General features: G+C 37.0%; 3 protein-coding genes, 1 long non-coding RNA gene and 1 other non-coding gene across 24 annotated transcripts; 4 read left to right on the top strand and 1 right to left on the bottom strand.

Annotated features, from left to right (window-relative positions):
- Positions 1–10,289: 10,289 nt before the first annotated feature.
- Positions 10,290–37,332, bottom strand: TSPAN19 (tetraspanin 19). 11 transcript variants are annotated; one of them, XM_086403712.1, is made up of 9 exons: positions 37,236–37,332; positions 28,323–28,414; positions 28,163–28,235; positions 25,690–25,814; positions 19,747–19,821; positions 16,473–16,583; positions 14,093–14,236; positions 12,727–12,810; positions 10,290–10,499 (listed from the first exon to the last, which is right to left on the bottom strand). In XM_086403712.1, exons 2-9 carry the CDS (start codon positions 28,386–28,388, stop codon positions 10,431–10,433), a joined length of 747 nt encoding a protein of 248 aa, XP_086259838.1. In that variant the 5' UTR covers positions 28,389–28,414; positions 37,236–37,332; the 3' UTR covers positions 10,290–10,430. The 11 variants fall into 11 exon arrangements, with proteins under 11 accessions (XP_086259838.1, XP_086259837.1, XP_086259846.1 ...); XM_086403711.1 differs by having other exon boundaries at positions 37,211–37,332; XM_086403720.1 differs by lacking the exon at positions 37,236–37,332 and adding an exon at positions 29,734–29,870.
- On the top strand, positions 37,276–273,316 carry LRRIQ1 (leucine rich repeats and IQ motif containing 1). 4 transcript variants are annotated; one of them, XM_086403705.1, is made up of 27 exons: positions 37,276–37,403; positions 40,258–40,402; positions 43,496–43,607; positions 48,082–48,173; positions 49,365–49,482; positions 50,227–50,450; positions 58,852–58,926; positions 63,710–65,341; positions 73,268–73,420; positions 77,725–77,875; positions 113,917–114,110; positions 114,896–115,023; positions 119,971–120,044; positions 126,268–126,361; positions 140,804–140,983; positions 143,567–144,016; positions 147,588–147,798; positions 157,559–157,678; positions 172,984–173,073; positions 173,720–173,841; positions 174,364–174,459; positions 174,714–174,796; positions 184,716–184,817; positions 234,770–234,902; positions 244,083–244,143; positions 251,453–251,573; positions 271,556–273,316. In XM_086403705.1, the coding sequence occupies exons 2-27, from the start codon at positions 40,259–40,261 to the stop codon at positions 271,696–271,698; spliced, it is 5,103 nt and encodes a 1,700-aa protein (XP_086259831.1). In that variant the 5' UTR covers positions 37,276–37,403; position 40,258; the 3' UTR covers positions 271,699–273,316. The 4 variants fall into 4 exon arrangements, with proteins under 4 accessions (XP_086259831.1, XP_086259835.1, XP_086259834.1 ...); XM_086403708.1 differs by having other exon boundaries at positions 37,333–38,134; XM_086403707.1 differs by having other exon boundaries at positions 37,345–37,639.
- On the top strand, positions 135,800–135,906 carry LOC147371345 (U6 spliceosomal RNA). The gene has a single exon (XR_015165005.1). It is a non-coding gene; the product is annotated as a U6 spliceosomal RNA (small nuclear RNA).
- Positions 273,317–291,000: 17,684 nt separating the features above from the next.
- ALX1 (ALX homeobox 1) lies at positions 291,001–313,439 on the top strand. Of its 5 annotated transcripts, XM_086403723.1 has the most exons (6): positions 291,001–291,240; positions 291,368–291,475; positions 291,876–292,028; positions 295,089–295,393; positions 298,426–298,554; positions 312,806–313,439. In XM_086403723.1, the coding sequence occupies exons 3-6, from the start codon at positions 291,896–291,898 to the stop codon at positions 313,124–313,126; spliced, it is 888 nt and encodes a 295-aa protein (XP_086259849.1). In that variant the 5' UTR covers positions 291,001–291,240; positions 291,368–291,475; positions 291,876–291,895; the 3' UTR covers positions 313,127–313,439. The 5 variants fall into 5 exon arrangements, with proteins under 5 accessions (XP_086259849.1, XP_086259848.1, XP_086259850.1 ...); XM_086403722.1 differs by lacking the exon at positions 291,001–291,240 and having other exon boundaries at positions 291,274–291,475; XM_086403724.1 differs by lacking the exons at positions 291,001–291,240; positions 312,806–313,439 and adding an exon at positions 299,006–299,432 and having other exon boundaries at positions 291,274–291,475.
- A 65,875-nt stretch (positions 313,440–379,314) lies between these two features.
- On the top strand, positions 379,315–415,568 carry LOC147371347 (uncharacterized). Of its 3 annotated transcripts, XR_015164771.1 has the most exons (5): positions 379,315–379,451; positions 382,755–382,938; positions 387,820–387,962; positions 392,553–392,615; positions 395,315–397,240. It is a non-coding gene; the product is annotated as an uncharacterized LOC147371347 (long non-coding RNA). The 3 variants fall into 3 exon arrangements; XR_015164772.1 differs by lacking the exons at positions 392,553–392,615; positions 395,315–397,240 and adding an exon at positions 414,462–415,568; XR_015164770.1 differs by lacking the exons at positions 392,553–392,615; positions 395,315–397,240 and adding an exon at positions 388,982–389,357.
- Positions 415,569–576,716: the final 161,148 nt, after the last annotated feature.

A 576,716-nucleotide genomic window follows, 5' to 3' on the forward strand; every position in this document is an offset into this window, starting at 1 on the left:
TCCTGGTTTTGTAATAGGGAGAGAGTGTTTTCCAGATATTTTGCTTGCTGTCACAATCAGCTGAGGTAAGTGACAGGAAGGAGCTTCTGAGGCTCATGGGATTATGTGGCTCCAGAGTCTGTACGAAATGGATCCAGAGTTTATCTTCAGGTTATTTAATTCCCACTTCTTATTTTTTGTGCCATGGTATACTGGTCTAACATGAGCTTTTGCTAAATCTATAAACAGGGAACATTTATTTACATATTCATTATTTATGATCATTTTTATGGTGCCTGAAAGAGTACTTCCTCATTTCTCCTCCAGTCTATAATATTTTGCAAACAATCTTAGTCCCCATGAGAAAAGGACTTTACCAGAAAACCAATAGCACTGCCAGGAAGTAGAGAGTGCTGAATCAATGTCAGTGATTGTGATGCATAGTGTCCTGCACAGTCGTAATGTTTTCTCCAGCAAACTTCAGGCACACTAGAGCCAGCACAGATTTGGATGCTGAGAGTGAGTGAGAGATAAGTGTGGCTGTAAAGAAGTACTTAGGAATCATGAATCTAATTAAGTTTTAAAAAGGAGAAGAAAGATGGTAGGTGTGAATAGCGAGGCTGTGGAGGGGTCCATGGACAGAAGGACTACAAGAGTAAAAGAGATGTTTTTATGGGGCACTTATAAGGGCAAAGTGGCAGGAAGTGTGGGAGATGCCAAGATATTGTTCTGGTCTCATCTTAAGTCTTCTGAATCCCAAAGGCCTAGAAGCTCAGCCAGCTTAGTTGGTTGGATTTAGAAGAAAAGATTTCTAACTCAAACACTGGTAGACTCAGAAGTAAACACTAAAACTCAGTATATTTTAAAATCCTACAGACTGAAATGTAAACTATTTACCACTGTGACCATTTTGTTCACAATTTATTTTGAAGTTATTGGTAATGTTAGACAAATTTTCATGTAACAATATATGCTGTATGCTCAGTCATGTCAGACTCTTTGCAACCCCATAGATTTCAGCCTGCAGGGCTCCTTGGTCCATGGAATTTTCCAGACAAGAATACTGGAGTGGGTTGCCATTTTCTCCTCCAGATGATATTCCAGACCCAGGGACTGAACCTGTGTCTACTGAGTCTCCTAACATTGGCACATGGATTCTTTACCACTGAGCTACCTGGAAAGCCCATGTAACCATATACTAGACCTTTTAAAACAGTACTCCCCAAGGCATTCCGGAAATCAGGCACAGAACAACTTACCCCATTCTACCTGTTGTTCCAGGAGATTGGAGGTCAGTTTAGTCACTTAGCAAGACATGCAAACCCTTTCCTCTCTCACTGTGTTCTGTCACCCCCACTTGATGGTCTCAGCCAAGGGCACACCATGTACTTTCCAAAAAGCAAATAGGAAGCCAGTATAGTATATTCTTTAGATCTATTATGAAGCCAGTGTAATTTGTTTTATAAATCTGTGAATGATATTATTTTACAATGTGCTACATACAGTTTTAAATATTGAATCATGTAATTCTAAATTAGTAGTACCTACTCTGTGGGTTCACTTTTCATTACATGCATTTTTCAAGTAAATTGATCTATAGAATTTACTATAGAACTGAGCCTTGCTCAAGGTTATAGCTAGTAAGGGGCATGATTTAAGCCCAGACCATCTGGCTCCAAAACCATACACTAACCCTTTCCTGTCTCTCAGTGGCCCTTAAAAAAATTAGACTTCTGCCAGTGGGAGAGTTGGAAGAGGTACTCAAGGAAATGAGAACAGAATGGGCAAACATTTGGAGAGGAATAGATATTATTTGAAAATTTCAGTGTGTTCAGGTTTATTTGATGATGGAATGGAATAAGTAGAAATTGAAAATAGTTATGAGTAATGATATAAATTACTCTAATAACATGCAAAACAAATATTTTGGGTGAAGGTGAGAAATTTCTGTGTATTGACAGCATCCTTCCTGAAACTCAAGCCCTTGGCTAGAAATGAAATTCCCCTTTCCAGGGAGTGTGTTGAGGGTCTCCAAGACCAGTCCAAGTTCAGCGATTCACTAGGACTCCCATGACTCATCATGTAATTTTACTCCGGGCTAATATTTTTTACGGTGAAAGGATAAAAAGCAAAATCAGAAAGGGAAAATATACAAAATGTAGGGGAAACCAAGAACCGAGTTTGGAGAATCTTTTGCCCATGGAGCCACACAATACTCACCTTATCCAGCAGAGGTTCAGTGTCCAAGAGTCTTACTAAGGACTGGTTATATAGGAACTCTGTCTAGCATTTCCAAATTCTAGAATCCTCAAAGGAGAGTAGGGTTTCAGCATGAACCACATTGTTTGTACAAACTGTTCGGTTACAATGAGACACTCTTGTCACTTAAGGAAGTTTCACATCATTGTTGGGAACTGTTTATCAGCCAAGTTCCCAGGTGCAAGCTAGAGTCAACCTTGCAAGCAGGATTTTCTGTAACTAGACAGTCTCAGGCCTACTACACTCTTTCCTACACAGAAGGTCTCCAGAGAATTTACAAGGTAAATGATATTGCCTTTTATTCCAAGTATGGAATCCCAGGTGAAAGATGCATCCATGTTCTCATCAATAAGTTAATTTATTTGATAGATACTTGTGATATGATGGAGACACTAAATCATAGTACTCAAAGTGATCTATCTGTAGACAATTGTTGAGGCCTCAGGCTGAGAATAAATAGCTGCAAAACACCCTCACATTCAAAAGTATAAAGTAAGCCATTTTGCATGTCTTGCCAAGAGGGTAGTGCAAGTAAACTGGGCAAACCTTAGCCTACACCATACTTTAAGAGTTTACGGGGTGGTGATGGTAGAGGGCTTAAGGAAACCCAGATACTCAGAAAAATGAGAGGACTCTTGCTTTCATCCTCATGGTAACACATGAATTTCCATATAGAAACCTAGGGAAAGAGAAGGCCCACTAGCTATGGTTGTAATGCTGGGGCTTGTAGATTTTAATTTAGAGAAAATGAAGATAGGTAATATTTCTGAAAGAGTTGAATTTTCTGATGAAAAGTTCACTTCTGACACAGTGTCTATAGATTAAATGGAAAAATCAGAAATGGTATAGAAAAAAGGATTGATTGGCTTTAAAACAGACCAAAACTGAAAGATGGAAAAATGATATGGAGAATATTTTAATGAATATGGATGGATATGTGATATGATAAATATCATATAATAATATGTGTAATAAATCAGTATGATGAGATGCAAGGTTATCTGTTTCTTTTGTTTAGTAAGTATTACTAATGCACAGTTATATCCAGGAATAATCCAGGCAGGTTGGATTTGAAAGAAAATGTCTCTACACCAGAAACTCAAACGTCAATAGACATAAAAGTATACACTAAAACTCAGTATCTTTATATCATAGAGACTTGAAAATAACACTCTCAATGTTTGGACTATTTTGTCTGTAACTCATTTTGAGGTTGTTGGTAATGTTTACCAAATTTTCTTGTATAAGTACTCCAGACCTTTCAAAACATGTATTTTTTAACACAGAAGATATTATTATAATCTCAATAGATTTAAATTTGTGGCCCCCTGACATGCTGGCCACTTTTAATTCAGTGGTATTTACACACATTAGATAGTAATATGGGCGTCCCTGGTGACTCAATGGTAGAGAATCCACCTGCAAATTCAGGAGACGTGAGTGTGATCCCTGGGTTGGGAAGATCCCCTGGAGAAGGAAATGGCAACCCACTTTAGTATTTTTGCCTGGGAAATCCCATGGACAGAGGATCCTGGTGGGCTACAGTCCATGAGTTGAAAAAGAGCTGGACATGACTTAGCAACTAAACAACAACAACAAGATAGTGATATGCTGTGTGCTTAATGCTCAGTCGAGTCCGACTCTTTGTGACCTCATTGGCTGTAGCCCACCAGGCTCCTCCGCCCCTGGGGATTCTCCAAGCAAGAATACTGGAGTAGGTAGCCATTTCCTCCTCCAGGGATCTTCCCAACCCAGGGATCAAACCCAGGTCTCCCTCACTGCAGGCGGATTCTTTACCATCTGAGCTACCAGGGAAGCCCGGTGAGATACTTCGTACAATGTGAAAGTTGCTGATTTGGTTGTTAAATTTGATTTTGTTGTTTAACTCTTTCACAATACTTTGTGTTTTCTGATTTTTCAATAATAATGAAATACATTTCAAAATGAAAAAAATAGCATATCCTCTGGAGTGAAATAAAATAAATGAATTAATAATAAACAACTTACATTAGAATATCAGTTATAAAATCTGATTTACCCACACATAGTGTGGGTAAATTTTCTATACCATAGAATATTATCATGAAATGACTGATTTTTTTCATATAGTATCTTCTTTCTAATTCTACTGCATATAATAATTTAAATGCTATTTATTCACATACATTTACAGACATAGTAAACCAATTTTCTAATTAAAAAAACTATAGAGATTCATACAAACATATTCTCTGATCTAGTATCTTTCATACTTTTTCTCTGAAATACAATGTGAAACTTTATTAATGAAAGAATTCATCAGCAGATAAATGGATAAGAAAGCTGTGGTACATATTCACAATGGAGTATTACTCAGCCATTAAAAAGAATACATTTGAATCAGTTCTAATGAGATGGATGAAACTGGAGCCTATTATACAGAGTGAAGTAAGCTAGAAAGAAAAACACCAATACAGTATACTAATGCATATATATGGAATTTAGAAAGATGGTAACGACAACCCTGTGTGCGAGACAGCAAAAGAGACACAGATGTATAGAACAGTCTTTTGGACTCTGTGGGAGAGGGAACAGGGGGATGATTTGGGAGAATGGCATTAAAACATGTATAATATCATATGAGAAACGAATCGCCAGTCCAGGTTAGATGCAGGATACAGGAAGCTTGGGGCTGGTGCACCGGGATGACCCAGAGGGATGGTATAGGGAGGGAGGTGGGAGGGGGGTTCAGGATGGGGAACATGTGTACACCCGTGGTGGATGCATGTTGATGTATGGCAAAACCAAGACAAAATTGTAAACTAAAAAAATAAATAAATTAAAAAAAAAAATTTAGCAGTTCTGAATGTTCAATTTCATAAACCTTTTCAGACATTCAGGAGAATGTCTGCTGTACTTGAATGCAATTAGTTAATAAGCTTTAATAATTTTCTATAATGATTATTACACACTTGTGTTTTCAAACTACAAATGCTCTTGTAAAAAATGTTTCCTTTTATTTTGCTCCAAATATTCAGAATACTAGCAAAAGCTTCATCTTAATTTGATTTGTCAAGGAATAATTTCTGCTGCTTCTGGTTTTATCATTTATATGGTACTAAAGCCCATTTTCATTCGATGAATATTAATAGATTTATTGGAAATATGTCATTATCCTCTTTCATTTAATGGGTGACTTCAAAAGAAAAAAGAACAGACAAGAAAAATAAATAAAGGAGGTAAAACAATGAAATATAACAGGTAGTGTAAAGATTTAAAGTTTTTTTTTTTTTTTCTTTTGTAGTCTTATATCATGTCAGTGAAAATGTTACACTTTTGTGCTTTCTTCTTGTCCCGGGCTCTCATGTCCCTGAAGAATTACTCCCTTAAAATCAGAGAGAGAAAATAAAGACATATACGCCTTAAACAAATATTGCGAACATTAAGTAAACAGAACTGTCTGTGTTCTTTAAAATTTCCCTTCAGTGGAATCCTGTTAAAGCAGTTTTTGTTCTGCCAACATTTCTCATTCAGGTGCCTTGGAGATAGGAGGTGTGGGTGGCAGTGACTAACCAAATGAACAACTATTATTTACCAAACAAATTTGGACAGATTATACTTGTGATCGCCTCCTGGAAGGAATCAAAACCACTGACTACAGTCAGACAATCTAAGAGGGCAGTAGGGTTTTTTTGTTTGTTTGTTTGGTTGGTTTATTGTTTTTAGCCACACCATGCAACCTGCAGGATCTTAGTTCCCCACACCAGGGATGGAACCCATGACCCTGCGATGGAAGTGTGGAGTACTAACCTCTGGACCGCCAGGGAATTCCTGGAAGTGGGGTTTTAACTGGTGGCATACTAAGTAATCTGACCCATTAAAGATCATTAACCTTTGTTGGCCATCTACACTGTGAAGTAATGAGCAAGGTTTTGGAGTTGCAAAGACTCCAAATATCCCTAGCCTTGAGTTTCTTGCAGACTAGTGTGGACTGCAGACATAACATATCACTTTAGTAGGATTTTCAAGTGTTAAGTGTTAAACTTGCTTCTACCACAGTCTTTCCCATTTCTATATATGATTGCTCCATTCTCCCAGTTAAGTCATCTTTGACTCCTCTTTTTTCTCATATCTCTGCATTGAAGCTGCAGGCAAATTCTGATGACTCTACCACAAAACATGTGCAGAATCTGATCACCTCTCACCAACTCCACTTTCTGGCCAAACCCACTATCATCTCTTATTTGGATTATTAAATCCAATCTGTCCTCCCTGCTTCCATTTTTGGGCCTTGTAAGTGTATTTTCAACATGGCAACAAGATTGCTCCAATTAAAATATGTCTGATGGTTTAACTTGTACAAAACCTGCCAGTTGCTTCCCATTTCACTCAATACACTTCCCATTTCACTCCCTGCTTTCCTCCCAGACTTCAAGTCTCCTCACTCACTCCACTCCCCATACTGGCTTCCTTGCCCTTCCTTGAACTCAACATGCTCACTTTCACCTCAGGTCCTCTCTCCCTTCTTATTTTGTTTCCTCTTGCTCATAGTGTTCTTTCCCCTTATCTTCTCATCTCCTTTGTCATTTTCTCCATGAGGCCACTTTAGCACAGTTCAGTTCAGTTCAGTCGCTCAGTCATGTCTGACTCTCTGTGACCCCATGAATCGCAGCATGCCAGGCCTCCCTGTCCATCACCCTCTCCTGGAGTTCACTCAAACTCACGTCCATCGAGTCGGTGATGCCATCCAGCCATCTCATCCTCTGTTGTCCCCTCTTCCTCCTGCCCCCAATCCCTCCCAGCATCAGTCTTTTCCAATGAGTCAACCCTTCGCATGAGGTGGCCAAAGTATTGGAGTTTCAGCTTTAGCATCAGTCTTTCCAAAGAACACCCAGGACTGATGTCCTTTAGAATGGACTGGTTGGATCTCCTTGCAGTCCAAGGGACTCTCAAGAGTCTTCTCCAACACCACAGTTCAAAAGCATCAATTCTTCGGCACTCAGCTTTCTTCACAGTCCAACTCTCACATCCATACATGACCACTGGAAAAACCAGCCTATCTCAATTTACAATCATCCTAATTCCCCACCACTCCTTATTCTACTTCCTGACATTTTTTCTCTATAGCATTTCCCACTATCTGACATCATAATTTTGTTTATGGGTTATTTGGGTCTACTGAACTGAATGTAACTTTCATGACTTTTTTTGTTTTGTTTTACTTGATCCTCTTTCTCTAGCACTTAGAAGACTGCCCAACAGAAAGCAGTTGCTCAATAAGTAACTGTTGAATGAGTGACTCTCTGTTTTGAAGTGCTGTCTGATTTTCTAAAGCAAACTTAGGCATTTTCTTTCTGGGTGGTCATAATAATTATAACAAACATGCAATTTATTTGTTCACATGTCAGGATGTATGACTGACTCTGAGTTTAACTACAGAGGCAGAGCTGGCTCCCTAATTTAGAGAGCCCAGGGTAAAATGTAAATATAATTCCCTTGTTCAGAAATTAAGAATTTGAAGATGGAAATTGCCAAGTATTAAGCCAAGTGTGGGCCTCTTCTAAAGATAGGTTATATGCCCCTGAAGCCAGCACTGAAGAGGAACCATACATGTTTCCATTCATCTTCATATCTCAAAACAGAGAGAGCAATGCCCCTAGCACATAGTAGGGTCTCTATAAATGCTTGTTGACTGAATGCATGTATTTTTATCTGAAAGAAGAAAAGAAGATAAAAGGAATTTAAAAGTAGTTCACTTATATAGTACCATCACAAAATAGTTTTGGAAACATAATTAAAATGGGGAGCCTGAAGTAAGCTAAATATGTTTTGCAAGTGACAGGACAACCTCAAGGGGAAATCAAGATTGTGTGTTACCCTTAATTTGAATTCAGTGTTTCACTTTCTGATCCAGATTAATTTTCAGAACTTTCTAAGTTTTCTATTTCAGAAAAAAAAAAAAAAAACAATAAGACAGAGATATGATCCTGATCTACTCTGTCTTTCCAAATAAATCTTTATTTTATTCAGCATGTAAAGCAACATCCTTTAAGAAAATACTTCCTAAAATCATAAAGGTGATAGATTTGATCAGTGGTCCATATATCTTGTGATTTAACTGTAGTAACTGAAAATAGGCAATCTAGTATCTAGACATCTTTTTCATTTGCTTGATACAAATTATATATATCAGAATATATTTCTATAATATTTATTTGATTACAAATAAGTTGGTGCTCAACTCCCAAGTAGGAGAGAGATTTTTTTTTTATATCAGTGTGGTGCTGTGACATATTTTAGAGAAAACAGGAATTTGAAAAGGAGCTTTAAATCCCAAGAGAATTTCCCTTAAATTTAGAAGCCATGTCTATTTACAGATCACTTTAGAGAAAATATTTACTCTATTTTCTTTTTCACTTACTGAAAAAAAAAAAAAAAGAAGAGCCTGTAGGTTTGTGAAATCTGCAATGAACTGAATAGACATGAAAATAGATATGATTGAATTAATAAATATAAAAAAGAGTGAGCCTTCTATAGCAGTAGGAGCAATGCAGGATCTTCAGTTAATCTATTCTTTCTTCATTTCCTCAAATCAATGCAGCCTTTTCTCATAAAGAACAACAATGATATGATAACACCTCGTGTCTGTACAGCAGCTTTTATTTTTTCAAAGAAGTTTTTTTTTTTTTCTGTTCTCACAGTATCATTGTTAGGAAAATAGAACAGGTAGGTTATTTTTATATCCTTCAGAAAATTGTGTCTGCATTCACTGAGCATAACTTACAAAAAAGGGAAAAATGAGAAGGTAAATGAGTATGAGACTTCGGTTAGTATTTAGACTAGATTATTTTTTCTGTATTTAAAAATTCATGTTTTTTAAAATATTTTCTTATTGCCACTTAAGTATATCCAAACTTGTAAAATTGTAAATTTATTATCTACTTCTAAGCATTGTAAGAAGAGAGAAATAAAAGCCTGGAGCCTATTATACAGAGTGAAGTAAGCCAGAAGGAAAAACACCAATACAGTATACTAACGCATATATATGGAATTTAGAAAGATGGTAACGATAACCCTGTATACGAGACAGCAAAAGAGACACTGATATATAGAACAGGCTTATGGACTCTGTGGGAGAGGGAGAGGGTGGGAAGATTTGGGAGAATGGTATTGAAACATGTGAAATGTCATGTATGAAACGAGATGCCAGTCCAGGTTCAATGCACGATGCTGGATGCTTGGGGCTGGTGCACTGGGACGACCCAGAGGGATGGTATGGGGAGGGAGGAGGGAGGAGGGTTCAGGATGGGGAACACATGAGAAATAAAGGAATAAATTTTTTTTTAATAAAAAAAAATAAATAAATAAAAATTCATGTTTTTTAAAATATTTTCTTATTGCCACTTAAGTATATCCAAACTTGTAAAATTGTAAATTTATTATCTACTTCTAAGCATTGTAAGAAGAGAGAAATAAAAGATTAATTCAGTGTAGAGATCAGTGTCATGGAGATTTTCATTCTTTCTTTGAAATCTATAAATCAGTGTTATTCACCTAAAATTTGTAAATGTAAAGTATGTTATAATTGCTTACACAGTATTTTCTGAACATCATATAGGTATCTTTTTATACACCTGACACTCAAAACATACGTGATAATTTACCATATATTTACATTAGTATATTCAATGATATCCTCTGAGTTCAGAAAATGACAATGTACCGAACTGTAGAATTTGATATTAATAAAGGGATTTCTTTGGAAGGAATGATGCTAAAGCTGAAACTCCAGTACTTTGGCCACCTCATGTGAAGAGTTGACTCATTGGAAAAGACTCTGATGCTGGGAGGGATTGGGGGCAGGAGGAGAAGGGGACGACAGAGGATGAGATGGCTGGATGGCATCACTGACTCGATGGACGTGAGTCTGAGTGAACTCCGGGAGTTGGTGATGGACAGGGAGGCCTGGCGTGCTGTGATTCATGGGGTTGCAAAGAGTCAGACACGACTGAGCGACTGAACTGAACTGAACTGAACTGAAAAATTTCATGGAACGATATTATATTCAATAATTCTGTGTCATATATAACCACTGACTTTATTAAATCTTAAACAATGAATGTAATTTAAAACTTTTCTTTTGGACTAGAAGAATTCAATATGATTATTTTACGAGTTAACTGGTTTCTTCCAGACAAATTAAAATCCAGTGATCACTTTTCTGCATATATTCTATTCTTGATGTTTCTGAAGAAAGAAACAGTTAATGAGAATTGCAAAACCTGGAAAAAAGGGAAACAATAAGAGATTAAAATGTAATCAATAAGAATAATTTGTAAAGTTAACACCATATAATCACCAAAATGTATTCGGCAAAGAGAAAAGGGAGGAAGGAGGGTGAGACTATTTCCAAGTAAGATACATATCATTGTGAATAAGAAGTCAGCAGAGTAAGTCTTGTAGGGTAGCCCAGATGTCACCAAGTTCATTTACAGAGAGGGTGAAGGAATGGACTACTCAATTTTAATTACATGGGCTATCACTGGGCTAGATGCTATGATAAACTGCTGATGTTTTGTGTTCATCATTTTTCTAACGTCATCACTTCCAAAAAAACTGCCTCTTTTTGTTATAGGATCATGAAAGATGGTCTGGAAAGGGTAGATGATAAACTGGAACACAATAATATCCCCCATTCAGTCTTATCTTAATTGCCTCAGGATGAATACAATAGAGAATAAACATTTAAAAAGAGTATCAATGCTTATAAGACTGTCTTGTTTACCACCATCCTGAGACTAAACACTCTTACCAGGTGAAAACCATTTATGGAACTTTAGATGAGGGCCTTGCTTGTTGTTCGGTTGCTAAGTTGTGTCCTGGTCTTTACATGCCAGGTTTCCCTGCCCTTCACCATCTCCCAGAGTTTGCTCAAACTCATGTCCATTGACTTGGTGATACCATCCAGCCATCTCATCCTCTGTCCCCCTCTTCTCCACCTGCCCTCAATCTTTTTCAGCATCAGGGTCTTTTCCAATAAGTTGGCTCTTCACATCATATGGCCAAAGTATTGGAGCTTCAGAATCAGTCCTTCCCGTGAATATTCAGGACTTATTTTCTTTAGAATTGAGTGGTTTAATCTCTTTGTCCAAGGGACTCTGAAGAGTCTTCTCCAGCATCACAATTCAAAAGCATCAATTCTTCAGTATTCAGCCTTCTTTATGGTCCAATTCTCACATTTGTACATGACTGCTGGAAAAGCCATACCTTTGACTATACAAAACTTTGTTGGCTAAGTGATGTCTCTGCTTTTTAATACTCTGTCTAGATTTGTGATAGCTTTCCTTCCAGGGAGCAAGCATTTTTTTTTTAATTTCATGACTACAGTCACTGTCTGCAGTGACTTTGAAACTGCCTTAAAACACACACACACAAAAAACAAGAAGAGAAAATATGTCACTGCTTCCACTTTTTCCCCATCTGTTTGCCATGAAGTGATGGGACTGGCCACCATGGTCTTAGTTTTTTGAATGTTGAGTTTTAAGCCAGCTTTTTCACTCTCTTCTTTCACCCTCTTCAAGAGGCTCTTTATTTCCTCATTGCATTCTGCCATTAGAGTGGTATCATCTGCATATCTGAGGTTGTTGATACTTCTTTGTGGATCAACATAAATTAAATTTGCTATCCTATTTTGGCCAAATCACATGTTATATATTTATTCCGTTATACTCTACACAATAGTAATCTATACAGTCTTACAATTTCTTTGAACACATACCCTTCACTAGCTTTTATTGGTTTGCACTGGGACTGGAGAATTAAGTACTATTTCTAAACCTCGATTTTGCAGTTGGCACCCTGGAAGTCAAGGAATATGTAGATTTTGCTTCCTATTGTATCTCTAGCATCTACTACAGGACCTGACACATAGTAGATGTTCTTCCCCCTTCCAAATTTATTGAATGAATGAATGAAGCAATGAATGAAAGAATGTATGATTGAATACATTTACTAATGTCAAACATCTGCCTAGATTTAAGAAATTTGCCAGTGTACACACTGCCAATCATGGTCAACTCACTGCCAAGACTGAAGTATTTTTTTTTTAATCACTAAGAAATGAAATCACTACCCTCCAGGAGAACAACTTATTTTTTTATAAAGCCATTAAAAAAATCTGTTTATATTTTTTTGAACATGCCATGCAGCCTGTGGGATTTTAGTTCCCCAACCAGGAATCAAACCCAAGCCCCCTGCATTGGAAGTGGGGTGTCTTAACCAACTGGGCTGCCATGAAAGTCCTGGATGATAATGATTTCCAGGTTCCACCCAGGCTGATCTAAGGATATTGCCCTCAGTTGGGACCTCCTGTGTGTGAACAGTTTCAGGGTCCTGGCTCCTATTGGACTAGTTAGTCTGATTAGGTCTCCATCTGGTTGTTCTACAGTCTATCCCATATACTTTATACTTAATTTTTTTTAATCTTTAAATATACAAATAAAAACTTACCTCTGAAGCCAAAAGTCCAAAATTAATTCCAATTAATGTCAAAGCATTAGCATGATACCATGTGCTGATTTTATTTTCACAACCCTAAGGAAAAGAACTTACTTAGATTGACTTGGAGATATAAATGGTTTTATACATAATTCCATTAAAGAGAAGAGACACAGAGATTAGTAATGTATGAAAGTCTAAAAAACAAGTCAACATCTAACTGGAGACTGGACTTTTAGCCCATAGAGCTTCCTACAATAGCAAGATGCCTCAGCTGCTACTTTTTAAGCTGCTAAGATGTTGTCAGGTAGTTGAAATCAGAAATTTATTAAGTTTTGAGAGGGATTTGATTTTCTGAACACTACTGAAATTCAGCAGGGCATATACTATTGCCTAACATAATATTTCCCAAAGAGAACCTTTCTTGGAGAATCCTCCAAATGGAGATTCCTTAAATGGAAATTCCTTAAGTGGAGATTAAATGGAATCTTTAAATGGAGAATCCTCCATTTCTCTATGAATGAATGATGTTATTGAAAGACATATTAAAATTAGAATAACATCAATATATAAACTACACAAAGTATTAGAAGTTATTGGATGGAAATCACTAGTTTATCATGTCCTATATCTGTAGACAGAAGTTGCTACAGATGAACCTCTTCTCTGGTTTCTGCCGCCTTTATGTGAACACCACCCTTGACACATCTGGGATTTCCTCCCTTAGTTTTTGCCAAACCTCATGCCTCTTTATTTCTACTGTTGCAGTTCCTTTACCAGTCCTATACAACGGAGATTCGCCAAAAGGATCTTCTCTGTCAAAAGATGGTTGCTGCTGCTGCTAAGTAACTTCAGTCGTATCCGACTCTGTGCGACCCCATAGACGGCAGCCCACCAGGCTCCTGTCCCTGGGATTCTCCAGGCAAGAACACTGGAGTGGGTTGCCATTTCCTTCTCCAATGCATGAAAGTGAAAAGTGAAAGTGAAGTCACTCAGTCATGTCCAACTCTCTGCGACTCCATGGACTGCAGCCCACCAGGCTCCTCTGCCCATGGGATTTTCCAGGCGAGAGTACTGGAGTGGGGTGCCATTGCCTTCTCCAAAAGATGGTTGAGGAGAGAGTTAATGGAATCCCAAGTTCTAGGCACACTTAGATCACATAACCCAGAAAGTTTAATGACTTTGTTATGTAACTGATATAATCCACTTCACTGTGGTTTTATTAGCAAGGTGCTTAAGAACCTAATAACCATGAATGGCATTGTTTTTAATACAACAATTTGCTCAGGATTCTAAAATGACTTGCAAAAAATAAAAGCAAAAACAAAAAAAAAACAGGGTACTGTAAACACTTGGAGAAGCCTTGGCTTATATTTACCTGTAGGTATGTTGCATTCAGTGGCTCATCACAAAACCACTTTCTTAATGTAGAATTTGTGCAAGAACATGGCACCTGTTCTGAATTTTCTTTATTCTTATTCTTGGTCCAATCTGTGTAATTTTTTCGGCCACAACACTGAAACTAGAAAAATGATTCTATAAGTTTTACTATAGAATATTCAAAATGCAGTCAATTATATGACTCCTATGCTTCTCAAAGTGGTTTTATGATAAATTTATTAATTTATTCTGCATTGAAATATAACAGATTAAACAAATATATTTTTGTTTGTTTAAACAAATATATTTTTGTTTGTTTAAACAAAAATATTTTTTTGTTGCTGTTGTTGCTATGGTTGATATTAATCAGAATTAAAGATCTCTACTCATATAAGTGAGCTGTTTGAATGAAATTGTTATATCTGAATTTACCTTATAAAGTTCAGGATGAAAGATATACTTGACTTACTAAATCACGTTTAGAGCCAGAACATGGGAGGGAGAACCCCTTGAGCCATACCTTCTCCTAACTATAACAGTTTTCTTTACGATTTATTCAAAATATTCTGCCATATGTGCTTAATATACATAGAGACTCAGGGTTGTTTCTAAATTCTTAGGGTTAATGTAAGATGTTAACCTTATATTTTGTATTGTGTGCAAAGCTGCCACAAAAAAAAAAAAAAAAACCAAAAAGGTAATAAGGAAAAGAGTCAGAAGTGATCAAGCATCTATGAAATGTCTCATTTCCAATCCTATCAAGTTGAGTTGAAAGGATGTGAAAGAATCAGTCTATATATTTGTCACCTAGAAAATAAGAGAAAGTTAAAGTGAGTAGATCATTATTTTCTAAACTTGTTATTGTAAATTATAGCATCAGTACCACCTATGTTGCAATATGTGCCAACAATCTTGGCACAGTCTTGGAAACATCAAATGACTAACATAGTACTTTAGAGACTGGGTACTGAAAGTCAGTTAAACAATCAAATCTACATATACTATCTCAATGCTCAATGATATTCATGGCTAGGAAACATAAGTTGGATTCTCATTAATGACAGTGATGTCATACATATAAACATGTTTTCCTGCTGCTGCTGCTAAGTCGCTTCAGTCATGTCCGACTCTGTGCGACCCCCATAGACGGCAGCCCACTAGGCTCCCCCGTCCCTGGGATTCTCCAGGCAAGAACACTGGAGTGGGTTGCCATTGCCTTCTCCAATGCATGAAAGTGAAAAGTGAAAGTGAAGTCACTCAGTCGTTTTCCTGATTTATCAGTTAATGACCATAGGAAGGTTTGATACACTGCTATCAGTCATAATGCTATCTGAAAATGCAATACCTTTTCAGATCACATACACCAAAGAAAAAATAAGGTGATAAAATCATTTATAATAAATTTAAATTCTCCTAATAAGCATTTCTGTTATTAAATACACTAAAAATAGTAACTGTTTATGTGAAACTCTGGAATAGCACTTGAGCACAAAATCTAGTGTAGATTGTCAGGGACTGAATTTTGGCTGTGCCATCTATTAGCCATGTGGCACTGGCTAAGTTATGAATTTCTCTACCTTCATCTACAAAATGAAGATAATAGTTCTTATCTCATTGGATTGAGAGGACTAAATGAGTTAATATATGCAAAGCACCTAAAAAAGGACCTGGGGCTATGTAAATGTTTGCTATTTTTTTTCTTAATCAAGCACTTACTATGTTCCTGTGTCGATCTATTCTTATAACCATTTGGCTGAGTACACACATTCCCTTACCTTGCCAAGAAACATGTGAACAGTGAAATGATAATCCTAACAACATCAGCTAACAAGTGTTAGGTTGATACTGTGTCCCAGATCCAAGGCTTTCTATGTATTATGTATATATTACTTCCTTTATTCTTGACAACCAGAGGTAGGGGTTATTCTGCCTATTTTGTTAATATGGTACCTGAAGTTAAGAAGATTTCTTATCCAGGATCATAAAGTTACCACATGGCAAACCTGATGTTTAGGCTCAAATGGGAACCATCAGGATACTCTGCTGCCCAGCAGGGACTGGGCTTAGAATTTATCTCCCCCTGGATGCCACAGAGTAGATTATTGTTACACTTGGCAGAAGACTCCCAACACTTTTACAGCTGAATCCAGGTTAAAATGACCACCCATCAACTGACCCAGAAAAGCAGATACACCTTACAAAAGAAGGGTAAAACTCAAGATCTGTAAGTTTAGACAATCCTATGCCACCTCATTTGTTTAGAAGAAATACAAGAACCTCTCATTCCTGTGCCCGTCGCCTGTCCTTCCTTGTCTTCCCACCTCTCAGCTGTCACCTTTGGCGTCTCATTTTTTACTTTCATGATAATTTCATCTTACCATTTTTTGCACAGCATTCAGAATCATCCACTTGGGTGTGTCTTGAGGAAAATCCTCAGATCCATACTCAGAAATGATGGAATCAATTTTATCATGCCATGCTTGGTGAACCTGTTGAAAATTTCATTAAAAATGAAAATTTGATAGAAGCTTCCCTTATGCTTCCTCATAAAAAGTATTCAAACTCAGTTTGTTGTTTTCAACTTATTTCTAGGTGTTTTATTTTTCTTCCTATCATTATTTTTAGCAATGAGCAAGTGTGAATACCTTTGGTATTTTACACTATGATCTATAGGAAGACTACATTAGACTTTTATGATTAGGAAGAAAGTTATGTGCTGCTCTCCTCAATGTTGAAAGGTTCTAACATTTTTTCTCATAATCTCAGGAAAAATTGTGAAAGACTTATAAATGGAAAAGATGACTGAGGATCTTTTCAATGAAAACTAGGTTTTCTCTAGTATACCTTCAGGGTTCTCTGATTCTCTGAGTCTGTACTTTTCACAGTTTTTAATTTATTTTACAACTTTGTAAGTTGTATATTTGTTGGTCTCAGTCTCCCAATTCAAATGATTCTTTGTTGGAGAGAATTGCAGATGAACTTTTCCTGGTGGGGATGAAACTGATCCCTTTCCTTTCAAAGTCAGTTTTTATGTCAGTTTTTGTATCTATATAAATGTTTTCTCTTTGTACTCTTCTTCTAATTGGTTTTTATATCTAAACTAGTTCCCACATTAATCAAGATGTTAAATAAAATTATTGATCTGAATCTACTGTATATTTTACAAGAATTACATTTTTCAATTTAAAAATTATCTTTTCATAATGCTAAAGCAAAAATCATATCTGAAAGTTTGGGGGGAAATTGCTATTTTGAAATCTAGATATTGCATGGGTAATTTTTAATAGGAACTTATATAAGCATTTAAAAGTTTATATGGCTTTCATAACTAAGTCCTAATTTGGTCCTAAAAATAGTAAAAGGTAGAAATTCAGACAGCATTTTCATTTTATGAACCATGATATAGATACTCAGAGAATATGATCATTTCCTTTGTTTACATGAATGAAGAAGAGGTGTGACTTCTAAACCTAATTCATTTGAAATCTAGTCTAATACTTTCTCATTGTCATATGCTATCTTTGAATAATGAAAACTAAATAACTGGTTGGAATAATACAATAATTAAGACATCTGTACATGTTAAACTCTTACACACTTACATCTAAGAAGATTAGAATGATATAATGTGTTATTCATATAATCTATTTCACATATTCTCTGAGTTAATTTTTATTCAAAATAGAAAATGATGTTTTTCTACTTTATACTCTTGTGATGACAGAGAGACATATCCTCATTAACCTTTTAAAGCTTAACTTAGGAGATTGAGAGTGCCTATGAATCAAACTTTAGTATATGAGTAAAAATGATTTTCATATATAATCTAGGTTACTACTATATAAATAAAATACATGTAAATACATTTACATGTATTTCTCTGTTCAAAACCTCAGTTTCTGTTCTAGAAAGCAGGACTTACAATGCATCTCTAGGATTTGTTACGAGATCAATAATATAGTGCCAATAAAGTGCCTATCACATTCTTTGGCACATGGTGGTTATTATTAAATGATAGATTTTTATTATTCTTAAGATAGGTGGAGAGGAGTATCTGAATAATACTTAAGTAAATATGGGTGACATTGATTAACTATATCCATGTGTTAAAGGCCCTTAAGTCTGATATTCAGGTTCTATCACCAGGTCCAAAAGTTAGAGGATGATGTGTTGGGATCAAGACAGCTTTACAGGACTCACTTGATTGTGTGTGCTGTGCACACACACATTTTTTTCATGTGGAGAGAAGAAATTTTATATATAAATGCCAAGTCATTAACAATAGGCCCTAGGTAATTAGATACCCAGGACAGATGCCAAGCACAAGAGAGCAAATGAGGTTGGAAAGCAATGGTGCTATACAGAAAAGATTTTGTTGAGGTTTGGCCATTAATTAAGAGTTTATATATATATATATAATTTGCTTTAATTATATATATATATATATAGAGAGAGAGAGAGAGAAGGCAAGTGCAAGTGAGAGAGAGAAAGAGTTTGAAGGCTAGGAACCATAGGAATTGCTCAGGGTCTCCTTCAAAATTAAATAAGGGAAGGACTTCCCTGGTGGCCCAGGGGTTAAGAATCCACCTGCCAGTGCGGGGCACATGGGTTCAATCCCTGGTCTGGGAAAACCCCACATGCTTCGGGGAAACTAAGCCTGTGCTCTGTGACTACTGAAGCCTGCATGCCTACAGCACGTGCTCTGCAACAACAGAAGCCATCTCAATAAGAAACCTGTGCAACACAGTGAAGAGTTGCCTGTGCTCACCGCAACTAGAGGAAGCCTGCAGGCAGCAACAAAGACCCAGCACACCCAAAAAGTAAATAAATAAAAATTATTTTTTAAAAGTCAAATAAGGGAAGGTAGAGAGCTCTCAAATAGCTACCCTGTTACAGGGACTTTACAACTGTCAGTTAATGATAACTCTATAAGGTAGTAGATGAAGACATAGGTTTAAGGACTGACTTCAAGTCTATGCTCTTAGTGCTATAAGACAGTCTCCCAGGATACAAAAACAGACCTTGACTGCACTGAAATACTGAAGGTTCTTAAAGAATTAAAAGTAACTATAGGTTGTAAAGAGGTAAGTTGTGTTACCGAAAAGTTTTCAGGAAATTTATTATATGCTTTTTTGAACTTAAAAAAATATAAATCATCCATTAATTTAATTGTCACTTATGGCCATAACTATACAAATTTATGAATTATTCAGTACATCTTATTTAAATGAAATTGTTAAATTTAAAATTAGTACTAATTAGTATCTTTAGAAAGTCTAAAGCTATTTCTTTACAAAAACAGAATATAGTACAGTGATGTGGTTACTAGTGATAGCCAGGGTTGGCTGAGGGGGCCAGTTTTGGATCCCCCACTCTAAGTATTATCTCCTTTTCCCCCACATTTTTTGTCATTTACAACAACATTCTGCGTCTCCTGCAGACAGAGTTAAGACATGAACTCTGTCCTCCATTCCAATCTGACCCTTGTCTCCTTTCCATTACACGATTCTAGTACTTCTATTTCATCCCTTTTCCCCTAAAGACATTTACTTACCTTTAGCTTTTACTATAGGTTTAATATAGGTTCAGGTCTCAATAATCTACAACATCTGATTTTCCTATTTTTCAAATAGAAAGATGATGTTTCCATACCTCTTCTTTCTTTGCAAAGATGAGTGTTGAAAGTACAACCTGAACACCAACAGCCCACATCAACAGTGCTGCATACTACGAGAAAAGAGACACAGAGATGAGAACTATGCTCCTAATATATTTTTTAGATACTACAGTGATGGAAAATGCACATCATATGAAATATGCAGTCTTAAAATATACAGAAAACAAAGATCATGGCATCCGATCCCATCACTTCACAGGAAATAGATGGGGAAACAGTGGAAACAGTGTCAGACTTTATTTTTCTGGGCTCCAAAATCACTACACATGGTGACTGCAGCCATGAAATTAAAAGACGCTTACTCCTTGGAAGGAAAGTTATGACCAACCTAGATAGCATATTGAAAAACAGAGACATTACTTTGCCAACAAAGGTTCATCTAGTCAAGGCTATGGTTTTTCCTGTGGTCATGTATGGATGTGAGAGTTGGACTGTGAAGAAGGCTGAGCGCTGAAGAATTGATGCTTTTGAACTGTGGTGTTGGAGAAGACTCTTGATAGTCCCTTGGACTGCAAGGAGATCCAACCAGTCCATTCTGAAGGAGATCAGCCCTGGGATTTCTTTGGAAGGAATGATGCTAAAGCTGAAACTCCAGTACTTTGGCCACCTCATGCAAAGAGTTGACTCATTGGAAAAGACTCTGATGCTGGGAGGGATTGGGGGCAAGAGGAGAAGAGGACGACAGAGGATGAGATGGCTGGATGGCATCACTGACTCGATGGACATGAGTCTCAGTGAAGTCCGGGAGTTGGTGATGGACAGGGAGGCCTGGCGTGCTGCGATTCATGGGGTCGCAAAGAGTCGGACACGACTGAGCGACTGATCTAATCTGATCTGAAAATATACATGGGTATTACTGAAGTTTCCTGTTCTCATACACATGAGTGAAATCCTTACATCAAAAGGCAAAAAAATCAATGAACATTTGGATAAGAGTAAGATAGAAAGAAGTGATAATATTTCATGAGAACTCTAACAGACTACTTGGTCCTATGGAGTTGATGACGATACCTTCTTCATTCAGATCTAAAACTCATAGAGGGGAATTTAAATATCTTGACTTCCACTTAACACCATTCTGCTAACACTAGAGAACTCACTAAATTGTAACCAGACATAAACTATTCCATCATGCACAAAGCAAGGACAGCATTAACGACAACAGCAACAAAATAATGAGAAAGTAACAAAGGCAATGGCAATAGTAGAGTCTATATGCATATTCGGACTATTGCTTTGAGAACTAAAACTACTTCAAGGCCAAAGAAAATGATTTTTGCACTATTTGACTATTTTCTTGTTTCAAAACTTATGGCCACTGCCGTCTTCTTCACTATAGCAGCACAGTGTTACATATTATCTAGAATTCAAAATAACTTCTAAAGTAACTTGTCTGAATATTTTACTAAATAAAATACAAGAATGATTTAGTATTATTAGTTTAAATATTTTAAACATTTAATACTTTAAAACAGTCCATTAACATTGCTTACTTGACATACATTGTATTTCCTATTTTCAGGGACAAAAATAGGTTTTTGTCTTTAGTACTGTTTAGAAGTTTAGGTTTTTAAGACTTCTAAACACGATACCTCACTTAATCTTCATTATCAAGAAATAGTGGTGAAGACAGGTAGAGACAGAGAAAATGTGCAAAACAATTTTTTTTTTAAGTTACTGGATTTCTTTTCAATGGCAAGCTGGCTGAGGTCTACTGGACTCTCCTGGGTTTCTGATTCAATGGCAGTATGAAATGTTACATTTGCCTAAGCTATTATTCAACTCTGTAGAGAGTTAATTTACAGAACTCTGATAGTATCAATAATACAAAATTCCCATCATAATGCAAATGATTACTATTCATAAAAATACAAATGAATACAGTTTATAGAGAATATAAATCTCCACAAGTCTAATTCTCATTTAAACCAGTTGTTACTTCTTACTGGTGGTTCCCCTATTAATTAATTAATTATTTAAATAAAGTCTCTGACATATGTTCATTGTCATACAGGTTATTCATGATTTTATCCTTGAAAATTATTATCTTTTAACCTCAGTTAGATGTCTATAGAAATAAGATTAAAACTTTCCACAAGCTATTTCCATCCCAGTTGCCATATTCAAAATCAGAAGTCCCATGAGAAAACTATGCTAAAGGCCCTAGAATAAAAGAAAGATAAAATTTGAGAGTTGAAGGTATGCCTTTGAGGAGAATAAGAAGAGAGAGTGAGGTCTTTTTTTCCAGGTATTGCCAGGATAAGGTGGCAAGACCCCAGAGGGAAGTGAAGGTGTGGTTCCAAATCTGCCTAAAATGCTTCTGCCGTGGGTAATATTCAAATAACAACACGTAGCAATTACTAACAATAGGCAGCAACTAATTCCTCTGCAAAAATCACTGCAGATGGTGACTGCAGCCATGAAATCAAAAGACGCTTACTCCTTGGAAGGAAAGTTATGTCCAACCTAGATAGCATATTCAAAAGCAGAGACATCACTTTGCCAACAAAGGTCCGTCTAGTCAAGGCTATGGTTTTTCCAGTGGTCATGTATGGATGTGAGAGTTTGACTGTGAAGAAGGCTGAGTGCCAAAGAATTGATGCCTTTGAACTGTGGTGTTGCAGAAGACTCTTGAGAGTCCCTTGGACTGCAAGGAGATCCAACCAGTCCATTCTGAAAGAGATCAGCCCTGGGATTTCTTTGGAAGGAATGATGCTAAAGCTGAAACTCCAGTACTTTGGCCACCTCATGCGAAGAGTTGACTCATTAGAAAAGACTCTGATGCTGGGAGGGATTGGGGGCAGGAGGAGAAGGGGACGACAGAGGATGAGATGGCTGGATGGCATCACTGACTCGATGGACGTGAGTCTGAGTGAACTCTGGGAGTTGGTGATTGACAGGGAGGCCTGGTGTGCTGCGATTCATGGGGTCACAAAGAGTTGGACATGACTGAGGGACTGAACTGAACTGAATTCCTCTGCCAGGCATGACTCCTTTAATTGCTGTGTCATTGACAGGGTTGAATGTCTTGGGTCTCAGGGGGGGTAAACTGCAGGAAAGGAACTGAGGTAACTGTTCCTTACCAGTCCTTCACAAAAAAATTTCACCAATATGCCTGTACTGGTATATACTGGATGAAGAGCAACCCTGGTTTGCTGCTCTAGGCCATTCAAACAGCAAATGCATAGTCCTGAAGGAACCACATCAGCTGGGAAAGGGAGTGCTTTCATGGTAACTGGTGTAGACTGATAACAAAATCCAGAATGATTACCAGGACTTGCCATGCTACATGAGAGTTAGGTATTCTTGGCAAGAGGCACAGTTGGCTACATTTGAATTTCCTATCTGCATCACAGGAAAGTGCCTGTGAATTAAAACTGATTTGAGGACTTCCTGGTGGTCCAGTGGCTAAGACTCTGAGTTCCCAATGCAGGGGTCCTGGGTTCGATCCCTGGTCAAGGAACTAGATCCCACATGAAACAACTGAAGAGCCCACAGGCTGCAACTGAGACCTGATGCAGTCAAATAGTTGCAAGTCACACCTGACTCTTTTGCGACCCCATGGGCTGTAGCCCACCAGGCTCCTCTGTCCATAGGATTTCCCAGGGCAAGAATACTGCAGTGGGTTGCCATTTCCTTCTCCAATTTGATTTAAAGAAAATGTTAAAAGCTATATTTCATCTGAAGATATTAAGAAGAGGTGAAAAGAACATACAGAAGAACTATACAAAAAAGATCTTAATGTCCCAGATGACCACAATGGTTTGATCATTCACATAAAGCCAGACATCTTGGAGTATGTAGTCAAGTGGGCCTTAGGAAGCATCACTATGAACAAAGCTAGTGGAGGTGATGGAATTCCAGCTGAGCTATTTCAAATCCTAAAAGATGATGCTGTTAAAAGTGCTGCACTCAACATGCCAGCAAATATAGAAAACTCAGCAGTGGCCACACGACTGGAATTGGTCAGTTTTCATTCCAATCCCAAAAAAGGCAATGCCAAAGGATGTTCAAACTACTGCACAGTAGCACTCATTTCACACGCTAGCAAAGTAATGCTCAAAATCTCCAAACCAGGCTTCAAGAGTACGTGAATCGAAAACTTCCAGATGTTCAAGATGGATTTAGAAAAGACAGAGGAAACAGAGATCAAATTGCCAACATCCTGTGCATCATAGAAAAAAAACAAGAAAATTTAGGAAAAACATCTACTTCTGCTTCATTGATTACTCTAAAGTCCTTGACTGTGTGGATCACAAAAAACTCTGGAAAATTCTGAAAGAGATGGGAATACCAGACCACCTTACCTGCCTCCTGAGAAATCAGTATGCAGGTCAGGAAGCAACAGTTAGAACTGGACATGGAACAGACTGGTTCCAAATTGGGAAAGGAGCACATTAAGGCTGTATATTGTCACCCTGTTTATTTAACTTCTATGCAGAGTGCATCATGCAAAATGCTAGACTGGATGAAGCACAAGCTGGAATCAAGATTGTGGGGAGAAATATCAATCACCTCAGATATGTAGATGGCACCACCCTTATGGCAGAAAGCGAAGTGTAACTGAAGAGCTCCTTGATGAAGGTGAAAGAAAAGAGTGAAAAGGCTGGTTTAAAACTCAACACTCAGAAAACTAAGATCATGGCATCTGGTCCCATCACTTCATGTCAAATAGATGGGGAAACAATGGAAACAGTGACAGACTATTTTGGGGGGCTCCAGAATCACTGAACGTGGTGACTACAGCCATGAAATTAAAAGACGCTTGCCCCTTGGAAGAAAAGTTATGACTAACCTAGACAGCATATTAAAAAGCAGAGACATTACTTTGCCAACAAAGGTCCATCTAGTCAAAGCTATGATTTTTCCAGTAGTCATGTATGAATGTGGAAATTGGACTATAATGAAGGCTGAGTGCCAAAGAATTGATGCTTTTGAGCTGTGGTGTTGTAGAAGACTCTTGAGAGTCCCTTGGATTGCAAGATCAAACCAGTTAATCAAATCGGTCTTGAATATTCATTGGAAGGGATGATGCTGAAGCTGAAAGTCCAATACTTTAGTCACCCGATGAGAAGAGAGCCTACTCATTAGAAAAGACCCAGATACTGGGAAAGATTGAGGGCAGGAGGAGAAGGGGACGACAGAGGATGAGATGTTTGAATGGCATCACTGACTCAATGGACGTGAGTTTGAGCAGGCTCTGGGAGCTGGTGAAGGACAGGGAAGCCTGGTGTGCTGCAGTGCCTGGGGTCGAGAAGAGTTGGACACGACCGAGTGACTGAACAACAACATAGTTCGCCTGAATCTGTGGATTGGCATGTGATCCACACCATTCTCCTGAATGGTAAATGGCTCAACTTCAGATTTGTCTTCCTTATTTTGAGTTATCTTTTCATGTATATGCCTGGGGAGAGAGTGTGTGCTAACCAGGTACCAGAGTCTGGCCCCCTCAGCAGTTATGTTTCTCTTTGTTAAATTATATATTGTGATCTCAACTATAAGTTAGCATCCCACATGGTACACCCACAGGGAGAAAATGTGCCAACTACAGGCCATTGTTTCCTTTTTCCTCCTAAGCTTCAATGTTCATTGACTTTAACACATTCTATTCTGATTTTAGTCTTCATGTTTAAGTTTAGTTAGCTGTAGTTCGCCTTAGGCAATGGATACATATTGACCCTGTGTTGAAAATTAATATCAATGTGTTAAGTGTTGAGGTCCGGATTTGGTCCACTGAAAACTCAGCAAGAAAATTCTGTCTAAGCAAAGATTCTTGGGAGGGAGCACTTCATTGCCTTGCTCCCAAGATCCCATTGTACTGCAGTGTTCCAGCGACATAAATCATTTTTGCTCACTTGTGTAATTTGAACACTGAAAATCAAAGCTACAAATTCAGACTACTGAAATGAAATACGTACCAGAATTAGGAGCCACCTGATCTCATTGTGAATTCCCAAATAACCCAAGAGACAAAGAAGAAGAATAGCAGATCCAGTTCCAATCAAAATTCGAAAAATATACACTGTCAAGTGATTATTTTCATCTGTGGAAACCACGAAATAGCTATTATTAAGTGATATGTGTTTTCTATTTAATAATAAATGCAGCAACCCAAGATTTCCCTAAGAAGCTGTTGCCAAATCACTAGGATTCTCTTTCTCTCTCTCTTTTTAATCTCATTCTAGCACCTCTTACTTATTCTTAAGGACTTTTCTTCCTCTAATGACATGATAGAGAATTTCTTCAATCTCGGAAGATCTCTTTAAGTTAACCTTGTCTTTAATGTCTTCTATGAAAGAAGACAACTTTTTCTTGAGTGAATTCTTCTATGTATAACATACATCCAAACATTTATGTATTCATTCATTCGTTCATCAAAAATAGTACCTAACATATGTGGGCTTCCTTAGTGGCGCAGCGATAAAGAATCTGCCTGCCAATGCAGGAGATGTGGGTTCGATCCCTCGATCGGGAATATCCCCTGGAGAAGAAAATGACAACCCACCTGAGTATTCTTGACTGGGAAATCCTATGGACAGAAAGAGGCTGGTGGGCTACAGTCCATGGGGTCACAAAAAAGTCGGATATGACTTAGCAACTAACCAACACCCTAACATGTGGGTTAAGTTTCCCTTGTATGAGACCCTGAGTTTATTGCTAATATGGCCCGATTAAAAGTATATTTTATTCTCTCCCCATCTAGACTGAGCTCTCTGAGCTAGAGACTATATATATATATATTTATATAGTCAACAGACTAATTGTTAAATGCCTAGTGCTATGGCACAGATGTGAAAGAAAAGTGAAAGTGAAGTCGCTCAGTCGTGTCCGACTCTTTGCGACCCCATGGACTGTAGCCCTCCAGGCTCCTCTGTCCATGAGATTCTCCAGGTAAGAATACTGGAGTGGGTAGTGCCTAACAAATACTTTTTAAAAGGGAGAATGAATACATTACATATGCCCTAGGTTTTATGAGAGAAGAGTAGAGACAGTGGGCAGTGGTGTGCTGGAAAAAGATTGTTCTGGCACATAAAGCCAAGGCTTAAATTCTCACAAAATCTGTAAGCTAACTCAGTCCACATTGACACCTTAAAACTGGCCATCCTGGGATTGTTTACACCACAGAAATCAGCACATAAAAAACAAACAAACAAACAATACTCCATCGCAGAATACTTACTGGCACAGCACTGAGTAGAAAAGCAGCTAATCCAGTAGGAGGAGGAGGTGAAGGTAGGCAAGATTACTGGAGAAGGTAACACTTGAGTTTAGGCTCTGAATTATAATTGGAAATCTCTACATTGGAATGGTGGAAGCATTCTGAGGCACAGAACGGTGCAATGTGTATAGGAAACTTAGCCTTGCTGGCAGTTAACTGTTCCAGGCAGGTGAGACTGGGAAGGTTTGCAGGAGTGAAATTATGTGTTGTTTTCGAGTCTTCCTCATGGAATTAAGCTCCATGAGGACATGCCCTTTATCTTTCTTGTACACTACTGTATCCTTAGCTCATGGGATAGTGCCTAATGATATATACATATATCCATTCTGTATGTATGTATATATACATATCCTTCTTTATCCATTCATGCATTCATGTTCAGTTGTTTCCACATAGGGAATATTATATTTCTAACCATGTGATGGTGATAGGATACGGTAACTGAGTCGTTTTTTTTTTTTTTTTTTGGCTGTGTTGGGTCTTTGCCACTCTGCTCAAGCTTTCTCTAGCTGTGGAGAGCGGGGACCACTCCCTGCTTCAGCTTGCGGGCCTCTCGCTGTGATGACTTCCCTTGTTGCATAGCACAGGCTTGAGGCGTGGGCTTCAGCAGTTGCAACTCCCTGACTCTAGGAGCCTTGGGCTCGGTAGCTGTGGTTCCGAGGTCTAGAGTGGAGGCTCAGTAGTTGTGGTGAATGCGATGAGTTCCCCTGCAGTATGTGGGATCTTCCCGGATCAGGGATCAAACCCCGGTCTCCTGCATTGGCAGGCAGATTCGTATCCACTGCGCCACAAGGGAAGTTCGGTTACTGAGTTTTAAAAGGGATTATTTAACTTGGGTAGTGAAACTATATTGATCTCCGTTATCTTTTAACATTTATAAATCTGTAAAAGTCTAGAGTTAGCAGAACTGCAATCCTCTATTTCTCTCATCTCTCTTGCCCAAAGTTTCTAGCTTTTTCTCTCAAAATTCTCTCTCCTTTATGATCTTGGATTTAAGACTTATTATTTAATAAGGCGTTTATAGAACCAACTGACAAAGACCTTCTGAGGAAAAATTGAATAGTACTTTATGAACGTTAGGGAAACACTGCCACCTGCTGACTAAGTCACGTACTCGGTTGCTTAACATTGAATGCCTTATTTGATTTAGAGAAAGCAAAATAGATACATACCCAAAGCTGTGAAAAAATTATTTCCATCTAATAAAAGCCATGTACCAAATCCCATGAGTAAAAGTCCCAGAACCTACAAAAAATAGCCAATACTTATTTTTTAACTAACTGCTAATAAAAATGTATATCTTCTTTACTAAGTAATTATGAAGAAACTTACCAAGAAAGCTCCATTAACGAGATTAAGACAGTATTTAAAAATCAACTTTTTGTTTTTCCTTAACATTTTTTTCTCCACATGTACTGATGATTCTGAAAAGATAAGCACAACTTTTACTATAAACACCACAGTAATAACTTGAAATAATTCTGCTTACTCATATCTTTTATTTGCATGTTTTTTCCTCACACCAGCAGTCAGTATAACATTCCTCTTTGTTCTCCCGAATATAACAAAATATTGAAGAGTGTCTTGAAACTGTGTCTGTCTTTATCTGCATTTTTTGTCCAGGCAGTTGAGATCAAAGGGCATTTGTATAGCATGTCAAGAGTTGCCATACTGAATTTCCTGCAGTTTTCAGAAAGTAAATATTTTTGTTTCCAGTCATAACACACCTTGTTCTCCTTGCCAGAAATCTTTCCTTTCCATCTGACTGCATTCCTCTTTCCCAGAATAATGTTATCTCAGAAGCCTTTCCCTAATCTCAGTTTGTTGCCTATTTTCATCTTTGTCTGCCTTCCCATGTAGACTTAAGGGCCTTTACTCAGAGAGAATAGATCTTGTATATAATAAACCCAAGTCTAACATATAGTGGGAACCATGTGTTACAAACACAGATGTGTTGAATCAGTCAATCAACAGGTGAATTATATTATTTAACTAGTTTACAATTTACTTTGTTATATAGTACAGTGAAAAGAACTAAAGGTGGTTTAAAAAAACTGTTTTCCAGATACCCTATTTTCCTAAAATATTTGTGGAAAAGTCAACACTTATCCTACTGATTTTGAGTGCTTGGTTTATTAGATACATAGGTTTTACCTTTTCTTGGGTATATTCCTGGGTTTTCTTTTTTCTTTCACTTTTTCAATTCTAGGTAACTCATATTTTAAAAAGTACTGTGGTTTACAATGTTTCAATACATGCAGTGGATAACTGACACAGTGACACTGTGAAAGTGAAACAGCAATATAAGCCCCTGTGCCCCTTGGAAGGAAAAGGCTTTTGCTTTAGTCTCCCAGGCCTGCACTGAGTCTCAAAAGGCTGACTCAAGAGGTAATGATTAGGAAATGTGACGATGTAGAAACAAAGAATAGCTGTTGCGCTGGGAACTGGTAACAATTTAGACTAGAAATCTGCCACACAGCAGAACCACTGAACTCATAGTTCCCTGAAAGATACAGATAAAGGCCTGACACATTCCTAAATTATTTTTATAAGAAACAGACCCCTACCAGATGAAAACTGCTGACCATAAGAACACAGACCCTAGAGTGGTTGAAACCCAAGGACTGATGATGCTTAAGACTTCACCTTGATGCCAACCAATCCAAGAATTGTGTATGAGCTGATCACATACCCCCGAAACCGCCTCCCTCACACTGCCTTTAACCCCTTCCCCGAAAGCCACCTGGGAGCTTGGATCTTTCGAGCGTGCGCAGCCTGTTCTCCTTGCTTGATGCCCTGCAATAAACATTGCGCTTTCCTCTAGCACAACCCAGTGTCAGTGGATTGGCTTTACTGCATGTGAGCAAGTGGACCCAAGTTTGATTCAGTAACAAAAGCAGGTTTAGTAAGACTAATTTGAAGCTGTCTGTCCCTAGTTAGGAAGAAACCAATCCATTTGTTAAACTGAAAGATGCCTCAGAAAGCGGAAAGTAAGAGACGTGTAGGACAGCACCCACCCACTTTCCTCTTTATTTCATTCTAAGGCCATATTCCTCCTAAAAACCCCCAAGGTATTTCTCCCAGCTTCAGGAGTGTCTCCAGGCTTTATCTTCCACCCTCTGCCTCGACCTCTTCTGCTGCTGTTTGGTTTCTCCACTTTCTGTCCTCGAGTCTTATTCGTGGATTCCTCCAGTGCCTGGACTTTCTGGATGGGACACTCAGTGGGAAAGACTGCCTGAATTTTTTTGTTTGTTTGTTTATTTCCAAGATGCTTTAGATCTACATTTTAGCTTCAGTTTTACTTACATGAGAAAGCTGTGATCCTTTTCTGAACAAGAAAGTGAAAAAGTTGCTGTCGCGTCTGATTCTTTGCGACCCCATCGACTTAGTCCATGGAATTCTCCAAGCCGGACTACTGGAGTGGGTAGCCTTTCCCTTCTCCAGGGGATCTTCCCAACCCAGGGATCAAAACCCAGGTCTCCCACATTGCAGGTGGATTCTTTACCAGCTGAGCCACAAGGGAAGCACAAGAATACTGGAGTGGGTAGCCTATCCCTTCCCCAGTGGATCTTCCAGACTCAGGAATCGAACTGGAGTCTCCTGCATTGCAGGTGGATTCTTTACCAACTGAGCTATGAGAGAAGCTACTTAAGCCCTAATTCCTGGCTTCTGTTTCTCTATAAACCAGAAAGAGAAAGAAAACTAATAAGTGAGAACTCTCTACAGGGACTCTGGTGTGGAATGTTGAACAAGAGGCTTGCCTGTTGATTTGATAGTAGTTAGCAGGTTAGAGTCAAGGTTAAAATGTTTTATGAAAGGATCCAAATACAAAAAATAAACTGAAGTATATTCTCTCTCAGTTCAAGATATGTAATTGGTTCTCTACTGGGAAATCATCCTAGAAATGTGGGGTTTTGCTCCAGCCTGTTAAAATATATGGCTCCCAGTGGAAACAGTGGTTGACTTTATTTTTCTGGGCTTCAAAATCACTGTAGGTGGCGATTGCAGTAATGAAATTAAAAGACGCTTACTCCTTGGAAGGAAAGTTATGACCAACCTAGACAGCATATTAAAAAGTAGAGACATTACTTTGCTAACAAAGGTCTGTCTAGTCAAGGCTATGGTTTTTCCAGTGGTCATGTATGGATGTGAGAGTTGGACTATAAAGAAAGCTGAGTGCCAAAGAATTGATGCTTTTGAACTGTGGTGCTGGAGAAGACTCTTGAGAGTCCCTTGGACTGCAAGGAGATCCAACCAGTCCATCCTAAAGGAGATCAGTCTTGGGTGTTCATTGGAAGGAGTGGTGTTGAGGCTGAAACTCCAACACTTTGGCCACCTGATGCAAAGAGCTGACTCATTGGGAAAGACCCTGATGCTGAGAAAGATTGAGGGCAGGAGGAAAAGGGGAAGACAGAGGATGAGATGGTTGGATGACATCATCGACTCGATGGACATGGGTTTGGGTGGACTCCGGGAGTTGGTGATGGACAGGGAGGCCTGGCATGCTGCGGTTCATGGGGTCGCAAAGAGTCAGACACGACTAAGTGACTGAACTGAACTGAACTGAACTGAAATCTACTCAAGGTGCAATCCTCTACAGTCAGCAGGAAGAGGATGAGTAAACTTAGGTGAGCATCTTTTAAACATGTAAGGTGGAAGTTGCATACTTCTCTTCTGCTTCTCTTCTTTGACACACAGCAGTTAGTCACATGGCAATTCTCAACTAGAAGTGGAGGTACCTATATGCCCACAATGAAGAAAAGAAGTGAATTAGGGTGGGAAAAGCCAAACAAAATGCTCAACAGGAAACTGTGATATGAAAGATAATCAGAGAGAGAAAAATACGGCTTTGACATATTTCAGTGTGCTTTACTATGAATAAAAAAAGAATCAAAGATGATCAGAAAGATTTTTTACAATGGGAAAATAAAAGAATAATGATAATCACTGGAATTGTTTGAAAAAGATTCATAAATTCTATTAATTTAATATTTAAAAATTCAGGTTGAATTGATAAACGAAAACCTTGTGGTTAAGCACTGGAAATTTAGGGCAGGCATGTGGAGAGCATAGACAATATAGAATTGGGGGTCGTCCATAGAGAGCTGATATCTTGAGAATAAATGAAGGAGATGAGGGACCAACTATAGATTACAATAAGCAGAGGTTTGATTACAGAAAATGACATAATTAGGAATTTGGATTTTATAGTCAAGGCTATGGTTTTTCCTGTGGTCATGTATGTATGTGAGAGTTGGACTGTGAAGAAGGCTGAGCGCTGAAGAATTGATGCTTTTGAACTGTGGTGTTGGAGAAGACGCTTGAGAGTCCCTTGGACTGCAAGGAGATCCAACCAGTCCATTCTGAAGGAGATCAGCCCTGGGATTTCTTTGGAAGGAATGATGCTAAAGCTGGAACTCCAGTACTTTGGCCACCTCATGTGAAGAGTTGACTCATTGGAAAAGACTCTGATGCTGGGAGGGATTGGGGGCAAGAGGAGAAGGGGACGACAGAGGATGAGATGGCTGGATGGCATCACTGACTCAATGGACGTGAGTCTGAGTGAACTCTGGGAGTTGGTGATGGACAGGGAGGCCTGGCGTGCTGCGATTCATGGGGTCAAAAAGAGTTGGACACGACTGAGCAACTGATCTGATCTGATCTGATTTTTATGTATGTATGTATTTACTTATTTAATTTTATTTTTTGGTCACGCCTGTATAGCATGTGGGATCTTATTTCCCCAACCAGGGATCAAACCCATGCTCCATACATTGGAAGTATACAGTTTCAACCACTGGACAGCCAAGGAAATCCCTAGATTTTTAAAAAATCAGACTTTATGAAATGAGAAAACAATCATTTCCAAAATAGCGTTACATGAGACAGATGTCAAAGAGGGAGAGAATTCTGAACTCTCAAAGTCAGCTGACTTGGTTAAGCAGGATGGTCACGGTAACTTCAAAACAGTAGAGCTTTAGTCCATTTAGACCATTTTCTATTAATTGTTTATGTTTCACCACCTATGTCAGTCAAACTATTTTTTTTTTCCCCTTCCCTTATGCTGAAGTAAAAAGCTTGTTGAATAACTGGACTCTGAAAGTTTTCTCTCTCTTTAAAGAGAATAGTTAGAAAAGAATGTGGTTGGGAGTGATGGTAAATCACAAATTGGATCAGAAATTTTTAAAAATTCCCCCTTTTTAGACAGTGAGTCAATCCGATCAGTTGCAGAGTTATACTATTGACTGATGAAGGTTTGAAAGTTCTCTTTGCAGAAGAATTTTTTTTTGTTCAATTCTACATTAGAAAAATAAAATATTGGTTTGGGGATGTGATAAAAATTTAGATATTTTTTCTTTTGGTAGTTCTTTCTCAATAATAAATGAACCACTTCTAAAAGTAATCACAAAGTTTGGAAAGCTTTTGTTCACAGAGGTTTAATAGTATAGAGAGGAAGATGATTAATTACTCAGACCAGCGTGTTCTTTGTTTTCTTCATTTTAGGGAAAAAAAATTATGTAGATACCACATGAAGATACAGAAACAATTGTGGTAAGATCGTGAATCCTGTTGATATTTGAAAAGTGAGAAAAGAGATTATGGCACTTGATAGTTATTTTTTTCTTTGTTTCCAGAATGGACAAAAGCCCATGATCACACTAAGTTATCATTTAGATTTGTTTGCTTTTACAGTTGAGACTAAGCCCCACCCCCTGCCTGTCCCATCCATCACTTGAGACTTCACTTCCATTGTGTGCACGTTTGTTAGAGAGCAGGGTGTTAGGCTACAGTATTTGTTTAACCTCCCTAAGAACTGTTCAAGGTATCTCTCCTGAAAGCTGCTAATTTATGGTCTAGCAGACTTATATTATATGCAGATAGTAATTAACTGTGAATAAAAGAATGAGAAGTGTGAGGCGAAGTAGCAAACTGAATGCTTCACCAATAGCAACCCAGAACTGTCTCCTGACCCTGCACCTTGTAGGGAGGCAGGCAGTTTTTCGCTCTTGTGTTTTAAAAGCTGGAACTGAATCGTGCCGTATTTCCCATTGCTGCTGAAACCACCCATAGACGACACGCTGCCTATGTGCAGTGTCATGTATCTTAATGCCAGTCCTTTGCTTTACATGACATAAATAAGTTGGTGGTTTTGTTTCAGTGTCGTAGAGATTTTTTTCTTGTTTTTCAGTTTTGCTTTTACAGATGGTAAAGAGTCTGCTTGCAGTGTGTGAGGCTCGAGTTTGATCCCTAGGTCTGGAAGATCCCCTGCAGAGGGAAATGGCAACCCACTCCAGTATTCTTGCCTGAGAAAACCCCATGGACAGAGGAGCCTGGCAGGCTACAGTCAATGGGGTCGCTAAGAGTAGGACACAACTGAGTGACTTCACTTTACTTTACTCCAGTTGGGCTGCTATAACAAAATACCAAAAACTAAGTAGTCAATAGAAATTTATTTCTCATAACTGTGGAAGCTGGAAGTCTGAGATAAAGGTGCAAAGTTTCAGACTTCTTTTATCCTCATATGGCATAGGGAGCTCTGTGGGATCTCTTCCAAAAGATCACTAATCCCATTCACGAGTGCCCCACCCTCATAAACTAATCACCTCCTCTTAAAGGTCCCATCTTCCAACACCACCACATTGGGTGTAAGGATTTCAACATGTGAGTTTTGAGGAGGCACAAACATTCAGACCACAGCAAACAGTTCAAGTTAAAGAGAACACATCAAACCAGGTGTCTTAGCAACAAGCAAGGAAGCCCTAAGCCATGTTTGCACAGAAGGGTAAGAGATGGTTATGTGCTGATCTTTTCAGTTATAAGCCTCACATACTAAAAAGGTTGTCAGTGAAAATGATTTGCTTACACAAAGGTACACAAGTTAGTGCAGTTCCTATGTAAATATTTGTGATGTGGTAGACATTTTATTTTGCTATAGACAAAGAATTTGTTTTTAACTTAAATAAAGTCCTGGTATGGTATTTCTTTGGTTTATTTCCTGATTCGTTAATAAATGGTCCAACAGCAGAGATTTTTTTTAATAGTACAAATGCTATGGGTAAAGACAATTTACAGTAACTCACCTATTCATAAGTGTCATTTTTCATTAGTTAAATAATACTCTAATAACTGTTTTTTAAGTTCCTTCTAAATGCCAGAAGATGGGAACACACACACACAAATGAATAAATAAGACAAACCATTAGGGAACCAAATCTGTGGACAACTTTGAATTGTGTGTTGGGGGTTCAGAGTCTGGGAATAAATGGAACTGGGAAGTTTCAGAAAGGAGGTGAATTTGAGGTAATCCTTGAAGAATAATTAAGAGGGCTCCAGTCAGACAAAAGGGGCTTCCCCAGTGGCTCAGTGGGAAAGAATATGGTTGCAGTATAAGAGACATATAAGATGCAGGCTCAATCCCTGGGTCAGGAAGGTCCCCTGGAAAAGGGAATGGCAACCCACTCCAGTATTCTTCTTCCCTGGAGAATCCCAGGGACAGAGGAGCCTGGCAGGCTCAGTCCATGGGATTGCAATAGAGTTGGACAAGACTTACTGACTAAACAACAACTTCTTAACTAACTACATATCACTTATTGCTGGGAAAATCCCAAGGACAGAGGAACTTGGCAGGCTACAGTCCATAGAGTCACAAAGAGTCATACACCACTGAGCACAAAGACACATAGATAAAAACAGGTTAGAAGAGGAAGTTTTCAATACAGATGGAACACTGTTCCAGGCTTTGGAGTGAAGTGCATGAGGGCTTGAGTAGAGTGGCAAGAGATGACAGATGAGGCTGGAGAAGTAGACCCAGTAAAGATTGTGAGGGATCATGAGTGCTTTGCTAACAATTTGCAAACCGTCATAGACTATAAATCAATTCAACTTGAAACTACTGTTTAACTATGCAGCATTTAGCAAAAATCTATTTAATTGTACTCTTCCTAGAAATTATACCCTAAGTGGATTATGTTATTTTTTTTTCATAACCCTTTAACCTGAGTAGGTTTGTGTGTGTGTGTGTGGTTTGTTTGTTTTTAATAAGTAACTTGAAAGTATGAGTTGTAGAAACATGCGCCACAAATTAATCTTCAGCAGAACTTCCAGGATTCTTCTTTTTTGCTATGAATTTGTTTGACAAGGTAAGCATTAATAAGGAAAGAAATTCAAACATCTTCAAATTAGTTGTTTAAAGTCAGTTTTAGAAATTAATTGATTACTAATGGATTTTATATTCTTTAGGAAAAGCATGAATAGTTTCATAATTACAAATAAAATTTTAAGTTTAATGTGAATTGCAACAAAATATGTTAGTTCAAACATGTTAAATAAAGAGTTTGAAAATTTGTAAATCAGCAACAAAACTAAACTAAAAAAAGGAAAATTGTTACTTGAGTATGGTCTTTAATAATAAAAATATCCAAAATTCAATTCTAAAACCAGGAGTAGTTTATTTTGAAAATCATTTTCTTTCTTGAATGAAGAGATAATGTGTTTTTTTAATATCAAAAGTCTACTGATTTCTCACTCTGTATTATTAATTCTTAAGTTGACACAATGCATTTTATTATTCAATTGTTACCAGGAAACATGGTCTATTTTCTTTCAAAGGCTCAATGATATTGTTTGCGTTTAGCTTAATGTATATCAGATAGCTTCTACAATTACGCTTAACTACTTCCTCTTGGAATTTTATGCTTCATTTTTAAACTTAAAAAAAAATGAAAATCAGTTGTATACATTTTCTTCACCAGTAATAGGAACTTTATGAATTTTTAAGTTAAAATTAAATGTTATGATATAAACTTAAATTCAAATTTCATATTAAAACAATGTGTGTCACGCTCAATGTTTTACAGTAAAACATATTCCAGAATATAATTTCTTAATTTCTCACCCCACACATCCATTCACTTAAAAAATTTTGATAGTCATTGCTGATTGATTTTTTTCTATTTTAAAAGAAACTTGGTGTCATGCGAGGCAAACAATTTATTGGCTTTTCTTCTATACTTCCAGGCCTCACAAATCACTATTCAGGAGTAAGTTTTTGTGGAGTGCACAATTTATACACGAGCAACTCAACATTCACTAGAGTCACATAATAAAAACAGATAGGTAAGAGACAATTTAAAAGTCAGGCTACCCTTAATTGGGTAGCTGTAACAAAGTGTCGTTTCTTTATTATTACTTTCCAAAATTAATTAAATATTAAAATCTACCTGGAATAAAATGTAAGTTCCTCACCGAGCTCCTGAGATGAAGCGTTCGTTCTAGTTTGGAATAGAGATAGTTTGTCCTGCTGGGGCACCTGTAAAGCCCTTCTTCCTTGGGATTGGCGGTTGCCGTGGTTACTCTTTGTTTGGAGGGCGGGCACTGTTTTCCAACCTTGCTGGAGGATTCAGCCGCTGCTGGGTGAGCGAGCACCCCTCCAGACCCGGGTTGATGAAGCGGGAGGTGCCGCAAAACTGCGGGAGCGCAAGTGGAGCCGGGCCCCTCTCCGCCAAGGCCAGGCTTGAGTGCGAAGCGGGGCCCCGCGCCCAGGGAGTGCTGAGCCAGTCTGTAGAGCGAGAGGCTCTGTAGAGCGAGAGGCTTTCCGTTTTGAAAAATTTTGGTAGTTCACACACAACTTGAAGAACTAAAATTGAAGGGTGGGGTTCCTTAAAATTTCTCATTTTTTGGCAGCTTTATGTGCGTGCTCAGTCGTGTCCGGCTCTCTGCGACCCCATGGACTCTAACCCTCCAGGCTCCTCTGTCCTCCTCTGCCTGGGATTTCCCAGGCAAGAATACTGGAGTGGGTTGCCATTTCCTCCTCTAGGGGATCTTCCTGACCAGAGATCGAACCCGCATCTCTTGTCTCCTGCATTGGCAGGCGGGTTCTTTACCAGCTGAGCCACGAAGATTCCCCACTTAAGCCACTAAGACACCCCACTAAGCTCGCTTGGCACCTTTAGCCACCTCCAATTGATTATTATCAACTTGAAGTAGTTTACCTAGCCTCTTTGCAGTGGGATCGATCCAAGGCCGCTGTATCCAGTTCTGTAACCACTGGCTAGAGGTGACCATTGAGAGCTTAAATGCAGCAAGTCTGAATTGAAATGTGCTGTAAACATAAAATACACGTAAGATTTTGAAGAATTATTAAGGTACAAAACAAAGTGTAAACTTTTTAGCTGGCTATATAATGAATGCTTTTCTGTTGACTATGTTGAAATAATATTTTGGATAATGGATTGAATTAATATATATTATTAAAAAATTCAACTATTTCTTTTTATATTTAAAAAAAATTGCCACTAGCAAATTTAAATCAAATATGTTGCTCAAATATGTAATTGGGCAGGACTGATCTAAAGAGCCAGTAGATGAGCTGAGATGGACATATGGAAATGTCTCTTTCCTTTACCCTATTTTTCTGCCTTTCTTTCTACATAAAGTTTTGTGTATCTCTGAATTCTGCTTTATAGCCATTTTTAAAATCTAATTTTCCACCTGGCGAAGGTTTTTCTCCCTATATTCATTCAAAGCTTTTGAATTGAATTTTAAGTAAGTTAGATTGTGGGGTAGCATTTTGCACTGGTTCTGGCTTTGTTTTGGAGGGAGGTGGTTATGAGTAAAATTGGAAAATAAAAGCTGATTAGTATAGGATTGTTCAAACTTTTTTTTTTACTTAGACCCACATTAAAACAAAAATTTGCATTGCATTTCATGTGGATTCTTTACCACCCAGCCAAGGGAAAGTGAAAGTGAAAGTCACTCAGTCCTGTTAGACTCTTTGTGACCCCATGGACTATACAGTCCATGAAATTCTCCAGGCCAGAGAACTGGAGTGGGTAGCCATTCCCTTCTCCAGGGGATACATGTACATGCATACATGTACCTGTACTTATAATTGAAGCAGAGTTTTTTAAACAATTTTTACTTTTAGTATATATAGTACACTTATAGTTTCTTTTCTGACCTACCCTAACTTTTCCTATGCTGTCCCATCATTTGATCTAGATGGCCAAAAACTGCTAAATTAATTTCTTAATCCATGAATGGATTACCATCTGCAATTTGAAGTCTACTGGTTGTTCGGAAAAATTGCTGGGCAGATAATGAGCTTGCCTAAGTTTGGATACCTTTGGATTGTGGGAAAAGCACTGACTTTGGATTCAAAATCTCTGAATTAGGATCCTACTCCCATTACTTTTTAGCATGATGCTATGGGGAATTAACTAACCTCTTCCAACCTTAGGTTTCTCATCTATACAATGACTGTAATGACCTTTAATCTGTGAAGTTACTCCAGAGATTATCAGTCACATAAGTGTCTACTAGTGCCTGGCTTGTCACAGGTACTTAATATACATGGAAGCTAATGACGGTACTTAACAGTGATGATATGAAGATATTCTGCAATGTACTGCTTGACCTTTATCCATTACAAGCCTACAGATTTAAATGAAATGAGTGTTGAACTTATACATCATATATTGTTCATTATTTCATTGTTGTGGCTATCTGGTAGAATTGACAACTCTGACTTAATGAGTGCAAACTAGCCAGATGTGTCCCCATATATAGACTTAGGATGTTCTCTTATAAGTATTTTAATTTCTGAATACTCAAGCTGTTCACAGTTATTTTGCCATTAATTATTACCATGAAAATGAATTTTAATATGAAGTTTCTTGATTCAGGAAGGTAAGCCAAACCCATTCCACATAACTTTTCCTTTAGCAAATTTAAAGAGTATTATTAAATTTGATCATTTTGTAGTCAAACACTAAAGAAATAATGGATGAAAATAGGGAGAAAGCAATTTTCTTTAATATATGCTGCTTCTGCTGCTGCTAAGTCACTTCAGTCTTGTCCAACTCTGTGTGACCCCATAGATGGCAGCCCACCAGGCTCCATAGTCCCTGGGATTCTCCAGGCAAGAACACTGGAGTGGGTTGCCATTTCCTTTTCCAATGCGTGAAAGTGAAAAGCAGAAGTGAAGTCACTCAGTCATGTCCAACTCTTCTTGACCCCATGGATTGTAGCCCACCAGGCTCCTCTGTCCATGGGATTCTCCAGGCAAGAGCACCGGAGTGGGTTGCCATTTCTTTCTCCATCTTTAATATATAGTATAGGCATAATAAGGTGTGAAAAAACTTTGTTAAACTAAAGCATTTTTACATAGAAAATGTTGGATTGGTGTGGCACATTAAAGAACCTATAGTTTTTACTAGTATTTAGCCTCTTCAGTTTTCTCTAAATGGTTCTGTGTTTTATTATGAAGGATGATGGAAGGCAACGATGATGATGATATAAAGCTCAGCGAAGAAATAGAGGCTGAATTGGATAAAATCAGCATTTCTTCCTTGGAAAAATATGGTTTTGATAGTGATTCAAAATCAGAAACCCAGAGTGATAATAGTGACACAGTAAGTTTTGTGTTGTACTTTTGAGATTTTTAACTGAAGTAAGCTTTTTTAGGAGAAATACTACTTTTCTCAGTGTGTTTTTTATACTCCACTCATTTTTTCCCCCTTAGGGTGACCTTTAAACAATGCATATTAGTAGATATTTAAATATAAAAAGTATATTGATAAATTACCTATAATTTCACATGTATACATGTGCATTTTTTCACAAAATTGAGATTTTACTATTCATATAATTATGCATAGGTGTGTGTGTGTGTGTGTGTGTGTATATATATATATGTTGTTGTTTAGCTCTAAGTCATGTCCAGCTATTTTGTGACGCCATGGACTGCAGAGTTCTGTCCATGGGATTTCCCATGCAAGAATACTGGATTGGATGGCCATTTCCCTCTCCAGGGGATCATCCCAACCCAGGGATGGAACCCATGTCTCCTACATTGGCAGGTGGATTCTTTACCACCCAGCCCAGGGAAAGTGAAAGTGAAAGTCACTCAGTCCTGTTACACTCTTTGTGACCCCATGGACTATCAGACCAGATCAGTCGTGTCCAACTCTTTGCAACCCCATGAATTGCAGCACACCAGGCCATGAAATTCGCCAGGCCAGAGAAGTGGAGTGGGTAGCCATTCCCTTCTCCAGGCAATCTTTGCAACCCAGGCATCAAACCCAGGTCTTCTGCATTGCAGGCAGATTCTCTACCAACTGATCCTGGGAAGACACAGGATATTGGTATCCTGCATTTTTACTTAATCATGAGTATATTGTTATGTGATTCAGTTCAGGTCAGTTCAGTTCAGTCAGTCGTGTCCGACTCTTTGCGACCCCGTGAACTGCAGCACACCAGACCTCCCTGTCCATCACCAACTCCCGGAGTTCACCCAAACTCATGTCCATCGAGTCGGTGATGCCATCCAGCCATCTCATCCTCTGTCATCCCCTTCTCCTCCTGCCCTCAATCCCTTCCAGCATCAGAGTCTTTTCCAATGAGTCAACTCTTCGCATGAGGTGGCCAAAGTACTGGAGTTTCAGCTTTAGCATCATTCCTTCCAAAGAACACCCAGGACTGATCTCCTTTAGAATGGACTGGTTGGATCTCCTTGCAGTCCAAGGGACTCTCAAGAGACTTCTCCACCACCACAGTTCAAAAGCATCAATTCTTCGGCATTCAGCTTTCTTCACAGTCCAACTCTCACATCCATGCATGACCACAGGACAAACCATAGCCTTGACTAGATGGACCTTTGTTGGCAAAGTAATGTCTCTGCTTTTGAATATGCTATCTAGGTTGGTTATAACTTTCCTTCCAAGGAGTAAGCATCTTTTAATTTCATGGCTGCAATCACCATCTGCAGTGATTTTGGAGCCCCCCAAAATAAAGTCTGACACTGTTTCCACTGTTTCCCCATCCAATTCCCATGAAGTGATGGGACCAGATCCATGATCTTCATTTTCTGAATGTTGAGCTTTAAGCCAACTTTTTCAGTCTCCTCTTTCACTTTCATCAAGAGGCTTTTTAGTTCCTCTTCACTTTCTGCCATAAGGGTGGTGTCATCTGCATATCTGAGGTTATTGATATTTCTCCAATCTTGATTCCAGCTTGTTTCTTCCAGAGTAGCGTTTCTCATGATGTACTCTGCATATAAGTTAAATAAGCAGGGTGACAATATACAGCCTTGACGTACTCCTTTTTCTATTTGAAACCAGTTTGTTGTTCCATGTCCGGTTCTAACTGTTGCTTCCTGACCTGCATACAGGTTTCTCAAGAGGCAGGTCAAGTGGTCTGGTATTCCCATCTCTTTCAAAATTTTCCACAGTTTGTTGTGATCCACATAATCAAAGGCTTTGGCATAGTCAATAAATCAGAAATAGATGTTTTTCTGGAACTCCCTTCCTTTTTCCGTGATCCAGCAGATGTTAGCAATTTGATCTCTGGTTCCTCTGTCTTTTCTAAAACCAGCTTGATTAGACATGCATAAAAATCAAAATGTATGTGAAATCTTTAGATCAAAGAAATAGTCACATGTTTTTGAAATCAAATATATATTCATTTGTGTATTTCCTCCAGTGTTTCAGTTCAGTTCAGTCGCTGAGTCGTGTCTGACTCTTTTCAACCCCATGAATCACAGCATGCCAGGCCTCCCTGTCCTCCTCCTTTAGGATAGACTGGTTGGATCTCCTTGCAATCCAAGGGACTCTCAAGAGTCTTCTCCAACACTACAGTTCAAAAGCATCAATTCTTCGGTGCTTAGCTTTCTTTATAGTCCAATGCTCATATCCATACATGACTACTGGAAAAACCATAGCCTTGACTAGACGAACCTTTGTTGGCAAAGTAATGTCTCTGCCTCCAGTGTTTATATACCTAGAAAACTTATTCATGGATTCATTCTTTTATATAAAAATTCTTAATCCAATGGAAACTTATTTTTAGCTATATTATAAAAAGAAAATCTAATTAAAATTTCCCTGCAATATTTATCAAATATCCCTGGTGTCACTTGTGGAATAATCCACCTTTTTCCAATTGACTTTTCATATCTGCTGTATATACTTAGTTGTTATATTCATGTAATCTATCCAGGGTTATCTATTCTTCTCCATTATTCTGTTAATTTTTGCCCTGTTCTGGTTTTATATTTTTAAGTATAAAATGGGCCAAATTCCTTCAGTAGCTTTGCTGCATCAACTGTTTTCAACTAAGCTTTTTTTCCCAAGAAAACAACATTTGTCAAGTTTCTTGAAATAATTATACTTTGATTTTTAATTAGGATTGCAATAACCTACATAATACTTTAGGAAAAAAATAATATTTTAGTATGTCTTTTTATCCATAGCTAACTTAAATAAGACAGAAGTTCTGAAATTATTCATTTGGGGATGAGTTCCAACAGAATCATGGGTGCAATTTATAGCCATCTGAAAATTAAAAGCAAACTTTAACCAAACGTGTTTCTTTGGACTATGCTTTTAATATGAGGCTCTTTTACCTCATTCGCACATTTTGGTCAAAATTTTGGCATTTCAAAACAGATTTTGAAGCATAGTTTTAGCAAATAATTTTACAGTTCCTTTTATTCTTCACATTTTTAGGATTCGGATGAGCTACCTGAGTCGGTTCTTCACTATATTAACATCATAAAGAATAAGAGTAAAACTGCTGAAGAGCTCATTCTTCAGGACTTGGAGGATACTGATGTTTTAAGTAAGTACAGTTTTCATCTGCTTGGTAGATAAGTTTTCTGTAAGTATGAATAGTTTATAATTTAGAAAATTAAGCTGCTTGAAGTTATTTCTTCTCATATACAGGTGTGTGCATTTATCTCTAATAAAATCTCTATAGTATATTGGTCTGTTCAATTTAGTTCACACATCTGTTTTAATTACTACCTTCCTTATATCTCCAATAAATACTAGTCTCTAATAATTTGTTTTACTAGTCCTAATTAAATCCAGACATTCTGTTACTTTATGTCAAAGGAACTCAAGTGTGGGACTGTTGTAGAATTATCAGTTTATATGTATTTTTGGAGAAAATACAATTTATATAAAATCCTCACAACCTTTATTTGCCTCAACTGAGCAAATTTATATCTTTCAGTTATTGTAAGAATAATAGAATGAACAAAGATTTAACTAGAAGTAATCCTAGCTTAGTTTATAATGAAAAATGGCAACAATTTAAATGTTCAACAGGTGTGTCTTGTTGTGTGTGTCTTGGTGTGTCTAACAATATATATACTCTTTAAAAAAAAACAAAGACAATTTTAATAACATAAGTTTTATGGTATACTATAATAGTTATTATAAAATTCAATGTAATTTATGCTTATATTGGTATAAATTATGTGGATATTCACAGTTGTTTATACCAAAAATATTAGTGTGTGAAAGGACCTGTTGTAGCCACTGAGAATACAGCAGAGAACAAAACAGGCCAAGATCTTGCTCTGTTCTTCTAGTGTTCCCATGTTGGGAGACAGATAATAAGTAAACACATGATATTTCAACAATGATAATTCTCTGAAGGGAGGATTTCAAGATAAGGGGATAGAGATTGAATTTTGCTATTTTAGATATGTGAAGTCAGGGGAGGCATCTCTGAGGAAGTGATATTTAAGTAGTGTCTGAAATGAGATAGTAAGCCACGTGGGATATGCTGGTGAAGAAGTGAGTCACATAGCTATCTAGAGAGCTGGTGTTCCAGAAAGAGGGACTTGTAAAGGCCAAGGCACACTCAGTGGGCTTAATGTGTCCAGAGAACAGTCAGCCTTTGTGGTTATATTCAAGCAAAGAAAGGGTCAGATATACAAGACTCTTATAAATCCAAAGTGTGGACTTTGGATTCTGCTCTGAGTATATGAAGGTTTTTCAGAAAGGAGTGACAGAGTATGATGTATTTTGAGGCAGTCATTCTGGAAACTGTGTAGTGAAGATGCCTTGAGGTAGCAAGAGTCTACAAGACTATTACAGCAGGATGGTTAGAGATGATAGCAAATGGTGAAAATGGTCATATTCTAGAAAACATTTTTAAGTAGAAAGAACCAAAAATATTTATTGATGGATTGATATGAAAGGAAAAGAGGAAATTGGCTCCAAGATTTTTGTTCTGAGTACCTGTGTGAAAGAATTTGTAAAGACTTCTTAAATGCAGACCCTTTTAGATTTTAGCAGTGATTATTGTCAAGTTATGGTAGATTTTAGTAATTTGCTTATTTATATTTACTAAGGTTTATAAAATGAAAATTTATTTTAAATATATTGGCAAGTATAGAACCTGATTATGTAAAAATCAAAGGAAATATAGAAAAATTAGTTACATGAAAGATTATAGGAACTAAAGTCATAGCAGTGGTTTAGAAAGTTATAAGATCTCATGTGTATAGCTCTAACAAGTAGGTTTGATAGTCTCAATGAATAGACTAATTTTCCAAGAAAATTCAAATTATCAAAATTGCTTGAAAAATCAGAAAACATGCTGAAATCAGTAATTTGGCAAGAAGGTAGAAAGAGGTTTCTTCTCAAATGTCAGTAGTAACTAGGATAATTTTGTAATTGAACTGTTCCAGTTCATCAAGGAGTAGAAAATCTGCAGATTATATTTCATTCATCAAAAACTGCACATTTTAGATACAAAACTGTGTAAGCATAGCATACACATACATAAGAGAAACTAGAGGCTAATATTATTTGTAAATATGGATGTATTGATGAAAGCTGTCAGTTGTATACAAAAACTATTTTAGCTACTTTAAGTAGTAAGGTTTAGGGGTATTTGTGTAAAACAAGCTTCAGTTCAGTTCAGTCGCTCAGTCGTATCAGACTCTTTGCGACCCCATGAATCACAGCACGCCAGGCCTCCCTGTCCATCACCAGCTCCTTGAATTCACTCAGACTCACGTCCATCGAGTCAGTGATGCCATCCAGCCATCTCATCCTCTTCGTCCCCTTCTCCTCTTGCCCCCAATCCCTCCCAGCATCAGAGTCTTTTCCAATGAGTCAACTCTTCGCATGAGGTGGCCAAAGTACTGGAGTTTCAGCTTTAGCATCATTCCTTCCAAAGAAATCCCAGGGCTGATCTTCTTCAGAATGGACTGGTTGGATCTCCTTGCAGTCCAAGGGACTCTCAAGAGTCTTCTCCAACACCACAGTTCAAAAGCATCAATTCTTCGGCACTCAGCTTTCTTCACAGTCCAACTCTCACATCCATACATGACCACTGGAAAAACCATAGCCTTGACTAGACGGACCTTTGTTGGCAAAGTAATGTCTCTGCTTTTCAATATGCTGTCTAGGTTGGTCATAACTTTCCTTCCAAGGAGTAAGCGTCTTTTAATTTCATGGCTGCAGTCACCATCTGTAGTGATTTTGGAGCCCAAAAACATAAAGTCTGACATTGTTTCCACTGTTTCCCCATCTATTTTCCATGAAGTGATGAGACCAGATGCCATGATCTTCGTTTTCTGAATGTTGAGCTTTAAGCCAACTTTTTCACTCTCCTCTTTCACTTTCATCAAGAGGCTCTTTAGCTCCTCTTCACTTTCTGTCATAAGGTTGGTGTCATCTGCATATCTAAGGTTACTGATATTTCTCCCATCAATGTTGATTCCAGCTTGTGTTTCTTCCAGCCCAGCGTTTCTCATGATGTACTCTGCATATAACTTAGAGTTTTAAAATAACAGTTTGTTGTTATCTTTGTATAGTTCTGCAGGTTCACTGGGCTTAGCCATGTAGTTCTTGCTTGGATTTCTTACACATTGACCGTCAGGTGTTGTTTGGGGTCACAGTCATCTGAAGTCTTTCCTGGAATGGAATTCTAAGATGGCTTACTGACATGGCTTGCAGTTGATGGAATTTGTTGGCTGCGAATTCATTTGAGGCTGTCAGCTGGAGGAGGCACCTACATGTGGTCTCTCTCTGCAGCTTGCATGGCACCTGGATTTTGAGAAAGAGTATCGCATGAATAAATTATTAAGAGACTAAGGTGGTACCTTGTAAAGCTTCAGATGACATTCTCCAAAGTCATGCAACATCTTTACTACATCCTGATGGTTACACAGGGTCAGCACAGATTCTGTGCGGGAGGGGAATACACAGGGTATGCATACCAGGAAGTGTAGGACTAACATCTTTGGAGGCTATTAATAGTAACTCTAATAAATAACAGAATTGTTAATAGAACTGGAAAAATCAGATTCTATGTTGAATATCTAAAGTGTAGGAAAAAATACATGCATGCACACTGAAACTGTGCTGTAGGAGGAGCTGCTGATAAAATGAAGAAATTCAGAGATATTAATCCTCTTCTATACACTCCTATCTCCAACCCAAAGCTCCCTCTATCATAGTCTGAGCCAGAAAAATGAAAGTATCTCTCTCTGCCTTTCTTCACACATAATATTTTTATGAAAATAAAGAATTGCACAAATATGTCAATTGGCAGAATCTAAATCAACCTCAGAAACATACCTTCAAAGGAATCTGGAGAATGTTTTGGTTTTTTTTTTTGCTTTTCAGCTTCTCACATAGGAAAACATGCCAGAGAGATTGTGAATGGGTGTTGAAAAAGAAAATCTATAATACTGGTCAAAACACTTGTGAATGGTCAGTTAATTGGCAGAATGGTCATCTGTAAAAAATACTTTACAACCAAGGAATAAAACAAGCTAATTGAACAAGAAAAAGAAACATAACTACCTCTTACAGATGATAAAAAGACACTAAAATTCAACAAAACCTCACAAAATTGGGAATGAAAGTTTCTTTCATGAACATGTTAGTCATTATAATGTTTTAAATGAAGACTTTTATTAAAGCATTTTCAGTATCTTGTGCAAGATTGTGTTGTTTGTGGCAGACAGACTTGAACCTTTGTCGATTTCTAGTCAAGGCGTTATTGTGATATTAAACACAGCATTATTCTGTATACCTGGAAAGTGAACTTCAGCTCTAGAATATGAAAGGTGATAAGAGTGGTGTAAAAATCTGTTGCTTTTATTTTTGAATAAAGATTACAGATTTCCTCTGTTCTTGGTTCTTCAGCATTTTTCTATTGCTTTGATCAAGATTATCCTATGATAAAGAATTTAAGATTAAAGGATGATAAAATAGTTTGGGATTTTAACATGTTGTATCTCGCTTTAGTATTTAAAAATGTTATAACTTCTTTCTCTTTATAGGCTGTGGTTATGGAGGAGTTTCTAATAATCATATGCATTTAAGGATAGAATTACCAACTGAGTGTAAAGAAGATCCAGAACAATTAGTAAAGGTATATGTTGTTTGACTGAAAGTGCTCAATATTTTATAGTTAGAAATTTTCCTTTTCATCTCACATAGGATTTAAAGTTCACGGTCTTAAAAATTAGATTATTTTAAGCAAAGAATTGTTGGTTTTATTTTCTCTTCTGGCATAGAATATAAAACAATGAAAATTACAGTCTTTAAAATATTAGAAATGGTGATTTAAGCCAGCAATACTTGGAAATTTAATGTAAATAAGACCAGCATAACTATATTGAATAGTAGTTTTTACCTAAAAAATCCAAGGAAAACCATGAAATATACTCTAATATTGTTACCTTGCCTAAGAATGGAGTATGATTCAGTGGAGTCTTAAAATACCCTGTAGAAACTTTAAATGTAGAATGTCGTCTTCTTTTTTTTTAAGGTAAAATAAAAACATCTGTAAAGAAATGAGAGTAAAGAAAAGCCTAGGATTTGGGGGTAAAACTCCTGGAAACGTATTTCAGAGAAAGTCTCTTCCACACGCTCAGCATCTTGTTCATTTTTATTACTCATTTTACATAACTCTAATTTTACCTAACTGTATTCTTGCTCTTTTTGAGGTGAGCAGAATTTGAAAATTACTTATATGTATGTTTCTTACTCTATTTTTTGGTAACACTCAGTCCTGATATATTAATTTTGAATTATATTGCTACTTCATTGGAATAGATATCCTGTACCTTTTAAGCTGGAGTATGGTGGAAGTCTAATTATGGAAAAGTATGAATCAAAATTATAACTTGTATATATTTCAAGGTAAATTAGAAAAAATTGTTTTTAAAACATATTGAATATGTTAGCAATTTGTGTATATGTGCAATTGCTGCAGAAAAGAAATATAAAAAGGTGTTAGGAGGAAAACACATATTAATAGAAACATTTGGACATGAGTGTCAAGCAGGTTAATTTCAAATATTGCAAGTAAATATTAGAAAGCAATTAGAATTCTGAAATACATAAGGAGGGTAAAATACAATTTGCTTCCCTGGGAAAAGCATTTTTCTCCACCATAAAAGAATAATTATCAATGTGCTATAGAATTGTATTTGAGAGCAATTTGAAGTAAATAATTTTCTAGATATGTGTGTGTAAATACTTAATACATTATTGAAATGATAACTTTACTCTCTGTTTTGTTTTCCTTTAATCATTGGGACTTTCTTTAACCTCTTAGATGTTATCTGAAATAGAAAAAGAAGAATTTCTAAGAAGTAGAACTCACTGTGGCAGTCCTGATTTGGTTCTGGAGTCTGAGCTTTGTGATTTGCTGGTGGACGAACGTGATTTGCCAGGTAGACTAACTTGCCTGATGATATTTTTGATTGTTTTAATGTGATTCACTTTAATTATCTAAAAACCTTGAACAGTTTTCTTCTGCCATTTAGAAGAAAACAGTCATGGTATTTGAAAAATACTGTACACTTATTATGGTTATTTAATTATGTTTCATAGTTTTTTCAAATGACTCCTAAATTAACTTCATTGTGGCTCAGCTGGTAAAGAATCCATCTGCAATGCGAGAGACCTGGGTTTGATCCCTGGGTTTGGAAGATCTGCTGGAGAAGGGAAAGGTACCCACTCCAGTATTCTGGCCTAGAGAATTCCATGGACTATACAGTCCACGGGGTCACAAAGAGTTGGACACGACTGAACGACCTTCACTTTAAATTTAACTTTATATAAGTATATTTGAAAATTTTCCACATATAGAGCTGACTGCAATAGATGTACCCAGACCTGCATTTTTTAAGTGTCTAACTATGTTCCATATGTATCTCTTAACTACACACATGAATGCATGCATGTGCACACACACACAGATACACACACATCGTTTTCTGGAATAGTTCGACAAGTTATATGATTTCTTTATTGACTGCAATGGAGTTTACATGTATTTTGCACATTAGCACATTGTCGCTTTCACTTTGGTGATATATTGACATTATTTCTTTATTTTGAAATTACTTTTAAATTTTATATTGGATGAGCTTTGACTGGTTTGATTTAAATTTTTTTTCTCTTCATGAATACAGATGATGCTGATATAAATTTTGGATACCGTGAAGTGGAAGAAAGATGTCGGCAGTCCTTTGAGGCTTGGCAAGACAAACAGAAAGAATTAGAAGACCAAGAGAAAGAAACTCTCAAAGTTCAGAGGGACAAAGAAGAAAAGCAGTTTCAAGAAGAAGAAGAAAAAAGACATTGTTGGATGAAACAATTTGAAGTTGAAAAGAAGAAATTAGAGAATATTCAGAAGGTAAGTTTTCTTATTTTTATTTTTCATTCATTTTTTTTTTTTTTTTTTGAATCAGTAACTCCTGAACAGTACTGAGGTTTTGGATTATGGTGTAGCTCGAGCTCCATTCTATGGGTTTTAATTAGTCCTAATAATCAAAGCAGCTCACTGGGAATTAACAATATTAACATGGACCCCTTGCTTATTTTCCATGAAATTCGTTGTAATTTAAAGTACTGCTTTGGATTTTGAGGTCCCCCAGAGTCTATAAAGTTTCAAAGACTGTCCTAAAAAAGCTGACATTTACAACATAAATTGTTGCTTTTCTATACCCTTCTAATCATAGAAAAAGGCAACAGAATTTTCTCCATCACAAAATGTCCTTACTCTGTAGTCTGATATCTAGCAATTATGTAAAACGTATTTGGTTAAAGTGGTTCAGGCATGTAGGTAATAGTTGTGCTGCATTCCCATAAATGAGCTAATTTCTGGGACTAGAACATTTTTGGAATAAGGGAGTTCTGTGTTGTTTTCCTTTGTGTTTTCTCCCAGCTGCTCCTCAGGTGGTCCACATCCTGAGGCCACGGTAGTGGCATCTTGAGAAACTGGTGGATTTGGGGGACTCACTTGTGGACCACCAGGATCCTTAGACTGTGTAGATAACAGGCAGGACTTACATCTGCTTTGCATTACTAATGTAGCTTATGAATTACTCCCAACTTACTAGTTTTGAGTCTTCCATGTACAGAACGTTAGCGTGTCGTCACATAGGCAGTTCAGGGTATCCTGGCCTCCCATGTTGAGTACATTGCATTTCTGAATTAGGTGGAAAGTGAATACATTAAAAACAATGATAATATTGCAGAACCAGCTTGTCCATGGCTTTTACTAATAGTAAGCTACAAATCTTTAGCTTCCTTTTAGTTCATATTTTCCTTTCCACAGACCAGATTAATTATTTTCAAAAGTCAGAAGCTATTTTTTTCCCGTTCCAGAATAGAAGTTAATACAATGTAGATTATTGGAGTAGTGTTTCCTGGCTTGTGGCAAAATGTATCACTGCTATTGATTGTTAGTGATATTTTCTAAAAAACAGCTAATTTTTTTTTCCATAGAAAAATAAGTACAATTCGTCTACAAATATATGGAAAAAATAATGCAAATTAAAATAAAAAGATAACATTATCCACTCAAATACATACAAATAGCATATTGATTATATTTATGATTCAAAAAATGTATGGGAACATAATCACATTTCCTTTTTTTTTTTTTTTTATATTTCACAGTTCTTTCCCTAATAGTTAAGGAATTGTAGAATTTTTTCCCAAGATACAAAACAGGACAATGCCAAAATAGAATTCTTGACATGACATCTTTCCTGATTGAGGCTATAAGGTCACATGATCAAAATAAGTCTTTTAAACTTTCTTCTTTCTTTCATCTGTTTCTCTTTTTTAATATATGTCTTTCTGAGATATCATATACTATTAATGAAAAATATATTATAGTTTTAATTTTTTTATATTGACTCCATGGAGGTTTGCTTTGCTTTAGAAAAAGTATCATAATTAATTTCTGCTTATATGTGAAGTGGCTACTACAACCTGTAAATTTCATTCATGTGAGCACAGTGTTATCATACTCTTAATTTCTGAAAGCCACAGAAATAGTTGGACCTTGTATACATGTAAACAAAGGTTTAAATTATGTACCAATAAGATGCTAAATCAGCTATGTATATTCAAATGGAAGTTGGCCTGGCTGCATATACTAAAGGCACTCAGTACTCTGCAAGAGTTATTGGAATCCATATCTTAAGAAGAATAAATGGAGAAGAGGGTGGTGGCACTATTTATTTCATATCTAATTTCACATCATGGTAGCTAACATTATTTGGATGAAACTCTCTGGTACATATTATAATGATGAGTGATGAGCTGAGTTGTACAAACTCTCTAACTACCCTTCATGATGAAAAAAGGCAATAGACCCCAAGAAGGACTTCATTAAGTGTGTTTCTGGTCCAATAATCAGTTTCAGGACATACTGCTTCATCACCATCATCGAAGAGAAACTCTGACTGACCTCACAGATTCTAATCATGCTGAGTCACTTCAGTCATATCTGACTCTTTGTTTTTTTTTTTTTTTTTCCTTGTTAATTTTCTGTTTAGTTGATCTATCCATAGGTGTGAGTGGGGTATTAAAGTCTCCCACTATTATTGTGTTATTGTTAATTTCTCCTTTCATACTTGTTAGCATTTGTCTTACATACTGCGGTGCTCCCATGTTGGGTGGATATATATTTATAATTGTTATATCTTCTTCTTGGATTGATCCTTTGATCATTATGTAGTGACCTTCTTTGTCTCTTTTCACAGCCTTTGTTTTAAAGTCTAATTTATCTGATACGAGTATTGTGACTCCTGCTTTCTTTTGGTCCCTATTTGCATGGAAAATCTTTTTCCAGCCCTTCACTTTCAGTCTGTATGTGTCCCCTGTTTTGAGGTGGGTCTCTTGTAGACAACATATGTAGGGGTCTTGTTTTTGTATCCATTCAGCCAGTCTTTGTCTTTTGGTTGGGGCATTCAACCCATTTACGTTTAAGGTAATTACTGATAAGTATGATCCCGTTGCCATTTACTTTATTGTTTTGGGTTCGAGTTTATACACCATTTTTGTGTTTCCTGTCTAGAGAATATCCTTTAGTATTTGTTGGAGAGCTGGTTTGGTGGTGCAAAATTCTCTCAGCTTTTGCTTGTCTGAAAAGCTTTTGATTTCTCCTTCATACTTGAATGAGATCCTTGCTGGGTACAATAATCTGGGCTGTAGGTTATTTTCTTTCATCATTTTAAGTATGTCTTGCCATTCCCTCCTGGCTTGAAGAGTTTCTATTGAAAGATCAGCTGTTATCCTTATGGGAATTCCCTTGTGTGTTATTTGTTGTTTTTCCCTTGCTGCTTTTAATATTTGTTCTTTGTGTTTGATCTTTGTTAATTTGATTAATATGTGTCTTGGGGTGTTTCTCCTTGGGTTTATCCTGTTTGGGACTCTCTGGGTTTCTTGGACTTGGGTGATTATTTCCTTCCCCATTTTAGGGAAGTTTTCAACTATTATCTCCTCAAGTATTTTCTCATGGTCTTTCTTTTTGTCTTCTTCTTCTGGAACCCCTATGATTCGAATGTTGTAGCGTTTAATATTGTCCTGGAGGTCTCTGAAATTGTCCTCATTTCTTTTAATTCGTTTTTCTTTTATCCTCTCTGATTCATTTATTTCTACCATTCTATCTTCTAATTCACTAATCCTATCTTCTGCCTCTGTTATTCTACTATTTGTTGCCTCCAGAGTGTTTTTAATTTCATTTATTGCATTATTCATTATATATTGACTCTCTTTTATTTCTTCTAGGTCCTTGTTAAACCTTTCTTGCATCTTCTCAATCCTTGTCTCTAGGCTATTTATCTGTGATTCCATTTTAATTTCAAGATTTTGGATCAATTTCACTATCATTATTTGGAATTCTGTATCAGGTAGATTCCCTATCTCTTCCTCTTTTGTTTGGTTTGGTTGGGCATTTATCCTGTTCCTTTATCTGCTGAGTATTCCTCTGTCTCTTCATCTTGTTTAAATTGCTGAGTTTGGGAGTCCTTTCTGTATTCTGGCAGTTTGTGGAGTTCTCTTTATTGTGGCGTTTCCTCGCTGTGTGTGGGTATGTAGAGGTGGCTTGTCAAGGTTTCCTGGTTAGGGAAGCTTGTGTTGGTGTTCTGGTGGGTGGAGCTGTATTTCTTCTCTTTGTTCAGTCGCGCTGTGGGGAGGGAGGGAGGGATGCTGCAAACAAATGACACTGGCGTGCGCTCACAGTGCCTCAGCCACACTGGGTCTGCCCCCGCTCACGGCGCGTGTAGCCTCCCTGCCCACACTGCTCAGGCTGTAGGTTGTTCCGCCGGGAACAATCCGAGGCTGGCCCTGGGTTGCATGCACCTCCCAGGTCCAAGCCGCTCAGGTTCAGGCACTCAGGTAGTCCTCAGAGGCGGAGACTCAGTTGGGCCTGCGTTTTGTGCTCTTCCCAGGTCCGAGCAGCTCAGGTGATGAGGTGTTTGGCGAGCGCCAATGCTGCGACTTATCGCCTCCCCGCCACTCGGTTATCTGGGTGTAAAAACCGGTGCACCTTCTCAGGCAGATGTTGACCGTCCAGACCCCCAATAAGTTTTAGTTAGCAAAGAAGCCAGTTTTATAGATAATGTCTCTCTGGGGCTGCGATTGCCCCCCTCCGGCTCTGGCTGCCTGTCACCGGAGGGGGAAGGTCTGTAGCCGGCTATCTCTGTTTAGTCCTTTGTTCCGTGCGCGGGCTGGCGGTGTCTTAGGTTAGGGCTGGCTTTTCGCGTGGTAGATATCCCACAGTCTGGTTTGCTAGCCCAAATTATTTCGCTCAGATAGTGCTCAGGGTATTCAGGCCAGATTCTTACTCTCAGCGATGCAGCCCGCGCCGTGCCTCCCTGCCCAGCCCCCGCTTGCTAATGGCGGATGCAGGCGTCTGCGCTGCTTCTCCGCTGGGGGAGTTACCGTAGGGCTCGCAGTCTTCGAGTTTTAATTGTTTATTTATTTTTTCTCCCTGTTATGTTGCCCTCTGTGCTTCCAAAGCTCGGCACGGATTCGGCAGTGAGAAGGTTTCCTGGTGTTTGGAAACTTCTCTCTTTTTAAGACTCCCTCCTCGGGACGGAACTCTGTCTCTCCCTCTTTTGTCTCTTTTATTGTCTTTAATATTTTTTCCTACCTCCTTTCAAGGAGTTGGGTTGCTTTTCTGGGTGCCTGATGTCCTCTGCTGGCATTCAGAAGTTGTTTTGTGGAATTTACTCGACGTTTAAATGCTCTTTTGATGAATTTGTGGGGGAGAAAGTGTTTTCCGCGTCCTACTCCTCCGCCATCTTGGCGCCTTCCCTCAAAAACAGCTAATTTTTAAATTCTGTTTTCATTGCCATTTTTAGTTTGTTTTGTAACAAAAATTTACTGACTACTTCAAGGGCAAAACTTTCAGCTACAGGCTTGATGTTACAAAAGAAATTTAACGCCAGGGCCTTACCCTTAAAGAATTATAACTTAGTTTTTGAACGCAATTTGTACTTTATCATAAATTTATGATTTAAAAATACATATGACATTAGTAGATTAATGAGTTTCCAAATGTGTGCTTTGTTTTACCTTGGAGCTTCAAAGTTTTCCACGGGGATCATTCCATAATTTTATAGTGATGGCTTCTAAATAGATAATTTACATACTCAGTAATTCTCACCTGTGTCTTTGTTAGCTTCTTCCATTTTCTAAAACTGCTATTATAAATTTCTTTCCTTAAGAGTTCTACCCAACTCCTTTTTCCTTGTTATTAGTAACCGATCACATTTTTGCATCAATTACTAACTTCTTTTTCTTTCTAATCCCACATCTGCTAACTGCTGAGTTGCTTCAGTCGTGTCCAACTCTGTGCGACCCCATAGACGGCAGCCCATCAGGCTCCTCCATCCCTGGGATTCTCCAGGCAAGAATACTGGAGCGGGTTGCCATTTCCTTCCCCAATCCCACATCTGGTTAACGTTAATTTTTGTGGTCACCTTTTTAGCTTTATTTTTTGCCTTTGCTCTTATCTCCGTAAGAGAGGCTTCTTCTACCAAAGGCCAACTTTTCATGCTTTGCTCTATATTCTATCATTTTCCAGGTTACTTTTACTTTTTCCTATGTGTTAAAATACTCTGACAACTTCCTCCTTTCTTACTGCTTATACTCATGTTCAATTTTCACCTGTCCTAGAAATAAAACAAAACAGAAAACTCAGATCACTGTTGTTTAAATATCTTTCTTTAGCTGCTCTTTAGCTTTACTTATCATAGACAGGCTTCTTAAGGAGTAGTTATTTGTACTCAATCCATTTCCTCATCTTTCATTCAAATCTAAACCTTGTAGCTGCCTTCCACCTCCATCCCAGTGAATTAAATTGCTTTTGACAAAAACAAAACAAAACAAAACGTCATCTTCTAAGCTGACTTTGAGAAAAATACAATCACTTCTAGAACCATACTCACAGGTCCTAGTGAAGTTACTCAGTAGTGTCCAGCTTTTTGCAACCACATGGACTGTAGCCTATCAGGGCTCCTCTATCCATGAGGTTTTCCAGGCAAGAGTACTGGAGTGGGTTGCCATTTCCTTCTCTAAAGGATCTTCTCAACCCAGGGATCCAACCTGGGTCTCCCGCATTGCAGGAAGATGCTCTACCATCTGAGCCACCAGTCAGTATTTATTTTTGCCTCTTTTCCTTTTTATGCCAGTAAAAATCTGTTGACCATTTCATTTTCCCTTTACTTCTGTGGGACCACACTACCTTGATTGTCTTCTTACATACTTGGGCATTTTTCCTTGGTATCTGTTTTTAGGTTAATTTTTTTCTCCTTCTCCCTGAATGTGTCCTACCCCGGATTCCATCTTTTGCTCTTTCTTTTCTTACTCCATGTATTTTCTCTTGTGATAGTCTCAAACACAGCAATGGCTGTTCAGAACCAAATCCATAGTTATAAAATAAAGTGAACTACACAACTGTTATACTCAGAACTTAGTGGATCTAAAACTGAATACATTGTCTTTCTGAGTCGTGCTCTTCCTCTGTTGGTCGTTAGTCATTATTTTGATGAGCTATCCTCTCATCATCGGAGAAGGCAATGGCACCCCACTCCAGTACTTTTACCTAGAAAATCCCACGGACAGAGGAGCCTGGTAGGCTGCAGTCCATGGGGTCGCTAGAGTTGGACATGACTGAGCGACTTCACTTTCACTTTTCACTTTCATGCATTGGAGAAGGAAATGGCAACCCACTCCAGTGTTCTCGCCTGGAGAATCCCAGGGACGGCGGGGCCTGGTGGGCTGCTGTCTATGGGGTCACATAGAGTCGGACATGACTGAAGTGACTTAGCAGCATGCTCTCATCATAGACTAAGCTAAAAAGTTGAGTACCATTTCTGACTCTTCTCTCTCTTTTATGGTCCTATCCTTCTAATAGTTCATTATCCACTGTCTCATCCATATGTCTACTGCTGCCCCATAGTTCAGGATGTCCTAATGTCTAGCTTGGAATATTTGCTATACTCTCTAATTGACCTACTTTTGGTCTTGTATTCTGGAAACTCATGCACAGTAGTGCAGTCAGAAGGATAATTATTTTCCAAAAAAAATGTTATTTCCATGCTTAAATGCCATTAAAATTTCCCACAGCTCATATGAGATAATTTCCAAAGAACTTTTCCCACTTCCTTTGATTCAGTCAGTTGGCAGTTGGTGGCAGTTTCATATTTGCATTGTGTTTGCATCTCTTCTGACTCCTGTGACCTCATCTGTAGAAGGCCCTCACTGATTCTCTCATGGACTTCTGTAATACCTACTTCACTGATCCCCTTAGTGTTTCCTTGCCTTACTTATTAAATGTGTTGGTTTAGTTGTTAAGTCATGTCCAACTCTTGTGACCCCGTAGACTGTAGCCTGCCAGGCTCCTCTGTCCATGGGATTATCCAGGCAAGAATACTGGAGTGGGTTGCCATTTCCTTCTCCAGGGGATCTTCCCATCCAGGGTTCGAGCCCAGGTCTCCTGAATTGCCGGCATATTCTTTACTGACTGCTATCAAATGTAACCTTATAATTTTCCTAAAACTGAGTTGTAATCATTTTCCTAGTTCAAAAACTTTTTAATAAATGCCTCAAATGTTTAATCTCTTAAAAGCCGAATCATTTCAAAAGCAATCTTTTGTATGAACCTTTCATAATCCTCTAATTATTATATCTCTTCCTACTGTAATCCTTATAGTTCTTATCTTGTGATTAACTTATTCTGCTAAATTTGGGGTAGTGTGTAAACATATGATAACATATTAGAATTACTAAAGGTAAAGTTTTTGAGGAAGGGGATTATATTTTACTGACCTTTGTTTATTTTTCAGAGCCTTAACAAAATAGATGCTAATAATGAGTTAATGAAAGAAAACAGTTACCCTCTGAGATGATTTATTATGTGAATTAAATAGTTTGGAGAGAAAAAAAATCTATAATGCAAAACCCATCTTAACATACATTATCATTTGTAATTTTTGCATTATCCAGGAGTATTTCTAGCTAGTGCATTTTATTATGTGAATAAATATACTCAAATTAATAAAACAGCTTCCCAAGATTACAGATACCTTCATGTGCTAATAGGAAACCTAGATATCATTTTATGATATTTTAAGTTGGGATTAAAATTGTTATTCCAGTACTAATAACTGGGGGCCATTGGGTGAGTTATTATCTTTAACCATTGTTTACTAATATATGTTGTAAGACTCATACAGATAAACATAATATTTTTTATATTTGAATATCATATTTCAATATTATCATATGTTCAGCAAGAACAGGACAAGATGAATGATGAACTTCATAAAGAGGAGAAAATATGGAAGGAGAGATTTAAACAGCATGCGGTATGTATTTATTGTTTGTAAGCAGCACAATAATCATTCTCCATTTGAAATAAATTGCTATGCTTGGAGTGAATATTTTAAAATAATATTGTCCGTTGGTATAGGATTTAATTTACTCAAGTTTTAAAAATACTTAGTCACTAGAAACTCTCCTTGAAATGAAATATCCTGACACGGAAGGTAAACTGGTTCAATTATTGAATGTGTCTATGTAAAACTGTAAATGTAAAATTTCTTCTAAAGTTTGAGGAAGCATACTGTTATGTTTGAGGAAACATTATGTATGAGGAAACATACTGTTATTTCATTATGATTTAGGATTGTTATGAAAGGTTACTGCATTTCTTTAATGCAACTAATTGAATGTGTTAAGTATCCCTTTAAGTTTAAGATGACACATTTATTATTTTTAACTAATTTACACTGCAGTTTTTATATAAGATTATTTTAAGTAATTGCAAATAAAAAGTAGATAAAATTTCCCATAATTCTGTAATGTAGTTAAAAATATTACCTTTCTTTGTATTTTTCCAAGTCTTTTTAAAGTTTATATAAACACATTCCTGAAAAAGTAGGCATATCCTATCCATCTCTAAATAAAACGGTTGGTTAGGCATGTGAGGACGGAGATTCAATATGAATGACAAGAAAAAAATGACAACAGTGACTCACAGGTAATCCAAACGTTGGCGTTAGGAGAGCCATGAAATTCCCGTAATTATTATATAGCAGCAAAATAAACAGGAGATACAAAAAGAAAATTAGAATCTTTAATGTAACACCAAGTATATATTCTTCCCCTGGAGGAGGGCTTGGCAGCTCTCTCCAGTATTCTCTGGAGAATTCCATGGACCAAGGAGCCTGGTGGGCTATAGTCTATAGGGTCACAAAGAGTTGGACACAACTGAAGCAACTTAGCACAACACAGCAGCACAAAGTATATATTCTAGACTTGAATAGTTCAGTGTAAAAAAGTAAAATTTCAGTGGATAAATTTAACATTAGATTTGACAAAACAGATGAGAACATTACTGAAGCTAAAGGGAAGTCAATAGAAAATGTCCGAATGTAAGCACAGAGAGGACAAAAATGGGAAAAACAGAAAAGAGAATAAGAAATATGTGATACACAATGAAAATATTAAAAATGTGTATAATAGTAATTTGGAAGGAAAGGAGAGAATGGGGCAGAACCTTTGGGTAAAGAGATAATAGTTGAATGGTTTCAAATTGTTTTAGAAAATTCAACTTGAACATTTAAAGATGAGTAAAGATCCCCAAGTTGAATCAATACAAAGAAAATCACACCTGGGGATTGAATAGTGTAACTATTAAAATTCAAGATAAGGAGGGAAGATCTTAAAATCAGCCAAGGAAAAGGCTCATTACCTAAAAAGGAGCAACAGTAAACTGGCAGCTGATGTTCATCCTTACATGAAATGATGGAAAGACGACGACAGAGTAAAAAACCTAAGTGCTAAGTGTTAAGGGTTTCTTTGATCATTGTTGTTCCATCAGTCGCTTAGCCGTGTCCAACTCTTTGCGACCCCCTGGACTGCAGCGCGCAAGGCTTCCCTGTCCTTTACTATCTCTTTGAGTTTGCTCAAACTAATGTCCATCGAGTCGATGATGCCATCCGACCATCTCATCCTCAGTTGCTCCCTTCTCCTGCCCTCAATCTTTCCCAGCATCAGGGTCTTGTCCAATGAGTTGACTCTTCATGTCAGGTGGCCAAAGTATTGGAGCTTCGTCCTCATCATCAGTCCTTATTTAGGGTTGATTTCCTTTAGGATGGACTGGCTTGATCTCCTTGCTCTCTCTGATTAGTGTTCTTTGAATCCTCAGTCTTCCTCTGCTTTCTGGACTCAGTTTTCCTTTCTTGGAGTATACAGCTAAACACTTGTCAAAAGTATACTTTTGGACAGGAAATTTTCTCAATGTTTGCACAATTGAAAATGTTTTTATTTTGCTTTTAAAACTGAATGATTAGTTTTCTTGGATGCAGAATGGAGGTTTATTACAATTTAGTTTTAGCAATTTAAAGATATAACTCCATTACATGTTTATTTTTGTACATGCCATCTCTGGGCTTCCCCTGTGGCTCAGCTGGTAAAGAATCCACCTGCAACATGGGAGACCTGGGTTCAATCTTGGGTTGGGCAGATCCCCTGGAGGAGGCCTTGGCAACCCACTCCAGTATTCTTACCTGGAGAATCCCCAAGCACAGAGGAACCTGGTGGGCTACAGTCCATAGTGTCTCAAAAGAGTCAGACATGATTGAGCGACTAAGCAAACACAAAGCACGTGCCGTCTTTGATCGCAAATCTGATGCTCGTTTACTAAGTTCTTTTGAAGCTTTAAGATTTTTCACTTTTTGCATTCATCCACACATATTTGCTGGTTTTCTACTGTGTGCCAGGTAGGTACCTCTCTATGAGTACTCAGGATACAGCAGTGAATAAAACAGAAATAATCCCTGCCTTCATAGAGCTTATATTCCTTAGTGTTCTGAAATATTGTTAGTGTTTACTATATGAGCCATCATTGTGTGTGTGTGAGTGTGAGTGTGAGTGTGTGTGTGTGTGTGTGTGTGAAATGGACTCATCTGAAGGCCTTTGTTTTTGGTTTAGAAAACATTTTTCTATGATTCTCTTCTCTTCAGTTTTTCTCAGTTTTTTTATTTTGGAACTCCAGTTAGTCACATGTTGAAGTTTCTGTGTTGATTGCCTTTACACCTGAATGTCGTATATTTCATAACTTTGTGTTTTGTATATTGTTTTGGGAAACATCTAATTTTGAAGTTTTGTTTAGGTATTTAGCTATTCAACAATTTTATCATGATTTTTGTTTGTTTGAGTGAGTCATATATTTTTATTTGGGCACTTGCATTTCATTTTTTATATGAGATTCTTATTTAAACATTTTTTCTTAAACATATCTTTAGCTTTTACTTAAATAGTTTTCTCAGAAATTGGACCTTCCTTTTGCTTATTGAAGCATTTTTGTCACTTCACATCATTTGTGTTAGTTTTTCTAAATATTTGTGCTGGGGTCCAGCCCCGTGGATCCAGGGAATTCGAAGGGGAGATGGCTACGGTGATCAGGAAACAACAGCTTATTCAAATGTTAATTAAAGATATAAAGAGTGGTTAAATAAGGATAGCTCAGTGAGGAAATTGAGTGGAGAAATGAGGCTGAAATAAGGATAGCTCAGTGAGGAAATTCAGTGGAGAAAAGAGGCTGAATAATTCAGCCAGAAGGTGAGAGAAAGAACGACATGGGGAGACCAAGTTTCGGTGAACAAGGCCCGCACTTTATTTTCCAAAGTAGTTTTATACCTTAAGTTATGCATAGAGGATAATGGGGGAAGGGGTAGAGTCATGCAGTAAGCCAGGCTTTCTTCCTGCAATCTTATCATATGCAAAAGCTTAGGTGATTTGCATCATCTTCTGGCCCGGAGGCCTGTTAACATTTTAAGACCCTTTCTTCAGAAAACTTATTTTTCTCTAAAGGTGATTAGTCAGGCACCACCCTCCAAAAGCATTAGATAAAGTTGCATTCCTACAGAGCAAAGGTGTGGTGGGCTATAACAAGAAAAAGAATTAACTCAAGGGTCCCAGGTTACAAACATTAAAGCTACTACTTACACCAATTATATTAATCAATACACTGCCAGGGACACAGCAGGTAAGGGATATGGAGACTTAGCAGCAAACATTGGCCCAACAAGTGAAAAACCCTTCACCAATACAATTTCTAATCAATCTTTTAACTGCTCAAAGGAATCTGTATTTAGACAGTTTAGAACATCTCATGCCTCTCACAGTTGGGAGGCTCTGAACAATCACAATTGGCCGGAAAAACCTATTCAGGCAGGCTAGAGGACTTCCAAAGGAGTTTGTAGGTTGAAACACTGTCACACCCAGGAATTATTAACTGGAGCTGTAAGTTAACTCTTTTTTCAGAGAGAGGTAGTGGGGGACAGCCACCCGTAAAGTCAGAGGTGTAGGTGAAAGCACAAAGCAGAAAGTAGGCAGACTCTGGTTTTGGGGATAGATGCTCGAGAATTTCCAGGGGGACTCCTGAGGCTCGATCTTGCCTTTGCGTATGCCGAGACTCCTTCCTCGTGACCTTTGCCACGGGCAGAGCTCCTCAGCCGGCTCCCGGCATATTTGCCCAATTTTGTTGATCTGTTTACTTCTGTTTTAGGAGTTTAGTGACAATGATATTCTCACCCAACTCTGGATTACTTCACTTAGTGCTTTATGGGCTTATCAGCTCTCCTAATAGACAGGATAAGATATATGACTAGACTAATGTGTATCTACTACCTCACCTTCCTTATACTATAACTTAAAAATCATTCCGTTTCTGCAGTCCCTGTGCTGCTCACTCTAGGGGTCTGTTTTATCAGAACACCCGTCTTATAAAGTTTGAAGTCCTTTTCTCCTACACAAATTTTAGATTTTGGCTTTTCTTGCCTTTTCTCTATGTCCTTCTGACTGCATATGCTTTCTATCGTCAAAGAATTCCTCAATTCCCCAATTTCAAGTACAGTCTTAATATTAGAGTATCAGCTTACTAAATTGATAGAAGCTCCTAAATATTTTAAAAAATCAATATGCCCTTTTAAATAAATTACTTTAGTTCCTCTAAGTAAATTTTCTATTGATTTTATTATGATTTCAGTTTCAGTATTTGTTTTAATCTATATTACATATGATACTTTAGTAATATTTCACATTTAGCATATGCTAACTACTATATATCTTACTTTATTTTAGGAATTTATTAGAAACTTACATTTACAAGTGGAAGAAGAAAGAACAAAATTCAAAGACCTACAGGAAAAAGAAAAAATGCGTTTGTCAAAACTGCAGCATAATGCAGCTGTAAAAATTCAAGCTAAATATAAAGCATTTGTGGCCTACCAAAAATATGGCCCAATCATAAAGGAACAAATAGAAAGTAAGAAAAAGAAAGCACAAGAGTGGAAGGAAAAGGAAGCAAAAATACGACAGATAGAAGAAGAAAAACGGAAAAGATTAGAGGAGAAACAAAGAATAGAAGAAGAGATAGAAAAGCAGATGCAAGAGGGAAGGAAAAGGAGAGAAAAGGAATATATGGGAAAAAAGAACATCCTGAGACAAGAAAGGGAGCAACTATTAAAGATGGAAAAATTGATATTGAGAGAAGCTACAAGAAAACAGCTAATAATAAGTAGAGCATTAAAGAAGGGAGAATATCATGCCAAACATTTATCTATTGAGGATACATCAAAGAATAAGGATGTTGGAGCCAAAAGGCTAGGGGATGGAAAGTTAAAAATGTGGGAAGATGCTTCCCCTTGGTTAGCTGAAGAGTCAGATAAGAGAAAAAATGTAGATAGAGAGCTTGTATTGAAAGAATCAGTCCAAGTGCAATTAAAAGAATCTATGTCAAGCCAAGCAATTTTGGCAGTATTTAAAGTGGAAGAAAAAAAAGAGAACCTAGCAGTACAATGTTCAGAAGAATTCGTCAAGCAAAAAAGGAATTATGAAAACAGAGATCAAAAAAACCAACTGGAAAACCTGCATCTAAAAGAAGATGTCAGAGAACAGTTCCAGTCGCAAGAATTACAGTCTCAAGTACACAACGAGGAAGTCTTGAAACCTTCCATAAATGAGACTATGAGACAAGAAACCCAAATAATACTAGGAAACAATCAAGAAATTGATGAAGTAAAAGACAATGAATCACAGAAAATAGTTGATGATAACCAACAGAATAAGATGCAAAAAGTAGAAAAAGAAATATCAGGACAGTTAGGAACATTATATGAAGAAAATAATATAAAGGAAATTTCAGTGATTTCAATGAAACAAAAACCAGTACCATTGAAATTAGAAAAATCTGAAGATATAGGGGGAAATACATTATTACTACAAGAAGAAGAAATTGACTTAAAATCTAAAGAAGCAGAGGAGAACCCAAAAGGCAGTGCTTTGAATAGTGACTTGGTTTTTAACACTAATGATGCTATGATAAATGTAGAAGGCAAAATAAACAAGCAAAACTATATTGTAGATGCTCCTTGTGAAGATTTGGGTGGCTATAATGCAAAGAACTGTTTGGTTTTTAAAGAAGTAAACTCTCTTAAGTCTCAGATTCAAGAAATTCCAGAAGAATGTCATGAAAATACAGCTGAATGTGAAAATATAGTGGCCCGCTCTATAGAGCCAACACTTCTGTCTTCTATTGAAGAAAAGAGGCTAGCTTGGATAACATCATTTAAACCCTGGTTTGAAATTTTCAAGCAAAATCAACAGAAGAAAATTGTTAAAAGAAAGAGAATTATAAAATGCCCAGTCAACACGATGCCCCCTTTGAATCCACTAGAAATTCTTCAGTGTGGTCCTTGGGATACTTTACAGCAGGTATTTTATAATACTTTTAACATACTGAATTTTAATTGGTTCTCTAAAATGTAACTTCAAAAATCTTTATATAAGGCAGATTTTATTTTTAATCGAAGTATGCTGCTGCTGCCAAGTTGCTTCAGTCGTGTCCAACTCTATGCGACCCCACAGACAGCAGCCCACCAGTTGATGTACAAAAGGTTACAGGTGTACAATATAGTAACTCATAATTTTTAAAGGTTATACTCCATTTATGGTTATTATAATATATTGGTTATATTCCCTGTATTGTACAACATATCCTTGTAGCTTACTTACTTACTTACTCCCCCCTTTCCTCTCCCTACTGGTAATCACTAATATGTTCTTTGTTTCTCAGAGTCTTCTTTTTTTTGTATCCAAGAATTTTCTCAGTCAATGAAGTTACTAATGAAATACTTATCCTATTTGAGAAGAGTTGTACTTAAACGATCTCCTCAATTAAAACTATTCAGTGCATCGTCTTCAGTGAGGCACTCTGAAGAGCTTTGATTTATATCTTGAAACCTATTTTCGAGGCGCCTATAGCATTATTAGGCTTCTAAGAATGGAGTCATCTGGGAAAGTAGAGTTGAATTAGAGTAGAAAATTTGTAGATTGATACTCAGCTTGGAGCTAGTTTGTTTTAGTCCTGGAACACAGCACCACCTAGTGGCTCCTTTTGTAATTTAGTCACGCGCTATATAAACATGGTACATGGCTCCTCCGTCCATGGGATTCTCTAGGCAAGAATACTGGAATGGGTTGCCATTGCCTTCTCCAGGGGATCTTCCTGACCCAGGGATCGAACCCAGGTCTCCCGCATTGCAGGCAGACGCTTTAACCTCTGAACCACCAGGGAAACCAGAAATTTAAAGTAGCTCTAACCAAATGCTACTAATTTACTACACTTGTTAAAACATAGCTTCAATCAAAAATAAGATAGAAACAAATATATGTGTAGAAAAACAGGAAAGAAATATCAATAACCTCAGATATGCAGATGACACCACCCTTATGACAGAAAGTGAAGAGAAAAAGCCTCTTGATGAAAGTGAAAAAGGAGAGTGAAAAAGCTGGCTTAAAGCTCAACATTCAGAAAATGAAGATCATGGCATCTGGTCCCATCGCTTCATGGGAAATAGATGGGGAAACGGTGGAAACAGTGTCAGGCTTTATTTTGGGGGGCTCCAAAATCACTGCAGATGGTGACTGCAGCCATGAAATTAAAAGACACTTATTCCTTGAAAGAAAAGTTATGACCAACCTAGACAGCATATTAAAAAGTAGAGACTACTTTGCCAACAAAGGTCCATCTAGTCAAGGCTATGGTTTTTCCAGTGGTCGTGTATGGATGTGAGAGTTGGACTGTGAAGAAAGCTGAGCGCCAAAGAATTGATGCTTTTGAACTGTGGTGTTGGAGAAGACTCTTGAGAGTTCCTTGTACTGCAAGGAGATCCAACCAGCCTATTCTAAAGGAGATCAGCCCTGGGTGTTCCTTGGAAGGAATGATGCTGAAGCTGAAACTCCAGTACTTTGGCCACTTCATGCGAAGAGTTGACTCATTGGAAAAGACTCTGATGCTGGGAGGGATTGGGAGCAGGAGGAGAAGGGGACAACAGAGGATGAGATGGCTGGATGGCATCACCGACTCGATGGACGTGAATTTGAGTGAACTCCGGGAGTTGGTGATGGACAGGGAGGCCTGGCGGGCTGCGATTCATGGAGTCACAAAGAGTCCGACATGACTGAGTGACTGAACTGAACTGAATTGAACTGAGAAGGGATTTAAGATTAAAGATTTAAGATTAAAATACACATAGTTAGGCCTTAAGCTCAAAATATAAAATTTATTTGATTTCTTGATATAGGCAAGATACCTAGAAAGGGAAACATTAATGTTAATATGTATACATTGTTTTATTCATTCACTCAGCAAATATTCATCTATCCCATATGATCAAGTCCATATTTATTGTTAGATTAAAGGGACAGAAACAAACTTGTCTTTGCCCTCATGCTTCTGACTTTGGTAGGCAAAAAGGCATTAAACAAATAAATACGTTACTGTGGATTTTTATTTCTAATGTATCAAATGAGATCAGGGTTCATATTTTCTTTCTGCCATTTACTGGCTGTGTCACCTTGCTCTTTCTGTAAACTGGGAAGAGAAGTACCTACTCTATAGGATTGTTGAGTTTTCAAATACTGTATGTGAAGAATTTGGTCTTGGGCTTGTAACGTATATAATAGTCATTGTCAAATGTGGGTCTCAAATATCTGAAGAGAATGGCAGTGGACTTATGATTACCTATTTCATCAAATAAGTCAGAACGTGGAAAATGCTGAATCATCTACTATATGGAATAGTACTCCAGAAGGATATGACTGAAGAGCAGTGATTATTGACAACTAACATTTTTTTTTTCCCCTAGCAGAATGCTTTAACTAATTCATTTTTGTTTTGAGTATTTTGCTACTAATGGTAACTAGCCTTAAATAACCACTGAAAAAAGGAGTATAGCTTAAGGATTGTTTTCTGTGGCTTTACAATACGGCATGGATAACGATAACATTTTAGGGGCTGATTAACTTTTAGGTCAGAATGTCTCACTTCATTCAAGGAAGACTGTAATTAAGTGGTGGTGTGATGATGCATGACTTAGTTGAAGTTATAGTCTCGTTCATTTAAGCCACTAATCATAGCTCAGATTCAGTCTCTTTGCAGCTGATTTTTTAAACAATATAATTTCTCCAGGTTGAATATATTTGAGATTGTGGCACAATCACAAATTTGTTAACACAAAGCATAACCCTCATTGCTTCTGTTACTTTGATAATTACAGTTTACCGTAGATGCGTGACACTGCTTGGGTTGAATTGCTCAAGTGCAATTGAGAGTGAACTCTATAAAAAATACGTGGCTCTTTTAGGTCATTTTATTTATCAAAACTGTCAAGGATTTAGGGGAAATATAGATGATTAAGTGGAAAACTAATTTGTGATATTTTATCAAGATGTAATGAATGAGTCTTAGGTTGCTCGGTTGGTAAAGAATTCGCCTGCAATCCGGGAGACCCCGGTTCAGTTCCTGGGTTGGGAAGATCCTCTGGAGAAGGGCAAGTCTACCCACTCCAGTATTCTGGCTTGGAGAATTCCATGGACTGTTTTGGGCTTCCCTTGTAGCTCAGCTGGTAAAGAATCTGCCCGCAATGCCCGAGACTTGGGTTCGATCTCTGGGTTGGAAAGATCCCCTGGAGAAGGGAAGGGCTACCCACTCCAGTATTCTGGCCTGCAGAATTCCATGGACTGTATAGTCCTTGGGGTCTCAAAGAGTCGGACACGACTGAGTGACTTTCACTAGGTTATATGAGACAGTTCATTTTTAAGTCATGAAATGAAGTGAAACCTACCAGGCTCCTCCATCCATGGAATTTTCCAGGCAAGAGAACTGGAGTGGGTTGCCATTTCCTTCTCCAGGGGATCTTCCCAACCCAGGGATAGAACCCAGATCTTCTGCATTGCAGGTAGACACTTTACTGTCTGATCTACCTCATAAGAGACAGAAAATATTAGTTTTCCAAATATTTGTATATTACCCTTCGGTAATATAGGAACACAACTATGAATGTTATAAATATTTTAGTTTTGCCACAGGGCTAAGATAATGCATTTGTTCAGTTATTTGAGAAGCATTTAGTGACCATTTACTATGCCCCAGTTGCTCTTTTATCAGGCTGATCATACACTGATGAATACCTATGGGCATTAATTCTATATTGACCTTAATTTTTAGAGCATAAAGCAATTTTATTTGTGTGATTATTTTCATGCATGTATCAAAATGATTGAACTTCCCTGGTGGCTCAGTGGTAAAGAATCTGCCTGCCAATGCAGGAGATGTGGTTTCAATCCCTGGGTCAGGAAGATCCCCAGAAGGAGGAAATGGCAACCCACTTCAGTTTTAATTTTCTTGCCTGGGAAATCCCTTGGACAGAAGAGCCTGGGAGACTACAGTCCATGGGGGTCACAAAAGAGTTGGCCATGACTTAGCAACTAAATTAACAACAATCAAAATTATTAGTGTAAAAGTTTATTTGATCTCATATGTTTGGGAAAATCTAGAGTACAACAGAATATACATTGCTGTATCATGAGGAAATTTTTTTAATTTAACTTAACTTATTTTTGACACTGGGTCTTCGTTGCTGCACACGGGCTTTTCTCTGGTTGCAGCGAGAAGGGGCTGCTCTGTAGTTGTGGGGCACAGGCTTCTCGTTGCTGTGGCTTCTCTTGTTTTGGAGCTTGGTCTCTAGGTGCACATGGTTAAGTAGTTGTGATGTGGGGGCTCAGTAGTTGCCACTTTGGGGGCTTAGTTGCCCCATGGCATGTGGGATCTTCCTGGACCGGGGATTAAACCAGTATCCCCTGCATTGCAGGGTGGATTCTGAACCACTGGACCACCAGGGAAGTCCCAGAAAATGTTTAAATGTTCAGTACAAGGGAGGAGGAAATACCAAGAAATACTGCATATTCAAAAGTAGACACCATCGGCAAGTACACTGAAGCAGCTATCACTCCTATACTGCAATTAGAGAGCTTGCCACATTATAACTAGAACTTAATTGTGTTTATGTGCTTGTAAAGTAGTGTTCAAAATCCTTCAAGCTAGGCTTCAACAGTACATGAACCAAGAACTTCCACATTTTCAAGCTGGGTTTAGAAAAGGCAGAGGGACCAGAGATCAAATTGCCTAAATCTGTTGGATCATAGAAAAAGCAAGAGAACTCCAGGAAAACATCTACTTCTGCTTCAATGACTATGCTAAAGCCTTTGACTGTGTGGACCACAACAAACTGAAAAATTCTTCAAAAGATGGGAACACCAGGCCCCCTTACCTGCCTGCTGAGAAACCTGTATGCAGGTGAAGAAGCAGCAGTTAGAACTGGACATGGAACAACAGACTAGTTTAAAAGGGGAAATGAATATGTCAAGGCTGTATATTTCACCCTGCTTATTTAACTTCTATGCAGAGTACATCATGCAAAATACCAAGCTGGATGAAGCACAAGCTGGAATCAAATTGCTGGGAGGAATACCAATAACCTCAGATATACAGATGACACCACCCTTATGGCATAAAATGAAGAGGAACTAAAGAGCCTCTTCGGAGAAGGCAGTGGCAACCCACTCCAGTACTCTTGCCTGGAAAATCCCATGGATGGAGGAGCCTGGTAGGCTGTAGTCGATGGGGTCACGAAGAGTCGGACACTTACTGAGCAACTTCACTTTCACTTTTCACTTTCATGCATTGGAGAAGGAAATGGCAACCCACTCCAGTGTTCTTGCCTGGAGAATCCCAGGGACGGCAGAGCCTGGTGGGCTGCCGTCTGTGGGGTTGCACAGAGTCAGACACGATTGAAGCAACTTAGCAGCAGCAGCAGCAGCAGCAGCAAAGAGCCTTTTGATGAAGGTGGAAGAGGAGAGTGAAAAAGCTAGCTTAAAACTCAACATTCAGAAAACTAAGATAATGCCATCTGGTCCCATCACTTCATGGCAAATAGATGGGGAAACAATGGAAACAGTGACAGACTTTATTTTCCTGGGCTCCAAAATCACTGCTGAAGGTGACTGCAGTCATGAGATTAAAAGACTCTTGCTCCTTGGAAGAAAAGCTATGACAAATCTAGACAGTGTACTAAAAAGAAGACTCATCACTCTGCTAACAAAGGTCCATCTAGTAAAAGCTATGGTTTTTCCAGTAGTCGTGTATGGATGTGAGAGTTGGACCATAAAGAAAGCTGAGCACCGAAGAATTGATGCTTTTGAACTGTGGTGTTGGAGAAGACTCTTGAACTGCAAGGACATCAAACCAGTCCATCCTAAAGGAAATCGGTCCTGATCATTGGAGGACTGATGCTGAAGCTGAAGCTCCAATACTTTGGCCACATGATGTAAAGAGCCAACTCATTGGAAAAGACCCTGATGCTGGGAAAGATTGAGGGCAGGAGGAGAAGGGGATGACAGAGGATGAGATGGTTGGATGGCATCACTGACTCAATGGAGATGAGTTTGAGCAAACTCTGGGAGATGCTGAAGGACAGGGCAGCCTGGTGTGCTAGTCCATGGGCTTGCAAAGAGTTGGACACAACCGAGCAACTGAGCAACACCAACAACAAAACAGTATATTATTAAATTGGGCAGGAGAATATAAATGGTAGAATAGCATTTGTTACTATAAAGCTGCAGCTGTAGGGTTTTCAGTTTTTAAGTGTTCGATTCTAGTGTGTTTAGTTTTTTAATGTAGAATCAGTTTTCTAATTATAGAATTTATGGTATCTCCTTTGGACAAATTATAGGGACATTACACAGCAGTTATCCTGACACAGGTAGGTAAGTATGTTTCTTTCTGAAAAGTTATAAAAAAGAAATTTGTTTCAAAAGTTGTTTTAGATTATTGGTAATTGAGAAATTCCTAAAGTCATTTTGAAACTAGAAAATTCATTCACCAAATGTTTAACAAATACCAGATATTGCTTTTGCTACTTAAAGAAAGGGGTAGACAAATCCCTTCTTTCTGTTTCCATGAATGTATGATCTTCCCATTCACTTACACAAATATGTAAATGTAAAACTTTATTGCACAGGAAATTTCCACATGAAGAGGAGTTGCACACTTAAGAATTTTATGCTTTCCCCAGCTTTTTTTGAAGTAATAATGCTTTCAATTTCAATGAAACACTTAAAATTTCTTTTGCACGTGTTATACCCTAGTATATATGCTAGTATACACTATAAAGCTAGTAATTTTTAAATTGTTGTTTGGTACATAGGAAATCTGCCCTTAGGACACCCAATGTGGCAATATGAAAGTATTCTTACTATAAAGCAATTTAGTTTATATATTTATTTCAGTGCATAGACTCAATTATAGTGAAGAAGCAACACATCATTACATTATTACTGTGCCAAGTTTACTTAGGTGAGAGATCCTGAGTTTAATACATGGAATGCTTTTCAGTAATCTCAAAATATTTATATCTGATATGTTCTCATAGAACTATAAGTGTAGTCCTTAATATACCTACCATAAAGTTCAATACATTCTTTGATGTTGAATTTTCTTTAGTTGAAAAGACTTAAAAAGAGAAAAGTTTCTTAGGAAAAAAGCTTCATGAAGTAGTGAGTGCACGGTAATATCTCAATAATAGGAAATGTTATAAATGTATGATAATAAGTATTCATGATTTGTTATACTGCAGATTCTATATGATCTGGGTATATTACATTATTCAATAGTAAAGGATGGTTCATACTTTTATAATACAGAAGCATAATAGAATGTTGTTTTTATTGCATAGTTCAGTTACTTTTGCATGTTTCTACTTATTACAAGTTCTGTAATATCTCTTCTCAGTTAAACTTGCTTCATTTTTAGAAGAGAGTTGAGCTATTCTAGTTGAAATATGGCAGGTTGGTTTTAAAATCTGTTCCTGGTCTGTTATGGCTTCTGATACTATCCAGGTATCCCAAAGATACTGTCAAACACAGATCTTAAATGGTTATATAGTGCAGTCCTGAAAATAATGCCAAGAGACATGAAGAACAGGAAAATGGATTTGATGAAAAGTCAAGGAGTAAACTAATGAATGATTATATTATTATTGCTTCTATGTTTATTACCTTTGAACTTGAGTTGGTCATGAATGATTACATATATTTATAGATTACATTCTATGAGGGGAAGAAATGTGGTAAAATGGCCAGATAGCTTAAATGAAATTGAGTTGTTAATAAAAGTGGGTTTCAATATATAGCATTACTTTTTTTTAGACGAAAAATTTAAAACAATTTTTCAAGGTTAATATAGTTTGTCTTCATTATATTTAAATAATGATATGCTCTGATTTTTTTTTAATTCTCTAGGTTGCAACAATAACATTTCAAGATTTGCCAGGCTGTAGTCTCTCTACACTGGCAGAGTGTCCAAATCTTCAGTTTCTGTCTCTTCGACGCTGTGGATTAACTTCCTTGCACAGTCTGAGTAACTGCAAAAGATTGAAGTACATTGATGCACAGGTGTGTCCTATGTTATCATTATTTATTTTATAATAAAATGTAAAACAGATTCAGGTGTACATTTAAGAAGTGACAATTTTGAAGAAACATTTAATAAAATAGCCTGTAACTCAGGGTCTAGAGAGATCAAGGGCCAACATTTGTGAGAGCCATATAGGAAAGATGCTTAGGTGGTATGACCTGGGGAATTATCTTCATTCGTAGGTGACAGAGTTATTGTTTTGTTACTTTTTGTTGCATAACAAATGACCACATTATTTAATAAGTTAAAAACAAAAAAAGCAGCCATTTTATTTTACTCTACTTCTGTGGGCCATGAATTGAGGCAAGACTTATTCTGGGCATTCTATCTGTCTCACACTGTGTTGCCTAGATGTCTGATGTACTTTGCAGTTGGGGCTGGAATGTCCAAATACATTCTTTGATATGTCTGGCACTGGAAGGTTGAAATTTCCCTCCCTCTGTATGTCTCTCTCTGTCCCCTCCCACCACCTTGGGCATCTTTACAGGGTGAGCTTTCCAAAAAGCCAGTCTTCAATATTAGGGCTTAGCAAGCATCTGCCTGCATCATACTAGCTTATGTTCTATTCACTAAACTTTCATTTCAAGTAGGAGCGGACTGTGAGTATGTGTGAATATTGGGTTGTGAAGTTTATAGGAAACTGCTTACAAAATAATAATCTACTGCAATCTGCTTTCTGGTTCCTAATGAGTCATATCTTTCCCACATGCAAAAGGACTCATGTCCCAAAGACCCCTGAGTCTTATAAACTTATGACATCAGACTTGGAATTGAAGCACAGAATCTTCTTATCTGAATCAAATCCAAGTGGAGATGATCTGCTCAGAGAGAGTTCTTTCAACTCAGAGATCTATAAAGTTAAGGGAAAGGTAGTCTTCTTTCACTCCCCCACACCCATGCATGGTGGTGAGACAGCCAGTTCAGTTCAGTTCAGTTGCTCAGTCGTGTCCGACTTTTTGCGACCCCATGAATCATAGCACGCCAAGCCTCCCTGTCCATCATCAACTCCCAGAGTTCACCCAGACTCATGTCCATTGAGTCAGTGATGCCATCCAGCCATCTGATCCTCTATCGTCCCCTTCTTCTCCTGCCCCCAATCCCTTCCAGCATCAGAGTCTTTTCCAGTGAGTCAACTCTTCGCATGAGACAGCCAAGACTTAGTTAATTACAAGAGTCCTTATCCTTAAGTATGGGAGAGAACAAGAAGCTCATGGCAGTCCTTAGTCCATAGCTAAGAATGTAGCATTCGTTCTTAGTAAGGTCTTGGTTCTGCTCCACGGGAATAATTCTCTATGACTCTTGGTTCTGCCCAATAGTCTTTTAAGTCCATTCTCAAGGCATACCTTCTTTTGCATTGCAGCTGAGAATTTTTTTCAATCTCTTTCTTTCTTATAGAAGATTGGGGGCAGGATGCTAGAGTTACATTTTATTTTTGATTCTTTTCAGTTCAGACTGACACTGCTTCCACCAATATGATTTTCTTTTCAAACATTTTGTTTCCTATGCTTATTAAGTTTACTCCAGTTAACAAAGACTATACTCATAGATATTTTTGAGAGAGTGTTGTGAGACTATACCATTAAGATTCTTAAAAGCCCATTTATCTTTTTGAGAGCTTCCTTTGTGGCTCAACTGGTAAAGAATCCACCTGCAACGCGGGAGACCTAGATTCAATTCCTGGGTTGGAAAGATCTCCTGGACAAGGGAAAGGCTACCCACTCCAGTATTCTGGTCTGCAGAATTCCATGAACTGTATAGTCCATGGGGTCACAAAGAGTCTGACACGACTGAGCAACTTTCACTTTCAAACATTCACTTTATTTTTCTGAAGTCTTAAAAAAGAGAATGCTGTTGTATCCCTGACATATGATCTTGACCTTGAGACCAATATTCTGTATTGCAGAGATATGTATATTTAGTAAAAGTATAAATCTGCGTATAAGATACATACCTAATTCATGGTATTGACGTAGCAAAAGGAACTGAGGAAGGGAAATGGGTAGATTTCAAATTTTTCAATGTTTGATTTCTTTAAAGTAAGTTTGTTAGCAACTGTGACCAAATCGTTCAGTCTTGTTCAGATAGTCTGAAATGTTTTGTTATTGGTCCTCAATATTTTCTCTATTTTAAAAGATTATTAATAAGTTTAAATCAGTTAATTATTTGATTGCCTAATATTTTCATTCAGATAGTATAACATTCTACATCAGATCAGATCAGATCAGTCGCTCAGTCATGTCCAACTCTTTGCGACCCCATGAATCGCAGCACGCCAGGCCTCCCTGTCCATCACCAACTCCCGGAGTTCACTCAGACTCACGTCCATCGAGTCAGTGATGCCATCCAGCCATCTCATCCTCTGTCATCCCCTTCTCCTCCTGCCCCCAATCCCTCCCAGCATCAGAGTCTTTTCCAATGAGTCAACTCTTCGCATGAGGTGGCCAAAGTACTGGAGTTTCAGCTTCAGCATCATTCCTTCCAAAGAAATCCCAGGGCTGATCTCCTTCAGAATGGACTGGTTGGATCTCCTTGCAGTCCAAGGGACTCTCAAGAGTCTTGTCCAACACCACAGTTCAAAAGCATCAATTCTTCGGCGCTCAGCCTTCTTTACAGTCCAACTCTCACATCCTTACATGACCACAGGAAAAACCATAGCCTTGACTAGACGAACCTTTGTTGGCAAAGTAATGTCTCTGCTTTTGAATATGTTATCTAGGTTGGTCATAACTTTCCTTCCAAGGAGTAAGCGTCTTTTAATTTCATGGCTGCAGTCACCATGTGCAGTGATTTTGGAGCCCAGAAAAATAAAGCCTGACACTGTTTCGACTGTTTCCCCATCTATTTCCCATGAAGGGATGGGACCAGATGCCATGATCTTCGTTTTCTGAATGTTGAGGTTTAAGCCTCAACATTTAAGCCAACTTTTCCACTCTCCACTTTTACTTTCATCAAGAGGCTTTTTAGTTCCTCTTCACTTTCTGCCATAAGGGTGGTGTCATCTGCATATCTGAGGTTATTGATATTTCTCCTGGCAATCTTGATTCCAGCTTGTGTTTCTTCTAGTCCAGCGTTTCTCATGATGTACTCTGCATGTAAGTTAAATAAACAGGGTGACAATATACAGCCTTGTCGAATGCCTTTTCCTATTTGGAACCAGTCTGTTGTTCCATGTCCAGTTCTAACTGTTGCTTCCTGACCTGCATACAAATTTCTCAAGAGGCAGATCAGGTGGTCTGGTATTTCCATCTCTTTCAGAATTTTCCACAGTTTATTGTGATCCACACAGTCAAAGGCTTTGGCATAGTTAATAAAGCAGAAATAGATGTTTTTCTGGAACTCTCTTGCTTTTTCCATGATCCAGCGGATGTTGGCAATTTGATCTCTGGTTCCTCTGCCTTTTCTAAAACCAGATTGAACATCAGGAAGTTCACAGTTCGTATATTGCTAAAGCCTGGCTTGGAGAATTTTGAGCATTACTTTACTAGCGTGTGAGATGAGTGCAATTGTGTGGTAGTTTGAGCATTCTTTGGCATTGCCTTTCTTTGGGATTGGAATGAAAACTGACCTTTTCCAGTCCTGTGGCCACTGCTGAGTTTTCCAAATTTGCTGGCATATTGAGTGCAGCACTTTCACAGCATCATCTTTCAGGATTTGGAATAGCCCAACTGGAATTCCATCACCTCCACTAGCTTTGTTCGTAGTGATGCTTTCTAAGGCCCACTTGACTTCACATTCCAGGATGTCTGGCTCTAGGTCAGTGATCACACCATCGTGATTATCTGGGTTGTGAAGATCTTTTTTGTACAGTTCTTCTGTGTATTCTTGCCATCTCTTCTTAATATCTTCTGCTTCTGTTAGGTCCATACCATTTCTGTCCTTTATCGAGCTCATCTTTGCATGAAATGTTCCTTTGGTATCTCTGATTTTCTTGAAGAGATCCCTAGTCTTTCCCATTCTGTTGTTTTCCTCTATTTCTTTGCACTAATCGCTGAAGAAGGCTTTCTTATCTCTTCTTGCTATTCTTTGGAACTCTGCATTCAGATGTTTATATCTTTCCTTTGCTCCTTTGCTTTTCGCTTCTCTTCTTTTCACAACTATTTGTAAGACCTCCCCAGACAGCCATTTTGCTTTTTTGCATTTCTTTACATAGTTGTCTTAAAAGTTAGGGATTCAGATAATGATTTAAATTCAAGTATATCATCTGTTTTCTTTTCTACAAGCTTTAAATGTTTCATTAGTAAGCCATTGAGATAAAACTAATTAAATTTGTTCTTTGTTTTAGGAAAACCATATTGAGACTATCAACTGTGAAAATTTGGAAAATCTCTGCATTGTTCTTCTTAATAAAAATCAGTTGACTTCTCTTCATGGTTTGGATGGCTGCACTAATATCCAAAGTCTTGAACTTTCACATAATAAAATCACTCGAATTGGTGAGAACAATGGAATTTGAATATATCAACATTTATTTTTCATGATTATATATTGTTTCATTTATTCTTCTTTAAGAAAAGGACACAATCTCTAATTTACTAATTTTATCCAAGCCATACTTATTTAATCTTTTACCCAGAAGGAAACAAAACTATTTTTAATATATATAAAAGGAATATGCTCCTACCACTGGCAAATGGGTAGTCATTAGCAGCTCCTTAAATTAGTATATTTACCTCCCTGTCCCTTTTCTTATAACTAATAGTGATTTGAACTCTACTGGGGAATATATTGATATATATTATTATATATATAACATACCCTTGTTTGTTGCCATCATAGTTTTATAGGCCCTATGCTTACTATTGGCTTCCCAGCTGGTGCTAGTGGTAAAGAATCTGCCTGCCAAAGCAGGAGATGCAAGAGATGCAAGTTTGATCCCTGGGTCAGGAAGATCCCCTGGAGGAGGGTACCACAACCCACTCCAGTCTTATTGCCTGGGGAATTCTATGGACAGAGGAGCCTGGTAGGCTGCAGAGTTGGGCACCAGTGAAATAACTTAGCACATACATGCTTACTATCTTCTCAGGAGCTGTCATTACTGTTTCTTGATAGGACATTTCTCTCTTTACCTACATACATCACTTGTACTAACCTCTCCTTCTTTGTGCATGCACGCTGAGTTGCTAAATCATGTCTGACCCTTGGCAACTCCTTGGACAGCAGCCTGCCAGGCTCCTGTGTCCATGGGATTTCTCAGGCAAGAATACTGGAGTCGGTTGCCTTTTCCTTCTTCAGGGGATCTTCCCAAGCATGTCTCCTGCATGAACTCCTGTCTCCTGCATGAACTCCTGTGTCCTGCAATAGCAGGCAGATTATTTACCATTGAGCCACCTAGAAGCCCCTTCCTTCTTTAAATAAGGCTACTACCACATAAAAAGAAAGAACTTGTCTCTTTGAATCTCCCTCATTGTCTTTGTCCCTCCATCTGTCATTATGAGACATTACTTTGCCAACAAAGGTCTGTATAGTCAAAGCTATGCATTTTTCCAGTATCTATATAGCTCTGTATCAATAGCAGTTTCCACCCTTATTCTTTGTAATCCATAAAATTCTGTGATGAAAATTCTTTTATTTTTAGGTGTTTTTCTTGTTTTGGGATCTATGTAGGATAACTTTTATAAAGTTTAAAATTAAAATTTTTTTTTAAATTTTGCATTGGGGTATTTTGCCAATTAACAAACAATGTTGTGAACAGAGAAGGGACCCAGCCATACACATACACATGTATCCATTCTCCCCCCAAACTCCCCTCCCATCCAGGGCACTGCACAACACTGAGCAGAGTTCCATGTGCTATCCAGTAGGTTCTTGCTCGCTATCTGGACATGCTTTTTCTTATTTAAGATCAGCCCTCCTGTTTTCCATAAGTGTCCCTGTCATTCTCCTCTGGTATATTCCTCCATCATTTATCGCCTTCCTCATGTCAGATTTTTCCTGTTGCCATTCATTTCTGCCACTGCCTCAACTCTCTTTCCCATTGTTGTTAAGTCTTGTGAAAGACTGTTCTGTTCTTGCTCTCACTTCTCATGTCTTACTACTCAACCTCTCTTTTCTGCCACCTGAAATTCAGCTTCTACTCACTTCTATACATTTTCAGTGGGGTAAGTCTAAAATAAAACTCTAATGTTTTTCACTTATGTTTGGCTTAAAATTCTCTGGGTTTTTGTTGTTATTGTGTTTTATTTTTATTTTCTATTGTAGCTTTGAGATTCTCAAGGGACTTGATAAGGGCTTGTTGTCCAGTCACTCAGTCATATCTGACTCTTTGCAACACCATGGACTACAGTCTGCCTGGCTTCCCTGTCCTTCACTATCTCCTGCAGTTTGCTCAAACTCATGTCCATTGAGTCGGTGATGCCATCTAACCATCTCGTCCTCTGTTGCCTCCTTCTCTTCCTGCTCTCAGTCTTTCCCAGCATTAGGGTCTTTTCCAATGAGTTGGCTCTTCACATCAGTGACCAGAGTATTGGAGCTTCAGCTTCAGCTTCAGTCCTTCCAGTGAATATTCAGGGTTGATTTCCTTTAGGATTGACTGGTTTGATCTCCTTGCAGTCCAAGGGACTCTCAAGAGTCTTCTCCAGTGCCTCAGTTGGAAAGCATTGATTCTTTGGCATTCAGCTTTCTTTTTGGTCCAGTTCTCACATCTGTACATGACTACTGGAAAAACACATAGCTTTGGCCATATGGATCTTTTTGTTGACAGAGTAATGTCTCTGCTTTTTAAAACACTGTCTAGATTTGTCATAGCTTTTCTTCCAAGGAGCCAGCGTTGTTTAATTTCATGGCTGCAGTCACTATCCGCAGTGATTTTGGAGCCCAAGAAAATAATGTCTGTTACTGTTTCTATTGTTTCCCCATCTATTTGCCATAAAGTGATGGGACCGGATGGCATTATCTTAGTTTTTTGAACGTTAAGTTTCAAGTCAGCTTTTTCACTCTCCCTTTTCACCTTCATCAAGAGATTCTTTAGTTCCTCTTCATTTTCTGCCATAAGGGTAGTGTCATCTGCATATCTTAGATTATTGATATTTTTCCCATCAATGTTGATTACAGCTTGTGCTTCATTCAGCCTGGCATTTCATATGATGTACTCTGCATATAGGCTTCCCTGGTAGCTCAGTTGGTAAAGAATCTGCCTGCAATACAGGAGACCCTGGTTTGATACCTGGGTTGGGAAGATCCGCTGGAGAAGGGATAGGCTACCTACTCCAGTTTTGTTGGGTTTCCCTTGTGGCTTAGCTCAGAATCTGCCTGCAGTGAGGGAGACCTGGGTTCGACACCTGGGTTGGGAAGATCTCCTGGTGAAGGGAAAGGCTACCCACTCCAGTTTTGTTAGGTTTCCCTTGGCTCAGCTTAGAATCCGCCTGCAGTGAGGGATACCTGGGTTGCGAAGATCCCCTGGAGAAGGGAAAGGCTACCCACTCCAGTATTCTGGCCTGGAGAATTGCATGAAGTGTGTATAGTCCATGGGGTCACAAAGAATCGGACTCGACTGAGCGACTTTCACTTTCACTTTGCATACAAGTTAAATAAGCAGGTTGACAATATACCACCTTGACATACTCCTTTCCCAATTTGGAACCAGTCCATTTTTCCATGTCCAGTTCTAACTATTAATTCTTGACTTGTGTACAGGTTTCACAGGAAGGTAAGGTAATCTGGTATTCCCATCTCTTTAAGAATTTTCCACAGTTTGTTGTGACCCACACAGTCAAAGTCTTTACTATGGTCAAGCAGAAGCAGGTGTTTTTCTGGAACAATATTGCTTTTTCTATGATCCAGTGGATGTTGGCAGTTTGATTTCTGGTTCCTCTGCCTTTTCTAAATACAGCTTGTAAATCTGGAAGTTCTTGGTTCACACACTGTTGAAGCCTAGCTTGAAGAATTTTGAACATTACTTTGCTAGCATGTGAAATGAGTGCAGTTGTGTCTGAATGAATGTTCTTTGGCATTGCCCTTCTTTGAGATTGGAATGAAAACTGACCTTTTCCAGACTTGTTGCCACTGCTGAGCTTTCCAAATTTGTTGGCATATTGAGTAATATAATGGTTAAATATAATCTAGCCTTAAATAATGGTTAATCAATAATTTTCAAAAAATTCTGAATTAGATAAAAATATTACTTTGGTATACTACTAATGGCTTAAAATACTGTACCCCTAAAAGGTACATTCTTTCTACCTTCTCTAACCTACATTTGTTAGGAAATGTGATATGGACTGAATTATCAGGGAATGGGATTGGAGCAAATGAAGGAGCAGTAAGCCTACTCTCTGTGTTTAGGACTGATTCTACTTAGGCCTTCTAAATACTAATTTTATTTGTTTGCTTATATTTTTTTTCTTTCTTTTTTTTCTTGTTGAAAATTTCAAACATTTACAAAATAAATACATGGAGATTCCATGTACCATATTCAACATTTGGTACATCATTACTATTTGTTTTTCTTCTTCTTCTTTTTTAAAACAAATCCCCAAATCAGAGAGCTTCATCCTTTCATACCTTAGGAGATTTTTAAAAATAATACAGTCCCTCCTTAACTACAATGCATTGTGTCACCTAATAAAATTAATAATGATTCCTCTTTCAAGTAATAATCCATGATGCAAGTTTCTTTATTTTCTTAATATTATCAGGGTTTGTTTGACTCATAACCCAATGACCACATATAACATTCACATGGGTGACTGGAAGTTCTCTTTAATCTCTTGCAGTCCTTCCACTTTTCTTTGTCCATACTGTTGATTTTTTGCAAACCTTTATTAATTGCCCTATACAGTCTGGGCAATTTCCATAAACCTTTATTAATATGACCTATTTTGGGTTTATCCATTTACTTCTTTTTAGTGTATTAAAATTGTTTCACTATGCATGTAAATGTTTCATTTCCTGTTATTGAAAGCTAGTTAACAGGCTTGATTTAATTAAAATTTAGTCATTTTTTGGCAGGAATTTTTCATTTGTGCTTCATAATGCCTTACATCGGAAGTCATACAGCGTTTATTCGCTTTTAATGATGCTACAATTACATATTGGGCATGCTAGTAATAGGCTGAATGCTCCATTATAAGGTTCCCCACCCAACAAGCTTGTATCTAATGCTCTCACTTATTGATTATTATGGCCTGAATCAATTATTAATGCAACGGGGAATACAAAAGTGAGTTTTCTAATTTGAGCTTTCCTTCCACATTTTTAAAGCTGGAATAATTTAACTATTTGGTTACCTTGGAATCATTTGTAGATGAAAGATAGGGCTATGCCTATCTTTATATTAACAAACTATACAATAAGGTCTTATTAGTCCTTGTTACTTTCAGTGCTCCCAAGTGATTTTTGTTTGTTTGTTTTATTTTTTTGCATTGTTTTGGCACTTGTTTTCTCTCTCTCCCTGCTTTCTCTCTTTCTGAGTATTCTTATGAACTTATATAAATTTATAGTACAGAATATTTCAGTTTCTGTTCTTATTATACTGTTTGACGCTCAAACTGTCCTGTCCTGTGAATTTGAGTAAAGACAGAAAATATTGATATCTCCAATTCAAATTTACTTTTTGAACTTTATAGTTGTGTTCCTTTTCTGTTCCACTATAGTCCTTGGTTGATACCAACACTAACATAACTATTTGCTATATATTATAATATATATATAATAGCTTTGAAACAATAGTGCCAACATTAGAAACATTCAGAAGAATTTAAAGGAAAGCTACTACATTAATTTTGAGATTTTTTTTGCACTTCTTTTGGCCCTTGTACTTTGTTACCCAAATGGTATGCTTACTTGGAGTATTTTATCCTTGTGATTATGTTATGAATTTGAAATATAATTGCTTCACTTTTCCCATTTAATTCAATTTTACTTTTGAGATGTAAAGCAGCTATATGTTTCTAGAGTCAAACTACATTTAAAAACTCAAAGAGGTTGTGCTTTCATGCTTGTTCTTTTCACTCTGTTCTCCCATCTGCTTTTTTGTATATAGATATATATGTATAATAATACATGTGTATCACATATATAATATGTGTTTATAAATATACATACATAGATATATATATAAGAAAATATGTGCATATGATAATCCTTTCTTTCACAAAATATAGAATACTTTAAATACTATTCTTTATCTTGCTCTTTTTCATTTAATAACATACAGACAATTAATTCATAGTGTTCTTTTTCCATGGGTTGATAGTATTCGATTGTGTGCATTGACCAGAGTCTATTCCACTCATTTCTGGTTGACGGACAATGCATGGTTTACAATCTTGCACACTGCTACAATGATTAACCTGATACCTATGTCATTTCATACTTTATCAGATATATCTTGAGGTTAATTTCCTGATGTATATACTTTTGGGGACAAAGGACATCTTTAATCTAGGAACACAGTGCCAGATACACTTTATATGGGTTATAGGTTGTATCATTTTGCCCTCCTGCTAATTCATGTTAATACTGGGGGTTTGGTGGGGGTTTTTTTGTTTGTTTGTTTTTCTTCTGTTTATTATGTTTTTCTTTTCAATTTTTAAGTTAAATATACAATTCAATTATTCTTTTTCATTTTTTACTCTTGTTGACATAAGTACTTAAGTCTATAAATTTTCCTCAGAGCAGTATTTATTCTGCAATTCCTGATATATGGATATTTTCATTTGTTCTATAATTTAATGAAGTGTTTTATCTTTTACCTAAAAATTTAAATTTCCATATGGAAAGGCCATTTTTGTTGTCATTTTTTTTTCTAGTTTTATTGCATTATAGTCGGAGAATTATTTTTGTTCTTATATCTGCTTTTTGAAACTTGTGTTTTTCTAATATGTGGTTAATTTTCAGGAATGTTTCATGTGTACTTGAAGGGTTTTTTGTTGTTGGAATATAGAGTATATATTTTCGTCTTTTAGCTCTACATTAGTGCTCTTCTATTTTTGGTTTTCTATGTCTACTTGATTCACCTTACTGAAGGAGTTGAGCTAGTTTAAATGTATCTTAAAAAAATTTTTTTTAATTAATTTATTTTTGTCTGTGCTGGGCCATCCTTGCTGTGCGTGGGCTTTCTCTAGATGCAACGAGCAGGAGCTGCTCCTTAGTGCGGGTGTGCGGGTTCTGTAGCTGCGGCTCCTCGGCTCTGGCGCTCAGGCTCGGTAGTTGTGGTACGTGGGCTTAGTTGCTCCGTGACATATGGGAACTTCCAGGTGGATCAGGGGTGGAACCCATACCTCCTTCATTGTCAGGCGGGTTCTGTCACTGAGCCCTCAGGGAAGCCCTAAACGTATTCTTAATGAGCCTACTTCTTTATTTACATCCTTTGGTTTCTGCTTGATGAACATTGCTCCATGCAGTTACACAGACACTCTTATCTGTGTTATATTTATTGTGGATTTTAGCCTTGAAAAGTATAAGTTCCCTTCTTTCTCTCTCTAATACTTTGGTGACTGAATTCTACCTTATCTGATAGGTTTCATTTTGTTTGTATTTGCCTAATCTAAAAAAAAAAAAAAAGTTTTAAACCTTTCTGAGTCACTTTGTTTTAGGTATGTACTTGTATTCAGCATGGATTGGGATTTTATTTACTGATCTGAGCTTAAATGTTTCTCTCTTATACACTGTGGCTGTTTGGACTTATTAATTTAATTCATATGCTTTGTTTTGGTACTGAGCCCACTCAGGATGAATCTCTGTCTTTCTCAAGGGAGGCTTTGCTGGTAGTAAATGGGTTCTTCCACCCCAGGACACCTTTATTTCTTACTTATCCTTTCAGTTTCTGTAGGATTTCCTTTCTTTTATATATATATATATATATTTTTTTTTTTTTACTTAAATTTATTTATTTTAATTGGAGGCAAATTACTTCACAATATTGTATTGGTTTTGCCATACAAAGATATGAATCCACCACAAGTGTACACGTGTTCCCCATCCTGAACCCCCCTCATACTTCCCTCCCCGTACCATCCCTCTGGGTTGTCCCAGTGCACCAGCCTCAAGCATCCAATATCCTGCATCAAACCTGGACTGGTGATTCGTTTCTTATATGATATTATACATGTTTCAGTGCCATGCTCCCAAATCATCCCACCCTCTCCCTCTTCCACAGAGTCCAAAAGACTGTTCTATACATCTGTGTCTCTTTTGTTGTCTCACATACAGGGTTATCGTTACCATCTTTCTAAATTCCATATATATGCGTTAGTATACTGTATTGGAGTTTTTCTCTCTGGCTTACTTCACTCTGTATAATCGGCTCCAGTTTCATCCACCTCATTAGAACTGATTCAAATGTGTTCTTTTTAATGGCTGAGTAATACTCCATTGTGTATATGTACCACAGCTTTCTTATCCATTCGTCTGCTGATGGACATCTAGGTTGCTTCCGTGTCCTGGCTATTATAAACAGTGCTGTGATGAGCATTGGGGTACACGTGTCTCTTTCAATTCTGGTTTCCTTGGTCTGTATGCCCAGCAGTGGGATTGGTGGGTCATAAGGCAGTTCTATTTCCATTTTTTTAAGGAATCTCCACACTGTTCTCCATAGTGGCTGTACTAGTTTGCATTTCCACCAACAGTGTAAGAGGGTTCCCTTTTCTCCACACCCTCTCCAGCATTTATTGCTTATAGACTTTTGGATCGCAGCCATTCTGACTGGCATGAAATGGTACCTAATTGTGGATTTGATTTGCATTTCTCTGATAATGAGTGATGTTGAGCATCTTTTCATGTGTTTGTTAGCCATCTGTATGTCTTCTTTGGAGAAATGTCTATTTAGTTCTTTGGCCCATTTTTTGATTGGGTCGTTTATTTTTCTGGAATTGAGCTGCAGGAGTTGCTTGTATATTTTTGAGATTAGTTGTTTGTCAGTTGCTTCATTTGCTATTATTTTCTCCCATTCTAAAGGCTGTCTTTTCACCTTGTTTATAGTTTCCTTTGTTGTGCAGAAGCTTTTAATTTTAATTAGGTCCCATTTGTTTATTTTTGCTTTTATTTCCAATATTCTGGATGGTGGGGCATAGAGGATCCTGCTGTGATTTATGTCAGAGAGTGTTTTGCCTATGTTCTCCTCTAGGAGTTTTATAGTTTCTGATCTTATGTTTAGATCTTTAATCCATTTTGAGTTTATTTTTGTGTATGGTGTTAGAAAGTGTTCTAGTTTCATTCTTTTACAAGTGATTGACCAGTTTTCCCAGCACCACTTGTTAAAGAGATTGTCTTTAATCCATTGTATATTCTTGCTTCCTTTGTCCAAATAAGGTGTCCATAGGTGCATGGATTTATTTCTGGGCTTTCTATTTTGTTCCATTGATCTATATTTCTGTCTTTGTGCCAGTACCATACTGTCTTGATGACTGTGGCTTTGTAGTAGAGCCTGAAGTCAGGCAGGTTGATTCCTCCAGTTCCATTCTTCTTTCTCAAGATTTGGTTTGGCTATTCGAGGTTTTTTGTATTTCCATACAAATTGTGAAATTATTTGTTCTAGCTCTGTGAAAAATACCTTTGGTAGCTTGATAGGGATTGCATTGAATCTGTAGATTGCTTTGGGTAGTATACTCATTTTGACTACATTGATTCTTCCAATCCATGAACATGGTATATTTCTCCATCTATTAGTGTCCTCTTTGATTTCTTTCACCAGTGTTTTATACTTTTCTATATATAGGTCTTTAGTTTCTTTAGGTAGATATATTCCTAAGTATTTTATTCTTTTCGTTGCAATAGTGAATGGAATTGTTACCTTAATTTCTCTTTCTATTTTCTCATTGTTAGTGTATAGGAATGCAAGGGATTTCTGTGTGTTGATTTATACCCTGCAACTTTAGTATATTCATTGATTAGCTCTAGTAATTTTCTGGTAGAGTCTTCAGGGTTTTCTATGTAGAGGATCATGTCATCTGCAAACAGTGAGAGTTTTACTTCTTCTTTTCCAATTTGGATTCCTTTTATTTCTTTTTCTGCTCTGATTGCTGTGGCCACAACTCCCAAAACTATGTTGAATAGTAGTGGTTAAAGTGGGCACCCTTGTCTTGTTCCTGACTTTAGGGGAAATGCTTTCAATTTTTCACCATTGAGGATAATGTTTGCTGTGGGTTTGTCATATATAGCTTTTATCATGTTGAGGTATGTTCCTTCCATTCCTGCTTTCTGGAGAGTTTTTATCATAAATGGATGTTGAATTTTGTCAAAGGCTTTCTCTGCATCTATTGAGATAATCATATGGCTTTTATTTTTCAATTTGTTAACGTGGTGTATTACATTGATTGATTTGCAGATATGGAAGAATCCTTGCATCCCTGGGATAAAGCCCACTTGGTCATGGTGTATGATCTTTTTAATGTGCTGTTGGATTCTGATTGCTAGAATTTTGTTAAGGATTTTTGCATCTATGTTCATCAGTGATTTTGGCCTGTAGTTTTCTTTTTTTGTGGCATCTTTGTCAGGCTTTGGTATTAGGGTGATGCAGTAAGATTAGATCTCAATTACAGGAGAAAAACTATTGAATATTCCAACATATGGAGGCTGAACAACACGCTGCTGAATAACCAACAAATCATAGAAGAAATCAAAAAAGAAATCAAAATATGCATAGAAACGAATGAAAATGAAAACACAACAACCCAAAACCTGTGGGACACTGTAAAAGCAGTGCTAAGGGGAAAGTTCATAGCAGTACAGGCATACCTCAAGAAACAAGAAAAAAAGTCAAATAAATAACCTAACTCTATACCTAAAGCAACTAGAAAAGGAAGAAATGAAGAACCCCAGGGTTAGTATAAGGAAAGAAATCTTAAAAATTTCCAATGAGTTTGGAAGTTTACCTTCCTCTGCAATTTTCTTGAAGAGTTTGAGTAGGATAGGTGTTAGCTCTTCTCTAAATTTTTTGTAGAATTCAACTGTGAAGCCGTCTGGACCTGGGCTTTTGTTTGCTGGAAGATTCCTGATTACAGTTTCAATTTCCATGCTTGTGATGGGTCTGTTAAGATTTTCTATTTCTTCCTGGTTCAGCTTTGGAAAGTTGTACTTTTCTAAGAATTTGTCCATTTTTTTCAAGTTGTCCATTTTATTGGCATATAATTGCTGATAGTAGTCTCTTATGATCCTTTGTATTTCTGTGTTGTCTGTTGTGATCTCTCCATTTTCATTTCTAATTTTATTGATTTGATTTTTCTCCCTTTGTTTCTTGATGAATCTGGCTAATGGTTTGTCCATTTTATTTATCCTTTCAAAGAACCAGCTTTTGGCTTTGTTGATTTTTGCTATGGTCTCTTTTGTTTCTTTTGCATTTATTTCTGCCCTAATTTTTAAGATTTCTTTCCTTCTACTAACCCTGGGGTTCTTCATTTCTTCCTTTTCTAGTTGCTTTAGGTGTAGAGTTAGGTTATTTATTTGACTTTTTTCTTGTTTCTTAAGGTATGCCTGTATTGCTATGAACTTTCCCCTTAGCACTGCTTTTACAGTGTCCCACAGGTTTTGGTTTGTTGTGTTTTCATTTTCATTCGTTTCTATGCATATTTTGATTTCTTTTTTGATTTCTTCTATGATTTGTTGGTTATTCAGCAGCATGTTGTTCAGCCTCCATATGTTGGAATATTTAATAGTTTTTCTCCTGTAATTGCGGAGAAGGCAATGGCACCCCACTCCAGTACTCTTGCCTGGAAAATCCCATGGATGGAGGAGCCTGGTAGGCTGCAGTCCGTGGGGTCACTAAGAATCAGACACGACTGAGCGACTTCACTTTCACTGCTCACTTTCATGCATTGGAGAAGGAAATGGCAACCCACTCCAGTGTTCTTGCCTAGAGAATCCCAGGGACGGGGGAGCCTGGTGGGCTGCCGTCTATGGGGTCGCACAGAGTCGGACACGACTGAAGCGACGTAGCAGCAGCAGCAGCAGCTCCTGTAATTGAGATCTAATCTTAACTGCATTGTGGTCAAAAAAGATGCTTGGAATGATTTCAGTTTTTTTGAATTTACCAAGGCTAGATTTATGGCCCAGGATGTGGTCTATACTGGAGAAGGTTCTGTGTGCACTTGAGAAAAAAGGTGAAATTCATTGTTGGGGGTGAAATGTCCTATAGATATCAATTAGGTCTAACTGGTCTATTGTATCATTTAAAGTTTGTGTTTCCTTGTTAATTTTCTGTTTAGTTGATCTATCCATAGGTGTGAGTGGGGTATTAAAGTCTCCCACAATATTGTGTTATTGTTAATTTCCCTTTTCATACTTGTTAGCATTTGTCTTACATATTGTGGTGCTCCTATGTTGGGAGCATATATATTTATAATTGTTATATCTTCTTCTTGGATTGATCCTTTGATTATTATGTAGTGTCTTTCTTTGTCTCTTTTCACAGCCTTTGTTTTAAAGTCTATTTTATCTGATATGAGTATTGCTATTCCTGCTTTCTTTTGGTCTCTATTTGCATGGAAAATCTTTTTCCAGCCCTTCACTTTCAGTCTGTATGTGTCCCTTGTTTTGAGGTAGGTATCTTGTAGACAACATAGATCAGATCAGATCAGATCAGATCAGTTGCTCAGTCATGTCCGACTCTTTGCGACCCCATGAATCACAGCATGCCAGGCCTCCCTGTCCATCACCAACTCCTGGAGTTCACTGAGACTCACATCCATCAAGTCAGTGATGCTATCTAGCCATCTCATCCTCTGTCATCCCCTTCTCCTCCTGCCCGCAATCCCTCCCAGCATCAGAGTCTTTTCCAATGAGTCAACTCTTCGCATGAGGTGGCCAAAGTACTGGAGTTTCAGCTTCAGCATCATTCCTTCCAAAGAAATCCCAGGGCTGATCTCCTTCAGAATGGACTGGTTGGATCTCCTTGCAATCCAAGGGACTCTCAAGAGTCTTGTCCAACACCACAGTTCAAAAGCATCAATTCTTCAGCGCTCAGCCTTCTTCACAGTCCAACTCTCACATCCATACATGACCACTGGAAAAACCATAGCCTTGACTAGACGAACCTTTGTTGGCAAAGTAATGTCATATAGGGGTTTTGTTTTTGTATCCATTCAGCCAGTCTTTGTCTTTTGGTTGGGGCATTCAACCCATTTACGTTTAAGGTAATTATTGATAAGTATGATCCCTTTGCTATTTATTTTATTGTTTTGGGTTCGAGTTTATACACCCTTTTTGTGTTTCCTGTCTAAAGAATCTCCTTTAGCATTTGTTGGAGAGCTGGTTTTGTGGTGCTGAATTCTCTCAGCTTTTGCTTGTCTGTAAAGCTTTTGATTTCTCCTTCATACTTGAATGAGATCCTTGCTGGGTACAGTAATCTGGGCTGTAGATTATTTTCTTTCATCACTTTAAGTATGTCTTGCCATTCCCTCCTGGCCTGAAGAGTTTCTATTGAAAGATCAGCTGTTATCCTTATGGGAATCCCCTTGTGTGTTATTTGTTGTTTTTCCCTTGCTGCTTTTAATATGTGTTCTTTGTGTTTGATCTTTGTTAATTTGATTAATATGTGTCTTGGGGTGTTTTGCCTTGGGTTTATCCTGTTTGGGACTCTCTGGGTTTCTTGGACTTGGGTGATTATTTCCTTCCCCATTTTAGGGAAATTTTCAACTATTATCTCCTCAAGTATTTTCTCATGGTCTTTCTTTTTGTCTTCTTCTTCTGGGACTCCTATGATTCGAATGTTGTAGCGTTTAATATTGTCCTGGAGGTATCTGAGATTGTCCTTATTTCTTTTAATTCGTTTTTCTTTTTTCCTCTCTGATTCGTTTATTTCTACCATTCTATCTTCTACTTCACTAATCCTATCTTCTGCCTCTGTTATTCTACTCTTTGTTGCCTCCAGAGTGCTTTTGATCTCATATATTGCGTTATTCATTATATGTTGACTCTTTTTTATTTCTTCTAGGTCCTTGTTAAACCTTTTTTGCATCTTCTCAATCCTTGTCTCCAGGCCATTTATCTGTGATTCCATTTTTATTTCAAGATTTTGGATCATTTTCACTATCATTATTTGGAATTCTTTATCAGGTAGATTCCCTATTTCTTCCTCTTTTGTTTGGTTTGGTGGGCATTTATCCTGTTCCTTTACCTGCTGGGTATTCCTCTGTCTCTTCATCTTGTTTATATTGCTGCATTTGGGGTGGCCTTTCTGTATTCTGGCAGTTTGTGGAGTTCTCTTTGTTGTGGAGTTTCCTCGCTTTGGGTGGGGTTGTATCAGTGGCTGTCAAGGTTTCTTGGTTAGGGAAGCTTGTGTCGGTGTTCTGGTGGAGCTATATTTCTTCTCTTTGGAGTGCAATGAAGTGTCCAGTAATGAGTTATGAGATGTCAATGGTTTTGGAGTAACTTGGGCAGCCTGTATATTGAAGCTCAGGCCTGTGTTCCTGTGTTGCTGGAGAATTTGCGTGGTATGTCTTGCTCTGGGACTTGTTGGCCCTTGGGTGGTGCTTGGTTTCAGTGTAGGTATGGAGGTGTTTGATGAGCTCCTATCAATTAATGTTCCCTGGAGTCAGGAGTTCTCTGATGTTCTCAGGATTTGGACTTAAGCCTCCTGCTTCTGGTTTTCAGTCTTATTTTTACAGTAGTCTCAAGACTTCTCCTTCTATATAGCACAGTTGATAAAACATCTAGGTTAAAGATGAAAAGTTTCTCCACAGCGAGGGACACCCAGAGAGGTTCACAGAGTTACATGGAAAAGAGAAGAGGGAGGAGGGAGTTAGAGGTGACCCAAATGAAATGAGGTGGAATCAAAAGAGGAGAGAGCAAGCTAGCCAGTAATCACTTCCTTATGTGCGCTCCACAGTCTGGACCACTCAAAGATGCTCACAGAGTTATACAGAGAAGAGAAGAGGGAGGAAGGAGACAAAAGTGTCCAGGAGGATAAAAGGGGGGAATGAAAAGGAGACAGATCCAGCCAGTAATCAGTTCCCTAAGTGTTCTCCACCGTCTGAAACACACAGAGATTCATAGAGTTGGGTAGAGAAGAGAAGGGGAAGGGAGGATACAGAGGTGACCTGGTGGAGAAAAAGGAGAATCCAAAGGAGGAGAGAGCAGTCAAGCCAGTAATCTCACTCCCAAGTAAAAATGGGTACTGAAGATTGGGTTCTTAAAGGTACAAAATTGATAACAAATACCAAAAAGCAAAGATTAAAAATCTAGAGTAGAGGTTGGATTTTCAAAAATACAACATTAAAGAAAAGAAGAAGAAGAAAAAAGTCACAAAAATTATTTAAAAAAAAAAAAATATATATGAAGTTTGCTTTAAAAAATAGGGTCTTTTTTTGAAAAGTAATAGTAGGTTATAAAAATGAAAATTACGGAGTAATAGAGAACTTAAAAATTTAAAAAAGTTCAAAAAAAAAAAAGAATGATCATAAAAATAGTAAAAATATATATAGGACTTCCTCTGGTGTTGTTGTGGGCAAGGTGGGTTCAGTTCATTTTCGGATAGTTCCGAATATGATTTTGATAGTTCTGGATAGGTCTGGCTTATATTTCTCAAGGTCTATAGGCCCCTTCCTATATAGTTGGTACTAATGACAGGGTTTTAATCTATTGCACCTGTCACTTCCAAGGTGGTTCCCTCTGTTTTAGCTTCTTCTATTTGCTGGTCTCTTCTGTGTCTGATTTCCGCCCTGACACAAGGGGGGCGGTGGTAGACACTTTTTTTAGGCTCACTTGTTTATTCGCACTGTGGGAGGGAGGGTCACTGCAAACAAATAACACTGGCATGTGCTCGCAGTGTCCCAGCCACACTGGGCCTGCCCCTGCTCACGGCGCGCATGCCCTCCCTGCCCAGACTGCTCAGGCTCTAGGTTGCTCCACTGGGAACCATCTGAGGCCAGCCCTGGGCTGCATGCACCTCCCAGGTCTAAGCCGCTCAGGTTCAGGCACTCGGGTAGTCTTCAGAGACGCAGACTCGGTTGGGCCTGCGTTTTGTGCCTTTCCCAAGTCCGAGCAGCTCAGGTGGAGGTGTTTGGTGAGCGCGGTCACTGCGACTTACCTCCTCTCTTGTCCCTGCTGCTCGGTTTTCTGGGTGTACAACCGGCGCACCTTCTCAGGCGGATGATGACTGTCCAGAACCCCAAGAAGTCTTAGTTAGCAAAGAAGCCTGCTTGCATTTTGGTAGATAATGTCTCTCTGGGGCTGCAATTGCCCCCTTCCGGCTCTGGCTGCCTGTCACCGGAGGGGGATGGTCTGCAGCCGGCTAGTTCTGTTCAGTCCATTGTTCTGTGCGCAGGTCTGGCGGTGTCTTAGGTTAGGGCTTTTCACCTGGTAGCTATCCCACAGTCTGGTTTGCTAGCCCAAGTTAGTTCCCTCAGATTGCCCTCGGGGCATTCAGGCCCTGTCCTTACTCTAAGCAATGCAGCCCGGGCCTCCGTGCCCAGCCCCCGCTTGCTAGTGGCGGGTACAGGCATCTGCGCTGCTTCTCCACTGGGGGAGTTACCGTTGGGCATGTAATCTGTGGGTTTTAATTATTTATTTATTTTTCCTCCCAGTTATGTTGCCCTCTGTGGTTCCAAGGCTCGCCACAGACTCCGCAGTGAGAGTTGTTTCCTGGTGTTTGGAAACAACTCTTTTTAAGACTCCCTTCCTGGGACAGAGCTCTGTCCCTACCTCTTTTGTCTCTTTTTTTGTCTTTTATATTTTTTTCCTACCTCCTTTTGAAGACACTGGGCTACTTTTCTGGGTGCCTGATGTCATCTGCCGGCATTCAGAAGTTGTTTTGAGGCATTTACTCAGCGTTTAAATGTTCTTTTGATGAATTTGTGGGGGAGAAAGTGGTCTCCCTATCCTATTCTTCTGCCATCTTAGGACCACCTCCCAGGATTTCCTTTGTAAAAGTGTGAATTCAGCCTGGATTGTGTTGATCCCAGATACTTATTATCCTACTTAGAAAAAAATTTAACTTGTGATTTCTTTGTCTCCCACTTGCAATGAAAGGATAGGTTGTGAGTATTTTGATTTCTTTGCTGCACTTTATGAGTTTCTGGCAGAGATTTAGGGAGAATTGAATCTAATCAGTTACCATCAACTCCCCCTTTTGTTGTTTAATAAGGGAAACATATAGTTGTTTTCACAAGGCAAGCTTTTGTTTTGCAAACATTTCAAGACACAATTTTTAAAATGTAGTGTATATTGCTTTTTAATATGTTTATTTGCCTATGTGTCCATGCTGCCTACTTTGGGACCATTCATGACTTCTCCCATATGGAAATACTGATACTTTGGATACAACTTTTATATTAAAATTTTAATTTAAAATGCATACAGAAATAATTTTGTTGTTGTTGGAATGAAAGCAAGTGCACTGATAATGTATGTTACTTTATTGGCAAGCACTAAAGCAAGTTTGAGAGAAAGAAAAAGGTTGTTTGTAAGAAGAAATGCTTGAACTTCCATTCACTTCATTTTCATTGCCAGCAGTTCTGTATGGGATTTTTTGTAGTCAGTGAATTTCCTGGGATAGGATATCTGCAAGATTTATGTGAAAACTGCCATAGTATTAATTGATGTACCTGAGGTATCTCTGTGTAGTACACTTGAGCAAACAAGGTAAAAGACATCTTTGCTGTCTGTTGGGTACCATGAAATGCTGTATTTATGGAGTGTGAGAAGAGTATACAGGAGAAAGTAGATTTTCTGAACCAGTTGGAGTCTGTTTTTCATCTTTAGGAACTGCTTATGGAGATTCTGGTTGAGCTAAGTGAAAAGCATAGATTTTGTCTTTCAATGATATATTGATGCCAAGAACTCTTATGAAGGGGCACAAAGATAGATTTGTGTTTATAAGTTAATAAGTCACCATTCCATACTATAATATTTCTTAAGGAGGTGAAATAAAATTGGAAGCAATACCGCATATTCTACACTTGTATTTTCGAGTTTAATTTGTTCCTAATTCTAACTAAGCTATAATTATTACACTAGTTAATATGTGATATAAGTTCTAATTAATCTTTTTATTAGAAAATATTGTACAGTTTTATTTGACTTTATTTGCATTTAGTGAATCAAAATAGTAACTCTGTTATTCTCTTTAAGGCAGTTCATTTGAAATCATTTGTTGGTAAATATTTTCCATTCTAGTTGAAGTAGTTAATTGTAGAAATAGAAACATAATGTGAACTATACTTTTTCAAAGTAAAAGTTTAAAATTTACTTCTATAAATAGTAATGAAGTTAACACTTTGTTTAAGTATGTTATTGCTGTGATCATGGAAATGAAAGTTTCTAATTGTTAATCATATCTGAAATATTAGTCTCAAATATAATTCAAAATTATATCCTTAAGATATGTTACATATTGAGGTACAGATTGTTTTCTGGTCAAATGTAGCAAAAAATAAACTACTATGTTGGGTATACATGGTCATATAAATTTCATAGTAGTTTAATGATTACTTTTTTGATCTGGATTATTTTGCACACCTTGAATGCGCAAAATAATTGCTTTAAGCTCTTTAAATTAACTTTAGATTGATTATTTTAAAGACAGATTTATTTTAATGGGAAAAGAGATTTTATTATACTTTTTAATTCTGAATAAAGTTTTATGTTTTTTCCTTAAAGTTACATGAATCTTTATCTTTTATAATTCACTTTAATTTAGGTGGACTTCAGTGTAAATTTTTTTTTAATTTTATTCTATTTTTAAACTTTACAAATTGTATTAGTTTTGCCAAATATCAAAATGAATCCGCCACAGGTATACATGTGTTCCCCATCCTGAACCCTCCTCTCTCCTCCCTCCCCATACCATCCCTCTGGGTTTTAAGGCTTGTTACCATCATTGTATTTCATGCTTTCTTTTACCTGAAATTTCCCATTAAGAAAATTTCAGCAAAATTGGCAAGATTTTGTTTCTATAAGTAATGTTGAGAAAAAAATGAAAGAAACTTTTCTTAAATAAATGTTGCCACAGTGATCATTAAAGCTGATAAAACTCATCTGTGGGGAATCTTTCATGTTTTGAGTTATTTTTTTTTAAATGAAGAGCCAACACAAATGAAAAATAGGTGATTTGTAAATTATAATTTGTTTTCTTTTATCCTCCAAAAATATGTTGTATTTTATTGACTTTCTAGCAGAAACATTTTAAAACTAAATTAATTTTAAAAATTCATGCTTCATGACCAAGATGTTTTATAGAACTTAGTATAATAAATATAGTAATAGATAACTTTTTTTTTTACTACGAACCAGACATTTATTTTATGTACTTTATACATATTAACTCATTTGATTTTCACATAAGTGGTATGAGTTGGGTACTGTTTAATCTTTTTTTTTTTTACAGATAAGAAAACTGAAATACAAAGTTTAAGTAAGTTGTCTAAAATCACACCATTATTTAGTGATAGAGCCAGGATTTGAAAATCACTTGTCTATGCTGATACCTGATTTTTTAATTGTTTCATTCTATTTCCTCTCTCATAAATATGCATTTAGTATAATTTAAGGTTATTACTGTTTTACTATACCATATTATAAACTCTTATGCTGAAACATATAATTTTAAGATTTATTCACTAATAAGTTTATTAATGAGCAAATATATTGAGCACTGACTATGTGTAAATGTTTTTCCAGGCATTAGAACAGAAAGAAAGAAAATAGGTGTAAATCAATGTATTTTCTTTGTTGACTATTGGGTAAAAATGAAAATAAGTGTGTTGTTAATGTGTAAAAGCATATAATTGTTTTTGTTTCCTTATTCATGAAGCTTCTGTCTCTGGTATTTTAGTAAAACTTTAATCTGGAAAAATGGTTCCTTTGAGGCCAATAATTTATAAATCATTAATTTATAAATTTCAGGTAACACATTTGTAGAAAATATTATTGTAAGTAGATAGATACCAGGAGTTTTTTGTTGTTGTTGTTTTTTCTTGCTGCTTTATTTTCAGTTAATACTGCCTTTGAAAAAAATGAAACTAGTATTCTAAGTTTGAAAGATACTGAACTAATTCAGCATTTTCACCCAGGTTTGATTACTGTATTATGGCTCATGGAGAAATGTGCCTGAGTTAATTCTTGCTGCCAAATGTTGTCATTGGAACATTAGGAAAAAATAATGAAGTAAAATAAGAGAAAGCTGTAGATATTTTGCTTGTAGGAATGTTTCTCATTATACACTTAGTGATCTCCTTGGATTCCACTAGATGGCGCTAGCTTACTAAATACTACACAATGCCTAGTACAAAGCTGAAAGGGATTTTGCAGATCTGCCAGTCCAGGCTTCTTGGTTTACAGATGGAAAAACAGACCTACATAGTTTTTATCTAACTTCTGGCATAGGTGGGACTAGAATCCTCATTTCCTGATTCCTGTTTCAGTATTCTTTTTTTTTTTTTTTTCCTGTACAACCTGTATGATCCTGAAGGACTTCTGATGGGAAATTGAAAATCTCATGTGTAACTTAGCACGTTTGTACATAGCTGTCAAACATAGCAGTCGTGGAGCAACTCAAGGAGGTAGACCTTACCAAACACTTATTTAGTGAAAATCTTCCGCCTGATTCAACATCTTTATTTTTGCTGTTCCTTAAAGGAAAGTTGTTGTTGTTGTTGTTTTTTTCCCTCCTGTGGCAGGAATGTTTTATTAGACCATTGGCTCATGTCTGTGGAAGGAATTCTTTGAAATAGATATTTATAACAAGTATAGCAAAATGCTAATTTTGCCACAGGCAATGGCTTTTTGAGGGATAAATGTACTTGACTTCAGTTTTATTTTGTGGGACCTAGGAAACTTTTAAAGGGCTACTAAGGAATATATTGAAGCTGTAGACTCAAGAAGATTTAAGCAATTCTGTATTATATGAAAGTCCTTTAAAAGAGACTGTTGAATTTTGGGGGAGTTTATTTGTTTTGTTTTGGATGGGTTGTAGAAGAAATGTCAGAAATTTTGACTGGGAGAGAATAATTTTCTTAGAGATGTTAAGGAAATAATGATACTCTAACATAAGTCTTGCTATAGGTCTATTTTGCTCAATTCTCATCCTTTATTTGACAACAAAGAATTTCTAAGATTAAAAGAGGAAGGGGGTCAATTTATTCTAACTTCCTTCCCATCTAGATTCTGCCTTTTGATCCAGTGCATTGACTGGGTCAAATTACTGTTTAATCAGTTGTGTATAGACATTTCTGAGTGTGTATTAATATCCTATTCCTTCTTCAAGTTTTAGCTCAAACATATCTCTTTGAAGCCTTATTTGGTCACTGCAGTTACAGTTTTCTAACTCCTTTTTTTTATGAGGATGATTGCTAGTAAACAATAACTATTACTTTTAGTACGAACATGTGAAAGTGTTATACATACTACTGAAAATATTTTTCTTAATCCTCCCAATAGTATGAAATCATTCCCATTCCACAAAAAAAGGAACAAAGGATTAGAGAAGTTAAATAACTTGTTTATATATATAGCTATTTTCAAATAGGCATGTGTTTTTAAAATTCAGGACTGCCTGCCTCAGGGCCTGTTCATTAGTGATATACCCTGAAGTGAAGTGAAATTCCCTCAGTAGTGTCAACTCTTTGTGACCCCATGGACTGTAGAGTCCGTGAAATTCTCCAGGCCAGAATACTGGAGTAAGGAGCCTTTCCCTTCTCCAGGGGATCTTCCCAACCCAGGTCTCCCACATTGCACGTGGATTCTTTACCAGCTGAGCCACAGGAAAGTCCAAGAATACTGGAGTGGGGTAGCCTATCCCTTCTCCAGCGGATCTTCCCAACCCAGGAATCGAACCAGAGTCTCCTGCATTGCAGGTGGATTCTTTACCAACTGAGCTATCAGGGAAGCCTTAGTGATATATACCGTACTGCTTGTTGAATGGGGCACTGGTCCTGTTAGCATAGTCCCAGAGGAAACATGATTTACGTGACTCCTGTGATGATTGTAGATTGCAGATCTTTATTGTCATAGGTTTTTTTTTTTTTTTTAAATATTTTTACTGTAACACTGGAAAAACACAAATGAATTTTTTTGGACGATCCATTTTTGAGGCCATGTTATCTGGTGCACACAAATTTATAACTGTTATCAGTTAAGTTCAGTCACTCAGTCGTGTCCAACTCTTTGGGACCCCGTGAATCACAGCACACCAGGCCTCCCTGTCCATCACCAATTCCCGCAGTTCACTCAAACTCACATCCATCGAGTCGGTGTTGCCATCCAGCTATCTCATCCTCTGTCGTCCCCTTTTCCTCCTTCCCCCAACCCCTCCCAGCATCAGGGTCTTTTCCAATGAGTCAACTGTTCACATGAGGTGGCCAAAGTACTGGAGTTTCAGCTTGAGCATCATTCCTTCTAAAGAAATCCCAGGGCTGATCTCCTTCAGAATGGACTGGTTGGATCTCCTTGCAGTCCAAGGGACTCTCAAGAGTCTTCTCCAACACCACAGTTCAAAAGCATCAATTCTTTGGCACTCAGCTTTCTTCACAGTCCAACTCTCACATCCATACATCACCACTGGAAAAACCACAGCCTTGACTAGACGAACCTTTGTTGGCAAAGTAATGTCTCTGCTTTTGAATATGCTATCTAGGTTGGTCATAACTTTCCTTCCAAGGAGTAAAGCGTCTTTTAATTTCATGGCTGCAGTCACCATGTGCAGTGATTTTGGAGCCCAGAAAAATAAAGTCTGACCCTGTTTCCACTGTTTCCCCATCTATTTGCCATGAAGTGATGGGACCAGATGCCATGATCTTCGTTTTCTGAATGTTGAGCTTTAAGCCAACTTTTTCACTCTCCTCTTTCACTTAACTGTTATAGGTTTCTGTTAAATTGACCCACTTTATCATTTTTTAATGTCCCTTTTCAACTGTATCAGAGCTTTCATATTTGGTCTTGTGTGTCTGACAAAGTCAAACCAGCTTTCTTTTGAACTCAGGACTTTTCTGACATTCTTAAAAATTATTGGGAACCCAGTTAGCTTGCATTTATATGGGTCATATATATCAATATTTACTGTATTAGAAAAAACTGAGATGTGTGTTTTTATTTGTTAATTCATTCAAAGTTTAATAAAGTCTTTGCATTTGTAACAGTTTTAGAATAATGTATTTTTAAACAAAAAAAATACAGTGAGAAGAGGGTCATTGTACACATATTTGCAAATCTCTTTAATGTCTAACTTAACACAAGACAGCTGGATTTCCGTGTGTCCTTCTGCATTCAATTTGCTACAATATCACACCTCATGTAGCCTCTGGAAAGCTCCACTATACACTCTTGAGCAAATGCGAGTAGAAAAGACAAATGGCCTCTTAGAATTATTATGAAAACAGGTTTAACTCCATGAAATCTTTAAAAAGTATCTCTGGGTAGGGACACTGTACCACACTTTGAGAACTGCTGTTTTAGTGTTTACATAATACATCTTTCTCTAACCTTTCACTTACAGTATTTCTACAAGTTCTCTTCTTGGAATTTTTGTACTATAACAGAAAAATGTGTTGTTTTGTTATTGTTTTATCTAAAATGCCTGACAAATTCAGTTTGATTTGTAGCCTTTAAGTCCCTGATAGTGTAATCAATAATTAAGTACAGTTATTGAGATATTTGAGATTCAATTAATCTATTACTATTTGATTCTATTTGTTCTTCCTTTTCTGCTTTTTTCCCCTCTTTTCTTGCCTTCTTTTGCTTTTGCTGAGGATTTAAATTATTCTATTTTTCTTTTATATTTTCAGTTTTATCTTATTTTAGTATTCTTTTGGCTTACCATAGATGTTATATCATTCCTTCTTTCTTTACCAAATCTAAGTTTATTTACCACCTTCCTCTTTATTCCAAGGCAATTCTAGGATCTTAGAAAATTTAATTTGTTCTCTCCCAACTTAATGTACTATCAGTAAGTTATTAACTCTGCGTGCATATATATGTGACTATATGTGTGTTTTGAATGCCTTAAGACAACATTATTTTATAATGTCAATATCATTTGGGTTTTCCAAATTTGCTGACATGTTGAGTGCAGCACTTTAATAGCATCATCATTTAGGATTTTAAATAGCTCTGCTGGAATTCTCTCACCTCCATTAGCCTTATTGGCAACAGTGCTTCCTAAGGCCCACTTGACTTTGCACTCCACCATGTCTGGCTCTGAGGAGAGACTACACCATCATAGTTATCCGCGTCATAAAGATCTTTTTTTTGTACAACTCTTCTGTGTGTTCTTTCCATGTCTTCTTGCTGTCTTCTGCTTCTGTTAGGTCTTTACCATTTCTGTACTTTATTGTGGCCATCTTTGAATGAAATGTTCCTTTGACATTTCCAGTTTTCTTGAAGAGATCTCTAGTCTTTCCCTTTCCGTTGTTTTCCTCTATTTCTTTGCATTGTTCATTGTTCGTACTAGTAAGGTTATGCTCAAAATTTTCCAAGCTAGGCTTCAGAATTACATGAACCAAGAACTTCCAGATGATCAAGCTGGGTTTAGAAAAGGCAGAGGAACCAGAAATCAAATTGTCAACATTTGCTGGATCATAGAGAAAGCAAGGGAATTCCAGGAAAAACATCTACCTCTGTTTCATTGACTAAAGTCTTTCACTGTGTGGATCATAACAAACTGTGGAAAACTCTTAAAGAGATGGGAGTACCAGTATCCTGCATCCTGAGAAGCCTGTATGTGGGTCAAGAAGCAACAGTTAGAATCCAGTATGGAACAACTGACTAGTTCAGGGTTGAGAAAGGAGTATGACAAGGCTGTGTGTCACCCTGTTTGTTTAACTTATATGCAGAGCACATCATGCAAAATGCCAGGCTGTATGATTTACAAGCTGGAATCAAGACTGCTGGGAGAAATATCAGATAAGCAGATGATACCACTCTAATGGCAATAAGTGAAGAGGAACTAAAGAGCCTCTTGATGAGGGTGAAGAAAGAAAGTGAAAAAGCTGGCTTAAAACTCAATATTAAAAAAAAAAAAAAAGTAAGATCATGACATCTGGTCCCATCATTTCATGGCAAATAGAAGGGGACAGGGTGGAGCAGTGACATATTTCCTCTTCTTGGGCTCTAAAATCGCTGTAGATGGTGACTGCAGCCATGAAATTAGATGCTCCTTGGCAGGAAAGCTATGACAAATCTAGACAGTGTTAAAAAGCAAAGACATGATTTTGCCAACAAAGGTCCGTATAGTCAATGCTATGTGTGGTCTTTCCAGTAGTCATGTATGGATGTGAAAGCTGCACAATAAAGGCAGAGCACTGAAGAATTGATGCCTTTGAACTCTGGTGCTGGAGAAGACTCTTGAAAGTCCCCTGGACTGCAAGGAGATCAAACCAGTAGATTTAGGAAATCAACCTTGAATACTGTTTGGAAGGACTGATAATGATGCTGAAGCTCCAATACTTTGGCCACCTGATATGAACAGCTAACTCATTGGAAAAGACCCTGATGCTGGGGAAGATTGAAGGCAGGAGAAGAGGGCAACAGACGACAAGATGGTTGGATGGTATCAATGGGCATGAACATGCGCAGACTCCAGGAGACGGTGAGAGACAGGGAAGCCTGGCATGCTGTAGTCCATGGTGTCACGAAAAATTGGACATGACTTGGCAACTGAAAAACAACAATGAAAGTCATTTTTTAAACCTTTCCATTGATCTTTATTCTATCTTTTGTCTGTGATATCCCTTTCTCTTGAAGAATATGTGTGTGCACACACACACATCTGTGTATGTATTTTGAGATACCTACTTATTATTTGATATGCCTTTGCTGCATTGTGATTGTATCCTATTTTATTATGGTTTCCTTGCCTAGGTTGATGTGCAACAACCTAATTGTTGATCCTTGGAAGAAAAAATTATTTCCCCTTTAAAGATTGTTTTTTTTTTGGCCATTGTTTTCATCAGTTTACTCTGATATTCCTCCTGTAGTGACTTTTGTATTCACCCTGCTTGAATCCACTGTACCTCTGGCATCTTTATTCAGTCTTGAAAATTTCTGAGCTATCATCTCTTTATATAAATGAATAGATGTAGATATATATTCCCTCTGTATTCTATAACCCCCTTTATGTTTTATAATTCTCTGACATTTCCCTTGCATCTCTACATGTCATTCTGGATGTTTCCTTGTGACTCAAATTATAGTTCACTAATTCTCTCTTTAGCTGTGTCTAATATAATGTGCGATCCATTCATAAAGGCTTGTTTGCAGTTATATAGGTTTTCAAGTTTAAAACTTATTTGCTTCTTTGGTTTAGAATTCAATTCACACCTTGTAGTACCTCATACATAAGTTTTAGATTTTAATTTTCTTTAATAGGCTCAGCAGAGTTTTGATAATTTCTGTGTCTGGTAACTCTATTATCTGGACACCTGGAGGATAGTTTCGATTATATGTTGTTTTCTGGTTCTGTCGTCACATGATGTTATCCCAGTGTTTAGTTTTTTTTTGTTAATTTACAGTCAGAGAATACTAAGAAAAACAAAACTACAGAATCAATTTGAGGTGATGATTTTATTTTATTTTTTCTCCAGCGTTCTTTGCTGTTTAAAGCTACAAGCATTAGCAATTTCTGTTCAGCTAATCCATATTTTGGTATTGATATTATTTAATCTGGTCTTCAGTACCTTGGGAACTATTCTATATTTGTATTAATGTGTAGCACATGGAGGTCCTAACCATACGTGTAGTAGGGATTCTTGTTCCTCTTTTGCTGAGAAGAGATGTGGGGTCAATTTTGATCCCCTGGTGCTACAAGGGATCAGATTTTCCTTTTTCAGATTAATCAATATCCTGAATGATACCCATGTGTTCACCTCATCTCTTCTGGAACTTAATCCTCTCATTCTACATAATATCATTTATTCCTATGTGCCTTCAGCTACGTTTATATTTTTTCTCATTACCTAGCCCATTGTTACTGTAAACAGAATGTCTTTGCTACATTTTCTGTTTTCCCCCTTCTCCTCTGAGGTCTTCTTTTGACTTACTTGGTATTTCCCACCTCATCTCCTCCTTTTTTCCCTCAATTGTTTTATAGTTATATACTTTATTAATTTAGTGGTAACCAAAGAAATTATAAAATACACTCAGTTTATCTCAAGTTCATTGATTTTTCAGAATTTTAAGTGTATTTTTATTGAACCCTTCAAGCTACACAATTATGGTTATTTTATACAGTCAGTGTTTGCACATATTTGCCTATGTTTATTGCTTTTAAGCCCTTTATTCTTTTTTTCATTTAAGATCTTGAATCACCTTCATTCTTCATGATACAGGTACTTTAAAAATTTTTCTCTAAGAAGAGAACCAGTTTGTGGAAGATTCAGTTTTTCTGTAAATATATTTACTTAATGTTTATTGTTGAATTATAATTTAACTGGGCGTATTTTTCTAAATTGAACTTCATTTTCTTTCAATAATCTATAAATATTATTTTATTACTTTTTAACTTTCAATGTTGCTTTAAGAAATCAGTTCTTAAATTTCTGAAACTTTGAGGATATTTCCCATGTCTTTTCAAGTATTTTTTCTTGTTATTCCTATTATGAATTTTTATTCGGATGTGTCTAGACATCGGTTTCTTTTTAATTCATCCTGTTGGGGTCTGATGAAATTATTGAACTTGTGATTTTCACTTTTAAATTTTATCTGTTAGTCATTATCTCTCTTCAAAAGTTATCTTCCTCATTTTGTTGAAGTACTTTATATACAGTAGATCTTCTGACTCTTGTCTCCACATTTCCTATATTCTATCTTTCTTTACTTCCTCTAGTTAATTTCTATATGTTCCGATTAATAATTTCTAATTTACTGTTAATCCTAGTCGTTGAGTTTTTATTTTGAGTTAATTCTGATTCTCGTGTGGGTCTAGGTTTGCTGGAATTTGTTATTTCTGATAACTCTTATGGCATCTTATTTCTTTGTGTATTTCATGTACTTTTTGTTACCTGTTTCTTTCTTACACTTTGTGATTTTTCCTAGTTATGAGATTAAAGTTTGTTCTTTAGAGACTTTTTCGGATTTCAAAGGACAGAAGCAATATAGAATCATTTGTGCTACATCTTTGGTGGAAGTTTTCTGCTCACCATTATCGTGAATTTGAATTGCAAACCTATGGGAGAGTCAGCTTGTGTTTATTATTTTAAAGAAAGGACTGTTTCCCTTTTTCACTGAATTTTGAGGTTTTGAGATAGGTAGTTTAATTTCCTGTCTTCTGGTTGGGTATAGCTGATTGGGGTTCCAGTTTACTTGGGGTTGTCTGTCATACTTGCTTACTGTTGGTGAATTTTAAGTTTTGTTTCCTCAAATTGTGAGGCTATAGAAATTGATCTTCATATTCATTGGATTTAACAAGTTTCCTCACTCTGAAAACTGGCTTTGCCGTTTTGCTTACTTCTCTTTGCCTCCCATATCTATTCAGATTTTGGGCTGAGAATTCTTCCTTAACAGCTCGTTTGGAAACACTTTTAAAAAATGTAGTCACTGTTTTTAGTTATTTTCAAGATCTCAAGATTTCAAAGATCTCACTATTTCAAGGGTAAAGAAATTTCTGGAAATTGAATTTTGTATCTTTTTCTAACTTTTAATCTACATAATCTTATTTTCTATAAATTATAATGTAAAATGATAAAATAACAATCCATATTCCCACCATCCAGATATAGCCAGTATTGATGAACTTTCTAGATTGTTTTTAATCCATTTTAAAAATCACTACTGTAATATTGTTTTGAAATTAACTTTATTCACTTAACAATAAATTGTGAATAATTGTCCATGTCATATTTTTTTTAAATTCTAGTTGAATTTATCAAGTAAATGATACTTGAGCAGATATTCTGTCTATATACATTTTCTATTTCCATGAGGACACAACAGAGTCTTAGGACTGTACAAGAAGTTATGAGTTTTATATTACAAGTAAAGCTATTTTTATAAAAACAGATTTTCATATTTCTAATAGGAATGTGAAAACTGTAAATAATTTATATATGTTAACAGAAAAGATATTTCATGCCTATTATTTTAGGAAATTAGAAAAAAATTATCACATATAAGTAATAAGAAAATAAAAACTGTAATAAGCATAGCTAATACCTGAATAGAGATTCAAAACTCTTTGAGGAATAGCAAATGTAAAATGGTAAACAAAATGACCTGCTTTATGAAGAAGATATGTTATACAAAAAAATGTGATCAAAATACGAAATCACTTAAATGAACACTATCTGTAACAATTCAGGCCATGATGCCTACTTTTTCTATGTCAATGAATCTACTTAGGATAAAGATTAAAGAAGGTTTAGATAATTAAGTGAAGTTTAATTAAATATTAAAAAAATGTTTAATAAAACCTGTGATTATTAAAGTATATGTAAAGAGGCATATATTTTTTATCCTAATAGTGAAGTAACAGTTTATTGTTTTTGTTTAGTCCCTAAGTTGTGTCCGACTCTTTTACAAGCCCATGGATTGTAGTCCACCAGGCTCCTCTGTCCATGGGATTTCCCAGGCAAGAATCCTGAAGTGGGTTGCTATTTCCTTCTCCAGGGGAACTTCCCGACCCAGGGATCCATCTGTGTCTCCTGCACTGGCAGGTGGATACTTTACCACTGAACGACCTGAGAAACCCTCATGGACATTGCTCCATTGCATTTTTATATGTTGGTTTCTGCATTTAAACTAGAGGCTAACTTGATTTTACTCCTTCGTAACTGGTTTCTGCTCAACTACCTGAATAATATATCCTTTGTCCTTGATTAATAAATTCAGCAAGACATCTTATTGTCAGTAAACTCACATAAGTTTTTCTTAGAATATAATGTTTTTAAACTATAGATTTTTCTTCCTTAATTTCTGGAAAATTTTTTTTATATAAATTTGAAAGCTTTTTTGGCTTAGTTCTATTTCTCAATCATAGATGATCTACATTTTGGTTGACTTTGTCATGTCTGTTTTTATCTAATTAATGTAATCTATGCCATTTAATCTCTGCTTCTAAACATTTTATTCTCAGTGTGGCTATCTCTTCTTTGTGAGCCATCCAATCTTTAGCTCTCTGTCCCGTACACTGGTTTTTCCAAATGATTTATCACTTCTGTTATGGTGCTATTTTGCTCCATTTGTTTACCTACTTCTGTTATTTTAGTGTATTTGAATTCTCATTACATTAAATTTCTTTAAATGTTCTTTCCTAGCCCAAAACATTTTCAACATATTTTCTTCTTTCTCATGTGTTCTTCAGAGTAGGATCCTTACTGTATTAGTTAAATATTTTTCTGAAGCGAAGTATCCCCAAATTTAGCAGCTTAAAACCACAGACATTTATTACCTCCTGTTTTCTGTGGATTGGGTATCTGGAACTGGCTTGGTCGGGTGGCTCTGGCTCAGGTTTCTCTTGAGGTTGCAGCGCAGCAGTGTCACCGGGCTGCCATCACCTCAAGGCTCAGTGAGGCTGAAAGGCCTACTTTCCATCTCATGTTCACATGGTTGTTGGCAGACCTCAGTACATATTTTTTAGATGATTTCCTTCTCTTTTCTTCATTAGGCATACACACGCACGCACAAATGCACATCTTCCCCATCCTCCCGCATTGTTAATAGTTAGGCCAGTGTGGTACACATCCTGCCAAATCTCTTTTGCCATTTCACTAAATTTCCTCTAAAATTTTGATCTTGAAATCTAACAGATATGCCCTCCTGTCTATGAACAGTGTTCCCACAATTTGTCTGTATAGCAAACCCTTCTCATGATTGATAGCATCAGTTTGTTTTCATTTTTGTTCAGTCCAACCACCATTTGGTGATAGTGGTAGTCAGAATTAAATATAGAATAACAATTCTATTCAGTACTTGCTCTGATTTTTTAAAAAATATATTGTTTTTAAAATTATTATAGAATAAGTACACTCTCATTTAAGAGGAGAAGGAAATGGCAACCCACTCCAGTATTATTGCTTGGAGCATCCCATGGACAGAGGAGCCTGGTGGATTACAGTCCATGGGGTCACACAGAGTCAGGCATGGCTGAGTGACTAACACTTTCACATTTAAGAATTAAAACCTAGAGAAGTATACAGTGTATACAGTTTAACTTCTCTCTGCTTCTTCCATTCTCTTTCTTATTTTGAGGAGTAACCACCATTTACAGTTGCTTACAAATCAATCTAGGCCTTGTTCAATGTAGTACAGTCATAGAGGTGTATATTTAATATAAGGTATACTCAATAGCTAAAATCCTATGTATGCAACTTGGATTTTACATGCAAAAATACATCATGGAATTCTTCTATGTTAGACTAGTTCATATTGAAGATTATACATATTCATTTTATAGATGCTCCATGATTTATTTGGGCTTCCCTTGTGGCTCAGCTGGTAAAGAATCCACCTGGGTTTGATCCCTGGGTTAGGAAAATCCCCTGGAGAAGAGAAAGGCTATCCACTCCAGTTCTGGCCTGGAGAATTCCATGGACTATATAGTCCATGGTGTCACAAAGAGTTGGACATGACTGAGTGACTTTCACATCATAATTTATTTTACTATTCCCTTACTGATAGACATGTAACTTTTATCCATTTCTTTGCTTTTTAAATAATATGGCAAGGAATCTCTCTCTATGTTACTTCATAGTTGTGTGTGTGTTACTATATAATTGATTCCTAGAAGTAGACATGCTCAAACATTCCTTAGTATCTGAGGCTTGAAATCATGGTAATTTCACCAGATTAGATTCTCTGATGGAATCTCTACGGACAACTGTACCTTCTCTGTATATTTATAGAGATTCATGACGTCTTAATATCTGAAATTGGCTGATTTGTTGTTGTTTGGTCACTCAGTTGTGTCCAACTCTCTACAACCCCATGGACTGCAGCACACAGGCTTTCCAGTCCTTCACCATCTGCCAGAGTTTGTTCAAACTCATGTCCATTGAGTCCGTGATGCCAACCATGAGATCCAACAATCTCATCGTCTGTCATCCCCTTCTCTTCCTGCCTTTAGTCTTTCTCAGCATCAGGACCTTTTCCAGTGAGTCAGCTCTTCCCGTCAGGTGGCCAAAGTATTGGAGCTTCAGTTTCAGCATCAGTCTAATTAGCTGATGAGTTTTAATTCTTCCTTAGCCTAACATGTCACACCCTGATTGTTGTTTCTCACATATTCAGGCAGTGCTGAGTGGTATGTTCAAGGAACAGCCAGGAGGTCAGCTTGTTAGAATGAACCAAGAGAAAGGGATAGTAGTAGAGGATTAGTTCAGAGATGGGATATTATGGGCCATTTTAAGGACTTTGAAGGGTCTTCTCACCATTATCAAATATCTAAAAAGTAGTCGACACTCACTGTCTCCCTCCCACTGCACTGTGGCTTCCCTTCTATTACTCCATGGGGACCTCTAGCAAAATTCTTCTGCTGCATCATTACTTGCTAAGGCAGTGGCCTTTTCTCCTCATTTGCCCACTCTGGCTCACACTGTCGACTGCATATAATTTAGTGTAAATAGAAATACCTTCGATAATTGTAAAATGTATATTTATTCATCACTGCCATCAGCACAGAATCTAATTTGCCTTTTCTTTTCCCGATTATTCTCCTGCTTTATGTGCTGTTTCCTTTTACTTTTAGCTTTTGTGCCAGATTATTTGCCTTTCTTCAGTGTGTAACCTAAAGTTTCATGCTTGGTTCTCCTCTTAGGTGACTCTTGAAAAGTTTCACAAGTGCATTCCCTGCTCTAAATGAGCTAATAGAAAATCCTGTTCTTGATTAGCTCTAAGAAACTTAAGAGCAATGTGCATGGCTTTAAAAAATATTAAGCTTATGGAAGTAGATTGCTTAAGGCATTTAAATATTTGATAAAGGACATTTTATACAACTACAAATTAATATTAATTAGCATTTCCTTTTGATTGAAATTACTTATTTGCTTGAGCAGGTTAATTGATGTTCAGTTCAGTAGCTCACTCGTGTCTTACTCTTTGCGACCCCATGAACCACAGCACACCAGGCTTCCCTGTCCATCACCAGCTCCCGGAGCTTACCCAAACTCATGTCCATTGAGTCGATGATGCCATCCAACCATCTCATCCCCTGTCATCCACTTCTCCTCCTGCCCTCAATCTTTCCCAGCATCAGGGTCTTTTCAAATGAGTCAGTTCTTCACATCAGGTGGCCAAAGTATTAGAGTTTCAGCTTCAACATCAGTGCTTCCAGTGAACACCCAATGAACACAATGATTTCCTTTAGGATGGACTGGTTGGATCTCCTTGAAGTCCAAGGGACTCTCAAAAGTCTTCTCCAACACCACAGTTCAAAACCATCAGTTCTTTGGTGCTCAGCTTTCTTCACAGTCCAACTCTCACATCCATACATGACTACTGGAAAAAGCATAGCTTTGACTAGAAAGACCTTTGTTGGCAAAGTAATGTCTCTGCTTTTTAGTATGCTATCTAGGTTGGTCATAACTTTCCTTCCAAGGAGTAAGCATCTTTTAATTTCATGGCTGAAGTCACCATTTGCAGTGATTTTGGAGCCCCAAAAAATAAAGTCAGCCACTGTTTCCATTGTTTCCCCATTTATTTGCCATGAAGTGACGGGACTGAATACCATGAAATTACTTTTCTGAATGTTGAGCTTTAAGCCAACTTTTTCACTCTCCTCTTTCACTTTCATCAAGAGGGTCTTTAGTTCTTCACTTTCTTCTGTAAGGGTGGTGTCATCTGCATATCTGAGGTTATTAATATTTCTTCTGGCAATCTTGATTCTAGCTTGTGCTTCTTCCAGCGTTTCTCATGATGTACTCTGCATAGAAGTTAAATAAGCAGGGTGACAATATACAGCCTTGGCATACTCCTTTTCCTATTTGGAACCAGTCTGTTGTTCCAGTTTATTTTGATCCACACAGTCAAAGGCTTTGGCATAGTCAATAAAGCAGAAATAGATGTTTTTCTGGAACTCTCTTGCTTTTTCCATGATCCAGCAGATGTTGGCCATTTGATCTCTGGTTCCTCTACCTTTTCTAAAACCAGCTTGAACATCAGGAAGTTCACAGTTCACGTATTGCTGAAGCCTGGCTTGGAGAATTTTGAGCATTACTTTACTAGCGTGTGAGATGCGTCCAATTGTGTGGTAGTTTGAGCATTCTTTGGCATTGCCTTTCTTTGGGATTGGAATGAAAATTGACCTTTTCCAGTCCTGTGACCACTGCTGAGTTTTCCAAATTTGCTGGCATATTGAGTGCAACACTTTCACAGTGTCATCTTTCAGGATTTGAAATAGCTCAACTGGAATTCCATCACTTCCAGTAGCTTTGTTCATAGTGATGCTTCCTAAGGCCTACTTGACTTCACCTTCCAGGATGTCTGGTTCTAGTTGAGTGATCACTTCATCGTGATTATCTGGGTTGTGAAGATCTTTTTTGTACAGGTCTTCTGTGTATTCTTGCCACCTCTTCTTAATGTTTTCTGCTTCTGTTAGTAGATATGATTACAAAGAATTCTAAACTGAAGTATTTTCTGTTTTGGCAGATTTTAAATTTGCTCAGTCGTGTCCGACTCTTTACGACCCCATGAACTTGTATAGTCCATGGAATTCTCCAGGCCAGAATAGTGGAGTGGCTGCTGGAGCAGCTGTTCCCTTCTCCAGGGGATCTTCCCAACCCAGAGATTGAACCCAGGTCTCCCGCATTGCAGGCAGATTCTTTACCAGCTGAGCCACAAGGGAAGCCCAAGAATACTGGAGTGGGTAGCCTGTCCCTTCTCCAGTGACTCTTCCCAACCCAGGAATTGAACCAGTGTCTCCTGAATTGCAGGCATATTCTTTACTAACTGAGCTATGAGGAAGCCCATATTGAAGCTAATATATATTTATTATTGTATGTTATATATTATTTCTAATACTTTGGAGTTGATAGCATATGTTGGCTCATTTTAGTCAAATATAGGGCAGAATAATTCACTCCTTGATAACATCAGATAATAATTTTCTCTTGGTCATAATTGCTATTTTATATTACAGGAAAATACCAATACATTAATTCTAAATAAGAATTTTAAAAAATGCAATTATTGTCTGGATCAAAATTTGAGTCTTTCTTTTGTTCATTTGGGTCTTCTATGCCTTTTCCTGATTCTCTTAGGTATTGCAAAATTTTTCATTATGTGAAAATTTACATTTTAGCATAAAATTTTTCATGAGAAATAATCATCCATAACATTAAGTTGCTTTATTTTACTCCATCTATTAGATATACTGTAATTAAAATTTTTTTTCTTAATATGTATCTTTTTGAAGTATTTTTATAATATACTCAGAATTCTAGTTATTACAGTATCTGAATTTGTAAAAGATAATACAAAGAATTAAGTTTTCTTGTGAAATCTTGGTAATATTACTTGATTCTTCCTTTTATTTATCCATTGTAGATATAAACAAACCATCTGCCCTTTCTGTAAATCACAGTATATAATAAAAAGATAAATCTTGGATTAAATGCTTTAAATTCCTTCAGGAACAATTAATTACATTTATTCCCAATTTTAATTTGTATTCATAATTATGTTTCTTTTAAGATCATCTTTTAATTTATTATCATATAACATTTTTGGAAGAAAAACTATTTCATCATTTAATTGAAAAAGATACTTTGTGCAGACTTGACAAAAAATCAGAATGAGGTTCAGTTCTCTAATGTCTAGTTCAATGACTCCCATCTGCATGATACTCACAGAAGACATTCTGCTTGCTACTAACCTTGCTACTAACCTGCTTACTCTAAACCTTAAGTTATATTTCAGTTTCTGGAAATGCTTATTTCACATAACAGAGTAGTAACTACGGAGAACTTATATAGTAGAATGTTCACTCTAAATAAAATTTTTTATATTTTTAATATATTCCATGAAATTTTTACAGACTTCCTTAGCATCTCTTTCCAGTGATCACTTATTTAAACAACCTTCTCAATTTTTTCTTTATAGTCACTGAGCTGTAGTCTAAGGCTCCTCTGATATTTTTTAGATGGAAATCATTGATTTTTTGTTTATTTGTGTAAAAAGAAGGCCACTGTCACAATATTATAATACCAGAAAAATATACTAATATTTTATTGATATTAATAAGTTATACCTATTTCATTAGTGAATCTAAGGTAGATATTTCAATGGTATGAAAATTACATTCTATTAATATATAACCAACTTAACCAAACATTCAAAAGTCAAAGACTCTGAAACTGAATTTAATACTGTTATTTTTTCAATGATTACACCCCCTTCCTTGTTATATTTTCATTTGAAATACAACATTCAATGCCCAATATATGACTTCTAGTATTTTGTTCAATTTTGAAGTGGTATATAATTGTCATTCAAAAATATGTCTCTTCAGTATAAGTTCAAATAATAATGCATTTTACTCTTACACATATTTTTTCCTCAGAAAATGGAGCTAAGTATTGTAATTAAGAATATTCAGAAATAAAAAGATGCAGTCATTTAGCAGAAAATTGAAACTCTAGAGTTTGGAAGAATGTATGATAAAGTGCCTGGAAAATTTTTCTTCCAGGTGGCTTAGAATCATTGAAAAATCTTCAGCAACTGATCGTGGACCATAATCAGTTAATTAGTACGACAGGTCTTTGTGATACACCTACCCTTATGTACCTGGATTGTTCACACAATCATCTTACTGAAGTTGAGGGCATTGAAAAATGTGGATTGCTCCAAATACTGAAGTTACAGGGAAATTATCTAAGTGAGGTAATTGATTTGGATTAATTTGATTAACACAACATTTTTCTTTTGCTGCAAATATCAACCACACATTTTAAAGGCAGTTTAATTTTTATTCTTTTTGCTTATCAACTGAATTTGATTACCAGTTTAAACTATTATGTACTTTTCACTATTTTTTTAAATTTCATTTTATTTTTAAACTTTACAATATTGTATTGGTTTTGCCAAATATCGAAATGAATCCGCCACAGATATACATGTGTTCCCCATCCTGATCCCTCTTCCCTCCTCCCTCCCCATACCATCCCTCTGGATCGTCCCAGTGCACCAGCCCCAAGCATCCAGTATCGTGCATCAAACCTGGACTGGCGACTCGTTTCATACATGATATTATACATGTTTCAATGCCATTCTCCCAAATCTTCCCACCCTCTCTCTACTTTTCACTATTTAAAAACTGTTCAACATTATTACAATATCTTATAAACAAATGAATTCAACAGTAGTTTTTAATAATACTAAAATATAGATCATAACTTTTCAGTTATGATTCAGTGTATAAGTGGGACCAAATTTATCTGCAATTGTAATTAAGATTTGTCATGAAGGCTTTTAATTAAAAATATGCTAATTATGAAAATTACTGGAATTTTATTTATAATAACACTGTCAAATATTATACTTTGATTTATGATATGCTGTTTATCAGAATATATCTGTTAGTTTTGGTAGGGTTTATATGTTTAAATTTGTTTAAATGATAAAAATATTTTGCTTAATATAAGCTAATAACTCAACTTTAAATATAGCTTCCATTCTTGGGGAATCACGTTCTTCTCAGAGAATTGCACTTGGATGATAACAGCATTTCAACTGTGGAAACATTTTCTTCATACTGGCTGCCTTTACTGCAAATCCTGACTATCTCTCAAAACAGGTACAAGTATAATTTGCTTTATTAAGCTTAAAGGCAGTGAATGATTAATGTAAATGTATGAGCTTCATAACAAGTAGAAAAGCTGTTAGGTTTTTCCAGTAATTCAAGGAATGTACATTACAATAACTTGGTGCATAAATTATAAATCTATCTTCATGTATTGACATATCCTCAAATTTTAGTAGGATTTTAATTGTCACTGATCTTACTCATTTTGTTCCTTCTCACTCAAAAATGTACTTATGGAAATTTCTCAGGGCCGATTTGTTTGTATTTGTAAAGATACCCTCCTTGGAAAATACAGGAGGTAGTTAATTTAATTCAGAAGGATGTCTCATTCTCTCAAATGGTACTTATTAAGTCCTGGAAGAACGATTTTTAATCTGCTCTCAACTTGCATGTCTTTTTGAAACTGTTAAGACAGATTTAAATTTGATTTCCCTAAGGATATAAAGTAACACTTAAAAAAATACCTTAATATTAAATCGAGATGGGTACCTGCCACAGAAGATGCATTTGAAACCACCAAACATCTGGATCTTTGCAGAGAATAGCTGTCTAAAACTGAAACTGAAACAGGAGTACAAGATGTATATGCCTCCCTCTGTTTAATATTTCATTGAGGCCTATTAACTCTAATATGATTAATTTGGTCATCAAAGGCACAAGAAATAAGGGAAAGGAGCTATCTTTTACAAGAAGTTGTTTCTGCGAGTGGTATAATTCTTGCAAAACAAGTGAACAAAGACAACTCATTGTTTTATATATATATGTATATCCCCTCCCAAACATAATTTTCTTTCAATTTCTGTCACAATAGTGCTCATTCTTTGAGTCCTAAATGATTTGACTTCTACCCATTAAACTATTCCACAATTTGACATATCAAAAACTGAATTTGTGTTTTAAAATTCCTTCTAGTTGTTCTAATCATATCTGAAATATGAAAGTTGATTTGCCTTTAAAAAGATGTTTATTCCTGAACAGCACTGTCAGATAATACTATTTAAGTAATTTAGACCATCACAAACTTATCGGATCTTTTCACAGTATTTTTCAGGTTAGAAATACAATTTCTGTAGAAATACTCAGTTTATGCTTTGGACAGACGGAGTAAAGCACTCAGTTACTGACATATCTAACATTTTATGGAACTAGATTTCATGCCACATTGATGAGCATAATAGTCTTAAAGAATTTAGAAAATATTTAAGACATCAACATTTTTGAGAAATAATTCCATTATTTCTGTGGACAATTTAAATCGTCAAAGGAATATTCTGCTTTTAAAAATTAAAGTTAACACTAGCTAATAGACTTTTGCACTATCAATATGATGTGCCTTTCTCACATCAATTATAGATGACCAGGAATTTTATAAAATGAACTATTTAAAAAATTTTAGATTTGATAACAATAACTGGGATACTTAAACCAAATAATCCTTATTTATAATTTTGTTTGCAGCAATTAGCTTCTTAACACTTGGATATTCAGGTGGTGTTTGCTATATTGGGTGATACGAAACTAAGTAACATATGTCCTTACCCTCAAAATCTCTTAGAAATAAAAGAACAATCTGGTGCACTTAGCTATATAAAAAAGTGGTAAAATTATATAATATATATTATTTTGCATTTTTAAACAATATCACTTATATTTGAAGGTTTTTTTGTGTGTGAGTTTCTGAAAGCTTTTAACTAAATAACCTACCATTTTGAGAATTAAGTGAATAAGTCCTGAGGGCACCAGGGAAATGTGATTGATAGAAATAAACATGTAAATTAGTGAAATTATCTCCTAAAATCAGTGAAAAAATAATCTTCATACTAGGTATTTTTCACAAGAAGCTAACACCATTAACTGTAGAAATTACCCATATTATGTTAAGCTTTTACCATGTGAGTTGACTTTTTCAGAACTACTTTAGGTTTGGTAAAACTCAGGATCAATAGATCTGGCTGGGTTTGAATTCTGAATTAACGACTTACCTGTCAGTTGACACTGAGCAAATCTTTTCTCACTACCTGATCCTCAGTTTTTTCACATATAAAAGGTGTGGTAATACCTACCTTACCTATTTTACAGGATTTTGTGATTATTCAAAACAATACTGTATGTCAGTACATGTTGCAAACCTGAGGAGAATTTTATAAATGTGATATTTGGATTTGTGGTTGGCATATCTTTTAAAATGTACCTATTTTCCTTTTAATTTTTGATAAATATTTTCATCACAAGGAAGAAATTATGTATCCATATGCTTTTTTCCAACAAATCAAATACATATAAAGAATGATGCTTACTGCTTATTGTTTGAAATACTTGTTTCATCCTGACTTCTGTTTTGAATTTTCATTAGGACATGTGACTGTTTTAAGTTTTTCTCAGTGGAGTTCTAACTGGAAGACTCTCCAGCTTCATAAGTCTTTCCTCTTCCAGTGAGACTCTAAGTAGGAGCAGAAAGTGGAAACTATTTCCCATTGGCTGCTCATTGTACAAATCTTTTGCTTTTTGTCGTCTTTGAAATTTATATCTTTTTTATGCCCAGGGCTAATGTGACAAGGTCAAATGGTATTAGGTTTTCACTAATGTCCTTTGTCTTTCTGGTTTGAATTTTCTTGGAAAAAAATATACACAGAATGTCAGTAAAAGGAAAGTTATAGAGGTTAAAAAAAATGATTCTACTATTAGGTTTCTGCCATCCTAATGAATAGTCATAAAGGTGAATGAATAGCCAGTTTTCTTGATTAAAATTTCAAAAAAAAAAAGAATGTGATTCTAAAAGCATGGTTCTCTGAAAAGATAAAATTCTGATATTATAAAAAATATGTAGTTAAACCAAATATTTCTTTACCTCAAGAAATACTTTATTTTTGCAAAGAGAATTTTATTTTCAATTTTAAAACTTGATTGGTTATTTTTAGTTGATGTCTCTTATAACCTATATATTACCAAATGTTGCCACATATAACTTATTGGTTAAAAACATGAGATATTCTGACAAAAGAGAAAAACTCAGTATCTATTAATCTTTCAAAATCCTTTTAGCATAAGGGCAAATATTTAGTATTAGAAATATACTAAAGGTAAAAAAAGTAAGAATTTGCTTTTAATAAATGTATTTATTAGAACTGTATTTTCACTTGAAGAACTTAACTTTCTTACTTGTAATAATGATCTAGAATGCCTGAGTAGGAAATGTCATAAAATTAGAACTCAAAGCCATTGATTATGTATTGAAAAAGTTTTATATTTCTTTCTTTCTTTTTTAGAATACATGTGATGTTTCAGTAAATTTTGCTATTAAGGAATGTATATGCAGATAGTGAACCATATATACAAATGTAATGACCAATATTTGATCACTTTTTCTTTTATTACCTTGGATATTTTCCCCTGGAATTAGTGTTGCTCAGGTAGTGTTAATAGTAGTATTGTACTTAGGATTGAATATAATCAGAGAGATCTTCCAGTCTCCTTATTTAGTCTATTTTAGCCTCAGTAGCATCTTCTGTTTCTCTTCTAATGTAGAACAGGATAATACAGGAGTTAAGCTCAGCACAAGGGTTGGCTTTGTGACATGATGCTTCCAGTCACAATATTATCCTGTAAACTTCTGATCTTAGAATAATAGTACTTTTTTTTTTTTTTTTTTTTTTTGCTGTTGTTGTTTTTACCGTGGCAAGATGTTGGTAGGAATAAAGATGTAAAAATCTCTGCCAGGACAACTAGAGGGACATTATAAACACCAAGAAAGTAAAAGTAGAAGTTAACTTCTTTTTTGTTTTGTACCAGAGATACTCCTTTAGTAAAAGCTTATTCTGAACATGTATGAATCTTCAGCATTTATAGAGGGTATTAATTCAGAAGACTTTTTTATTTGTGATGAGAATATATTTTATACAAAGAAATTTTCATCTTTTTTAAAGATTTAGATGAACTAGCTTAATTTTTATTGCCAAGTAGCTAGGGTAATGTGATGCTATGTAACAAAGAAAGTGTAATCTTGTCTTAGTTTGAAATGCAAATCAAACTAAAATTAATTTTCCCTTCATAGCTTTTTGTTACTAATTGTGAATATTTTCAATATTACTTATATTCCTTATTTAAATGTGGGGTATTAATGATAGTTGTATCTTAAAAAATGATAGAAACTTTTAAAAGCCAGAGAAAAGTTTACTGTTATTAGAATTTGAACGTGCTTATATTAATGAATATGAGTTTTAAATATTAGTATATGTTTGATAAATTTAAGTATTTTATCAATAGAAAACATTTTCTATTATTATGTTCCTTAAATGCATATTTCCAATTTAAAAACAACCCCAGTGTAACTTTTATACTTACAAGACTTATAATACTTTGAATCTAGTAAGGGAAACTTTTTCAAATTAAAAACAAAGTTATTGACTCTAATTAAAGTTATATTATTAATATGTAAAAATAAATAATCTTATGTTTTTTTTTTTTACTTTTAATGGTTTGTTATATGTTTGAGCCAGAGAAAATACGTATAAATTATGAATTCTTTATAAATTTATTCATATACAAAGACTAAACAAAACAACAGAAAGCCCATTTATTCTTATTTTAATACCAAGTACACATTAAGCTTCCTGATATTTATTATTGAGATTAGCAATTCCATGATCATTTCTCTTTAGAAATAAATATGAATATTTATATATTTGTATATATTATTATAAATATATTATAGAATAAATATTTAGCATCTTATAACTACTGTATTTTTTAAAAGTACTTTTAGTTAATGTTACATTATTGTATTTTATTGTGAAAATGCAGCTGTTATGTATTTCTTCCAGAGTTATAATTTATAACATTATATTATTGCGTTAAATAAATATATTATTGTATAATTACATCAATAATATTAAGAACACTCCAATTTAAATTTTCTTTAAATTCCATTTTGGTTTTCAGCTTGACAAAAATCGCACCACTTTTTCATTTTGTTTCTTTGGAAAAACTGGATGTCAGCAACAATTGTCTTTCTGGTAAGTTTATAATAATACATAGTTGTTTCTCAAATAATAGGCTTTTGGGTTTCTGTTCTAAATATGATAAGGAAATCTTCTGGGTAGATGTATATAACATATCTATACCAAATGGTGTAGAGGAGGAAATTTTTCTCTTTTCTCAAACTGGGCCTGAGAATTAAACTGATGTAAATCAGATAAATAGAAGAAAAAAAATACAAGTTTTAATTTTTCTTTTTTTTTTTTTACTTGTACATGAGAGTCCTCACAAGAAAATTAAGACCCCAAGAAACAATTAAGGTTGAACTTACATAGTGAGTTGGACGAAGAGTAGTAAATTGTGAAAATGAGAGGAAGCCGAGGGGCTTGGGCACTAAGGTAGTTAATTGGATTGAAAAGTGCCTAGGAAATAAAGGCTAGTTTAACAAGCTTGTTTGCATACATATCTCTTGGCCTTAGCTTCCCATCCTTAAGACAAGAATGTCTCTTTGCTTCTGTTATAGGAAAATATCTTTCACATGGGAATTTAATTTCTTGCTTTTAAGAAAAAGAAGGAAGATTAGAGTGCTCTTAAATTTGCTCCTTTTTTTAAAGTGCATTTTAAACCATAGTCAAGGCTATGGTTTTTCCTGTGGTCATGTATGGATGTGAGAGTTGGACTGTGAAGAAAGCTAAGCACCGAAGAATTGATGCTTTTGAACTGTGGTGTTGGAGAAGACTTTTGAGAGTCCTTTGGACTGCAAGGAGATCCAACCAGTCCATCCTAAAGGAGATCGGTCCTGGGTGTTCTTTGGAAGGAATGATGCTAAAGCTGAAACTCCAGTACTTTGGCCACCTCATGCGAAGTGTTGACTCATTGGAAAAGACTGTGATACTGGGAGGGATTGGGGGCAGGAGGAGAAGGGGATGACAGAGGATGAGATGGCTGGATGGCATCACCAACTCGATGGATGTGAGTCTGAGTGAACTCCAGGAGTTGGTGATGGACAAGGAGGCCTGGTGTGCTGCAATTCATGGGGTCTTAAAGAGTTGGACACAACTGAGCAACTGAACTGAACTGAACTGAACTTAAAATAGTCAAAATGCCAGAATGGCTTATTAGGGTGCCATGTATTATAAACTCCTTTGAATGTGTGGTGAAATAATTTAATTAAAATTTTCTTTATACTTTTAAACTCATATTACTTCCATATCTTTCTGGTAAACCTTGGAAAATGTGAGAATTATATTCTTATTTAAAATTCATATATCCTATACCTATAAAAAATTAGTCTAATGAAGATAAGTAAACACATTTGTCTAACTTGTTGACACCTAACCATTACAGAGGAGACATCCATCAAAAGTTTATTAAAGAATGATGTATTGATTTGGTTAAACAATCCCTTACCCTCAAACTTCACCATCCCCAATTTTAGTCAGTCCCCTTGTAGAGATAATCACAGTTCTAAATCTGTCACCATAGGTTAAATCTGACTTTCCTACATCTTTATATTAAAGGAGTCAAATAGTATGTTCTTTGTTGACTCTAGATTTTGGTTGGCATTCTTGGGATATTCCACCACATCAGTTGTTCAGTTGTTTGTATCAGCAATATGTTTTTTTTTTTTTTCCTGATGTGTGGTCCATTGCATGAATACATCACAGTTTGTCCATTTTCCTGTTGATTAATATTTTGTTTGCTGTTTGGGGTCAGTTCAGCTCAGTTGCTTAGTGGTGTTCGACTCTGCAACCCCATGGACCGCAGCACTCCAGACTTCCCTGTCCCTCACCAACTCCTGAGGTTTGCTCAAACTCATGAACATCCAGTCAGTGATGCCTTCCAACCATCTCATCTTCTATTGTCCCCTTTTCCTCCTATCTTCACTCTTTCCCAGCACTGGACTTTTCTAAAGAGTCACATCTTCACATCAGGTGGCCAAAGTACTGGAACTTCAACTTCAGCATTAGTCCTTCCAATGAATACTCAGGACTGATTTCTGTTAGGATGGACTGGTTGGATCGCCTTGCAGTCCAAGGGACTCTCAAGAGTCCTGTCCAACATCACAGTTCAAAAGCATCAATTCTTTGGCACTCAGGTTTCTTTATAGTTCAATTGCCACATCTATACTTGACCACTGGAAAAACCATATCCTTGACTAGACGGACCTTTGATGGCAAAGTAATGACTCTGCTTTTTAATATGCTGTCTAGGTTGGTCATAGTTTTTCTTCCAAGGAGAAAGTGTCTTTTAATTTCATGGCTGCAGTCACCATCTGCAGTGATTTTAGAACCCAAGAAAATAAGGTCTGTCACTGTTTTCCCATCTGTTTGCCATGAAGTGATGGGACTGGATGCCATGATTTTTGTTTTTTTGAATGTTGATTTTTAAGCCAGCCTTTTCACTCTCCTCTTTCACTTTCATTAAGAGGCTCTTTAGTTCCTCTTTGCTTTCTGCAGGTGGTGTCATCTGCATATCTGAGGTTAATGCTATTTCTTCCAGTAATCTTGATTCCAGCTTGTGCTTCATCCAGCCCTATATTTCATATAATGTACTCTACATGATGTACTCCTTTCCCAATTTGGAACCAGTCTGTTGTTCCATGTCCAGTTCTAACTGTTGCTTCTTGACCTGCATACGGTTTCCTCAGGAGGCAGGTAAGGTGGTCTGGTATTCCTATCCCTTTAATAATTTTCCATAGTTTGTTGTGATCCACACAGTCAAAGGCTTTGACATAGTCAATAAAGCGGAAGTAGATGTTTTCTGGAACTCTCTTGCTTTTTTGATGATTCAGTGGATGTTGGCAATTTGATCTCTGGTTCCTCTGCCTTTTCTAGATCCAGCTTAAACATCTGGAAGTTCTTGGTTCATGTACTATTGAAGCCTAACTTGGAGAATTTTGAGTGTGTGAGATGAGTGCAACTGTGAAGTAGTTTGAGGATTTCCTTTTGTTGGGATTGGAATGAAAACTGACCTTTTCCAGTCCTGTGGCCACTGCTGAGTTTTCCAAATGTGCTGGCATATTGAGTGCAGCACTTTCATATCATCATCTTTTAGGATTTGAAATAGCTTAGCTGGAATTCCATCAACTCCACTAGCTTTGTTCATGGTGATGCTTCCTAAGGTCCACTTGACTTCATATTCCAGGATGTCTGGTTCTAGGTGGATGATCACACACCATCTGGTTATCTCAGTCATTAAGACTTTTTTCTGTATAGTTTTTCAGTGTATTTTTGCTACCTCTTCCTAGTCTCTTCCGCTTCTGTTAGGTCCATACCATTTCTTTCTTTTATTGTGCCCATTTTTCTTGAAATGTTCCCTTGGTATCTCTAATTTCCTTGAAGAGATCTCTAGTCTTCTCCATTCTATTGTTTTCCTGTTTCTTTGCATTGATCACTGAGGAAGGCTTTCTTATCTGTCCTTGCTATTTTTTGGAACTCTGTATTCAGATGGATATATCTTTCCTTTGCTCCTTTATCTTTAGCTTCTCTTCTTTTCTTACCTATTTGTAAGGCCTCCTCAGTATACCATTTTGCCTTTTTGCTTTTCTTTTTCTTGGGGATGGTTTTGATCACTGACTCCTGTGCAATGTCACAAACTTCTGTCCAGGGTTCTTCAGTCACTCTATCATATATAATCCCTGAGTCTATTGTATAGTAGTAAGGGATTTTATTTAGGTCATACCTGAATGGTCTAGTAGTTTTCCCTACTTTCTTCACTTAAGTCTTAAGTTTGCAATAAGGAGTTCATGATCTGAGCCACGTCAGTTCCTGGTCTTGTTTTTGCTTATATAGAACTTCTCTATCTTTAGCTGCAAGGAATAAAATCAATCTGATTTCAGTATTGACCATCTGTTTGGGGCACTCTGATTATAAAGTTCCTATGGAAATTCATGTACAAATACTTTTGTAACCTAAGTTTTCAGTTTTCTTGGATATATGTTTAAGGATGTAATTACTGGATAATAGAGTAGATACATGAAAGTCAAAGTGAAAAGTATTAGTCACTCAGTCATGTCCAACTCTGTGGCCCCATGGACGGTAGCCCTCCAGGCTCCTCTGTCCATGGAATTCTCCAGGCAAGAATACTAGAAGTGAAGTGAAGTCGCTCAGTCGTGTCCGACGCTTTTTGACCCTGTGGACTCTAGCCCATCAGGCTCCTACATGCATGGAATTTTCCAGGCAAGTCTTGGAGTGGGTTCCCATTCACTTCTCCAGGGGATCTTCCCAAGCCAGGGATTGAACCTGGGTCTGCTGCATTGCAGGCAGTTTCTTTACCATCTGAACCACCAGGGAAGCCCCTGTTAGTGTATACTTAACTTTATAAGAAACTAATAAAACTGTTTTCCCAAATAGTTGTAACATTTTACTTCCCCACATTAGAGTTCCAATCACTCCGTTCTATAGGGTTTTGGTATATCATTATATTATCTCGTTAGGGTTTTAGTTTGCACTTCCCTGATGGATAATGATATGGAACATCTTTGCATACCTTTATTGATAGTTTCTGTATATTGTTTTGTGTATTTTCAAGTATCTTACCATTTAAAAAATTTGGCTATTTTTTATTGGTTTGAATAAATTATTTATGTATTCTGGATGAAATTATTTGCCAGACATATGTTTTGTGGGTGTTCTGTCCCAGTCTCTCTTTTACCTATTAATTTTGTTAAGTGTATCTTTAGATAAGCAGAAATTTAAATTTTGGTTTAATTTTTTATTTTTAATAATTTTTGCTCTCTGTGTCCTTTGTAATATTTTTCTACATCCAGAATGAGATGGTTTTCTATACTTTTTAACTTTCTTATAAAGGTCTTGTACTTTAAGTTTTTACTTTTAGGTCTATGACCTACCTGAAATTAATTTTTACAAATGGTGTGGAGTCAAAGATGAGTTGTTGAACAACTAAACAACATTTAGTTTTTCCAGAAACACTTCTTGAACAAAATGTTTTCATCATTGGTTGACTTTGGTGTCTTTGTCAAAAAATTGATTTCCATTTGGTCCACCTTTTAACTGGTTTTCTCGTAATGATAGATGATATTTTCCTGTTTCTTTTTAATGTCCAATACTTTGTAACTGTATGCTGAGCATTGTTCATACTACAAGTGTACTGAGTCCAGCTATTGTTATCTTTCTTTTAAAGTGTAGTAAATGTAATTCTAGCAGGCAGTTAAGGTATTGATGGATAATTGTGTTTCTGTCAACCTTAATTTCATTCTCTCCTATGGCAAATCATTTCAATTTTCAACTCTCAATGCATTCCTCTACCTCTGGGCATTGTCTTCACTCCTAATACATGGTCCTTCTGGATTTTGGCTGAATCTCTGAGATGCTGTGTTTGGTTAAGTCTTATCTGACTGGGCTAAAACTCCAGTGTCTTTCCCTGCTGCGTGAACTATAATGTCATCACTCAGCTCTTAGCCTAGTAGCAGGTTAACTTTGCTAGGTGTTTCAGAATGTTGCCCTGTCTAGCACTCGACCAAGGAGCGGTGGTAAACCCTTACATAGACTTTTTCCCAATTCTCTTCCTACCAACATATATACACTCAGCTTCTTCACAGTACTTTTCACCATAAATTCCAGTCTCATGTCTAAACTTTGCCTCATCACTCAGCAAAACAGCCTCTTTGCTTGATTTCCACTTTCTTGCTCTAAAGTGGCTAAATAATTTTAGGCAAAAAAAAAAAAAATTGTAATTGTCAGCTCACCATGTGTGTTTGCTGTTTTCTCCCAAGTCAGGCTTAAAAACAGGTGCTTCCTGTTTATTGTCCAGTTTTATGATTGTTTTCTGTGGGAGAGCAATTCCAGTATAAATTACTCTTAATGTACCCTGGATTGCTGGATTGACCTACTGTTTTTACTTTTGAAAGTATACATGTAATTCTGTTTAGGCAAATGTTCAATTTTTACCACTCTCTGATTACTTTTGACTTTACTTTTTTATATGTTGTGTTAACGATCTGGCAAAGCTTGCTCTAAGCTGTTTACATGCTCATTTAATTCTCACCCTATGAGATAGACATAAACCTGAATTACCAAGCAATTGTATGATTTGCATAAATTCACACAGCTACTAAATGGTAGAAATATATATTATGATAGCAGAGTCTCTTAATATTGTCTTTTAAAAACATATTATGTAGAATAAATAATTTTTGTGCTTTTCTTTAATAGTCAAACATAAAATGGTCATTTATGTATAACTATTTTTCTTTATCTGTAATGCCTCATAATAATTTTCATTGTTTGTTTTCTATAGATCTTACAAGTGCCATAAAGTGGTTTGATGCGTGCTTTTCTCTCCATGAATTGTCTCTCACTGGAAACCCACTTCTTCAAGAAATAAACTGGAGGTAAATAAATATTGTTGCACCCTATGTATGTACTTTATTATAATTGCAGAGAACACAATTTGATGAAAATTGTTCTGTGTATATTATTAATAATTGCATGGGAAAAGTGAATAAAGAACAATTCAGAAGTTATTCTAAATAGAACAATTTTATAAAAGTAGTTTAAAAAATACCTTCTGCCTAAAATAATTTTTTGTACATGTAAGAACTAATATAAATTTGAAATGATAATTCTGATCCATACTACTGATTATATGACAATTTTAGTATGATGTTGACTTAGGTTTGTGTTTATAGAAAAGACATTTTTGTGGAATTACTTTTTGAGTCATCTACATCCCATAGTTTGCCATTTAAAATTATTTCCTTTCTGGTAATAATTTGATTTTGTTTTTATTTTCTGAAAAGAGAAAGTTGGTGTCTGTTAAAGTATGTATTATAAGTATGTGTGAATTTAGCCTCTATTTGGAATACTGCAGTAAGTACCTAGATGTAAATGAAAAAATATACTTCGTGATTTTTTAAATGAATTTTCTTTTTAAAAAAGTTCTCTAATCTGAAATTCTCAAATTATGCTAACAGCATTTTCCCTAAGATAGCCAACATTGTAATCAGTTTTTTTGAAGTAATTTACATATAATAAAATTTATCAGTTTATTTATGAATATGACTATTGTATAGAAATCATCAAATCATTTTTATCACTTTGAAAGTGAAACTGAAAGTGAAGTTGCTCAGTCGTGTCCAACTCTTTGCGACCCCGTGGACTGTAGCCTATTCAGGCTCCTCCGTCCATGAGATTTTCCAGGCAAGAATTGCTGGAGTGGATTCTCCAGGGGATCTTCCCGATCCAGGAATCAAACCCTGGTCTCCCACATTGCAGGCAGACGCTTTACCGTCTGAGCCACCAGGGAAGCTTTTTAATCACCTTGAAAAATTAACTTATTCCTCTTGGTGGTTAGTCCCCTCTTCAAGTATTTTATAACCCTCTTCCAATACTTTAAAAATGTCTCTCTCTAATTTACTGGTCTTTTAAGAGCTCTTCCCATAAATTGGGATGCTGTATCATGATGCTGAGTATCAGTAGCCTGAGATGATAGTGCTTTTGTCTTCTTTTTGACTTGTGCAGGGCCTCCACCTCTTTTGGATCCAGGCATCTTTTCTGGATCTTGGCTTCCTTAGATATCTGCTTTCCTTTGCCTCCAAATCACCAGAGATGGTGCGTTGAGCCTAGCACCTGTACTTAAAACCTGCCTAGCACTCTGAGGAAAGCTTGCTGATTATCTTCCTGCTCCACCCACCCCAAAAGCAGAAAACAACAAAATCAATAATGTGCTAATTTGTTACTATAAGCATTGGTGATGATTTAGTCGCTAAGTCATGTCCTACTCTTGCGACCCCATGGACTGTAGACTGCCAGGCTCCTCTGTCCATAGGATTTTCCAGGCAAGAGTACTGGAGTGGACTGACATTTCCTTCTTCAATTACAAGGATTGCTGCTGCTAAGTCGCTTCAGTTGTGTCCAACTCTGTGCGACCCCATAGACGGCAGCCCACCAGGCTCCCCCGTCCCTGGGATTCTCCAGGCAAGAACACTGGAGTGGGTTGCCATTTCCTTCTCCAATACATGAAAGTGAAAAAATAAAGTGAAGTTGCTCAGTCGTGTCTGACTCCTAGCGACCCCGTGGACTGCAGCCCACCAGGCCCCTCCTTCCATGGGATTTTCCAGGCAAGAGTACTGGAGTGGGGTGCCATCGCCTTCTCCAAAAGGATTAGTTGTACATAAATCGATTTGTAATGAGAATAAGTAGGTTATTCAAAAGCATGTATAATCATTGTAGGACTGATTTAAGAACTACAAAATACCCAAAGTAGAATTTCTATAATATCTAGTGGGGTTTGGGTTTTGTTTTGTTTTTAATGACTGTTTGCAAGCTATCACTATTAAATTCACACACATCAGATTAATCTGAAAAACCATGTTATTCTTGGTTACGGTAGGACTTCTGTTATGGTTTGCAACAAGTGATGTAATCTCTGCCTGGGTTTTAGTTTGTAAAATAAATACTAATATTAACCTACCTCAAAACTTGTTGAGGATCTGTGAAATACTGAGTAAATGCCCCAAATAAAATATTATCTTTTTATTAAAAAAAAAAAAAAAAAGTCTCTCCACTGTCTTATGGCTTTCACTGTTTCTAAGGAGAAGTCTGTGGACATTCTTGTCTTCATTTCTCTGTCTCTGGGTACTTTTAAGATTTTATCAGTGGTTTTCAGCAATTTGATTATAACGTGCTTTGATGTGGTTTTAGATAGATTTACTCTCCTTAGGATTTTTTCCTTGTTTATTTGCTTAGCGTTTTTCTAATTGCTGTAGATTTGTCTTACCATGTTGTGTTAGTTTCACATGCACAGCAACATGATTCAATTATTCGTGTGGGTGTATTCTTTTCAGAATTTTTCTATTATGGGTTATTATAAGATATTGAATATAGTTCCCTATGTTATGCAGTAGGTCCTTATTGTTTAGTTGATATATAGTAGTATATATCTGTTAATTTTGTTGTTGTTATTCAGTCACTAAGTCATGTATGAATGTTTTGCAACCTCATGAACTACAGCCTGCCAGGCTCCTCTGTCCATGGGATTTCCCAGGCAAGAATACTGGAGTAGGTTGCCATTTCCTTCTCCAGGGGATCTTCCCGACCCAAGGATCAAACCTGTGTCTCTTATGTCTCCTGCATTGGTGGGCAGATTCTTTACCACTGAGCCACCAGGGAAGCCAGCTCCCAGTGTATCCCTCTTCCCTGCCTTTATTCTTTGGTAACCATAAGTTTATCTTCTAAGTCTGTGAGTCTATTTCTGTACTGTAAATAAGTTCATTTGTATCACTTTTTTGATTCCACATATAGGTGATATAGTATGATATTTGTCTTTGTCTGACATACCTCACTTAATATGATAATTTTTAGTCCATCCATGTTGCAATTCTGCTTAGAATTTACTGAACCTCTTGGATATTGTGGATTTATAGTTTCCATAAAATGGTGAAAAATTTTGGCCATTGTTTTTAAGTATTTTTTTCTGCTTCCTTCTATCTTCTCCTACGAGAACTCCAACTTCACCAATATTAGACCACTTGATGCATCCTTGAAGTCATTATTGTTTTGTTCTTATATTTATTGTTTTTGTTTTCTGCCTATATTTCAGTCTTACTAGTTATTGCTGTGGCTTCAAATCCCCTGATGTTTTCTTCATGTGTAACTGCTCTGCAGTTAATCCTATCTAAACTGTTTTTCAGTTCAGATGAGATGTTATGATTTTCATTTCTACAAGTTTTCTTTATTTTTTTTTTAACATTTACAGTTTCTCTCTTAATCATGTTCGTATATTCCTGAATCATCTTCAACATATGGATAATATTTATAATAGCTGTTTTAACATCTTTTCCAATGAGTCAACTCTTCTCATGAGGTGGCCAAAGTACTGGAGTCTCAGCTTTAGCATCATTCCTTCCAAGGAACACCCAGGACTGATCTCCTTTAGAATGGACTGGTTGGAACTCCTTGCAGTCCAAGGGACTCTCAAGAGTCTTCAACACCACAGTTCAAAAGCATCAGTTCTTCGGCGCTCAGCTTTCTTCACAGTCCAACTCTCACATCCATACATGACCACTGGAAAAACCATAGCCTTGACTAGATGGACCTTTGTTGGCAAAGTAATGTCTCTTCTTTTCAATATGCTATCTAGGTTGGTCAGAACTTTCCTTCCAAGGAGTAAGTGTCTTTTAATTTCATGGCTGCAATTACCATCTACAGTGATTTTGGAGCCCCAAAATAAAGTCTGACACTCTTTCCACTGTTTCCCCATTTATTTCCCATGAAGTGATGGGAACAGATGCCATGATCTTAGTTTTCTGAATGTTGAGCTTTAAGCCAACTTTTTCATTCTCCACTTTCACTTTCATCCAGAGGCTTTTTAGTTCCTCTTCACTTTTTTCCATAACGGTGGTGTCATCTGCATATCTGAGATTACTGATATTTCTCCCGGTAATCTTGATTCCAGCTTATGCTTTTCCAGCCTAGCTTTTCTCATGATGTACTCTGCATATAAGTTGAAAAAGCAGGGTGATAATATACAGCCTTGATATACTCCTTTTCCTATTTGGAACCAGTCTGTTGTTCCATATCCAGTTCTAACTGTTGCTTCCTGACCTGCATATAGGTTTCTCAAGAGGCAGGTCAGGTGGTCTGATATTCCCGTCTCTTTCAGAATTTTCCACAGTTTATTGTGATCCACACAGTCAAAGGCTTTGGCATAGTCAGTAAAGCAGAAATAGATGTTTTTGTGGAACTCTCTTACTTTTTCCATTATCCAGCGGATGTCGGCAATTTGATCTCTAGTTCCTCTGCCTTTTCTAAAACCAGCTTGAATATCTGGAAGTTCACGGTTCACGTATTGCTGAAGCCTGGCTTGGAGAATTTTGAGCATTACTTTACTAGCATGTGAGATGAGTGCAATTGTGCGATAGTTTGAGCATTCCTTGGCATTGCCTTTCTTTGGGATTGAAATGAAAACTGACCTTTTCCAGTCCTGTGGCCACTGCTGAGTTTTCCAAATTTGCTGGCATATTGAGTGCAACACTTTCACAGCATCATCTTTCAGGATTTGAAATAGCTCAACTGGAATTCCATCAGCTCCACTAGCTTTGTTCGTAGTGATGCTTTCTAAGGCCCACTTGATTTCACATTCCAGGATGTTTGGCTCTAGGTGAGTGATCACACCATTGTGATTATCTTGATCAAATCAGACAGTGATCAGAAATTACAAGTATTTAAAGAATGTGTGTAGATGTGAAAAGGCCACCTGATTATGTTTCTAGACATAATAGAAACATTTTGCCAGCTTGGTGAAGGACTTCATCTTCTGGAATAGAAACAGTCAAGGTCCCCATACAGGTGCACTAACTTGCAATCTAGGACTGCTTCTCTTTCATTGAGATTTAGAGCACTGATCCCCAAGTTTGGGTCCTCACTTCTCGAAACCCATATAATGAGTGAAGTTATGTCTGAAGGACTGTTTGACAGGTGATATTATTTATTATAAAGATGTCTAATGGGTTGTTTCTAGAGAGATATTTTTATTTTCCCAAGTAACTATAGAGAATAAGTTATAGAATTGGCATACAATGACAAATCAGAATGGCAGTTGTGTACATTATTCAGAGCAAGGAGATAATGGTTTTACTATTAGGTGTTGGGCAAATAGGGCATGAATTCTGTAGCTGATCTGGTATTAGTTACCATCTGAACAGCTGCCATGTTGCAAGTTGTAGAGGTTTAAAGCAAACCTATGTCCTGAATAATCTTTTATTATTTTTTGTTATTTTGTTTGTAGAAAGCATCAACACTTATTTAATTGAATAAAATATGCTTGTTGTAAAACCTACTGATATAACCTATTGTAAGACATATATAAAGATAATAATATTCACATTTTACTGGACTTAATATATATACTTTATAGTTTTAAAGAAATTACTTAATTAGAAATAATACTGAGAGAAAATAGAATAGTATTTATATGTACAATTATTTAGCTATTATATTGTCTATGTTTAAATTCGTCTTTGTGAACTAGAACAATACCAACTTGTAAATTTTACCTATCAAATTTCATATAGATCCAGTTGCCCTAACACAGCTTTCATAATTTTAAGAAGAGATTCACTTATCTAAATAGTTTAAAATCTAGTGACCTATAAAATATGGATTTGTTAATGAAACGATCAACTCAAACTTTTACTAGTGTGTTCTGCTGAACTTTACATAACCCCTTGATACCAACAAAGGGATTAGTTATAGATTTTCCCAATTGGCTTCTTACTTTCATGTCCAGCCAGTGATAACACGAACAAAACTGATGTACTAAAAATTCTCTTTTTAAAACTTAATCCACAGACTCAGTTTGGAATTTCCTTTGGGAATGTGTTTCGTTCATGAATGATTAATAGAGCTTCTTAAGTGACAGAATATTCACCAGGAAGTTTTCACTGAATGAAATATTGATTCAGCCCTTGACTAGGAGGAGCCCAGCTGGAAAAACTAAGGCTGAGATCTCACAGTGTCCTTATACTTCATTTCAAACATGAATCAACTTGTTACAGCACTTTCTAATATATTTATCATAGAGTCTTTATAAGGCTGCATTTGATTTTAAAGCCAGTCCCTGCACTACTAATTTATACAAATCTGACTACTGTTCCTTAAAAAAAGATTCAAGAAAAAAAATTGTTGAAATAAACCATTAGCTCCAATCTGGATATTTATTATGTGATTCACAGATTTCAAGACACTGTCACACTTTTCAAGATCCCACCAAACTACATGTTTACACCCAAAGATTCAAAACATCTAACTAAAATAACCTGGGAACTATTTTATGTAAAGATGATGAGTGTAACATCAGAATATTCCAAACATAAAAATTCAAGGTCTGTTGTCCCCCATTCTCTAGAATTATTACGTGTAGCTAAAATATTGTACTTAATGAGTCTATATCAGTAACTATTAATATGTCCGAAATATAGCATTTGATGATAAAGCTGTCACTTTTCCCCGTACTAACCTGGTGTCAATTAACATCTCAATAGTCTCCACATGATGACAGTTGCACCACCTAGAAACAACTCTACCGTCCTGTGTTAACTCTGAATGTACCTTTCATTACTTTGGTTGTCTGGAACATAAACATTTATTTTATTAAATAAGATATTTGTGGTAAAATAGTAATATGATCCTTAATCAGATAAAACAAATTCTAATTTTTTTGCCCCTTGGATGGTATTGGTTTATTTGGTTAAAATGGCTCTCCATTCCAACCATCAATTATTTCTGAATAGAAATAATTGCTCAGAAATATTCAGACACATTTCTGAATTGTTTCTTTATGTATTTGGTATGTGCTGTTGAATTTTAGAATTACAGGGATAGTTTTCTAAAAACACCTTCATACCATTTATATAAAACTAATGGCAATGTTAACCAGTGACATATCATTGGAATGTTACTGCCCAGAGACCACAGTGTCTCTTATTTTAGCAAACTCTTCTGATATCATTGATATATAGACTATAAGTTTCCTTAAGAAAAATGCAAGCTGTTTTTTAAATTTAAGATAATTTATAAATGATTTGAGTTTCAGTTATTTTTTTACTTCAAACTTGACCATATCTGATTTTAGCATAACATGCTGTAGTCTATTTTTTTCCCAATGTATTGATTTTATTCTTTAAAGTGCACAAGAAAGACTGAATTTAAATATATATATATATATATATATATATATACATATATATATACACATTTCCCCGAACTTGTCAATAGAGGTCTATGTATAGCGGAGGACTCTTCATTTCAAAAAACATCCCAAGCACGGCTGAAGAAGTATTTCAAGGACAAGCTTATCAGAAACACTACCCTGGGGATTGGAGACCCACAAAAAAATCTTCCTTGAATTCTCATCTCAATTAATTTAGAGAGTCACTAAGGCAAAGACTTAGACTTCCCTGGTGGCTCAGACGGTAAAGCGTCTGCCTACAATGAGGGAGACCTGGGTTCGATCCCTGGGTCGGGAAGATCCCCTGGAGAAGGAAATGACAACCCACTCTAGTGTTCTTGCCTGGAAAATCCCATGGATGGAAGAACCTACAGTCCATGGGGTCGCAAAGAGTCAGACACAACTGAGCAGCTTCACTTTACTTTAAGGCAAAGATAGGTGTGTTAGACCCTGAGGCTCTCATGTGAGCAGCATGAGCATTGCCTTCTTTTTACTGACTCCTCATTTAGCCATATTGAGACCTGAAAGATGACTTCTCACGAGTGTCTCACAAGTATTACTGCATCTGCACTGTCACCATGGGTCCACCATCCTGGTGAGAAGTTTTGTGTATACAACCACTTACTGAAATGATTATACCCTCAAGGAAAAGATAGTTAGCTTTACCTAACCCCTAAGAATGCAACTTACAATAATAAGATAATATGCTTTATTAATTTCCCTTCCAAGGTATGCATATGTGTGCAGTTGCTTCAGTCATGTCCAACTCTTTGAGACCCCAGGGGCCGTGGCCTGCCTGGCTCCTCTGTCCAGGCTTCTCTGTCCAAGGATAGTCATTCCCTTCTTCATGGGATCTTCCTGACCCAGGGATCAAGCCCATGTCTCTTAAGTCTCCTGCAGTGGTAGGCGGGTTCTTTACCACTAGCGCCTCCTGGGAACCTATTTCAAAGACTGGAGCCTGTCACTGGCATAACTCATTTCACCAGCTGATCAGGTTCATTCTGGAAATCAAGGTATCAGATTGATATTTGCTTGGTACCCAAAGAATTAGAAATGTTGCTATTCTCAAGAACTATTTCCACCAAGTTATTAAAAGCCTTTTATTTGCTCTTCTATAATTTACGAGATTTAATTTTTTTTAAATTTACCAGTAATAGAGCATTTTTAAAGCATTATGAACACCAGTATAGTCTTAACTTTCAATACTCTCTATTATCACCTCTCAAAAATCATTTTTTCACACTTGACATTTTATAATTATTATTAAATAAGTTATTTTGACATCACAGTCATATCTTAAAGAAATCTGACTGGGTATTTTTATGAATAGTTAGAATACAATGTTGCTTTCTTAGTACTGTAATAAATTATTTGGTAGGATTGAATATTTCCTTGCTTTGATGAAAAAGTGAAATTGAAAGTCACTCAGTTGTGTTCGCTCCAGTACTCTTGCCTGGAAAATCCCATGGGCAGAGGAGCCTGGTAGGCTGCGACCCTTAGGGGTCGCTAAGAGTCGGGCACGACTGAGCGACTTCCCTTTCACTTTTCACTTTCATACACTGGAGAAGGAAATGGCAGCCCACTCCAATGTTCTTGCCTGGAGAATCCCAGGGACGGGGGAGCCTGGTGGGCTGCCGTCTACGGGGTTGCACAGAGTCAGACACGACTGAAGCGATGCAGCAGCAGCAGCAGTAGCAGTTGTGTCTGACTCTTTGTGACCCCCTTGGAGTTTCTCCAGACCAGAATACTGGAGTGGGTAGCCTTTGCCTTTTCCATGTGATCTTCCCAACCCAGGGATCGAAGCCAGGTCTCCCACGTTGCAGGCAGATGCTTTACCCACTGAGCCACAGGAAAGCCTTAGAAAAAGATTTCCTGTTATATTTAATATTGTATCTCTGAGGTGAATGCCTCTGCTTACCTTATCACCTGTGATGAATAGCTATTATCTTAAGGTAATGTTCTGCTTTTGAATCATATCTTCAATGACTCTAAGCAGAAACACAATATATGCCAGATATGTAACCCTTTGTGGTAAGCATTATAGGTAGTTTTTGAATTGATAAGCATTCTAACTTCAAGCCACCTCAAAAAGTTCAAAACAATGCTAGCTGCAGAAGCACATATACTAAAATTGGAATGATACAGAGAAGATTAGCATGGCCCCTGTGCAAGGACGACACATTAATTCATGAGCCAATCTATATTTTGTAGCATATGTAAAATAGCCAGGGAGGATTTGCTGTAGGACTCAGGGAACTCAAAACTGGGGCTCTGTGACAACCTAGAGGGGTGCGATGGGTTGGGAGATGAGTGAGAGACTCAAGAGGGAGAGGACGTAGGTATAGCTATGGCTGATCCATGTTGATATATGGAAAAAACTAACAGAATATTGTAATTATCCTTTAATTAAAAATAAATAACTTTTTAAAAGCTCAAAATATATGGGCTCAAATTTTTAACAGCTTAAACTCTTTATTATTAGCAAAGCTTTTATCTGCTTCTTAACATTGTAAAACATTTGATAATTACCCTGAAAAACCAAATCTAAATCTAATTTTTTTCCTCTTATTTGTTATCTGTATGGGGAAAATAAGGCAGTATTTCTGGAGTGCTTGGAGGAGTTTGGGAGCTAGTCAACTGTGTCCCCAGGAAATGGAAAACTGTGGTATTCTTCTATTTTGTTTCATTGAAAAAGATGTATTTGTACCTCTCTTATGATGACTTTTATTTAATACCAAGGCTACCAAGATCATAAACTATACACAGGATGCATTATGACTTTGGTTAGCCTTATGCATTTTTGCCTTAATGAACCACTTCCTCCATTAAAAAATAATTAAAATTATATTTTACAACTGTGTTTGCACAAATAGCTATATCAATCCTGACTATACAACCTAGATAGAAGGAAAAACGGTTATTAGGCTTTGCCTTCTTAACTCTTAGCATTTTAGTACTCTTACCCTGCCATCCTTCATTTAGTGTTTAAGAACTGTTTGTTTCATTTTGTAATTACCAAAATTTATTTTTAGAGCACTTTTAGGTTAACAGCAAAGCTGAGCAGAAAGTAGAGAAAGCACACACACCCCCAGTCCCCACACATGTACAATTTCCCTCACTGTAAATATCCCACACCAAAGCAGTATACTTTTATTTTTTGGCCATGGTGCACGGCATGTAGAATCTTCATTCCCTGACCAGAGATCAAACCTGTGTTCCCTGCATTGGAATCATGGAATTGTACCCACCGGACTTCCAGGGAAGTCCCAAAGCAGTATACTTTTTACAGTCAATGAACCTACAGTGACACATATTTATCACCCAAACTCCATAGATTTATACTAGAGTTCACTCTTGGTGTTTTATATTCTATGGGTTTTGAATGTGTTATGACATGTATCCACCATGTGGTAATGCGTAGAATCATTTTACAGCCTTAACAATTCTCTGTGCTTTGCCCTTTCATCCCTCCCTCTACTTTAATCATTTGTTGTTGTTCATTTGCTCAGTCATGTCCAGCTCTTTGCAACTCTTTGGACTGCAGCACACCAGGCCTCCCTGTCCATCACCATGCCCTGGAGCTTGCTCAAACTCATGTCCATTGAGTCAGGGATGCCATCCAACCATCTCGTCCTCTATCATCCCCTTCTCCTCCTGCCTTCAATCTTTTCAGCATCAGAGTCTTTTTTTTTTTTTTTTATTTGGTACTCAGTTTATTTTTTTAATACGAAACTGCCTAGTTGCCCAGCCTAATATAAAGCTGCTACGGAGTAATAGCCCCTTGCTCTTTGTTGCTCCCAGACCACTTCTTCTCCCTCTAAAGGTGGCTATGACCCAGCCTCCAATTATTGGGTGTCCCCCCCTTCTGTCTTAGAGCCCCTAGTTCTAATGAGTCGGCTCTTCACATCAGATGGCCAAAATATTGGAGTTTCAGCTTCAGCATCAGTCCTTCCAACGAATATTCAGGATTGATTTCCTTTAGGATAGACTGGTTTGATCTCTTTGCAGTCCAAGGGACTCTCAAGAGTCTTCTCCAGCATCACAGTTCAAAAAAATCAATTCTTTGGCACTCAGCCTTCAGGGTCCAACTCGCACATCCATACATGACTACTGGAAAAACCATAGTTTGACTAGATGGACCTTTGTTGGCAAAGTGATGTCTCTGCTTTTTAACATGCTGTCTAGCTTAGTCATATCTTTGCTTCCAAGGAGCAAGCATCTTTTAATTTCATGGCTGCAGTCAACATCTGCAGTGATTTTGAAGCCCAAGAAAATAAAATCTGTCACTGTTTCCATTGTTTCCCCATCTATTTGCCATGAAATGATGGGATCAGATGCTATGATCTTCATTTTTTGAATGTTGAGTTTTAAGCCAGCTATTTCACTCTTCTACCTCCATCTAGAGGTTCTTTAGTTCCTCTTTGCTTTCTGCCATAAACATGTTGTCATCAGGATACCTGAGGTTACTGATTTTTCTCCTGGCAATCTTGATTCCAGCTTGTGCTTCATCCAGGCTGGCATTTTGCATGATGTCCTCTACATTTAAATTTAATAAGCAGGGTGACTATATATTGCCATGATGCACTCCTTTCCCAACCAGTCCATTGTTGCTTCTCGACCTGCATACAGGTTGTTCAGGAGGCAGGTTAGGTGGTCTGGTATTTCCATCTCTTTAAGAATGTTCCACAGTTTGTTGTGGTCTACACAGTCAAAGGCTTTAGCTTAGTCGATGAAGCAGAATTCTGTTTTTCTGGAATTCTCTTGCTTTTTCTGTGATCCAGTGGATGTTGTCAATTTGATATCTGGTTCCTCTGCCTTTTCTAAACCCAGCTTGAATATCTGGAAGTTCATGTACTGTTAAAGCCTAGCTTGGAGAATTTTGAGCATTTCTTTGCTTGCTTTAACCTCTTAAAGCAACCATTAATCTTGTTGTCTACATAGTTTTGCTTTTTTTCCAGAATGTAGAACAATTGGAATTATACAATATATGCCTTTTTCAGATCGGGTTTTTTCACTCAGTAATATGCATTTGCATTTCCTCTATGTTTGTTCATGGATGGATAGCTCATTTTTTTTAATGCTAAATAATTTTATACTGTATGAATATATCACAGTTTATCTTTCAGTTCACCTACTGAAGGACATCTTGGTTGTTTCCAATTTTTGGCTGAAACAAATAAAACTGCTATAAACATATATGGGCAGGTTTTTGTATGGACATGCATTTTCAGTTCATCTGGATAAATACCAAGGAGACTGATTGCTAGATCAAAAATAAAGATGTTTAATTTGGTAAGAAACCACCAAACTATCTTCCAAAATGTCTCTCCCATTTTTCATTAGCACCAGCACTTAATTAGAATTCCTGTTTCTCCACATCCTCACCAGCATTTGGTGTTATCAGTATTTTGGATTGTGGACATTATACTAGGTAGGTAGTAGTATTTCATTGTTGTTATAATTTGCAATCCATTAATTAATGCTTGTTTGTCATATTTATATATTTTGGTAAGATGTCTTTAATATGTTTGGCTCACTTTTAAACCAAGACATTCATTTTCTTATCATTGAGTTTTAAGCTTTTCTTTTTTGTATATTTTGGATAACAGTAATTTATCAGATGTGTCTTTTGCAAATATTTTCTCCCAGTGTATGACTTGTCATCGAATTGACAGTGTCCCTAGGTGTGGGAATTTTTAATTTTAATGAAGTTCAACTCATCAACAAATTTTTCATAGATATGCCTTTGGTGTTGTATCTAAAAAGTCATCACCATACCCAAGGTCATCTGGATTTTATTAGATTTTTTTTTCTTATAGGAGTTTTAGGGTTTTGCACTTTGCTTTAAAGTCTGCGGTCCATTTTGAGTTAATTTCTGTGAAGCTTAAGAGGTCTGCATCTGGACGTTTAGATTCTTTAATTGTTTTGCACGGGGGGTGCTCAGTTACTCTAGCACCAGTCGTCGGAAAGTGTTATCTTTTCTCCATTATACTGACTATGTTGGTCTATTTCTGCATTCTCTATTCTCTTCCATCAATCTATTTGATTATTCTTTTGCCATTACTAAATTATCTTGATTACTGTAGCTTCATAGATTATTTTGAAGTCAGGTAGTGTTAGTCTTCCAAATTTTCTTCAAAATTAAGTTGGCTATCTGCCTCTTTTGCCTGCTTATATAACTTTCAAATCAATTTGTTGATATCCACAAAATATCTTGCTGATATTTTAATTAGATATGTTATATCTCTAGATCAAGTTGGGAAAAACTGACTTTTGACAATATTGAATCTTCTTATCCACAGATTTATTTTCCCATGGGACATCTTTCCATTTATGTAGGCTTCTTTGATATCTGTTGTCAGTGACTTATAATTTTCCTCAAAGGAACCGTTAGTGTTTTAATAAGAAGTTTTACTCACTCAATAAGTTTAGTTTGCCCCTGTGACCATAAACAGCCTTGTGAAAAGAAGCCTACATGCTTTCTTGCATAAAGCTTGGGAAGTACTTCGAAGTGGCTGGGTTTGGTAGACCGCTTTTGCTTTCTGACCTGTTTTTTTCATAGCATTAATCTTTTAAATTGATAAAGGCTTTTGCTCATATTTTGGAGATTATTTATTATAATCCTTACCAAGATTCAAGGATAAATATAATTTTGGAATTTCCAGATCATGAAATATTGAGTAATCACCACCCTTTTTGTTTAACCCTATTTTCAGTATGTTTCATTGAGAAATGATCAGAATTCACACCTACTTCTGAAACAGACAGTAACTTTCAGTTACATTATCTTATTTTAGAAAGAGTGTACCTGATACTCTCTTTCTCATAATGCAGATTTTTATTTACTACTCCCAGCCCAAGTTTCCAGCTGCTTGAATTTACCATTTGTGGTTTAGAAGAAAATGATTAAATGTGTATCAAGAACTCTGAAACTTACTTGATACATGGCATGATATCATAATTTAAAAAAATAGAATTTTCTCTATAAAATCAATAACTTCAGAGATATATTCTCTGCTTATATTATTTAAATAATAGGCACATAAATTATTTTAGTTATAAACTCTCCTTTTCAAGATTATTAATTTTTTCCTATTTTTAATAGGCATTCTCTACTTAAGATATTACCTGCTCTAAGGATCCTCAATGGTGAAATGCTAACCTCTCGTACAGAACATCACACTGAAGGACGCCATCAACTAGAATTAGAGTATTTCCTGGAACATTGTCAGTCCCAAATTAGAGAATTTAACTTACTAAGTGAAAAATATATTACTGGTGACAGGTAAGACTGTTATCATCTTGTTGTAATTAAAAGATATAATGCAATTTATACATAGCATTTAAAATTTTTCTGATCAATACAGTACTACCTTTTTGGACTTTTACAGTGTGTTTTAGGAATATTTTCCTCTTTAAAAAATACATCTATGAGTATCATCTTTTATTATTTGAAATGTATTAATCTGTATTTTGAGCATATATTAAAGGCTAAAATTAGATCAAAATAAATGAAAGCATGAAGATAGCTTCACACCAATATACACTCATTCATTTGTTCATTCAATTATTCAGTCATACATTTAGTCATCAATTATTGATGGACAAGACACATAAGAAGTTAAGTATTACATTTTGGCCTGAAAGAATTCATGATTTCATTAAGAGAAAATTAGCTAAATAAGTCATTACAATGCAACAAGTCAAGTTTTATAAAACATATAATATTTATTATATATCTATTATATAAAGAATAATATTACACATATTTTTATGTATTACGTTATGGGTGCATAGTGGAGAAAAGCAGTCAAGACATGCACATATTCAGAGGACAGAGGCTGAGAACAGAGTCCTAAAAATATATCAAAGAAAAAGAACTTCCTATCCCCCACCCTGAATTCTGAATTCAGTTCAGTTCAGTCACTCAGTTGCGTCTGACTCTTTGTGACCCCATGGACTGCAGCATGCCAGGCTTCTCTGTCCATTACCAACTTCTGGAGCTTACTCAGACTCATGTGAATCAAGTCGGTGATGCCATCAACCATCTCATCCTCTGTCATCCCCTTCTCCTCCTGCCTTCAATCTTTCCCAGCATCAGGGTCTTTTCCAGTGAGTCAGTTCTTTGCATCAGGTGGCCAAAGTATTGGAGTTTCAGCTTCAGCATCAGTCTTTCCAATGAATATTCAGGACTGATTTCCTTTAGGATGGACTAGTTTGATCTCCTTGCAGTCCAAGGGACTGTCAAGAGTCATCTCCAACACCGTAGTTCAAAAGCATCAATTCTTCGGCGCTCAGCTTTCTTTATAGTCCAACTCTGACAATCATACGTGACTCCTGGAAAAACCATAGCTTTGCCTAAACATACCCTTGTTGGCAAAGTAATGTCTCTTCTTTTTAATATGCTGCCTAGGTTGGTCATAACTTTTCTTCCAAGGATGAGGCATCGTTTAATTTTATGGCTGCAGTCACCATCTGCAGTGATTTTGGAGCCCCTCAAAGTCTGCCACTGTTTCCATTGTTTCCCCATCTATTTGCCATGAAGGGATGAGACCAAATTCATGATACATGAATCCTGAATGTATTACTATAAATGAATTACAATTTATATATTAAAACTTTATTTTATAATTTATACTACTCCAAAAAACACAAATGAAAAAGAAAAATTATTTTATATTTTCATATGATGTCTGCATTATAAATGGAACAATGATATGTGCTTCCAAATGTCTAAACTTAATTACTAAATTACATATTAAATTTTTGCTATTTATACTGTCGTACTGCTCATCCTATGTAAGAGTTGGTTTTTTCTATTTAAATGGTTTTTTAAAATATAGTCTAATCAGATTATAAACATATCTTACAGCTTTAAAAATAATTCCAATTGTTATGGATAGTTTACTTTGAATAAATAGCTTATTTTACATTTGTATTTTTGTAAACCTAAATTGATATCTCCTTGTGTATTTATGGTAACCTACGATTTTTATGTAAAAATGACTCTTAACCCTCGTGTTGAAATTTAGATTTACAGTTATTTTTAAGAATTTATTGCTATTGCAATTAAGTGTCACTTTAGAATTGGAAATTGACCATTTTTATGTTAAATCATAAATGGTGGTGAATTCAGCACTTAGCCATAAACAGTTGACATCCAATATTGAAGTGAACTTTTTCTGCATTATTCACCAACAAAAAGGATATATTATTAACATATATTAGAGGAATCTATGCTAATGTCTCCATTTGTAAACATAGAAAGTGTCTATCTCTACATTTTAGGAAATATAACTTTCATTTCATTTGGAATACTTAAATCCAACAATTATTCAGGAGAATCATAGGCATTTATGTCTTAAAGTATTTGAATTATCTTTGCAACAGATATTTTTTCCAGAGAAAAATGGAAATAAAAACTTTCCCATAATGTAAGTTATTTGTTTAATTGTCCAATACAAATATTTTGCATGGCAAAAGTCAGTGTACAAAGTACTTTTAATCTTGTTTCATAAATAACATCTCCAAATTTAGGCAGCCATGATTTCTCATGTTTATGGCAGTAAAAGCATGGATTTTTCTCATTCACTTGTACCAAAAATACCTAGGATAAAAGTGATTCTAAAACTTCCAGATGTTTTGTCTGGATTAATGGATTGAGATTAACTACAGAAATATTTTCACTTTTTGTGTGTAATGAGATCAGTTTTTACAAAAACAATTAGAAATCAAGTTTTAATGAATTTTGTAGTAAAATTTAATATTCATGTCAGGCCACATAGGGATATTTTCAAAATCTGTACAGGTGTAACCATTTGCTGATATAATTCTTTTTATTAAATGTCCTCATTATTTATTTGCTCAGAAATATATTCACCTTGGATGTTGCACAAAATCTCTGCTATTATTTTAAGAAATTGATGACACTTAGTAATGAATGTCGATGTGTGCATGAACATGGGGATGTAAGTATGACCAGGAGAGGTGAATCAGAAGCCCAGCAGAATCATTTGCCTCCTACACACAGTGATAGCAAACAGCAAAATAGAGTTCTTTACTCTTCTGCAAATGAATATAAACTGAACTCACCAGATATTTCTGAGAAATGGATGGACTCTGGCTCTAGTCATTCCTCATCAACCAACCCCTCCTTATGTGAAGATACAAAAGAAAGAAATCAGGAAGAAATAGTAGACCAGAAAAGAGAAGACAGCAAGACAAGTAGTTTCCCCAGCAAAAGAATACCATTCATTGAAACGGTAAGGACAAGGTTTCTACTGGAGAACTGCCAGAATACTGAACATCACGAAAAAATGTAAGTTTTATAGATCATTTTTCTTTTACCATTATGTTTTATTGTTTTTATGGATAATGATAATTTGGTAAAGGATTTAAATCCTATCATATTTCATGTTCATTTCCTTATGTTTTATGATATGCACAGATTATTAAATACAGTACAGATTAATTTGGTTGAATTTTGGCAGGTTCTTATTTAATCAACTAGTATTATTTAATTTAAGATGAGTAACTGTGAAATTATTTTTTCTGCCTTCTAATCTCTAAATAATTAAAAAGAACTTTTAATAAGAAATAAAGCAATCTCATTATTCTTAAAATACTGTAAAGACCTCTCATATGAGGGTCTTAGGATATACTTCCAGGGAAGGTCAGAAAATCCTTCCTGCACAGGCCTTTTCTCAAATCCCTTGAGCTTAAAATAGTCCCTGGTAGCTCAGTTGGTAAAGAATCCACATACAGTGCAGGAGATCCCAGTTCAATTCCTGGGTCAGGAAGATCCACTGGAGAAGGGATAGGCTACCCACTCCAGTATTCTTGGGCTTCCTTGTGGCTCAGCTGGTAAAGAATCCACCTGCTCTGCAGGAGACCTGGATTTGATCCCTGGACTGGGAAGATTCCCTGGAGAAGGGAAAGGCTACCCACTCCAGTATTCTGGCCTGGAGAATGCTATGGACTGTATAGTCCATGGGGTCACAAAGGGTCGGAAAATGACTGAGCGACTTTCACTTTCACTAAAATATTCAGCATGCCAAATATATTGGTATGTTTTGGGGTAGTTTTAGCCAGGGTACCCTAGACATTACTTGTTTGAATCCTGTTAGCTCTAAACACTCCAGACATTGTCTATTAAAATTTCAGATAAACAACATTGAGCTGTTTATTCATGGTAAATAAAATTGCCAAATAATAATAAGAAAGGATGAGGAACTGAAAATATAGACAAACCAAAGACCAAAGAATAAAGGGAAAAGAAAATGTATGCCCACTTGCTGAACCTTGCCATTCAGTGTTTCAAGGAGATTCATCATCAGTTGTGCTGTTGTTTCCTAAGCATAATTTTCATATGTTCCTGTGCTTAGGGCATTGTTAGCATCATTGTTTTTACTAAAAAAAAAATATGACGCTGATGATAGTAATAATATGAGCTGCTTTTCCCAACATGGAGACCACCTAATAACATTCAGGAAGCCCTAAGTCAGCTTCTTTACCTTTTCCTGCTTTCTGTGTGGTGAAAAGCAGTCCCAGTGTTAGTGTTCGGAGAAGGCAATGGCACCCCACTCCAGTACTCTTGCCTGGAAAATCCCATGGACGGAGGAGCCTGGTGGGCTGCAGTCCATGGGGTCGCTGAGGGTCGGACACGACTGAGCGACTTCACTTTCACTTTTCACTTTCATGCATTGGAGAAGGAAATGGCAACCCACTCCAGTGTTCTTGCCTGGAGAATCCCAGGGACGGGGGAGCCTGGTGGGCTGCCGTCTATGGGGTCACACAGAGTCGGACACGACTGAAGTGACTTAGCATAGCATAGTGTTAGTGTTACTGAGGAAAATATTCCTCACATACCTTTTTATTTTCTTCCTTGGGAAATTTTAAAGATAGTGGGCTGAGGAATTCAAGCGCTAAATGACTGGTTAGCTTTATAAGAAACTCAGGATTATGGTCTGTGAAACTTGCATGTATCTGTAGAGAAATATAAGGCACTGTCTCAGGTTAAATGTATTTTCTTACTAATCTTTCAACCTTTTGTTTTAAACAACTTTTCATTCTTTACCAGTTATACATTGCAAATATGTTTTCAGATATTTTTTTCTTTATCACCTCAATATGGATTATTATTATTGTGCCTTAAAAGTCCTGAACTCATTTTTTAATCTTTTTTAAAATTGTTTTATGTTGGAGCATATTTAATAAACAGTGTTGTGTTAGTTCAGGTGTATAGCAAAGTGATTCAGTTATACACATACATATCTCTACTCTTTTTCAAATTTGTTAGCTCACTTTTGTCCAAAAGATGAAGGAATGAATTAATGGCTGAATGATCAAATGTGAATTAATTCCATAGCAAAATTTACTAAGTTCTATTTACCCTGGTATTTTTGCCTGGAAAACTCCACGGACAGCGGAGGCTGGCAGGCTATCATCCATGGGATCACGAAGAGTCAGACTGAGTACGCAAGAGCACCATTTACCCTAGTAGGAGGAAATGTTTTGTTGAAACATGGTTTTTCTTTGTATAATGAGTATGAGTAATTTATCTTAAGGCAGAAAGTTTTATCCACTAATTTAAATTCATAGAAAAATAGATTGAAGACTTCCACAGGCTTTACATAAAATGGTGGTGATGCTGATAACAATATTCATAACAACAGAAAATGATTACCTCGTTCCATATTTCATGTATGCTGAGTTGCTTCATTTGTGCCCGACTCTTTATGACCCTATGGACCGTAGCCCACCAGGCTCCTCTGTCCATGGGGATTCTTCAGGTAAGAGTAATGGAGTGAGTTGCCATGTCCTCCTCCAGTGCATCTTCCTGACCCAGGGATCAAATCCACATTTCTTAAGTTTCCTGCATCGGCAGGTGGATTCTTTACCACAAGCATCACCTCAGAAGCCATCATTTCTGGCAGTTTATTGCTTAATTCCACTTTGCCTTAAACTGACTTTGTTTGAAATGAAAAAATTTCTTTGGGCTCTGCAATTATAAAATTATTGAAAACTGTTCCAAGGCAGCCTGAGAAAGTGAATGTGCATCAGTCACTTCTCCTTTATATGTCTTTTAAAACTGAACTCAAGGGTCTGAAAAGCAATTAAGATAATAGTTAGCACTTTGACTATACCATGTACCATGATAATATTTCTGCAGTAATCTGTGTGGGAAAAAGCATATCCAATGATGAAACATTAAATGATTAAGCAAACTGAGAACCCAATTACAGTCAACCTACATTGCTATTAAATTTTTGCTATTGTTGCTGGGCAGCTTATGGGGATATGGGGAAAACACAGTGTTGATTGATGGAATGCCAGATAATAGCCAATAGATGTAGACTGGAAAAATGTTAGAATTTACTACTGGGCTTGTAAGAGAATGATTTATGTATCTGTCCACGGGCAGGGAGGAAAATGAAGCTCACAAAGACCTGATGAGTCCTTTCTCTGAAAATGAAGGAGGGTCCTACTTCCTCTCAAAACCTAATTTCCCCTCTGTGAACAAGATCCCATCCTCTCTTGCCAACTCAACACTAACTCCTACCTTTGTTCCCCTCTTTGCATCATCACATTTTCCCCCTTACTACTGGCTCAAATCCCCACTATCATACAAAGTCTCGGTAATATCATCTCCTTAAAAGAAACAAAAATCCCTAGGACTCATATCACTAAGTTACTGGCCCATTTCTCTCCAGATTTGAAGGTGTCCATATTATTTTTACTTCTATGACTACAGTTAAATAAAAGAGCAGGTCTTATTTTAAAATAATACTTTATATAGTCTAATTTACAAATAAATATAGCTTATGAGGATCTCTTATCTGCAGCTGTATATTATGGATACTAAAAATAATTTTTTCTTCTCTTAATAGTATGGCAGCTATGGTAATCCAGGCATACTGGCGTGGTTATATTGTGCGCAGGCAGATTCATTTCTCTGCAGAGCTACACCCTGCTACAATAGGACCCCTGACATCCAAGCCAAATTCTTGCATTGAAAACCAAACTATTTTAAAGAAAGAAAAAGTTAAAAATACCGTGAATATCCAAGAACAGAAGGAGAAGGCTGCTATTCTTATTCAGGTTAGTTTTAGTCTTTGGGTGAAACAGTTAATCTTGAGAGATGTGTTAGTTTTCTTTCACTGGGTTATTCTGTATAACAGGCAATCCCTGAATCATAGCACTTTACAAATACCTTGATTTATTTCTTACTCGTGTGACATGTACACTGCAGGTGCCTTCAGGTTGACTGTACTTCTACTTGGTATCTAGGCTGAAGGAGTAAGTCTGTAAATTCTTATGGTCAAGCTGAACCACACAATCGTATTAAAACTTATGTTCCGATCTGGCATTTGTCACATATGCTAACATTTGATTAGTTGAAGCAGTCTCTCTTGGCCTCATCTAGAGCTATTTCTAGAAGCATGTTTCAGTTCAGTTCGTTTGCTCAATCCTGCCTGACTCTTTGCGACCCCATGGACTGCAGCACGCCAGGCCTCCCTGTCCATCACCAACTCCTGGAGTTTACCCAAACTCATGTCCATTGAGTCAGTGATGCCATCCAGCCATCTCATCCTCTGTTGTCCCCTTTTCCTCCTGCCTTCAATCTTTCTCAGCATCAGAGTCTTTTCCAGTGAGTCAGCTCTTCACATCAGGTGGCCAAAGTATTGGAGTTTCAGCTTCAATATTAATCTTTCCAATGAATATTAAGGACTGATTTCCTTTAGGATGGACTGGTTGGATCTCCTTGCAGTCCAGGGGATCTCAGGAGTCTTCTCCAACAGCACAGTTCAAAACATCAATTCGTCACTGCTCAGGTTTCTTTATAGTCCAACTCTCACATCCATACATGACTACTGGAGAAACCATAGCCTTGACTAGATGGAGCTTTGTTGGCAAAGTAATGTCTCTGCTTTTTAATATGCTGTCTAGTTTGGTCATAACTTTTCTTCCAAGGAGTAAGTATCTCTTTATTTCATGGCTGCAGTCACCATCTGCAGTGATTTTGGAGCACCGCCCCCCCCCCCCCCATAAAAAACAGTCTGTCATTGTTTCCGCTGTTTCCCCATCTATTTTCCATAGAGTGATGGGACTGGATGCTATGGTCTTTGTTTTCTGAACATTGAGCTTTAGGCCACCTTTTTCACTCTCCTCTTTCACTTTCATCAAAAGGCTCTTTAGTTCTTCTTCACTTTCTGCCATAAGGGTGGTGTCATCTGCGTATCCGAGGTTATTGATATTTCTCCCAGCAATCTTGATTCCAGCTTGTGCTTCATCCAGCCCAGCATTTCTCATGATATACTCTGCATATAAGTTAAATAAGCACAGTGATAGTATACAGCCCTGATGTACTCCTTTTCCTATTTGGAACCAGTTTGTTGTTCCATGTCCAGTTGGATGCAGTCTCAAAAACGACAGAATGATCTCTGTTCATCTCCAAGCAAACCATTCAATATCACAGTAATCCAAGTCTATGCCCCAACCAATAATGCTGAAGAAGCTGAAATTGAACATTTCTATGAAGACCTACAAGACCTTCTAGAATTAACACCCAAAAAAGATGTCCTTTTCATTATAGGAGCCTAGAATGCAAAAGTAGGCAGTCAAGAAACATTTGGAGTTACAGGCAAATTTGGCTTTGGAGTACAGAATGAAGCAGGGCAAAGGCCAATAGAGTTCTGCCAAGAGAATGTACTGATCATAGCAAACACCCTCTTCCAACAACACATGAAAAGACTGTACACATAGACATCACCAGATGGTCAACACTGAAATCAGATTAATTATATTCTTTGCAGTCAAAGATGGAGAAGCTCTTACAGTTAGCAAAAACAAGACTGGGAGCTGACTGTGGCTCAGATCAGGAACTCCATATTGCCAAATTCAGACTTAAATTGAAGAAAGTAGGGAAAACCACTAGACCATTCAGGTATGACCTAAATCAAATCTCTTATGATTATACAGTGGAGTTGAGAAATAGATATAAGGGACTAGATCTTATAGATAGAGTGCCTGAGGAACTATGGACGGAGGCTCATGACACTGACAGGAGACAGGGAGCAAGACCATCCCCAAGAAAAAGAAATGGAAAAAATGAAAATGTCTGTCTGATGAGGCCTTACAAATAGTTGTGAAAAGAAGAGAAGTGAAAAGCAAAGGAGAAAAAGAAAGGTATACCCATTTGAATGCAGAGTTCCAAAGAATAATAAGGAGAGATAAGAAAACCTTCCTCAGCGATCAGTGCAAAGAAATAGAGGAAAACAATAGAATGGGAAAGTCTAGAGATCTCTTCAAGAAACTTAGAGTACCAAGAGAACATTCCATGCAGAGATGAGCTCAATAAAGGACAGAAATGGTATGGCCCTAACAGAAGCAGAAAATATTAAGAAGAGGTGGCCTGAATACACACAAGATCTGTATAAAAAAGATCATCATGATCCAGGTAATCACAATGGTGTGATCACTCACCTAGAGCCAGACATCCTGGAATGTGAAGTCAAGTGGGCCTTAGGAAGCATCACTACGAACAAAGTTAGTGGATTTGATAGAATTCCAGTTGAGCTATTTCTCTTTTTTTTTTTTTAAATTTATTTATTTTAATTGGAGGCTAATTACTTTACAGTATTGTATTGGTTTTGCCATACATCAACATGAATCCGCCACAGGTATACACGTGTTCCCCATCCTGAACCCCCCTCCCTCCTCCCTCCCCATACCATCCCTCTGGGTCATCCCAGTGCACCAGCCCCGAGCATCCTGTATCCTGCATCGAACCTGGACTGGCTATTCATTTCTTGTATGATATTATACATGTTTCAATGACATTTTCCCAAATCATCCCACCCTCTCCCTTTCCTACAGAGTCCAAAAGACTGTTCTATACATCTGTGTTTCTTTTGCTGTCTTGCATACAGGGTTATTGTTACATCTTTCTAAATTCCATATATATGCATTAGTATATTGTATTGGTGTTTTTCTTCTGGCTTACTTCACTTTGTATAATAGGCTCCAGTTTCATCCACCTCATTAGAACTGATTCAAATGTATTCTTTTTAATGGCTGGGTAATACTCCGTTGTATATATGTACCACAGCTTTCTTATCCATTCATCTGCTGATGGACATCTAGGTAACTGCCTTATGACCCAGCAATCCTACTGCTGGGCATACACACCGAGGAAACCAGAATTGAATGAGACATGTGTACTCCAATGTTCATTGCAGCACTGTTTGTAATAGCCAGGACATGGAAGCAACCAGTTGAGCTATTTCAAATCCTAAAAGATGATGCTGTTACAGTGCTGCAGTCAATATGCTAGAAAATTTGGAAAACTCAGCAGTGGCCACAGGACTGGAAAGGTCAGTTTTCATTCCAATCCCAAAGAAAGGCAATGCCAAAGAATGCTCAAACTACCGCACAATTGCACTCATCTTACATGCTAGTAAAATAATGTTCAAAATTCTCCAAGCCAGGCTTCAGCAACACGTGAACCATAAACTACCAAATGTTGTTCAAGCTGGTTTTATAAAAGGCAAAGGAACCTGAGATCAAATTGCCAGCATCCATTGGATCATCAAAAAAGCATGAGCGTTCCAGAAAAACATCTATTTCTGCTTTATTGACTATGCCAAAGCCTTTGACTGTGTGGATCACATTAAACTGTGGACAACTCTGAAAGAGATGGGAATACCAGGCCGCCTGACGTGCCTCTTGATAAATCTGTGTGCAGGTCAGGAAGCAACAGTTAGAACTGGACAAGGAACAACAGAAGCATGTAACAATCTACTAAAATAATTGCTGTGTGTGTGCTCAGTCACTAAGTCGTGTCTGACTCTTTGCGACCCCATAGACTGTAGTCTGCCAGGCTCCTCTGTCCATGGGATTCGCCAAGCAAAAATACTGGACTGGGATGCCATTTCCTCCTCCAGGGGATCTTCCTGACCCAGGGATGGAATCTGCATCTCTGGCGTCTCTTGCATTGGTAGGTGGATTCTGTACCACTGAGCCACCTGGGAGGCCCATCTTAATTGGGAAAATCTTTTAAACACTCATTTAACTTAAAAATTCAGAACCTCACCAAGACCAGATTTCAAAATGAAGTTCAATCTGATCACATTCATCCTTTATGTATTCACTCATCAAATAGATTTTAGAACATCCTGTTGTCAAGCATTGTTTTAGGTTTAAGAAATACAACTAGGGTATGAAACGAGTCACCAGTCCAGGTTCGATGCACGATACTGGATGCTTGGGGCTGGTGCACTGGGACGACCCAGAGGGAGGGTATGAGGAGGGAGGAGGGAGGAGGGTTCAGGATGGGGAACACAGGTATACCTGTGGCGGATTCATTTCGATATTTGGCAAAACTAATACAATATTGTAAAGTTTAAAAATAAAATAAAATTTAAAAAAAAATACAACTAGGAACAAAGCATACAAGATCTCTTCCCTCTTAGAGTTTGTGTCCTGGTGGAAAAGAACAACAAATTAAATATATAAAATAAAGTCTGGAAATTTATGGTGCTGCACCTCAATTGAATGCTAATAACTAAAAAATGTAATGGTTCCCTTTATTCACTCATTTAGTTAAATATTACTTGGCACAAAAATTTTACTAGCTTATATCCTGCTGTGATGTGCAGATAAGTAAGATAAGTGTATTAGACAGTGATAAGTACTAAGGGGAAAATAAATCAGGGAAGCAGGATAGGAGTTTCTAAGGAAAATTAATCATTTTAGACAGAATAGATGTGGAAGGCCAGAAAAGGTGACAGTGCAGCAAGAGATAAACCATTAGGTACGTAGGGGAAGAATATTTCAGGCAGAGAAACATCAGATGCCAAGACATTGTTCTGGGAGCATACTCACAGTGTTCATAGAGCAGGAGGAAGCACTGTGATGGCAGAGGGATGAAGGGAGAAGAGTAGGACTCATGAATCGTAAATCATTGTAAAGACTTTGGCTTTTACTCTGAATGACATGGGAAGATATTAAAGGAATCTGACCAGAGGACTCACGTGACCTGTTACTTAGGTTGTGATAATACTCTAGGAAGGCTATAGTGGAAGCAGCAAAATCAGGCAGCTGTTGCAGTAATCCAAATAGTAGATAATGGTGGCATGGACCAGAGCAGTGCAGAAGTGGTGAGAAAGTCGCATTCCAGAATATATGTTGATTTATATTGAGGTGCAAAGTATATATATACTTTGAAGGTAGACCTAGCGATATTAATATATGGGGATGTGATTTTGAAAGACAGGGAGGAGTTAGAGATGCCTACAAGGTATTGGCATAAGCAACTGAAAAAAAAATAGCCTTATAACTAAGTTGCTGGTTTTCATTATTAAAGGCATAGTTTTTGAATTGTCTTTGCTATAGTACTAATGAATACATTTAGTATTTTAGTTGACTTAATTTTTCTGGGCTGCATTCCTCATGGCAATGTATAGACAAAGCTGTTGCTGATGCCTGAATGGCTTGGGAGGGGAGGAAGTGCAATGGATTCGAGGAAACTCTGAGGGAAAGAAATGAACCTCAGTTATGGTCTCAGAATACTGTTCTGTTGCATGAGGAATGAAAATGTCATGCAGTTCAAACTTCCTCCTCTCATCAGTGGATGAGCAATACATTTTTCAACATTGATGGTGAATGTTTGCTTCATTCTATTCAATAAAGTAAAGTTCATTATTTGATGAAACAGTCTAGCTCAGTGACTACGTCTGCTGAATGTCCTTCTGTTAAGTTTGTGTCTGTAACAGAAGTAAGTATAATTCAGTCTTTCTTTGCAACTTAGAATACGTCTCTCCTGATTTACATCATGGTACTTAAAATCGCTGAAGTCAACTCAACTTCATTTTATTTCCTCCTCAGTACAATCATCTAGTTTCTTAAACTCTTCATCTTAAAAATATGAATTTGCAGAATGTGATATAGTAGAAAGAGCCTGGGCTTTAGAAGGTGCAAAATGAAGATTCATGAAGGATGTGGTGGAGACTGCTCACTGCTCACAAGAACCCAAGTCCTCCTCTTCTTCCTAGCATACAGACAGCCTAGGTATTCTAGCTTCCCTTGCACTTTTTAGTATGGTCCCTTTTCTCTGTAGCTCAGACTGTAAAGAGTCTGCCTGCAATGAAGGAGACCCGGGTTAGATCCCTGGGTCAAAAAGATCCCCAGGAGAAGGGAATGGCTACCCACTCCAGTATTCTTGCCTAGAGAATCTCTTGGACAGAGAAGTCTGGTGGGCTCCATGGGGTCTCAAAGAGTTGGACACGACTGAGCAACTGTCACTCATAGAGAAGAAAAAGATGTCAGGTGTATCTAATATAGATAGGACTATGGCCAGGGAATTGATTTGAATGTGTGAGAAAGAAAGATTATGAATGACTATGGGAAAAAAGTGGAAAGCTTGACATGAATAAGTTAGAAGAAGAATCTGAACACTGATTACACATTTATATTACCTTTATTTCCCATGGCTGGGACTTGGATTTCTGACCCTCCACTGATGCAGGAGGGCAGTATTTGTATGTGTCACACCAGAAAAATACAGTTTAGAGCTCTGCAGAAGTCCTATCCCTGAGAAGTTAGGCTGGATCCACTGTGAGACATGATGAATCAGTCCTTCCACTCTTGTCATTGAAGGTCTGTATTAAATACTTCCCCTTATACTCTTTTTTCCCTAGAACTGCACCTAATCTTGGTATCTTAATGGTATAAGGGAAAAGGGGATGTTGAGGAGAGATAACTGAAGAAAAGATGATGTAACCAAAAAAAAAAAAAGAGAGAGAGAGAGAGAGAATCCAGGGAAAGAAAACATGTTTCCCTAATGCTCTTTACTTTGTTAGCACAAGATCAGGGAAGAAGGGATATGAAGAGTACCTCCCTACTGGGATACCTCCCTAACAGGAAGAAATCAAAGGCCCATTTGCCATGTTGAGGCAAAGCATTTTGAAAGGTAGCTAGCAACCAAGAGAGTGTAAATGCCAGATAAAAGAATCATAAAAGAGGAGTTTTTTAAAAATCCCCAAATGAAGGGTTCTGTTGACTGAATATTTATATTCTCCACGATATTCCTAAGTTGAAACTTTATCTCCATTGTGTTGATATTTGGAGATGGGGTCTTTTGGAGGTGAATATGTTGTGATGGTGGAGCTGCCATGAGTGGGATTAGTGCCCTTATAGAAGAGAGCCCAGAGAGCTCTCTAGTACCTACTAACATGTGAGGACACAGTGAGAATAGAGCCATCTGTGAACTAAGAAACTTGGTCTCACCAGACGATAAATTTGTCAGTGCCTTAGGCTCCTAGCCTCCTCTAGAATTAGAAGAAATAAACATTTGTTGTGTAAGTCACCAAGGCTATGGTACTTTGCTTACTGCAGCCCAAACAGACTTAAACAAGTGGGAGAAAAGAAAAATAGTTTGTTTTCCCCTAAGGTAACTAGATTCCCTATGTCAATCACCCACGGTACATGACATACCCTGGTCTGTAATAACAACCCAGCTGCATGAGACTAAAAACGAGGGCAGAGAGCTGATGGTACTCTCCATATGGGTAAACTAAAACGAGGAAATCCACTTTCTTAGGCAATACTTTTAAGCATGCTCCTCATCACACAAAGATATCCTCTCTTCTGTTTCTACCATTCAATACTGTTCAAGTTCCTGATTCATATTGAGATCTTTCCCACACACAAGAGTTTTGAACTCTCTTGAGAGGGCAATGGCACCCCACTCCAGTACTCTTGCTTGGAATATCCCATGGACGGAGGAGCCTGGTAGGCTGCAGTCCACGGGGTCGCGAAGAGTAGGACACGACTGAGCGACTTCACTTTCACTTTTCACTTTCCTGCATTGAAGAAGGAAATGGCAACCCACTCCAGTGTTCTTGCCTAGAGAATCCCAGGGATGGGGGAGCCTGGTGGGCTGCCGTCTATGGGGTCGCACAGAGTCAGACACGACTGAAGTGACTTAGCCACAGCAGCAGCAGAGAGATTATAATTTATTGATAGCAAGTTAAAAAGTATTGAAATATTATTTCTATTCCAAAATTCATGTTTAGAGGCAAAATAATAAAAATTTAGTTAATTATACATTTTAAACTTTATGTGATGTTTAATATCACACTTTTCTTATTTGATAAACTAAGTAAATAGAATTTTTATAAACAAGGGGACAAAGAAATTGGGAAAATAATATTTAACAAGAGTCTAGTATGTGACAATCACGTATTCATCACTGTGTATAAATGTATATACATTTATCCCACACCCTTCCTTACCTTTGAGTCTTTGCCAGAGACAACTAATGATGGCTGACTCCCTTGCCATAGTCTGATTTTTCTCATTTATGCAGTCCTTGTTTCTACATGTAAGTGCATGTGTGTATACAAACACACAAATATACGCGCACACATGCATACACCATTGGCCAACTAGAAATGGGGCATCTTATATGATTGGTTGGGGAAGTATGTTTGACTATCTCTTATTGGTCCACTTGGTCCTGAGATAGAAATAGGAACAAAAATAGAGAAGCGGGCAGTCATTGACCAAGTCTTAACCATTCTTGGCTAACTGTTGCGGAGATTTGGCCTACTAGGCTGGTTGCCACAGAGATTGCGTGTTATTTCTATTGTCATAAATGTTCTGGCAATTATCTGTTTGTATATTCTTCTTCTCAATGTATATATTTTGCAGAATAACAATACCAGTATTATTGCTAACAATACGATTACTAAAATATATTTAAGGTAACTTTTGTAATTAAATTTACCTTTTGATTGCATTTCACTAAGAGCATAGCTAAATAAATCTATTTCAGAGTCACTTTAAATAACTTCTGTGTGGTTATGCCCATAGCATAAAATCTCTTTATATGTTTTTTCAGGAGTTTCTTTTATTTAATATTTATTTGTTACAATTTTCTTAAGCATGTGCTCAATTCCAAATTCAAATCTAAGCAAAGTGTATGTTCAGAGACATCTGGCTTCTATTGCTATATCTTCCCCTCTGTTTTCTATGTCTATAGGTAATAAATTTTGAAATTAATTTTATACTTTATGCTTTCACTTTGTAGATATTAGCAATGACATATATTTAAATATAAAAATTTATATATGTGTTTACTATATATTTATATTGGTTTTCAGAGATAAATGAAGGTATGCAATACACACTTATTTCTACCTATGTTTTACATTTACTATATATCCTGGAGCTTACCCCTAGCAGTGTATAAAGATATTAATTTTTTAAAAGCTCTAGTGTTCTTGGAGTTAAATTTAGGAAAGCTCCAAGATTCCTCCATGATTATGGAGGAATCTTAATGTTTTAAATTCTATCTAACATTCTTAATGTTTTATCATGTGCTTGATTTATTTAAAGATGAAATTAGTTAATTGCTATGGGCCAGGATACTAAGTCTCTAATAGGGCCATTTATAAATGTTGAAGTTTTCTTTAATGTGTGTTAGTTTATTTTATACATAATCATTTGAAAATTAACGGAATTGGTTTTCCTCTGTATCTCTTTCTTCTTAATTTAGAATGGGTCCTGGAGGGATTGTCAGATAATTGATTGGTTGACCTACATGTGCAGTTGAGGGAGTTTTAAAGATTCTTTTCTGCTTACTATGAGGAAAGTCCCCTGAGATTCAGAACTTTAGACACAAGCAGTCATTTAATTTATCTTGCAGTTTTAAATGTCACATAAAGTTCAAAAAACAGATTATCGAGCCATTAAACTAAGGTCTAAGATGTTTTATCTTCCTAATGGGATAACACAGAGAATCTGGTTTGGAGTTTGATCTATAACCCTGTATAACATGCTTTAAATTTTTGTTTAGGCAGTTTGGAAGGGCTTTCTTTTGCGAAAGAAACTGACAACAGCTCTAGAGGCTATTAAGAATGAAGAATCTGAAGAAGAATATGAAGAAATAGATTTAGAAGATTTTACATTTGATGAAGTAAGTGCTAACTACAACATAAGGATATTGGTCTTAAAATATTGGTCTTTTGGAGCTAAACCAGTTTCTAAGGTTTTCATCCTATTAACACTCTGTTATGGATTTTTTTTTTAATAGCACTTGAAAAATTATGCTTCTAATATTTTAACATCTTCATTTAGGATACAAGCTTGTATAGTGTGTAAATGTGATCATAGACTATTTACAAGAGTTCTTGTATATTCTTCAACCTGATTTATGCAATGGTTTATCAATTATTCTTCATTAAATATAACTGAGCTTATTTATGCCCTGTTCAACAACTAATAGTTCTTTATTGCCTAGCAAAATGAGAACAACCTCCTTAAATTGTTTTTCAAGGGTTCAATAATCAGGCAGCAAACTCTGCAGACATATTTACCACTTCCCATCCAAGGTGTCCACATACTCTAATCACATTGAGCTCCCTCTTACCATACAGAGCACTTACCTTTTACATCCTTAGTCTTACTCATTCTGTTTCCTCTATTTCTAGAGAGTCAAACTCATGTATTTATCACTCAGATTAAGGTAGAGAATGTATGGCTATACCCAGAAGACTTCCTTGTGCTTCTATAGTATTCATACCCCTGTCATCATAGATGAGTTTTGCCTATTTCTGGGCTTCCAATAAGTAGAATCATCCAGTATTTACTCTTTTTTCACATATTATGTCTGTGAAATTCACCTATGTGGGTGAGTATAGTTGCATATATATCTTCTTTTGAATATAGAATATACTACTTTTAATCTATTATTGAATATACCAATTTTTAAAAGTCTGTATACTGTTGATGGATTATTTGTTATGCGTTATCTTAGTGTTGCCTATTATGACTAAAGACACTACGAACATTCTTGTACATACTTTTTGATGTGCATATTCACCTTTCTTTTGAGAACTGAATTTCTGAGTCATATCATTAACCTATGTTTAGTGGCTAGTGTCTAACAGCATCTTAAGGTGATTGTATCAATTTACAGTCCTATCAGCAGAATATGAGAATTTCAGAGGAGCTTTATCCTCACCAAAACTTGGTATTTTTATGTCATTTTCTACCAATCCAGTAGGTTTATAGTGGTATCTAGTTCTTCTGCCTTTTCATACTGTTCATGGACTGGAAGAAACACAAGCTGGAATCAAGATTGCCGGGAGAAATATCAATAACCTCAGATATGCAGATGACACCACCCTTATGGCAGAAAGTGAAGAGGAACTAAAAAGCTTCTTGATGAAAGTGAAAGTGGAGAGTGAAAAAGTTGGCTTAAAGCTCAACATTCAGAAAACGAAGATCACAGCATCCGGTCCCATCACTTCATGGAAAATAGATGCGGAAACAGTGGAAACAGTGTCAGACTTTATTTTTCTGGGCTCCAAAATCACTACAGATGGTGACTGCAGCCATGAAATTAAAAGACGCTTTCTCCTTGGAAGGAAAGTTATGACCAACCTAGATAGCATATTGAAAAGCAGAGACATTACTTTGCCAACAAAGGTACATCTAGTCAAGGCTATGGTTTTTCCTGTGGTCATGTATGGATGTGAGAGTTGGACTGTGAAGAAGGCTGAGCACCAAAGAATTGATGCTTTGGAACTGTGGTGTTGGAGAAGACTCTTGAGAGTCCCTTGGACTGCAAGGAGATCCAACCAGGACATTCTGAAGGAGATCAACCCTGGGATTTCTTTGGAAGGAATGATGCTAAAGCTGAAACTCCAGTACTTTGGCCACCTCATGCTAAGAGTTGACTCATTGGAAAAGAATCTGATGCTGGGAGGGATTGGGGGCAAGAGGAGAAGGGGACAACAGAGGATGAGATGGCTGGATGGCATCACTGACTCGATGTACGTGAGTCTGGGTGAACTCCAGGAGTTGGTGATGGACAGGGAGGCCTGGCGTGCTGCGATTCATGGGGTCACAAAGAGTCAGACATGACTGAGCGACTGATCTGATCTGATCTAGTTCTTTTAATTTGCGTTTATCTCGTAACTAATAATGTTAAATACCATTTCATTTGCTTTTTGGCCATTTGGATATGTACTTTTGTGATATGATCAAGTGTTGGTGTGCGTTTTTAAGTTCGGTTGTACATCTTTTTTCTTATTGACTTGTGGGAGTGCTTTTTATAATCTGAATACTATTCTGTTTTCTCTTGAAAAAACATTCTCTAAATTCTGAGATTTCCCTTTTTTTCTCTCTTTGTGGTTTATTTTGATGAACAGAATGTTTCTATTTTAAATTAAAAACAAAAGATTTTTGTTTTCATGACGTATAAGAAATCTTTGCTTATCAGCTCATTAAGATATTCTAGAAACTTTATTATCTTAACTTTCAGCATTTAAATCCGTGGTGCATCTTGAATTAAATTTTGCCTGCAATGTGAGTAGGGGGTCAAATTCTCCTCCAAAGATACACGTTTGGTTGTCTCATTGACCCACAGCTATCTGTTGTATAGACCATACTTTTCACAAGAGATTACAGTGGAAGCATTATTTACATTCAGGAAGCTGTGCATGGGTTCTCCTAATTTTCCTTGGCTTTCTGTTACAGTTTATCCTTATATCACTACTCTAATTACTACATAATTTATGGTAAATTTCATTATCTAGTCTTAAAAGTGCTCCGACTTTGTTGTTCTTCTTCAAGAAAGATCTACTCTGCTACTTTTTATCCATTTCATTTATGTACAGATTTTAGTACTAGCCTATCAATTTGCACAATAAATGTTCAAATTTTCTCTGAGATTGTAATAAATCTATAAGTCAATTTGGAAGAACTGATTTTTTTTTAGAATATTGCATTTTTACATTCATGAACATAGAATAACAACCCTATTTAACTTAAAATCTCTGTCCACTATACTCTGTATTTTCTTCATAGTGTTCTTGTACATTTTTTATTAGGTTTACTTCTAGCTATTTGACATTTTCTGATATTATTTTGTTTTTGTATACCAACCTTATATCCAGTCACTTTCTGAAATCACTTACTTATCTCTCAAGTCTTTTGAATATTCTGTACCCACAATCATATCACCTGAGCATAATAAGTTTTCTTCTTCTTTTTTTTTTTTCCTAATTCGTATGCCTTTTGTTTATTTTTCTTGCTCTATTGTCCTAACTAGTACCTTCAGTACAATGTTAAATAGTGGTGATTTTAGAAGTCATCTTTTGCTAGTTCCTGGTCTCAGGGTAAAAGCTTCCACTACAAAGTCAGACGTGTAATATAGGTTTCTTTCACAAACTCTATATTTGATTGGGTTAACCTCCTTAGCATCTCCTTACCTTTCCAAGAAGTTAATATATGATGATGATGTTGATGATTCTATACATGATTTGGCTTTTATCACTTTGCAGGCTTATGACATTGATTTACAAGCATTAAACCATGTATTCCTAGAACAAATTGACTTAGCTATAAAGTATTATTATTTTATATACCACTAAATTTGTTCTGCTAATATATTTTTTTTAGGATTTTTGCCTTTGTATTCAAGAAGATGCTATGCCTATAAATCTTTCTAGTAAAATTCTTTTCAGATTTTGATGTCAACATTGTGCCTATTTGATTAGGAAATGTTTCCTATGTTTCTCTTTTCTGAAAGAGTTTGATGTAAGATTGATGTTATTTGTCTTAGCACATCATCTTTTGGGGATAATGTTCCACGAGCACTTGAAGGTGCATTTTTTCAGGTGTTATGGCTACTAAAACCTCAATTCCTCCGTTTGATAGTTGTATTTTTAAAAATCTTTATTTTTAGTGATTTGGAGAGTTTTCTATAAGTTATTGACAGAAGAATGCTAAATCTCTTATTATAATTGTTTGTGTGTGTTTCCTGCTCAGTCATAGCCTACTCTTGGCTACCCCATGGACTGTTGCCTGCTAGATTCCGCTTTCTATGAGACTTACCAGGCAGGAATACTGGAGTGATTTGCCATTTCCTATTCCAGGGGGTCTTCCCAACCTAGGGATCGAACATGGGTGGGTTTCTCTAAGTTAAGTTTTTAGTTCTGTCAAACTTGACCTCATAGTTTGAGGATATGTATTAGGGCATACACATTTAGAACAGTTAAATCATTGTATAATTAACCCTTTTAAAATAATAAAATTTCACTCTTTAACTCTAGTTTCCCTCTTTACATATTGAAAATGGTTATAAAATTTTTTCTAAGAAAAATTAAGAGAGCATGGAATCTGATTTTACGATCAGAGAAGGCCTGCATAAGGTGAAATATTGATAAAGATGTGAAAATAAAGTGAAGGGATAACCATCAGATAATACTATACATGGCTAAGTGGTATGGAAATGAAAAAAGGGATTTTTTTTAGTATACTAAAGGAACCCAAAATGCACAAGAAGTAGAACTGATGAGTGGGCTTCCTTGGTAGCTCAGCTGGTTAAGAATCCACCTGCAGTGCAGAAAACCCCTGTTCAATTCTTGGGTCAGGAAGATCCCCTGGAGAAGGGATAGGCTACCCACTCCAGTATTCATGGGCTTCCCTGGTGGCTCAGCTGGTAAAGAATCTGCTTGTAATGTGGGAGACCTGGGTTTGATCCCTGGGTTTGTAAGATCCCCGGAGGAGGGCATGGCAATCCACTCCTGTACTCTTGCTTGGAGAATCCCCATGGACAGAGGAGCCTGGCAGGCTACTCTCATGGGATTGCAGAGTTGGACACGACTGAGCGACTAAGCACAATACGGCACAGTACTGATTAGTGGTGGAGAATAACCTGAGATCAGGAAGAAACATGAAAATGATCAGGCAACAGTCCACATAAAGCCCATGATATGATTTCAAGAACTTTGAATTTTATTCAAATGTGATAGAAAATTATTACTTGGTTTTGAGCAAAGGAGTTAAATGTATTATTGTTTTAAATGGATAAATTTGTTTCTAATACAGAGATTATAGTTTAGGGGAGCTAAGAATTAAAGCTAAATACCAATTAGGAAGGTATTGTTACTTTTCTTTCCTTTGATAATTTTTACTGTTTTTTTTTTTATTGCCATCACTTAATTTTCAAATAATCTTAACAACTTCAGATGACATAATCAAATTATCAAAGTGTAACTGCTTTTTTTGTGTTGTTCTTTCTTTCTTTTACTTTCCTATATACAAATGCAAGACTTATCTAACCAGTCTTATCTAACCAGTCTTATCTAACCAGACTTATCTAACTTCCTTTTCATCTTATTTAGGTCATAACAGTAGTTCCTTTGGATTAAGTCTAAACTCTTCTTTAAGATATCCCAAAAGAGTTGTAGTCATCTATTCAAACTGATTTTTCACTCCCAGCCAACAAATACTGAATGCTTACATATGGTGGGCACCATGCTTGGTATCAGCATATGTACATAGACAGATATGACACGGTCCCTAGTCTAGAAGATATCGGAAATATATTTGAATTTTACGGTGAATTACAATTGCTATAAAAGAAGTGAATATAAAACTGTCTTAATAAATTTGCCTCAAACAAAAAGCCTGGATAAGTCTGCCATGAAGTTTTTATATTGGTTTGTTGCCTGTCTGAAATATTTGCATTTAACAAATGGTTAACCAAGGGTACACCGATAACCAAAATCAATTTATTTGGGTTTTTATTAAGCATGTGTGTGTGAATGCTCAGTCATGTCCGACTCTTTGCGACCCCATGGACTGAAGCCTGCTAGGCTCCTCTGTGCATGGAATTTTCCAGGCAGGAATACTGGAATGGGTTACAATTTCCTACTCCAGGGGATCTTCCTGACCCAGGGATTGAACCCACATCTCCTACATTGGCAGGAGGGTCCTTTACCACTAGCGCCACCTGGGAAGCCCATCAATTCACTTCAATTCAGTCACTCGGTCATGTCTGACTCTTTGCAACCCCATAGACTGCAGCATGCCAGACTTCCCTGTCTGTCACCACCTCGAGGAGCTTGCTCAAGATGCCATCCAGCCACCTCATCCTCTGTTATCGCCTTCTCCTCCTGCCTTCAGTCTTTCCAGGCATCAGGATCTTTTCTAATGAGTCAGGTGGCCAAATTATTGGAGCTTCAGTGTCAGCATTAGTAATGCCAATGAATATTCAGGATTGATTTCCTTTAGGATTGACTAGTTGGGTCTCTTTACATAAAGCCCATGCTGCTGCTGCTGCTAAGTCGCTTCAGTCGTGACTGAAGCAACCCCATAGAGGGCAGCCCACCAGGCTCCCCCATCCCTGGGATTCTCCAGGCAAGAACACTGGAGTGGGTTGCCATTTCCTTCTCCGATGAATGAAAGTGAAAAGTGAAAGTGAAGTCGCTCAGTCGTGTCTGACTCTTAGCAACCCCATGGACGCAGCCTACCAGGCTCCTCCGTCCATGGGATTTTCCAGGCAAGAGTTTTGGAGTGGGTGCCATTGCCTTCTCCAACATAAAGCCCATAGTTTGCCTTAAATTTTTAAATGCTGAGAAGTGAGGGATCTGAAATTTTTATCCTGCATGCAATCTAACAAGGTAGGCTGCCACACTTTCAAGGAGGCTGACAGAAGAAATGAGACATGTATTACTTGTCAGGCAGCAGAAATGTCATGCTGATATTTATTCCCCTTTGCCCTCAAGTTCCATAGAGAAGAATTCCCCCTTGGGAATTGGGAGGCCTACGAAACCCTACATTTTATAAGGACTGCAAAAATCTGCTTGTTTTATGCTCTAGAGGAAGTCATTATTTTCTTACACCAGAACGCAAACAAATTTTGCCTCTGCACCACAAGAAGACACTCAGAAACTATATTTTCCAAGTCTGTTAGCTATAATATATTAACATCTTTGGAAAGATAGTCCAGAACAAAAGATGTCATAAATCACACAGAAGTGTTAAGAGACGTAAAGAAAGCTATCTCCCAACAATATGTACCCCTAGTATGTATGTGGCAGATTTTCTCACATATAGCCACTCCAATGGCTACTGTGAATAATCTGACAGGGGCTAGGACAAAATTCATTAGGCTATCCTCATGATACATTTGATGATGGTTACCAGACTTCATTAAAGGTTACCCAGTTGTAACCTTTATGATGGAAGTAAACTCCAATGCTATGAAGAGCAATATTGGATAGAAACCTGGAATGTTAGGTCCATGAATCAAGGCAAACTGGAACTGGTCAAACAGGAGATGGCAAGAGTGAACACTGACATTTTAGGAAACAGTGAACTAAAATGGACTGAAATGGGTGAAATTTAACACAGATGACCATTATATCTACTACTGTGGGCAAGAATCCCTTAGACTAAACAGAGTAGCCATCATAGTCAACAAAAGAGTCCAAAATGCAATACTTTGATGCAATTTGAAAAACAACAGAATGATCTCTGTTCATTTCCAAGGCAAACCATTCAATATCACAGTAATCCAAGTCTATGCCCTGACCAGTAATGCTGAAGAAGCTGAAATTGAACGGTTCTATGAAGACCTACAAGACCTTCTAGAACTAACACCCACAAAAGATGTCCTTTTCATTATAGGGGACTGGAATGCAAAAGTAGGAAGTCAAGAAACACCTGGAGTAACAGGCAAATTTGCCTTGGAGTACAGAATGAAGCAGGGTAAAGGTTAATAGAGTTTTGGCAAGAGAATGCACTGGTCATAGCAAACACCCTCTTCCAACAACACAAGAAAAGACTCTACACATGGATATCACCAGATGTTCAATACCGAAATCAGACAGATTATATTCTTTGCAGCCAAAGAATAGAGAAGCTCTATAAAATCAGCAAAAACAAGACCAGAAGCTGACTGTGGCTCAGACCATGAACTCCTTATTGCCAAATCCAGACTTAAATTGAAGAAAGTAGGGGAAACCACTAGACCATTCAGGTATGACCTAAATCAAATCCCTTATGATCATACAGTGGAAGTGACAAATATATTCAAGGGATTAGATCTGTTAGACAGAGTGCCTGAAGAACTATGGATGGAGGTTCGTGACGTTCTCCAGGGGACAGGGATCAATACCATCCTGAAGAAAAATAAATGTAAAAAGGCAAAATGATTGTCTGATGAGGCCTTACAAATATCTGGAAATAGTAGAGAAGTGAAAAGCAAAGAATAAAAAGAAAGATATACTCATTTGAATGCAGAGTTCTAAAGAATAGCAAGGAAAGATAAGAAAGCCTTCCTCAGTGATCAGTGCAAAGAAATAGAGGAACATAATAGAATGGGAAAGTCTAGAGATGTCTTCAAGAAAATTAGAGATACCAAGGGAACTTTTCATTCTAAGATGGGCATAATAAAGGACAGAAATTGTTTGGCCCTAACAGAAGCAGAAAATATTAAGAAGAGGTGGCAAGAATACACAGAAAAACTATGCAAAAAAGGTCTTCGTGACCCAAATAATCACGATGGTGTGATCACTCACCTAGAGCCAGACATCCTGGAATGCGAAGTCAAGTGGGCCTTAGAAAGCATCACTATGAACAAAGCTAGTGGAGGTGATGGCATTCCAGTTGAGCTATTTCAAATCCTAAAAGATGATGCTGTTACAGTGCTGCACTCAATATACCAGCACATTTGGAAAACTCAGCAGTGGCCACAGGACTGGAAAAGATCAGTTTTCATTCCAATCCCAAAGAAAGGCAATGCCAAAGAATGCTCAAACTACTGCACAATTGTACTCATCTCACACGCTAGCAAAGTAATGCTCAAAATTCTCCAAGCCAGGCTTCAACAGTACATGAACCGTGAACTTCCAGATCTTTAAGCTCGATTTAGAAAATGCAGGGGAACCAGAGATCAAATTGCCCACATCTGTTGGATCATTGAAAAAGAAAGAGTTCCAAAAAAAAATATCTACTTCTGCTTTATTGACTATGCCAAATCTCTTGACTGTGTGGATCACAACGAACTGCAGAAAATTCTTAAAGTGATAGGAATACCAGACACCCTGACCTGCCTCCTGAGAAATCTGTATGCAGGTCAAGCTGCAACAGTTAGAACTGGACATGGAACAACTAACTGGTTGTACATCAACACTATATATTGTCACCCTGCTTATTTAACTAATATGCAGAATGCATCATGAGAAAAGCTGGACTGAATGAATCACAAGCTGGAATCAAGATTGCCAGGAGAAATATCAGTAACCTCCGATATGCAGATGACACCACCTTTATGGCAGAAAGTAAAGAACTAAAAAGCTTCTTGATGAAATTGAAAGAGGAGAGTTAAAAAGCTGTCTTAAAACTCAACATTTAAAAAACAAGGATCATGGCATCTGGTCCCATCACTTCATGGCAAATAGATAGGGAAACAATGCAAACAGTGACAGACTTTATTTTTTGGGCTCCAAAATCACTACAGATGGTGACTGCAGCCATGAAATTAAAAGACACTTGCTCCTTAGAAGAAAAGCTATGACCAACCTAGACAGTATTTTAAACACAGAGACACTACTTTGCCAACAAAGGCCTGTCTAGTCAAAGCTATGGTTTTTCCAGTAGTCATGTATGGATGTGAGAGTTGCACCATAAAGAAAGCTGAGTGCTTAAAAATTGATGCTTTTGAACTGTGGTTCAAAAGAAGACTCTTCAAGAGAAGACTCTTGAGAGTCCTTTGGACTACAAGGGGATCCAACCAGTCAATCCTAAAGGAAGTCAGTCCTGAATATTCATTGGAAGGACTGATGCTGAAGCTGAAACTCTAATACTTTAGCCACCTGATGGGAAGAGCTGTATCACTGGGAAAGACTCTGATGCTGGGAAAGATTGAAGGCAGGAGGAGAAGGGGACGATAGAGGGTGAGATGACTAGATGGCATCACTGACTTGATGGACATGAGTTCAAGCAAGCTCCGAAAGTTGGTGATGGACAGGGAGGCCTGGCGTGCTGCAGTCCATGGGGTCGCAAAGAGTCGGACACGACTGAACGACTGAAGTGAACTGAACCAGGCATTTCCTCTTTAAGCTTCTGCATTGAACTTCCTCTTGGACTTCAGCTTTATTCTAGATACAGCTGGAAGTCTTAGCTATTACACAGACTCTTTCTTGACCCTCAAAGAAGAATTCTAAGGCAATTCTGCCATGTAAAACAACCCTGGCCAGTGAACTGAGACTTACCTGAATGCTTTCAAGGCCATAGTGGTGTTTTCTTAAACATTTGCAGGTGAAATATGACAAGGACACCTTCCAGGTGGCATTTGTCCACACCATAGGAAGACTGATAATCCAGAGGTATTTTATGAGGGGGTGGAAGCAGGGACTGGTGCAAGATATGGGACCATCACCCAATATCATGATAGACTTAGGAAAATGACTGTCACAGTGTAGTCACAGACTCCTGGAAGGGGGTGGCAGGCCCAGCTCTGAGTTAAATTTAAGGTGTTTGCACAAGCTTGGGAGGGCCCCCAAAGGACATTTTTCTTATGGTGGGAGGTTTCAAGAGTAGTTCTGAAGGACAGAAGATCATTAATGTCCTTCCCTTCCCTATACCTCTCAGAATCTGAGGTTTTCTTTTCAAAGATATGAGCAGTTCTCCTAGTTTAAGAAGTGATTCTAACTGCATTGTGTGTCCCGCTTCAGTAGTTATAACTTCACATTATTAATGTGATTAAAATGATTCTCTATTCACACCTAGACCTTTTGTCTGGAAGGGTTCAGAAGAGGAACAAGTGCATTTTTATAAAACTTAACCAGAATTAACTTTGTATACCCTAAGCCTCTTTTTGTCAGGCTTCATCCTAAGAATGTGTCAGTCAAGCTGGCCTGGAACTTCCTATTAGGGAAAGAAATATATTCTATGCCTAGGAATGATCAAGAGAAAATCCTGAGCTGTCAATATATGTCTGTGTCATCCTCCATGTATTTTTGCATAATTATTACATAGGAAGTAGCTGCAAGGGTATGGCCCCTTTCTGAGGACAGCCACATAACTGATTAAATTGCCTTATCTAGGCATGTGGACAGAAGGAAGTGAGAGTAGTGAACTCAGTCTATCAGATCATTGTTGAGTTAGCTTTTGTGATAAAAACCACATAACTGTCAGGCTCTAATGGTTCAGAAAACAGAAAAATTATACAGATGAATTCCAAGGGCCATAGCTATATGGCTGAAGTTAGTTAATAGATAACTGAAAAGGTATCAACATTGATATTGGAAGGGAGAGTTTAGAAAGTGTGTTTTGATATTCGTAATGGGCCAAGTTTCCAAGAATTGTAAGGATTCTGAGGTGCAACGAAAGTTATCAAGAAGTGTTAGGATTATTTTGAAAATGGCATGAGTCAACTTGGGTAGAAGAGGAGGAAACTGCTGGGGCTAAGAGTCAGGGATTATAGAAGGAAAAAAAGATCAAGACATGGCTTTAGAATCTGTAGGACTTGTTCAACTCTAAGTAACCTGTGGCTTAGAGCAAGTCTGATTCTAGTTTCATATGTTAAATGAAAGGATTGTACTAGTTGGCATGAAAAAATTTAGATATACATACGCAAATAAGCAATGCAGGAGACCCCAGTTCAGTTCCTGGGTTGGGAAGATCCGCTGGAGAAGGGGTAGGCTACCTACTTCAGTCTTCTTGGGCTTCCCTTGTGGCTCAGCTGGTAAAGAATCTGCCTGCAATGTGGGAGACCTGGGTTTGATCCCTGGGTTGGGAAGATCCCCTGGAGAAGGGAAAGGCTACCCACTTCAGTATTCTGGCCTGAAGAATTCCATGGACTGTATAGAGTGGGACACAACTGAGTGAGTTTCACTTTCATTTTCATGCAAATAAGCATGAAGGTAACTCCCAGCTCTTCTGATAGCCTTATTTCATAGTCTTTCAAAGTTGGATTATAGGGTAAAAATTTCTTCTTTGATAAAAAGTCCAATGTATGTATATTCAAATGTTGTGAATGCATGATTGCAAATTTATCTGAATTCAACTTTATGTTTTTCTGTTTCCCTGGTTTTATTTGTCCTCACATGTGTGTTTAATTCTATCCAGTTTTATCATGATATTATCACGTGTAGACTCATGTATCCACCACCACAATCAGGATACAAAATAGTTCCATCATTATAAGAATCCATCATGTTGCCCCTCTAGCCTCAGCCACCTCCCCAGTCCAGTATCTTGCCATTGGCAACCATTCATCTGTCCTCCATTTCTATAATGTTGTCATGTCAAGAATGTTATATAAATGAGTCATGCAATTTGTAACATTTGCGGATTGTTTTTTTCACTCATCTTAATTCCCTTGAAAGTCTTCCAAGTTGTGTGTGTCCATGCTGTGCTCTGCTTAGTGGGTCAGTCGTGTCCTACCCTTTGTGATGCCATGGACAGTGGCCTGCCAGGCTCCTCTGTCCATGGGATTCTTCAGGCAAGAATACTGGAGTGGGTAACCATTCCCTTCTTCCAGGGGATCTTCCCAAACCAGGGATCGAACCTGGGTCTCCTGCACTGCAGACAGATTCTTTACTGTCTGATCTACCATATTACACTTATTTTTTTAAGTAGATAAATTTAGATTTTTAGTTGGAATTTCAATATCAAACTCTCAAAAATTAATAGAACAAATAGGCAGAAAAGTAGAAGGATATATTAGACCTGAAAATCACTGTGAAGTGATTCAACTTAATTCAGATTATACAATGTTCACACAACAGCAAAATACAAATTCTATTAAAGTTCCCATAAACCAGGAGACATGAACAATTTTATTTTTAATATGTAAATAAATTTTGATTTAGTCTTCTAATAAACAGAAAGCTTTCCAAATTCTCAGTTGTAAATTAAGGAATATCTGAGCAGAAGGTTTTCTTAAGCAATAAATGAAATTTGTATATGCCCAGCAGTAAGAAAGACATATTAATATACATTTTTAAACAGTAGAATATTTATAAGTATGACCAATTCCTCCTGATGTTTTGAGTTTTTTTTCCTCAACATACTAGATACTATCATGTATATTTGATATTAATAAGCTTGAACTGGTATAAATCAGTAGTCTTGCTAACATTTTTGTTTGAGATTATATAATTACCAAGTATCTTTAGCATTTTATATTGCACCTTCTATTTATGTCTCTAAAATTTTTAAAAGACTAAAGTTAAAGAATTATTCTAGAATCTTAAAAATGTCTGTCACCTTATATTAAACAAAATAATAAAAGCTATTTTCAAATTTTTCTACACTTTTAGGTATTAATAGAACTAAAAATTTCCCCAAACTTTATGTAGCTTTTCCAAGGAAGAAACGTCTCTATGGTATCATCTATATGATATAGCCACTCACCTCTTTGTACCTCTGTGATCAGAAGCAACAAAGGTCAATCACATATCTCCAATATTTGGAAGACAGCATCCTCATTGTCTGCCCTGACCACTGCAAGCTATATGCAACATACTCCTAAAACACATGAATGACTGCCTGCCTCGGGGCTGGGGAATGGAAATGGGTAGCTGTTACTATGCTAAGAATTGATAATGACCAAAATTAACCATTTTCCCCAGGGCATTACAAGCCCTCAGTAGACTCTAGACTTCTAAAATGGTTATACTGGACAGATTCTGTGGGTTCAGTTGTTGTGTAGGTTGGGAGACAGTTTCCTGGTGCTACCTAATCCACCATGATCCCAGAATCCTCTGGCATTTTGCCTTTTGTAGTATTGTCTCCACATCTCTTCATTTTAGCAGTTTTACAGAATAAGAATATTAATTTAACGATAAGTGATATGTCTCGGACCTTGATCTTTCCTGGGATAGACCTAAATTTTCCTTGAATTGTCATACAGAATAAATATTTAAAAAACCTCAGCCACGCATACTGCTTGCAATTTTGCATTTAGTAGCCCCTCTTATGGAGAAGGCAATGGCACCCCACTCCAGTACTCTTGCCTGGAAAATCCCATGGATGGAGGAGCCTGGAAGGCTGCAATCCATGGGGTTGCTAAGAGTCGGACACAACTGAGCGACTTCAGTTTCACTTTTCACTTTCATGCACTGGAGAAGGAAATGGCAACCTGCTCCAGTGTTCTTGCCTGGAGAATCCCAGGGACGGGGAAGCCTGGTGGGCTGCCGTCTATGGGGTCACACAGAGTCGGACACGACTGAAGTGACTTAGCAGTAGCAGCAGCAGCCCCTCTTAAGTCAGATATATATTCTTAAACCAGGTATAACAAGCATATAACTGTGACATATGTGTTAATAATCTCTTCCCAGGTGGAACTGAACAATGTACTGGTGCACATGTGTGTTCTTTTTACATAGATATTCAGATAACATAAATTTGATTAGATTACCTAAGACTGAATGCTGTAAGCAATGGTCTGCCATTGCACTGCTGGTCTGTAGTCCGGATGTCTTAGTCTTGCCTTTCCAATGGTCTTTCAAGAGACAGTCAAGAAACACTGAAGCTATATAAATGGAAAATTGAATTTAAGTCTTAGTTTATAGTCATTCCAGTTTTTAAAACATAAATATGTTTGATCATTTTAGAAACTTTTAAAAATCAAGTTCATTGGTATTATGACCATCCTTTTTCCTTAAAGATTTTTTAAAAATTATAGAACCAAAGAATATTATTTAAGCCATATTAGATAAGCCAAGCAAATAAAATTTAGATAATGATATCCTAATTTTTTTATGATATCCTAAATTATACAATACTAGTGTAACTAGCACAGTTCCATTGTAGAAAGATAAAAAGTTTGAAAATTACCTAAATGGAATAAAAATCTTATAAGATGAAGAGTGAAGTGACAAAATCATTTCAAATTTTATATTTTTATCATTCAAACCTTTGAATTAGAGAATATAATATCAGGAACCACGTTCCATATATTGCCACAAAATTCTTTTTTTTCCATATATCCAGAAAATTTGTGAAATTTTGAACTAAAATTAAGTAAAAGCTAACTTACAGATAGTATTTTCAGAAAAAGTGATACTAATATGTTAAAATAATATACATTTTAAATAGTGAGGATTGCTGGAAAATATTATAATTTGCATAATAAAAAGTTAAACGATTATGTCCTTCAGTTACTTCTAGAGTTGGCTCAGAGTCCTAGTTCTCAAACAGTTTAATACACTGAACAATCTGTACTTCTCATTTTTTAGAACATGTGAGTACTCAAGGTTTTACTTTATTCTACTTGGGGATGAAAAATTTTATCCCATTTTTTTAGAATGTTTGCATTAAACAGATTCATAACGAGAGCAAGTAGCAAATTTTCCTCTAAGTAGAAATGCTGATATACTTTCTTAACATTGGTAGTGTGTAAGACAGTTTAAAAGAATCTTTATAAAAGTTATGCAAACTAAATTATGTACATTAATGTTATTATTTGTTCAGGCTGCCTTAGAGAAGGAATGGCTTGCTTTAGATTCCGCCCGCTTCCCTTCACAAACACTGCTTCTTCCAAACCAGCTGCACTGGCCAAAGGTAACATGTCATGGAAATCTCTTAGTGCTCGATCTTTGCTCATTTCTTAAGGTTGTGCTATGCTGCAGTGATTAATAATACAATTTATTGACTTGAAAAACACAATTACTTTTAGAAGCCTCTGACTTCCTCCTCATCCCCAGATGTAATTTTTCATGTAGCTTTTCTTTCATTTGCTCCTAATTTTTTTTCTTTATTTTGGATTTCTTTCAACACTTTATTTCACAGTAGCAAAAAAAAAAAAAAATATATGATATGCTTCAGCTGCATAAAATCACTAGTTGACAGCACTTTAAAAATACAAAAATATGCATTAAAAGGGCAACAGCTGAAGATTCTCAGTCAGAGGTCAATGAACTGTAATATCTGTTATTTATTTGATAATCTTTGAAGTTTTTGTTTTCTGAATTTTTTAATGATCTTTTCAATTAATCATTTTGTATATGCAAACTATACAAAAAGTATACCTCTCACCACAACAAGAAAGGACATTTGTATGTCTAGTCTATAAATTTCATTTTATTACAATTTTTAATTTTTATATGTTTTTCTTAAACTACTCAGTAATATGTATGTAAAGTAATACAATATAAATGTTAGATTTTTTCAATTTATTTTATATGTATGTACATTTTTTTCTGGCAAGTTCTCTGGAATCTTAAAATATGATGATACTTCACTTAATTTACCAAGTCATCCAGCTCAAGCATGGCTATGTAATGAGAAAGAAAATGTGCTTTCATCAGAACACACACAATTTAATAGCAGGTAAGCTAAATTGCTCTTTTAGAGGATCAACCTTTAATGAATGACAAGGATATTATACTCCTTAAAAAAATTGTAAGATTATGAAAATATGTATGAATTTGCTTGTTTAGAACATGGCAGAGCATTTGTATTAAAAATTTAATGATTTTATGGAGTTTTCAGTGTAAGAAAAATGTGTGATATATATTCATTAAAGCAAATCCAAAGTATCAGTGAAATAATATTATTAACTATTGTATACAAATGGACTTTTAAATACTGCTATATAGGTAGAGATAAGAATTAGAATAAAAATTCCAATGTTGTTTCTTTCGACAATAGGATTGAAATATGCTTCAAGTAATTGAAATGTAAACATTTTAAATTAATGGCTGACTTTTATTACTTTTCAAGATAAAGTTTTTTCTGTAACTTAAATATATTTTATTTCCAAGTGTGAGACAACATAAACAGCTTGTAGTTTTAAAAAGTGCTGATATACTTGTGTTGATTCAGTCAAGTGTGGTTTTGTCCTATTGCTAGATCAGAAAATAGAACTTTATCCAGACTACCTGAAGCAAAGACCAGCAGAAAGAGTCTGCTAAAGTCTGAAAAAGAAGAAAAAATTTCAGAAGAATGGTATGTAGTTCATTTAACCCTAACATATTAAGAAATTTAGATACTTTAAATATCCAAAACAGGTATTTTTCAAGATTTCAAGAATATCTTTATTAGTTTTTAAGAAACTATACCTCTGTTAAATTTAGATTCTTAAATGGGAATTCAAATTTGTTTTGGTATGATATAATTCAGATACGTATGTTTATATGTATATGCATAATATAAATATAGTCTGAGGATTTTTGCCTTTATTAAATTTGATCTTTTAATAGGGGTTTTAAGGATATTTCTACTGCTCAGCAGATGCTGAAGAGAGCACAGAAAATGAAATCAAAGAAATTAAGGAAAAAATTAGGTGGGTAATCAATGCTCAATAACTGTGTATCTGACATTGAAAATATAATCATTTAAACTATTTTTAGCAAATTGTATTTAATAAGCATAGAAATAAAATGCACAGATATGAGACTGTCTAAGGTAATACTCCATAAAAATCATAAGAAAAATGTAGAGAAATTTATGATATTGCATTTAATGATTTATTATACTCTTAAATGCTATTTTTACTTTCCCCTGTTTCTTACCTACTTTGCTATTGATTATTCTATCTATTGTACACTGAGAATTATGCTGTAATTGCTTTCTAAGCTGGTTCGTCACAGCAAATGGTGATTCTAAAGAGCATCTGCTTCACGTGCTTATTCCTTTGTGTGTTTTTAAATTGCTTGATTATTCTATAAACTATTTCCATACATTTATCAGTTCCATGAATATCAGCTTTGACACTTTGGGAAACGAGCACAGTGAATATCTTTTGTGGTTATGCTGAACTTGCAAAATGTTCAAAGGCATCTTTCTTCTGTCCCACTTGCCAGGCTTTTCAAGTCATTTGTCTTTATTTGGACACCTCTAGTTGTTTTATTAAAATTACTTAATATGTGGAGTAATTTATAGATATTAGAGCAAGAAATAGGTGGTTAATGAATTTATAGCTATAATTAAGACAATTTATTTGTATATTTCATATAACTTTGTGTTTACTCATGGACTCATAGGCTCAGTATAAGTAACATGACATTCTTTTCTATCTGCTTCTCTCATTCATCAATTTCCTTTATAAAAATCTTAATGTCAGTGAAATGTTTCCATAAAAGTAAGATTACTCCTGAGACAAGCAAGGAGTCTATATTTATCCTATACTTCTAGCTTATACCAGTATACAAAGAAACACTCAGATTAATTTTTACCTTTATTAATTTTCTATTTATTATTTTGATCAATTCAATTATAGAATTCTAAGAAATATGTGTGTGTATAGGTATATATATAATTTTTAGAAACAAAATAACTAAGATACTGTTGGTTTCTGAGGAATAACTGATATTTGTTAACACAGCAGTTACTAGCCATTGATAAATTACTGATGACTCATTTTTATATTCATAAATGTTCAACTTTCCTTTTTTGCCCTTATATAGTGATATCTTAATTTTATCTTTTATCTTTTTAAGATAAGTGTGATTTTTTGTGTGTACTCAAAGATTTTTAGGTTTAAAGAATTAAAATGTCAAGGCTTTTTAGAGAAAATGTCAATATTTGCTTTGTTGTCAGATTGTTTAGTGCATCCTGTACTCTTATGTTGTAAACTCCTACCAAGTCCATCCGGGCTCTGTGAACTGTGGTTACCCAGGGAAATATAACCCCAAACTCTTAAAAATAGTGAGACTCTCCTTCAATTCTAAGGAAGTGGAATTCAGTGCAGTAATTCAGGGTAGTTTGATAATGTTGTATTGCTTTGATGGATATTTCTACTCACTTTCAACAGTATCAAAAGCAACATTTAAATAAATGTTTTGAGATTAATAAAAGTTACTGAAACTCCTGGAGCAAGTTCAAATACCAAAAGTAGCTTAAGAACTGATTCAGCCAGTGTTCAACACATATTTATTATTTATGTTCAAGATCTAATTTTTAAAATTATTTACAGTATTTGCAATAGTCTGTGCTAGTGAAGCTAAGGAAAATTTTGTCTTGTTAGACTCTGTCTCTGGAAATATATAAGTCTTTCTTGCTATTTCTAATAACTGAGTTTTTTTTTTTAGGTTGAGTACATTTTTAATAAATCAGCATAGTAGGTAATATTTTTAGAAAAATTTTATTAAGGAATATATGCTCAACATAAAAATAAAAATAAAAATCATTGCTTCAGTGGCCAAAAATTAGACATAATATTATGAAGCAAAAGTTAAACTTCTTTTTATCTGTCACAAGGGGGCATGATAGGGTAACAAAAGAAAAAGGAAAACCAGATATTCAAGCTAACAGGTATATCTTAAATTTAGTATTTTGCCAGTGGTCATTAAGTATGACCTGTTAGGTAAAGACCCAAAATGGCAGTCATATAATTTTTATAGAGATATTTATTCTAGTTACATGATTGTAAGCCAAATCACATTCTTATTACTGTGTGAGGTTTTGCGTCTTTCTATTCAGCTTTTGTTTTGTTTCTCAAAATAGTATTTTATCAAAATACTATCAGATTGATGAAATGAAACCAATTTTCAAAAATTTGCATTCTGAAGTGTGAAACAAAATGACGACCTTTAAATCCTTCTTACTCTTTTTCTCTACTCCCCCTTCACCACATATACCCAGAATAGATATAGTCAAGGTAAAATTAAAGAAGAAAAAGAAAATTAGTGGGATCCTGTACAATTATATTTTAATCTTTAGTAGGTAGATGATGTAGCATTTATCTCTTTTTGCATATGTGAGCAAATAATTTAAGACTCTGTAACTCAGTCTTTCTTCTTATAGAATAAAATTTTTTCTAGTGTTAATGCAATCAATTAATATATGCAATTAATTAATGAGTTGTGATATGCTATTAACTAATTTGGGCTTCCCTTATAGCCAGTTGGTAAAGAATCCACCTGCAATGTAAGAGACCCCAGTTCGATTCCTGGGTCGGGAAGATCCACTGGAGAAAGGATAGGCTACCCACTCCAGTATTCTTGGGCTTCCCCTGTGGCTCAGCTGGTTAAGAATCTGCCTGCAATGTGGGAGACCTAAGTTTGATCCCTGGGTTGTTAAGATCCCCTGGAGAAGGGAAAGGCTACCCACCTCAGTTTCCAGGCCTGGAGAACTCCATGGACTGTATAGTAAAGAGTTGGACATGACTGAGCGACTTTCACTTTCTTTGACATTTACTTTCTTTCACTTTCACTTTCAATTTGCCTCTAATGGCCATAATTTTAAACTTTTATTACTTAATACATTTAAATTATATTTTAAACATTTTAATTCTGTTAAATACTTCAACATTTATTAGTAATTTTCAAATATACAGTTTTATATGTCTATCTCTTACATGTCCAACTTGCCAGCTTGAAAATTTCAGGCCACAAGAGGGCAACATTGTTCATAAAACTGCGGGAGACTAACCAGCTCTGTGGGTGTAGTCACTCAGCTCTGTCTGACTCATGATCCCATGGACTGTAGCCTACCAGGCTCCTCCGTCCATGGAATTCTCCAGGCAAGGGGACTGGAGTGGGTTGCCGTTTCCTTCTTCAGGGGATATTCCTGACTCAGGGATTGAACCCAGGTCTCCTGCGTTGCAGGCAGATTCTTTACTGTTTAAGCCACCAGGGAAGTCCTGTGTGTGTGTGGGTATGTGGTTTTTTTTTTTTTTTTTTTCCCCATTTACTTGTTTAGTTTCCATCTGACACTTACTAACATTAATTTATAATCAAATCTATTTTTTCCGGCCTCCTCTGTCCATGGAATTCTCCAGGCAGGAATACTGGAGTGGGTAGCCATTTTCTTCTCCAGGGGATATTCCTGACCCAGGGATTGAACCCTGGTCTCCTGGGTGTAGGGAGAGTGTCAGATGGGACATTCAGAGAAGAGAAAATTAAATGGAATCCCTTCAGTCTAACAAAGCAGTGGGGCATAAATATAGAAGTATGGAAGCATTAATCCAAATTTCACCTTATAGCAAGTTGCTCAGTTGTTGGTGCTCTTAATAATATATCCTGTTTGTATCTTGTACATATATTTATTTAACCAAGGATTATGTCAATAATATTTGATTAAGATGAGAGTGAAAATAGGGCAAAAGGTAGGGGGTTAGTTATTTGAAGAAAGTTGCAGATAGGAGCAAGGCAATGGCAGCCCACTCCAGTACTCTTGCCTGGGAAATCCCATGGATGGAGGAGCCTGGTAGGCTGCAGTCCATGAGGTCGTGAAGAGTCAGACATGACTGAATGACTTCACTTTCACTTTTTACTTTACTGCATTGGAGAAGGAAATGGCAACCCACTCCAGTGTTCTTGCTTGGAGAATCCCAGGGACAGGGGAGCCTGGTGGGCTGCCATCTATGGGGTCGCACAGAGTCGAACACGACTGAAGTGACTTAGCAGCAGCAGCAGATAGGAGAGGAATACCAGTCAGGTTACTGATTAATGGAGAAACAAGGGGCTGAGAAAGCAAACAGTGTGGGAAGCCTTCAGAGGACTTTCAATATTGGGGACTTCCATTAGGATAAATAAGGTCATCTGCTTTAAGCAGAAGAGAGAGGATGGGGAGAAGGGTGAGGAGGAATTATTTGAAAGCCACAGGATGGAATCTAAAATTGTGAGGAGTTACCATGATTACTCAGTTTGGTATTGGGTTCTAATTGTTATCTGTAGTAAGCCATTGCTCTTTGCCTCATGATGGACCTAGGTGTGAACCAGTGATGACTGATCTTGTGTTTGTTGGGTCTTTGTTTTCTTGTCTTTTTGTTTTTACTGTCGTGTCATGGACAAAAGTGACTTCAGAATTTGGTGATCTGGGTAGGAATTTAGCAGATACCCAGTGAAGTCTGGAGGTTAGTGCTGCAGTGAAGAACATCATGTGTGAAGTGAGAGTTGCTGGTTTATTGAAAATCTAAGGGTCAATATCCTAAAGATATCATAATTGGTAGCAAAACTGAGATGAGCCAGATGGAGAAAGAGAGTGAGTGAGTGGTTTTAATGTGGAGCTCTCTTCAAAGAGTAGAGGTCTGTGTATAGGGATTTTAGTGGAGAACGAATGGTAAGTTTAAGGGCTAAGAATGTAAGGATGAAAACATAATGTGGCTTTCCAACATTTATCATATTTATGCATATCAAATTTCAGAGTTAGAAGAAAGATAAACCGGATGAAGAAAAGAAGGTAATTTCATTATAAAGATAGAACTCCCATTAGGGATATTGGGCTTTCCAGATGGCTCAGTGGTAAAGAATCTGCCTGCAATGCAGACGACCTGGGTTCAATCCCTGAGTCAGGAAGATCCCCTGGAGATGGCTACCCACTCCAGTATTCTTTGCTGGGAAATACTAAGGACAGAGGAGCCTTGTGGGGTAGCAAAGAGTCAGACACAACTGAGCACACACACATGTGCACACACACATTACTAGGGATAAGAATCATCTTGCAGCTGTTGATAATGCCTAGCAAAGTGTCAAGTACATGGAAAGCATTCAATAAATATGTGCTGATCCCATGTGAATGAAGAAAAAAGCTTGCAACTGTGTTGGTAACATTTAGTTATAGCCAAGAATTAAGCCATATAGAAAATAATAAAAGCTAACTTTTTAGTATGAATTAAGCCATTTATGAGCTATAGCAAAGAGATCAGGTTGCAAAATGATAAGACAATTAAGACATGTTAAGGAGGAAGGATCAAAAGGAAACAGCTTAGACAAAACTGACAAAGTGAAGTGTATTGCTGATTTATTTTGTTCACCTCAGTGATTCCCAAAAGGAACTTAAAAGAATTTTGATTAAATGTTACTTCATTGTGCTCTAAATAAAACAATAATAAAACTTATTTGAACACTAAAATCATGGAGGACTCAGTCTCCACTTGTTCCCCACCAAATTCCCTGAACCTAATACCGTAGTGGAGGTTTAGTCGCTAAGTCGTGTCCGACTATTGCAACCCCGTGGACTGTAGCCTGCAGGCTCCTCTGCCGATGGGATTCCCCAGGTAAGAATACTGGAGTGGGTTGCCGTTTCCTTCTCAGAGGATCTTCCCAACCCAGGAATCGAGTCCAGGTCTCCAGTATTGCAGGTAGATTCTTTACCAACTGAGCTAAGAAGGAAGCCCTATTTTATAGTCATTTAGTATTTTAGCGTTATTTTATAGTCATTTAAATACTATAGTAGATGTTCAATAAATAGCTGTTAAGCAGATCAGCAGTAAGTTAGGTAAACATCACTAAAGACATATAACTCCATGTATGTGTATGACTGTGTGTGTAATTTATAGTTATTTAAAGTATATGTTTATGTTTGAGAAAAAGTGAAAGTCTTAGTCACTCAGTTGTGTTCACCTCTGCAAACCCATAGACTAGCCTGCTAGGCTCTTGTCCATGGAATTCTCCAGGCAAGAATACTAGAGTGGTTAGCCATTCCTTTCTCCAGGGGATATTCCTTACCCAGGGGTTGAGCCCAGGTCTCCTGCATTGCATGCAGATTCTTTACCATCTGAACCACCAGGGAAGCCTATATTTGAGAAAGAAAGAAAAGAAAGTGAAGTCACTCAGTTGTGTCCAACTCTTTGCAACCCCATAGAATGTAGCCTGCCAGGCTCCTTTGTCTATGGAATTTTCCAGGCAAGGATATTGGAGTGAGTTGCCATTTCCTTCTCCAGGGGATCTTCCCAACCCAGGGATCAAACCCGGGTCTCCTGCACTGCAGGCAGCATCTTTACCATGAGAAAGCAAATTTAAATTAGTAAATAATACTTGTAATTAAATAATGAACTATAGTCATTCAACATTAGCATAAAACTTATTTTATAGTATTGCTCTGAATGGCACATGCATAAAATGGAAAATAACCAGATTTTCAGATTTTCATGTATGTCATTAGTAAGATAAACCAGTGAGCTAAGTTTAGGATTAAAGAAACTGTAAAGAGATTGCTCAGGATCTTTACAGATTGAAATAAAATTATTTTATTTCATAAAATCTGTAAAGGGATTGAAATAATTTTAAGGATATTATAATGCCTAAAGAAAATTGTTACTTAAATGAAGTAATGGATATAAAGTGTCAAGCACAGAACCACATACATAATGGAAACTCAGCTTACTTATTGTTGTTGTTTAATTGCTAAGTCCTATCTGACTCTTTATGATCCCATGAACTGCAGTTTACTAATGGGTTTCTCTAAATAAATGACAAAGATGTATTTAAAATCTGTTTCTCAAATACTGGGCAAGTCATACTGGGAGATACAAAAATTAAAAAAAACAGCAACATAGACCTGCTGTTGATGATTGCTGCTGCTGCTAAGTCACTTCAGTGGTGTCTGACTCTGTGTGACCCCATAGACAGCAGCCCACCAGGCTCCCCCATCCCTGGGATTCTCCAGGCAAGCACACCCTTCTCCAGTGCATGAAAGTGAAAAGTGAAAGTGAAGTTGCTCAGTCGTGTCTGATTCTTCGCGACCCCATGGACTTCAGCCCACCAGGCTCCTCTGTCCATGGGATTATCCAGGCAAGAGTACTGAGGGGTAGATTTAAATGACTTTGGAATGGTCTTTACAATGTCCTTATCTACTGGCTTTCTTACTAGTGTATTTTTTGAAGGTAGCAATGTTATCATTCATGGTGGTCTTTCCAGGGACCATTAGAATCAGGTGATTTTTTTCCCATCTAGAATTACTATATTTTTGGTCTCTAATCATTATTCATTATTATTATTCCTTTGCAACTTGAATTATTTTAAACCCATTTAAGGTGATGTAATCAGAATGCTATTATTTATGTGCTCTTGATGAATAAAATGATCTTATTAAGTAAATTAGGGCTTCCCTGGTGGCTCACACAGTAAAGAATCTGCCTGGAGTGCAGAAGACCCAAGTTTGATCCCTGGGTTGGGAAGATCCTCTGAAGAAGGGAATGGCTACCCACTCCATTATTCTTGCCTGGAGAATATAGAACTAGACAACTCTTCTAAATATTTTATATGTTGAATTATTTAATCATGATAGTAGTGTGAAGAAAGTACTATCATTATCCATGGTTTACAAATTAAGAAATAGTCATGGAGAGCTTATTATTTGCCCAAAGGAGTACAAAAGAACTTAGAGAAGATCCATTGCTTTTATTTCATGTGCTGTATTGAATTAAATGAAGTCAACTATGGATCGAACAGTCTGTTCCTTTATATCCTACCTTATTATAGTAATGATTTAAGATCTTTCTCAGGAAATGTTATTGTTTTTATGTTGTAATTATCTGTTTAGTACCTGCCCTTTATTGAGTACCTACCTACACTTATGTCTTGATGCTTTGCATACAATTAATTCACACAGTAATATTTCAAAGTTAATATTATTGGACAAAAAGGAAGCAGACTGTGGGACCAATTTGACCAGAATCATACAACTAGTAAAAATTGGAGCTTGGATCTAACCCAGTTTTGTTCAATTGCAATATTTCTTGTCAGGAAATACAAACAGATCAAATGAAAAGGCAAGAAAGGAGAATGTGTAGAAAAATTAAAGGTTATAATAAGGTATCATAGAATATGTAAACCCATAGTAATCTGCCTTCCCTGACTGACTAATGCTCTTTCATTAAAACATTTATTTGTTTTTGGCTGTGTGGGGTCTTCTAGTTGCGGTGCTCGGCCTTCTCACTGCAGTGGTCTGTCTTGTTGGGAGCAAGGGCTCTAAGCGCACAGGCTTCCGTGGATGTAGCTTGGGGGCTCTAGGGCAAAGCTCGGTAGTTGTGGCACATGGACTTAGCTGCTCTGTGGCATGCGGGATCTTCCCGGATTAGGGATCGGTCCCATGTCTCCTGCATTGCTAGGTGGATTCTTTACCACTGAGCCACCAGGGACGTCCACTAATGCTCTTTTTAACATACCAGTATTTGTTTACTGATTTAAGTGATATATAGTACTTGTTCAGTTGAATATATAGTTATTATTATTATTATTGATAATTCATATTGAATTCATATAGAAGCACCCAACTCTTACCATACCTTGGTTGCTTACAATTATGAGATGTGTTGACTGATATTTTCCCTAATCTGAAAAACAAAATCTCTCTGAAACGTGTGAATCATGCTTAGTAAGGGCAAATTATAACTGGAAGACTAATGGAAATCTTCAGTATACTCATACTTGAGAATAACTGCAAATACTCTTCTGCTTTTCTAATTCACATTTTTAAAAACATGCTATCTTAACATTTAATTAAAATAAGTAATTTGGGTTTTATGATATTTTAAATCTCATTTTTCATTTGACATATTCACTTCTATTATACTAGATATTAATAGAAAATTATTAAAGTCTTTTTGCAAGATGATATAAAGGTATCAATAAAATGTACTGTGCTGAATTGTGGTTTTATGTTAGCCTACTTCATTAATTTTTTTATTGAGGTATCTCTGACATACAACGTTGTATCAATCAGATACAACCTATCTTTTTAAAGTATATTAACCTACTTTAAATGCAGAACTTTCTACTCTTTATTACAGTTCTTCAACAAGCACAAACCTTTTGTCTTAATTAAACCACACCAAATCTCCAATTTCACATGCCTTAGAACCATTTATTATCAATAAAAAGTTATAGGGCCCTACTTCTACATTTATTTTGTAAAATTAATAGGTTCAGAATTCTCTTGGCTATAAAAATTACTTAGAATTTATACATCTTCATTATGTAAAATATCATAGATCAACACAAACCAGAAATCATTCATTTATCTATAAAACCAATGAAAATTATATTTTATGTTTCTTATCTCATTTGTCTTGCTTCCATCTTCTATATCTTACCTTCTTATAGTTCAGAGAAGGAAAAAAGTAGGGTATATGGTTTTTCCTATGACAATAGCTTTTATCTATTTATATTTATGACAAAATGTATTCAAACAAAAATATCAGGAATTTACCAAAGGAGTTAAGACAATGGACAGTAAAACAACTCCATAAATAAAAAGTTGATGGCATAACTGGAAAATTTAAATGCAATTTTTTCTCATTATTAGTGTTTATTCCCTGTGTAGTAAGTATTGGCTAGTTCTTAATCCAATAACCAAGAGTATATAGATGTTGGGTATTTTATTATATTATGAAGATATTTTTTAAAAATCATAGTCAATTTCACAGAATTTTATAGAATGGCTATTATTTTTAATTTTAATGTAGAAAATTGTTAGCAATTTCAGAGAAGGAAAGAACCAGAGCTGAACTTTTGTCTTAATCTCTTTTTATCTAGATCCCACTGTGCGCCTAGCATTATTCAGAAACAATGAAAATAAAGTTTCTGTTACAAAACCACCAGAGAAAGCACAACCCCAAAGAGATGGTTTCTTTGAAGGTATGATTTAATGACAGACATACAGAAAAATTAAAAAAATGGAAAATTGTCTTTAAAGAAAAATTTTAAAAATCTTCATTAGTCCTAAAGTACATATATAAAAACTTATGATAAAACATAACTAAGTAAAAGTCAAAATATGGTTCTTGGAGCTAAAATACTAACTTGGTATCTTGATTCATTAGCATGGTCGTTTAGTATTTGTATTGTGGCATACATAAATTAAAATTCTTTGTATTTATGTGTCAAAATTATAATGCTATATCATCAATGTTACTAACTTTATTTAAATTTTACACTGACAGAATATGTTACCTTGTATCAATTGAAGTGAATACATGTTGAAATGATATTCTAATATACTTACTGCCAATATGTGCAAATTGCATTTAAGCGTTATGAATTAAACTCTGGAATTTTAAATATTTTACTATATTTGAAGCTTGTCCAACTCACTTCTAGGACAAAAAATCTGCATATATAAGTGCAGTGGCAGATTGTATTCCCTGTTTCTACATTCAGAATAATTATGGACTTATTAAACAGGAATATTTAAACGTAATAGAACAGCAAATATGACTGAAAACAAGTTTTCTGTTGCTTTTTCTTTAATATTAAAATGGTAATAATTTTCACCTATAGTTTGGATTGTAATTTCTAATAGGAAAGAATAGAGTCAAAATATTTTGCATAGAAGTGAACTACTCAAAAATCTTAATACTTTATCTTCTGTATGTTTTACCAATAGCACCATCTGGGAAGCCCTGTCTTCCGTATGTTTTAAATAAATCCTAAAAATTATGCATCATCATAGCATGATTGAAAATAGATACACTTTAATTTATGTCTCTTTTCTGTAATGTCTCAACTAAAGAAAAATGTGATAGCTACTAATTTTATATTTATTCAGAGATACCTTGCTAAGTGGATGTAGAAGACATAGGGTCTAGAATTTCCTTTAAGCATATGGTAATAAAAATATACCTAGAAAGATAGATAAACCAAGTGTTGCAAATCATGGAAATTGTTAGATCAGTAGATGATGGTATAAGGAAATTTGTTTTAACATCCAATTTTTTAAATAATTGAAATTCCTATAGCAAAACATTAAAAAGGGATAACCATTGAATGTTTAAAAATCAATATTATTTCAAAAATGTTTATGGATTAGTGTTTTAATATAACTAAAATATACTTTCAATATAAAACAAGACCAGTCTTAATCAGGGTTCATTTCTTTGTACAGTCTCAGCTTCGCTGTTTTTGAAAGGAAGAGTAGAAATTCCGCTAAAATAAATAACAACGCCATAGATCTTACCTGTTAAGTAGTAGCATCATTACTTTAGGAAGGATATGCCTAGGAGGAAAGATAATCAGGGCATTTTTGCCCTTTAAATTAACATGTACTTCAGAATCAGACAGAAGGAATCTATCTCAACCTGTTCTGTGACATATGAAAGGTAAAGATATGTTACTATCAAGAATGGCGTATAAGCATACACTGTATTTATTGACTTTTGTACTATAGTAGTGATAGAAATAAAATGGAACATTACCAAATATGCTTTCTGATATGATGTGCATTTTTGTGTTCTTTCCTCAGTATAAAATGTGTTTAGTTTACTTGGTTCTTTTTAAACCTCAAGTGCATTTGGGAGCATGTCATTAATTTCAGTGAATGGTCTTTATGTATGCAGCTTATATTCTAGTGACTAATAGTTACTTTAAGGCTTTTTTTTTTTTTTAAGAAATAAATTTTTAAAAAAGTAAAAAAAAAAAAAAAGCATGGGCTTGGAAAAAATGTAAGTAGCAGAAAATTATCTTCCCTAATGTTTATTTCTGCCTCTTTTTTTAATGGGAAAAGAGTGAGGCAAAGATTATTTAATCATTTCTGGCCAGGTTGAACACCATGTTATCTTTAACTGCTGCGCTGGCCTCATCCACCTCCTAGTCTCACATTCTGTATTTTCTGGCTGGTTAGAAGCCAGCTGCCTTCCAAGTTAGCTACCTCACTAACCACCGCTTCCCACTGGAGGGCGCATTTTTAACCAGGTGTCCCTAGATACAATTCACAGAGTGTAAGATGCACCCTTTTTGAATATGGTTTATAAATGTCAATATATTTACAGTTACCCAACAGAAATATAATTTTAATCTAATAAGTATCACCACAATCTAATTTTAAAACTGCTTTCCCTTAAAAAAATTCAAATAAAATTAATTGGATATCTTACCCCCCAAAAGTTAGGGAGATCAGAATTAAATTTTACTGTAGATTTAGATTGAATGATTCTATGTGGAACAGTTTCTCAATAGTGGAATAGTTGCATGCTGGCACTGTAATAATTTCATTGGAATTAGATGATAGTATTATTTGAATTTTTTCTATAATATAAAATATTTTATAAAACATCTGATTTTGTAAAAAAAAAAATGTAAAAATATGTATCTACTTTTCAATATCACCTATGTGGGGTTTTCGTGATTCATGTTATAAATTTTACTAAAATGCTTTGATTATTTTTGTTGCCTTTATCTAGAGGTCACTAGCAAGACAGAGTGGATGGTAGTTATATCCTATTGGCCTGGGATTTAAAATATGCTTAAATTTAGGGAATATTTAACATGAAATGTCATTATATTAAATGACATAAGGTAAATAATTATACCCTATTAACAGACCATGTTTTATGAAATGTCCTTATATTATGCTTTGTTCATGAGTCGTTGGCAATTTTTGTCTAGCTGCCAGATTTAGACCCTTAACTCAGACCTAAAGGTTGAAGCATATTTAACCACACCTGTTCTGAGGATAACTATGTGTCAGATACCAGTTAGTTTTTCCTATGATATGAAACTAAGAGCCTGAGCATTTTATAGATTCAACATTGATTTGCTTGATTTATTTCCTTATTTTTATTTATATTAATATCATGTCCGGTACCTGTCTTGGTTAATTCTATATCACCTATGATTTCACTTAGGTTTCAATATCTGATCTTGCCTTAAAATTTGAAACACTTTCTTAATTATTGCCTTAAATATTTCCCACCAAGTTTCCTTTTTTGTTTGTTTCAAATGTTCAATTTGGAGCCTGATGGCACTCTCATGTAAAAAGAGGCATAGCTTGAAAGTGGCTCAGATGGTAAAAAACCCACCTGCCAATGCAGAAAATACAGGAGACCCAGGTTCGATCCCTGGGTTGGGAAGATCCCCTGGAGGAGGGCATGGCAACCCACTCCAGTATTCTTGCCTCGAGAATCCCATGGACAGAGAAGCCTGGTGGGCTACAGTCCATGGGATCACACAGTGTTGAACATGACTGAACGATTAACACTTTCACCCTTTCACTTTCACAGGTGTAGATTCTATAGTTAGTCAAACACAGTTTGAATCATGAGTCCTCCTTTTATTGACTGTGTGCCTGGGGACGTTATTTAACTTCCCTGTGTAGCATTATTTTTCATTTGTAAAATTAAATACTAACAGTTTTTAGTTGTTGAGGATTACAGGAGATTCAACTTGGGAAACAAAGTACACATTATAGACACATAGTGGGTGCTCAAAACTTGTAATCTTTGGCAACAGTTACTTTTAAAGTATAAGTGTGGGGCTTCTTTTGTTTTGTTTTATTTCCAATTAGTAATATTTATTGCATTTCTTACTAGGTACTGTGCTAAGAGTTCTACTTAAATTCTCTGATTCAGTCTTCCCAGAAGCTCTTATATATTATGACTATCAATATTTTACAGAGGAAACTGGTTTTGAGAGTTTGATAAGTAACTTGCCCAAGATCACACAAAGAGTATATGCCTAAAGGGAAATGGACATAATTTCTTTATCATAACAAAGCTAGCAAAAATCAAACAAAATGAAGACATTAAGGAATACAGGTTCTTGGGTTAGCCTGTAAAGTATGCAAGTTTAGAATCAAAATATTTAAGAAAAAATTTAAAGACTGACCATTATATTAGCCAAAACTCTGGGAAAAAATATTTTTTTTTATTCATTTCTAAGGGAACGGCTACCCACTCCCGTATTCTGGCCTGGAGAATTCTGTGGACTGTATAGTCTGTGGGGTTGCAAATAGCTGGACACGGTGGGGTAACTCACTTTCACTATAGCTTGCATTAATATAAATTAAGAAACAGTTTAGTGTCCAAATGGTGATTAATATGTTTTTTGACCTGTAATTACCTGCTATCTCATCTAGTTTCATTATGATTACCTAACATTATTAAGTAACAAAATTTTAGATTCTAGGAGTGATTGTATTTTCAAGAACCTATTCTAATTTTCATATAGATGAGAACCTCTCCATACAGACCAAAAGTAAACACTATATTTTTGTTTTATTTATTCCTCTTTTTCCATTCATAACTGACATTTTAATTTTATTTTAATCATATTGAATACATTAAATTACTTTACTGCTCTAATCTGCTAAAACTTAAATTTGCTACTCCTGAAGCCAATGCCAAATTTGGACTTCTGGTTTTGGCCAAGAAAGGAAGCTAGTCAAGCTAGGGAGAAAAAAAAAAAATTGGATCTGGCCCAACAGCCTTCAAAAGGAAGCAGGTTCAGTCTTAGTTCCTCCAATCCCTAGGACAATTTCACTTCACTCTAAAGTCAGACTTTCATAATTCCCAGTTTGGTGCTGTCATCACTAACATGCTTTCTATTTTTCTTTAAAACTGAAGATTCACACATACCATATGTCTTTATATATCATAGAAGTTCAAATATTTTTGTATTAAATTTTTGGGTATTGAAGTCATTAAAGGACTTTAGTGTCTATAATTTTTACTCCAGAGCATTTCTAATCAAACCATGTTCTCTTACGGTATTTTTACTGTATGATTACAAGCATTTTCTTCTCAAGCTTTCCTCCTTTTAATACCAGTTTAGAGCACAAAGTCACATTATATATATTGTTTATTTGTAGGTCTTGTATTAACATAGCTGTATAGAGTACTTGCTAACAGTGCCAACACAATTAGGTATTAAGAGCTGGTAAATTAATGCCACAAAATTAATGCAGGTAACCAAAGACTACCTGGAATGTATGCTCCTAAGAAGAGACTTGCTTATAATTAAAACTCCCTAAATATAATTTAGGCACTATCATACTATTTTGTAGTATAAGGTTTGGAATCACTTCAACTTTCTACAGGAAAAAAAAATGTGATTAGAGATTTCAGTCTAGTGAAGCATAAAACAAACTGCAATTTAAAAAAATATTTGTCTGTAGATAAGTGGGATTTTTGGGAATGGCAATCCATGACCAGAGATAAGCTGATTAAACCTTCCTAGGATTTCCTGGTGGCTCAGACAGTAAAGAATCTGCCTACAATGCAGAAGACTCAGGTTTAATCTCTGGGTTGAGATCTCCTGGAGAAGGGAATGGCTACCCACTCCAGTAATCTGGCCTGGAGACTTCCATGAACAGAAGAGCCTGGTAACCTATAGTCCATGGGGTTGTAAACAGTTGGACATGACTGAGGGACTAACACTTTTTTTCACTTTCACTAATATATCTAAGTAATTCATTCATTACTTACATATATCATATATAAGTATATAATATACATATATAATTGACGTATAGGCTATATATATATTTCACATATATGATGTGTATATGGATAAAAATGGAAAGGGATTTCAGAATTTTTAGAGTTCTTTGAAAGGAACCCTGATATATAGGCTGTTGGATATTATTAGTTTATTTTCTTACTTAAAAATACAAGAGGGTTTCCACTTCTGGTAATAGAGGACTATTTAATTCAAACCACCTCTCCTTCTGAGAACAACTTTAAAAGCTGGAAAATGTAGTTTCAAAAAAAACTAGTTGAAGTCATTCAAGAACTAACAAGTAAGTTAAGACTGATAAGTCAAGAAGGACATCTCAAGAACTAAGAAACTGAGCAAAACTTTTGATGTCACTACTCTTGGTGAACTGGGAGTTTTCTGCTAACCTGTTGCCAGAAATAAATATAAACCATGTCCCAAAACGGATAACATCATCTCAAGCTTCGAATTATCTCTACATTTTTTCCTGTATAATTTTTGGCACAAGCCAAAGAAAAAAATAAAGGCATGGAAGGAGAATGAAACATCACTGAACACCGTGAGAAACAAACAGAAATTGAGCTAAGGAGATTTCAGATAATAAAGGCTTTAAAATGAATACACATAATAATTTTGGGGTATAGAATAAAAAATTGAGAATTTCAGTATACATATTAAACCTATAAAGATACCTGAATGGAAAGTTGATAACTTAAAAGTAACATAACTGAAATAAAGAACTCAGTGTATGGGTTTAACCACAGATTAATCAAAACTGAAGAGAGAATTACTGGAAGGACAATAGCTATGAAAAAAATATTAAAGTTGAAGCACAAAATAAAAAAGAATGGAAAATACAGAAAAAAGAGACGTGAGATGCAGCAAAAATATCTAACACGCATGTAATTACAGTTCAAGAAAAAGGTGAGAGAGAATGAAATAGAAATAATATCTGAAGAGTTAGTATTTGAGGATTTACTAAGGTGAGGTAAAACCTCAATTTATGGATTCAAGAAATTCCATAAACTACAAACAAAACATATACAAGGAAAACCACACTGTAGCAGACTACAGTAAAAGCACTAAAAACCCAAAGACAAAGAGAAAAAAAAATTCAGATCCATAAAAAAAAAGTTTAGTACACATGAAAAGATGCTCAACATCACTCATTATCAGAGAAATGCAAATCAAAACCGCAATAAGGTACCATCTCACGCTGGTCAGAAAGGCTGCTATCCAAAAATCTACAAACAATAAACACTGGAGAGGGTGCGGAGAAAAGGGAACCCTCTTACACTGTTGGTGGGAATGCAAACCAGTACAGCCACTATGGAGAACAGTGTGGAGATTCCTTAAAAGACTGAGAATAGAAGTGCCGTATGACCCAGCAATCCCACTGCTGGGCATACACACCAAGGAAACCAGAACTGAAAGAGACACATGTACCCCAATGATAATCACAGCACTGTTTACAATAGCCAGGACATGGAAGCAACCTAGATGCCCATTGGCAGATGAATGGATAAGAAAGCTGTGGTGCGTATACACAATGGAATATTACTCAGCTATTAAAAAGAATACATTTGAAACAGTTCTAATGAGGTGGATGAAACTGGAGCCTATTATACAGAGTGAAGTAAGTCAGAAAGAAAAACACAAATACAGTATACCAATGCATATATATGGAATTTAGAAAGATGGTAATGATGACCCTATATATGAGACAGCAAAAGAGACACAGATGTAAAGAACAGACTTTTGGACTCTGTGGGAGAAGGCGAGGGTGGGATGATTTGAGAGAATAGCATTGAAACGTGTATATTACCATATGTGAAATAGATCGCCGGTCTACATTTGATGCATGAGACAAGGTGCTCAGGGCTGGTGCACTGGGATGACCCTGAGGGATGGGATGGGGAGGGAGGTGGGAAGGGGGGTTCAGGATGGGGAACACATGTACACCCATGGCTGATTCATATCAATGTATGGCAAAAACCACTACAATATTGTAAAGTAATTAGCCTCCAATTAAAATAAATGTTATTTTTTTAATTTTAAAAAAGGAAAAGAAAGTTTATTATCCTCCAAGTAGCAATAATAATGAAGCTGGTTTATTAATAGAAGTTAGGAAAGTCAGAAGACAATTGTTAAATATCATATGCTCCCCAAAGTCATGGGTAGAAGCTCTAAATCTCAATCTGACTTTGGAGAAAAGGCCTTTTAAGGAGTTAATTAAGATTTAATGAAGTCAGATGAGTGGGGCCCTAATCCAATAGAACTGATAATTTTATTAGAAGAGGAAAAGACACAAGGAGTGTATACATACTCACAGAGGAAGGGTCATGTGTGGACACAGCAAGAAGGTGGCCATCTGCAAGCCAAGGAGAGAGGCCTCTGAAAGACTCAAGTTGCCAACAGCCTTGATCTGGGACTTCTAGGCTCCAAAACTGTGAGAACATATATCTCTGTTTAAGTACTCAGTCTGAGGTGTGGCAGCCCAAGCTGACTAATATACAATGTAATGATATCGTCAGAGTGCTAAAAGAAAGTAAGTTTCACCATGAAAGTCTATACCCAACAAAACTTAAAGCAGAAGCAAGAGACACAGATATAGAGAACAAGTATTGGAATACTGAGGGCGAAAGAAGGCGGGTGGTAGGAATTGGGAGATTGGGATTGACACATATATACTATGTATAAAATAAATAACTAATGCTTTCAAACTGTGCCGCGGTTTCAAACTGTGCCGCGGTGCTGGAGAAGACTCTTGAAAGTCCCTTGGACAGCAAGGAGATCAAACAAGTCACTCCTAAAGGAAATCAACCCTGAATATTCCTCAGAAGGACTGATGCTGAACCTGAAGCTCCAATACTTTGTCCACATGATGTGAGGAGCTGACTCACTGGAAAAGACCCTGATGCTGGAAGAGATTGAAGGCAAGAGGAGAAGGGGACAACAGAGGATGAGATGGTTGGATGGCATCACCAACTCATTGGACATGAGTTTGAACAAGCTCTGAGAGTTGGTGATGGACAGGGAAGCCTGGCATGCTGCAGTCCATGGGATCGTAAAGAGCTGGACACAACTGAGTGACTGAACTGAATTGAAAAACTAACACATCATTGTAAAGCAACCATATTCCAATAAAAATTAATTTAAAATAAATAAATGAAAAAAGAAAGAAAGCAGGGCACTCATGCCACCCAGCCCTCTACCTGCTGCTTTGTGTAGTCATAAGGAAAATAAGGATGATGTCTGGCTTCCTGAGCCAAAACTTTAGAGACAAAATGTGGGAGGAGAGTGACTCTGGGAGAAGCTCATGGCACCCTTTATCTGTGTTGTCCCTTGTTCCCTGAAAGAATCCTCTCTGTCCACGTGTCAGCTGCCTATTTACTTGCTACCCTGGACACTTCCTGTATTTCTGGGATAGCTAATAATCCTATCAAGGTGTTGGATTAATTGTTACAGTATCTTAGAAAGTTCATCATTGAGGACTGCAGGTTTTTATCTAAAGAAGGCTACATGAGATAATGAAGTAGCAATGGATTTGGACTGAGAAGACTCCAGTATGAATCTTGCATAAATACTCACTGGCTGTATACTCCATGTCTTTGTTTTCTTCTGTAAAGATTGGAAGCACCAATCATTACTTCTCATGATGTTTTGAAAATTAAATGATAATCCGAGGTCTTCCAGCTAAAGATGATGGATCCGAAAACCCTCACCAATATATGATTCACGTAGGTGACCATGAAATGATTGACCTCACACACTTGTTTTATCCTCCTAATAAGGTAATTTACAGTTTATCAGTTTTATAGGTGCCCTCTAGATGTAAGCACACAAATGAAGATTTTTAAACATCTGAACTTTTGAACTGTGGTGTTGGAGAAGACTCTTGAGAGTCCATTGGACTGCAAGGAGATCTAACCAGTCCATCCTAAAGAAAATCAGTCCTGAATATTCATTGGAAGAACTGATGCTGAAGCTGAAACTCCAATACTTTGGCCACCTGGTGCGAAGAACTGACTCATTAGAAAAGACCCTGATTCTGGGAAAGATTGAAGGTGGGAGGAGAAGGGGACGACAGAGGATGAGATGGTTGGATGTCATCACCGACTCAATGGACATGAATTTGAGTAAACTCTGGGAGTTGGTGATGGACAGGGAGGCTTGGCATGCAGCAGTCTATGGGGTCACAAAGAGTCGGACATGACTGAGCGACTGATCTAAACTAAACTGAAACATCTGAAAGAAACTTTTAAGAAAAAGTAACAAACACAGTCAACTTCAGGTGAAAAAAATCTTCAAAAATACCATGAATATTTTTAGAGACAATAAAATATTGCATCCATGAAATAAGAATGAGATGCTATGATAAGAAAGAGGGAGTTCAGAGAACTGTAAAATCTGTTTGAAAATAAAAATATGGTACCAGAAATGAAATCTTGACAAAAGATAAAGTTAGAAGATAGTGTTAAAGAAACTTCCCAGAAACTGGAGCAAAAATACAAAGTGAGAAGAAAGATGAGAGAGAACATAAAGAAAAGAGACTTAGTCCAGGAGGTCCAGCCTTAGTAACTGATAGACGTTCCAGAAAGAACACAAGGACAAAGAGATTGAAGGAAGCTGTCAGAGAAATCATTCCCCCCAATTCCCCAAACTAAGGGAATTTCCAGTTTCCTGATCATGTTAGGAAAATGAATAAAATTAAAATCACCTTTGTAGCACATCTTAGAAGATGTCATAAAACCAGGGACAAAGGAAAGACTTTAAAAGTCCTCCAGAAAGAGAAACAGATCTTCTGCAACGGATCAGTTATCTAAAAGGCATTGGACTTCCCCACATTAATCTTGAACCCTAAAGGATGATGGAACAGTATATTCAACATCCTTGGGCAAAGTTATTTTTAACCCAGAAATTGATAAGTGAAAAAAACCAGTGAGAGTATTAGCTGCTAAGTCATGTCAGACGCTTTGTAACCCCATGGACTGTAGAGCACTAGGCTCCTCCGTCCATGGAATTCTCCAGGCAAGAATACTGGAGTGGGTAGCTATTCCCTTCTCCAGGGGATCTCCCTAACCTGGCTCTCCCTCACTGCAGGCAGATTCTTTACCGTCTGAGCCACTAGGGAAGTCCATACTTCTGTAAACAGGTGAATTATTAATAAAATTTAAAAATATAAAAGCATATCAAGTCTCAAATGTATCTCCCTTGCAGCCTTGATCTGTAAGCTACTGGAGGAACCACTCCACAAAGATGGAGAGGTAAGCCATGAAAAAGAACACATGAGATCTAGTGAGAGAAACAAAGGGATGGCGAAGAGTGATCCCAAGATGAGAGCACACACAGGGTTCAAGAGTAGATACTCTAGGCTGACAGACAACATCTCTGAGGAGCAAAAATTTTTTCCATTGTCTTGTCATGAACATGCTCCAACATATCAATAGGAGATACAGTCCTCAGGAAAAGAGTTTGGGAATGACCTATAGATATGTGTGTGGAGGCTTCCCCGGTAGCTCAGCGGTAAAGAATCTGCCTGCCAATGCAGCAGACACTGGAACCTCAGGTTCGATCTCTGGGTCAGAAATATCCCCCTGGAACAGGAAATAGCAGCACACTCTGATATTCTTGCCTGGACAATCCCATGGATAGCAGAGCCTTGTGGGCTACTGTCAGTGGGGTCGCAAAGAGTTGACATGAGTGACTGAGCATGTACATGTGGATATGTGTGTAGAATGCTAATTCATGAATCTGCGGTAGACGTACCCTTCTAAAAGAGAATTTGAACACTGATGACAGTACAAAGAAAACTAACTAGATGTAAAGAATTGGTTAACTAAATGTGAAGAAAATCAGTTACACAAGGAAGGAAATGTAATCCGTAACAGTTATGCTATTTTTTTTTTCTATAAGAAGCTGTGTGTTTTGAATTCATATCAAAACTTAAATGAATGAAATGTAATAGGCTTCACACAACACTAAATTTACCTAACTTTAAGGGAAGACAAAAGAGAAGAGACCTCAAAACCTGTTGAGTATAACAAGGACACTGTGACATACATCTAGGCACAACCTGTGGTGTCCTAATCATTCCATTTGGCTCTTAGGATATGTGTGGGCATGAGAGTCGAGTCAAGTCTGTGAATGTGTAGATAAACTGAGTCAAAGCCGTCCATCATCTCTGATGATCCCAGCAGATTTTACTGTTCATTGGTCATATCGTCTTCTCAGGTGTATGATCAGCTAGTAATCCAGTGCACTGGCGGGTATATAGCTAGAGTTCAGTTGCATTTTATCCACATTGGTTACTTATAGCTCAGTAAACAATCTCAATAATGAGGGCTTGGTCTGGTACAGCTAAATTCTCATTTGTTGAATTCAGTAGAGATTAAATTCTAACAATTACTTTACTGGGGGATTAAATCCTCATGCTTCCTTGCAACTATAGGAAAACCATAGAACTAGCTATTGTGCCCTTCCTGGGCTTCCCCGGTGGCTCAATTCTTAACCCTGATGGGTTAAGAATCCATAATCCGCCTACAGTGCTGAAGACACAGGAGACACAGATTCAGTCCCTGGGTTGGGAAGATCCCCTGGAGGAGGAAAATGCAACCCACTCCAGGATTGTTGCCTGAAAAATCCCACTGATAGAGGAGCTTGGTGGGCTACAAAGGGTCACAGAGTCAGACATGACTGAGAAACTAACACATACAGCACCCATGGCTCATATTTAAGGCTCGGGTATAAATGATATTTACATTGTCATAAATAGTTAAATTCTAAATTGTGATCTAGCCAAAAAATTATTATTTGTCTAAGAAATGGGAAAAGAAGTATATATGTTAATGGTAGATGTGTTATAAAAGGACTAAATCTTTATCTTTTCTCTTGTGAGGCCAAAAGGTAATATACAGAAATTTCAAAAATGAAAACATCAAGATATATGCAGGCCAGCAGTGGAATAAAAGACCAATGTGATTGAACATAATTGCCTTTAAAGTATAAATTGAGAATGGAACTCAGACTTATTTCCTTGTCTTTCCTATTTAACCTAGCAACACATCTTTATTGAATATCTATCACGTGCTTGGCATTGTGTAAGGAGGTGAGGATACAGTGGTGAATGAAATAAACGAAGACCATAAGTAATGGGGTTCACCGTCTGACAGAAGCAGGGAAGACGGTGACTGCCATTTATTAACATTCACATAAGTGTATAAGTGCCAACAAACGTCCTTCTAGTCAAAGCCATGGTTTTTCCAGTGGGCATGTATGGATGTGAGAGTTGGACTATAAAGAAAGATGAGCGCTGAACAATTACTGCTTTTGAACTGTGGTGTTGGAGAAGACTCTTGAGACTCCCTTGGGCTACAGGGAGATCCAACCAGTCCATTCTAAAGGAAATCAGTCCTGAATATTCATTGGAAAGACTGATGCTGAAGCTGAAACTCCAATACTTTGGCCACCTGATGTGATGAACTGACTCATTGGAAAAGACCCTGATTCTGGGAAAGATTGAGGGTGGGAGAAAAAGGGGATGACAGAGGATGAGATGGTTGGATGGCATCACCAACTCAATGGACATGATTTTGAGCAAACTCTGGGAGTTGGTGATGGACAGGAAGGCCTGGTGTGCTGCAGTCCATGGGGTTGCGAAGAGTCAGACACGACTGAGTGACTGAACTGAACTGAAGTGTATAATGACACATCAGAATAAAGTTCTATTGAGGAAAAGTAAGGGAAACTCATTATGAATTTAGGGAAGAAATGACACTAGAACTGAATTTGAAGACTGGGTAGGAGTAACTAGACAAAGAGAGAAGTTGTGGATAAAGAGTGTTCCAGGCCAAAGTGTGGGCCTAATGAAAGACTTTGAAGATAGGCTAGCCTTGGCCATTAAAGGAATTGAAAGAAGGCTGGTTTGACCAGAGAACAAGAAGTCAGATGAAGCTGGAGAAGTTGGCAGAGGACAGAGCAATTTTATGTCTTAATTTTTTGGAGAGGAGGTATTAATCTTTTTATTGGAATAGCACCACTGACTCAATGGGCATGAATCTGAGCCAACTCTGGGAGATAGTGAAGGATAGGGAAGCCTGTACAGTCCATGTGGTCACAAAGAGTCGGACCCAACTTGATGACTGAACAACTTCTGTACAGTAAAGTGAGTCAGATATGTGTATTCCTATATCCCCTCCCTCCTGAACCTCCCTTTCACACCTACCCACAGCCCACCCATCTAGGTCACCACAGAGCACTGAACTGAGTTCTCTGTGCTAAACAGCAGGTTCCCACTAGCTATTTTATCCCTGGTAGTGTAAATGTCAGTGTAAATCAAAACTCCAATGAGGTACACCCTCACACTGATGAGTATGGTCATCATCAAAACATCTACAAACAATAAATTCTGGAGAGGGGGCAGAGAAAAGAGAACCCTCTAGCACTGTCGGTGGGAGTGAGGACAGAGAAGTTTTCATTTGTCCTTGTTAGTCCATGTCAGGGATTTGGCTTTCTGTATTCCAAGAACAATAGTCATTATAAGCAGACGATGCAATGATCAGATGTGTTCTTCAAGTAATGACTATGAAACATGTGGTATGGAGAGCAGGTAGAAAGGAAACAGCAGTGAACATGATGAGAAAAGTTGGGAGGTCAGAGCAGTAGTCTAGCATGGAGATGGTAGCCTGGAGCAGGCTGAACACGGTAGACATGAAGATGTAAGGGGAAAGTAGAGAAACAGCAATCACAAGGTATGAGTGTGTTTTAAGTCGTGTGCTCAGTCGTGTCTGACTCTTGGCAGCCCCATGGACTACAGCCTGCTGACTCCTCTGCCCATGGAATTTTCCAGGTAAGAATACTGGAGTGGATTGCCATTTCCTACTTCAGGCGATCTTTCCTACCCAGGGACCAAACCCACGTCTCTTGCATCTCCTGTGCTGGCAGGCAGTGGCGCCACCTGGGAAGCCTGTGTTTAAGTTACTTCTCTCCTACTGAATGAAAAGAATAATACTCACCCCATAGAGCAGTTGTGAGGAGCCAAACCGTTGCTTAGCCCAGTGTTCAGTATGTGGCAGCAATCATTTTTATTCCCACTGACATTCCAAACTTCACTATAACTCTCTCCTTAAATAAAGTGGTCTCGCTTTCTTTCCAAGGCTAAACTTTTCATCCTTGCTGTGGATGTTATTCGGCAGATCCCGTGATGTTCTCATGTTTAGTTGTCTTCTGCCTTGTTTCTTACATTTCTGCCTGTATTATATCTATTGCTTAAAGTCAGCCTATGAATAAGTTGCATCTTTATTATTGAAAATGTGATGCTACCTCCTTTTCGAGCCACTACCCAATCCATCCATCTCTCTTTTTTATCAACCTTCTTAGGCAGTCTAATTAGTATCTTCATTTCTCACCTTCTGTTTATTGAGCATTTTTTATTCTCTAAAAAAAAAAACATTTTTAAGCTTCTGCTTTCTTTTATTGTACTTGAGGCTGGAAGCAGAAGTAAAAATCAGTTCTTGATTTAGAAACTCAGCCTAACAAGAGACAAACTAATAAACTGAAATTTATAATCTCACATACAGTCTTTTCATAAAGCTACGCAGCGTGTACATTCTGGTCACATTCTCATCATTGTACTCAAACTACCTTCATTACAGAAATCAGTGTTAACCTCTTAATTGCTGAACTCAGGAACGTCTTTTCTGCCCTCTTTCTACTTGCCATTTCTTTGGGATTTCTCTCTCTAGAATTTTTCTCCCATTACACCCTCATTCCAGTTCTCTCCTGGTTCTCCTCATTATCTTACTACTCCTATTTGTCTTTATTTGTCTTCTCTGCCTATTTCTGTTCCTAAAAGAGAAGTATCCCATAGAGTTTTGTGTGTGTGTGATGTTATTCTATACTCAATCCACATATTTATTTACAAATACAACAGATATTTGCTTGGCCAGACATTATAGTAGGTGAGGGAATACAAAGATGAGTAAGACATAATTTTGCCTTTAAAAAACTACCGTCGAGTCCAGTTGATGAGACATATAAACAGGCAAAAGAAAACATCATGGAGGTACAAATCAGACCTATTCCCAAGGTGTGATGAAAAGATCAAGAATATAACACCTAATTCTCTCGTATAGCTTATGTTTACAGGCAGTAACAACTAAATATCCACCTCCATCCTTCACCCTTTGATTTTTTCCTGGGCACGTGAAACCCAGTATGTCTGATATGATGTGTATATGTACATTCCACTCCACCCACCTGTTTGATCCTTTTTGCTGTCTCTGTTAGGAGCATCAGCTGTCATCCACTCGCTTAACACAGATAAATGAGAATCATTCTTAATTCTGTTCCCTTTTGCATTAGCTAAGTGTAGGCCCTACCCCCGCATCAGCCATGGTCTGCAGTGTCTCTTGCCCTGAAACATTGTCACGGTCACCTTTATAATATTCACACATCTCTTAATGTTATCAATGCTGTCTTCTATACTTGCACAGCAATGCCTTTCTAAACTCTATTATTCACACAGCACACCCCTGTTTAAAATTCACAGTGTCTTTCTGTTTCCCCTAGTACAAATTCCAAGGTCTTAAACATACAATACCCTTTACATACTGTTCCCAGCATACCTTTCCACCTTATATCATTTCTCCCCCAAATACTCTGTAACCATATTGAACTACTTCAGTATATCCCCAACTATAATAGAGTGCTTGTTCTTTCCAAAAAATGCCCTGCTCTTCATATTTTCATGGCACTTTCTTTATCTTTAATGCTTTTCCTCACCTTTCTAGTTTTAGACGTTTACTTATCCTTCATGACTCAGATAAATAAATGTCATTTCATCTGTAAGGCATTCCTAGTAACACCAAGCTTCCCACAGGCCTCTGTCATGTCTGCTTAATACTCTCCTATGACTATATGTTTTTGTCTATTTCCTGCACTGACTATAAATCTTTTTAAAGCCAGGGATCAAGTTTTAGTCATATTTCTGTTTCCTCCCATCTCCAGAACCTAGCAACATTATTAGATTCATCTATACTAGGCATTCAGTAAGTATTTGTTGAATTAATAAGCAGTTCTGACTCTAAAAAAGAAATATCTTTGGAGTCTCAGAAACACTCTTCCTGCCAATTGCTATTACTCAAAGTCAGATACTGGCCTATTCCCAAGTTAAACTTACAACTCATTTAGTGTTCACATCCAGGCTTTAGGTCCCACTGTCTCAGCCACCCCTTAGATCTACTTAGCACACTTTGGAATTCATTTAATCATTTCCTACTTAAGCTCCACCAGCTGTGAATTTTGGATTTTGAAAATTTCCTCGTTATAAATAGCATCCTTTCATTTTATGGTTTCATAGTTTTTGAAACATTTTCTAGAAGAGATGGGTAATAAAGTCACTATTTGTTTTTGTGTTTAAAGAAAACTAAATGATTTCTATATTCCATTGATATTTTATAACAACTTAATAAAACTGTAGGATCCCATGTGTTTTCCCCAAAGCTTCATTATCTTCCATAAGACTTTTTCAAATCATTATTTTAGTTTAAAAACAATACTCAACCTAATGGTTAACAGAATGAGCTATGGAGCAGACTATCTGGGTTTAAATTCCAACTCTGCCCCTTGCTACAGGTATGACTCTATCACACCCTCAATCTTTCAGTGTCTGTTTCCTCATTTATGAAATTGGTATAATAAGGTAAATAATGCAGAGTTCACAGAGTTGAGTAAATAAATCAGTACATATAAAATGCTGGGAATAGTATCTAATGCATAGTAAGCTCAATACACGTTAGCTATTTCTATTAACAGGAGCAGTAGTTATTTACAATGAAATCTGTACAAATTAGAATTTGGTTATAGTAACTCCATATACTTTGAAACATTGGTGTATGTGTATTGGGGAAATTTATTATTCTACTTAGCTGATCATTTTTCCATGGAAAGGGATTTTTCAGGTGAAGGTAAATGCATATACCTGAATAGACAAGACACAGATTCTGGTCAGTAATCCATTCTACTCTAAATTTTAGCTGGACAAATTTGATAGGCAGCTTTAATCCAGATTTTTTAAAGTCATGTCAGTCAATCAATCAGTCACACTTCTGGCATTAACCTACCACCCCCAATGTATATGCTATCCCTTGTCATTTCTTTTCTTCATTCTGTAGAAGGTCTTGAACTTGGGTAGCCCATTGAAGCATGAATTAAAGAAGAAACTGATATCTTTAAACATTCCAGTAATAATCTAATTAGAAAAATTAACTTAGCTTTATCCTCCACTTAGAGAGAAAATATTCTCAGATATTGATATATATTTTGTAAAGATAAAGTTTATTTTGCAACTTTATTTAAGAAGAGTAAAAAGACTAATATGGAGCATGAATTAATTTCCTATAATTCTTGTGATTCTAAGATTTGTCATTTTGACAATTTTGCAGTGTTTTGTCCATGTGAGATGGAAGTAAAATTATCCCTTGAAGTTTTCTAAAATGTGTCCTATGGTTCTTTGCACCAGTAACCTTAAACTATATAAGAGATTTTCCTAAAGAGAAAAGATTATATCAATTACTATTTGTAGATTAGTTTTCTGAATTACTATCGGAAGTAATATTTGGATTTAATCCTGAGAAATTAAAACTTGTTTACCATAGAGTCAACATTTTGTCATCAGCCAGATGCTAAACTCAAAGTTTTGATAAAACTCAAAGTTAGCTCCCAGAATTGCTGCTTATAAATGACACGCTTATGTTGAAATGGAATTATCTGTGTTTGTGGTGCTGTAATACTTGGAAGCTGCTTTCCAATCTCATGCTGTGCTCGTGTCCATTCTCATGTAGTCGCACGTATACCTCTATACAAATTTCTATCTCATGAAATGAGTTCTTATTCTTGGCATGAGATGTTACATTCAAATTTATACATTTTTTTCCTTAAACTGCTGGTCTTATCAGACAGTATATTGAAACTAAGGCTTTACATTTTAAATGTCCCCTAAATTTAACTTTATGTCTTTTTCCTTTGATACATTTCTATTAATTTTAGAAGAATAAATGTTCAGATATGTTATTTAGTAAATATTTCTATTCCTATGCTTAATTTATATATTTGAGTGTCTTAATATTTAAAGTTTTTCTTTAATATGTTTAAAGTAACTCAAATGTTCATAACGAAAATCCTGTTTCATTTGGAACCTTACATCATCCTAACAGAAAAAAAAAAATTTATTAAAAAACTATGAAAATTTGACCTTTTTGCACTGTTTCTTCAAAGAAGAAAAAAATGTCTTTAAAAAAAAAGTATTAATAGTCATCTCTAAAGAAGTCATCCAATCACCTCTTAGTTTAAAATATTTTACTTAGAGAAATATATAAAAACACCTGGATTATTTTCCTACAGCTCATCTCACCCGTGATAAGAAGAAAATGCCATCGATATAGAAACAAGGGCAGGGATTGGCATATAAGAAGGAGAATAGACTCTTCTATATATTTTTATTTGACTGTTAACTAAACTGTGTATGCCAAGATTTAGGTTAGTTGAAACCCCCTACAAACTGGGCTTATGGAAACAGTAACTGATCCTTCTAACATTGTGTTTTTTAATACACCACAAGAATGCATTTCCCCAAAAGTAGAAGATCCCTATCTTGAGATGTGTTGAAATGCTTTAAAAAATTCTATACTAGAGGAGAAACATCTTTCTTAAAATTTTAAATCATACAGTTAATATGAACTTACACAATAGAGCCCAGCACACTGACATATTTTCTCATTTTTTAAGGGAATTAATGGCTCTCCACCAGTACTTTAACATGTAAAATGAGTAAGTTACTTGTGTCCAGTACATCCAAAAAAGAGCCAGGATAAAATAAACATAAGGGGTTGGATATCTTGGAAAAAATCTGTCATGGGTTTGGGTTAATCATCTCCAGAAGAAATTCAACTTGATGCCTGAAATGTTAGACTTCTTGGAGAAAGCAGAAAGGCCTGAGGCAGTGTTGATCTGAAGGAGTGCTCTCCATGGGTCAGAGCTGCTCTGCTGGCAGAGTGCAAACCCAGTTCACAACCCAGGCCTCTGAAAAGTTGTAAAAGACTGCAGGGGCCTTCCAGTGCACGCACTCCAGCTTTGGTTACATAGTTTTAATGGCCCAGTTTCTTATTATAAAATAAAACTTAAAAATAAAATCTGTGCCTAATTTTCCAACTTTCTGTCCATCAGTGATAGGATTGCTTCCTTTAACATTTCTGGAATAAAACATCTATTTCTTAAAGTTTTAGTGATCATATGGAAAAGTTATGTAAATATGGAATACCTTAATTTGGTACAGTTTTCATAATGTCCTTTTCTTATTCTTTCAAACATTAGAAAATGAGTTATGCAGGCAATAGTTCGGCTTAATTCTCTTCCATCACCTTTCATACATTAAACTTCTTTTCTTCCAGCCACAAACTTCTCTTTACATAAAATCCCTGACATTGCTTGCCTTGGAAACTGTGCAAAATGATCATTTTGATTTCTAATAATAATCCTGAACTCTAGAGAAACTGATCCAGTGCTAAATGATATATCAAGTATATACTCATTTTGCCCCAACTTCTATTTTGCCTGTTTCTGTCATTGGAGATAGAGTGTATTCACTTGAAGTAACATCAGGTGAATATAAAAGTAGGCTTAGGTTAATCATTATAATACAGGAATAATTATATGATTTTATCCTGTATGATAGTAAAGTGTGCTGCTAAACAGTATGGCATGTTATTAGTCTATTCTAGAAGAAAAACAGCATAGAGAGATAACATTTATGTTCCCTTTGCTTTTATCCCATTTTGTTGCACTCAAATGCCAAGGAACTTATATTAGCCTTGGACTCAGATATATTGTTAATTAAAATATCTGTGCATATCCTAAAGACTGGTCCTTTTTTGTAAATGTATAAGGCTGTTCATTTATACTCTTATGTATGTTTGTACCCTGTAGATTTTTCTTAAAATTGCTGTGATCACATAGGCATAATCTGACTAGTTCCAGTAAAGAAACTTCAACCTTTAAACAACATAGAAGTCAATCATTTCGATGAGTGGAGGCCTAAGTGCTGAAGCATTTCAAATCCTTTTCGTTTGACCACTCAGTGACCTGATAACTATTTCCTGTCCCTAAATAAGGTTGTGACCCAGGTCCTAGAGTGCGAAACTCAGATAATTTTAGAAACAAGTCAAATGCCATAGGATTTAAAAAAGTAGAAGACGGTTTAACTAAAGTTTTTCCCTTTTAAAGTGAAATCATGTATCTTAAATATGAACGAATCAAAATGAAATGTGCTATCTTATTGTTCATCATGTTTAAAGCAATCAAAATTATTGATTTTATTGTCTATTAGGATGAAAAATCACCAGGTGTCTCTAAAAAAAGATGAACTGTAGTACAGTTCCTCAGTTCTACCCTTTTAAGGTGATTCAGATTATAAAATAAATAAGTAAATAAGTCAAAACTAATAGTGTTTCAGTGACTCACCAGAATAGTTTGAGAACAGGGATGTTAAAATTAATTCCAATTACATACGCACGTGTGTGTGTATAAGTGCGAGTAATCTTCTTTTTCTAGTAGTATTTATAGCTATAGAAAGGGGAAATCATAAAAAATAGCAACAACGACAAAGCCCTGTATATTTCAGAAATCATGGCAGAAATGTTTCTAACCACCTATTTGAGCTGCTAAAGTGCCTTTGGCAATTGGATTAGGAGAAGAAAGACCCTTACAAGTGCATCTTACTGATCTGAAAATGTAATTGACTGTAGTTTGTTTTGATAATTTTTTTTTGCTTTTTCATAACTTGGATGTGAAATATAATGTTATGAAACGTTAATTATTTTAATGAGGTCAAGAAGTGTTTCCTTAAAATAACAGTTTTAATGTTTAACATATGTTTGATACTTCTTCTCCTTGTACAGTTAATAAACTTATGTATTAAAAATATATTAGAGCTAAACTTAAAATATACTTTTAAAAGAGTAAATATGGAAAGAAATCTCTGAAACTGACACTTAATCTGAGCTGTTTAAACTAAGCTAAGATTTACACTTCTCACAGGGATATGCAGTTTATCAAACTACACATTCTCAGTTTTGATCTCACACATTCTTAAGAATCATTATAAAATAAGCAACTAAAAGCTATAGAATTAATTAAACAGTGAGAATAGTATGATTTTAGAAGCTAGTTTAGAATGTGATATGTCCTATTACTCATAGGACCATAGTTTTCTATTGAAAATATGCTAATTATGCAGCTGGAAAAAATAGACTTTCAGTCTTATGCACTTGAATATTGAACTATTGCCAGTTTTAATCTTATAGCCTTATATTTAGTTTATTGAGTATTTCACTTGGAACTATACTGTGAGGTTGTGTGGTGTGTATGTATATTTGTGTACAATTTAAACATTAAATATAAGCATTTTCACATTGAAATATAACATAAGGTAAAACCAGGAATCAAACTCTTGATTTTCTTACATCTTAGAATTTATATGAACAAAAGAGAGCTCTAGAATATACAGTTTTCCAAGTGTGATTTGTGAAAAATATACAAAGCAGTAAAATTTTATAGTTAAAATAATAAACTCTCAAGAATTTTTATTTAAATTAAGCCATAACTAAAAGAGTAGAGCAACTAAAGATGTTTTAAATATTTGTCATAAAATTAAAAATACAGACCAAAATTAAATATTGATGTGTGATTTCAGTATAATTCATAAATTCCAAATTACATTGAGGAAAATGTGAACTAATATTGCACATCATATATCTCATAAAAATCTAAATGCAACCCTATTCATATATATTTTATTTTCCCTATTTGATTTAAATACATGATTCATCTACTTATTTGTAAATATATCTTTTGTTACATTTTAATGACTATTTGTAAATTTCACACCTTTTATATAAAATTGCTATTTGGAATTTAGTTGCTTTTATATAAATGATACATGCAATGATACATAAATAGTATTAAAATTTGAGATTCATAAATTTGAGTATAAGATTATTATTATTTTAATTATACCCTATATACAGTAAAATATGAAGTTTAAATTGTGATTGTTGTCATATAGTCAGAATTTTAAAATTACATTTGGCAGCAAATAATAAAATGGAATTAAGTGACAAATGAATGCATTTAAATCACAGTTTGCTCTTGTTAAGATCAGAAAACAAAAATAAACTTATTAAGCATTTACTTGATCAAAAGAAAATTACAGTTGTAAGTTTAAAAATTATACGAGATTAAGACTAGAAAGTAAGTTCTAAGTACTAGGAAAAAGAACTGAGATTTAACCTACAGATGACCTGGACTTGTTTGTTCAGATGACAATTCTAAAAGTGTGCAGGGAATATTCCTGTTTAATACAATTATTAGCCGCAAGCCTTGACCTCAGTGACTGTCAGGGACCAGATCTGAATTGGCCCATTCTCTGATATGGTGACATTGCTTCTGTTGCCTCGATTGTGACCTCTGATTGCATGGTACCCTTGAGAGTTCTGTGTAACAAGCGTAACTCCTGGTTCTTAGCCAGGAAGGTTAGTCTGCCTACATAGATTTGTCAGCCCTCTTAGTCTCAGCTACATATGCTATCTGTCCTGTCATGGTAAAAAAAAAAAAACTATGCTACTTCTGTGTATATGCATCTCTCTGAGTACTTTAATAGTAGCATTTCACAACTAGTGACATATGCAAATTTTTTTCAAATAAGACGTTTGTGTGATCTATTAACTTCTAGAACAAATGCTCATTTGTTTTCAAGCAGGTTTATTGTTTTAGTGCATTTTTAAAGTGATACGTGTAACTATTTCTTTCATACATCCCTTTGCCTACCTCAGAGAAGCACATAGCTTCCCATGCCCATCTTTCTAATGTAACTATATCTAGGTTATAGAAAGTTGATGTAGAGAGGTGGCATGACTGAAGATAAGTACTAGAGAATACTACTGACTTTAAATCAAGCTTCACCACTGTCACCATGATAAATTACTTAATTCTTTGAACCTCCTCACTTTAAAGATAGGGAGCATCCCTCAGGGTTTTTATAAGAATTAAATAAAAATTAATGTAATGTGAAGGGCATGTCAAAACTCCTAGCACATATTGTCATCCTTATTATTATGGTGATATGCTTTTTTTATATACCTTATAAAGAAGGAAGACCAAGAATATTCTGACGCATAATAGATACAGGAGAGTTCCAGAATTCTTGAAATCACAGCATGCGATGAAGGCTGTTCCAGGCACAGCAGCCCAGCTAGAATGATTTGCATAGCTTTCTTCACAGTTTAACTGAAAGCTAAAATCAGAATCACTTGGAATCATTTGTTTGTCAGTCGTGTGTTTAGACGTGGTTTGGGTTATTTGAAGTCAAATTATAAATGGGCAGTAGAGTTGGAAATTTAATTTAAACATTTTCATGCTGAAATTCATGCTTTGTCCACCAGATCAGTGGTTTTCAAACTTTGTTTTAGCAGAAAACCTCTTTCTTCAAGTGAAATATTACCCCAAATGCAATATAGTGTGTAAAATAGCTGAGTACATCTGCTCTGGTTTAGGAAGTGGGTCTGATCTCTTGGCTACTTCCGATAGCAGCCACTGAGATGCATTTGCAAAGCCTCCTAGGCCTCCTCAAAGCACAACATAAAAATAGTGTACCTAATAGTAGTCTGATTAGACTTTACCAAAGAATAATTCCCATCTTATATATTCCCACTGAACCCAAGACAGACTTACTTGCCTTTAGTACTTATCATATGCAGAGGTGTATGTTTCATAGCTATAACTAAAATGTCTTTATTCTGTATGCTGCTGAAATTCAGTATTCTATCAGTTCACGACTAGATCCCCACCAATTAGAATAATACCTGGCTATAGTCAGCACTCAATAAAAAAAAAATGAGGCAATCTGTGCAAAATATATCAAATTTATATTAGAGTAACAATCAAATATCATGTAGTGTTCTTGTTCTGGGTAGGCTAGTTTAATGATCCAAGATTTACCATTAGGGATAATTGCATTTCATATTGTAGAATACAGTGAGCTAATAAAAATAGTAATAATTTGTTCACCTTATTTTATTGATGCCAAGATATGCATTTTTTTTTTTTTACATTTTATCCTCTCTGAACTCAGAATGCTTTTGGTAATAGATAGAAGCTTAGAAGATAGCCTTCCCAGGTGGCTCTAGTGGTAAGTAACCCACCTGCCAGTGCAGGAAATGTAAAAGACCCAAGTCCGATCCCTGGGTCAGGAAGACCCCCAGGAGGACACATGGCAAGCCACTCCAGTATTCTTGCCCAGAGAATGCCACATTCAGAGGAATCTGGGAGGCTAGAGTCCATAGAGTCGCACAGTCTGACAAGACTGAAGCAACTTAGCACACAGAGCCCTCACTCAGGTGGTAGTCGACCTAGTATGTGAAAACCTCCAATGGTCATTTTCCAGCAAGATCAAGATCAAAGCATCATAGATGCTATGAAATAGCATAATGCTCTAAACTTCGGAAAGCACTTAAATAGAGCTGATACAAGACTGGCATATTCAAAATGACTGGAACAGCTAAAGTGCTGAAATACATCCTTATCTTAAATAGCTACTCCTGGAGTGTCTTCTCACTACTGCCATACCAGGCACTGTGGCAGCTTTAGCTGCTCCCCTGGAAATCGCCTTCCAAGTTGCTGATATTCAGTCACTAAAAGATTCCTAAACAGTCGAGGCCCTCCAGAACTCTGTCCCAGTTCAAAGCCAGGTCCCTCTGATTGATGAACACTCACGTCATAAAGCTTAAAAAGGTTCTTCTATTACCACTAGTATACAACCATTTTTTTAATGTGATTTAACTCAGAGAGTAAGGCAAAAGAATTGTTGTGATCCCTTCATTTTACAGGTGAAGAAATAAGGCTCAGCAAGGCAACATTACCTTTCCATTTCTGCAAACCTCATCCTGAACTGATGCTTTAATTAGTAAAGACAGAACAAGGTGGAGAATCTCAAATCCCAAGCAAGGACAGGCCCAAAATTTGTGGGTTTGAAATATCAAGCGAAAATTAGCAAAATCCAAGTAAAAGATAAACATAACTATTTCAAAGACATTCCCTCAGCCAGGGTAAGCTTTCTGTTTAGTGAAGTAGCTCATGTCCAAAATGGCAAGCGTGGAGCCTGCAGATGGAGGAACAAATGGCTAGATTCCATACAGAGAAGACATTGAGTATCAGCACTCTCTCACCAGCCCTGCCGTTACTCAATGAGTGGCATGATCCCTCCAAGAGCTGCCTTTATAGACTGGTTTTCATCTTCTTTTACTGTTGTTGAAAATGTTGTCTGTATTCTTGCCATAATATGAGCACTGAGAAAAAAATGGAAGGGCAAGTGTAACTGATGTAGGGAAAAACAGATAAGTAAAGTCAAAATATCAAGTAATTGAATAAGAGACATATTGAAAAGCAGAGCAACAAAAGTATATGGGTATTGATATCAAATTAAGAAATGTAGAAGTGTGCGCACCCAACACTATCTAGCTTCAGAAAGACACCATGAAATGTAGGGAAAAAATATATCTATAGTGACTATATCAAAAATTAGTTTTTGATAGAAATTTAAAATACTTCCTGACTCCCACATTCTACATATGAAGGTAGACAAAATTGAGACCTGGACTTTCTTTCCCTGGTGGGGATGTAAAAACTTTATGATTGTATTAGTTAAAAAATATTCTGGTAGGAGCTTCAGATTAATTTAAATTTCCTAGCTGTACCACTTACTGTGTATTGTTATATGTAACCTCTCTGGGCTGAAACATTCTTATCTTTAAGATGGCAATAATGCTGGAGACTTCTGGGGTAATGTGAGATATGTGTGTGTTATGGTGTTAGTCACTCAGTTGTGTCCAACTCTTTGCAACCCCATGGACTGTAGCCTGCCAGACTCCTCTGTCCATGGAATTCTCTAGGCAAGAATACTGAAGCAGGCTTCCATTCCCTTCCTCAGGGGATTTTCCCCACCCAGGAATCGAACCTGGGTCTCCCGTGTTGCAGGCAGATTCTTTACCATCTGAGCCACCAGGGAAGCCCCAGTGTGAGATAATGTACTGGAAGTGTGTGACCTCTGCTGAGCATGTTAAGTCCTCGGTAGAAAACTATAACTGTTTCTACTGCTAAAATCTTATCTCTACCTCCAAATATCCCTCCAGCTATATCAGAAATGTACTTTATCACTACAGTTTATCATCTATTAGTCTTGGGCTGTTGAGCTTCTGCTTCCATGGTAATTGTTAAGAGATTTCTATTTCAGGCAGTGTGGTGAACTAAAACCTTTATATACAGCTCACCTAAGATGGGACTTCCCAGGTGGCTCAGTGGTAAATAATCCACCTGCCAAAGCAGGAGATGCAGAAGACATGGATATGATCCCTAGTTTGGGAAGATCCCCTGGAGTAGGAGTTGGCAACCCCTTCCATTATTCTTGCCTGGAAAATTCCACGAACAGAGAAGTCTGGTGGGCCATAGGGTTGCAAAGAGTTGGACATGACTGAACACACAGGCAACTAAGATACTAATTTTAAAACGTTTTAAGTATTTTAAATAAATATTTTAAAGTAGTTTATGGCAAATTTATGGCAAAATTGAGCAGAAAGTACAGAAGATTCCCATACACCTCACACACACACGGCCTCCCCCACTATAAATGTCCTCCACCAGAGTGGTATGTTTATGATAATCAGTGGCCACATTGACACATCATCACCCAAAGTCCATAGTTGGCCAGGGTTCATTCTTGGTGCTGTACATTATATAGGTTTGGGAGAATGTTTAATGGCACATAAACATCATTATGGTATTATGCAGAATAGTTTCACTGCTCTAAAAATCCTTTGTTCTCCACATCCTCATCCCTCCCTTTGCTTTAAGCCCTAGCAAACACTGATTTTTTTTTAACTGTATCAATAATTTTGTCTTTTCCAAAAAGTCACATAGTTGGAATCATGTAGTAGGTAATCTGATCAGATTAGCTGCTTTCACTTAGTAACATGCATTGAAAATTCCTTCATACCTTTTTATGGCTTGATAGCTGATCTCTTTTTTTGTTATTTTTCCATTTGTTTTCACCAAATAATATTCTGTTGTCTGGATGTGCCACAATTTATCCATTCACCTACTGAAGAATATCTTGGTTGCTTTCAAAATTTTGCATTTATAAATAATGCTGCTATAAACTTCCTGTATAAGTTTTTGTGTGGACATGAATTTGCAACGCATTTGGGTAAATACCAAAGCATATGATTGGATTATTTGGTAAGACTCTAGTTCATTTTGTAAGAAACTGAACTCTCTTCCAGAGTGACTATACCATTTTGCACTTCCACAAACAATGAGAGTTTTGTTGTCTTGCATCCTCATCAGCATCTCACGTTGACAGTTCTGGACCTTGGGCATTCTGATAGCTGTGTAGTGGTATTTCTCTGTTGTTATAATTTGCATTTCCTTGATGACATAGGATGTGAAGCATCTTTTGATATGCTTATGTGCCATCTGTATATTTTCTTTGGTGAAGTATGTGTTACGGTCTTTGGCTCATTTTTTAATCAGGTTATTTTCTTCCTATTGAGATTTAAGAGTCCTCTGTATGTTTTGAATAGCAGTCCTTTGTCGGATAAGTGTTTTACAAATATTTTCTCCCGGTCTATTTTCTGTTGACATGATCTTTAGCAGAACAGAAACTTTTAATTTTATTGAATTCCAACTTATCAATTATTTCTTTCATACATTCTGCCTCTAGTGTTGGATCTAAAAAGTCTTAGCCATATCCTAGGTCATACAGGTTTTCTTCTGTGTTATCATCTAGGAGTTTTCGAGTTTTGCGTTCTACTTTTAGGTTTGTAATCCATTTTGAGTTAATGTTTGTGGATGGTGTAGTGTCTGTGTCTAGATTAATGTTTTGTGTGTGGATGTGCACTTGTTGTGTCACCATTTGTAGAAAAACCTGTCTTCGCTCCATTGTATGTTGCCTTTTCTCCTGTGTCAAAATCAGTTGACCGTATTTTTGCGGGTCTATTTCCAGACTGCTTACTCTGTTTCACTGATCTCTTTGTCTATTCGTTTGCCACCACCACACTGTCTTTGTTTATAGATTACAGCAACTCTAGAAGTAGTATCAGTCAGCTTTGTTCTTCTCCAGTATCGTGTTGTCTATTCTACATCTTTTGCCTCTCCGCGTAAGCGTTAGAGTCAGTTTGCCAACATCCACCAAATCACTTGCTGGGATTTTGTTGAATCTATAGATCAAGTGAGGAAAAACTGAAATCTTGCCAGTGTTGAATCTTCAAATCCCTGAATATGGAATATTTATCCATTTATTTAGTTCTTTATTTCATAAGAGTTCTATAGTTTTTCCTCATCTAGATCTTGTATATATCTTGTTAAATTTATCCCTAAAACCTTTAATTTTGAGGATATCAACATAAGCAGTACTGGTTTTCAACTTCAAATTCTACTTATTTGTTGCTGGTGTATGGGAAAGTGATTGACTTCTATATATTACCTTAGATCCTGCAAACTTGCTAGCTTCTAAATGAAGCTAAAGTGATTATATTAATCTAAAAATATTATATTAATATATAAAATATATATTATATATATAAAAATATTATATTAATCTAAAACTCATTTTAGATTTTCTATATAGATGATGATTCAGTCTGTATTGATTAATTTTTTTCATATAGAAATAGGCCTATTCAGACGGTTTATTTATTCTTATGTGAGCTATATGGTAATTTGTGTCTTTCAGAAATGGGTCCATTTCTTCCAGGCTATCAAACTTGTGGAATAGAGTTGTTCATGGCATATTTTTATTATTCTTTTAATGTCCATGGGATTTGTAGTGATGTCCACTCTTTTATTTCTGACATTGGTAATTTGTGTTCTTTGTTTCTTTGTTTTCTTAAATTTCCTATTATTGATTTTATTGACTTTTTCAAAGGACTAGCTTTTGGTTTCAGTGCTATTCTCCATTAATTCCTTGTTTTCAACTTTGACTTCTTCTCTAATTCTTACTATTTCTTTTCTTCTGTTTACTTTGAATTTAATTTTCTCATTTTTTCTCATTTCCTAAAGTAGAAACTTAAATTACTGATTTTAGATCTTTCTTCTTTCCTAATATCTGGAGAAGGGCACGGCAACCCACTCCAGTATTCTTGCCTGGAGAATCCCATGGACAGAGGAGCCTGGCAGGCTACAGTCTGTAGGGTTGAAAAGAGTCAAACACGACTGAAGTAACTTAGCATGCTTTCCTAATAAATGCATTCATTACTGTGAATTTCCCTATAAGTACTGCTTTTCCTGCATTTTAAAAATTTGATAAGTTTTCATTTTATTTTCATTTAGTTCAGGGATTCATTTAGCTCAAAGTATTTTTTAATTTCTCTTGAGATTATTTCTTTGACCTATGTATGATTAGCAGTGTTGTTTAATCTCCATGTATTTGGGGACTTTCCAGTTATCTTTCCAGTATTGATTTCTAATATATTTCCATTGTGGTCTGAGAAGACACTGTATATTATTTTTGAGGTTATATTATACTCTTAAAACTAAAAGTATTTTATCTTCTTGATCAAATGAACTTTTTATCATTTTGAAACCACACTAATGTTTAATGATGTTTAAGAGTCGGACACAACTGAGCACCTGAGCACAGCAAATATTTAGCAAATTTAGGGGTTTTTTGTTTGTTTGTTTTTGCCCGAAAGTCTATTTTGTCTATGTTACTATAACAACACCAGCTTTCTTTTGGTTAGTTTTTTTTTTGTGATATCCTTTCACTTTCACTTATATTGCACCTTTGTAATATAAGTTTGGCTCTTGGATTTTGTTTTGTTTTAATTGAGAAACAATTGTTATATGCTAACTGAGTTATTTAAATATTTATGTGTAATGTAATTACTGATACATTTGAAGGAGTATTTTATCTTCTGCTTTCTATTAGCCTGAATACCCTGTATTTGTTTTCTTTACTTTCTTTGTTTCATTTTGGATTAAGTCCTTCTTTTATTTCTATTGTCTTATTTTTCCTAATGTGGAAATAATATTATCTGTATATATTCCTCTTAGTTTTTACTCTGGAAATCTTAACACATGAAGTTAACATCATCTTTTTGTCTTTCTAGGGAATATAAAAATCATAGGACATTTTAACTTACCTCAGCTCAATTCTAAATTTTATATTAATATTTCTCTATTTTACTTGTGACATAATTTTAAAGATGTTATTGTGCTATTATTTATACTGTCAATTTATGTTTGATTTTACCAACATACTTCATATTTATGAATTTTTTCTTCTTGCAACATGCATCTTTCATTTGAAATTTTCTTGTAAAAATATAGAACTCAATAGCTCTTTTTTTACCCAGAAGTATTTCTGTACTTTGTTTCACCAATTTTACCTTTTCTTTTCCGTCTAGGTACTCACTATAAGCATCTTTCCTAGAGTCAAGGGATCGTATACAAATGAAAGATTTTCAATATGTGGAAAAGAAATAGTAACCAGAGTTGGCTTTCAATGTATTTTACTATATTGGAAAATACATTGCTAAAACATTGCCTATCATTTCTGAATGATACAAATTTAGTATAGCTTAGTGTGGTAAGGCAAGAATTGAATTAAAAAGCAGAAAATTTGGTCATTACCTCTTTAAAATCTCAGTTTTATCAGTTATAAAATGGGAATGATGCATTTCTTGCCAATCTGTGAAGCTAAATTATGAAATCCTTTGAGTACTGTAAATAAAAACAATTACTACCATTTCTTGTTTCTGATGGATACAAACCTTTGAAATGGCAATTTTGATATTTGAGCCAAGGTCTCCATGATTTCAAGACTTTTTTTGTTTCTCTCTCTGCTTTAGAAAATGTTTCTTGGCATAAGGTTTGTTTGTGCTAATTCACATAACAGTTGTCTTAAAATCATAGCCACAGCCAGGCAAACTTGACACATTATTAGTTCTAGAATATTGTAAGTTAAGTATTCCTTAAAACTCCCGTAAAGCTAAAAAGCAATAATTGTACACTGGTGATTACTAACTGCATTCCCACTAAAAGAGTCAATCAAAAGAATAGGATAAAAGTACACACAAGCTTAAGCAACGTTTCATAAAGCCGCAATGATTCATTATATAGTTATATATACCCATTATTGGTAATTCCTTTTTGGTTGTGAAATTAAAATTTCTCTATGTCAGCAACTCTGAGAGTTTGAGGTTTGATCCTACTTTCAAGCAGAAAGTTAGCCTGACATCATTTTGTGAATGCTGGCAGAAGATAAAAGATTCCTAGGTCAGGGACAAAGGACTTTATTATTCACAACATGCAGCCTGAGCACTAGCCTATTTGTGTTGGTTCCCTTTGCCCCTAAATTTCCATGGGACTAAAATGAAGGAGTCCAGGTGGATACTGAGCTTAAGGTAGGTTTAGGTCACAACTGAGAAACTCAGTTTAGGTTTAGGTCACAGCTGAGAAAGTTTAGGAAGTTCAAATACTTTAAAATGATTTGCAAATTAACTTTCCTTTTGTACCGATGAGAAGACATTGTCTTATACTGGACACCCAGAAAACCTACCCTTTGCTTCAAAGGAGACACTGCACTATCTTCTAAGGCTGTTGGGTATACAAATGTTTTTGAAAAAATATTGTTGTGGATGTTCTGTCGCTAAGTCATGTCTGAGTCTGTGATCTCACAGACTGCAGCAAGCCAGGTTTCTCTGCCCTCCACTATCTCCCAAATTCATGCCCTTTGAGTCAGTGATGCTATCTAACCATATCATCCTCTGCCACCCTGTTCTGCTCTTGCCCTCAATCTTTTCCAGCTCAGAGTCTTTTTCAATAAGTTGGCTCTTCACATCAGGTGACCAAAGCATTGGAACTTCAGCTTCAAATAGTCAGGAACAAAAGGCTAGTTAGTTAGTGCCACACTTCAGGGATGTTCAGAAGTGGAGAACTGTCTCACAACAGTACCACCTGGTCAGTTTTAAATGTGAAACCAATGCTTTACTTCTCCTTTCCTTCTACTAGAATTCAGACTAAAGCCGCCCTAGAGATGTGGTCAATCTAACCAAATATTATGTCCTGTTACTATGATTTTGTGTGTTCAACTTGTAAAAGTTTTCTCTTTACCAAATGGTTTTATTAATTGAAAAACAAATTCAAACACTAAGCTAAACTATTCACATTTAAGTTTAAAAGGAGAAGACAAAAAAAGGAGTCATCAGTAAGTTCTAGTACCTTTAGGTCAAAATATGTTATTTTATAATTCTCTTGTAGCACAGAAACACATGAAGCTAAAAATTAGTTTTTCAGAGAGCATAGACGAAAACTATGCTTTAGATAGTCACAAATTTATTTATTCTTCAAGTGTGTGAAAAAACTATTCTTCATAAAGCATTTACGATAGGAAAAGTAGAGCATTATAGATTACTGTGTTTTTTGGCCAACTCATTTCCTATGGCTAGAATGTCCATTGTTCTTTTTTATCCCCATAATTTAACATTTGAATAGGTTTAGAAGAAATTGACAAATTCCTCAGAGACAAAATATGGAAAATTTTATTTCAAAATTATTCCTTATTTTCCAAAAGCTATCCACAAGAGAAAAAGAAATTCTGTGTTATTTATTACAGCTGGTATATTAAGACCATTTTAAATGTCACTTATTTCCATATTCAGAAATCTGACATTAAGGGAAATTTCATGGGAAAATATGGCTTCTTGATGAAGTGGAAACACTGCGGGCTTTGGAGTCAGCCAAATGTAGGTTTAAATTTATATGACTCTTACATAAGCTCAAAACTTTAGTTTTATTCTCCAGGAAAAGTGAGGGGGGTAGATAATTATAGTTTTCTTCCCAGGATATTGTGAAGACACAATGAGATACAGGAAGTCCTTAGGGAGTACTCTGGTTGCCCAACAAATTACATTCTGTCCTCTTTTCTCCTTAGGCAGCTACTGCATAATATTAAGAATAGATCTTAGATATAGATTTCTTAGTACAGAGATTTACTAGAACTCTTTATCGTATTTTTTACTAGCCTAAGGATAGGGAATTAGTCTTTATGATTTTACTCTAACTACATTGAGATAAATTCACAAATGAAAATGCATTTCATAACAAAAAGGAAACACACATCATTTTTTAAGGAAGAAAACTGAAATTCAGAAAAGTGATTTTCTGAGGATGCAACAGCTAGTTAATGACAATCAAGACCCTTCTGCCAAGTCGATTCTTGTGCCCTATCCACTATATTGCTAAGGCAACTGATGGGTTTAGAGTTGTCTGAGACCACAGTTGAGTGCTTTCCATGTTCATAGTGGTTAAGAATGCCCACTAATATATTATTTTGAGTTATAGAGCCAGAAGACAAAAGAATTTCTTAAGTCTCTACAGAAAATGCCAGTACTTTGGATCATGTGAATTCTGAGTAAATCTCAGATTTATCACACTAGGTAACAATCAAAAATACTGTGTGTTGGCTTTGGAATTTAATAGCTAATTTTATAAATAATGCTTAATGACAGTAAACCAGGTTCACTAACTTTTCTTCAGTCAATCTAATTTTATGTTAACTCCATCTGTGAAGTTTGTGATGTCAATTATAGTTATGATTTTATCAATCATATTTCATTTCTAGAATTGCTACCAGGTTTTTCAGAGCTTCCTATTTTTACTCACCTCTTATTGCTTTAATGCCTTTTCTGAACTATTTTATGTATATGGACACATAATATTTTGTGTATTTTATCAAATTGAAGATTTTTTTTTATCCTATATCTGATAACCTACTGCCTTCATGATGCAATGGACTGATTCTATGGTTTGTTTTTTCTGATTCTCACTATTTCCAAGATGTTTAATGACTTTTGTTATAATTAGTTTGTGTTCTTTAGATCCAAATTAATGGGAAATTTTTAGAGGTATGAGTTTAACCCGTCCAACTCAGGAAGATTTTTGACTGCTTCAGCCAGTTACTAAAGCATTCTTTCCCCCTTTACCATGGAGAGATAACTCCTACGCAGTCACTTGCTACACTTACAAATTTTCTTTTTGTATTTTTTCTAATTTTTTAGCATTTAATTTTAATTTCATTTTAATAAAAATTATATATATATATATATATATATATATATTTAAGGGGCTTCCCATGTGGTGCTAGTGGTAAAGAACCCGCCTGCCAATGCAGGAGACATAAGAGACACAAGTTCGATCCCCTGAAGGGGGGCACAGCAACCCACTCATTTATTCTTGCCTGGAGAATCCCATGGACAGAGGAGCCTAGTCGGCTACATTCCACGGGGTAACAAAGAGTCAGACATGACTGAAGTGACTTAGCACATGTCCTCACATGGATATATAAAGTATACAATCTGTTGATTTGGTATACATTTATAGAGACAAATGTGTACAAAATCAAGATAACTATTGTATCCTCATATAGTTACTATTTTGTATGTGTGTAGTGAGGGCACCTGAGAAATTTACTTCTTTAGAAAGTTTTCAGTATTCAGTGCAATATTTTTAACTATAGTTTATTATGTTGTGCAGCAGACCTCTAGACTCATTCATTCTTATATTTGTGTTTTGTCATCATTTCTCACTTCTGAGGATTTCTCTACCTTTTTTTTTTTTTTAGCAGCTCAGACTTTGATTTTAAAATACTTTTTGAAGCATTGATGTTACCTAACTTCAAGACTTATTATAAAGTCACATTAACAATGACAGTGTGGTATTGGCAAAAGAATATACAAATAGATCAATGAAACAGAAAACACAAGTAAAAAATAGACACAGACAAATATAGTGAACTGGTCTTTGATAAAGAAACAAAGAATACAATGGAGAAAAAAGTCTGTGCCAACTGTTGGTGACAGAACAACTAAACTTCCACATGCAAAAAATAAAAGAAAAAATATAAAGAGTAGGAATCTAAACACAGACCTTAAACTTTCACAGAAATTAACTCAAAATGGATCATAGACATAAATGCAAAACTAGAATCTCCTAGGAGATAACATATTAGAAAATCTAGGTGACCTTGAATTTGGTGGCAAACATATAGATATAACATCGAATGCATGATCCAGGAAATAAATAATGAAAAACTTCTGCTCTATAGAAGACACTATCAAAAGTATGAGAAGGCAAGTCACAGACTGGGAGAAAGTATTTGCAAAAGATATCTGACAGTAATCCAAAATATACCAAAAACTTTTAAAACTCAACAATAAGAAACCAACCAACCTGATTTTAAAAACGGAGAAGAAAAAATTAAAACAACACTGGGATAAGACTACACACCTACTAGAATGGCCTAGATCCAGAGCACCGAAAGCACCAAGGAAGATACACAAACTTATGAAGCTCCACAGATCGCTAAGTGTATAAATGGTTTAAAGCTAAAAGTTAATTTTATAGGGAAGACCTGTAATCTCTATCTTGACTTCAATCTCCACTATGCCAGGAGTACATCAGCAAAGCTTTTCATGAATGGAGGCCGTGATTCATTTACAAATGCAATTCTACTACATAAAATAAGTTCTGTCTTTCTAGGATAATATAATAAAAGAACAATAAATCTTTCATTAATGAGTATCCATTTAGAAAATTCTTAAATCTTCAGCAGGCAATGGGATACTTGCTTAAGTTATTACTAATGGAAAACAGTAAGTCTGAGTCCAGGTTTATTAATCTTTTATATGTTGTCAATCAAATTGGGAAAGACAGTTATTTTTACTTATAGTTTTTTTTATAATGCAAGCAATACTTTTTAATACATATTCAGTATTTCATATGATGTTATCGCTACCTCTAACAGAAGCATATCTTTATTCTTAAGTTTGGCAAATACTGAAATCATCAGATGCATAAAATGATTAAATAATCAATGAAAAACATATAGGAATGTATTACTGTTGTTCAGTCACTAAGCTGTGTCTGACAATTTGCCACCCCATGAACTGCAGCACACCAGGCTTCTCTGTTCATCACTATCTCCCGGAGTTTGCTCAAACTCATGTCCATTGAGTCAGTGATGCCATGCAACCATCTCATCCTCTGTTGCCACCCTTTCCTTCTGCCCTCAATTTTTCCCACCAAGAGAGTCTTTTCCAGTGAGTCAGCTCTTCACATCAGCTGGCCAAACTATTTGAGCTTCAGCTTTAGCATCAGTCCTTCCAATGAATATTCAGGACTGATTTCCTTTAGGATTGACTGGTTTGATTTTGCAGTCCAAGGGACTCTCAAGAGTCTTCTCCAACACCACAGTTTGAAGGCATCCATTCTTTGGTGCTCAGCTTTCTTTATGGTCCAACTCTTAATCCGTACATGACTACTGTAAAAACCGTAGCTCTAACTATATGGACCACTGTTGGCAAAGGGATTTCTCTGCTTTTTAACACACTGTCTAGGTTTGTCATGGCTTTCTTCCAAGGAGCAAGCGTGTGTTAATTTCACAGCTACAGTCACCATCTGCAGTGATTTTGGAGCCCAAGAAAATAAACTCTGTCACTGTTTCCATTGTTTTCCAATCTATTTGCCAGGAATTGATAGGACCAGATGTCATGATATTCGTTTTTTCAAATGTTGAGTTTTAAGTCAGCTTTTTCACTCTCCTCTTTCACCTTCATGAAAAGACTCTTTAGTTCTTCTTCACTTTCTGCTGTTAAAGTGGTATCCTCTGCATATCTGAGGTTGTTGATATTTCTCCTGGCGGTCTTGATTCCAGCTTATGATTCATCCAGCCCTGCATTTCTCATGATGTGCTCTCTATATATAAGTTAAATATGCAGAGTGACAATATACAGCCTTGACATACTCCTTTCCCAATTTTGAACCAGTTCATTATTCCATGTCTGGTTCTAACTGTTGCTTGTCCTGCATACAGGTTTCTCAGGAGGCAGGTAAGGTGGTCTGGTATTCCCATCTCTTTAAGAATTTTCCACAGTTTGTTGTAAGAGGCTTTAGCATAGTCAATAAAGCAGAGGTAGATGTTCTTTGGAATTCCCTTGCTTTTTCTATAATCCAGCGAATGTTGGCAATTTGATCTCTGGTTTCTGTCTTTTCTAAATCCAGCTTGTACATCTGGAAGTTTTCAGCTCACCTACTGTGGAAGCTGATGTTGAAGGATTTTGAGCATAATCTTGCTGGCATGTGAAATGAGTGCAGTTGTACAGTAATTTGAACATTCCTTGGTATTGCCTTTCTTTGAGATTGAAATGAAAAATGACATTTTCCAGTCCTGTGGCAACTGCTGAGTTTTCCAAATTTGCTGGTATAATGAGTGCAGCACTTTCACAGCATCATCTTTTAAAATTTGAAATAGCTCAGCTGGAATTCCATCACCTCTACTAGCTTTGTTAATAGTAATGCTTTCTAAGGCCTACTTGACTTCACACTCCAGGATGTCTGGCTCTAGATGAATGATCGCATCATCGTGGTTAATTGGGTCATTAAGAGCTTTTTTGTTCAGTTACTATGTGTATTCTTACCACCTTTTCTTAATCTCTTCTGCTTCTGTTAGGTCTGCCATTTTTGACCTTTATTGTGCCTAACTTTGTATGAAATGTTCCGTTGGTATCTCTAATTTTCTTAAAGAGATTTCTAGTCTTTCCCATTCTATTATTTTCCTCTGTTTCTTTGCATTGGTCACTTAAGAAGGCTTTCTTTTCTCTCCTTGCTATTCTCTGGAAGTCTACATTCTTATCTTTGCCTTTCTCTTTTGCCTTTCACTTCTCTTCTTTTTTCAGCTATTTGTAAGTCCTCCTCAGTCAACCACTTCACCTTCTTGCATTTTTTTTTCTTGGCGATGGTTTTGGTCATCACCTCCTATACAATGTTATGAACTTATGTCAATAGTTCTTCAGGCACTCTGTCTACCAGATCTAGTCCCTTGAATCTATTCATCACCTCCAATGTATCATAAGGGATTTGATTTAGATCATACTTGAATGCCCTAGTGGTTTTCCCTACTTTCTTCAATTTGAGCCTAAATTTTGCAATAAGGAGCTAGCGATCTGATCCACAGTCTGCTCCAGGTCTTGCTTTTGCTCACTGCATACAGCTCCTCCATCTTTGCCTGCAAAGAATATAATCAATCTGATTTCAGTACTGACTATCTGGTGATGTCCATGTGTAGAGTCACCTCTTGTGTTGTTGGAAGAGGGTGTTTGCTATGACCAGTGTGCTCTCTTGGCAAAACTCCGTTGGCCTGTGCCTTGCTTCATTTTGTTCTCCAAGGCCAAATTTGCCTGTTATTCCAGTTATCTCTTGACTTCCTACTTTTGTATTCCAGTCCCCTATGATGGAAAGGACATATGCATTAGAGCACTTCTGTTTTATAGCTATTCAAAAACAATGATTACAAAGAAAATTAACCATCTACTTGGCCCTCAATTAATCAATATACATAAATTAGAGACGTCTTTTTACCAAAGAGTAGGAACTTTTAGATATAGCAGGGAACTGAAGTCTAAACTATATCAAAAAAAAATAACAACAAAAAAAGGAGGCAGTAATATTTATGTAGCCATTATAACCATGTTATTTTGAAAGCCAACCTACTTACATCATCAGTTTCATCATTATTCTATTGGGTGGGCCCTGGTTTGGATGACCTACTATATTAACACTCCCTGAGGGAGTCTAGGTTGAATAGAGGGATATTTTCCAAGGATAATTAAATTGAGAGAGTGAAACAGGAGAGAATCATGTCAATGGAACCTCCTTCATGGTTATTACTGAGCAATTGCTGAAGTTATTTGAAATAACTTCAAATCAATTAGGACAGTGTACCCTTCTTTATCTTTTGGAAATTAATTCTTCTGCATTAAAGACACACTAAGATCCTCATTTATTATGACATAAAATACATTTTAAAAATACTTGTTGCAGGCTTAGAGTTATGGAAAGAGGGACTTCCTGGACTGTCCCAGAAAATTGTTCAGTCTAGTTCTGTGATTAATCCTGGAATCTTCCCCTCTGACAGCCATCCCCTGGAACCTTGATCTTAGCATGGATTTAGAAACTTGTATGGATAGTCCCACCTGCAGGGTAGGTAAGTCTTAGCTTGTGACAGTTGAGAGAACATCAAAGCTATGCATAACAGAGCTGATTTCATTTAAAGAAAAATGGCTAAAGTTATTAAATCCATACTAAATGTGTGACCTTATATATATTTTCTTATTTTATATTGTTATTATATCCATTTTAAGAGGAGAACACTGAGGCAGAGACAGCATAAATAATTTGCCCAACATGACACACAGTAAGTGAAAGGTCAGCTGACTATGTGCAAATCAGTTGCTAGGTAGATGGAAAGATGGGTAATATGTAGCTTTGCTTTATGAACTGGATTACTTTGTAATTATTTTCTTATATATGTTAGACCCAGGGCCTCGTCTAGTGGAAAAATCAGTGGTGTGCCTGATTCATAAGAAACAGTAGAAAGCAATCTTAGACAATGGCTGTGGGGTAGGTCTAAAAACAATATCCTGTTGACACTTTTATTAGTATTACTTAGAAATGGGTACATCTGCCAATACTGTGGCAGAGAAGGATCAGCACTACTGATTTACCCTTTCACCTCAGACTCCAATAGAGCTTGGCACAGCACTGTTAACAGATTCTGGCATTTAAAATTGTTATATTTTGCTCATCATGGGTTTTTGTGCTAATTTTGCTTTTAAAATATTATTTATCTTGATTACTGATTTTTCGGCACTCCCTTAGATTTTGTACCTAAGGCAAGTGTCTCATTTGCCTCACTTGCCTTATCCTAGCCTCAGCTCTGGTTAACAGCGAACATGGAGACACATTATATGTTAACAAACCTGCTCTTTTCCTGAGTTATGTGGCTCTCACAGAAGAAACCAAAGAACCACTCTTCATGTAATTAGGGACTCTACTATAAAGACATTAATGAGAAGGTACAGCTCAATTGAACAATACAAATAGGAAAACATATCCTATAAATTGAGTACAGAACGCATAACTGTTTAATAAGCACAACTATATCCACTTTGTAGAAGAGTGGTTCTGTTATTCTAGAGGGATTTACTTAATGCTAGCAGTTCCATAGTATTAAAATTATATCTTGCAAAATCCATGTATTTTAAACTGTATAATTTAGTAACTCTGATTTTTCTTTGCTTTTATAAATTCAACACCCCCAAACAGATGAATTTTGAAAAGTAATTCAAATGTCAGAAACTAGCAAGTATTTTTTATCCTGGTACGTTTTTGCCTTCTCTGCCGTAAAATATAGTGAAATATATAAAGCAGTGATTAGTGCTGCAATTAGCCTTTGACCCTTACTATGGTTTGGCTCTGTTCCCAAGATTTCTGTTTTTAAGCTCTCGGACTAACAGTCCTCCTCTTTGTTCATACAGTCATTTTTCCTTAGTGATCAATTACATATATATTTAAATATATTTTTAAAGAATAGAAATGTTGCTTGTCATCACAAATGGCTCTTAGAGAGTTATTGGTTTCCTGCCAGTGCTGTCAACTTTCCAACAACAGATTGGATTGGTTAAGGAAGAAGCCATAAACAGCCTATCAACAAGTATTTATACAGATGTTAATGAATTTAAAATTCTGTTTATGCCAAACTCCAATTTTATTTGTCCTTTATTTGTGAGGTATGATGCAATAATTGCTCTTAACAAACACATGCAGACCACTTATACTTTATAATGTAAATCATATTTTTTACTATTCCTAGCATAAGATACATAGAATAAACCATTTATCAAAGTTACCAAAAATATTTCTTTCATATGAAACATTTTGCTCAGCATGCCACCAAGTCCTCCAAAAGCTTTTGGTAAAGAGATGAACTCATCTCCATCCATGAAACCAATAGTATTTTATTATTATATTACTGAGAAAGGCTATTAAAAGAAAAGAAAATAGTCATGGGAAAGTTGCCATAGGTATTAAAAATATAAATCATTAGCTTCTTTTTGTGTGCCCCAAATGATAATTGAATCCTAATTTTCCTCTGTATAGGATACTATGCTATGTTGAAAATTTAGGAAACTGATTAATTTGAGGCATATGAGTTTAATGAACACTTGTCTTGCTTTTCATGAAGAAAAAAATATTTTCATTAATTTAAAAATGACTAATTTCTTTTGGAGAACTTTTTTAAGCTGAACTGCTTTTCTCTAGGATTGTATACATTGTCAACATTTTATAAAGTAGCCATTTATATATATATATATATATATATATATATATACACACACACACACACACACACATTGTTTTTAATTTGCTACCTTTGATTTTCAGTTTTATCCCAATCTAATTCCAACTTTCAGAGCTAAAGTTTCTATTATAATAATAAAGTTACTCACATTTAGATATGTGTTATTCTCCAGAATACACAGGTTTGTCTGCATGCTAAAAATCTAAATTTCATTTCTCAGAGAACATTAATCAACTATGACAATCATTCCTTAATCTTACCAATATTTACTGAACATCATCCTACTATGTATCACTTATAAAATGTATATTCTAGTACATAAAACTGACACATGAATAGAAGACTAAATTGTGATGTAATAAATGCTATCCTAAGGTCTCTATATTATCCATGGAGAACATCTCTAACCTAGTTTGAATAAGGAATGACGTGTTTAGAAGATCAGGAGCTTACTCTGAAGAATGTAAATTCCAAAGTAAGACCTGAAGTAAGAACACCATTGGTGAAGTATATAATCCCAAACACAATGTCTATAGGCCAACGAGATCATTTTGAGTAATTATAATACATCTGGGTGGTTGAGGGAGGAACTTAATAGATGTGTCTGAAGGGATAAGGAAAGGCTGTATGCCATGCAAAATGTTTTGAACATTGCCCAGACACAGTAGAGAACCCAGAATTCAACCTATGAAAGTGCAAATTAAATGGGTTCTTTAGAAAGACCGTTTGCAGTTGGAGATATATAAGTGGGAACAAAGTCAAAAGCAAAAAGACCAGTGAGAACGCTGTTACAGTAACTGAGAAGAGATGATAGTGGGCCAAATTAAAATGGTGACAATGCAAACACCAGAGATTTGACAGAATGAAAAGAATTTAGGAGGTAAAATCTGCAGTTAAAGTGTGAGGAAGAATACTGGTTCAGTACAGCACTCAGGTTTCTGAGTTTTACACTGATGATGATGGTAGAATTATAGGAACTTGGAAAAGGTGGGATAAAGCTTGAGTTTAGCTTTTTATGTAGTCTGTTTAAATTGTCTGTAGGATACCCAGTAGAGAGGCTTTGGATAAATACATTTCAGAAAGCGATAGAAGAAGGACTATCTTCTGACAGGAAGCTTATAACCAAAGAATAAGATGGGGCTAGGACATTACGCCAGAGAAGAATCCCGAGATTGGAAGAGATGCCAAAGGAAGAGGAACCCTTGAAGGAAACTGAGGTTTAGACAGTAGGGCAGAGAAAAATAGGACAAGTGTAACTAAGCATGAGTCAGAGGAAATAAGCCTTTTGAGAAGGAAGAAGTGGACGATGTATAATATTAGAGGAGTCAGTAAGAACTTCAAAAAGTCCCAAAGATCTAGCAGTGTTAATGATCTCGGTGTGAACAGTTTTAGTGAAACGGTACAGGGAGGAAGCCATATTGCAGTTAGCTGAAGCACACATGTCAGTCAACAGAGACTCTCACTCCTGTTCAAAATGGAGCAATGGAGATGAGAAGAAGGGGCCAGGTATCATTGAGATAACTGGTAGGGAGACTAGACCTAATTCTGGATTAGATGTCATTACATAAGGAGTGAACAGCCAAGGACAACTCCAGAATATCTGGTCTGAATGACTTGGGGAGTCAGGAGAAAAAGCAGACTTACTAGGAGGATGATGACAACACACTGTGATTCTGAAGTTCAGCTGGATCTGAGAGCAGGAACAAAGTAGATGTTGGTGATATCCAGTCCTCTAAGCTGCCACCCCCATGAGGCAATAAACACTCTGTATCTAGTTATCTGGCTTCCCTTGTAGCTCAGTTAATGAAGAATCTGCCTCCAATGCAGGAGACCTGGGTTCGATCCTTGGGTCAGGAATATCCTCTGGAGAAGGAAATGGCAACCCACTCCAGTATTCTTGCCTGGAGAATATCATGGACAGAGGAGCTTGGCAGGCTACAGTCCATGGGGTCACAAGAGTCGGACACGACTGAGCAACTAAACCGCCACCATACCATCTAGTTATCCAGTTGACTGTCATCAAAGGCCAGCACAACGTTAGGCGTGGAATGAGGTGGTGAGCGTAGGGTGCTCCTAAACTCTATAGACTGACAAGCATCAGCATCTGAAGGAGTGTATGTAAAGGAGCCAGAAAGGAAGCACTTGAACTCTGATGTTTCAAAGTCTCACAGAGAAGAGAGTTTTAAGACAAAGAAAATGTTCTGTGTAATTGAATTCAGCAGAGAGGCCAATGAAGATAAGGAATAAATGTGCTTGGTAGATAAGGTGGTTTAAGGTCCTCATTGTAAGGATAATTTCAATTTGACAGAATTGGATTGCAGTAAATTAAGGAGGGAATGAAAAGGGAAGACAAAGTAGACTGAGAGAGAGTTCTCTTAATGGAATTTTGTTAACCAATATATTTTAGTGTAAAAGACAAAATATTAGAAGAGTGTAGAATTTGTCCCTGAAATCTTAGGTATCATATTTAACAAATTGGAAGATATAACCTATAAATTATGAGAAGAAAAAGGTTTATAGTTTAGAAGATATTTAGCAAATAGATAAATTTGTATGCCTAGAGAAAAATTTGCCCCTTTTGAAAATAGAGTAGAAATTAAAATCAAACAATGGGCAGGAGAAAATATTTGCACCAGTGGTAACAGATAAAGAATTTTGAATGGTCAGTTGAAAGCAAAAATGGAAATACTAGAATCCAGCAGATAATTGGGAAGAATAAGAAAGATACTTTACACTTTATATATTATTGATAAGAAATCATATGGAACCACTTTAAATTTTGCTAGCAGTAGAAATATATAAATTAAGACTGTATTAGACAATATTTTTCTCAAAGTATCAACAGTTTTAAAATACTTAATATCCCAATGCTGACTAGGGACTTAGTGAAATGATTAACCTCATATAACTTGTGGTAAATTGGTAAAGGTTTTGTAAACTATTTGACGATATAGATTATACCATGTTCCTCAAAATATTCAGAAATTCAGACATGTTACCTAATTCCACCCTAAAATGGATTAAATAGAATAATTAAAAACCTTCATGTAACAAGTTGGTACATCATAGGGTATAACCCCTAAAAGCATTTTCAGGTTTAGATTTCCATTACATAGAATTCATTTGTCATAGTACTAATGGAAAAATGCGATAAAACAAATCTATGGGAAAAAGAACTACAAAGAAATGCCTTAGAAGTGTTATTCAGTGGTTATCTTTGAATAGTGGGCTTTTTGTAGATTATCATTTCTTTGACTTTTTACTTTTCAGTATTTTTAAGGTTAACTATTGTGAAAATGTGTTATTTATATAGTAAAAGAGTTTAACAATTTATTTAAATAAAATTAATAGAATGTGTGTCCTGGAGTAAAAACAGCATATATAGACTGTAGTAACTAGGGGAGAGCATGGATCAAAAAGAGAACTTTTGTCTTAGGATGATGGTACAAGAAATTAATGAAGACCTAGAAAAGTAGGAAAGAACAGTAGGTAGGTAGTAGATTGCATTTTGCAGGCATAAAGGTGTTTCTCCTAAAATCAAAAGGATTTATTGGGAAGTCTAACTAGAAAAATTCCAGAAAAAATCTACTTCTGCTTTACTGACTATGCAAACAAAGTCATAGTTTGTTATGGATCACAGCAAACTGTGGAAAATTCTTAAAGAGATGGAATACCAGACCACCTGACCTACCTCCTGAGAAACCTGTATGCAGGACAAGAAGCAACAGTTAGAACAGGATATGGAGCAACAGACTGGTTCCAAATCAGAAAAGAAATACATCAAGGCTGTATATTGTCACCCTGCTTATTTAACTTATATACAGAGTACGTCATGAGAAATGCCGGGCTGGATGAAGCACAAGCTGGAATCAAGATTGTCTGGAGAAATATTAATAACCTGAGATATGCAGATGACACCACCCTTATGGCAGAAAGCAAAGAACTAAAGAGCCTCTTGATGAAAGTGAAAGAGGAGAGTGAAAAAGTTGGCTTAAAACTCAACATTCAGAAAACTAAGATCATGGCATCCGGTCCCATCACTTCATGGGAAATAGATGGGGAAACAGTGGAAAAAGTGACACTTTATTTTGAGGGGGCTCCAAAATCACTGCAGATGGTGACTGCAGCCATGAAATTAAAAGACACTTGCTCCTTGGAAGAAAAGCTATGGCCAACCTAGACAGCATATTAAAAAGCAGAGACATTACTTTGCCAACAAAGGTCCATCCAGTCAAAGCTATGGTTTTTCCAGTAGTCATGTATGGATGTGAGAGTTGGACTATAAAGGAAGCTGAGTGCCGAAGAACTGATGCTTTTGAACTGAGGGGTTGGAGAAAATTCTCTTGAGAGTCCCTTGGACTGCAAAGAGATCCAACCAGTCCATCCTAGAGGAAATCAGTCCTAAATACTCATTGAAAGGGACTGATGCTGAAGCTGAAACTTCAATACTTCAACTCAAAGTGACTCATTTGAAAAGACACTGATGCTCGGAAATATTGAAGGCTGGAGGAGAAGGGGACGACAGAGGATGAGGGTTGGGTGGCATCACTGACTTGATGGACACAAGTTTGAGCAAGCTCCGGGAGTTGATGATGGACAGGAAAGCCTGGCATGCTGCAGTCCATGGGGTCGTAAAGAGTCAGACACGACTGAGCAACTGAACTGAACTAGAAAATGACAAAGGTCTGTAAGTAAACCTGGCACCATTATTCTTCCTAAACAAAATGCTAAAAGCAAGCTTCAATAAGTAAATCCTACTTTCTCCTCAGTGGCAGGGGTAATCCTGAAATGCTATTGCAAAAGTCATTTGCCAGAATCATTTCCTGCAGCCTTGGAATGGCAGTATGCTTGGATCTATCTAGCCAATGTCACCACTATGCTAGTTCTCTTTTTACACTGAATTCATGCCAATCTACCAATCCATGCCTTCAGGTTAAAAGAATTAATATGAGTTGGACTCTTACAGTGAAATCTCTAATCTTTATTCGGGGATGATTATTGAGAAACTGGACTGAGTCTAATGTAAAACCACTTATGGTTTATGGAGTGTTACTGTAGAATTGAGGAAAACTTTTCAGAATAAGCACTTTAAAAGGGGGCTATTGCAAGTATATGTCTCTATTTTCGAAAGCAGAAAGACACAAAGATTATTTTTAGCTAAAAGTACACTTGCTACATATCAAGAGTAGGTAAAGTTCCAATTGTAGGTTCAGTTAATTATCAGGGTCACTGATTCCTCTCTGTCATTCCCTTCTGTCATTGCACTCATGGGTTCACCATTTGGTCTGATCAACCAAGAAAGGCAGATAAAACCCTGGGACTCTGCTGGAAAAGAAACTTAGTGCTTAATGCAGTAACTGGGGTGGCAAGCCCAAATCTTCCCTTTGTTTGAGTCTCTTTTTTAGTTTCTATATAAAGAAAGCCATTTATTAAAATGCTCTCTGCTCATGAATTCAGTGGTCAGCCCTTGAATGCAGAGTAATTATTCCTTCAGTACAGCAACTATGGAGAAAGTGAAAATGAAAGTCACACAGTCGTGTCAGACTCTTTGTGACCCCATGGACTGTATAGTCAATGGAATTCTCTAGGCCAGAATACTGGAGTGGGTAGCCGTTCCCTTCTCCAGGGGATCTTCCCAAGCCAGGGATCAATCCCAGGTCTCCACGTTGTAGATGGATTCTTTATCAGCTGAGCCACAAGGGAAGCCCAAGAATACTGGAGTGGGTAGCCTTCCCTTCTCCAGTAAATCTTCCTGGCCAAGGAATTGAACCAGGGCCTCCTGCCTTGTAGGAGGATTCTTTACCAACTGAGCTGTCAGGGAAACCCTGCAACTATGGAGGGTTTGGCTTAAATTCAGGCAGACCAGGTGGTGCTAGTGGTAAACAATCTGCCAACAGATACATGGGTTTGATCCCTGGGTCGGTAAGATCCCCTGGAGAAGGAAATGGCAATCCACTCCAGTATGCTCGCCTGGGTTAGACCATGGACAAAGGAGCCTGGCTGTAGTCCATAAGGTCACAAAGAGTCAGACACGACTGAAGGAACTTAGCATGCACGCAGGAAACAAGGGATATGACCATTTTAGAAATGTAAGATGTCATGAGAAGTTAACAGGAAGTTAAGTAATGTAATTTAGAGAAATAAACATCTTGACTTGTAGCTTTTCTGAGAACTGGACCTAGTATCTCTTTGGACTGAAAATTAGTCATTTCACTAGTACCACAGCAAATTTTAAGGGAAAAAAAAAAAGACATGATGAATGTATCATCTTAACATAATCAAAACAATAGATGCTGAGTGTGTATCCATGTGTGAATGTGTCTCTGCCCATGCACCTAGCATTCAAAATAAGCTTCACAGCATGTCTCATTTGTCCTCCAAACAACCTGCAAATAAAAGATTACTTTCTATGTTTGAAGATCTACAGTGAAAGAATTGTTCATCTGCTAAGACGTGCCTGACTCTTTGCAACCCCGTGGACTGCTGCACACCAGGCTTCCCTGTCCATGGCTATCTCTCAAAGTTTAGTCAGACTCATGTTCACTGAGTCAGTGTACCATCCAACCATCTCATCCTCTCTCATCCCCTTGCCCTCCTGCCCTCAATCTCTCCCAGAATCAGGAGTCTTTTCCAATGAGTTGGCTCTTCGTATCAGATGGCCAAAGTATTGGAGCTTCACCATCAGTCCTTCCAATGAATATTCAGGGTTGATTTCCTTTAGGATTGATTCATTTGATCTCCTTGCTATCAAGGGACTCTCAAGAGTCTTCTCCAGCACCACAATTTGAAAGCATCAATTTTTTGGTGCTCAGCCTTCTTTATGGTCCAGTGTTCACATCCATACATGACTACTGGAAAAAACATAGTTTTAAATACAGACCTTTGTCAGCAAAGTGATGTCTCTGCTTTTTAATATGCTGTCTAGCTTTGTCATAGCTTTCCTTTCAAGGAGTCAGCATCCTTTAATTTTATGGCTGCAGTCACCATCTGCAGTGCTTTTGGAGCCCAAGAAAATAAAATCTGTCACTGTTTCCACTTTTTCCCCCTCTATTTGCCATGAAGTGATGGGACTGGATGCCATGATCTTAGTTTTCTGAATGTTGAGTTTTAAGCTAGGTGAAGCCAGTTGAAAGAATAGTTCAAATTAAAAACTGATGTTTTAAATAAAAATTGTAGATTTCTTGTGAGTTTAATTACCATGAGTTAGTTTCAGTAGGTACCCCCTCTCTGGTGTACTGTCAGTGAACCCTACAAAGCTAAAATGTCCCTAAACATGGTGATGGCACCAAAAAAGAAGCCATCTAAAAAATCAAGTCCATGGAGAAGTGTTCTAGAACAACAGGTCTTCATTGTAACTCAAGTGTGTGGCATTCATGTGGCAGCAATGTCTGCAGATTTTTTTTTTGAATAATATAAATGCATATACTATATTTAGGTGTAGCTATAAGGGTTGGATTTTTCTTTTTCTTTTTTTAAACTATTTTATTTTCCTTTATATTTGTTACCTTGTATTCTCACCTGGAGTAATTTCTCCTTTTGCATAGTTTCCATACTCATCTTCTTTGTTACCCTTTCCCCTCTCCATCTTTGAAATCATTGCTATGGCATTAGCACAGGTTTCCTAAACCTAATATAAATGATTTTCCTAACTTACATATTGTACTAGCTTATATAAACCAAGTTTTGTTTTATACAAAATTACAAGTCTATTTTGAGTATCCTCAATATAAATTATAAATTCTTCATATGGATAAGATTGTATGAGAACAATTAGATTTTAAATTCTGTCTACCAAAAATAATTATTTCTATTTTCTAACTAAAACACTAAAAAACAAGCCCTATAGGATGTTGGTTTCATTAAAACAACTCTGCTTTTCAAAATAAGTGGGTTTGAAACTCAAACAGGAAAAGTACTTAGTCTATAAGTGACTGACAGTATTTTTCTTACAGATGATTTAGCTCCCCTGACCTGTCTTGTTTTTCTCTTCCTTGTGATAAAATTGTTAGCCTAGACTAAGCTGCTTGGCCAAAATTTTATTTCTTTAAAAAACAAATAATATTTTCATATTTTTCCCTAGATAAGGAAGAAGAATTTATGTATAAGGATACCACTGCAAATGAAAAATTAGAAAGGAGTAAAGAATATACGTACCAATGGCTTCATACACAGGTTGGGGTTCTTGAAACGACTGGTTCCAGAAATATGAAATGGTGAGGTCTTCTCCCTTAAATCAGATTTTTGTATTGCAAACATATATTGAAAAGTGAAACCTATGTTAATTATGCTAAAACAAACATGACTTTATATAGCCGAAGGCCAATATACGACATTACCAGACTATAAATGGTCTCTTATATAGAATAGATTTGATCACTATGTTTTTTCACTGTAAAATATTCAAGAGCTTAGTTTCTGCAATGCTTAAAAATCAGCACAATTGATTGATGGTGATGATGAACCCACAAATGGTTCTACTTTATAAAGTAAAATGCATGGTATCTATTAACTGTTTATAAATATCATCTGTATTGGTGATTGCAGTATTTTATTTTTTGTTATTTTTATTATCATTTATGTTTAGCAGTTAAAATTAAACTCAACCCCAATCCTGCCACTTTACCAGTCATGTAACTGATTCTTAGTGATGTCTCAATATTTTAGTTTCCTCCTCTTTATAGTGAGATATCTCTCTTTCTCACAAGATAGAGGTGAGTTCTCAAATTGAGGTTATCAAATGTTGATATCCCTTAGCAGCAAAAAAAGGTGCCTTGAACTTAATAAGTAATCAATTAATTTTTGTTATATTAATGTATGTATTAGTTTTCTAGGGCTACCATAACAAAATACTAGATTGCATGGCTTAAAGCGCAGAGATCTATTTTCTCACAGTGTTGGAAGCTGAAAGTCCAAGATCAAGGAGTCAGCAAGTTTGGTTTCTTTGGAGGTCTGTCTCCTTGGCTTGCAGATGCTCCGTCTCACTGGCTCCTCGCGTGACCATCCTTCCACCTGCGTTACCTGTGTTCTAATCTCCTCTTTGAACAAGGACACCGTTATATTGGATTAGGGCCCACCTCTTTGAACTCGTTTTACTTTGTCTCTTTCAAGGCCTTGTCTTCATATAGTAACTTTCTGAGGTATTAAAGATTAGGATTTGAATGTATAAATTTTGAGAAAACAAGATTTGAACATATAAATTTTGAGGGAACAAGATTCAGTCCAAACAATACATAACATAAAACATTTATGTACATAACTACTAAACCAAAATTTAAAAAAAAATAAAAGTCTGGAGATAATATTTTTGAATATTTTTTGTTTAATTACAGTACAGTTGATTTACAATGCCATGTTAGCTTCAGGAGTAGAACACATATATATTCTTTTTCACATTCTTTTCACTTATGTGCTCAATAGCTTCAGTCATGTCTGGCTCTTTTGTAACCCCATGGACCATAGCCTGCCAGGCTTCTCTGTCCATGGGATTCTCCAGGCAAGAATACTGGAGTGGTTTGCCATGCCTTCACCCAGGGCATCTTCCCAACCCAGGGATCAAACCCAGGTCTCTTGAGTCTCCTGCATTGAAGGCAGATTCTTTACCTACTGAACCACCTGGGAAACCCTTTTCCTTTATAGGTTATTACAGAATACTATTTAGTTTCTCATATTATACAGTTGTATAAATTTTTACGACTTTCACTGTAGCTATGCATATCCGCAAAACAGTTTTTAAAAGTGCTACTTAAGCATTTTCAAATATATAAACCAATATGAATCTAAATATAGATGACACTTTGGAAACATTTCCAGGGGTTGTGGGTATTAATTATTTAAATGAGTAACAAAGAAAACAGTTATGAGGTCTAACACTTAATATAGCAGAATGTTATAATGTATAAAAATTAAACCTTTTTTATAATATATACAAGTGAAAAAACCTTCATATGTAGTCAATTCTATCCATATAATATCTTTAATAATACGGAAAAAGGTGAAATTACAACACTTCAAAACCTGGGTTGTTATATCCTATTTCATTGTGAGCAAAGAAAGTAGGAATAAAACAATCAACATTTGAGGCTTTTTTTATTTTGCTGAGTGTTCCTATTGATGCAAGTACAGTTTATTTATGCTGGTATTAATTGATTTAGCATAATTCATAACAAGATATTTTCAGGACTATAACCAAATGTAGCATAACTCATAGCTTACCATCTATATTAACCAGATGAAAGAGATCTTCTTTAGAGATTTAAAAGCATCTGTACAGATAATGTGAAAAATACAAACAAAACATTTCAGGATGTATTTTTAAGATATTTAAACATTTAATAACATCAGTTACTCCTTAATTAGTTATATTTCAGCATATAATGCAACAGACAATTATCGGTGGATTTTGTCCTTTGAAAATATAATATATAAAGGAATATTTAAGTATTAATATTTTAAGAAAAATTTTTTTCTAAAACAGAAGTTCTTGAAAAGCCAAATATGAATGCTCTAGCCTTAAACAGAAGTTAATTGTGAGCATTAGTATAATGCACTAAACATACCAGACCTATTTTAAATAAGAAGCTTTGCCTTTCTTATAAGTAAGATAGATAAGTAGATGTGGTACAATATTTACCCGTACTATAATTTATTAGCTAAGGTTATTGGTACTTGCAGATTATTTTTATCTGTGTATGCATTTATGTTTGGCAAATTTAAAATTTATGTCAAATTGAATTTTAAAGTAATTATGAAAAGACATAAATTTGTATATATATTTGTATTCACCTAATTTATTTATTTATTTATTTTTTTTTTGCATGTTGCCACTTTTTATTTTTATTTATTTATTTTTTTTTTAATTTTATTTTTTAAAAAAAAATCACATGCTCCCCATCCTGAACCCTCCTCCCTCCCAACCTCCCCATACCATCCCCCTGGGCCTTCCCAGCGCACCAGCCCCAAGCATCCAGCATCGTGCACTGAACCTGGACTGGCATCTCGTTTCATACATGACATTTCACATGTTTCAATGACATTCTCCCAAATCTTCCCACCCTCTCCCACAGAGTCCATAAGACTGTTCTATACATCAGTGTCTCTTTTGCTGTCTCGTACACAGGGTTATCGTTACCATCTTTCTAAATTCCATATACATGCGTTAGTATACTGTATTTATGTTTTTCCTTCTGGCTTACTTCACTCTGTATAATAGTCTCCAGTTTCATCCACCTCATTAGAACTGATTCAAATGTATTCTTTTTAATGGCTGAGTAATACTCCATTGTGTATATGTACCACAGCTTTCTTATCCATTCATCTGCTGATGGACATCTAGGTTGCTTCCATGTCCTGGCTATTATAAACAGTGCTGCGATGAACATTGGGGTACACGTGTCTCTTTCCCTTCTGGTTTCCTCAGTGTGTATGCCCAGCAGTGGGATTGCTGGATCATAAGGCAGTTCTATTTCCAGTTTTTTAAGGAATCTCCACACTGTTCTCCATAGTGGCTGTACTAATTTGCATTCCCACCAACAGTGTAAGAGGGTTCCCTTTTCTCCACACCCTCTCCAGCATTTATTATTTGTAGACTTTTGGATTGCAGCCATTCTGACTGGTGTGAAATGGTACCTCATAGTGGTTTTGATTTGCATTTCTCTGATATAGAGTGATGTTGAACATCTTTTCAAGTGTTTGTTAGCCATCTGTATGTCTTCTTTGGAGAAATGTCTATTTAGATCTTTGGCCCATTTTTTGATTGGGTCATTTATTTTTCTGGAGTTGAGCTGTAGGAGTTGCTTGTATATTTTTGAGATTAGTTGTTTGTCGGTTGCTTCATTTGCTATTATTTTCTCCCATTCTGAAGGCTGTCTTTTCACCTTGCTAATAGTTTCCTTTGATGTGCAGAAGCTTTTAAGTTTAATTAGGTCCCATTTGTTTATTTTTGCTTTTATTTCCAATATTCTGGGAGGTGGGTCATAGAGGATCCTGCTGTGATGTATGTCAGAGAGTGTTTTGCCTATGTTCTCCTCTAGGAGTTTTATAGTTTCTGGTCTTACATTGAGATCTTTAATCCATTTTGAGTTTATTTTTGTATATGGTGTTAGAAAGTGTTCTAGTTTCATTCTTTTACAAGTGGTTGACCAGATTTCCCAGCACCACTTGTTAAAGAGATTGTCTTTAATCCACTGTATATTCTTGCCTCCTTTGTCAAAGATAAGGTGTCCATATGTGCGTGGATTTATCTCTGGGCTTTCTATTTTGTTCCATTGATCTATATTTCTGTCTTTGTGCCAGTACCATACTGTCTTGATAACTGTGGCTTTGTAGTAGAGCCTGAAGTCAGGTAGGTTGATTCCTCCAGTTCCATTTTTCTTTCTCAAGATCGCTTTGGCTATTCGAGGTTTTTTGTATTTCCATACAAATTGTGAAATTATTTGTTCTAGCTCTGTGAAGAATACTGTTGGTAGCTTGATAGGGATTGCATTGAATCTATAAATTGCTTTGGGTAGTATACTCATTTTCACTATATTGATTCTTCCAATCCATGAACATGGTATATTTCTCCATCTATTAGTGTCCTCTTTGATTTCTTTCACCAGTGTTTTATAGTTTTCTATATATAGGTCTTTAGTTTCTTTAGGTAGATATATTCCTAAGTATTTTATTCTCTTCGTTGCAATGGTGAATGGAATTGTTTCCTTAATTTCTCTTTCTGTTTTCTCATTATTAGTGTATAGGAATGCAAGGGATTTCTGTGTGTTGATTTTATATCCTGCAACTTTACTATAATCATTAATTAGTTCTAGTAATTTTCTGGTGGAGTCTTTAGGGTTTTCTATGTAGAGGATCATGTCATCTGCAAATAGTGAGAGTTTTACTTCTTCTTTTCCAATTTGGATTCCTTTTATTTCTTTTTCTGCTCTGATTGCTGTAGCCAAAACTTCCAAAACTATGTTGAATAGTAATGGTGAAAGTGGGCACCCTTGTTTTGTTCCTGACTTTAGAGGAAATGCTTTCAATTTTTCACCATTGAGGATAATGTTTGCTGTGGGTTTGTCATATATAGCTTTTATTATGTTGAGGTATGTTCCTTCTATTCCTGCTTTCTGGAGAGTTTTTATCATAAATGGGTGTTGAATTTTGTCAAAGGCTTTCTCTGCATCTATTGAGATAATCATATGGTTTTTGTTTTTCAATTTGTTAATGTGGTGTATTACATTGATTGATTTGCGGATATTGAAGAATCCTTGCATCCCTGGGATAAAGCCCACTTGGTCATGGTGTATGATCTTTTTAATGTGTTGTTGGATTCTGATTGCTAGAATTTTGTTTAGGATTTTTGCATCTATGTTCATCAGTGATATTGGCCTATAGTTTTCTTTTTTTGTGGCATCTTTGTCAGGTTTTGGTATTAGGGTGATGGTGGCCTCATAGGATGAGTTTGGAAGTTTACCTTCCTCTGCAATTTTCTGGAAGAGTTTGAGCAGGATAGGTGTTAGCTCTTCTCTAAATTTTTGGTAGAATTCAGCTGTGAAGCCGTCTGGACCTGGGCTTTTGTTTGCTGGAAGATTTTTGATTACAGTTTCAATTTCCATGCTTGTGATGGGTCTGTTAAGGTTTTCTATTTCTTCCTGGTCGAGTTTTGGAAAGTTGTACTTTTCTAAGAATTTGTCCATTTCTTCCTCGTTGTCCATTTTATTGGCATATAATTGTTGATAATAGTCTCTTATGATCCTTTGTATTTCTATATTGTCTGTTGTGATCTCTCCACTGTCATTTCTAATTTTATTGATTTGATTTTTCTCCCTTTGTTTCTTGATGAGTCTGGCTAATGGTTTGTCAATTTTATTTATCCTTTCAAAGAACCAGCTTTTGGCTTTGTTGATTTTTGCTATGGTCTCTTTTGTTTCTTTTGCATTTATTTCTGCTCTAATTTTTAAGATTTCTTTCCTTCTACTAACCCTGGGGTTCTTCATTTCTTCCTTTTCTAGTTGTTTGAGGTGTAGAGTTAGGTTATTTATTTGACTTTTTTCTTGTTTCTTGAGGTGTGCCTGTATTGCTATGAACTTTCCCCTTAGGACTGCTTTTACTGTGTCCCACAGGTTTTGGGTTGTTGTGTTTTCATTTTCATTCGTTTCTATGCAAATTTTGATTTCTTTTTTGATTTCTTCTGTGATTTCTTGGTTATTCAGCAGCGTGTTGTTCAGCCTCCATACGTTGGAATTTTTAATAGTTTTTCTCCTGTAATTGAGATCTAATCTTACTGCATTGTGGTCAGAAAAGATGCTTGGAATGATTTCTATTTTTTTGAATTTACCAAGGCTAGCTTTATGGCCCAGGATGTGATCTATCCTGGAGAAGGTTCCATGTGCGCTTGAGAAAAAGGTGAAATTCATTGTTTTGGGATGAAATGTCCTATAGATATCAATTAGGTCTAACTGGTCTATTGTATCGTTTAAAGTTTGTGTTTCCTTATTAATTTTCTGTTTAGTTGATCTATCCATAGGTGTGAGTGGGGTATTAAAGTCTCCCACTATTATTGTGTTATTGTTAATTTCTCCTTTCATACTTGTTAGCATTTGTCTTACATACTGCGATGCTCCCGTGTTGGGTGCATATATATTTATAATTGTTATATCTTCTTCTTGGATTGATCCTTTGATCATTATGTAGTGACCTTCTTTGTCTCTTTTCACAGCCTTTGTTTTAAAGTCTATTTTATCTGATATGAGTATTGCTACTCCTGCTTTCTTTTGGTCCCTATTTGCATGGAAAATCTTTTTCCAGCCCTTCACTTTCAGTCTGTATGTGTCCCCTGTTTTGAGGTGGGTCTCCTGTAGACAACATATGTAGGGGTCTTGTTTTTGTATCCATTCAGCCAGTCTTTGTCTTTTGGTTGGGGCATTCAACCCATTTACGTTTAAGGTAATTACTGATAAGTATGATCCCGTTGCCATTTACTTTATTGTTTGGGGTTCGAATTTATACACCATTTTTGTGTTTCCTGTCTAGAGAATATCCTTTAGTATTTGTTGTAGAGCTGGTTTGGTGGTGCAGAATTCTCTCAGCTTTTGCTTATCTGAGAAGCTTTTGATTTCTCCTTCATACTTGAATGAAGTCCTTGCTGGGTACAATAATCTGGGCTGTAGGTTATTTTCTTTCATCATTTTAAGTATGTCTTGCCATTCCCTCCTGGCTTGAAGAGTTTCTATTGAAAGATCAGCTGTTATCCTTATGGGAATTCCCTTGTGTGTTATTTGTTGTTTTTCCCTTGCTGCTTTTAATATTTGTTCTTTGTGTTTGATCTTTGTTAATTTGAGTAATATGTGTCTTGGGGTGTTTCGCCTTGGGTTTATCCTGTTTGGGATTCTCTGGGTTTCTTGGACTTGGGTGATTATTTCCTTCCCCAGTTTAGGGAAGTTTTCAACTATTATCTCCTCAAGTATTTTCTCATGGTCTTTCTTTTTGTCTTCTTCTTCTGGAACCCCTATGATTCGAATGTTGTAGCGTTTAATATTGTCCTGGAGGTCTCTGAGATTGTCCTCATTTCTTTTAATTCGTTTTTCTTTTATTCTCTCTGATTCATTTATTTCTACCATTCTATCTTCTAATTCACTAATCCTATCTTCTGCCTCTGTTATTCTACTATTTGTTGCCTCCAGAGTGTTTTTAATTTCATTTATTGCATTATTCATTGTATATTGACTCTTTTTTATTTCTTCTAGGTCCTTGTTAAACCTTTCTTGCATCTTCTCAATCCTTGTCTCCAAGCTATTTATCTGTGATTCCATTTTAATTTCTAGATTTTGGATCAATTTCACTATCATTATTCGGAATTCTTTATCAGGTAGATTCCCTATCTCTTCCTCTTTTGTTTGGTTTGGTGGGCATTTATCCTGTTCCTTTATCTGCTGGCTATTCCTCTGTCTCTTCATCTTGTTTAAATTGCTGAGTATGGGGTGTCCTTTCTGTATTCTGGCAGTTTGTGGAGTTCTCTTTATTGTGGCTATTCCTCACTGTGTGTGGATTTGTACAGGTGGCTTGTCAAGGTTTCCTGGTTAGGGAAGCTTGTGTCAGTGTTCTGATGGGTGGAACTGTATTTCTTCTCTTTGTTCAGTCGCGCTGTGGGGAGGGAGGGAGGGATGCTGCAAGCAAATAACACTAGCGTGCGCTCGCAGTGCCTCAGGCACACTGGGTCTGCCCCCGCTCACTGCGCGTGTAGCCTCCCTGCCCACACTGCTCGGGCTCTAGGTTGTTCCGCCGGGAACAATCCGAGGCTGGCCCTGGGTTGCATGTACCTCCCAGGTCCAAGCCGCTCAGGTTCAGGCACTCGGATAGTCCTCAGAGGCGCAGACTCAGTTGGGCCTGAGTATTGTGCTCTTCCCAGGTCCGAGCAGCTCAAGTGATGAGGTGTTTGGCGAGCGCCAATGCTGCGACTTATCGCCTCCCCGCCACTCGGTTATCTGGGCGCAAAACCGGCGCACCTTCTTAGGCAGATGTTAACCGTCCAGACCCCCAAGAAGTTTTAGTTAGCAAAGAAGCCTGCTTACAGTTTTATAGATAATGTCTCTCTGGGGCTGCGATTGCCCCCTTCCGGCTCTGGCTGCCTATCACCGGAGGGGGAAGGTCTGCAGCCGGCTATCTCTGTTCAATTCTTTGTTCCATGCGCGGGCCTGGCGGTCTTAGGTTGGGGCTGGCTTTTCGCGTAGTAGATATCCCACAGTCTGGTTTGTTAGCCCAAATTATTTCGCTCAGATAGTGCTCAGGGTATTCAGGCCAGATTCTTACTCTAAGCGATGCAGCCCGCGCTGCGCCTCCCTGCCCAGCCCCCGCTTGTTAATGGCGCCTGCAGGCGTCTGCGCTGCTTCTCCACTGGGGGAGTTACCGTAGGACTCGCAATCTTCGAGTTTTAATTGTTTATTTATTTTTTCTTCCTGTTATGTTGCCCTCTGTGCTTCCAAAGCTCGGCACAGATTCGGCAGTGAGAAGGTTTCCTGGTGTTTGGAAACTTCTCTCTTTTTAAGACTCCCTTCCCGGGACGGAGCTCCGTCCCTCCCTCTTTTGTTTCTTTTTTTGTCTTTTATATTTTTTCCTACCTCCTTTCGAAGAGTTGGATTGCTTTTCTGGGTGCCTGATGTCCTCTGCCGGCATTCAGAAGTTGTTTTGTGGAATTTACTCGACGTTTAAATGCTCTTTTGATGAATTTGTGGGGGAGAAAGTGTTCTCTCTGTCCTACTCCTCCGCCATCTTCTGAAGCTCTCTCACCTAATTTAAGAAAACAATTATTTCCATTTTGTATATTATTGATTTTTCTCAAACTTTTCATTGGGCATGTTTTTCATAGTCTTCCTCTACATTGATATAGTAATATGATTTCTCTTTTTGTCATTATGCAGCAAGCACTTCTTGCCTGAGTTAGATCCAGACGTACGTAATGGCGGAAGAGTTCGGCTTGTGGTAAGAAATGTGTTTAAAGTTCAGAAAAAGTGTGTGGACAACAGTACTCAACAGATGGCACTTTAAGATGTGTCAATAAGTAGTGTAAATTATGAAAATACCACAACTGTATCTTTTGGGGATAATCTCAAAATATTAAATATTAAAATAGTACCATGTTTTCTTGGCTTATAATATGACTTTAAAATATGATGTCATCTTAAAATAGTTTACCTGGTAGATTTTAAAATAACAAGATGCTACTATATTTTAAAAGATACTCTGGGCAAGAAATTATAAAACAATATTATTGTCTAGACTATTTTAAAAGGAGGATACTTGAGGGAAACAGCGAAGCACGCTCATGACTCAAAATATCAAACCAGGTAAAAATTAAAAAGTAGTTGTGTGTACAACTTTTGTAAGTAATAAAGTGTAAATGGTTGGAGTGTTAGGAGCAACCAAGTTCTAACATGGCGACCAGAGTGTATACTCTAGACAATATAACTCATGTGCATTTCAAAAGTCAGCTGAAATATATGCTATCAGAAGGAAGCCTATGTTAACAGAAGAGTGGCCAATATGGAGTCTGGAGAAACAGAGTCCCCAAACAAGAAATGTTAGTGTTTCCAGAAATTTCCAGAAAAGAGGGTACCCTGACCAATGACAGAAGTGTGTGACCTCCTTGGCATGTGAAAATGAAGGGCATCAAATAATCCTAACTTTATGTCACCTTCCATTTATATCAACCAATGAATATTCCTTGCTCAAACTCTACATTCACCAAGAAAACTGATTATAAGTTAACTTACCATGTAGAATTTTGTATAAAAAAATAATGTATTCTCTAATGGGAAATAATATTATCATATCCAGAGCAGTTATATTCATTATTGTTATGGATTACTCATTCAAGGAGTTTTCCTGAAAGAGGAGAAAAATTAGGACAATGTTAAAATTAATGTGCTTATGGAAATATTTATAGAAGAATGCACATATTTGAAATAATCACTAAACAGATATTTTCTTGCATTTTAATAGAGATCCCTCTGGCAGAGTCACATGAAGATTACCCTAGGAAAAGTGGTACCTCAGGCTATTAACACCCTACATATTATTGACTAACACTCTCAAACAGATTTTTGAGTAGCCACTTTGGAGCAAAAATCAGAAATATAAAGTGCCAAGAAATGCCACAATAAAGGAAGGGATATTACATTTGATTATTATACTTCTAAAATGAATGAAAACAGATTGGGTAGATTACTAATCACAATGGTTCTATGAGATTAACCCTTTGACATTAATCTCCTTCCTCCATATCCCATTATATCACACTACCCACGAATGTATGACAAATACATAGCAATGATAAATACTTTTTAAAAAATATATTGAAGAACAGCTGAATACCAAACAAGGTAAGTGGTAGTAGTAGAACAGACTTTTTTTTTTTTTTGAGTCAAGACAGAGGAATGGATCAAGGATTTACACTAAAAGGATACTGGGCTAATTGAAGGCCAGGTTGGGTGGAAATCTTGCAGAGTGTTGGGGAATTAAAACACCCTACTTGTAGGAAACTTGTGCAGATAATTGTACAACTGGGACCAGGCCATAACTAAGGAAAATCTTGAAATGTTAAAAAGCCGCGACAGCTGCTACCATAAGATCCTCAAAGACATAAAAATACCACCCATAATAAAAGGGCAGAAAATAATCGAACAAAAAATGATCAAATTTTAATTAGAGGGAGATGGATATACAAATAAGGCCATTATAAATTCTGAAAATAAAAAATAATATCTTTGAAATGAACCCTGGATTAGACAGCATAAAAAATTTGTGAAAGTTTATCTACAAAGGAACGATAGATTGACAGTTGACATCATATCAGAACAAGGCATACCAAAAGACGGTGGAGTTATTTCTTAATATAGGGATAAATATAAATATCATCTAGAATATTTTGTCACTGAGCTTCAAAAGTGAGGACAGAATTAGACATAATCAAACATTCAAATGATAGGTTTTGAGGAAGCTAATAAATAATATCTCTGTCTTCCAAACAAGATTAAAGTTATTGTATGACAAACAAGAATGAGAAAAATGCAAACAAGATATTATTTTACTTCCAAATATATATCAGAAGTCATGTCATAGATCTAGACAATTGCATTGCTTATTAAACTTATCCTCCCAAAATGCTAGCATTTTCCTGCAGAAGACACTCATAGTTTAATTTCTCCAGAAAATATACTCAGATTCTGATATTTGAATGTAGGATGTTTACTGGGGAAGGCTCTCAGGAACAACTCCTTTGAAGGAAGAAAAAAAACAGGATTATGCCAGTCCAGGTTCGATGCACGATACTGGATGCTTGGGGCTAGTGCACTGGGACGACCCAGAGGGATGGTATGGGGAGGGAGGAGGGAGGAGGGTTCAGGATGGGGAACACATGTATAACTGTGGCGGATTCATTTTGATATTTGGCAAAACTAATACAATTATGTAAAGTTTAAAAATAAAATAAAATTAAAAAAAAAAAAACAGAAGGAGGTGTACTGCGGTAGAGTTAAATCACAAATGTTAACATTAACATGTGCAAGGCCCTTACAATTATAACCTATCAAACATTGCTTATAAAAAACCAAAGACATATACCATATGCATGAATTGTTGTTGTTTTTTAGTCAATAAGTTGTGTCCAGCTCTTTGTGATCCCATGGACTGTAGTCCACCAGGCTTCTCTGTCCATGGAATTCTGCAGGCAAGATACTGGAGCAGGTTGCCACTTCCTACTCCAGGGCATCTTCCCAACCCAGAGATTGAACCCGCATAGCCTGCGTTGACGGGCAGATTCTTTACCACTGAGCCACAGAGAAGTCCCTATGAAGAAGGGTACAGCCACTGTAAAAAAAAAATAAAATAGTGTCAATTTCTCATAAAGTTAAATATATACTTATTTGACTCAGCAGTTTTGCTCCTGAGCACTTTTTCTAGAGAGATGAACTTATGTTCAATCAAAAACTTATACATAAATGTTCATAGTAGTTTTATTTGTGATAGCTGAAAATATTGGAAATGATCCAAATCTCATTCACTGGGTAAATGGTAAACAAATGGTGATACATACGTACAACAGATACACAAAAAGGAACAAAAAGCAACAAACAAGAATAAACTCATGGTATACACAAAGACGTTCATGGATCTCAAGAGCGTTTTGCTAAGTGAAAGAAGACAATTTCAAAATGTTCTTTACTGTATGATTTCATTTACATAACATTCTCAAAACTACATACTTATAGTGATGGGGAATATATTAGTGGTTGCCGGTTATTAGATTAGGGGGAAGGTATTAATTTAAAGGGAAAACAAAGAGCTTGTTTGGAGAAATGGAATAATTGTCTATTCTGATTGTGGTGGTAGTTATGCGAATTTATACATGTGATAAAATGTCATAGAAGCATAAACAAACCAAAAAAAAAAAATAGTGCGTGTGAAAACTGGTGAATAAGGTCTATGGTTTAGTAATAGTATGGCACCAATGTCAATTTCCTGTTTTTATTAATTGAACTTGAATTATCAAGATATCATTTGGACAAGCTGTGTGGAGGATATAAAAGTAACTCTTAGTACCAATTTTTGCAGCTTCTGTGGGAGTTGTAAATCAAAAAGAAAATTTTTGAAAATGATTGAACTTCATATTTAAGTTCTGTGCATTTTATTACTTGTAAATTATAGTTCTATAAAACATTTACAGTGCCTTCCATGCCCACATATGTTACATAACAAGGCCTCTGTCTTATTATATAAGAGAAGGGGTTTGCACAATGATGACAATGTATTATGAATGGAGGGGTATGCATACCTCAGCTTTCTGCAATCAAAGAGAAAAATATTTTTAAAACACTGGTATTATGTCTAGAAATAGTACAAACAATGATGTGGTATGTTCATAGCATCTACAGTAATTTAGCAATAATTTGCATATTATTCAAACAGTTAAATGAACTAGATCTGTATTTCACAGGTGTAATGTACAGTGAAAGAAGCAAAATGCAAAAATAAGTTAGGTTAATTTTGAAATAATATTCTAAAAACTTTTGAATACGTTTATTCAAAACATATGTAGAAAAACTGAAAAGCTTACAAGTGAATTTCACTTTATAATATTTTATTTCTTTTTTAAAAATATCTGCATAATAAGTAAATAGGTATTTATTTTGTGTGCTGTTTGTCTTCTAAAAATACAAACTTTTAAAATAAATATTTAATAAAATCTTGTTTGTGAAAAATCAGAAGAAAGAACTGACTGTTCTTTATTAAATGGAAGAGATTCTCTCTTTTAAATTAAGTAGCTCGGTTTGGAGGTGAAACAGGATCCACTTGCTTAGAAGTCATGTTCCAGAATTCATACCACTCATTTCATTGTGAAAATATGGGAAAAAAGAATATTACAGACTTTGTAGATGAGGCTACAGACATGATCTAATCAGAAGACAAAGACCAACGAGAGTTTTGCAAAATCACTATTTAAATATTTGCTATTGTATTGCACATAAGAAAATTCTGATCTGATACAAACTGTTTATCATGTTATAACTGTGAAGAATGTTTAATATTACAATGTTTTGGGATTAAACATACAGTTTTGTAGAACAAGTATTAAAAGCAAGGTCAATTTTATTCTATTTTGCATGTATAGTATATCCATTTTGCATGACATAGAAGAAAAGATATATTTTCTTTATGATTTCTCTACTCCTTAACAGTAAGAGGAAGGATGATGTTCAATTTGAAACCAGTGTTTTCACAGGTAGAATTTGAATATAAATACATATGTGGCTGAGTTAAATATGCTGCTAGACATGTAACTAGCCTCTATGAAATTTCTAGGTTTGCATTTAAGCTGCGAGGTGGCACCATTGTGAAAGTGTGTGTTATTGTTAAATTTCACTTCTAAATTTGATTCTGTTATAATCTGGCTTAGTTAATAACCGATACTGTTTGCTGTTTTGGAATAAACAATCTTTTGATGTTAATGGCTTAGATGATAACAAGATTTTTGGAAGACATGTTCACAAATACTTTCTTGACATGTAGGTATCATCTTGTCTGGAGGAGGGTGAGATTTCTGCTTTTTAAATAGGTGCAGTGAAATTATGTCATTAAATTGAAGCAAATAAAACCTGATTTTAAAATCCTGAGGCTTATAGTTAATGCCTCTTTAGTCAGCAGGAGGGTCTCTTATGTGGTTAGCATGTCTTTCCTTATTTTGTAACTGATGTCACCAAAATCTTGGTATTGCTTTGATCAGTCAGTTAGTTCAGTTCAGTCGCTCAGTCGTGTCCGACTCTTTGTGACCCCATGAATCACAGCACGCCAGGCCACTCTGTCCATCACCAACTCCCGGAGTTCACTCAAACTTACATCCATCGAGTCGGTGATGCCATCCAGCCATCTCATCCTCTGTTGTCCCCTTCTCCTCCTGCCCCCAATCCCTCCTAGCATCAGAGTCTTTTCCAATGAGTCAACTCTTTGCATGAAGTGACCAAAGTACTGGAGTTTCAGCTTTAGCATCATTCCTTCCAAAGAACACCCAGGACTGATCTCCTTTAGAATGGACTGGTTGAATCTCCTTGCAGTCCAAGGGACTCTCAAGAGTCTTCTCCAACACCACAGTTCAAAAGCATCAATTCTTCAACACTCAGCTTTCTTCACAGTCCAACCCTCACATCCATACATGACCACTGGAAAAACCATAGCCTTGACTAGACGGACCTTTGTTGGCAAAGTAATGTCTCTGCTTTTGAATATGCTATCTAGGTTGGTCATAACTTTCCTTCCAAGGAGTAAGCATCTTTTAATTTAATGGCTGCAATCACCATCTGCAGTGATTTTGGAGCCCCCCAAAATAAAGTCTGACATAGTTTCCACTGTTTCTCCATCTATTTCCCATGAAGTGATGGGACCAGATGCCATGATCTTCGTTTTCTGAATGTTGAGCTTTAAGCCAGCTTTTTCACTCCCCCTTATTCCTGATTGGTTTTTGTGATGTCTCAGTATTGATGGAGCTATAGTAATGGGACCATTAAATACATAAGCTTGTGCACTAATGAAATAAAATCCAGAAAGAATGTATAACATTTTTCATCCTAAACATCACAAGTGTAAATTGTGAGCCAGTCATCATTTCACTTGAAATAGTTCTCTACGGAGGTTTTTTTGATGAAACAATGGTATCACTTACCCAGGTACATTTTAAAAAGTGACTAATGCCCTAGAAGGGCTTCTCCTCTGAGTTCACCAATACCAAACTTGCTGATTTAACAATGAGAGAAGGTGGGAGGGGGTATGCAGACATCTGAATTTGAAGGAAGATGATCTTTGGGTTCTGGTTTCATGAGTTTTTGTAGCACGTCATATAGGGATAGCTATGTAACCACAGTGATGTTTTATGGTTTTATTTTACTCTAAATTTTTCTCACATCAAATATTAAGGACAATGCTTTCTCACAGGATTTCAAGCATCCTGTGGTTTGGATGAAGTTCCAGGTACTTTGAGGCTGCTTTACTTTCTATCATGGCATTTTTCTCCCATTGAGGGGCCAAATCCCAATAAATCCTTACTTAATGATATTAGACATTATGTAAAACAATATTTATAGCCAAGAGGTGATTCTTTCAACTCTTCAGTTCAATCCAAAATAGTAATGAAAGCTCAGAGAGTAATTTTAGATGAAATAAATTATCTAATACATATGTCCTTAAAATATCTTGAAATTTCTATATGTCTACCCTTATTCCCAAATTAGACTTAACATATAGTATTTTACATTAATAATGACTGTAGTGAGAAAGTAGAGATCTTTCATGGCTTTGTAGTATAAAAATATGGGATGAAAGGCATTTCAGGGAATTTTATAAGTGGTAAAACATGAATATTGCAGAAAATAATCCAATGTGACATTTATAACATTCAATTAAGAATTAAATAATATCCTTGGTAAATAAGTGATGTTAAGCTATTTAAAGTTTCATCAGTTGCCTTTAAGATTGATTTTCATCAAAATTACTGTACTGAAATGTTTTCTTTTGTTGTACAGACTCAAATAGCAAACCTCAATTTTAAAATCGGCTCTTATTTGCAAAAAATGCTTTGACATAGTGCATTTGTTCTGCCTGGGCAGCAATAAAGGATTGTGGTATCATTTTGAAGAAGGTTGTTTGACAGAGCCTGTTTGTTTATTTGGGGTAATGTGAGCTGCATTCAGAAAATGCCATATTTTGTTTCATGATTGTATACATTCTCTCCCATTGCTCCCAGGCAAGACTTGTAAGCAGAGAAGACACGGATTTAGACCTTTTTTCCATGACCAGTGGAAGTGCTTTGTCTGTGAAGACAGAAAAAAAAACTCTGGCACACAGACACTCAGCGGGATCTTCAAGTAAGTTGTGGTTTCCTTCAGAATTAATTTCAAAATCACAAATGAATTGATGGAAACTAATGCCAGCAAGCATTCTTTTACAGATAAGGGTTAGGATGCCAGCAACCAGAACTGCCCAAAACTATCCATTTGAATTTTTTCCTTCTTTGAATGTCTTCTTTTGATACAAACGGAATTAAATTATTTCTAAAATTAGAGCATCAGTTTTTATTTTAATTCTATTCTGTGACTCAGTGATTTACTCCTCTACCCCTCCATGGATCATATTGAATTCTTTGATCATTTAGTTCTAAAAGAGTTTGTTTAGGTTAATTGTAAAATGTTGGATTTATATATCAAAGTAATGTGTTTTGGCCTTTTGTCATTATTTAATATATATTGTAAGTAAAGTTTGTTTTGAAGGAATTTTTTTTTTAAATAGCAGACTTCTAAACATTATAGTGTCAAAATCATGCTCTTAAAAACTATTTCCACTGAATAGATGACAGTTTGTATTTACTAGTGATGACTTTTTATATTTGAAAACTTGTCACACGTTTATTAATTTGGTACTATAACTATATATATATATATATATATATCATGGTTTCAACAAGAATTACAAAGCAATTCTTAACTCTGAAAAGAATGTAAACATTTAAAAACTATCTGTATCTCAAGGTATTTGAGAGTAAGAAAGCCTAACTTTTTCAAACTCTTCATTTAACTTACACTGTAAAGATATCAAAACATTTTCTAGAGTGTTATGGTATATTAATACAAAAGATGGTTTATTTAATATAATATTTTGTTAATATTGCCAACATATAGTAAACCTCAGAAATCCACATATTAATTTACACTTCATTTTAAGTAATAGTTACTCTATAAAAAGATTTATTACTCATTGATTGTATGATTATATACACACAAAGTCAATATTTATTTGAATATGAACAATTCAACAATCCAGATAGTGCTCTTCAGATAAATGAAAACATCGAAATGATTCTCTGACTTTTCCTCCAGATGCTTGGCATTATTAGATTCCAGTCATTTAAATCCATTTATATGTAAATTTATTTTAATGAATTTTAATTTCATTTTAAAATAATTTTAATATATCTAACGTACAAATATTTCCCAGAATCTGGTCATGAAAGGTTGCTCTGGTCAATATGGTTAAGAAATATTTTAGGTTAATTCACCTATGTAAAATTATTCTTTTAATACAAATTTTCTACAGCAACAAAATGTGGTAATATCAGAAGTTATATATATATATTTTATATATATTATATATATGTATAAAACATTTCAGAAAGAATCAACCTATGCCACACATCATAGTGAATAATGCCATACCCATTTTAAGCATTGCATATTACAAACTCATATGATGTTGTTTTGAAGTAGTGTGGGTAAAAATAAACAAACCTAATAAAATTTTTACACAAATTGCCTTTTCACTTTACAGAATATCAAAGCTTCTGTTTGAAATGTACTATCTGAATGTTAAAACAAAAATAACTCAGTCAGTCAGCAACTATCCTGAAATGCACAAGCTTCATCTTTCACTTACATAAAACTGAGTTATAGATTTTAGAGTATATAAGATCTTTATAGAGAGTTCATTTCTTAACACTTTCTCTAAGAAACTGTAATAAGGCCATTCACACTGTAGTTTCCATTAGTTGTCAATAAATGACATTATTGCAAACACTACTAATGACTAACTGTCCATTAGGTGACAATTTAAGACAAGCCACTTTAGGAAATATTTTTTCTTAAAGAACAGAATGAATATGAATAAATACTATTTGCCAAATTCTTTGTCAAACTATTGTCATACTAGTTTACTGTAACATACATGTAATATAATGGTTAAGGATATGAGCTCTGACACCACTTTGCCTAGATTTGTATCATAACTTAATTTTCTCATCCTTAAAATAGGAAAGATACATACCTTGCAGAATTGTTTTAGGATCAAATATAATGCATTCACTTCCAGTAGTCATGTATGGATGTGAGAGTTGGACTATAAAGAAAGCTGAGTGCCAAAGAATTGATGCTTTTGAAATTTGGTGTTAGAGAAGACTCTTGAGAGTCCCTTGGATTGCAAGGAGATCTAACCAGTCCATTCTAAAGGAGATCAGTCCTGGGTGTTCTTTGGAAGGCATGATGCTAAAGCTGAAACTCCAGTACTTTGGCCACCTCATGCGAAGAGTTGACTCATTGGAAAAGACTCTGATGCTCGGAGAGATTGGGGGCAGGAGGAGAAGAGGACTACAAAGGATGAGATGGCTGGATGGCATCACCAACTCGATGGACGTGAGTTTGAGTGAACTCCGGGAGTTGGTGATGGACAGGGAGGCCTGTCGAAAAGAGTTGGACACGACTGAGCAACTGAACTGAACTGAACTGATAGCACGTTCAGAATGGTATCTGTCTCAAAATAAGTGCTTAGTAAATGTTCTTTGTAGTTGTTGTAAAAAAGAAAAATCAGTTGAGGTAAGATATTGAAGTCTGTAGTATCTGGTCATATGGCTAACTAGCTCAGCTTAAAAGAAATGTCCTCTTAATAGTTCTTTAACTGAAAAAAAAATGGCATAGCATTATATAGAGAAATCTTTTAACTGTCAGAGTCTTTGTGTCCTAGGCCCCCATGGCCCTGGGCCAACCACTTAAAGTCTCAGTATTTTGAAAGCTCTTTTCCTCCAGCTTTCTCTCAAAATCTTGTCACCTTATTAAAGCTAAAATATTTCTTTCAGCTTCGCAAGCCAAATCTAGAGAGTAGTTTATGGGTTACAGCTATAAAACTTTTTCAGCCTTTGAACTTTTCTAGTTATTTCTCTTTCAATGTTACTATATTATTTGGAACACATATTCTTTAAAAATAGATACATTCAGGTTTAAAATCCCTACTCAACTATCACGGATAAGTTATGTGACCTTGGGTAAATTATTTAATCTCTAAGAATGAGTTTACTCTCTGTAAAATGGAAGTATAATGTCTATCTCATGGAATTTTAGTGAGGAATAAATCAGTAAAAATATACGTAAAGTATGGTGATGCATTGCCTAGTAGTAAGTAAAAAAAGTATTGTTCTTGTTGTTTATATTGTTCGTTATTGTATGTGTTGTTACTGTTGTATTATTTTTAAACAATTTCAAAGTAGAGTTGTCTTCTTTTTCTGTGTATCAAATAATAGCAGGACCATGCCATCCATATAAAGTAACAATGTATTTTCTTAGAGAATTTCCTAAGGTTTCTGTTTTTATCCTTTTAGGTCTTACTAAGAAGGCAATGGCACCCCACTCCTGTACTCTTGCCTGGAAAATCCCATGGACTGAGGAGCCTGGTGTGCTGCAGTCCATGGGGTCGCAAACAGTTGGACACGACTGAGCGGCTTCACTTTCACTTTTCACTTTCATGCATTGGAGAAGGAAATGGCAACCCACTCCAGTGTTCTTGCCTGGGGAATCCCAGGGACGGGGGAGCCTGGTGGGCTGCCGTCTGTGGGGTCGCACAGAGTCGGACACGACTGAAATGACTTAGCAGCAGCAGCAGCAGCCCTCTTACACAAGGCCAAGGAAATCTACTACCAAATTTTCTAATCTATATTATGATTTGAAAATAGATGAAGTAGGTCACATTCATATTTTAAAATGTGCCATTGTGAAATGACTAGGCAAAAAAATTCCTGATTTAAACAATATTTATTTTAAAATATTTGATATCCTTAAGTGATTTTGGTTTTCTCAATTCATTTCCCTCTTAATACTTAAAGGATGCATTACAATAACAATAACTCTATTGCTCTAGCAATTTAGAGTTTAGCCAATTTCTTTTAATTGTCTTTTCTGACTTATATGATTATTTTTCTTTGATAGATAATATAAATGAGACTTAAAGTATTTATTTGAACGTTCTCACAAAAAAACTTAGCAAAGGAAAGCAACAACTTGAATCCATCTTTTCTCATTCCAAACTCAGTGCTATACTGTCTTCTGTTCCTTGGGCTAAAACATGTAGCTTAGTAAGAATATAGTTCCTCTTATCCATTCATTCTTTCTGGAGACATTTATTGATGAAATATTGCTCACTATATACCTAGTTTTGGTTTCCAGTTGCCTTCTTCATATTATCTCTGTGTTTTCCCAGACATAGTCCATTTTCAAAGTTAGCCAGAGACTGAAAATCCAAAATTCCTCTGTAATAGTGTATGAGTTCAGTTCAGTTGCTCAGTCGCGTCCAACTGTTTGCGACCCCATGAACCGCAGCACGCCAGACCTCCCTGTCCACCAACTCCCAGAGTCCACCCAAACCCATGTCCGTTGTGTCAGTGATGCCATCCAACCATCTCATCCTCTGTCGTCCCCTTCTCCTCCTGCCCTCAATCTTTCCCAGCATCAGGGTCTTTTCCAGTGAGTCAGCTCTTCACATCAGGTGGCCAAGTATTGGAGTTTCAGCTTCAACATCAGTCCTTCCAATGAACGCTCAGGACTGATCTCCTTTAGGATGAACTGGTTGGATCTCCTTGTAGTCCAAGGGACTTTCAAGAGTCTTCTCCAACACCACAGTTCAAAAGCATCAATTTCTCAGCGCTCAGCTTTCTTTGTAGTCCAACTCTCACATCCATACATGACCACTGGAAAAAACATAGCTTTGACTAGACGAACCTTTGTTGGCAAAGTAATGTCTCTGCTTTTTAATATGCTGTCTAGGTTGGTCTTAACTTTCCTTGCAAGGAGTAAGCGTCTTTTATTTAATTTCATAGTTACAGTCACCATCTGCAGTGATTTTGAAGCCCAGAGAAATAAAGTCTCTCACTGTTTCCACTGTTTCCCCATCCATTTGCCATGAAGTGATGGGACCAGATGCCATGATCTCAGTTTTCTGAATGTTGAGCTTTAAGCCAACGTTTTCACTCTCCTTTTTCACTTTCATCTAGAGGCTCTTTAGTTCTTCTTCACTTTCTGCCATAACAGTGTATGAAAGTGAAAAGTGAAAGTGAAGTCGCTCAGTCGTGTCCGACTCTTTGCAACCCCGTGGACTGTAGCCTACCAGGCTCCTCTGTCCATGAGATTCTCCAGGCAAGAATACTGGAGTGGGTTGCCAGTTTCCTTCTCCAGGGGATCTTCCGCATTGGAGGCAGACAAACGCTTTAACCTCTGAGCCACCAGGGAAGCCAACCCCAAATTGGCTTCTTCTCTGAACATGTCCTAACTGTCATGAAATGTAAGCCCTTATAATATGGTACTGAATTTACTGAATGTGGAAAAAACTATTTTTCAAAAGTAAAGTTGCTAATGCTGTTGAAATGAAGAAGGCTTCTTGGAGGCAGTATACTTGATCTATACCTAGACTGACAATTGGGATTTAAGTAAGAGGGGAAAAGTGGAAATAAACCCATCTAAACAAGGGCAAAAGGTAAAATATGAATATATATTTGTAAAACACTGAGAAACCTGTCTGGACCAGAGGTTCCACATACTGAAGCGATGTAAAATAAAGTTGCATTAAAAATGAAGCCTTGTTTCAAAATAACTTTGAAAATATAATGGAGTAGTTGGGCTTTTCTACGCAGCTGCTGCTGCTGCTAAGTCGCTTCAGTCGTGTCTGACTCTGTCTGACCTCATAGACGGCAGCCCACCAGGCTCCCCCATCCCTGGGATTCCCCAGGCAAGAACACTGGAGTGGGTTGCCATTTCATTCTCCAATGCATAAAAGTGAAAAGTGAAAGTGAAGTCACTCAATCATGTCCGACTCTTAGCGACCCCATGGACTGAAGCCTACCAGGCTCCTCCATCCATGGGATTTTCCAGGCAAGAGTACTGGAGTGGGATGCCATTGCCTTCTCCTTTCTACTTCAAATGAGAAACTAACAAATATTTCTGAAAATACCTTATTGTTTTAGAAAGCCTAAAATCAGTTGAAGAAAGACATTCTGAGTCAATCCTAACATTTTACAATGCCTCCAGTATATTGACAAAATAATTTTAAAGCTCTAATCAAAACAGATTAATCTGACTATCAAAAGTACTAAGTGAAATACATGGTTTACTAGATGCCAGTTCAGTTCAGTTCAGTCACTCAGTTGTGTCCGACTCTTTGCGACCCCATGAATCGCAACACGCCAGGCCTCCCTGACCATCACCAATTCCCGGAGTTCACTCAGACTCACGTCCATCGAGTCAGTGATGCCATCCAGCCATCTCATCCTCTGTTGTCCCCTTCTCCTCCTGCCCCCAATCCCTCCCAGCATCAGAGTCTTTTCCAATGAATCAACTCTTTGCATGAAGTGACCAAAGTACTGGAGTTTCAGCTTTAGCATCATTCCTTCCAAAGAACACCCAGGGCTGATCTCCTTTAGAATGGACTGGTTGGATCTCCTTGCAGTCCAAGGGACTCTCAAGAGTCTTCTCCAACACCACAGTTCAAAAGCATCAATTCTTCGGTGCTCTGCTTTCTTCACAGTCCAACTCTCACATCCATACATGACCACTGGAGAAACCATAGCCTTGACTAGACAGACCTTTGTTGGCAAAGTAATGTCTCTGCTTTTAAATATGCTATCTAGGTTGGTCATAACTTTAAATGAAAAAAAGTCAACCTGAAAAGACTACATACTATATGATTTCAACTATGTAACATTCTTAAAAAGGTAAAATTATGGAAATGGTAAAAACATCAAAGGTAGTAGGGGGTTGGATGGAAGATGAATAGGTTGAGCATAGAGGATTTTTAGGGCAGTGGAAATAATCTCTATGATACCATATGCATACTGCCATTCATTATACATTTTTCCAGGCCTATAGAATGTACAAAACCGAAACCTGAGAGTGAACTATAATGTAAGCTATGTACTTTGGGTGGTTATATTTTGACAATTTAATTTCATAATTTGTAACAGGTACCTTACTGGTGGGGTTGTTGATAATGAAGGAGACTATGAGACTTCACTTTCATTTTTCACTTTCATGCATTGGAGAAGGAAATGGCAACCCACTCCAGTGTTCTTGCCTGGAGAATCCCAGGGATGAGGGAGGCTGATGGGCTTCGGTCTATGGGGTCGCACAGAGTCAGATATGACTGAAGCTACTTAGCAGCAGCAGCAGCAGCATGCGTATGTGGGACAGAAGATATATAGGAAATCTGTGTGCCCTCCTCTGTGAATGGAAAATACTCTTAAAAAAATTGTCTTAATAAAAAGTGAATGGGAAAAAAGAAAAGGAAAACAAATGAGAAGCTCAGAAGGCTGTTCCTCACCACCTATTGCCTGAGATTTACTTCAAAACAAGTAGGATTTAGCTTTTAATTTTATAAATAAATTGCCCAGAGCTAAGGAGGCTAAACATTGTAGAGCTAAGACTCAAATCTGGGTCTTATGATTCCTAGTGTAAGGATATCAATTGCTTCCCATCCAGCTTCTCGGCATCATAAATGTTTTGCTTCTATCTATCTCAATGTACAGATGGAACATAAAAGACAATATCATAAATTATAATGTATTTTTTGAAAAATACAAAGATGAAGTGCATATGATTAGCACATAGAAAACACTTCAGAGAACAAATGAACTTATCAACCATTGTTGCTTTTCTCCTCTTATCATATATTCATATAACCTTTAAATGGATATTGTCTTCTCCAGAACAAGGGAAACCATTTCCATTAACATTTTATGGCCTTCTCTGTAAGTTGTTTGTATGAGATTTAATCTAGTTGTTGCTGTTCTTTAGTTGCTCAGTCATGTCCAGCTCTTTGAACCCTATGGACTATAGCACACCAGGCTTCCCTGTCCTTTACTATCTCCCAGAGTTTGTTCAAATTCATGTACATTGAGTTGATGATGTTATCCAACCACCTCATCCTCAGTCATCCCCTTCTCCTCCTGCTTTCAATCTTTCTCAGCACGAAGGTCTTTTCCAATGAGTCGGCACTTCACATCAGGTGGCCAGAGTATTGGAGCTTTAGCTTCAGCATCAGTCCTTCCACTGAATATTCAAGGTTGATTTTCTTTAGTATTGACTGATTTGATCTACTTGCTGTCCAAGGGACTCTCTCAAGAGTTTTCTCCAGAACCACAGTTTGAAAGCATCAATTCTTCGGTGCTCAGCCTTCTTTATGGTCCAACTTCCACATCTCTGCATGACTACTGGAAAAAACCATAGCTTTGACTATAAAGACCTTTGTCAACAAAGTGATGTCACTGCTTTTTAAAATACTTTCTAAATTTGTCAAAGGTTTCCTTCCAAGAAGCAAGTGTCTTTTAATTTCATGACTGCAGTCACCATCTGCAGTGATTTTTGGAGCTCAGGACAATAAAATCTGTCACTGCTTCCATCGTTTTTCCATCTATTTGCCAGGAATTGATAAGACCAGATACCATGATCTTAGCTTTTGAATGTTGAGTTTCAAGGCCAGCTTTTCACACTCTTTCACCCTCATCAAGAGGCTTTTTAGTTCCTTTTTACTTTCAGCTTTTAGAGTGGTATCATCTACATATCTATGGCTGTTAATATTTCTCTCAGCAATCTTGACTCCAGCTTGGGATTCATCCAGTTCAGCATTTTGTGTGATGGATTCTATGTATAAGTTAAATTAGCAGGGTGACAATATACAGCCTTGACATACTTCTTTCCCAGTTTGGAACCAGTCCATTGTTGAATGTCCAGTTCTAACTGTTACTTAGAAATCACTGAAGATGATGACTGTGGCCAACATATTAAAAGATGCTGATTCCTTGGAAGAAAAGCTATGACCAACCTAGACAGCATATTCAAAAGCAGACACATTACTTTGCCAACAGAAGTCCATCTAATCAAAGCTATGCTTTTTCCAGTAGTCATGTATGGATGTGAGAGTTGGACTATAAAGAAAGCTGAGCGCTGAGAAATTGATGCTTTTGAACTGTGGTGTTGGAGAAGACTCCTGAGAGTCCCTTGGACTGCAAGGAGATCAAACCAGTCCATCCTAAAGGAAATCAGTCCTGAATATTCATTGGAAGGACTGATGCTGAAGCTGAAACTCCAATACTTTGGCCACCTGATGTGACGAACTGACTCACTGGAAAAGACCCTGATGCTGGGAAAGAATGAAGGCAGGAGGAGAAGGGGATGACAGAGGATGAGAGGATTGGATGGCATCACCGACTCGATGGACATGAGATTGAACAAGCTCCGGGAGTTGGTGATGTACAGGGAGGCCTGCTGTGCTGCAGTCCATGAGGTTGCAAAGAGTCGGATACGACTGAGCGACTGAACTGTTGCTTCTTGACCTGCATACAGGTTTCTCAGGAGACAGGTAAGGTGATCTAATATTCCCATCTCTTTAAGAATTTTCCACAGTTTGTTGTGATCCACACAGTCAAAGGTTTTAGCAAAGTCAACAAAGAAGAAGTAGTGTTTTTCTGGAATTCTCTTGCTTTTCCTTTTTCTATGATCCAGCAGATATTGGCAATTTGATCTCTGATTCCTCTGCCTTTTCTAAATCCAGCTTGAAAGTCTGGAAGTTCTTGGTTCACGTGCTGCTGAAGCCTAACTTGAAGGATTTTGAGCATTACCGTGCTAGCATATGAAATAAGTGCAGTTGTCTGGTAGTTTGAACATTTTTGGCATTGCCCTTCTTTGAGACTGGAATGAAAACTGACCTTTTCCTGTCCTGTGGCCACTGCTGAGTTTTCCAAATTTGCTGGCATATTGAGTGCAACACTTTAACATCATAATCTTTTATGATATGAAATAACTCAGCTGGAATTCCATCACCTCCACTAACTTTGGTTGTAGTGATGCTTCCTAAGGCCCACTTGACTTCACACTCCAAGATGTCTGGCTCTAGGTGAATGACCACACCATCGTTTTCCAGGTCCTTAAGATCTTTTTTGTACAGTTCTGTGTATTCTTGCCACCTCTTCTTAACCTCTTCTGCTTCTATTAGATCTTTACCATATTTTTCATTTTCTCCCTTGCCTTTTGCTTCTCTTCTCTCAATTCTTTGTAAAGTCTCCTTAGACAACTGCTTCACCTTCTTGCATTTCTTTTTCTTTGGGATGATTTTGGTCACCACCTCCTGTATAGTGTCATGGACCTCCATCCATATTTTTCAGGCACTCTGTCTAGCAGATCTAATCCCTTGAATCTATTCATCACCTCCACTGTATAATTAATCATAAGGGATTTTATTTAGTTCATACCTGAATGGCCTAGTAATTTTCCCCATTTTCTTCAATTTAAGTCTGAATCTTTCAATAAGTAGTTCTAGATGAGCCACAGTCAGCTCCAGGTTTTATTTTTGCTGACTGTACAGAGCTTCTCCATTTTTTACATATATATGTATATAAACATATATACAAATTTGTGTTATATATTAGGCATGAGTCTATAATAGAGATGATATCCAATTCAATTAAATATCAAAATTCTAAACTTTTTAGAAGTTAACTTCTGTACCTTATAATTATATATAATACAGAAAATATTACAAATATTTTTAAAAGTGCAGCTTAAATTTATTTTCAAAAATCAAAAATTAAAAGTTTTATTATTTTGGTATTTTAAAAACATGAACAATATATCTCATGTGAAGGAGCTTTGGTTTTTCTCTCTGAAAGTATTAATAATGAATTCTATCCAACGCAAAGATTTGCTAATGAATTGCAGTGTTAATTTTTAATGTGGCTGACCCACATCAGCCATCTCTCTCCACTTCCACAGTAAGGGAACTTGATTGGGTGAATATAGTTGTAAATATAAATGACTTTATTTTATGAATATAATATGGTCACTAGTGCTTCACTGGTGAATTCACCTCCCCATTTTGTCATCTTGCTGCTCTCCAACCCTTCTGCCACCCTACTCCTAACCTGTATCTGCTTTGAAATTGCCCTTTTCAAGGATCCACGATCTCTAACTAGCATTTTGACCCTTTTGGCATCTCTGCTACTTCCAACTGATTCCCTGGATTCCATAACTTAAATTTACAAATCAATTATTTCCTCATTGGAAGCTTAGAAATGTTTTACCTTTAACTTAATTTTCTGTTGCTAGAATGGTCAAAAGATGAGTGAAAGTTATGTTTAATTATGTCCCTGTGCTTGCTGCGTTGCTTCAGTCATGTCCGACTCTGTGTGATCCCATGGACTGTAGCCCACCAGGCGCCTCTGTCCATGGGGATTCTCCAGGCAAGAATCTGGAGTAGGTTGCCATGCCCTCCTTTAAGGGATCTTCCCAACCTATAGATCGAACCCATGCCTCTTACGTCTCCTGCATTGGCAGACGGGTTCTTTACCACTAGCGCCACCTGGGAAGCCCCATTTATGTCCCTACTTGCATATTTTTCAGTATAGACTGAAATATATATATATAATAAATAAATTGAGTTTTGGTTCAACTGTCCGCTAAATCGTATATTGATTTTACTTGTATCTAGCCTTTCTTGCCTGGAGAATCCCAGGGACGGGGGAGCCTGGTGGGCTGCCGTCTATGGGGTCTCACAGAGTCAGACACGACTGAAGCGACTTAGCAAGCATGCAGGCAAGCCTTTATAAAAACTCTAGTTATGTAATTCTAGTGCATTTTCCTCAGATATTTTATTTATTTATTTATTGGTTGCACTCGGTCTTTGATGCTTTGTTGCTTCCTGGGCTTTCTCCGCTTGGGGTAAGCAGGGACTACTCTTCATTGCAATGTGCAGATTTCTCATTGCGGTGGCTTATCTTATTCCAGAACACAAGCTCTATGTGTGCAGGCTCAGTAGCTGTGGTCCACGGGGCTTTAGTTGCTCCTTGGCATGCGGAATCTTCCTGGACCAGGAATCGAACCCGTGTTCCCCAGATTGGCAGGCAGATTCCATTAACTGTACAACTAGGGAAGTCCTCCTTCAGATATTTTCTTAAAGGAAAAAATATGTAGTCTCCGGTATCCCATTAATGTTTTATTACTATATGTGCTCATGTAATTCAGTCAAAACCATTGAAATATGGGAGTATTCTTTGAACAGCTTCAGAAATTCTGGTAGTACCTAGAAGATCTTGATGGGTAAACAGAAAGGCAATGACATAACTGAAAAATAAAATTGCCTGAAAAAAAACATTTTGATAAAGTAATTCTTAAATTAAAAAATCATGTTAAGGGTTATCATATCATATATAGATACAGGTATATAGATGGGCTTCCCAGGCAAATCAGCCTGTAAACAATCTGCCGGGAGACCCTGGTTTGATTCCTGGGTCAGGAAGATCCCTGGAGAAGGGATAGCTACTCACTCCAGTATACATGGGCTTCCCTGGTGGCTCAGATGGTAAAGCATCCACTTGTAATGCAGGAGTCCTAGGTTCAGTCCCTGGGTGGGGAAGATCTCCTGGAGGAGGGCATGGCAACCCACTCCAGGATTCTTGCCTGGAGAATCCCCATGGACAGAGGAGCCTGGTGGGCTATAGTTCACGGGGTCTCAGAGTCGGACGTGACTGAGCAACTAAGCACTGCACCGCACAAAATATACATATGGATACGGATTAAGAAATATCTTTCTCTTGTGTTTCCTCAACTTAGAGAAATTAAGGATGACATTGTTTTATAATGGACAGTTTTTTCCATTGGAAGCAATGCAAAAAAAGATATTCATCTCACATTTGCTGCCTAATGATTTTCTTTATGGTACCATTATTTCTTAAAATTAAAAATGATACTATCTTCTTTTTAATAAACTTAGTCATATAAAGTCAAGTTTCAAATATGTTACTGTCACTTACTTTTGGGCAAAAATTTTAACTTCATTGCCTCAGTTTCCTTATCTTTAAAACGAGGGTAATAATGTATTGTGCACAGCTATATTGTGGACTGAATGAGATGGTGACTGTAAAGTGCCATGCCAGGGCCTGGAACATAAGGAACTCCTAGATCCCTGCTACTCCTTCAAGATATGACATTTTCAGGTCATGAGTAAGCTAATATTGGCAGAATTGAAGATAAATGTGTGATGAGAAAATGCGGACAATGGCACATACCAGTCTTTTAATAGACTTGATAGTAAAAAGTTGAGTAATTTTGTACAGTGCAAACTTTTATTGATGCTAAATGCACAATAAAGAAATTGTTTAAAATGTGCACTCTAGTAATACTTCTAATTAACTGGCATAGTTGTAAATGATAGCATTCAGTCTACAAATTCTAATAAAATAATTCCACAATACCATTGTCTATGCCAACTGTTGTAAAATTCATTGTAGAGGTAAAAACTAACTCTCAAACTTCTTAATTAAAATATTCAAACTTTAATCCTGACATTAATGTTATATTTATTCCACAGATAAAAATAAGGTAAATAAGATTTTTATAGACAACTGTGGCCAAGTTAAACTTTTTTCTTTTATGTATAATAAAATCTGGCTTTGTTTATCCTCTTGTTCTTATCCGAAATGTTTGATTTAAAGAAACATGTCAATAAAGAATCTTAGAGCTATATCATAGAATTATTATTTTTAAAAAAGTTTGTTCAGCAAGAGCTGGTCTCTAACAATATAAAAATTTTATTTTAAGGCTTTTATTTTATTATTGCTTAAACCATTAACTCTGATTTTTCTGGATCTCAAATTTTTTTGGCAGGACCTTTACGAACACAGATTTGTTAGGTCTTAATATTGTGTCCCTGAATAAACAAACACGTTAACATTAACACTTCAATCCTAAAAATATTCCTGTAACCAGATCTGGATAGTCAAAATTAATTACTATTATACCACGCTCATGTTTACATGGTTGCTGGAAACATCTAATAGACATATATTAAAAGTCTAGCACAGAGTAGGCACATAATAAATAGCTATTGATTTAATGTCCTTTAACAGCCCGATACAGCCTGTTTCCAGAATCTGAGACAGTCTAATGAAACAGTCAACAATGATTCCAGACATAGTTAAATATAACAGTTATTAGTAACCACAGAATAATATTTACAGATCTAAAACAGTGGTTCACCAGCAGTTGATATTATCCAGAGGAAGACAAATTTCAACTGTACTTTTGTGAAAGAGCTAGTTATACATATGTCAACTACATTTATTCTTTGTAATAAAAAAACAACTTACACACATTTTAACATTTTTGAGGACAGGATCTATGTATGCTCTATTGATAATATATTAAAGCATCATGTTTCCAACTGTAGTATTTTAGTTTTTACCCTTTCCCTCATAAATAAACTGACTTTTTTTTTCGTTATTGTTGTCACTTTCAAACCGATTTCTTACACTAGCTTAATGTGCAAAAATAAATGGGTATGGTCAAATGTGAAATGCATTTGTCAAATGAATGAAACTAAGTGCAATAATATAATAAATCCTCAGGCGAGTCATGTTTATTGTTGCCAAATGTCTCCCTGCTAAGAACTAATGAGCATGAAAAGGGATAATGAAAGTTTCCATGAAAGTTTTTGGGAAACCTATCCACAAGTCTTCACTATCTGGGAATGTGGAAATACATATTTGTTTTATACAAGTTCCATATGAGGATTGTAAAGATGAAATTATGAGAATAGAGTGAAATGGAAAGCAACTGTGGAATGATGGTTACTAATATTACTTGGCACATGGAAGTATATTGACAGAGGAGCTTCATTGAAAGGCAGAGGAGAACAGTGCCTGCTACATAATAGGCACTAAATAAATACATATTGAATGAATGTGAAAATAAAAGGAAGAGTTTGAGCTCAAGCTTTCAAAGATTCCAAGTGATCTTGAAAATCTAATTTAGGTTTTAAATATTTAAATGCCAAAGGATAACTGTGCAGTGATAAAACATTTGAGAACATGTTGGGAAAAATATGTTGGATAAAACATTTGGGAAACATTGACTTAAAATGCATATTTTTTTTGCTAAATGTTTACTTTCGGCAAAATTAATTAACATGGGAAAAGAGGGCTAAGACAAAGAACTGGGTTGTTTTCAAAAGAATATGCATATCACTTAAGTGTAAAAAATACTCTCAATTATTAGCATAATTCATGCCATTACTCTTTAAATACAAACACTTATGGACACTTAGTTATAAGTATGATAGAGTAGTGCAGAGAATATTTTTAGAATGATTAGAGAATCTAGGAACAGACTTTTTCTGAATTGACAAGAATAATGGACCTATGACCTGATTTTTAGAACCAACTGTATATAGAAGGAAACAGATGCCTAGATAGTTTATAGATTGTTAAATTTCATTCTTAATTCCTTATTGAGTTATACTTTCTATTAGTCAATTTATTAGTAGGAGTCAAATACTCAATAACCATCTAGTAGTTTGGTGGGAAGCCAGAAACACCAGGAAAGAAGAATTATTTAATGGTCACATGACAGAAAGCTAATCTAATTATGAAAAAAATCATAAAACCTGTTTAGATTTTATAACCAAAAATCACTAAATCATTAAAATAAAAATTCCCCATGGAAAAAAAATGAGAACAACATTAAACAATATAAGTACAAGAAACAGAATTTAAAGAAACTAGATAGTATTTTTAGCACCATATTCTAGCCATCCTCTTCTATGCAAACACATCTCTAAGAAGAAATCAACACAGCAGTGTGTTAAAAATAATAAAACCCAGAAACAGTGCACACTATAGGGAGGCCTCAAAGATTCTAGATCAGATATGAATGGTAGCTATTATAAAAGATCAAGAAATGCGCAAAATACAAAAGTAAAAATCTATGCTATATATCAGGATACCCCACCCTCTATGATATGTATTAGATTTTATGCACATTAGGAATTGCCTTTTCAAAATAAATGTACATAGACAAAGCAAATTATATGTGTCATGTTGATTTAAAAAGAAACATCAGGCATCATGATTTTTAGCAACAATAACAAATACCGTGGTAGTCTGTGGCTATCAATGTACCAAACATAACTGGTTTTCTTTTTTATATGTCTCTTAAATATTGGGTAAGAAGGATAACTGTAAATGTCATTGTCCAGTTGGGATTTCAAGAAACAGGAAAATGCTATTAGTATTTTTATGTCATAGAGAAAACTTTTATTCACTGAAAAACCTTGAAAACAATTTCAAAACAAGCAAAATCACCATGTTATATGGAGTCAATCTAAATATGATATAAACAACCCCTTTATTTGTTTTATTTTCATTCTTAGTGTTAGACTTTAAACTATCTGTAAATGATCATTAGAACTCAAGGTTGGACATAACAATGGCCCTTAAAAGCAACTGTTACTTGAACACTGTAATATCTACCTCAACCTCAAACTTACCCAGTGTAACTCACTCACAGCACTTAAATTGATGTAAATGCTTTGCTGCTAAGAATTTGTTCTGGTCACTTTCATTAAAATGCTGAATTTTTTTTTCCTTCATGCTTTACTTCTGCTGTTTCTGCTGTTAAGCAGTACAATATGAGAAGGACTTTGAAATGATTTTTATGTCCACACACATAGTGTTTCAACGAAAATCCAATGACGTATTACTATACATCATGAAATTTCTACTTTAACCTGTTTAAGGAAGTTTTTCTTATACATACCAGGAGCGTCATTCAAAGCATTTAACATATTAAATTACTTATCAAAACACAGCGTATATAGACCTTGACATTTGTTAAAGAACCAAGGATTTAACCCAAAAAAATTTTAAAGGACCAGAACAAATCTTTAGCAGAACACAGATTATGTGGCAAAGAAGCGACTTACTGGAAGATAGATCGTACTTATCAAGACATACTTTCAGCATATATGTAAGAGACTGGTTGGTTGATTTGTATAGTCACCTGCAAATATCCAGCAGACTGTTGTCAAAAAAAAGGTAAAATTTGTAACAATAATGTGCAGAAAAGAGAAAAACTGGCAAAGACCCTTTAGTTATAATTTTTTTATTCCAGGAACCCATCAGTAGTCTAGTTCTAATATCCATTTTTTTGCGGTAAAATCTCTCACTGTTGTATTTGCATGTGAGTATGTGATTTCAGAATGATTATACATTGACTTATTAAATTGCTTCTTTATTTTCTTTTTTCATTTCTAGAGTAATCATAGGACAAAGTAATAGCTTTACAATGAATGCCAGTATGTGGTTCCTTCGTAGACGTCTTGCTTTACTCCTCAATTTATTTCTGCATTTCTGGTGGTTCAAGAATTTATATGATAACAAAGGCTCTCACTAAATGCAATGAGAGAATAAGCTATATTGATTACTGCTCAAATTGCTTATTTACACATAGCAAAATAATGAAATGCAAGCGTAATCACATCTAAAATATTAAATATATATATATTCACTTAAGTGTTTATGTAATTTTAAAGACTAATTTCCTATAGAATTTTCATTCCATTCCGTTTGAAGAAAATGTACTTCAAAATTGTTATAAATCTATTTTGTAATATCACACAACATGTTTTTAAATTATAATTATTGCTGAAGGAATTATACTAAATAATGAAAAATTACAAGCTGCCTTTTAAATATAGGGTTACACTGTAGACAAGTACAAAAGGCTTGAAGATTCATCAACAGCTTCAAAGTACTGAAGACAACAGAACACTATTAGGAAAAACAATGTACCATACATAAATTTGTAGTCAATAGAAAAATTTTTTAGAATTCAGAAACACTGTTCAGAATCAGGATTTGGTCTACAGAAAGCTATATTGTAATGCAATTCATTTTGTTTAATTTTGAAATAGTTATTTTATAAATACATGAAATTATTTTTAAATATTTCAATACTTCATAAAGAAAGTGCCACCATTCTTACACGTTATCTGCCATATTTGATGAAAAGCTTATGTTAAGAATAAAGGTTTAAATAATACATATATATACTATTAAGATATTTTCATCAAAAATATTTAACCAATAATGAACTATGTTACCAAATTGTATTTTTAAATATATATTTATTTCTACTTATTAGCTTAAATAATGCTGGCAAGGAACTTTATTTAGCTTTCTCTATTGGAACAAAACATTTGTGTTAAGCTGTTTGTGGAAATAGGCTTACCCTTTTATCAAGCTTGATTTTTTTATCTTAAATAAATATACCCGAATTCTAAATATGTCCCATTTCTCAATCCTGCATGCTACACCTTCCATGAGGCCCAAGCGTTCTCCCTTACTGATGTGCTCTTATAAATAGATACTTGTTATCCAACAAATAGTTTATTCATCAAAGAATTTTTACTACCAGGGGAAGTCATTTGCTGTTACTATTATTGCTGCTGTTTTAAACAAACCAAAGTGGACGTTCCATTTAAAATATATATACATATATTTCCAACTTGGAGCTAGTAAATAGAGGACAAGCTTTGAGGATGCTTTCTTAATTTTTTAGGTCACTATTTTATCATTAGGAAATTCTTGCTTTTGTGCAGCAGTAACATCCTGTTGCTTGAAAGAGTTCTTGCAGCTTCACAAAGGATACTGTCTAACTTACCAGGGGTAGTTTAACGCAGGCTAAATCTGGCCAGCACATAGAAGCCAACTTCACTTGGCATTTCTCCTTTGTCTCTGCTGAGATTGTCTTCACAAGTGGCAGCTGTGAAGGCCTCTTAAACTGCACTCCATTCTAACTCCATCACAGACTTCTGCCTATAGGCATAAGCGTCAGCCTTTCCATTTCTAGAATAACGTTTCCTAAGACAATAGCTTTTCACTTTTTTTCCCTTGCCTTTTAGTAAGATTTTCTTTGTGGACTAATAAAATTTGCTCCTTTTACAGAGGCTCTTTAACACTTTTGAATTTATTTTACTAGTCATAATTCTAAGATTAAAAATAAAAAAGCAATACTCTGTTTTTAAAAAGCTCTTAAGTATAAGGTGGACTCTTACAATCAATTTTACCCCTCACGTTGTAGCAAATCTGAAATCACAGGCCAAATTCCACAAATGGTCTAATATTTTCAAATTTTTCTGTTTGAACATATACTTTAAAATATTTTAAGTTGGAGAAGTATTAATATTGAAATAAAATCGATATATTTCCCTCTAAACTTATTTAAAGACAAAAGCATCGTCATGAAGAAGAATCATGTGGTTTGAACCTTTGCCTCAAACCAGGACTGAGGGAGCTCTGGAATGCCTCATTCTGCTGCGTCTCAGGCCATTTTCCCCAGAGACAGCCCTGTGCACTTGTTTAATCCTCAGGAGATGTGAAGCAGACGACCATAATTCTTTACTAGTAGTCTTGATAGGGTATCTCGGGTTCTTGCTGAGTAACATATTTCTAAAATGCTGTCCCATTCTTATAACCACTATGTCCTTTGCACCTCTCACATTTGTTGTTACTTTTCTCTGGGTAAGTTCTAACTTGTTGAGTGTAAATTGTCATTTCTTCCACTTTTATAGCACCTGTTTACAAAGCATTCCCCCAGGTCTAACCACCTTTGCAGTACACTCAGGAAGTCCATCTTCACAGCAGCCCTGTAATGCATAATCATTCCCTCATTTATAAACCAAGACTCAGAAAGGCTGCGACCTGTCCCGTCATAAAGCTGTGTTTTATGCAGCCAGAACAGAACCCATGAATATCTTTAAAGTCTACATCTAATATACTTTCCCCCCAAATTTCCCAAGCATTATTTTTTTCTGAAAAAGTTCTTAATAGGACCACTTCTAAAACTAATTTTTAATGTACTCATTATTTATAAAATATAAACAGTTATAAAAATTTAAATTATGAAAACATAAGCAAATATACTAGAAACTTAGACATATCCATTAGTGTTGAAATACCAGGGATATTTGGATTGTAGATAGAAGGAATTGTTATATCTATTTAACTTTTAAAATCATTTTCTTTCATTTAACCTAAATATAATTTATACTAAATTTTGATTATATTATATTGCAAACAAAAAGGAAACATACTTTCTTTTAAACTCAAAGATCACGTAGTTCTAAAATGAATGTGACTGGCAAATATATTTCTTAGTTTTAAATATAATTTTACTTGGATCAAGTTAAGTGAATGTGTGCATTTAATATCACTGTCTAGGTTGTTCAATTCAGGGAATACTTGCACCAATGATAACAAACACAAGATCTTCTAAGAAAGAACGTATATCATTCCGTGACAATCCTGTACAACTCAGTGGTGGATGGGGAAGTGGCAAAAAGAAGATGAAAACTTCAAACTAATCCTTCAAGCTTCAGCATTCAAAACATATGGCACATGGCTTCAGGAGATCTGTGGCTATCTGGTCATGTTACCAACTGGATACAATGTTTTAGAGTACTGTATTTAATTTGTATTAATATATTTATTTCACAATTCTGTTTCCTGATGGACTTCTCTTATTTTCCATCTTATTTTCCACAGTTTTGCTATTGTTCCTGTGTTCATGTGGGATGACTTCCAGAAGTTAATTCTTGAAATATTGTAATGGAATTTGCATATCCAATTTCTTTTTTATTTAAAATGTTTATAACACATGTACTAAAGATGATTTTTGTTACCAACAATAAATTGTAATACCATAAATATATCATAAGAAAATATAGCTATATTTTATTGGAACATTTATAGTATTAATGGGTTATTAATATATTAATAAATTTTATTTGACTGTATTATTATAATTATATATTTCAAATATAAATTTTATATAAAATAATTCAGAATCGAAAATGAAAATAGCTTTTTTGTTTGTCATCTTAAATAGATTAGAGTTATGGTAAAAATATATATGTTCCATTTAAATTTAGATGACAGATTTAAATATCAATTTAATGAATTGTATATTTTATCTGTAATGTTTCATTCTAATCATTTATTAAAGGTAAATGCTCATTCAAGTTCATTAATAATATTCTTCTGATTCAAAAATACTCTAATTTTTTTAAGTGGCTTAAAATAATTATTGTTAAAAAAATCTTTCCAATTTTTTAAACCCTGGTCTTCTAATTTTATAAGGTTAATATATTTTCTAAAACTGCAGATGAGTTTTATTAAACTGTTACTATTGTGTGGTTAATATTCTGTGATATCTTAGCAAGTACAATATGCAAAATGCTGCATTTACCTTTCATACCCCTTAGGCTCTTTACTGAGTTTGGGGCTTTTTTCACCAAGCTAAATTCTCCAGTGACTTTTCAGTCTGTTGCTCTGTAATAGGATCCAGTGAACTTCTGGTTTGTTTTGCTGCTTTCCTTATTCTTTATTGAAATACTTCATTTTGAAATGATTAGCAGATTTAGAGATGCATTCATTTAGTTTGCATCCCTCATCTACTTTTGGAGCTCTATTGCATCTCAAGCCTGTAAATGTCTTTTAACTTGATTGAGATGGAAATGTTAATGAGCCTTGAGCTGTCAGTTGATAAAGAAAACATAAATTCATATGTTGTGGCCTAGAAATTGAGGCTTTGGAAGTAAGCTCCATGCGTAGTTGTTTTGTGAACGATATTATGTCATATTTTTACTAATAGCATCCACAAACCAACATAATGTAATGATGGAAAATATTTTATCTCAGCTTAATGTGAGCCCTACAAGAGAAAACCACATTAAAGCTGATATTGATGGGGTTTTATGGTTCATATGTGCAATCAATAAAGTGGAAAGGCTGGTATGAGAAGTGAGATGCTTATGATTAAACTGCTTTAGAGCCTAAAATAATTTAATCTCTAGTTTCCTTATTCTGTGATCTGTGTAATTGTTTCATAATATTAATTTTGAGGAAGATGATGGGTGTTGATGCTCCTTAAATTTGTAGGTTATGGCTGATTTATTTGTCAATAAAATAGTTTCCTAATTATGGAGTTATATTGGAAGTTCTTTGCAGCATCATTTATTGTGTCCAGCCCTAAAATGGTCATTGAAAAAAATATTTCAAAGTTAAAAATTATCTTTTTAACACTACTTCATTTGTGCTTATGATAATAGAAAAGGTAAATTTTAAAAGAGAATAAATTTTGATTAAAATTTTTCTAATTTTAAAAATTTAATAAAACCTCAAAAGAAATTAAAAGAAGAGATACGCTTTCTCCTGTTTTCTTGAAGAGATATTAAGACAAATATTTGTCTTTAAGATTTGGGAAGGTAGAAACATAAGCTTACCTTGTCACTTAGTGACTGAATTTTGAATTGACAGTAATGGACTTAGGAAATGCTACTATTCAAATGAACGTCTCAGAATGGCATTGTGTATGTTGCTGCAGCCTATGCTTTTTGCCCAGCCCCCCTTCTCAATTCTCACCTTCCTACCTGGCTGCCTCCCTCAGTGCTATCACAATCATCACCAATCACTTCTAATAACAAAGCAAATCTCTGATCACAAAAAGGCTGCTAGGATGTTTGGAGATTCCAGCATGCCTTAACAGGTGAGTTAATGATATTGCTTTACGGATCTAACTAGGTGCTGTGGGAAGCAATCCAAATCCTAATTTCTTACTGTGCTCATGCGTTAGTGTTACAGCACTCACATATTTCCTACCAAGTGCAGTTTCCATCATCTTTAGAGGCAAGAAAAATTTTCACCATCAAGATTTATGATTCTCATGACTATACTGTGGGCAAGTGAGTTATCTACCACGTATGCTTTAATTTAGGGGAAGAAGATCCTTAAACTTTCTACAGAATATTGTCTGTCAAAGCTAAGTTTTAACTAACCACTAATAGGAGATGTAATCTTACTGTTCTAGTATAGGATGAAATCCATTACCTACCATGATATTTTTGCCTACCTAGATGGAGCTGTTTTTACATTAATTTGTGAGATTCAGAGAAAGCCTCTTTCCAGCAGATAAAGAACTATAATTGAAATCTATGCTGTCCAAAATGTTAGCCATTAAGCCACAGGTAGCTACAGAGTCCTCTTAATATGGTTAGTCTGCTGCTAAGTCACTTCAGTCGTGTCCAACTCTGTGTGACCCCATAGACGGAAGCCCACCAGGCTCCTCTGTCCCTGGGATTCTCCAGGCAAGAACACTGGAGTGGGTTGCCATTTCCTTCTCCAATGCATGAAAGTGAAAAGTGAAAGTGAAGTCGCTTAGTCGTGTCTGACTCTTTAGTGACCCCACGGTCTGCAGCCCACCAGGCTCCTCCATCCATGGGATTTTCCAGGCAAGAGTACTAGAGTGGGGTGCCATTGCCTTCTCAGTGGTTAGTCTAAGTTGAGATATAAAATACATGGCAGATTTCAAACAGTATGAAAAAAGAATGCACAGTTGCCCCATAATTTTGTATTGACTATGGTAAAACAATAGTATTTTGGATTAAATATGTATTATTAAAATAATATAATTTGGTTTAAAAAATTGTTAATGGGAGTACTAAAAATGTTAAGTTACATGTATATTTAACATTGCATTTTTATAAGTTACCACTGACCTAGATGCTATCCTGTGAGGTAGGCGAGTTGCTCAGTCGTGTTGGACTCTTTGCAACTCCATTGACTGTAGACCACCAGGTTCTTCTGTCCATGGAATTCTCCAGGCAAAAATACTGGAGTGGGTAACCATTCCCTTCTCCAAGGGATCTTCCTGACTCAGGGATCAAACTAGAGTCTCCTGCAACGCAGGCAGATTCTTTACCGTATGAGCCACCAGGGAATCCCTCTGTGAGATAACTTAGGTACAATGTATTGTTGCAGAAAATAATAGATAATAGATAAAAGACAGTATCTACAGGACACTGTAGTTAAAAAAAAAATCCCAGTTTATAAGAAAATGAAACTTTGATTCTGCTAAACATAGTGAATATTATTAAATAAAAAAGAAGAGCCCTCCATTGCAGTTCTAGACTTTAAGATGGCATCATTGCATTTAACTCTGCTTTATTTAATTTAACTCTCATTTGGTTATGTGTGTATACTTGTTTATTTTAATTTGATTTTAATAAGGGATGATCTTATAAAGTCAGGTTGAAGTTACTGGTGGTAAGAAATAGAATTTGCATCCACATTGTAGTCTGTGTTGTATCAGTCTTTCCATATGTATTCAGTTCAGTTCAGTTCAGTCGCTCAGTCATGTCCGACTCTTTGCAACCCCAGGAACCGGAGCACGCCAGGCCTCCTTGTCCATCACCAACTGCCAGAGTTTACCCAAACTCATGTCCATTGAGTCGATGATGCCATCCAACAATCTCATCCTCTGTCGTACACTTCTCCTCCTGCCCTCAATCTTTCCCAGGGTCTTTTCAAATGGGTCAGCTCTTCACATCAGGTGCCCAAAGTATTGGAGTTTCAGCTTCAACATCAGTCCTTCCAGTGAACACCCAGGACTGTATAGCTGTTAATTTTTCAAATGGTATGATTTGAAATGTGACAGAGATGGGATCTCTTAATGGGAGCATATTATATTTGGCATCATATTATATTATAAATCCAGTTTTAAGACCTAAAACATAAAGGTTGTATAAATGAATAGAATGGATTTGAAAATAACAATTGTAATGTGTTTATAATGCATGCTTTATGCAGTACAGTCTGACCACCAATCTTCTTTCACTCCAAATATCATGCAATTCATGTACTGTTTCTAGGATCCAGAATTTTACCAAAGTCAAAAATTTAGTGAGGTGAAAGGTTTCATGTGACTTTTCATTTATAACTTGTATCCCTGCCAGCACTTAAGGGCCAGAGTCCTCTGCAGTGGATCTGGAAGGGCTACCAGTAGGAAGGGGCCACGAGGACCCTTTCAGGCTCCATGAGGAAGGGTGCAGGAAGCGGCAGGTAGGAATGCCACAGTTGGCTGCATCTGCTTTAGCCCTGAGAGCTCAGAGTGAGGGCTTCTCTAGTGTTTGTCATCCTTGCTTTTGGATAATAGCTAAGCAAGGCACTGCAGAGAGACAAATCCTTTCTATGAAGTTTTAGAGAAAAGTAAACCAATTGAATTAACATTACAAAAGTTTGTTTTCACTATGAGTGTAACTTGCATAGCATCCCTACCGTTTAGGATGTCTTGTTATAACCACTTTTATATCACAAGAGCAACGGTGAGAAACCACTTCAAGTCCATGCTTCCCTTATAAAGGCCTGAATACACCTACCAGTGGTAATAATTTAATAATAATAATTTTTAAATAATATTAAAAATTTTAATAAAACATTTTTAATTCCAAAAATATTGGGCGGGAATTTCTAAAAAGTTATTTTCTCCTAAAAAGGCCATACTAGAAACTTTCAAACTTGTTTTACAATTTTCATAGAATTGGTCTAAATCAGCATTGTACAATACAAATATAATGTGAGCCACTTATGTAATTTTAATGTTTCTAGTAGCCACATTACAAATGTAAACAGAAATTGATAAAATTAATATATTTTATTTAACTCATATGCAATACAGTTTTTAAATTAAATGGAACTATAAAAACATTATCTTACAAGAGAAAACTTCAACTCTACCAGTCTCTAAAAGTTCTTATCTTGGAGAAAAAATTTTAAAAGTATTAAAAACAAGATGATTCCTTATATCTATAACAATTAGTAATATTCATCTATACACATTCCAAGTCAAATAAATAAGTGTTAACTTTACTGTTTCGTTTGTTGACATGGATTTGAGATTTTCTCCCACAATTATTCAAGATTTCTCTACCAAAATTCATGTATCAACAGAGAATTACAAGAAGGCAGAAAGGGTGGTTCTGTTTTTCATCTCTCTGCATCATTCAGATTTGGTCTAACCATAGAGGTTCTATTAACTTCAAAATGAAACCATCATTTAGAATAAGTTAGTATAATATATAGTGCAAAGTAGGAAATCAGCACATCAATTTTATTCTGCTCAGTACATATTTTGATATGACATATATGGAAGAAAGTGGGAACACGTTTTTTGGGTAATCCAACTGTCATGTACTCTAACCCACACTCTGATACATGACCTTGGACAAGCAGCAGACTCTTGAGTTTGTCTGCTTACCAGTAAATTAAAACTACAATTCATGGGGTGCAGTGAGATCAAGTGACAAAGTAGATGCAAAGCCCCTGGCTCAATCCCTTGGGTATCACAAGCACTCAATAAATGGTGACTTGACACAGAAAAGCTTTCCAAACCAATCTTCCAAAGTTGTAAACCCCAAATTGGATCAATTCTGCATACTTTACTTAGGAAGTATTTCCATGAAATGACAAAATATTTTTAAAAGATCTTGAAAACCAACTTTTCAATATTTGCCTTGAAATAGAAGTGGAATTTCCGTATTCTTGCCTTGAGAACCCCATGAACAGTATGAAAAGGCAAAATGGTAGGATACTGAAAGAGGAACTCCCCAGGTCAGTAGAAAACTGAAGATCATGGCATCTGGTCCCATCACTTCATGGGAAATAGATGGGGAAACAGTGGAAACAGTGTCAGACTTTATTTTTTGGGGGCTCCAAAATCACTGCAGATGGTGACTGCAGCCATGAAATTAAAAGACGCTTACTCCTTGGAAGGAAAGTTATGACCAACCTAGACAGCATATTCAAAAGCAGAGACATTACTTTGCCAACAAAGGTTCGTCTAGTCAAGGCTATGGTTTTTCCTGTGGTCTTGTATGGATGTCAGAGTTGGACTGTGAAGAAGGCTGAGTGCCGAAGAATTGATGCTTTTGAACTGTGGTGTTGGAGAAGACTCTTGAGAGTCCCTTGGACTGCAAGGAGATCCAACCAGTCCATTCTGAAGGAGATCAGCCCTGGGATTTCTTTGGAAGGAATGATGCTAAAGCTGAAACTCCAGTACCTTGGCTGCTTCATGGGAAGAGTTGACTCATTGGAAAAGACTCTGATGCTGGGAGGGATTGGGGGCAGGAGAAGGGGACAACAGAGGATGAGATGGCTGGATGGTATCACTGACTCAATGGACATGAGTCTGAGTGAACTCCGGGAGTTGGTGATGGACAGGGAGGCCTGGTGTGCTGTGATTCATGGGGTCGCAAAGAGTCGGATATGACTGAGCGACTGAACTGAACTAAACAGAAGTGGAATTTAGTGCTCCTCCATAGAAAGTGTGCAGAACACTGGAAATGTAAAAGGCATACTTTGCTAATAGCATGTTCACTTGTTTATTCACATGGACAAATGAAAAATATATTTCTAGAAAACAGATGGAAACATCAGCATACAACTCTGTAGGTAACTCTCTACACTCCAAAATAGACCCAGAAAATATTTCCACTTCCAGGTCCCAAAAGGAATGCCATGTAATTGGCTAGATTGGCTCACAGTTTCCTGTCCTTCCAATTCTCTACTTCCTATGCCTTCTCTTCAAAGGAAAATATTGGCTCATTATCTCTTTAGGGAGATAAAAAAAAAAGATATCCGTCTCTTGATTTTATTTCTTTCAATTATTTATTCAACTTTTAAAATTGAGAACAAAAACATATCTTTTATTGTCTTCACAAATATAATTTTAAAAAGATGAGTACACCAATAAACAACTCTACAAGAAACTTTCATTTTTGTATCCTAAAGGGGATTAAAAAAATATTTGGGGCATGGAATTCCCAAGTGAGAATGGACAGGGAAAGGGTGTTTACTTAACTGACCTTGAAAGATTAATTGATCTTGAGGAAAGCATTTTAGGATACAGTCCGAATAAATACCAGGAGACAGTAGCAACATGTACAGGGAATGGAGAGTAGAGCAATTCAGGGACTGGACAGAACTGAAAGAGCCTGCTGAGGGATGGAATTAGTGGGGAAAGGGATTGGAAAGTAGCTCTGGACAAAGTGCCTTGAGACCTCTCCAGTCTAGAGATTTTAGGTTACATGTGTAGTCTCTAGGTGGAAAATTGCTATGTGATAGTTTTCAAAAATAGGAAGGTGTTAGTATTTTCAGACGGAGAAGGCAATGGCACCCCACTCCAGTACTCTTGCCTGGAAAATCCCATGGACGGAGGAGCCTGGTAGGCTGTAGTCCGTGGGGGTCGCTAAGAGTCAGACACGACTGAGAGACTTCACTTTCACTTTTCACTTTCATGCACTGGAGAAGGAAATGGCAACCCACTCCAGTATTCTTGCCTGGAGAATCCCAGGGACGGTGGAGCCTATGGAGTGGCACAGAGTTGGACATGACTGAACCGACTCAGCAGCAACAGCAGTATTTTCAGATAATATTATTACCAACAATTACTGGCTAATTTCAAAATAATAATAAACATGATTAGGCAAATCTTTCCCAGGTAGAGTGAGTAGTAAAGAACCCACCTGCCAACTCAGGATATGTAAGAGACACAGGTTTGATCACTGGGTCAGGAAGATCCCTGGAGAAGGAAATGGCAACCCACTCCAGTATCCTTGCTGGAGAATGCCATGGACAGAGGACCCTGAGGGCTACAGTCCATAGGGTTGCAAAGGGTCAGACATGACTGAGCAGAGGCAAAATACTAATTTTATTCAAATACAAAATGATAAAGAGTATGGTTGCCTATCACAAACTCTCTGATTTATGGGTACACTGATTTTTTTTCATTTTTTAAAAAAATTCATGTTAAGTGGAAGAAAACTAAATGACTAGGAGGCAGAAAATGAAGAGGAACTAAAAAGCCTCTTGATGAAAGTGAAAGTGGAGAGTGAAAAAGTTGGCTTAAAGCTCCACATTCAGAAAACGAAGATCATGGCATCCAGTCCCACCACTTCATGGGAAATAGATGGGGAAACAGTGGAAATAGTGTCAGACTTTATTTTTGGGGGGCTCCAAAATCACTGCAGATGGTAACTGCAGCCATGAAATTAAAAGACGCTTACTCCTTGGAAGGAAAGTTATGACCAACCTAGATAGCATATTCAAAAGCAGAGACATTACTTTGCCAACAAAGGTTCGTCTAGTCAAGGCTATGGTTTTTCCTGTGGTCATGTATGGATGTGAGAGTCATGTATGGACTGTGAAGAAGGCTGAGCGCCGAAGAATTGATGCTTTTGAACTGTGGTGTTGGAGAAGACTCTTGAGAGTCCCTTGGACTGCAAGGAGATCCAACCAGTCCATTCTAAAGGAGATCAGCCCTGGGATTTCTTTGGAAGGAATGATGCTAAAGCTGAAACTCCAGTATTTTGGCCACCTCATGCGAAGAGTTGACTCACTGGAAAAGATGCTGGGAGGGATTGGGGGCAGGAGGAGAAGGGGACGACAGAGGATGAGATGGCTGGATGGCATCACTGACTCGATGGATGTGAGTCTGAGTGAACTCCGGGAGTTGGTGATGGACAGGGAGGCCTGGCGTGCTGCGATTCATGGGGTCACAAAGAGTTGGACACGACTGAGCGACTGAACTGAACTGAAGAGGGATTAGTCTTTCGGAGTCAGTTGAGATTTGGTTTCACATATTCTGATACTTCTTAAATCTGAGTGAAGCTGCTTCCAAGTTTAGACACTGGCAGAACTCTTTGTAAATACTTTCCTCACAAGGATATTGCTGCACACAGTGACATCCTGAACAAGCTGCTCTACCCCAGGGAATGAGTCCATGAGGCTCAGGAAAGCGACATTCTGAGTCCTCTAATCCCAGCAATGGTTGGAAAAAAGCTAGAATTTCTAATATTTATGTGTAGTATATTAGAATCAAAGAATTGGAAGACCTCTGTCCCAGTCTGCTTGAATTGTTCTAACAGAATACCATAGACTGACTGGGTGGCTTAAACAACAAATATTTCTCACAGTTCTGAAATCTTGAATTCAGAGATCAGTTCTTGGGGAGGGCCCTCTTCCTGGCTTACACTAGGGCATCTTCTTACCATGATCTCACATGGCAGGAGAGAGACCCATAGCTATTCATCCCTTCAAAAGAGCATTAATCTCATCATGAGGGCTTCACTCTCATAACCAAATATAACACTATCTGCAAAAGGCCCCACCTCCAAAGGCATCATATTGGGGATTAATGTCTCAACATTATGAATATGGGGAGGACACAAAGGTTCAGACCATAGCAGCCTCCTAGAGACCAGATAGTTTAATTGATAAGAATTATATTAATAACTTCAATATAGTCTCTTTTTTTTCAAAACATGATTTACAATGGGAATATCTTAACAAGACAAGCTGAGACCTTAACAGGTAATTCTGTTTGTTTTACGTTATACAAATTGATGGTTAATAACAGAGCAGGGAGGAGGATCCAAGTCTTCCGAGTCACAAAAATCTTGGAAAATTTGTTAGAGGCAATACCTGTGCTTACAGCCTAAATGAGTAGTCGTCTTGGGCAAGCACATTTACCTTGCACTAGTACGAACACCTTAGGACATAGAAACTTCATGGGGATTTGTTTCTGATATGTGACCCTTTCTCCTCTTTCTAGTTCTTAAATAGCCATAATTATATATTTCATTTTCTTAATTTAAATAATTGAATTTCCTGTTTTTAAAATCACATTTTACTACTTAGCAACATTAATTTACTTTTACTATCTCCATAAGATTTATTTGGTGTCCCTGGTGGCTCAGTGGTAAAGAACCTGTCTACCAGTGCAGGAGACACAGGCTTGATCCCTGGGTCAGGAAGATCCCCTGGAGAAGGAAATGGAAACCCACTACAGTATTCTTCCCTGAAGAATCCCACGGGTAGAGGAGCCTGGCAGGCTACAGTTCATAGGGTCGCAAAGAGTCAGACACAACTGAGCAGCTAAACAACAACAAATTTTTATTAAAAATGCTTAAAAATAAAAAATAAAAATTTTGTAAACATTAAAAAATATTAAAAGGCTTCCCCATTCTGAATTTTAAAAATCATAATAATAGTAAACATTCAGTGCCTATAATATGGCCAGGCATTGTCTCTAAATACTTTATATACATGAACTCCTTCTGTATTTACCCCCCTCCTCTGATGCAGGTACTATTCCCAGTTACATGCTACAGAAGATGACACTGAATCTTTAATGGGTACATACCTTTCTCAGGATCACACTGTTAGCAGGTGTTGGACAGAGCTGGACCCAAATCATGGGTGAGTCTAGTTTGTAGTTTGCAGTATTTTTGATGTTATAAATAGAAATGTCTATATATACATTATGCTAGAAGTTGATAAAGTTATGTAGATAAGAAAAATACAAGTAGACCAAAAGAATACTATGGTTGTTTGACAGAAAACACCTGCTTTCTAAGTGTAGTCTTTAATTTTAGCTCATAATTAAAGTAAAATATGATACAAAGTCAGTTTTTCTTACAGAAAAGAGTAATCCTAATTTGGAAATTGGTAGTACAGGAATGTGTCGTGAAGTGATGCTAGTGTAGGCATTAACAGCATGATTTGGAAACTTTGATTTGGGAGATACTTAGATAAGACAGATTTCTGTAACATCTCTTGTCCAGCAGCATGCAGCTTTGATCATCAGCCTGCTTTAGTCACAGAGAACTATCACTGTTTAAGAAAAAAGTTTGGTTCTTACATTAAAAAAAAAAACAAAACAAAAAACTGTTTTCTAACTGACCTTGATCCACTTAGTTCCACACTGGGGCTAAACTGAATAAACTTAACTACTCTTTTGTAGGTCTTAGCTAAAAAATCACTAACTCCTTTAGCAATTTTTTCCATAATATGGTTTCCAAATTCTCTTTGACTCACCCCCTGTGCACTAGCAAAGCTCAAAATTGTTATTTTCTCTCAGTAAAAACAGTCTCCAGAGCAAGGCTGTTCTCTAGGTTTCCGCATAATACAGTGTGTAGTGAGGACCTGATCTTTCTTCATATGTGACTGTTTCACTTTTATTAATGCAAATAAGCTAAATTTGTGGCTGCTACCTTAGCAACTAAGTCACACTGTTGTCTCAAAGTGTCTTTAGATCTTTAATCTATGGGCCCCTTATAATAAAGCTTTGCTGCCCTTCTCCTGTATATATATATATTTTAAATCTTAATTTGGAACATTATATTGATCTTCACTGGTTTAGTTTCACTATTCTACCTTCTCCAAACATATTTGCCTCCCACTTTTTCTTATAGTCTAAGACTTTAACTAGCCCTCCTAAGAAATTATACTTCATAAAATTTTGTAAATGAAATAAATATATGTGTTGATGAAAACACTGAATAGAATTAGTGCCCACCTTGAATAGATCATACTTGAAGGCAGTTTTAAAAAATGCTTTACAAGATTATTCAGTGTTCACTTCTAGAGCCAAAAAGTTGCATGAGTTACTTTAGAGAGGCTCTTACATCCTACATGGTTTGCCTCCACTGTGATCCAGCATTTAAAGATGTCTTGAGAAGCTCATGTAATTCAAATAAAACACTGCCCACAGATCTATTTTATTTCATGAAAAATAAAAATTACATTAATAAAGTCTTTTTCCTTTATTTTGCCAAAGTTCATACTTCTTTTTAAACTCTAAGACAACTTCCAGAGTTGTATTAACATGAACAAGGATACAAGATTAAAGGGCATTCTTACTAAACACAGAATAATCAGTTACTTAGATTTTCTTTAATTCAATTGAATTATTGAGCAATTCTTACTGTAGCAAAGGAATGACTGCATCTCCCTCTCCCCAAAAGCAGGACATGTGAATCAAATACAGAGTAAAACAAACAATTTCATTAATATTAACCTGAAATGAATTTATTGGAAATATGGGGGTTCCCTATAAGTTACTGCATTAAAGAGATTTCCCCTTACATTTTAGTTCTTTCTAAAACTAAAAGTCCTCCAGAACTCAGCTTATATACATATACATATATATGTATGTGTATATATATATATATATATATATATGTACACACACATATATTTGGTATTGCACAAGTGGTTGAAGTCTGACAAAGAATCTAATATAAATGAATTATTTAGAGCCATTTTTTTCCCCTTTTGGGGAACTTGAAAAAGAGTCACCGAAGGATTTGGTAGAACAGCAGTAAATACTTTAATTGCTTCTTATATTTGAACGTCATTAATAAATTGTGCGTTCATGACATTTTGTAAGAGCAAACTGTGAACCTACAAAAGCATTTAACTCATCTGACTTTACAGCAAACGTCCTTGGGGGCGTCTGCCATGGGGAGCTAAGAAATGACGTAATCCGCTAAGGTTCAGGGGATTCCTTCTTAGTAGACATCTTCCCAGGCGGCGGGCGCCACCCTGCTAGAGGTAGTGCGTCATTGTAACAAAAAGGACATTTTTTTTTTTTAATCCAGTAAAGGTTAAGAAATGTTTACTGCAAAGCAAGATCTTAAGAGAAGACCGGACCATTGCCTGGCATTGAACCCACCCGCTAGGAACCTCTTGCCATCAGGACGAAACCTGGCTTTCCCCCATTGCAGAGGAGCTCATTCCCCGTGGAAGGCAGGGAGAAGACTGAGTGTGCGCGCCACTTCACACACTCACGAGCATACGTACTGTTAAAGAGAATGACACGTCTTCTGCTTCATCCCCCAAATCAGCAGCAGTTTGTGATATAGATTAATGCCGACTGCCAACTTGTGAAACAAAAAGTACCCTGTCCTGACCAGGGGACGGTTGGATGATCTATTTGCCAATATCAATATTTGGATGGAAAGCTTAAAATATGTCGTTTTCCCAAGAGTTAGCCATTAAAGGAGGGAGAGCACCACTGATGAAATAGTAGCAGCAAATCGGTTAACCACTAACTTCTTTCTGTAGTCGTGGAGGCTCTTTTTAAGTTTTCAGGAGAAGCGAAACTTCATTCTCTTTGCTCAGAATAGAGATTCCTCCACGTATGCTCTCTTAACCACAGCGTCGTTCTCGCCGGTGGGTGACTTCGCCTACCGCTTTGAGGTCAGCTCAGGCGGCGTTTGAAGACTCAACCCTCACCCCAGAGGCGCGCTCGGGCGGTCCCTGCGGCTCCCCCGGCCGGTAGCCGGCAGGGTGGTCCTACCCCCCCCCCCCCCCCCCCCGCCATCCCACCTAAGGTGCGCACCAGGTGGCGACCCACGGAGACCAGGGATCGCGGCGGCCAGCCTTCGGAAGTTTGCTCGGCTCGCAGCCTTCTCCTGTTCCCGACTGGAGAGCGCCGGCGTGGGGTCGATCGCGGCTGCGGGGGAACCGGCGTGCCGGCTCTGGGATGCGGGTTCGCGCCGCCGGGCGCCGCTCGCAGCCGCGTGTCCAGCCTGCGTCCGGGTGAGGGGTGTCCCAGCAGCTCGGCTCTCTGAACGCGAGCCACAGAGACATTTTCATTCCGCATCTCTGCTTAGGGCACTTTACAAGTTAAAGCTCCCTTATAAAAATTCACAGCAGAATTGTTGAGGGTGGGCAGGAGAGGTTGCAAAGAAGTGAATATTAACCTTGAGTTTTCTCTAAAGTTCTTTAATGGTTTTTCGAATGAAGGAGTTGGCGCTCTCTCCCATACCTCCTCCCTACTCTGCGGCTAATCCTTGTTGTAATAAACGCGTTTTTCTTCTTTCTGTCGAATTTATAAAGCACCGCGGCAAAGAGATTAAACTAGATTACGAATGGCTTTCAGCTACTTATGATGAGGTGCGTTCTAACCGCACCTCCTCTGAACCCACACCGTTTTCTTGACTCTAGGCAAAAGGTTTTCGAGGGCGAGGGAGGGGCACAGTAGCTGGAGGGGTCTAACGGGAGGAGAATCTGCTTCTCTCAGTTTGGATCTACCTTGATTATGTCTTTTGGCCCTACCCTGGCCAGATGTGTTTAATGGCCATGGACTTAGGTGTAATTCCAGTCCAAAGGAGAAACATTCGTCCTGCCATTTTGCTTCTACCTATATTGCAGTGTTAAGTCTCTCCCAGAGACTGGAAAACTAAACGTGTAAAAGTGCACAGCATCTTCTTGAAAATAAGTTCTGTCTTTAAGACATATCTAACAAATCAACAGGAAAAAATGTATTGAAAACACATTGGATAGAAGTTTAAATAATTCACATCTCAAAATGGTGGAAGACATTATAGGTAAGCGATTAATAATATGCTAGTGATATCTGGATTTAGGAATTGAATACAGCTTAATTATACACTATACGAAAGTGTATGTGTCATAGAGATTTAAGTTTAACTTTCTTTTTATTTTACTATATTCACAACTTCCTGGAGCAATGACGAGAGTCATAATGAGAAATAAAGGTAGATTATCGCAGTTCAATGATGATTTTTTAATATTTGTAATAAAATACATTTCTATAGTAAATGATGACATGTTAGATAAGTCAAATATTTGCAAGTGGGGAAAATAGTCATCTTAGACTTTCACATTTAAATTAGATCCTTTAGGAGAGCAGAAATTAAGTCCATTTCTCTCTTTAAGAAAAGGGCAACTTTGTAAGTAACTATTACTGAAACAAGTTGAAATTCAAAAACAAGCATAGGTCTTTGAAAAAGCCTATGGATTTCTAAAATGCCAAAATATTTACTATGATTGAAATCACAGGTAAATTTAACCTATTTGAGAGCTTCATTAAGAGCACACTTGAAAGACTGTGATGGGAATCATTAAAATTCAGGCCACTGTTATTTTTTTTAATTAAAATACAGAAGCTTCAAAAATATGACAAAGTTATACATTAATCTGTAGGAGTGCTTTCCAGAGTAGCTGATGCTGGATTGGGACATATATTTTAAAGAAAAACTTAAATGTTTCTTTGGGTTTGTATATATACATGATTTTGATGAAAACTGCTTGAGCTGCTTCAATGCAAAATACATTTCTGTATCTGTTATGTCTGTAGAGCTGTGGGAAGGATGAAGATGAAGCCAGGGAAGGAAAACAGCAGCAGAGCACACACAAAACATGAGGCCAGCTGGCTTCTTGCCATCATACATGACATTCAATTATTTTAGTACTTTTTCATGAGAGTTTCCCTCTACCCAGCTTCCCCTCCCCTCTCCAGACTTTTGCTTTTCTACATTTGTCATAGTTCATCTAATTCAGCACGCATTTTTTCTAGCTTTACTTACCAATATGCCTCAAACTCTTTCCGAAAAAAGAAAGGGCTAAGATGAGAATTCTTGCAACCCTATCTTGACATTCCCACTATTACTATATAAGTGTGATATTTCTCTCAATAAGTTGAGAAAGGAACCATAGTGGTATACACAAAAACTGTTGCTTTGATGCATGTACTCAAAATATTTTTCATTTCCCAAAATATATTCTCATGGGGGAGGGGAGCATCAAAAGCAGCTTTCAGACCGTGAGAATTTTTTTAAATGTAATAAGTCAAACTGGCAGCCAATCCTTTATCTGAACTTGACTTAGCTGAATTACCTTTGTGTGTGGGGCAATGGGGGTTGGGGTCAGTCATTTCAACAGACTTTTTAACTAGTTTGAGTTTACTCAGATACTTTAATTCTAGGCTCTAAAGGGCGCTAAATAAAGAAGACTTTAAACACACCCCAAATCACTGTGTTTGGGGAGCTGGCACCTAACAACAGCAGCAGCAACCACAAACTGGTTGCAAGAATGTTAAATGTAACTTCAAATCGGAACATCAGAGTCACTTCACAAAATAGCCGTCCCACTGTGTTAGCATCCTTGGTGCCAGAGGAATAAGAAAACAGTGCTGCAAAGAGGCTGAGACTGGAACCTGCAGTAGGTCATGTTAACCTTCATCCTTTTCCTTTCCGGACTCTGCACATTCCTTCCTGACTCACTGTGCCCCAGTCTTACCAAGGAGATGTGAAGAAGAAGCATCAGTAGCTATATCCAGGGATCTGAAAGCCCTGGCATCCTAGAATGTCATAAATTTTGTTAGGATTTAAAAGAAATGGATGTCTCCCCATCTCTGTCTCCTACTCCTACATCCCCTCTCCTACTCCACTTTTACCCCATTCCCACCACCTCCTGCAAGTGCTTTCAGCCAGGTAGATTTCTTGACTAATATGAAAGATGGGGAGCTGAATCCTGGGTTTGGAACCCAGGTTCCAAGTATGGAAAGTGATGAACAGTTCTTTCCAATGCAAAATAGAAAGGTGGAGGAAATAAGGGAATGGTAGCCTGAGAATGATGACTGAGTGTGTGGAGATAAAATCGCAGTGAGAATGGTTTAATAAACTGAGTCTCTCTTGCCAGCCATGATTCCTTAAGTACTGGCCCCTGGAGCCCTAGCCATGCTAACTGGTTGGAACTGGGGAGGGCTGGGATAAGGAATGTGGATTAGAAGCAGCTTTTAAAGCCTGTTGAAGAGGAAAGCTCAATGTCCGCTCTGAATAGAGAAGTTCCAAGTATTTATCAAAGTGCTATGGTCAATTTCTAAGAAGGTTATCTTCAAAGCACCGGGCAGAAAATGTCCAGGGAGATCTAAGGGGGGGATGAGACAGATTCCAACCCAATCAGCCTCCAGTTTCTTCTCCCTTCTTATGACTTCCAGAAATCATTTAATTATTGCTGTTTTAATTAGTATTATTTTATTATTTAATTCTCCAATGGTTAGAGCTGTGACGTGACCATAACCTGCATCTCAACCTCTCAGAATCCATTTAACCCAGCTCTTGGCAACCAGAGACCTAGCTTCTTGCCAAAAACTGCAGATTAAGCATTCGTTATGGGAGTTTGTCATTAGCTGTTCCCTCTGTTTTGGGCACATGTGGTTACATGTCCCCAAACATACAGGATTCTGTGTAATAGGCTTGCATTTCCAAGAGGCTTCAGGGATATTAAGTGGGGTTGGTGACACCTTGCACCCATCCTATCAACCACTACCATCAAAAGTGGGGTTGAGGTGTCGGGTGGAAACAGCTTTCCTATGCAGCTGTCGACCCTGGCTCTCCTGTAGTTTCCTCTGCGAGCCGGACCTTTATTGGTTCACAAGTACTCTAGAGCTTGCATCATATGTCTTTCATTTAAAAGACACCGAATGTTTTTCAGGGAATTTAGGACTCTTAAGACGCATATTTATAAACAAGCTGACAGAGCTCTACGATGTAACTAAGTTTATAGCTAGGAGTTGTTTGTATATTTCCTCAAATCAGCAAGGCGTTGTTCTTGCTGCTGTGAATTTCTGAAAAGCCTATTAAACGACCATTTATCTTACCCTCCCCGTGTCTATTAGAGAAAGTACTTTCAGAACATGTGAAGGTAAGGTACAGAAGGGGCTAGGAGAGAATAAAAAATCATCAATCCGCATAAGACTGAGTAGATAACATCCAACGTTCCTACAGGGGCGGTCCAGGATCCGTTAGCAGGAGCTCAGGAAGTGCACAGCCTGCTTCTCCGCCTTAAGCATGGACAGGATGTTCCAGGGTACCTTCTCGCCAGCTTTTCCTTGGCATTGCCCTCCGGCCCACCCCCGCCACATTCGCCCCCTCCTCCCATCCCTGGATGCCAGGCTAGGAGTTCGTGCGCCTTGGTGCAATCTGGAATTCTCCCTCACCGCAGTCCCTGAAAGCTTTTCTTTGACTGCGCCCCTTGGAGATTTAACAATTAGTGGTTGGTGCCGGCTGCCTGGCTTTGGAGATAGTAATAATAATACAGGAAAAGTTACATCATTCAGGAATAGTGTCAACTCGCAGGAACCGGAGTGCGCGCTCAAGACCAGGCCGGGAGCGGCGCCACGTGAACTAACCGATCTCGTGCCGCTGCTCCGGAGAAGCGTCCCGAGAGAGCGAGGCTGCGGCTCCGGGCCGCCTGTTCAGGTTCCACTCGGCCCGATCTGGGTTGAAGACCCGCCGCGCTTCTAGAGCAGTGTTGAGGCGCAAGTCTGAGATGCGGAGCGCTCCATCATTGTTCTTGCCCGGCTGGGTGGCACATTGTGGCCTCGAAGAGGGTCTCCAGTGAGTCCTAGGTCAGCCAAGACCCTGAAGAATATGGAGATTCCCGACCCTTCCGGAGGCTCTCCAGAATTGGGCTTGGCGTCACCATGCCAGGATCAGGGGTGCCCGGCGTGCCCAAGGCTGCGGGTTGCTGCCCCGCTGGCCCGGGGAGACGCCATCGGCGCGGCTAGGGCCTGTACGAGAAAGGCTGTCGGGCGGAGGCCTCTCGTGGAGGGCGCAACCCTTAATGCCCAACTTGTGGGAGTTTTCCACAAATTTGCCAGTTTAAGAGGCCTGTTGCTAATGGCGGCCTTTTCTTGCCCAAGGCACTGAACGCTTTTCCCTCCGACGCGTCGGGATCCTCCGAAACCAAAGGCAGTTCTAAAGCCTCACAGAGGGGCTTTCCACCCCGTAGCGCTGCTCTGCCCTCAGCGAGGGCCAGCTCCCCAACCTCCTCCCATCCCCTCGGGCGGGAGCCGAAGCCCCGGCCCACCCAGCGCCGGGACGCCGCTTCGCCAGTGCGCCCGGCTCCGCGCGCGCCCGTCGCTCCCCGTACGCGCTTTTCCAAACTCCACCGCGACTCTTTAAAAGTAAAATAATCATCTTTTAAAAACCACGATGAAGGCCTTCCTCTTTCATAAACTCCTTTGTGTAACCCCTCTGGCCTATAGTAAGGACCCTTAGGAGGCACTTTTCCTATCGGGGTTTGTTAAAATAATCTGGATCTAATGATAAAATCGTGGACCAAGGGGAGGGCGGGAGAGGGTGGAGAAATGAGGTTGATATTGGTATAATGGTTTCAATGCATTGCTCGGCCTCCCTCTCCCATTGCCACCACATCCACACGCCGCCGCATTCCAGAAAGAAAGGAAAGGCCACGGGTTCGTAAGCGCCGAGAGCGCCGGGACGCCGAACTCCTCGGGATTGGAAGAAGCAGCGGCCCCTCGACCACGGCCAGCCCAGTTAATAGCTGCCCACGTATCCGGCTTCTTGGGCTTCGGATTAATGTGGATCTTCCACATAAACGATTTACGGATGAAATAAAAGCCCCTTAGAGCATTACTTCCTTTCAAGTTCTTAAGACGCCTCTAAATCTTTCTGGTAGTGAGTGGCCGGCGTGGGGGCGGGGTGGGGACCCGGTGCCGGCGGGTGGCCCGGGAGGGCGCAGAGCGCGGGGAGTGGAAGGTTAACTGCCTTGCGATCTCACCAAGCTCTTCCGAAATGCCAGTCCACTGTCGCGGCGACAATGTTTCTGAGTGTCGTGGCCTCGTCCCTGCTGGCATTTGTCTGAAATGGAGCTGTCTGTCTAACCTAGGCCTGGACGCGCCCTGCCCGGGTAAGTGGGGGGGAAGATGGGGGTAGGGTGGGGGGCGTAGGGGGGGGCCCGGGGTGGAGTTTAGTCGCCTGCCTATTTTCATATTCATTAGATCTGGGAGGTTGCCCGAGGAGCCCAGCTGAGTTTCAAGATATAAAAGCAACTTCGGGTGCCCCCTTTCCAGCCGGGACATCTTAAAGGGCTCGGAGCCGGGCAGCTACAGGCGCCGCAGCGCTCGCTTCCCCTTCCCTCCTCTCCGGCCCTCCCTCCTCCCGCCCACTCGCACCCTCCCCCAGCGCGCTCCAGCCCCCGGAGCTCCCGGGAGCTCAGCGACAGCCTTCTAGGATTATGGAGTTTCTGAGCGAGAAGTTTGCCCTCAAGAGCCCACCGAGTAAAAACAGTGATTTTTACATGGGCGCAGGAGGCGCGTTGGAGCACGTTATGGAGACGCTGGACAATGAGTCCTTTTACAGCAAAGCGTCGGCAGGCAAATGCGTGCAGGCCTTCGGGCCCCTGCCCCGCGCCGAGCATCACGTGCGCCTGGAGAGGACCTCGCCCTGTCAGGACACCAGCGGTGAGTCCCCCTGCTCCAGGGGGGTCGCGGAAGCCCACCCGCAAATCCGAGGGCGGGGACCGGTCGGGACCGGGAGGGAGGGAAGGACGGAGGGAAGGAAGGAAAACAGGAAGGAAAGAAGGAAGGAAAGGAAGGGGGAGCGGGAGAAGCTGGAGGGCGGAGGAGGGCGGTGGAACAGTGCTGGTTTTAGGAAGCGGAGTTTGGGCTGCTGCAGACTTTGGGTGGGGGGAGCCAAGGAAGGAGCCTGCGCCCCTGGGGTGCATCCTCGTGGTTCTTTTGCTGCCGAGTCGCGTTCCTCACGGGCCCTGGCGTCCCGCTACCCAGGACCCGGGCGTAAACTGATAGGGCGCTAAATAGAGTGTAATTGAGTCGAGACAGCGCGCTTCCTCTGCGAGCCCGCCGCGCTGCCCCGGGCCGGGGGAGCTGAAATCCATCACAGCTCGTTAGAGGACGTCACTGCCGTCACGAAGAAGAAAACTTAGGTGAAAAACCTTTTTTTTTTTTTTTTTTTTAACTTTTCAAGACGTAACGATATCTTTCTTTGTGAAGTTAGAGGCTTACTAGATGAGTTTCTGTGGATTTGTGATTTCTGCTACTTTGGGTTTGCTCTACAACAGCATAAATGTTTGTTAAACGCCAAATCACTTTACATAGCTTCGGGCAAAGAATCCCCAATATATAATCACTCACTCGCGAATTCCGCATTGTCTGATTTTCCTGACTCCACGGTAGAAGTCGCCTAAGAAGCCTTTCGGAATGCTTCTGGGTGAAATCTTCAACTTTGGATGGCCAAGTATCTCAAAGTCAAAATGTTATCAAAACAAACCATCTATCTTTTCTATCTTGTAACCCAGTACAAACCTATTTTTTTTCAGATCGCGACAGCTAAAGCAAGTTTACAATTCCAAGAGGACTTTTCCTTATCATTGTATATATTCCACAGTTAAGCTGTAAGGAGCGGGTTGCTTTAAAATAACAAACGAATTAAGTGTGAAATATTTACAACAAGCCTCCCGCCCCTTGTTTTAATGGAGGTTCACAATCTGGCTAGTCACTGGCTCATAGTAGCTTCTCTTCTAAATACTTAGTACGCAATAAGCTTAAAAAAAAAAGGCCTCGTATATTTTACTTATTTTGTTCAACGTTGCAAGTTACTTTTGACTTGCAAGGTTAAATAAAAAAGGAACAAACAATAGAGAAAAATCCGTTAAGTCTCATTTATTTAGAAAGACGCGAAAAAATAATTTTATTTTAATATACTAAAGTTTTGACTGTATTTCAGATTGCAGTATTTATATTTTGGAATTTTAAAGTGTATCCATAAAGTTATTTCCATGGACAGGATTTGTTTTTAAATGGTTCTGAAATGTCCTCTGTTGACTGCTGGATAAGAATCATAATATTTTATTTAAATTGTCGGGATTCCAAAAATAAGAGAAATAGGTGATTTTTTATATTTTATAAAGTTTTAAAAGAACATCACACTGTTAGGATGGATTTTAATAGGAAAGTTTTAAGTAAGGTGAATGTGGGCAACAAGGAGTCCGCTAAATTTAGGAAAGTTCCTGCCTTTTCCCTGAGATGCCCTTACCCTCACGCCTGTTTCCCCTCCCCCATCGCTAATTACCGCAGTTCCCCATTAACTCTACCCACGGAGACAAAACTGTATTGTTTGTTAATCAGTCAAGGCTCTCTTTTATATTTAGTTTTACATCACATATTTTTTTGCCTAAAGGCAATTGGGTATTTGATTTACCTAGGTACTAGAGTTCAATACATTTGTATAATGACTAAAGTAAAGCTAAAATACATTGTAAAAAAAGCTAAATATGCATTGTAAGAGAGAATTTAAAAATAGACAAAAACGAAAAAAGTATAGCAGTTCATTGGAAATCATTGTTATGGTTGAGCCGACTTAAAAAAATGTTTCCTATTTCGTTATGTGTATCCATTACATTTGTGTGTGGGGCACAATGGAATCTGGAGGAAATCACTGAAATTAAAACACCCCTAAACAGAATGCCAGATGATATCCTTTGTAATCTTCTAATAGATGTTTTAATTTCTGTGCTTTACTGAAAGGAAGAGTAAAGCTTTCTATCTTAAGACAATTTCATGTTTTAAAAGAGTTAAGCATAAATTTGACATGTTTAGATAACTGCAAGTGAGTTTTTAAGCTAAAGAAGTCTACTTAAATCTTATCCTTTTCTGTAAAAACACTTTTAGAAACTGACGAAAAATTCTTTTTTTGACTTAGTAGGTCACTTTTTAAAATTAAAATGTTAAATGTGGACATGATATGCAGTTGAAATATTGGAAATATAGTAGAAACAATGCCATTTCTTAAATTTGTAGTCCATAGGTTTTATGTGGAGGAGAAACATAACTTTGAGAAGAGTATGGATTTTGGTTTACAGACAGTATTTAAAATTGAAATGTCCTTTTTGAGCCCTGTTAGTAGCTTACTTTTGTCTGCTGTGAATAAATAAGACATAAGAAATTCGGCTCACTTTTCAAAAATTATGGTCATTTAGTTTTTGTTTTTTTTTTTTAACCAGAGCATCTTTTAATTTGACTACTTTGATTATAAATTATCGGGATAAATATTACATTAAGCCTGAAAAACAGAACTACATGTGATGCTGGCAAATTAATATAAAGTTCCATGTACACATATTTAGATGATTCTAAACTTGCCCAAAGTGAATTAGTAATAATAGATAAAGTGAAAGTCACTCAGTTGTGTCTGACTCTTTTCGACCCCATGGACTATGCAGTCTGTGGAATTCTCCAGGCAAGAATACTGGAGTAGGTAGTCGTTCTCCTCTCCAGGGGATCTTCCCAACCCGGGGATCGAACCCAGGTCTCCCACATTGCCGGCGGATTCTTTACTAGCTGAGCCACCAGGGAAGCCCAGTAGTAGATAATATGATGATCAAATCAATACTGGCAGGATAAATCGTAAGACTACCTGCCTGATGGTCTGTATCACTTCAACTTAATTCTTTCATCAAGGTGTTTTGCAATGCTGAGAACTGTTTTTCCCCCCTCTGGGTGCAGTGAACTATGGGATCACTAAAGTAGAAGGACAGCCTCTTCACACCGAACTAAATAGAGCTATGGACAACTGTAACAGTCTCCGACTGTCCCCCGTGAAAGGGATTCCAGAGAAGGGAGAACTGGATGAACTTGGGGATAAATGTGACAGCAACGTATCCAGCAGTAAGAAGCGGAGACACCGAACCACCTTTACCAGCCTGCAGCTGGAGGAGCTGGAAAAGGTCTTTCAAAAAACCCATTACCCGGATGTGTATGTCAGAGAACAGCTTGCTCTGAGGACAGAGCTGACTGAGGCCAGGGTCCAGGTAGGAGCCAATGAAGGCTGGAGGCTGTGTGTGTTTGGAGCGGGGAGGTGGTTGGGGGGTAGTGTTAGAATGATTCCATAGTTGCCACAGAGTTTTACCACAAAGTTTATTCCAAAGTTTTACCACAAAGGCAGAAACTGATTCTCCTGCTGAAGATAGAGAACAGTGTAGCAGAGGCATGTAAGTCTACTAAAATTACTTTTTACTTGCAAACGATTTAACAGCTCACACACAAGCCTAAGAGAAAAGAACTTGACTTATTACTTAGGCATAAAAGCTTATGATTATTTTAAAAGAACAGAATATGATAACAAATCTCTGATTTCAAAAAGTGATCCTTAAAGGACAAAAACGCAGAACCATAGCTGTCCAATTTAGTAATTCATGTATTTTATTTTTCTATCAGCTGTCAAAGCTCTTTTTGGGTTATATACCTTAGATTTGTAAGTTATTTGTATAATGGCCCATAAGCACCTATAATTTTACCAAGGTTGGAGTTATAATAAAACAAAGAAAAAAAAACAGTCTCACAAACTCTCAGCTGTTAGGTATACTGTAAACTATTTTCACGATATATAATTAAAAGTTGTATAAGCACATATACAATTTTCTAGTCCCAGCAATTGTCAATACATGCCTTCCATTGTAATTTTTAAAATCTGGATAACTTGCATGATTTTTTCAGAAGCAGTAGGAATAATAATCTTAAAAGTAACTTTTAAATGTATAAATTTAATTGTTATATCTATAAATTGTGTTCAAATTATCAAATTAGATGATTCAGTATACTAAATTTTTTAATAATTTGAAAAAACAAAATTAAAAATACTGGGTAAAATTCTACCTCTTAAGTGTATTTTATTTTTCCTAGCCTTGATATTTTTAAACAATTTTCTTAGTTTGCAAGTAAGAGTAATTCAGGAGAATGACCTTTTTCTTTTTGTGTGTTTTTACGACTCTAAAAAAAAATAATACTGAATTTTGCAATTTCCATAAACCACTAGAATAAAGAAATAAATTTTTGTTCTGAGTGGAGTAATAGTATTCCTTCTGAAGACTGAGCCATTGTAAGTCTCTTATACATTGTTAAAGACAACATCTGGTGGTGCAGGAGTAACAAGCAGCAGATTTTTGCTTTAGTTTATAGAGACAAATGGTTATTTTATCTTAGTTTAGGAAGTAAATATGGAGAAAGTCAGTACTAAGAAAGAATTTGAGAATTGTCAAGCATTAATACAAACCCCACCTGTGTGTTTTTTGGTCTTGTGTTCGTATATTTAAATTAGTTATACTCATAACCATAGAAAAATATGTTTACACATAGATGATCAGCTGTGCACAAAGTGTGTTTGCCCCTTAACATTTCACCAAGTGCTGGTTAATTTTGGTCTAAGAATAGGCACAGAGAGCCAGCCTGAACCTAATTTACTCAGGTAGTTTCCTTGCTTTTTGCATAAGAGTGGTGGTAATGGGCACCTATTTTAAGGTGATTGTCAAGGTTTTCTTCTAAAGGAAAAAGCCCTCATTACTAAATTCCCTTAGTATGCTCTTGGTGCCTGTCTATGGAGAAAACAAAAAAGTGTTTTGCTTTGTTTTGTTGTTAATGTTGTCTTAAGCCCTGAATATAGTGGGTAATACACACTTGCCAGCAGTGTTCTAAGAAAACATCTGAACAGGTAGCTCTCTTTGCCTTCTGAGAACTGTTCAAACTGCCATTTTAAATTTGCAATACTTGCTTACACTCCAGACTGAATATTAACATGTCTCCATAAGTGTGAAGGAAAAGATATAAAAGAGTAGAATTGAATACAAAATAGAATAAAAAATTCAAATAAATTTTAGTGAAATGCTTTTTTACAATGTGCATTTTTATAATTCATTTTCAGCTTTTTTCCTAAATATTTTGTATTCTGAAGAGAGTTCTCTGAAGACTAAACAGCTTTCAGAAAGCTGCTCATGTAAATTATATATCAAATTATACATGTTTAATTTAATTTTCTATATAACCTTTTAACACCTAAAATATTAAAATGAAGATTCTGGAGATCTTACAAGTGTGAACTGGTTAATATTTAACCTTCTGAGGAAGACAGATGATACTAGATGTTTCTACTATATAATTAGGTAGAGAAATTTGGAAAATAGTTTAGGAACTGTGTGGAGGCCATACTAATACACAGGCTTTCTTGACACTTGATTATATCTGTCCTATTTATTTTAAAATTTATATTATCCATAAGGATTTTAAATTGGAGAAATTATCTTTAAGATTTTGTGAGCATTTTCTATAAGAGAAAATAAATCTTATACGTGAGACAATTTATGTTATAAACAATTTGTATATTTTAAAACCATAGCTCAGCTTCAGGTGATACCATTTTACCCATAATCTTTACCATACTCAATATAACATGTAATTCTACTAGTTTGCTTCTAAATAATCATTGTATTTCTGCTGGTGCCATATGTTTTAGATGTAATGTGTTTGTTTACATTTTTCTAAGTTTTTGTAAGTCTGGGTACAGCCCAGAAGACCCTCCACTTTGTGACATGTTTTAAAGATAATTGTTTTGACAGACTTAGATATTAATTTGGTTATAGATTGGCTGAGTTCATGTTATATACATAACCCCAAATTAAAAATTTATGAGTGTCTTTTAGACTTGCATTCTCTGAGAGAGGATTATTATCTATGATAATTTGGAGATATAAGGAATCTTCAAGGTCATATAAACTAATTCTTTTTTATTTTCCGTAAGTAAAAAAAAATAGAGGCTCAGACATATTAAATAAAATTTTGAAAACACCTTGTCTCATTCTGTTAAACTGTATTGCCTAGTAGGCATGGCACTTATCATATCGGGGTAAAATAAAATAGAAAGTAAACCTTGTGGATCCCTTTCTAATATAAAAACATTTCTGCTTTTGTAATTTTCTTGACCTGGTTTACCTTTCTGATTTAACGTCTTTGACCATCATATTTGCATTACCAGCAGTTCCTTAGCTGAAATTCTACTTTTTAAACAAATTAGGTTTGGTTTCAAAATCGAAGGGCCAAGTGGAGAAAAAGAGAACGTTATGGCCAGATCCAGCAAGCTAAGAGCCATTTTGCTGCCACCTATGACATATCGGTTTTGCCAAGAACTGACAGCTATCCACAGGTATGGTAAATTGCACAGAACACTGAGATACACAAGTGTGGTTTGTATATTCTTAAAAGGGCTAGTGTAAGCTTTATCATGTCTAATATAATAGTTAAGAATGAAAATTTTAATCTCCAAAAATTGTTTCCATGTTTGTTGGATTTTTATTTTGCTAAAATATTTATTTTTATTTATTTTTCCAGAGCCATTCATTTTAAAATATTTCAAGGTCTCTTCTTTGGTATACATTGCAACAACTTAAGTAGCATCATTCAATAATATGTCTCTTAATTACTTTGCATTTTAATAATTCAGACTCACTCCCTTTGTTAACTTTTAAAATACATAAAACATTGCTAGGCTCGGTGGCTCTTTTTTTATGAACTGTACCATAACCTACTGTTAAATGTGGCCGATGAAACCTTCAGTTCCACTTAAAACTATTTTTTCTCCTATGTTGTCTTTTCAGCTTTGAAACTGCTTACTGTTTCAAGGAAGCATTTTATCCCTTTGTGACTTAAAACATGTATAGAATTAGTTCTGGACCTAATTTTTAAATTGTATCACATTAAGTGTATTTAGAAATTTTTTTCCTCTAATTTTTTCTTTTAATTTAGAGAGGGTTGTTTTTTCATACTTTGTAATGCACATAAATATATTTTGTCTTTGTAATTGGATATTAATTTTTCCTGCTACTGAATTATAATATTCAAAATTGTATTTGCTACATAAATACATGTGTATTTATATGTGTATTATAAGGCAAGCCATCTGTTATTTAATTCCTTATTGTATAATGATATGTGTTGTAAGAGACTACTTTGAAAATGAATATGTAACACATATACTGATGGAATATTTTGATAGTTCAGTAAACAAATCATCATAGCTCCAAACGTAAGGATATTCATTTTCTTCAACTGTAAATTCATACCTTGTGAGCATGAAGTCAGTCCTTTCATTTCATGCTGGCTTTGTGTTCTTGTACCTTTCATGATTTTTTAAAAACCTATCTTGAGACTTTCACTCCTCCAGGTAAATTCATGAAATTTATTAATGTAATATTATATGTGAATAAGAACCTTAGAAATCACCTAGTTCCTTCATTTTAAAAGTCAGGAAACCAGACCCAGATGAATTAAGAACGAGAATTGGTCCATGATCACACGAGTGGTTCCTTACAGGGCGGTTCATAAAGGGCTGCTACAGCTAAGCCTTGCCACTGCAGTTTCCTTAAAGACCAGTGATATGGGTACCTTTTGAATAAAGGCCCATACCTTAAGAGGAATCTTATTTCCCTTACTTCAGAAAGTTTACTTTAAAGTAGTTCCTTTATATTTTCTCCTATTTTAAAAATATGTGTATCCCCCTGGTTACTTAGCATCAGCACATGTTTTGAGTATCCTAGTTGAGTTCTGAGCAAAATGCTGCAAGGATGTTTCTCCTCTAGGCGGTAAGTTCCAAGGGAGCAGAAACTGCAGTTTTCTTAGTTGTTAACAAGACTGTAGCCCTCTCTGTCAGTCACTGTTCTAAGCAGTGTACATTTATTAACTCATTTAATCCTTGCAGTAACCTTATGCAGTAGGTGATATTAATTATTCCCATTTTTTATATGTGGAAACTGAGGCATAGAGGGGCGAGGTATTTCTTGCCGCTAATAAAAGTGAGATATTTACTCACTTTTATTAGTGTAGGAAAGCTCAGATTTAAGCAGAGGTACTGTGGCTCTTAAGGGTAAGTAACATGATTAAATGATTAATAGCAAAAGAGCATAAGACTTAAGTCCCATTATTCAGATCTGCAGTTCAGTTCAAGGGAGCAGAAAATGTTCACTGCCAACCAGTGAAACAACAATAGAAAATATCAGAGATGGCATATACTTTACATAGTTTTAAACTACTTGTGATGACTTTAGAAATAATAAAGTCACAAATTATGAACTCTTTTCAAGTAGACTTTAAGCAGTCTTACTGCTAAGTCTATCTCACAACACTTGACTGCAGCGTACCTTTTTTTCACCTTATTATTTCAGTCTTCATTCCTTTCACTGTTCCTATTTCTGTTTTCCACTTTTCTGCTCCTTGCTCTTAGTTGCCTTGGTGCTAACCCCCCTTTCTTCTTTAGAATATCGTAAAATGTGTAGAATAGGGCCTTGCACCAATTAAGCTCTATATAAAAACTTAATATAACCATACACTCTAGTCACCCTTAATTTTAGTCACCCCCTAAAATTATCTTGCCATGATGTTATTATTGTGCTTCATAGCTTTCGATATTAGCCATTAACAGAATGAGGTCACCTAGGAGCTCAAGCAGGAAAGGAGATGGTGTGGTCAAATTATACATTTGATGGTCTTTTTCATGCCAACAAAGGATTAGTTAAAAAAATTCCCCTCAGAGATAATAGAATTTTGCACTAATTTCTCTTTGTGGGTTCTCCATAATTTTTATGTATATTTGGTTATACCACCTCATAATTTAAATATGGGAACACAGACATCATATGTTGAAGTTATTTTGACAGTGCAGTTCATCAACAATGATAAAAATCAATACTGTCAAATCCACAGGACTTTTCTGTATTGCTAAGTCATTTAATGTTTGGTTACCAAAAATTCTGAAATCAAGTGTCTCCCACTCCCCACTCTAGGTATTGAAGAAAGTCAGGGGAAAATTCTGTTTCAGTTAAAAATATGTGGTTGACTTTATTTTAGTTTGTTTGAAAAAATAACTATGCCAAAGTCATGTCTCAAGACTCAGCCTAAGGAAACTGCTTTTTAAAAAGAAAAAAAAAAAATTGTGGCTTGAAAATAGTTTATAGTGGGAAAAATAGGAATTGAAAGAGTCTAACCAACTCAGTGCAATAAGACATTGAATGTGGTTACTGTTATTAATTACAGAAAAAAAAATTATTAATTACAAAAAAGTTGGAACTAGAAAAAGTTGGCGGCAGGACAGAAATAAAGAATTAGCAATTTGGCAGGGAAGCAAAAGCATACGCAGAAATACATCAAAACCAGAAATGGTTTAGAAAATGATCTCCTTCAGCCCACTCATAATAGTAAGCCTTTGTATCATAATCTTACCTAGCATAAAGTATCTATATATAACATAGAATGTTTATTTATGAATAGTAATTAATACTTTCTAAAATGTTATAAATACTTTGTTTTCACTGCTCTTCATTACACTGTAGTAACAACAGCTGTAACAGTAAAAATAGTAACTACCAGTTGAGAGCTTGTTAAGCCAGGCTTCTTCCTAATAACCCTTAACTCATTGAATTTGAGCCCAAGTGTTTTGAGTTCAGGAGTCCCGGCCTCCTTATGCAACATTTTCTCCTTAAACCAACACTGAGTCTTGAAATAGTTCAATTTTGACCCTGAAACATCGCCTTACTTTGGAAAGGAAAAATGCCTAAATAATAAAACATTTAAAAAATGTAGATACTTCTTAGACTAAGATACTCTTTTTTTAAAACTTGCTCATGTTTGAAAGCAAATAAAAAAGTGAGTACTGTGATGTCAGTAGTAATTAAAGGTAGTATATTTTGATGTAGTGAAAATAGTAGTGTTTTTTATTAAAGCTCTATTTTGGGTCACAATATCAGTTGCCATTTGTCAATACAGTATAGCTAAATTAAATTATTCAGTGTTCTCCATTACATGATATTTTAGAAGAGTCTCATTGCTTGTGCTAAATCTGTTTCCCTCTATCTTGAATTCCCTTTCCCTCACCTAAACCAGGAAGCCTCCTCTCAATTTTCCCTCAGTCAGAGCGTCACTTTCTCACTGACCTTGTGGTGGATTGTGTAAAAATGTCTGCCACACCATTTAGGATGTAAAGTGTTTAAAAGACGATTCCATTCTTACTCACATTGTATCATCACAGTGTTAAGCAAATTATATATACACCGAATAGATGTGAAAAAAGTTTTGGTTCACTTCAGTTTTCAGGAGTATATTATAAAACAAAATTAGTCTATTTTTAATAAAACAGATGGTTTCCAAATCTCTGCTCTCAACCAGCTCTGTGGTCTTAAGCAGTTAACTTTTCCTCTTTGAAAAGAATAGACTAGAAAGATTTTGCAGACCCCTTTCAGCTTAATTCATTTTCTTCCAGAGTTTTATCATTTTATAGTTTTGCATTTTATCAAACAGGTACATGCTCGGTCTTGTTTTAGGCACAGAGGTTATACAGATGATCCAGAAAAAAATCTCGTGCTTTCTAGACAGATTGCAAATTAGATATTACAAATTCTGCAAAAATTTCTTGATGCAGACTATATCTAGCATACCAAAAGAGACTTACATAATTTTGTCCTTGAGTTTAAGAACTAAGCAAGTATCTATCAACATTAGATTCTAATGTGTTTCTAATTTATTAAAACCAAAGCATCTTTAAAATAATTATTTTTGGTGAATAAAATATTTTTGTTAAGTTATACATATTTTCTAGAAAGATTATGGACTTCTCCTGTGACTCAGCTGGTAAAGAATCCGCCTTCAATGCTGGAGACTTGGGTTCGATCCCAGGGTTGGGAAGATCCCCTTAAGAAGGGAAAGGCTACCCACTCCACTATTCTGGCCTGGAGAATTCCATGGACTGTATAGTCCATGGGGTTGCAAGGAGTTGGACACAATGGATCGAAAGATTGTAGCCAGCCTTCATACTTAGGAGAAGTGTACATTTTGTGCCATTAGGGTTAGGTCAGATTAAGCTTACATTAACTTGATCATTTACTAGCTAGGTGACTTTGAAAAAGTCTCTGGACTTCCTTGGTACTAGAGTTGGTGGTCTTAGTGTAGATGAAGATGTTGATGATACTTTTTCTCTTATGGAGAGGATTAAAATGATTTCTAAATAGTCTGTAGAACTAAATCCTGGGATTTGGGGTGGGCCATGGATTAACGTATGACTCCTGGCTTCACAATCAGGTAGCTGTGGGTTCAAATCCTGACTGTGCCACTTAATAGATTTTTAGACCTTTGGCAAATAAATTAACTGCTGGGAACATTTCTCTTCATTTATAAAATGGTGATAGAAGTTCATATGTTATTTGTGAGAATTAAAATAGTTTATGCAAAGTATTTCCTAGTACATAATGAGGGCTCAATAAATAGTCCTGATTCTCTAATAGCTATTAGTCATTATTAATTTTTTTTCTGCAATAGAGAAGTAGCTAAGTGGTTTGAATGCCCTTTTTTGTTGCAGTATTTAAATCAATACATTGTGAGTAAATTTACTATTTGGGGATCCCAGGGAAAGAACAAGTTCAGTTAAATACACTTTCTTCTTTAAATTAGGATGACCAAATAAATATGGTAGCTTTAGGAAAATTTGAATATATTCTTAATCTATCAGAATTATTTTCTCGCTTAGAAAATATTTTTTCATCAAAAATTGCAAAAGAAAGGTTGAAAGTTTTCCTGCCAAGATTTTCAGTAAGGTTTTACTTAGTAAATAGTGGAATCATAATTATATCTATTTTCCAAATGTACAAAAGGACCCATGTAGTATTTTTGCTTTCTGTTGTTTAATTGATGCCTTTAGAAATATGTGCCACTTGGAGTTTGAACCTAGCAAACGTTGGATTCACGTTACAGATAATTTGTAGTCACTAAAATAATTTTAAAAACAGATGAAAAGCTGTAAAGTATTTTTAACTTAACATATACTATTTAAAACATTGCTATACAGTTTTTAAAAGGAAATTTTAAAGTTTCTGTAAAATAGTGATTATGAAGATATTGTTTACCTTACCTTCTTCTACCAACAAATTTCTCTCCTAATCTTGAAGTTTGCCTTTACTTTAAGCTAAATAAAGAATATGAAGCTTGTTTCCTTTAACCACTGTGGTTTAGTGATTTAAAGGCACCTGGTGCAGTTTTTAACCTTTAGAAAAAGTATCATTTTTATCACTGTTACTTCTGTTTTTTCCCCAAGTATTTGAAGTAAACAAAGACCCCAAGATCTTTTAAAAATGTTAATAATGTAGCTATACATGATGCATTGTGTAATGAGTAGTTCCACACCTTTCAAACAACCAATGAGATGGTCGTATATTGTAGTACAGTGACACTTCCTTTATGAATGGAGGGACAAAGTATTAACAGCACTAGGTCAACAAGTGATACAATTTATCACTGATTGTAAGCACAAATACTTACAGTTATAGAAGGATATCATTTATTCAAATCAATATAGTTTTTACAATGATACCGTTCCGAATTTAATTAAATATATATATTTATATAAAAACATATAAAGTCTATTTCACATATATGTATATGTTAAAACTAAGTTAGGTGTAACAGGAGGTAGATTTTGTTAGTATTGATTAAGTAAAGGAACAGCTAGACACAGAGAATAATTCTTCTATTTGGTGAAAGTAATCCTAGATACTTTAAAGAAGGAAAGAATATCCTCTAGAAGAAGTAAAGTGCTTTCACATTGTTGATTATGAAAATAGACTTATTTTTGAAATGTAATATTCACATTTAATGTGATTTAAAGACTTTACATAGTAGTAATAACTTAGCTGTTTTCTTTTTTTATTTGTTTTGCTTTTAGTTAAGTGAACACTGTTAAGTGTTGTATTTAACTGATTTGGTTGTACATAGTTTGTATTTTAAGAGGAAAGAGTAAATCAGTAAATTAAGTAGATTATCAAAATAATAAAAAGTAAAAAGTAAAAATATAAAAATAGTTCATACATATTAAAACTACCTTATGGAAGAAGGAAGGGGGAAATTAAGCATCAAAGTCTGAGAAGTCTATGAGAACGTCTGGATTAAAACCTGCAGTTTAAACCATTATTGTTAGTGTGAACCTCAGGATATACTTTAATCCAGAATTGTATGTGCACCACGTTTATTAAACTACATGCATCTGTGAGTTTTCATTCTTATTCTAAATTATGGAGCATTAAATAGACTTTTAAGTGCAAATGCACAGTTGATTTTAAAATAACAAAAATAAAATTCCAAATTAGAGTTAAATATAAGATGAATATAATTGATGACTCAGGATTTTAAGAATAAATTGCAAGCTTGTATATGACACCTTGTGAAACACTCTAAGATTAAAAATATACTGTATAAATATTTTGTGTTTGCATACTTGATTTACATTTTAGGTTAATAATTTACAAAGAAAACATAATTTTTGTTTCTTATAATTCTGAACTTTTTAAATAGTTGAATTCTCATTAAAAATGAATTAGGCACTCATGATTCAACAGTAGTTAGCATGCATGCATTAAAATAGGTGAGAATTAAGGTGACAAATAATTGGAAAATACTTCAAATGATAATTGCTGCTGGATAAATATTTTTAAAAAATAGCAAATGCCAAGTGCTATGATTTCATTTTAAGGTATGTAGGGTGAGATTTCCTATGAAAATTTTTTGTAATGATCACAATTTAAAATTTAAGAACACATTCGACAGTAAGGGTAAAGAAAGATGTTCTTAATGTTTCCTATATCTTTTATGTGGAGCATATTTCGAATATTATTTGAATAATGCAAAATTTAGACAACATTTATATGATATCATTCTGAAAATTTACAGACATTAACATTGCTTATGAGACTAATTGAGATAGTCTTTACGTTTTACACTAACAAGAGATACACACTTTTATTTTTCTGTATAGCAAATTTCTTTCCAGTTTGTTAGTCTCACGTGACTATGACATCTGATAGTGTTGTTTTTTTTTTAACAGAAAAGGCATTCCTCCTGTTTGAAATCCATATATACATTTCTAAGATGAAATTTCATTTAAGAACTCAAAGTAGCAATGAACAATTAACGTGTGATCCTTTTCTGATGAATAAATACTTTCTGACCACTTCAACTTAGTAATACTATGCATTTAAAACACATTTAAAAAAATTTTTAAATTAATTCCTCCAAAATCTTAGTATTTATATATATATATATTTAGTTAAAATTACATCTAATAAGAGGGCACTGATGAAAACGTACCCTCATTTCTATTTCAAGTAGTACCTAAATGTGCCCAGATTTATCTTTTCACTGTGTGATTAATTCAACTTGGGATTTTTTTTCCCCAGGTACACAAAGTCTCAGTGTATGTTATTGATTCACTGGTAGCAAATTCACTGTTTAGAAAAACACCTATACCCTTTCTCTCTGCCAGAAGCCTACTGATGTAGTTACTAGAAAATTTAATGGGACCCTAAGGTCCCAACAGCTAAAAATATCTGCAAGTTAATAAGCATACGATTCTTATTAATACTTTATCCCTCTGAATTTTAAAGGAGGGGATATGCTAATAAAGAATATAATGGTCTCTTAAAAAGTCAAGCTACTTTTGTAAAAAGTGATGTTTGCCTTTTTAAAAGAGGCCATATAAAAATCTGGTAAATTAAATTCTATAGTGATAATGTGGTAATAAATCTTTATAGTAAGTATTGAATAATACTCAGAGTAGGCAATAAAAGTAAGCATTCTGTCAAACAGGAAAAGCCAAAATCAAATTTTTTATTTTAATGGAAAGAAACTATTGCTATAACATCATCACAGATACCTCTTTGTGAATCCCTGCTGTCTGTTTTTTCACAGCAGCCTTTGAACTCCCACGGGGAACTGTTGGGGCTATGATGTGAAGGTCGTATGAGTATAGGATAATACGTGTATCCTGGTGTGTGTGTGTGTCTCGTGTACATATAAATGTTGGTGGCAGAAAGAAACAGTCTATATGTAGAGGAGTAAGATTAAGTAAACTTATTTTAGTAGGAAAAAAATTATTTAGTTGGCTTTAGAGATGCTTTAAAAGATGCTTTTTAAGAATGCTCTAAAATTACTCCTATATTCTCACATTTTTTCAGTATTTCTATTAAATCCAAATTAATTCTGTAGGCTAATATCTCCATAAATAACAAAACATTGAGATATAGAGTATATAAATCAGGAAACTATTTGATATTTTTTTTACATATCATACTACTTTACAACTAAGGGAAAGAATAATAAACTGAGATTAAGAGGTTTTTTAGAAGTATGAAAAACTCCCCACTACAGTAAAATCAGAAAATACATTAGAAATATATACCACATTTAGCATACTAAAATTTTCTTTCTAGCTTTGGTTATGTAAAGAATATATCTATATCAAGTTTCTAAGGTGAAGGTAAATGAGATTTATGATTTCCTATCCATGATTTACTCTGTTCCATCAATTCATGACATACATAGATCCACAGTGAAGAACTCTTAATATATGTATGTATACTTACATATTAACCCTCTCCTTCTAGCTTTTATTGCTTTTAATTCCTTGGAAGGAAGGTGAACATTAAAGGATTTCAGTTTGGAAAGAATCAGACAAAAAAAATTTTTTTTCCTCCAAAATTCAAAGCTGTGGAATAATTAAATATATAAAGTTTTCACTTGATTAGAAAAACATTAAGGGGCAAACATTCAAAGTGGAGAGTAGTAAGTCAGCTAAACTTTCTTTCATGCTAATGGGAGGCAGTTGGCTAAATTCTGTGGACAATGCTTTGAACATACCCCCAGAACTTTAAAAAATGCTGTGAACCACATTAAAACATGGAATATTTTTAGATTATCCACTCCTTTTAAACACAACAAAGAAGAAAAAATGTAAAGACAGACAATCTTTCTTTTTCCGTTTTTCTTTTCTTTTTTTTAAAGCACATATAAAAAGAATGTGGGCATTCAATAATATTGCTCCTGGTTGTAAATCTCTTGCATATTATATACTTAGAAGCTTACAAAAATTTATTTAGTGTTAGTGTCTGACGGAGAAGGCAATGGCACCCCACTCCAGTACTCTTGCCTGGAAAATCCCTTGGACAGAGGAGCCTGGTGGGCTGCAGTCCATGGGGTTGCTAAGAGTCAGACACGACTGAGTGACTTCACTTTCACTTTTCACTTTTATGCATTGGAGAATGAAATGGCAACCCACTCCAGTGTTCTTGCCTGGAGAATCCCAGGGACGGTGGAGCCTGGTGGGCTGCCGTCTATGGGGTCGCACAGAGTCGGACACGACTGAAGCGACTTAGCAGCAGCAGCAGCAGTGTCTATGAACTAGTATAAAAAATATTAGAAAGATAAGTAGTGATCTTAGAAAAAAATCAAATGTAGTATTTCTTTTAATAAGTCAGAGAGTAAGATTTTTGTATGACTTCTCTGTTGTTAAATATGTAGTTTTAGACAATATGACTTATAGATTCTAGCACGTCGTTTTAAAATGACCACTTAGAAGAATGGAATGAAGGAGAAATAGAAGGAGCCCACCTGAACAGTGGTAGATTTATTAAACTACAAGCTCAAACAACTTTGTTGTTTAACCACATTACTTCTTCAGACACTAATAGAAGTAGATGATCTAGAACAAAGATGATACCTGCTGGATCATCCCCACAGTGATCAGACAACATCTAGAATATTATATTCTGTTGTCAGTGCTGGATGTTTATAAGCGTGGAAGGGCAATGACAACCTCCAACACATCCAAAGGAATGTGACTAGAATGATACTGTCTGGAAATCAGTATGAAGAATCCTTAGAGAAGAGAGACTTATGATTGTATAATAATCTCATGATATTTGAAGATTTTCTCATGTAAGAAGGATGCTGCTTATTCTGTATAAGGAACAGAAATAGAAGAAACAGGAAAATTACACCTTTTTACAGAGCTCCCCAGAGGGGAATGGAATATTTTTTTAAAACAGGGTGAGCTTCTTATCACAGAAATTGAACATAATTGAAAATGTATGAGAATTTTTTGTATTTGGAAGGAAGTTAGGCTTCAATAGTGTTTCTTCATCCTAAGTGATGTTCTGAATTGCTTTTGTGTCTTACCATCTTTAGGGGTTGAACCCACATCTCATGTGTCTCCTGTATGGGCAGGTGGGTTCTTTACCACTGTGCCACCTGGGAAGCCCCATTATCATCTTTGCCATTATTTTAGTACAGATCCCCTCAGCTATACTACCTGCTTAATGAATCAGAATCTCCAGAAGATAAGATAATACATGTTTAACAAGAAAAAAGATTACCTTCCTAAAGATATAGGGTCAACAGGGTCTCTAGCTGTGTAATTTTCATTTCTGTTAAGATTGTGTAGTATGGTGATTCTGGCATTCAAAGCATGAGAAAAAAATTTAGATATGTTAGCATAATTTTCCACAAAATTTTGATTATATCTTCAAGATGAATCAGTCCAAATTTCATATTCTCAGAGATTTTCCAGTATTTAATAAATGTGTACTAAGGATTTATCATGTGCTGTGTTCAAGCCTGGGGATGAGAAACAGTTGTGAGTGATCATTGGGAATTTTGCTTTCAGAAAGTGGAATTTATAAATACACACAAATTTAGGATTGTGAATAAGTAAATAATTTCAACTCATAAGACTAGTTTTTATGTCATTGTAGCATTTCATAAGATTTCCGGGTTCAGATTTGACCTCCTCCCCTGGGAGTTATCCAATTTTGGTGAGATTCTTAAACTCTGTTTTATAGTTTTACCTTTTACGAAATGGGGATAGTAAAAGCACATACCTTTTTGTGTATTGGGACGATTCAGAAGTCATCATGCTTTTAATCAAAATGCTTGACACGTGGCCATTAATTGATAACTGTTAGATATCATGAGCATGGTCTTGATTGTCCTCATCAGATGTTTGACACCTCCAGAGGAAATGCTTCCAAGGAAGCAAGACCTCTGTACACTGGGGATATTATTTTTTTATGATTTACATCCAAGTATAATATAGAAACCATCTAGATCCCCAAAGTCAAAACATGCCAGAAATTTGAAAATCAAAGAAAGACAGGAACGAGATGGGAGACAGAGATCATGGAAACCGGGCATATCAGTAAAAGTGTGTGACAGCTTCACTGGTCGTGAAAACTAAAGTATTGCTGTTAGGAACTTGCTTTATTAATCTGTTCTGTTCAGATCTTTCTGCATGTTCTGTTTCATGAAAAATAATGCATTTAACTTGCTTGATCATGTTGGGGTAAGAAGTTTTGATCAAAATAACAATATTTGCTTATGTCATAGAAAATGGAGAGATTTCCTAAATTCATTTAAGGTGAAAATACTTCTTTAAATTCATAGATCACCTTCCTTGCTTTTACTCCCCTTATTTTTTTTTTTACCTAGTTGTTAAGTATATTTCTGTGCATTTGGAATACAAGTAGATGAGTTCAATAATAATTTCTAGCAACACGCTTTGTAAGCTGAGGAATCCTTTAATAAATGTAAAGCCTAAATAATCTTTCTCCACCACTATCTTGCATTTATTTTTTCAAAAGTAAGCAAGCAAGTTCACTTTCATTTCCTGAAAGCCCTTTTGTCAGACATGTGACTGTGGTTTTTCAGTGTAGCACAATGTTTGATTGAATGTCAGAGGAAAATCACCCGGATCAAGTTAGAAGAACTAGTTTGACAGAATAATGACATTAACAGCCCCTCCTGTTGGTTTGAGATACATAGCTCAGCAATCACTGACACCAATCATCATATTTTGGGTAAAGTGGGATACGTATAGTAGGATGAGCCAAAATTTAAACAGCATAGCCCATGACAATTTAAAGATTGATAAAGTATGCAAATCATGATGGACAGCTGGCTAGATAGCTAGATAGAGGTCTATAGATGTCTCTCACAGATTTGGCATATTTAAAGCAGCTTAGAAAATAGTTATATAAAGAACTGTTTTAAGAACAACACTAAAATGGGCATCTCGCCAGTCATTGAAGCCCCACATGAAGGATGATATTTGTTCAGTCCTGAAAATGGTTAAGTGGCCCTTTCAGAGTGACAGAGTAACATCTCTACAATGTAATCTAGAAGATTCATTAACATATTTTGGATATTAATTGAAAATAAGTTATATTTAAAAGTATGGCTTAAGCTTGAGTTTTGTAAGAGTATTGCCAGAGCCTACAGTAGTAGACTGAAATTTCTATGTAAAAAGAAATACAATAAAATTATTCTTCTATATGTGTTAAGTAATTGATTATTGTGTTCTAATTATGATTTTAAAAAAGAAAAGAAAGCCAGATTGGATAAACATATATACTGCTGTTATGTTTTAGTATAAATCTAAATCTAGTGTAATAATATTGTAAAAGGCATAAATTTTCAAATTTCATATTTCAAGGCTGTGTCTCCGCTGTGCTATACCAAGCAGCATTTTTCTTGCTTTTTTCCAGCTCCTGCCATTTGTCACGATTTTCTCTCTGCTTCTGAGTAGTACGTGTGATCACTTTCCTTGCTTTTGTTTAAATAGCTGGTCTAAGATGCCTCCTATTTAAAATTCGTAGTATACAAATTTGACTTAGTGTTTCTTTTGTGTGCTAGTAACTTTAAAGAAATTTGTGTTTGCTGATAATACTGCACAATATAGATAGAAATGTTTCCTATAGGGATTTAATATGATGATTGTGAATTTCTTGGGCACAAGTGATAACTCAGTTTTCAATCTTATGTAAGTTGTTACCCCATACTTAATTTTCATTCAGATAGTATTTTTGCTAATACTTGAGTATTTTTTCTCAGTTATGCTTCCGTTATTGGGTATTGGTCAAATTTTAGAATTCTAAATCTGCTTTACAGGTTATAATTCTGCTGCAACCTCATTATATATAAATCATAGAATAAATATTTAAAATATGTATATAATTGTCCTATTCACAGAGATATTTAAGACTAGACGGAATGAAAAACAATGAAACAGTAAACATTTTCCAAAATGAATTTTGATTAAAAATATCTCTAAAGAACAACCAGCCTTGTATCAGCATTGGTTTCCAGCAAAAAATACCACACCGAGTCAGCTATGGAACTTAAAAAAAATGCAATTCTGTAATTTTCTTTAGAAAGATGAAAACTATATTTAAACTTAATCATATTTTAATCACTTTTCTAAACACATGAATTGATAAAAAATAATGATTAAACCAGATTTCATTTTAAAAATCATGACTGTAAAAAGAATCCTCAAGAGATTGACATGTTGTATTGAGAGTATTTTATGTGGTCAGATACGTGGGTTTTGGTGATCCATTCCAGTATAACAAACTAGAAGAATCTCAAATAATTATTTTTCAGTAATTGCTTGATGTACTCAGAATGAAATTATAGACCACCCAATAGGAGCAGACAAAGAACAGCTAGCAGAACTTTGTAAATTCAGTTTCCCAAAAGTAAGGAACAAAAGTGAGAACGCATAAATGTAATACTTGTTGTTTTATATATTCCAGATTCAGAACAATTTGTGGGCAGGAAATGCAAGTGGTGGTTCTGTGGTTACTTCATGCATGTTACCACGTGACACTTCCTCGTGTATGACACCTTACTCTCACTCGCCTCGGACAGATTCCAGTTACACAGGGTTTTCAAACCACCAGAACCAGTTCAGCCACGTGCCCCTCAACAATTTTTTCACTGACTCTCTTCTTACCGGGGCTACCAATGGACATGCATTTGAAACAAAGCCAGAGTTTGAAAGGAGGTCCTCCAGTATCGCTGTTCTTCGAATGAAAGCCAAGGAGCACGCTGCCAATATTTCATGGGCCATGTAACATACAGTACTCTTTTTCTTTTTCTCTTAATGGCAAAGTAAAACATTCTTATTTCTCCTATTTAATGGATACCACAATAAGCTGCTGTGTGTGGAATTGCTAAAGGTCAAGATATACAGTGAGACCAGCTTAAATGAATAGTTGTTATTATTTAACATTAAAATCTAAGAATGAACCTCTGAAAAGACTAAATAGGTTTACCATGCGCCCATCTCCACAAACTCTGTTTTAGTAGTAAGATTTTTCTTTCTATTGTATGAGTCAATGAAATATGATCATGCAACTTCTTAAAAGAATAAATGTATTAAACAAATTCCTCTGTTATAGATTGATTTATGTTAGTTCTGTATAACAAGAAATCCCTTGTAAAATAATATCTGAAAAAGGAGGAAATGCACTGGGGAAAATGTCAAGATACTGAAGCTGTCAGGTAAATATTGAAGCAGGGTATTTTGGGGAGTTAACTGCCATTTTTCCATCTCTGGCTCCAAGGCATAATGGGCATATCCTCTGTTGCTGAGAATTTATCTATGGGCTTCGAAGATTTTTTACTTCTAGATGTTTTAGTGAATTTCCATGCAATGAAAAAAGAGCTCTTCAGAAATGACCAGCATTTGCATGAAATATTTGGGCATCGTTTCCTGAAACCATGTGGCTAAAGGTGATAACTGAAATATCCTGATATGATTAAAAGTACAGTTATGAGAACAGTTTCTATAAATAGTATCTTTTCTAATGAACAAGCCAGCATGGCCTCAGTGATTAGTTATCACACACAAGAGAAAAAGAAAGTTGCAAAATCTGCTGTTGCATTTAAACTAGAATGGTGCCGGTGAAACTACACACAAACATCTAATAAATACACTCAAAGAAATATTCACTTAGAGGAACAGCAAATTGGAATGTTTGTAGCATGAGTATGTCCAAGTGCACGTGCGTGTGTTTGTTTTTTTGACATAGAAGCTGTACACATTTTTTTGCTACTGTGGTTTTGCACGGAATTAAAATGTCAGAAGCCTCTCAAATTTCTGGTGGAAAAGAAGAGAAGAAAAATACATTGCATCTGGAAAACTGCTAAGCCCTTTGATTTACTTCTCCTCCCTTTCCCCTGTCACATTCCAGGCTTTTTCAGATGAGTGAAATGTCAGCCTCCTTGAAAGACTCTTAAGTTCATAAAGGCAAAGTAAATTAATTGAAATGAAGATGACTTCCATGGCTTGGATCAGAGCACCATCTGCTCTTTGTACTCAGAATCTTCCTTGTGGTTCCTACAGCCTTTAGGGATATGAATGGAAGCCCTAAAGACTAAAGGACAAGATTAACTGATTTTTAAAAATTAAATTCAGAAAAAGTACTTAAATTCGGTAAGTGTCTCTAGTGGGAAAATATTTACAGCACTTAGACATCTTCTGTAATAAAATTTTAAATGAGGCAGATGATAGAGATGAGTGATGTCCTAAACAAACATTCCTTGACTTCATAATCACTCTGTTCTTTATGACTTTTGTGTTCTCTCTTTTTAGTTTTGTTCCCAAGACAAACTTGTGCAACTTTAGCCCTGAGAATTATGCTTACATGCAGGAGCTTTTGTTCAAGGATTGTTTAGGCAGCTGTTAAATATCCTTCATGTTTTAGAAGAGAATGACTTCTAATAGACACATGTATGTTGTCAGTAGAAATTTGTGAACTAAAACTTAGACCTAAAATGTAAGATTTTCTTTCCAGAAATTTCCCCACTCAGTGGTGTCCATGTTCATTTTTTTCGGCTTTTTTTTGCAATTGAAAATTAGGGTCCCTTGCCTAATTAAAGTGACAGATAAAACTCTTTTAAATCAGGTTTGAATTTCACTTCATGTCTTATTTTTTCCTTCTCTAAGTTTTTATCCTCATTATATTCTAATAGTTGGAGCTTCTGTAGCTCAATTCTTTTCACTTTAATAATATGTTTTTAGTTGAAGTTCTACATCAGTTCTTGTATAAATTTAATTCAATCAGCATGGGTTTTTTTTGACACCTGCAGTGTGTGAAGTACTATTTGGGATAATAAAATAAGTAAGGGATCCATAGTTCTTGTTCTTGATGAGTTTGTAGTCTTTGTGGACAGACACGTGCCTAAAGTTTGTACCCTCAATCATGCTTCACATTTTATGAAGGCAGTAAGAATTGCATGAGTTTTTTTGAGTTAACATTCCAAACTTTGTTATTATTGGCTGAAAATTTTATTATGTATTTAAGTTGCTAAAATATAATAAAAAATTAACAAATATAATTACTTCTGATGTAATAAGACAAAGCTAAAATAAAGAGTGCATAGATGCACTTCCTGAATTTTCTCTTGCTCTTTCTGAACTTAGGTTAAAATTTTTATATATACTAGAATTCATGACACAAAAACGTTGAATGTACATATTTAAAAAAGGAAAAACTTAGGAGCATTTCAGTTTTATTTGGGCTCAACAGTATTGAAATTGGATGTCTTTGTTCATCATATAGTTGATCCACTTGGACATTTGTCCCTGTAACAGTCTCATCCTCTATTTGTCCCTTCCACACTTTTCTTGAACAGATGGTTTAATAGATGATTCCTATACTTTTTTTTTTCTGAGTGAGTTGGTTAAGGTTTGAACTTAAGAAGCAAATTTAATGGAATATTAGCTAAAGTTTGCTGATTCTTTGAAAAACATTAAATTTCAGAAAATGGTTTGTGGAATTTTGAAAATATATATTATAGATAGTAACTACTAATTATTTTCTTCTTATGTAACTTTTTATGAAAGCAGAGAAAGAAAGCCATTGTGATCCTGGCCTTCAGTCCTGACAACATATCTTAATAACAGTTTCCTTAACTGGAATAACCTTAAGGAAATTCATGAAGTTGTGTGTATAAATTTACTGGAGTGTATTAGTTTCATCATTTCAGTTGGCCGTTGATTTTTTTTTTTTACCTCCAAGGAAGGGGTAAGGGACAGACCAATGCACTTAGCGCAGTTTTCACAAAGATGATATGCCACTGTTTTCTTTTAGTATCTACGTTTTCAGTTCAAGGACTGGGTCCTTATTTGACTTCCATAGTACCATTCGTTCCTCACCTCCCTGTGTGTTATGTAATGCTGTCTTACATGTAATGCTATAGTTTTAGTTTATCAGAAACAATTCCTTGGCTAAAAATAAGAAGTGAAAAGATCAACAACAGTGTTTGTATAAGCCTTTTGAAATTTTCAAAGAATTTTCTAAACTTACCAATGACCCTGACTTTTGTCTTTCAGCATTTAAGTCAAATAGTATTGTAAATGATGAGTGATTATGTTAGATATATATTTATTAAAAATAATGACCACTTTCACTGCCAAGTATTTTAGGAAAAATATGGAAATCATCTTATTATCAAGCAGAGAAGGCAATGGCAACCCACTCCAGTGTTCTTGCCTGGAGAATCCCAGGGACGGGGGAGCCTGGTGGGCTACTGTCTATGGGGTCACACAGAGTTGGACATGACTGAAGTGACTTAGCAGCAGCAGCAGCTTATTATTAAGATCCAACTTGGGTTGACTTATCTTTTTCCTGATTAGACTATAAAGATATATGGTTGTGTGCGTGCGTGCCCAGTCGCTTCAGTCGTGTCTAACTCTGCAACTCTATGGACTGTAGCCCACCAACCTCCTCTGTCCATGTGATTCTTCAGGCAAGTATACTGGAGTGGGTTGCCATTTCCTCCTCCAGGGGATCTTTGTGACTCAGTGATTGAACCAGTGTATCTTTCCTGCATTGGCAGTCAGAGGTTCTGTACTACTAGCGATAATTGGTTAACGTCAAGCCATTTCTACTTACAGAAATTAGGCATCTAAAATTCCAACAGACATCTTACAGCTATTCATATTCTGCATTAAGGTAAGTATGACTTTTGTGAGGGAATTTAATAAAATGTTATATATTAAGTTACACGTTTGTTTTTATCAAATACTGTGTGTGTTTTATACAAGCCAGGCAGTAATGTCATTAATGATGCAAATGAAAACAAAATCAGAAGTAAAATGCCTAGCAGTAGTAGAGTCGGCAATTATGGCCCAGAATCTCAAAAACAAATGTGATACTGGTTTCACAGTGTATAGTAAATGCTAGAATGAGATGTTGTTCTATTTGAGTAACTAGTTTTTAAATAAACATACTGCCATCGTGTATCTTGGAAATATATTGCAAACATGGTGAGCAAGACTCCAAGGCAAGGTCTAGCTATTTCTTCAATTTTACTGCATAAAACAGTAGAGAATCGACAGAAGTTTTTCTTTTCTTAGAGTTGTATACCACTTTGCATTTTTCCAAGTTCAAGGGACAGATAAATGACTTGAGCATTTCATCATGACACTATTTTATAGCAAGTCTGACTTTAGGAAGGAGACACTACATGCTGAAGGTTTTCATGCATCTTCATATATACTATACTTGCAATATTTTCTTATCTATTTAATTTGACATACACTTTAAGACAATAATTCAGAACAATTACCAGCATTGTCAAAACATAAGTTTTTGGTGAAAAGCAAAAGGAGCCCTTTATAGGTTACTTATAAAAACAGTTCCCAGTGGCTCTGCTAGTAAAGAATCTGCCTACAATGTGGGAGACCTGGGTTTGATCCCTGGGTTGGGAAGATAACCTGGAGAAGGAAAAGGCTACGCACTCCAGTATTCTGGCCTGAATAATTCCATGGACTGTAGAGTCCATGGGGTCACAAAGAGTCGGACATGACTGAGTGACTTTCACTTTCACAGGTTACTTATACAATCCAGTTAGAGGATATGAAAATATTCAAATGCTCAAACTCTCCATATTGCTACAGCAGAATTCATAATGTAGGGAGAGTGGATTTAAGAGGGTGTATCTCTGGATAGAACTCAGAGGATTCATAAACTGTGATAGAGAAATAAGAGGTCTTTGTTTCGAATAACACCTAGAATGGAACATAGAATTTTATTTATAAATATGGACAACAAATCTGAGTAGCTTTAGCAGTACCTGTGCTTTGTCACCAATAGAACAGATATTTGCATAGAGTATTAATGATATCTTGAAATAATGGTCGATCAAGTTTATCATGATTAGAACAGTTTTCAAACTATTTCAAAATTAGGGTAATTTTGATCTCTTTTGCTGAATCTTGTTATGTATCAACAAAGATGCACAGATATTACTACATCCGAAAATTAGTTTTATAAGTATTTAGACACCTGTATTTCGATATAATTGCTTTCCCTCTTAAGCCTATGCATTTTATTTATTTAAAACATCTGTAAAGGAGTTTACACGATCACTAAACTACCAGAGGGAGTCCATAGCACAAAACCTACCCTCAAAATACCCTTTTGATGAACCAGGGTCATTTCTCCAGATTAAGTAATTTTTACCCTAGAGGATGGTCCTGTGTTATGGATAGAGTATAAAAGAGTGCATAAAAACCTAATCAGATTATCTGAATGGAGGATTGAAAGAGAACAGGACTTTTTAAAGCAGGCAGTTGCAGTTGAATGAATGAATGAGACATTCTAGTGAGGGTCACCCAGGAACCGGGACACAGCAGATGGGTGCTAAGCATCTGCTCTTCATTGTTCAGTCGCTTAGATGTGTCTGACTCTTTTGCGACCCCACGGGCCGTAGACTGCCAAGGCTCTTCTGTCCGTGGGATTTCCTGGGCAAGAATGCTGGAGTGGGTTGCTGTTTCCTTCTCTAGGCATTTGCCGGGCATTTGGGAAGAGGCAAATGGTTTGGGCAAAACAGTGGAAGGAGTTTGGCCTTACAGATCCTTGTTCCCCTACATTTTAGCTTTAAAGTCTTAAAGTTATTCAGTTCCTCTGAGCCTTAGTTTTCTGAAAGAGTAATATAAAACTTTGAATTAACAACACACTTTCATATTTGTTTTCCCCAACTTTCATCTTTTTGTGACAAGTGGGTATTATCACCTAAATTTATGGTCAGTAGAAGGAGCTTCTAAGTCCAACAACTCTCCTGTCTTCTTATTCTACATGCTTTCCCTAAAGCTATGAAAAAAAATAATTCAAATATGCATTTGAAAACATTTTGTCATAGTCTGTGAAATATGTAATTGAAATATGGTTTTTCACAGACTAATTTTTCCTCCTATTGTCAATGTTAATTTTTCTCTGAATTTATTTTTAATATTTAAATTCAGTTTTACTCAAGCTAAATTTATCATTTATTGAGAACTCCCTTTGTGCCAAGACCTTATAGAAACTACTTGCTTGTGGAGATGAAAGAGTACAATAAATAATTAAAATATGGCTTGGAAGAGGTGCAAGCAAAATACTATTGAAAAACATATAACAAAGCAATTAATTCAACCTTTATAGTCATAGAAAGCTGTAGAGAAGAAGTGACATTGGAGCCAGACATTGAAGGATGAATATAAACTTACAGGAATACAGCATTTTATCTATTTCTCTGAAAGAAAATCCGAGTGTGTCTTGGAAAGCCACGTCCATACTAAATAAAGTATTTTCAAACTTCTTTTAATGTACATCATACCACAACTTTTCTCTAATTTTAGATGTTTCTTTTCCTTATTATTTTATTAACTAGATTGAAGTTCTCAGGTTCAGCAGAGACATTGTTTTATTCAATAATATTTTTCAAGTTTTTTACTCTCAAATAATTTAGTGAATATGTGCTGAGCTCATAATATTACAGTGTGCTATGCTAGCCATGGAGGTTTTGAATACATGCAATCATAACTTTTGTCTTCAAATAATAGTCTGTTTAGTTGGATAGATGACGTTTACTGTAACTTACCTAATAAGAAAATACAGCAAACTTATTTCAGTAAGATTTTATATAAATGTATAATAGAAAAAAAGGCAAATTTGTAAGTGCAACCTCAAAATACACGCTCAGAAAGTTGATAGAAAAATTTGATAAGAAAGTTTCACCCTGGTTGTACCTCTTGATCTCTGACCAAGAAAAAGACAGAAGATTCTGAGGTCATTACAGGAAAAATACTCCCTACTCCATGAGAGGAAAAAGAAAAAGACGTGCAGCTGGGCCTTGCTTTTGTGTCTTTAATTTAACTCTTTGACTGCCTCAACGTGGTCAAAGCTTGTCTCATTTTATGCAAAACTCTTGCCTAAATTTTATAAACAGGTTTAATGGAAGAATTGCTCTCTATCATCTAGATCTCTCCATTCTCAGCTGTGAAACTGATTGATGTTTTTAAAGCCCTAAGAAACCTCCCCCTTGTAGATATGTTTTCTGGTTCAAAGGAAAGGGGAGAAAAAAGGCAGGAGAAATTATTCAGGGAAATATCTTAGGAAAAAAAAAATAATGACCTAGGAAGAGAGCTATATAGCTAGAGGTAGTGAAGAGGAAAAACTCTGAAATTAGTCAATGTATTAAGAGTAAAAATACATGGCAAGAGAGAACTTCCTAGGCTCATATAGCTATATGACTCACATTAACATTTGTAGCTGTGTGAACATTTTCTAAACTTCTTCATGTAATATTTCCATTGGCTTTAGCTGGGATCACTAACTGTTTGGCAGAACAGAATCAAGATGCCGATCCCAGATGTGTCACTGATGGTCAGTGCCACCTCACCTCTCAGTTCTCAGAGTTCAGTTCAATTCAACAAATATTTATTGAGTGCTTATTGTTGCTGACTTTCCTAAGTCAGAGAAAAATAATGAGATGTTAGTAAAATGTGACATGTCTCAGGCGAGACCAGGTTGCATATAGAAAGTCGTTATCATCGTTGGCATTTTAAACCAGAAGTTTGATTTGATTGCGTCAGTAACACCAATAGTGTACCTTGCTTTGGGCGACAATAATTTGCACACTGGATTCTGATTTTTATCTGCACGAGTCACTGGATACAAACCACAGTCCCCAAGGATTGACTTAGAAGTAAAATAACACCATCCCTGGTCTAGCGTTCATTATACATGTCCCTAATAGCTCAGCTGAGGGACAGCATTAGCCATTATGTAAACTAATTGGGTTAATTCTGCTCTGGAATTTAGGCAAATAATGTAACTGAGATAAACAGAGGGTCACTTATGCGTCTACTTGTACACATTTATCTACACTTCTTATTTATACTACTAAATGCTTAAAACAACACTGGGCTATAAATTTGCCTTTTCTTTCTGATTCTCTTGGCAGAGTTTCTTACATGCTTAACTTTTAAAGAGTGGAGTTCGGTCTCCTCTCAAATAAATAAGAGAGCGCTGGGAGGAAAAAACTGCAGCTACAAAGTAGTTCTAACCCATTAAACGCAGATGGCTCACAGGGGGTTTAATCATCGGGAGCGAACACACATCATGCTGAAATATAGAGCTGTTTTCTATCACTTGTTACCATTTGAATGTCCGTCTCAGGAAAGTGAATTCCATATATCTTTCTGGCCATCCGTTGCCCTTTGAATACTCCTCTCTCTGATGTAGTTAGATTTCTCTTCAGAACTTACTGAGATGAATGAGCTCTTGCCACACATAGAAGTGAAAGAAAACATTTCTTTCTCTGCCAGAACAGATGAGATTCATCATTAGGAAAATGGATTTGACCTTGTAAAGTGGACTAAAGCAATTTACAAACAAACCCCTTTGGGGAAGATTGCCTTTATCTTGGTCCACAAACAGAAGCTTTTTTTTTTTTTTTTTCTTTTTGGGTATGCTCTTAGCTTTGCTGTGAAGACTGCTGAATCTGATCACCTGAAAAGAATCTAAAACATAGGATAAATAACCTCTCATTTAAGCCTTCCCGTGCAAAGATAATTTCATGGACACTTAAAAAAAATCATATGGATTTATCCTTGGCTGTCATAAGTCAATCACAATCATTAATTAGTCAAATTGATCAGAAATCATTAAAGAAATCCATGAAAGCCGTTTGATAGCAGCATGTTCAACAAAACTATAGAGTTTAGCATTTAGAGTCAATTATAAAAATGGTGAAGATCTCAATTTGAGTACCTAAGAAAAAAGATTGATTGTACTCTCTCTCTCTCCAGCTCACTGTATGAGCTTGTTTAATCTACTTATCTCTTAATTTGTGTTCTTTCTTCTATAGTTTCTTTCCCCGACTCCTTATCTATCCCCTCTTCTTTTATCTATTCTCTCTTTTCCTGGAGCCCATACCTAGCCAAAACCCATTCTTCAAGTCTGATGCCTTAGGTGACATTTGAGGAAAGAGCAGTTCCCAGTCCCTGGGAGAACACAGCAACTGTAAGAAAGAACTTTCTTATTTTGCCTAAAGTGCATGTTTGGCTGGTGCTATTAAGGTGAATGACATAATCTTGAGTAAACCCAGCTGATAAACCACATGGATGCTGCATACCTACCATGGACCTGCAACGCTTTGGTCTTGCTCTTCACTTGTCTTCCTGAATCAGTGTATAACCATTCAGCAATTAGACACTTAGTTACAAATAATTTATTGTTTTATCCCACAAATAATATAATCAGTTTAGGACATTTGTGGGCTTCCCTGATAGCCAAGTTGGTAAAGAATCCACCAGCAATGCAGGAGACCCTCGTTTGATTCTTGGGTTGGAAAGATCCGCTGGAGAAAGGATAGGTTACCCACTCCAGTATTCTTGGGCGTTCCTTGTGACTCAACTGGTAAAAAATCTTCCTGCAATGTGGGACACCTGAGTTTGATCCCTGGGTTGAGAAGATCCCCTGGAGAAGGGAAAGGCTACCCACTCCATTATTCTGGCCTGGAGAAGTCCATGGACTGTATAGTCCATGGGGTCACAGAGAGTCAGACATGACTGAGCAACTTTCACTTTCTTTTATTTCAGAATATTTGTAGAGAGCCATTCCTTCTAAAACTTTTCTGCATTTGTTGTATTTATCTTATTTTTCATTGGGCAAGCTCTACTTTTTGAAAAACAAAAAAGTCAATTGGGGAATGATATGCAGTCGGCAAAAGATCAGAGATCTCTTTGTATTTTTAAAAGTTCAGAAACTTGAAAAAATTTTATTGAGGAAAATAGTAAATCCACCTATTATTATTTTTTACCAGTAGATGGCACTGCACAGGTGTAAGAGATGTCTACAAGAGAGGCTCATCAACCGCATGACTGGTGTGAAAGGCCCACCACTAGAATTCTGTCTCAGTGTTAAAGTATTACATCCGGGAATCCCAACAAGTTTATGTGAGGGAAGAGCATAAATTCATTAACACTCATTTTATTTACCAAACACTTAAACAGTGCTTATTATATGACAGATGAGCAAGTCCTTCGATTTCCTCTTTTTGATAAGAAAACTGAAGCACAGAGAGGTTAAGGTTCTTTGATGTCACACAGCTACGTAAGTGGTAGGACTAGGAATTGGCCCAGGCATTTGATCTAGTGTATGTCTTCTTTGCTTTGCTCCCGTTCAATACACTGACATGAATCATTCACTGATCTAATCAACAGTTTTAAAGAGCTGACTTGAAAATCTAAGGTATTAAAACTGACAGATTCCAGTTAGAGAACCGGAGACGTTTTAGGAGCACAGAGGTAATGTTGGAGAAAGCAACGAGGTCTTCAAAGGGGGAGGGAATGTATAGGTCTGTTATGGGGGAAAATAGGGCAAAGGAACAGTAATAAGAAGCACAAAGAAAGAGAAAAGGATGCTAATGAATAAAATTCACCAATTTGCAACTTTGTTTAGAGACAGGATGCTGCATAAATTTTTAAGGTAAATATATGTTTAATATTGTTCAACTATATTTTACATTCTGGCTGATGTAGAAAATACTTTAAAAAACTTTAGTAAGCAGATTATAGCTTGTTCAGTGTGTTGCAACATCAACTCCAGTAATTGTTGCCTCCCCTTTCCTTTAGGCATCTCTGTCCCTAGTGACAGCTCAGAGCTTCAGATTACCCAAAATTGTGCTATTCTTGGAAATCTGAGATCCCACCTTCCCATTCTTGGGCAGGGCCCTATGCCATTCACAAATTTTAGCTTTCTTCAATATGCCTGTCATTTGACCCCATCAAATCCTCCCGTCCCTTGGCCTCAGCATGTTTTCTCTGATGCTCCCTTCCATATCTACATTTTTCCTCTCCAACTTACACATCACAGCCTATTCTTTCACTACTCCTTGGCCAATCCCTTCAAATGGCTGCTGTTTTCCTTTTATCACACCTGCTTCCACCTGGGCTGATCACTTTAAAAGAAAATCAGAAATATAAGCAAATTATCTCCACTAAAAGAATGTATATTAATTCCACTAAAAATGAGGGCCTTTGGTCCCAAAGGGACCCTCCATATGCCTGAGCCAGTCACTCCTTCTTCCCATTTTCAAACATAAACCTTTCCAAGCTTGTCCACTCTTTAATTCCTTTACCTGAACGCTCCTTGCTGCATCTTCTTCATGAGACAAAAAAGAAAAATCCCCTGGGAACTCTGTCAATTTCCTGCCGCTGCATCTACAAACATACCTAAATCCGTAAGTATTTTTCTTCTGGTTTATTTTAGAGGAAGAGATACTCTGTTTCTAATTCTAATCCTTGTTCTGTATTGCATCCCTTTCCATCTTGTCAGAGTTTTTACAGTATGTCCTGTCTGTTTCAACTTCTCCTTTCTGCCATTCACCTAATCTCATTGGTTACAAATAATAAGTAATAATAATCATGGGGAAAAAAATCTTCATGGCCCTTCATTAGTGAAGATTTGCCCCAAAACTTTCTGTGAAGTTGCCTCTGCCCTCAATATCTTTTTCACTTAGCATTTACTATTCAATTCTCCATAACTAGGTTTTGATTTCTACCAATCCATGGAAAATACTGTGGGATTTTTTCCGCATCTTCCAGTTCTTTTAAATACATTTACATTCTATACACATACTTTTTAAAACAGGTTTATACCCTATTTAATTTCTCGTAACTTTCTTTCTTCACTTAGCACCTATGTCTCTTTGACAACAGGATTTTTAAGGGCTGCTAAGTATTCTACTGTATTGATACAATATGCTTAAGTGATCTTTAACTTGTTAATATTTTTTTTATAATGTAATCTTTTTAGCTAAATGTTTTTGGACAACCTTAATTCTTTTTTTTTTAATTGAAGTATAGTTGTTTTACAATATTGTGTTCATTTCAGATGTATGGAATAGTGTGGAAAGTACATTTTCAGATCACCAACCTAAATATAGTGGTCACTTTGTTGATCAGTTCTGTACTGGGCTGAATTGTGTCCCCCAAAAGGCCTAACCCTCAGTGCCTGTGAATGTGACCTTGTTTAGAAATAAGGTCTTTATAGCTGTGATCCAGTTAAGATAAGGTCATACTGGTTGAAGATGGATCCTAATCCAATGACTGCTGAGCTCATAAGAAGAGAGAAATAATGTTCATTCCCTGTCTTACAGACAGGAAGATAATATCGTGTGATGATGAAGGCAGAGACTGGAGGGGCATGTCTACGAGCCAAGCAAGGAACACTAAAGATTGCTGACAGTCAGCAAGTGCTGGGAGACTGGGGGCAGGTTTTCCCTCGGGGTCTCTAGAACTGCAGTGCCTAATACTTTTATTTCAGGTCAGTCGATCCCAGTGGTTTTAAGATACCCATTTTGCAGCACTTTGTTACAGTAGCCTGCAAAAACTCATGAGTTCTCAGAGCCATTTGGCACATCTCATTCTGACTGTCCTTCCACCTCAAAGGCACTCTTCTGTGTTGGCTTCCACGGCATCCCAGTCCCCTAGTCGTCCTCTTCCTCTCCCTGTTCTCCCCAGGCCACGCTTCCTCTGTGTCTAAATGGTGACGATTCTGGGTGCTCGACTTTGTCCTCTTCTTTTCTCACTCTCAATATTTTTTGCAGGTGTTTCTGCTGCAATAACTATATCCTTCACCAAAACACCAGATCTCTCTTCTGAGGAGAGGTGTGTGTCTATGTGTGGACCTTAATATATACATATATACTCATAGATATGAGTTTATTTTTTGAGGGAAGTTTTAGGTTCACAGGAAAATTGAAAAGAAAGTACAGAGAGTTCCTGTATAACCCTCGTCTAGTATTAGCATCGTGCAAGTATTAGCATCTTGCATTAGTGTGGTACATGTGTTACAACTGATGAGCCCATTTAGACATACTTTTATTAACTAAAATTCATAGTTTACTTGGGCTTCACTCTTTGTGACGTATATTCTATGAGTTTCGACAAATGTATCCATCATTACAGTAGTATATAGAATAGTGTTGATGCCCTAAAAATCTTTTATCCTCTGCCTCCTTGTGCCTCCCTCCACCTTAACCCCTGGCAATCACTGATCTTGTTACTTTTTCCATAGTCTTGCCTTTCCAGAATATCGTACAGGAAGCCATGGAACCTTTTCATATTGGTTTCTATCACTTAGCAAAGTGCATCGGAGTTTCCTTATGTCTTTTAGTGGTTTGACAGCTCATTTGTTTTTGTCACTGAATAATATCCTATTGTATGGATAAATGTACCACAGTTTGTTTATCCATTAACCTAGTAGAGTGTATTTTGATTACTTCTAAGTTTTGGCAATTATGAATAAAATTGTTGTAAGCATTCATATGTGGAGATTTCTGTGTGGTCATAAGTATTCACTTTGGGTAAATATTAAGGAGCATAATTGGTGGATTGTATAGTAAGAGTATGTTTAGTTTTGTAAGAAATTGCTAAACTGTCTTCTAAAATGACTGTACTACCTGCGTTCCTACTAGCAATGAATGAGTGTTCCAAATTTTCACAGTATTTGGTATTGTCAGAATTCTGGATTTGGGACATTCTAATAGGTATATGCTACTGCCGCGAAGTCGCTTCAGTCGTGTCCGACTCTGTGCGACGCTATGGATGGTAGCCCACCAGGCTGCTCTGTCCTTGGGGTTCTCCAGGCAAGAATAATGGAGTGGCTTGCCATGCCGCCCTCCTATAGGTATCTAACGGAATCTCACTGTTGTTTTAATTTGCGATTCGTTGATGACACATGATGTTGAGAATCTTTTCATGTATTTATTTGCCACCTGTATACCTTCTTTGGTGAAGTGTCTATTCAGACCTTTTGTGCATTTCAAAAATCAGATTTCTTTAATTCAGTTTAAGAGTTTTTGTGTTTGTCAGATGCAAGTTCTTCATCAGATATATGTTTTATGACGATCCTCCCACCTCATTCTATGTCATGTCTTTTCATTCTCTTGATGGTGTCTTTCACAGAGCAGAATATTTTAATTTTATAGAAGTCCAATTTATCAATTTTTGCTCTCATGAACCTTGCTTTTGGAGTTGTATCTAAAATGTGCCAAGCCAAAGGCCACCTAGATTTTTTTTCTATTATCTTCTACTAGTTTTACAGTTTTGGCTTTCACTTTTGGGTCTTTGGTCCATTTTCCATTCATTTTCATAAAAAGTATAAGGTCTGTGTGTAGATTTGCTTTTTGTGCATGTTGCTGTCCACCTGTTCCAGCACTATTTGCTTAAAGACTATTCTTTTTCTTTCTCTCTTTTTTTAAGTCAGCTTAAAAAAATTATTTATTTGCTTGCTCCGGGCCTTACTTGTAGCATGCAGGATCTTCGATCTCCATTGCGGGATGCGGGTTCTTTAGCTTCAGCCTGTGAACTCTTAGTTGCAGAATGTGGGATCTAGTTCCCTGACCAGGGATCAAACTCAGGCCTCCTGCATTGGGAGTGTGGAGTCTTAGCCACTGGGCCACTAGGGAAGTCCCTATCCTTTCTGTCTTCAATCACCATTGCTCTGTTGTCAAAGATCACTTGAATATATTTGTGTGGGTCTGTCTCTGGCTACTGTGAATTTTATTCCTCTCTTATTCTAACTTCCCAAAGAGAACTCTGAATGGCATTCTTGATTCCCCTCTCTTTTCTCTCATAGCCAGTCATAGCTGATTAGCCACCAAGTCCTGTGCTCAGCACTTCATGTGTGTTATTTGATATAATACTACAATAATCCTACATTATTATTTAGGCTTATATTAATAGTAAAAATCTGAGCTCAGAGGGGACTCTATATATAGACTGAAACATTTTTTATTCTTAACCCCCATGGTATATTACCAGACACAGATCACAAGCAGCAAGGCAGTTTGACTTTAGGATATAAACCCCCAACCATGACACTAGTTTCTAAATATATCTTGAAGTCATTCATCTCTCTTCATCCTCATTATCACCATATTAATTCAGGCACCATCATCTTTCCGTAAGTTTACTAACAGCACTCTCTTAATGGCTTTCGTGCATCCAGTCTGGCCCTATTCCAGACTGCTGTATCTAAAGCACAAATCCGATAACACTAAACATAAAACCATCTCTTGGCCCCCCATCACCTATAAAGAAAACAGACACTCCAAAATATGTTTACAACTTCCCTGTTCCGTTCAAACCTCAAAGTCTACCATCCTGACCTGAACTTCTCTGCAGGGAGTGTGCTCATGCTTAAATCTGCATCTTTGTACATATGGGTCCATTTGCTTCTGTTGCTCTTTTTTTCTTTCTCCATTTGACTCTTTCTTCAGTTTGCAACTTCAACATCATGTCCTAGTTGGAGTTGTCAGATTTAGCAAATAAAAACACAGGGCACCTAGGTACAAATATTGCATGGAACATATATTAAGGAATTATTCATTGTTTACCAGAAATTCAAATGTTACTGGGAATTCTGTATTTTTTTTTCTGGCAACCCTATGTCCTAGGGAAACCTTCTCTGAAACCGCATCCCTAGGACTGGTCAAGTGCCCCTCTGATATGCTCCCATAACCTCCTATGCTCATCGCATCACAGTATTCACTTCTGTTATTCATGTGATACATCCATCTCTCCTACATTCCTTAAGAACGGAGATTGTATCTTTTCCAACAGCATGTCTCCAGCATCTAGATACCCAATATTTTGTGCTTAACAAATATTTCTTAAGTGTTTTTAAATGAATGAATATGACACTTTTAATTCTAACACTTTGCTGTTGTAGGTTGCTAGTAGATGAACTATTAAAATATATTTTGCACCTATTTTTAATGTGTTTATAGAAATTCCTTTTTGTATTTAACTTTAAAGCTCTTGGTTTAGAATTTTGTGAACCTAGATAAATTATTTTCAGTTAATTCCTGGCCAACCTCAGCTCCTCTAACCGCAAAGACAGAGGTATGCAAAGTTCAACGGTAGGCTGTTAAGTATGTAACTGACCTAGATTGTAGCAAGAGATTGGAATTTCGTTCCTTTCCAGAGGTTGGACATGACAGGTCAGAGGCCAAATGTTGTTCATTTACCCAGTCTACGAGAAAAACAATTGATATTAGTCATCTGAATTAATATTTTTTTTCTCCATAATATGTCTTAAGGAACACTAGTTCCTCAGATTGATAATAGGTGTTACTCAAATGAAAACACAAAAGTTTATCAGCTAGGCAACACTAGTTTAAACAGATTTCTGCCCTGTAGGAATTTCCAGAACTTTAACATGTTAATGTGAATCTCTAGGAAGTGATGTATAATGCATGGAATTGTTCTAGTCTAATTAATCACAGAATTTCTTTTGTTAGTTAACACCTAATTTAGGAAATAGGAATATAGATTTTAAAGCTCTCCTCAGGGTAAGGGAGTATATTGACTCGACTTTTTATTGTTAAAAACAGGTTTTTGGAACGCCTTACTCAGAGATGTGATCACATAATTTATCGAATAAATGCAGCTTCATTGGGTCACATTCATCTGTTTTGAAATAGAGTGCCAAAGAGTTTCCAAAATAAGTGTCTGTGGGATTTAGTGTATATAAAATAAAGTTTGTATTTGACACAGAAATTCGTAAGCCCATAAGGAGGTATGTAAAATCCTAAAGCAGTTATATATAATTTGGATGGCTGAATATTTAGTATTATTGGATTTAAAAACAAGAACTTCAAAGGTAAAATACAATTCTCACTAATGAAAAGCACATGTGATATGGCTGAAGCCCCAAAGGCAACAGTCAGTCAGGGCAGGCCTGCTTTGTGATCAGAGTACAAGACTGGGCCCCTGTGAGTTTTGAGAGTCCTGAACCACAGATTTGACTTCCAAATCGTACTTCTCTCCATCATCTGAATGAGGCTGAGTGTCACCCAAGAGTTAATATACAATGTGTTGCATCTGAAAGTGACACATCTCCTATTAACCTAGAGGTGAGGCTGCCTTTGTTCCTATTATTGTCAAATGCCTTAGCACTAATTTTTTAATGATTTCATTTATCTGCACACGTTAAGTACTCTGCCAGTTGCTTCACCTGTTGATGGCGACAGTAGCTTGTCTTTGTGAGTGCTTTGTGTGCTGCACACAATGTGAAGTTTTCGACTTGCTTTGTTTCATTTAGTTATCTCAACAGCCCCTTGAAGTCAGCCTCACCATTTATAGCCACTTTGCAGATGATGACAACTTAAATGACTTACTCAAGAGGCATAGTATGGAGCTGAGAAGTGCTTTGACATGATCTCTGTCTGACCTGTGTGCCTGCAGTCTTAACCGCTCTGCTATGATAATGCCACAGTTTGGTAGATCTCAGAATACTTGATATGTAGCTATCCTTATAACTTCTCACCATGGGAGAAACCAAGGCTGAGGAAATAGATCTGCTTTGCCCAGGGTCTTGAGAGAATAGGTACATAGGTTTCACTGTGGGAACATAAAGGTATGATTTCTGTGAAACTACCAAGTAGAAGCATCAAATGTGAGGTCCTGGACAACAAAAAGATGCACGCTTCTTGGAGAGGAGGTAAGGAAGAGGAGGACCGAAAATGAAGTAGGATGAACTGCAAAGAGCAAGTTGGCCTTCTGAATAATTCTGTTTTATACTTTAAGGAAAACTCTGGCTGTTTAAAGTTGATTGGTGTTTCCTATCTAATTTATAAACTGTATAAGTAATAAAATAGGTTTGAATGTAATATGATTTTTTTTTTTTGCTGCTAAAAGCATTAGGAAATAGACCACTTGAGGTCAGGGTAACACCAAAAAGGATTTCCCAGCACTAAAATGAACCACATTGCAAACTCTTCTAAGTGCTTAGCAATGTCCTGAAATGGCTTCATTTATGTGAGGCTTGAGAAACGAAAGGGGCCTCTTGTGAACTTTTCAACCACAGAAAAGGGTATGCTTTAAGAAAATATACTCAAAGTGATATGACAAGAGCTAGATATAAGTTGGTGGGTCTCCTTACTTAAAAACAAGTGTGAGTAAAAGACATTCTTCCTGTTGAAAATCAAAAGAATTCAATCTTGAAAACTTGTTTCTGAAGACCATAATAATGAAATAGCATATGCTTAATATTCTTTATATTCCATAATTGGTTTTTAATTATTTTTCTATATATTTTTTATATATGTAGTAGCCCATTGAAGTGGAAGTGAAAGTCGCTCATTCATGTCCGACTCTTTGCAACCCCGTGGACTGTACAGTCCATGAAATTCTCCAGGCCAGAGTACTGGAGAGGGTAGCTGTTGACTTCTCCAGGGGATCTTCCCAAACCAGGGATCAAACCCAGGTCTACCACATTGCAGAGATCTCATAATGCTTGCATCTTATTGAATGACTAGGTAATAGATATTGATGTTACTAAAAAAATGGACATTTAGTGGTATCAGATATTCTGCAAAGAGGCTTTGGAATACAGAAACAAATGATTTGTTATGGTGATTGTTTGTTTTCAAACAATATCCTCATTCAAGAAAACTTCTCCTGGAGAAAAATGTCAGTTTTAGCTTTTACAGCCCAAATGGGGGTGAGATTATTAAAAATGGTTGATATATTACAAAGGGTAGTAGAGCTAACTAGTATCCTGCTAAGCACTTCATCAACAATCTTCAAAACCACTCTGTGAGGCAGGTACTGCTATTCTCCCTACTTTATAGATGAAGAGACTGAGGTTTAGAGAGTAATTTATCCAAAGATGCAAACTCTGGCAACCAGACTGCACAACCAACACTTGTAACCATCATGGTATATGTGGTCTTCCATGGAAAGGACATTGTTAGGGAACCAGTTCTGACACAGCTCTGTTTTTAATTTCTGTGTCTTGGACTCCTCATCTGTAAAATAAGGCCAAATCTAGTTGAGTCTTAAGATTCATTGAAGATCTAATGCCCTGTGATTCTAATTGTCCTAGAAAAACTTTAGAAAGTAACTACTTGTGCAGTGTCTGAAGTGGATTCTATTATACATGGAAAATCTAGAGAGAATGAATGGTGATTTATGAAAGAAGAAGTTAAAATCATACATATTAATAACTTAGAAGTACAGTGGACTCATTTACTGTTCCCTGTACATACGAAAAAATTACTTTTACAGATGCCTTTGGCAAATACATACCTAACTAAAACCTGGAAAACATTCATTCTGGGGGATTTTTTCTTACGTATTTGAATTCATACAGCTAATATAGAGTACCCTTTTTCTTAGATAAATTCATAATTAATAGTAAATTAGAAAAATTTTGCCTCGGACCCTTTAACTTTCTATTTCCAAAATATGCTTGTCTGACTTTCTTGGGTGTGACCAAAGAACTTCGGTCTTTGTTTGGATTTTCAAGTGAACTTTTCCTCTTTGTAACTCCATCTTCCATTTTTATTAACCAGTCAAGCGTGTTTTACTTTACACTGTGATAAGGGGATCAGAAACAGCTTTCCCACATCTAAGGCGATCTTAATCAGTTGCAAGGAATATATGAGTGGCATAGTGTGGAAGCTTCCTGCCTCGAGGAGGAAGAGATCTCTGGATTATTAATTTTGATTCCATTGATAGAGGGAGAAAGTTAGGTAACCTTGCAAACAAGGTACTTTTGACTGTGAGCCATTTTGAAAGGACATAAGGTGAACTGTCATCCCCCTCTTGACCTTCCACTAACCTTTCACTTTTAACATATGTTTTGAAGTGCCAGCCATGTTGATTTCCATGGCTGTTTGGGTACAAGTTTCAGAGAAACCTACTGCCCCCAAGTCTTTAATCACTTTTTGAACTTTGAATATAAGCCTTTAAGATGATTTTAGGTCCCATAGGAGACTGGCTGACTAGTACTGACTTCACAACACACCCCTCCACAAGTTGTGTTACAGAGCCCCTCATTCAGACACCTAACTATGAAGTCTTATTACCCAGGATGCAAAATGAGCAGGGTAAGCTCACTGTGGATATAGTGGTGAAGTGCTGATTGAATCCTGGAATCTAGTGGACATCCTGAATTCCCGTTTGTGGCACAGCCACAGGAAGTCCCACTTGTTTCTGGGGCATTTTCCAGCTTGTATCACTGAATCAAGCTTTTGTATGCTGATATTTCTTCTTTCAAAGCCTTGAGATATATATGTACAGTTAATCTGGGAGCAGACTGACACAGCAAACAGAAAAGCAGAGTATCAAGGGTTCATTTTTGGCAAAAGCTCTTTACTATGGAGTCATCAAAAGTGTAAATGTGCAATTAATCATAAGCAGGCATATAATACGGCCCTCAGAAGAGCAGAATAGTGTTCAATGAACTGAATTCTCTCACTTTGGCTTCTGTAAAACAACTTTAATTTCTTCTTATACTGTCTTTGCTATCAATGCTCCTACCTCTGAAAAACCTACCACATTGGTTTTTTTTTTTTTTTTTTTTTTGAGAAGTACGGTCACATGAATGGAATGAAAATCAAGCCTCACTAATGTCCAGGACAGGGGCTGGCAGCCTTCCAGAAGTGCTTTTCCAAAATACTGGCCTCAAGTTTTCATTGTTGAGGGGGGAGGGAGAGAGGGAATTTTGGAACACTGAGAACCTCTGGGGATTATCGCTGGCTCAGACACCTCATTACACACCTTTGGAGGCCAAGTGACATTGAGAACCCTGGAGGCCAGGGTGATCCTGGAGAAGAACTTCTTGAAAGTAGGTGTGTAGAAAGGAAAAGAAAAGAAAGGATGAAAAACAACATCTTTCATTTATGATATTAATGGTGTGAGCTGCCAATTTATGTGCCACCAAAAATCACCTTCTGTGCAAAGTATTTCTAAAGAAATAATCAGCACAACATGTTAATTAAATAAGGTAATAGTGATAGTCTTGCCCGGGAAATCCCTGGACAGAGAAGCCTGGTGGGCTATAGTCCATGGGGTCACAAAAGAATCAGGTAAGACTTAGTGACTAAACAATAACAAAATAAAAATTGATGTAAAATCATATGTTGTCTTTGCCTCCTATTCTATATCAAATTTAAGAAAAAACTTCAGTATTGTTTTATCTGATTATAATAGTAATACCTGATCAGAACAGAAAAATTTCCAAGTATAGAAAAAGATAAAGAATTGAAAAAGTTTTCATAAATCTATTATCACAAACTATTTTACAATACTACCTTAGTCAGAGTCCATTTTTATGCATGCTTGAAATAATAATTACTTTATAATAAATATAATTGCATACCTATATTTGAAAATATAATTTTATATTTTATTTTCTGTTGCTTAGCATTGTTATGTATCTTTTTCTCATCTTATTTTAACACTTCTTTTAATATGCATAAAATCTAAAAAAATAAGGTGACAAGATTTACTGATGGGCAGCAATACATTACATCATGAATAGCACATGGGAAGTGCTCAATAAAATTTTGTCGAATTAATTTAGGGTCAAATATGGACAATACAGTTGTCAAACTTGAAGGTATACTTTGTGTTAAGTATCATGGAGGACACAAGAATGCATCCTTAGATGTAGATTCTGCCCTCTGGGGTTTATAGTTCAACCATTATCATAAAAATATTTAAAGTCTTAGGTGATGTCAGTTCCATTAAATTGACTGTGAGTGAATGAAAAAAAAAAAATCCCACTTTAGAAGTATTTTAATATTGGACTTTCCATTGGCAGGGATAGATAACTTTAGCTCTTTAAAGAACTCAAGTAACTCCTAAGAAACAGAAGTTTCACTATTAAGATGCCAGTACCTTATAGAAGAATTCAGTCAAATAAAGACCCTATTTCCTTGGCTTCCCTGGTGGCTCAGTGGTGAAGAATCTGCTTCCCAATGCAGGAGACATGGGTTCAATCCCTGATATGGGAAGACCCCACATGCCACGGAGCAACTGAGCCCTTGAACCATAACTATTGAGCCTGTGCTCCACTGAGCCCACCTGCTGCATCTACTGAAGCCTGCATGCCCTTGATCCTGTGGTCCACAACAAAAGAAGCCACTGGGATGAGAAGCCCACACACTGCAACTAGAGACTAGCCCAGGTTCCTCACAACTAGAGAAACCCCATGTACCAATGAAGAAGCACATCAGTTCAGTTCAGTTCAGTCACTCAGTCGTGATCGATTCTTTGTGACCCCATGAATCACAGCACACCAGGCCTCTCTGTCCATCACCAACTCCCGGAGTTCACCCAGACTCACGTCCATTGAGTCAGTGATGCCATCCAGCCATCTCATCCTCTGTCGTCCCCTTCCCCTCCTGCCCCCAATCCCTCCCAGCATCAGAGTCTTTTCCAACTAGTCAACTCTTCACATGAGGTGGCCAAAGTACTGGAGTTTCAGCTTTAGCATCATTCCTTCCAAAGAAATCCCAGGGCTGATCTCCTTCAGAATGGACTGGTTGGATCTCCTTGCAGTCCAAGGGACTCTCAAGTGTCTTCTCCAACACCATAGTTCAAAAGCATCAATTTTTCAGCGCTCAGCCTTCTTCATAGTCCAACTCTCACATCCATACATGACCACAGGAAAAACCATAGCCTTGACTAGACGAACTTTTGTTGGCAAAGTAATGTCTCTGCTTTTGAATATGCTATCTAGGTTGGTCATAACTTTCCTTCCAAAGAGTAGGCGTCTTTTAATTTCATGGCTGCAGTCACCATCTGCAGTGATTTTTGAGCCCAGAAAAATAAAGTCTGACACTGTTACCACTGTTTCCCCATCTATTTCCCATGAAGTGATGGGACCGGATGCCATGATCTTCATTTTCTGAATGTTGAGTTTTAAGCCAACTTTTTCACTCTCCTCTTTCACTTTCATCAAGAGGCTTTTTAGTTCCTCTTCACTTTCTGCCAAAAGGTGGTGTCATCTGCATATCTGTGGTTGTTGATATTTCTCCCAGCAATCTTGATTCCAGCTTGTGTTTCTTCCAGTCTAGCATTTCTCACGATGTACTCTGCATATACGTTAAATATGCAGGGTGACAATATACAGCCTTGACGAACTCCTTTTCCTATTTGAAACCAGTCTGTTGTTCCATGTCCAGTTCTAACTGTTGCTTTCTGACCTACATACAAATTTCTCAAGAGGCAGGTCAGGTGGTCTGGTATTCCCATCTCTTTCAGAATTTTCCACAGTTTATTGTGATCCACATAGTCAAAGGCTTTGGCATAGTCAATAAAGCAGAAATAGATGTTTTTCTGGAACTCTCTTGCTTTTTCCATGATCCAGCGGATGTTGGCAATTTGATCTCTGGTTCCTCTGCCTTTTCTAAAACCAGCTTGAACATCAGGAAGTTCACATAGCAAATAATAAATAAATATTGTTTAAAGGGGAAAAAGTATAAGCAGTGACAGATTTTATTTTCCTGGGCTCCAAAATCACTGCACACTGAGACTGCAGTCATGAAATTAAAAGATGCTTTCTTCTTTCAAGGAAAACTATGACAAACTAGACAGTATATTAAACAGCAGAGATACCACCATCATTTTGCTGACAAAGGTCTGGGTAGTTAAAGCTATGGTCTTTCCAGTAGTCATGTACAAATGTGAGAGTTGGACCATAAAGAAGGCTAAGTGCCAAAGAATTGATCCTTTCAAATTGTGGTGTTGGAGAAGATTCTTGAGAGTCTATTGGACAGCAAAGAGATCAAATCTGTCAACCCTAAAGGAAATCAACCCTTAATATTAATTGGAAGGACTGTTGCTAAAGCTGAAGCTCCAATACTCTGACCACCTGTTGCAAAGAGCTGACTCATTGGAAAAGACCCTGATGCTGGGAAAGATTCAAGGCAAAAGGAGAAGAGGGCAACAGAGGATGAGATGGTTAGATAACATCACTGTTTCAATGGACATGAATTTGAGCAAAATCCGGGAGACAGTGGAGGACAGATGAGTCTGGTGTGCTACTATCCATGAGGTTGCAAAGAGTCAGACATGACTTAGTGACTGAACAACAACAGTTCCCTTTACTAAAATAGCTGTTCCTAAATATTCCACATAAAACAAGGGAAAAAAATTAAAAATTCCACATGGTAATAAAAATGTAATCTATTCCCTGTGTCTACCTGAATTCCTGCATCTCTGATTCTTGTCCTATCTGTCACAATCCATAACCCAGCTCTATACTGCAATCAGGTGTAAAACTCGCATCATGTCAAATAACTTTTCTGCTTCAAACTCTTCAGCATCTTCACGTGAATTAGATTGAGGTCAGAATCCTGTAATATAGTTGATAAGGATTCTGTGATTTGGCATCTGCTAACATCTCTAGCTCATGGCCAATTGTTGTTCAGTTCCTGAATGCACTCTATGCTCTTTTTTGATCTTTAGGGTTTGGGTGTTTTTTTTTTTTTTTTTAAACAACTGACTGTCAGTTTATTAAGTAGACTGATTTAAACATCTGCAATGGTGACTTCAACCTGGACTCCTGGTCAGTACTGATGGAAGTAATCTGCTTGATTATCTCAGAAGGACTGTGTAAATCAGGGAATCACTTGTAGATCCTGTTCTGAAAATGATCCCAAATCTTAGCGCCTGCACCACAAGGAGTATTCCTCATAATTATTCTCAGAGTGTTGGTGGAAGGACCATCTGAACTGGTCCTTCCTTTTGATATTCTTTTCTACTGACTTTACCTGGAAAACGTGTTGTCTTTCTCTCTCCTTATCTAGTTATCCTCCCACTCTTTGAGTTCTGCCTTAAAAGTCATTTATAGCCGGAGGTCTTTCCTGACCAGTTGTGACATTGACCTTAGGGTTCTGCTCAAAGTCACCCTTCACCTTCTGTTTCCCCGGTTATAGCAATTATTGTACTTTTAGCTGTTCCTGTGTTTATCTCCTCATTGCACTATCACTTTTCACAAATATAGGGACTATGTCCTTTTTGTTCAGAGAATCTGGAACATAGCAGAAATGCAGTATTTATAGAATTCATTAGTTCATTCATTCAAGAAATATTTATTCATCAATGCTAGACACTGTTGTAGGTCATGCTATACAGTGGTGAATAAAATGAGCAGAATTCTTTGTCCCCATGGAGATTGTATCCTAAATGAATGAGTGAAAACATAGTATGTTATAAAGTGCTCAGTTTGAAAAAAAAAAAAAAACAACAAAACAAAGAGGAAAGAGAAGGTAGGGACATGGAAAAGGGCTATGCTTGTAACTGAGACGGTCAGGGGCACAAGCAGTGACACAAAGGAGATGACTGCAGGATCCCAGGGAGGATGGTCCCCACTCTGTGAAGGCAAACGTGAAGGAGATCGGTCACTAAGGTACCTGTGGGCTGCTGTAAGAACTTGACATTTTTACTTTTTATTTTGAAATGTTAGATGGACAGAAGAATAGAAAGACAGTCCATAGTATTCTCCTACACTCTGATCAGCTTCCTCTAACGCTGACATCTTTCATCAGTGTTAGTTACTCTGTCATGAACGACTCTACAACCCATGAACCGCAGCCCACCAGACTCCTCCATCCATGGGATTTTCCAGGCAGGGATACTGGAGTGGTCTGCCATTTCCTTCTCCCAGGGATCTTTCCAACCCAGGGATTGAACCCCGGTCTCCTGCACTGCAGGCAGATTCTTTACTGACTAAGCTATCAGGAAATCAGGGAAGCCCTGACATTTTTCATACCATTGTACATTTTCCAAAATGTATCCATTACCATTGCTATCGTGTTGTTGCTGTGTAGTTGTTAAGTTGTATCTGACTCTTTTGAGACCTCATGGGCTGTAACCTGCCAGGATCCTCTGTCCATGGGATTTCCCAGGTAAGAAGTGAGTTGCCATTTCCTTGTCCAGGGGATCTTCCCTACCCAGGGATTGAACCTGCATCTCCTGCATTGGTGTGCAGATTCTTTACAACTGAGCCATCTGGGAAGCCCTCTGGACTGTATTATTAACTAAACTATAGATCCTACCCATATTCATTAGTTTTTCTACAAATATTCTTCCTTTTTCCTCCAGTTCCCATTAAAGATATTCAGTTCAGTTCAGTTCAGTCACTCAGTCGTGTCCAGCTCTTTGCAACCTCATGAACTGCAGCACACCAGGCCTCCCTGTCCATCACCAACTCTTGGAGTCCACTCAAACTCACGTCCATCGAGTCGGTGATGCCATCCAGCCATCTCATCCTCTGTCATCCCCTCCTCCTCCCGCCCCCAATCCCTCCCAGCATCAGAGTCTTTTCCAATGAGTCAACTCTTCGCATGAGGTGGCCAAAGTACTGGAGTTTCAGCTTTAGCATCATTCCTTCCAAAGAACACCCAGGAGTAATCTCATTTAGAATGGACTGGTTGGATCTCCTTGCAGTCCAAGGGACTCTCAAGAGTCTTCTCCAACACCACAGTTCAAAAGCATCAATTCTTCGGCACTCAGCTTTCTTCGTAGTCCAACTCTAACATCCATACATGACTACTGGAAAACCATGGCCTTGGTTAGACGGACCTTTGTTGGCAAAGTAATGTCTCTGGCTTTGAATATGCTGTCTAGGTTGGTCATAACTTTCCTTCCAAGGAGTAGGCGTGTTTTAATTTCATGGCTGCAATCACCATCTGCAGTGATTTCGGAGCCCCCCAAAATAATGTCTGACACTGTTTCCACATCTATTACTAAACGGCACTTAATTATTGCATCTCCTTGATGTACTCTTGTCTGTGACAGCCTTTCAATCTTCCTTTGTTTTTCCTTTTCTTAAAGTTTGTGAAGAGCACTTGTCAGGTATTTTGTAGAATGTACCTCAGTTTGGGTTCATCATTTTCGTTTGTTTGTTTGTTTTTACTTATGTTTCAAGTGGGGTTATGAGATTTTGGAAAGAATACCTTCAGAAGTGAAATGCCATTTCCATAATGTTATATACCAGGGGTACATGATATCAACATGGATCACCACTGGTGAGCTTAGTCTTGATCGCTTGGTGAAAGCAGTGTTTGACACGATTTTCTCCACTGTCAAAGTTACTATAATCTTTACCAAACCATACTCTGTTTGGGAGGGTAATTAAACTCTACCTCCTGGGAGGAAGAAGATCAAAGGATTTGTGGACATACATTAAAACCACCACAGAAATTAATAAATATTGGAGGAGGTACTTTGAGGATATACAAATATCCTGTTTTTCCTTAAAGTTTGATCTCTAATTATAGTGTTCATTCATGGATCTTGCCTGTAGTCATCATTACTGTGGTGTTCTAGCGGTGAATTTCTATTTCCTTCATTTCTCCTACACTTATTATTTGGAATTCTTCTGTAAAGAGGTTTAACCATATACATATATTTAAACTGTATTTATCTTTTCACAGTAATTCCATTTCTAGTTTTTTAAGGGAAAATTATCTTTGCAGATTTTAAAGGGAATTAAAAGGTAGATAACTGATGGAAAGCTGCTATGTAGCACAGGGAGCATAGCCTCCTCATGCTCTGTGATGACCTTGAGGGGTGAGTTGGAGGGTGAGGATGGGCAGGATGTTCAAGAGTGCGGAGATATATATACATACATATATATATATATATATATATATATATAGAGAGAGAGAGAGAGTTATGATTGACTCACACTGTTGTACAGTGGAAACCAACACAATATTATGAAGCAAGTATCCTCCAATTAAAAAATAAATAAAAAAAATTTTAAAAAGCAGTTCCTATTCCACATCTGAAGTTCTCAGTTGGGAGTGTGTGCACTGACATCAACTCTACCAGGTCTGGGAGCAGGAATAGAATGGTGCTCCCTGTGAATTAAGCGTGTATCTGTTGAATGCCATCTAATGTTACATCAGTTCAATTCAGTTCAGTTGCTCAATCGTGTCTGACTTTTTGTGATCCCATGAACCACAGCATACCAGGCCTCCCTGTCCATCAGCAACTCCCGGAGTTCACTCAAACTCATGTCCATCGAGTCAGTGATGCCATCCAGCCATCTCATCCTCTCGTCCCCTTCTCCTCCTACCCCCAGTCCCTCCCAGCATCAGGGTCTTTTCCGATGAGTCAACTCTTCGCATGAGGTGGCCAAAGTATTGGAGTTTCAGCTTTAGCATCAGTCCTTCCAATAAACACCTAGGACTGATCTCCTTTAGCATGGACTGGTTGGACCTCCTTGCAGTCCAAGGGACTCTCAAGAGTCTTCTCCAACACCACCATTCAAAAGCATATTCCTAGAATGTTGACGTTCACTCTTGCCATCTCCTGTTTGACCACTTCCAATTTGCCTTGATTCATGGACCTGACATTCCAGGTTCCTGTGCAGTATTGCTCTTTACAGCATGGGACCTTGCTTCTATCACCAGTCACATCTACAACTGGGTATTGTTTTTGCTTTGGCTCCATCCCTTCATTCTTTCTGGAGTTATTTCTCCACTGATCTCCTGTAGCATATTGGGCACCTACCAACCTGGGGAGTTCCTCTTTCAGTATCCCATCGTTTTGCCTTTTCATACTGTTCATGGGGTTCTCAAGGCAAGAATATTGAAGTGGTTTGCCATTCCCTTCTCCAGTGGACCACATTCTGTCAGACCTGTCTACCATGACCCACCCATCCTGTGTGGCCCTACACGCCATGGCTTAGTTTCACTGAGTTAGACAAGGCTGTGGTCCATGTGATCAGTTACATAAATATTGTCTTTTGAAGAGTGCTCCCAAAGCTGTAAATTTTGATATTTTGCTGATTACACAGTAGATGAGCTTAGTAGAAAACAGTCCTTGAAAATAATGGCATGTATTCTAATTTAATGATTATTATATCAAATTCATTTTTATATCAAAATACCAAAAAAAATAAAAAGACAATGTTTCTGTAGCTCATTTATGAACACAGGTAGAATGCTCTAGGTAGGGTATGATGCTGAAAAAAGAGGAGCAATAAATTCTATGGGACCAAAATAGGCTTGGCGATTGGCAATTCACTAGCTTGTTCAAATGGCATTATTTTTCATTCCTTATCATCATAAGCCAAAAGACAACAAACTTAAGATGAGATGAAGTGAAGTGAAGTCGCTCAGTCGTGTCCGACTCTTTGAGACCCCATGGACTGTAGCCCATCAGGCTCCTCCCTCCATGGGATTCTCCAAGCAAGAGTACTGGAGTGGGTTGCCATTTCCTTCTCCAGGGAATCTTCCTGACCCAGGGATCGAACCCGGGTCTCCCGCATTCCAGGCAGACGTTTTAACCTCTGAGCCAGCCATGCCTGTAGTACTAAGATAGATAGCTTCCTTCAAATTCTTTTATTAAACATCTTTGGTTCATTTTTATTCAAGAGTTGTATGTGCATTTTCAATAATGGTAATAGAAATTTTTAAGTGCTTCAAACATAGAACTTGTCTTTCCAAAGGCTTCCCAGACCAGCATAAATAAACAGAAATTTTTTCTAGAAACACACAATCAAAGACAACATTATAGTGTGACCCCTGTTGTCTGTGGGCATAAGCTCACCTGTTCTTTCCTCTTCCCCAACAGATAGCACTTGAAGAGGTTCACCTGCATCTTTCCTCAGTATTTCAACATGTTTCTCTCTGTGTTGATTGATATACGTTTTCCCCTCCCTCCCTCCTTGTTCTTTCTTCTTTACTGCCTTCCTTTCATTTTGCCAAATCTTGATTTTCTTTAACCTTTGACCCTCTGTCTCTCCACCCCTAACTGTATAATTCCCCTCTATATTTCCTTACCAATAATAATTCTATTTTTCCTTTTACCATTTTCATCTCTTTTTCAGGGGCATTGCAGGGTAAAGAGCGATCTGATCCTTAAATACATTACTACAGTCACTTCTGTCACTTACACGATTCTCTCGTGCAATGGATACACAGATGCACACTGATTCTTTATGCACGCACACCAGGGTACTGTTTTGTCTGTACCAGTCATGTCAATCATAGGGTACACCCTTCTCTTTTTCTCGTGACCTGACTGATTAAGTCAGTTAAAACATCAAACTGGTTTATATGACTAGACAGCATCACTCTGTGTCTTGTTTGTTATGACATGCCATGGTTCCCTGACATTTTTGTAAATTTCAAGTTATGACGTTTTCTTTGAAATCAGCTGCTACTGTTTCTTAAAAAAGATATCTGTGAAGTCTCCAGCTTTTCCACCCCCAGTTGGAATTCCTTGCTGTCTCTCAAATGTTCCCACTACACTTTGATCATATCTCCATCACTTCATGCGTTAGAGTTAGCCGAACCAGCAAATGTTTCCTTTGCTGGATTATACATTCTACAGAGAGTATTTTTTTAAATACTTTTAGCATTTCATAGAGTTCTTTTTATTTAGGACGGGTCTAGGAACATATTCTATAAATAGGTGAATGTTTGCATTCTGATTTCAAAATTAAATTTTTGAGTTAAGAGTAACCCAAAAAAAAAAATCATAAACAAATGACAGCAAGAAATCTGATACCTGATTACAAAGAAAAGTGTTATGACACCACTATATTAATGATTAGTTCTTATGGTAGGTTATACTTAGCAAAAATTGAGAATAGCTCGTTTTTAGCCTATTCCCCTCCCTGATTTTAATGATCTATGGAAAAATATATAGAAGAATTCTTGTGCTTGCTTATGGAAAGTATTTTTTGCCTTCTTCATTGAATTAAAGGCAATGTACATTTTTCATAGGCCAACAAGCTTTGAAGATTTTACTTAGATTTAAGTTTATGTAACTTTTAATTGGTAACATGTGCTCTCTGGATGTCTATGTGTATCATTGTATACACACTATACCTATGAATATAGATATAAAAATGATACGGGTCCTCCTTATCTATTTAAATGCTTCCACTTTACAACTTCTAAAATATACTAAATCCATCTAAGTACTCTAGTACTTTGATAAGTAAAAACCATCCAAAATTGTATTTATGTATTGATCTATCATAAGTACACATTTGCAGGCAGAGTAAAGAATAGAATGAAAAGGAAGAAGAGAAAAAGAGCAAAGAAATATGCATGTGAGTGGATGCATTTGTAGGGTAGCATGTTTATGTTTGTGCCTCTGGCAGGAGACCTGTGAACACTGGAGTTTATGAACAATTATATTTGTATCTTTATACTTATTCTCTATGTATTCATATCTATGTAATCTGAATATCAAAACTTTTTGCATATGTATATATTCTAATTTTTAAGTGTATTTTGTTACCCAAAGTAACAATTAAAAACTGCTATTAAAAATTAGAATGCTAATAAATGAATGACAATTATATAGATAATGCAAAGTTTTAGTATTACAAGTGTGGGTATTTAATGAAAATGTAAATACAAGGAGATATTTCCATTTCTTTTTTTTTTTTTTTTCTTTTTTTTTTTTTTTCTTTTTTTTTTTTTATTCTTCCAATTTTATTTTATTTTTAAACTTTACATAATTGTATTAGTTTTGCCAAATATCAAAATGAATCTGCCACAGGTATACATGTGTTCCCCATCCCGAACCCTCCTCCCTCCTCCCTCCCCATACCATCCCTCTGGGCCGTCCCAGTGCACCAGCCCCAAGCATCCAGCATCATGCATCGAACCTGGACTGGCAACTCGTTTCCTACATGATATTTTACATGTTTCATTGCCATTCTCCCAAATCTTCCCACCCTCTCCCTCTCCCACAGAGTCCATAAGACTGTTCTATACATCAGTGTCTCTTTTGCTGTCTCGTACACCGGGTTATTGTTACCATCTTTCTAAATTCCATATATGTGCGTTAGTATACTGTATTGGTGTTTTTCTTTCTGGCTTACTTCACTCTGTATAATAGGCTCCAGTTTCATCCACCTCATTAGAACTGATTCAAATGTATTCTTTTTAATGGCTGAGTAATACTCCATTGTGTATATGTACCACAGCTTTCTTATCCATTCATCTGCTGATGGACATCTAGGTTGCTTCCATGTCTTGGCTATTATAAACAGTGCTGCGATGAACATTGGGGTACACGTGTCTCTTTCCCTTCTGGTTTCCTCAGTGTGTATGCCCAGCAGTGGGGTTGCTGGATCATAAGGCAGTTCTATTTCCAGTTTTTTAAGGAATCTCCACACTGTTCTCCATAGTGGCTGTACTAGTTTGCATTCCCACCAACAGTGTAAGAGGGTTCCCTTTTCTCCACACCCTCTCCAGCATTTATTATTTGTAGACTTTTGGATCGCAGCCATTCTGACTGGTGTGAAATGGTACCTCATAGTGGTTTTGATTTGCATTTCTCTGATAATGAGTGATGTTGAGCATCTTTTCATGTGTTTGTTAGCCATCTGTATGTCTTTTTTGGAGAAATGTCTATTTAGTTCTTTGGCCCATTTTTTGATTGGGTCGTTTATTTTTCTGGAGTTGAGCTGTAGGAGTTGCTTGTATATTTTTGAGATTAGTTGTTTGTCGGTTGCTTCATTTGCTATTATTTTCTCCCATTCTGAAGGCTGTCTTTTCACCTTGCTAATAGTTTCCTTTGATGTGCAGAAGCTTTTAAGGTTAATTAGGTCCCATTTGTTTATTTTTGCTTTTATTTCCAATATTCTGGGAGGTGGGTCATAGAGGATCCTGCTGTGATGTATGTCAGAGAGTGTTTTGCCTATGTTCTCCTCTAGGAGTTTTATAGTTTCTGGTCTTACGTTTAGATCTTTAATCCATTTTGAGTTTATTTTTGTGTATGGTGTTAGGATATTTCCATTTCTAAGAAATTTAAAAATTATATTGATTTGCTTTCTAAAATACAGAGTGAAATATCAAATTGGGCTTCCCAGGTGGCTTTGTGGTAAAGAATTCGTTTGCCAATGCAGGAGACTTGGGTTTGATCCCTGGATATGGAAGATCCCCTGGAGAAAGAACTGGTAACTCACTCTAGTATTCTTGCCTGGAAAATCCCATGGAGAGAGGAGCCTGGTGGGCTATAATCCATGGGGTTGCTAAAAAGTCAGACACAACTTAATGACTAAACAACAACAACAGAATATTAAATTAGCATAATTGTTTGATTAATTTAACCAACTCAGGTTTTTATTCTTAGCACAGATTATGCAATATGCCTGCATAACTTAAAAGTGAAGAAATAGCTCAAAAAGTTTAAAAGTTTTGTTATATGAAACATTTATTCAGTGCAGTTATTATTTTTTCAGTAATCTGATTTCATGTTACATGTGAAAACACAACTTTGTATATTATTTGCAAAGCATAAAAAAACCAAACATTTTTCCCCAAACAGGATATGGAAAAATTAAAAATAGCATAGATTATTTGGTAAAGAAGCTTATTCAAAAAGCAATCCTCATCTTTCCTTTTTATTCTAATTCTGAATGTTTCCTCTTGTCAGTAGTTTCACATTGTATTTGCTTATAAAGAATTATCACTGAAATCTCTAGTGTAGTCTGGCTAAGTTAAAAATTTGTGATTCCTCGATACATATTATCAAACAGCAAAATATTTGTTTCTGTGCCTATGGAAGCATACATGATTTATTAATAATATAAATATGGACATTTCAGTTTCAGTAAATTAACTAGAATTTGTCAGCCTTGAGTATGGTATAAGGAACGCTTTTGTTGAGGAGCACATGGAAGAAAGAATGTCTATTTTAGCTGGAATATTTAGCTGTTAGTCTGAAAAAGACTTATTGCTATAATTTTTATTCTGATAGCATTTAAAGGATGTGAAATAGTAGATGTCATGAAAATAAATAATCGGGTCTTTGTTTTCTGGGATTTTTAAAACCTGAAGGGGAAATCTTAGTCCTAGCTTCATACTTATGAGTACATTTCTTTTAGCCTTTTTCAAAACAAATTTTTAAAGAGTTTAAGCATTCCCCCAATTAAAAATAAATTAAAAATAAGCAATTAAAAAAGTTTAGGCAAATAAGTAAGTCTGATAATAATCAGGCAATAAACTAGGTTACTACCAATTTTTTTTTTAACTGAATTCAGTAATCTTCAAAACTTATTGTGTTTCACAATAAGGCTGGGGTAAATTATAAGAAAAAATATTGTCTACAAGCCATGTCCTATAATATTTATGAATTAACCGTGTATCAGCTTTTTTGAGTCTAATTTTTTTCAGTCTAATTATTCACTGTAGACTCACTGTTTCTTCACAATTTACATACATAAACACACACACACACAAACACAAGCACACATGTATTTATTTTATTGTAGGGACTGAAGAAAGAGAGAAAACTCAAATCCTTATTTCAACTTGTTAGCATTTCTGGTGAGAAAGAGGACACGGAAGAAGAAAATAAAACTATGCATTCACTAAAAATCAGGCTTGGGGAGTTAAAAAAATTGCCTTCAAAAATTGACTAGATAACTACCCTCCCCCACCTCCCAGTTTAGAACTAAGACCATATTGAACATACAGATATTTGCAGTTTTTATCTGCGTGATGACACCTGTGTTTCATTCTAGCAATTCTGATTTTCAGAGTTTCATGATCTTTATTGAGTTTCTCCCTTCTGTACTCTCTTTCCCTCCACCATCCACCTTCTTTCTTCTTTTAGAAAGGGAGATCAGAGAACAATGATTTAAATACAATGGGTGAGGTTCAGAGTTCCAAAGTTAAAAGTGAGACGAAGGGACAAGAAAGAGAGAGAGAGAGACTTGTCTTAGGACACTAAGTGATAAGACAGGTGTGAGGGCAAGATGGCTACACATTTTTCTTTCATTTTCTCCATTTTCTCTTTTCTCTTTCCCTTTTTAAGATCACTTGAATATATATAGTTATGAAGTATACAAAGAAACACTGATGGATTCAAAGCACATATCTATTTCAGAAATGTTTCCATGAGCAACGAATTCAGTATTTGGAACACTATTTTTAAAAGTCTACACTGAAGAATGGGACACAGCTTTTGTATAATCATCTAATCAATTATAATTTTCAGATGATTCATCTTTTGTTTCTTTTAGAGTTCCTCCTGTGAATATAGAGATCTGTTTCAATTGTTTCAGTACTGTTCAGATCTGTTTCAATACTTTCAATACCTTGAAAGCATTTCGTCCAAGGCTTTCCACTATACCATATAAAATATATGACAGTTTTTAATGGCATTGTGTTCTAAAAATATCATGATTTGGTTAATTGGAACTTAATAACTCCAGTAGTAAATAGTGTTAAAATGGTGGTTAAGATCTCAGAATATTTCACAAAGATACATCTAGCCGGACTCTGCAGCCCAGCTTGTTCTTGTACACATGTGTAAGAAACATTCCCCAAGAAAGAAAGATGTGCCTAACTTTCCAATCCCCCCAGCAGAGGTGAAGCAGTTAGATTCTACCTTCTTCGGTAAAGTGTCTTCTTTTCATTTCTCCCTTCTTCTCCTCACTTTATCTCCTTCCTCTTGCAAGATCACAACTGTGGGACAATGACCAGCACATGAAGAGGACCTTCTCAGCCACAGAGTAAAGTCGGTTTATATCTGTCAACTTGCCTTAGGCAGGGAGTACCTGACCAAAGTACCAGGGTGGAAGAGAACCAAATGATTGCTTTATTCCTCAAATTACAGATTTTATTTCATTATGGGAGTTTTCATTTTTCTTTAGATTTTCTTAGGCAGCTCTTTGTTATTGTGTGGGTTAGGCCAAATAAAAAAAAAATTTTTTTTGATTGTACTGGCTGTGTAGATCAGGACATTTTATCACATGAATAACAGTGTTGAACATGCCGCTGAACTTCTGAAGAATATTCATAGTGCGTCTACTCATGGTTTTGCACACTGATGGAGGACTGGATGATAACAACCATTTTTAGATTTTTCTAAAGGCAGCATTCTAGAACTGCAAACATTTTCATCTTTTCTTTAGGTATTCTGTAATTCTTGTATGAGAATGATGCTCTGTTTCATGTCTTTAAATTTCATTCGATTGAATCCTCAGTTTAGGCTCAGATTCATTCTGTGCGTGTTTAATATTACATCTCTAGATCTGGTCAAGATTTCCCTCGTAAATCTAAAGGAAATAGTTGAAAGGAAAAAAAAAAAACAGAATATAATGTCTTAGGAAGACTCAGACTTGGTCTGGCTATGTTTAGATTTCTTCCAAATTTTGGCTCGGTTGTAAGCTTTATTGGCAGACTCATTCAGAACTGTGGCTTTGTCCTTTTTTTTTTCATTTGGTTAATATGATTTGTTAAAACATTCTGTTTATTTCTTCTTGCTTAACATTTTTCCACACAGCAGGCATAATGAATTTTTGTTTATGATGGGGTGTGCTGCCTGAATTATGGTATGGAATCTGGATTTGGTTTCTTTGGAAAGGTATTTTATTGCTCTTGTGAGGGGATTTTTGCTGCTTCTGGTGTTCTCTTAGACATGAGTGTTTCTGGAGTTGATTGCTTAGATTTTATTCCTAAGGAAAACTAGGCAGTGTCTGCTGACAACCACGACAGTTTCTTAGAAATAGATTTCTTGGTATAGGTGTTGTCTATTCTCTACCAAACTGTCTTTTAAATTGTGCAATGCATGCATTTTTAAAAATAATATGCACCTTGTTTAAAAGTTGAAATTCAGTTGATTTACAACATTGTGTTAATTTCTAATATGTACAGCAAAGTGATTCAGTTATATGTGTGTATGTGTATTTTTTCTTTTTTATATTCCTTTGCATTATTATTTATCACAGGATACTGAATATAGTTCCCTGTGCTATAAGACCTCGTTATGTATCCATTCTATATATAATAATTAGCATCTGCTAACCCCAATCTCCCACTCCACTCCATCCCTCCCCTACCTCATGTCCCCCTTGACAACAAAAGGCCTGTTTTCATTGTCAGTGAGACGTTTTCTGTTTCATAGATAGGTTCATGGATGTGTGTGTGTGCTAAGTCACTTAGTCATATCTGACTCTTTCCAACCCCAGGAACTATAGCCTGCCAAACTTCTCTGTTCATGGAATTTTGCAAGCAAGAATACTGAAACAGGTTGCCATTTCCTTCTACAGGGGATCTTCCCAGCCCAGGAATCAAATCTGTGTCTCTTGCACCTCCTGCATTGGCAAGTGGATTCTTTACCAACTGTGCCATCGAGAAACCCAGAGAGGTTCGTGTGATTTGGTGCTTGTCTTTCTCTTTCTGACTTACTCCATTTAGTATGATAATCTCTAGGTCCTTCCATGTTGCTGTAAGTGGCACTGTTTCCTTCTCTTTGTGACTAATACTCCATTGTATGTGTATCTATCTATCTATATATACCGCATATTCTTTATTCCTCTGTTGATGAACATCTAGGTTATTGTAAAAAGTGCTACTGTGAACATAGGGGTGAATGTATCTTCTCAAATTATAGTTTTGTCCAGACATATGCCCACGAGTAGAATTTCTGGGTTATATGGCAACTCAATTTTTAGTAACATCTATACTATTTTCCACAATGGGTACACTAATTTATATTCCCACCTGTAGGGTAGGAGGAGTCCCTTTTCTCTACACCCTCTCCATCACTTGTTATTTATAGACATTTTTATGATGGTCATTCTGACTGATATGAGGTGGTGCCTCATTGTAGTTTTGATTTGCCTTTATCTAATAATTAGCAACGTTGAGCATCTTTTCATCAGGATGTACTTTTTAAACTGAACTCATCAAAGCTCTTAAGAGAGTCTTAGGCACTGGAGCTGGTTGATGCTGATCAGCTACAGGAAACACATGCTGAAATATACTTTTCCTATAAAGAGCTAGGAAGACCATATGTCTTTGTGTAAGGAATATTTATATGGGCTATATTTTGAAATGAAAAGTACCTGGTTTGTTGCTCAAGAAATGATTATGCCTCCTTGAGATGCCTCATTATAAATTTGAATTTTATAATATAAACTCTTAAATCAATCAAACCACAATTTCCCAGTTTGTGTGCCACAATATTGTATAAATTTATTTGTTACAGTTTTCTGAGAGAATAGTTATTAATTCACTCATTTTTAAAACATATACTGGAGTGGAATGCATTTTTATATTAACTATTATGGTATTTTTTTTTGAGATACAAAAAAAAAAAAATAGAAAGAGGAAAAATTCCAAAACCCTTATGTGGAATATTGATGCTTCTGGCCTGTTTACTTGTGAAATCGTGATGCAAATACCCGATATCCTGTAGAATACAGAACACATACTTTCAGGCTGGCCTGATCTCATTTGAAATAACTGCTCTACCTCTGAGTAAATTATTAATACTAAATCTGTGCTGAGTCTATTTCCTCATCTGTAAAATAAACTTAAGAATACAGAACTTGAAAGCCTGTGGTGCAGACCAAGTGATGTAATGAATGCAAAATGCCTAGTATTACATCTGGCAGATATTATGTGTTATAAGTAGTAGTTACTATTACTTTATTATTATGCATTCAATGGAAGTAAGTGTTTCTTGAAAGGCATTTTGAAATGGAAAGATGTGTGTCTATGACATATTTTCTGAAAACATAAACTTTGTATTTAATGACTGGCAAAATATGGATCAGCAATATAGAAACGGTATGTTTAAAGACAATACAGATATAATATTGTTGGGTTAAGCAGTTTTTCTCTGACGCTGATTCTTTCAGAAATTTTGGAATCAACCACTCAGAACCAAAGAATTCAAAGAGAATTTCAGTGGGGATCCAAAAAATAGTTAAGGTAATGACAAATGAGGGATTCCCTGGTAGCTCAAATGGTAAAGAATGTATCTGCACTGCAGGAAACCCCAGTTCAATTCCTGAGTTTGGAAAATCCCCTGGAGGAGGGTATGGCAACCCACTCCAGTATTCTTGCCTGGAGAATCCCCATGGACAGAGGAGCCTGGAGGGCTGCAATCCTTAGGGCTGGAAAGAGTTGGACACGAAAGAGCGACTAAGTACAGCACAGCAGCAGTGACAAATGAGACGCAGGACAAACGGAATGAAAGAAATGTTAGTGGGTATTTTTGTTTCCTTAGGTTGAGAATTACTGCATCATTCCTGTAATATATTTGTTAAGAGCATAGGTTCTGAGGTCAGATTGTCTGGATGTGACCTACTTCCTAATTTTGTGATCTTAGACTAGTTGCTCTCCTTTTTGCTTCTATTCCCTTGCATAAAATAAAAGTAAAAGATAAATGTTAGTGGATCTATACTATTTTATTTTTCTTATCATTTACATATGTAATTTTTATAAAACAAACAGATAAAATAGTAATTTTTATTTATTTAGTATGAATACTTACCTATATATGTCAGGGTGAGTTAGGTTATGCTGTAATAATAAACGGGAGAAGGCAATGGCACCCCACTCCAGTACTCTTGCCTGGCAAATCCCATGGACGGAGGAGCCTGGTAGGCTGCAGTCCATGGGGTCACTGGGAGTCGGACACGACTGAGCGACTTCACTTTCACTTTTCACTTTCATGCGTTGGAGAAGGAAATGGCAACCCACTCCAGTGTTCTTGCCTGGAGAATCCCAGGGATGGCAGAGCCTGGTGGGCTGCCGTCTCTGGGGCCGCACAGAGTGGGACATGACTGAGGCGACTTGGCAGTAGTGGCAGTAGCAGTAATAATAAACAATATCCAAATATATTGACTTTGAAACAACACATCCACTATGGTTCGGTGTAATCACTCAAGAACCTAAGCTGGTGGACTATCCACCACATCAAATACCACTGGCTGTCATGCTAGAAGGGCAGAGAGCTATGGATAATCTCACTTTAACAATTAATAGTTGAATTTAGAAATGACACACATCACTTCCACTCACAAGCAAAACTAGCCACATGGCTTTTCCCAATCACAAGAAGTATAATCCTACCCTGTGCCTGGGAGGGAAGAGTAATGGGCATATATTTGGTAAATAACACTAATGAATATCAAACTGTTTACTTTAGAAATATAATGGTGATTACAGGATCCAGTCCCTGAAACCTGGATGTGCTCTTATAGATTATATATCATAGGACCATATCATTTTTCTAAAATCCAAAAGATTTTGGATTCCATCAAGACAAAATTTCAGATATGGAGTTAAAATTGAGTAGTACTATGTTGAGCTTTAGGGATCTGAAGTAAGAGAAGATGACATGGTACCTATTTTCATAGAACTCACAGTCCAGTGAGGGAGACAGACAGGTAGCCATAAGCTTTCAATGAAATGCATGATGTGTTCCATTCGAGATTTGATGAGAGGACAGAGGAGGGAGGGAATCAGTTCAGTTCAGTCGCTCAGTCACGTCCAACTCTGTGATGCCATGGACTGCAGCATACCAGGCTTCCCTGTCCATCACCAACACCCGGAACCTGTTCAAACTCATGTCCATCGAGTTGGTGATGCCATCCAACGATCTCACCCTCTGTTATCCCCTTCTCCTCCTGCCTTCAATCCTTCCCAGCATCAAGGTCTTTTTTAAGGAGTCAATTATTTGCGTCACATGACCAAAGTATTTGAGTTTCAGCTTCAGCATCAGTCCCTTCCAATGAATATTCAGGACTGATTTCCTTTAGGATTGACTTGTTTGATCTTGCAGTCCAAGGGATTCTCAAGAGTTTTCTCCAACACCACAGTTCAAAAGCCTCAATTCTTCAGCACTCAGTTTTATTTATAATCCAACTATCATATCCATACATGACTCCTGGGAAAACCATAGCTTTGACTAGACGGATCTTTGTCAGGAAAGTAATGTCTCTGCTTTTTAATATGCTGTCTAGTTTGGTCATAGCTTTTCTTCCAAGGAGCAAGTGTCTTTTAATTTCGTGGCTGCAGTCACCATCTGTAGTGAGTTTCGAGCCCCCCAAAATAAAGTCTGTCACTGTTTCCACTGTTTCCCCATCTATTTGCCATGAAGTGATGAGACCAGATGCCATTGACCTTCATTTTTTTAATGTTGACTTTTAAGCCAGCTTTTTCACTCTCCTTTTGCACTTTCATCAAGAGGCTCTTTAGTTCTTCTTTGCTTTCTGCCATAAGGGTGGTATCATCTGCATATCTGAGGTTATTAATATTTCTCCTGGCAATCTTGATTCCAGCTTGTGCTTCATCCAGTCTGGCATTTCGCATGATATACGCTGCATATAAGTTAAATAAGTAGGGTGACAATATACAGCCTTGACGTACTCCTTTCCCAATTTGGAACCAGTCTGTTGTTCCATGTCCCATTCTAATTGTTCCTTCTTGACATAGATACAGATTTCTCAGGAGGCAGATAAGGTGATCTGATATTCCCATATCTTGAAGAATTTTCCATAGTTTATTGTGATCTACACAGTCAAAGGCTTTGGAATAATCAATAAAACAGAAGTAGATGTTTTTCTGGAACTCTCTTGCTTTTTTGATGATCCAAGGGATGCTGGCAATTTGATCTCTGGTTCCTCTGCCTTTTCTAAATCCAGCTTGAACATCTGGAAGTTCATGGTTCACATACTGTTGAAGCCTGGCTTGGAGAAGTTTGAGCATTACTTGGCCTTGTGACATGGCTGTGTCATGGTGTATGTGGGACTAAAGTTCACCAACCAGGGATGAAACCCATCCCCCATGCATTGAAAGCCTGGAGTCTTAACCACTGGACCGCCAAGGAAGTACCCAGGAGTGAATAGCCTGGACTAAATAGAATGGTTTTAGATAGAAGTTGCATCTCACCTGATGTGTGAATCATGGCTAATAGGTGAGTAAGCATTAGAGAAAATGATACACATTTCTGATAGATTTTAATAAAAAAACTCTTTGTTGTTGTTGCTAGACACTTTGCTCTTACACAGTATATACATAATTTGATTGCATCTGCAATGTTTCGGGGTATAGTAAATACAATGATGATTCTGCCATAGCGAAAAGATAAGACGTAAGTCTGAATAAAAATTCATATCGTTTGTAAAGGGTTTGGGGTTGTTGTAGTAGAGCACTTTTAATCTTATCTGTGGGAAGCAGAGGTAATCAATCAAAGTTATTGGAAAGGAGCATGAAATGTTTCTGTTTTTAAAAAGATCTTCTTGAACCAAAAGGCTCTTCCCTGCAGGCTTCCCTGATGGCTCAGCTGGTAAAGAATCCACCTGCAATGCAGGAGACCTGAGTTCCATCCCTGGGTTGGGAAGATCCCCTGCAGAAGGGAAAGGCTACCTACTCCAATATTCTGGCCTGGAGAATTCCATGGACTATATAGTCCATGGGGTTGCAAAGAGTTGGACATGACTGAACGACTTTGATATTCACTTTCTTGAACCAAAGGATGGGATGTAGGAATATCAAACTCATTGGAAACGGTGATTTGTGAAAAGAGAAGTAAATCTTGCAAATTTACATTTCAGTTTTTTAAAATAATGTCTTTTCAATGCCAAGCATATATTCAATATTAAACCTAGCTGGAGACTAAAATCTTAAACATCTTTACACTTATTTGAGCAAAAGGTCATATAGGCGTATTCCCTATATTTATGTTTTGACTTGGTTGACTTCAACTTTTCCTTATGTAGTTTGCATTTCTGGAGTTCTATTTGGTGTCAAATGTATTTGCCATTGTCATTCTTATTTTAATTCATGAAGTATGTGAGTATAATAAGATGGATGAACTCTTTGTGCAAGAAGTGGTGTAAACACCTCCTTAAAAACCACAGCTGCACTCACGTCAATCCTTGAAGTGAAATTGCAGGAAAATCTCTGAAAGTGAGGAAAACATGAAAAAAATAAAGCAGTTAACATTTATAGAGGAAACACTTCATTTAGAGAAAAGTATGGAATATTTGAGAAATATGGAAGTCAGAATTTATTATTATATGTTGCACACTTTATATAATTATAGTGTTTATAAAGGGTATAGTCTAGTAGGATCATATGTTATTAACTTAGGGAGAATATTACAGAATATATACCCAGTTTATATTTTTTTAATAGTTTATAAAGTTTAAAATACTTTTCCATATATTAAATTCAGTTACCAAATGCTAAAGTCACTGAAGTGGTAAAAGTGAAAATTATGTTTTATCCTCATCAAGTAGATATCAGTTGAGAAGCTTATTATATTAATCAAATAAAATTAACCAGTATTTAAAAATATAATGATGTAACTTTTCATTATATAAAAAAGTTATTGAAGACTTTCCTTTTATTAATAAAATGTCACTTTCGGGGAGACAGATTAATAATTTATTGTCTATAAAATACAATTTCCTTCTTATTTGCTTCATCCTATAGACCAACATGGAATAGAACAGTGAAATGAACTGGAATTTTGATTGAAGTAGGTAGGGATTAAAATCCAGTTTTGCTATTTATTAACTCTCAGATCTGTTGTTTTGCGCATGTAAATTGAAGATCGTGATATCTAGCCTATCTAGCATGAAGAGTCAAGCATGTGAAAGAAATGATGCAAAGTCAATTCAATGCAGAGAAGCCATGACACCATGAAAAACACTGTCATACTATTCAGATTTCACTGTTAATTGGCCTGCTACTTCCTCTCACAGACACCCACCTTCTTGATGTTTGTCTTCCTTTAAGTAGAACAAAATCTTACTTTCTAAAAAGTTTGGAATAAAAATATTCCAAAGATAGGTATCACATTACATTGTTTTTTAATAAAAATCAGTTACATATCCAGTGAAGTAAGTTGTATTACAAAGAGGAAATCAGATCAGATCAGTTGCTCAGTTGTGTCCGACTTTTTGTGACCCCATGAATCACAGCACGCCAGGCCTCCCTGTCCATCACCAACTCCCGGAGTACACCCTGACTCACGTCCATCGAGTCAGTGATGCCATCCAGCCATCTCATCCTCTGTCATCCCCTTCCCCTCCTGCCCCCAATCCCTCCCAGCATCAGAGTCTTTTCCAACGAGTCAACTCTTCGCATGAGGTGGCCAAAGTACTGGAGTTTCAGCTTTAGCATCATTCCTTCCAAAGAAATCCCAGGGCCAATCTCCTTCAGAATGGACTGCTTGGATCTCCTTGCAGTCCAAGGGACTCTCAAGAGTCTTCTCAAACACCACAGTTCAAAAGCATCAATTGTTCAGCGCTCAGCCTTCTTCACAGTCCAACTCTCACATACATACATGACTACAGGAAAAACCATAGCCTCGACTAGACAAACCTTTCTTGGCAAAGTAATGTCTCTGCTTTTGAATATGCTATCTAGGTTGGTCATAACTTTCCTTCCAAGGAGTAAGTGTCTTAATTTCATGGCTGCAGTCACCATCTGTAGTGATTTTGGAGCCCAGAAAAATAAAATCTGACACTGTTTCCACTGTTTCTGCATCTGTTTCCCATGAAGTGATGGGACCGGATGCCATGATCTTCATTTTCTGAATGTTGAGCTTTAAGCTAACTTTTTCACTCTCCACTTTCACTTTCATTAAGAGGCTTTTTAGTTCCTCTTCACTTTCTGCCATAAGGGTGGTGTCATCTGCATATCTGAGGTTATTGATATTTCTCCCAGCAATCTTGATTCCAGCTTGTGTTTCTTCCAGTCCAGCATTTCTCATGATGTACTCTGCATATAAGTTAAATAAACAGGGTGACAATATACAGCCTTGACGAACTCCTTTTCCTATTTGGAACCAATCTGTTGTTCCATGTCCAGTTCTAACTGTTGCTTCCTGACCTGCATACAGATTTCTCAAGAGGCAGATCAGGTGTTCTGGTATTCCCATCTTTTTCAGAATTTTCCACAGTTTATTGTGATCCACACAAAGGCTTTGGCATAGTCAATAAAGCAGAAATAGATGTTTTTCTGGAACTCTCTTAGTTTTTCCATAATCCAGCGGATGTTGGCAATTTGATCTCTGGTTCCTCTGCCTTTTCTAAAACCAACTTGAACATCAGGAAGTTCATGGTTCACATATTGCTGAAGCCTGGCTTGGAGAATTTTGAGCATTACTTTACTAGCGTGTGAGATGAGTGCAATTGTGCGGTAGTTTGAGCATTCTTTGGCATTGCCTTTCTTTGGGATTGGAATGAAAACAGACCTTTTCCAGTCCTGTGGCTACTGCTGAGTTTTCCAAATTTGCTGGCATATTGAGTGCAGCACTTTCATAGCATCATCTTTCAGGATTTGGAATAGCTCAACTGGAATTCCATCACCTCCACTAGCTTTGTTCGTAGTGATGATTTCGGGAGTATCAGTTGGAAACATTAGAATGCCATGCAGAGGGACAGAATAGTAGTTAAAAAAATAAATAAACAGCCTGAACTTGATATCTGTGATATTGTGATTTATAATAAGAAATATATATTTGGTCTTCTACCTTGTTCATGGCATGGAGCTCCTAAAACCCTTGGAACCTCTAGTGATAAGAGCAGTAAAGGTATCACTTGTTATGTTAATGAGGCACCCTTTGGAAAGTCCCTAGGTAAACATACCACTGTTAGGCCAGTTTTGGGCTTCCCAGTGGCACTAGTGGTAAAGATCCTGCCTGTCAATGCAGGAGACATAAGATGCAGGTTTGATCCCTGGGTTGGGAAGATCCCCCGGAGGAGGGCATGGTAAGCCACTTGAGTATTCTTGCCTGGAGATCCCATGGACAGAGATTGGCAGGCTACAGTCCATAGGGTGTCAGAAAGTCGGACTCAACTGAAGCAACTTAGCATGCATGCGATACATACCACTAGGTAAACCTAAGGATAGGGGCTGGTTGCTAGGGGAAGCACTTTGGTGATCAGAGGGTTGAAATTTTCAGTACCACACCCGCAACCCCCAACCTAAGAGGGGAGAAGTGCTGGAAGGCGAATCAATAGCCAATATCCAATGATTTAATCAATCCTGACTTTGTAAAGAAACCTCTGTAAAAACCCCAAGGGACAGTGTTCAGAGACCTTCTGAGTTGGTGAACAGAAGGAGATTCTTTGAGAGTGGTATGCCTGGAGAGATCATGAAATGTGATTGCCCTTTTCCCAGAACTTGCTTTATATATCTCTTCCATCTGGCTATTCTTGAGTTATATATATCCTTTCAGAATAAACTGGTGCTAGTGTGTAAAATGTTTTTCTGAATTCTGTGAGCCTCTCTAGCATACTAACTGACCCAGAGGAGGCAGTTTTGAGAACCACTGATTCATAGCCATTCCTTTAGAAGGACGAGTGACAATCTGGACTTGGCTACTGGTGTCTAAGATCCAAGGAGGAGACGGTAGAAACCTCTGATCTATAGCTGGTCAGTTAGAAGGACAGGTAACAATGTAGGCTTGCAAATGGCATCTGAAATGGATTGAGAGGGGGGTGTCAGTCTAGTAATTCTAACCCCCTTAACTTGTGGACTCTGCTGCTATCTCTAGGTAGGTAGTGTCAGAATTAAGTTGAATCATAGGACACCCCACTGGTGTCTAGAACATTGCTTGTCGAAGGTATGGGAAACCTCTTCCCTCCCTATCTCACCCCCACAGTGGAGTTAGGTCCTGAATCCGATTTAATATCAAAACTTCAAATCAGAAAGGTCCACAGAATCACTAATACTTCCAAATATATATGCTTCAAGTTGATCTGTGTGCCTGTGCTAGTTCCCTACAGCTGCTCTAATGGTCATAAGCTATATGGCTTAGTGCAACACAAAGTTATTCTCTTACGGTTCCAGAGGTAAGAAGACTGAAGTCAGTTTCATTGGGCTTAAGTCAAGGTATTGGTAGGGCTGGTTCCTTCTGTAGGTTGGAGGGGAGCATCTACTTCCTTGCCTTTCCCACCTCTTCTTCCAAGTTTGCATTCCTTGGCTTGTGGGCCCTTCTTTCATATTCAAAGCAAGGAGTGTAGCATTTTCTCTCCTTTCTGAACTTTGCTTCCATCCTCTTATCTTCTCTCTCTGATATCTTCTTACAAAAACCCCTGTGATGCCACTCTTCTCACTGGATTATTTTGAGTTACCCAGGATAATCTTCCCATTTCAATCATCTTAATTTATACCTATCTGCAAAGTCCATTTTACCATGGGAATTAGCATAAAAGTCTTTTTCACCATGTAAATGTCCAGGCATTGAGGCGTAAGCATCACTTCAGTTCAGTTCAGTTGCTCAGTCATGTCCGACTCTTTGTGACCCTATGAATTGCAGCATGCCAGGCCTCCCTGTCCATCACCAACTCCTGGAGTTCACCCAAACTCATGTCCATCGAGTCAGTGATGCCATGCAGCCAACTCATTCTCTGTCATCCCCTTCTCCTGTCCCCAATCCCTCCCAGCATTAGGGTCTTTTCCAGTGAGGTAACTCTTTGCATGATGTGGCCAAAGTACTGGAGTTTCAGCTTTAGCATCATTCCTTCCAAAGAACACCCAGGACTGATCTCCTTTAGAATGGACTGGTTGGATCTCCTTGCAGTCCAAGGAACCCTCAAGAGTCTTCTCCAACACCACAGATCAAAAGCATCAATTCTTCAGCACTCAGCTTTCTTCACAGTCCAACTTTCACATCCATACATGACCACTGAAAAAACCATAGCCTTGACTAGACAGACCTTTGTTGGCAATGTCTCTGATTTTGAATATGCTATCTAGGTTGGTCATAACTTTCCTTCCAAGGAGTAAGTGTCTTTTAATTTAGTGGCTGAAATCAAAGAAAGGCAATGCCAAAGAATGCTCAAACTACCACAAAATTGAACTCATCTCACACGCTAGTAAAGTAATGCTCAAAATTCTTCAAGCCAGGTTTCAGCAATACGTGAACCGTGAACTTCCAGATGTTCAAGCTGGTTTTAGAAAAGACAGAGGAACCAGAGATCAAATTGCCAACATCCACTGGATCATGGAAAAAGGAAGAGTGTTCCAGAAAAACATCTATTTCTGCTTTACTGACTATGCCAAAGCCTTTGACTGTGTGGATCACAATAAACTGTGGAAAATGCTGAAAAAGATGGGAATACCAGACCACCTGATCTGCCTCTTGAGAAACCTATATGCAGGTCAAGAGGCAACAGTTAGAACTGGACATGAACAACAGACTGGTTCCAAATAGGAAAAGGAGTACGTCAAAGCTGTATATTGTCACCCTGCTTATTTAACTTATATGCAGGGTACATTATGAGAAACACTGGGCTGGAAGAAGCACAAGCTGGAATCAAGATGGCTGGGAGAAATACCAATAACGTCAGATATGCAGATGACACCACCCTTATGGCAGAAAGTGAAGAGGAACTAAAAAGCCTCTTGATGAAGGTGAAAGAGGAGAGTGAAAAAGTTGGCTTAAAGCTCAACATTCAGAAAACAAAGATCATGGTATCTGGTCCCGTCACTTCATGGCAAATAGATGGGGAAACAGTGGAAACAGTGTCAGACTTTTTTTGGGCGTAAGCGTATCTGGGGGCTATTTGCAGTTTACCACTGTGCCTAAGATTCAAATGAATATCTCCAGCTGAATGTTTCACAGGCATTTCAAACTAAGCTTTAAGTTGAACTCACTCTATTATCCTATTTCCTTGATCAAATTTCCCTTCTGTATTCCACACTTTGTTATTGTTTGTTGCTGTTGTTTAGTCACTAAGTCATGTCTGATTCTTTTCGACCCCTTGGACTACTGCAACCTGCTGGGCACCTCGGTCCACGGGATTTCCCAGGCAGGACTACTGGAGTGGGTTGCCATTTCCTTCTCCAGGGGATCTTTCCTATCCAAGGATCAAACCCATGTCTGTATCCTGCATTCGAAGGCGAATCCCTTACCAAATCTGAGCTACTGGGAAGCCTCATTCCACACCTTCGTTGTTGGTAAAGCGATCCCCTCAGTTACTCAAGTCAGAAACGTAGTCATCTATGCCTTTCCTTCCTTTTCCACATATAGTAAATTGTCACTTCTTACTTTTCATTTTTTCTTTCCGTTCCACTCACACTTACCTATTTTAAGTCAAATTTTTCTGTTTTCCTCTAGTCTTTTGCTCTCAAGTACATCATGCTTGCTGTTCTAAATGACACACATAGAAGTCAATCAGATCATCCTGTTACTTCAATGCTCCTTCCTCTCCTATGTCTCCATCACCTACAAGATAAAAATCGAAGCTTCTCTTACCAATGTACTTTTCAGTATAAGCCTACTAAAATATAACCACCTTGAAGGCCAAATGTGTGATTTACTTGCCCTCTACTACCGAATATAGTATCTGGCTATGCTCAATAAATGTTTGTTGATTGGAACTGAAATTTATCATGAAATGAAAGGTTGTCTATGATGGGGCTGTTCTTCTCTTTCTCATTGAACTTTATTCCACAGCAATACAGAGTTTATATACTTTGACAGACACCACTAATGTGTGCAGGAAAATAAATTTTTCCTTCAAAAAAAAAAAAACTATATATATATATATATATATATATATATATATATATATATATATATATTTAAGTCCCAGCCTCTTTTGCAGATAGGAGTGGCCATGGTGTTCTAGGCAAATGGAAGTAAGGTCAGTTGGTTCGAGCACTGAAAGGAAACGTGTAGGTTTTCTTACCCTTTTTTCAACCTGAAGGAAAAAAGTTTGAAGACTTTGGAATCCACACATTGATAATGGTGGAGATTTAAGATGGAAGGACCTTGGGTTCCCAAGTCATCACCTTCAGGGGCACTTACTTTGATAGTACAAGCATGAGAAAAATGAAATTGAATCAGGTTTGAGCCAATATACATTTTCAGGTTGGTTTGTTATAACAGTTAGCATGACTTTGACTAATATACATGTCATCCAGTATCAGAATTCTGTGACTTTGTTCTGGCAGTCTCCTCTGTCTCGAAAATCACAGTATCACCATTGTCATCACTCAAGATTCAGTAAAGACATTCCTCTTCCAGAAAAACTTCCTTAGCACCCACATTTTTGAGTAGAAGCTTCTTGATCCCACAGAATTTTGATTAGAAGCTTCTTAGTCCTACTAGTATGATTCAAAATTATGTTGACATTATGTTTACCTATCTTGTTACCAACCCCTTCAGCTAAGATTGATGTTTCAAAAAGGGCAGAAAATAATCATTTTGTGTCTTCAGCCAGGAACATAATGCCAAACTGAAGATACAAAATGGTTGCAATAACCTGGCAGTAAATTCTTGCTCTACTAACCTCAATGCAATTTCCTCACCTAGAAATGTAACGTAATAATTCAGACCCATATGGTTACTATGATGATTAAGTGAGGCAATATATGCAGAGCACCTGGCACAGAGCAGGTGCTTACCAAGTGTTCTTTTTCATGCCTTCACAGAGCCTTCCTTAACTAATACTTTGGTTCATAGTTTCATCTTTTTATTTTAATTCTCTCCAGGCAGCATTATAATTCATCTCAGTTATTTGATAATTATTTTATGCATATATTATAATGTGTTCTTTCCTCATCCAAATTGCAAACTCCTGAACACAACTACGCTTTGCCCTTCTTTCTAGCCTCATTGCACCTTGGACAGAGAAGGTGTTCAATATTCACTTTTTAAATTGGCTGAGATCTCTTAATATGTGTTCTATTATGCTGCATTAAAAACAGCTCCAAAGCCTGGTCTCCATGACAGAAAACAAATCTTTGGCCAAGAAATAAGCTAGTGCATAAAACATGCTGTCAACTTGGCTTTCGTACTAACCTATGCAGGTGTGTCTATGTTTAGGGAGTAGAATATTATGGAATATCAGTGCCAATTTAGAGGGAGTGGGAGTAGAATGTTTTTGTGTGTATGTTACAGATAATCTGTAACATGTAAAGTTTTCTATTGCTTAGAAACCATTTACTGAATTTACTGGCTGTATTTCAGGAGCATATATACATACGCACTGGCTCTAGAACCATATGTTCTTTTGTCATGACTTGACATACAGTCCCGGTATCTTCCTAATTGACATATTCTAAGCTCCTCCAGGAATACATCCCCTCTTACACCCACTCTTCTATAACAATATTCTGCATTCATTAATTCAATTTATATGTATTGTCAGAGCTGCAACACTGAAGAAATTCTGGGAACTGGTCCAGCTTACTGAGAGGAGTGATGAAAAGAATGGATGTTCAGGGTTGAGATGGAGATGAGCTAAAGGTAATCTCACAAGTACAGTACAAAGAGTAAGGACAGAGACTCTGGAACCAGATCACTGGGTTTCAATTCTGGTTCTGCCTCTGGCTACATGAGGCAAGTTTGATCAAACATTTGAAAAGTATTTGTTAAGAGCCTAGTATGTGCCAGACCCTATGTTAGGTACTCAGGAAAGAACAGTGAACAACATAAACAAAAATTCCTTCTGTCATGAACCTTACATTTCAGTGGGGGAAGGCAGACACACTTGATAGACAACAGTAGCAAAAACACACACAAGTTAGTGAAGTGCTCTGAGGGAAAAGAAGAAAGAAGGAGACAGATAAGGATGCAGGGATACATGCAGGTAAACTTTTGACAGAGACATTAAGGAAAGATTCTGCTGGGAATATAGCATTTGGAGAAGGAGAAGGTTTACAAGTATAGAGGAAAGACTTTTTAAGACAGGAGTTCAGTTCAGTTCAGTCTCTCAGTCATGTCCGACTCTTTGCGACCCCATGGACTACAGCATGCCAGGCCTCCCTGTCCATCACCAACTCCGGGAGTTTACTCAAGCTCATGTCCATTGAGTCGGTGATGCCATCCAACCATCTCATCCTCTGTCACCCCCTTCTCCTCCCGCCTTCAATCTTTCCCAGCATCAGGGTTTTTTCAAATAAGTCAGTTCTTCGCATTAGGTGGCCAAAGTGTTGGAGTTTCAGCTTCTACATTGGTCCTTCCAATGAATGTTTAGGACTGATTTCCTTTAGGATAGACTGGTTGGATCTCTTTGCAGTCCAAGGGACTCTCAAGAATCTTCTCCAACATTACAGTTCAAAAACATCATTTCTTCAGCACTCAGCTTTCTTTATAGTCCAACTATCACATCCATACAAGACTATTGGAAAAACTATAGCCTTGACTAGATGGACCTTTGTTGGCAAAGAAATGTCTCTGCTCTTTAATATGCTGTCTAGGTTGGTCATAACTTTCCTTCCAAGGAGTAAGCATCTTTTAATTATGGCTGGAGTCACCACCAGAGTAGCAAGTGTAAAATCCCTGAGTAGTATAAGAGCAGGAGAAAGTGGGGATCTTAAAGGCCCCTTAAGTGGCTTCTGGGACCAGTTTTATTTGAGTGAGTTTTGAAGCAGTGAAAGTGATTTGAGCAGAATTGTGGCCTGATTAGGACTTAGGTTTTCATAGGATCATTCTGGTTGCTGTGTTAAGACTAGCTTGAAATTAGGTGAGGAAAGAAGAATGAGACATGTTAGGAAGTTATTGCAAAAATTCACCAAGAGTTTAAGAAAAGCCTTTGGCCAGATGGTAGAAATGGTGATAGTAATAATAAGTCAGATCTGAGAACATATTTTGGAAAATAGAACTCGTAGGCTTTGTGAGAGAATTGCTCATGGGGAATATAATTATGGATAACTCAGAGATATCTTGAGAAGCAATGGCACCCCACTCCAGTACTCTTGCCTGGAAAATACCATGGATGGAGGAGCCTGGTAGGCTGAAGTCCATGGGGTCGCTAAGAGTCAGACACAACTGAGCGACTTCACTTTCACTTTTCACTTTCATGCATTAGAAAAGGAAATGGCAACCCACTCCAGTGTTCTTGCCTGGAGAATCCCAGGGACGGAGGAGCCTGGTGGGCTGCTGTCTATGGGGTTGCACAGAGTTGGACACGACTGAAGTGACTTAGCAGCAGCAGCAGTAGCAAAGATATCTTGTCTGATTAAGAGTCCACATTGACTGTGTGGGGAAAGGCTATGGAGCAAATTTTATTGAATAGGACAGAAGCTAGTTCAGTTTGTTAAATTTGAAAAACCTATTGCTCATCCAAGGCATATGTGAAGGTTGAGTTAGATGGAAAAATTTGAATTGGAGATATAAATAAGGAAGTCAGTTCAGCATATAAATCATGCTAAAGGAAGAAGAGTAGATGAAATCAGTATGTGAGTATGTATGGGTAGAAAAGTTCAGGACTTGTAAAATATGCAAGTAATGGAACCTACCTCCATGGTTCATTATAAGAATGCTTAGGGCATTGTCTAGTACACAGTCCTTAGTGAATATTAAATGTGATTATTTTACTTCAAACACAGTAGAATGAGACAGCCTTCTTCAGATATAGTGAGCCCCAAATCATGCTGTAAAATGAAGACTGTATTATTTGACAAAACATGCTTCTCCTACATAGTCATCTTGCAAGCATATTTTTCTGTAGCAGTCTCATAAAATAATAGAAAATGATTTATATTTAATATTAAAATTGGAATGGAGTGAGGATTTTCTTTATTCTGACATTTCAGAAGTGGTAGTTGTTGAGTGTCTCTATCCTAATATTCTTCGTGACATCATGATAGCTGAGTGTGAGTCACCCACTCATGTCTGACTCTTTGTGACCCCATGAACCCCATGGACCATAGCCCACCAGACTCCTCTGTCCATGGAATTCTCCAGTCAAGAATATTGAAGTGGATAGCCATTCCCTTCTCCAGGGAATCTTCCCATCCCAGGGATGGAACCCAAGTCTGCTGCATTGCAGGTAAATTTTTTATCATCTGAGCTACCAGGGAAGCCCATCTTGATATATATCTCTTTTTTTATCTCCATATATAATAAACTACATTTTATCCACTAGATTATGAAATCCTTGAGAATACAGATGTGTCTTATTTACCTTTGTAGTCCCAGTGCAGATTTTATGCCAGGGACTCAAACATTACTGAATAAAGATTTGGTAAATGAATGGAATAGATGATGGATATCAACTATGTTAGGCATTATACTGGGCTCTTTGATGGGTTGATTCATTTAATCCCTACAAGAGCCTGACTAGACTGGTAGTACTGTGTGTGTGCTCAGTCAGTCATGTTTGACTCTTTGGGATCCCGTGCACTGTAATATGCCAGTCTCCTCTGCCCATGAAATTTTCCAGGCAGGACTACTGGAGTGGTTGCAATTTCCAGGGGGTCTTCTTGACCCAGGGATTAAACCCATGTCTCATTAAAATGTTACTAGTTATTTCAACCATGTCCATCATAGCACAAGAAACCAGTTCAGAATCATGTGTTATGTTTTGTTGTCATTTCACTGTGAAAGTGAAAGTCGCTCAGTCATGTCCAACTCTTTGTGACCCCACGGACTATTTAGCTCTCCAGGCTTCTCTGTTCATGGAATTCTCTAGGCAAGAATACTGGAGTGGGTAGCCTTTTACTTCTCTAGGAGTTCTTCCCAACCCAGGTATTGAACCCAGGTCTCCCACACTGCAGGTGGATTCTTTACCACTGAGCCACCAGGGAAGCCCAAGAATACTGGAATGGGTGGCTTATCCCTTCTCCAGGGGATCTTCCCGATCCAGGATTTAGTTTTTTAATTATGGAACAGTTCCCCCACTTTTATGATCATGATACTTTGGAAGATTACAAGCAATTTATTTAGTTGAAATGTCTCTAAAATTGGATTTGTCTAATGTTTTCCAATTAGATTCAAATTTTGCATAATTAACATATCATTGAATTGTCTCATTGCACCCTATTAGGTGTTATACAGTTTCAGTTAATTCTATTCTGATGATACTCATTTTGATCACCTGACTGAAGTAGACTTCACTGCAAAGTTAAATGTTTGTTTTTTATAATTAAAAAGTATTTTGTATTCATGATGTCAGTATTCCATTCCTCAACAAAAGTTCAGCTAGTGCATTTCTATTGCAATATGGTCTCAAGTTTCTGCTTTTTGTGGGAAGTGGGTGGGCAGTGTGTCATAACATGTTTCAATCAATTATTTTGATATTAAAATTTTTAGAGATTTGGTCACTGGTAGCCCCTTTCAAGATGATTTCTGTATTATTTTAACATATTTTCATCATTTATGATGCACCTTTTGCTTACTGGTATAAGAAAATGTCCTAGTCTCACTGGTATTTTCCCTGTTCCAGCCTGAATTAAAAAAAGAAAGAAAGAGAAGCAATAAGAAACAAGGAAGACTAGAGAGTAATATTCTTAAAAAATCAAAGCATATATGCTCATTTCCAGTTTATCATTTTAAAGTTTCTTAGAAAAGGTTTTTCTTTATTCTAGTTATGGTTCAGATTTTCAGTTCAGACTTATAGCAAAAGTTAGGGACAGGAGCAGTTTCCAGAGTTCTCTTCACCTCACAGTTGCAAGTGTGGTTGCATTATATAATTGTGTATCCAGACATGGAAGCAAAGAATTTTGGGGTTAAAAGGGGTCCTACAGGCTGTATTTTCCCTGCACTCTCCCTTTGCAGAAATCTCTATGTAGATTCTTTAAATAAAATTTTTTATTTATTTGGCTGCATCAGGTCTTAGGTATGGTACACGGGCTCTTCACTGTGGCACACGGGCTTCTCTATTGTGGTGCACAGACTCAGCAGCCGTGGTGTGCAGGCTTAGTTGCCCCACAGCATGTGGGGTCCAACTTCACCACCCAGGAATCGAACCTGCATCCCCTGCATTGGAAGGCAGATTCTTAACCACTGGACCACCAGGGAAGCCCCTCTCTAGATTCTTGATTGACTCCAATCCAGTTTCCTTAAGTCATTAGAGAGATCTTTACTATGTTTTGATATTATCTTTCTCTATGTTCAACAATTTTGATATTCCTAACTAAATACAAATGTCTATTTCTCCAACTCCTACTCGTTGTTACTATTTCGACTTGTTGGTACAATACAATGGATATACCACATTTTATACCATTTAAATGATGAAATAAAGGCCACGAAGCCTACCTTGCTGGCCTTCAAGTCTTCCTTGCATGCGTGCTAAATTGCTTCAGTAGTATCTGACTCGTTGCAAACCTGTGGACCATAGCCCACCAGGCTCCTCTGCCCATGGGATCCTCCAGGCAAGAATACTGGAGTAGGTTGCCATACCCTCCTCCAGGGAATCTTCCTGACCCAGGAATTGAACCTGTGTCTCGTAAGGCTCCTGCACTGGCAAATAGTCTCTTTACCGCTAGTGTCACCTGGGAAGCCCCAAGTTTTTCTTGCTCCTGGTTGAATATCTCTAGTTCCTCATTCTTCACAGTACATGTTTCCCTGATTCCTCCTTTACTTCTACCATCAGATCAGTCTCTCAGTCGTGTCCGACTCTTTGCGACCCCATGAATCGCAGCACGCCAGGCCTCCCTGTCCATCACCAACTCCCAGAGTTCACTCAGACTCATGTCCATCCAGTCAGTGATGTCATCCAGTCATCTCATCCTCTGTCATCCCCTTCTCCTCCTGCCCCCAATCCCTCCCAGCATCAGACTCTTTTCCAGTGAGTCAACTCTTCGCATGAGGTGGCCAAAGTACTGGAGTTTCAGCTTTAGCATCATTCCTTCCAAAGAAATCCCAGGGCTGATCTCCTTTAGAATGGACTGGTTGGATCTCCTTGCAGTCCAAGGGACTCTCAAGAGTATTCTCCAGTACCACAGTTCAAAAGCATCAATTCTTCGGCACTCAGCTGTCTTCACAGTCCAACTCTCACATCCATACATGACCACAGGAAAAACCATAGTCTTGACTAGATGAACCTTTGTTGGCAAAGTAATGTCTCTGCTTTTGAATATGCTATCTAGGTTGGTCGTAACTTTCCTTCCAAGGAATTACTGCTGCTATTGCTGCTAAGTTGTTTCAGCTCATGTCCGACTCTGTGCGACCCCATAGACGGCAGCCCAATGGGCTCCCCGGTTCCTGGGATTCTCCAGGCAAGAATACTGGAGTGGGTTGCCATTTCCTTCTCCAATGCATGAAAGTGAAAAGTGAAAGTGAAGTTGCTGAGTCGTGTCCGACTCTTAGCAACCCCATGGACTGCAGCCTACCAGGCTCCTCCGTCCATGGGATTTTCCAGGCAAGAGTACTGGAGTGGGGTGCCATTGCCTTCTCTGTTCCAAGGAGTAAGCGTCTTTTAACTTCATGGCTGCAGTCACCATCTGCAGTGATTTTGGAGCCCAGAAAAATAAAGTCTGACACTGTTCCACTGTTTCCCCATCTATTTCCCATGAAGTGGTGGGACCAGATGCCATGATCTTCGTTTTTTGAATGTTGAGCATTAAGCCAACTTTTTCACTCTCTACTTTCACCTTCATCAAGAGGCTTTTTAGTTCCTCTTCACTTTCTGCCATAAGGGTGGTGTCATCTGCATATCTGAGGTTATTGATATTTCTCCCGGCAACCTTGGTTCCAGCTTGTGTTTCTTCCAGTCCAGCGTTTCTCATGATGTGCTCTACATATAAGTTAAATAAACAAGGTGACAATATACAGCCTTGACGTACTCCTTTTCCTATTTGGAACCAGTCTGTTGTTCCATGTCGAGTTCTAACTATTGCTTCCTGACCTGCATACAGATTTCTCAAGAGGCAGATCAGGTGGTCTAGTATTCCCATCTCTTTCAGAATTGTCCACAGTTTATTGAGATCTACACAGTCAAAGGCTTTGGCATAGTCAATAAAACAGAAATAGATATTTTTCTGGAACTCTCTTGCTTTTTCCATGATCCAGCAGATGTTGGCAATTTGATCTCTGGTTCCTCTGCCTTTTCGAAAACCAGCTTGAACATCAGGAAGTTCATGGTTCACATATTGCTGAAGCCTGGCTTGGAGAATTTTAAGCATTACTTTCCTAGCGTGTGAGATGCCTGCAATTGTGCGGTAGTTTGAGCATTCTTTGGCATTGCCTTTCTTTGGGATTGGAATGAAAACTGACCTTTTCCAGTCCTGTGGCCACTGCTGACTTTTCCAAATTTGCTGGCATATTGAGTGCAGCACTTTCACACCATCATCTTTCAGGATTTGAAATAGCTCCACTGGAATTCTATCACCTCCACTAGCTTTGTTCATAGTGATGCTTTCTAAGGCCCACTTGACTTCACATTCCAGGATGTCTGGCTCTAGGTCAGTGATCACACCATCATGATTATCTGGGTCATGAAGATCTTTTTTGTACAGTTCTTCTGTGTATTCTTGCCATCTCTTCTTAATATCTTCTGCTTCTGTTAGGTCCATACCATTTCTGTCCTTTATTGAGCCCATTTTTGCATGAAATGTTCCTTTGGTATCTCTGATTTTCTTGAAGAGATCTCTAGTCTTTCCCATTCTGTTGTTTTCCTCTATTTCTTTGCAATGATTGCTGAAAAAGGCTCTCTTATCTCTTCTTGCTATTCTTCGGAACTCTGCATTCAGATGTTTATATCTTTCCTTTTCTCCTTTGCTTTTCACTTCTCTTCTTTTCACAGCTATTTGTAAGGCCTCCCCAGACAGCCATTTTGCTTTTTTTGCATTTCTTTTCCATGGGGATGGTCTTGATCCCTGTCTCCTGTACAATGTCACGAACCTCATTCCATAGCTCATCAGGCACTCTATCTATCAGATCTAGGCCCTTTAATTTATTTCTCACTTCCACTGTATAATCATAAGGGATTTGATTTAGGTCATACATGATGGTCTAGTGGTTTTTCCTACTTTCTTCAATTTAAGTCTGAATTTGGCAATAAGGAGTTCATGGTGTGAGCCACAGTCAGCTCCTGGTCTTGTTTTTGCTGACTGTATAGAGCTTCTCCATCTTTGGCTGCAAAGAATATAATCAATCTGATTTCAGCGTTGACCATATGGTGATGTCCATGTATAGAGTCTTCTCTTGTGTTGTTGGAAGAGGGTGTTATGACCAGTGCATTTTCTTGGCAAAACTCTATTAGTCTTTGCCGTACTTCATTCCGTGTTCCAAGGCCAAATTTGCCTGTTACTCCAGGTGTTTCTTGACTTCCTACTTTTGCATTCCAGTCCCCTATAATGAAAAGGACATCTTTTTTGGGTGTTAGTTCTAAAAGGTCTTGTAGGTCTTCATAGAACCGTTCAACTTCAGCTTCTTCAGCGTTACTGGTTGGGGCATAGACTTGGATTACTGTGATATTGAATGGTTTGCCTTGGAAACGAACAGAGGTCATTCTGTCGTTTTTGAGATTGCATCCAAGTACTGCATTTCGAACTCTTTTGTTGACCATGATGGCTACTCCATTTCCTCTGAGTGATTCCTGCCTGCAGTAGTGGTTATAATGGTCATCTGAGTTAAATTCACCCATTGCAGTCCATACAGGTCCATACTTCTACCATACAAGTATATTAACCTACTAAGAAGATAGAAAATATCTCCAGAATTACAATTCTTCCATTTGAATTTAATAATATGAAACTGCCATTTTATATTTGAAATATTTAAGAAACCATTGCCCTGGGTTATTTCAGTGAGACAGAATCTCAATTGAAATTGGGACTTGCAACAAATTCAGTCATTTCTTGTGCTGCAACTGATAGGAACTAGAAAGTCTACAGTCCAATATCTGTATACAAATATATTGTAACATGGTCATTTATTTTAGTATTTTAATACTGAGTTACAGTTCACATTCTATATTTCCAGTAGTTCATCTGTTTTAAGTATGAACATAATTCATTTTCCCATGTGGTATTGAATATTAAAGAGTTCCCTTGAGAGAAAATTTTAAACTAATTCCCAGATATAGGTGAAAGAGAGAAAACTGAGAACGTTTCAGACCACTAGAAGAACTTTAATTAAATTCTGCAGACCCATGAGCTGTCTGCTGAGAAGAGCTTACTCTTGATCCCTAATTTGAAGCCTTAGGCTTTTAGGGGGGGAAAAAAAATGTTATTCAGTTCCACTGCCGTGGAGGTCCAGAAGGTGACTACAAACTACGGTGAGAAAGAAATTGTGATACCATCTCAAAATGAAATGAAATAATTCTCTGGGTGTCTAAAACATTCTGAAAAGAGAATGTCTTTAGGAAAATGGAATGACATCAACTTATACCCTTTTTCTTTAAACCAGAAAGATCCTTAAGTAATTATGAGAAACCAGTGCATATTATTTTAAGCCCCGATTTGATACGTGACTTTGTAAACTGTGATTGAGAAATAATTGCACACTTTAGGGTTTCTTTGACTAGAATGTACCAATATTACTGAGACTCGGCCAAAATTTTTGCTAGTTTGCCACAGTAAATTTTAATTGTGATGTTTACGAGGTTTTAAATTGGCTCCTAGTCTCTGAATTAGGAGATATGTATTAGATATATAGATATATAACATTATATATAATATATATTTCCCTTTTGCAGAGGAAATGGAGAATTAAATAATAAACTGATAAAAACTTACCAAAGGCATTGTTGCTCTAAACTATATTTGTTAAAAAATGAGGGAACAGATGCATCACTCATTTTCCTATAGAGGTAATTCCATGTGACAACTGTGGACTCAATTACTTAATTCAAGAAAAAAATGCAGACTCTAGCCATTTCAGATGGGCAAGCAAAAGATTAATTTTTAAACACAGAACTTAAAATTTTGCAACATGTTTTGATGTATTTATCTTTTTTTTTCCTTTCTAAATGACACTTTAAGTGACATTTAAGTAAACATCTCCTAAAGGAAAGATTTTTCTCAAAGGGATAAACCTACTTGTAAATGGAGAGAGGATGGTAGTGAGATTCAGGTTATTTCATTTTACAATTCTTGATGATGTAGCTTAATTTTGTAGTTTAAATATGTTGTGATCAAAAGTTTTGATACTTTTCCAAAAATAAGTGATACTTATATAGGAGTAAAGTTTATTTTAGCTTATTCAACATAAAATTATTTCATAGATGCATATTTGTCCTAGCTTTTGTTAAGATAATTTGACAATGGAAGTAACAAAACAGAAAGTATTTCTTAGCATGTTTCGTAATGAACACTCATATCTTTCTAACTAAAGAATAGTTTTTCAAGATTGTACCTATATGACTAAGTCACAAGAATAATTAGAGAAATAAAGACAAAACAGAGAACAGATACCTGGTGGCGTGCTTAAACAGAAACGCTTAAAAAACCTGTTACACTGATGGTAAGCACATTTTTTCCCTAATTATGTCTTACTAAGAGAACCAAATGTTCATGTATCAAAGGGTTTCACAAGACAGATTTTATTTAAATTTTAATTTTACTACTGTATTTGCAAATTTCCACCTTCATTGAAAGTAGATTTCAACATAAAGGATTTTGAAGTTTAAATAAATCTAACAACATATTATTAACTATCAGGGGAAAGTGAACCTTTAAATATTCTAAAGAATGTTTTAGGGGGCAACTGTGAAGAAGAAACAGATTTGTTGGCATAAGTATTTTTCTTATCAATGATTAATCTTTACTCTTTTGCTGTTAACAGCTTGAAAGTTTTAATTCCAAAACATATCAGATGCTGAAAAGTAATACCACATGATGATAAACATTTGATATAGTAAATTTTGTTCTGAATAATTGAAACTATACTGAAAGAGACATTTTAAAATTTCATGGATTTAAAGTTGTGTGTGTGTATGTGTGTGTGCTTAAGTAGTGCCCAGTTCTGCTGTATGTCTCCTGCCATTTGTGTGGTGGAGATATCCAACTCTCTTTCTCTAATGAAATGCATTAGTCAAGAGCTCAGTGACCTCTGACAAGGCTCAGTGTGGGATTATAGCCTGACAGGAGGCAGCTGGAAGGAATACTTGACAATTCACACTTAGAGTAATCCCTGAAAATTGCAGGGCAGTTATGAGGAAGTAACAATTTGGCTCCCTTGTGAAAAAGAAAATTTCAAGTAGAGTTTTGGGACACTAACTATAGTTTTTAAATTAAAACTAAATGATCAAGTTCTCTAAGCATCAGTCAATAGAGAACACAGTCTCTTGAATAGATTCAATCTACAATCTTATTTCCAGCAGCTACCACTTTAGTCTGTTGATAGAAGCCTCATTTAGCCAATGGATTATCTATAATTGACTAACTTCTTTAATAGAGTTTTAACACATCTCACGTATAAAAGCATTTCAGTGACGGTTCAGAGAATAATAGCTGTAATCAAATATAAAATGGTCATTCTCTGTAAAAATTATCACAATAAATCAATAATAATTTTTATACATTGGCTTATTTTTTCTAACACGCTCTTTTATCTAAAAATGTGTATTTTTTCAAATAACTGTTCTGCTATAATTTTGCCTAAAATCCCATTGTTTGACAGCAAAAATACTTTGCAAAAATAACTATCAAAGAGTAAATATGCTACATAATTTTAAATTATCATATATTATAACATATTACATAACATATAATGAACCACACACATATACTTTTTAAAAAACAGACAGTTTAATTTCTCTAGTTACCTCTTCCTCTGAACCTCAGAATGTCAGGTTTCTTCTATCTGCTAATATTTTCTGACAGTGGTGACTCATCCCATAATAGAGAAATGAAAATATTAGGATGCAATTTCCTACGAAAATTTACTGTTTTTATCTGATTTTTTTTTTTTTTAATTTTCCTCATGCATGATATGTTGATTGACGTATACCTAGCTGGCACTCAGTAAATGTCTGATGGATTAAACTGAAGTAATTCATCAGCATTGTTCTCATAATTGTTCAAGCTATCCTGAAATTGTTTTCCTGGGTCATTCAACAAATATCTGATATCAACTATGTGTCCACCACTCTGCTAAAGACTGAATTCTTCTTACTCAGTGTCTTCAAAACTTTTCATCTGCTGAATTACTGGTTTAGCCTCTAAATTTACTGTTTATAAGTTTACAGTGCATTACAAAAAGAAAAACAAAAACTGGATAACTAGATTTAATTCTCTCTGCATACTTAGTGTCTAATTTATGCATCTTCTTTTACTATTTGTTCTCTCAGAGCTTATCAGAGGACTTGCTTAATTATGACTCATGAATTGTCTATCATAATTTAGGCCAAATGTCTAAATAACTAGGTTTGCTTTTTTTTTTTTGGTAACCTGAAGATGGCTAAAGGAAAGAGAATATGTGCAGAAACATCACCGATGGATGAACTCCTGGTTCCTTTCTCCAATTCTGGACTTTAAGGTGTGCTAACTGCTTGAGTATAGGGAGGGTTCAGGTCCTGCAGCAGTGGACTGGGTAGCAATGGCTGTGCAGCAGCTGTGGAATAAGCTGGCTGGTTGAAGGCTCTCCTGGGTCTCCTTTGGCTGTGTATTAAGAGGTACTGATTTAGACCATGTGTCTCTTCAGTAAGAGAACTACTTGCTAGATGATCAAATTCAGAGTTGTTATCTTCGGTTTAATGTTACCCAAGGGGATGACAAAATCTTGCTAAATTTAGTTTTTCACTTCCCCATTAATTTACATTCTATTGGAAAGTGTTAAGAAGATCTGTTCTTTATTTAGTGATTTGTATTTATTGAGACTCTTTGAGAAGAGTATCCTGCCTACGGGGCTGGGTGGGGTGGGGGGCTATACTCCGAGGAAAACAAATAGGGTATCATGCTGTTTCTCATTCTTGCAAATTATATTAGGTGATTTGTCCTCATGGGTTGTTCATTTTGAGTTTTTTTTTTTTTAAGGACTGATATTTTTCCCATTCTTGAAGAGATATTTTTCCCTATCTTGATGAGATTCTCAGTTACCATGTTAAATGACTTAGTGTACTGGACTTTGCATAGGAAAACCCTAACTCTGACACTTGTTAAATATTTGACCTTAAGCCACTTGCTTAGCTCCTTCAAGGCTTGCCTATTTTCCTCATTGGTAAAATTGAGATTAAAATTCCATAATTCTTACTACTGTAAAAGTTAAATGAACATCATGTATTTTGTAAAATTGAAGACTTCATAGTCATTTAAAATATTAAATTCCATTTTACTTATTTCTTCCTTTCACCTGCTTTTTAAAGCTGATGTATGTAACACAACTGAAGCTAGACTATATTTGTTTTCCTTCAGAAAGTATAGGTATAATACTATTCAAAGGACATTTCCTATGATTTTGAAAGGAAAATCACCCTGAGAAGTTAGTTTTTTTTTGGATTTGTGGCTACACTCTCTCATACCCACTCACAATATTTCCTCTCTGGAGGTATGTGTGGCTAAATATAATGATAAAGAACCACAGATATATATTTTTTCCTGTTCTGAGAATATTCACTCTGCTATAGAGTTTTTGTAGAAAGCTGATTGTGTTGCTTTTAACGTTAAGGAAATAATAAAATACAAAAAGAGACTCAGAAATTCGGAGTTGCATTTAATATTAAGCAAATGGACATTTCAAAACTGCTTAACAAGAAGACCACATCTGATTTTTAGTTACTGTTTCATAACCTTTTTATTTTTTTTCTATCCTCACTTTCAAAGTGCTTATGCTTTATTGTTATGCAAAGTATCAAAAAATGTGAAATCTAGCTTAGAAAACTATATATGTTCAGCTTCAGTTTCAGTGAACACATTTTTCCTCTCAGATGTAGTAAAACATTCCGTGGTTTAATTGCTCAGTGATGAGAACATTTCTTCCAAAATGCGCTCAGCATTTCTCAGGGGTGAGGACTGTTGCTGTGGAATACCTCAGAAAGTAGAGACTGCTGGTGCAACTCAGAGTTACCTTCTCCTCAAACCAGTCAATGTTTCCTTTTGCCTAATTAATTGGCTGTTAGAGACCTCATGACACTTAATGCAGCAAAGTCATAATTAGTAGCTTGTCTATGTGAGTAAGATTGAATATTTAATGTCACGCTTTTGTGGAAAAAGTGTATTTGAGGTTTCCTAGCAGGTTTTATTGTGCTGTCTTTATTTATGCTATCTTCTCTTGATATCCTTTTTTTAATTTCAAACTCATTAAAGTAACCAAGGGCTTCCCTGGTGGCTCAGATGGTAAAGAATCTGCCTGCAATGTAGGAGACCTGGGTTCTATTCCTGGGTCAGGAAGTTCTCCTAGAGAAGGGAATAGAAACCACTCCAGTATCCTTGCCTGGAGAATTCCATGGACAGAGGAGCCTGGTGGGCTACAGTCCATGGGAGTCACAAAGAGTAGGACATGACTGAGCAAGTAAGCACACACGCCCAGCGCAATATAACCAGAGCTGATGACATTGGTGTTCCAACTCATATTGTATGTAGCACCAGCCTGTCTCCTTTAAATGAATGTTAGCATGTATATGCAGAGGTGAGAAATAAATCATTCACTTCATGTGTCTTATAGAAAACTAGATGGAAAGAACGCTCACCCTCAAGATTAGAGACCATTTTAATTATTTTGTGTCTCTTAGTGTCTAGTACAAAGTCTAACTTGGGGTAATTCTTGATACATGTTTGTAGAGTGGTTAATTGTTGTACTTAGAGGCTAGAGGTGTTGAGCGAGATGGTGGCTTATCACCTCTGTAGGATCTTTACCTCTAGCTTTCCAGATCTCATGCATTATTGCTTTCCTCAGGTGATTATCTTCTGACCCTCACTACTCTTAGCACTCTCTAAAAGTCCCTCTAATTTGACTTTAGAGAGTGTTTGTACCCTTTCATGAGATGGCCGTCTGCTTAATATACTACAGACCTGGACAAAAACTATATCATCTATCTTTAAAACGTGACCAACCTAAACTTTCACATTTATTCCACATTCCTTGGGAACCATGTAACGTGGGTTCTATTTATAGGTAATCAAGCACATGGCAAGATTTTTCTCTTTTCAATGAAAGGAGGATGAGTACCTCGCATTTATATAATATTTTCATATTCAACTTATTTGCATTCATGAAAAATAGATAAGGTAGCACAAATTTCATGAAATTCTATGTTAAATTGTGCATGCAAGTATTTATTTGACAAGGGGTATGATATCCTTTTTTATTAGATTTTCAAATTGTTTCCTGGCTCCCCCCCACTTTCCCATGGCTCCTCCAATTTAGGACCATTGATATTGGAATTTTCTTAATAAAGAAGCAGAGCAAAAGGAACTTTTAGCAAAAAAGTGTAACATGTGTAGAGCCCCTCATGTGAATGAGTATAGAATGTGTTAAAAAATTTCACATAATTTGGGGGCAGTTGGAGCAGTGGGTACAATGGGGAACGCCTGAAGGTGATGCTGCAGAGATATCTGTCAGATATTGTGAAAGGCCCTATGATTTGAGCATGAATTTAAGCTGCATTTTGTGACTAGTAAGAGGAAATTACAACATTTGAAGCAAGAAACAAGAATGGATTTTTTTTAATTGTTTGATTTTAAAAATTAGTTTATTGTTTATTTATTTTGGCTGTGCTGGGTCTTCGTTGCTACACGGGGCCTACTCTTCGTTGTGGAGCATATGCTTCTCATCGCCAGGAGCATGGGCTCCAGGTGCACAGGCTTCCATAGTTGCAGTGCGGTTTAGTTACCCTGCAGCATGTGGACTCCTCCCCCAGGATCAGAGAGCGAACCCATGTCCGCTACATTGGTAGGAAGATTCTTAAGCACTGGACCACCAGGGAAGTCCTACAGTGGATTTTTTAAAGACAAGTAAGTAGGAGAGGTGCCTTGGTGTGGGAGCAACAAAAGGTGGTGGGAGCAAGGAGGGTATTGTAATAGTTTAAGAACTGATGATTGGGCTTCCCTGGTGGCTCAGCTGGTAAATAATCTGCCTGCAATGTGGGAGACCTGGGTTGGATCTCTGAGTTGGGAAGGTCCCCTGAAGGAGGGCACGGCAACCCACTCCAGTATTCTTGCCTGGAGAATCCTCAAGGACATTGGAACCTGGCGGGCTACAGCCCATGGGTCGCAGAGAGTCGGACATGACTGAGCGACTAAACACACTGCACACCCAAGAACTGATGATTAGCTGAACTAAGAGAGCACCATCAGTAAGAATAATATAGAACCAGTAGATCCAAGTGCTGGGGAAAATTCTTGAAAGCAAGGGAGCAAGCAGAGCTCAAGGAGAAGGGGAGAAAAATGAAGTAGAAGATCTAGGTGAAAGCGGTGTCATGGACTCTAAAGGAAGCATTTTCCCATTTTCTGACACATACAAAACATTCAGCAAAGGTTAAGCAAATTACCAAATGCTCTCTTTAGGAGTATCAAATATCCCAGAGAGGTCAAATTGGTTAAGGACTTAGACTAACTAAAAGCTATTAATGAAGTCACTGGTGACCTCTCTGAAAGCAGATACAGCAGATGTATGAAGACAGAAGTCATATTCGAGAGTAATGAATAAATTTGACCTGAAAAACTTTCATGATGATTACAAACTGCTCCTATAAGAAGCTTACTCCAAAAGAGAATAATTCAACTCAAGAAATATTGATTGATCATTCATTTTGTGTCCGGTTTCGTGTTAAGTACTATGTTCCTTAATGGAGTATAGAGCCTGTAGGAGTAAACAGGTATTTAACAAATAAGTTGAGTGTTAAGAAAGGCTAAGGACAAGACGATATGGACTAATATAATACAGGAACTGACCTACTTTAGATCAAGGAAGACCTCCCTTGGAAGAGACAACTAAGATGAGACTCAGAATATGAGTTGGAATTAGGCATCAAACCTTGGTGGGGGGCATAAGAAAATGGAAAGAAATGGCTGAGAAATATATAAAGGGATAGAAACAAGTTAGACCAGAGTTTTTAAATTGTGAAATAGATCATACCCATAAAAATTTGACATAACTTTCATACACTTAACCACCTCACCTCCTTATTGGAAATAGAATATTACCAATCATTTTGAAGCAGTCTGTGCTTCTATTCTTGTGTATCATTTCCCCTTTCTTCAACACACACACACACACAACATATTCAATATTTATTATATATGTAAGTACTAACGGCATATCACTCCAGTACTCTCACCTGGGAAATCCCATGGACGGAGGGGCCTGGTAGGCTACATACAGTCCATGGGGTTGCTAAGAGTCAGACAAGACTGAGCAACTTCACTTTCACTTTTCACTTTCATGCATTGGAGAAGGAAATGGCAACCCACTCCAGTGTTCTTGCCTGGAGAATCCCAGGGACAGAGGAGCCTGGTGGGCTTCCGTCTATGGGGTCACACAGAGTCGGACACGACTGATGCAACTTAGCAGCAGCAGCAAGTACTATTATGAATTTTGTGCATGTTATTTACTTGTCTTGCTTTCTATTATTAATATATGTATGAAAAAGTGAAAGTGTTAGTCGTTCAGTTGTGTCTGACTTTTTCCAACCCCATGGACTGTAGCCAACCAGACTCCTCTATTCATTGAGTTCTCTAGGCAAGAATACTGGAGTGGGAAGCCATTTCCCTCTCCAGGGTTTCTTTTCCATTCAGGGATCAAACCTGGGTCTCCTGCATTGCATGCAGATTCTTTACTATGTGAGCCACCAAGGAAGCCCAACGTAAGTATGGGTGCATGCATGCTAAGTCGCTTCAGTCGTGTCCAAATCTTTGCAACCCCATGGACCCCTCCAGGCTTCTCTGTCTTTGGGATTCTCCACGCAAGAATAGTGGAGTGGGTTGCCATGCCCTCCTCCAGGGGATCTTCTTGACCGAGGGGTTGAACTGGTGTCTCTTATGTCTCCTGCACTGGCAGGTGGGTTCTTTACCACTGGCACTGTTGCGGGAAGTGGGACCCATTCCAGGGTCTGAAAGTGGACCTTTGTCTAGCACACGGAAATGTGTTGTCTGAGGAGACACACAGCTTTAATTTGTATATTGTTAACTTTTGTTAGTTTCTGAATTTTATATAAATGCAATCTTATTATATATATTATTTCATGATTTTCTTTTATTTCATTCAACATGTTTTGAGAGTCATCCAGGCTTATTTTTGCAGCTGAGGTCAATTAATTGTTTTTATTGTATAGCTGTCCAATGTAAAAGATATCAAAATTTCTTTATCCACCTATTAGACATTTGTCTTGTTTCCAGAATATTTGCTTTACCAATATAAAAATTCTTATATGTCACCTGTTGCCCAAGTGTGAAAATTTCTCTGGAGTATTTAACCTGGGGGTGGAATTGTAGGTCACTGGATAAGAACATGCTAAGCATTCCATGTAGTTCCAACATGTTTTTGATGACCATAGAGTGTTTGAGGAAAGAATTTGAGGTTGTTAGAGAGAGACAAGATGGTAAGTTATGAGGAGATAAAATCAAGGAAAAGTTGTGTTAGTTTTTGCTTGTGAATTATGTGTGTTGGTTTGTGTGTTTTCAGCAAAGGAGACATACAAGCATATTTAGGAGGGAACATGGAGAAAAACCAATAGAAATAAAGATTCTAAAGGCTAAAGTAAGAAAGTGCATAATCACAGAAGTTCCTAAAAGAGAGGAAGGAATATAAGTTCAAAATCATAGGTACAAGGAGAAAAAATGAAAGCTGAGTAACATCAAGTGGCTAGAGACCACAAGGCTAAAATGTGAGAACTCTTAATAAAATAGAGTCTTTGAGTTATGCTGCCCAGGATTTCTTTCCACTGGTTAAAACTCATAACAAAACAAAGCAAATAATTGTAGTGCAACATATAGACAAATACATTATTCCTTCATAATTTAAAGCAAACGCTATTTTAAATAAAGTGAGAGGGTGTGTGTTTTATAGTTTTTCCCATATACTGACTTAACAGCAGGTAACAATGTGAATGAAGTCTATCAATACAGTATAATGTTAAAAGCTAGTCTCTTGAAATTATCCCTTGAAAAATATTTCTTGGAATTAAGCTGGTCATCATTGTTCACAGGCATTAAGATGATTCAACTGATTTTTTAAGAAAAGTAACAGAGCTATATTATTTGAAATAATGCATGTCTGGTGAAATATTCTTTTTCTTATTGCTTTTATTACAACTGTAGTCAAGGGAGCTATATCTTGACTATTACACTGAGCATTACCAACACAAGGACCAAGCTGGAAAAAATTCAAACATATGAGATGTCCATGGACAGCTACTTGGGTCAGCTGGAATAATTGTGTCAATTATCAACTGCTTATACAAGTGTGCATGACAGCCTTTACATTTTTTTGACCAAAATACATGTGAGTATATATATATTTATATTTATATAGCATATTCTGGATATATATTATACTTAAAAGTGAAAGTGTTAGTCATGTCCGACTCTTTGAAACTCTCCAGGCTCCTCTGTCCATGGAATTCTCCAGGCAAAAATACTGGAGTGGGTAGCCACTCCCTTCTCCAGGGAATTTTCCTGACCCAAGCTTTGAACCCAGGTCTCATGCATTGTAGGCAGATTCTTTACCTCTGAGCCACCAGAGAAGCCCCATTATATTTAAAGGTATATATAAAATATTTATATTATCTTCCAAAGATATATATTTTGAATATATATTAAATATTTGTATTATCTTTCTAAACTATTTAAAAAAATTTTAAATGCTTAGACTGTTGGGAAAAGCTAATTTTTCTGAAGCTGGAATATGAGCTTCAGGATTCTATCTTTTGTCTCAAGAAATGGCTTTAGAGGCATTATTTTAAAATGTACTGAGAGGTAAAAATTAATCAAAGGAGAGATAGATGCTTCCAGACTTTTGCTACTGTTTGCATCTAGGCTAGACAAGCCTATTTCAGTTTATCGTTATTCTACTCTGCCTAATTTTCATTGTGTGTGATGACTCTACTACATGTGTCTGCTTTCTGTTTTTCAAACACTTAATTGTCTACTTGATTTGTCCCAGAGGAACTTTTTATTTACAGATGCAACATAAATATATATGTTGCTCCTTTAGTATTTAATATCCCTTGAGGATAATCTCACTGGAAAATACTTCCTGCTCTCTTTCTTGGAAAGTCAATATCCATGCCTTGCTTTTGTTGCTATCGGAGGTCAAAACAGCAAAAGTTCCACAGCTAAGGCTGGCTTTAGCTTTAGTTAAAAGCAGGCAGCTATAAGTTTGGAAAGCCTTGTGTAATTTATATGGTGTGGGCAATATCTTTAGCATTCTGCCTGCGAGAGGTTTCCAGTAAAGAGTTGCTGGTCTTCCATTCTAAGGTAACACCTTGGTATCTCACATGAGGTCATCAGAATCACATGTGCATTTATTCCTTCGGAAAAACTACCACGTGAGTAACATATTGCAGCTCGACATGATTTTTCCATTGCTGCCAGCTCTAAGGTCACCAACATCTGTAACCTCAACTGGAAAGATAGCATTTTATTTCTTATGGTTTTTTAAGAAGGAGGGTTTCTGTTTTCTTTATAACACAGGTTACCTCAGAAAAGATTTGTGATTCCTATTTGTAAGAGTGTTTTAGCTTCTGGCCCAAAGTCCTGATTTTTACACAGGTTTGGTTTCGGCATTTGTTTTGTCTTTTGCTCCCAGTGGGGTACAGAGAGCTACAACACAATACAAAATGGTACTTTTAAAATCCTCACTTCCCCACTCCATATATATGCTTAAAAATAGAAGCTATATAAAAAATACAAGTTATGCAAAATACATGTGTCCAGATTTATAGTGGAATTCTGGAGTGATCCTGTTGTAAACTGAAAAGTTATAAGCTGGCCTCCCTGTGCTAGTTGCTGATAACCCGTTTCATCTGTCTTATGTCTGAGAGCGAGCTTAACCTGGAGATGGGGCAACCTTTCCAATTCCAAAGTCAGCATGAGAAGAAACAGTGACGTTGTAGGTAGAAGATGATTTATATGCCTCTGCTCCTCTCCAGACACCCATGGAAAGATTGCAATGACCTCTGTGCCCAGAATAGCTTTCCTTTTTTTCTTGCAGTAGATTAGTAACTATATGGACTCTAGGAGCTTGTTTTAACAAGTTCATTTTTTATAATAGTGTGGAAATAATTTTCAAGGTATGTTTTCAATCATTATCTCATTTAGCTACATTAGATCATTGCAATTTAAACAGACTAAATAAAATGACCCCATCTTCCTGTTGAAAAAACTGAGGTCCAATGAACTTAAAAGAACCTTCTCAAAGTCTCATGATTAAGAAATTATAAAGGGGAATTCTAGATTCCTGAATTTTAATCCAGTGCTCTTTTTTCTATATACCCTATATTATATTGAAATATGGAGCATTCTTCTCAATTCACATTCAGAACCTTACTTTGACATACAGTGTTTAATATCTTTCCTGGTTAGAAGCATGCTTAGACAAATTTGCTTTAACCAATTCATGACTGCACAAAAGTCCCTTTATCTGTGTTAGTATAAATCAATTAACCTCCTTTACTTTCTGCTGAAAGTTCTAAACTTCAAATGAATTAACCCATTAACTTTGACACTGTGCTCAGTGTACTAACAACAATAAAAGCACACATCTATATGATGTGCTGAATGTGCTATTATTATCAATTCCATTTTTTTATACATTCCTTAAAGAAAATCTTCAGGAGTTGGCCCTGAGATATTCTATTGTGACAAGGTTTTACTGATAGAGATGTTGATATGAGTGACCCCATTGCAAGAACGAGTATGATCATTTCAGCGTTTTTCCAACAATAATGTGTAAGAGTTTCAGCATTCTGTGTGCCAAATATGTGCATATTCACTCTGCAATTCTCACAAGTACACAATGGGAAAATAAACCAAAAATGCAATATACATAGAACTTTGCAAATGATTTATGAAGCTTCACTGTTTTTTTTTTTCCCTTATAAATTAAGGTAAAGTAATTAAATTTATTTCTCTGAACAGAAGAGACCATCTAAAGCTGTTTGAGGCATAACTAAAATAAAGGAACAAGAAGTCATGTCATGACAGACTTCCAAAGAAGACATCTTTATATTTTTTATTCCTTCCTTCCTCCTTCCTTCCTTTCTCTTCCTCCCTCACCCTCTGTTTTTTTCTTTCTTGATGATGAATGAAATGCTTACTTTCAAATGTAACCTGTCATAGTTTTATGAAGTCCAGAGCATAGTACATAAATAGATAACTGCTTATACTTTCTCCATTTTTTTCTCCACTTTTTGGCTCCACTTGAGTAACCACCCCAACCTATCACATGTTGTATAACATGGTCATTCTATCTATACTTGGTCTGCAGTTCCCAGCACATGCAACTTACCACATAATTTCCACAGAAATTGAGTTGGCCTCCACCCTATTCCAGTAGACCAGTCTCCTGTTCAAATACTTATATGTCACAGGAATAACAAATGCTCCAGGAAGTGTCTAAATGCTTATGCTTAACTTCTGAACTTCTCCAAGGATTTGTAACCAGCCGTTCACTGACCAAGGCATGTCACGTCTTCCCTGGCCTTTACCACTAAGTCACTTTCCATTTGGAGTTCTGTCTTCTGTGGCTTTCTTCTAATAAAGTTTCCACACATAAGCCAGGATGATCTTTTTAAAATTTAAGCAGTCGAATAATTCCTTACTAAAATCTATCACAGGGTTCCCCTTGCAGTTAATGGTAGTCACACTTGGATGACATGAGGAATTTACATGCCTTGGCCCCTGGCCATCTTTCCTATTTAATTTCTTTCTGTGTTCCAACTTGTCACTATGGCTCCCTTACTTGGTTTGCTTTATTTGAGAACTTCTATGCATGCTCCTTCCTCAGCCTGAAATGCCTTTTCACTGCCTCCTCCTACGACTGAATTCTGCTCATCTGTAGGTGAGGACGGACAAAGTTCTGTAAAGGGCCAGATAGTAAACATAACTTGGCTTTTGGATCCTATAGTCTCTGTTGCACCTGTTCAGTCACTGTAGAGCAAAAGCTTTAAATGAAAAAGCATTGTTATGTTGCAATAAAACTTCATTTATGGATTCTAACATTTGGATTTTATATAATTTTGCTGTGTAATGAAGTATTCTTTCTTTCTTAAAAAATTGTAATGTAAAAGAACTTGCTTAACTCAGGGTACATTAAAAAAGGTGGCATAGTCTGCAGACTCCACCTTCTAAATTTTAACCTAAATGTCATTTTATAAAGACTTTCTCTAAACTTTTGTTTTATCTAATTAAGTCTATTCCTTACCTCAACACTCCATTATTTTAATTTATAATACTTTTCCTTTTCTCTGAGTGGTTGTTTTCTAATTGTTGATTATTTATTTATTTCGTCTTTTCATGCAATTACAACGTCCCTGATCTTGGCTATTTCATTAATCTCTATAAACCTACAATTAGAATGCCTGGACATGGTAAGTTTTCAGTGTTTGTTGGCTAAATTAATTAATTCTGTAAACTCATTTCATTGTAGCACAAAATGCTTTCAAAAGTGAGCTATGTCAAACTGTTTGTTTTAGGAGATTTAAAAGATTATGAGAATAGAGCTTACTCAACATAAACATCCTGCTATCTTCTTCACTGTATACTATCTTCAAATTAAATTTGAGAGAATATTTACTCTTTTTTTTTTAATATTTACTCTTATTTGCTCAATGTACAAATAACAGTGCATAAGAGGCATGACAGCACACACACAAAAAATACTTCTGTATGGTCATACTGTGTAGCACGTTGTGTTTATAAAAAGGTCATACAAAGAGACAATGCATCCTTATAAGTCTTAAAAAAAGACTTTTATTTGACATTCAAATTACAGTCATTATCACAGAAATGGATTCCTGTGGTGTTATTTGTGAATCTCACGGCTTGTCTTTGTTGGATAAAGAACCAGAAAAAGCAAAATAGTTTTAGCAGTCACTGTGGATGTCTGTCCATCTGTCATCCCACTTTCTCCACCCCTTTCTCAGTGGAAGAGCCTTAACCTAGTGTGCTCGTGAACCCATGAAGGTTGACCCCACTTTAGCCCCCAAATGAATGTTGGTACATCTTAGCCGATCTAGACAGTTTCATCCCTCTTGCTAATGGAATCACCAGGCAGGGGCCAATTACATCCCAGAGGTTTGCCTTTGGGGACTTTGTGAAAGATATTCCTCCCTGTCAAAAAGAGACACAAAAAGAGAAACCACTCTTCCTGTCTTGTTCAAAGGTGATGTGAAGGCGTGATATCCAGAGCTGTGGCAGCCTTCTCGGGAACATGAGTGAGAAGCTAAGAAAATTAGACAGATGTTGTCTGGGAAGCTGTAACCTACCTTCCAGTTCTGTGAAATAGCGAACTATTTCATTGATCAGGTCAGTGATTCTCAAGTTATAATATGCATCTGAATCACTTGGGAATTTTGTTCAACTTAAGATTATAATTCAGTAAGTCTACATGCTCCCTGGCGAGATTGATGATGCTGGTCCGAGCTTTCATTTTCAATGGCAAAACTTCGTGTGTGCTCAGTCACTTCAGTCCTGTCTGACTCTTTGTGACACCATGGACTGTAGCCTACCAGGCTCCTCTGTTCATGGGATTCTCCAGGCAAGAATACTGAGGTCGGTTGCCATACCCTCCTCCACAGAACAAAGCTTTAGCCCTCTGTTAATTTTGTAGCAGTTAGAGCTAGAAGCACCTTAACTGATATATTATGGGAACCAAAACTACACAGAGAACGAGAAACTGATTTCTCTCTCTATTGCCATATGCATTAGTCATACTAACAAGTATAGATTGTATAACTTCTTCACGTTGCTTTAATTAGAAAAAAATCATGTTATTCTGTCTTCACAATGAGTTTGCCTTCTCTGAAGAAGTACTCAAATCCATAGAGGCCATTTTACTTGATATCACTATCTGTGAGTTATATAAAAACTAAAACCTTATTTTGAAACTTAGTATTGTGTTGAATTTCAGTATTATGAAATTTAGTATTGTGAAACTTTAGTTTTGAAAACTAGTTGAAATTTTAGGATTGTGTTTATATTTGATAGGGATATAATTACTTTAACCATAATGTTTCAAATATTACAAATGCTGGAAACACATCATATGAATTCACAAAGAGATATTCACCACTAGATACATTCATTTGAAAATTAAATCAGGTAAGATTTTGCTCAATTAAATTTTTAAGTAAGCTTGTAAACCACTATCTATTTTTTTTAATTACACAAAGAAATATTTTTTGAAGTATTGCTTTGGATTTATGTCAACATAGACTGAAATAGATCAGAGACAAAAGAATCAAGATAGTGAAAAATTAAAGAAGCATCTAAAAACTTAGAAAAAAATAATTGTGATTTAGGCCTTTTATTTAAATATGTTACAGGCATTGCCTGCCTGGAAAAATGCAAATGATATAAGGACACTGTTATGAAGTGAGCATAAACAATGAATGAAATTTCATCAGTACAAAATTAACCTGGGAAAATATGAATGATGGTTTGAGGATGAAAACTGTGTGAGTCCCATGGTAAACACAGTATGGCTTCTCTGATGATTGCTTATTACCTATAGGAAATGGATATTTTTGTATATGTTGTGATTGTTGCTGTCAACCCAATAATATTTGTCTAATGTGCTAAAAATATGTTTTGGTTAACAAAAGTAATGTTGCAAAGAAATCTAATTACATCACACTTTTAAAAGTATTTCCCAATTCAAAATAAAGGTTATATCAAATTTAAAAACTTCACTCTTTTCTGAGAATGAGTCACTATCTAGATTAGCAGCTGACCCAGATGCAAGGCCAACCGATGGGTCACAAAACGAGTCCAGCAATCCAGGAACATCATGTTGATTTTGGCCACTCCCTGAAGAATGTCCATACAAATATTCAGGGTGGAGCTGACTTTAGTTGTTCTTTCTGCTAGCAGGATGCTTAAAATGAAAACTGCAAATCTTCTTCTTATGAGTGTTTATTCTCTGATGAAATTGTAAAGGAAGGTTTTTTAAAATTTCATGAATTTTCTAGATACTTAATCAGATTCATTTCTACAAAAACCCATGATCTTGTATAAAAGATATAAGGAAATGCTTATATCTTGTCCAGGCCCCAAGTTTTTCGGCCAATTGTTATTAAGGGCAGACTTATGTTTCTCTGGTCCCATAGAATCAGTGCCATCTTGCCCCTCTCTGAATTATAGAATCCCTCAAATTGCTAACTATCTGCAGACTTTGAGTGCTACAGATTTATAAACAGGGTTATCTAATGCTGCGTTCTGGGATTAGTATGCTCTTTGCTTTTGTGTTGTATAATTTGTTTATGTGTTTTATACACATAGTTCATGCATACCTTTTATATTCTGTTTTCAGTATTAAATTACAAGTTGAATGATCTTTAAGATTTACATAGAAATCTGATTTAATTCTTTAATAATTTTGGCCATTTTTGCTCACAAGGGAATAACATTTAATATAAAATAGAACACAATTTAATGAATTATTTTATAAATATTATTAAATAAAAAGTTTAATAAAACATTTAAGAAAAAGCATGTATCATCACAAATGTACCAACCATGAACTGGATTGGATGCTAAAATGATTGATGAGTGTGTTAAAAGAGGTCATTTTCATTTAAAACCTGTTTAGATGTGCTTCCTGGTACTCAGTTCATGGGAGCAAACAAAGGTTTCCAAACCAAGTAATATATTTTGGGCCCCATTGTATAATCTCATATTGGGTTATGTTTCCTGTAGAAGTTAAAAAAAAAATGAGTGTAACGAAGTAAAGATACTAGAATCAAAGATTCTACTCTTCTACTTAGATACCAGTATTTCATATCATTTCATAACTTTTTCAAATTTCTTTTAACACTTATAACTCTAAGTTTTATCTCTCTAAAATATTGAATGTTCTATCATAAATACAAGTTATTTTTAAATATGGCAAATTGATGGTGTGACAACTTAATCAACAGCCTAAATTTAGAAAATATAGAAAAAATTGATAATATCTGCATGTTTTAACCAAAATCTTATTTTCAGAGTCTTCAGCTGAAATTTACTTGCACTTAGAGTCTTTGCTTTCTTATAGTAAAAGAGCAAGTGAACAAATCAATAGATCTTTATTTTAAGTTTTAAAAGATGTCATGTGGCATTGTTAAATTCTAGGTTACTAAGGCTATTGCAGAAAATTAAAATTATATGATGCTGTTTTCTTTTTAAAAAATCAATAAAAAGCAATTTTATTGGAGCTGTGATTTTCAAAATTATAACCTACAGATTTAGATTTGTTCTACAACCAATTCAGTAATGTATAGAATATTATCATTAGGAAAGCTTTACCAGAATGGGCTGTTTAAAGAAAAGGAGTTTCGACATAACAGATAGCCTGTATACATTTTGCTTTCTACATTTGAAGAGGCATAAGTTAAAATAATAATTTTAAAAGTCTGTAGTGCTGCCCCTTTTATGTAATAGTATTTTCTGGGATAAAAGACTATGTACTGTGTATCAGGTATAGAATTGACCCTGATAGTAATGTCACACTAAGTACTCACTATGGGGCAGGTGCCATGCCAAACACTTGGTCTACATCTCACCTTATACCATCATTCAACAGCTCCTAAAAATAGATACTTTCTTTTTTCTTTGTGTTTTAAAAATCTGAAAACTGAGGCTTAAAGTGATCGAATAACTTGCTCAAATTCAAATCATTAGCAAATATTGGTACCCAGATTTGAATACAAGCAGTCTAGGGGTCAGGAACCATGGCTTATTCATCTTGGCCTCTATGAGTCTTTGCACCATGCTGGCTCCTAATAGGCTTCTGAGTCTTAGGTGCTTTAAAAAGAAGTCAGTGAACAGCTACGTGGAGCCCCAGTGCAGCCAATTAGCTTTTGGAGGCCTTGGGAAAGTAAAAGGAAACGTTGAATCCTGGTATAATATCCAGGCTCAGCTGTATGAGCCGTCACTCTGAATTATTCTAGCACAAATTATAGGCTTTAAAAATGGTCTGTGAATGTTACATTTTTGAGTTTGCTGCACTGGACAATATCTTAAATTTCACTCCCTTCTCTGGGCAGCATTTGTTCTGACTGTATGTTGGTTTGTTCGCTGAAGTGGAGAAAGCCAGTTTGAAAACAAACCGTGGATACAGGTTGCTTTTTTACTCTCTTCCTCCTTTGTTTGTGTTTAGTACAGTGTCAGAAGTAGAATGCCTTTAGAGATATGTGCAGATAGGCTACAGGAATGAAATTTCAATTCCAGTTTGGCACTCAGTAAGCTCCTCTCCCAGATGTCTTCTACAATGTGCTGACTGTAATACTTTGACCAGAAACCGCTGGTAATAGCAAGAAATTAGGCTCTGGTTAGAAACATATTACTGCATTGCCAAATCCTTCTGTGGAATTCAACTACTACATATTTTCAGGTTAAAGAAAACTAGATCTTCTATACTTCAGCCAAATCTGACTTTGGTTTCAAATTATCTCAGAGAAGAACTTTTAGCTGATAATCCACTTTATATGGTTTGTTTCACATGGAGATATATTCACAATGTATTTGGTTAGTAAACTTCGTCAAAAAGGCTATACTTACTAAATAGAAGAAGTTCTCAGTGGAAAATACTGGTTATACTTGGAGGTGGGGGTGGGGTGAGTGGCTAGGTAGTATGAAATCTTAGATCACTGGAAGCCAGGAAGTCAGGGTTTGAGAAGAGAAATAAAGACTGGAAAGGAAGAAAAAAGGGACTCTGAGAACACCAGAGAAATACCTGGAAAAGTATTTTATTTTAGGACTTTATTCTAGGGAACATTCCTGCTAGGTTGGCATCAAGTTGTCTAGATATGATTGGCCTTGGTTGGTCTTTACCCATGTCATACATATATAGGTTGTATACACTGATATTTTTCATTTCTTTTGGTTAATTTCACCTCATTCCTCTTATCTTGAAAGATGAAGTAATGAAAATATGTGGATGAAGAAACTTTCTGGACTATCTCCCTTAAACTGCATTGGGTAAGATAACTAAGTGAAGTAGATCTGCATTTCTCTAGTAACTTGCTGTCCTCAGCCTTTTTTAATTGAGCACATCAGGAACACAAATGCCTCAGGAAAAAAATTAGGATTTCTAAAATGCAATGCAAAACATTTCTAGGGCAACAATTGATGCCAAGGAGACACTTTATTACTTATTCAACAAACATTTATTGAGTGCTTACTATATGGACATACCGGAAAGTAATAGCTCTTTTTTAGGCATTATAACTCAGAATACTTTCCCCATAAGAGCTTATTTTGGAGCAAAAGTTTCCAATTTGACATTTTGAAATCACGAGTTTGCTGAGAAGTTCTAACTCCCAAATTCCAATATAGATTCTTGTTTGTGATAAGCCCGACCCCTGGCTTTTGTAAGTTTTACTTACTTGGCCATTTTTATAATTGATCTTAATGCAGATTTTCTTATTTTCAGATCCTCCCAAGTCATTCCTGACCATTAATTTTACTAACTGCTAGCCCTAATCCTCTAAAGTGATTTGTGTCTCCTTGTTCTGAGCTTGTTGTCAATCTAAGAGATTTTAATGAGCAATAGTGACTATATTCTTAGCAAAAATGATTCATTTTCTTTACCTAAATAAAATACCTTTGTTTCAGTGATAAAACCACCAAAATGCTTATCCATAATTTTTTTTAGTTTAAAATTTTTGCTTGCATTTTAGGAATGAAAAGTTTTACTTCATGGCTTATATTCAGTTCAGTTCAGTCGCTCAGTCATGCCCGACTCTTTGAGACCCCATGAATCGCAGCACGCCAGGTCTCCCTGTCCATCACCAACTCCCGGAGTTCATTTAAACTCATGTCCATCAAGTCGGTGATGCCATCCAGCCATCTCATCCTCTGTCTTCCCCTTCTTCTCCTGCCCCCAATCCTTCCCAGCATCAGGGTCTTTTCCAATGAGTCAACTCTTCACATGAGGTGGCCAAAGTACTGGAGTTTCAGCTTCAGCATCATTCCTTCCAATGAACACTCAGGACTGATCTCCTTTAGGATGGACTGGTTGGATCTCCTTGCAGTCCAAGGGAATCTCAAGAGTCTTCTCCAACACCACAGTTCAAAAGTATCAATTCTTTGGCGCTCAGCTTTCTTCACAGTCCAACTCTCACATCCATACATGACCACTGGAAAAATGAAACTAAGCCATGACTTATATTAAGGAGTCTTAAAATACAAACTTCAGTCACAATGTTAGGGAGGAAGAAATTTTCCTCTACCCTTCTAGGCTCCTCTGATTGGTCTAAGAATTAAATTGTCATGGGGAAGATTAACAGGAGAAAATTGAGCACAGTTTAATAACATATACACATGGGAGAGACCTAGGAAAATTGAGTCACTCGCCAAAATAGCTGAAACACTCATCTACATTATCATTTTCATCTGACCAATGAGGAATTGGCAGTGATGGGGGTGGGGTGGACAGGTAGCGGTTTGGGACTTCAGAGGAGAGGCAAGTAATTCTCATGGTGATGGGAAAGCAAATGTTTCAGTCAACTGAGTCGCTCAGTCATGTCTGACTCTTTGCGACCCCATGAACTGCAGCACGCCAGGCCTCCCTGTACAATGTTTAGTAAACAAGTATTTGCTGGGCTGTGCAGAGACTAGGACACAGAGTGGACTCTGATCACCATTGCCCCCCACCATACATGGCCCATATCTTATAGGTATCTCGGTGATAACTCTATTCTGGCCCTTTGTTTAAATTCTTTTAGGCAGTGAAGGGGAAGATAAAAGGAAGACTTTCTGAGTCTTCTGTTTCTTAAAAATGATCAGCCTGAATTAATCCTCATGCCAAGGGGACACATTTTGGGATGGCAAATTTTACTTCTGTACAATAGCAATTATGGACTTTCCTGGTTGTTCAGCTGGTAAAGAATCTGCCTGAAATGTGAGAGACCCTGGTTCATTTCCTGGGTCAGGAAGATCCCCTGGTAAAGGGATAGGCTACCCACTCCAATATTCTTGGGCTTCCCTGGTGGCTCAGATGGTAAAGAATCTGCCTGCAATGTGGGTGACCTCGGTTCAATCCTTGGGTTGTGAAGATCTCCTGGAGAAGGGAATGGCTACCCCACTAGTATTCTGGCCTGGAGAATTCCACGGACAGAGGAGCCTGGCAGGCTGCAGTCCATGGACTCCCGAAGAGCGACTTTCACTTTTACAATAGCAATTGCAGTGGTTTCTGCTTATTCCAGTTTAAAAATGAAGATTTTAATTGAAATAAAGACAGGTACACAGAACAAAAACATCGGCTTCTTTGGACTAACTAGCATAGTCATATCCAGTCATAGACTACATTATATATATAAAGTGATATCACTTTTTAAAAAATGTAAAGGTTTTAAGTGTTGGATTCTTTCTCCTCCTTCCTTTCTTTGGAAGCAAATGTTTGATCAAAATAACCTAGTTTCCCGAAATTTGAGGTACACTCTTTTTTTAGAGAATTCAGAAGCACTCTTGGATGATACATTATGAAGGAATATAAGGCCTCAGTTCAGTTCAGTCGCTCAGTCGTGTCCGACTCTTTGTGACCCCATGAACTGCAGCATGCCAGGCCTCCCTGTCCATCACTAACTCCCGGAGTCCACTGAAACCCCTACCCATAGACATATTTACATTGCTAAGGAGGAAAATTTCCAGTCCTTGAGATCATTCTTCTTTTGCAGGTTTTCCTCAGCTCTGTATAGAGGATAAACATTCTGCCAAAATGTGAAGAAACTAATGGTAATCAGTCATGAGGATTTATCTTTTTGAACACCCCTTGGAAATAGACATCTTCTTTGAGAGTAATCATTTTATTAATTAACAGATTGATCTCAGATGGCCTTGGCCTGCAACGGCTTGGAGCAGGGCTTGGTTCCCAACCAGAGACTGTGCTGGGTTGTGGCGGTGAAAGAACCAGATCCTAGCCACTGGAACAGTGGTCAGTGACAAGGGCCCTGGCCCTTTGGCTTTGCAGAAAGGAATTTCCACAAAGACAGAAAGTAATGAAGCATGTAAAGTATTTATTAGGAGGAAAACGAGTACAGTAGCTATGGATAGATTCAGAGGGAGAGTCCCTGTGTTGCTGAGTCACACATTCATAGTAGCAGTTTGAATTACTTTTATGGGGTATTTCTTCTGGGTTTCCTTTGGCCAATCATTCTGATTTACCTGGTTCACAGTCATCTGGTGTATCTCAGGATCCTCCCAGGGCTTTCCTGATAGCTCAGTTGGTAAAGAATCCACCTCCAATGCAGGAGATCCCGGTTCAATTCCTGGGTTGGGAAGATCCCCTGGAGAAGGGAAAGGCTACTCACTCTAGTAGTCTTGCCTGGAGAATTCCATGGACTGTATAGTCCATGGGGTCACAAAGAGTCAGACACGACTGAGCAACTTTCACTTCACTTCACTTCAGAATCCTCCCGTGTGTGCACACATATCTCTTAGCCAAGATAGATCCTACTGAAAAGGCGTCTGGGTAGAACATCCCTTGACATGACTCCCCTTTGGCCTCCAAGGAGCATTTTCTGCACATGCATGGTCTAGGATGTCTCCTGACTTTGGGAAAAAGAAATATGTGGTCTGTGCAGGGTCCAGCCTCCTCCCTTAATTGCCCTGGTATTTTTTTTTTTTTTTTTTGCCATTTTCTTTATTTTTGATTGAATGGTAATTGTTTTACAGAATTGTTGTTTTCTGTGAAACATCAACAAGAATCAGCCATAGGTATACCCATGTCCCCTCCCTCTGAGCCTGCCTCCCATCTCACTCCCCATCCCACCCCTCTAGGTTGATACAGAGCCCCTGTTTGAGTTCTCTGAGTCATACAGCAAATTCCCACTGGCTATCTATTTTACATATGGTATTGTAGGTTTCTATGTTACTGTCTCCATACATCTCACCTTCTCCCTCCTCCCCTCCAGCCATGTCCATAGATCTGTTCTCTATGTTTATTTCTTTATTGTTGCCCTGCAAATAAATTGATTAGTACCATCTTTCTAGATTCCATTAATCTTGGAGTTTTGGTCAAAAGAGAATGACTCTCCAATGGCTTTACCTTGGTGGGCCCATTTGCTTCCTGCCTCAAGTTGATTTTACCTACTAGGTGCAAGAATAATAATAAAGAGTTGTAGCCTATTCAATAATATCAGTTCAGTTCAGTCACTCAGTCGTGTCCGACTTTGCAACCCCATGAATTGTAAAACACCAGGCCTCCCTGTCCGTCACCAACTCCTGGAGTTCACTTAAACTCACGTCCATCGAGTCGGTGATGCCATCCAGCCATCTCATCCTCTGTCGTCCCCTTCTCCTCCTGCCCCCAATCCCTCCTAGCATCAAAACATGATCAAATGTTTCCATTCACATATCAGTCTATGTATAAATATTTAACGTAGTTGACTTACTGAGGTATATGGAGTTTTCAGGTACAAGTTCAAATGATTTAGGCTACAAAGTCTGTAAGGATTTGGTATAGTGCTGCCAACAAACACTAACACTGCAATCAGCACATGTGTTCCAATTTATATTCTGCCAGGAAAATCTGTGTGACTTTTGGCAGATTATTTTAGTTCCAAGAGCCTTGATTTCCTTCTCTGCTCAGTTTCTAAAACTCAGTGATTTCTTAAGGTTGAGAGCCTATAGAGAGATAAATAATCTGGGTTTGAATAAATTTGATGGTTTTAAATGATTACCTGACTTGCTTAACTTTATCCTTGCAATTCCTTTCATGAATTTCACATTTTTGTTTTTATTTGTTTTGTTTCTCATAACATCACTGCTTCTGACTGTTTCAGTTCAGTTCAGTTGCTCAGTTGTGTCAGACTCTTTGCGACCCCATGGACTGCAGTACACCCGGCCTCCCTGTTCATCACCAACTCCCAGAGTCTGTCCAAACCCATGTCCATTGAGTCAATGATGCCATCTAACCATCTCATCCTCTGTCATCCCCTTCTCCTCCTGCCTTCAATCTTTCCGAGCATCAGGGTCTTTTCCAATGAGTTGGTTCTTTGCATCTGATTGTTTAACTGCTTTCTATAATTTGACATAGGTACTTGATTACATAACATATTTTGATTCAGGACAGGTACAAAGTACTGATAGAGATATCAAAGATGAGAATAGAAATTCATGAGCAGGATTGCATACTCAAAGTAGAGCACTGAAAGGATATTGTGTAAATTTTTTAACTTTTTTGTCATCATGTAAAGTATTGGCCTGTCGTCTGTGCCATTTCAAGCATTTAGTTACTTATTCAGACACTTAGGATTACTATTGAGCTAACTAAAATCTTAATTTTCTCTTGAAATTGCTCTTGCTGCTCGTAGCTCAGTCATGTCCAATACTGGAATGAATTGTCATTTCCTTCTCCAGGGGATCTTCCTGACCCAGGGATTGAACCCAAATCTCTTGCATCTCCTGCACTGACAGGCAGGTGGTGCAGTGGTATAAAATCCACCTGCCAATGCAGAAGATCCAAGAAGAAGAAGCATCACCTTTCATTCCTCATTATTCTTGATCTTTGCATGATATTCACACTCCCTTGAACCCCTCCACATCTCCACTGCCTCCTCATTTGAACTCTTCTCTGACCATTTCTATTTAGAATTCTTTGCTAGCTCATCATATGGTCAGGCCACTCAAGATGGCTATTATCTTGCTTTTTATACAGCCCTGCTTGACCAGTCACTTACTTGACTCTCCACTCATCTTAATTATAGGGGTTAATCAGTAAGTACCTTTGTGTTTACCCCAGCCACTGGTTTCCCTGGTAACTGAGGGGCCAGAGGATGTGAATTCCCCTTATAAGTGGTATCTTCTTTCTCCCTGTAGTAGTGATGCTGCCATGTCCTTACCACTGCCTGCTTTCACAGCAGGGTGTTTTTTCAAGATGCTTTGCTTCACCCAGGTAAGATCCTCTGTCCAACCATGGATGTTGCTGTTTCTAGGTTATTTCTTTGCTCTCCAGACTGGGAAACTACAAGGCTTGTAGGCCTTCAAGGTACAGTCCAACAGTCACCTTCCTCTGTCTACACAATGCTGATTTAAATCCCTAGCTTCATTCTGGAATATTTCCTACTCCACTCATTCTTGGGTGAGTTTATGACTTCAGTACAATGCCCTCCAAATATCTATCTCATTTTCAACCCTCTTTCTGGTTAAAATTCCTGTTTCTAAGAGCAGTTTACTCCATTGACCTCCTACAAGACCCCCAAATTGAACAAGAAAATAATTAAATTTAATTATCTCTTCCCTCCACTCCCATCATGCTCTTTCTCCTCAAGTTATACTTTTATTACTTGTACACCATCCATGGAATCATCTAAGAGAAACATCTAGGACTCATGTTACTCTTTATTTTCCATGGTTTTCTTAGTTATGAAGACAAGACTCTAGAGTCCTCGTTTGAATTTGAATTTCAGCTTGACAGGGCTTCTACTTACTATTGGTATGAGCCTGGGGAAGATACTTGACTGCTCATTGTCTTAGTTTCCACATTTGTAAAATGGAAATAAAAATTGAATAGACACCTTGGGGTTATTATGAGCACTAAATGTGCTATATATAAAGATCTTAGAATGTTACCTGGCAAAGAGTAAGCATTCAGTGTTAGCTTTTACTGTCGTGATTATCACCATTGCTGTTACTTTCAGGTGATAGCTCCAGATTCACTGCTATTGTCTTCTGGGGCTTCATAATCTTCACCTTGGAACAATAAACTAAAGACTCTTCAGTATTTTCTTCTCTACCATCAGTTCAGTTCAGTCACTCACTCGTGTCCGACTCTTTGCAACTCCATGAACCACAGCATGCCATTCCTCCCTGTCCATCACCAAACCCCAGAATCCACCCAAACCCATATCCATTGAGTAGGTGATTCCATCCAACCATCTCATCCTTTGTCATCCCCTTTTCCTCCTGCCCTCAATCTTTCCCAGCATCAGGGTCTTTTCAAATGAATCAGCTCTTCGCATCAGGTGGCCAAAGTATTGGAGTTTCAGCTTCAAAATCAGTCCTACCAGTGAACACGCAGGGCTGATCTCCTTTAGGATGGACTGGTTGGATCTCCTTGCAGTCCAAGGGACCCTTAAGAGTCTTCTCCAACACTTAGGTTAAAAGACATCAATTCTTCGGCACTCAACTTTCATTATAGTCCAACTCTCACATCCATACATAACCACTAGAAAAACCATAGCCTTGACTAGACAGACCTTTGTTGACAAAGTAATGTCTGTGCTTTTTAATATGCTATCTAGGTTGGTCATAACTTTCTTTCCAAGGAGTAAGAGTCTTTTAATTTCATGGCTGCAGTCACCATCTGCAGGGATTTTGGAGGCCAAAAAAAATAAAGTCAGCCACTGTTTCCACTGTTTTCCCATCTATTTGCCATGAAGTGTTGGGACTGGATGCCATGATCTTAGTTTTCTGAATGTTGAGCTTTAAGCCAACTTTTTTACTCTCCTCTTTCACTTTCATCAAGAGGCTCATTAGTTCTTCACTTTCTGCCATAAGTGTGGTGTCATCTGCATATCCGAGGTTCTAGATATTTGTCTCAGCAATCTTGATTCCAGCTTGTACTTCCTCCAGCCCAGTGTTTCTCATGATGTACTCTGCATATAAGTTAAATAAGCAGGGTGACAGTATATAGCCTTGACGTACTCCTTTCCCTATTTGGAACCAGTCTGTTGTTCCATGTCCAGTTCTAACTTTTGCTTCCTGACCTGCATATAGGTTTCTCAAGAGGCAGGTCAGGTGGTCTGGTATTCACATCTCTTTCAGAATTTTTCACAGTTTATTGTGATCCACACAGTCAAAGGCTTTGGCATAGTCAATAAAGTAGAAATAGATGTTTTTCTGGAACTCTCTTCTTTTTAAATGATCCAGCAGATGTTGGCAATTTGATCTCTGGTTCCTCTGCCTTTTCTAAAACCAGCTTGAACATCTGGAAGTTCACGGTTCACGTATTGCTGAAGCCTGGCTTGGAGAATTTGAAGCATTACTTTACTAGTGTGTGAGATGAGTGCAATTGTGCGGTAGTTTGAGCATTCTTTGGCATTGCCTTTCTTTGGGATTGGAATGAAAACTGACCTCTGACCTTTTCCAAGTCCTGTGGCCACTGCTGAGTTTTCCAAATTTGCTGGCATATTGAGTGCAGCACTTTCACAGCATCATCTTTCAGGATTTGAAATAGCTCCACTGGAATTCCATCACCTCCACCAGCTTTATTCGTAGTGATGTTTCCTAAGGCCCACTTGACTTCACATTCCAGGATGTCTGGCTCTAGGTCAGTGATCACACTATCGTGCTTATCTGGGTCATGAAAATCTTTTTTGTACAGTTCTTCTGTGTATTCTTGCCATCTCTTCTTAATATCTTCTGCTTCTGTTAGTTCCCTACCATTTCTGTCCTTTATTGAGCCCATCTTTGCATGAAATGTTCCCTTGGTATCACTAATTTTCTTGAAGAGATCTCTGGTCTTTCCCATTCTATTATTTTCCTCTATTTCTTTGCATTGATTGCTGAAAAAGGCTTTCTTATCTCTCCTTGCTATCCTTTGGAACTCTGCATTCAAATGGGAATATCTTTCCTTTTCTCCTTTGGTTTTCGCTTCCCTTCTATTCACAGCTATTTGTAAGGCCTCCTCAGACAGCCATTTTGCGTTTTTGCATTTCTTTTTCTTGGAGATGGTCTACTATCAGTCCATCTTAATTTATGCTTTGCTCTGCCACTTTAGTGAACCCTAGGTTTATTTATTTATTTATTTATTTTTTAAAATATAAATTTATTTATTTTAATTGGAGGTTAATTTATTTGTTTTTTAAATTTTTATTGGAGTGTAGTCAATTTAAAATGTGTTGAACATCTTTTCATGTGCCTACTGGCCATCTGTAAGTTTTCTTCAGAGAAATGTCTGTTTAGGTCTTCTGTCCATTTTTTGAGTGGGTTGTTTGTTTTGATGCTGTTTCATGTCTTGAGCTGTTTTTAAATTTTGGAGACTAACATTGCTAATTATTATTAGAGAAATGCAAATCCAAACTACAATGAGATATCACCTTACACCAGCCTGAATGGCTATCATCAAAAAAATCCACCAGCAATGAATGCTAGAGAGGGTATGGAGAGAAAGGGACCCTCCTTCACTATCGGTGGGAATGTAAATTGAGCAGCCACTACAGAGAACAGCATGAAGATTCCTTAAAAAACTAAAAATAGAGAGAGATACTGGAATCCCACTCCTGGGGAAATGTCTGGAGAAAAACATCTGAGAGGATATGTGCACCACAATATTCATTGCAGCACTGTTTACAATAGCCTAGACAAGGAAGCAACATAAATACTCATTGACAGAGGAGCAGATAAATTGTGGTACATATATACAATAGAATATTACTCAGCTATTAAAAAGAATGACATAAAGCCATTTGCAGCACCCTGGATGGACATAGAGAGAGTCATACTGAGTGAAGTAAGGCAGAGAAGGAGAAATATATGACATCCTTTATATGTAGAATCTAAGGAGGGTTCAGGATGGGGAACACATGTATACCTGTGGTGGATTCATTTAGATATTTGGCAAAACCAATACAATATTGTAAGTTTAAAAATAAAATTAAAAAAAATCAAATGATACAAATGAAGTTATAAAACAGAAAGAGATTCACAGAGAATGAACTTATGGTTGCTGAGGGGAAGGGATAGTTAGGGAGTTTGGGATGGACAGGTACACACTGCTATATTTAAAATGGATAGCCAATGAGGACCTACCATATAGTACAAGGAACTCTGCTCAATATTATGTGGCAGCCTGGATGGGACAGCCTGGATGGGACAGTGTTTTGGGGGAAGAATGGATATGTGTATATATATGGTTGAGTCCCTTTGCTGTTCACCTGAAATTGTCACAACATTGTTAATTGGCTATACCCAATAATAAATAAAAAGTTCAAAGGAAAACAAAAAAGAAAATAAAATACTGTGTTAGTTTCTGTTGTTCAGCAAGATGAACAGTTATATGAATCAGTTATACATACACATATATCCACTCTTTTTTTAGAGTATTTTCCCATATAAATCATTACAAAGTTTTGAGAAGAGTTCCCTGTGCTATACTTATAGGCTTTTTTTTTTTTTTTCATCTACTCTATATTCTATTCATATTGTTTGTATGTTGCCCTGCTTGACCAATATTCATCAGGGGAACAAGCATATCTTTGGATGTTTCTATTTTTAGTGCTTGGCATAGAGCTAAAATCTAAATCTTTCTTAAACAAAATAATGAATGAATGCTCATTTATTTAGAACTATGATGTAATGGGGGCTTCCAAATTTGGCCTTGGAATACGGAATGAAGCAGGGCAAAGACTAATAGAGTTTTGCCAAGAAAATGCACTGCTCATAGCAAACACCCTCTTCCAACAACACAAGAGAAGACTCTACACATGGACATCACCAGATGGTCAACACTGAAATCAGATTGATTATATTCTTTGCAGCCAAAGATGGAGAAGCTCTATACAGTCAGCAAAAACAAGACCAGGAGCTGACTGTGGCTCAGATCATGAACCCCTTATTGCCAAATTCAGACTTAAATTGAAGAAAGTAGAGAAAACCACTATCCCATTCAGGTATGACCTAAATCAAATCCCTTATGATTATACAGTGGAAGTAAGAAATAGATTTAAGGGACTAGATCTGATAGATAGAGTCCCTGATGAACTATGGACTGAGGTTCGTGACATTGTAGAGGAGACAGGGATCAAGATCATCCGCATGGAAAAGAAATGCAAAAAAGCAAAATGGCTGTCTGGTGAGGCCTTACAAATAGCTGTGAAAAGAAGAGAAGTGAAAAGCAAAGGAGAAAAGGAAAGATATAAGCATCTGAATGCAGAGTTCCAAAGAATAGCAAAAAGAGATAAGAAAGCCTTCCTCAGCGAGCAATGCAAAGAAATAGAGGAAAACAACACAATGGGAAAGACGAGAGATCTCTTCAAGAAAATTAGAGATACCAAGGGAACATTTCATGCAAAGATGGGCTCGATAAAGGACAGAAATGGTATGGACCTAACAGAAGCATAAGATATTAAGAAGAAGTGGCAAGAATACACAGAACTGTACAAAAAAGATCTTCATGACCCACGATGATCAAGATGGTGTGATCACTGACCTAGAGCCAGACATCCTGGAATGTGAAGTCAAGTGGGCGTTAGGAAGCATCACTAGGAAGAAAGCTAGTGGAGGTGATGGAATTCCAGTTGAGCTATTTCAAATCTTGAAAGATGATGCTGTGAAAGTGCTGCACTCAATATGCCAGCAAATTTGGAAAACTCAGCAGTGGCCACAGGACTGGAAAAGGTCAGTTTTCATTCCAATCCCAAAGAAAGGCAATGCCAAAGAATGCTCAAACTACCACACAATTGCACTCATCTCACACGCTAGTAAAGTAATGCTCAAAATTCTCCAACCCAGGCTTCAGCAATACGTGAACTGTGAACTTCCGGATGTTCAAGCTGGTTTTAGAAAAGGCAGAGGAACCAGAGACCAAATTGCCAACATCCGCTGGATCATCAAAAATGCAAGAGAGTTCCAGAAAAACATCTATTTCTACTTTATTGACTATGCCAAAGCCATTGACTGTGTGGATCACAATAAACTGTGAAAAATTCTGAAAGAGATGGTAATACCATCTCTGGTACTTGACCTGACTCTTGAGAAATCTGTATGCAGGTCAGGAAGCAACAGTTAGAACTGGACATGGAACAACAGACTGGTTCCAAATAGGAAAAGGAGTACATCAAGACTGTATATTGTCACCCTGCTTATTTAACTTATATGCAGAGTACATCATGAGAAATGCTGGGCTGGAAGAAGCACAAGCTGGAATCAAGATTGCCTGGAGAAATACCAATAATCTTAGATATGCAGATGACACCACCCTTATGGCAGAAAGTGAAGAGGAACTAAAAAGCCTCTTGATGAAGGTAAAAGAGGAGAGTGAAAAAGATGGCTTAAAACTCAACATTTAGAAAATGAAGATCATGGCATCCGGTCCCATCACTTCATGGGAAATAAATGGGGAAACAGTGTCAGACTTTATTTTTTGGGCTCAAAAATAACTGCAGATGGTGACTGCAGCCATGAAATTAAAAGACGCTTACTCCTTGGAAGGAAAGTTATGACCAACCTAGATAGCACATTCAAAAGCAGAGACATTACTTTGCCAACAAAGGTCTGTCTGTCTAGTCAAGGCTATGGTTTTTCCAGTGGTCATGTATGTATGTGAGAGTTGGACTGTGAAGAAAGCTGAGTGTCGAAGAATTGATGCTTTTGAACTGTGGTGTTGGAGAAGACTCTTGAGAGTCCCTTGGACTGCAAGGAGATCCAACCAATCAATTCTGGAGGAGATCAGCCCTGGGATTTCTTTGGAAGGAATGATGCTGAAGCTGAAACTCCAGTACTTTGGCCACCTCATGAGAAGAGTTGACTCATTGGAAAAGACTCTGATGCTGGGAGGGATTGGGGGCAGGAGGAGAAGGGGACGACAGAGGATGAGATGGCTGGATGGCATCACCGACTCGATGGACGTGAGTTTGAGTGAACTCTGGGAATTGGTGATGGACAGGGAGGCCTGGCGTGCTGCGATTCATGGGGTCGCAAAGAGTTGGACACGACTGAGTGACTGAACTGAAGAGATTTTGCCTAAGATATACATACTTGATGTAATACAAAGCCTAAAATTTCATGGTCATCATATTGCATTTATTAAACAGAGTCTTGAACAGATGGAAGAAAAATAAATGTTGCTCTTGTTCCGGTATATTTAAAATTATTAGTAAAACTTTCGTGAGTGTGGATGCACAGAGGTGAGCTCGTGTGTCTAAAATATTGTGTTAGGTTTAAACTCCATACTCAATTTAGAAAAATTTTACATAAATTGTTGCAGGAAGTTTCCAGGTCTAATTTAACCCCTTTCTGTCTAAATAGACTTCTTCTCACCAATCTTATATCCTTTCATGAGGCCAATTAGAAGCCACTTTAAATTGTTTTCTTAGAGAATTAAGAATCTATGATAGACACTCTCTTACTAACCCTGCTAGGGAATTCAAGAATTTTAGGACTGTTGAGCCTAGCATTAGGTGAAAGACAAATATTTGACTCCCTCCTCTTTGCCAGGGTGTCCAGGACAATATGATGAGCCTCTCACATTAGATAAGATATAAGTTAAAGCCTACAGTTTTTCTGGTTAGTCAGCATCCCATTGACTGTTAACCTTTTAAGAAAATGAAAGTGGTAGGAACCTTTGAAGCTATGACCTGCTATTTTGAAAAACACTGGGATTAAAGAATAATAATTTCTTCTGAGTTCTGGCTGTGCCAAGGGATTCATTAATTCAATCAGTATAAGCATTAAATTCAAATCATTCTGGGAAAAATCATCAGTTAATTCAACAATAATTTATTTTACTTCAAATTTAGACACGACTATAAAGTTATACTCAGAGTAGCAATTCTGAAAATTGACTAAATGATAGGTTTGATTGGACTTGACAATCAATTACAGCTCTCTGAAAGCAGAATTGTATATTTTTCTCTGGTGAATTACTGCCTGAGATTGAAGAGTCAATTTTCCAGGTTTTAAATGCTATCGACATCTATTTATAGATAAATAAAAAATTATGCACAACTACTTGGAGAATTCCGTGGACAGAGGAGCCTGGCAGGCTACAGTCCATGGGGTCATCAAGAGTTGGATGTGACTGAGCAACTGTCACTCACACACACACACACCCCTTAATTACAAATACTAATTTAAAAGTATAATTCATTTTGTATATTACTCAAATCAGAAATAGTTTTTTTCTGAAATCATTTTATCATTCAGTTACTATATTAGAATTTAGTTTTGTTTTGTTTTTTGATCTATGCTTCAGTTCTTTATTGAATTACACACACACACTTCGGAATCAAGAACTGCCCTGAGGCTTTGTATTATCGTTCTGTGATTTTTTTTTAAACATATTGGATATAAAAAAATAAATAACCAAAGCTTCCATTGGTATATAAATTTACCATTTATATAACTTTTAATTCACGAAACAACTTTATGGGATACGTGCTACTATGTATATTTTATAAATGAAAAATCAGAGGTTCATGGAGTTTAAAGATAACATCACTTAGTTTCATCTGGGTAGAAAATATAGAGAGTGAGAAGACCCACGACTCTTTCCATTATGCCATACTGCATGGCATATTGATTATTACTAAAAACAGTCGCTGAGAAGTCCCAGATAAATCTGGTTAAAAGTTACTCAGCTGAGTAACTGAAAAAATATTTCATGGAATTTGGTAGAATGTCCAAGATCAGTTAGCAGACTTCTAAGGAAGACCAGGGAATAAGGATTTGTAATAGCAAATGTCAGAACTTAGTATGAATCTATAGTAAATAAGATGGTATAGTAGTGATTCATGCAGAGAAAGAAAAAAGTGGCTAAGAGATTTCTTTGTAAGATCTCAGAAAGACACCCTGTGACTGTGCTTCCCACAGTTTATTGCTTAGAGTGACATTTTTGAAACTTTCATTCATTACTGGTTCAATCATTACCCTAGTTCAAGGGCTGACTCACACTCCTACACATTATCTTTTTCTAATTACCTTAAGTAAAAAGGGAACTACCTTCTCTGCACTTCTGTGACACCTCCTTGTGCTTAGCAGCTCAGTTGTGTCTGACTCTTTGTGACCCCATGGACTGTAGCTCTCCAGTCTCTTCTGTCCATGGGATTTTTCAGGCACGCATAATGGAGTGGGCTGCATTCCCTTCATCAAACCCACAGCTCCTTTGTTCTCATGCATTGCATGTGGATTGTTTATCTGCTCAGCCAACAGGAAAGCCCCCTTACCTAGTCTTTAAAAGAGCAGATCTTCTGTAGAAGAATGCCCACAATATTTAAGCTTCAATTTAAGTAAATCACCACAAAAATGTAGTATTCTAAGGTTGCTGCCTTGGTTGAACATTTTACTAATATGCCATATTAATATTTAGAATAGAGTTTATCAAACCTTGCTCTTTAAGGTATTAATAGGTGCTTTTAGAAAGAAAGAAAAAGAGGAAACTAAATTTGGATACATTGGGCACATGCTGTCAAATATTATCTACCTATTGGTTACTTACAGCAATAACTAGCCTACAGAATTCTTTGAAATACCTGGAAGTAAAGAATTCCTCAATTGTTTAAGCTAGTCTTTTCCACATGCTTTTTTGCCAACACAACATACTTTTCTTCCAAAATTCTTAAATTTCATTGCATTTACAGTAGAAAATTTTTACGATGCTTTCCATCATTCTTCTTAAAATTTAGTGTAATTTTTGTATAAATATCCATATGGTTAAAACATCAGAACAGTACAGAAATAATACAATTTTATTTATCTTTTCCATCTGTTTCTGTCCATTGCTGTCATGATTAGCCGCTTTTTAAGGTTCTTGCGGAGTCTTTAGGGTTTTCTATGTAGAGGATCATGTCATCTGCAAATAGTGAGAGTTTTACTTCTTCTTTTCCAATTTGGATTCCTTTTATTTCTTTTTCTGCTCTGATTGCTGTGGCCAAAACTTCCAAAACTATGTTGAATAGTAATGGTGAAAGTGGGCACCCTTGTCTTGTTCCTGACTTTAGAGGAAATGCTTTCAATTTTTCACCATTGAGGATAATGTTTGCTGTGGGTTTGTCATATATAGCTTTTATTATGTTGAGGTATGTTCCTTCTATTCCTGCTTTCTGGAGAGTTCTTATCATAAATGGGTGTTGAATTTTGTCAAAGGCTTTCTCTGCGTCTATTGAGATAATCATATGGTTTTTGTTTTTCAATTTGTTAATGTGGTGTATTACATTGATCCTCTACATAGAAAACCCTAAAGACTCCACCAGAAAATTACTAGAACTAATCAATGATTATAGTAAAGTTGCAGGATATAAAATCAACACACAGAAATCCCTTGCATTCCTATACACTAATAATGAGAAAACAGAAAGAGAAATTAAGGAAACAATTCCATTCACCATTGCAACGAAAAGAATAAAATACTTAGGAATATATCTACCTAAAGAAACTAAAGACCTATATATAGAAAACTATAAAACACTGGTGAAAGAAATCAAAGAGGACACTAATAGATGGAGAAATATACCATGTTCATGGATTGGAAGAATCAATATAGTGAAAATGAGTATACTACCCAAAGCAATTTATAGATTCAATGCAATCCCTATCAAGCTACCAACAGTATTCTTCACGGAGCTAGAACAAATAATTTCACAATTTGTATGGAAATACAAAAAACCTCGAATAGCCAAAGTGATCTTGAGAAAGAAAAATGGAACTGGAGGAATCAACCTACCTGACTTCAGGCTCTACTACAAAGCCACAGTTATCAAGACAGTATGGTACTGGCACAAAGACAGAAATATTGATCAATGGATTAAAATAGAAAGCCCAGAGATAAATCCATGCACATATGGACACCTTATCTTTGACAAAGGAGGCAAGAATATACAATGGATTAAAGACAATCTCTTTAACAAGTGGTGCTGGGAAATCTGGTCAACCACTTGTAAAAGAATGAAACTAGAACACTTTCTAACACCATATACAAAAATAAACTCAAAATGGATTAAAGATCTCAATGTAAGACCAGAAACTATAAAACTCCTAGAGGAGAACATAGGCAAAACACTCTCTGACATACATCACAGCAGGATCCTCTATGACCCACCTCCCAGAATATTGGAAATAAAAGCAAAAATAAACAAATGGGACCTAATTAAACTTAAAAGCTTCTGCACATCAAAGGAAACTATTAGCAAGGTGAAAAGACAGCCTTCAGAATGGGAGAAAATAATAGCAAATGAAGCAACCGACAAACAACTAATCTCAAAAATATACAAGCAACTCCTACAGCTCAACTCTAGAAAAATAAATGACCCAATCAAAAAATGGGCCAAAGATCTAAATAGACATTTCTCCAAAGAAGACATACGGATGGCTAACAAACACATGAAAAGATGCTCAACATCACTCATTATCAGAGAAATGCAAATCAAAACCACTATGAGATACCATTTCACACCAGTCAGAATGGCTGTGATCCAAAAGTCTACAAATAATAAATGCTGGAGAGGGTGTGGAGAAAAGGGAACCCTCTTACACTGTTGGTGGGAATGCAAACTAGTACAGCCACTATGGAGAACAGTGTGGAGATTCCTTAAAAAACTGGAAATAGAACTGCCTTATGATCCAGCAATCCCACTGCTGGGCATACACACTGAGGAAACCAGAAGGGAAAGAGACACGTGTACCCCAATGTTCATCGCAGCACTGTTTATAATAGCCAGGACATGGAAACAACCTAGATGTCCATCAGCAGATGAATGGATAAGAAATCAGTGGTACATATACACAATGGAGTATTACTCAGCCATTAAAAAGAATACATTTGAATCAGTTCTAATGAGGTGGATGAAACTGGATCCTATTATACAGAGTGAAGTAAGCCAGAAGTACAAACACCAATACAGTATACTAACGCATATATATGGAATTTAGAAAGATGGTAACGATAACCCTGTATACGAGACAGCAAAAGAGACACTGATGTATAGAACAGTCTTATGGACTCTGTGGGAGAGGGAGAGGGTGGGAAGATTTGGGAGAATGGCATTGAAACATGTGAAATGTCATGTATGAAACGAGATGCCAGTCCAGGTTCAATGCACGATGCTGGATGCTTGGGGCTGGTGCACTGGGACGACCCAGAGGGATGGTATGGGGAGGGAGGAGGGAGGAGGGTTCAGGATGGGGAACACATGTATAATTTTTTTAAATTAAAATTGAAAAAAAAAAAAAGGAAAAAAAAATAAAAGTTAGGATTCTAGCCCCCCCCAAAAAACAAAACAACAAAAAAAAAGATTCTTGCATGTGCTGCCAGTGTTTCTTCAAACACAAGGCAATTAAAACACAGACATATATTTTATCTTTTTAAAATTAAAGTTAGCACAATATATTACATTTGTTCTATAATTAATTTTTTCACTTAAATATATCATGGAGTTCTTTCTACATTAGTATATAAAGGGCTTCTTTATTCTTTTTACAGTTGTATAATGTTCCATTGAATGAGCATGTAGTAGCTTATTTCATCACTTCTCTAAATATCGGTAAAGATACTGTTTTAAAACTTAACGCTATTACAAAAAAAATGCCATAATGAATAAACTTGTGCATCATTTCATATGGGTGCTAGTATATCTGTAGGATAAATTCCAAAGATTAGTAGGTCAAAGAGTGCATACATTTGTAACTATTAGAAGTTATTACCAACTTACTCCTCATAAAAATCTCATTCTCCTCTCCCACAACCTGTTTCACTGTAGACTTGACAACAGAAAGTGCTTTCAAACTTTGAATTCTGTTATAGTTGGAAAATGAGAATTAATATTTTCTCTTACTATTATTTAGGTAGAGCATTATTTCACGTGTTTAAGGATCACGTGTATTAATTTTTTCAGGAAATATCAATTCACATCCTCAGTCTATTTTCTTTTTGAGATTTATTATTAATGAGATAGTATTTATGAGATGAGTCCTTTGTGTAATGTGAGCTCCAATTATACTCTCTGCTTGACATTTATCTCCTGATTTTGCTTCTGATAATTTTTTTTTTTTACCATGTAGAAATTCTTAATATGTCTTTACTCAAAAATGTTTAATTTTCTTTCTTTCATTTTGTTGTTGCTTGTTTGTTTCAGAATATTTTTTTCTGGAAGATTGTCTTTTCCTAAATGATCACAAGATCTTCCATTCCACACACTCTTCTTACAACATGACTGTATTAGTTTGCTAGGGCAGCTATAATAAAGTACCACAGGCTGGGTGGCTTCAACAAGTAGAAATTTATTGTTTTACAATTCTGGAGGCTAGAAGTTAGACGGTGTTGGCAGGATAGATCTCTTCTAAGGCCCCTCTCCTTGGCTTGTAGACGGCTGTATTCTTTCTCTCTCTTCAGATGGTCTTTGTCCTAATCTCCTCTTCTTATAAGGAGGCCACTTATATTGGTTTAGTGCCTACCTCTATGACTCATTTAACCTCAGTTTCTTCTTATAAAGGACATATCTCCAAACACAGTCATATTCTGAGATACTGAGGATTAGTGAATTGAAGGTGGGGGGACATGGTTCAACTTATGACTGTGAGTTTGACATTCCCTACACCCAAGATTATAAAACTGGCTTAAAACTCAACATTCAAAACACTAAGATCATGGCATCCGGTCCCATCACTTCATGGCAAATAGAAGGGAAAAAAGCGGAAGCAGTGACATATTTTATTTTCTTGGGCTCCAAAATCACTGCAGACAGTGACTGCAGCCATGAAATGAAAAGATGCTTGCTCCTGGGAAAAAAAGCTATGACAAACCTAGACAGTGTATTAAAAAGCAGAGACATCACATTGCTAATAAAGGTCCATCTAGTCAAAGCTATTTTTTTCCCCTAGAGAATTTTATTCTAGTGAATTTTCCTCACGTTTAATTTTAACTTTTTTATAACTTTAACTTTTTCTTTAACTTTGTATTTTTTAAAATTACCATTTAACATTTATATTTAAAAGAGATGGATTTATCTGGTTAACTATGAGCAGATGATTTCTATGTGTGTGTGTTTGTGGTGGTGGTGGGTTGTTGCTGGAATGGGAATGCAAGGAAAGGGCCAGAATAGCTTTCAAATTTACAGTCTTGGATCCTTGTCCCTTTAAGTATTACAGGATTCTTTCTGTAACTCATTTAAAATCTATGGTCTCTGTATAATTTTTCTTATTTCACTGGTTTGTTGTAAAGAAAAAATCAAGCACAGTTCTGCTTAAATAATGAACATACAGAGTATGGAAATTCTCTTTCTAGCTTTTCTCTGACCTGATTTGACTGTTCTATAGAAGTTAGAAAATGGATGGCTTCTCTTGCTGCATACATATAAACACAGAAAGCAAATACATGTTGCAGTTTGAATAGCTAAAACCTTGCCTCAATAATTCTGTGCACTTTTCTTGGCCTCAACCTCATTGACTTGAACAGAAAGCAGATAGCAATTTTGTCTTGCTCCATAAGAAAAATTCTATTTGTTAATCTTAAAGAATGGAAATTTACAGATGCTCGAAGAGAGATGGAGGAATATCATCTTAAAAATATCAGTCATCAGAGATAGCACAAACAAGACCTTTGGCTTTAAGTAATGAACAATTCTTTTGATGTTGAGCCCTTTTAGGGAAGAGTTATTGATCACGTGTTGTCTTTTTACTATGACAGCTTAGTGGACAATATTAGTACAGTTATCATGAGATTAAAGATTACACATTTTTGACTAATGTATGAAATCATTAATCATTCAAATGTATCCCTGAAGTTAAAAACATATTTGCATACATTTAATGGATAAAAGGATTTTTTAATATTTGATGTTCAAATAGCTTAGTTACACCAATAAAAATAAAGGAAATATTAATTAAAACTGTAAATTTTAAAATACATGTAAACATAAAATCAACTTGTACACTATAGTGGAAAAAGTTACTTTTCTTTATTGAAAAATAGATTTTGAAATCTCTCTAACTTCATTCTAGCTCACATATATGATCATGTGAAAATATTTTATGTACCTGTTTAGTTCATCATGTAGAAGTGTGTCATCTTGATATATTAAGAAATAAGACATTTGTTAATAAACTTTATTAATAATCTATACACACTTTTAGGAAATATCTTCCAGTGTACACTTTAGAAAATTTGGGTAATTTATGAAATTGAACTTGGCAGCTCACAAGACAGAATGAAAGCCAAAATTTATGTTCTCTGGCTACCGTATTTCAGTAACTTGCTTAAGAAATAGCTATTTTATTTAAATAATTTTTCAAGGAGACAAACTTAAAATCTAATTTCATTGTCATTTGTTGGAAATAGAAACATAAATATTTGTCCAAACATAAAGTGGATTTATTTTTGCCTTTTGAAACTGAGGTTAAAAGCTTGATGAAAATGAACTTCCTCTTTAAAGATTTATAATTCTTCATTTTTTTTTCCATGGGAACAGAAATGCTGAAATATCATTTTCCCTTTAAGAGTACAATATTTGTGTTTCAGAGCTACACCAAACTAAAGCCATCTGGGAATTTGCCATTCCTCACTGAGTGGCGATGGTGACCCACAGCTCTTATTGTTTTGGCACTTAGGCTTATCTCAACAACTGCTGCATGAATGTCATTCATTTGCCCCTGTGATTTTTATCCATATTATTTGCAATTCGTTTTCTATAAGTCTATCTTCTGATCCAACAATAAGATCTTGACCATGTGTAATTTTTTTTTAAAACTTATCTCAATTCCTAATATGGTGCCAATCACACAATATACACGAATAGTTACCTGTGGATTCCATAGAAAGTGATGCTGACCTGTAAGACTTAGATTTCAGCTGCTAAGTCTAATAAAGAGCATTTAAAAACATTTTATTTTAAAATTCTTATTGTGTATTGGTGAAACTACACAGCACATTATTGCAAAAATCCATGTTCTTGTTTTACAGGTTTTCTCCAATTTGTGCTTAGTCTAGGCCTAGATACCCCAGAGAGATGACTAGTCAGAAAGAGAGTGGTTCTTCATGGAAGTCCAGTCACTTAGAAATGATAGACTAAAATAGTAGTCAAATAAATAAGAGTTAAACATTGTGATAAGTGCTCAGTTCAGTTCAGTTCAGTCGCTCAGTCATGTCCGACTCTTTGTGACCCCATGAATTTGCAGCACACCAGGCCTCCCTGTCCATCACCAACTCCCGGAGTTCACTCAGACTCACGTCCATCGAGTCAGTGATGCCATCCAGCTATCACGGAATAAATTGAGAACCAAGATAGAAAGTAACAGAAGACCTACTGTTGACTGGGTAGTCAGAGAAGTTTTCTCAGAGGTGGAAATTAAAAGTGAAAGATGAAGAATGAGGAACTAGCCAAGTGAACAGACAGAGCAGAGGTACATCGTGAATTGCAAGTTTCAAGATGGCATATGTCTTGAATATTCCGTTTGTGTTTACTTCTACTAATAAAAAGATAATCATTTATATAATGTTATTTACCACTTATTTTGTGCCAAGCACTGTTCTAGTTCCTTTATTTGAATAGTTTCATTTAAAATTCAAAACCTATTGGGGATATTATTGGTGGGTTACTACTACAATTTTTATTTTACAATTTGAGAAAGCTATAGTCCAGAAAGAGTAAATACCTTGCTCAAATTAATTTCAGTTAGTTACTTCATAATGGGGCAGCAGTAACGAAAATTTTTTGATCAATTTATGTGAGAAAATAATTATTTTTTCTTTTATATAGGATTTTTGTTTGCTGTATGAACCTTAGTTATCTTAAAGTAAATTGCACATCAACATTTGACTATCCTAAATTCATCAATGCAATTTATATACTTATAATCACACAAGATAAAAAATCTTGGAATTGAAGTCATCTTTAACTCTATGCATTGCCTCCTACTACAGATCCAGTCAATAGCCAAGATATATTGGTTTTACTTCCCTGTAGTCTTTAACCTTAGTATCTTCCTTTTTATTCCTATTGTCTCCACTATAGTTACTTTCTCATAATAATTTTTAACCACTCTAAAAACTTCCTAATTAGTGTTCTGTTTTTCAATTTGTCCCCAGGTTAATTCATCAGTAACAATGCTTTCAGACAAATCTTGAAGCATAGCCACTATCACGCAATTCACAATTTCAAAACTCTTCTAAAACTCTATCTTACCTATTGGACTACATCCTTGTCTCTTCAGTTTGACATTCAAGACCTTCTACAAGTTTTGTGGCCAATAGAGAAAGCTTATTCCAACTCCAAAGAGTGAATGTTAATCTTTCAACAATTTTCTTAGTAAATTGTCAAACAGCCATTAAAAATAAATTATATAAACTTATAATTAAAAGTCTTATTAAAAACAAAGGTAATAAATACTAAAAATTCATCACATCTTAATCATTTTACTGTGTATGTAACCTTAGTTATCTTAAAGTAAATTACACATAAACATTTGACTATCCTAAATTCATCAATGCAATTTACATACTTATAATCACACAAGATAAAAAATCTTGGAATTGAAGTCATCTTTACCTCTACGCATTGCCTCCTACTACAGATCCAATCAATAGCCAAGATATATTGGTTTTACTTCCATGTAGTCTTTAACCTCAGTGTCTTCCTTTTTACTTTTTACTGTGCATGCAAGAATATGACCTTGGTAGATTGAAATCACCATTGTGGGAATATTTACACCCTGAAAATTGGAAAACAGTACAAAGCAGGGGTCAAAATGTATAGTTTTGTTGATTGTCTAGAGCCAAGGTCAGCAAAGTATAGGCTGTGGACCAGCTTTCTGGTTTTGTGTTAGATTTGGGCCTTGCTTGTTCCTCTGTGTATTGTCTATGACTGCTGTTGCACTGAAATGGAGACTGGTTTTGACAGAGATGGTTGGCTCCCAAGCATAAAGTATTTACTCTCTGGCCCTTTAAGAAAATCAGGGATTGGCCATTGAAGCTGAAAAGCAGATGAAGCTAGTAGGGAAGAAGATGGGTCTGGCTCTACCTCCTAATACTATCAGTTTGGGAATTAAAATTTTGACACAGGAATGTTGTGGAGACATGCACACTCAGAGCATAGCATTCATCGATTTCTCTCTTATCTGACTTCCAAGTTGAAGATCCAAGTTGGTTTCCATCTCAAGTAGGTAATATTCCCTCAAAACAAAAGCAGAGAGTTTCTTTATCAGAACTTCAGTGTGTTTCACTTCTCCTGTAACCTTCCTAAATCTTACGTGTACAATGGCACCCCACTCCAGTACTTTTGCCTGGAAAATCCCATGGACGGAGGAGCCTGGTAGGCTGCAGTCCATGGGGTCGCTGAGGGTTGGACACGACAGAGCGACTTCACCTTCACTTTTCACTTTCATGCATTGGAGAAGGAAATGGCAACCCACTCCAGTGTTCTTGCCTGGAGAATCCCAGGGACAGGGGAGCCTGGTGGGCTGCCATCTCTGGGGTCACACAGAGTCGGACACAAATGAAGTGATTTAGCAGCAACTGGAGGTAGGTTTCTTGAAGAAAGGAATTATGTCTACCTTATCTTCAAGAAACACAGAGTATTTCCAAAGCACTTAGGATAGAGCCTTGCACTCAGATGCTGAAAATAGCATTTCAAGAATGAATAAATTTCTCGTAAGTCTCCGTATTCCCTACAGTGCTTAATGGTGCTGAACACATTGTATTCACTCAATAAATAGTTGTTGATTGATATGTTAATGAAACATGAAAGTTGAAGAGTATTTGCAAATTAGACTTATATTTTATTGAAATGTAATAAAACTATCTTCGGTTTCTAAGTATTTTAATGCTTTCAACTGTTGTTTCATCTTTCCGTCACAGCCAAATTTTTATGCAATGTCATGAGGCTGTTGTCTGATCAAGTTTATAAGACACTTAAAAATGCTCAGGCCCATAGCAATGCCAGGATCTAGGGAATCTGCAGTCATTTATGATTAACGATGCTCTGTGTTTTATGAGGGATTATTAAAAACAGAAGCCTATGACTTCACTGTTTCTGACAATAACTTTGAACACAGGGTCAGTCCTTCAATTTTAATATTTCTTTGTGAGATTAAAAGAAAGTAAAAACAATAGCATTGGGAGCTTTACCCAGATGTGACAGAATAGGAGACACAAGTTTTCAATCTGCTTCTTCCAATGAAATGCCACCTCATTCATAGAATATTGATGATGAGCAAATGTTACTGAGGAGCCAATCTAGTCATCAGAAAAACATAGAGTTCAGGACTTTCTAAGGCATCACATGGTCAATTCATAGAAGATGTTAACCAAAAGACTTGAGAGCAACTTAAGACCTGACTCATAACGAATGTAGTTTAATATTTGCATTTCCCTTCGGATGAGTAATTGGAACAAGAATTATCAAGTTGAAAAATATCAAAGTACTTGAGGTTCTATCAAAAACGTAAGCAAGTAATGAATGTTTCCTGAAGAAAAATATCATACAACATACGGACCATTTTTATTCAATTACTGAAAAATAATAAGCATGTGAGTCAGCAAATAAAAGGAACAGAAACAATACAATAGTTTGCTTTTAAATGGAAATTCCAGGTTCAAGAACATACATAGTTCTCCTGCTATCTTCTTATTCACTAAATATGAATAAGTAAATGTTAGTCACTCAGTTGTGTCTGATTCTTTGAAACACCATGGACTGTAGCCCACAAGGCTTCATAACTTGCCTATAATTATCTATGATAGGTTATTTGGTTGTAATTATTAATATTTGAAAAAAATGCATGCTTTTACAAAAATAAATTTAAACTTTCAATTCTGCTTACTGGCGAAACTTCACAATCCATAGGAAGTAAAAACTAACTTAGAAGAATTAGTGCAGCATTCAAAACTCATCTTGGAACTGAATAATTTCTCTCCTAGCATCTTAGAAACATTCTCTAATTGTCAGGTAACGTGATGACCATATTCAGAGGAGCTGCCTGGTGTGTAACTTTTCACGTGTTACAAGCACCTCACTGGTTGCTAGGCCACAGTCTGACCTTAAATTTGTATGAAAAATTAAGTGGAAGACCAAGGATTGAGTTGTGGTTTTTCTCAGTTTAATATGAATGCCCTGGAGTCTGGCAGGGGAAGAAAAAACCAGCTGCTTGATAGGAATTGTCACTTTCCAGTCCTTCAGTGAAACAGCACTAAAAAGGATTTAGTTGGAGCCAGCTTTCAGGCAATCCTTCTTCCTGAAAATGTGATGATGTGAGGATAGACAGGCCTAAGGACAAAATAAACGAAAAAATTTCTTCCTCACTTTATTACTACAACTTAACTTCTAGGGTTTTTTTTTCTTCTCTTTCTTTTTAAATGGCTTCACTTGTCCTCTTTGCTTCAAAGCAGTAAAATGACGTGTCAAAGCTACACAGTTAAATTAAAGTCCTGGGCCATAAGAACAAAGATCCCACCATGTCATACTTTCAGTCGTTACAATAAACCCAGTTTAAGATAAACAGGCAATATCGGAATAAAGAGTGCTCAGTCATAATCGTGGAATTTCAAACCTTCTTTTCTATTAACCTGAACAGGATTTGTGAATTAGAGGGTGTTGTAACATGTGCTGAAATAAAACTCTTTGCAGTTAATGTCACAAAGGAAGTGAGTTATAGGTTTTGTAATAAGACACCTTTCTCTTTAAGTCATAAGTTATGATGTTGCTTTCTACTACTGGAAAAGCAGTCCTCAATTTGTGGATTTTTTTTTTTGGTTGTTGTTTATTTTAATTATATGACCTATCCTTGTATCCATACCTTCAGTATTTGACCAATAATTTTCAAAATACTGTACATTGTAACTAGACCAAAGTGTTCTGGATGTGGATATCTAAAAATGTTGGTTAAGCTCCAAGAACTGGAAAATACAAGTAATTGGCTCAAAGAGATTGTTGTATTTCTTCTTTGCATTTTGTGGGTCAAAAATGTTTGAAACAAATAAAAGAAATGTAAAATATTTTGCTGTATTTTGAAATTGTCCCAGACCTACAAAGTGAATCCACAACATACTTTGTCCTCTCCCACTACAAAGGAATGTGGTTTTTAAAAAGTCCCTCTGCCCTCCTGGCTTTCATTCACTCACTTCTTTATAGTAAATGTTTATCGAGCACCTAGCATGCTGAAGCATTATGCTAGGTCCTGAAGATGTAGTAGTAAAGCAGGCATGAACCCGTTCTCATGAAGCTTACACATCTAGTGATGTGAAATGGATTATAAACAAGCATATTAGAAATAATGAAAAACATTAGGAAATGATATGTCTCCCTGTGGAGGTGAGTTTTTAGTTGAGATCTGAATGACCATATGTAGCAGATTGTCTGTATAGAAAATTCCAGGCAGAGAGTGCAGAAGCTCTGAGGGAATAAACTTGATGCGTGAGAAGCTGAAATAAAGATACTCATGGCTAGATTCTAGTGTGAGGGGGCAGAAGAGGTGTGAGAAGGCCATTTTTTGGGGGGAGGGAAGGGCTGTGCTGTGTGGCATGTGGGAGTCTTAGTTCCTCAACCAGGGGTCAAACCTGCAGTGGAAGTGAAGATCTTCGTCACTGGAACACCAAGGAAGTCCCAGAGGTGTGACAGGAGATGGGAAAAAATAGTGGGGCTAGATCCTATACTGCCTCACAGGCAGGGCATGGAGGTTGGAGTTTCTTTAACTGTGATGGAAAGCCATTAGAAGATTTTAACTCGGGAGTAATATAATTTGACTTATGATTTTAAAAAGATCCCTCTATCTGTTCTTGAAGAGAACATATTGTAAGGGAACAACACTTGAGGTTGACTTCTAATCATTCTTACAGCTGTAGGGGAGACTATGTCAGACAACCTTGAATAGGAAAGTGGTTTGTGTATCTAATGGAATGCTGATAAACTTCTGTTTTTCTTTTTTTTGTAATCTGTCTTTCATGTGTGCTGTGAACACTGCCTTGCCTCCAGTCCCTGAGATGCTATTTCCCCCCTATTCCCTAATCTTCTGTATCTACAAGCTATATATATCTCCTTTATGAAATCTTCCTTTATCATAATCAATATTTATGGAAATAAATACGCCTTCAATAACAAATCTTAACTTGAATGAGATGGTCGGATGGCATCATCCACACGGTGGACATGAGTTTGAGCAAGCTCCGGGAGATGGTGAAGGGCGGGGAGGCCTGGTGTGCTGCAGTCCATGATGGCGAACAGTAGGACATGAGTCAGTGACTGAACAACAACAATAGTAATAACAAAACTAGAGGAAGAACTATTAGCCATAATGCTATTATAATAATAATTGGAGCAGATTCAATTCATCTTAACAAAAGGATGAAGCAAAGTAGAATGTTCTCTTTTACAAATAATAAAAGGAAGTCTCCAGTGGAGTCAATAAGTTGACCAACTGCTAAGTAGGGAAGCCCAAGATCTGAACCACAGCCTTTCTAACAAAAAAGTTTCTATCTCTTTTACTATTCTAAACTGTCCTTTTAGCCATGAATTTATTCTTTTTGCCAGTTACTAGGGATCTTTGCAGACATCAACATCAAAAACAAGAATACTCCTGTATATGCTTGCAAGGACAGACAGAAGTATCAATAGGTAAATGTTATTATTGTAACCAGTGATGACATCCTCATCTTAAAAAATGCAATAAAATATGAACATGAAATATCAGACCTTGTTTCAAGAGACCAGGAAAGAAAGAAACACAGCGTGATGCTTAATAATATGCCGTTGTGTTCCTATTCATGTGTACCATGGATCGTTTCAGTCAGTTCAGTCACTCAGTGGTGTCCAACTATTTGCAACCCCCTGGACTGCATCATACCAGGCTTCCCTGTCCTTTACCAACTCCTGAAGCTTGCTCAAACTCATGTCCATTGAGTTGGTGATGCCATCCAACCATCTCATCCTCTGTTGACCCTTCTCCTCCTGCCTTCAGTCTTTCCCAGCATCAGGGTCTTTTCCAATGAGTCAGTTTGTCACATCAGGTGGCCAAAGTATTGGGGTTTCAGATTCAGCATCGGTCCTTCCAATGAATATTCAGGACTGATATCCTTTAGGATGGACTGGTTGGATCTCCTTGCAGTCCAAAGGATTCTCAAGAGTCTTCTAAAACACCACAGTTCAAAAGCATCAATTATTCAGTGCTCAGCTTTCTTTATAGTCCAACTCTTACATCCATACATGACTACTGGAAAAACCATAGCTTTGACTAGATGGACTTTTGTTGACAAAGTAATGTCTTTGCTTTTTAATAGGCTGTCTAGGTTGGTCATAGGTTTTCTTCCAAGGAGCAAGTGTCTTTTAATTTCATGGCTGCAATCACCATCTGCAGTGATTTTGGAGCCCAAGAAAATAAAGTCTCTCACTGTTTCCATTGTTTCCCCATGTATTTGCCATGAAGTGATGGGACCAGATGCCATGATCTTAGTTTTCTGAATGTTGAGTTTTAAGCCTCTTTCACTCTCCTCTTTCATTTTCATCAAGAGGCTCTTCAGTTCTTCTTCACTTTCTGCCATAAGGGTGGTGTCATCTGCATATCTGAGGTTATTGATATTTCTTCCAGAAATCTTGATTCCAGCTTGTGCTTCATCCAACCTTGCAATTCGCATGATATATTCTGCATATAATTTAAATAAGCAGGGTGACAATATACAACCTTGACAAACTCCTTTCCCTATTTGGAACCAGTCTGTTCCATGTCCAGTTCTAACTGTTGCTTCCTGACCTGCATACAGATTTTTCAGGAAGCAGGTAATGTGGTCTGGTATTCCCATCTCTTGAAGAATTTTCCCCAGTTTGTTGTGATCCACACAGTCAAAGGCTTTGGCATAGTCAATAAAGCAAAAGTAGATGTTTTTCTGGAACTGTCTATCATTTTTGATGATCCAACCAATGTTGGCAATTTGATCTCTGGTTCCTCTGCCTTTTCTAAATCCAGCTTGAACATCTGGAAGTTCGTGGTTCATGTACTGTTGAAGCCTGGCTTGGAGAATTTTGAGCATTACTTTGACAGCATGTGAGATGAGTGCAATTGTGCAGTACTTTAAACATTCTTTGGGATTGGAATGAAAACTGACCTTTTCCAGTCCTGTGGCCACTGCTGAGTTTTCCAAATTTGCTGGCCTATTGAGTGCAGTACTTTCACAGCATCATCTTTCAGGATTTGAAATAGCTCAACTGGAATTCCATCACCTCCAGTAGCTTTGTTCATAGTGATACTTCCTACGAACTTGGAGGCCTTGAAGTCAAGGCCCACTTGACTTCACATTCCAGGATGTTTGCCTCTAGGTGAGTGATCACACCGTCATAGTTATCTGGGTCATGAAGATCTTTTTTGTATAGTTCTTTTGTGTATTCTTGCCACCTTTTCTTAATATCTTCTGCTTCTGTTATATCCATACCATTTCTGTCCTTTATGGTGCCCATCTTTGCATGAAATGTTCGGTTGGTATCACTAATTTTCTTGAAGAGATCTCTAGTCTTTCCCTTCCCATTCTATTGTTTTCATCTATTTCTTTCCATTGATCACTGAGGAAGGCTTTCTTATCTCTCTGTGCTAAAGGCTGTCTTATCTCTCCCTGCTGTTCTTTGGAACTCTTCATTCAAATGGGTATATCTTTCCTTTTCTCCTTTGCCTTTTGCTTCTCTTCTCATGTACCATGGATGCTACATGCTTAATAACATGCAATTTATGTTAGCACCTTCTCAAAAAGTATAAGTCTATAGATAACAGCTTTGCACCCAGTTTGTGAATACAATGTGGTTTGTGGTAGTCATTATCTCTCTGCTGCTGCTGCTAAGTCACTTCAGTCGTGTCCGACTCTGTGCGACCCCATAGACAGCAGCCTACCAGGCTCCCCCGTCCCTGGGATTCTCCAGGCAAGAACACTGGAGTGGGTTGCCATGTCCTTCTCCAATGCACGAAAGTGAAAAGTGAAAGTGAAGTCGCTCAGTCGTGTCTGACTCTTAGCGACCCCATGGACTGCAGCCTTCCAGGCTCCTCTGTCCATGGGATTCTCCAGGCAAGAGTATTGGAGTGGGGTGCCATTGCCTTCTCCACATTATCTCCCTAATTTACAGTAAATGATAGCCATAGAATCATACAACTGCCAAAACAGAATGGATCAGATAATGAACTGATCCTGTGTAACAATATCCCTCTAGATCACCTGTCCCTCCTTGGTTACAATAAGATAATAAGGGCATAAGAAAATAATGCACATAAATAATCTATGAAGACCAATTTTGACACATATCCTGAAATTAGAGTTCTTGAAAATCCAGTGTGCATTTTCTTGTTGCATTATGCCAGGAATCACTTTAAAGTTAAAGGAAATAAATTATGATACTTAATTATCCTTTTGGCTGGTTAGATTCTAATTATGATCTTAGCTCACTGAGGTAAATAGACATTGCTTCTAAATCAACAATTTGAGATTGATTTTCATAGGGAAGCTGTAAGGATGCTCATCAGCCAATACGTTTATAAAACTGAGATGCCTACGAAGAGGTTAACTTTGTTTTGTATTAGCATGTAGTGGAAGAATTAAACAATGCCTGATTTCAAAATAGATTTCACTTTAAACAGAGAAAGGCTGAAGAGTATAAACACTTTAGATAGCTTAAGGGAAAAAAAAAAAGGGCTCCCCTGGTGGCTCAGATGGTAAGAAATCACCTGCAATGCAGAAGACCTGGGTTTGATTCCTAGGTGGGCAAGATCCCCTGGAGAAGAGCGTGGCAACGCACTCCAGTATTTTTTGGCTGGAGAACTCCATGGACAGAGGAGCCTGGAGGGCTACCCACCATGGGGTCGCAAAGAGTCAGACACAACTGAGTGACTAACACTAAAGGTAAAATTAAAAACATAATACTTTGCCTATATAGAAAAGCAGATTACATTGTAATTAACCTTTAAAGGATGGGAAAAAGGGGATGAAAAATTATGCTTTGTTTTGAATTGCAGAATGTAATTTCTATTTTCTTAAAATTTCATTATCAATTTCCCACTTTTGTTACTTGAAAGTTATATACCTTAGATTCAGTTAAATAACTTATATTCAGTTTTCAGAAACACTTATCTGATGTTTAAAAAATCATATGAGCTTTTTGATACGTTATGCAAAATCTGAAAGCTGTATTTTTCCACCATTATAAAGCTGGGTTCACATTTGGAAAGATGCATTGGTTACTCTATCAAAATTGACACATCTTTATAGTATGATTACTCACAGTCTGTCCAGATCAGATCAGATCAGTCGCTCAGTCATGTCTGACTCTTTGTGACCCCACGAATCGCAGCATGTCAGGCCGGCCTGTCCATCATCAACTCCCGGAGTTCACTCAGACTCATGTCCATTGAGTCAGTGATGCCATCCAGCCATCTCATCCTCTGTCGTCCCCTTCTCCTCTTGCCCCCAATCCCTCCCAGCATCAGAGTCTTTTCCAATGAGTCAACTCTTTGCATGAGGTAGCCAAAGTACTGGAGTTTCAGTTTTAGCATCGTTCCTTCCAAAGAAATCCCAGGGCTGATCTCCTTCAGAATGGACTGGTTGGATCTCCTTGCAGTCCAAGGGACTCTCAAGAGTCTTCTCCAACACCACAGTTCAAAAGCATCAATTCTTCGGTGCTCAGCCACCTTCACAGTCCAACTCTCACATCCATACATGACCACAGGAAAAACCATAGCCTTGACTAGACAAACCTTTGTTGGCAAAGTAATGTCTCTGCTTTTGAATATGCTATCTAGGTTGGTCATAACTTTCCTTCCAAGGAGTAAGCATCTTTTAATTTCATGGCTGCAGTCACCATCTGCAGTGATTTTGGAGCCCGAAAAAATAAAGTCTGACACTGTTTCCACTGTTTCCCCATCTATTTGCCATGAAGTGATGGGACCGGATGCCATGATCTTAGTTTTCTGAATGTTGAGCTTTAAGCCAACTTTTTCACTCTCCTCTTTCACTTTCATCAAGAGGCTTTTTAGTTCCTCTTCACTTTCTGCCATAAGGGTGGTGTCATCTGCATATCTGAGTTTATTGATATTTCTCCCAGCAATCTTGATTCCAGCTTGTGTTTCTTCCAGATTCAAATAAATTTAATAAAATAATTTGACTTCAGTGTAGCAATTTTGCACTATAGAGCAGTTAATGTTTATGAAATACATACTTTGATTTACAACTGTTAAACTACTATGGGATTTTGGAAAATAAATAGATGTATCTTTTAAAACAATTATGTGAAAAATTACATTTCAAAAGAAAACTTACTACTTTTCCACATGAAAATGGAATATTCAGTCATCTAAGTGTTTAGACTATAATAAATATCAAGCTATTAAGCAACATTGACATTTTATGAAGTGTCAAAATGATAGAATTTTATTTTACTTTTTATTCAGATGTTGGTTATCTTTAGAAATAGTATTAAATTCAAATTCAGCTAAATACTTTTTAAAAACAGCATTATTTATTTATTTTTAATTTTTTATATTGTGAGAGTATGATAACACATTTACAGGAGACTTGGAAAATACAAAAAAAAGTTACATATAGTTCTACTATATATTTCAATTGTTTTTTTAAGTAAATAAATTAAGATTTTTAGTTGGAGTTTCAATATCAAGCTCTCAAAAATTAATAGAATGAATAGACAGAAAAGTAGAAGGATATAGTAGACCTAAAAAGCACTATGAATCAATTCAACATAATTAAGATTTACAGTTTTCACACAAAAGCAGAATACAAATTCTATTCAATTGTTCCCATAGACTATAAACCAGGAGACACTGGAACATATCTAGGGACATAAAATAAGGTGTAAAAATTTCATGCTCTAAAGGTTTTGAAATCATACAGAATCTGTTTTCTTATCACTGTTGAATTACGTTAGAAATCAGTATCAAAAGGTATTTGAAAATAACCCACATATTTTAAAGTGCAGTGTGACATTTACCAAGAGAGATCTTTACTTAGCCTTTGAAAGCCTCAGTAAAGTTAAAAGACTGAAAAAACACAGAGGGTGATTGAAGAGAAGAAAGCATGTAAGTGAGAAATTAAATTTATCAAATTTATTAAGAAATTTCTCAAAATGATAAATTAATATCAAAGATACTTTGAAAACCCCATGTATTTGAAAATTAAATGTCCAATTTTAAATGATGGAAAGAAGCCATAACAAGGAAAATTAGAAAATATTTGTAGCAGAATAAAAATTAAAAAAGAATTTATCAGAATTTGTTGTATGGAGCTGAAGCTGTTCAATACAACTAAATACAATGTGGAATCTTGAATAAGGTTATGAAAACCATGGACTCTGGAATAAAATTTTGTGAAATTTGAGCAAAATCTGTGTGTTAGTTAATAATACTATATCACATATTAATTTCCTGAAAAAAAAAACATTATTTAAAGTGAAGAGCATAGTTCTCTCTTCTTGTTTGAATAGAACAATGATATTCATTGTGAGTTGATTTTGTCCCCAAGGGAATGCATGGTAATATCTGGAGACATTTTGGTGGTTGTCCATAGTACAAATTTGAGAAACTCTGGAGTAGAGAAGTATTAAGGAACCTTAATATGAGAGAGTGCTTTAAAGATGAAATAAGTTAAGCACTAAGAAGTTGGGGCCTAGGTCTATCCAGCTACTAATTGTCTTATACATTGTAGAACTTAGTAAATATTTGTTGACTAAATACATTAACAAACAACAGTGTTAGTTGCTCAGTTGTGTCTGACTCTTTGAGATCCCATGGACTGAAGCCCACAAGCTCCTCTGTTCATGGAATTCTTCAGGCAAGAGTATGTATTGGAGTGGGTAGCCATTCCCTTCTTCAGGACAACTTCCTGGCCCAGGAATCAAACCTGGGTCTTTTGCATTGTAGGCGGATTCTTTAAAATCTGAGCCACCAGGGAAGTTCCATTAATTGTCTTATACACTGTAGAAACTTGGTAAATATTTGTTGAATAAATACATTAACAAACAGGTAAAATGTAATAATTGTTCCTGAAGCCTCCTTTGGTTTTTCTGTATGTAAAAGGACACACGTAGTTATTCTTTTCTATACCAAAACTGGTTAGTAATCATTGCTGTAGGGCAACGTATCCTATTTAATGTATGGGAAACATATTTAGGATTATGTTTATGACGTACTTCAGAATGCATGTAAATGAAGAGTTGAAATACATTCTTGCTCTTTCTAGTATACAGGACATATTAAGATGGATTTGGAAATACATACATGTAGCCATTTTATTATACTGTGAAATTACTGCTCATTCTTATGGAAAAATAAAATTTGTGAAAAGGGCCTTTTTGCAATTTTTAGTCATAAATGATAGAATTTTTATATACCCCAGGCACTAATATTACTTATAAATTTATACCATACAACACTTAAACTTTTTTTTTATTAAGAGGAGTGATCAGAGTCAAAACCATATGCTGTGGCTTTTGCCCTATGGAACTTTCAAATATACTGCAAGAATAATTATTCCTACTTAATGGAGTTACAGAAGAGAATGTGGTGCTGGATGGTAAGACATACGTAATCTAATGAAAACCCTCTGTAAACTCTCTAAGGACGTGTGCTAGGAGTTTTGAATTTTGTGGGTTTTCTCTTATTAAAAGACTAAATAGCAGTTGAAATCTCTAGGAGAATAAATGGATGTTAAGCATTTAAAAACTTTCCCTCTCAGAGGATTCCATCGTAAGTGAATAATAAAGAATACGGTCCTTTGGGAAATCAATGTCTTTATGAGAAAGAGAGAGGAAGAGACAGACGGGGGGAGAAAGACTTTTATTTTTTATTATAGTTCTCAGAAATATGTCAGGTTGAACTTTTCTTTATTTGGAAAGGAAAACATGAATGTAGACCCTCATCATTTTCTTTTGATTAGCCTCCTCGGTGTCTTTTTGCTCAGCCTCTTTTCTGTCCAGCCCATTCTTCAGAGCTTTGCCTGTTTTATGTTTTCTTTCTTTTTTTTAAAATTTTATTTTATTTAACTTTACAATATTGTATTGGTTTTTCCATATATCAAAATGAATCTAGGTGCCTGTCCCCAGACTCAAGATACTTGACCGCCTTAACATGGCAGAAAAATTCTTTTAAAATCCACCCCTTATTCTTCTTTCCAACTCTGATCCCAGCACTTATGCACTATGCATCCATGCCTTTACCTGTCTCTATAAATGTCATGATCTTTTGTATTTGTACTTTTATGTCTTTGTTTTTCTTCTTTTCTGGCTGGGTAATGTCAAGGTATCTTTCAAATAGCAAATCTCTAAAAGTCTTCTCTAAACTGTCTTTGACTTCTCTTCCCTGTGTTCCTGAAAGAATTTCTACATACCTACATTAAAGGATTTACCACATACTAAATTTACATTTATTTATTTTCTCATTGGCTGCCATATCTGTGAAAGAAGGGGTATATATCCTTTATCTTTGTATCCCTGCTGCCAATGCCTGGCATATAAATTTAAAAAAAAATTCAAAGGTGAACCACCTATGAGAATGGATGAAATTTAAAAACTAACCAAATCAAGTCAGTCAAGGCAAAGATGTGAAAGAACTGGAACTACTACTGATAAGAATGGAAAATAGTTTGGAGAATCGTTTGGCAGTTTCTTAAATAATTAAACATATCCTTCCATTCAACTGGGCCATTCCATTCCTAGATGGTTACTCAAACATATGTCAATACAAAAACTTGTACATCAATATTCATAGCAACTTTAATACCCCTCAAGGAGAAACAAGCCAAATTTACATCAGCAGGTAAATTGATAAACTGGTATATCCATACAATGGAATACTACTTACAGCAATATGAGTAAACTATGGAGAAATGCAATAATGTGAATAAATCTCAAAATAATCATGCAGCCAGATAAAAAAGAACATGCTTGAGTCAATATTAATTTGCTGTTAAAATGCAAATTCTCCCACAGTGACAGAAACTAGCCTTATGGTTGCATGGCTGGGGTTGGGGTGAGTACTGGAGTTGAGGAAAAGGGTCAGGAAGGAAGGGTTGAGGAAAACTCTGAGTGTGATGGTTATATTTACTATCTTGATTTTGGTGATGGTTTCATGTTTGTAAACATATGTAAAAACTTGTATTCTAAATATATGCTGTATGTTTGGAGTCAATTATAGCTCAATAAAGTTTTTTTTTTTTTTTAAGTCAAAGAATAAGAAGGCAAAATCTTGAAGAAAAGACATTTTGCAAGGACTTTACAAGGTAGATGCTACTGGTTTTCTTAGGATGTATCTGGGTTGTGTTTTGCTTAGTCGCTCAGTTGTGTCTGACTCTTTGCGATCCCATGGACTATAGCCCACCAGGCTACTCTGTCCATGGGGATTCTCCAGACAAGAATACTGGGATGGGTAGCCATGCCCTCCTCTAGGGGATCTTCCAAACCCAGTGATCAAGCCCAGGTCTCCCACAATGCAGGAAATTCTTTACTGTTTGAGCCACCAGGGAAGCCCAAGAATACTGTAACGGGCAGTTTGTCCCTTCTCCAGGGGAGCTTCCTGACCCAGTAATTGAAATGGGGTCTCTTGCATTCTTTACCAGCTGAGCTACCAGATATATATACACATAATTTGCATGCTGCTAAGTCGCTTCAGTCGTGTCCAACTCTGTGTGACCCCAGAGACGGCAGCCCACCAGGCTCCCCCGTCCCTGGGATTCTCCAGGCAAGAACACTGGAGTGGGTTGCCATTTCCTTCTCCAATGCATGAAAGTGAAAAGTGAAAGGAAGTCACTCAGTCATGTCCGACTCTTCGCGACCCCATGGACTGCAGCCCACCAGGCTCCTCCATCCATGGGATTTTCCAGGCAAGAGTACTGGAGTGGGATGCCATCAATATACAAATATATATATATACATAATGTATATATATGTACACATAATTTGACAATACATATTTCCTTTTTTCAAGAACAGACAGAATTATGGATTTGGGATAGTATATAATCAAGCACTATTCTTCTCCATTAAAAAATTTTAAATTCTTCTCTGTTAATAAAATATATGATTATTTAATAACTATATTTACTGTGATGTCATAGTAGAAAAAATAAACTGAGCATAAGTCTAATAATTCTGCTAAGACCATTGTGTGCCCTTCAGTATGTATCTAAACTCACTGGGCATCAGCACTTTATTTTGTAAAATAAGGCTGTTGTGTAGTGTGAATGGGTGTGTTGCATGCACTTAGTTGTTCAGGCCTGTCTGATTCTTTGCGACCCCATGGGCTGTAGCTGGCCAGGTTCCTCTGTCCATGGAATTTCTCAGGCAAAAATACTGGAGTGGGTTGCCATGCCCTCCTGCAAGGGATCTTCCTGACTCAGGGTATTTTTCCCTACCCAGGGATCCCAACCATAGTCTCTTGCATCTTGTGAATTGCAGGCAAATTCTTTACCGCTGAGCCATCAGGGATTACAGTTCAACAAATATTGAGGTTACAAAAACACTTAGGAAAGGCTGTTTAAAAAAAATTCTTTTTTTTTTTTTAGGTCCCACTGTTCAACATGTGAGATCTTAGTTCTCCCGCTAGGGACCAAACTTGGCACCCCTCTGCAGTGGAAGCCTGGAGGTTTAACCACTGGATTGCCAGGGAAGCCCCAGAAAGGTTACTTTTTACAAAGACACTTAGGAAAGTGGTGGAAGTGTTAAAAGATAAACTGAGGGGCATTAACACGTTCAAGTTTATTTGAACATACACAAATAGAAATCCCGTGGCAGCAAACCGGAAGTGGCTAGGCCTGGGCGCGTACTCCTCTGGTCGAAGCCAGCAAAGGCTTTTATGGAGAACTGCTGGAGGGAAATCTCAGGCAGCTTCCTGGGTGAAATCTAAACCAGACCGCAGCACAAGGAGGGCAAAGAGAGCCACAGCAGACTGGTAAGTGGCTGGTTTAATAAGCGAGGGAACTTACCTAGGAGGCTTGTCTTGGCGCTGCACGCTGAGGGTGTGGATCTCTGCTTCCTTCCCACCTGCCCGCCAGTGTTCTACCATTTTGTACAGAGGTTCAGTCTATATCAGCCACATGATCTCAGAACTCAATGGTCTCTCAAGGCTGAGACTTTGAAAATGCCTCCAGCCACTGTCATGGTGAGCAGAAGATGCATTCCAAGGACTGGGGAGGGGTGCCAGCACCTGCTTGGGTCTACCTCCCGTGTCAACTTTGAATCACATCCTTTAGATCAGGGATCGCCAACCTCCAAGATCTAATGCCTGATGATCTGAGGTGGAGCTGATGCTGTGGCAATGGAATTATAGTGTACAATAAATGTAATGCTGTTCAATCATCCAGAAAACATCCCATCTCCCTCCCCCAATCCTTCCTTTAAAAATTATCTGTCCCTGGTGCCAAAAGGATTGGGAACCTGCTACTCTAGATCACCTCCTACAAGTAAATGCAGGAGAAAAACAAGGAAATTATTTGATTGGCTGTTACTTAAGTGGTTGCCTTATTTGGAAGGCCTAATTGGCTCTTTGTGCTTGAGTGATTCTTAAATTTTTGTCCTCTCCAGGGCAGGTGCCTTCAGAGGAATTGGCTCTGGCTTAGGTTTCAGTCTGCTCCTGAGGGTAGGAAAGCTTCAATCTTAGTCTAATGGCCTCTTTGTTTAATTACTTAGACAGTAGATGAAATTCAGGGTCTCTCAAGAAGTTTAAACTCTGGAAGGGAGATGAAGGCATGCATAAATCATTTTAAAGGCCTGTTAGGTACAAGTAGGACATACTATATGCAGTATAGGAGCCAAATCCTCTGAGAGGACAGGGAGATCCCTGCTGACTGGAGAATGGGAAGCTTGAGAAGAACATCTCATTGGATTCAGCCTTTGAGGGGTGGATTGGCTTCCAGTAAGGTGGGGCCTGCTGTTGTGGCAACACATAGTCTAAAGATAAAGGGGCCAAAGTGAAAGTGAAGTCGCTCAGTCATGTCCAACTCTTTGGGACCCTACGAACTGTAGCCCATCGGCTCCTCCCTCCATGGGATTCTCCAAGCAAGAGTACTGGAGTGGGTTGCCATTTCATTTCATTTCTCCAGGGGATCTTCCTGACTCAGGGATCAAACCCGGTCTCCCGCATTCCAGGCAGATGCTTTAACCTCTGAGCCATGCCTGTGGTACCTCAGAGGGACCAAACAGATGGGGAAAAGATAATCTAAACAAAGGTGACCTGGCAACAGTACACAGAGTGGGTTTGATGGCACTGGAGCAAACTATTAAAAACAAAAGAGGGTTTGGAAAGATTCAGTGTAAACCCCAGATGGTCTTGAATGCCATCGTTAAGAAGTTTGTATTTGTGTTATAGAATCACATTTCAGAAAGCAACTTTATGAAACTCTGCACTTAAGCCTAAACGATGGAGTAAATATGAAAAATCTTTTTTGGAAGTTAATTTTACTCTACCTAGCCTGGAGAACACTGAGACTGAAGGCAAAGTCAAGGACACGATTGGATTATCTGGTTGACAGGGAAAGCAATTAAACTCAGTTTTACACATGTTGAATTTAAGGTGCTAGTGAAACAATCAAATACAAATGGCCATTGGGCAATTGATACTAATGGGAATTTGCTGTATGGCTAAGGAAACTCAAACAGGGGCTCTGTATAAACCTAGAGGGGTGGGATGGGGAGGCAGATGGGAGGGAGGTTCAAAAGGGAAGGGATATATGTATACCCATGGCTGATTCATGTTGAGGTTTGACAGAAAACATCAAAATTCTGTAAAGCAATTATCCTTCAATAAAAATTAAGTTAATTAAAAAAATGTTTAGAATAAGCCTAAGGTCAGAGAGGTTATAATGAATGAAACATGTTTTATTTATTGATGGCTTATGGTATACAAGGCATTGTTGGAAGGAAAAAAAAAGAAAAAACAGGCTCCACAATTTTATGTACCCTTTCAGTTCAGTTCAGTCGCTCAGTCGTGTCTGACTCTTTGTGACATCATGAATTGCAGCATGCCAGGCATCCCTGTCCATCACCAACTCCCGGAGTTCACCCAAACTCATGTCCATCGAGTGGGTGATGCCATCCAGCCATCTCATCCTCTGTCGTCCCCTTCTCCTCCTGCCCCCAATCCCTCCCAGCATCAGAGTCTTTTCCAATGAGGCAACTCTTCGCATCAGGTGGCCAAAGTACTGGAGTTTCAGCTTTAGCATTAGTCCTTCCAAAGAAATCCCAGGACTGATCTCCTTTAGAATGGACTGGTTGGATCTCCTTGCAGTCCAAGGGACTCTCAAGAATCTTTTCCAATACCACAGTTCAAAAGTATCAATTCTTTGGTGCTCAGCTTTCTTCATAGTCCAACTGTCACATCCATACATGACCACTGGAAAAACCATAGTCTTGACTAGATGGACCTTTGTTGGCAAAGTAATGTCTCTGCTTTTGAATATACTATCTAGGTTGGTCATGACTTTCCTTCCAAGGAGTAAGCGTCTTTTAATTTCATGCCTGCAATCACCATCTGCAGTGATTTTGGAGCCCCAAAAAATAAAGTCTGACACTGTTTCCACTGTTTCTCCATCTATTACAGCCTTGACGTACTCCTTTTCCTGTTCGGAACCAGTCTGTTGTTCCATGTCCAGTTCTAACTGTTGCTTCCTGACCTGTATATCGGTTTCTCAAGAGGCAAGTCAGGTGGTCTGGTATTCCCAGCTCTTTCAGAATTTTCCACGGTTTATTGTGATCCACACAGTCAAAGGCTTTGGCATAGTCAATAAAGCAGAAATAGATGTTTTTCTGGAACTCTCTTGCTTTTTCCATGATCCAATGGATGTTGGCAATTTGATCTCTGGTTCCTCTGCCTTTTCTAAAACCAGCTTGAACATCTGGAAGTTTGCGGTTCACGAACTGCTGAAGCCTGGCTTGGAGAATTTTGAGCATTACTTTACTAGCGTGTGAGATGAGTGCAATTGTATGGTAGTTTGAGCATTCTTTGGCATTGCCTTTCTTTGGGATTGGAATGAAAATTGACCTTTTCCAGTCCTGTGGCCACTGCTGAGTTTTCCAAATTTGCTGGCGTATTAAGTGCAGCACTTTCACAGCATCATCTTCCAGGATTTGAAATCCAGAATTCAACTGGAATTCCATCACTTCCACTAGCTTTGTTCATAGTGAAGCTTCCTAAGGCCCACTTGACTTCACATTTCAGGATGTCTGGCTCTAGGTGAGTGATCACACCATCGTGATTATCTTGGTCATTTGAAGATCTTTTTTGTACAGTTCTTCTGTGTATTCTTGCCACCTCTTCTTAATATCTTCTGCTTCTGTTAGGTCCATACCATTTCTGTCCTTTATACCCTTTAGCTTATGTAAATTCTCACAACATCCCACTGAGACACCCTGTGGTCTGCTTGACTAATTTTTTTTTCCTTGACTGACTTTAATTCACATCCCTGACCTCTAAATATGAGAAAGAATGCTCCAAGGCTCAATCTTTGACCCTCTTTTCTCTTCTTCACTTGTTCCCTAAGTGATCTGGCATCCACTCTTGTCTTGAAGCACAATCTTCATTAAGTTAAATGTACCAGTGTAGACATTCCCTGAAGTTTGTACGCCTAATAGATATCTTGAAGTTAATATAGCCAAAGGTGAAGTCTTGATTTCACTTTTCTCACCCCCATTTCATTCTGCTCTTTCATATACATCCAGTTACTGAGCCAAACAAAACAGGAGCCACTCTGATTTTCCTCTTATACTTCACAGCCAATCCATAATAAATCCAGTAAGCTCTACCCTCAAAATATATCCAGAATTCATCTGTTTTTCATTACCTTTACACTGATATAAAGAAACATCATGCCTCACTATATTAATACAATTATTATTGATATATATTAATACAATATATTAATACAATTACCTCCCATATAGCCTTTTTCCACTTTTGCCCCATTTTAGCCTATCATTCCATATAATTGTCAGAGTTGTTCCTTTAAAGCATATGTCATATTATGCCACTCCTTTGCTAATAATCTTCAGAATAAAAAAAGCCAAAATCCTTTTACCAAGATGCCTAGTGAGCTTTCTAAGTGTAACTTCTCTACCCCTCGTTCTACCGAGGGGTTCATTTCATGCTATTCCTGAAACTCATGAGCAGAATTTACCCTCAAGAAATTTATACTTGCTGTTTATTCTGCCCTGAGTTTACACTTCTAAGGGTCACCCCTTGTCTATTTCTAGGTCTCTGCTTAACTGTTCACATGATCAAAGTGATCATGCTTAAATATCCTATATAAAAACAAAACAAAAGCCTCTCATTTTCATCAGTGACACATAGTAGGTCCTCAAATATCTTTTAATGAATATTCAATATTTCAAAGAATCATAAAGACTCATCTGTATGTTGAAAATGAATACCTTGCAGCTTAAATAAATTTGTCAAAGGGTATTAGGGCTGGAATTTGAATCAAATTCTTTTTGACTCCAAAACCCCAGTTATTTTGTGGGTATTTAAAATATTATGAATATTTGAATGCATGCAAATCTTCTTTAAAGAGAGATATTTGAAACTGTAGGAGGAGATGGAATTGTATAGTGGTAGATTATATAGATGGACTCAGGAGAGATACTAGGGTAGAAATTCCTATTCTTTTTCAGGCCATGGATTCCTCTGAAAATCTAATGATACTCTTTGGCCCTCGTTCCCTAAACCACATGTAAGCATTTACCACAGTCTTGCATAATATTGCATGTAATTTATAACCTCTATCTTATTCTGCAGTTGAAAGGGACAGAATATGGTAAGAGAGGGTGGTTTTGGAGATAGTGTGTGCAGACTGGTCTTTTGGGAATTTTGAGAGTAAATGTAAAGAGAGGGAAGGTGGGCTTTCTAGATCTAAAGGCTATGACTCTGACTTCTCTGTTTATGCCAAAGTCATTCAAACATCATGATCTCATAGAGTCAAAACAGAAGGGACAAAAGAGATCATTTAACACCATCATTTTGCATGAGAAGCAGGGAGGCAGGGCAGATGGCCCAGTTGATTGCCTGTGTACATCCAATGGGCTCATAGCAGAACAGGGACTAGATTCCAGGTATCATGACTAAGGCCAAAGCTCCTTCTATTATACCAAGCTGCCTCTTCAGAAGCGGATTGTCCTTTGCTTCTGAGCCCTTCCCAAGGGGCTTCAGCATAAAGGATATTGGTGTTTTTCAGTATCAAAATGTATATTGAGTACTGAGGATGGACAGAGATTTGCACTAGAATTATTCTTTTCTATAGCTGAAACGTGTCAAAAAGTAATTTTGTAACTAATTCAACCTTTGAGCAATTTAGTGGGTGGTTATAACTGATGAAAGACTATCTTATGGTTAATGGCAACTTTAAAAATCTAGACAAGGCTTAGAATACAAATGCAAGAATTTCATTATCCAACCCACTTAATATGCACTTTGATTTTCATTGTGGAGACAGCTGCAAGAGTGAAGATTGTGACATTGTGGTCAGTCACAATTACGAGCAGTGTTACACATTCCAGATCTCTGTAGAAACAGTAAAAATTGTCCTTCACTTGGAGAAGTTTAAATAATATTTAAAATCTTCAAGATCTGATAGTAATACTGAAGAGTAATTCAAGGAAATATCCCATGTATTTATCTATTTTACTCTCCACTATGCATTTATCCATGGATTTGAAAAGAAAGGGTTTTGCCAACAACGTAGAAATCCTCCTGCATTATTTACAAGCTCTCTCAGAGTGACTGACAAGACTACCCAGAGTGCTAAGTTTCCTCTCTGCTCTAGCTTATCAGTGAACTAGTGAAATTTAACACGAATGGTGTCAGCTTTATATTTAGAGTGTAACTGTATAAACAGAAGCCACTGTGAGAATCTTGTTTTAGAGTTTTCACCTTATTTAAATTCTTAATTTGTCTCTTCAGTTTTGAAAAGGCTATTGCAGAGTGTGGTCCTGCTTCCAATTAATGAGCTTCAGAAAAGGATTAGGTTTGCCTCACTCAGCTTTCCAAAATAGGCTAACCTTGAGTCACACGAATCTGAAGAAGAGGTAAATAGTCTGTCTGATCCAAATTAACTTCGACAGGGATGACAGTCTTAGGCTGTTTATTTTATTATAGCCTGAGCCAAGAGTCCCAAAGTTTTACAGTTGATAAAAGACTTTTTTTGTTGAAAGTTAAAAAAAAATGTTAGTTTTCTTCCATGTTTCACTTATCTAATATTAATAAATACTAGCAGTAACTGATAGCATGTATCAGTGTCATGAAGTCCAAAATGTTTGGGTGATTTTGTTATTTGAAGTTAAATTTTGAGGAGCTTGTGACAAAAAACTCCTATTAAATACCTTAAGCATATTGTGAAATTATAAAGGGAACATAACTGTGTATATCTTTGTAAGGTCACTTTAAGGATATTTATTCCCCTATAATGACTTTTGGTGATTTCATAGAAATCATGATTTCATTTGAAATCTAGCTTCCTTTTTCACGAAAGTATCTATCTTCCCCTCAAATCTGTCTCCACACTCACATCTGAGAGTAGAGACTACATGTGAATGAATGTAAGAGGATGTCAGTTTCTTAGTCCATCTTTGGCAATATTTTTGAATGTACTTCTGCCAGAGTCTGATTTATTTATTCCTGAATTCTTTGACTTTGAAAATATTCTGATCATATCGACAAGCACAGATATATTCTGGTCCCTTCCAAAGGTAAAATTAAACTTATACTTTATTTACATAAGGGGGACATAATAATCTGTTGTCATTTAATTACTAAAGATGATTTTTTTAGAAGCAGAGATATTTTTTAGGAGCAGAGAAAGCAACAAGAAAATTCATTGATTAAGGTTAAATTATTCGTGTTGTTAAAAATATAGAATTTAGAAGTCCAATGCACTATCCATTGTGCCATGGAGCCACCTAAAAACATAGATTTTTAAAGTTTTGTTTCACATAAATTATTCAGCCTAGGTTAAAGCAATCAACACAGCTGTAAATGAAGATATGTTTGAATTAAAACAATTAGATTTGATTTTCTTGTGTCTTGCATCTCACAGCAGGTATTCAAGCACAGCCAAAACTTGGATGTGCTGACACCTGTAATCAACACAAAAGATCTCTTTTAAACTAACAAATCATCCCTCCTAGTGGAAGTATAAACAAAGCCCTAATTGCAGATTTTGCTAACTATTCTCCCCTGCTGTGAGGAATAGTGTCTAGTGTTTAAGCTGTAACCTCAACTATGATTTATAATTGGCAGAAGATAAAGGCTAATTCTCTAGATTCAGTCAATGTTACTATGTGTTCTTAAACTGAGTCTATACCAATCAATGATTTCCTAATTACCAGCTAGTGTCAAGTATATTGAAATGATTTTTTAATTGCAAGGAGAAAAATAACAAAACATATAGTGGTGATAAAGTGCTAGACTGTCAAACACTTCTGTTTTTTTGTTTTTTTAACTCATTGAATCTTCACAGAATACATTTGCGGTAGATACTAATATTAGTCCCACTTTACAGATGAGGAAATTGTGGCTTTATAGGAGCTTCTCCTAAGTATCACAACTGTGAAGCAGTGGAGGTGAGATTTGAATCCAGGCTAAAGCTAGCTGTTTGGGGTCTGTGGCTTGCCTTTTTCACTAAAGATAAAGATACAAATAAAAATTTAACTACTGTTCCATTTGAGATAAATAAATCAAATATTTCTGCAAAAAAGATCTTTCATGCAAGCTTCCTCAGGCTTATGTGTCATCCAGGAGAGGGGTTCATGATTCTAAGAACCATAGTTTGCAAGTCAAGGCACAGCTTTGATTAAAATAATTTTTGGGGAGAAATAAATGAAATCTAAGTGCACAATGAATGAAAAACCCTATCTGTTTCTCAGTGCGGGCTATTAACATGCTTTACAGCTAGAATCTCCTGTTCCCCAAAATATTCTTAGACCACAAATTAAAAACTTTTGAAAGTATCATTAACTCCTCCAGGTATTATATTAATGTAAGCAGTTTAAATAGTGCCGCAGTTTTAGTCAAAGCCTCAGTTCAGTTCAGTTCAGTTGCTCAGTCGTGTCCGACTCTTTGCGACCCCATGGACTGCAGCACACCAGGCTTCCCTGTCCATCATCAACTCCCGGAGCTTGCTCAAACTCATGTACATAGAGTTGGTGATGCCATCCAACCAAACCATCTCATCCTCTGTCATCCCCTTCTCCTCCTGCCTTCAATCTTTCCCAGCATCAGGGTCTTTTCCAACGAGTCAGTTCTTTGTATCAGGTGGCCAAAGTATTGGAGCTTCAGCTTCAGCATCAGTCTTTTCAATGAATATTCAGGACTGATTTCCTGTAGGATGAACTGGTTTGATCTCCTTGCAGTCCAAGGGATTCTCAAGAGTCTTCTCCAACACCACAGTTCCAAAAGCATCAGTTCTCCTCACTCAGCTTTATTTATAGTTCAACTCTCACATCCATATATGACTACTAGAAAAACCATAGCTTTGACTAGATGGACCTTTGTTGGCAAAGTAATGTCTCTGCTTTTTAATATGCTATCTAGTTTGGTCATAACTTTTCTTCCAAGGACCAAGCATCTTAATTTCATGGCTATAGGCACCATCTGCAATGATTTTGGAGCCCAAGAAAATAAAGTCTCTCAGGGTTTACATTGTTTCCCCATCTATTTGTCATCAAGTGATGGGACTGGATGCCATGATCTTTATTTTTTGAATGTTGAGTTTTAAGTCAGCTTTTTCACTCTCTTCTTTCACTTTCATCAAGAGGCTCTTTAGTTCCTCTTTGCTTTCTGCCTTAAGGGTGGTGTCATCTGCTTTTTCATTTGTTTAAAGCCTTGATGTTCTCATGTGGCTGGTCAACCTTATACACTAGCATCAGTGGGGACTTGTTAGAGATGCAGAATCTCAGGCAGCAAATCCCAGACTTATGAATCATAATATGCTCTTTAACAGGATAACTCAGGTGATTCTTATGCAAATACTGTTTAAAAACAAGGAAATTTAATCACTCCATTTAAAGAGGAAAAAAAGCTGAGGTTTCAAATCCCATAAAGTAAGTTCTAAAGAATTTTTATGTATTTCTATCTCTTCTCTTTATACAAAAGAAAAAGTAAATAAATATTAGCAGAAAATAAATATGAGACCATAGGCAGTTGGATTAACCAATGATATTCTCATTTTATTTTTATTTTATTACTTGTTTTTCTTCAGAAATGTGAAGTTGGAGTAGGCTAGTTAGACTTGAGGTGTCAACTATGTACAATTGTGGTTTTAACTTCTCTGTGGTCCTTTTCCTTCCTTAAAACCCACTCCTTTCCAATTAAGTCTTTGTGGTTCATTGGGACTAATCACACATTACCAGCTCTAAGTGTAGGTTCCAGACCCAGGCTCTGCCAATAAGCATCTATAATGATTGGTCCAGGGAAGACACATAATCCCATATTGACCAATGAGATCTTTTCCCAGGGGTCTCCCCTTCCCACCCCCCTCACCCCGCCCCCACGCCACACACTCACTGTAGGGGAAAGGTCATTTCTATTTGTTGAGATGAGGAGCACTAAGGGCCAAGGGAAACTAGAGTTTCCATCTATCATCTTTGCCATTCTGAGGGCAGTGAACCCTGCCTGAGAATGAAACCGACAGAGAAAAAAGTAGACAGGAGACAGAGTGATGCTTGCTTACATTGTCAGATACCTGGATCCACTCACAGCTTTGGACTTCTCTCATGAACTCTTCAGGTATATGTGAGTCAATTTCATTTTTAAAAACTGCGATATAATTGACTTAACATTATATTACTTTGAGGTTGTCTTGCTGTATCTCATGGTGCACACTGTTTGTAGAACCCATGGTAGGCCAGGCGCAAGCAGAAAACCTGGAAAAAGATAGGAGGAGCCGTAGAAACTGCAAACATGTTTATTCTGTCCTGACTGGCACAGCAGCTGTAGCAGCGGACAGGCTGTAAGCTCGCTTCTTGCAGTTGACTCAGCGGACATAGCCATAACTCAGCCTAATGGCCATAATGTAGCCACAAGGGCCTTTTCGGGGGAGCTTTTATATGTTTTCAGAACAAAAGTAGCCCATGTCCAAGTGAATACTTTATGACGCACATGTGCAGTGCTATAAGTGAGCTGAGCTGTTACATAATCATTATTTACAAAATGTGAGGGGAGAGTGCGAGGGCTTGGGGCGAGAGAGCCTGACCACTGCCATCTTGACTAATCTGCTCTTTCCCTAATGAGGTATACAATGTAATGATTTGATATTTGTGTACATTACAAAATAATCACCACAGTTAAGTCTAGTAAACATTCATCACCATAAATGTAGTTATAATTTGTTTCTTATGAGCTTTTAAGATTTACTCTCAGAAACATTCAAATGTACAATTTGTTGTTCAGTCACTAAGTTGTATCCAACTCTTTGTGACCCCATGGACTGCAGCATACCAGACTCCTCTGTTCTCCACTATCTCCCAGAGTTTGCTCAAATTCATGTTCATTGAGTTGTTGATAATATCCAACCTTCTCATCCTCTGCTGCCCCCTTCTTCTTTTGCCTTCCATCTTTCTCAGCATCAAGGTCTTTTCTGATGAGTTAGCTCTTCACATCAGGTTGCCGAAGTATTGAGGCTTCAGCTTCAGCATCAATCTTTCCAGTGAATATTCAGGGTTGATTTCCTTTAGGCTTGACGGGTTTAATCTCCTTGCAGTCCAAGAAACTCTCAAAAGTCATCTCCAACACCACAATTTGAAAGCATTGTGTAACTTACATCCCCATGACTTATTTGTTTTATAACTGGAGGTTTGTACCTTTTGACCCCTGTCACCCCTTCTCCATGGGCTTCCCAGGTGGTTCAGTGGTAAAGAATCACCTACCAATGCACGAGACTCAAGAGATGCAGGTTTGATCCTTGGGTCAGGAAGATCCCCTGGAGTAGGAAATGGCAACCTGCTCCAGTATTCTTGCCTGGAAAATTCCATGGATAAAAAACTTGCCTGGAAAATTCCATGGATAAAGGATAAAGGAGCCTGGTGCAATAAGGTCCATAGAGTCACATCGAGTTACACACATGCAGGCACACTTATTCCCTACCACTCTCCCTATCCCCTCACCACCAACTTTTTCCTGTATCTATGAGCTCCCCCCCCACTTTTTTTTTTAGATTCCACATGTAAATAAGATCATACAGTATTTTACCTTCTTTGTCTGACTCATTTCACTTAGCATAATGCCCTCAAGGTCCATAGATGTCACAAGTGGCAAGACTTCATTCTTTTTTATGCTTGAATAATATTCCTTTGTGTTATATACATATATACACACTGCTGCTGCTGCTGCTAAGTCGCTTCAGTTGTGTCTGACTCTGTGCGACCCCATAGACGGCAGGCCATCAGGCTCCCCTGTCCCTGGGATTCTCCAGGCAAGAACACTGGAGTGGGTTGCCATTTCCTTCTCCAATGCATGAAAGTGAAAAGTGAAAGTGAAGTCACTCAGTCGTGTCTGACTCTTAGCAACCCTATAGACTGCGGCCTACCAGGCCCCTCCGTCCATGGGATTTTCCAGGCAAGAGTACTGGAGTGGGGTGCCATTGCCTTCTTCATATATACACACATATATGTATTAATATATACACCACATCTTCTTTATTTTCACTCATTTGTTGATGGACAATTGGAATGTTTCCATATCTTGGTTATGCTGCAGTGAAAACAGAGATGTCTTTTCAGTAGTGTTTTTGTTTTCTTTGGATAAATACCTAAAAGTAGACTTTCTGGATCATATGGTATTTCTATTTTAACTTTTTGAGGTACTTGATTACTGTTCTCCATAGTAGCTGCACGAATTTAAATTCTTACCAAATGGTCATGGAGTTCCCTTTTTTCCACATTCTCCCCAAAACTTTCTTATCTTTAGGATACTAGCCATTCTAACAGGTGTATGTTGATATCTCATTGTGGTTTTGATTTGCATTTCTCTGATTAGTGATGTTGAGCACCTTTTCACATACCATGTGCTGTCTGTGTGTCTTTTAAAAATGTCTGTTCAGAGCCTTTGTCCATTTTTAATCTGATAATTATTTTTTGCTATTGAGTTATATACATTTTTTATATATTTTGGATATTAACTTCTTTTCAGACATATGACTTGAAATATTTTCTCCCATTTAGTAGGTTGCCTTTTACTTTTGTTGATGGTTTCCTTTGCTGTGGGGTTTCATTTACAGTTTAGTCGCTTAGTTGTGTCTGACTCTTTGCAACTCCATGGACTGCAGCACACCAGGCTTCCCTGTCCATCACAAATTCCCAGAGCTGGCTCAAACTCATGTCTGTCGAGTTGGTGATGCTATCCAATCATCTCATCCTCTGTCATCTTCTTTTCCTCCTTCCTTCCATCTTTCCCAGCATCAGGGTCTTTTCCAATAAGTCAGTTCTTTGCATCAGATGGAGCTTCAGCTTCAGCATCAGTCCTTCCAATGAATATTCAGGACTGATTTCCTTTAGGATTGACTGGTTTGATCTCCTTGCACTACAAGGAACTCTCAAGAGTTTTCTGCAACACCACAGTTCAAAAGCATTAGTTCTTTGGTGCTCAGCCTTTTTTTATGGTCCAACTCTCACATCCATACATGACTACTGGAAAAACCATAGCTTTGACTAGACAGACCTTTGTCGGCAAAGTAATGTCTCTGCTTTTTAATATGTTGTCTAGGTTGGTCATCCTGGAGAAGGAAATGGCAACCCACTCCAGTATTCTTGCCTGGAGAATCCCATGGACAGAGGAGCCTGGTGGGCTATAGTCCATGGGGTCGCAAAGAGTCAGACATGACTGAGCGACTTCACTTCACTTCACTTTAGGTTGGTCATAGCTTTTCTTCCAAGTAGGAAGTATCTTTTAATTATTTTTCATTTTAAAATGTGGCTATTTTCTAATTTATAAATGTAATTTTTTCTCCATTCCCAAACCTATTTATTTTATTGGCCATATGTCTGTATTTGGTTGTTGTTCAGTTGCTAAGTCATGTCTGACTCTTTGCGACCCCATGGACTGTATCCTGCTAGGCTCCTCTGTCCGTGGGGTTTCCCAGGCAAGGATACTGCAGTGGTCTGCAATTTCTTTCTCCAAGGGATATTCCCAACCAAGATATTGAATGCACATCTCTTGCATTGGCAGGTGGAATTTTTACCATTGAGCCACCTGGGAAGCACTGTGTCCATATTTTAGTTTGTTAGGACAAAAAAATGTTTAAAGTGACTTACTAAGACACCAACATAACATGAGCTTTAAATCCAAAACCATGCTGCCTAGATTTGCAGTCTTGCTTCTTATTAGTTAAGTAAACTTGGTCAAATGACATTGCCTTTTCCTCTCTCAATTTTCTTGGTGTACAAAGTAGATGCTACCATCATCACATATCAGTTCGGTTCAGTTGCTCAATCATGTCCGATTCTTTGCGACCCCGTGAACCACAGCACACCAGGCCTCCCTGTCCATCACCAACTCCTGGAGTTTCCTCAAACTCATGTCCATTGAGTCGGTGATGCCATCCAACCATCTCACCCTCTGTCATCCCCTTCTCCTCCTGTCTTAAATCTTTCCCAGCATAAGGGTTTTCCCAGTGAGTCAGCTCTTCACATCAGGTGGCCAAAGTATTGGAGTTTCAGCTTTAGCATCAGTCCATCCAGTGAACACCCAGGACTGATCTCCTTTAGAATGGACTGGTTGGATCTCCTTGCAGTCCAAGGGACTCTCAAGAGCCTTCTCCAACACCACAGTTCAAAAGCATCAGTTCTTCAGCGCTCAGCTTTCTTTATAGTCCAACTCTCACATCCATATATGACCACTGGAAAAACCATAGCCTTGACTAGATGGACCTTTGTTGACAAAGTAACATCTCTGTTTTTTAATGTGCTGTCTAGGTTGGTCATAGTTTTTCTTCCAAGGAGTATGTTCTTTTAATTTCATGGCTGCAGTCACCATCTGCAGTGATTTTGGAGCCCCCCTAAAATAAAGTCAGCCACTGTTTCCATGGTTTTCCCATCTATTTGCCATGAAGTGATGGGACTGGATGCCGTGATCTTAGTTTTCTGAATGTTGAGTTTTAAGCCAACTTTTTCACTCTTCTCTTTCACTTTCATCAAGAGGCTCTTTAGTTCCTCTTCACTTTCTGCCATAAGGGTGGTGGCATCTGCATATCTGAGGTTATTGATATTTCTCCTGGCAACCTTGATTCCAGCTTGTGCTTCCTCCAGCCCAGCGTTTCTCATGATGTACTCTGCATATAAGTTAAATAAGCGGGATGACAATATACAGCCTTGATGTACTCCTTTTCCTATTAGGATTATGTAAAATAAATGGAAAATAGGCAATGAAAGTAGGAGAAAGTAAAATAAGGATTAAAAATGAGAATGTGTCAGGTGGAAGTTAGGACATAAAACATGTGCTGCAGAGGCCTGCACACATGCCAGAAACAATCCCAAGTTTTGGTTCTCAGCTTCTAAGCTGCCAAAGTGGAGACCATCAGTTACTTGATTGGTAAAAATTCTTGCTTTGGAGCAATTCATTTGTGCCTAATTTTTACATGAACCAATCTTACAACTGAAATATTTTTGTGCATAGCTTTTTAATGTGATTAGCATAATTTGTTTTTGATATATAACCAAAATTGAAATTGAGATCAGAAGGTTTAAGCATTTAAAGGTTTTTGTAAAACATAGTATACTTTTAAAAATTGTAAAGAGTGTACGATATACAGAAATGTTTTAATCAGCCCCTCAGTAAATTTTGATTTTTAGGTAATTAGCTATGAATATACTTGTTAATACTGAAAATATTTTGTATTTTAATTTTTATATTTGGAGACATTGTGGTATATCTACACGATCACTAAGCAAATCAGAACAGGTATTTTACCAATGTCAATCCAACAAAATTAATTTTTGACGTGAAAATTTTCTTTTAATACACACGAAAATATAATTTACTGAATACACTTTATTTAGAAGAGTTTACATGTATAGCTTTTAATTTTTGACAACTTTAGTAAATATTTAGAAAGAAATACATAAACAAATTTAAAAGTTTAGTTGGTTAGCATAATAATTTATATTTTACTCACCTTACGATCCATGTAGGTATTTTTGGTTGGGATTGAGGAGTCCCTCTCTTTTATTCAGTGCAGTCAAGGACTCAGGTTCATGGAAGCTCTGCGCTATTTAACAATGACGTCCACAGTCATCCAGAAATCAACATTCACTTAATGAGTTGGTGAAAGAGAGGGTGGAGAAGACATGCCCATTTTGTTCTCAAAGTGATGAATTACTTTTCCACCATTCCATTAGTAAGAACTAGTCATATGACCTTGCCCAAGTCAATTTAGGGCTTCCTAGGTGGCACTAGTGGTAAAGAACCTGCCTGCCCATGCAGGAGACATAAGAGATGTGAGTTTGATCCAGGGTCTGGAAGATCCCCTGGCGGAGGACATGACAGCCCACTTGAGTATTCTTGCCTGGAGAATCTCATGGACAGAAGAGCCTGGCGGGTTGCATTTCATGGGGTCAAAAAAGACTCGGACACAACTTTGCAAGCTCAATTTGTACAGCCTTGGGAATGTTACCTAACTTTCTAAGCTTCAGTTTTCCTATTTGTAAAATGGGGATAACAATAGTGATCACCTCATTTAGTAACTGTGAAGGTTAAATACTATATATAAAGCACTGAGCTTGGTGTCTGATTCATATGGAGGGCTTAATACTACTACTCATTATTATAATCTTTTTAGTATTAGAAAAGACATACAACTAGATATAGATTATAAAAATATTTTAGTTATGTATAATTACCCATTTAATAATTCTTAAAAGAAGCCCAGGAAACAGGGAAAAAGTTCTCTACCAAAAAAAAAAAAAAAAAAGAAGTGAGTCTTGGCTCAGTACTTAAATACCAGGAAAAAAAAAAAGAAAAAGAGAGTAAAAAATGTTGTGGTCAGAAATTTGATCACTGGATTAATGTATAAGGCATGTTTATTTGTGTAGTTATATGGAAAATATAGTATTAATTCTTCAATTAGAAAAACACATGAAGATATGCTTTGAAAAGTTGAAGTTAAGCATGAAGAAGACATTGGATAAAAAGGACAGTGATAAATTCTAACTTTCTGCGTTAAGTTTAAGCATTATTACAAATACTAGTCCAAAATAATCCAAAGATTAAGAAAAGCTATTGTAAAATAATGTGTGTTGTCAAATTAATGAGATAAATTCGAAGCATGAGATTATGAAAGGAGAATTTGAGGGAAGACACACTGAAGGTTTCCGTGAAGAGAGTGAGGGGGAAGGGAGAGGCTTGGAATGAGGCTGAGGTGGCTGCAGGGAGCAAAACAGGCAGACCCTTTATCTGTGTTGTGGCAGTATGTATATGTTGGAAAGTAGGGATACATGATGAGACTTGAACTTTCAGAAAATTACTCTGAAAAAAAAAAAAAGAAAGAAAATCACTCTGGATGAATTTTGGTGAATGGACTGGAAAAATCTAAGTGTGGATGTGGTAAATCCAGTTAGGCTATTAAAGAAGCTTAAGAAATGCAGAGTGAGGTTTTTGGCAATAGAGTACAGAGAAATTGCTACATTTGAGAATATTAGGCCTGTAGAAATGGTATTAATAAAACTCAGAATGGTTTGGACATGTGGATGAGATATGCAGGTGACGCTGAGTGCCTGACTTGGGACCCATCTAGGGACCCATGCCTGCACTTGCTCAGTCATGTTCAACTCTTTGCAACACCAAGGACTGCAGCCTGCCAGGCTCCTCTGACCATGGGATTTTCCGGGCAAGAATACTGGAGTGGATTACTATTTTCTCCTAGAAGGGATCTTCCTGGCCCAGGGATCAAGCCCACATCTCCTGTGTCTCCTGCATTAGCAGGCAGACTCTTTACCACTGAGCCACCTGAGAAACCATGACCCTAGGCAGTGGTTGGTAATGCCACTAATGACTAGGGTTGTAGATTTTTAGGAGAGACCTTGAAATTAGTTTGCGACAAATTGAGTTTGAGTGACTTTGGGACATGAAAGATGTAAGGTTATATAGACCTTTGGATATATAGATCAACAATTTAAAGGAGCTATTTGTAATAAATCATTACTGCATAGTTATGTAGGTGGTATAAGTGAAGTTTAAATAAATTTCTTGGCCTTGGCATGACTTACACTTTAGGCCAGTAGCTCTTTGTTGTGCGGGGTGTACTGTGCATTGCAGGATGTTCAGATCATCCCTAGCCTCTACTCATTAGACGCCAAGTAGCATCTCCCCCACCTCAGTCATAACAACCAATAGTATCTCAAGACTGTGCAGATGTTCCATGAGTGTGGGGAATCAACCCATTGAGAAATACTGGCCTAAATGATAGTAACTAATAGAATACAGAGTAAGAAGACAAATATATTTGTCTATTGAGACCAATAATTTGGCTCCGAAATACATGGCTCAGGCAATTTTCCTTAATTGGAATAATTGTTCTGCATGGGTATAAGAGTAGATAACAAGAACACAGTGCATTTGTACATGCTGTTATAAGTCAAAGTAGGATCCAAAGTAGATGGAGAAATGAAGTCAGAAGGATTAGAAAGTTCAAAATGTACAAGATGAGATTTACCAGACATAAATGTGTGCAATAGCTATAAATTCTAAACTGACTGTGGTATAGCATCTTTGTGTAGTTGGTTAATCCTGCGTATCCATGCATAGGCTTAACTGAGAGACAATGTTCTTGCTGGTCCCCTTTTCAGAAAAAGCAGGGCAAGGTTGTATCTCCAGTTTTAACATGGACATTGATCAGACCAGAATCTCTCCCATTTGAGTTTTTGGTCCTGTTTTTTGAAAATGATTTAATTGCTCCACAGAGAATCTTAATATCCTTGAGAGTTAGTAGAATATTAGGACTTTGCTGAATCCTGATTTTTTTAGTTGCTAAGTCATGTTCGACTCTTGTGACCCCATGGACTATAGTTCACCAGGCAACTCTGCCCATGGAATTTTCTAGGCAAGAATACTGGAGTGGGTTGCCATTTCCTTCTCTAGGGGATCTTTCCAACCCAGGGATCAAACCCAGGTCTCCTGTATTGGCAGGCAGTTTCTTTACCACTGAGCCAACAGGGAAACCTGCTGAATCCTGTAGGGTAACATTATTAGTTACATGGTACTATTAACAGTATTTTTAAATGGTTTTTATTGTTTGCATACATTTAGATGATGAATGTTAGAAATATTTGTGTTATTTCTCTGATTATTTTATTGGTAAGTATACCTTTTATTCCTTCACAAATATATAAATACATAATCATTTTATAAAATGAAACTAGTGGAGCCTAAAATACAGTTAAATTGTATAATATCTGTACTTTTTTCATTAAAGTCATTTTCTTCATTTACAGATAGTCAGTTGAACAGTGTTTCTTGAAGTACTTGTGCTTAACTTTCATTTGATTATTTGTACTATAGAATGCTTTTGATATAAACTTTAGAGTTTCTTTGCTGCTGTACTGTGATCTGGAATACTCAGTTTGGCAAGCTGTAATTTGCTTACAACGGCCAACTCCTTTGAAAGTGAGAATGAAAAAAGAAATATCTTTTAAAATAATTTAAAGATCTCTCCTTTTTTTTCCCCTTAATGACCAGAAATTTCTAAATCCTGGTTTCTAAAAACCGTACCATTTTGAAATTTATCTGGCGGACAGCACTACTCTTACTGCATTACATGTGGTTGATGTTAGTCACATCCTTGATGTAACATAACACAAGCCGGCTAAGGTAATCCGATGTGACATATGACAGCATTTTTGAGCCAGCCTGGGATATTTGAAAATATGCCATCTTTCAAAGACCCTGGACAGATAGCATGGCAAGCCAAGATTATGAACTCCGTTACTTTCATTTTGAACAACCACAAAGACAAGGTTCTGTGATACTTAAAAGGTGAATTCCAACCTGGTAGACTCTAAGAAATACTAACAAACGTATAATTATTTCCTTGCTGGTGAGTTTATACTTGAATCCACTTAAATCACAAAGAGATGTTGATTAAGCATTGTTATAGGTATGTGAAAAAAACGCAGAAATGAGTCAACAGTATCTGGTAATATATAAAGAGGGGACAAGTTGTCATTTGGTATCTAGCTATTTGTTCAAAGTGCTCAGATCAAATCAAGTATCATTTTATTGCTTGAGGAAAAACAACCTAGAAACATGAGCACCCAGGCAAAAATGTAAGTTCTCTACACATGTTGTTGCGTTTCTCTGTAAAAAGTCTCTCTGTCCTCAGTCTAATTTATTGTGCAGGCTGTGGAGAATTTAAAAACATGTTTTCTTCTAGGATTACTTCAAGATCAGCTCCTTTGGTTTTAAATTTGTTTCACATTAGTTTGAGCAGAAAATACTAGCACTAATAATACCTGATGAATAGTGATGAATTACAGAAATGAAAATAACCTAGACACTAAATTTGATAGAGGATGGAAAAGGAAATTGAACATAATAAAAACATCTTAGAATGAAAAGGTAAAATTGAATTACAAGTAAACGATCAGAAAAGCTGTATTTTTTATGTGTGTGTGTGTGAGATTTACAACTGAAAGTTGTAATATGAGATTGTCTTACTCAATTATGTTTTAAAAATACCCTTAACTCATACAAAGCTTTTCTTATCTTCTAATATAAGTTATTTCCATTTTAAGAAATCATTAAGTAATTCCTGTATCAATCTATTAATAATATGATTTAAGTAAATACAGAAAACAGTTCACTTTGTTGCAAATTAAAAACACATATCATATATGCATATATAAATATATGTAATATATTTTTCATTACTGTTTGCATGCATAATATATTTTTAGAATATTGGGATTTAATTGCTCAGATGATATAGGGCATTGGGGAAAAAAAGGCTGTTTTTAACTTGGATGCAACAGGAAAAATTCTCAGAACTTAACAACGATTTTCTAATGCTTCCTCATTTGAAACTCAAAAATACTTGTGTATCATTAAGGGTAGACTATTTTATCCATTTAACGGAAAAGAAAATTGAGACTCAGAATTGTTCTAGGAATTGGTAGATTCCTGATTTCAACCCAGGTTTTGAACTTGTGGCCTACTATTCTTTCTTTTTATGGTTCTCATAAAATTAGAAGTTTGTTGAAGTGACCCAAGACATAATGACTGATGCCCTAACTTAATGTAAAGATAAACAGTTTAGCAGTAAATAAAGGATGGATCTGTCACCCTGAATTTATTCTTAAAGAATGTTGAAAATGCTGACAGAAATTACCTTCCAAATTCTGATAATTAGATTTTAAAAAGACTGTAGCTAGAAACTGTAGTATTTTGCACTTTGTGTTATAGGATGTACTGGAATAAAGACATAAGAATGTCTGATGGAATCTAATATAGAAGATCTGATTTTTTGATTAATGGAAACAAAAATATTGCTAAACTTACTGCAGTTATAAAATAATCTAGAAAGCTCATTATAAAAGCAAAGCAAAAATTTAAAAAAGTTTGTCTCTTTGGAGTTCACTAAAGATTAAAATGTATAAATTAAAGAAAACTAAGGTCAAGCAAATTATTTCATTTGCTAGTTTGGTTTCAAAAATGTTATTTGAATATTTTAAGGATCCAGCTATGGATGACTCCTTGCCAACATTCTCTAGAGAGAATGTTGCCTTACCAGAAAGAAAGAAAGGATATTAGAAACAAGTTTTAATGCTTGCTATGTGCCTGCCATGACTACATTTTTCACAGATTATTCTCACAGAAAGACTGTAAAAAGATGTTATCCTATTATATATACAAAGAGTTGCGGCTCACAGATTGACTCATTCACAGCAAAATAGCTAATATGTGGCTGACTAGGGATTGAGCCAATTATAGGGTTGAGATGCTGAAAATATTAAAATTATGTGTGTTAATCTTGGAAGAACTGTAAGCAGAAGATAAATGACAGAGAACAGAAAGGAAAGAAAAGAGAAGGAAGTAGATTTTCCAACTGGCGGTCTAGCATTGGTAAGGCCCTACCCAGGGAAAGTTGTGCCATTAAGTTGGATAACGATAATTCAGTTCAGATATCTAGTTGAATTTGGAATCTCCTGGATAATGAGTTGGCATGCGTTTTGACCTCCTAAAATACTGTAAGGTAGAACATGGGATACAGAGCTGGGCAACTCTGAATTCATTTCCTCCTTGTTTAGTTTGCTATCTGTGTTTCTTTGGGCATCATTCTTAATTCTGCTGATCCCTAACACATCCCTCTGCAAAAGGAGTATTTGTGTTACTTACCTGCATTCTGTGAAATTACACTGTGACAACAAACATTGTCAAATCTGAATGGCTCACAACAAAGGCCCATTTCTTGCTTGCACTGCAGATCTTTTTCTGATCAGATACAGTTCTGCACCCTGATTGCTGTCTACTGGCGGGAGGAACTGCCCCTTCTGGCATGTGTTTGCCACTTGGCAGAGGAGAAAGCGATGCAGGAATCATGGAATGGCTTTAGAAGGGTCTGTTTGATGGTTTGTGCATCACGCTCACTGACCTTCAAATGGCCCAGAGGAAGTTACATGTCCAAGCATCTTGCGTATGGGGTAGGAAGGTGTCACTGTCTCCCAGGAAAGGGCAGGGAGCAATCAGGAACAATCCTACCGTCCACCATGAGGCTCACAGGATTGTTGTGGTGGATTAAATGAGAAGGAAAGGGAAGCTTCTGGCTGAGTTCCAAACACGTAGTATGTGCTCTTGAAATTTAACTTCACTTTCATCCCTGTTTGGGATCCAAAGTCAAGCTGAACAAAGGCCAGACTCATGAAATATTTCAGCTGCCTTAATAATTTTCCAGTGTCCATTTTGTCTACAACCTTTATTATAGTAAATGAGAGAATTACAAATGAGTGAATTACTGTGTTTCTCATTAGAGACTGGGAATTAAAAAAATAAAGTCATAATTTAAATATCAGTTAACTAGAAGGACCGTAATCCTTTTAATTCTCTGTAAAGAATCAAGAAATTAACACCTGGCTTCTAAATGTACATTCTTCTTAGAAATTCCCAACTTCTTAGTAACATACCACACACACACACACACACACACACACAAATATATGGAACACTAATGAGAACTATTAGCAAAAAAACAAAGTTTCAATTGAAAAGTAGCATTTGGGAGACCAGATGAACATAAATTTTGGTGAGGACTATATTCCAGTAAAAAAAAAAAAATTCTCTGGAATTTTTCAAATTTTAGCACCAAAGGAAAATTCCCTATTGAATGTTTCTGAAAAGGTCTCTTTTCTGTGTCATGTGGTCAAGTCCAGCAAAGGTTTTGTATGAGTAATGGATTTGGTCTTGTAGATTTTTTGATGAATCCTTGAGGAAAAAGCCAACCAGTCTTGCTTTTGCTCTAAGAGATCAGAGACACCACTGTATTTTTGGTATGAAAATGTTCTTACCATAGTTGCCAAAAATATGCTGTTTTCCCATCATCTGGGTAGTGGCCATGTGGTGATTGACAGCCCATGTAGCCTCTCCAGGGTGGCTTCATTTCAGCTTAATGATAGTGCTTAATTTGAAAAGCACTTTTTGAAAGTCCCTTTTGGATAAAAATTATAACAGTACAAAAATAGTACTTCCCTCAGCTAACAGTTAATTAACAGCACCCAGTGTGTGAGGCAGCCCTTCAGGGATTCAGAGAATAGATTTCTGTGTGGTAGACCAAAGTATTCAGCTCTGATGATTTACCTGCCTCTTTTTTTAATAATAAATTTAATGGAGAAAAAGTTTTAGATGAAGACTGTTTCATGCTTCCACAGAGACAAATATTTGAGAATACTTTTGTGGGCAAGTGTATAAGAAAGTCATATGCCATTCTTCAGTATAAGCTATTTAAAAATAGAAATCACATGATTTTAGATATACAATACATTGAAACATATCCTCTTATATAGCAAATACCCAGTACATTCTCACAGGTGGGATTAATCATGTCTTATCAAGTGAGTCCCATAATATATAAACTGTACTTTAGTGTTACATATATGAGAAAAATTTTGGGAATCCATTTGTTTGTAGTTTATCATGCTTATTTTTTTTTAATTTTAATATGTCCAATATATTGCTAAATTAATAACAATAAATTAGCAAAAAGTAAACAAATTAACACAGATTGATTAAAAGCCTCTATCTGTCACTTGTGGAAGAGAGGAAGGGTATATGGATAAATAAGCTGCCTCTTAAAGGAGCATGCCCTTTGAACCAAAGTTCAATCTATATGAGAGTGGAGAGTCTAGCTGACTCAAAAGTATAAATCCTGCAGAGCATCCTCTACCAGGAACTATCTAGGCTTACACTAGTCTTTACAATCTTCAGATTTGTAGCATTCATTAGCTTTTCCCTGAATCTCAGGCCCAATTAAATGAAGTAATATGGAAAAAAATCTTACTGCTTTATGCTCCAAATCATAAGCCTGAGGATATAATGTCTTGAATGATTTGGACTAACTGATGACTGCTTATAGAGGTCAAAATCATGGAAATCTGCCTTACATTTTGCTTCAGTTCACAGACACTATTTAAGATTAGAGGTATAAAAAGATTGCATGGTGTGTTAATTGATACAAGAGTGTATTTTCTGCCCACTTTTGATGTTGTAAAATCAAGTGCAGCAGTTTGGAATGCAGACCTAAATGACAGGTTCCATAGGTGTGGCAGCTCACAGCCTAAACTACATTTCCCTATGCCAGTAAGCATGCATTTGTTCCACCTCTGATATTTGGGTCTTGTGCTAGGAGTATTTTTGAGAAAATATAAAAACGTCTGTGTGAAAAGTTAATAAACTACTCTGTGTTGAAGAGTTCATTGTCTCAGATTATATATTTCACGAATTCTGTTTTATCTCATTTTTTCCAAGTTACTACCTAATATGTCCACTTCAGTTTTTATATGTCCTCTCCAAAATATTCTGTTGCCTTCAGGGGATGTTTAGGTTTGTTTTTATTTTGTAATGTCTTATTTTTTAAGTCTATAATACATAGTCAATTCATGCTTTAATAATTTTATTAACCAGTACAACAAGGCATTTAATTGAAATTCATGGAAACATTAAAAAACGCACACTAAATCTGGAAGTTCACATAAATGATGTTAATTTTATTGACAAATTATGCCACTCTTAATAATAGTGTTGGAGTATATGTATACATGCATCTTTTCTAAAATGAAAATCGATAGACATCTTCTTTTTTTTATTTCCTGCTGTGCAAATGTCCAGGATGTGAAAAAAAAAAAGCTTATACTCTCCATCAGAATGATGTATGACAGAGAACCAAGACATGTTCTTTGGCAGAAATACATGCAGCAGACTTAAACTGTTAGATTCTTTAAATATTTGAATGATGGTTATCTATAACCCAATCTCTTCTGATGTGTGAACTGGCCTTATCATTACTGCCTGGATCATTATCAGGAAGTGCCCTTTTTAAAAGATTTCTCTAAATTGGGAAGCTTTTAATCAGTTTGCTCCTTGTTTTATGAAATAAAATCCTTCCATAGACAGTAACCAAAATTAATAAGGTAGAGGCTTTTATTCTTAACAATGTATTTATCTTTAGACTAATGCTATTATTTGGAGTCAGAAATTAATAAAATCTACCAATACTAACAAGGTAACCAACACCTTTAAAATATGCTTAAGTGAAACTGAACCCATTTTGTATTTAAATTCCTGAAGCTTTGATTGAATCCTAATACCTATCATCCAGCTGCCCTGAATCCATTTGACGGAAACACTTGATAACTGTTCACCTTATCATCCATATACCTTCTCAGCGCTCTCTACTTACTATTTCTTGTAAAAATAAACTCAAATACCAAAGTAAAAAAAAAAAAAAAAAGCAGTCTGAACACTGAATAAAAAAAGTAGCATACTCTGAAAAATAAAAAGAGAAATCTCTAAAATAATGTTTTATTTATCACATACAAACCTGTTTTCCCAAGAATTATTTCCAGTAAGGGTCACCATATGGAAGTAGAAAGCCATTATAGGAATAAACTAAGATGGTTTGTATCACCTGCATAACTTGTTTTGTTCTATGCCTCCAGGCTTCAAAATCCGCTTCCCATATTTTTTTCCTTTCTTTAAAAATAATGTACATCAGTTTAATTTATCCCAGGTCCTGACAGAAGGATCGGATTTTAAGCATTTAATGCTGTGGTTTCAAATCCAATTTCTCAGTGTTCATCGTTTCAAAAGTGGTAGAATTCAGTTTTTGAAAAGGTTCAAGAACTTGGGAAGGACTGGCATACTTTCTAAAGTCCCACAGTGATGTTAAAGGCAGCTCTGTACGGTAGAGAGCAGCTTGGGCTGAATTTTTCTATAGTGCCCCAGGAAATTCTAAACCCTTTGCCCAGTCCAACAAGAGTCCCTCTTAATAGTGTCAACCTAGGAATATTTTTTAAACTTATAAAGCATATTGGATAAATAACCTATTTACAGACTTTCTGAGCTAGGACACTGATTGGTTGGTACATTTTCCTAAAAGGAGGGTATCAATATTTCTGCTTACGGCTTCATTCCACCACATGTGCTGGGAAGTGGCTTTCCTTGATACCAATAGGTATCCATTCAGATGCTGAAGCGCTAGATGTTAGCACAGTAAATTCATTGTAGGCTCTCTTTATTGGTGGTGGGGGAACCTCAAAAGGTCAGGAGTCCAGATTGCTTCAAATAAACATCCAGAATCTCAGATGCTTTTTTGAAATGGACCCAAGTTTATTTGAATCTCTTTTCTGGTTTGGAAATCAGGCTGAAAATTTCACAGAAACAGATTTTCTTATGAGATCTCAGAATGTTGTGGTTTAAGTAAAGTAATAAACAAACTTGAAAAATGAAAGGCAAAATTGGCTCAAACTCACCTGGTTTCATTCTATTAAATGCCTGAAACTGAGTGGCATTGTGTGATCTTTGAAAATAGAAAAAAAAAAAAAAAATCAGTTTGGCTATGGCTTAGCCAAAAATCCTCAAACATTCCTCCTGAATAAGTCTAAGAGAATTTTCTGTCATTCTGTCCTCATGTTTCAATAACTTTTAATCTTTTTGTTTTTCTTTATTTTCAGTTTGGGAGACTTCAGTATTGGTCTTCCAATTAACAAATTAATGAAAAGTAATCCTTTGATCTTCTTTTGAAGATCCATCGTTTCCACTTATTTACGGGTGTGAACTCCTTGAGATGTGTGTTGTTGTATTTGTATGGTATATAAAACATGAAAAAGAAGGTGGAATTTTTATTTGAATACTTATTAATAAATACCAAGCTTGAGAGTATAAAACTTTTACACGTGTCATATTATTTTCAGAGCAAAACCCTTAAGCAGGTATTATTCTGCTCATTTTGTAAGTTATAAAGGAATGGTTTACGAAGTTGTGGTAACGTGCCCAATTTTGTATACTAAGTTATTTATAGCTTGGAAGTGGCAGAGGAAGGGTGGAAGTCCAGGATGTCTGTCTTCAAAGCCCATAAGACTCTACTACTACTTTACGAAATTTCCTGTATAGTTGTTGAGGTTTTCCTGAGATTTTTTTTTTAAATGCCCATCTATCCTTTACTAATGATTCTAACCCTAACCACGGTATGTAATGGCATTATATATTACATACTAGCAGGAAGGGGTATTTATTTTGTAACTCTTAGATGTGAATAGGAAATTTCTATAGTTAAGAAAGCCTGTTTTAATGATAGTGCCTTAGATTTGTAAAGCACTGTATATAGAGACCTTTTGTGCAAACCAGGAAGGAGGTAGGCAAATAAGGCACCCCAATCCACTTGTACCAATGATGAAAACCGAGGGTCCATGAAATTAAGATATTCTCTCAAAGCCATGAAACTAAGAGACATTCAGAAAAAAACTTCAAATCAAATCTTTACTTGTGTAAATTGCTCTTTGCAAATCCACACTTCCGAATTCCATTCTTCGATCTCCTGTTATTCGCCTCTTGCTTTACTTCCTCACTCTTCCCTCTTTTCAGTTGCACTGTATTTTCTCCACCGTACTTTTGCATATTCCAGTCTGCACAGATATTGTGCTTCTGATAGAAAGCACTCTCCGTTAACTGATAAAATCCAAACAACTTCTGCAAAGCCCAAAATAGTCTGGACACATGATACCAAAGCTGTTCTTGTGCTACCCATTTAAGTTATGTATCAAGTCTAAATTTAATCAAGGCCACATTTTATTTATACATTTCATGCATTAAACTCATTTAAACTTTTAGTCAGATTTCATTAGAAGAAATACTACCGTGCACATCATGCAGTAGTAAAGCTAATGTGCTTCAGGAATTTGAAAGGAGTTAGAGATCGGGGGTCTGATTTCAAAATTTCTCTTTCTTTCTCTCCTCAGAGCTTGCAGCAGGTCTGTGACTGAGCCGCACACTTTGTTTCCTAGGACTCTAATACAGTCAGCATGCTTACTACAAATGTGTAAACACAGACATTCCCTGTAATCAGGGAGGTTGGTGTCTTAAGGCAAGATTATGTTTTTTTAGGAAATGCAATTTATGTTCAAGATTGAATTTCGCTCACAGACTGATAACGTCGGAGGTTCAGGGAGATGATGATAAGTATTGTGTCCCAACTCCCTGCTCTACATCTGAAGTCTTGAATCAGTCTTCCCTGGTCGCCTTCATTATCATGAGCCCATGTAAGATTATTTAGATTCTTCGGTTCTTAGAAAGATGAGAAAAATAAATATATGAAAATACAAAACACATTTCAAAGAATTTAAAGCTTATATAAGCCTCATTGGTGGGTGTGAGTAAATACACGGGGACAGGAGGAAAAAATAAAGATGACACCAGGGCTAACATCCTTCTTTGCAAACCAGGAAATTTAAATTTATGTTGGGTACTCTGGTATTCTTGAGGTTGAGGTGGGGTTGGGTAGCATGTTAGACATGAATCTTAGAATGTAATTATTTTTGTCTGCTTGTGGCTTGGCCCTAATACTATAAAACAAATTAAATATATGACAAATATTCTTTCTCTTTTCAAATAAAAGTTGAAATAAATCCACCCAGAATATCAAGTTAGCTCTTGCTCTAAATCCTTCCATCAAAAATCCCCTAACTGTTCTATTTCTTTTACAATCCAGCAAAAAAAAAAAAAAAAAAAAGTTTTCACAAGTTAAAGAGCAGTTTCCATGCCAGAAACACACAATTTTTTTGGCCTACTACTACAGTCACGGGTTTTCTTTTTTTGCTTTCTTCTTTCTTATTCTTTTTTTAATCTTCAGAGTTAGGAATCTGAGGTTCTCCACCCCATTTTAAACAGCAAATTGCAGATCGTGCAAAAGAGAACTTAAGGCCTTGATCAGACAGCTAAGTTTTCTCCATCTTTAAAAGAAAAAAAAAAAAAAAGGGCTTTTCCCCAAATGAATTGAGTACGCAGAATTGGAACTTTTCTGACCACAAGGAAGACTGAAGTGCTTTTTTATCAGGGTAACAGGTACTGTTGGGCAGAGGCCTTACCACAGAAACCTCAATCTGCCTCAGTCGTGACTTTGAGAGTGAGAGTGACCCCAGGCAGGCTGAGGAGGGCATTTGTTTGTTCAAACATATTTTCTGAATTACTTGCTTGTGTCAATTAGGATAGAACTGGAAAATGCTGCTTTGAGTGGATTTTCAGAGTAAAATCCTTGTCTAGCATTATAGTAATCTGAATAACTCGATAGGCTCTCATAGGCAGGGAGTCAATTCTGACAGAGGGGCTGGACCAGCTCAATATTCTGACTCTTCCTGCTATTTTCTCAAAAGGTATTAAAACACACACACACACATATCATCATTTAGAAAAAGAATTCCTTTATCCCTTCTTCTGTTTGTTCCCACTTCCTCCAAAAGCAGAATATTATGATGCTCAATATAATTTCTTTTCAAGACCATTTATTTAATAAGAATGGTGTCCTGGACTGAGATGCAATATAACTAAATATGTATTTTTTAATAGCGTTAATGTTTACCGCAGAGGTCTCAAGCACTGAAAATAGGAGCTGAACTGGCAGCTCTGACATCACTTTAGCTGCAGTCCTGCTGTCTAAACTGGGGAGAGAAATATTAGCCCTCGTCCAACCTACCTTTTCCATGAGGTGTAAAAAGCACCCTGTGCAAAGGCAGGCTGTGAAGCCCAGAGCTAATGTGATTGCGTGCATGTTATTCATATACGTGTCCCTGGTTGTAAGCGGGTGCTAGGTGAGCCCGCTGATTCTATCCATATGGAGGCATGCAGAAGTGCATTGAGGTTTCCTCTAGGGTGCCCGGATGGTGTCCTACTGGCTTCCCAGGCTTCAGAAAAAAAACGAAAAATCTTGAGTTCTCCCATTATGAGATTTCATCCAGATGTTCATGAGGTTATATATTTAAATAAAGAATCTTGGACTTAAAGGAAAATTACCGCACGCACCGTTTTAAAACTTGGCTGACTATGTGCGTTTCTCCACTGGGTGGCGCCAGAGGACATAATACTGAAGACAGCTTAGCCTGGAAACTGAAACTCTAATTTTTAAAATGGATTAATTTTTCGCAGGGAGAGGGTGGGATGATTTGGGAGAAGGGCATTGAAACATGTATAATATCATATATGAAACAAGTCGCCAGTCCAGCTTCGATGCACGATACTGGATGCTTGGGGCTGGTGCACTGGGACGACCCAGAGGGATAGTATGGGGAGGGAGGAGGGAGGAGGGTTCAGGATGGGGAACACATGTATACCTGTGGCGGATTCATTTCAATATTTGGCAAAACCAATACAATATTGTAAAGTTTAAAAATAAAATTAAAAAAATAATAAAATGGATTAATTTAAAACTATTCTTCGGATCATATTTTGAGGTTACAGTGTCACATACACTCGGACTGTACTTGTTCCTCATGCTACATTGTCGATAAGAATCCTACTTCACAGAGTGCATAGAAACTTTTGAGATACAGAGTTTAATTATCTATGCTGGTAAATTGAAACTTTTGAAAAATAAAAATTTCTAATCAATGTATGAATAGAATGGTCAGATGATCACAGTAAATTTTCTACAAGTTTTTTTTCCCCAACGTCTTTCACAGTTTTTAAGGAAGATATTTCTTGTCCCAAGTATCTTTCAAAATTTCAAGAAAATATCATTCCCCTTAATAGTACTTTGTGACTATGGTCCATTAAAAAAATTTTTTTTATTGGAGTACAGTTGATTTGCAATGTATGGTCCACTGTAACAGCTCTTACAAACGATCCTGATTATTTCTGGAGCTGGAATTTTGGGGACTATATAGCACATTCATTTCAATTTAAGAATGTTCAGCTGCTGTGTGCTATATAAGCCATTGAATGTAACGGGAAATCTTGTGTAGGGGTTTAGATTCTAATGGAGTGTGGCCGAAGTTCCTATTATATCTGTACTTCAATTTTTAGCCTACCAGGTTGGTGTTTTCTTCTTCATTCTAGCATCAGTTTCTCTTTCTGTGTATCTACTGTGCAAATTCTATTTTAGGTATTTCTTGGCTATCGCAACAAACTTCATTACTAGGGTAGGTAGGGCACTCCTAGGGCACACTCTTGCTGCCTCTAGAACCTTTTATTATTATCCAGAGCCAGATATCGGAGAAGGCAATGGCAACCCACTCCAGTACTCTTGGCTGGAAAATCCCATGGACGGAGGAGCCTGGTGGGCTGCCGTCAATGGGGTCGCACAGAGTCGGACACGACTGAAGCGACTTAGCAGCAGCAGCACAGCCAGATATATACACAACTGTCAAGTAGGTGATACTGTTTTTGAGTCTCTTTCTCTGAACTTACGGCACATCACATGTTGTATAGTTGAGAGAATAGGCACATGGGCATAAGGTAGACTTAGCTTAGAAAGTTCATGCTACTATTTATAGATTGTGTGACATTGAATAATTTACTTACCATCTCCATATTTCCATTACCTAATTTGGAAAATGGGAATAGTAGTCTCTGTAACTGGTGGTTTTATATTAATATATTAAGTTAGATCAAGCATACAAAGCACTTCATGCCTCGCTAACTTCTCAATGTTGTTGTTCAGTCACTAAGTTGTCAGTTGACTCCTTGCGACTCCATAGACTGTAGCCCACCAGGCTTCTCCTTGGTCCATGCGATTCTTCCGGCAAGAATACTGGAGTGGGTTGCCACTTCCTTCTCAAACTTCTCAATAGATGGTGGCTGATGTCACCAAGGATAAGCATTTTTAAAAACTATTTGTATGGCATTATGATAGATTGAGTTGAAAAGATAGTAAGATATACTGCCCTTTGATCTCTGCAGTTTAGTCAGGATAATAATTTTTTCATTATTCATTAACAAATAATGAGTAAATACCTACTACATGAAAGGGAGAGTTTTGATGGTGATATTATAACAATGAAAAAGAGGAGTTAGTCTTGCCTTCATGGAACTTATAGTTTGGCAGGAGAGACAGACTCTAAACAAAAACACAATACTTGAATAATTTTTAAATTACAGTGATAAGTATCATGAACAAAAAATAAAGAATAGGGGCATTCAGACATCACCAGGGGTCACCCTTACCTTTGAATTAAAAAGAAATATTGATCCCAATCTTTTTTATCAGGTTTTCTACAAAAACTTATATCTTAATTATGGCTGTACAGATTTCCTCCAGATTTTTGATAATCACCTTTCTCTGATTTCTTGTTCCTATGAAAGTCTTTCTCTCTCTGTGATCTTAACTCATATGTTTTTCTTCTTCCCTGTCTATCATAAATTAACACTGATTACCCAGCTTTTCTAATGATAACAAGTATTTTTTAAAAAAATGGTCTCTAATGCTGAATTGATGCAAGTAACTGCTATGTATTAATGGCAATAATGATGCAACTACAAGATTAAGTAGGCACTCTCCTACATTTTTTTCTGAAAGAGGAATATTTTTCCTTTTCTATGTTATTATGAACTAGCATTGACCTTGGTGGAAATAATGCTAAATTATAATGATGGTGATATGAATGTCTATAGGCTCTACAGGTAGAATATTAAAAGGAAAAATAAATAACACAAGTCTTTTCCCTTAGAAGTACAAAGGGATGTAAAAGTGGTCCAAAATATTTTCTTGTGGATGAACTTCATTTTTTTTACTCTTGGAGCTAAGTATCAGCAAGCATATTTCTTTTGACTTCATGTCAGCAAGTAAATAGCTTGTTTTGGGAAGTTAACTCATGTATTTAGTTGTGAGAGACTATGTGCTTATGGGTCTTAGTTATATACCCTTCAATATCCTTCGCCTGTTCACTTCAGTTCAGTTCAGTCACTCAGTCGTGTCCAACTCTTTGTGACCTCAAGAATCGCAGCACGCTGGGCTTCCCTGTCCATCACCAACTCCCAGAGTTCACCCAAACTCATGTGCATCGAGTTAGTGATGCCATGCAGCCATCTCATCCTCTGTCGTCCCCTTCTCCTCCTGCCCTCAATCCCTCCCAGCATCAGCGTCTTTTCCAATGAGTTAACTCTTTACATGAGATGGCCAAAGTATTGGAGTTTCAGCCTCAGCATCAGTCCTTCCAGTGAACACCCAGGACTGGTCTCCTTTGGGATGGACTGGTTGGATTTCCTTGCAGTCGAAGGAACTCTCAAGAGTCTTCTCCAACACCACAGTTCAAAAGCATCAATTCTTCAGTCTCAGCTTTCTTCACAGTCCAACTCTCACATCCATACATGACCACAGGAAAAACCATAGCCTTAACTAGACGGACCTTTGTGGGCAAAGTAATGTTTCTGCTTTTTTAATATGCTGTCTAGGTTGGTCATGACTTTCCTTCCAAGGAGTAAGCATCTTTTAATTTCATGGCTGCAATCATCATCTGCAGTGGTTTTGGAGCCCAAAAAATAGTCTGATACTGTTTCCATTGTTTCTCCATCTATTTCCCATGAAGTGATGGGACCAGATGCCATGATCTTAGTTTTCTGAATGTTGAGCTTTAAGCCAACTTTTTCACTCTCCTCTTTCACTTTCATCAAGAGGCTTTTTAATACCTGTTCACTTTCTGCCATAAGGGTGGTATCATCTGCATATCTGAGGTTATTGCTATTTCTCCCGGCAGTCTTGATTCCAGCTTGTGCTTCTTCCAGCCTAGCGTTTCTCATGATGCACTCTGCATACAAGTGAAATAAGCAGGGTGACAATATACAGCCTTGACGTACTCCTTTTCCTATTTGGAACCAGTCTGTTGTTCCATGTCCAGTTCTAACTGTTCCTGACCTGCATACAGGTTTCTCAAGAGGCAGGTCAGGTGGTCTGGTATTCCCATCTCTCAGAATTTTCCAGTTTATTGTGATCCACACAGTCAAAGGCTTTGGCATAGTCAATAAAGCAGAAATAGGTGTTTTTCTGGAACTCTCTTGCTTTTTCCATGATCCAGCGGATGTTGGCATTTGATCTCTGGTTCCTCTGCCTTTTCTAAAACCAGCTTGAACATCAGGAAGTTCATGGTTCACATATTGCTGAAGCCTGGCTTGGAGAATTTTAAGCATTACTTTCCTAGCGTGTGAGATGCCTGCAATTGTGCGGTAGTTTGAGCATTCTTTGGCATTGCCTTTCTTTGGGATTGGAATGCAAACTGAGCTTTTCCAGTCCTGTGGCCACTGCTGAGTTTTCCAAATTTTCTGCCATATTGAGTGCAGCACTTTCACAGCATCATCTTTTTGGATTTGAAATAGCTCCACTGGAATGCCATCACCTCCACTAGCTTTGTTCGTAGTGATGCTTTCTAAGGCCCACTTGACTTCACATTCCATGATGTCTGGCTCTAGGTCAGTGATCACACCGTGGTGATTATCTTGGTCATGAAGATCTTTTTTGTACAGTTCTTCTGTGTATTCTTGCCACCTCTTCTTAATATCTTCTGCTTCTGTTAGGTCCATATCATTTCTGTCCTTTATTGAGCCTATCTTTGCATGAAATGTTTGGTTGATATCACTAATTTTCTTGAAGAGATCTCTAGTCTTTCCCATTTTGTTGTTTTCCTCTATTTCTTTGCACAGATCGCTGAGGAAGGCTTTCTTATTTCTCCGTGCTATTCTTTGGAACTCTGCATTCAAATGTGAATATCTTTCCTTTTCTCCTTTGCTTTTCACTTTTATTTCACAGCTATTTGTAAGGACTCCTCAGATAGCCATTTTGCTTTTTTGCATTTCTTTTCCATGGGGATGTTCTTGATCCCTGTGTCCTGTACAATGTCACGAACCTCCATCCATAGTTCATCAGGCACTCTGTCTATCAGATTTAGTCTCTTAAGTCTATTTCTCACTTCCACTGTATAATCATAAGTGATTTGATTTAGGTCATACTTGAATAGTCTAGTGGTTTTCCCTACTTTCTTCAATTTAAGTCTGAATTTGGCAATAAGGAGCTCATGATCTGAGAGCCACAGTTACCTCCTGGTCTTGTTTTTGCTGACTGTATAGAGCTTCTCCATCTTTGGCTGCAAAGAATATAATCAATCTGATTTCGGTGTTGACCATCTGGTGATGTCCGTGTGTAGAGTCTTCTCTTGGGTTGTTGGAAGAGGGTGTTTGCTATGACCAGTGTGTTCTCTTGGCAAAACTCTATTAGCCTTTGCCCTGCTTCATTCCGTATTCCAAGGCCAAATTTGCCTGTTACTCCAGGTGTTTCTTGACTTCCTACTTTTGCATTCCAGTCCCCTATAATGAAAAGGACATCTTTTGGGGTGTTAGTTCTAAAAGGTCTTGTAAGTCTTCATAGAACCATTCAACTTCAGCTTCTTTAGCATTACTGGTTGGGGCATAGGCTTGAATCACTGTGATATTGAACGGTTTGCCTTGGAAACGAACAGAGATCATTCTGTTGTTTTTGAGATTGCATCCAAGTACTGCATTTCGGACTCTTGTTGACCATGATGGCTACTCCATTTCTTCTAAGGGATTCCTGCCTGCAGTAATAGATATAATGGTCATCTGAGTTAAATTCACCCATTCCAGTCCATTTTAATTCGCTGATTCCTAGAATGTCGACGTTCACTCTTGCCATCTCCTGTTTGACCACTTCCAATTTGCCTTGATTCATGGACCTAACATTCCAGATTCCTATGCAATATTGCTCTTTATAGCATCGGACCTTGCTTCTATCACCAGTCACATCCACAACTGGGTATTGTTTTTGCTTTGGCTCCATCCCTTCATCCTTTCTGGAGTTATTTCTCCACTGATCTCATGTAGCATATTGGGCCCCTACTGACCTGGGGAGTTCCTCTTTCAGTATCCTATCATTTTGCCTTTTCCTACTGTTCATGGGGTTCTCAAGGCTGGAATACCGAAGTGGTTTGCCATTCCCTTCTCCAGTGGACCACATTATCTAAGACCTCTCCACCATGACCTGTCCGTCTTGGGTGGCCCCACACAGCATGGCTTATTTGGAAATGCCCGCAATATAGTTGAAATATTCCTGACCTATTACTGGAACAAGTGTCCTCTTCCCAAGTATAGGCTTGAAAGCCAGTGGTGGCAAACTGCTTTTGGTAAGTCAAAATGGTGTCCTTGAGAAGGGAGAAGTGTTTAGACCAATAAATGTCATGATTTCTGAAGTTTAGGGCATGTGTAAGTACTTGGGTTCAGTGAGTTGTATTTTATCTGAAGTTTTTCACATGTCTATTGACATATCAAATTGTGACAGTTTTTTTTCTGAACTTGTTTGACCTATGCCTGCTAAGTCGATTCAGTTGTGTCTGACTTTTTGCAACCCTATGGCCTGTAGCCCACCAGGTCCTCTGTCCTTGGAATTCTCCAGGCAAGAATACTGGCGTGGGTTGCCATTTCATTCTCCAGGGGATCTTCCTGACGCAGGGATGGAACCCAAGTCTCTAACATTGCCAAGTCCTGCATTGGCAGGCGGGTTCTTTACCAATAGCACCACCTGGATAAAAGAGCTTAAAAATTTAGGTTCTAACTCTGAAGTCCTGAGTTCGTTTGGAGGGTATAAAAATGGTTTCTATATTCTCTATTCTCCACGATCTCTCATTCTAATAACAGGTAAAATATAAAAATGGAATATACATAGATGATACTTCTCCAGAGATTTGGGGAGAAAAGATGTGCTATTAGTGACGAAATGACCTTTTAGTAGTTTGCCCTCAATCTTCTTTTGATCTCACTGATTTTTCTTCCCTGTAAATATCAGTATATGATTCATCCAGAAGAAAATTGCCAGCTTGGTTATGTAATTTCTCTATGAGACACATTCATTAGAAATAGAGACCAAAGAGCGATATTTTATATAAGAAGTTGCTGGTCATCAATATTTCTTTAGTTTTTCAGGCATTCTACTCAGCACTCATCTTTCTTACCATGTGGTATAGTTAATCTTTATAACATCTCCCCAAACTAGCTAATCTCCCCTACTAATTCCATTCTTCACCACCAGCTCAGTTTAATTTTCTTCTCAGTACTTACAGCTATTTGAAATTTGTTATTTGCTTACATTTTGTCTACACCCATTAGAATGTAAGCTCTCTTCCAGCTGTTTTCCTGATAACAATTCACTCTTTATGTGTCTTTTATTTCTCTTGTCTACATTTGACCTACTCTTTCCTTTTATAAGAAGAAATGCAGATGTCCTCAATAGATTGGTTAAGGCAAAATGCAAATTAAGAAATTTATTATGAGCAATGGGCTTCCCTGGTGGCTCAGATGGTAAAGAATACATCTGCAATGAGGGAGACCTGGGTTCGATCCCTGCGTTAGGAAGATTCCCTGGAGGAGGGCATGGCAACCCACTCCAGTACTCTTGCCTGGAGAATCACCTTGGACAGAGGTGCCTGGCAGGCTACAGTCCATGGGGTCGCAAAGAGTTGGACACAACTAACTAAGCACAGCACAGCACAGATTATGAGCAAATTGTGTCGCCCCATATGACTTTGCCTGTATTGTTTACAACTCTATGCCCAGTATCAGGAATAGTGACAGACATACAGTGAGACACTCCACAAGTATTTCTTAACTGAATATATTCCCAACTTATTAGACTAGATACAAGAAAATCATGCTGTTGTCTAAAAGGAGACCTGAGATAGGAACACAATCTTGCTGAGCCTGCAAGCTCACAAATTTTCCTATGCCAATTTGCCTCTGAACTTCATTTTTAACAACAACAGTTGATGAAGTAGAATTTAGCAGAATCTTAAAGGGAAAATTACCATATTGTATGAGTTGACTCTAGCCAAAGAAGTCCTAGCAAGAAACGAATACCCGATTTTACATAATAGGATTTCCCAAAAGTTCAAATACATTTGAAAAATTGGCCTGAGGCCCTGAAAGAAAAGATGGCTGAAAAGAGGTGGGAGGGCTTCAAAAGCGTGTCATATGTGCACTTAACCTTGACAAACCACTCCACTGCACTCAGGATGTCTTCTTTCCTCTTCATTTTCTCAGAGCAGTGTCTCATAATTCCTCCTCTGAACAAACTTCTAACAGTCTTCTCACTCTCAGATGGTGATCTTAACTCATATTTAACTGGAAAATAAAACAAGATCGATCAGACTCTAGGAATACAACTGTCTTCAGAGATTTGTAGCTCCATCTGATGGATGGTCCAGTGGGCTGATCTGGGCTTAATAAAAGTTGCACGGAAACTAAGTTTTGTTTACCATGTCAAAATGTTGTGCTGAGATGCTTGTGAGTTCTTAGTGAAGTTCTGGGAGGGAGAAGCTAGGTACTATGTGTCCGTGTATGAAAAAGACCTGGATTTGTTCTGTTGTGCTTGAGTCTGAAACTACATTTGACACTTGACTGGGGCTTCTCAGGTGGTGCTAGTGGTAAAGAACCCACCTGCCGGTGCAGGAGACATGAGAGGCATGGGTTCGCTCCTTGGGTTGGAAAGATCTCCTGGAAAAGGAAATAGCAACCCACTACAGTATTCTTGCCCAGGAAATCCCATGGACAGAGATATGTCTCTGCTTTTTAATATGCTATCTAGATTGGTCATAACTTTTCTTCCAAGGAGCAAGTCTCTTTTAATTTTGTGGCTGCAGTCACCATCCACAGTGATTTTCGAGGCCCCGAAAGTGAAGTCTATTGCCCCATCTATTTGCCATGAAGTGATGGGACCGGATGCCATGATCTTAGTTTCCTGAATGTTGAGTTTTAAGCCAACCTTTTCACTCTCCTCTTTCACTTTCATCAAGAGGCTCTTTAGTTACTCTCCACTTTCTGCCATAAGGGTGCTATCATCTGCATATCTGAGGTTATTGATATTTCTTCCAGTAATCTTGATTTCAGCTTGTGTTTCTTCCAGCCCAGTCTTTCTCATGATGTACTCTGCATATAATTTAAATAAACAGGGTGACAATATACAGCCTTGACATACTCCTTTTCCTATTTGGAACCAGTCTGTTGTTCCATGTCCAGTTCTAACTGTTGCTTCCTGACCTGCATACAGATTTCTCAAGAGGCAGGTCAGGTGGTCTGGTATTCCCATCTCTTTCAGAATTTTCCACAGTTTTTTGTTATCTGCACAGTCAAAGTGAGCTATGGACAAAAATAATGTAGAGAATAAGAGTTAAATGTATCTGATGAGGATTACAAGTTTACATAAGATAGGAAGAGAGTGTGACATTTAAAGGAAAGACTGGGAATGGGGATGAGGGAAAAAACGGGCATAGGAAGTGGTTAAGCATACAGGTGTGGGGGGAAGAGTGTCCTCACAGAACGTACAGTAAATACAGATCCTTTAACTAGGGCTGGCTTCATTGGTGTGTGGTCAGGGCTACTGCACAAGACCCTTTGCACAAGACACACACCATGTTGAAATTATTGTTAAAGTTTGAACAAGAGGGCCTGTGTTTTTATTTTGCCACTACTGTCCTTAAGGTACTGCTGCTAATGCTGCTGCTAAGTCGCTTCAGTCGTGTCCGACTCTGTGTGACCCCGTAGACGGCAGCCCACCAGGCTCCCCCATCCCTGGGATTCTCCAGGCAAGAACACTGGAGTGGATTGCCATTTCCTTCTCCAATGCATGAAAGTAAAAAGTGAAAGTGAAGTCGCTCAGTCGTGTCCGACTCTTAGCGACCCCATGGACTGCAGCCTACCAGGCTCCTCCATCTATGAGATTTTCCAGGCAAGAACACTGGAGTGGGTTGCCATTGCCTTCAGGGGAATAGTAATGAAGTATCCATCATTAGGGAGGAGTGAGCAGGAGGGGGAAGGGTAGAGGTCACGGGTATACTGAAGCAATACCCGTTGTATGACCTTAAATGACCTTGAATAATGTTTCAGCAGGATCGTTCTAACTACTGTTTTGAAAACAGAATGAAGGGACCAAGGGTAAATTGATCACAGGGTGATCTCAGTAAGACTTGATGGTGGGGTAACATCTGTTCCTAAACTTAAAGTACCATTGTATCATCCTGTTTTTAATTAAGGGCTTATAGTTTTCAATGCATTTAGATGACATTTTATGGACCAAAGGGAGAAAACCTTGTTAAAAAGTGTCATTTGGTTATAGGATGCAAACCCAGAAAAAGATTGTCTCATGTTGATGCATCACTTATGACTTATAATCTAAAAGTCTCATGCATAATTTTAAAAATGCCTTATAAACTATATGAAGTTATTATCATATTATAACGGGGGAGTTTGAACTTGATCTATAAAGGTTCCTTCCAAGTCTTGTTTTCTTTACACTTTGTCTTTTGCCATTTAATACTATCTGAAATCTGAATTCATTTTGCTTACTCTGGCCCCAAACAGGTTGGGTCTATTTTCAATTCATGTTAAATGTTGAGGGTTGTACAGTTGTCAGAGTTTTATATTTTTATATATAATTATATATATATTTCATTAGAATCAAATGAGATAATGTATATAAAAATACTTTGGAAAGTCTAAATCACCCTCTAAATGCAAGAGATGAAGTATAATATTAGGAAGATTGTATTCTAAATCAGTTTGAAATAATTTGTTTGAAATCTTGCTTACATTTTCCAGCAATCTGAAAGAACTATATACTCGTTTACTGTTACTGAGACATAGAACATGCTTTCATTTTATAAAATTAAATTTTTGGAGATGGATTAACTAGCAATTTTCTACATACTGTAAAGATTGTTCTTCTGATATTGGCACTGGTAGGCTGTTTAGAATATTCCTGCCAAATACGCAGTTTCTTGAGTTTTTTCAGTTGGTGGGAGAGAATTTTCTGTGCTCATGCTTGTTTCCAACTTTAGACTTCTATTTATAGGCATGAAAATAAACTTTTTTCCCCTTCTAAAATGTTAAGTTAGAGTACTCATTCCTGGATCAAGTTTTTGGCAGTTAAATTTTTTTGCTTACAAATTATCTGTGTTTTTATGATCCAGACAGTGATGCAATTTTAGATATACTTCCTTAGAAAGATGGCCATCTCTGCAAAGGTCAAGTCCTCCGTAATTGCTCTTGATCCCAGCTTCAAACATCAAGTATCAGCTCTTACTAAGATCTCCCTTTCCAGTCCTCCCTAAATTCCCAGATTAGGTCACACCCCTTTACTTCCCTGTACTCTTCCTCTAGGACATTTGTCATGATTAGGTTGATATATATTTTTGTTTATCAACTGTCTCCCCCACAGATTCTAAACTCATTTGGAGCTAAGACTGCCCTTGTTTGTTCTCCCAATCCTGTAACGTTACTTGGCAAATAGGTACTGTGTGTCTGTTCACTGAATAATTAATTCAGGCGCCTCTTTCAAGTGGGACTACAGTACTAAAATTTTTCAAAATAAGATAATATGTAAAAGTTATTAAGAGCCATGGGATGAATAGTGATGATGTAGCGAAAGTTTATTAGAAATAAACCTTATTTTACTGTTTTACTTTACTATTTAATTTTTCACTATTGGCTAGATTATGCTGCATTACACATCTGTCTCCCAAATGTTAATGCATCTCTCATGAGATCATTGAGGTCATTGCTCTAGATCTGCAGTCCCCGACCTTTTTGTCACCAGGGTCCCGTTTCACGGAAGACAGTTTTTCCACAGACTGGGACTGGTGGGGGTGGTTTTGGTTTTACCTGCCACTCATCTCTTGCTGTGTGACCTGGTTCCTAACAGGACAGAGACTGGCACCATTCCATGGTTGAGGGACTGGGAACCCCTGCTCCAGAAAGTTACTCAGGGATTCCAGGTGACTTCTCCTACTCTACTGGGACATGCCATCTCAAAGCTTGGTTTCCAGCGTGACTGCTGCAGGGAAAGAGAGAGGGCATGGGGACCTCACAGGCACTGTTAAAAGGTATAGGCTGGAAATGCCAAGACATTGACAACAACTCACAGCCATTTGGCCAATACTTGTCCCATGGCCCTGCAGGGTGTGTGAAAGTTGTCTTTTATGCAACTGAAAAGAGGCAAAGTACATGTGGTGAGAACTAAACAATTTTATCATTAAGTAAAAATTTTATACTAGGTAGTGTTTATTTCAGCTGTTAGAATGAAGAATTACATATGTGACAGTAAATAGGTAAGTAGAGAGCCCCTTCCTATAAAAGAACAGGGCTTGATCAGAGAATATCATCTTGAAGGCAAAGTGTCTTGAATTAACTTTATTAGCCTGACCCCAACCATCAGCCATCAGTAACACTGCCAAATTATTTAAGACCGTTCCTTCCTTCTTCCCTCCCTCCCTTCCTTCCTTCCTCTTTCTCCCTCCCTTCCTTCCTTCCTCTTTCTCCCTCTTTGGAATGATCAGTTTGAAAGCTTGAAATCTATAAATAGCAGTATAGGTCAATAAAAACAAGAATAAAATCAACTCTAGTTTTTTTTTTTTAACTTTAAAAACTTTCACAGTTTAAAACATAAATGGCAAATTTATATTAAAATTATTAACTGACAATACTTGATAAAATCATTGTTACCTTGCTGAAATAATGATAACTCTCATAGTGAAGGATGTGACTAGGATTATGAAAGTGGGGGGAAAGTGTTACAAAGCAAAGTTACACATAGAGATGTGAATACAAATTTTTATAAAGAGGCTTGCACTGAGTCTGCATAATTCATTTTGACATTTTAACTAATTTTCAAGCTTACAAACTACTTATTTTTCAATTTAGTCAGATAACTTACTAATAACAAGTATGCCTAGCCAAAATAGTTAGTATAACTAAGAAAAATAGTCAAACTGGTGGATCACATAGTTTTAGCTTCATATCATATCTAAAAGACTGTGACAGAATTGAGTGTGACCAAAAGTTGTTTTGGTTTGGAATCCCTGGCCCCATTTTTGGTGTAAATGTTAGAAATCGCATATTCTGGAACAACTTCTCACAGGGACGTCTTACTGAATCAAACAAACTGACTTTTTTAGCCACATCTGATTCCACCACAATTACACATGTGCAGACTAGGCATAAAAGCCATAGTAAAATGTTCTCACATAAAAGCCAAAAACTGGACAGTATACAAATGTGTATGCATTTGTATACAATTTGTATACAATTAACATGCATGTATGTTATAAAAATATACTTTCTGGGAAACATAGTTTGGCTTACTGCATCCTCCTAGTATCTTGTCTATAGAAGGAAGCTTTACATCGAATGACAGCGTGTAATGTCAAGGGACCGTTTGCAAACTTTAGCAATGCCCATTTTGGTTAATGTTTAGCCATTTATTGAAAGTATGTCCTATATTATAGGTTGTAAGTCAATATCTTTTGAATTAAGATTAATACCAATTCAATATCAATTTGACACCTTACTTATATAGGTTTTTTTTTTCATATTTCTATATGAAAAACTTCCTGTAAACTGCAAAGCATATTTGTTTTGATCGAACTGTCATTTTTTGGTCGCTAAGTTGTGTCCAAGTCTTTGTGACCCTATGGACTGCAGCACGCCAGGCTTCCCAGTCTTCACTATCTCCACAATAGTAGTTATTAATGTCCAGAATATGGTTTATTCATTCGATTGTTTATTGAGCACCTACTAATACCACTATGCTAGGACTTTGGTTTAAATTAATTAAACAAGATTTCTGTTCTCATAAGCGTGGGGAGAAACAGATATTAACAGTGTTAAGTAAAAAGTCTTTGTAGTGTGCTAAAAACAGGTGGCAGGAAAGTACTAAAATGTGGCTGGGCCAGGTTAGACCTCATTGAGAAGGTGCCATCTGAGCAGCAGCTGCAAAATGTTGTGGCAGTACCTGTGTAATCATTTGCAGAATATCATTCCAAGTAACGGGAAGACCAGAGAAGAGCGGCATGACTGGGGTGGGTCTCCTGCGTTTGCAGAAAAGCAAGGCGGCTCATGTGAGGTGAGCTCAGTAAGAGAAGAGGGGAGCTGTAGGAGCTGAGGTGCAAGGGGGGAACTGGGAACCAAGACTGAGTTTCAGCCTGAGTGAAATGGGGAGACTGTAGGTTTCGAGCAGGACAGTGACGTGATCTGAGTGGTAATGAAACCAATGACTAGTGGCCTGGTCAAGAGGAAACTGTAGGGAAGCATGCCTGAAGGAAGGAGGTCAGTTGCGTGGTGCGATGGCTAAGACGATGAGCGCCATCTGGGTGTGGAGAAGTGGATTCTGAAAATACATTGAAAATAGAGTCAATGGGATTTGCTAACCGGTTGAATGGAGCTAACGGGCTGGGGAGAAGAGGGGAGACAGGAGGAGTAAAAAGAGAGAGGACAGAGCAGAGGGGCGGGCAGAGGGTAGAGAGGAGAAGAGAGAGAGGACAGAGGGAGAAATAAAAAAAACAGAGCAGTGAGTATGAGTCCAAGGATTTTTGCCCAAGGAACAGGGAAGATGCAATAGTTCCGTGAAAGCTTGGTGGGAGGGCAATGAAGAGGATCAAGGGTTTAGTTTTGGACTTGAGTTTGAGATGAATTACATGTTTGTGTGAAACACTGAGTAATTAGTTGTATATAGGAAGCTAAAGTATCAGCAAACAGACTTATTCTAATAAAAGACTATTTGGAGAAGGCAGAATGTTAAGAACTGTTTTAGAAGCATTTTCATGATTTCCGTTAAATAAAACTATTTCCCCTCTGTCCTGTATATTGTATTTTATAGCTGTGTGTGTGTGTGTGTGTGCGCGCGCGTGTGTGTGTGCGTGTGTATCTCACATAACAGTTTATAGGCTTGCTGGTGGGAAAACAGCACCATCTTGTGGGTAGTAATATGCATACATCTTTAGAAAAATCTGTGTGAAAAATACACTTTTTTCTTTCCTGGTGACTCAGAGGTTAAAGCGTCTGCCTGCAGTGTGGGAGACCTGGGTTCAATCCCTGGGTCGGGAAGATCCCCTGGAGAAGGAAATGGCAACCCACTCCAGTATGCTTGGCTGGAGAAGGAGCCTGGTAGGCTGCAGTCCGTGGGGTCACAAAGAGTTGGACATAACTGAGCAACTTCACTTTAAAGGAATTGAATTCTGAAATAATTTACTGATTCTTTGAAATCTCACACAAATTTTGGGTGTTTTTGGATAAGACTGTGTCTATGGGTTCCAGAATAACTGATGAAACTTGTAAGTCAGACAATTGGATAATTCAAATAAATATCAATTGAATAAATTATCTCTATCTTCTAAGAACTCTGAGTAATTATATAAATTATACTGTAAATAGTAACTTTTAAAGTAGGAGATGGAGTGACTATATATGCATATATGATTAGTTTATTAAAGAATGTAAATTTTGCATAGTAAATGTAAATGACTATGTAAATTCACATAGTCATCCTTCCAATAGCTTTTAAAAACATTTTCATTATAATGCTTAATTAAACCAGGCTCAATGAGAAACCAAAGAAATTATATAAGTCAATGTCTCTGTCCTGAGGAAACTTATTACCTAAATGAACTATTACCTGTTAAAATTTAAGGAACATTAAACTTTGTGACTCAGTAATTGAATAATAATAATACAGTAGCTATTTATGAGTCAACATATTTGTTTAAACTAGTGATTTTCAAATTGAGTTCATTGGGTTTGCTTTAGGCATTCATCAACAGTTTGTTAAAAGATGAGAAAGTGTGTAAAATGTGTTTTTGTTGTGTACATGAGCTTGGATGACATATTATTTGAAATTGTATTAGGATACAAAACTTAACAACAATTTGTTCTCATCTTTAACTTCACTTTTTTGTTATACTCGTATTTGCCTTCTATAGAGAATATTTAGCTCACTACATACATCTAATAATTTTCCTAATAAGATGGATTTTTAAAATGCTAAAACAAACAAACAGCATGTAACTTATCAAGCATCATATAGCTAATCCTGGCCCTTAGTGCTGGAAAAAAGAAACCTGGGAAGGATAAAGCAGAAATGAATGAAGTATTTGCTAAGAGGAGAGTGAAAGAGAAAGAGAAAGGGGATGAGACTTCAGTGATTATAACTTTTTATGCAGTTTTGATTTTGAACTATGCAAACACTTTCCAAATTTTAAAAATACTAAAAAATACTGAGCATCTGTGCATGAGGGTGGAGGGTGGCCGGTTGGTAGAACTAAAAAAAAAAGAAAACTAAAAAATAACCCCATAATTGATCTTTGATCAGGGGAGAAAAAAATAACTATACTACATTGTTGATCTACTTGGGGATATTTCTAATGTTAGATGATTATTGTTGCATTAGTGTTCAATTTCTTGTGTATGATAATGTTATGTGATTATACAGGACAATGTCCTTGTCCTTAGGAGGTAATGAGTTAAATACTTAGGGATAGAAAGACTCATTGTATCTCATTTTACCTGTAATTCTCAGATTTTTCTGGAGAAAAAGGCAAATCTCTATCTGTATGTCTGTCTATGTCTATATCTATACTTTTATCTACATTTATATCTATGTATGAAGCAAATTTTTATCTAATTGGTGAATTTAAATTAAAGACACGAGAGTTCTTCCAGCCTTTTAATAGATCGGATATTTTTCAGACTAAAGAAATTATAAAATTTCTCATTTATCTCTTTTTAAAATAGGCTATAAAAGTACACTGATCATTGAAACCAGTATTCACAGAGTGCCGTGTTATTTACTCAAACTGACAGAGTTAAAATATGATGGAGGCAGGATGCAAATCCAGACTCGACCGTCAGTCCTCTGTCCTTACCACGTTCTGGTTTTGCTTTCACAGCATTCTTAATCACAGTCTTCCAACTCGCTTGGGGAATACTAATTCCATTTCTTTAATCTTCTAACCTCATCTCTCTCCTGGCTTTAATTTCTGACTTTAACCAACATTTTGACTTTATCAATTCTCAGGGCACTTTTTAGTTCTTAAAATAAGATATTCGAATGGCATGAAAGTTCAGGCTTTAACTACTTCTAAGATTTTAGGCTTTCACTGACTTTAAATATTCATCTCAAGTACAAAAAAATAAGATGTGATATAATCTGTAAATGTGATTTATAAACCTGAAAGACCATAACATGCCTTCTGAATAACAACATAAATTTAAGTTCACTAAGATTTTATAGTATACACAATGTTATATTTTTTGTTATTTGAATATTCTTATATATACTCCATTGTACACTATATCCAAATCCTTAATTATTCCAGAAATTTTTGCTTTCTTTATGCTTTTCTCAACTGGAATATTGAAAATGGATGAATTCCATCATTGGAGTTACATGTTGATATTTAAATTTTTATTTAAATAATTCAGTGATTTCAAAAATATTTTCAAGTAATTTATCTGTGAAGGGATTTCTTTCCACCTTCCTGATACCTAACCTCTATCTACACTTGGCAATGAAAGTCTCATTCACTAGTAGAGAAAATTCTGAAAGCATTTACTTTGTTTTTCTTGCTAGGATAGCTATTTCCTCTGCATTAATTAAATTCAGCAAACCTGCCTTACATTCCACCTTGCTTTAACAGAAGAAAGCATTGAGGAGTAGTAAAAGGAGGGAAAAGATAATTATAAACAATGAAAGACATCCACAAATGCAATAAGGTAGGGACAGAGATGTTTTGATATAATAAACTGAGATCAATCTAATTTGGGTGAGGGAAATTTTATGGACTTTGTAAAGGGAATAAGATTTATGGGACTATGTCAAACAAATTCCAATGCAAAATTTTCTCAGCATGTAAAAATCTAACTCAAAAAAATTTAATGGAGCCAATACTCAGAAAACAGAAAAGTTGTTGGCTGGTACTAGGAAGCAATTAAAATTATATATGTTTATTGATTAGATAGGATTCATATCTATATTGCAGCTATATCTATATATTATATTTAGATATGCTTAACAGAATATCCTCTATTATATCAGGCTGCAAAATATATTTAATAAAACTTAATATGTTGTATATGTTCACTTGATATTTATTCAGCATTAGCCATGTACCTAGCATTGCCCTGCACAAGTTGATATAAAATAAATGAAATGACCCTATTCATACAACCAAATGGGAAAGAGATTTTATCAGGCTGCACGTATTGGGGTCTTACCCTCTGCTACTTCACAGATTTTGAGCTTCCTCACCCCTCTGTCAGCCACCAGTGTTCTCTGTCTTGCAGCTGTTTGAAAAATCTGTGCATATGCTCAGTCATGCCCATCTCTTTGTGACCCTGTGGATTATAGTGTTCTGGGCTCCTCTATCCATGCGATTTTTTCTGACAAGGATCATGGAGTGGGTTGCCACTTCCTCCTCCAAGGGATCTTCCTTATCCAGGAATCAAACTTGTATCTCCTCTGTCTCCTGCATTGGCAGGCAGATTCTTTACCACTGTGCCACTTGTAAACTACTGTCTGTGAAAACCAGCCATTTCTGTCATGTTGGAACGAAAAAGGAATTGAGACATTCTGGTTATTTTGTACTTTTTTTAAACAGAGTTCTATTATGTTCAGGTGTCCCATGGGAACCCATAATTATGGGTGTTTTAATCATATACTTAGATAGAAATGGATTTCAGACTTCTCTTGATGACAGCTTTACTCTTATAATTCTCAGATGTGACCTTTTAATCCAAGCTCCAATGCAGAAAATGTGAAGTTAAAAAGTATTCCTGGTAATAAAGCCACTGCCACTTTAGCCTACTTCCTGTTCCCTTTCCTAAAGCAGTCAAATTAATTTTTTAAAGAAGTAGCAGATAAATAGCAAGATATGTAATATGCAGAAATTGGGAGAAACCTTGACATAGGAAGGCCTTTCCGAAAAATGACTCAAATAGGTATTTAACAATCTTGGTGGCACAATTATGCCTTTAATACTGTGATTACAGCAAGTATATTAAGCAAAACTAGGCAAATGGATTTGAACATAAATAATTTCTGGAAAGACCATATGATTGTTGCCCTCTTATTTTTCATTTACACAAATTAGTTTCATGCCATTTTAAAGTACTTAATTTCTTGACAGAGTAATTCCCTTCTGTTTCTCTGACCTTTTCTGTGGCATTCCAGTCTAAGGGATTAAATTAAAAGCTTGACAGTTTTTAAGTGTCCTCAAGGGGTTTCAAAGTAAACCTTCCTAAAGATCCAAAATCAAAGTGCTGTGATTATAAGTCACTATTTCCATTTATTAAGTTTCCAACAGTATAATTAGAAAGAGGTTCAGGTAGTTTAGTTGCATATTTAATGGCAAATAGTCTCAAGAAAAATAATCTAAGAACTCTTGAAAGATGCAAGATGAATCTAAAAGCCATACTTCAGCAATAGCTCATTTATCTTCCTTGTTTCCTTCAAAGATATTGTCTTCATCCCATTTCGGTTATGGCTTTGCTTTCTGGGATGGGCAAAATTATTAACATATATGCATTTATGTGTTAATAAATAACACATAAATACACTCCAGTCTCCTCTGCTCTCTAAAGAGTATGGATCCTGTTATCTCTTCCTTTGTTGTACTGAGTGATGGATACAGAGGCAGTAATAATAGAATACTAGAGAAATGCTGGATAGCTCTTCATCAACAAGTGTCTCCTGGAGAGATGGAAATTCCAAATGGGGAGAGAGGAAAGGTCTAGATTTAGCAGGACTTGAGAATGTTTTGTGAGAGACCTTGGCAGCTCTGTCCCAGCCCTTCAACCTCGCAGCCCCATCAGACCAGGGACAACTTGGGCTGCAGGTGTGTGGATAGAATGAAAGTTTTGTTTATTGGTCACATGTTTTCCTTCATATGTGTTTATATTTTTATGCATGCTCAGTTGCTCAGTTGTGTCTGACTCTTTGCAACCCCATGGACTATAGCCCACCAGGACCCTCTGTCCATGGAATTCTCTAAGCAAGAATACTGGAGTGGGTTGCCATTTCCTTCTCCAGGGGATCTTCCTGACCCAGGGATCAAATCTGCATCCCCTGCATTGGCAGGTGGATTCTTTACCACTGAAACACCTGAGAAGCCAAGTCCTGATTTAAAAATAAATAAGCTTGCTCTATTCTTTTTAGTTGTAGGCATTCTTTTGCCTACTGAATCTCTCTCTCTGGATATTGTTTAGGACCCTGAAATTCACTGGGTGCAATGCAACTCGTTGTTTTTTGTTCGCATACAACCCTCCTTTAGGAGAAGGCAATGGCACCCCACTCCAGTACTCTTGCCTGGAAAATCCCATGGATGGCGGAGCCTGGTGGGCTGCAGTCCTTGGGGTCTCGAAGAGTCAGACACAACTGAGCGACTTCACTTTCACTTTTCACTTTCATGCATTGGAGAAGGAAATGGCAACCACTCCAGTCTTCTTGCCTGGAGAATCCCAGGGATGGGGGCCTGGTGGGCTGCCGTCTATGGGGTCACACAGAGTTGGACACGACTGAAGTGACTTAGCAGCAGCAGCAGCAACCCTCCTTTAGTAATTCAAATGCTTGCAAATAGTGACATTTAGCTAGTTGTGAAAGCCAAAGGTTTTTCAACCTCTTTGGATCTTCCCTCTCCCTCATTCTGCAAGTCCAATTCTTGACCATCCTTATAGTTTTGCCTCCTACATCTCTTTTCATCTAATGGCCACTATCTGACTTTAGAACATCATCTTCTCTTGCCTGGACCATTTTACTAGGCATATATTTGGTCTCTCCATTTTGGCTGTCTACATTACCACCAATTTTCTTTCTAAAACAAAGATCATATTCCTCTCCAGTCCAGTTCCAGTTCAGTCACTCAGTTGTATCCGACTCTTGCGACCCCATGAATCGCAGCACGTCAGGCCTCCCTGTCCATCACCAACTCCCGGAGTTCACTCAGACTCACGTCCATCGAGTCGGTGATGCCATCCAGCCATCTCATCCTCTGTCGTCCCCTTCTCCTCCTGCCCCCAATCCCTCCCAGCATCACAGTCTTTTCCAATAAGTCAACTCTTCGCATGAGGTGGCCAAAGTACTGGAGTTTCAGTGTTAGCATCATTCCTTCCAAAGAAATCCCAGGGCTGATCTCTTTCAAAATGGACTGATTGGATTTCCCTGCAGTCCAAGGGACTCTCAAGAGTCTTCTCCAATACCACAGTTCAAAAGCATCAATTCTTCAGCACTCAGCCTTCTTCACTGTCCAACTCATACATCCATACATGACCACAGGAAAAACCATAGCCTTGACTAGACGAACCTTTGTTGGCAAAGTGATGTCTCTGCTTTTGAATATGCTATCTACTTTGGTCATAACTTTCCTTCCAAGGAGTAAGCGTCTTTTAATTTCATGGCTGCAGTGACCATCTGCAGTGATTTTGGAGCCCCCCAAAATAAAGTCTGACACTGTTTCCACTGTTTCCCCATCTATTTCCCATGAAGTGATGGGATTGGATGCGATGATCTTCGTTTTCTGAATGTTGAGCTTTAAGCCAACTTTTTCACTCTCCACTTCCACTTTCATCAAGAGACTTTTTAGTTCCTCTTCACTTTCTGCCATAAGGGTGGTGTCATCTGCATATCTGAGGTGATTGATATTTCTCCCGGCAATCTTGATTCCAGGTTGTGTTTCTTCCAGTCCAGCGTTTCTCATGATGCACTCTGTATATAAGTTAAATAAGCAGGGTGAGAATATACAGCCTTGACGTACTCCTTTTGCTATTTGGAACCACTCTGTTGTTCCATGTCCAGTTCTAACTGTTGCTTCCTGACCTGCATACAAATTTCTCAAGAGGCAGGTCAGGTGGTCTGGTATTCCCATCTCCTTCAGAATTCTCTACCATTTATTGTGATCCACACAGTCAAAGGCTTTGGCATAGTCAATAAAGCAGAAATAGACGCTGTTCTGGAACTCTCTTGCTTTTTCCATGATCCAGCGGATGTTGGCAATTTGATCTCTGGTTCCTCTGCCTTTTCTAAAACTAGATTGAACATCTGGAAGTTCACGGTACACGTATTGCTGAAGCCTGGCTTGGAGAATTTTGAGCATTACTTGACTAGCATGTGAGATGAGTGCAATCGTGCAGTAGTTTGAGCATTCTTTGGCATTGCCTTTCTTTGGGATTGAAATGAAAACTGACCTTTTCCAGTCCTGTGACCACTGCTGAGTTTTCCAAATTTGCTGGCATATTAAGTGCAGTACTTTCACAGCATCATCTTTCAGGATTGGAAATAGCTCCACTGGAATTCCATCACCTCCACTAGCTTTGTTCGTAGTGATGCTTTCTAAGGCCCACTTGACTTCACATTCCATGATGTCTGGCTCTAGGTGAGTGATCACACCATTGTGATGATCTTGGTTGTGAAGATCTTTTTTGTACAGTTCTTCTGTGTATTCTTGCCACCTCTTCTTAATATCTTCTGCTTCTGTTAGGTCCATATCATTTCTGTCCTTTATCGAGCCCATCTTTGGATGAAATACTCCCTTGTTATCTCTAATTTTCTTGAGGAGATCTCTAGTCTTTACCATTCTGTTGTTTTCCTCTATTTTTTTGTATTGATCGCTGAGGAAGGCTTTCTTATTTCTCCTTGCTATTCTTCAGAACTCTGCATTCAAATGCTTATATCTTTCCTTTTCTCCTTTGCTTTTCGCTTCTCTTCTTTTCAGAGCTATCAGTTGAGCTATTTCAAATCCTAAAAGATGATGCTGTGAAAGTGCTGCACTCAATATGCCAGCAAATTTGGAAAACTCAGCAGTGGCCACAGGACTGGAAAATGCGTTTTTGCTCCAATCCCAAAGAAAGACAATGCCAAAGAGTGTTCAAACTACCATGCAACTGTGCTCTTCTCACACACTAGCAAAGTGATGCTCAAAATTTTCCAAGTCAGGCTTCAACAGTATGTGAACCGTGAACTTCTAGATGTTCAAGCTGGATTTAGAAAAGGCAGAGGAACCAGAGATCAAATCGCCCACATCCATTGGATCATAGAAAAAGCATAGGAGTTCCAGAAAAACATCCACTTCTGCTTTATTGACTATGCCAAAGCCTTTGTCTGTGTGTATCACAACGAACTGTGGAAAGTTGTTAAAAGACGGAAATACCAGACCACCTTACTTGCTTCCTGAGAAATCTGTATGCAGGTCAAGAAGCAACAATTAGAATGGGACATGGAACAACAGACTGGTTCCAAGTTGGGAAAGGACTACGTCAAGGCTGTATATTGTCACCCTGTTTATAACTTATGTTCAGAGTATATCATGTGAAATGCTGGGCTGGGTGAAGCACAAGCTGGAATCAAGATTGCTGGGAGAAATATCAATAACCTTAGATATGCAGATGATACCACCCTTTTGGCAGAAAGTGAAGAAGTAAAGAGCCTTTTGATGAAACTGAAAGAGGAGAGTGAAAAAGTTGGCTTATATATGCCAAAACCAATACAATATTGTAAAGTTAAAAAAATAAAATAAAAAAATGTGCATACTATCCCCCCCAAAAAACTTCAACATTCAGAAAACTAAGATCATGGCATCCAGTCCCATCACTTCATGGCAAATAGATGGGGAAACAATGGAAATAACAAGAGACTTCATTTTGGGGGGCTCAAAAATCACTGCAGATGGTGATTGCAGCCACGAAATTAAAAGGCACTTGCTCCTTGGAAGAAAAGCTATGACAAACCTAGACAGCATGTTAAAAATCAGAAACAGTACTTTGCCAACAAAGGTGTAGTCAAAGCTGTGGTTTTTCCAGTACTCATGTATGGATTTGAGAGTTGGATTATATAGAAGGCTGAGCACCAGAGAATTGATTCTTTTGAACTGTGGTGTTGGAGAAGACTCTTGAGTGTCCCTTGGACTGCACGGAGTCAATCCTAAAGGAAATCAGTCCTGAATATTCATTGGAAGGACTGGTGCTGAAGCTGAAACTCCAATAGTTTGGCCACCTGATAGGAAGAACTGACTCATTGGAGAAGAACCTGATGCTGGCAAAGACTGAAGGCAGGAAGGGAAGGGGACGACAGAGAATGAGATGATTGGATGGCTTCACCGACTCAATGGACATGAGTTTGAGCAAGCTCCAGGAATAGGTGATGGACAGGGAAGCCTGGTGTGCTGCAGTCCATGGGGTCACAAAGAGTCGGACATGACTGAGCAACTGAACTGAACTGAGTTGAACTGACCTTAGAGAGATGCTACTCAGTCTACCTGAAGTACACATTACTAGCCTTCCTTCCAGTCTGTCTTGACCACTCTTCAGCCAGACTAAATTTACACAATCTTTTTCATTAATCTGTACAATCTGTTCCTCAAACGTGTCTACCCATGTTCCCTACGCTGGGTCTTTGCACTTGCCTGTATCTCTTTCTTGAATGCATTTGTCCCGCATACACTGTCTGCATGCCAGAGTGCTCTCACTTCAGGCATCTTCTCAAATGCTGCCTTATTAGAGAGGCCCTCCCTGGCCGCGCTCTCTATAGTAGCAATCCTCCCTAAGACACTCTTTATTCCCTTACTGTTTTTTCTTTTACTTCGTGGCCCTTCAGGGCTCTTCTCAGCAACTAACATGTTGTGTTTTGCTTATTATCTTGTTTCTTTTCCTCTACTAGAATTTAAACTCCTTAGGAACAGGGACTTTACTTTGTGCTTCATCCCTGCACCACAAACAGTCTGTCTTTGTGATAAATACTCAAAACACATTTGGAATGAATGCATGGATTACCTTCTTTTCAATAAACTGAATGTGTTCTTCCCTCTTATATGTCTGAATGACTCATTTTTTCTAATCAGGCAAAATTCAAATTCATTTTCACTAAAACACCATTTATTTTACTAGAAATATCTAACGACTCCATCTTCAAAGTTAGTTGTACTTTGTAAATAACTATTTCAATACATTGTTTATAGATGTTTGTTATATTGAATTTTTCCCATAGCTGACTAGAATGTAAAATATTAGAGGCCACGTACTGGGGGTTCAAAAATACTTGACTGATTAGATCAATTATTGAATGGAGTGAGAATTAAAAACAAGTTCTACACATACGGGCATCCTAGGTGGGGCTAGTGGCACAGAACCCGCCTGCCAATGCAGGTAACACAAGAGTCGTGGGTTCAGTCCTTGGATTGGGAAGATCCCCCAAAGGAGGACATAGCAACCTATTCCAGTATTCATGCCTGGAGAATCCTATGGATGGAGGAGCCTGGTGGGCTACAGCCTGTCGGGCTGCAAAGAGTTGGACACAACTGAAGCAGCTTCACATGCAAGCAGTACATATATAAAAAAAATTAAATATTTTCTTTCTTTGAAATATTAAAAATATTTATTTCTTTCTCTCCGGGTAATCAAAATCACTTTTAGGGCACGTATACTTACAGTGTTAAACGCAGAAATACAAAGGGGCACGGGGCAGCTGGGCTTGTTCCTAGCTTGACCTGCCCAGTTAATCCATCCTTCAGGATATAGGGACATCTACCTTCCTTAAAAGATCCCCATTGCCAACAAAGAAGAATTATACTGTCTTTCTGGATCTGATTGAAATTTTTTAGAGTTATAACAGTTTCATCTGGAGCTTGAAATTAAGCTTTTCTCCTAAATCGTTAAATTGGTTGGGAGAGCACCTTCTGAAAGATTTTAAATAACACAATTACCTGACCATTACTTTGAACACACTGAACAATTTACTTCCACTGGGAAGAAACCCAGTACTTGAGGGAAAAAAAAAAAAAAATCACTAAGCTATAACATACTGGAATAACAGTACAAAAGCATAATTGCCAGAATTCATTTTTTTTTTCTCTCTCTGACTTGCCAAATAATCTGAATAAACTGCAATTTTCATCTGGCTAAAATCATAGAAAAACCTTAATTTTCTTTATGGCTCTGTAGATCACAAACACAGACCCTAAAGTGATGGAATCATAAAGAAATGAAAAGTCTTCTCTTATAACTTTATTGTTTAGCTCATAGGCTTAAACTCAGATCCCCAATATTTCTATTGGAAATTTTTAGAGCAGTATCTGTGGTTCCCACTGACATCCTAGTATGACTCAAAATTTTACTTGTTTCCTAAAACTGAAAGTCCAGCTCAGCCTGTGGGTTGGCATTTCTATGACAGTTGGCTTGAATGTTTTTCAAGTCTTCTCTTAGTAGTAATTAGTGCTTATTCTCTGTCTCCAGTGTAGTAATCAGGGGCAGTGCCTTAATTTATCATAGTGTTTGGAGCAATTACCTTCACAAGTGCTTTATTGAGAAAATTTTAATGTTAGAGACAATCACTTTTTCACCTCTCTCTGTCATATGGAAATTAAATTTGAATTCCACCATCATTAACAGTCGCACTTTTGTGGCTTAAGTTCCTCTCTGCTGTCAAACTGAAAAGAAGGGTTGTCAGAATTGATTCTTATTTGGTCCTTCATTTCCCAAGCTTCCAATAGGTAAATGGAGTGATATTTAAAAGTAAGTCACTTATTTTCAATTTTGGAAGTTTTTTTTCCTACCCAATTGATAAGTCAAATCTAAAATAAGCTATAGGTTTAGAAAACAGCATTAAATTAGTTGTAGTCCTAAATAAGTAGTTTTGTGGCTATTTTCATTGCACTGAGTGAACTTTAGACTTAATAAAAATTATTTTTCTGATATCATGATAATGCAAATGCCAACAACAATAATCATTGATATTTATGAGCCCTTAGGACTTACCTGTGGAGAAGGCAATGGCACCCCACTCCAGTACTCTTGCCTGGAAAATCCTATGGATGGAGGAGCCTGGTGGGCTGCAGTCCATGGGGTAACGGAGAGTCGGACATGACTGAGCAACTTCACTTTCACTTTTCACTTTCATGCATTGGAGAAGGGAATGGCAACCCACTCCAGTGTTCTTGCCTGGAGAATCCCAGGGATGGGGAAGCCTGGTGGGCTGCCGTCTCTGGGGTCGCACAGAGTCGGACACGACTGAAGTGACTTAGCAGCAGCAGCAGCAGCAGCAGGACTTACCTGATGGCTCAGATAGTAAAGAATCTGCCTCTAATGTAGGAGACCCAGGTTCAGTCCCTGTGTTGGGAAGATCCCCTGGAGGAGGGCATGGCAACCCACTCCTGTATTCTTTCCTGGAGAATTCTGTGGACAGAGAAGCCTGGTCGGTTATAGTCCATGGGGCCGGTAAGAATCAGATACCACTGAGCGACTAACACTTAAGAGCACTTAGCGTTTGTTAGTAGCTATGTTACATATTTTAGGGCTTCTCAGGTGGCACTAGTGGTAAAGAACCTACCTGCAAATGCAGGAGATGTAAAAGATGTGGGTTCACTTCCTGGGTTGGAAAGATCCCCTGGAGGAGGCATAGCAGCCCACTCCAGTATTCTTGCCTGGAGAATCCCATGGACAGAGGAGCCTGGCAGGCTACAGTCCATAGGGTTGCACAGAGTCAGACATGACTGAAATGACTTAGCATGCATGCATGCCTGTTACATATTCTATGTCCCTTATTTCAATATAACAACTATGACATAGCCTCTATGATTACCATTTTATAGCAAATCTTAACATTTACGGAGATTTTATAATTTTCTCTTGTTTATACATTTAATAAGTAGTAGATTATAATTGAGATTTCTCATCCCATTCCATAAATTTTTTATATTTATCAATAACATTCGTAATAATGCTAAATTATAATTTCAAATGTATTTAAAATTACTGTGTCATAGTAGATGTGTCAATTGTTCCATAAACAAATATGGAAGAATTAGGCAGACTTATCTCAAAAGGAGAACTGAGATTGTTCAAACATTTAATTTACCAAAGTTGTGTAATTTCATTACAAGCTTTAAAAAAAAATCAGAAAAATGGTACCATATTAAAAGTATGGATTTTTGTTATAAATTCTTATTACAAATGATCAAGAAATTATCAAATTGTAATTATCAATTACAATTTTATCAAGATAATAGTAATAATTTTGTTTGCAATTGTGAAGAGTTTTATTATATGATTTTTGTTTCATTCTTTAATAATATTAAAATAATAGTAGGAGATGATAATCTTTCTTTGTTTTAATATTAAATAATCTTAATTTTTTAACTTGATAGTTATTAAAGATTCTGTTAAAGGATCAGACCATACCAGTGACATAAGTTTGATTTTTTCATGTAGAGGGGAACAGCAATATATGTGAAAAACAGTGTGAACTCATTTTGGTGAAATGAATGAATGATTTGGGGGAAATTCCTGATTTAAAGCTATATATATTTCAGTACCAAAGATCGTAGGGCTATAATATGTAATTCATCAAACTGGGAGATTCTTTTAGGTCTCTTACAGCTTTCAAAAAATAAAAAGGAATGTTTAAATGGTTAGCAGAGAGAGAAGTTTATTTCTCAGTTTCACCTATAAGTAAAGCAGGAAACATTTCTCCACAGATCTTGGGGGAAACTCAAATGTGAGTCAAGGTTCAGGATCATTCTGGAGACTGGGTTCTTCCTTGACAATTCCTGCTGTGGTCTCAGAAGTAGGTTTCTGGTTTCTGTTATTCCCTTTAAGAGCTCTGCTACTGTAGGCAAGTGCTTAGCTTCCCTCTTGGCTTGGCTTTCAATGTTACTGCTTCTACTGCCCAGGAGCCCCTGCTGGCTTTTGTTCTGTCCCTGGCTTTGACTCACTCATGACTTCTCTCTCTCACACATTCAGCTATGGTAGCATTGACTTTTGGGGCCGAATGATTCTTTGCTGTTAGAAGGAGGCTGATCCCATGCTTTGTAGAATGTTTAGCAGCATCCCTGCCTCTGCCCACTAGATGCCAGAAATACTCAAACTGTGACAACCAAAATTGTCTCCAAACATTGTGAAATGTTCCCTGAGACACAAAATCATCGCTTGTTTCAACCTCTGACTTACACTTGAGAGTTTCTCCCTATGTGCTTTGTGTCACATTCTCTCTCTGTCTCCCCCTTTTTCTCCCTTTGCCTCTCCTTACTGTCTCACGGTAAACTCACTTTCATAGAAAGAGCTTCCCAGAAGGTGACATATGCCCAACCAATGTGCTACATAGTCTTTCCATTACAGTTAAATCATATCTTCATTCTAAGCTCTCAAGGGATGCTAAATAAACTAAGTTAGAGTCACAATTTCCCTTTATTCTACTAATGTTTGTAATGATTTATTTTTATAAACTTAAGGGATCTTGCAGAAATAACATCTTTAGTGAAGGAAAATTTATTTAAAGTTCAATGATTCCTTCATGCCTACTTCTGTTTATATATTTTTAAATCCAAGTAAAATAAAATTGACTACTTTTGAAATGTGACTTTAATGTGGTTACATTATTTTGCAAAAGAAATTTTATCTTTCTACCAGTATATACATATAGATATTATACTTAAATGTATAATTTATATTCCAGAATGCCAAGGGTAAAATTCAGATTGATGCTTACTAGTTGTATGATCTTGGGAATTTACTTAATCCTTTTATACCTTAATTTTCTTATTTTTAAATGGGGATAAAAATAATATCGACTTCTTAGGATTTTAAAGATAACTACAAGAGTTGCTGCTACTGCTGCTAAGTCATTTCAGTTATGTCTGACTCTGTGCGACCCCATAGATGGCAGCCCACCAGGCTCCCCAATCCCTGGGATTCTCCAGGCAAGAACACTAGAGTGGGTTGCCATTTCCTTCTCCAATGCACGAAAGTGAAAAGTGACAGTGACGTCGCTCAGTCGTATCTGACTCTTAGCGACCCCATGGACTGCAGCCTACCTAATGTTTATTTAAAATTTTTGTGTTTTTAAACGCACAATCAAAATAATGATCATATGTATTATCTTCAAAATTTTCTTTATATATCATTAGATAATGATTGTGGTGACAGTTTTATGGGATGTCTTCACATAACAAACTCATTACTTGGTATATTTTAAATAATTTCACTTTATTGTGTAATAATTATTCTTCAGTTCAGTCTCAGCCATGTCCAACTCTTGTGACCCCATGGACTGCAGCACACCAGGTCTCCCTGTCTATTACCAACTCCTGGAGTTTTCTCAAACTCATGTCCATTGAGTTGGTGATTCCATCCAACCATCTCATCCTTTGTTGTCCCCTTCTCCTCCTGCCTTAAATCTTTCCCAGCATCAGGGGCTTTTCAAGTGAGTCATGTTTTTGCATCAGGTGACCAAAGTATTGTAGTTTCAGCTTCAGCATCAGTCCTTCCAATGAATATTCAGGACTGATTTGCTTTAGGATTGACTAGTTTGATTTCCTTGCAGTCCAAGGGACTCTCTAGAGTCTTCTCCAACACCACAATTCAAAATCAATTCTTTTGGCACTCAGCTTTCTTTATAGTCCAACTCTCACATCCATACATGGTTACTGGAAAAGCCATAGCCTTGACTGCTGCTGCTGCTAAGTCGCTTCAGTCGTGTCCAACTCTTTGCGACTCCATAGACGGCAGCCCACCAGGTTCTGCTGTCCCTGGGATTCTCCAGGCAAGAACACTGGAGTGGGTTGGCATTTCCTTCTCCAATGCATGCATGCATGCTAAGTCGCTTCAGCTGTGCCTGACTCTGTATGACCCCAAGGACAGAAGCCCACCAGGCACCCCTGTCCACAAGATTCTCCAGGCAAGAACACTGGAGTGGGGTGCCATTTCCTTCTCCAGCCTTGACTAGATGGACCTTTGTTGGCAAAGTAATGTCTCTGATTTTTAACATGCTGTCTAGTTTGGTCATAGCTTTTCTTCCAAGGAGCAAGCATTTTTCAATTTCATGGCTACAGGCACCATCTGCAGTGATTTTTGAGCCCCCCAAATAAAGTCTCTCGCTGTTTCCATTGTTTCCCCGTGTATTTGCCATGAAGTGTTGGGACCGGATGCCATGATCTTAGTTTTCTGAATGTTGAGTTTTAAGCAAACTTTTTCACTCTCCTCTTTCACTTTCATCAACTTTTATTTGAGAGCCTCAACTAAAGAGGCTGTTTAGTTCCTCTTTGCTTTGTGCCATAAGGGTGATGTCATCTGTGCATCTGAGGTTATCGATATTTCTCCCAGCAGTCTTGATTCCAGCTTGTGCTTCATCTAGCCCAGCATTTCACATGATGTACACTGTATATAAATTAAATAAGCAGGGTCCAGTCTGTTGTTCCATGTCCAGTTCTAACTGTTGCTTCTTGACTTTCATACTTCAATGAAGATGAAAAATTTATGTATATTAAATAAGTAAAAGCATATTTATAATGATGTACACATAATGATAAAAGTGGTTATTTCTAGATAGTGATAATCTATGTGGCTTGTTTGCAGCTTAAAGTGCAATTAAATTTAATTAAACTCTTCTTTTCTGCATGGTTTAGATTTTTTAAAATGAGGATATAAGAATTAACACAAACTGTTTATCATAATTTCTTAGAGGGAAGCATTTTAATTATAACCATGTATTCAATATTCATTTAATTCTTCACAATTTGTCACTCTCTGAGGTTGCTGATAGAATATTTCTCATCCAAATCTCTGAGCACTCTTATCTGTCCTTTTACATTTTGACAGGCACACATCTGAGATAACTTTGCCCTCTCTAAATACAACTATGAAAACTCATCACTTAACTTCCCTGTATTTCTTTCCTGTATTCTGAAACAACTCATAGAGTAAATGAACCTTTCCTTACTTTTAACTTAATAGCATGCTGCTATTTAGGTACATGGTTGCTTCCTGGCTACATAACACAACCGCTACTAGACAATTTTGGCCTACCAGTTTTTCACAAAGAGGAAGTGCTAAATTCTTAAATTTCCTCTTAGCTCCTCTGTGTAAGATTACTCTTGTTTCTTTTTGTTTCCATAAGCTGTACATGAACATGCCATTTTTCACTGAACTGTCTCTGACTGAGCCAAACTTAATAAATTTCTGTGGTATAGTGATGAGAATCTTTCCCTCTTCCTTTTTCAAATACACACAAAGTGATCCTTTTATCCTTGAAGCTATGGGCAGTTTGAAAATATTAAAAATGAGACTATAGTCTATAGGAGGACTTCTCTGGTGGCTCAGATGGTAAAGAATCTGCCTGAAATGCAGGAGACCTGGGTTTAATCCCTGGGTTGGGAAGATTCCCTGGAGAAGGGAATGGCTATCCACGCTAGAATTCTTGCCTGGAGAATTCCATGGACAGAGGAGCCTGGTGGACTATAGTTCATGGGATGGCAAAGAGTCGGACATGGCTGAGTGACTAACACTTTCACTTTCATAGTCTGTAGGACAAAATATTTTACTAATAACAGTATGGTTACCAGTAGCCTCATGTAGTTCAACATTTTAATTAATACTTATGCTATAACACTCACTTTTTAAAATTACTTTTATTTTTTGTTGCAAAATGTTCATTAATTATAAACATTAAGGCAATGCAAATAGTTATTCTGTTTTATTCTTTTCCCATAATATTGGCAATACTAGTGCTTGCTTTTTCCCTGAACAGAGTATATAAGGACCAGAAGTACAACTGATTATAAGAATCTACCTTTTATTTATGAGATAAGCAAACACAGAACAATCTTACATTTCAATTTTTTTTTTTTGCCTTGGGAGCAGCTTAGAACCAGCATATTTCAACCTTATTTTATGGAACTATATTATATACATTTTTTCAAAACATATCCTTTGGCCAACTAGCCCTTTGCACAGTAGCCTTCATCATTAAGATACCCTTTTGATTCCCTGTGTAATTCTGTTCATTTCCTTTCCACAACTTCTTCTTTAACACTTGATTCTTTCTGTTACCCTCTAATTGTGTCTCTCCCACTGTCTTTTAAAATTTGCTTTGTCAGAATTGCTGCCTTGATTTCCAAACTCCTCCTGATCTGGTGTCTATCTCTGACATGGATCTGTATCCACTCAGATTAAGTCTCTTGGTTGTATGGACATGCCACACCAGTCACTGTTCTCCATTTTTATTTTTTGTTATTTATTTTCTTCAATGTTTGGATATCTTCCTTGTCTTTCTGGGACATTTTCTGGAAATTACCTTTGCTTTAAGGCCCATTTCATGTTCTGTTTTCTCTCCATATCCCCTGAAAACACATTTGTTCTCATCCTACTCCAATTATCTTTAAAATCTTAGGATTTAGAAGTGGAAGAACTTTTAAGAGATCACGTGGTTCATGTTTGTGGTGAGGTCTGAGGAGTTTAAGTGAAATTGTCATTGCCAGCTGATGACTGCAGAGCTGTGATGAGAATTTGGGTCTCCAGATTTTATAACTCAGGACAGTGCTCTTTCCTCAGTAACATGTAGTTTTGTCTTGATATTTAATCACGTACTGCTTTTCGGTAGCATTTTGTTATCTCATTGCATGAGTCTTGCTTTCCAGTTTGGTCGAAACTTCTTGAAAATTAGGCTCATACTTGTGTATTTTGCAAATTCGTACCCTTTTCTGAGTTGTTAGGTGTGCGTTCTCTCTCTTCATCATCTTTTCTACCCCCACTTTCTTTATTCTTTCTTGATCTCTGTGTGTATGGTACCCTACTTTCAAGTTTTTACTTAGTAGATGGTTTGTTTATTTTTTATTAAAGACTTTATTTTTAAGAGTAGTTTTAGTTTCACAGTAAAATTGAGGTGGTAAATACTAAGTAAATCAGAAGAGAAAGACAAATACCATATGATATTGCTTATGTGGAATCTAAAATATTACACAAATGGACGTATTTATGAAACAGAAAAAGACCAACAGACATAGAAAACAAGCACAATGGTTCCTAAAGGGAGGAGAAGGTAGCGGAGGGATAAATTAGGAGTTTGGGGTTAGCAGACACAGACCACTATATATAAAATAGATAAACAACAAAGTCCTACTTATAGTACAGGGAAGTATTTTCAATATCCTGTAATAAATAATAATGAAAAAGAATATATATGTGTATATATATGTGTGTATATATACATATATATATGTATAAACTAAATCTGTACAGCAGAAACAAGCACAACATTGTAAACCAACTATACTTCAATAGAAAATGGAGACAGAAATTTCCCATTAGCCTCCCCCCACCCATGCCTAGCCTTGCCCATTATACCCCCACTACAGCAGGACATTTGTTACAATTGGTGAACTTATATTGACACATTATAATCACCCAAAGTCCACAGTTTACTTTAGGACATCAGGGTTCATTCTTGATGAGATGTCTCTTTTTAAGAGATTTAATCATGAAGTTTTTGTATACCCAATATAAATTCTGCTAAGGAATTTTATGCGTCCTTACAAGTGTTGGCTTCTGTGCTTAATTGCTCAGTCGTGTCCAACTCTTTGCAACCCCATGGACTGTAGCCCACCAGGCTCCTTCTTCACGCAGAATACTAGAGTGGATTGACATACTGTTCCTCCAGGGGATCTTCCTGATCCAGGGATGGAACCTGCATCTCCTGTGTCTCCTTCATTGCAGGCGGATTCTTTACCCACTGGGCCTGGGGGAAGCCCTTGTAAGTGTTTAGTTTTGGCCAAATGTTAGATCATAATAACATATTGAATGATTTTCTGAGACTCCTCTGCCACCTGACTTCTTATGAGTCAGACCCATCACCTTTCTTCCTTTTGCTTTCCTTGGTCGTGGGAAAGGCAGTCATACGTATGGGACAAGGTCTCACATCTCCTACATCAAGATAAATCTCTTTGAGAGGCCAGTGTAACACAGCTTTTTGCATGTTTTTAGGATCTACCTCCTTTTTTTCCTAATCCATTACATCTCATTAGTTTAGGGTTTTTTTTTTTGGTGTGTGCATGTTGCGAAATTATGACAAGCCGCACTCACTGTATTCATTAGACAAGGTACATTTTTATACATCCATATGTAGGAATTTAATCACTCTTCTGACAGTCTCACCACAAATAGAAAACTAAGTCTGTAAGACAGAATGTGTGTATCTGTGTGTGTGTGTGGTGGGGGTTGGATTGGGAAATAGCTACTATTAAGATAGTTGTGTGTAAACCACACGACTGAGTCATAAAATGCACTACATGAAGAGAGATGAGGTTTGAACGTAAGGAAGTCTTACAGTGAATTGCTCTTTCACAAGGGAGCAGTCCCTCTGGAACATCAAGTTAGTAATCTAAACTATACTTTACTATTAAAACTACTCAGGCTTAAAATAAGTTGTCTTAGTCATTAATTAAATCATAAAACCACTGAATAAACTGACATCTTTGTAAAATGGGGATTTAATTATAAACTTGAATCTTGGCAATGCTGCTTGAATGAAACTGAAAACTGTGACTGTAAATGTGTATACTCAATAAAATGTAACCTTTCCAGTTATTAGCAGCACTTCCCTCACTTAAGGGGTTTCCTTTTCTTAAGCTGTTGGCACATTTGACCCACTCTCCAATTTATAGGGCCTTGGGAGACATATGTACTTCTTTAAATCTGGAGACGATATTCAGAAGCTTTCAAATAACTTACGACTTAAAAACTTATGTTCAGTAAGAATTTCAATTTGGGGAAATAAATGTTAAATAGCAGCATGATATTCCTTTTCAACTGTAATTTAATTTTTTCCCTTTATTATGAGACTATAATGTTTATTAACTTTAGCAAAAGTGAATTAAAGAGAACTCTTGCTTGCCTGCTATGATATCCGTTCACTGCACTCTTTGCTGGGAAATGTACCGGCTTAGAAGAAGTACTTTCGCACTGAGATGCATGCTCATCCCTCGGATATCTTCTTTTAATTTAGAAGAATTATTTTTGGCTGCACAGAGTCTTTCTTGCTGCTTGTGGGCTTTCTCTAGTTGTGGCGAGGGGGGCTACTCTCTCTAGTTGAGGTGTGTGGGCCTCTTATTGCAGTGGCTTCTTTTGTTGCAGAGCACTGGCTCGAGGTGTGTGGGCTTCTCTCATTAGTTGTGGCGCACGAACTTCGATTCTCTGCAGCACACGGTATCTCCCTGAACCAAGGATCAAACCTGTGTCCCCTGCTTTGGCAGGTGGACAGGTAACCACTGGACCACCTGGGAAGTCCTTGGATATCTTCTTTTACAGAAAGTTCTATAATGCAGCCTGTCCTAGGGAATTGTTTAAATTAGTGAAAGTAGAATAAGTTAGCTATTAGTACTCCCCAAAGAATATAATCTCTCTTGCACAATACTTACATAGATTACCTGCCAGATGAGTGATGGGATAGGATGTTCTCCTCAGTGGTCATCCAGGCTTCCAGGTTCACAGAGTTTCTTTCATCTTCAACAAATGTTTCTGAGGATACGCCACGGGGCCACTATCCCCATCAACTTGAAGGGAAATGCACGTTGATTGTGTGGTAAATGTTCATGGACTGGTCTTGGGCATAGTGCATATCATTTCTGCTTCTCTTCTGTTGGTTAAAACTCCATCCATGACTAAACTTAAGTACAAAGGAGGCAGGGGAAACATGGTCTGGCTCTGTGTCCAAGAAGAAGAGGTGCTCCTAGATTTGGTGAGCAACTGGCTATTTCCACCACACCCATTCAAGCTCATTCAATTCCCACTGGCACAAGAAAGGAGTATCTTATCCTCAGATCTTAAGAAACCTTTGATCTTCCAAGGGGAAGTCTAGTTAGGCAGTTTCCTAGGATTTAATTCAAGAAGGTAGACATGGATTTTCTCAATGAAATTGAGGCTATTGCTATCAAACACGATTCTTCAAATTGATATAATTTGCAAAAGAGAATTTATAAAATTTATAACTGTACTTTTTGTGTTTGGAAAAAGTCAAGCACTTCTATCCTTGTCGTCTATCATATTCTTTACTGACAATTTTAGCTCTAGGTAAAAAAGTCAAGGTCTATAAAACTGACTTGAACTGTTAAGTCTCAAAACTTGCCATATTTCCTAATGAGATTTTTGGGCTTCCCACGTGGCTTAAGTGGTAAAGAATCCACCACCTGCCAATGTAGGAGCTGCAGGAGATCGAGGTTTGATCCCTGGCTTGAGAAGATTCCCTTGGAGAAGGAAATGGCAACCCACTTCAGTATTCTTGCCAGAATAAAACCATGGACAGAGGAGCCTGGCAGGCTACAGCCCATGGGGTCACAAAGGGTTGAACATGACTGAGCATACATGGACCATACTGAAAAACTGGGAGGAAGAGTTAATTTGTTTCTGGGATGCAAAGGGATGACATGTTAATGGAATTGGAGGTTTCAGAAGACTTCACACTAAGTTCAGGCTTACATTATTTAAATCAAAATGAGTGGCTTTCCTAATGGAAGTTTATGCCAAATTCATTTCCTCTCTACCTTTTATTGTCAGTTGATTTTACTGATTTGCAAAAAAAAAAAAGAAAAAAAAAAAGAGTTGGATGGGGAATACTAAAGCTTAAAAAAAAGTTGGTTCTGGCAGGATAGGTCATCTACTACTCCTGTGATGGCTCCAACTGGTGAGCACTCTGCATAGCAGCTCTTTCCTATTGTTAGCAAAGGCAGCGGCTCCAGATGGACTTTTACTCCTCATATTGGTGTAATTTCTCACAGTTATTCCCCAGTGGTAAGGTTCTCAGTGTATATGACTTCAAGAGGCCGTCGTGTTCTTTGCCGAGCTTGCCTCTGGTAGCTACCCTTGTGTACAACTCTTTTAAGATGGTGTATTCGGTGAGGCGACTAGCCATCCCAATTTGCTTGGAGCTGCAGGTTCTCCCGAGGTGTGGCAACTTCAGTCCTAAAACTGGGAAATCCCAGGCCTTCCCTGGTGGCTCAGTGGTAAAGAATTTGCCTGCCAAAACAGGAGACACCAGGTTCATCCCTGGTCTGGGAAGATCCCATGTGCTGCAGAGAAACTGAAGCCGGGGCGCCCCAACTACTGAGCCAGTGCTCTGGAGCCAGGTAGCCGCAGTTACTGAGGCCACGTACCACAGTTACTGAGGCCGTTACCCTGCGCCTGCGCGCTGCAGCAAGAGATGCCACCGCAATGAGAAGCCCACGTATGCAACTAGAGAATGGCGCCCACTCACTGCAGCTAGAGATAAGACTCCTCGTAGCAATGAAGACCCAGCACAGCCCCAAATAGTAAAATGGAAATCCTGGGCGTATGGGTGAAGTGGTCCACTTAGAACCTGATGGTCTCCTAAGACAGCCAGGTAACAGCAGCAGCACAGACTGCACTTCACTGTCTCTCGGTGTTACTTTTGCTTCCTTGGAGGCAGGAAGTATCGGCTCACTTGGTCTTGACTCAACAGGAAGTAGTTCTTAAATATGGTCCCAGACCGCCTGTAGCAGAATGGAGATGGTGCTGCAAATCCCTAAGACCTACTTCAGATCAATCCCCAAATCTCAGCAGATGAGGCCTGGAATCCCTCTTTTCTACAAAGTACCGGTAAGATTTAGATGTACTAAGATTCGGGCTCTATTTCCTTATGGAGTCTATTTATAGAGTAGCTCAAGACAGCCCCCTTTTCTACCAAGTTTAGGTAAAGACAGTGTTCAGCAAAAGCCTTTCACTTCTCTTTTAGCGTACTCATCTTTATTTGGGAAATACAGGCATTTATGCCAATAAAGATCGGCTTCCCTGGTGGCTCAGACAGTAAAGAATCTGCTTGCAATGTGGGAGACTCGGGACTATGTGGGAGGCACGCACACTTTGACTTTCATGTTAATAAAGAACCAAGTTATAGTTATACACAGGGGGCTTGCCAAACTCCATCCTCTAGCAGGAATCCTAGCGGTAGAACTGGAATTCCAACGATCTTTGTCTCTGCACTCCTCTCCCTTCCCACCCTCAGGGCAATCTTTAGACTTGGAGACTCCCATTAGGCTGCCTTTCTCTTGTACAGTCCCTAACAGACATAATTAAAATTCACTTTACTGCTGCCATATCTTCACTATTGTCAGTTTTTCTTGAGGGAGTTGCACTTTTTTCTCCAACCCCTTGTTATTTTCTGTCATTTCTTCTGTCTTACAGTAGTCACCTCAGTGGACCATTCCCTCCCTCCCGGGAATCTGAGCACAAGCCTGTACAACTCTTTTGACATACAGCAGGTCTCTTCCTGCTCCTTCATTCCCTCTAAGCCAGGGAATAGTTTTTTTGTTTTTTTTTTTAAGAGGAGAGAGAAAAGGAAATGCTAACCATCATCTCAGTCTCTAGGTTTCAATTTCCCTCCTTAGTTTCCAGGTATCAGCTAGGACTTTCCTGGACAGCAGGCTCTCCTCCAGTTATTCTTGTTTTGAGTAAAGCTTGGGTAAAGTTGGTGGTGCAGCAGGAATAAATTCACCTGCCAATCCAGGAGGCGCAAGAGGCCAAATTCGATCCCTGGGTCGGGACGATCCCCTAGAGAAGGAAATAGCAACCCACTCCTGTGTTCTTGCCTGGAAAATTCCATGGGGAGAAGAGCCTGGCAGTCTGCAAACCATGGGGTGTCAAAGAGTCAGGCAGGACTGAGCACAGCACTGCTACTGCTAAGTCACTTCAGTCGTGTCCGACTCTGTGCGAACCCATAGACGGCAGCCCACCAGGCTCTGCTGTCCCTGGGATTCTCCAGGCAAGAACAAATATGTAGAAAAAGTTAGTAGCCTGTTGTGGTCATACTAGATCTCTCCACTAGATGGCACTCTTAGGCTAGTTTTGTTTTCAGTTTCCTAGGAGGCGGTGGATTGATTTTCACCTTGCAGCAAGAACAGAGCCATGATTTGTTTCGTGATTTATTTGGCTGATTACAAGGACTAAGATATTTCACATTGTTTTGGAAATTGAGCTGTGCATTGTAATATTGAATCTGAGATAATCATACAGTAATATATTGGAGAGGGCACATTAAAATGTAGGCCAACGGTAATAAGCTGGTGAATACTTCCATTGGGCTCCCCAGCTCTTTGCTGCAGCAGACCAAAGAGACGGCAAGAGCAGAGTGACTCTTGCCATAAAGATGGAACTTGTTTCCTTTTCTTTATTTCTGGCCATTTTATGGGATTCTGAATTCCCACCACCCCTAAAACCAGGCAGCTTGATAGTGTGTGTATCTTCAACAAGAAACTGTAACTCTAAAACATAGGCTTGAGTACTCAAATGAGTCCTCCATGAACATGCCCTCCAGTTGACAGTGGAATTAATGGCAATTTATGGAAGCAAAATTCTTTTTATCTAGTGTATTAATTTGCTGAGTAAATTTTAAAAATCATTTACTGGAGTCAAGATAAATGAGCACTGAAGCTAAATGTATTCAGAGTTCTAATCTGTAAATTTTATGGAGGCAGGAAGTCAGCAGAAATGGAGAAAGGGCAAGGAAAAAAGAAACTCCCTAAACTTTAGTTGTCTTGAATGAGTTTTTGCAGAGCTATGAAAAAATATGAGAAATGTTTTACTGTTATGGTTTAAACCTTTAAAATGTCAGATTTAAAGTAAATGAGAGAATGTAGATAGTAAAACCAGAAAGAACCTTTCTAGTTTATCCAAGAAAAGGCTGTAATTTTTGCTGAGTGCAAAATTAGTATTGATGTTTCTTTTCTCCTGGAAACTTTGCCAGTAACTGCCAGTAATTGCACGTTCTTTACAGTTTGGGTCTTAAAGGCTGGACTACTTACAAAAATGATTAATAGTGGAGACAGTTCTCCAATTTTCTTTTCAGTTTTAGAGATAACATTAAAAATAAAAGTATAAATATTAATGAGCACCAAATTTACATGTAAGCCATAGTGTAAATAAAACTTTTAGAGAAATACAAACAGTTACAAACATTTGATATCTTTCTCCATATTCATTTTAAAAGTGTCTTCTAATGTGCCGCTGTGTTTTTTACATTTCAGTCCTAAATTAAATGCTAAATTTAATAAGGCTGGTTGAATATTTATTTTTAATCTAAAAACTTTTAGGGCTTTATACTTATGTCTAGATCGATCACATTAACCTTCAAGGTAGTATGTGTGTGTAGTCCTTATTTTATTAATTTTGCATAGCCATCTGCTTAGAAATAGAGAAAGGAGGGTAGGAAGTAGAAAGGAAGGATGGAAGGAAATAACAGTATAAAAGAGAAGTATGAAAGGAAAAAAGGAGAAAGGGAGGGAGGGAGAAAAAGGACATGTTGATCTCTGTTATTTTCACATCCTCCTTCTCTCTCATCTCTTGGTATGTGAGTGTAGAAAGAGACCTCTGGTTCGAATTGGACATGTCAATTAACTGTCAGCTTACTTATCTAACACAGTAGCAAGCTCTTTAACATGAGGTCTATTTATGTAACATGATTCACGAGAGTGTTGCATAGATGAATCATAATCATAATTAAACCATAAACACATAACCGCTGTTGATTTGTTGTTCAGTCGCTAAGTCGTGTCTGACTCTTTGAGACCCCATGGAATGCAGCACACCAGGCTCCTCTGTCCTCCACAGAGGATACTATCTGTGTCCTCCAGTATCTCCCAGAATTTGCTCAAATTCATTTCCATTGAGTCGGTGATGCTATCTGACCATTTCATCCTCTGCCACCTTCTTCTCCCATTGCCCTCAATCTTTCCCAGCATCTTTTCCAGTGAGTCGGCTCTTCACATCACGTGGGCAAACTTCAGCTTCAGCATCTGTCCTTCTAGTGAATATTCAGGGTTGACTTCCTTTAGGCTTGACTGGTTTGATCTCCTTGCATAAAATATGCCTTGTATTATATAGGAAATTCTCTTGGAGAAAGAGATTGATTGAAAGGATAACAGTGCTTCTCTGTACCCCTAGTATCCCTATAGTTAAGAAACTGCTGTCTAGGAGCACTGTAGTAGATATTCCTGAATTCTTGAGTAGTAGCCAAATTACACTGTTGGATAGCTTCTAAATATTTTTCTCTTCAGCTCAATTTTTCAGAAAAAAGGTTTTCACATTAAGAAGAGCATGAACCAACAGAAATTCCAAACCCTTTCAGAGTTGATTCCTTTTAAACATAACAAATATTCTAAAAACAATGCGTACATAATATATCTCATTAACAAACATAATTTGAAGATTATTGTTGTTCAATTGCTCAATTGTATCCAACTCTCTGTGACCCCATGGCCTGCAGCATGCCAGGCTTCTCTGTTCTTCACTGTCTCCTGCAGTTTGCTCAAACTCATGTCCATTGAGTTGGTGATGCCATCCAACCATCTCATCCTCTGTCACCCCCTTCTCCTCCTGCCCTCAATCTTTCCCAGCATCAGGGTCTTTTCCAGTAAGTTGGCTCTTCACATCAGGTGGCCAAAGTATTGGAAGACAGCTACTGTAAAGGGTAGCCAGCTCCAGGTTTCTCATCATCACGGCTCTCAAGTCCAAACTTGCTCCCCTGTGCTATCACAGGTTGGCCCCTTTCAGCAAGCTCCTGGGCCAAAGCAAGTCTTTCGTGATCATTATTTGTACTTCCTCAGAGCTGTATATATACTACTTAAATATTAGTAGGCTGCTAAATTAAAAATTCCTTAGAGAACGGAATAGAGGTTGTTGCTAGACCTCAAAACATCACCAATAGAGATACGGATTGTTATAGTAACTTAGAGTCAGGTAAATCTGTTTTCAAATCTCAACTTTGAAAATCACTGAATGTTCGATACAGTGCTAAGTCACTCTGAAGTTTCCTGTGTGTACTTCATGGGGCTGAAGATTAAACAAAACCTAACTAGTGGACTCTAACCTTCTTCATTCATTCTATTCTCTTATAAAATATCCCAGGAACAGAAATAGAAAAAAAATCTAAGAGGACGTGATGATGAGAATCAGAATTAAAAGGAAAAGTCAATTTTCTCGGGAGAGAAGAAGGAAAGGAAGAGTATCAAATTAAATCCCTCTCTAGGGGATCTTCCCAATCCAAGATTGAACCCAGGTCTCCCACATGCAGGGGGTAAAGGATTCCTTACCATCTGAGCCACTAGGGAAGCCTGAGAATACTAGAGTAGGTAGCCTATCCCTTCTCCAGGGGAACTTCCTGACCCAGGAATCAAACCAGGGTCTCCTGCATCACAAGTGGATTCTTTACCAGGTGAGCTACCAGGGAAACCCTATCAAATTGAAAAACAGGTGATAAATTGAAGACCTAACTCCACTTTCAAAATTAAGATTTTTTTTTAAAATTTGTTGAGGCAAGCAGTAACTAGAATCATTGATTATTGGAAGGGGACAAGAGAAAGGTCATTGTTCTCATTACTTACTATTTAAATTTGATGTGTATTGCCCCTCCCTTTTAAAATGTGCCCAAGTCACTCACTGGGGTCTGACTCTTCATGATGCCATGAACTGGAGCCCACCAGGCCACTCTGTCTATAGAGTTTTCCAGGCAAGAATACTGGAGTGGGTTGACATTTCCTACTCTAGGTCCCTTTTAAAATAACGGGCCTAAAAAGAGTAATGATATGTGAGAATACTTTTTTGTTAGACTGGCATTACTATGGATGTGGAAACATTTTTCAATATTTAGTTAATCTTAAATTTCACAATTTATAATTGACACTGACACTAAAAAAAAGTTATTTTTCTAGAAAGAGAAGATTAAAATCTCATGATATTATAAAAATAAACACATTGAAATTTAGACTTGCATTTAGAAAAAAACTACATAAATCAAAAATTAATTCTACCTTAACAATAATAGTTAATCCTATTCCCAAATACAGTTTGGGCTTACTAGGAAGGTAACCCTTGTTGATTCATTAACTCATTTATCTAAAAATTTTCTTAAATTTCTACTTTAGGTTCTGTGATAAGTGCTGGGAATCCAGTGATGAGTAAGATTATTATAACTTTCTACAAGGAGGTAACATTCAGTGCTAAGTACACTGTTTAGAATCAGATATGAATGGATTTTTACATGTAATTTACTCACATAGGCATACTTTCTACTGCTTTTCCAATTTTGCTTTTTGCATTTTGTACCATTCATATGAAGACTAACCATAAAATTCCTTTAGTTACTAAAATTCATTAAAGATGAAAAAGCCTCAACTCACAGAAATGAAAATAGTTTGAGGTAGTTTATACAAAGACCTTTTTTTTTTTTTTTTTTCTCAGAACTAGAAAGTGAAATTGCCAAGTAATTTGCCATGTGCAGTGATCTTCAAGGGGAAATTGTCACAGCAGTGTACAAATTTCTTATGGATCACAGTACAAAATAATTCCTATTAAAGTTATCAGGAAATTTTAGACTGTCAAAAAGCCTTCTTGGAAATCCATGCTTTTAAGTGTTAGAATATCACACTGTGATGACTTACAATGAACAAACCCTGAGGTCTTTTAGTTGAATTTTACTCGGATGCTTGGAACTAATGATTCACTCCAGTGGGTATAGTTAGAAATTTAAGGCCTTTAAATAAAAATGAAGTATGATTCTATATCTCACCTCGAAACTCACAGTCGCCGTGTCTCACGCGTACTCCCAAGCCAGAGCAGTGATTTAGATGTGACAGGTTCCTGAGAGATTTGAAATTTTCAGCTGACTAGTTTTAAGTGGCAAATTTAGTTTTACTGTTTGCTTGAATTCTGAAAGAATTTCATGTTGAATAGCTCATGGGGAACTTAATTGGAAATATACTAGAAATCATAGCTTTGTTCTCAGTGGAATATTAGATACCTATTTATTCTTTAATTTCAACAAAAACCAGCATTTCAGGAAATATCCAAGAGATAAAATTGGGATTGGTGTAAAAATAGGAGCTTAAATTCACATGAAAATGGTCTATAGTATATACTTGTTTTTAGAAAAGTTACTGTTCATAAATCCCTGTTTCCTTCTGAAGAGACCCTGTAAAGTGACCTCTTATTACATATCCTAAAATATATCACCAGGTCTATTGGATATACTTACTCATCTTGACAGTATTATTGAAGTCTCACTATATATTGGGCTTCCCTGGTGGCTCAGACACCAGGGAACCTGCCAGCAATGTGGGAGACCTCGGTTTAATCCCTGGGTTGGGAAGATCCCCTGGAGGAGGACATGGCAACCCACTCCAGTATTACTGCCCAGAGAATCCCATGGACAGCGGAGCCTGGCAGGTTACAGTCCATGGAGTTGCAAAGACTTGGACATGACTGAGCGACTAAGCACAGAACTATATATTCCCAAAATATTTGTGATATGATCCTTATCTTCAATTTAGTCACAGTCTAATTGATGAGAGGAACACATCTATCCATTGACACCAACATGAAACAAAGACTTCCCTCTCTACGTGGATCATATGTGAGCTACAAAAACGCCATCTTTCTTAGCTCTGAAAAGGCAAGGTTTATATACCCATGTGTGATTTGACTCATAAGACATTTTCAGCCAAAACTATAAAGTATATCCTTTAGCTTTGTTATGACAAACGTTGAGAAATGGCCGATGTTTATTTTTCTTATATTCCTTGGTCCAGTTCATTTACCTTTCTTTTGATGTTTTGTGTTATGGACTTGAATTCTGGCTGGCAAGAAAAAAAAAAAATAAAAATAGGGCCACAGGATTTAGAACACTTATCTGGACCTAATTTAGAAGGTCAGAACTCATTGATAAGAATTATTTCAACTGATTCAACTTAAAAAGAAAATGTGGTGCTTTTGGGATTTAAAAAATACTATTCATTAATTTGGCTCCCTTATCTTTGGTATTGATATGTACACTGTATACAAGTATTCATAAGAAATAAGTTAAAAACCAACTAAGAAAGTAAACGTGCAACTGAGCACATACATTAAGAAGTCTGAAATTTGTTCAGACGTGGACTCGTATTCAGTCATGTCGGCCGCTTTGTGACCCCATGGACTACCGTCCGCCAGCTCCTCCTGTTCATAGTTTTCTAGGCAAGAATACTGGAGTGGGTTGCCATTTCCTACTCCAGGGGATCTTCCCACCCCAGGGATTGAACACATGTCTTCTGCATCTCCTGCATTGGCAGGTGGATTCTTTACCACTGGTGTCACCAATGTGTCAATATTTGGTGCAGCCCTTTTTATAAAATATAGCAAAAATACTGTTATCATATGGGGAGTTGAATTTTACTTCCTAACATTTTGCTTTAATGAACACATACAGAAACACATGAGGATATTTCAAATATATAAGGCAGAAAACAGAGGGTAATTTGCAATAATGTATCTTTTCTTACAGAAAATGCTTGCCTTTGATACATTGCTAATTGTACCACTAGATGGAGCTCCATATTAAAAAGTCACCCACCTCTTCAAAGGAACTACTTGAGGGAAAAAATAATGTATTGTTTATTCATTATATATTCCTTTAAAATATGAAAACATATTAAAATTTAAAATGTAAACTAAATGTTTAATAAAATTTTCCTAAAGTTGATTAACCTATCTGGGAGTGAGATTACACGTAAGTATTTGAACACTAACACATTTCAGAAAATTTCCAATTATCCTTTAATGAAAAATGTGACTCAACTCTCAGAAAAATCATCTCGAAATTTTGGGTCCTACAGAACATCTCTTACCAATTCATAGATAATGATACTGTTATGGGTATCCAGATTGTATATGTTCCATTCTTATAAAAATACCCTGTAAAAAATTACAGATTATAATAACAGACTGTAAGGAGATGGATGAGGACGTTTCATGAAGACTGCAGTTAAAAGCATAAGCAGGTAATTAGCACAATTATGAACAACAGGGCACTATGTTCTCAATACTGAGAAGTCTGGTAGAGAGATACGCATTGATCTTTGTTCTAGTTCTTTGCATATGTTACTGCAATTATCCTGTGACCAAGAGATATCATAAAAATATAACTTAATAGAAGGGAGTAATGAGTTAAGGTGGACTTTGAGGTCAAGATGTTGGTGCTGAGCAAGACTGCCCTAATTCAGAAAATGCCTATGATCATAGGCTTACCTTCATCTGCTCAGGCAAGGAGTGAACCCAAGCCCATAATGAGTAGAAAATGGGCCTCATCAGCTCACCATTTATTTATCTCTTCACCCAGCCCAGCCGTGATATCATTGAGGGCCTATTGTGTGGAGGGCACCATGCTATTAATAGTTAATGAAGATGACAAGCACTATTCACTATAAATTCTACACTGGAAATATGATTCTGATGAAATAGAGAAAGGATTGATAAAACGTGCCCAGATTGGTAGTAAAATGCTCTGTCAAGAAGGGGATATTTGAACAGGCTTTGGAAGCATATTTAGAGATATTAGTGATAAAGGTGTTACTGAAAAAGAAGAAAATTGTGTCGCATTGAATTGCATATAGGTATAGAGATAAATGAGATTTAGTACAGTAAGGTATGAAAGTTAAAATGTGTGCCTTACTTATCATGTCATCTTTATGAGATCCTAGCCTGGATATAACTATGTAGAAGAGTTGCTGGTGAGAACTCTAGGCTGGGAGAACTCCGGGTTGCCTCTCTTTAACCTAGAACTTGTTCTTCATAAGTGTTCGGGGCTATAGCCTCTAAATCTGAGGTGCTTTTCTCAGAAAACCATAGATGTCTGAGTCTTTTATTCTTACACACTCATGATATATTCAATGATAAGATAGGAAGATATAAAATAAAAAAATAAAAATTTGGAAAATTCTTTGGGACCACCGTTTCATGTCCACATAAGCCCATCATATAGCTTGTCTCCATTTGGGAAGACTTGAAGGGCATGGGAAAATAGTCACCAGGAAAGCAGTCATTGGTTTTGGTTTTGGCTCTAGGAGAAGACTCTTGAGAGTTCCTTGGACAGCAGGGAGATCAAACCAGTCAATCCTAAAGGCAGTCAATCCTGACTATTCATTGGAGGCTGAAGCTCTAATACTTTGGCCACCAAATGGAAAGAGCCAACTCATTGGAAAAGACCCTGATGCTGGGAAAGATTGAAGGCAGGAGGAGAAGGGGGCGACAGAGGATGAGATGGTTGGATGGCATCACTGACTCAATGGACATGAGTTTGAGCAAACTGCAGGAGGTGGTGAAGGACAGGGAAGCCTGGCCCGCTGCAGTCCATGGGCTCTCAAGGAACTGGATACAACTGAGCGAATAACAACAACAATGACAACTAGGAACCCAGAGCAGAGAGTAACAGGGACAAGGACAGCTCTGTTAATCCTTTTAGTATAGACCATTGTGATGGTTCAAATAATAATAATTTAAAAAAGACTCAGAAATATCTTTGTTTTTGTCTACTATGGTGGGAAAAGTACACATGTTAGAGGATCTGGTGGCAGTTATGAGATGAGCCAGGAGCCGCTCAAGTGTCCTAGAAAGGTATTGTGCTCTTTTAGTGCATTTTGAGAAGGCTTTTGACAGAGATATTGGGCTTCTCAATTCCTGGATGATGAGGGAAAGTCTAGGTAAGGTGGAGATTTGGGAGAGGGACAGAGAAAGGAACAATGAGAGAAATGACAGTAAAGTGGAACTTGGTTTTGTCTATCTTAATGCTTTGCTTCAAGTCCAGTACTAAAGTCTAATAAAATATTTGATACTTCCGGCTCCAAAACCAACGCTGTTTTCATTAGTACACTGAGTGAGAGAAAGACATAATTGCAACATAGAAAGCAAAGGAGAGAATAAAGATGCATTTCACATTGGCAGAGGAACTGGTTATGTTAGCATTTTAGATTGGAACATCAGTGATTCAGAACAAAACTGAGGCTTTCTTCCTTCATTCCATGACTGCCCTCCAAATATTTGTCAAGTTATCCTAAAATAGTTCTAGGGCCTAATCTTCATTCATCCATTATCCAGTGTTCACTGAGGCACTATAGCAGATTCCTTAAGAAATCTAGTCTGAACATGATTCTTTGGGCTTGAAGTGTTTATGAAAATTAGCCATTTACGTGCTGTCCCAGGAGGAAATAACATGAACTCTTTCATTATTCCTCTGCAGTATATTAATCCATCAAACCCAAGTATTTTCAAGTGGAAATCACTCATTTCTGCTGTGTTGATAAGTCATCTATGGAACCACGCTTTGAACTGCGATTGTATAACAAAGGAAATGATCTTGGAATGAATATGTTAGAAAAGCATATGATACAGAAATTTCAGCCACATACAGCTATCATAATTTTTAACAGAGGAGAAAAGGAAACAGGCTTCTCTAATGAGGGTTGTCAAGATGACTCACTCTTTCCTTCCTCTTCCTAGACTCTCCTCTATGACAATATAATATATACATGGGAAATGGCATACGAGATTTAGTTCCTACACAATGAGGTAAGCTGGTCAGCCTTTAATAAAATAAGTAAATTTTTATTCTAGCCAGAATCTGAAGAGTTGAGAACCTCCAACATGGAAACTAAAGAATAATAAGGAAAAGAAAGGTGAGGTAGGACCTAACCAGTGGGATTTATGGGTTAAACCTAGAGATCTTAGCTCACTGTTTTGGGGATCTTAAAAAAGGCTTGTCTCTTTAGATAAGAAGTTAGCAAATAATCTTTCATATTGCTTATCTAATTCATTATCTTTTTTAAAATAATGAAATTACTCTTTGATATCCCTTCCAATTAAGATTGTCTACTTATCTGAAATATTAGAATCTCCAGCTAGGGATCTAAGATAATTTGAATACTGACAAGAACATTTTTATGATATAGAATAAAGCTAGTTTGTATTTGATAGTCGAAAATCCACCATTATTTGGAAACTCACCACTGTAACAACTGTTGGACAACAGAAAGTGTATATTAATAATGACCCTACATAGCTAGGGTACTAAATTAATACTGAACCAATCAGCCATCCAGTTAAAAAAATTACAATATTATTTTCTTGCATTTTTAATAAAATTTGAAGCCATCAAAATTAGGTAGAACCTTGGAATTAAAACATATTATATAAATGTGTTCGGCTGAGACCAAAATATACAGGGGAAGTAGACAGGAGCCAAAAAACATTTATAATGCATAGCTATTCTAAACTGACGACAGTGAACTGCTGTTGCATAGAAATTGAGAAGTGACATTGTTTAATGTCAACAAAAGAGGAGCTAGAAACATTCTTTACATAGGCGAGAAAGAAATAATTAGCCATGGAAACCTTACCCAGTTTCAGACAAACCATGCATTTCCAGTCCAGTCAGAAACCCTATGACATTCTAATTCTTTGTAAAGTGTGAGAGAGGTCACAACCTGTCTTTATTTCTTATTTTAATTTTATCAAAAACTTGAGTGCTTATTGTGTATCAGGCACGTAGCTAGATGATAGGTATATCCCTGACTTGAAATACTGTGTTGGACACACACAGAAAGAAAAAAAGAACATGTAGACTTTCTACAGAAAGCTCTATATAGTCAGCAAAAACAAGACCGGGGGCTGACTGTGACTCAGATCATGAACTCCTTTTTGCCAAATTCGGACTTAAAATGAAGAAAGTAGTGAATACCACTAGATCATGCTGACCTAAATCAAATCCCTTATGATTATACAGTGGAAGTGAGAGACAGATTTAAGGACCTAGATCTGAAAGACAGAGTGCCTGAAGAACTATGGATGGAAGTTCGTGGCATTGTACAGAAGGCAGTAATCAAGACCATCCCCAAGAAAAAGAAACGCAAAAAGGCAAAAAGGTTGTCCGAACAGGCTTTACAAATAGCTGAGAAAAGACACAAAAGGCAAAGGAGAAAAGGAAAGATATGCCCATTTGAATGCAGAGTTCCGAAGAATACCAAGGAGATATAAGAAGGCCTTCTTCAGTGATCGACGCAAAGAAATAGAGGAAGACAATAGAATGGGAAAGACTAGACATCTCTTCAAGAAAATTAGAGATACCAAAGGAATATTTCATGCAAAGATGGGCACAATAAAGGACAGAAATGGTATGGACCTAACAGAAGCAGAAGATACTAAGAAGAGGTGGCAAGAATACACAGGAGAACTATACACAAAAGGTCTTCACGACCCAGATAACCATGATGGTGTCTGATTACTCACCTAGAGCCAGACATCCTGGAGTGCAAAGTCAAGTGGGCCTTAGGAAGCATCACTATGAACATAGCTAGTGGAAGTGATGGAATTCTAGTTGAGGTATTTCAAATCCTAGAAGATGATGCTGTGAAACTGCTGCACCCAATATGCCGGCAAATTTGGAAAACTCAGCAGTGGCCACAGGACTGGAAAAGGTCAATTTTCATTCCAATCCCAAAGAAAGGCAATGCCAGAGAATGCCCAAACTACCACACAATTGCACTCATCTCATAAGCTAGCAAAGTAATGCTCAAAATTCTCCAAGCCAGGCTTCAACAGTACATGAACCGTGAACTTCCAGATGTTCAAGCTGGATTTAGAAAAGGTAGAGGAACCAGAGATCCAATTGCCAACATCTGTTGGATCATCAAAAAAGCAAGAGAGTTCCAGAAAAATATCTACTTCTGCTTTTAAATGCCAAAGTCTTTATTTATGTGGATCACAACAAATTGTGGAAAATTCTTCATGAGATGGGAATATCAGACCACCTGACCTGCCTCCTGAGAAATCTGTATGCACGTCAAGAAACAGCAGTTAGAACTGGACATGGAGCAACAGACTGGTTCCAAATAAGGAAAGGAGTACGTAATGGTGTATCTTGTCACCCTGCTTATTTAACTTATAAGCAGAGTACATCATGAGAAATGCTGGGTTGGATGAAGCACAAGCTGGAATCAAGATTGCTGGAAGAAATATCAGTAACCTCAGATATGTAAATGATACCACCCTTATGGCAAAAAGCGAAGAAGAAATAAAAAGCCTCTTGACGAAAGTGAAAGAGGAGAGTAAAAAAGTTGGCTTAAAACTCAACATTCAGAAAACTAAGATCATGGCATCTGGTCCCATCACTTCATGGCAAATAGATAGGGACACAATGGAAACAGTGGGAGACTACATTTTGGGGCTCGAAAATCACTGAAGGTGGTGACTTGCAGCCATGAAATTAAAAGACGCTTGCTCCTTGGAAGAAAAGTCATGACCTATCTAGATAGCATATTAAAAAGCAGAGACATTACTTTGCCAACAAAGGTCCATCTACTCAAAGCATCCATACGTGATGCTTTGGATGTGAGATGTATGGATGTGAGAGTTGGACTATAAAGAAAGCTGATCACTGAGGAATTGATGCTTTTGAACTGTGGTTTTGGAAAAGACGCTTGAGAGTCCCGTGGACTGCAAGGAAATCTAGCCAGTCAATCATAAAGGAAATCCGTCCTGAATATTCATTGGAAGTACTGATGTTGAAGCTGATACTTTAGAAGTATACTTTTCTAATACTTTGGCCACCTGATTGGAAAAGCCCCTGATGCTGGGAAAGATTGGAGGCAGGAGGGGAAGGGGATAACAGAGGATGAAATGGTTGGATGGTATCACTGATTCTATGGACATGAGTGTGAGTAAGCTCTGGGACTTGGTTACATATTGAAAGCCTGGTATGCTGCAGTCCATGTGATCACAAAGAGCTGGACATGTCTGAGAGACTGAACTGAACCCAGACTTTCTATGTCCCATCTTTCCATTGATATTTCATTCAATAAAATGACATTGTTTTAGGACATACCACTGTATGCAGAGTTAGGAAAGAGAAAGTGCTGCTAGTTAAACTATGCCAATCTGAAGTTTTTAAAGCATGCTGCAATTTTAGGAGAAGTGTTCCTCTTTAATGTGCAAAAACTGAATCATGGTTTCTTTCTCTCTCATGAGTGACACAAGGGCTGAGTATATTTGTGTAGTTCAAAAACCCAGCATCTTCTCTGGAGTATTCTATGAAACAAGTAGCTATGCAGAATTTGAGTTTGTGTATCTGAGAAACTCAACTGCATAGAAAACAAAATATCCCATGCTCAAAGAAATTTGGGAAATTATAACTGAAACAGCGTTAAATTCTATTATAGGATGTCATAATATCTTTATTTTCATAGGACACATGATGGTATTAGAGCTCATAGAAAATACAAATGCATTTGGAATTTATTGAAACCAAGTCCAAATTTATGTCAAATCCTTCTCTAAGTTTTAGGTTTCTAAGAGCTACAACAAAGGTAAGATAGAAGTAAAGTGCACACTCTCTTCCCTGGCAGTATGGCTGTGCCTCATGCAACTTTCCTACCCTATTAACATGATTTGGGCAATAAAGAGAACTCAAAGATACCTCTTTGTTCTTGAGCAACACTTACAAATATTTCCCAACCTCTTGTTCCCTGGGAATCAATCTCCATTAGAGTATACTCCTCTTCCTTGCTCAGCTTCTTAGTCATTCCTTTTCACAGGGAAGTATGTGTTTTCTCCACAGATGGGAGGCTGGGTGGTGTTCCAAGTTCTGAACTGAGTGTCAGCAAGCCTATTTGACCACATACTTAAGCAATGTAGTCCAGTCCAGATTTTATCTGTAATAAGTAATAAGCATCCAATTTCATCTCCAACTCTCTTGTACTCTTTGTTGGTTCTTAATTATGGCATAAAAGTCTTACTTCTTAAACCCCAAAGCCCTACAGTTGTTTTTTTTTTTATGTCTTTACATTGAAAGTGCCTGGGAGAGTCAGACCCAAGCAGATAACTCTTTATGACATATCCTCCAACCTTACACAAGCATCTCCCAGTCTTAAAAGAATATCTTAAAATAAGACACATCTTAATTTAAGAGGCATTATAGAAGCCCATGAATCCAAAATCCCATACAAAAACTCTTAAAATAGCATTAATGTGTTAGTCACTCAGTCATGTTTGACTCTTTGCAATTCCATTGACTACAGCCTTCAAGGCTCCTCTGTCCATGGGATTTCCCAGGCAAGATGCCAGAGTGGGTAGCCATTGCTTTCTCCAGGGCAACTTCCCAATCCAGGGATTGAACCCAGGTATCCTGTATTATAGGCAGATTCTTTACCATCTGAGCTACCAGGAAAGCTTAACTCTACACAGGTTTTCCTAGAATGATCCATTCATTCCTTCTGAGGCCTCAAAAAACACCTTTTTTTCTTTCATTCTTTTTTTTTTTGCTCTTTTTATTTTGCACTATATAAAACAACAGCAACAACTGTAACATACTGCTCCTCTTCACATTTGTATGAATTCTAGGAAATTATTGTCTTTTTCTCTGAAGAAATAACCTACAGACAAAAAGAAAACGTAGCACCACATTGTGAAATCTGCAAACCCCCAAAGTCAACAGTTGGATAATTCCCCTGGGGCAGGGGAGAAAACGATTGTTGGAGGAGATGAGATAAGCTGGGGAAATGATCATCTCAATGCCACTGACCTAGACAGTAGGTACCTTTCCCCCCTGGTACCCACTGCCACCACCTCAAAGGGATGAGTTTCGGTCTATGATATGAGCTCTTTTCAAATGATGTATGTGTTGCTTTGAGGAGAGGTGCAGTGAGAAATGTTCAAGTATGAATAAGGATCAGAAATCAGGAAAAGAGTCCACAGTGAAAAGAAAGCCCAAAAGTGTCAATGTCTTGCTCTTCAACCAGTGCTTTCATTAGGCCCCAAAGAGAATCTCAAAAACATTGGAAAGTTGTAGTCAGCATACGTCGCACATCCCTCCACCCTGCAGGGATGCTTTCTGACTAGATGCTGGATCCAGAGATTGCTAGAGTTGAACATTCTCTAGTTGTTTTAGTTCTGTGATGTCTGATGCTGCTCAAGCCACTTCCTCTCTGAGAAAATGGCAATGATAGGGAATAGGATGGGGGTAACCCATTCATTTCTTCACCTTCCTTCCTGGAAAGTCAACATTTTTAGGAAGAATGAGGACCCTCTCTCCTATCTTTCCATTTCTCTCCAAAGCTTTGCAAGGTTGTTGGTCCAGAAGAATTTTGAAAGCTCAAAGAAAGCTTCTCTTATTGTGATAATAGAATTCTTAGGGACAGTTATATTACAGCTCACTTTTACTTACTGAAACTTTTAGTTCTTTCCCTTCAGTTCTCTGTGTGTAATATCTATGAAGGGTGAGAATAGTAGATGAAAAATATTTCAGCCTTTATTAATCTGTATAAAAGTCTAAAATAACTTTTCTCTTTTGCATCCTCTTCTTTTTTCTCCTCTGAGAGGGAGATTTCTGGCAAATTTTTGGTTGGAAAACTTCAGTCATTGTCACAAAATCTAATTGTAAATCCAGTGGTTACTTGTCAAAGGCAATTGCAAAATAATAATATAACCCTCTAGAAAAAGTTCAGTCTTGACTGAGTCTTCCTCATGCCATGCTGTACTTTGAAGAGAATTCTTTATCAGGTTATTGACATTCTCAGTTTGGAAAATTACTAAAGAGGAAACATTATAAGCCATTGACATTTTCTTTGGGGGATTTTGCCCAGGATTTAGGAAAATGAATGAGGCATGTGAGAAAACATTAATAGGTAATGTTGGCATATTGTAGAAATTTAACTGTGTGCTATTTCTGAAAACTGTACAACAAATTTTGCAAAGTGGAGACTTCAAAAGATAAAGGTCGCTGTAGCATAAGAAACAGTAAGAATATGTTACAGATTCCAAGCAGACTAAGAAACCAGAATGGAAAGAATAATTTTCCTGTCATGAAGGAAAAATGGGCCATTTTTTGTCAATCAGCTCTGCCTCTATGTCCTTGTTTGGCCTTAGAAGGGGATTAGAATCCCTCTCATTTCTTCTTACATGGGACCTGAGGAGAATTGGAACGTCTGGGGCATATGTTTCCTTGAGAATGTAACCTATAATAATTTATCCTAGGGCCAGATTCTTGTTGAAACACAGGGCAGAGATGTTTTGCCAGTAATTTCTGAGCCGTTGATTATGTTCTGCAATCTGTCCTGCTTCCGTGAGATAAATTCCGAGGATGATAGAACAGAATGTATTTCTATGCACCTTGCGTCACCTCCATTGTCACACTTGTTTTTGAGCTCAAAGAAAGAAAAGTAGACTCTGTAAATAAAATATAGAGCATCTTTTTTATTTCTGGCCTGTTAAAGCCCTGAGAAGTCAGTGCTCCATGTTTGAGAGATTTAAAATCAAAGCTGGTAAATCTGAGATTTTTAAATATCCACACATAAATGCATTGATGAAATTTCAGTAACTGATCAACTGGATACCTAAAAAGCACTGATTAAGTATTGAGAGTATCTCTATAATTCATATAAATGTGTTCATAAATCAATGATCTGCACAGCTTCTCTGCCCAAGTCATTCATATTTCCTGAGTTATTTTCCCTGATGTTGCAATATTCCTCCATTTAGTCACAGAAAAGCTCAAACCAGGAGTTCCTAGCCTTTCTTTGGAAGTTTGCTTTTGTTTAGTTACTAAATTGTGTCCAACTCTTTTGCGACTCCATGGACTATAGCCCTCCGGGCTCCTCTGTCCATGGGATATCCCAGGTAAGAATACTAGAGTGGGTTGTCATTTCCTACTCCAGGGTATCTTCCCAGGGATCAAACCTGCATCTCTGTGTCTCCTGCATTGGCATGCGGGTTCTTTACCACCAAGCCACCTGGGAAGTCCACTTCTTTGGAAATAGACATGTTTAAAAGTTGTATAAATCTCTGGATGTTCTCCCTTGATCCCTCAATGCACACACAAGTACAAAAGCAATGTTTAGACTATTTCAAAATATTCACTGGTCCCCTGAAAGCGTGGCCATATAACTGGTTTTCCCAGGACAGTCCCAGTTAATTCCTGTTTCCAGTGTCCCAAATGTCTTTAGTAGTTTCCTCCTTAGGACAGTAATCACACAGAATCCCTACCTAAAAAGCACAATTAGGTTAAAAATGTGAAAATAAATAAAAATGAAATCAAGGCTGGCAAATGTAGCATCTCAAATTAGCCTATGCAAACATGGTATACTTGTCCAGATTAATAAAAGATTATGTTAGGAAAACTTCAGTTCCTCAGAAAATGGTCATCTTATTTATAGCATCATTTCATTTAGAATAAAAACACCCAGACATTCTTTGTAGGATTGTCTGTGTAAGGAAATTCAGTTTTTTCTTTCACTGTTCACATGAATTATTGGTCTTGACATTCTAAAAAGTCTGAACTACAAATCAAGCTGCCATTATGTAAAGAATTCTCTTTAAACAAAAACTCTTCCATTTCTCACTTGTAATAACCAAAATACAAATGACTGAAGACTCACTGAAGAGCTCCAGTCACTGCAATTCAATGTGGCTATCAAGGGAATATCTGAACATAAATTTTATAAAGAGCTTTAAACCAAGAGAAGCGTGTTTTTTTTTTTTCCTACAAAAGTCTTCAAAACATCCCCAAGGAGACAAATTATTGGACATGAGTCTATTATCACTTTCAGAATATGACATAAGATCAAATTTTATTTTTTTAGAGTTTACAAAATGATTCTTTTTCCCAGCTCCCTTCACAGTTTATTCTCCTGTAAGCCTAAGTATATCCTGTATATTGTTTAGTTTATATAACTGGCCATTCGATGACATGAACTATAAATCACAGTATGAAATAGCTTTTTTTGGCCAAACGGAAGGGGCAAAAAAGAGACTATAGCTGCCTTTATTTCATTTTACTCCAGATTGGTGAAAATTTTATGTAATGAAGTTTCCAAATCTAAATGGACATCGTCAAACAAAGATTGCATTGAAAAATCAGAGGTTAAAACTGATGAAAAGCACATTTTATTATTAGGAGATTTCCATTCCTAAATGCTAATCCTTTTAAAAAATTATAAACTGTGTAAATGCATAGATAAATAATAACTATTCCTTAAGAAGATGTTTACATTGTAGTGGCTAAGTGGACATGGAGGCAAAATTATAAAAATTCCCCAGTTGACTATAGGTATGTGCAAAAAAACCCTTCTGGACTCTATAGACAGTGGATACATGATAAGAAACCATCAATTTAGAAAATAGAGAATGAGATACACCCTTTTGTTGTTGTTAAGTTGCCAAGTTGTATCCAGCTGTTCGTCACTCCATGGACTGTGGCATGCCAGTTTCCCCTGTCCACTATCTCCCAGAATTTGCTCGAATTCATGTCCATTGAGTCAGTGATGCTATCTAACCATCTCATCCTCTTCTACCCCCTTCTCCTTTTGCCTTCTATCTTTCCCAACATCTGCATCTTTTCCAATGAGTCTATTCTTTACATCAGGTGGCCAAAGTATTGGAGCTTCAGCATCAGTCCTTCCAATGAATATTCAGGACTGATTTCCTTTAGGATGGACTGGTTGGATCTTCTTGCAGTCCAAGGGACTCTCAAGAATCTTCTCCAACGTCACAGTTCAAAAGCATTAGTTCTTCACCACTCAGCCTTCTTTATGGTCCAACTCTCATATCCATACATGACTACTGGAAAAACCATAGCTCTAACTATATGGACCTTTGTCAGCAAAATGATGTTTTTGCTTTTGAATACACTGTCTAGATTTGTCATAACTTTTCCTCCAAGGAGCAAGCGCCTTTTAATTTCTTGGCTATAGTAACCATCCACAGTGAATTTGGAGCCCCCGCAAAATAAAATCTGTCACTGCTTCCACTTTTTCACCTTCTATTTGCCATGAAGTGATGGGACTAGATGCCATGATCTTAGTTTTTTGAATGTTGAGCTGTAAACCAGCTTTTTCACTCTCCTCTTTCACCTTCATCAAAAGGCTCTTTAATGCCTCTTCACTCTCTACCATTAGAGTGTTGTCATTTGCATATCTGAGGCTGTTATTTTTCCTGGCAATGTTCAGTCCAGCTCGTAATTCACCCTGCCCAGTATTTCACATGATGTACTCTGCATAGAAGTTAAATAAGCAGGGTGAAAAAACACAGCCTTGTTGATTTCCTTTCCCAGTTTTGACACAGTCAGTTGTTCCTTGTCTGGTTATAACTGTTGCTTCTTGAGATAAGTAAGGTAGTCTGGTACTCCCATCTCTTTAAGAATTTTCCAGTTAGCTGTGATCCACATAGTCAAAAGCACAGCATGGCTTATACCTTCATTGGGTTAATTGAGCCCCTTCACCACAAAAAGAGTGGAGATCCATAGTGGGGATATACCCTGTATTTAAAATCAACTAATTAAATGGACAATGTTAGGAAGCAGACTTTTCCTTCTCACCTGCCTACCTCACCCATGGGTAGAAATGAACTCAGGGTACAGAGAATTGGAGTTTTGTCTATAGTAATTTAAGTCATAGAAAGTATAAGAAATATACAGTAGCACCTGAAGCACATAATTTTTAGGGGAAAAGCTTCTTTCCATGTAGTACAAAATAATTGTCTTCATTTGTAGAGCTCATGACTTGACATATATTTTGCTAGGAATGAATTTTATTAAATTATCATTTTCAGTGATCATTTATTAATAAAAACATCTCATTAGGCAATTTGGTGTGCCTAACAAGTACTGTGACTAAGACTATGTTTACATTCAAATTAAACATAAACACTCAGAGATGCTCATCTAAAATGACTTAATCATAATTTAATTACTATATACCAAAACATACCCATTACATAATTCAGACTGTATTGACCAAATAATAGTTACAAATATAGTATGATCTTATAAGAGTGGATAATAAATTTATTTATTCAATGTTCGAGAAAATATTTTAGGAAAAGATTCTTAGGGAAGTTGTGGTGAAGAAAAGAAATCCATTTTTTTTTCAAGTTTAGATTCTTTATTTTCCAGACACGTTTTTCTAGTTTGATGATCAATCAGTTCAAAACCAATTGCACAGTTGCCTTTCCTAATACAAATAGACACTCATGGCAACATATCCTGACTCTCACATGTTTAACAGTTACATATCTAATATCTTCTTCTATGACATAAAGTTAAGAAGAAATGGAACAAAATATTTTTACTTCTTAATATTTTAAACAAAGAACTTCATGGTGGGAAGAGCTCATCTGCCATGGGGGAAAATCTGCCCCCAATTTTCAAGATCCCATCTCATTTCTTCTCAAGGTAGTAAATGGTTTGAAACTCACTTTCTTAGTTAGAACAATCAAGCTGTGGGATAACAGAACTCTTGTGTTAGAATGGGATTCCCAAGTGGCTCAGTGGTAAAGAATCTGCCTGACAATGGGGGAGACTCAAGAGACACGGATTTGATCCCTGCATTGGGAAGATTCCCTAGGGAAGGATTTGGTAACCCACTCTAGTATTCTTGCTTGGGAAATCCCATGGCCAGAGGAGTATATTACTCCCCTGGGCTACTGTCCACAGGGTTGCAAAGAGTTGGACATGACTGAGCAACTGAGCACACACGAACATATTAGAATACAGGTTTAAATATGTTTAACACTGGACTGTTTTAACACATATGCTTTTTTATTGGGATTCCCTGGTGATTCAGTGGTAAAGAATCTGCCTGCCAATGAAGGAGATGTGGGTAGGGAAGATCCCCAGGAGAAGGAAATGGCAACCCACTCCAGTATTCTTGCTGGGAAATCTCATGGACAGAGGAATCTGGTGGGCTGTAGTCCATGGGGTCACAAAGAGTCAGACATTACTTAGAGACTAAACAACAACATTGTGATTTCAGTAAGAAACAATTTTGAACTAAGCTCATTCTTTCCAATTAATTCCACAAATACTGCTTAACCACAGTACTGGAGATTAAAGTCAGGTCCAGGCACAAACTTAAGAGACCCTGTGATCTTTCATAGTGAAGATTCTCCTTAAGTTGAAGCTTACTTTATGAAGGTCACAGTACATGGAAATTGAAGAACAAAGGGAACTCCAACTTGCAAAGTCAGAGACATGGATCCATACTGGTCTTTGTACACAATCTAAAATTTTTTATCTTCAAGTGTAAGTTACTCCAAAATCTGGTACCCCAATTATCCACTGCAAATGGTAACTGCAGCCATGAAATTAAAAGATACTTACTCCTTGGAAGAAAGGTTATGACCCACCTAGATAGCATATTAAAAAAACCAGACACATTACTTTGTCAACAAAGGTCTGTCTAGTCGAGGCTATGGTTTTTCCAGTAGTCATGTATGGATGTGAGAGTTGGACTATAAAGAAAGATGAGCGCTGAACAATTACTGCTTTTGAACTGTGGTGTTAGAGAAGACTCTTGAGACTCTCTTGGGCTACAAGGAGATCCAACCAAAGTCCACTCTAAAGGAAATCAGTCCTGAATATTCATTGGAAGGACTGATGCTGAAGCTGAAACTCCAATACTTTGGCCACCTGATGCGAAGAACTGACTTATTTGAAAAGACCCTGATGCTGGGAAAGATTGAAGGCAGGAGAAGAGAATGACAGAGGATAAGATGGTTGGATGGCATTACCAACTCAATGGACATGAGTTTGAGTTAACTTTGGGAGTTGGTGATGGATAGGGAAGTCTGGAGTGCTGCGGTCCATGGGGTCACAAAGAGTTGGACATGACTGAGCGACTGAACTGAACTGAATTATCCATTTGTCAGCTTTCCAATATCTATCTATTCCTTCCCTTTTTCTTCATTGTTGCTTTCAACAATCTTCCCTAAAACCCCTAAATTGACCAAATCTTTTCTTTACATGGTTCATTCCATCCCACTTGGCAGCCAGAAAAGTTCTACCTTCATTTTAAGATCCAGATGAGGTAATTGTGCTGTGCTCAGACGCTCAGTTGTGTCCAGCTCTTTGCAACCCCATGGACTGTAGCCCAGCAGGCTCTTCTGTGCATGAGATTCTCCTGGCTAGAATCCTGGAGTGGGTTGCCATTGCCTCTTCCAGGGGATCTTCCCAACCCAGGGATTGAACCCGAGTCTCTTACATCTCCTGCAGTAGCAGGCAGGATGAGTGCCCCCTACACCCACAAGAACTCATGTTCCCATGGAAAGACAAGGGTGGAATGAAACAAAAAAACTATAACACAACAATAAGAGCTAACTTTTATTAAGTCATTACTGTATACCAAGAATTGTAATAAATCTTTTCAGGAATTATCACAAAGATACTTCATGGTAACCTTAGAAATAGTTGTTATTATTGTGTGTGCTAAGTCACTTCAGTCATGTCCAACTCTATGTGACCCTATGGATTGTAGCCTGCCAGGCTCCTCTGTCCACAGGATTCTTGCCAGGCAAGAATACTGGAATGGGTTGCCATACCCTTCTCCAGGGTATCTTCTTGGCCCAGGGATTGAACCAGCATCTCTTATGTCTCCTGTATTGGCAGGCAGGTTCTTTACCACTAGCATCACCTGGGAAAGTGAAAGAAAGTGAAAGTCCCTCAGTCATGTCCGACTCTGTGACCCCATGGACTATACAGTTCATGGAATTCTCTAGGCCAGTATACTGGAGTGGGTAGCCTTTCCCTTCTCCAGGGATCTTCCCAACCCAGGGATCGAAACCAGGTCTCCCACATTGCAGGCAGATTCTTTACCAGCTGAGCCACACGGGAAGCCCAAGAATACTGGAGTGGGTAGCCTATCCCTTCTTTAGCAGATCTTCCCAACCCAGGGATCGAACAGGGGGTCTCCTGCATTGCAGGCAGATTCTTTACCAACTGAATTATGAGGGAATCCACCTGGGAAGCCCATTGTTATTATTATGTCAATTTTATAATTTCCTATGATCCCTTCTCATACAATATTGATATTTCTTTGTTATTTATCGATCTACCCATTCTAGACTATAAGCTTTTTGAAAAAGAGGCTGTTTCTGACACTGTTTCACTCATAACATCTGATGTGTCTACCAGCTAACAGATAATTAAAACATTTGTTAATGTATATGTGTTAATGCATTCATACATTGTTGTAGCACACATTTACGCAGTGCTTATACTGTTCTGGGGACTTCCCTGATAGCTCAGATGGTAAAGAATCTGCCTACAATGTGGGAGACCCAGGTTCAATCCCTGGGTTGGGAAGATCCCTTGGAAAAGGAAAGGGCAACTCACTCCAGTATTCTTGCCTGGGAAATCCCATAGACAGAGAAGCCTTGTAGGTTGCAGTCCATGGGGTCACAAAGAGTTGGACATGACTGAGCAACTAACACTATACTGTTCTAAATATTTCACAAATATTAGTTCAACAGACCTTCACCACATCCTATGAGCTAGCTTCTCTCATTGAAAACTGCAGGTAATGTTTTATAGGTGAGAAAACAGAGGCAGAGATAGGTAAGTCAATTTGACCAAGGCTATAGGGCTAGTTAACTATCGTGAATGCTGCACTTTCTAAAAAATTATTTTTGTTTTAAAATTTACTTTGTTGAAATATAGTTGACTTACAATGTTGTATTAATTTCTGCTGTACAGCACAGTGATTCAGTTATGTATATACACACATTCGTTTTCATATTCTTTTTCATTATAGTTTATCACAGGATACTGAATATAGTTCCATGTGCTACACAGTAGGATCGTGTTGTTAATCCATCCTATGTGTAATAGTTTGCATCTGCTAGCCCCAAACTCCCAGTCCATCCTTCTCCTGCCCCCTGCCATCTGGCAATCACAAGTCTGTTCTCTATGTCTGTGGGTCTGCTTCTGTTTCATAGATAAGTTCATTTGTGTCATATTTAAGAGTCCACATATAAGTGATATGGTATTTTAAACTTGAAACTCAGCATTCAGAAAACTAAGATCATGGTATCCAGTCCCATTGCTTCATGGCAAATAGAAGGGGAAAAGGTGGAAACAGTGACAGATTTTATTTTCTTGAGCTCCAAAACCAATGCAGACAGTGAATGCAACCAAGAAACTAAAAGATGCTTGCTCCTTGGAAAGGAAGCTATGACAAACATAAACAATGTATTAGACAGCAGAGACATCACCTTGCCAACAAAGGGTCATATAGTCAAAGCTGTGGTTTTTCCAGTAGTCATGTATGGATGTGAGAGTTGGACCATAAAGAAGGCTAAGTCCTGAACAATTGATGCTTCTGATTGTGATGCTGAGAGTTCCTTGGACTGCAAGTGGATCACTTCAATCCTAAAGGAAATAAACCTAGAATATTCATTGGAAGGATTGTTGGTGAAGCTGAAGTTTCAATACTTTGGCCACCTGATATGAAGAGCTGACTCATTGGAAAAGACCCTGATGCTGGGAAAGATTGAAGGCAAAAGAAGAGGGCAGCAGAGGACGAGATGGTTACATAGCATCATTGACTCAGTGGACATGAATTTGAGTGAACTCTGGCAGATAGTGGAGGACAGAGAAGCCTGGTGTGCTGCCATCCATGGGGTCACAGAAAGTCAGACATGACTTCGTGACTGAACAACAACAATGGTATTTTGTCTTTCTCCTTCTGACTTACTTCGCTTAGTTTGGTAATCTCTGGGTCCATCCACATTGCTGCAAGAGGCATTATTTCATTCTCTTTTGGGCTTCCCTGGTAGCTCAGCTGGTAAAGAATCTGCCTGCAATGCAGGAGACCCCGGTTCGATTCCTGGGTCAGGAAGATCCAGGGAGAAGGGATAGGCTACCCACTCCAATACTCTAGGGCTTCCCTGTGGCTTAGCTGGTAAAGAATTCGCCTGCAATGCGAGAGACCTGGGTTCAGTCCCTGGGTTGGGAAGATCCCCTGGAGAAGGGAAAGGCTGTGTATTCCGGTATTCTGGCCTGGAGCATTCCATGGACTGTATATATATCCATGGGGTCGCAAAGAGTCAGACAGAACTAAGTGACTTTCACATTCTCTTTTATAGCTGAGTTGGATGCTGCTCTTAAAGGTGAACTAAGATTAAAAACCTAGACTGTAAAATCAAACATAGTAATCTACTGAAATGGGTAAGCTAGGAAGATTGTAATAGCTTTAGGTAATTCCATAATCTTACCTGGTAAAGCCCTTATCCTGTCCTGGTAGTTTCCCTTTATGCTGGTTCAACATCTCCAACCTGTATTATATGCTTGGCTTTCCTTTACTGGTGCAGGTAATGTGCTCTCTGAAAATTGTTCTTTCTGTATTACTGTGTATGTTTTTCCCTCAAACTGCTCCTTAAAGAATAGAATCTTGGTTACAAGTACCAAGATTTTAGAGCCTATATTACAATTTTATTCCAGTTTCTGTTCCTAATTACTATTGCTCAAATTTGTTTATAGTATAATTGCAGGAAATGTGGTCTTTTTTCAGATGTAAATATGGCTTTAATGATAATTAGACTAGTGGATATTTTAGATCTTTGCAGTTCTAAATAGGGGAAAGGAAGTCTTCCATACAGATCTTCCACACTGTTCAAAATTTCTTTTTCCAATATGGTTGTTTCCTAATTATTGCACCAGTGTCCCCATTTTAAAGGAACTATTTCAAAGGTACCCAGTGTTCAGCTCAGTTGAAACAATTACCCATCCATTATCATACATGTTTATTAACATTTCTCTCCCATATACTGTATATCTATTTTGTGATTACATTTTTCTATGTACATGGACTCACTTTTCAAACAGCAATGATCATTGATTTATTATTGGCAAAATTGGTTCCTAGAGATTATACGTAATTTAGAGAGGGGTTCCTTGGTGAGTTGTAATTGCACGTTAATCACTTTTTCTACACTAATAACACAGGATACAGAAATTTAATTGCTCTCAAAGGAATGCTACTACAGAATAACAAGATATTTTAATGAATATTTAAAAATCATTAAGACCAAAGGTTAGAAGGTATTGAACATATAAGAACATTACCCATTTTTGTAATTTGGAATTAATTTTGAATATATAGAAGCCTGAATGTACTATTGTCACTTCTTAAATAGCCCTTATATTTGTTTTCTAATGCTGGATAATAAATTTTCACAAATTTAGAAATTTAAAACAACACTCATTTATTAGTGCATAATGTTTCTACATCAAAATTACAAGAAGATGGGGCTAGGTTCTCTGCTCAGTTATGAGGCTGAAATCAAATATTCTTCAGGGCTGATTTCTAATTAGGAGGAGCTGGGGAAGAATCTTCTAGAAGCACATTTAGACAGTTGGCAGAGTCTAGCTCTGTGCAGTTTTTAGTCTTCGATCCTGAAGTTTTTCCTCCTAAAGAATTTCTAGAGGCCATCCTCAGTTCCTCTCCATATGACCACCTCCTTCTTTAAGTTAACACTGGGGTTTCAAACCTTTCACTTATGCTTCTGTAATTAGCCAGTGGAAACTTTTTGGTTTTATATTTAAATTTTTTTTATTGACCATATAGTTGATGTATACTATTATATTAGTTTTGTGTACACAATACAGTCATTCACAATTTTTAGGTTATGTTCCATTCATAGTTATTCTGAAATGTTGGCTATTATCCTTGTGCTGTACATTATATCATGTATCTTATTGATGTTATACATAGTTGTTTGTAAAAGCTCCCTGTTCATGGTGCCTTTGGGTCTCATTCATTCTCATCCTTGAATTAATGAAGTTTAACCAAGAAAGTAACCATTCCTGCTTTTCGTTTCTTGACCTATATAATGTCTGACTTTCTGTGATGCTATGGACTGTAGCTCACAAAGCTTCTCTGTCCACGGGATCCTCCAGGCAAGAGTACTGGAGTGGGTTGCCATTCCCTTCTCCAGGAGATCTTCCTGACCCAGGGATTGAACCCACATTTCTTATGTCTCCTGCATTGGCAGGCAGGTCCTTTACCACTAGTGCCACCTAGGAAGCATGGCTTTGCCCACCAGAACAAGACCCATTTTTCCACACAGCCAGTCCCTCTGATCAGGAAGCCTCTATCCTCGTCCATTACAGGGCAGACAGAATGAAAACCACAGTCACAGAAAACTAACCCCATGAACAGTGTGAAAAGGCAGAAAGATATGAATGACACTGAAAGATGTAACCCCACCCTCACCCCCCGCCCAGGTCGGTAGATGTCCAGTGTGGAGAAGAGTGGAGAAATAACTTCAGAAGGAATGCAGAGCCTGAGCCAAAGTGGAAATGATGCCCAGTTGTGGATATGTCCAGTGGCGAAAGTAAAGTCCAATTCTGTAAAGAACAGTATTGTATAGGAATGTTAGGTCCATGACCAAGGTAAATTGGATGTGGTCAAACAAGAGATGGCAATAGTGAACACTGACATTTTAGGAATCAGTGAACTCAAATGGATGAGAATGGGCAAATTTGATTCAGGTGACTACTATATTTTCTACTGTGGGCAAGAATCCCTTAGAAGAAATGGAGTAGCTCTCATGACCAACAAAAGAGTCCAAAATGCAGTACTTGGGTTAAATCTCAAAAGTGAAAGAATGATCTTGGTTCATTTCCAAGGCAAACCATCCAATATCATAGTAATCCAAGTCTATGCCCCAACCACTAATGCCAAAGAAGCTGAAGTTCAATGGTTTGATGAAGACCTACAAAAATTAACACATAAAAAAGATGTCCTTTTCATCATAGGGGACTGGAATACAAAAGTAGGAAGTCAAGAGATACTGAGAGTCACAGGAAAGTTTGGTCTTGGAGTACAGAGTGAAGCAGGGCAAAGGCTAACAGAGTTTTGCCAAGAGAATGCACTGGTCATGGAAAACCAACAAGAGATGACTCTACACATGGACATCACCAGATGGTCAATACTGAAATCAGAATTATATTCTTTGTAGCCAAAGATGGAGAAGCTCTATACTGTCAGAAAAAACAAGACCGGGAGCTGACTGTGGCTCAGATCATGAACTCCTTATTGCAAAATTCAGACACAAATTGAAAACAGTAGGGAAAACCACTAGGCCATTCAGGTATGACCTAAATCAGATCCTTTTTGATTATACAGTGGATGTGACAAATAGATTCAAGGGATTAGATTTGATAGACAGAGTGCCAGAAAAACTATGGACAGAGGTTCATAACATTGTACAGGAGGCAGTGATCAAGACCAACCCCAGAAAAAGAAATGCTAGAAGGCAAAATGGTTGCCTGAGGAGGCCTCACAAATAGATGAGAAAAGAAAAGTGTAAAGCAAAGGGAAAAGGAACGATGTACCCATCTGAATGTAGAGTTCCAAAGAATAGTGAGGAGAGATAATGAAGCCTTCCTCAGTGAACAATATAAAGAAATAGAGGAAAACAGTAGAACGGGAAAGACTAGACATCTCTTCAAGAAAATTAGAGATACCAAGGGGACATTTCATGAAGAAATAGGAACAGTAAAAGACAGAAGTGGTATGGACCTAACAGAAGCAGAAGATATTAAGAAGAGATAGCAAGAATACACAGAAGAACTGTACAAAAAGATCTTCATGACCTGGATAACTATAATCGTATGATCACTCACCTAGAGCCAGACATCCTGGAGTGTGAAGTCAAGTGGGCCTTAGGAAGCATTACTACAAACAAGCCTAGTGGAGGTGATGGAATTCCAGCTAAGCTATTTCAAGTTCTAAAAGATGATGCTGTGAGTATGCTGCACTCAGTATGCCAGCAAATTTGGAGAACTCAGTAGTGGCCACAGGACTGGAACAGGTGAGTTTTTCATTCCAATCCCAAAGAAAGGCAATGCCAAAGAATGCTCAAACTACCTCACAATTGCACTCATTTCATATGCTAGCAAGGTAATGCTCAAAATCCTTCAAACTAGGTTTCAACAATACGTGAAACAAGAACTTCCAGATGTACGAGCTGAATTTAGAAAAGGCAGAGGAGCCAGAGATCAAATTGCCAGCACCTGTTGGATCATAGTAAAAGCAAGAGAGCTCCAGAAAAACATCTGCTTCTGCTTCACTGACTACATTAAAGCCTTTGACTGTGTGGATAACAACAAACTGTGGAAAATTCTTCAAGAGATGGAAATACCAGACCATCTTACCTGCCTCCCAAGAAACCTGTATGCTGGTCAAGAAGCAACAGTTAGAACTGGACATGGAACAACTAAGTGGTCCAAAATTGGTAAAGGAGTACATCAAGGCTGAATATTGCCACCCTTATTATTTAACTTCTATGCGGAGCATGTGATGCAAAATGCCAGGCTAGATGAAGCTCAAGCTGAAATCAAGATTGCTGGGAGAAATATCAATAACCTCAGATTTGCAGATGACACCACCCTAATGGCAGAAAGCAAACTCAGTGGAAAAGTCCCTGATTGCTGGGAAAGATTAAAGGCAGGAAGAGAAGGGGACGACAGAGGAAGAGATAGTTGGATGGCCTCACTGTTTCAGTGGACAAGAGTTTGAGCAAACTCCAGGAGATGGTGAAGGACAGGAAAGCCTGGCATGCTGCAGTGCATGGAGTTGAAATAGTTGGACACTATTGAGACTGAACAACAATAACAACAAATTTATAACTTAATCCCCTACCCAAATCTTCTTCCTCCCCATTTCCTGTCCCCACTGAAAGTATGGGTTTGTTTTGTATATCTGTGAGTTTGTTTATTTTTTGTTGTATTGATTAGTGTGTTTTATTTTTTAGATTCTACATATAAGTATTAATATAAAATATTCATCTTTCTCTAACATTCACTAAGCATAATTCTCTCCAGGTTCATCCCTATTGTCTCAAAAGGCAAGATTTCATCTTTATTCATGGCTGAGTAGTAGAGTCTTGCTTTTTTAAATTCAGTCTGACACTCATCCTTTTACTTGGGACATTTAGTTCATTTAAGCTTAATGCAAAAAAAAAAAAAAAGTAATTTGGACAAAACTTGAAAAAAATGCATAGCAAGGATAGGAAAATTAACACAAGCACATCATGAGAAGACAGTTTAGAGAACTGAATTTCTGAATTAGAATGAATACTTGGACTGTGGAAAGAGTTTATGAAGATGTCTAGTTCTTTCTATACTGGCAGGGATCTTCATAGGCAATCTGTGTAAAAAAATGGTTATTGATTGAAATGCGAATGAACGAATGAACATATAAACAAATAGTTAAATAATTATATAAAGTTTTAAAAATGCACCCAATAAATTAGATTCAATGCGACAAAAAGGGAATTTTGTGAAATTTTGAGCAGAGAAATATGTCTGTATAATAATAATTTTTTGGATAAACTCAGTTCCTGCAACTCTTGGAAAACTTTATAATGTTCACACTCCTCTGCAATGAGAAGGTCTAAACACACACACTTTTCCAAGGGACACTTTCTTCTACTGGTATTTAGAGGAAAGCTAGCCATCAGTTCACTGGTCTCCAGGCTTTTCTGCTCTCTCCTGACAGCACTCTTGAATCTGAGGCTTTTCTCTCTTTATAGCAATTTGAGATTTATGATTATTTCTGCAAATCACCACCAACTCAACACTGCCATATATATTTTATCTTTTATGGAAAAATTTGGGGAAAACGTAGAATTATAAAACAAGCAAGAAGTAATTTCAAAAGTTAATTCCAGTCATGCCATTTCATACAAATTCATGAGCTCTCTACACAAAGTTTCCTATAGGTGATTCTCTGCTAGCTCAGATCGTAAAGAATCTGCCTGCAATATGGGAGACCTGGGTTCAGTCACTGAAGGGAATGGCTACCCACTTCAGTATTCTTGCCTGGAGAATTCCATGGACAGAGGAGCCTGGCAGGCTACAGTCCATGGGGTCGCAGAGTCAGACATGACTGAGCAACTGACACTTACACTTTCTTTCCTTTTATAGATCCTGGTTGAGGCCCATCACTTTCTTTTATTTATTTATTTATTTTATTTTTTAACTTTACAATATTGTATTGGTTTTGCCATACATCAAAATGAATCCACCACAGGTATACATGTGTTCCCCATCCTGAACCCTCCTCCCTCCTCCCTCCCCATACCATCCCCCCGGGTCGTCCCAGTGCACCAGCCCCAAGCATCCAGTATCGTGCATCGAACCTGGACTGGCAACTCGTTTCATATATGATATTATGCATGTTTCAATGCCATTCTCCCAAATCATCCCACCCTCTCCCTCTCCCACAGAATCCAAAAGACTGTTCTATACATCAGTGTTTCTTTTGCCCATCACTTTCTTACAGATTTTTCTTTTACCTGTCTCTGTTATATTCCCTTCTCCTCCTTCTTTTCTCCCTTGGTTGGTTGAAACCAACATATTTTCCCTTTCTGTTATGCAGAACAAAGACATGCTCTCCTTGTTTCACCCTTGTCTATCTGTGATAAACAGTTTCTTTCTTTTATTCAAAAAATAGGCCCATCAACTCAAAAGTGGAATTACATCACTATTCTAGAAGGCATATTTTGCTATACTTGGTTTCCTTTGGTTTTGTTCTGTTTTTTATTCCTCTTATAATATAGTGAAAGAATTTTTTCAAATTTAGCCTTAAGTGATGTGCAAGATACTTTGAAAGGATGATGGTTCTGTATATAGGATGAAGAGCATAGATTTATAGTTAGGACTTTTGACTTAAACTATGCTTCCTTCATACTGTAATTGAAGAATTCAGCCATCTTATTCACACGTAAGATGGAGTTGTGGGCTTGTTGTGAGGATTTTTAGTGGCAATGCTCAGAGTCTGATGCATAGTGACTTGCAGCAAATCTGAAATTCTGAAAGCTGTTTATTTTAGGACCAGGGAGTTCTGCTAGGTAGCTCATATAGTCACTCAGGTGTGAGGAAACTAGACCCCAGACAGGGAGAGCAGAGTGATGGAAATGAAAAGTATAAGTGGAGATGCAGTTTTGGGGAGGAAATGGCAGGAGTTTGGGGAGAGAGGGAATAAAGTAAAGGAGAGAGTGTTATATCAAGGAGAACAGCAATACCACTGACAAGTCAGCATGTATTCCAATACAGATTCTATTTGATTTTTTAATTAAAAAAGGGAGAGATCAGTGAAGCTATTTGGCATGCTTGTGGAGGAAGAATGATTTTCATAGTGCAGAAAAACTAAATAAAAATAAAATAAGTAGAAAGTAGGGGAAGGGAGGCACATTAGAAGTAAATATGCATCATCATGGGGGTGATAACTGGTAAGGTGAGCAGAGAGAGTTAGTCTACAAACCCACTTGAAGTGATGGGTTCATATTGTGAGTCATAATATGATTGGCAGGGAGTAAAGCAAATTGGGCAATTATTACCCATGTCCATCCAATCAGTCTCCAGAGCCTATTATGAGTCCATTTTAAATGTCTTTCAGATTTGCTATTCCCATCTCCCATTTCTTTGTTTAGAACGTCCCTTGTCATCGCCAAGCTCTGTGCATTGTGAAATGTTCTCTTAACAGTTCTCTCATAACTCCCACCCAGGAATTGCTCCCTCCTCCAATCCTTGCTGTGTGCTATGTCAGTGGGTCACCATAAAGCTCTGTTATCATCCTGCCTTTTGATATGATTAGTCACATCCAGGATGTAGTGGCAACAGTGATCTAGGGCCAGAAAGCCAAGGAAAACCATGAGGACATCTTGAAACAATGTACACAGCCTTGAGTATCTCAAAGGTGCTTGCTACATGTAAGAGTAGAGATGAGGGTTTCTTAAATGCACTTGACTTTTAAAGGTCCTGCTCGCCAATGATAATGTCTGTTGAAAAGTACTCTTTAGTTCAGTGTCTGCTCACCTTAAATAAAAGGGCCAATGTACAAAATATGCAGAGCTTTCTGTGGTTTTCTGCTACAGAATACAAGTAAGGATCAGTTCAGTTCAGTTCAGTCGCTCAGTTGTGTCCAACTCTTTGCGACCCCATGAACTGCAGCACACCAGGCTTCCCTGTCCATTACTAACTCCCGGAGTTCACTCAAACTCACGTCCATTGAGTCGGTGATGCCATCCAGCCATCTCATCCTCTGTCGTCCCCTTCTCCTCCTGACACCCAATCCCTCCCAGCATCAGAGTCTTTTCCAATGAGTCAACTCTTTGCATGAGGCGGCCAAAGTACTGGAGTTTCAGCTTTAGCATCAGTCCATCCAATGAACACCCAGGACTGATCTCCTTTAGAATGGATGGTAAGGTGTTAAAATTTTACTAACAAATATATCACAGCATCTAAAATTAAGTAAGAGCACAAAGATTTTAAATTGATTAGGACCGACTGAAAAAGGTTATGTCTGTCAACTATTTTTGGAAGGCAGTGGTAGGCAAGATGCGAGAAGAGTTTAAAGATTATTTTATGTATATATGTATATGTATATGTATATATATATATATATATATATATATATAAATAGGTTTATAACATATTTAGAAAGCTACTAAGCAGTAATTAGAACTGTATACATAGCTGTTTAAAGCCTGGTTTGTGTCTCTCTCAATGTGCTAAGGATTTTCAGTGTTTGTTCGTGGGGAAAAAAAGTTAATATAACTTATATAAGTGAACACAAGGACCCTGAATTTAGCATACCATTTTTTTTATTTAAATAAAAATTATGTTGTACAATTTATAAATGATTTAAAACCAACATTTCTCTTGAGAATACAATATTCTTTCAATGAAATAATTACTGGATTAGAAATCAGCTCCAGGTACCTTCACTGATTTTATTGCATAACATTTTATCCCTCATCTGTAAATGTGAGTCTGCTAAACTATTTAGGGATAAACTGCTATTATTGTTGCTTTATACAATAATATCTTTGAATTTGCTAGAAGGAAAGAAAACCACTTTTTACAATCTCTACACCTTTTTAATATATATATATATTTGAGGATGCTTATCTTTGAGGGTCTTTAAACAAAGTACAGGCAAGTTTTAGAGTTGGTTTCAAAATATAAACTGTGGTTTTATTAGTTACTAACTCAAGAACACTTCTCTGTATTACTTCTAAACAGTTGCTGTCTTGTAATATCATTTGTTCCCCTAAGCACTGGAGTTGACTCAGTGTGGAGGTGTTCACTAATGATCTTTTGAATCATCTGCTCCTCCATAATTTTTATCCCTGTATATTAGGAAGCTTATAACATATTGCTAAGTTCACTAATGAAATGTGATGAATTGTATGGGTTTCCAGATTATTAAATGAATGACCTTTAAGCTGATGTTTCAGTGTATACTCCAAACTCATAATCCATAATTGCATGGAGATATTTTTTTTACAATTTTGTGGTCTCTTAACTTAATATCATACTTAATTGCACCACCTGCTATTCCAATTTGGCTAGTTAATTGTCATCGACATGTAACACAACTATCTTTTTAGCTGTGTATCACACAGGTATAATGGAAAGATAAAATTATCTCTCAACTAGTATATCTTAATTATTCTAAAAAAAATAAGTAAACACTCTTAATTAAGACAAACTACCTCAAAGCAGGTGTGTGTGTGTGTGTGTGTGTGTATATATATATTTTGATTTACAATTAATTTCATATTATCTATTTTTCTAATTTCTGCTTTAGTTCCTTTATTGCACTTGTTACACTCTGAAACTACCTTGTTTGTTTATTGGCTTTTTGTCTCTCTTCCTCACTGTAGCATCTGTAAGCAAAGGGAAATTCTGTCTTGTTTCATGCTGTATTGTCACTGCGTAGAACAGCATATGTCAAATCACAGATTTTTAATAAATAGTCACTTGACATATTCTGTCATTGAATGCTAGATTTAAAGCTATTTTAATCGCAACATCTAATAGCTCTCTTCAAAAAAAGTATAGGAACATTTTATTAACAATAAAGAAAAAAATGGGCTTCCCAGGTGACCCAGCGAGTGAAGAGTCCACCTACAATGCAGGAGCCTCAGGAGACATGGGTTCAGTTTCTGGGTGCGGAAGATGCCCTGAAGGAGGGCATGGCAACCCACTCCAGTATGTCTGCCTGGAGAATCCTATGGACAGAGGAGCCTGGTGGGCTACATTCCATAGGGTCACAAAGAATTGGACATGACTGACTGAGCGACTAAGCATGGACACAGCACAGATAATATATTTGCTGACTAAACTATGAATATACTAAATCAGATTTTTAATCTACCTATAAGTATCATGTGTCCATGTTCCAATCATTTTTAAGTTAAATGGAAAAGTATTAATTTAATTAAAAACAATTTCTAAAAATTCAGCTCATCATGGGGTTAGAATAAGAACCAGACCTTATTTCAAGAATATATTCCTTAAAGCAGTTTTTTTTTTTAATCAAAGAAAACTAAGAAGTTAAGAACAAGCAGAGTGCATGTTCAAATGGGAAGCTATTAATTGCTTTTAGGAGGCATATTAAAATTTTTATGTTTATTTCAGTTCAGTTCAGTTCAGTTGCTCAGTCGTGTCTGACTCTATGTGACCCCATGGACTGCAGCATGCCAGGCTTCCCAGGCATGAGTAAACTCTGCCAACTCCCAGAGTTTAATCAAACTCATGTCCATTGAGTTGGTGATGCCATCCAACCATCTCATCCTCTGTTGTCTCCTTCTCTTCCTGCCTTCAATCTTTCCTAGCATCAGGGTCTTTTCAAATGAGGCAGTTCTTCACATCAGGTGGCCAAAGTATTGGAGTTTCAGCTTCAACATCAGTCCTTCCAATGAATATTCAGGACTTATTTCCTTTAGGATGAACTGTTTGGATCTCCTTGCAGTCCAAAGGACTCTCAAGAGTCTTCTCCAAAACCACAGTTCAAAAGCATCAATTCTTCTGTGCTCAGCTTTCTTTAGAGTCCAACTCTCACATCCATACATGACCACTGGAAAAACCATAGCTTTGACTAGATGGACATCTGTTGGCAAATTAATGTCTCTGCTTTTTAATATGCTGTCTAGGTTGGTCATAACTTTTCTTCCAAGCAGCAAGCGACTTTTAATTTCATGGCTGCAGTCACCATCTGCAGTGATTTTGGAGCCCCCCAAAATAAAATCTGACACTGTTTCCATTATTTCCCCATCTATTTGTCATCAAGTGATGGGACCAGATGCCATGAAATTAGTTTTCTGAATGATGAGTTTTAAGCCAACTTTTTCCCTCTCCTCTTTCACTTTCATCAAGAGGCTCTTTATTACTTCTTTACTTTCTGCCATAAGGATGGTGTCATCTGCAATTCTGAGGTTATTGATATTTCTCCTTGCAATCTTGATTCTGGCTTGTGCTTCATCCAGTCCAGCGTTTCTCATGATGTACTCTGCATACAAGTTAAATAAGGAGGGTGACAATATACAGCCTTGACGTACTCCTTTCCCTATTTGGAACCAGTCTGTTGTTCCATGTCCAGTTCTAACAGTTGCTTCCTGACCTGCATATAGTTTTATCAAGATGCAGATCAGGTCGTCTGGTATTCCTACCTCTTTAAGAATTTTCCACAATTTGTTGTGATCCACACAAAGGCTTTAACATGGTCAATGAAGCAGAAATAGATGTTTTTCTGGAACTTTCTTGCATTTTTGATAATTCATTAGATCTTGGCAATTTGATCTCTGGTTCCTATGCCTTTTCTAAATCCAGCTTGAACATCTGGAAGTTCATGGTTCATGTACTGTTGAAGCCTGGATTGGGGAATTTTGAGCATTACTTTACTAGTGTGTGATATGAGTGCAATTGTGTGGTAGTTTGAGCATTCTCTGGCATTGCCTTTCTTTGGGATTGGAATGAAAACTGACCTTTTCCAGTCCTGTGGCCACTGCTGAGTTTTCCAAATTTGCTGGTATATTGAGTGCAGCACTTTCACAGCATCATCTTTTAGGATTTGAAATAGCTCAACTGGAATTCTATAACCTGCACTAGCTTTGTTCATAGTGATGCTTCCTAAGGCCCACTTGACTTCGCATTCCAGGATGTCTGGCTCTAGGTTGATGAGCACACCATCGTGATTATCTGGGTCATGAAGATCTTTTTTTGTATAGTTCTTCTGTGTATTCTTGCCCCTCTTCTTAATATCTTCTGCTTCTGTTAGGTCCCTACCATTTGAGTCCATCTTTGTATGAAATGTTCCTTTCGTATCTCTCATTTTCCTGAAGAGAACTCTAGACTTTCCCATTCTATTGTTTTCCTCTATTTCTTTGCACTGATCACTGAGGAAGGCTTCCTTATCTCTCCTTGCTGTTCTTGGAACTCTGCATTTCAAATGGCTATATATTTCCTTTTCTCCTTTGCTTTTTGCTTCTCTTCTATTCACAGCTATTGGTAATGCCTCCTTAGGCATCCATTTTGCCTTCTAGAATTTCTTTTTCTTTGGGTTGGTCTTGATCACGCTTCCTGTACGCTGTTATGAACCTCTGTCCATAGTTTTTCTGGCACTCTGTCTATCAGATCTAATCCCTTGAATCTATTTTTCACTTCCACTGTATAATCATAAGGGATTTGATTTAGGTCATACCTGAATGATCTAGTGGTTTTCCATACTTTCTTCAATTTAAGTCTGAATTTGGCAATAAGGAGTTCATGATCTGAGCCACAGTCGGCTCCCAGTCTTGTTTTTGTTGACAATATAGAACTTCTCCATCTTTGGCTGCAAAGAATATAATCAATCTGATTTCAGTGTTGACCATCTGGTGATGTCCATGTGTAGAGTCTTTTCTTGTGTTATTGGAAGAGCGTTTTGCTGTGACTTGTGGATTCTCTTGGCAAAATTCTATGAACCTTTCCCCTGTTTCATTCTGTACTCCAAAGGCAAATTTGCCTGTTACTCCAGGTGTTTCTTGACTTCCTACTTTTGCATTCCAGTCCCCTATAATGAAAAGGACATCTTTTTTGGATGTTAGTTCTAGAAGGTCTTGTAGGTCTTCATAGAACCGTTCAACTTCAGCTTCGGCATTAGTGGTCAGGGCACAGACTTGGATTACTGTGATACTGAATAGTTTGCCTTGGAAACGAACAGAGATCATTCTGTTGTTTTTGTGATTGCGTCCAAGTACTACATTGACTCTTTTGTTGACTATGATTGCTACTCCATTTCTTCTAAAGGATTCTTGCCCACGGTAATATATGTAATGATCATCTGAGTTAAATTCACCCATTCTAGTCCATTTTAGCTCACTGATTCCTAAAATATCGATGTTCACTCTTGCCATCTCTTGTTTGACCACTTCCAATTTGCTATGATTCATGGACCTTACATTCCAGGTGCCTACGCAATATTGCTCTTTACAGCATCGGACTTTACTTCCGTCACCAGTCACATCCAGAACTGGGTGTTGTTTTTACTTTGGCTCCATCTCTTCATTCAGAGATAAATTTGAATCAAGCAGCCTCCGATCTAGTGTATAGAAAGGAGCTCTGAGAAGCTATACAAAATTGAAGAATTTTGAAGGCAGAAGGGAGCAAGAGCCAGAAAGTTATACTATGCAAAAGTTGATTGGTTGCTGCAAGGTAACTTTCCTTCAGGGGTTAGCTGGGATCTTTTGGGCAGATTTCCTCACTTCTAATCAGGAGATTCCTAATTGACTGGTATAACATTCCATTTCTGAGAGAGCTGAAATTGTAAGTACATCTTGGTTTGGTCATATGCAGCTTAGCATAAGTGACTCCGTCTGGAGCCTATTGTCTTATTTTTAACAAGAAGAAAGGTAACTAAATGATTTTTGAAAATATCCTGGCATGTGTAAGTAATCTATAAGGAAAAATGAAGTGGAACATGCAAAAATGCAAGAGGTGCTGGATGCTATTGAATGCATTGGAGGATTGGGTTTGGTTGTAGTTGTTTGGCAAATAAGATTAGAAGAAAGATGTGGGTGTTGCTAACCAAGCTTTCCATTCCATTCCAAAAAAAAAAAAAGATATTTAATTTATTAATAAACAGAATCATTAAATGTTTCTAATGATAGGTGTGAAATTGTAAGAACCCTGCTTTTGTGTGATTTGTATAACCAGGATTAGTCATTGTGATGGAATTAATATAACATGAGGCAGGAGAGTAGGTAGTGAGTGTCTAAAATTGGTCAGAGAGTTACCAGGCATTGCTGAGATTGAATAATGGGTCTGGGACTTGACAGCATATTTAAAGAGAAAAGGGGCTTCCCTGGTGGCTCAGATGGTAAAGACTCTGCTGCAGTGCAATAGACCCAGGTACAATCCTGGAGTCGGGAAGATCTCCTGGAGAAGGGAGTGGCTACCCACTCCAATATTCTTACCCGGAGAATTCCATGGACAGAGGAGCCTGGTGGATTGCAGTCCATGGGGGATGCAGAGAGTCAGCATGACTGTGCAACTAACACTTTCACTTTTGAGGAGACAAAGTTAGGAATCTCTAGGACTTAGATGAGGGTAAGCTCGTAAACTAGTTCTGGACTATGATCCCCATTCTGATTTTGATCAGTTCACCAATTGTTCTGAAGAGGAAGCCCTTACACACATCCTATCTGTCCCATTTTTTGTTAAGCCCTAAAAAAAGATAGTGGAATATAAGGTGCATTTTGGGGGCCAACCATTGCTTTTGTAAAAACCCTAAATTAAAATTTTTATCAGTATTCTCATTTTTTGTTTCATATATGTAAAATAAATATTAAACCTGGGAATATCAACAGAGAATATCTGTCCCCATATTCTACTATATTTTGCAAGTACGCTTATTTGTGACTTATTAGGAATTTTAATGATTATCAAAGATGTATTTGGTAGCATTGAGCAGTATAATATGAAAGGGACAGGCAGTTCTCTTTCTGTTAAACCTCCAATTTCCAATCTATCAAGTTTTGTTTTTGTAAATTGTATTATTTATAGTGGCAAAACTTAAGGTGAGTTTCTTCAAGAATACTACCTCCCAGGACTGTATGCCTTCTCCTTCTTACAAAAAAAACATATGGGGTCATATGTTTCTGTTCTATGTGCTACCCTTCCAGACTTTGTATACGACTTATGCTCACCTTAAGTTTTAACTTTAATACTTTATTCACTTTAAAACTTCCAATATAGAGAAAATACTGGAAGATTTGCTTAGGAGCTGAGAATGTACCTTTCTTTCTTTTGGGATCCTCATTTTCCAAGTCTTTTCAAGTATTTTATTTCATCACTTTTTTTGTCAAATTAAAGTAGCTTTCTGATTCTTCTGTAGAGCTATCACAGCAGAACAATGGGAGACTGTCGTGCCAAGGTACTCCATGAAGTCACTGAAATACCAGTGATTCTCTAGGTCATCTCAGTTTACACTCTTCCCGGGTTATTGAAAGCTAAACACTTCTTTCTTAGACATGAGAACATTCTTTATTTCCCCTGAGGCATAGTCTTACCAATTTCAACACAAGGCCACAGGCTCTTGGTCTTTTATAATTAGCCACATTTCTCCACTGGATTCCCTGAGTTCTGAAATTGAGTAAGAAAAAAAAAATCTAAATGAGGATATTAAACTATAGAATACTAGCAAGACTTTTCATCTTACTGTATGGAATAAAGTTTAGCAAAACCCTGTGATATCAAATACCTCAAATGTAATACTCTTAACAGATTATTTAAATAAAATGACTATATTCTTTTAATGAGTAACCAGGTGAAAAACAACATTGAGTTTCTAGTGGCATTTTGGTACCATTGGGGTGAAGCATAGCACCTATTGAATTATAAAGATTTGTATCACCTAATTAACTAGAAAACTTTAGACACACTATTTGTGTCTTTTTTCTGTTTAAATAAATATAAGCAGTAATTCTAGCCTGGGTATCCTTTTGTGGGATTGATATCTAACTTTGGAGGTATTGTAGGTAGTGTTATTACTGTTTTGTTTTTTGATGTTGAAACATTATTATGGACCAGAGAGTTTGAGTCCATGGAGCAAAGTGTGTAGGAACCACAAAGGCAGGGCGACCACATGTATTTCAGTTTGTTTGAGTCTCAGTCAGTTCAGTTCAGACTACTTGTCCTCAAGTGATTAGTAATTCTGTCTTTCACTTTCAAAGTGTCTTAGTTTAGACCATAAATTATATGTCAATTATAAGGCACAAGTTAAACATATCTTGTCAGCTAAAATCAATACATTCACAGTTGAAAGATGAGACTGGAACTGTGCAAGGGACAGGGAAGAGAACAGTAGAATGAAAAAAAGTAGTAAACAGAACAGGGTTTATTTACATAAAGGGCATAATCAACAAGTCATTAGGCTGTATTGCCACACATTAATTTTTTTAGGTCTAATTCCATTTGACTAAGCCTATATCACCAGTGACTAAAATATTCCTTGTTGAAAATTTGGCTAAATGACAAGTGGAGAAAATTGTGTTGATAATGGCCATCAGCCAAGTAAAGCCCATTGTTTGAGCAGCAACATTAATTTGCAACATTTCTTTACCAGAATAGAAATACTTACTGATTCAGTGACAGAATAAGAAATAGAATGTAAGGCTTTAATTTGAGGCTCTATTAAACTACACTTATGGTTGTGAACACAAAGATAAATAATATGAAGAGAGCACTGGTATCCAGATGTGTAAAACAGACACCAGTTGGGGTAGTAAGTGCCCTAAAAAAATATAGGCTATTCCATTTTAGAAATGAAATGTTCAGTATGTTATATAATTCTATGTTTTAATTGAAAATACCTAAAAATATTACCCATAAAATAAACATTTTTCACAAAGAGAGAAATTAAACAGGTTTGCAGTGGTGTTCTCGAAATCTTTGCAGAATTTCTAGGCTTGATATATTAGATCCTAATGGGACCATACTGTAAAAAGAAAGGAGTCCACAGTTTCATGTTTATGCTAGTATCTTCCTTTCTCTAATAGGGATAACATTGGATAATGTCAACCCCTACTTATTACCAGTGAATAAATTTTTGTAATTTATTTCATTAATTTTGTATTTTTATAAGCCTATTAGAAACTATTAAAATGTTGTGAAAATATAGATTTTGGTTAGTTTTATGACTTACAATTTTGCTATGGTTGCCTTTTTATAACTGTACTCAATTCTGGTTTTTTGATTCAACTGTTACAAAACTCTGGGAGATGTTTTATACAATGGTGATATGTGTGTTCACACAACAAGTATAATGAAAAAGTGATATTAGCCATCAAAGAAGTAAAATTTGCTATGGCAAATAGCTTTCCTTCCTTTTTTAAAAAAACTATTTATTATGCAAACAAAATCCAAAAAATTACTCTGTTATAACTCTTTAACTTCATGTATTCATTTTTCCATGTCAAGTGCGTATGCAGCTTATAAGCATTTAACCAAGGTATGTTGTGATTTTTGTTCTTTTACAGTATGTAATATCAAATAGAAAATAGTTTTTATGCATATACAAAGTTTTTGAGATTTACTTCATAGAATTTAGTTGGTCTGGGATAACAAAACATTTACTGACCATATGCCTAGTACTAGAAATTTAATTTCTGCTTGTGTGCTATATAATGACAATCAATATCTTTAATATATACATTTTTGCATCTTCTCAATTATTTCCTTAATAGAAATTCTTTTGATTGAAATAATTAGATCAAACATAAGAGCTATATAATTTTAGAATTGGCCAAATGCCTGCACATAATTTATAGTGCCACCTAAACAGCAGAGGAGTTTTCGTTTTAGTGCAACTCCACAAGAATTCTTTTAAATTATTAATTCAGTTCAGTTCAGTTCAGTCACTCAGTCATGTCCAACTTTTTGTGACCCCATGAATTGCAGCACGCCAGGCCTCCCTGTCCATCACTAACTCCCAGAGTTCACTCAAACTTACTTCCATCGAGTCAGTGATGCCATCCAGCCATCTCATCCTCTGTTGTCCCCTTCTCCTCCTGCCCCCAATCCCTCCCAGCATCAGAGTCTTTTGCAATGAGTCAACTCTTCACATGAGGTGGCCAAAGTACTGGAGTTTCAGCTTTACCATCATTCCTTCCAAAGAACACACAGGGCTGATCTCTTTCAGAATGGACTGGTTGGATCTCCTTGCAGTCCAAGGGACTCTCAAGAGTCTTCTCCAACACCACAGTTCAAAAGCATCAATTTTTTGGCGCTCAGCTTTCTTCACAGTCCAACTCTTACATCCACAGTAGGTCTAAATGGTCAAATTTTGTTTAATTTGTGATTTTTTTTTAATTTCTAAGGTGAATAGATAAGTTTTCTCAATGTTTGTTTAATATTTATATACTTAGAGTGTGGAGATGGGTTGTGGAGTTTGGAAGGAAAAAGCACTTAGTTTCTGTTGAAATTAGTAACAGATACATCATTGGTTTACTACAACTTTATTATAAGACTAATTTCAAATTAAATGTTGACTCTTCACTCAAATCCTTAACTGAAGATAATAGCAGATGTAGGTAAGATGATTTGTAGGAAGAAAAATATTTGAGCGCTTTCTTTAAAATTAATTGGCAGTCAATGATAAATATATTCAGGGTACTCACTGAATCATTACTAAGCCAAAAGGTTATTTCTGTATGCTCATTCTCTGAATACTGACTTTTTAATTAATGCTTTAATAAGATGGAAATTGGAAATAAAGTCATTGAAGTGTAACTGTATATTAGATGATAGAATTATATTTTTCTTGAGATACTCTGTTTATGTTTATTATAAGGCAAATAGTATTTAATGTTAAAATTTTCTTTACTTCAGTCAAATTATTAAGCCACCAGTTCTTTTTTGAAATTTGACTTACATTTTCACTTATATGCTGATGAGTGAGAAAAAGAAACAAAACTAAGGCTATTTACTTCTTTGAATTGCCAGTTATATATAAAGTAAGTGTAAATGTATGCATGACTGTGACTCAATGGGAAACCGATAAACTGACTGTGTACCTAGTTGAATTTATTATGTGATTGAATGAGACAAAACAGCATCCATTAAATTATATACATAATCTTAACTTTTGGTGAAAAACCATTGCCTTCAGAAATATGATTTTTAACATTTTGAAGAATATGACTCTTACATAATTTTCTGCTTCTATTTTATTTTATTTTATTTAATAAAATGTTTTCCCCAAAATTCAATTGCAAGCCTTTTAATATTCACAGTCTTTTAAGTTAATATAAGTAATTATTTGCATAATGATTATACCTGAGAGAATCATAAATGTTTCTTTTTTCTTTTTCCCTTATTGTGGCTCAGCAGTGGATCAAAAGCAAATTGCAATAATTTTTTAATAAGTTAAAGCTCAAAAAAATTCAGAGAAGAAAAACCTTTTCACCTTTTTGTAACCATTGTTCTTTTAGCACAGAACAATGGGAAAATCTGGCTGACAATAGATTTTCTGTAATAAATCATAGCATTGCCAATGGTGACACAGGCAGGCATTATGCACTTTCTATCATGGTACAAAATATGGTACACAACATCACGTGGGGTATTATTATCAAAAAATGTTTAGTCTGAGTCTGATCAAGTCTTGGGTATTGTTTTCAGTTTATGAGAAATAAAGAAGATAGAAGAAAAGTTAAGAAAATTCCTTTGTTAGATACTGAATATCATTGTATATACCAAAACACTTATCATTAAATTTGATTTGTTATTGTTTTACCCTTTTCTCATCCATTGCCAAGTATAATGCTTTATAAAATATCACCATACTAAAAATTGATGACAATTTTTATGGAATTTAAGGTTTGCCTATGTCATCCCATTTGAAACATATCACAACCTTGGGAAACAGAGAAAGCTGTGCTCAGTTTCAAGATGAATCTGACTCTGGAAGAATATCAGTGCTCTACTCCTAAAATACACTGCACTTGTTAAACATAGCAACATTCCTGAGGAACTGCTCAAGTAGCTGGGGATGGGGACATGTTGCAGTGCTAGAGAGTTCAGTGTTCTAGGAGAAAGATCAGTAGAACTGTTTAATTGGCATCAGTTATATGAAAGTAATTTCATAGAAATTTTTGAATTATTTAGTTGGTTTGAACATCATCTTTAAGAATTCATTCATTCATTCACATGTCTCAACTATATACCAGACAGTTATTGAGATATAGAGGAAGTAGCAGTAAATAAAATGCCCCTATCCTTAAGGACCTAACATTCTGGTGTGGAGGAAAGAAACTTAAACTACTTTTTAAAAGTGCATGTAGAATTTCTCAAAAATTAAATACATTTTATCAGTTGTGTTTGACTCTTTACAACCCAAAGAACTGTAGCCCACCAGACTCCTCTCTTGAAGGGATTTCCCAGGCAAGAATACTGGAGTGGGTTGCCATTTCCCTCTCCAGGGGGTCTTCCCAACCCAGGGATTAAACTTGGGTCTCTTGCATTGCAGGCAGATTCTTTACCATCAGAGCTACCACAGGAGCTCTAAATACATTTTATAGAGAAAAATAAAGCTAGGTGGCTAAGTGAGGGAATCAATAAAGGGAAATGCAGAGCAGAGCTGTATTATTCAGGTGACTATGGAAATCTTCACTATAAGAGACTTGAACTGTGTCTGAAATAAGTGGGAAGTTGAGCTATGAAGATATCTAGAGAGACACCTGCTCATACAGAGGGAAGAGAAAGGGAAGAAAATTGATGCAGACATGAGCTTGCCAAGCTAGAGAAAAAGCGAGAAGAACTTACAGCTGGAGTAGAATGAATGAACTAAAGGGTAAGCAGAAGGAGACAGAATTAGAGAAGCAGCTGGCAGCCAGATCATCATCAGGAACTTTGGAAGGCACTGTGAATACTTTGAGTGACATGGGAAGCCCGTGGAAGGTTTTGTCAAAAGAATGATGTGATCTGTATCAAGTTTGGTGCATTTAAAACATTTTTGTTCCTGATTCAGTTCAGTTCAGTCACTCCTGATTATCAGATAGTAATGGTGATGGTGGAGGCCTAAAGTAGTAATAACCTCCCAGAAAGAAAATTTAGTGGGTTGGATGAGGTGATTAGTGGTGGAGGTGATAAGAAATAGCTTCCAAATGCATTTCAAAGACATGATCTAAAGAAACTTACTAATAAATTGGATGTATGAGAGGAAGCATGAGAGAAAGAGTTAAGCTACATCTCCAAGTTTTCAGACTTAGGCACATGGAAGGATGAAGCTGGCATTTACTGAAATGTGGAAGTCTGTGAAGAATATGGTTTTGCCTGGAGGTGTCAGGACAGAGAAAGAAATAAATAGCATGATGAATATTATGACAACAGAAATAGACAAAGCTAAGTAAAGTAAAAATAATTCAGCCTGATTTCATTTTAATAGCTTGGTGAGTTGTGGCTCTACCATGTAGGTAGAATGTGGTAGACATAGAAAAACAAAACAATAAAAACCTCAACCAAAAGCAAAACAACAACAACAAATTGTACAAGTGTGTGCCCTCTAGTGAGAGGATGGAATCAAGAAATTACAAAAGAATGACACAAATAACTCTACCAAATAACATTAGTAAATCTTTATAGACATAAGAGACGCATGAATGTTTTAAGAGAACCAAACAAATGCAAATGAAGCAGGCAAAGGAAATGGTAAAAACAGTGGGACCTCAGACTTCTCTGAGTAAAAACTAAAAGAATCAGGTAACAATTTGGCTTACATTAGGACATGGACTTTATTTTTTAAGTTTTGGAGATGTAATTTGTGTGACCAATAATGGGCTCAGCATGTGACTTTAAGGTCATAGACAGAAAAAAATTCTGTGATATGAACAGAATTTTTAATGGTTTATATGGAGGCTCAGTGCATTAGCATAGAATTTCTAATTTTAATGGACTGGGATCTTTTTAGAAATATTTAGAATAAGTATGAAAAGTGAAAGTGTTAGTCACTCAATCACGTTCAACTGTTTGTGATCCCATGGACTATAGCCTGCCAGGCTCCTCTGTCCATGGACTTTTCCAGGCAAGAATACTGGAGTGGGTTGTCAATTTCTTCTACAGGGTATCTTCTCAACCTAGGGATGGAACTTAGATCCTCCTGCATTGCAGGCAGATTCTTTACCATCTGAGCCACCAGGCAAGAATAAGTATAGAAATTATATATTAAACCATATCCACGGAACTGTGGTTTTTACTTATGGGAGTAATCTGTACACATTTCATATTTAAGTGTAATTAATGTTTGAGAGAATTTTATATATTATACTAATACATTTGTCTTACATTTATAATTTAGTGAATGATTCTGAATTTTAATTTTAGTTTGGAAGACATAAAAGGTTTCAGTTAGTTCAGTTCAGTTGCTCAGTCATGTCTGAGTCTTTGAGACCCCATGAATCGCAGCATGCCAGGCCTCCCTGTCCATCACCAACTCCCGGAGTTCACTCAGACTCACGTCCATCGAGTCAGTGATGCCATCCAGCCGTCTCATCCTCTGTTGTCCCCTTCTCCTCTTGCCCCCAATCCCTCCCAGCATCACAGTCTTTTGCAATGAGTCAACTCTTCACATGAGGTGGCCAAACTACTGGAGTTTCAGCTTTAGCCTTATTCCTTCCAAAGAACATGCAGGGCTGATCTCCTTTAGAATGGACTGGTTGGACCTCCTTGCAGTCCAAGGGACTCTCAAGAGTCTTCTCCAACACCACAGTTCAAAAGCATCAATTCTTTGGCTCTCAGCTTTCTTCACAGTCCAGCTCTCACAGCCATACATGACCACAGGAAAAACCATAGCCTTGACTAGACGGACCTTCGTTGGCAAAGTAATGTCTCTGCTTTTCAATATGCTATCTAGGTTGGTCATAACTTTTCTTCCAAGGAGTAAGTGTCTTTTAATTTCATGGCTGCAATCACCATCTGCAGTGATTTTGGAGCCCCCAAAATAAAGTCTGACACTGTTTCCACTGTTTCCCTATCTATTTCCCATGAAGTGATGGGACCAGATGCCATGATCTTCATTTTCTGAATGTTGAGCTTTAAGCCAACTTTTTCACTCTTCTCTTTCACGGTCATCAAGAGGCTCTTTAGTTCTTCTTCATTTTTGCCGTAGGGTGGTGTCATCTGCATATTGGAGGTTATTGATATTTCTTCCAGCAGTCTTGATTCCAGCTTGTGTTTCTTCCAGCCCAGCATTTCTCATGATGTACTCTGCATATAAGTTAAATAAACAGGGTGACAATATACAGCCTGGACATACTCCTTTTCCTATTTGGAACCAGTCTGTTGTTCCATGTCTAAATGATGGAATACTTGTTAGACAATTGAAATGCTGAAAGACTAAATTTTAATATTAGCTTATAAATAGTTTATTTGAATATTCAAAGTATAGCCTCTGAATCATCTTCTGTAGACCAAAATAATTCAAGAACAGGAGAGATATGGATTGCTAGGTCTTTGAAATCAAAGATCTATTAACCTAGCACTGTAAGGCATATAGGGGCTTCCAGGCTGGCTCAGAGGTAAAGAATTTGCCTGCGATGCAGGAGCCTCAGGAGGTGCATGTTCAATCCATGGGTTGGGAAGATTCCTGGAGGAGAGCGTGACAACCCACTTCAGTATTCTTGCCTGGAGAAGCCCATAGACAGAGGAGCCCGGTGGGCTACCATCCATATGGTCGCAAAGAGTCAGACATGGCTGAAGCGACTTAGCAAGCATGCATTTTGCATATGGAGGATGCCCATTAAACATTTTAAAATGAATACTGAACCAAATAATGAGTAAATGTGAAACTGTTAGAATTATGTTTGAAAAGTGAAAGTGTTAGTTGCTCAGTTGTGTCCGACTCTTTGCGACCCTATGAACTGGGACCCACCAGGCTCCTCTGTCTAAGGAATTCTCCAGGCAAGATTAGTGGAGTGGGTAGCCATTTTCTTCTCCAGGAGATCTTCCTAACCCAGGAATTGAACCCTGGTCTCCCACATTGTAGTCAGATTCTTTACTGTCTGAGCCACTAGGGAAGTCTGAAATTATATTTAGTATTGATATTTAATAACATTAGAAATGCTTGTGAAAGAAGGACCAAGAAAAGTTGAGTACACACCTATAATTTAACACGACTTTGATTCTAAAAAGATTTCTATCTATATTTAAATATATATATATATTATATGAATGTTCTCAGTGGAAATTAAGCCAAACTTTTTGTTTATTTTTAACCCTCAGCAGAGCAATGTGTAAAAACTCTCCCTTCTAAGCTATAAGCTTACTCTCTTCCAAGAAGTGAAGATGCGAATTACCTTTGGGAAAAAATTTCAGGGGGAAACTTTTTTTCTTTATTTTCAGAAATATAAAACAAGTACTATGCATTATGCATAGTGAAAATGGAAATATCCTATTTTTGTGTCTTTTTGATTGTGTTAATTGCGTGTAGTTTGTATCTGGGATGAGACTCTGCAGGCTGTTGGTTTTTGTGAAATGAGGAAGAATGTTTATTTTAATGTATTAATGCAACACTGTGGCTCTGAACGGAGAAGGCAATGGCACCCCACTCCAATTCTCTTGCCTGGAAAATCCCATGGACAGAGGAGCCTGGAAGGCTGCAGTCCATGGGGTCACTGAGGGTCGAACACAACTGAGCGACTTTACTTTCACTTTTCACTTTATGCATTGGAGATGGAAATGGCAACCCACTCCAGTGTTCTTGCCTGGAGAATCCCAGGGATGGCAGAGCCTGGTGGGCTGCCGTCTATGGGGTTGCACAGAGTCAGACACGACTGAAGCAACTTAGCAGCAGTAGCAGCAGCAGTGGCTCTGAAATATACTTGGTTTCACTCATGCAGAGTAAAGGAAATTAGCTAGAGTTTGAATGTACACATAGTAGTTTTGGGGACCCAGTAAACCTTGACCTGGCTTTCTGTGCTGCTCAACCTGGAATTGAGGGTCCCTGACCATGGGGTCGCTAAGAGTTGGACACAACTGAGCGACTTCACTTTCACTTTTCACTTTCATGCATTGGAGAAGGAAATGGCAACCCACTCCAGTGTTCTTGCCTGGAGAATCCCAGGGATGGGGGAGCCTGGTGGGCTGCCGTCTATGGGATCACACAGAGTCAGACACGACTGGAGCGACTTAGCAGCAGCAGCAGCAGCAGACCAAGTCTCCGGTTATATGACTCTGAGTATCTTAAATGCTATAGGTTGTGTATTATGTTCTGATATCAATTGTTTTGATGAGGCCACAACCAAAGATCCCAATCCTGTGGTTTCCCGGCAAGCATGGAGCATTTCCATTCTCAGTCATCTTGGAAAAGGCAAACCCTCAAAAAAAAATGAAGGTTACAGAGAAAAGACTTTAAACTGATGTTAGGTGATGGGACCTGGGAGCATGAGCCATTTCTTAACTATGAATCATGCTTGGCTCATCTCTGGTGGTAGTTATGGAGGGAGGTGGGGGTGGAAGGTAACATAAATGTTCTAATTCTGTAAATATGCCTCAAGTGAGGTTCAGAATCTATGTTAGTATCAAGCTCTCCTCCCCACCACCCATCACCCCATGATTCTGATGAAGATAGCTTGTGTACTATACTTCAAGTAATAATAATCTTTAGAAAATTTAGCATATAAAATCAAACACATAATTGGACAATAAAAATAGCTTTTAAAAATACACCATTTTGTCATGTTCAAAACTGTGTAACTAGTTTATGCCAACACTGTATGTTAAAAATTTGTTAGAGCTCTATCCAATCAAAAAATTATGGCTGCACTCTTCTATTTGAAATAGCTGCCATGCTGTTTTATAAATGTGGCTGATGTGATGAGCTCCTTTCTCAAAGTCATCTGGGATCTTTGTTATCAACTTGGCCTGTGGGAATTAGAATATGCTGAAGTGAAATTCATTGCCCTTGGTTGTACCTGATGTATGGAAAGTGACACCGGTCTCTTGATGACCAATTAAGGAGTGATTAAGTGATATCAGGGTGCACAGAGTGAAAAAGGAAGGATGTGCACAGACTTCTCATTTTGTACATTTACACAATTCACATTCTGGCTCAAAAATAAGATGTAATGGTCCTACTATATAATATACAGAGACAGTCTTCAGTTTGACTAGCAATTAGTTTTAAATGTACTTTTCTGTTAATAAATGACAGCTAGTAATTATTGATTGCCTTGTGTCCTCAGTTGCATACAAGCAATTTTAAAGTAAATGCATCAATATCACTCAACAATGATAAATATCACAGAAACAACAATTATCACTTATTCTTTCTTGAAAATATTTAACCATTTTATTGATTGTATATCATGGAGATAAAAACATTTTCAGAGTAATTATTTACTTTAGGTTAGAAATAACAATGAAGCTTTTAAAGAGTAAGTCAAACACTTAGGCTTATTGCATTAAAATTTGTACTTTTCTCTGGAAAACAGATGTGGGTCAAGATATATTTTTGAACTCCAATTGCAACCACATCTTCAATAAAAACTGCCCCCAGAGAAGAAATTTCTTCTCCAAAGGCAGATCCAGGTAGTCATTTTTGCCTTATTTAATACTCCCACTTAACCTTAACAGGAGAGGATCAAGGCATGATAGGACTATCAGTTAGAAGATGAGGAATGTACTGTATTTTCTCTTTGGGAATTTCAGGAGTAAGTTGATGCTTGTGACTTCTAAAATTGAAACAATGTAAAATCAGACTTGAGTTTATACTGACCGTAAACTTAATTTTGGGAAGTAGAAACTATCAGTAAATAGAGTAGACCAGCAATCAAGAGAGGGTAAGGGAGATGTAGAGAGAAAAAAGAAACAACAACAAAAAAAAAAAAAACAAGAGAAAGAACCCAAAGCTGGCTTCCTGGAAGTGGAATCTGTTTAATCACATGGGACGCCCCATAGAGAAGGGCCCTGCCCTTGGTTTAATGCTCTGTTGCCACTCATTTGAAATTATTCCTTGTTTTGAACAAGGGATACTGATTTTCATTTTGCGTTACACCTTGCAAATTATGTAACTGATCCTGCTTGTTCCCATACAATTTCTTCTCTATGGGGCAGGCAGATTAATCTTTTAAACTATAACTCAATCATGTACTCCCCTACATAAAACTCTTTTTCACCCGCCATAATTTTACAATAAAATCCTTATGCTTTAGAGAACCTCCATTATATGGCTCCAGCCTAACTGGCCCACTGCTCCACTGTACTGCTCACTCTTGCCCGGTCAGCCTTCTTTACGCTCTTTCCACAAGCCAGACTCTTTCCCCAGGTCTCTGTGGTTTCAAATCTTCAGTTTAAAACCTTTCCTCCAACTCTCCTCCTCCTCCAAGAGTTTGTAAAATAATTTGACTCTTATCTCCCGTGTTACACTGTTAGTGAGGCATCACCTAAGTTTTTGGTAACGATCTGCATTTCTTTCATTTGTACATTTATTTCTTTGATTTTCATCTGTCTCCTCAGCCAGCACTCCCCAACCTCACTCCATCAGTGTCATCTCCGTGAGGGTGAGGATGTCGATGGCTGGTGTGCATCTCAACCAGGGTGGGGAATATGGTCATTGCCCACAATTGTTTCTTGAACAAACAAATGAAAGGCATTAGAAGTCCTGGAAATGGGAAAAACAAATTTGATACAGTTCAGTGCCCAACGTACTTGTTAATATTTGCTCCAATGTGTGCTAGTCATCAGTCGTGTCTGGCCTACCAGGCTTCTCTGTCCACGGGATTCTCCAGGCAAGAATACTGGAGTGAGTTGCCATTTCCTCCTCCAGATCTTTACAACCCAGGGATTGAACCTGGGTCTCCTGCATTGCGGACAGATTCTTTACCATCTGCCTATTTGCTCCAATAAAAGTGCCATAGCATTGTTCATTTGGTCCAAAACTTAAGAGAAAAATAAGAACATAGAGTATAGATATGAACTGCTTAATATAGACATAATGTTTATCAATAGAGAATATATTTAAGCAATAGTAAATCTGCTATCAGTCATATATCCAAGATTATTAGGAAACTTTTATTGATTTTATCTAAAGTCATTTTTTAAATTAATGCTTGTGAACACCTGGGAGTAGTAAAAAATCAGAGATCATGTACAAGTGTTTATGCTTTGAATATTTCTCATGATGAGTAATCTGGTATTACTTGTATGTACACACTTGTGCAATGACAAAATGTGATTCAAAATACAGTAATGTTCCAAGAATATGTTATTAATAATATACTTTTATGTCAACACGTTTTCACTGAACTAGCCACACCTCAAAAAGGGTGGATGTTATAATGTGTTCTTACACTTTGCGTTCAGCGTTTCCTGTGACAATACATTAAACTAGTGTTTCCAAAGTGGTGGGTCACGAAACTCAAATGAACTGCCTGGGTGGGCATATCTGGTGTGGCTGATAGCTTCCCAACCTTCTCTCCTGGAACTTGTAATTAATCATTAAATCTGGGAAGGGAGAAGAAAAGCAAATTTTACATAATCGCTTTCATAGATGGAGAGCTTACTATGTATTTTACATATTTGCAATCTCACAGCAAACCGATAATTACTCTATCTTCATTATGTGGAATGTAATATATGAGGGACTGAACATATGCCATACTGTATAAATTTTCAGGAATTTATGCAAGAGTCAATATCATTCTTATTTTATAAGTAATAAAAATGAGGTTCAAGGATGGTAAAGAATTTCCAAATACACATAACATGCTTGTGGAAAATCAAAGATTGTAATACAACTCTAACACTGAATTCTGCGAGATCCTGAGGATTTTTGTCTAAAAGAGTTTAGACAAAGTATTTAAAATTTCAAGTCTAAGTAAATGTTGATGCTCAGTCACTTTAGTTGTGTCTGACTCCAGCAACCACATGGATTGTAGACAACCAAGCTCCTCTGACCATGGGATTTCCCAGGCAAGAACACTGGAGTGGTTTGTCATTTCCTTTCCATCTTCCTGACCCAGGAATCAAATTTCAGTCTCCTGCACTGCAGGCAGATTCTTTACCAGCTGAGCCTCCAGGTTCTATTAGCTCCTCCAATACTATTTTGCATGTTCCTTATGACTCTTAAAACTGAATGTCCTGTGATGGAAAATTGCTGATCTGGGTCAAGGAATCTTCCTTAATATTTTCTCCTCTCTGTCATGATCACTCAGACAAATCGGTTCCTCCATTTTCAGGCCAAGTCTATCACCTTCCATGTCTGTGTTAGCTATGATTCACATCCTTGACCTTTCCATGAATTCATCTTTTCTTGAAATAGCTGAAAATCTAGTTTCTCTCTGTACTAGTTTCTGAGGGCTGCCACAACAAATTATTGTGAACTGAATAGCTTAAATGAACAGAACTCTATTCTCTCAAAGGTACAGAGACCAGCTGTAGAATAACTAATCCTGCCCCAATTATACAAATGAGAAAACAGGTACAGTACAAGGAAGCTACTGTTAATGATCACTAATCATTTAAGAACAGATTTGAACTCTGGTTTGCCTGAGTTCTTAGTCTTTTATCATGAGCTCTTAGTCATGATACCTCATGACAACCTAAATTCGCACTGCTCTCTAATTTAAAAATTTAATTTAAAAAGGCAATATTAAAAATAAGCTTTATGTCATTCTTCTATTCAGTAAGTCCTGCCAGTGTGAAGGTGTGATGTTCATATCAACTCAGAGAACCAAAGTTCATTCATCCTTAATTGTAGTCTGCATTAAAAGGCATCTTTACATAAAAAAAAAATGTAAAAGTGAAAGTCGCTCAGTTATGTCTGACTCTTTGTGACCCCATGGACTATACAGTCCATGGTATTCTCCAGGCCAGAATACTGGAGTGGGTAGCCTTTCCCTTCTGCAGGGGATCTTCCCAACCCATTCCAATCCTACCACATTGCAGGTGGATTTTTTACCAGCTGAGCTACAAGGGGACTGTATAGTCCATGGGGTTGCAAAGAGTCAGACACGACTGAGCAAAGGGACTGTGATAATTGTGATTTTTAAATATGTTCCTAGGAAATTTTTGGTTTTGCCACACATATACAAAAAATCAAACTCATAGTTCTTTAGCATTCATCAGACTATTGAGACAATAAAGTTCTGTGGTCATTTTATTCCCAAAATTTTTTTTTTAATTTAAAATTAAGCCAGATACTGGAGAAGGAAATGGCAACCCAATCCAGTATCTTTGCCAGGAGAATTCCATGGACAGAGGAGCCTAGCGGGCTACAGTCCTTGGGGTCACAAAGATTTGGGCATGACTGAGAGATTAACACTCACTGAGCAAAATAAGCATTATAAATTACAGGGAAGCCCCAGTTCTGACACTTAGAAGGCCCCACCACTAAATTCCTTCAGGGGTTCAGATTTATCTGCTTCTGAAGCAGGGATTTGATCACAGCATGGCAACCTGAGTGATATGGGATCTACCTTGGGTCAAGTCAGAGATTTACCATCAAAATTGTGTGCTTTTAAGCAAGTTACTTAATCTCTCTTTAATAATCATTTTTATCCATTACAAAATGTAATATAATCTCATCTAGTCATATACTCTAGTCAGAATTTTTGTGAAGTTTGCAATAACAGGAGTATGGTACCTAGCACCCACCTTTGAATACATTACAAAATATTTTTCTCCTTAAATCCCTATTTAACAGGGGAACAAAAAACCCTCCTTTTTTGTTTTTCTTTAGTCAGTTTACTCCATTGATAATACTTGTTGTTGTTCATTCATTCAGTGATGTCCAACTCTTTGTGACTCCAGGCTTTTCCCTGTCCTTCACTATCTCCCAGAGTTTACTCAACTTGTATCCACTGAGTCGATAATGCCATCCAGTCATCTTCTCCTCTGTTGTCCCCTTCTCCTCCTGCCCTCCACTTATTAAAAGGCATTCTACCTATTTCTCTCTTAAACCTCGTGCATGCTGTCGCTTCAGTTGTGTCCGACTCTTTGCAACCCCATGGACTGTAGCCTGCAATTGTGGCAAATAAGTATCTGTTATGCAGAAGTGAATTTATGCAAAACAGGTAAAATAGGATAAAGATCTGATCCCTACTATTGCACTTCCTAAAACATATTTGTTTCATTAATTTCCGTAATTTATTACCCCATTAAAACCCCAAACTCCAAGTAAAACCGGAAGAAGGAGCCTCTCTTTATTAAATAGAAAATTATTTCAGGAAATAGTCCTTGTAACTTTAGTGTTTATTAGTCTAGGTTTTTTTTTTTTTTTTTTTTTTTTAGTTTAGGGGTTTAGAAATGAATGTGATTAGATTAAAGGAGAAAACTAACTTGCAGATTCTGAGACAGTAGGATTTTTACCATAATCCTTGTGGACAAGATTTGGCTTGAAAATATGTCCAGACTTTTCCCCAAATCCTGTCAATGCCAAGAAAGATTAGCCTTGAAATTTCATTTTTCCCTTTAGCTATTTGAAGATTTGTGTGAAAAATACCAACTTGGTAATTATTTTACAAAATATAAATTTTTTCCCAAATGAATAAAATTACTTTCCCCCAGATTACCTCCAATGTATTGTTTGGATTTTGTACCTGGTAAAAATTAATTGATAAAATATTATTCTTTCCAACAACTAGAAATTTTAAATCATTCTTTATCAGATTTTTCTTTTATGAAATTTGACTATGAGAGGGTATCCAACTTTTAAAAAAAATTATAAAATATTTTTTTCATAAGAAGCAATTTCTATGTATAATTTAACACCCACTTACCTTTCAAAAAAGAATCAAAAGTATTTAGGAGCATCGTTAAACTGCTCATCTTCAAATATGACTAATTAGTTTAACATCACCCTTCAGGCTTTCCTTTAAATGACTCCGGAAAAGACCTTAATTGTGCATTTCCATCCAAGTGAACTGAGAAAACAATGTAAGACTGGCAGTGGGTATAATAAAATCATTTTGTTGATAATTTGACATCAGTACAATAATAAAGAGGAAGTTTTTTTTTCTTTCTTCCTTTTTTTTTTTTTGCTGTCACCAGGACGACTACAATCATATTTTTAAAAATATTTTCTGTAAAAGGTTCAAGCCTTTTCTTGCTTAGCTTTCTGAAAGATAATTCAGTTGTGGACTTGGATCCTGAGAAATTGTCAGACACTAAAAGTACGTTTTTCAGTGAAGGATGAGACTAGGGATCATTTAACCACCTTTTTTTCCTTTCCAGAAAGAGGGTTTGGGCTGGCCCTGAGAGCTTTTCCCTAGAGGGGCCCAAAGAAACAGGGCACTCAAAGCCGGTGCACTGGGACACCCCAGAGGGATGGGATGAGGAGGGATGTAGAAGAGGGGGTGCGGGATGGGGGAACATGTACACCCGTGGCTGATTCATGTCAATGTATGGCAAAACCACCACAACATTGTAAAGTAACTAGCCTCCAATTAAAATAAATTAATTAATTTAAAACAATTTCACAACTGAAAAAAAAAAAAAAAGAGTAGGCACACATTCCCAGAGTCTCTGATCTCTTGTTAAATTATAAATGATTATGACCTATGGATCCCTTCTCAGAGGCTCCTAAATGAGTTTGTATGTTGGGAGTATCTTTGTAGATTAAGGGATGCTAGACACACCAACAACATACACTTTTATAAACTGAGATCCTTGACCTGCTAGATATTCTGCTTTCAGAGTAGGTAGTGGACTTACACCTTCATACTCACAGCTCAGGTTTTTTCCTGGTCACAGGGCTACATGCCCTGAAAATATAAAGTAGGTGAAAGAGTCCTGTGCTGGATGAAAGGGTAGGGGCAAGCTCAGAGTCTGCCTCAGTCTATTCAGAAACCTGACTAGCTCCCATGTTGCAACCCCAGGCTTACACTCCAGGAGCCCAAGTACCCTGAGTGGCATATTATGGGAACCAGCTGATACGTTCTTCTGCCTTTTTCTAGTTATTTTCCAGTCTCCTCAAAATTTATTTCAGACACATATATGGAATCCACACTCCTTCTCCAGGAAATGTTCTTTTATGAGAGCAAAGTTTACAGCTAACACAGAACAAATTCTAATATGACGTAGATATAATAGAAGTATCATATGTTCTTGACCTTTTGCCTAAAATTTCTCTACCATCATTGAAGTGATTCATTCATGTATACGAATAATTTTTATTAGGTGTATAACACTGGAGTTAGGTCTTTATTCTCACTGAATGATTTGTATAAATAAAAACTTTCAGTGGCATTTAAATTATGTGCATATGAACAATGTTGTATGCATCTATAATGTTAAGAACATGTATATATAAGCACAGGTAACTGTGAACTCTATAAGGTAGCAGTTAAGAGGGTATACCCTGGAGATGAACTTTCTGTTTCAGATACCTAGGGAAATTTTTTAACTTCTCTGTGCTCTCTCTCCTCGTCTATTAAAATAAAGACAATAATATTACTCATTTAAGGGAAGCAGTTAGTGTTTTCCTGTCATGTAGTTAGGCTCTATACATACATGCTAGTAATATTACAAACAAACCTGGAAGATTTGGGGTGTAATGAAGGCTGAATAATGAAATGTCTTCTTTGAGAATTATTTCTGAAGAAGCAAATACAGTTGAGAAAGAGAACTGACGCATGCTTTTCGAATATGTTAAGAAGCACTGGGCTGCTGTCTACTGTGTGGTTCTGTTCATTTTCCATCCGACGGGATCACTGAGACATAATATTCAATCCTGGATTAGTACACAATAGAGAAGGAAAAGCAATTCAGTGCTATTAAACTCTGAAAATTGAGATGAAACAAAAGCATCTTTCAGTTTCCAGGAATAAGAAAACTAAATTGTATTTTACTTAGCTTTTCATATGGAGAATTGATTGCTGAAGTTTGAAGCTTCCTTTAAGTGAAAACACTTTGGTGATGCATTTCTCTCTTCTAAGGCTTCATTAAAAGTAGTAAAAGTATATGAAATCATTCAGTGCCTAAGTGTTTCAGAGTTTGATATTGCATTACAGCTAGCTTGCCCTCATGTTATCTTCTTATTTCTCATGTCATTACCTTTGAAGAAAGATCAGTTCGCAGTCTAATGCCTTAAAATTTTGTCTAAGATATACTGAGTTCCTTGCTCAATAATCACTTCTAATATTTTACTTACTTGTTAGACATGTCATCCTTTTACTTTATTGTCCATGGAGATGAGAGGGACGATTTGCTGTCCCTGGTGAATCCCTGAAAGCCCTCTGCCCATTCCTCCAGCCCCATACAAACCTTGCTCACGGTGCCCCATGTGGTTGTAATCCAAGGCCTATCCTCTCATACCTATGGTGGCCTACACAGCCCCACAGGCCTATTTCTACAAAACTCAGGAGTCTCCAAAAACTGTACTGCATATGGTAAGAGACCAAAATAAGTTGAGGTTGCTTTCCTTGACTCCCCCAGCCCTCCTCCCTCCTGGGAGCTCTACTGATGCCTCAAATGGGACATCTTCACCAAATCATCTGACTGAAGCCAGGGATTTACTATATCTACACAGGTATTTCTTTTCCAAAGCAAAGGGTTGTTGAGTGCTATATAATTCAGTGACCTGATCTTTCTAATGTTCAAATTTCAGTTCTTCTTATTTTCTTACTCAATTTTTTATTTTTTTGCATTTTAGTTTGACCCAGGACTAAGCTCTGGGATACAGATTTATATTTTATAAATACATACTATTTATAGCATTGGAAAAATATAATATACCACTGATAGCACCCAGGCAATTTTCAAAAAATAAATTTAGGTCTTTAAAAATATTAAGCAAGATCATGTAGTGTTGTTCAATATATTTGATATATTGATTAATCCAAAGTCTGGAGATGTAAAACAATAAAAATCACATATTCTTTGGGTCAGAAATTCTGTCAGGGCAATGTTGGAGTGACGTTTCTGTTTTCCAATGTCTTGGATCTTCAGCAGGAAAGTTGAATAGCTGCGGGCACTGAAGATGTCCAGAATCATTTAGAAGCATTAGAATCACATTTCTAGTGCCTAGGATATCATGACTTAAAAGCTATGTTCAGCTCGAATTGTCAACCAGAGCCTCTATATGTGGGCTGTCCATATGGCTTGGGCTCCATGGTTTCCAAGAGGGCCATCTGGAGAATGAGTATACCAAAGGATCCATTAGGAAGCTGCATGGTTCTTGGTGACCTAGCTTGGAAGTAATAGGGATTCATTTCCTTCATAGCCTATTGGTCAAATACAAAGATGCCTCTATTCAAGGGGAAGGGTCAGAGACAGCACCTCTTAAAGGGAGGAATAACAACTAATTTTCACACTTTTTTGAAGTTCCACAATCTGTACCCTGGCTACAAAGTATGTATAATCTTAAGTGTAAAACTATATCCATTATCTCCAAAGACACACCCAAAGCTTCATTTTATTTTAGCATCAGACTAAAATAGAGACCCAAAATTTCATCATTTAAACTAGATTGAGGAGTAGATGAAACACCTCAGGGCCAATTCCTTGGGAACATTTTTTTTTTTTTTTGGTCAATGGGAAGACCTGTTAGCTACTCCACGAGCACCCAGTAAATGTGGTTAAATAGGCACAATATAGCTGTAATGTTTAGATCATTGCTGTTGTTATTCTTTAGTCGCTAAGTCATGTTCAACTCTTTTCTGACCCCATGGACTGTAGCCCACCAGGCTCCTCTGTCCATAGGATTTCCCAGGTAGAATACTGGAGTGGGTTACCATTTCCTTCTCCAAGGGATCTTCCCGATCCAGGATTAAGCTCATGTCTCCTGTATTGGCAGGTGTCTTCTTTACCACTGAGCCACCAGGGAAGCCCCCAGTATTTAGATACTTCCATTTAAAAAGAAGGGCATTCAGCGAACATAGATCCATAGCAGTTCTGAAATCCAGTGAGGTACATGTTGTTATTTCCTTAATCATAGCCCAGTGGTGTTCTTAAGACTGATTCCCCACAGGTCTTGACTATACCTCTTTGAATCTTCTTCCTTCTAAGTCATTTCTCCTTAGCCTTTATTTTTAGCTATGTAGTTTTCTTGGCTGGTTCCTACCTGTAGAAGTTGAGGAGTCCAAAGACCCTCTTTTCATTTTGTACTGTTCCTAACCTTTCCAATGCAAGCTAACATGTTCATCCTTTGTAGCTTCTGTGAGTTTTAATATTCATCCATTAGTAATCCACCACACTAGACAGTGGGAAGCCCCTCCCACAAATCTCCTTGAGGCAAGTCCTTCTCTAGCTTGGGCGTCTTGTACAGCTTCTCCATCTTGGGTGTCTAATGTTTCCATTTTCCTTGTGGGCACCCTGGTTCTGGAGTTGATGAAACACAATTCTCTGCTATACTTAATGCAGAAATATTTTAGACCCTGTGACTCGATTCAAGATTGAATCAATTTATGACCTACAGGGTGAGGAGAACATCACTAGAAACAAAAGGACTGATGACTTTTTGTAGTGGAAACTTTTTTGATATCTCCCTAGTGCGTTTAATTTTATTTTTATGAAATGAAAGAGAGGATATGCTTATCTTGGAAGGGATACACAATAGAGCATGCTAATCAATTGTGTTTTTTTAAAAAGTCCATGTCTGGTTTATATTTTTTCTTATATCTTAAAGGTAACAAATTCCATGTAACTAGAATATAAATATTAATGCCATTTTGACTAATCATATAAATTGTTGCAAAAATTGCTAAAATTGATTAATAGAATGATTGAATATAATAGCTTATCACTGATTCAGAATCACACTCTATATTTATGAATTAAGCTTGATGGGGCTTTATGGCTTAGCAGATGGATAATTATCCTCAAGTGTCTCTTTCTAATACATTATGTATTCAAAACTTGTGTCAATGGGTCATTACCAGAAATTACCATTTCAAAAATTTATGCTCTGGATCACAGTCACCAGCCATATCATTGCAAATGTTCAGCTCTTGTTTGTGAGTTACCTGAGTGGCAGGGATGTCAGGTGCCTGGGGATTAGGTGATACTTTCAAGTTCAGCTCATATTCTCCTAGGAAGGTGAATAAAGTCATGTTGCTGGTCATACATCTCCTTGACAGTTTTCAGTACTAAAATGTACAATTTTATCTTTTCTAGCACTTATTTCCAAAATTTTCGTATTTAAAATGGTTTTTAAATAATTTAAAGGCTTCAGTAAGAAATGTAAAGATTTTCTTTATTTTATTTTATTATTTTTTTATTTTATTTTATTTATTTTTTTAAATTTTATTTTATTTTTAAACTTTACATAATTGTATTAGTTTTGCCAAATATCAAAATGAATCCGCCACAGGTATACATGTGTTCCCCATCCTGAACCCTCCTCCCTCCTCCCTCCCCGTACCATCCCTCTGAGTCGTCCCAGTGCACCAGCCCCAAGCATCCAGTATCGTGCATCAAACCTGGACTGGTGACTCATTTCATATATGATATTATACATGTTTCAATGCCATTCTCCCAAATCATCCCACCGTCTCCCTCTCCCACAGAGTCCAAAAGACTGTTCTATACATCAGTGTCTCTTTTGCTGTCTTGTATACAGGGTTACTGTTACCATCTTTCTAAATTCCATATATATGTGTTAGTATATTGTATTGGTCTTTTTCTTTCTGGCTTACTTCACTCTGTAATTTCTGTTTTGAAACAAGGACATTAAGATCCCTTCTAGAATCTAAGTGCTGAGTCAGCCACTTGTCACAAAAGATAAAAGTCACTAAGCCCAAGACAAATAAGCAGCTGTTGTTAACTATACACATCTTCCCACATTCTCTGAACCGCACATTTTATCAATTCATTATTATCTAGTTCATTCTTGTAAATGTGTTGCATTTCCCTGCTTATGGAATTTTAGCCTCTTGAAGACAAAAGCCATTTCTTATACCCATTTTTAAAATTATTTATTTCAATTGGAAGTTAATTATTTTACAATATTGTGGTGGTTTTTACCACACAGTGACATGAATTTTTGTACATCCATAATCTCTCCTTTTCTCTGCACTTATATTGAAATGATGAAGCATTTAAAAAAAGTTATTATTGTAACATGTCCATATTATTATTTATGTTATTATTTATTCTGATTACCTATTAGACTTATGTATTTTTTATTTATAGTAATTATTTGTCTTCTGACAGAATAATCATACTCTCTGATGCAGGAATGGACAGATAAATCACCAGAGAAGATAGACAACTGCGTGAATATTGATGATGATTCCTGGTATTAACACTGAAAAGTTAGTAAATATTGCATGCTGTTCAATTTCATCAAATTACACTTATCTGTTTTATTTTTCTTTTAAATGCTAAAAATAGTTGAAAAATAAATGTTTTCATGGAATCATAATGCTAGAAAGGACCTTAACAGTTTTGCATTTCCCTTTGCATTCAAATGGATTTTATCGAAGACTCTCCAAATTGTTATACACTAATAGATATCATTTGTAAACATATTTATATGTATTTATATAATGTTATAATTCTTTATAGCTAATAAAATATATTACAATTTTTTCCTATTCCAATGGAAATTCTTATATGTTGCTCAAAGGAGTCTACATTAATGGTTATAATCTTGTGGACATGATGGTAGGATGACAAGTTATATTGCTCCAAGGTTAAAATATCTAGTAGTAATTACAAAAAACCCTTTAAATGCAGACAGCAGAATTATTTACATGTGAAAATAAAACATTTCAGAATAATTTCCCTTAAAAGCTGATTTTTTCCTTCTGGCTTACTTCACTAAAAAAAAAAAAAAAGCTGATTTTTTCCAGCTTTTATTATTTTACTGTAAAGTAGCAGTTTTTTATTAAAATAATCTTGCTATAACATAGTTTGCTATTTTATGAATATTGTGTGACCCTGAAAAAAATTACCAAACCATCTCAAACATAGTTTTTCATCTGCAAAATGGAACTAGTAAAGATCTAATTTAGAATTTTTTGTAATGTCAACAACCAAATAATTCCAAATCTTTTCCATTACACATCATAGGATTGTTCTTCCTAGTCCCCTGGAATCTAGTTGGGACTTACATCTTATTTTGGTCAACAAGTAGAAGTGATGTTTGACACTTCTACTTAATATCATATATGAAATGAGTCGCCAGTCCAGGTTTGATGCACGATACTGGATGCTTGGGGCTGGTGCACTGGGACGACCCAGAGGGATGGTATGGGGAGGGAGGAGGGAGGAGGCTTCAGAATGGGGAACACATGTATACCTGTGGCAGATTCATTTTGATATATGGCAAAACCAATGCAATATTGTAAATTAAATAAAATAAAATTAAAAAAAAAAAAGCTTTAAGAGCCTGTGTGTAAATTGCCACACTCAGTATTCCTGGTAGTGTATCCTCTATCAGCCTGGTTTTAAGTGTCAGGACAATGTCAACAGAGCACCTAACCAAACAATAGCATATATGTAGAAAGAACAAGAAATAAATTTTGTTGGTTTAAACCACTAAGATTTGGGGATTACAGATTAATATAGTATAATTTAGTCAAAGTCTGAGAAAATGCATACAAAGTATAGGCCATACTGTTCAGCACAAGTATTATTAGTAATATTACTATGAACGTTTCATATAAGACAAACATAAATCAAGTGAAAGGCATTATTAGTAATATTACTATGAACGTTTCATATAAGACGAACATAAATCAAGTGAAATGTAAACACTATAACCAGTTAGAACACATAAAACCTAAATACTGAGGACTGATTATATTCCTCAGTATTAGATTGTAATAGGGGAGAGTGGTATATTCTCTTTCACCTTTGGTGCTGAGTCTTTTCCAATAATGATTAATATAATTATTATAAAATCATAATTTATAGGAAGAAAGCTTCAGTGTTTTGAAAGTATTAGCTCAGTCATGTCTGACTCTATACAACCCCATGGACTGTAGCCCAGGAGGTTCCTTTGTTCATGGGATTTTCCAGGCAAGAATATTAGAGTGGTTTGCTGTTTCCTTCTCCAGGGGATCTTCCTGACCCAGGGATCGAACCTGAGTTTCCTGCATTGCAGGCAGATTCTCTACCCTCTGAGCTACCAGGGAAGCCCTCTCAGTGTTTTGAGAGAGTAATTATATGTAAAATTACTGATACTTAAGAGAATATAGAAAACAGAAGTATCAGAAAGGCAATATATACATTTGTTTACTCTCTTAACAATCCATTAAAACTGTAACTCTAGCATTTGGAATAATCTGTGGTCTGTATACATTTATTGAATATATGAATGAGTGACTTTGATAATCCATACCAAAATGTTATTCTTTTATCCTCACTTTCAACTTTATGTGTGTGTTTCTGTTAGTGAAATTCTGTATTTAAATTTTTTCTCTAATAGCAGGGCCATACCTTTTGTAAATATTAAAAAGATATCTTCTGTGATTTTACGTATTCTTCATATCTTTATCTAGCTATATAATCAGCCACAAATTCTTATCAATGAAAACTGAAAATGCATTTGTAGCCTGTCTGTTCAGGTCATATACTTTCATTACTCCTGAAATAGTTCTTATCATATAGAAATTGTAGAAGGTAGTAAGAAAAGTAACTTAGGAAAGCTAAACTATAACAGAATTAATTAAATAGATTAGACTCAGCAGCAATTTGGACAGAGGTAAAAATACAAATAAAATAAATCAGAAAATTGTCATCTTTAATTATCAATAAGCCTCTAGTAAGACTAGGAAAATAAAAAATAAAAGTATCAGTTTGAGATGAGAAGAGTGTTTTCTCTTACCTAAGTTGCAGGTAGGTATTAATAGTAACTGAAGTTAATACATCAAGGAAAAGAAAAATGAGCTAAGTTTCTGGAGTTATGGGTTAAACACCAGAATTAATTAAAAACAACAACCACTATGGCAAATGGTTAGAAAAGGTTATTTGAGGAGAGGGAAAGAACAAAATTCAAAACCATTGCTTTTCACCATAAGCTCTTCTGAATTACTTGATAACCTGTGTAAGTGTTGTTTTGATCTAACTGTCTACTTGACATCTCTATCCGGGTGGCTCAAATGTATCTCAAGAGGAAAAACATCCAACCATGAATTCTCAGTCTCCATCTTCTTTCACTGTGTCTTCTGTCAGTTAATGGCACGAATCCATTTATCTAATCATTCTGGACACTTCCCTCTCCCTTGTGTTTTTGTCCCATTGCTCACTGAGTCTACCAGTACTGATCTCTTGACTACCCCCAGAATATATAGATTTGTCTTTTTCTTCGTGGCTCCCTTTATGCTCTGTTCTTTACTGCAGTACTGAAGTAGCTTCTTAATAGTGTTCCCTAAGGAGATCCAACCAGTCCATTCTGAAGGAGATCAGCCCTGGGGTTTCTCTGGAAGGAATGATGCTGAAGCTGAAACTCCAGTACTTTGGCCACCTCATGCGAAGAGTTGACTCATTGGAAAAGACTCTGATGCTGGGAGGGATTGGGGGCAGGAGGAGAAGGGGACGACAGAGGATGAGATGGCTGGATGGCATCACTGACTCGATGCACATGAGTCTGAGTGAACTCCGGGAGTTGGTGATGGACAGGGAGGCCTGGCGTGCTGCAATTCATGGAGTCGCAAAGAGTCAGACACAACTAAGCGAATGAACTGAACTGAACTGAAATCTATTCTTGAGTTCTCTCATCAGAATTTGAGTGATCTTTTCAAACCTCAAATCTGACTGTGTTTCATATTCTTGGACAGAGCACACTGATGACTTCCAACTCCTCTTACAAAACAGCTGTACAGAACAGCTCCTTCTCCTCACATGATCTAGGAGGCTGTGCAGGGTGAAGCTCTAATACCATTTTATACCATGTGTTTCACTCTCAGTGCTCTCATCCACTTTAGCTTTCTAGTATTTTTATTGCTTATTTTGCTTTTATTTCTTTTTTTGAGTCTTTTAAAGAATTGAAATATAGCTGATTTACAAAGTTTTGTTAGTTTCCAGTGTACAGAAAGTGATTCAGTTATACATGTATATGTATATTCTTTTTCAGATTCTTTTCCATTATTGATTATTACAAGATATCGAGTATAGTTCCCTGAGTTGCACTGTAGGTTCTTGTTGTTTATCTATTTTATATATAGAGTGTGTACCTGTTAATCCCAAGACTTAAACTCACAAAATCCATCTATTTACAGAACCTTTGCCGGTGTTCTCTTTGCTGCCTTGTGTAACTACCCTTACACACCTTCACCCTGCTCAATCTTAATCATCCTTCAGCGCTCAGTTACAAAGACCAACTCTGCCACACTGGCCCCAGTCGCGGTCCTTTATCATGTTTTCTTAAAGAATTATATTCATTTGAGTGACAATATTTGTCTCCTTTTGGTTGTCGTTGTTGTTGTTGTTTTTAACCCAGTGTCTAGCTTCTCTGAATTCTTAATCGAATAGGAAAGTAACTATATAGATTTCTGTTCACTATTACAAGTATAGCAAATAATATAGTTAACTGGCAAATTGTAAAAAATCAAAACATTTGTTAAAGAATTAATATATGGCCCACTGGTCACTTATTCCAGCAATAATGCAAACGTTCTCAGTCTTCTAGCAATACTCCTCCAAAAGTTTTGCTATTCTTTTTCTTATTGGACCCTTGTTTCTATTCTTAATTGCTGTCAGACAGTTTTATACAATGCTGAGACAACAGCTTACTTTAACTGTAAATGAACTCTACCCAAGAAGCAGAAAGACTTCTGCTACTTGGCATTTGCTAGATCTTTGTGGATATAGGAAAGAGAAATTTCTTTCTCATTTAGTGCTGATCATATTTTTCTTTTTTCTCCAATGTTTTTATTCTTGGTCATTTTCTCTATGTTATATATTCCTTGCAGAATAAATAAATAAATACCTATCTCCTTAAATACATTTAGCCAATTAAACTAATTTTCATATTTATATATTTTCAGATAACTATATGTAGGCTATTATGTTTCCATAGAGAGAAGCTGTCACATTTACTTCTAAACCATAATTGAGGTCATTATCAAGAACAGAATATTATGTTCTATGAACTAAGTACTGTTTTATAAATTATTAAATAAATAAAACACAAGATCTGAAGACAGATCAATTGGTTAATGAAGATTTGCTTAACGGAAGAAAATTACATCTTTCTTGAAGAGGAAAATCAAATAGAAGTCAGCATTAATGATGCTTGTGGAGCTGTTCCTTTGTTTTGGAACTACTATGGTAAGGAAACCCTTAGCATCCTAAATAAGAGACAGGGAAAGAATGTATGAGCTTATACAGTTAGCTTCTCTATTTTCAAGGGGGCCAAACAAGGATAGTATAAAGAGATTTTTAATTGTCCAAGGTAGTAGTAAATTTAAAAATTAAAAAAAAATACCACATTCTTGACTACTCTATATTGCTGATCCACGGCAGTTAATTCATAAAATCGGCAGTCTTAACATTTTCTGTGTGTTACCAATTGTTAGTCAATCTTTCTAATTCTGAGGAAAACTTATGGATTAATTCTGATTAAATAAAATTGTTCCCAGGAGAGAATTATAGAAGTAAAACTAAAGTATGTTATGTCAAGATTTTCTGTGAAATTTCAAATTGAATAGAAAAAAGACAAGGTTTCCTTAGTTTAACAGACATGGTATTTTGACTTGGATAGATGAAAAAGATCAAAGAGTTAGAGATAAATTTCCACTTTCTCCTGACTTCATCAAATTGCAGTAGCGTTTGACAGGCTCTTTTCTTTTACTAACTCCCACATCATAAATTTGAGCTGAGAATTCTCAATAAATGTCAAAGATGCAGCTTGTCTCTTAGTTTTCCTTACATGAACAACCCAGTGAGGCATTTTGCTATAATCTAGTTATAAATTAAGAGGCAATTATATTGTAGAGATAGTTCCAAAATGATTGCTGGAATCTGTTATCTGTGTTGCTTTAATTCTCTGGAGATTACAAGACTTACTATGCAGACAGATATCATTCCTTGAAATATCATTGAAAGTTACATTTTTTATGACAAATGCTCAACGGTGTTCGTGTATATGATGTGTTCATGTATATGATATATTTTTATTACTTCCATAAGAAACAGCTAAGATAAAACAACCTAAAGATTAATATACAACTCTTTAGCTACATATAAAAATCACATTTCACTAGTGTATACTAGCTTTATATTTAATCAAATAAAAATGTCCTATTTTTGGTCTACTTGTTAAGAATTAAATAAAGGAACATTTTACTGCAGTTATTTTTGCTTAATGGAATAAATTATGAATGTGACCAGTCAGATGTCTAATTGCATTTTATTTGTTTTTTATAGGTTGGATTATGAAAGAATGATTTCGTTTATCTTAAAGCATCAAAACCCATGTAGCTTAAAATAAATGACACTTTCTTCACTAGAAAGTTTGAACTGTTCCTTCTGGCACTTACCTTTCCTTCAGAGAGATCCTTCACAGAGAGCTATAAAATATCTCCTGGCAGATGCACACAGTTTTAGTGTGTTTTTTTGTTTATTTTAGATTATCATATTATTATTGACTATATTTTCCACACTGTACATCCCTGTGACTTATTAATTTTGTAGGTAAAATTTTGTACCTCTTGAAACCCTCACCTTCATTTAAAAATACCCTGATGCTGGGAAAGATTGAAGGCAGGAGAAGAAGGGGATGACAGAGGATGAGATGGTTGGATGGCATCACTGACTCTATGGACGTGAGTTTGAGTAAGCTCTGGGAGTTGGTGATGGACAGGGAGGCCTGGCGTGCTGCAGTCCATGGGGTCTCAAAGAGTCAGACACAATTGAGTGACTGAACTGAACTGAACTGATTTTTCTCATTCCCATATGCTCCACCCCTCTGGTAACCACCTGTTTATTCTCTATATCTATGTCTGTTTCTGCTTTCTTATGTTTGTTCATTTGTTTTGTTTTTTAGAACCTACATATTAATGAAATTATATCATATTTGTCTTTCTTTGTCTGACTTAATTTCACTTAACATAACCCTCTAGGCCCATCCATGTTGTTGCAAATGGCAAGATTTCATTCTTTTTTGTGGCTGAGTAATATTACATTATATATATACACACACACATACCTCATCTTTATGATTCCCCCTCACGAAAGAATCGATACTTTCAAATTGTGCTAGAGAAGGCTTTTGAGAGCCTTTTGGACTGCAAGGAGATGAAACAAGTCAATCCTAAAGGAAATCAACCCTGAATATTCTTTGGAAGGACTGATGCTGAAGCTGAACCTCCAAAACCTTGACTACCTGATGTGAAGAGCTCACTCATTGGAAAAGACCCTGATGCTGGGAAAGATTGAAGGCAAAAGGAGAAAGGGGTGGCAGAGGATGAGATGGTTAGATAGCATCACTGACTCAATGGACATGAATCTGAGCACATTCTGGAAAATACTGAAGGATGGGACCCCAGTGTACTGCAGTCCATAAGATCACAAAGAGATGGACACAACTTAGCAACTGAACAACACAACCCCTTGTAATGCTTTGATCTGAAGATAATAGATAGAATTAAATATCATAAATTTTCTGTGAAAGAGAACAAAACCTGTTTCCCTCCATCACTCAAAGAAGAAAGGATTCCTTTAATCACATAAGTTCTAAATCCATTTATTTGTTTTTTAAAGCATAACTAGGTAACTCTGGAAAATCTAATTGTTGCAGTAGAGTGATCTTCCTTGATGGGCTGATACTAAGACTTTGGCTTCCATAAACCTCATGTATGCATTTTAAGGAAAAATTACTTAACTCAGTATTTAGTTTTCTGTCATTCTAAAAAAGAAGTAAAGCAAAGTTCATGAACTCCTATCAATATGGTGAGAAAATTCCTGGGAAAGACTGTTATATAAGCAGGAATACTCTCCCTAGTGTTGGGAAACTCTGAGATCAGTAGAAAATTGTTCAAATTTCTAATCTAGAAGAAAATAAAGACTCAGAAAAATTCCATTTAAAACAAATATATTCCATTTAAAACAAACTGCTCCATCTGAGCCATCCGGGAAGCCCCTATGTTAGGGGAAGCACACTGACTAAAACCACCCACCCTGGCCAGGCACCATAGTAACCATTTGCGTGAGTTGTTTTATGACAGGAGGTCCTGGTAAGGAACACGGAACTAATAAGCCACCACCAACCGGAAGAGCTCAGGAAAGGTCGAAAGGAGACAATACATGTCCGACCACCTCCCAGAATCCTTCTCGCTGGCATCCATCTGGGCTGCACCACCAGGAAGAACTCTGAGACAGAATGATTGGGTAAAGACAATCCGGAAACTAATCCCATCACCATAAAACCCAAGCCACGTGGCACAGCTGTTCTTCTGGGTTCCCTTACCCTACTGCTCTCCACCTGGGTGTCCTTTCCCAATATAATCTCTTGCTTTGTCAGCACATGTGTCTTCTCGGACAATTCATTTCTGAGTGTTAGACAAGAGTCCAGTTTCGAGCCCTGGAAGGTGTCCCCCTTTCTGCAACACCTACATAACCTTATAAACTTAGGAATAAGCCTGAGATGCAAAGAATAATGATTTAACAAAAAGTCAACAAAACAGCTGGAAAGAAGAAAGTTATTTTTATGGGGGTTTTCACCAAACTCTGAAGAAGAAAGAACCTCAGCATGGCAAAAATAATTAATGTGTAAAAGCAAAAAAGAATAAGAAAGCATTATGAAACCAAGTAGTTTGAACATAAACAAGCTTTTAAAGTAGAATAGAATCAGGAGATAGACTGGGATTTGATAAATTGACAACACTGAACTTTTACTATAACCCTGGAGATTGGATTGAATGTTAAAGAATCAGAAGTTGAGCTTGAATAAACAAAGTATAGCAACCAGATGAAACAATTTTAAGTATTCTAAATTCCAAATAAAATCCAGAAACTTTTTATTGTTCAGTGGAAATTATAATAAGCTGTGGTTCAATGGGTCCTATCAGGTCGGACTGAAAACAACTTTTCTCTCAATACCAATGTTGAAAACACATATCTGAAGGTAAATTTTTGCTATTATTAACTAAAAGATCAGTGACAATGAACTCAGAACTCCTGGGGCTTATTCTTAAAAAATCATTGTTAGTAAGATATTGATAATGATGACTTGTTTGATAATTTGTGATGACAGTGCTAACTATTGCATCACAGTATTTGTTGGCAGCTATTTTAAAGAAAGCGATATTTTGAATGCAAATTGGAATGTAAATTATATACAGCCTAGATTGTCTGTGAATAATAGCACTCAAATGCCCCCTATTAGCATAAGTATTGTTCTTTTCCCAGTCATTTTTAACCTTTCAGTGAAAAAGATCCTCTTATAGCATAGTTTAAGCCAGCCTTCTTTGTAGGTCTCCTTACTTTTCCAAACATGTTTAATGCTGGTGTATTTTCTTAATTCTCTTGGTTACTACAGATACAGGGTTGTTTTGTCTGCAAGCCTTGGAACTCATTCCTAACTTTAGTTTGTTATACAGAATCTTCAGTTCAGTTCAGTTGCTCAGTCATGTCCAAATCTTTGTAACTCCATGAATCGCAGCACGCCAGGCCTCCCTGTCCATCACCAACTCCCGGAGTACACTCAGACTCACGTCCATCGAGTCAGTGATGCCATCCAGCCATCTCATCCTCTGTCATTCCCTTCTCCTCCTGCCCCCAATCCCTCCCAGCATCAGAGTCTTTTCCAATGAGTCAACTCTTCGCATGAGGTGGCCAAAGTACTGGAGTTTCAGCTTTAGCATCATTCCTTCCAAAGAAATCCCAGGGCTGATCTCCTTCAGAATGGACTGGTTGGATCTCCTTGCAGTCCAAGGGACTCTCAAGAGTCTTCTCCAACACCACAGTTCAAAAGCATCAATTCTTCAGCGCTCAGCCTTCTTCACAGTCCAACTCTCACATCCATACATGACCACAAGAAAAACCATAGCCTTGACTAGATGGACCTTTGTTGGCAAAGTAATATCTCTGCTTTTGAATATGCTATCTAGGTTGGTCATAACTTTCCTTCCAAGGAATAAGCGTCTTTTAATTTCATGGCTGCAGTCACCATCTGCAGTGATTTTGGAGCCCCAAAAAATAAAGCCTGATACTATTTCCACTGTTTCCCATCTATTTCCCATGAAGTGATGGGACCGGATGCCATGATCTTCGTTTTCTGGATGTTGAACTTTAAGCCAACTTTTTCACTCTCCTCTTTCACGTTCATCAAGAGGCTCTTTAGTTCCTCTTCACTTTCTGCAATAAGGGTGGTGTCATGTGCATATCTGAAGTTATTGATTTTTCTTCCGGCAATCTTGATTCCAGCTTGTGTTTCTTCCAGTCCAGCATTTCTCATGATGTACTCTGCATATAAGTTAAATAAGCAGGGAGACAATATACAGCCTTGACGTACTCCTTTTCCTATTTGGAACCAGTCCATTGTTCCATGTCCAGTTCTAACTGTTGCTTCCTGACCTGCATACAGATTTCTCAAGAGGAAGGTCAGGAGGTCTGGTATTCCCATCTCTTTAAGAATTTTCCAGCTTTTTGTGATCCACACAGTCAAAGGATTTGGCATAGTCAATAAAGCAGAAATAGATGTTTTTCTGGAACTCTCTTGCTTTTTCCATGATCCAGCGGATGTTGGCAATTTGGTCTCTGGTTCCTCTGCCTTTTCTAAAACCAGCTTGAACATCAGGAAGTTCACAGTTCACGTATTGCTGAAGCCTGGCTTGGAGAATTTTGAGCATTACTTTACTAGCATGTGAGATGAGTCTTAACGCCATGCAAATCCACTTTAGCCATATGTCCCTGACTTCTGATCATGGACATGTTTTGAATAAAGTCCTTTTTTTTTTTTTTTTTGTCCTGGGCTATGTGCTCTGTTTAATAACTGAATTATTTCATATTCTTGCTTTGGTACCTTCATTATCTCCTTCATTCCTATATGACTTAAGCCTTGGCTTAATTGTCTCTTTGAAATTTGATTTCTCATCTTCATTAATGCTCTTCTCAACCTACTGAGGATTATCACTAACCTTGCTAGACTCACCTCTTCAGCCTACATATTCTAATTATGATAGTGGGAAGGATGAATGTTTGCAAGGGGAAATCAATTTTTATTTTCTTTTTCTCCTAGAGGAAGATTATTTTAAGTATGCTTTCAGGAAACTTCTCTTTCTAACAGAAACATGGCCTCCCAAAATAGAGAGGTTAGGATAGTGAACCCAGAGTAAATGCATAGAATGCAATGTAACCAAAGTACTTCCCTACACTTAAAAAAAGTATGTCTTGTATTATATTGAGCAAACTGTATAGAATTGGAAAGTTCTAGTCAAATAGCCAAAACTTATGCTGTATCCAAACAATTATAAAAGGGTCAGCATGAAGCATAATTTTAAAAACTTAAGCATGCCTGATGCTTTATCTTAGCATTTTGAAAAGGCATTAGTGATAGGTAAGGACATATCTTTGTTACACATATTGAAATAAATTATATGTGTGTATTGGTCAGAATGTCAGAAGGACACAGAATTCAGTTCAGATGGTTAAATTGAAACTAGTTTGGAAGAGGACTATGTAAATTGATGTGGCTGTTGCCTAAGAAAAAAAACAAATAGTGATGAGATACACAGAGACTAGCAATGGTGGGCAGCTGCTACCATCCCCAGAGGCAACTAAAACAATGCAGGCACAGTCACTTGAAGGGAGCCAGTCACGGAGGGACAAAGACACTGCTGCTGCTGCTGCTGCTGCTGCTGCTAAGTCCCTTCAGTCGTGTCCGACTCTGTGCGACCCCATAGACAGCAGCCCACCAGGCTCCCCTGTCCCTGCCAGAGATGTAAAATCAAAAGAGGGAAAAAATATCCCAATGTTCCTTATTTTTACCCTTTAGTTTTCTGTTGGTGTCTCCTCTTCGTCAGTTCCTTCCTCAAGCTGATCAATGGAAAAACCTAGTGTAAACAGTTCATCCTTAGAATTCAGCATACTGAGGCATGGAACACATCAGGGAATCTGAATAATGCGTGTGAGTGGAGGAAACACCTAGTAAAATATGAACCTTATTTGACCCTTTGGTAAATTTGTGTGATGGACTGACTCATTGGTCCCATATTAGTCTTATAAATCCATTTCAAGTTCACCTTTCCACTTTTTCACTTTGAGCTTGGCCAGTGTTAGCAACTGTGGTACAGAGGCTTAAACATTCTTGCACAGTTTCGCTTGCCCTCTTGTGTTATTGCTGTTGCCAGGACACTACACTCCAGTAACACTTCAACTTGGGTCCTCTGCCACCCTCTCAAAAAATGATCTATGGAGCAGAGTCCCCCAGCCAACCCACAGACCTACAATCTGAAGCAATGCTTTTCCAGTTGACCTGTAAGTGTGAAAATAAATTATTACTTTTTTAAGACACTGAGTTTTGCAGTGGTTTGTTATACAGCAGGTCTGCACAGCTGACCAATATAGTATGCATGGTGCTCATTCCATGTTCAACCCTTTAAAAATTCTGAGTTATTAAAATAGTACTTCAGATAAATGGAAAGATAGAACTATCTGAAACTGAGACAGCCCAACTGATTCTATGGTCATTATCTAGTACTATTCTGGTGTCTTAAGAACTGACTTTAATTCAGAAGATGGGATGCTAAATACTATAAAATCATTGCCCCAATACAGACTTGTCTTCCAAGAATTATTGGAGAAATATTTTTAATACTTTTTCTACTTGTATACTTTATTTTCTTAATATAATATTGTATGCATATAAAAAGAATACTTAATATGCATGTACTATGCATACATAACAGTACAGTGGATTCCTAGACCACCCATTCCCACTGCATATAATAGAACATTTTATCTAAGTGTTTCCCCCCCACCATTCTACTGTTTTTCTGATTCATGAAAATGATATCATACTGGACATAGTCTTTGGATGCTTGAAAAAATTTGTGTCTAAGATTGATCAATAGTATTTCTTATTGTATTTCTAGAATAAGAAAATATATCTTATTACCATCTAGAATAAGATAGTATTTCTTACTACTCTATTATTTTTTGTTGTTGTATAATATTCAGTTGGATTTATATGTTGTACTTTATCTGGTAGTTTTCTTGTCAATGGATATTCCCAAACTCTACCTTCTGTGGGCACAATGTTCTGTAAATGAGTATAGTCACATGGCAAGAAGAGGTATAATTAAATTTACTGGTTAATATCATTCCAGCACAATGTGCAAGATTTGGTTATCAATTTCAGGAAATGCGAATTATTCTAGTAAGAGTTCTTGGACTCATTTGACATTGATTTTGAGTACCGTACTCTCTCAAGTTATGAGAAAATCTAATAAGATTGCTATCAGAAGCAGATTTTAAAAATCTAGCTTTTGAAAGATTAGCTACATTTACTAAATGAAATAAACTGGCATCTATTTAACATTTACTAGGTGCACAGGACATTAAATTTACCCCTGCTGTGATGAGAGACTCTTAGTGAGTACAGAATACATGTTAATAGTTATGCAATTCATGGAGCTGTTTCAGCTTGTATTTCAAAAAAGCATGACACCTTCCACAAGGATTCCTAATCACTGTTTCAGCGCAATACAATACAATGGAAAGTGAAATATAGATACTTTATAGAAAGTTCCAGCTCATTTTAAAATAAGACACAGTGAGCCACTGCAGAACTTAAACATTTCTATTAAAACCAGCAAGACTGATATTTTGAACAAAGAGTTAGAGTAAAATCTTCAGTAGAAATCAGCTGATACAAATTCAGAAACAAAGACTCCGTATGTGGTAAATGCATAAAAACTCTGCAATTAACTGAAAAGGGCCCTGAAGTACTAACCATGATAGTTTGGAGCAAGATAATATGGGACTCTCCAAAAAAAAATCTTTTTATGTTCAATTATAAGAAAAAGAGTGAAGTTCATGCCAAAAAATTTTCAAAAGTTTTTCATCTGATGGAAGCAAGATTAACATTGTAACCCTTCCACCTATCATTT

Source organism: Bos grunniens, chromosome 5 (genome assembly GCF_055505025.1).
Source record: "Bos grunniens cultivar Pamir isolate PY7600 chromosome 5, Bosgru_T2T1.0, whole genome shotgun sequence".
In the NCBI taxonomy this organism is placed as follows: domain Eukaryota; kingdom Metazoa; phylum Chordata; class Mammalia; order Artiodactyla; family Bovidae; genus Bos; species Bos grunniens.

Coding starts and splice junctions, on each gene's coding strand:
- TSPAN19 (XM_086403710.1), bottom strand. CDS start 28,751: ATGGAAAGGAAAGATTTCTGGCAAGGAGAACAAG. Junction 16,584..19,746: donor TCTTTGCAAAGAAAGAAGAG/GTATGGAAACAT, acceptor AATTTTCAACAG/GTTCACCAAGCATGGCATGA. Junction 14,237..16,472: donor TGAATGCTGTGCAAAAAATG/GTAAGATGAAAT, acceptor TCATTTTTCTAG/TTTCAGTGTTGTGGCCGAAA.
- LRRIQ1 (XM_086403705.1), top strand. CDS start 40,259: ATGATGGAAGGCAACGATGATGATGATATAAAGCTCAGCGAAGAAATA. Junction 73,421..77,724: donor TGAAGTACATTGATGCACAG/GTGTGTCCTATG, acceptor TCTTTGTTTTAG/GAAAACCATATTGAGACTAT. Junction 234,903..244,082: donor GGTTCCAGAAATATGAAATG/GTGAGGTCTTCT, acceptor GTCATTATGCAG/CAAGCACTTCTTGCCTGAGT.
- ALX1 (XM_086403726.1), top strand. CDS start 291,361: ATGCCAGTCCACTGTCGCGGCGACAATGTTTCTGAGTGTCGTGGCCTC. Junction 291,480..291,750: donor GACGCGCCCTGCCCGGGTAA/GTGGGGGGGAAG, acceptor ACCCTCCCCCAG/CGCGCTCCAGCCCCCGGAGC. Junction 292,029..295,088: donor GCCCTGTCAGGACACCAGCG/GTGAGTCCCCCT, acceptor CTCTGGGTGCAG/TGAACTATGGGATCACTAAA.